A 576,716-nucleotide genomic window follows, 5' to 3' on the forward strand; every position below is an offset into this window, starting at 1 on the left:
AGCAGTTCTGATGATGTGTGTCTGAACAGCCCGAGTGTAGCCGGTGATACACCAAGTGAGGATGACACTTTGGAATTAGAAGAGGATGAGGGGGGAGATTTGGGTAGCCGACGAGGGCACTGATGAGGTTGCGGTTGATTGTGTAAGTCCTGCACCAGTGGCAGCAGTTCTGGCACCTGAGGTTCTGTCACCAATTTGCACTTTCCAAACACAAGCAGGGATGACGCAGGTGGCAGACCACAACAGTTTGACATCTGGGCTGGTTTGAAGGATTTGACATAAAAATGTGTGACCTTGCCCATAACTCCAACCAATCCTACTATTAACATGCAAAGGATGATGCAGGGCCTAGCAGGGATTAAACTGTATTTTTCCTAATTTGCACTAATAAGGTTTGGGTGTAATATACACCCAAAGACGAGTGCTCAATTGCTCAGAGTCATTGATGAAGAGGAAGACAAGCAGGCTTGTCTATAGAATTTGCAGGCAAATTCTACTGCGTTATATATAGGTAACACCCAAAGAGAAGAGCTCCATTGCTAATTGTAATTGCTGAAATAGAAATAATAGGGCTGACAGTCTTGGTCTAAATCTGCAGTTACATTTTATTGTACCATAGCTAACTCAGAAACAGGAGAGGTGGCAGGGTTCAGTGCTAATCTTCCTCAAGCAATACTAATTCATCTCACCATCATAGAAGTCTGTGAACTATGATGTGATTGCCAATAATGGCCTTCCAAATGGAATTAGTAGTTCATTTTAGGGAAGAGCTGTCATGATTTTTGGGCAATTCTTTTACAGCAGAGCAAATATCAAAATGTTGTGCGGAATCATCTGCATCACCACTGGGTGTCTTGGGAAAGCAATTTTTTGTACAACAAGCAGTTGCCAGAGAAACTGAAGGAGAAGACGTCCAAACAAGATGTTGGTAGCTCTTGGATCCTTGTGAAGCAAATTAGGTATTTCATCTACAATTAAAATATAGTTAGCACATTTACTTTGTTTTATTTCACACGTTAAATTTCTGTAGCTCCTTATCAAAATGTATTATTAAGGCAATCACTTGACTCAAGCTAACCGTGTCTGCACTCTCTTCACAGGTGACTACTTCACTGGACTAAAGTACATTCCCCTCAAATGCTAGTCTTCTTGCAGCTGCTGTATTCTCCTACATGCTGTTGCAGAAAACAGAATTGACCCTAAATTTTTCCAGACACAAACAGCATCTCCTGCATGTCATTTTTTAAAAGTTCTGTAACACCAAGTTGTGTGTGCAAAACAGGAAATGTGATGGAATTCAACCTCGCTGTAATGCTTGAACAATATTGGGGTCGTAATCAGAAATGACATATCCTCAGGAGAGTCCAAACAGGATTAGCCATCTTTCAATGACATCCCTTAGTTTTTGGAACAGATTGTCAGCTGTATGCCTCTTAGTGAAGCTGCTGATACACAGAGTAGCCTACTTCTGAAAAATGTGACGTACTTGGGTACATGCTGCTGCTGTCCCTGCTGGTAAAGGCGAATCACCAACCCAGTGGGCTGTCACAGTCATATAATCTTTACTTTGACCAGTTCCGCTTGCCCACATATCTGTGGTTATGTGTAGTGGGTAGAATGGCATTTTGTAGCCCAATAATTACATTTTTATGAACTTTCTGGTAGAGGTGAGGAATAGCTTTTCTAGTAAAATGGTGTTGTGATGAAATTTGGTAATAGGGACAGAAGACCTCAAGTAACTGTCTAAAACTAGCTGCATTAATAATGGACATTGGACGCTGGTCTAATACTAGCATAGTCCTTTGTGATCCGCTTTGCGGCTGGGTGACAGATTTCATACTTGCTTCCTCTTGCAAAGGATTGTTTAACTGTAAATTATTGGTTCTGGGGATATTGGTGATGAAGGTGTTGGGGGGGGGGGGGGTAGATTGCAGGTGCTGGGATGTAGATGAAAAAAGGGAGGCAGTTGATGCTGGACTGCTTGTTGTTATTTTTACCTCTACTGAGTGTGGCTTTAAAAACACTACAAATGGCTAGACAACTGTTGTCAGAATTTGTGCACAAATAATTTCACACTTAAGACGTGGATTTTTTATCTTATGCCCAGGCATGACAATGGCCTTTTTTTTTATCACTGGCAAGAACTGCAGCAATTTTTCTTTGAAAGTATATGAAAATCATATTGTGACCTAGGAAGTGGTCAAAATTGAATGGAAATGACTGGGAATTAGTGTTAGTGAGGTTATTAATAATGTAGGTACAAAATAATACCTAAATTATGTTATTTTAGGCCAAAAAAATGTACTTTTTTTACTCAAAAGGCTTTTATTAAGTTTTTAGTAAAAGAATATGTAACAAACATAGCAGTTACCACAGAGTACAGTGCATAATGTATAATGTAGATCCAATAAATCAGTCAGAACTGCACATAAACCATCAAAAAAGTAACAAAACACAATAACACAGGAAACATTCAAGTACACATAAGACAAGGACTTCAATGGGGAGGAGGAGGGAGACAGACAGGGGGGCAGGGGTCGGAGACTGGCCGTATTAACCCCAATCAACCGTAAAGGCACATTTTGAGAGCGGGACATCTACCCTCCAGAGGGGTATACAGCATGGAAGATTTAGGTGGCAGACACAGGTCTATACTTTGAAAAGAATTCGTACCATGTGAACCATTTAACCAGGGGCGAGGAAGCTCTTGAGGAAAAGTTAAAGCCTATGGTTTCCATCTCATAGCTGTGTTGTACTTTGCTGATGATTTTGGTAAAAGATGGAACCAAGGGGGATTTCCAGCTTTGAGCTATTGCGGCTCTGGCTGATATGAGTATGTGCCCAGCCACATAGTGATTATGACGCTGAAGATGAGAGGGATATAGGTGTAAAAGTGCCATAGCCGGACATGGGGATAAATCATCCTTGGTGACCTGAGTAATTAGATGGAAAATTTCAACCCAAAGAGGTTGTAGCTTAGGGCAGTTCCAAAAAATGTGTATGAGCGTACCAACTTCCCCACAATTTCTCCAACAGTACTTAGTTTCTGACGACCAGATTTTATGCAGTTTGTCTGGCGTGAGATACACCCTGTGAATCATTTTAATAAGCATTTCTGAATGATTAATACACTTTGACATTTTGTATATATTCTGATTGATTTTCGACCAGACCTCTAGTGAAATATCTATATTTAGTTCTTTCTCCCAAATCCCCTGCACTGAGAGATCTCTGCTGTCCACAGGAACCATCAAGAGTCGGTACCAAACCAAGATGCCTCCCGCATGAGAAGTGGGAGAGAGAGACAACATAATACCAGGGGGAGCCGGTTTTAAGACCAGAGGGAATGAGGGATGAGAATGTACCCAATGTCTAATTTGGAGGTACTTGTAAAAAATTTACTTTTTTTAACAAATTGCAAAACAAAACGAAAACCAAAACACGCAAGGGCAGTTTGGCAAAACCAAAATCAAAACACAACGGTAATCCAGATCCAAAACCAAAACATAGGTTTCAGTTAGCATCTCTAATGTTTATTAGCCTGTCGTTAGATTTGGCCTGTATCTTATTTGCATATAGGTTAAAAGTATTTATTAACCTAGGTGTTCTAAATTGTACAATAGTGTGTAGTGTAGGTTAGTATTTAGTACTATTGTAGTATATCACTATATTTCATATTACTTAATAGTATAGTTTAACCTGCAGTCTAATATATTAATATAGGATAGTGATTTATATAAAAAAAAAAGAAGCATATAATTACCGAAGTGTATTTTGTAAAGCTAGTTACATGTTTGAATAAAACTTTAATTTTATAGAGCAGCCATGTCTAGGGAATGTAGGGATTCTCGTTTTCCACAGGAAAGCCAAGAGGAAAATCTGAGTAGTGGTGAGGAATGGAGAGAGAACCGTGAGCAGCGTTGAGAAGAAAGAAGAAGACAGCAGTTTGTGAGCAGCGTTCAATCCTCAACAAGTACCCCGCAGCAACATACAGAAAGTGATTCAGATGACGATGAAGGAACAGCTGTATCGCGCTCCAGGTGCTTCACAGAGGATGAGAATGATGTCCTTGTTGCTGGGGTACTGCGGCACTACGAAATGCTGAAGGGTGCCCAATCTCAGAAGACCTCCTTCAAGCATAAGTCCAAGATTTGGACCCGGATTGCCTCTGAGGTGTCAGCAGTTGGACTTCTAGTCCGAACAGTAGAAGTTTGCCAGAAGCGCTTTCGGGACTGCAAGCGGACCAGTAAGACAAAGATGGCAACTGTTGCAAGACATTCCAGGGGCACCGGTGGTGGCAAGCCACTGCGCATCAAATTTAAAGTTTGGGAGGAGAAGATGCGTCAAATTCTGAGTGCTGATCTTGTGGAAGGAGTGGAAGGGACAGTGGACACCCTAGAACAATCCACTTTCCAGCCACCAGGTATGTTTAATAGTCTATAAAAATAGTGATCTGAATAACTTTTTATTATGATTTCTAAAAACTTGTTGTACAAACCTGCAGAAGAAGATCCAGCACGAAGCAGAAGAGATGCAAGGGAAGCAGTACCCCGGAAGAGAAAATCCAAATCTGGAGGTAAATGTCCAAACTAATTTAAACAGAACAATTTTTCTCTTTTTACTCTCATTGGTAAAATATTAGTTAAAGATTTACTAATGTTGTTTTTTTAATGTATTTTAGATTTGGGTTCTTCTCGAGGACACAAGGGCCAGAGGAGTGTAGAAGGAGAAGGTATGATCTAAAAGAATATACACACATGCATGTATGCATTTGTCACGGATCAATGTAGAAATACAGCTAAGGAGCCATGGATAGGTGAAAAAACAAACAATGTTTATTGCTGGAGAGTATGAACAGTTGATGACATAATAGCTTGCAGAATTTACCAGATATACAGCAGTTGCAGGTAAATGGGAGGTGAGGAAATATTCCAGGCAGCATGCACAGGGAAATGCACAGAAAGTCCCAGGTGCACATAAGGAACAGGTCAGCAGGTTGTATGTTGAAATAGATCTCCAGCAGCATAAATCCAGGAGCACAAACAGGAGGAAGTGACCACAGAGAATAACCTCAGGATGTGACAACAGGATGGGACAACAATAACCAGCAATGACTGCTGGGAGGAACAGGTATATATAAGGGAAAAGAAAACACACCCAGGTGCATGGGATAATAGGAGAAAGTGTTAACCCCTAATGCAAACATGAAGGGCAAGATAGCAGCACCTCTGGTGATCAGAGGTACTGCTGCAAATACACACTAATAAAGACAAAAGGCAGGAGGCTGCCAAGCAAAGCAGTATGTACTGCAAGGGGCTTGCAGGCAGATCCTGACAGCATTATCCATAGATTACATACTTTACAGTACACATTACAGTCAGCTAACGCTTTACATTTTTTTCATAATGCAATAGTATTCACATAATTGTTTACTACTTTATAATAGCGTAACAGATATTTGTCTAGTTGTAACAAAAAGTTTTAAACACACACACCCAAAACTAATATATATATATATATATATATATATATATATATATATATATATATATAATTGAATATATATGTAAATCACTATCCTATATACATATTCAATTGTCAGCGAGAGAGAGAGATAGCTAGTGCATTGGATTTCTCTAGAGAAAACTAAAATTTATGTTCCACCTGTTCTTATTATTATTGGATACAATACATATGAATATCTAGAGTCATATTCTGCTGATGTAAAGTTTATTTGAATATTTATCGTGCTTGCTGTAATGTATGTAAATTTTGTATTAACTGTACACAAATGTGCGAAAGTAAAATGTATTTATGTTAAAAATAACATTTGCAATAAGTGTGACATCGCTTTTGGAAAGTCAAGTCGCAGTTGAAGTAGCGCAAACGTCTTCAAATACAGTTATAACTTTTAAAGTACTTGTTTGAATGGATAAGATACGGCACATGAAATGTCCAAAGCTTATTTGACTAATTTTTTATTACAGAACATATAAAGGCGTTTAACCAAGTCTACTGTTCCTGCCCAAAGTGTTGAACTGAGTCAAAAAGGTATTTCTATTTCCATTACAACAAAATACACACATATCCCCCTCTCTCTCTCCCTCTTTCTCCCTCCTTCTCTCTCACTCTCCGTCTTTCTCTCTCACTCTAGCTCCCTCTCCCTCCCTTTCCCTCCCACACTCTCCCTGTCTGTCACTCTCTATCTTTATCCCTATTTCATACTCGAAATTATTTTATAGCTCACAAGAGGCGAAGAGTGACTGAGGAAGACGTTTCGGAGCCTGTTGACCATGTCCATCAAGGAAATGGTTTCACTGAAGCTTTTTTCGTTTAGTGTTTGAAATATGTTTTCTATACTCTGTCCATTTTTGTTTCTTTAAAGTGTGTGTATATTAAGTTCAGTGAACTTTGGTTAGTTATCCGAATATCACACCACGGTGCGCCTAATCCTGTACCTTATTTACCATATTTATCTTGGACTTACCAACCATTTCTAAGGAAGGCTGCCGCCATACATGGAAGAGGTGTTTTAGTGGACTCTTTTAGCACAATATATCTATACAATACTGTTGTGAGCACTTTTGTTTATTGCTTATATCACTATTGAATATATATTTATATATATTGAAAATGATATGTAAATACTCTTTTGTACTTTATTATTATTTACAGAAACCCGACACGTTGAAGAAATGACAGCAGAACGGGGAACATCAACGACGATTGCTGATAGCCCAGAAGGTATAATTATGTTAAAAACTGTGGATACATATCTAGCTATCCATATATATACATATATTTTGTAATCTATCCATATAAATATAGATAGATTGATGTAGACAGATATATATTAGATATACAGTGATCACAAATATATTATCTTTGTGACAAATTATTTTTTTCTTTGTTTTAGAATCCACCATCATCACCAGAACATGTGGTTTCACCACTTACCACGTCTCATTTGCCTGATGCCATGGAAGAAATAGCATCTGCTGTTGTCTCAGAAATCAGTGAATATACAATTCTTTTTATAATTGTTGTACTAAATACATGCTAATGACTTTTTGAAAATTGTAAATATTATTTCATTGCATGATAATTAATTTATTTCTAACATTTTTCTCTTTACAGAGCCAATTGAACATGACAGTGATTCATTGTCATTTTCTCCTGCTGAGACTTAGGTCCACGAAGATGCTGCAACAAGATTTGAGATGCTCCAGGAAGCCATCCCCAACCTTCAAGTTCCATCCACAACACGGGAAGGTCCATCTCAAGCAAGGGTACCCTCCACAGGCACCAGTCTTCCACCACAACTGGTGCACGGTCTGCCAGCAGAAAGCACTCGATTTCATTCCATCACAAACTTTGCTAGACAGATGGAAGGAAGGCAGGAAACATCTCGCCGAAATATGGAAGAGAGAGTTCAGAGAATTGGTGATTCAGTAGACCATTTGATGTCTGTTGTGGAAGAGGTACGAAGCTCCCGTAATGCCACCAATTCGTTATTGGAGCGACTGGTCACAGTCCAAGTCGACATTTCAGAATCTCTGCACTTGAACAACACCTTTCAAGCGCGAATGGCAGTCGCAATGGAGCAGAATGCAACGCTCCATTATCAACTGAATCAATCCATGGCACAGATGCATATGCAACAACAGCAACAGAGAATGCATCTGCAAATGATGACAATGCATCTTATGAATATTAGTGAAGAGCTGAGGGTCCGGCGAGGCCAGGGTAATGGTTCACTCCCTTTACCCGATTGGAATATTTCTGGACTTGTTCCTCCAACACCACAGCCGAGGACGTCATCGGGACTGAACACCCCCGTGGTGGAAGAAGACCTGAGTCAGCAAGGAGAAGATTGTTTGTGGAAGAGCCAGAAGAGGAAATCATCAACCCCTTGTCAGAAGAGGAAGAAGGGTGAGAGTGAGCCTCATTACCCGAAAACATATATATGTCATAGATAACATCAACCCCTTTAAATCATACATCGTTACTTGAAAAGTTTTTTTTCTGTCTTTATCTATCTCTCTATCTATAGGTTGTATGCATGTAAATGTAATGTATTGGCACATATATATATATATATATATATATATATATATATATATATATATATATATATATATATATATATATATATATGATCCATATAAATTGTTTATTTCTAAAAAAGGTTTTTCAACTTTTTTCATTAGACCCCAGGAGACTGTAAAATTTGAAGACCGTTTGGAACCACAGCAGGAAAGAACACCAGAATTATTTACTCGGTGAGTTTGTTTCAGTTTAGTATGTTTTCCTGTTGTTATTTCACCTGTTTTTTTCCCGTTATGGAAGGGGTATGATGTGACCAATGGACGATGATATATACATGATTTATATAGAAGTCCATACTGATCCTTCCTTGTTTTAAAAGTAATAATTGTTTTTTTTAAAAAACAAATACAGGTTTCACATGCACTTTTCCCTTTTTTTTAGAATGCGACCGACTATCAAGTTTATACAAATTTCAAGAACATGGAAAACATGAAGACATCCCTAAAGATTGAAGGTAAGAATGTTTTTTTAAAATTGACTTCTACATACATTGTAATGCCAGTAACAGATGGCAATTTATAGGATAGGTTGTCTCCTTATGAACTTTACCACAATCAATTTTGAGGAAGTTCTATGTCAATATGATTTTATTTTAGTTTAGGTGGCTTTATATCAACACCAAAACCTCAATCACCCACAATGCTTGTTTAGAAAAACCTGTGTAGCTCTGTATACTGTGTGATTATGAGGTCATTACCCAGTTCTGCTGATGAACAAAACGAAGATGACTACTGACTACAGACCACTCCTCCAGAAACACCCCCTTCTGCCCCCCTGCCCAAACACCGCCCTCCTCACCTCCTACTCCCCCCTCTTCACCTATACAATAGCCCCCTGAAATATCCACAGCCCCGTCCATCTGGCCCCCTGCATTTCCAGAATCCTCCACATACTGGTACATGTTGGCGTTTTCGCAAGCACCTTCCCAGACCTCCTCCTCTACCTCCAACTGTCCCCATGCGTCCCCATCCTCCCCTGTATCCCGTCCCCCTAAAACTAAAATTAAATCTCTTCTTCCTCCTCGCCCACTTCACCGACTTCCCCGAAACCACCACCCCCTGCTCCTTGCCCTCAGCCTCGAATCCCCTCACTCTTTCCCTGGAACTTCCATCACCCTCCCCCTGTAGATATAGCCCCCTGTACATATAGCCCCCTGACACGGTCACGGTTAGTTTAAAAAAAGTAGCTCTGTATACTGTGTGATTATGAGGACATCAGCAGTAGCTCTGTATACTGTGTGATTATAATATCATTACCCAGTTCTGCTGATAAACAAAATGAAAGAGGACTGACTACATCTCACTCATAAAGAAACGCTCCCCTCCTGCCCCCTGCCCAAACCCCACCCTCCTGCCACCCCTGCCCAAACCCCGCCCTCCTCACCTCCTGCTCCCCCCTCTTCCCCTATACAATAGCCGCCTGAAATTCCCACAGCCCTGTCCACCTGGCCCCCCACTTCCCCCGATTGCTTCACATGCTGGAACATGCTGGCGCTTTCAGAAATTTCTTCCCAGACCTCCTCCACCTGTCCCCATGCGTCCCCATCCACCCCTTCCCCCTAAAATCATGCAACTAAAATCCCCCCTACCTACAACTGTCCCCATCCTCCCCTGTCTCCCCGTCCCCCTAAAACTAAAATTAAATCTCTTCTTCCTCCTCGCCCACTTCACCGACTTCCCCGAAACCCACCACCCCCTGCTCCTTGCCCTCAGCCTCGAATCCCCCCACTCTTTCCCAGGAAATTCCATCACCCTCTCCCTCCACCTTCTAGCCCCCTGTAGATATAGCCCCCTGTAGATATAGCCCCCTATAAATATAGCCCCCTGTAGATATAGCCCCCCTGTAGATATACCCCCCCTGTAAATATAGCCCCCAGGAAGACTACCCCAGGCACCAAAAGGTTAGTATTGCTTTTGTACTCTATTTGCATGTTAAGCATCCACTCTGTTCAGCACTATAACCATGATTACTAAGCATGGAGACTAAACTATTTTATATGCAGGCTTGTAGTGTCACATAAGTAATGGTTACATTTGGATGAATTTGAGCGCTCTCACCAGACAACATTGAAGTAGAGATGCTCACTGACCCCCGTATTTTGGTTTTGGATCTGGATTACCTTCGGGTTTTGGTTTTGGTTTGCTGTTTTTTGACAAAATGCCACTTTTTGGGCTACAGTCACATAATTTAGCTATTATTTTGTACCTACATTATTATTAATCTCAATAACACTAATTTTCAGTCATTTCCAGTAAATTTTTAGCACCTCACAGGTCACAATATGATTTTCATATACTTTCGCCCAAAACACTGTGCCATAGCTCACCCCCAAATAGTTGCCAGTGTTCAGTGCTTCAACAGAAGTCATCGGCCTTGAATTTATTTTTCAAAGTCTCCACTCACATTGTATTGTGCCATAGCATTATTAATAGGCCTGGCAGTGTTCTTTAAAGTGTAGTAACAGTGTACTGTGCCATACATAGATAAACTGGCTATACTGGTTCATACAATTGAATATAAATAAAATCCCTTGTGCAATGACAGTAAATATGCAATTAGCACAAGTCACACACTATGTAGAACATGAGTTCCTATATTGTAATGCTTCAGTATGAAATGTAGGGGCCTTACAACAATACAAAGAACTGTATATATTTTTTGGTCCCACATATTTACATGCTGTGTCAATTTCTTGAATCTAAACTGAGACGCTCTTGTTTTTTTTTATTTCTTAGATCTGAGGTCATCAGCAGCACAAATATAAAACATTTTAGAAGGTCTCTGTTTGGTGGTTACTGTTCCACATACATGCCGGATATGGTGCTCCATGGGATTGGCAGTGCAGAGAAGCTGAAGCAATGCCTGATGGCCAGCCTGGCACACTCTACCCATGTACGTTTATACACACAGCCATGGGACATCGCCCATGGATGCTGGGGCATTGTGCTTTCTGGGAGTTGGACGGTTTTTCTCATTGTCTTCTAACCAATTACTTTTCTCCAGTCCATTACTTCATATGCTAAAACAAAGATGCTAAATATTTTATAATGGGCACACCTGCATAGCATTTACCATTCACCTTGTAACTAAACATGTAGCAAAAATAATTATAACTTTCAGGATATAAAGGGAAAGCTGTGTAATGCCAGAAAGATCATGTGATGTGTTGGTGCAGGAATCACTCACATTGAGGCTGCTCCTTTTAATGTGTTTTTATTTGTTTTTTGGTGTCCCAGTTGAATTTTTGTAAAGTGTGATATTTGTCCGAAGCACTTACACTCTTATGTAACGCCAACATGAGATCTGAGCTTACTTACATCCCTCTTAATTATATTCCTCTTTGATTATTGTTATCCTTATTGTTTTCTGTAGATCTAAATGTGCTTCGGTGGGGGAAAGGGGGCAAATTTAACCATGCTCAGACAGAGCAGATTTAAAATTAGGACATGTTGTAGTGCAGCCCTTTGCATCCTTTAGCAGAATATGCCCCTAACTCTCGATGAGGCCCATAATGTTACTTGTAATCTTCAGTGCCCAAAAGAAAGTCTAAATACTGTCTGAACCCCCGCATTGGACTACTTTTATTAAATGATTAATTGACTTGAAATTACCATTTGCTGTGCATGAAATTATTGTGTCCGTGTGAATTAGAGCATAGCTTGAAGGTTTTACAACTTGTGCACAAGAGTAGGAATAGAATTGTCAGACACAGGTTGGGCAGCAAGTGGTAACTGTCTCCCTATTGCCTTTTCCTAGCACCCTGTCATGGACAAGCCCTTAGCAGAAGCCGTGTGTATTGTGGCAGACACTGATAAGTGGAGCGTCCAAGTGGTCAGCAGCCAGAAGACTACTGTGGACAACTTGAAGCTTGGCACTGATGTCTTGGTATCTAGTCAAGTGTGCAGTTTGCTGCAGTCCATTTCACAACTGTATAAGCTCAAAACACCACCTGTATTTGTAAGTTTCATTAAGTACCTTTATAAGTTAATACAGTAACAATTGAGTCTTTTGTGCACTGTGATTTTCTATTGTACTCTCAGGGTATGATGATGATGATGATCATTGACCTCTGGCAAATGCTGTTGCTTTTGCTTTGGACTCTCTGCAGACCTATGGGCTGATTCAATTCTGTGTGAAGTCCCATTGGAGCCTGGTGTGCCAAAACGTAACGGGATGTTATGGTACTAAAATGTTGCTTATTTTTACCCTCGCCTCATAGAGGTGTAAACAAAAATAACCAATGTTATATGTACCATAATACCCAGAAATGCTCGCAGGAGGAGTTAATGCAGAGCTCCAATGGGCCTGTCCTTGGACATTAAAATTAATGCGACTCGTCTTCCTTTTCTACAATGTTCAATACAACAAGCTTTAAAGCAAATGTCATAGTTGTCATTGATAAGTTCTCTATGCAACATCTCCATAACTGGCGGAATCTACATTTTCTAATTTGTTATGAGTGTACTACTGCCCACCAGAAGAAATGTGTGTGTTTACTGATGACTTCTAAGTATTTAGTCTTCAGCAGTAGTAATGCCATACATTTTTTATTTAAACATTTAAGTTATCCAGTTTGTGTTTGTGTAAATTTATTAACCTTGTCCATTCCGTAAACCAAATATGGAATGCCTTATATTTTTTTTAATCTAATCCTAATATAATCTATTTTTCTTTACTTGATTAGTGTGTGATGCATTTAGAGGACAAATTACAGGAGTTGTATTTTAAAAGTAAAATGTTGTCTGAGTACCTGCGGGGACACACAAGAGTCCATGTGAAAGAGCTTGGCGTTGTATTAGGGTAAGCATCAGGTTACACTCCTCCTGTTCTATTTAGCCATGTTCTTTTACCATAAGGCAGAGTTATTTGTTTTGAATAATGTGGAAACACCACTCTGCTTTGTTCCGTGTATTGGCTGCAAATGGGTTCAGCAGGCAAACCAGTCAAGCATGCAGAACACATCAGGGCACTGTTCACAGCATTCCAGCAGCCCTCCAAATTGTCAGTAATGAAGGTGAAAGCACACACCAGAGACACTACCCCTGAAGCTGAGGGAAATAGACTGGTAGACCAGGCCGCACGAGATGCCGCCATAGGCCCAGTACCCCAAGGAGAGTCTATTTACATGGTGACTCCTGACCCTAAGATTGACCGTACCACACTCCAAATTATGCAGAAGCAAGCAACAGAGAATGAGAAAAAGACTTGAGCAAAACATGGAGCATCAGAAGTACAAGGGGAGGGGTGTAAAGGTCAGTGTTTGTGTCTACCAAAAGCCCTTTATCCCATTATGGCTAATATAGCGCATGGGAAAGTGCACCTGGGAAAAGATGCAATGGTTGCACTCACTAACAGGTTATGGATAGCACCAGGTTTCGCCCAAGCAGCACAGGTATTACTAGCAGGATGCCTAATCTGTGCAAAGAATAACCCGGGGAAGTCTGTCCCAACTCCATGGAAAAGCACACCCCAGACACAGTATTCCTTTCAGAGGATACAGATAGACTTTATACAGCCTCCCAAATGCTCAGGATTCGAGTATGTACTCGTGTGTGTCGACCTCTTCAGTCGTTGGCCAGAGGCTTGGGCATGCAGGACAGCAAATGCTAAAACTGTAGCCAAGAAAATTATGAGTGAGGTAATCTGCAGATATGGGGTACCAGAGGTCATTGAAAGTGACAGAGGGACACACTTTACAGGGCAAGCATTCCAGGAACTGTTAAAAGACATGGGAATCATATCTGCCCTCCACACCCCTTACAGACCCCAAAGTTCGGGATGTGTGGAGCGCCTTAATGGTACTCTGAAACAGGCCTGCCATGGATTTCATGCCTACCCATGGCCCTGCACTCAGTAAGAAATACACCTAGAAAGGACATAGGGCTCACACCGTATGAGATTCTGTTTGGCACAGCACACAGGACAGGCTGCTATTTTCCTCAGCAGCTACAGCATTCACATGGTGACTTGTTGAATTATGTAACCCTGTTGCAAAAACAACAAACTAAAATACATGGTCAAGTGTTTTCTTCCATTCCAGACCCTAATTTTGATACAGGAACTCACAACCTGCAGCCTGGGGACTGGTGGTCGTGAGAAAGCACGTCAGGACAAGTCTTGACCCCAGATACGAGGGTCCTTATCAAGTCCTATTGACAACTCCCACATCAGCAAAACTTGAGGGGAAAAACACCTGGATTCACACATCCCATTGCAAGATTTTTGCACAAGGGAAGTCCGGTTCCGAAGTATAAAAATGTGTAAAAACATTGCTTTGACATGTAAAAAACCTGCATGGGCAATAATGATAGGACCATATTTAATGACAATAGGTATAGTTCTTGCAATATATGCAGCATCTTTAGCATGGGAACATACAAAGGGTTCAGACACCTTGCACAGGGCAGTCAGGACACTCCCCTTTTTTGAGACTGATGAAACAGGTGATGATGTACAAAACTGTCTGTGCCCCTATGAAGCACAGAAACAAGAGGAGTGTGAAAACATATGCAATAACAAACAGGGAAAGTCTGAAAACATTTTTTTGCAAATGCATAACCTTATTGGTCAGATTGTTAGCAATAGTTCATGCTGGATATGTACACAAAGCCCACCTGCGTCACGGTTGTACTCATGGGTAGTTGTTCCTTTAACTTTCCAAGAGATGCTACAGCTTCCACATCAATGGGTATATAACGTTTCCCAGATAAGTCATTACCTTACTGAGCCGCATTATGTTTCAATAAGCCAATTATATCACCCCCCTGATGTGTGTTTTCGAGTAAGTGCCACGGTAAAGGGGAAGGTTAACATGAATATTTGGTTTTTAAATAGAAACAATGATCCCACTGTTAATTTGACACTGGTTGTGGCTAATACGTCAGCAGGTAATACTGACTGTAGAAAAGCAAAGATGATATACACAAGAGTCGGGAAGGATAGCAATCGCCTCACAGCTATAAGATTCAGAACACCAGGTAACAAAACACAAATGTGTTTAGAGCACTGGCAGAAACAAGGTATGAAGGGGGAGTATACCAGTAAGGAAGGAGTAGAAACCTGCCTTCCAACAGGTAATCATAACCTCTCTGCTATAATGTTCACACTTACTGGTACCTGGCCTTATCAACTGCCAGAAGATGTTTATAACATATGTGGGAAGAAGGCATATAAATGGTTGCCTTTTGGATACACAGGAATATGTACATTAGGTAAGCTTACTGCACAAACGATATTGATACCACATGAGGAGCTGGAAATCTTGATTACTGAGGAAACAAGTCTTATGCATCACTACCGAGGAAAAAGGGAAATTAAAAGTGCCTCAAAGACAAAGGGAAAGTACCAGGACCTTTTTCACACAGGGTTTTGGATGAAAGTGGGTCTGTCTGTAGGTAACATTGTGTCATTTGGTACCGCAGGAACAGCCTATACCCTTAAGCAAATTAAAGATCTAGCACGACTGTTAGATAATGTTACAGAAATGTATGATGAAACATTCAGATATGTGGGTACAGAGTTGAAAATGATACATAAGGAGCTTGCACAACATCGATTAATTTTGGATTATCTCACAGCACAAACAGGTGGATATTGCTTAACCCTTTTCACACACACAGGATCTCTCTGTTGCACCTACTTCACTGATAATAGCACTGCAGATCCGGAATATGTCATCACACAACATATGGATGAGATTAGAGAACTTAAGAATTTTTTTTCTGAGGAGCATGCAAAGCCAGGGTGGGGATTTGATATTAGTGGCCTATCCTGGCTCAATCCCGCCACATCGTTTGGGGGGATAGGTGAATGGATATCTGATATATTATCGCTAATTGCAAAAGGCTGTTATCTTATTATTGTTTTATATAGTAGTAAAGCTTGTAATATGGTTGATAAGGAAGTTACTGACACTTAAATGTTGTTCTTTTAAGAAACAAATGACAACGTTGGAATCTGCAGAGACTCTTATGATCGCAGATATATGTGAAGATCTGACTTCTGAGCAAACTAGCAAATTCAGGATGCTGCAGCTATCTGAAGGATCATCTAAATGCACCACCATCTGTGAGAAGCTATTGAAACCAACTGGAAAAAGAACATGCGTCAGATGCAAGACGGTTGTCGACTCATTGACCATCTATTAATATCAGCTAGAAGAGGGATCATGGACTTGTTATTGATGGGGGATGGGTTGTTTTATGTATCCAGTTTTAGACATCCCTATTAATATGTTCTGTTAGAAGGGTGTATGTGTATAAGTACCCATTAAAATCGACAACAAGAATGTGATCTCTGATAGGTAGTGTTAGGGCAAATAATGAATAAAAAGATGGGAAATGAGAAATATGATTTTGCTAAGCTGACGCCACCTTGTTGCCTTATAGTCATTTTATTCTCTTATAGCTTAAAAACAATTAGATACAGCTAGTTTGTAGGAGTAATTCATTATTTTCTAGAACCATGCTTATGACCTTTGTCGAAGTCAGCAAATTGGATAAAGTTATTTCAATTAAAGTCGAGCAAACTTGGTTGTCTTTGTCTGAAAAGATGCGTACGGTACGCTACGACGTACATGGGCACGCTACGGCGTGAAAGGGCGTACGCATCCACTACACATGGCAGCAACAATTATTGGTCTTTTACCATACATTCGCACAAACACGCATACTAATAAAATAGTACACATTAATGGTAGTTGCAACACATAGTCAGTTATGTCGAAATATAGTAGTATTTATGTGTTATATTAAAGTTACATGCATATTAGTTAAATATACGGAACAGGTTGAAGGAATCATATCATGAGTATCACAATAAACCTCTTTACATTTCCTACTGCTTGGTCCACTCTGCGAAGGAATCGCAGAGTGCATACACAAGTTATGAATGATAGGGAATTATGAACTACTTAAGACTAAGGAATCTTGGCGGGAAGAACCGAGCATACCCCCTGGAGAGATGACCCCCTCCTTTGGATTCCTTAGGATGAACTAGCCAATGATTGACAACCCCTTGGACCTTCCTGAGACCTGGACCAATAGATGCAAGCTATACCATCTTCATTACTGTATTTCAGTGTGTATATAAGCAGCAGCTTCACATCTAGTGTTCAGACATCTTGTCCCCAGACTTCAAGATTGAATGACTGCACACTGGATCCAGAGCGCCTGCGATAAGTAACGGCTGTATTTATAATTACTTCGCTTGAGCATATTATTCTACTTGCGAATAAATCTTTGTGCGTTGGAAACACAAATCGAGGTTCGACAATCGTTATTGGTTAGCGACAATACGCACATAACACCTTAGATATAGCAGGTGTAAGATAAAACCAACACCCCCCTTTTGGGGAGTATTCCTTTGAAAATGTTTGAATATAGCAAGATCTAAGTAAAGAAGCATGAGTGGTTAAATCCTTTTGGGGCGTAGTTTTCTGTAATACGTGATTTTGTGCTGTAAAGACACGAGCGTGTAACTAATCAATTAGAGAGCTAATTGCACACGCAGAACTTGCAGTGTCTTTTACGAGTTCATAACTGATAAACTGACACTTACAGGTGAACAATCTGATTTAGATTCGACACCACTCAAACAAAGGAAGAACATACAAACTTCACACAGATGGGGCCCTTGTCTGAATTGAACTCATGACCCCAGCGCTGAGACACAATGGTCGTAACCACTGTTACTTATAACATGTCTGTTGTCCATAATTAACTGCTGTTCTCTAATGCTTTTTGTTGTTTCCATTTGAGGATTGAATCAAGTGGCTGCTGTGGCAAGCACTCAATTGCCTCACAGTGCTCAAATCCTCTTATAAGCTGCATTCTACAAATGGTCATTCCTTAAAGGAACTATTCAGGAAAAGGGAAGACGGAATCACACTGCCGTTCTTATACTAAGCAGTTTAAGTTCTACCACTTTATCCTAATTGGACATTATTTAAAGTTTACATGAAGTACAAGGCATTATGGTACTCCTGAGTGGCCTTTTTCGTCGCTTCACAGGGAAGAGGTTCCGGAAAATCCTGAAATTCTCTAACACTAAAACAATTGTTGATCTCTTGTTTGGATAGCCACAATGGCCATGTTTTATCTGCTTTGTTTTCTTGCCCCAAGTTGGAGCGCTACATTATACTTCTACTGTATTGTGTTTTTAATAAGAAATTGTATGGATTTTGGCATCCTATAATTGTCCTTTTTTTCCCCATGTAATTCAGGGTTATAAGCTCATAAATGAGATAATGTACAGTACCTCCAAGCGTCATTATATGGTCACAGAGTTCTGACTACTTCTGCTATTATAATTTGCAAGACCCAGCAGCCCCTGCTGTGTCTTATACTAAGCATTCCTTAGGAACCTTTGTATGACCTTACTGAAAAATTGACATTGGTTTATACACACATTAGTGCCACGTGTATATTTCATAGTCATTAACAGTATGGAGTATGGTGTCCTACATAAATACCACAATTGTTCATTGTTATACAATAAAAATATGTTATTGAAATTCCCCATGAGGACACAATCTCTGTGAGCTCTGCTGGACAAAACAACTGAAGAGCACTTTTTGCCTGCATAGGTCCTAAAAATAGACATAATAATACACTTAATAAGAGTACTGATGCTCAAACTTCAGTTATGCACTAGTAAATACTAAATCCTCAATATGAGGTTCTGTTCAGCCAAATCTCGGTACATTCACAAATCAGGCTCTAGTATGTAGCTCCAAACTTGCATAGACACTTATATAAATTACCATCCATAATTCAGGACTAAGAGGGATGGCTGTTGGGACTATCATCTGTGTATTCCAGTGAACACACAAATCTGTGAATTAGCAGCTCCACCATTTTGTGAGTGACAGCAATCTTACTCCATGATAGTGCTGAATCTGCAGCTAACCACAGGATGTGGACATGACATGTCTGTATTACGCAAGGAACACGTCCATTAAGGTTTCTGCCTTAATCGTCGTATTTTCATTGCTTTTTTGCAGTTTGAGTTGGAGTTTTCTTACATTGTAGATTGTGTATAAGGAACCTTAATTGGACACGTTAAACTGTAAGGTTTTTTGTCTATATTTCATGGCTTTTTGTAAAGTGAAGTGTATGCATGCATGTTCTGGCAGTCAGAAATGTGGTGCAGTATGTACCACATTGTGCTTATGTGCTTCCCACCAGCACCTGCAGCAATGTAATCATCTTCCCATTCCTTAAACTTGAGTCCTTGTTGATGCTGGTCACCAGTGAAAGCAGACAGACTTTTACAGAGATTCTGACAGAAAAGCCAGGAGTAAACCAATGAGTAAAACACAGCCCACAGCAGGCAATGAGAAGTGGGTGTGTATAGATTATCTGCAGCTTCTCTCCAGTACATGTCACTTGTAAAGAGGGACATGTCAGTTGCTAATGTCCAGTTACCTCACATCTACTCCCCGCTGTGACTATCACTGAGTGTGATCAGTACAAGTACCACAAAGCACTTTTGAATAAATTAACTGATGTCACTGAGGGGCGGGAGGTTATAATGGATTTACCAATAGCCGTTTCTGGCACCACAGGGAGAGATTAAAGTCTCAATTAAGAGCAGTGACTGGGCTAATAGTACTACAGGGTGCCCCTCCCATATCCCCAAAACACTAACCAGCCCCCCTGTGGCTAGAAAATGTGGGTAATTTCTTCAGCTCAGAGATGAAAATCCCTTAGCCAGAGACTGAGCCATGTTTGTGCTCTCAAGTGAAGCCAGTCTGAGTACACCCAGCACAAGCCTCTAACTGACATGTGCAACATTATGAAATCCCTTCTCTGTATAATGGGGCATATTTTACCAAATTGTAAAAAAACTATAACTTTCTCAAAATTTTAAACCCTCAAAGGCACTCCTCAGCCCTAATAGCTTTCTTATAAAAGAAACCCCAAGTCTTTAGACCTCCTGTACACTGAGTTACGCTCTCCCCCCCAAAAAAAGAAAAAACTGTGACTTTTGCAAACCAGGAAGTGGAAAAAAACGGCGAGATTTTGAACTTTAGATTATTCCTAATATGTCATTTTTTATTCTTTTTTTCGGAAATTTGGCATGCGGCACCTGTGGACGGTTCTTCATTCGCATGCCAAATTTCAGTTTAATAGCTTTAATACTTTTTAAAATGTGGCCCCTCAAACACCATGCCCCCCCCCCTCTCAGATTTCTAATGCTAGAATGTTGTTTATTAGATGCAACCTTAACATAAGGGCACGACTGTGCCCTTATAATTAAGATAAAGTAGTTTTTCTTTTTCTTTTGCTGTAGGAAAATATTCGTATTTTATGTATATACCCCTTGCAGCTTTGTTCTGGTGCTCTCTGTGCGTTCAGTTTACACTACTGAGCAGTTTACCAGGAAATATTTTATTAGTTAAATCTTGTTGGCTTTGTTTTTTGGTTTGTGCATCGGTCTGGTTTTGTTTTTTGTTTTTAAAACCAATGATCTCTTTTTATATGGTGGGCCGAGAGCTGCTCTGCAGCCCAGAATCATCTGTGCAGACCCTGGACTAAAGGTAGGCAGCCCCTACAACTGCCAGGCTGTCTCTTATTGCAGGCCGGAGGAGCTCTTGCAATGAGCCTCGCAGGAGGGTATTAGTGGTAGTGGGGGGGAAGGAGGGTTGGCTGAAACCTTGCCTAGGGCGCCTGGAGACCTTGCACCGGCCCTGTTCCCACCAGCACTGTAATCACCTCCCCAGTCCTAAACTTGAGTCCTTGTTGATGCTGGTCACCAGTGAAATCAGACAGACTTTTACAGAGATTCTGATAGAAAAGCCATGAGTAAACCAATGAGTAAAACACAGCCCACAGCAGGCAATGAGAAGTGCGTGTGTATAGATTAGCTGCAGCTTCTCTCCAGTACATGTTGTCGTCATCATCATTTATTTCATTTATATATTTATTTTTATTTTTATGTCACTTGTAAAGAGGGACATGTCAGATGCTAATGTCCAGATACCTCACATCTACTCCCCGCTGTGACTACTACTGTGATCAGTACAAGTACCACAAAGCACTTTTTTTTTTTTATTATAAAACAGTTTTTATTAGAAGTTTTCCAATTACAGAATAAAATAAGGACAATATCCAATCAAGAAATATTCACTGACAAGGAAATTTTACAAAGGAATGAACCGTATCTTGTTTACATTTAACAAATGTCGAAATTTATTTCCCTATATAACTTTTATGTCTTATTATCTTAAGAACAATTTGAAAAGTAAAACATTATAACTCTTGATTTTACCAGCATGTGAGAGTGAGTTTAGCATCAATAAGATTATAATGAAAATTCACAAAAAAGAATCGGAAGAGTTCCTTCGTATAAAATGACACACATAACGCAAAATAATACTGGCATTAATAACAGCAACAGGCAGGAGTCCGTGGACAACCTCCGAGTACATAACACAGCGGAGGGAAGTGTACCCACCACCCCATCCCCTCCACATGGTATGGACCTGAAAATCAAATGCAAATAAGGGTGAGGGTGAGCATGAGGAATGGGAGGGGGGGGGGTTGGGGGAGAGAAGACTGCTCCTCTACACAAAATCCCATATCAACAACTCCAGACACCTTATATCTATGTCAATTACTCCCCAAAGCACGGTGCAGAGACCATGTTGTGTCTTCAAACATCTTTAAAATTCCTTCTTGGGTTTTAGGAGGGAGAGAGTAAATAAAAGGACCCCATTTCTTGTAGAATCTTTCGACCCCTTTCTCAATATCTGGCCAGGTGGCTCTTCTATCTAAATACAGTGTATTAAAGAGTTCACTTTTCACTTCTGATAAAGATGGGGGGATTTTTTAATCCAATGTCGAAAAATTACTAGTTTAGCTATTGTGATGGTGACCGTAATAAATGGTTTAACATCCTGGGATTCTCTGGATGGAATAAGATGTACCCAATTTTCAAATTGGCATAAGAAAATGGCCCTTCTATCACTTGGAAGAGGAGTATCCAAGACAGAAGATAAAAAGCTTAGTATTTTATTCCAGAATTTCTGGATCTTTCTGCACTGCCAAATGTTATGGTAAAAAGATGCATAAGTGTGTTTGCATTTGGGACATAACCCCCATTCTTTCGGAACATAACATCTCCTTTGATATTGTGATATACAAGTACGATTAAGAAATTTTATATGGGTCTCTTGTAGTCTTGTAGAGTGAAGCCATTTCAATTTTTTTTCGTTATGTTTAAGTAGATCTATATCAGGACTAAATTCAGGAGATTCCTTCAGCTAGGATCTGTGTGTCTTAGTCCAAATTTTGGGTATATCTGACGGTAGCAGATCCTGATAGAGGAATCTAATTCGGAATTTCTGTCTTTTGGAGAAATGTAAAAGGTCTTCTAGAGAGCTGGTTGCGGGGAGAGATAGTTTATTATCTGTATGAGTCATGATGTAATGGCGGAGCTGCAGATACATAAAAAAATGGGAATTGAGCAGGTTAAACTTTTCTTTAAGTTGTTGGAAAGGGAATAGGATGCCTCCAGGGTCGAATACATCTTTTATTGCAGCGATATCTTTGGTTCTCCAAGTGGAGAATTTAGCATTTTCTAGGCCTGGGGGAAACGCAGGATTGGCACAAATAGTAACGTAGTGTGTAGTAGAACGAGGGTGTTTTAAGCGTTTCGTGATAATATTCCATGCCTTATAAGTATGCAAATAAAATGTTTTGTATTATTTCTTCTGGAATTAATTTTTTCGGAAGGTGGAGGAGTGCCGCCAGTGAATATGGGTGCACTAATTCATTTTCTAGAGGCAAATTAATGAAGTATTCTTGCCTCAACAACCAACCTACAGCATAACGGAAAAGAGCAGAGAGCATAAAAGCCATCACATCCGGGAAACCAATTCCACCTCTTTGTTTATTTTGCTTAAGTTTAGCATTGTGAATTCTGGGTCGCTTACCTCCCCAGAGAAGGAAGTAAAGAGTTTGGTGCATCTGTGTACATCATTTTTCGTAAGACAGAGAGGGAGCATCTGTATTGGGCATGTCAATTTAGGAAAAATAACAGACTTAATCACAGCGTTTCTACCAAGTAGCGACAAAGGAAGGTTTTTCCAATTAGCTAGCATAAATTCTATTTTCTTAATAATGGGAGAATAGTTGAGTTTATAAAGGTCACTCAGAGATGATGGAATGTAAATGCCGAAGTATTTTAATTTTTGTGTTACTAAGCGGAAATTTGAAACAGCTCTAATTTGGTCTGGATTCATTGCGGTGTTCGAAATAGGGAGTATTTCAGATTTTTGAAAGTTAATTTTATAGCCTGCAAAGGATCCAAAGTTTTCTCTTATCTCAACAATTGTGGGGATAGATTTTTCCGGGCGTGTAACCATTAATAACATATCATCAGCAAACATCGCTAATTTGCATGATTCAGAACGGATTTGTATACCTGAGTAGTTAGGATCTTCTTTGAGGGTTATAGTCAATGGCTCTAGCGCAATTGCAAAGAGTAGTGGGGATAAGGGACACTCCTGACGCGTGCCTCGTTGTATTTTAAAGGGAGATGATATGTGTCCATTTGCAATTATCTCGGTCTGGGGGTTAAAATATAGTGTTTGAATGGTTGATATAAAAGCTTCTGGAAAACCAAATCTTCTCAGAGACTCGTATAAGTGATCCCACGTCACTTAGTCAAAAGCTTTTTCAGTGTCTAAGGAAAAAAGGATACTGATCTCTGGAGATTTGGTGTGCTTAATGTGCGACAAAACCGTCAGAACTTTGCGTATATTCGTGACAGAATTCCGGCCCCAAATGAAGCCAGATTGATCTGTGTGTATGATAGAGGGCAAGATAAATTTTAATCTTTCTGCTAGTATTTTAGTTAGAATTTTATAATCAATATTGAGCAGGGAGATTGGTCTGTAAGACCCCAGGTCATCTAGTTGTCTGTCTTGTTTGGGTAAAACTCTAAAAATGGCAGAGTTGAAATGTAGGGGTAGTGAACGAGATTCAATGATTTGATTAAAAGATTTAGTTAGTGTTTCTGTTATTTGAGATAGGAGTATTTTATAAAACTCGCCACTCAAACCATCCGGTCCTGGTGCTTTGAAGGTTTTTAAAAAATTTTATTACATTGATGACTTCTTCTGTTTTGATTGAGGCTAGGAGGGATTCTGATTGTGGTTCAGAGATGCCCGACATAGAGATTGTCTCCCAAAATTGGTCTTTAAGCAATTAGATTATTGAACAGTGTCTGTTTTTGCTTGTACATGTTTTATTTGTTAGACATTGATTATTTTCATGTTTTGGTAGGCTGAAGTAAGTTCTCTTTGTGTGTCTAGGTATAACTTAGTGTGTGTTTTTGTATGTTGGCTTGCATATGAAATTATACGGACTTTGAGTACCGCCTTGGCTGTCTGCCAGAGTAACGCTGGGTCAGATTGATGTTCTTCGTTATTGAACAGGAAGTCATGCCAGGCTGCAATGAGCATATTTCTAAATGTTAATGAATTAGATAAATGATTTGGAAATTTCCATTGTCTATATGAGCCTGTTTTATGTGTGTTAAATATTTCCATCCAAAGCATGGCATGGTCTGACAGCGGGATGGTTTCTATGTCTGACCTACCCACTACTGGGAAGGAGAGATTGGGATAATAATATGTAATCAATCCGAGATAACGTGCCGTTAGAAAAAACATAGAAACCCCAAAAAATAACAAAGGAGACAAGCTCCTTAAGCATTTTCGCTTAACTTAAAGTCTCAGACCCAGCTAACTGGGTAAGAAACCCCCTTTTTTTTTTTTTTTGTCTAAAAAGACAATCAACCCCCTTTAGGGTCTCAGCGGTATTTGAACATTATACTTTAAGAATAGGTTTATGCTTAACTATGATAATATGCACAAGAATCTTAGCTCTTCTAGTGCTACCATTTTTTTTCTTCTCTCCTCAAAAAATATAAAAATGAAGCTGAGGAATATGCCTACATGTTCTCTTCATATAACAGATCATTTGGATCAAGTTCCAAAAAAATGCAGTCAATATATTCAGTTCACAATTCCTCCACAGTGCCGGTTGACAATCTAACACAATTAAGTGTAAGAGGAAGACAATATAACATACTGTCTGAGTGGGGATGCAACAAATAGTCACTGTAATAGAATTACTTTCTAGGTTTAGATATAATTAATTCATAAGTCTTTACAGTGTCGGTTGAGAGTCTAGCACATTTAGATGTAAGGGGTAGACCATACCATATGATGTCTTGATGGGAATGCATCAGATCGTCACTGTGATAGGTTTACATTCTAGGCTTGAACCCTCCATCTTTGGAAGAAACAAAAATGCAAAGAAAAGAGACTAGGCTAGAGAGATAAGTAGATGAAATATGATCAAGTAGCGTCTAGATCCCAGAGGAAGCAAAAAGAGCAAGCAAAGAGAGAAGAAGAAAATTTCAAGCATAGTTGGAGTCATGCAATTCTGGTCAATTAGTGGGATTTTCGGTACAATCCTGTATTTCTGCCTCTTCTCCTTCCAAAAACTTCTGGGCATCCGCAACGTAGGTAAAGTAATGGAAAACATTACCCGAGAACAAGCGTAGCCTGCCTGGGTAGATCAGTGCAAATTTTCTTTTCCGTTGAATCAACGAAGAGCATAAGGGAGAAAAGTCTTTACGAGCCTTTGAGACTTCTTCAGAAAAGTCTTGAAAGAGAAATAGGCGTTTTCCTTCCCATGAGATGCTATCTTTTCTTTTATAAACTGCCCATAATTCTGCTTTTTGGACATAATTGAGGCATTTGAAAATTACTGCTCTTGGGCGTATAGAGGTATCTTCTCTTGATGGGCCCAGCCTATGGGCTCTTTCCACTACAATGTTTCCTGATGATTCTGGTAAACCAAGTATGCTAGGAAGCGTGGTGGACACAAATTGCATCAAAGCTTGGTTTTTGACTGACTCGGGTAGACCAATAATCCGTAAGTTATTTCTGCGGGAGCGATTTTCCAAGTCGTCAACTCTATTCTAGGCTTGATGATGAGATTTGGTAAGCGATTTGATTTGCTCTTTAAGATCTGTAACTTCTTGGAAGAGTGAGCCGATCTGGGACTCATTTGCCAATGATCTCTGAGTATTCTGTACCACCTGTTCTTTTAATTCGTGGATAGCAGAGAAGAATTTGTTGGATTGATCAGCAAGCAATGGCTCCATAGTTTTTTTAATTGCTTTCACCACATCCGCATAGGATACTGGATTTGTAGAGAGATCATTCATGTTTGCGTTAGGTTGTGTATCATCTCTTTTGTTTGATTTTGATGTGGAAGTATTAGAATCGGTTTGTTTATTTTCATTCCTCGCTCTCTGGGGTTTAGCAGTAACGTGTTTTTCCATTTCTGCGTTTGTAGACATATAGTTTTTTGTTTTTTTTACAAAGCGAGATCCTCTATTACACGTAGGATTGTAGATAATCAAAGAGCATGAAAAGCATAGGTTTAGTGAATACCACTGGGGTCACAACAGGGGTTGGGGAGGTGGCTTTACCTTTACATTAGGCTCTGTTTGTTGCAGAGGTTAGTGGACTGCACTTTATCATTGTAGCAGGCTTTGGTTATAATAAAACATGTGAGTTATGTAGTTCGACCTCTAGATGGTACTAAAGATCCAATAAGAATTTACAAAGGGTCTAATATTGTTTTTGACCACAAGATGGAAAAATCTCTTTTTTTTTTAGTGAGCGACTATGGAATCTTCATAAATAATTATGTTGGGTATCTTCAGCCTGTGCCGAGTAATCTAAGATATCTTTATTAGGTAATACCATAAGTTGAATGCTAGGATCTATGTGGTCTTTTAATGAAAATGACTCAGAGTATAAATACCGGTTGTTTAGATGGTAGTGCACGTTTGAATCTGAATATGTTAGTTACCTCCTTCTGTCTATGGTGTGGACCTGTGCTACTAGTTTTGCACAAATTTTCTACTGATGTCACCCCCTCTGCGGTAGTTTGATGTTTCGGATCAGCGTCAGGGCAAATGATATATGAGGCAACCGAGGCAAGTTCACACCCCAGGGGGGAATGTATGCAGGTAACACTGGGTAAGAGTATTCTAGCAGGGCGACCACACGTCTCAGGCAGGCTAATGCTAGGTAATATGCAAGCCCTGTACTCGGTCCCAGCAGCGGGAGGCGGGCTCCGATCCAACCCAGCAGCGCGGACACAGCTACCACGATGAAGCCCAGCGCGTGACGTCCGGCAGGCACTCGGGAAAGCTGCACACCACAGTCCGAGAGACAGCACAACAGGTAAGCGGGTTTGGTATCCTGTGGTAATCTGCAGCTCTGAGCGATGCAGAAAAGAGCCTGGATAGGGTCCCACAAGGTCTGCAACAGCCGCTGTGCGGTTTTCCACCCACCTCTCACACCAGGAGCTTACCACCGATCTTCCGAGGACTCCAGCGCCCGTTCTCAGGTAAGAGCTACCACCGTCCCAAGAGTGAGTAGGTGTTCCGGAGCTGCACACCAAAATGGCGACGGGATCGCGGTCTTTCCCCTTTTAACTATCTTATGTAACCAACTATTTCTATACTATCTCCACATGAATGTCCCAACACTACATGTCCAAAAAGAGCTTATCATCTTCCCTCCTCCCAGAGCCACCACCTCCTCCCCTCATATCTCCATCACAGTCAACAACATCACAATTGCCTCCATCTCCCAAGCCTACTTCTTTGGTGTTCCACTTGACTCTGCTTTATTCCTCACATCCAGTCTCTTTCCCATTGTTGTCTGGCATTCCCCATACCCATATATCCCCACTTTAATCCATTTAAATGGCTTCCACTCTTCCTGCTGCACATCTGCAGCACCACGTTGCAAATCCCTACAGTGACTTCCTTTGTCCTCCAGAATCCAATTCCAATTACTTACCCTTACCTACAAAGCCCTAAACACCACCCCTTCATACATCTCAAAATACTCTCCCTCTCACTCATATCTAGCTCTGACCTGCGCCTCACCTCTAATAACCACCTCCCACTTCCGCCTACAAGACTAATCCTATGCCGCTACCCACTTAAGGAATTCCCCACCACACCCTTCAAATCTTTAAAACCTCTCCCATCTCTGTATTAGTGTTAACCCTACTCCCACCTTTACTACCCACACTAATGGACCCTCACAAATTGCAAAACCTGCACTCTGAGCCACACTTACTCCTACTGTCTCAGCTGTGCCCTTTTTAAATTAGAATGTAAGCTCTCTTATGAGCAGAGAGCACTCTACCCTTTGCTTTAATGTCTGCATTTATATTGTTTACCTTGTATATCCCTGTTTCATGTTTGACCTGTTTTCTAGACTCTACAGACTGAAATCTATGATAATAATAATAATAAGAAGTTATTTTCAAACTTCTTTCTGGTTATCATGGCAAACCGAGAAACTCTTTCCCATGAAATTCATGATGAACCTCACACTAATTGTTCTCACCTCACCCCGTTCCCTCCTCTGAACCATCATTCACCTGACTTTGGGGAATTCAAATTATCAGAGCAAGCATAAATGGGTTGGCGATTGTATACTGCCTGCAACAAGCTGGAAATTGAAAGCAGGTACCAATTGAACCCAGTAACTTGAGAAGTATAAGCAGTAGGTGGATGGGGTTTCTATTACAAAAATGTTAGATATTTTAGGGGGAATACTATATTAAAAAATGAATAAAAGATGAACTTTAAGCTTATAGACATACAACTAGTAAAAACATACACACTGCGTGGACGATCTTTGGTATTGAGGGGTTGAATATATATGGCCTCTAACACCCTTATACAAACATTTGCACTCATGGATGCACTGCCATATTTATTTCATTTTTTTATTTTATTTTAACAATTTCAGTAGCACTAAATCTGTACATTTAAGGTGGTAATCGAATTATTAACGTAAGTACTTACCTCTCGCTCTTTCCAATCAGGAAAAAGTTCCTCCAGGGCTCTAGGCTCCAGACAGGCCCCCCGATAGTGTGTGAGCCCCAATTTGGGCTGACTTTTCCACTACGCAAACACGCAGTTCCTCGTCACTCTCAGCTGCAAGCTGCTTTAACCGTATAGCTGCATAGAGTCCTGCTGGGCCTCCCCCAACTATCACAACATCCGCTTCCTCTGCAAACCTTTCCATGCTCACCTCTAACAAGAGAAAGCAGTGTGGTAATTGCTAAAATGAACTTGAATACAACATCTTAATTGAAAACCAAACATACATACACAATAAAAGAATAATAATCTGAAAAAGACAAAATTTCCAAAAGTAAACAAATTATTGAATAACAAAGCTTTTAGCAAATGAAAACAGTTCCTTTAACGCGTATCTGACATCGACATAGCTGAAGCAACCATTTTGTGGGCTTATTAATATTGGTTCAGGCGATAAGATGGCTGTCTGTATGCTATTTTATTTGTTTGTAATAATTGTAACTATTTACCACTATGGGCACATGACAATAATCATAAACATCAACATTGTCATGAATATTTAAAGTGTGATACTCATTTTTAACATGATATATAGATGACGCATAATTATTTTAGTCAAATGGCACAAACTGGAGCCTCCAGAGAATCTGAGAGAGCACTAACGGGTTCTAATGTGGAGAAGCGCCCCATCCAGCTGCCCTTGAAGAGGGTGAAGATGGAAGACAGAAGAGACTCACCGGCCCGGCGTTTTAGCAGTGAGTATCTCCTCTCTTCTGTTGCAGCTCCCGGGGGCAGCGGGCAAGTGAGCCAGCCACTGCTAACCTGGCAATGGGCGGGACAGCGAGCCAATCCAGGCTCGCCTCCGGCCATCTGAACTGTTGGTGCCGCCGCCACAAGCCAATCAGGGCTCACGGTGACGGCTGATGACGTCAGCGCGCTGAAGGCTTTATCAGCTGCCGGGCGCCGACACGTGGGCAGTCCGGCGGCGGAGAGGAAGAAGAAGGATGTCTCCAGACGTCCAGCGGCGGCGGAAGCGGCATGGAGCCCTTGTAAGGGCTGTGAGCTACCCTGCCGCCCGAAGACTTCTAGCAAGACCCCGGAGAGGAGATCGGCGGCGGGAGCCCTTGTAATGGCTAAGAGCGACCCCGCTAAGCAGCCTTCAGCAGCGCGGAACAGGAGAAGAGGCGTCGGCGGCTGGAGAGCCTGGAAGACGGCGGGTCAAGCTGAGTTTCCTGCGCGGAGCAGGCGAGTACAAATTACTCTTTTAGGACGGGCACAAGGCCCGGGAGCACCTTTCAGGCACTAGGCCTGTGCACAGGTAGCGTGGCCATTGTAGATGTTTAGAGGGCACAAGGCCCTTAGTAGTCACAGGGCACAAGGCACAAGGCCCATAGTTAGTCACAGAGCACAAGGCCCATAGTTAGTCACAGGGCACAAGGCCCATAGTTAGTCCCTGGCTTTAGGCCTGAATAGGTAGGAGCTGGTCTCCCCCTCAGGGCACAAGGCCCTTAGTGAAGCCTGGGCGCAAGCCCCGAGCTGTAGGAGGGCGCAAGGCCCCGAGCTGTAGGAGGGCGCAAGGCCCTTTAGTGCAGAGAGGCACCTTGCTGGTAGAGGGACATAAGGTCCCTGACAGTGAGCGGGCAGTAGGCCCTTATAGGTGAAAGTGGGCATTCGGCCCAGACCTAGCAGGACACTAGGTCCTGACATAGAGTAGGGAACACTCGGTTCCTACGTAGGTACTAAGTAGAGTTCTGGAACGGTTTAAAGAATCCCTCCATCCGTCCGGAAGGGCACCTAAGTCCTGAGCCCCAGGACAAGGCGGGCTTAACGGCCAGGGCTCGGCCGCTGGCGAAGGCCTGTGGGGCACAGCGTCTCAGGACGTGAGAGTAGTCTGTAGGAGAAGTATGGTGTGGTGAGTTCCATAGCGGTCCCTCGGGATGGAGTAAGTATCAGGGGTGTTGGGAAGGGTTGTCTTTGTGCTGTCTCTCTTGTCTTACAGGTGCTGATCGGAAGACAAGGTACGTGGAAGGAGCCGAGGGGGCACCATCAAGAGTCGCATACGTGAGTATAGCCGCGGCGAGGGCTGTTCCCTTGGTGCACTCACCTTGTGGAGCTGTCCCTCCCGTATTCTCCCTTTTCCACCTTACAGCAAAACGAGTGCCCTGCACAAGAAGTCAGGGGCCTTTCCCCCCTGCGGCATTTGGGCGCTCGGAAATCCCCCACCCCTTCCCCCGTGGGCACCTCACCCAACCTACTCCATAGATACACCACGGAAGTACGGCACAGTCACAGGTGAGCCGCATGATCAACAAACCAAGTGACAGATGCTTCATTATGCCGTTCATTCATCTAAAATAAACATGGTCTATCCGTATTATTTCACATAAAGCTTAGTTGTTAACCACTATAGTATTGAAGTAAAATTACCTTCCCATCTTTTGTCCTGCTCAAGGGGGTAGATGCTATAATGTGTGGTAATTTTGGGCACAGAGGATGAAGAACATTTCCTGATGCAGAACTCCTGTACCTCCAATTAGCAGAAAGGCTAGTTTGAGGTCCAGGGACACTTGTTTTAGGAGACACTCACCACAGGTCACAGACCCTACATCTGCCAGGAGAAGTTCAAAGCAGATTTCTTCTTACACATTCGTGTCAATAGAAGCTGACTGGACTGCAGCCAATCATCGACCACCCAAACAAAAACACTGGCAGCACTGAGAATCAAAGTTATCCTGCCAGGAGAAGAAGGACACTGGGCTGTCACCAAGAAACCATGGTAGAGGCTGTGTATTTTTCTGTCAATGTCCATTCAGCGTGGACTTGTCCCTGATGAAGACCGCACTTGCATGGAACACGTTGAGTGGAGAACTTACGTTCCGCTATTTTCATTCATTCACAATATTCTCAGTTAGATACCACTTTGCTGATATTCATTTAATACAGAAGCCAGGTTCTTCATTCTACCTATGACGGGCCAAGATACCACAGGTTTCCGTTCTATATCTACAGTAACATGGATGAATTCATGCTGAGTGGACATTGACAGAATTATTTACATGAAATGGAAAGCAGCTCTGGGTTTTCAGTAGCATATATATACAGACAGCTTGTCTCCATACTGTGGAACAATCATAATGTTCGGAGAATACATTTCAGTCTCTCTGAAAAGATCCAGTGGATTTAACTGATAAAAGATTATTGGGCTCTACATCAGATTACTCTATTACACAGAAACCAGTCTGAGGAATTCTTCTATTCTTAGTTATGGGAACTGCACTTTTTCAATGGAGGAAGCAGAGTGTCCTCCTATGGTCAGTATCGCATCCACAATTTCATGTAATGAGTAAACCATTGAGCACCTGCTATTCCTTCTTATTGGTGCCTCTAAAGATCTATCAGGACTAAAACCATTTATTTGTGCACACAAGGTAGATTTTTTTGTTTATTTTAGATATTTTTATAATCAGCTTCTTGACACATTAAAGTTATTTTACCACTTATTGCCTTTTATTTATTACAGTTTTATATCATACTGATTTTGCTCAGTGCATATAGACATTTTGTACATTACTTTAATACATACTAAATGCCCTGTAGTACTGTATCTGCACACAGTATATTCATTTATGCTCTCTGGGAAGATATACAGAGAAGCAGAGACATGTACTCCCCTCTATCTATTAAAGTCAACAGTGCTTGAAACAAATAATAATAATGAAAGTGTCATTTGAATATGCCTATCTACACTATACATCTTTCTTTGAGTGCATGGCTCTTTCTGCATACTTTGGATTTATGTGGGAATAGCTTTCTGCTAAATGTGATTTTTTACCGTTTTCAGAGGACATTGTGTCCTATTTTGCCCAACACAACCCTGTTAGCTATTGGTTCTTGTTTTCCTACTGATTAATTTATTAACATCTTTCCTTTAGACTGTTAACCTAATTATGGTGAAAATGAAAACGTTCAGAGCTGAGACAGATCTACACCAGACGTTTTGTGTTGGCTTTACAAGACAGTAATAAATTGACATATGAAGAGAAAATTACCAGACCAGTTGTATTTCCTCTCTAACAAGGGCCCTTGATGGTTCAGACATACAGGAGGCAGCATTTTTTCCTGAGGACACAGTGCCCTCTGACAATTACTGCTAGTCCTGGCTTGATAAGAACTGATCTAATAGTATATAAAAGTCATTTTTTTCTGACAACAGGAGTGAGCAATATCAGTTTTCATAACAAAGTATTTAGACAGATAGAAAATCTTCCTAAGCATTCTCAAAATCTTACAATTTAAATTCAGTACATGTGGCCAATAAACAGTATCACTTGAATTCCATTTGTGACTGTTTCTGCCAATGGATGCATCCATTCAATGCTAAACACTCCTTCCATATGTGGTGCCCCAAAGCCCCGTTGAACAGCACAGAGGAGTGCATAAGCGCTGTTAAAATGCAGGGCTACAAGGGGTTAATTGTGCTCCTGGAGACTTGTGCCCAGGAGTGATTGACAGGAGGAGGATGAAGGCCCTGATTGGCTGGGGAAGTAACAGGAAGAGGATGTGCAGGAAGGAAGGGAAGAGAGAGTGGCATGGTAGGAGAAAGGGGAGCTGATGTGCAGCCGAGGAGAGAGGAGACTGAGCTGCTGCCGGAACAGGTGACATTGCCGGCACACGCGGACGGAGAACGGCTGGGGACACGCAGTGAGGCGCCAAAGACAGTCTCCACTAACTGCAGAACCCTCTCAAGGTAAAACCCTAGCCTGCAGTGTACTGCACACACCCCAGTGTCAGAGGGAAGAGTGATGAGAGAATCTATCCAAAACTGACATTGCATTCTTGTACAAGGAAGAATACTGTTCTCTTCTTGGGAGCTTTCCCCCAGATCATACCTTTACACAGGCTGCAGGGAACAATTAAGACTGTCGTTTCAGCTATATCCTGTGTGTGCTGATATCTGGACCCTATCCCCTGTTTCAGAGCACATGTGCTAATAGAGACGCATTGACTTGTGAGAGAACAGCGCCATCTTGTGGCTGAACTGAGCAACAGTCCTGTGTTTTACTATAATATTCAACCCAGCCTACAGTTTTCACAGTTCCCCTTTTAAGAGAAAGTACAGGGACTTAACCGGGACTGTTAACCTTTCTGGCAACCTCTGTAGGACATTTGAACACTACCAAATTCCTGTGCACAGGTCGGCCCAGGACCGAGTGGAAAATATGGTAACGTTACCGTGGATAATATTGGTGCACCAAATGTTTTACATGGATGTTAATGTTATGTGATTTACCTAAGAGTTGATTTATTGATATGGAAGGTGTGACATTCAGCGTTAGCGGAACCGCTGCGATTCACGTTAACCCAGTAGTAGATGCTAAAACTGGGGCGCCTGACCCATTGGGAATAGCACGGTACCCCAAACGCTTGAATAGAAGTAGCCCTCTAGTGGGCGCGGTAGTGACCGTAAGAGTCTTGATGGGTTATTATTGATGGTTCTTGCATCATCACCAGTCAGATATCGTTAACTTGAAAGTAGTTCCTGTGATTACCAGTGTGCCTTATGAGACAAAGTGCATTGTAGATGTTATCGCTATTATGCCTTATACTCACCAGGGGGTAATTGTATCAATCTGCGGGTTCTTCAACACCCGCGTGTTCAGCCTCTTCCGCGATTAAATTTCAAGCCGCGCTGCATTGTAAAGGGAAGTTAATACTTTACAATGCAGCGCATTATTGTCATTAGTGTTGAGCTGAAGGGGTCAGTGGCGCGGTGGCTTACCAAAACTATCCTTCCCGCATTCTCAATAAACCCAAGTTGTTTGATCAATCCTTGTCCCTTTCATTGAAGTATTTATCTCCTGGCCACCGGATATCCGAACAGAAAAGAACCTGACTCGTGTCTGGAAGACAAGGTAAGGGAAGGATTTCCCATCAGTACTCGACCACCACACATATGCATGTTTTTATTGATGACCTTTACCCTAGATTATGATTTGTGCCCTATAGATGGAATGACAGAGCTGCTGCTAACACATACTTGCTAGTACTACACAGGGACACATCCTCTGCAATTGCTGAGGAATAGGGCACAGCATTACATATTAATAAACAGCCCCATAGACACAACTGTATAAATAAGCAGTGTTATATAAGGTGCACCCATATGCCTTACATAGCAGAGTAAACTACAGGCTAAGAAAACTGATGCTCTCCAACTGCTGTGACACTACAAGTCCCAGTAAACCCCGATAGACTTAGAATGGTAGATTGCTGGGACTAGTAGTTTTACCACAGCCGGGGAGACACTTCAGGGTAACTAACCCTAGTTTAACGAATGACAGCTACCTATCGGTGACGAGCTCGCTAATCATCCACGTACCTTGCGCTGTATACCTACTGAGAGGTAACATCATGGTGGTAGATTAGGGGTCAAACGCCAGTAAATGGCTGCAGTGACTGCCAGTTTGCTTCTCTCAGATCTGAGCTGGGCACTGCCAAGCTCCAGCAACCACACATCGCGCATGTGCGAAGCCAGTGCACAGGCTGCCGGGAAATGTAGTCCTGTGTTCGCCAGGTGATCGAACTAATTAACGTGACTACAAGTTGTAGTACAACCATAGAGATGTATGATTGGCAGAGAGACTAGAGGCAGGCCGGCTGTGTTTGCTGTACTGCCACCTGTTGGTATTGTAGTATACCGACATAAACTCGGACCAATCATAATATGCTACGATTAAAGGAGGAAACTATAATATCCCTCAGTAGTGATAAACTACATTGCACATTTAAGAATTTGTTTCCTGAGTATTCATTATGTGAGAACAGCGAAAAGCGGTCTGAACATAAGTTATTATAAACTATTACCAGACATTTACGTTCATTGTTCATATTGTTATAATAAAGTTTAGTTAAGGAAAAAAGATGTCCCAGTGGTGGAAAGATGTCTCCTGTGGGCTGATAAACCCGGCTTTTTGATTGGCTGTAGTGGATTGGCCGCGCCCACTACGCGGTTTTTTTTTTAACCCAGGATTTACTGTTACCGCTAATTGCTGCGCTCTACACTATGGCAGAAGCGGTGCAGGGGGGACCGGGTGACCCGCAGGAGATGCTGGAGGAGGTGGAGCTGCAGATCGATGATGTGAGTTTGGGGTCTGTGGTGGACTTGTCGTTCCATAAAGAGAGAACAGGGACATAGCTGATAAATGTCTCCAGGGTCAGTCATTCAAGGGTTAAAGATGTGCCCAAGACCTGGATGCCTGTTCTTGTGGTGCAGTTTTTAGTTTTTATTCTAATCAGGTATGATGTGCAAATTGAAGCTGGATATTTATTACGCAGCAAAACTATTCTGATCATACTTGTGATGTAGGTGATGCTTACAATGTATACATAGTGTTCTGCACATTGCACAAACCCAAGCACTTGTCCATCAGGAAGTGACCTTAATAAATGGGCTTCTAATGTTGGTAAATATGTGAGATTGTTTTTGCTGGTATTGGGATGATATATTTCTTCTCGTAGTGTAGTGTAGTGTTCTGCCCTCACACCAGTTTGATGATACAAATTTTCAACATCGTTCTTTCTAACTGAAGATGATCTACCGGTCACCATCTTTAAGAAATCTTGCTGATTGTGTTTTGTTCAAACTGAGCTTTAAACGAATATATTTATATTTTTACTTTGTAAAAATATGCATTGCAGCTTGTGTCCATTTGTGAACTCTGCCATTTGTATCATTTTTATTAGTTACGTTGGTGCTGTCTATAGGCTTTGATTTTCTTGGATTTTTACTTTTGGGGGTTTGTGGTAGCCCCATTTTGAAAGCTGCTGTTTATTATTATTATTGTTATCTGAAGCTTTTGAAAGACTATTTTTTTTGTTTATATGTGGTAATTATTAGCCCTGGCCCTCTGTGCTGATTTATCACAAATATTGTAACATGAGTGTAGATCATGTAGATGGCGATCAGCAAGGTTAGTATCTAGGCACGATACGGACTTATGCTTGCCAAACCATGCTAATCTGGACCTTGCTTACAGTTGACTGCTCTTTTTGAGCTTCTTGGCTAGGCCTCCGTCCCTTTTGAGACAATTCCGAAACCCAAATCCTAGTGAGTAACTAACTGGGATAACTAATACAGCAAGAAGTCTTAAATCAAAAATAAACAAATGTACTAGCTCACTCCACAATAACCAGAGCAAATTGTAGCTGTTGTGGTTGTATACACCAGCTAAACCATGTGTATGCACAGCAACAGCCTGTTCTAAAGCGGTACACACCAGTTCTAAAAAGAAAGCCTACTGAAACTGTGCTGCCTGTGCCCTATTGGTTTATGAATTCACAGGGTCTTATACATCCCTACTATCCTTGATCCCCCAGATGACTATCAAACTCCTATCACTAGTCCTCTGCAGCCATTAGTAATTTTGTGAGGCAGGAGACATGAGTTTGGTTTGATCTGCTGGTACCAAAGAGCAGCTCCATCCCCTGCTTTCACAACATACTGTGTCTGGTACCACAGGCAAATTGATATCAGACACCGAGGCCATTCCTTGATAAAAATGTGATGTGTATAACTCTCATAGGGTTATTCTAGCTATCTTCTGTTAAGTGCCGCAGATTAATGCTGAGAGATTGATATATGTGGCTGTTTTCCAGTTCCATGTGGTTCTGGAAGAGAAGGGATAAAAACACTCCTGTCCATACCTTCCCTGTCAAAGGCACATATGGGCAGATTCAATTTGACACATGGGCCGGGCATTATTGCCGCTACTACGGTAATTTTAATATAGATTTTTGCTAGCGACTCAGAGCTGCGAGCAAAAATCTGCTTTGAAATTACTTTAGTAACGATAATGCACAGCTACAAATGGTAATAGTGTGCGACAACACGGAAAATTGTATCTGCCCCTTTGAATGGTGAAAAAAGTCAATTTAATAACATTCTCAATACTTTGGAGCTCATCTTTATCAGAAATAGGGGTGTGCTAAGTATGAGTTAAAGGCTATTGGATTATTGCTCTAACAAACATGAAAAGAATTTATTGGCCAAAAACCATGGCGATTGCCGTGAAGAGACAATGCAATTACATCATTATATACACGTTCATTGACTTCTATACAGGGGAATATCCCCTTATAGAAAATTATGGGAAATAAATAAAAATACGTAAAATAGCATATCCAAATGTTGTTTTTAGTTTACAAACAGGCCAGTGAAATCTTTGCAATTCTTCAAAACGTTAGTCTTGGGATTCAGAAACATTATCATATTTAGACCCCAAGGGCATGAAATGTAATGATCATTACGACATAGTAAACAAATGATCTGGCATTATGTGGACCGGATTATTGTGTAACCGTATCCATATTTGGATGGTGACTACAAAGCAAGTTGTATCCATTGCATGTAATCTGCTCTCTTGCCTAGTTACTAACCTTCTTGATCGCCACCTTTCAGACAGACCTCACACAGTTTAGTACACAAGTACTTGGGTTGTGACACACATTGTGATGTTACATCTAGCATATGCAATGCACAGATGCATAGACTAAATTTTGACACCACTACTAATCTCGAGGAAAACAGTTTCATATGAAAATGACTAGGAATAGGAGCCATAATATTAAGTTCTGTTCTTAACATTAACACTTTTTTTATATATACTTTACAGTCCAGCTGAAAGACGCCATGGACATTTGTATAACCCAATATTGATTAAAGCGTTTCAGAAGTGCATATTATTGTTCCCAGTACTTCAGCTCTCAAGCAACCCTTCATTGCCTTCAGAGACAGAGGAACTATTGTCTCTGCCCCATTAGCTTGACTGATTGCTTGATGAACGTGATGGGACTGGTAGTACTTTGTGAGAGTGTTTATTGAAATATGTATGTTGTCTGAAGTTTTCCTTTGAGCTCCATTGACATCTACTGCATAACACATGTTTTAAAAGGATTTTGGATTTAATATGTAGAGCGTTTGTTTATAAGTGGTACAATGTCTGTTATTTTTCAGGCTGCCTTTTCATTAACCAAGCTTCTGGAAGCAACCTCTGCAGTGTCATCCCAGGTGGAAGAGCTTGCTGTCGGATGCAAAGAAAATGCCCGCTTCCTGAAGGCTTGGAGAGACCTTCTGAAAGAGGGATATCAATCTTGGCAACCAAGTACATGAGGACAACTTCACCAGTGTCACTAAATCATGAATGGAACACAAAGATAACTTGTCTGTTACCCAATTGATTCAGACGTTATCTTTAACGGACAAGAATATACATTTTATATCTGACAACATGCTTTTTGGGACATAATGCATGAGTGCTGCTTCTGCCCCCCTAAGCTCTGTGCGTTTTCTTACAATGTAAAGTGACGATCATTGCTTATTGAGGACTTTATACCCTTTAGATGAAATTATATATTGTGTATGTGTTGTGACTTCAGAAATATTAGATTTTCTCAGACAATTGGTGGCTAATTGTTCAGTTTTCTAAACCTTATTCAATGCAGGCCCTTTGTAATGGAGAATCCTTTCCTCTTCCTTTGTGTTCTTTCCCAGTGTTCATGAGGGCTGCCTTCACTGATCTAAAAACACACCGGGAAATTTAACCTATAGCTACATTTGTCCTAATTTTTGTGTGCTGTACTATATATAATGTTGGCATTATTACAATCTCGTAATGATAACAAAATGGATATGGCCAAAGATGGCCCCTAGTTGCAGTGGAGTAACCATTAGCACTGCCCAATGAGGAGACTGGGGGAGGCTTGTTTATGTTAACAAAGGGTGTTGAATAAAATAAATATATATATTTTTTTAAAGGTTTTCTGGTTCTAGATAAAGATGATAGAAATGTGCTGCCAAAAGGTTCCCCATCCTTCTGCAAAGGACCAGCAAGTAGAATGCGTAGTATGTTCCTTACTTGCTGGGCAGCATTGTTGTTCTACCCCCATCCACACCCAACATTACACCTCTGACCACCCCTTCCTGGTCTGCTCATATTAGTATTTCCCATCACTTACTTGTTGGAAGGGGGCGTGGCCTCACAGGCTTATATGGTGGATGTATCATTGAGTGGCTCGAGCCCAACGACTCAATGGTTCCACATCCAGGGGGTTTAATCGGCCCCAAAAGTGATAAAACCACCAATAGGAACAGTGGTCTTGCCAGTACCCACTCACTGGGTCCATAAGTGGTTTTAAGACCCAGACACAGTGCTGCACACAACCTAGTTCATGCCAAACTTGCCCCACACTTAAACTAGCAATAAGGGGCTGACAGAGCTATTCTCCAGAGATTCCCCCTCCCCTGTACTGTATAGCTCCGCTATGTTTAACAGAATATAGTGTGATACCTTGGCGCAATGAACTATAAAAAGAAAAGCAATATAGTATATTGTGTGTACTGTTTAAGAAACCAAAGTTGCTCTTTCAATGCCTAATAAGCTGCTAGTCCATTATCATTATTATTATCCTTTATTTGTTAGGCGCCACAAGATTTCCGCAGCGCTGTACACCATACAAACAGTACACTATACAGGGTGAAACGGTACAAAACAATATACAAAAAATGTTACAATGTTGAGCTGTGTCCGTGGCGCTCCACTAAGATATGCCGCCCTGCTTGTATCAGAAAAAGTTCACCACAACTTTACAATAACATGGACATATATAGATCGATACATACACTAGGCGCTGTCTTCACACACACTGGGAAGAAGAATGTATATTTCATATAGGAACAATGTCCAAATTTCAATAATCGGAAAGCGGATTAGTTCTTTTAACCTTTTGAACAGCTGAGTCACCGGGATTGTCGGACATACGCACGGATGGATGGTATCGATTGGGGTGAGGGATACATCCACCTTGTTGTTGCACGCGAGAACTAATCCGCTTTCCGATTATTGAAATTTGGACATTGTTCCTATATGAAATATACATTCTTCTTCCCAGTGTGTGTGAAGACAGCGCCTAGTGTATGTATCGATCTATATATGTCCAATATACAAAAAATACCAGTATTTCAGAAACTCCAGGCTGGTTAATGCAGTAAACACGGAGCAGAAGAACAAGTAGGGAGACAGGAGGAAAGGGGGCCCTGCTCATGTGAGCTTACATCCTAAGGGAGGGAAAACAGAACAGGCACAAGGGGGGCCAGATGGGGCGAGTGGAGGAGGTGAAGGGGTTATGCGGATGGTTGGTAGGCTTTAAGGAAGAGGTGGGTTATCAGTGCACGTTTGAAGGAGCACAGAGTAGGAGAGAGGCGGATGGAATGAGGGAGGTCATTCCAGTGAAGAGGAGCAGCATGGGAAAAGTCTTGGATTCTGGAGTGGGAAGAGGTGATAAGAGTGGAGGAGAGGCGGCGATCATTGGCTGAGCGCAGGGAGCAGGCAAGAGTGTGAATGGAGAGGAGGTTAGAGATATAGGGGGCAGTAGAGTAGGAGAGAGCCTTGTAGGTGGTGGTGAGGAGTTTGATGAGGATTCTGTAGGGAAAGGGAAGCCAGTGTAAGGAGAGGCAGAGGAGGAGCGGCGTTAGAGGAAGATGAGTCTTGCGGCCGCGTTGAGTATAGAGCGGAGGGGGTAAAGACGGGAGTGGGGGAGGCCGGTGAGGAGGAGGTTGCAGTAATCCAGGTGGGAGATGATGAGTGCGTGTATGATAGTCTTGGTAGCATCCTGAGAGAGAAAGGGACGGATGCGGGCGATGTTGCGTAGTTGGAAGCGACAGGCTTGGGCAAGGGAATGAATGTGGGGGGCAAAAGAGAGAGAGGAGTCGAGAGTGACCCCCAGGCAGCGGAGTTGTGTGACAGAGGAGATGGTGGTGGGATGGGAGTCTGGACGGAGGAAAGACAATGAGTTCCGTTTTAGAGATATTGATTTTGAGAAAGCGAGCAGACATCCAGGAGGAGATGGCGGAGAGGCAGTCAGATACACGAGAGAGGACGGCAGAAGAAAGGACAGGGGAAGAGATGTAGAGTTGAATGTCGTCAGCATACAGGTGATACTGAAGACCGAAGGAGGAGATGAGAGCACCAAGGGAGGAAGTATAGAGCGAGAAGAGTAGAGGGCCAAGAACAGAGCCCTGCGGGACACCAACAGGGAGAGGGTAGGGGGAGAGGAAGAGCCGGACGTGGATACAGAGAAGGAGCGGTTAGCGATGTAAGAGGAGAATCAGGCATGGACAGATCCGGAGAGGCCGAGAGAGAGAAGAGTTTGCAGCAGGAGGGGGTGGTCCACGGTGTCAAAGGCTGCGGAGAGGTCAAGGAGGATGAGTATGGAGAAGTGACCCTTGGATTTGGCTGATAGGAGGTCATCAGTAACCTTTGCTAGGGCAGTTTCAGTGGAGTGGAGAGGACGGTAGCCGGATTGGAGGGGGTCAAGGAGGGAAAAGTCAGAGAGGTGACTGGCGAGGCGGCTGCAGACAATCCGCTCAAGTAATTTGGAGGCATAGGGGAGCAGTGAGATTGGGCGATAATTGGCGAGAGAGGTGGGGTCAAGATTGGGTTTTTTAAGGATATGAGAGATAAGAGCGTGTTTAAAGTAGGGATGTGCACCGGCGACTTTTGGTGTCTCGGGTTTTGGGTTCGGATTTGTTTCGCAAAACACCTGCCGAAAGGTTTTGGTTCGGATTTAAGGTTTTGGATTCGGATTTTTTTTGAAAAAAGCATAAAAAGTTCAAAAATCAAGTTTTTGGGCTTATTTTCACTCCTACGCTATTATTAACCTTAATAACATTCAATAACAATCATTTCCACTAATTTACAGTGTATTCTGAACACCTCACAATATTGTTATTAGTCCAAAACGTTGCTACGAGGTATCTTTCTGGACTGCGTAGTGGAGTGGTCCCCACAATATAATAAGAAAACCATCAACTGGTCTTAATCGCACCAAAAAATTTACCTGGACTGCGTAGAGGAGTGGTCACCACAATGTAATTTAAAAACCCTGAACTGGTCTGAATCGCACCAAATAATGTACCTGGACTGCGTAGAGGAGTGGTCACCACAATATAATTTAAAAACCCTGAACTGGTATGAATCGCACCAAAAAATGTACCTGGACTGCGTAGAGGAGTGGTCACCACAATATAATTTAAAAACCCTGTACTGCTATGAATCGCACCAAAAAATGTACCTGGACTGCGTAGAGGAGTGGTCACCACAATATAAGTTAAAAACCCTGAACTGGTCTGAATCGCACCAAAAAATGTACCTGGACTGCGTAGAGGAGTGGTCACCACAATATAATTTAAAAACCCTGAACTGGTATGAATCAAACCAAAAAATGTACCTGGACTGCGTAGAGGAGTGGTCACCACAATATAATTTAAAAACCCTCCACGGGTCTGAATTCCCAAAAAAAAGTTTATGGACTGCGTAGTGTAGTGTTCCCCACCATATTATTTAAAAATTTTGCAGCAACAGTCAATGTTGTTTAATATCTGATACACCTCTATCTGGACTGCATAGTGGAGTGGCCCAGGTACTAAATTTTGTACCGGGGCCACAATACCTCCTCCAACTTCCAAGTGCAGTGTTTATTACATATTAACACTACACTAATTCTAGCACGTCAATACCTCTTGTTTTAAATAATGACATGGCATTTAACTTTTGATTTAATTTTTTTAATTTGTTGACATTTTGTTTTACTTTTTGAACATGGCAAACGACTGTTGAATGGTCACATAATGCCAAAAAAAGAGTTGCAAGATGGAATTGTCCTTGGGCCCTCCCACCCACCCTTATGTTGTTGCAATAGGACATGCACACTTTAACAAACCAATCATTTCAGCGACAGGGCCTACTAAACAACTGTGGCTGAAATGATTGGTTTGTTACTTTGTTTGGGCCCCCACACCCAAAAAACAATTAATCTCTCCCTGTACAAACTAAACAGGCTCTACTGAGGAAAGATGTCGTCCTCATCCTCAACCTCTGATTCCTCTCCCCCTACAGTGTGTACTTCCTCCTCCTCACACATTATCAATTCGTCCCCGCTGGACTCCACAACCATAGGTCCCTCTGTACTATCTGGAGGGCAGTGCTGTACTTCATTGAGGAATTGATTATTAATTTTTATAAACATCATTTTTTCAACGTTGTGAGGAAGCAACCTCCTTCGCCTGACCAGGTTCCCCGCTGCACTAAAAACTCTTTCCGAGTACACACTGGAGGAGGGACAACTCAGGTAAAATAGAGCCAGTTTGTACAGGGGCTTCCAAACTGCCTTTTTTTCCTGCCAGTAACAATATGGACTGTCTGACATGTCTATTTGGATGGTGTCAACAAAATAATCCTCCACCATTTTTTCAATTGTGACAGCATCCAATGCAGCGACAGTAGACATGTCTGCAATGGTTGGCAGGTCCTTCAGTCCGGACCAGATGTTATCAGCATCCCCACCAGCGGGTCTTTTAGGAAAACTGAGCTTTTTCCTCACAGCCATTGATGTGGAAGAAAATGAGGGTGGAGCTGTTGGCATGTCACGGTCCTCTTTAGAGGACAATCTCCTGACCAGCAGGTCTTTGCACCGCTGTAGACTTGTTTCCGCCGGAAACAGAGACACAACATACGCTTTAAACCGAGGATCGAGCACGGTGGCCAGAATGTATTCCTCTGACTTTAAAAGACTGACCACCCTCGGATCCTGGCAAAGCGTACGAAGGGCTACATCCACAAGAGCTACATGCTTGGTGGAATCGCAATGGTTTACAAGCTCCTCCCTCACTTTCTCCAGCTGCTTCTGCAACAGCCTGATCAGGGGAATGACCTGACTTAAGCTGGCAGTGTCGGATCTGACTTCTCGTGTGGCAAATTCAAACGGCTTGAGAACCTTGCACAACACGGAAATCAGTCTCCACTGCGCTTGACTCAGGCGCATCCCCACTCCTTTGCCTATGTCGTAGGTGGCTGTGTAGGCTTGAATGGCCTTTTGATGCTCCTCCATCCTCTGCAGCTTATAGAGGGTGGAGTTCTAGCATGTCACCACCTCTTGTTAATTTAGATTGCAAGGCTTGTAAATACTTTGAAGATAAAAAAAGCAGGCTGCATAGACTGTAGAACTAGAAATTCAAATATACAAAGAAATGGACAAAGACAGTTTGGTATCTGTCTGCATCATAATCATCAACATCCTCCTCCCGGTGTACAACATTCACACCTTTATTAGCCAAATCTGTAACTGGACTGTGGGTGATCCTTCCAGCATATGCAGAGGGCGTGCTGCAAATGGTGGAAGGAGCCACCTCTTCCCGTACAGTGATGGGAAGGTCAGGCTTCGCAATCACCAACACCCTTGGACTCGCCTTGGGGATTTGTGATAATTTCTCTTTAGAAGGCAGAGTTGTTTGCTGTGTTGTTGCTGACAGCCTAACTCTCTTAAATTTTTTGTAGGGGGGGGGGAGGAGGGCTTAGTTCCTTGGGTGAAGCTGAACCACTAGTCATGAACACGGGCCAGGGGCTAATCCGTTCCTTGCCACTGCGTGTCTTAAATGGCATATTGGCAACTTTACGTTTCTCCGCAGATGATTTTAAGTTTCTCTTTTTGCTACTTTTACTTAACTTGGGCTTTTTGGATTTTACATGCCCTGTACTAGGAGATTGGGCATCGGGCTTGGAAGACGACGTTGATGGCATTTCATCGTCTATGTCATGACTAGTGGCAGCAGCTTCAGCATTAGGAGGAAGTGGGTCTTGATCTTTCCCTACTTTATCCTCCAAATTTTTGGTCTCCACTATATGTAGCACAAGATACTGCAGAATGTGTGAAATTGGTAATATTGCAGTACCAATGGACTTATACTGCTGGATTGGTTTTGCAAATTTTGTTATAATTACTTTTTTTTTTAAATACTTTTTTTTTATTTTTTAAAAACTTGGGAATAATGGGGAAATAACTATGCCCTTAGAAGCACAGAGCACAGGACACAGCACCACTGGACTGAACAGGACACAGCACAGCACAGAACTAAACAGCACAGCACGAGATCTACCAGGACAGAGGACCACCTAACACACCCTCCCTCTACCCTGAGCAATGCCCGAGTGAAGATGGCGGCGACTAGCGGGGAATTTATAGGATCCGAGTATCGCGAGATCCGACAGCGGGATTATGACTCAGAGCCTCGGTTTCAAGTTTTCATTTGGCGCCAATACCCGGATCTGTCTCGGATCCGACTCGGATCGGAAAAGTTCGGGTGGGCTCGGATTCACGAAATCCGAGTGCGCTCATCTCTAGTTTAAAGGAGGAAGGGACTACACCGGAGGAGAGAGATAAGTTGAAGAGGTGTGCGAGGTAAGAGCAGACAGTGGGAGAAAGAGAGCGAAGGAGGGGGGGGGGGGTGATGGGATCGAGAGGACAGGTGGAGGGAGAGAAAAGAATAAGGGAGCGAACTTCTTCCCCTGTTGTGGGGCGAAAGGAGCTCCAGAGTTGGTTGTTGGGAGGTGAGGCGATGAGGGTGGCGGGAGAGGGGGAGGAGGAGGAGTTCAGTCTGATGGCCCTTAATTTTGGAGGAGAAAAAGGTGGCAAAGTCAGTAGCAGAGAGGGAGCGCGGGACAGGAGGGGGAGAGAGGAGGGAGTTGAAGGTGCCGAAGAGGCGGCGGGGATTGGAGGACTGAGAAGAAATGAGGGACTTAAAAAAGGATTGTTTAGCGAGGGAGAGGGCGGAGCAGAAAGAGGAGAGGATGAATTTATAGTGAAGAAAGTCAGCCAGGGAACGAGATTTCCTCCAGAGGCGTTCAGCAGTGCGAGAGCACCTTTGGAGGAAGCGGGTGAGTTTCGAGTGCCAGGGTTGTGGAATGAGGCGGCGCTGGCAGATAGCGGAGGCTGGGGCGACAGCATCAAGGGCAGTAGTGAGGGAGTGGTTGTAGAGAGAGGATGCCTGGTCAGGAAAGGCCAGGGAGGGGAGGGGTGATAGGAGAGTTTCAAGAGAGGAGGAGAAGGAGGTAGGGTCGATAGCATCAAGGTTGCGCCTAGTGAGGGTGGCTTTAGGCGAGGCGGGAGTAGGGGAGGAGGACAGAGTGAAGGAGAGGAGATGGTGGTCAGAGAGTGGGAAGGGAGAGTTAGAGAAGAGAAGTCAGAGAGATCGCAGAGATGAGAGAAGACGAGGTCGAGGGAGTGACCAAGACAGTGGGTGGGGGAGGAGGTCCACTGAGTGAGGCCGAGAGAGGAGGAAAGGGAGAGAAGTTTGATGGTGGCAGGGTCAGAACAGCTCTCAATGGGGATATTGAAGTCACCCAGTATAATGGGGGAGAGGTCAGAGGCAAGGTAATGGGGGAGCCAGGCAGCGAAGTTGTCAAGGAAGAGGAACGGGGGGCGGGGGACGGTAGATGACGGAGACACGGAGGTGGATAGGGGAGAAGAGGCGGATGGAGTGGACTTCAAAGGAGAGGGAAGGTAAGGTAGGAATTACCCGAAAAGTGCAGTTAGGGGACAGGAGGAGGCCCACTCCGCCTCCAGGACGCTCATCCGGTCTGGTGGAGTGGGTGAAGGAGAGGCCCCCATAGGAGAGAGCAGCAGGAGAGGCAGTGTCAGAAGAAGTAAGCCAGGTTTCAGTGATGGCAAGAATATTTAGAGAGTTGGAGATGAATAGGTCATGGACGGAGGATAGTTTGTTGCGGACGGACCTGAAGTTCCAGAGGGCACATGAGGAAGGGAGATGCGGATGAGATTATCGGGGGAGGGGGAGAGGTGGGGTAGTGAGAGTTGGGCAAGAGAAGGGGGCTGGGGGAGAGGATGGGTATAGGAAAGGTACGGGGTGCGGCATTGTACAGTGCAGGAACAAAGGCGGAGGCGAAGACAATATGAAATGCAGTAAAAACAGTGCAGTAAAATTAAAATAAGTGCAGATGAAGTGAAATAAAGAGCAAGTAAAGATACAGTGCTGATAAATTAAAATAAAGTACCAAGTATCAAGACATACAGTACTTAGTGACAAGATTAAGATGAGCTAATGGTAAAGTGCAAAACAATAAGATAAGATAGGATACAATACAATATGATAAAATTAAAATATAAAATGAAGTAACAAGATTAAGATGAGCTTATGGTAAATGCAAAATAAAAGTATAGGAGAAGTAAATGAGGGCTGCAGAGAGCTGGTACCAGGTGTGAGGTAGGAGAGTCCAGGTTGGAGAGACCAGAGACTGGGGAAGGGGAGTGCAGGACTGATCGCAACAGCCGCTGTAGCAGTCCGGAGGGACCAGCGATCAGGATCTTGTTATACAGAGGTCCAGGTTGGTTGCCGAGATGGGGTCCGTGTATTAGAGCCAGAGACAGTATTAGTGCCAGAGACCGGGGAGTGTGTGCCAGGCTGATGTGCGTGGATCAAGCTGCGGGAGACACGGCAGGCAGACCAGGCAACGGGGCACAGGAAGAAGTACCAGGCAGCGGGAGACGAGATGGCGGCGGACCAGACAGCGGGAGTCAAGATTCAATATGCCACATGAGATGGCCCGGCAGACCAGGTGGTGGGAGAGCTGGGACATGGCAGGCAGCCAAGGCGGCAGAAGACAGCAGGCCACGGATCCGGAGGAAATGGAAGGCAGGCCCTCAGGAGTAGGCAGTGCGGGGCTAGCAGCGGTGGCAGCTTAGCCGGAGGCAGGGGAGCCAAAGCAGGAACATTCAATAGGAAACTAAATGTTCTGTTTATCAGTTTGTTATGTAAAGCCTGAAAGCAATGTAATCATGTCAAACCTTTTTCCAGGTCCAAAGTGACCATGCAACCAACAAATTTTAGGAAAAAGTGAAAATGTAAAACTACAATACCCTGGTTGGATAAGTGTGCTCACCTATAAACTAAAACCTTGTGGAAGCACCTTTTGCTTTTATTATAGCAGTGAGTCTTTTTTAATAAGTCTCTTGGAATCTCCTTTGCACCGCCATCTTCAGGTCTTTCACCAGGTTTTCAATGGGATTGAGATCTGGGCTCTGGGCCATTCCAAAACTTTGATAGTCCTTTTCTCAAGCCATTCATTGATTGACTTAAATGTGTGTTTTGCATTGTTATCATGTTGAGAGGTGAAATTCATTTTCAGCTTTTTGCCACAGGCTAGCAGGTTTCATGCCAAAATATCTTGATATTTGCAGCTAATTAATTAATAATAATTAATTAATCAGTTAATGAATCCTTCTTCCTGATCTTTCACAGGTGATCTTTATGGGGCTATTGGATCCCCAGTCAGAATGACTCGGACTGTACTTGTGGGAAAACGTAAAGACTTGGTTCAGCGCATTCTCTACATCCTCACGTATTTCATCCGCTGCTCAGAACTGGAGGAGAACCACCTGGTGCGCAACAGGGTCTTAAAGAAAGGAGAGCGGATGGTACAGGGCAGCAATGTCACAACATATTTTGAGAAGGGTGAGGTGGAAGAATCTGAATATGTGATTGTAACACTAAACAACGAATCTGCATTGGTGTCCCCTTCATTACCCTGTAATGCAGATGTTGCATCACCTGAAAGATCCAGTGGACCTGTGCTCTAATATTTCATTAAAGAACATGAATAAAATTGATGGCTGCTTCAAAGCTGGGAACTATTGCCTCTTCACTTGATCATGGTACCATTTTAAGTAGCAGTGGTGGAAGTGATGGTGTATATGGTGGTATGCAATACCACCACTACTCCTATTGCCTTCATTGTAAAACTATCAAATTCCGTTCACATACACTCCAATTACATGCTTCATACCGCCACTTCTAAATTTCCACTTCAACCACTGGGAAATAGTATATACAGTCACCCCCCAGTTTGTTTGTCTAGGGAGAATTGGTGGGGGAAAAAAAGTCTAAAAAGCCTCAAACTGCAACAGAAAAACATAGGGGCATATTTAAGAAATCACGGTAGTGCACTATCGTGCACTTACCGTGGAAATCGGGTCCCGATGTGCCCTCCGCAAGTTTATTAAAGGTGCATCGATATCTGCTGCTTTGCACTCCTGATCGTTTTTGCGAGCAGTCACCATTCAACAGTATGGTGACTGCTCTGGCCGCAATCTAACAAGTCCTGAAAAGCATTTTTTTTCGGGAACTTGCCAGCTGAAGTTAGCGTACATTATCAAAATTAAAAAAATCCAATGCTGTCAGCTCAGCTCTGAAGAGCAGAGCTGGATAGCGCATGCGTGGAGGGATCACATGACCCCTCCCTGTCACTCACAGCTCTCTCTCTGCAACAATAGTTGCAGAGACAGAGCGGGGATCTTTGTGCGCATGTACAGTTCTTTGAAATGCACATGCGCAATTGAAAGAAGAAGAGGAACGAAGATGACCAGTAGGAGATTCTGAGACACCGCGTCCCGAAGAGGGGGGTAAGTATGATTTTTTTTTATCACAGAAACAGCAGTTTTTCGGAACTGCTGTTTCTGTGATCCGTTTTTCATAAATTTGAGAAATACATCAATCCTTATCCATGCGATAAGGATTGATAAGTATTTCTCATTTTTCCCGATAAATGATAAAGTGCCCCATAGTTATATACCACAGTGGTTCATTGTGTCAGTGTTTTCTTCTAGCCCATTATCTACACTTTGTGGATAGAGAAGAACATCACTTCTGTACAGTAAAATAGAATGTTTATGTGTGTGGGAAAAAACCTAATTTAGCCTAATTGGAGCAATAATTTTCAATCCTATATAGAGTACATACAGTATTTTGAAACTATTTCTTTGCTAAAACATATAAATATATTGTCACTTCCAGTGATGCACAATATATAGTAATGTATAATAGTTTATTTTGTTTATTTTAACAGTAAATGTGTTGTAGAATGGGGAATGTGACATCAGACTTTAAAATGGGGTTTTCACTGTAAATATATATATTTTTCCAGCAGAGGGAGCCAGATTTACACGTAGATTACCCTATGTATGTACACTTGTGTCTATTACAATAGAAAATACCTGGGACTCTTTGTCCCTTCATAGCTCTCAAATGAACATGTGAAAGGACATAGCACATGGCTGTATTTATGTACATTTTTAGACAGGAGCCTACGTGATATATATAATCTCTATGAAGAAAAGGGCTGACAGTTGACTTGGTCGTTTCTCTTTAAATGATGCTGCTGAACTACAGTAAAAACTAATATTAGTGTGATTAGTCTACTTTGTCAGCTGCTATAATGCTAGGCTTATTGGTTGCATGTAGTACTATTCTTTAGTGATCTACAAGACACTTGTACTACCTTTGCTTTGCTTCCCTCCACGTCCAGCAGATGGCACTAAAAACAACCTGTGGAGCTTTCGTAAAAGATCCCATCTGGATCCTGATCCACCCAGACAAGTTAAATTAAGCAAAAATATTTTTCCTACACACAAGAGCATTCCATTTGTTCCTCGTCACTAAAAGAGGGTGAAATCGAGAAATCATTTAGTAAACTAATCTCTTATATATGTGCATATTTTGTATGTATCATCAATTTCAATGTCGACTCAATAACCATTCATTTTATTCTGTCTAAGCTGTTGTAGTACTATAAAGCTCAGAAAAAAACCCATAGCCATGTAAATTACTTATTTTTATTACAATTGTTGCCATGATTAATTCATTTGTAACTTTTGCCTTATTGACATGCCACATTTTAGTAGTGATAAGGGGTCGGAGGGCTGTGATAAAACACACAAGTGTTTTTTTTGTTTGTTTTTTTTTTTTTTTACATAACATAGAACTAAACTGAAAACAGTTGTTTTAATACTCGATGTACTGAGATCATTATTTTATGCTGAGTTAAATCTGTTTTGGAATCCCAGATGTTGCTGTAGCTGCCATAAAGCTCTGGTACTGTATTTATTAGATAGATACACCTTCACCTAAATGCGTGACACATTACATTCTAATTGTAATCGGGTAGAAAACTCACATAGGTTGGGGTGGAACACGTCTTCACTGTGTACTACCCCAACCTAACTGAATGTCTACAAGTGTTTTTTTACATTCACATATTCAAAGAAAGTGTTTGTTGGGCACTTCAAAAAATAACTAAATAGCGTTCTGATCAGGAGGTAAGTCTTGATGGTTAAAACAAAAATAAGTAGGGATGTAAACAATTTTACTTACCATATAGGTGTAATATAGTTTTTATAATAATTTGTCTCAACTCGGGTTCTATTTTGGGTGATAATTCTAATGTGGTCTAACACACTTCACATAAGATTGGTGCATTTATAACACTTTTGGACCCGACTGTATTGGGATGAATAAATCTCATTAAAGTAGTACTAATTTAGTTTGGTCAACACATCTTTAGTAATATCTAGTGGCTGTTTAATTAAAATATTATATAGGCCTGTAAACTATACTCAACCATTTAGATATATGTGTACCTAAAAAAATAAATAAATAAATTAAAATAAAAGGTTAATTCCATCTGCAAGGTCACTTTACTTGAAGAATCTTCATAGAGGTACTGCACTGCTCACTTATTGGAACTGAAATATGATTAGATTTTCATATTGTTTACTTTTAGGTTGTATATTGTTAAAAAAAAAAAACCTCACTGCTTCGCTCTGCAGACTAATGTACAGTCAAAAAAAACAGATGATGCTGCTGATCTGTTTGGTGGAGATCTTAGAAAAGAAAAATTATGTCAGTAACGTACAATTAAGATATATTTTTCAGGTAATCATTTACTTAAAAAAATAAGGGTCAGCAATATTGTCAAAAGATTTTGGTTATCAATTGACAAATCCAATCACATCACTCCCTTACATATAAATGTGCAATACAACAATTTAACACAATACTGTAATGTAAAAAAAAAAAAAAAAAGACTATATTCACCATGGATGTTTTTTTTTCTTTTCTTACCCATTATCACAAATGGTAGAGAATATCCTCCTTTGGTGACAAGTAGACAGTTTGGCATCATTTCTGTATATTGTATGACAAGGCCATATTTTTATTATTTAACTACACAAATATAACGTGTACCTTATTAAAAATAAAAAATACTTCCATGAAAAGAAAGCTTCGATTGACGGACATGAGTCACAAGCTCCTCCATCTGTCCTACCTCAGTAGGTCCAAATCCAAAGAAATCTCTGGATCTTTATCAACCTCCAATCGGTTTGCAATACAAATATTGTGCAGAATACAACAACCAATAATTATATCACAAACTTTAGAGGGTGAATATAAAAGCACACCGCCGGACCTGTCTAAACAGCGAAACCGGCTTTTATGTGCACCAAAGGTTTGTTCAATAACACCCCTGGTACGTATGTGTGCTGCTTGGTACCTTTTTTCTGCGGAAGAGACAGGGTTGCTTAATGGAGTCAGCAACCAGGACCAGTTCCCATATCCAGCGTCTCCTAAAAAAAAGAAAACAAAAAAATTAACTACTACACTTTTTAGTAGCACTGGCACATCTTTAACTTTTTGGGGGGTTTTCCCACTAAGCTTGGAATAAACATTTAACGAACAAACCAAAAAATAATTACCAAGCAGCCAGCCATGTGGAAAGGATCTTGCTTCGAAATTCTGGAACAAGGACGACTGTTGCAAGATGAAAGAGTCATGGGATGAACCTGGAAAACCAACAACATTGGTGATTTTTTGGGTTGCTTAACAAACCATCTGAACATTTATGGAATGGAAGTGTTTTTGATTACGGAAACTTTCTTCCATTCAGCGGGGTGGTATAAGGGCAATGTGGGTGCAATCAATTGCACCCAGTACATTGGGCATTTGAGACAAAGCATAAAAATCAGCTTTGACCTCACGCCACTCATTGGCAGACTGCGGGAAATTAATAAAAATTGCAGTGTGCTTTTTGAGGGCATTTAGGACCTGGAACAGGATCCTAGAAAGAGTGGGTTGGGAAAACCCGGCAATAACTGCCAAGGTGGGCTGAAATGTTCCTGAAGCCAGAAAATGCAAAGCACCAAGCAGTTTGGCAAGTCCAGGGACTGCTCGGTTACTAGGGTAATGAGGTTCTAGGTCCTCTTTTACAATCTCATACAGATTGTAAATTGCTGAAAAGGATAGGCGATAAAGTCTTCTCACCTCCTCCCTGGGCAATCCATCAAGCAAACGCCTGTTGCGGTGCAGATGTGGCCTGGGGATTCTAGTCCTACTTGCCGCAATTGACTATGCTGCCATTGCCTGTCCACCTCTCTCTCCCACAGGCTCTCCCTCTTCCATACTCACATTCACACCACATACATCAACATTCTCTCCAGACACTCCCACATTTGCATCGCCTTACATTGCATCCAAAGCAGTCTCCTCCATACATGCAGCATACATGTACATCCACACTGTGTCCAGAAATGGCTCCATTGAAAAAGAGACAATAATTAAAAGGGATAATTTAAAACTAAACTATTAACTATTTTTGTAAAAAAAATGTAGGGAGAAGGCCTGTTTGTGCAGGGGAAGAATGGGCCTGTGAGAAGCACTATTTTACTATGATATTACTTTGGCTGGAAGTGATAAATTTATATGTTAATTTTGCTAATTTTTAGGACAGACAACACCAAACAACACGATACGTGTCCTTAGGAAATCCTCGATAATCCACCAGAAAACACTTCAGTCAAATGCTGGAAAATGTTGTGTGCACAAAAAAAAAATCACTCAGCCAACAGTAATTTCTCCACAAAGCTGTCCTGCACCACTGTCTGTCCTGCGCCACTGTCTGCCCTGCGCCGCCGTCTGCCCTGCGCCGCCGTCTGCCCTGTGCCGCCGTCTGCCCTGTGCCGCCGTCTTCCCTGCGCCGCCATCTGCCCTGCACCGCCGTCTGCCCTGCACCGCCGTCTGTCCTGCACCGCCGTTTGTCCTGCACCGCCGTCTGCCCTTCACCGCCGTCTGCCCTGCACCACCGTCTGCCCTACACCACCGTCGTCTGTCCTGCACCGCCGTCTGTCCTACACCACCGTCGTCTGTCCTGCACCGCCGTCTGCCCTACACCGCCGTCTGCCCTACACCGCCGTCTGCCCTGCACCACTGTCTGCCCTGCACCGCCGTCTGTCCTGCACCGCCGTTTGTCCTGCACCGCCGTTTGTCCTGCACCGCCGTCTGCCCTGCACCGCCGTCTGCCCTGCACCGCCGTCTGCCCTACACCACCGTCGTCTGTCCTGCACCGCCGTCGTCTGTCCTGCACCACCGTCTGCCCTGCACCACCGTCTGTCCTGCACCGCCGTCTGTCCTGCACCGCCGTCTGTCCTACACCACCGTCGTCTGTCCTGCACCGCCGTCTGTCCTGTACCACTGTTCACTCAAGTGATTTTGAAAAAAAAAAAAAAAATGTGTCAGTTAATTTGAAATAAAAACGTACTGAACCACTGAAGTTATTTTGAAAAGGGGAAATGTGTAAACTTTATTATTTATTTTGACTGGATTTTTAAAGAAATAATAATCCTTTTTCATTTTAATGTAATGAACTTGTATAACTTTTTTTATCTTCAATAGCTTTTTTCAGGAACTTTTCAATAATTTTTATTTTTAGAGCAGACCAAGGAGGTGCGACATGAAACGGCATATTTGCCTGTTTCACCCGCCTTTTAACGCGGCGGGTTCTTAACCACCCTATACTTTTAATGGACAAACGACTAAGGCGCGAGAGGACCGTTTCTTGAAAAAAAAAAAAGAGTTGCGGGTAAAGTTTACGCGCTCGAAAATTATGGAAAAGAAAAAAAATGGGCTTAACACGCTCTAAAAAAACAACTCGCTAACAATTGAATATGCCCCATAGAGTGGTATTAAGAAAACGAAGCCTTTTTTCATCCAAGCACACGTCATCTCTTCAGTTTCTAGTACATTTTCTACCCAAATATATACATTCATTTGTTTACATTTATTTTTACTTTTAACCTATGTGTTTCCACTTTATACCTTGTAGGATGTCATATCTTGTACTTCATGTCTTGTATTATACTAAAATGTATGAATGATTATGTTTCTTGGTGTACTGCGTGCACTTGAATGTAATGTATGGTGTTGTTTGTACCTTTATACAAATAAAGTTACTTTTTCAAAAAAGTAGCTCTGTATACTGTGTGATTATGAGGACATCAGCAGTAGCTCTGTATACTGTGTGATTATGATGTCATTACCCAGCTGCAACAGTAGTGATATATACCGTGATTATAATATCATTACCCAGATCCAGTGACGAACGGAATGACGACTAGTACTAACTTCAGACCCCTCCTTAGGAAATACCTCCCTCCTCCTGCCCCCCTGCCCAAACCCCACCCTCCTGCCCCCCTGCCCAAACCCCGCCCTCCTCACCTCCTGCTCCCCCCTCTTCCCCTATGCGATAGCCCCCATAAATTCCCACAGCCCCGTCCACCTGGCCCCCCGCTTCCCCCGATTCGAGCACATGCTGGAACATGCTGGCGCTTCTTGAAATTATATCCCAGACCTCCTCCACCTGTCCCCATGCGTCCCCATCCTCCCCCTCCCCCTAAAATCATGCCATTCAAATCCCCCCCCCCACCTACAACTGTCCCCTTGTGTCCCCATCCTCCCCTGTCTCCCCGTCCCCCTAAAATTAAATCCCTTCTTCCTCCTCGCATACCTCCCCGCCTTTCCCGAAAACCACCACCCCCTGCTCCTTGCCCTCAGACTCGATTCCCCCCACTCTTTCCCTGGAATGTCCATCGCCCTCCCCCTCCCCCTCCACCTCCTAGCCCCCAAAATAGCCCCCTGTGTACATATACCCCACTGTAGATAGAGCCCCCCCTGTAAATATACCCCCCTTGTAGATAGAGCCCCCCCTGTAGATAGAGCCCCCCCTGTAGATAGAGCCCCCTTGTAGATAGAGCCCCCCTGTAAATATAGCCCCCTGTAAATATAGCCCCCCTGTAAATATAGCCCCCCTGTAGATAGAGCCCCCCTGTAGATAGAGCCCCCCCTGTAAATATAGCCCCCTGTAAATATAGCCCCCCTGTAAATATAGCCCCCTGTACATATAGCCCCCTATACATATAGCCCCTGTACATATAGCCCCCAGATGAAATGACAGACAGAGACTCGCCAGTCTTTAGGGAGGATTACAGCATTACCACCAAGGGTGGTAAAATTCCCAACCCCATTCGCTCCTGGATTGATTCCTCCGTGCCGCCCCATATCCTGGAAGTTATTGACAAGTGTGGATACAAGGTGTGTATTAGATTAAGATTAGAAGGATTACTAGGGGTAAATTTAAAATGCGGGATTGAAAAGTTGTCATTCATTGCCTATAGCAACCAATTACATTCTAGTTTTCATTTATTTAGTACACTCTACAAAATGACAGCTAGAATCTCATTGGTTGCTGTAGGCAACATTTCCACTTTTTCAAACCCGCAGCTTGATAAATTAACCCCCTGGAGTGGTGACTGTGCTTGGAGATATTATCAATAGAGTAAATTATTCTGGTGAACCGTGATTGATTACATGAAGTGCCTTGGTGACAGATAATAAAAAAAAATCAAATTGTGTGTGTACAGGAGCATAGTCTAATATTGAAGTTAGAGATGTTAGTGTAATTCTCAAGCGCCCAGCATCTAACTTACATTTCTAGAAGTATTGTTAAAGTGACCTACTCTAAAGTTACAATATCTAACACAGCCATTCCCATCGGTCTGCATAATCGTGACATCATTGGTGTGGCCGAGACTGGCAGTGGTAAAACTGCCGCCTTCCTCATCCCTCTGCTGGTCTGGATCACAACTCTGCCAAAGATTGACAGGTCAGAGAAACCTTTATTATTCTGCAAATGATCTGCCTAATGGAGGAGATAACTCATTGTGATGCTACCAAACTTAAACTTTTCCATAATTTGCTTCAGAGGGGGCAAAATTGTGAAACTTACCTTTTACATTGTTGATTGTAGGATTGAAGAGTTTGACCAGGGACCTTATGCTATTATTCTGGCTCCAACAAGAGAGTTGGCTCAACAGATTGAGGAGGAAACAATCAAGTTTGGAAAACCACGAACTGTGTCTGTTATTGGAGGTATCCCTCATGAGGACCAAGGTTTCTGACTGCGAATGGGCTGTGAGGTGAGACTTTCCCATATATTACATAGTGATTTGACCTTTCTCTGATATTTCTACTTCCATTCAGTGATTGGACAAGGTTTTGTGAAATGCTATTACAGGTTTTTATTATCTCACATTATTTACCTTTCTTTCCAAAAGATTGTAATAGCTACCCCTGGACTTCTGATAGATGTGCTAGAAAATCGATACTTAGTCTTAAGTCGCTGCACTTATGTGGTACTGGATGAAGCTGACCGTATGATTGACATGGGTTTTGAGCCTGATGTCCAGAAGATCTTGGAGCACATGCCAGTCACCAATCAGAAGCCAGATGCAGATGAGGCGGAAGACCCAGAGAAAATGGTTGCAAACTTTGAGTCTGGGAAGCATAAGTATAGACAAGTAAGTGTTAATTTTAATTGCAACTTCAGATATACCTGAAAATCTTAGAAATCTTTGATTATTTGTTTTTAAACTGTCTGTTGGCACAGAATTATTTTACACCTTTTCTCCTTGTGTAGATGGTCATGTTTACAGCGACTATGCCTCCATCTGTGGAACGGCTGGCCAGAAGCTATCTTCGTCGTCCTGCGGTGGTGTACATTGGCTCTGCTGGTAAACCTCATGAGAGAGTTGAACAGAAGGCGTTCCTCATGTCTGAAGGGGAGAAGAGGCAGATGTTTGTTTTTAATGTCTCCATGTTTTTGTGGATCATGATGTAATGGTGAATTTGGCCCAGTGCCCTAATAAATATTTTGCTTGTACAAAAGCAACATTAAAGTCATTCCATTTTGGTGTATGTAAGCAAGGAAGATGTTGTGTGGGATAAAGGATTTGTTTTTCTTTCCTCACATCTGTAGAATACTCTGCATTAACTTCACTGAGAAATTTGTTCATTGCCCCATTCAAAAATTCAAAGGAACAACCCATAAAAAATAACAGTGTAGTATGTCCTATATTATTAAGGTTACATCTAAAAAACATCATTTTGCCATAGGGAATCTGTGAGAGGGGGGGCATGGTGTTTGAGGGTCTACATCTTAAAACGTATTAAAGCTATTAAACTGAAATTTGGCATGTGAATGGAGAACTGTCCACAGGTGCCGCATGTGAAATTTCAGAAAATAATAATAACACACACACACACACACACTAGCATTTTTAGCCCTGGCACCGCTCTTATTCATAGTTTAATCCCTTGGAGCGGTGCCAGAGCGGCTGTGTAAGAGCCCGTTTTAAACCTCCCGCCCCTCAGTGATGTCAGTTAATTTATTCACTGCACTGAGCTTAGTTGGGGCGGGAGATTTAATAGTGCTTTGTGCTGCGCTGATCCTACAGAACAGCGATCAGTACCTGGGATAGGAATGGGGATGTTGCCTTATGAAGCAGATACGGTACTGGGTACAGAAGTATAAGAAAGTACGGGCAGTTGATTCCTGTGTCGCCATTTTCATATCACTGAGAATTGTGTCCTCCAGGGCCCCTCTCTGATCCTATGATAAGAGAAGTCTATGGAATTTTATGTTCTATAGGCTCCGGCAGACATTGGTCTTCATCTGCAACCATCCCCGGCCAATGTAGCTGTTTGTATTAATAAACTCACACTCTGACAGACCGTTAATGACAGAATACTGCGGTTTAGTAAATGGTCCCTCTGCTGGGAGTGACTCCAGGAGCAGATCTGACAGGAGGACACCCAGCTGATATTCCTGCAGTCCCCGATCAATTGCATCTGAGTGACCAGCGATTCGGGTACATATCAGGATCAGCTGCTCTCTGAGACTGTCACAGTTATATCGGCAGCACCAGTTCTTGTGTATAACGTAAGTGATCAGCCTAGTTGGGAGCTGGCAGCTATCCTCCAGACACTCGTACACTTCCCCAGTGTCCTGGTTGAGTACAGAGACCTAGAGACTGATCCTCCTCTCAGTTGGAAGCCTCGAGTGTCTTCCCGTCGGTATTTAAAGAGACAGAGGTGTGTTGGAAGTCATCAGTCAGACATCTCCATTTTCACACTACAGTTACAAAACCAAAAGCTGTTCTCATAAATAAAAAATGATTTATAACCCAAAATATTTATATATCACATTGAGCTTAGCTCGGATGGGGAATCAAACCCACTATGCTGTGTTACCAGAAGAGTGCATATATCAGTTGAGCCACAGCTCCTGATGTAAGTCTATGGGCAAATGTCTCTTATATTGAAGAAAACTATATATCAGACATAAAAAAAATATATATATTTGGTGAAAGAAAAAAATGAGAACTCTAGTGCTATCAGTACTGGGATCCCATATTCCCCAGTGTGAAACAATAATTTTTCTGGCTGTCAAAAGTGATATTTGTCAGCAGTATTTATAAAAAAAATTGCACTACAAGTGCTTTGGGGTGTCCCATATTCCCAGTACGTCATCTGGTAAAGGCGATGTAAAAGTACATAGTCTTTTTAAATCAGGGAAAAAAACACACAGAAAAAAAAAATTACTGTGTTGAAGCGAAAAAGAAGTGTAACTGAGGAAAAGTTGAGTGCCGAAAAAATAATAATTGCCAACATGCCATTCTACACACGCAGTGGCAAAGAAAGAATGAGGCCTTCCCCTTTCTCTATTAGTGGCAGAACCAAAAATGTTACCAAGCCTTCTTCTTGTACGGTCACTCGTGAGCAAGCAAGACCAAGTAATTTGGAGTCTAAAAGTGGTGCACAACTACTGTTACGCATCAAAACCAAGCTGCAAGAAAACAGTAAGGCATTAGAGGATAATGTATGCTCAGAATCAGAAATGACACCAATCCCTGTGGAGAGTCCATCCACCAGTGGTATGTCTAATCATGAGCATTCTGATAATGTACCCATAAAGAAGGGCCCTTTCAGCAGTTCTGATGATGTGTGTCTGAACAGCCCGAGTGTAGCCGGTGATACACCAAGTGAGGATGACACTTTGGAATTAGAAGAGGATGAGGGGGGAGATTTGGGTAGCCGACGAGGGCACTGATGAGGTTGCGGTTGATTGTGTAAGTCCTGCACCAGTGGCAGCAGTTCTGGCACGTGAGGTTCTGGCACCAATTTGCACTTTCCAAACACAAGCAGGGATGACGCAGGTGGCAGACCACAACAGTTTGACATCTGGGCTGGTTTGAAGGATTTGACATAAAAATGTGTGACCTTGCCCATAACTCCAAACAATCCTACTATTAACATGCAAAGGATGATGCAGGGCCTAGCAGGGATTAAACTGTATTTTTCCTAATTTGCACTAATAAGGTTTGGGTGTAATATACACCCAAAGACGAGTGCTCAATTGCTCAGAGTCATTGATGAAGAGGAAGACAAGCAGGCTTGTCTATAGAATTTGCAGGCAAATTCTACTGCGTTATATATAGGTAACACCCAAAGAGAAGAGCTCCATTGCTAATTGTAATTGCTGAAATAGAAATAATAGGGCTGACAGTCTTGGTCTAAATCTGCAGTTACATTTTATTGTACCATAGCTCACTCAGAAACAGGAGAGGTGGCAGGGTTCAGTGCTAATCTTCCTCAAGCAATACTAATTCATCTCACCATCATAGAAGTCTGTGAACTATGATGTGATTGCCAATAATGGCCTTCCAAATGGAATTAGTAGTTCATTTTAGGGAAGAGCTGTCATGATTTTTGGGCAATTCTTTTACAGCAGAGCAAATATCAAAATGTTGTGCGGAATCATCTGCATCACCACTGGGTGTCTTGGGAAAGCAATTTTTTGTACAACAAGCAGTTGCCAGAGAAACTGAAGGAGAAGACGTCCAAACAAGATGTTGGTAGCTCTTGGATCCTTGTGAAGCAAATTAGGTATTTCATCTACAATTAAAATATAGTTAGCACATTTACTTTGTTTTATTTCACACGTTAAATTTCTGTAGCTCCTTATCAAAATGTATTATTAAGGCAATCACTTGACTCAAGCTAACCGTGTCTGCACTCTCTTCACAGGTGACTACTTCACTGGACTAAAGTACATTCCCCTCAAATGCTAGTCTTCTTGCAGCTGCTGTATTCTCCTACATGCTGTTGCAGAAAACAGAAATTGACCCTAAATTTTTCCAGACACAAACAGCATCTCCTGCATGTCATTTTTTAAAAGTTCTGTAACACCAAGTTGTGTGTGCAAAACAGGAAATGTGATGGAATTCAACCTCGCTGTAATGCTTGAACAATATTGGGGTCGTAATCAGAAATGACATATCCTCAGGAGAGTCCAAACAGGATTAGCCATCTTTCAATGACATCCCTTAGTTTTTGGAACAGATTGTCAGCTGTATGCCTCTTAGTGAAGCTGCTGATACACAGAGTAGCCTACTTCTGAAAAATGTGACGTACTTGGGTACATGCTGCTGCTGTCCCTGCTGGTAAAGGCGAATCACCAACCCAGTGGGCTGTCACAGTCATATAATCTTTACTTTGACCAGTTCCGCTTGCCCACATATCTGTGGTTATGTGTAGTGGGTAGAATGGCATTTTGTAGCCCAATAATTACATTTTTATGAACTTTCTGGTAGAGGTGAGGAATAGCTTTTCTAGTAAAATGGTGTTGTGATGAAATTTGGTAATAGGGACAGAAGACCTCAAGTAACTGTCTAAAACTAGCTGCATTAATAATGGACATTGGACGCTGGTCTAATACTAGCATAGTCCTTTGTGATCCGCTTTGCGGCTGGGTGACAGATTTCATACTTGCTTCCTCTTGCAAAGGATTGTTTAACTGTAAATTATTGGTTCTGGGGATATTGGTGATGAAGGTGTTGGGGGGGGGGTAGATTGCAGGTGCTGGGATGTAGATGAAAAAAGGGAGGCAGTTGATGCTGGACTGCTTGTTGTTATTTTTACCTCTACTGAGTGTGGCTTTAAAAACACTACAAATGGCTAGACAACTGTTGTCAGAATTTGTGCACAAATAATTTCACACTTAAGACGTGGATTTTTTATCTTATGCCCAGGCATGACAATGGCCTTTTTCTTATCACTGGCAAGAACTGCAGCAATTTTTCTTTGAAAGTATATGAAAATCATATTGTGACCTAGGAAGTGGTCAAAATTGAATGGAAATGACTGGGAATTAGTGTTAGTGAGGTTATTAATAATGTAGGTACAAAATAATACCTAAATTATGTTATTTTAGGCCAAAAAAATGTACTTTTTTTACTCAAAAAGCTTTTATTAAGTTTTTAGTAAAAGAATATGTAACAAACATAGCAGTTACCACAGAGTACAGTGCATAATGTATAATGTAGATCCAATAAATCAGTCAGAACTGCACATAAACCATCAAAAAAGTAACAAAACACAATAACACAGGAAACATTCAAGTACACATAAGACAAGGACTTCAATGGGGAGGAGGAGGGAGACAGACAGGGGGGCAGGTGTCGGAGACTGGCCGTATTAACCCCAATCAACCGTAAAGGCACATTTTGAGAGCGGGACATCTACCCTCCAGAGGGGTATACAGCATGGAAGATTTAGGTGGCAGACACAGGTCTTTACTTTGAAAAGAATTCGTACCATGTGAACCATTTAACCAGGGGCGAGGAAGCTCTTGAGGAAAAGTTAAAGCCTATGGTTTCCATCTCATAGCTGTGTTGTACTTTGCTGATGATTTTGGTAAAAGATGGAACCAAGGGGGATTTCCAGCTTTGAGCTATTGCGGCTCTGGCTGATATGAGTATGTGCCCAGCCACATAGTGATTATGACGCTGAAGATGAGGGGGATATAGGTGTAAAAGTGCCATAGCCGGACATGGGGATAAATCATCCTTAGTGACCTGAGTAATTAGATGGAAAATTTCAACCCAAAGAGGTTGTAGCTTAGGGCAGTTCCAAAAAATGTGTATGAGCGTACCAACTTCCCCACAATTTCTCCAACAGTACTTAGTTTCTGACGGCCAGATTTTATGCAGTTTGTCTGGCTTGAGATACACCCTGTGAATCATTTTAATAAGCATTTCTGAATGATTAATACACTTTGACATTTTGTATATATTCTGATTGATTTTCGACCAGACCTCTGGTGAAATATCTATATTTAGTTCTTTCTCCCAAATCCCCTGCACTGAGAGATCTCTGCTGTCCACAGGAACCATCAAGAGTCGGTACCAAACCAAGATGCCTCCCGCATGAGAAGTGGGAGAGAGAGACGACATAATACCAGGGGGAGCCGGTTTTAAGACCGGAGGGAATGAGGGATGAGAATGTACCCAATGTCTAATTTGGAGGTACTTGTAAAAAATTTACTTTTTTTAACAAATTGCAAAACAAAACCAAACAAAACCAAAACCAAAACACGCAAGGGCAGTTTGGCAAAACCAAAATCAAAACACAACGGTAATCCAGATCCAAAACCAAAACATAGGTTTCAGTTAGCATCTCTAATGTTTATTAACCTGTCGTTAGATTTGGCCTGTATCTTATTTGCATATAGGTTAAAAGTATTTATTAACCTAGGTGTTCTAAATTGTACAATAGTGTGTAGTGTAGGTTAGTATTTAGTACTATTGTAGTATATCACTATATTTCATATTACTTAATAGTATAGTTTAACCTGCAGTCTAATATATTAATATAGGATAGTGATTTATATAAAAAAAAAGAAGCATATAATTACCGAAGTGTATTTTGTAAAGCTAGTTACATTTTTGAATAAAACTTTAATTTTATAGAGCAGCCATGTCTAGGGAATGTAGGGATTCTCGTTTTCCACAGGAAAGCCAAGAGGAAAATCTGAGTAGTGGTGAGGAATGGAGAGAGAACCGTGAGCAGCGTTGAGAAGAAAGAAGAAGACAGCAGTTTGTGAGCAGCGTTCAATCCTCAACAAGTACCCCGCAGCAACATACAGAAAGTGATTCAGATGACGATGAAGGAACAGCTGTATCGCGCTCCAGGTGCTTCACAGAGGATGAGAATGATGTCCTTGTTGCTGGGGTACTGCGGCACTACGAAATGCTGAAGGGTGCCCAATCTCAGAAGACCTCCTTCAAGCATAAGTCCAAGATTTGGACCCGGATTGCCTCTGAGGTGTCAGCAGTTGGACTTCTAGTCCGAACAGTAGAAGTTTGCCAGAAGCGCTTTCGGGACTGCAAGCGGACCAGTAAGGCAAAGATGGCAACTGTTGCAAGACATTCCAGGGGCACCGGTGGTGGCAAGCCACTGCGCATCAAATTGAAAGTTTGGGAGGAGAAGATGCGTCAAATTCTGAGTGCTGATCTTGTGGAAGGAGTGGAAGGGACAGTGGACACCCTAGAACAATCCACTTTCCAGCCGCTTTACATTTTTTTCATAATGCAATAGTATTCACATAATTGTTTACTACTTTATAATAGCGTAACAGATATTTGTCTAGTTGTAACAAAAAGTTTTAAACACACACACCCAAAACTAATATATATATATATATATATATATATAATTGAATATATATATAAATCACTATCCTATATACATATTCAATTGTCAGCAAGAGAGAGAGATAGCTAGTGCATTGGATTTCTCTAGAGAAAACTAAAATTTATGTTCCACCTGTTCTTATTATTATTGGATACAATACATATGAATATCTAGCCTCATATTCTGCTGATGTAAAGGTTATTTGAATATTTATCGTGCTTGCTGTAATGTATGTAAATTTTGTATTAACTGTACACAAATGTGCGAAAGTAAAATGTATTTATGTTAAAAATAACATTTGCAATAAGTGTGACATCGCTTTTGGAAAGTCAAGTCGCAGTTGAAGTAGCGCAAACGTCTTCAAATACAGTTATAACTTTTAAAGTACTTGTTTGAATGGATAAGATATGGCACATGAAATGTCCAAAGCTTATTTGACTAATTTTTTATTACAGAACATATAAAGGCGTTTAACCAAGTCTACTGTTCCTGCCCAAAGTGTTGAACTGAGTCAAAAAGGTATTTCTATTTCCATTACAACAAAATACACACATATCCTCCTCTCTCTCTCCCTCTTTCTCCCTCCTTCTCTCTCACTCTCCGTCTTTCTCTCTCACTCTAGCTCCCTCTCCCTCCCTTTCCCTCCCACACTCTCCCTGTCTGTCACTCTCTATCTTTATCTTATGAATATTAGTGAAGAGCTGAGGGTCCGGCGAGGCCAGGGTAATGGTTCACTCCCTTTACCCGATTGGAATATTTCTGGACTTGTTCCTCCAACACCACAGCCGAGGACGTCATCGGGACTGAACACCCCCGTGGTGGAAGAAGACCTGAGTCAGCAAGGAGAAGATTGTTTGTGGAAGAGCCAGAAGAGGAAATCATCAACCCCTTGTCAGAAGAGGAAGAAGGGTAAGAGTGAGCCTCATTACCCGAAAACATATATATGTCATAGATAACATAAACCCCTTTAAATCATACATCGTTACTTGAAAAGTTTTTTTTCTGTCTTTATCTATCTCTCTATCTATAGGTTGTATGCATGTAAATGTAATGTATTGGCACATATATATATATATATATATATATATATATATATGATCCATATAAATTGTTTATTTCTAAAAAAGGTTTTTCAACTTTTTTCATTAGACCCCAGGAGACTGTAAAATTTGAAGACCGTTTGGAACCACAGCAGGAAAGAACACCAGAATTATTTACTCGGTGAGTTTGTTTCAGTTTAGTATGTTTTCCTGTTGTTATTTCACCTGTTTTTTTTCCCGTTATGGAAGGGGTATGATGTGACCAATGGACGATGATATATACATGATTTATATAGAAGTCCATACTGATCCTTCCTTGTTTTAAAAGTAATAATTGTTTTTTTTAAAAAACAAATACAGGTTTCACATGCACTTTTCCCTTTTTTTTAGAATGCGACCGACTATCAAGTTTATACAAATTTCAAGAACATGGAAAACATGAAGACATCCCTAAAGATTGAAGGTAAGAATGTTTTTTTAAAATTGACTTCTACATACATTGTAATGCCAGTAACAGATGGCAATTTATAGGATAGGTTGTCTCCTTATGAACTTTACCACAATCAATTTTGAGGAAGTTCTATGTCAAAATGATTTTATTTTAGTTTAGGTGGCTTTATATCAACACCAAAACCTCAATCACCCACAATGCTTGTTTAGAAAAACCTGTGTAGCTCTGTATACTGTGTGATTATGAGGTCATTACCCAGTTCTGCTGATGAACAAAACGAAGATGACTACTGACTACAGACCACTCCTCCAGAAACACCCCCTTCTGCCCCCCTGCCCAAACACCGCCCTCCTCACCTCCTACTCCCCCCTCTTCACCTATACAATAGCCGCCTGAAATATCCACAGCCCCGTCCATCTGGCCCCCTGCATTTCCAGAATCCTCCACATACTGGTACATGTTGGCGTTTTCGCAAGCACCTTCCCAGACCTCCTCCTCTACCTCCAACTGTCCCCATGCGTCCCCATCCTCCCCTGTATCCCGTCCCCCTAAAACTAAAATTAAATCTCTTCTTCCTCCTCGCCTACTTCACCGACTTCCCCGAAACCACCACCCCCTGCTCCTTGCCCTCAGCCTCGAATCCCCTCACTCTTTCCCTGGAACTTCCATCACCCTCCCCCTGTAGATATAGCCCCCTGTACATATAGCCCCCTGACACGGTCACGGTTAGTTTAAAAAAAGTAGCTCTGTATACTGTGTGATTATGAGGACATCAGCAGTAGCTCTGTATACTGTGTGATTATAATATCATTACCCAGTTCTGCTGATAAACAAAACGAAAGACGACTGACTACATCTCACTCATAAAGAAACGCTCCCCTCCTGCCCCCTGCCCAAACCCCACCCTCCTGCCCCCCTGCCCAAACCCCGCCCTCCTCACCTCCTGCTCCCCCCTCTTCCCCTATACAATAGCCGCCTGAAATTCCCACAGCCCCGTCCACCTGGCCCCCCACTTCCCCCGATTGCTTCACATGCTGGAACATGCTGGCGCTTTCAGAAATTTCTTCCCAGACCTCCTCCACCTGTCCCCATGCGTCCCCATCCTCCCCTTCCCCCTAAAATCATGCAACTAAAATCCCCCCTACCTACAACTGTCCCCATCCTCCCCTGTCTCCCCGTCCCCCTAAAACTAAAATTAAATCTCTTCTTCCTCCTCGCCCACTTCACCGACTTCCCCGAAACCCACCACCCCCTGCTCCTTGCCCTCAGCCTCGAATCCCCCCACTCTTTCCCAGGAAATTCCATCACCCTCTCCCTCCACCTTCTAGCCCCCTGTAGATATAGCCCCCTGTAGATATAGCCCCCTATAAATATAGCCCCCTGTAGATATAGCCCCCCTGTAGATATAGCCCCCCTGTAAATATAGCCCCCAGGAAGACTACCCCAGGCACCAAAAGGTTAGTATTGCTTTTGTACTCTATTTGCATGTTAAGCATCCACTCTGTTCAGCACTATAACCATGATTACTAAGCATGGAGACTAAACTATTTTATATGCAGGCTTGTAATGCATGTCACATAAGTAATGGTTACATTTGGATGAATTTGAGCGCTCTCACCAGACAACATTGAAGTAGAGATGCTCACTGACCCCCGTATTTTGGTTTTGGATCTGGATTACCTTCGGGTTTTGGTTTTGGTTTGCTGTTTTTTGACAAAATGCCACTTTTTGGGCTACAGTCACATAATTTAGCTATTATTTTGTACCTACATTATTATTAATCTCAATAACACTAATTTTCAGTCATTTCCAGTAAATTTTTAGCACCTCACAGGTCACAATATGATTTTCATATACTTTCGCCCAAAACACTGTGCCATAGCTCACCCCCAAATAGTTGCCAGTGTTCAGTGCTTCAACAGAAGTCATCGGCCTTGAATTTATTTTTCAAAGTCTCCACTCACATTGTATTGTGCCATAGCATTATTAATAGGCCTGGCAGTGTTCTTTAAAGTGTAGTAACAGTGTACTGTGCCATACATAGATAAACTGGCTATACTGGTTCATACAATTGAATATAAATAAAATCCCTTGTGCAATGACAGTAAATATGCAATTAGCACAAGTCACACACTATGTAGAACATGAGTTCCTATATTGTAATGCTTCAGTATGAAATGTAGGGGCCTTACAACAATACAAAGAACTATATATATTTTTTGGTCCCACATATTTACATGCTGTGTCAATTTCTTGAATCTAAACTGAGACGCTCTTGTTTTTTTTTATTTCTTAGATCTGAGGTCATCAGCAGCACAAATATAAAACATTTTGGAAGGTCTCTGTTTGGTGGTTACTGTTCCACATACATGCCGGATATGGTGCTCCATGGGATTGGCAGTGCAGAGAAGCTGAAGCAATGCCTGATGGCCAGCCTGGCACACTCTACCCATGTACGTTTATACACACAGCCATGGGACATCGCCCATGGATGCTGGGGCATTGTGCTTTCTGGGAGTTGGACGGTTTTTCTCATTGTCTTCTAACCAATTACTTTTCTCCAGTCCATTACTTCATATGCTAAAACAAAGATGCTAAATATTTTATAATGGGCACACCTGCATAGCATTTACCATTCACCTTGTAACTAAACATGTAGCAAAAATAATTATAACTTTCAGGATATAAAGGGAAAGCTGTGTAATGCCAGAAAGATCATGTGATGTGTTGGTGCAGGAATCACTCACATTGAGGCTGCTCCTTTTAATGTGTTTTTATTTGTTTTTTGGTGTCCCAGTTGAATTTTTGTAAAGTGTGATATTTGTCCAAAGCATTTACACGCTTATGTAACGCCAACATGAGATCTGAGCTTACATCCCTCTTAATTATATTCCTCTTTGATTATTGTTATCCTTATTGTTTTCTGTAGATCTAAATGTGCTTCGGTGGGGGAAAGGGGGCAAATTTAACCATGCTCAGACAGAGCAGATTTAAAATTAGGACATGTTGTAGTGCAGCCCTTTGCATCCTTTAGCAGAATATGCCCCTAACTCTCGATGAGGCCCATAATGTTACTTGTAATCTTCAGTGCCCAAAAGAAAGTCTAAATACTGTCTGAACCCCCGCATTGGACTACTTTTATTAAATGATTAATTGACTTGAAATTACCATTTGCTGTGCATGAAATTATTGTGTCTGTGTGAATTAGAGCATAGCTTGAAGGTTTTACAACTTGTGCACAAGAGTAGGAATAGAATTGTCAGACACAGGTTGGGCAGCAAGTGGTAACTGTCTCCCTATTGCCTCTTCCTAGCACCCTGTCATGGACGAGCCCTTAGCAGAAGCCGTGTGTATTGTGGCAGACACTGATAAGTGGAGCGTCCAAGTGATCAGCAGCCAGAAGACTACTGTGGACAACTTGAAGCTTGGCACTGATGTCTTGGTATCTAGTCAAGTGTGCAGTTTGCTGCAGTCCATTTCACAACTGTATAAGCTCAAAACACCACCTGTATTTGTAAGTTTCATTAAGTACCTTTATAAGTTAATACAGTAACAATTGAGTCTTTTGTGCACTGTGATTTTCTATTGTACTCTCAGGGTATGATGATGATGATGATCATTGACCTCTGGCAAATGCTATTGCTTTTGCTTTGGACTCTCTGCAGACCTATGGGCTGATTCAATTCTGTGTGAAGTCCCATTGGAGCCTGGTGTGGCAAAACGTAACGGGATGTTATGGTACTAAAATGTTGCTTATTTTTACCCTCGCCTCATAGAGGTGTAAACAAAAATAACCAATGTTATATGTACCATAATACCCAGAAATGCTCGCAGGAGGAGTTAATGCAGAGCTCCAATGGGCCTGTCCTTGGACATTAAAATTAATGCGACTCGTCTTCCTTTTCTACAATGTTCAATACAACAAGCTTTAAAGCAAATGTCATAGTTGTCATCGATAAGTTCTCTATGCAACATCTCCATAACTGGCGGAATCTACATTTTCTAATTTGTTATGAGTGTACTACTGCCCACCAGAAGAAATGTGTATGTTTACTGATGACTTCTAAGTATTTAGTCTTCAGCAGTAGTAATGCCATACATTTTTTATTTAAACATTTAAGTTATCCAGTTTGTGTTTGTGTAAATTTATTAACCTTGTCCATTCCGTAAACCAAATATGAAATGCCTTATATTTTTTTTAATCTAATCCTAATATAATCTATTTTTCTTTACTTGATTAGTGTGTGATGCATTTAGAGGACAAATTACAGGAGTTGTATTTTAAAAGTAAAATGTTGTCTGAGTACCTGCGGGGACACACAAGAGTCCATGTGAAAGAGCTTGGCGTTGTATTAGGGTAAGCATCAGGTTACACTCCTCCTGTTCTATTTAGCCATGTTCTTTTACCATAAGGCAGAGTTATTTGTTTTGAATAATGTGGAAACACCACTCTGCTTTGTTCCGTGTATTGGCTGCAAATGGGTTCAGCAGGCAAACCAGTCAAGCATGCAGAACACATCAGGGCACTGTTCACAGCATTCCAGCAGCCCTCCAAATTGTCAGTAATGAAGGTGAAAGCACACACCAGAGACACTACCCCTGAAGCTGAGGGAAATAGACTGGTAGACCAGGCCGCACGAGATGCCGCCATAGGCCCAGTACCCCAAGGAGAGTCTATTTACATGGTGACTCCTGACCCTAAGATTGACCGTACCACACTCCAAATTATGCAGAAGCAAGCAACAGAGAATGAGAAAAAGACTTGAGCAAAACATGGAGCATCAGAAGTACAAGGGGAGGGGTGTAAAGGTCAGTGTTTGTGTCTACCAAAAGCCCTTTATCCCATTATGGCTAATATAGCGCATGGGAAAGTGCATCTGCGAAAAGATGCAATGGTTGCACTCACTAACAGGTTATGGATAGCACCAGGTTTCGCCCAAGCAGCACAGGTATTACTAGCAGGATGCCTAATCTGTGCAAAGAATAACCCGGGGAAGTCTGTCCCAACTCCATGGAAAAGCACACCCCAGACACAGTATTCCTTTCAGAGGATACAGATAGACTTTATACAGCCTCCCAAATGCTCAGGATTCGAGTATGTACTCGTGTGTGTCGACCTCTTCAGTCGTTGGCCAGAGGCTTGGGCATGCAGGACAGCAAATGCTAAAACTGTAGCCAAGAAAATTATGAGTGAGGTAATCTGCAGATATGGGGTACCAGAGGTCATTGAAAATGACAGAGGGACACACTTTACAGGGCAAGCATTCCAGGAACTGTTAAAAGACATGGGAATCATATCTGCCCTCCACACCCCTTACAGACCCCAAAGTTCGGGATGTGTGGAGCGCCTTAATGGTACTCTGAAACAGGCCTGCCATGGATTTCATGCCTACCCATGGCCCTGCACTCAGTAAGAAATACACCTAGAAAGGACACAGGGCTCACACCGTATGAGATTCTGTTTGGCACAGCACACAGGACAGGCTGCTATTTTCCACAGCAGCTACAGCATTCACATGGTGACTTGTTGAATTATGTAACCCTGTTGCAAAAACAACAAACTAAAATACATGGTCAAGTGTTTTCTTCCATTCCAGACCCTAATTTTGATACAGGAACTCACAACCTGCAGCCTGGGGACTGGTGGTCGTGAGAAAGCACGTCAGGACAAGTCTTGACCCCAGATACGAGGGTCCTTATCAAGTCCTATTGACAACTCCCACATCAGCAAAACTTGAGGGGAAAAACACCTGGATTCACGCATCCCATTGCAAGATTTTTGCACAAGGGAAGTCCGGTTCAGAAGTATCAAAATGTGTAAAAACATTGCTTTGACATGTAAAAAACCTGCATGGGCAATAATGATAGGACCATCATTAATGACAATAGGTATAGTTCTTGCAATATATGCAGCATCTTTAGCATGGGAACATACAAAGGGGTCAGACACCTTGCACAGGGCAGTCAGGACACTCCCCTTTTTTGAGACTGATGAAACAGGTGATGATGTACAAAACTGTCTGTGCCCCTATGAAGCACAGAAACAAGAGGAGTGTGAAAACATATGCAATAACAAACAGGGAAAGTCTGAAAACATTTTTTTGCAAATGCATAACCTTATTGGTCAGATTGTTAGCAATAGTTCATGCTGGATATGTACACAAAGCCCACCTGCGTCACGGTTGTACTCATGGGTAGTTGTTCCTTTAACTTTCCAAGAGATGCTACAGCTTCCACATCAATGGGTATATAACGTTTCCCAGATAAGTCATTACCTTACTGAGCCGCATTATGTTTCAATAAGCCAATTATATCACCCCCCTGATGTGTGTTTTCGAGTAAGTGCCACGGTAAAGGGGAAGGTTAACATGAATATTTGGTTTTTAAATAGAAACAATGATCCCACTGTTAATTTGACACTGGTTGTGGCTAATACGTCAGCAGGTAATACTGACTGTAGAAAAGCAAAGATGATATACACAAGAGTCGGGAAGGATAGCAATCGCCTCACAGCTATAAGATTCAGAACACCAGGTAACAAAACACAAATGTGTTTAGAGCACTGGCAGAAACAAGGTATGAAGGGGGAGTATACCAGTAAGGAAGGAGTAGAAACCTGCCTTCCAACAGGTAATCATAACCTCTCTGCTATAATGTTCACACTTACTGGTACCTGGCCTTATCAACTGCCAGAAGATGTTTATAACATATGTGGGAAGAAGGCATATAAATGGTTGCCTTTTGGATACACAGGAATATGTACATTAGGTAAGCTTACTGCACAAACGATATTGATACCACATGAGGAGCTGGAAATCTTGATTACTGAGGAAACAAGTCTTATGCATCACTACCGAGGAAAAAGGGAAATTAAAAGTGCCTCAAAGACAAAGGGAAAGTACCAGGACCTTTTTCACACAGGGTTTTGGATGAAAGTGGGTCTGTCTGTAGGTAACATTGTGTCATTTGGTACCGCAGGAACAGCCTATACCCTTAAGCAAATTAAAGATCTAGCACGACTGTTAGATAATGTTACAGAAATGTATGATGAAACATTCAGATATGTGGGTAAAGAGTTGAAAATGATACATAAGGAGCTTGCACAACATCGATTAATTTTGGATTATCTCACAGCACAAACAGGTGGATATTGCTTAACCCTTTTCACACACACAGGATCTCTCTGTTGCACCTACTTCACTGATAATAGCACTGCAGATCCGGAATATGTCATCACACAACATATGGATGAGATTAGAGAACTTAAGAATTTTTTTTCTGAGGAGCATGCAAAGCCAGGGTGGGGATTTGATATTAGTGGCCTATCCTGGCTCAATCCCGCCACATCGTTTGGGGGGATAGGTGAATGGATATCTGATATATTATCGCTAATTGCAAAAGGCTGTTATCTTATTATTGTTTTATATAGTAGTAAAGCTTGTAATATGGTTGATAAAGAAGTTACTGACACTTAAATGTTGTTCTTTTAAGAAACAAATGACAACGTTGGAATCTGCAGAGACTCTTATGATCGCAGATATATGTGAAGATCTGACTTCTGAGCAAACTAGCAAATTCAGGATGCTGCAGCTATCTGAAGGATCATCTAAATGCACCACCATCTGTGAGAAGCTATTGAAACCAACTGGAAAAAGAACATGCGTCAGATGCAAGACGGTTGTCGACTCATTGACCATCTATTAATATCAGCTAGAAGAGGGATCATGGACTTGTTATTGATGGGGGATGGGTTGTTTTATGTATCCAGTTTTAGACATGCCTATTAATATGTTCTGTTAGAAGGGTGTATGTGTATAAGTACCCATTAATTTCGACAACAAGAATGTGATCTCTGATAGGTAGTGTTAGGGCAAATAATGAATAAAAAGATGGGAAATGAGAAATATGATTTTGCTAAGCTGACGCCACCTTGTTGCCTTATAGTCATTTTATTCTCTTATAGCTTAAAAACAATTAGATACAGCTAGTTTGTAGGAGTAATTCATTATTTTCTAGAACCGTGCTTATGACCTTTGTCGAAGTCAGCAAATTGGATAAAGTTATTTCAATTAAAGTCGAGCAAACTTGGTTGTCTTTGTCTGAAAAGATGCGTACGGTACGCTACGACGTACATGGGCACGCTACGGCGTGAAAGTGCTTTTTGTTGTTTCCATTTCAGGATTGAATCAAGTGGCTGCTGTGGCAAGCACTCAATTGCCTCACGTTGCTCAAATCCTCTTATAAGCTGCATTCTACAAATGGTCATTCCTTAAAGAAACTATTCAGGAAAAGGGAAGACGGAATCACACTGCCGTTCCTATACTAAGCAGTTTAAGTTCTACCACTTTATCCTAATTGGACATTATTTAAAGTTTACATGAAGTACAAGGCATTATGGTACTCCTGAGTGGCCTTTTTCGTCGCTTCACAGGGAAGAGGTTCCGTAAAATCCTGAAATTCTCAATCACTAAAACAATTGTTGGTCTCTTGTTTGGATAGCCACAATGGCCATGTTTTATCTGCTTTGTTTTCTTGCCCCAAGTTGGAGCGCTATATTATACTTCTACTGTATTGTGTTTTTAATAAGAAATTGTATGGATTTTGGCATCCTATAATTGTCCTTTTTTTTCCCCATGTAATTCAGGGTTATAAGCTCATAAATGAGATAATGTACAGTACCTCCAAGCGTCATTATATGGTCACAGAGTTCTGACTACTTCTGCTATTATAATTTGCAAGACCCAGCAGCCCCTGCTGTGTCTTATACTAAGCATTCCTTAGGAACCTTTGTATGACCTTACTGAAAAATTTACATTGGTTTATACACACATTAGTGCCAAATGTATATTTCATAGTCATTAACAGTATGGAGTATGGTGTCCTACATAAATACCACAATTGTTCATTGTTATACAATTATCCTATTCTGCCTATTTTTTTAAAAAAATAAAAAAAATATGTTATTGAAATTCCCCATGAGGACACAATCTCTGTGAGCTCTGCTGGACAAAACAACTGAAGAGCACTTTTTGCCTGCATAGGTCCTAAAAATACACATAATAATACACTTAATAAGAGTACTGATGCTCAAACTTCAGTTATGCACTTGTAAATACTAAATCCTCAATATGAGGTTCTGTTCAGCCAAATCTCGGTACATTCACAAATCAGGCTCTAGTATGTAGCTCCAAACTTGCATAGACACTTATATAAATTACCATCCATAATTCAGGACTAGGAGGGATGGCTGTTGGGACTATCATCTGTGTATTCCAGTGAACACACAAATCTGTGAATTAGCAGCTCCACCATTTTGTGAGTGACAGCAATCTTACTCCATGATAGTGCTGAATCTGCAGCTAACCACAGGATGTGGACATACCATGTCTGTATTACGCAAGGAACACGTCCATTAAGGTTTCTGCCTTAATCGTCGTATTTTCATTGCTTTTTGCAGTTTGAGTTGAAGAGTTTTCTTACATTGTAGATTGTGTATAAGGAACCTTAATTGGACACGTTAAACTGTAAGGTTTTTTGTCTATATTTCATGGCTTTTTGTAAAGTGAAGTGTATGCATGCATGTTCTGGCAGTCAGAAATGTGGTGCAGTATGTACCACATTGTGCTTATGTGCTTCCCACCAGCACCTGCAGCAATGTAATCATCTCCCCATTCCTTAAACTTGAGTCCTTGTTGATGCTGGTCACCAGTGAAAGCAGACAGACTTTTACAGAGATTCTGACAGAAAAGTCATGAGTAAACCAATGAGTAAAACACAGCCCACAGCAGGCAATGAGAAGTGGGTGTGTATAGATTATCTGCAGCTTCTCTCCAGTACATGTCACTTGTAAAGAGGGACATGTCAGTTGCTAATGTCCAGTTACCTCACATCTACTCCCCGCTGTGACTATCACTGAGTGTGATCAGTACAAGTACCACAAAGCACTTTTGAATAAATTAACTGATGTCACTGAGGGGCGGGAGGTTATAATGGATTTACTAATAGCCGTTTCTGGCACCACAGGGAGAGAAAAAGTCTCAATTGAGAGCAGTGACTGGGCTAATAGTACTACAGGGTGCCCCTCCCATATCCCCAAAACACTAACCAGCCCCCCTGTGGCTAGAAAATGTGGGTAATTTCTTCAGCTCAGAGATGAAAATCCCTTAGCCAGAGACTGAGCCATGTTTGTGCTCTCAAGTGAAGCCAGTCTGAGTACACCCAGCACAAGCCTCTAACTGACATGTGCAACATTATGAAATCCCTTCTCTGTAAAATGGGGCATATTTTACCAAATTGTAAAAAAACTATAACTTTCTCAAAATTTTAAACCCTCAAAGGCACTCCACAGCCCTAATAGCTTTCTTATAAAAGAAACCCCAAGTCTTTAGACCTCCTGTACACTGAGTTACGCTCTCCCCCCAAAAAAAAGAAAAAAAACTGTGACTTTTGCAAACCAGGAAGTGGAAAAAAACGGCGAGATTTTGAACTTTAGATTATTCCTAATATGTCATTTTTTATTCTTTTTTTCGGAAATTTGGCATGCGGCACCTGTGGACGGTTCTTCATTCACATGCCAAATTTCAGTTTAATAGCTTTAATACTTTTTAAAATGTAGCCCCTCAAACACCATGCCCCCCCCTCTCAGATTTCTAATGCTAGAATGTTGTTTATTAGATGCAACCTTAATATAAGGGCACGACTGTGCCCTTATAATTAAGATAAAGTAGTTTTTATTTTTCTTTTGCTGTGGGAAAATATTCGTATTTTATGTATATACCCCTTGCAGCTTTGTTCTGGTGCTCTCTGTGCGTTCAGTTTACACTACTGAGCAGTTTACCAGGAAATATTTTATTAGTTAAATCTTGTTGGCTTTGTTTTTTGGTTTGTGCATCGGTCTGGTTTTGTTTTTTTGTTTTTAAAACCAATGATCTCTTTTTATATGGTGGGCCGAGAGCTGCTCTGCAGCCCAGAATCATCTGTGCAGACCCTGGACTAAAGGTAGGCGGCCCCTACAACTGCCAGGCTGTCTCTTATTGCAGGCCGGAGGAGCTCTTGCAATGAGCCTCACAGGAGGGTATTAGTGGTAGTGGGGGGGAAGGAGGGTTGGCTGAAACCTTGCCTAGGGCGCCTGGAGACCTTGCACCGGCCCTGTTCCCACCAGCACTGTAATCACCTCCCCAGTCCTAAACTTGAGTCCTTGTTGATGCTGGTCACCAGTGAAATCAGACAGACTTTTACAGAGATTCTGATAGAAAAGCCATGAGTAAACCAATGAGTAAAACACAGCCCACAGCAGGCAATGAGAAGTGCGTGTGTATAGATTAGCTGCAGCTTCTCTCCAGTACATGTCGTCGTCGTCATCATCATTTATTTAATTTATATATTTATTTTTATGTCACTTGTAAAGAGGGACATGTCAGATGCTAATGTCCAGATACCTCACATCTACTCCCCGCTGTGACTACTACTGTGACCAGTACAAGTACCACAAAGCACTTTTTTTTTTTTTTTTATTATAAAACAGTTTTTATTAGAAGTTTTCCAATTACAGAATAAAATAAGGACAATATCCAATCAAGAAATATTCACTGACAAGGAAATTTTACAAAGGAATGAACCGTATCATGTTTACATTTAACAAATGTCGAAATTTGTTCCCTATATAACTTTTATGTCTTATTATCTTAAGAACAATTTGAAAAGTAAAACATTATAACTCTTGATTTTACCAGCGTGTAAGAGTGAGTTTAGCATCAATAAGATTATAATGAAAATTCACAAAAAAGAATCGGAAGAGTTCCTTCGTATAAAATGACACACATAACGCAAAATAATACTGGCATTAATAACAGCAACAGGCAGGAGTCCGTGGACAACCTCCGAGTACATAACACAGCGGAGGGAAGTGTACCCACCACCCCATCCCCTCCACATGGTATGGACCTGAAAATCAAATGCAAATAAGGGTGAGGGTGAGCATGAGGAATGGGAGGGGGGGGGGGGGGTTGGGGGAGAGAAGACTGCTCCTCTACACAAAATCCCATATCAACAACTCCAGACACCTTATATCTATGTCAATTACTCCCCAAAGCACGGTGCAGAGACCATGTTGTGTCTTCAAACTAGGGATGTGCACCGGCGACTTTTAAGGTCTCGTGTTTTGTGTTTTGGATCCGGATTTTCATTATTTTTGGGGTTCGGATTTGTCTCGCAAAACACTTGACGAAAGGTCTCGGTTCGGATTTAAGGTTTTGGATTCGGATTTTTTTTGGAAAAAACATAAAAAGTTTAAAAATCAAGTTTTTGGGCTTATTTTCACTCCTATGCTATTAGTAACCTCAAAAACATTCAATAACAAGCATTTCCACTAATTTACAGTGTATTCTGAACATCTCACAATATAGTTATTAGTCCAAAACGTTGCAACGAGGTATCTTTCTGGACTGCGTAGAGGAGTGGGTCACCACAATATATATTAAAAACCCTGAACTTGTATGATTCGCACCAATAAATGTACCTGGACTGCGTAGAGGAGTGGGTCACCACAATATATATTAAAAACCCTGAACTTTTATGATTCGCACCAATAAATGTATCTGGACTGCGTAGAGGAGTGGGTCACCACAATATATATAATAAGAAAACCATCAACTTGTATAATTCGCACCAATAAATGTACCTGGACTGCGTAGAGGAGTGGGTCACCACAATATATATTAAAAACCCTGAACTTGTATGATTCGCACCAATAAATGTACCTGGACTGCGTAGAGGAGTGGGTCACCACAATATATATTAAAAACCCTGAACTTGTATGATTCGCACCAATAAATGTACCTGGACTGCGTAGAGGAGTGGGTCACCACAATATATATTAAAAACCCTGAACTTTTATGATTCGCACCAATAAATGTATCTGGACTGCGTAGAGGAGTGGGTCACCACAATATATATAATAAGAAAACCATCAACTTGTATGATTCGCACCAATAAATGTACCTGGACTGCGTAGAGGAGTGGGTCACCACAATATATATTAAAAACCCTGAACTTGTATGATTCGCACCAATAAATGTACCTGGACTGCGTAGAGGAGAGGGTCACCACAATATATATTAAAAACCCTGAACTTTTATGATTCGCACCAATAAATGTATCTGGACTGCGTAGAGGAGTGGGTCACCACAATATATATAATAAGAAAACCATCAACTTGTATGATTCGCACCAATAAATGTACCTGGACTGCGTAGAAGAGTGGGTCACCACAATATATATTAAAAACCCTGAACTTGTATGATTCGCACCAATAAATGTACCTGGACTGCGTAGAGGAGTGGGTCACCACAATATATATTAAAAACCCTGAACTTTTATGATTCGCACCAATAAATGTATCTGGACTGCGTAGAGGAGTGGGTCACCACAATATATATAATAAGAAAACCATCAACTTGTATGATTCGCACCAATAAATGTACCTGGACTGCGTAGAGGAGTGGGTCACCACAATATATATTAAAAACCCTGAACTTGTATGATTCGCACCAATAAATGTACCTGGACTGCGTAGAGGAGTGGGTCACCACAATATATATTAAAAACCCTGAACTTGTATGATTCGCACCAATAAATGTATCTGGACTGCGTATAGGAGTGGGTCACCACAATATATATTAAAAACCCTGAACTTTTATGATTCGCACCAATAAATGTATCTGGACTGCGTAGAGGAGTGGGCACTGGGCACCACAATAAAATATATAAAAAACCTTCAACAGGTCTGCATTACACTGCACATACGGCTGCTCCTCCATCCTCTCCATCATATACATGTTGGAGTTTTAGCGTGTGACAACCTTTTGTTTTTGATAATGTCAGTGCAGTTTGAATATTTTTCAATTTGCCCCACACCACTGAATGTACTTTATCTATGATACGCATCTATCTATCTTGACTGCGTAGTGTGGTGGCCCCGGTACACAATTTGGTACCGAGGCCACAATATAATTAAAAAACCCTCCACGGGTCAGAATTCCACCAAAAAAGGGTATGGACTGCGTAGTGTGGTGGCCCCGGTACACAATTTGGTACCGAGGCCACAATATAATTAAAAAATTGGGCATCAACTGTCACCGTTGTTTAATATCTGATACACCTAAATATGGACTGCACAGTGGAGTGGCCCCGGTAGTAAATTTGGTGCCGGGGCCACAATACCTCCTCCAACTTCCAAGTGTAGTGTTTATAAAGACAGACAGCGTCGAAGTGTTATTAGTTGACTTTCTTAACCGTAAAATTGTCCCTGTTGAAAATATTCGTGCAATGGACAGTTACTTTTTTATTGAAAGACTCAAGCTTTCAAGTGTAGTGTTTATAAAATATAAACAACAATACAGTAGTTTTAGAGCACGTCAATACCTCTTGTTTTAAATTATGACAGGGCATTTTACTTTTGGTTTAATTTCTTGAATTTGTTTAAATTTGGTTTTACTTTTTGAACATGGCAAACGACTGTTGATTGGTCATATAATGCAAAAAAAAAAGTTCCAAGATGGAATTGTCCTTGGGCCCTCACACCCACCCTTATGTTGTTGAAATAGGACATGCACACTTTAACAAACCAATCATTTAAGCGACAGGGTCTACCAAGCAACTTTGGCTGAAATGATTGGTTTGTTTGGGCCCCCACACCACAAAAGGTATTCATCTCTCCCTGTACAGACTAAACGGGCTCTACTGAGGCAAGATGTCATCCTCATCCTCAACCTCTGATTCCTCTCCCCCTACAGTGTGTACTTCCTCCTCATAACACATTATCAATTCGTCCCCGCTGGACTCCACAACCACAGGTCCCTCTGTAGTATCTGGAGGGCAGTGCTGTACTTCATTGAGGAATTGATTATTCATTTTTATAAACATCATTTTTTCAACGTTGTGAGGAAGCAACCTCCTTCGCCGCTCACTGACCAGGTTCCCCGCTGCACTAAAAACTCTTTCCGAGTACACACTGGAGGGGGGACAACTCAGGTAAAATAGAGCCAGTTTGTACAGGGGCTTCCAAACTGCCTTTTTTTCCTGCCAGTAAAAATATGGACTGTCTGACATGTCTGACATGTCTACTTGGATGGTGTCAGCAAAGTAATCATCCACAATTTTTTCTATTGTGACAGCATCCAATGCAGCGAGAGTAGACATGTCTGCAATGGTTGGCAGGTCCTTCAGTCCGGACCAGATGTTATCAGCATCCCCGCCAGTGCCTCTTTTGGGAAAACTGAGCTTGTTTAGAGGGCACAAGGCCCTTAGGTAGTCCCTGGCTTTAGGCCGGAGTAGGTAGGAGTTCGTCTCCCCCGCAGGGCACAAGGCCCTAAGGTAGCCTCTGGCTTTAGGCCGGAGTAGGTAGGAGTTCGTCTCCCCCGCAGGGCACAAGGCCCTTAGTGAAGCCTGGGCACAAGGCCCCGAGCTGTAGTTGGGCGCAAGGCTCTTTAGTGCAGAGAGGCACAGGCCTCTGGTTGAGGGAAGCAATAGGCTTCCGTGAGCGTAGCAGGGCGGCTGCCCTGTAGCGTAGCAGTACTCCGGGTCCTTGCTGGAAGAGGGACATAAGGTCCCTGACAGTGAGCGGGCAGTAGGTCCTTATAGGTGAAAGTGGGCATTCGGCCCAGACCTAGCAGGACGCAAGGTCCTGACATAGAGTAGGGAACACTCGGTTCCTATGTAGGCACTAAGTAGAGTTCTGGAGCGATTTATAGAACCCCTCCATCCGTCCGGAAGGGAACCTAAGTCCTGAGCCCCAAGACAAGGCGGGCTTAACGGCCGGGGCTCGGGCGAAGGCCTGTGGGGCATAGCGTCTGAGGACGTGAGAGTGGTCGGTAGGAGGAGAAGTACGGTGTGGTAAGTTCCATAGCGGTCCCTCGGGATGGAGTAAGTATCAGGGGTGTTGGGAAGGGTTGTCTTTGTGCTGTCTCTCTTGTCTTACAGGTGCTGATCGGAAGACAAGGTACGTGGAAGGAGCCGAGGGGGCACCATCAAGAGTCGCATACGTGAGTATAGCCGCGGCGAGGGCTGTTCCCTTGGTGCACTCACCTTGTGGAGCTGTCCCTCCCGTATTCTCCCTTTTCCACCTTACAGCAAAACGAGTGCCCTGCACAAGAAGTCAGGGGCCTTTCCCCCCTGCGGCATTTGGGCGCTCGGAAATCCCCCACCCCTTCCCCCGTGGGCACCTCACACTAACCCAACCTACTCCATAGATACACCACGGAAGTACGGCATAGTCACAGGTGAGCCGCATGATCAACAAACCAAGTGACAGATGCTTCATTATGCCGTTCATTCATCTAAAATAAACATGGTCTATCCGTATTATTTCACATAAAGCTTAGTTGTTAACCACTATAGTATTGAAGTAAAATTACCTTCCCATCTTTTGTCCTGCTCAAGGGGGTAGATGCTATAATGTGTGGTAATTTTGGGCACAGAGGATGAAGAACATTTCCTGATGCAGAACTCCTGTACCTCCAATTAGCAGAAAGGCTAGTTTGAGGTCCAGGGACACTTGTTTTAGGAGACACTCACCACAGGTCACAGACCCTACATCTGCCAGGAGAAGTTCAAAGCAGATTTCTTCTTACACATTCGTGTCAATAGAAGCTGACTGGACTGCAGCCAATCATCGACCACCCAAACAAAAACACTGGCAGCACTGAGAATCAAAGTTATCCTGCCAGGAGAAGAAGGACACTGGGCTGTCACCAAGAAACCATGGTAGAGGCTGTGTATTTTTCTGTCAATGTCCATTCAGCGTGGACTTGTCCCTGATGAAGACCGCACTTGCATGGAACACGTTGAGTGGAGAACTTACGTTCCGCTATTTTCATTCATTCACAATATTCTCAGTTAGATACCACTTTGCTGATATTCATTTAATACAGAAGCCAGGTTCTTCATTCTACCTATGACGGGCCAAGATACCACAGGTTTCCGTTCTATATCTACAGTAACATGGATGAATTCATGCTGAGTGGACATTGACAGAATTATTTACATGAAATGGAAAGCAGCTCCGGGTTTTCAGTAGCATATATATACAGACAGCTTGTCTCCATACTGTGGAACAATCATAATGTTCGGAGAATACATTTCAGTCTCTCTGAAAAGATCCAGTGGATTTAACTGATAAAAGATTATTGGGCTCTACATCAGATTACTCTATTACACAGAAACCAGTCTGAGGAATTCTTCTATTCTTAGTTATGGGAACTGCACTTTTTCAATGGAGGAAGCAGAGTGTCCTCCTATGGTCAGTATCGCATCCACAATTGCATGTAATGAGTAAACCATTGAGCACCTGCTATTCCTTCTTATTGGTGCCTCTAAAGATCTATCAGGACTAAAACCATTTATTTGTGCACACAAGGTAGATTTTTTTGTTTATTTTAGATATTTTTATAATCAGCTTCTTGACACATTAAAGTTATTTTACCACTTATTGCCTTTTATTTATTACAGTTTTATATCATACTGATTTTGCTCAGTGCATATAGACATTTTGTACATTACTTTAATACATACTAAATGCCCTGTAGTACTGTATCTGCACACAGTATATTCATTTATGCTCTCTGGGAAGATATACAGAGAAGCAGAGACATGTACTCCCCTCTATCTATTAAAGTCAACAGTGCTTGAAACAAATAATAATAATGAAAGTGTCATTTGAATATGCCTATCTACATTATACATCTTTCTTTGAGTGCATGGCTCTTTCTGCATACTTTGGATTTATGTGGGAATAGCTTTCTGCTAAATGTGATTTTTTTACCGTTTTCAGAGGACATTGTGTCCTATTTTGCCCAACACAACCCTGTTAGCTATTGGTTCTTGTTTTCCTACTGATTAATTTATTAACATCTTTCCTTTAGACTGTTAACCTAATTATGGTGAAAATGAAAACGTTCAGAGCTGAGACAGATCTACACCAGACGTTTTGTGTTGGCTTTACAAGACATTAATAAATTGACATATGAAGAGAAAATGACCAGACCAGTTGTATTTCCTCTCTAACAAGGGCCCTTGATGGTTCAGACATACAGGAGGCAGCATTTTTTCCTGAGGACCCAGTGCCCTCTGACAATTACTGCTAGTCCTGGCTTGATAAGAACTGATCTAATAGTATATAAAAGTCATTTTTTTCTGACAACAGGAGTGAGCAATATCAGTTTTCATAACAAAGTATTTAGACAGATAGAAAATCTTCCTAAGCATTCTCAAAATCTTACAATTTAAATTCAGTACATGTGGCCAATAAACAGTATCACTTGAATTCCATTTGTGACTGTTTCTGCCAATGGATGCATCCATTCAATGCTAAACACTCCTTCCATATGTGGTGCCCCAAAGCCCCGTTGAACAGCACAGAGGAGTGCATAAGCGCTGTTAAAATGCAGGGCTACAAGGGGTTAATTGTGCTCCTGGAGACTTGTGCCCAGGAGTGATTGACAGGAGGAGGATGAAGGCCCTGATTGGCTGGGGAAGTAACAGGAAGAGGATGTGCAGGAAGGAAGGGAAGAGAGAGTGGCATGGTAGGAGAAAGGGGAGCTGATGTGCAGCCGAGGAGAGAGGAGACTGAGCTGCTGCCGGAACAGGTGACATTGCCGGCACACGCGGACGGAGAACGGCTGGGGACACGCAGTGAGGCGCCAAAGACAGTCTCCACTAACTGCAGAACCCTCTCAAGGTAAAACCCTAGCCTGCAGTGTACTGCACACACCCCAGTGTCAGAGGGAAGAGTGATGAGAGAATCTATCCAAAACTGACATTGCATTCTTGTACAAGGAAGAATACTGTTCTCTTCTTGGGAGCTTTCCCCCAGATCATACCTTTACACAGGCTGCAGGGAACAATTAAGACTGTCGTTTCAGCTATATCCTGTGTGTGCTGATATCTGGACCCTATCCCCTGTTTCAGAGCACATGTGCTAATAGAGACGCATTGACTTGTGAGAGAACAGCGCCATCTTGTGGCTGAACTGAGCAACAGTCCTGTGTTTTACTATAATATTCAACCCAGCCTACAGTTTTCACAGTTCCCCTTTTAAGAGAAAGTACAGGGACTTAACCGGGACTGTTAACCTTTCTGGCAACCTCTGTAGGACATTTGAACACTACCAAATTCCTGTGCACAGGTCGGCCCAGGACCGAGTGGAAAATATGGTAACGTTACCGTGGATATTATTGGTGCACCAAATGTTTTACATGGATGTTAATGTTATGTGATTTACCTAAGAGTTGATTTATTGATATGGAAGGTGTGACATTCAGCGTTAGCGGTACCGCTGCGATTCACGTTAACCCAGTAGTAGATGCTAAAACTGGGGCGCCTGACCCATTGGGAATAGCACGGTACCCCAAACGCTTGAATTGAAGTAGCCCTCTAGTGGGCGCGGTAGTGACCGTAAGAGTCTTGATGGGTTATTATTGATGGTTCTTGCATCATCACCAGTCAGATATCGTTAACTTGAAAGTAGTTCCTGTGATTACCAGTGTGCCTTATGAGACAAAGTGCATTGTAGATGTTATCGCTATTATGCCTTATACTCACCAGGGGGTAATTGTATCAATCTGCGGGTTCTTCAACACCCGCGTGTTCAGCCTCTTCCGCGATTAAATTTCAAGCCGCGCTGCATTGTAAAGGGAAGTTAATACTTTACAATGCAGCGCATTATTGTCATTAGTGTTGAGCTGAAGGGGTCAGTGGCGCGGTGGCTTACCAAAACTATCCTTCCCGCATTCTCAATAAACCCAAGTTGTTTGATCAATCCTTGTCCCTTTCATTGAAGTATTTATCTCCTGGCCACCGGATATCCGAACAGAAAAGAACCTGACTCGTGTCTGGAAGACAAGGTAAGGGAAGGATTTCCCATCAGTACTCGACCACCACACATATGCATGTTTTTATTGATGACCTTTACCCTAGATTATGATTTGTGCCCTATAGATGGAATGACAGAGCTGCTGCTAACACATACTTGCTAGTACTACACAGGGACACATCCTCTGCAATTGCTGAGGAATAGGGCACAGCATTACATATTAATAAACAGCCCCATAGACACAACTGTATAAATAAGCAGTGTTATATAAGGTGCACCCATATGCCTTACATAGCAGAGTAAACTACAGGCTAAGAAAACTGATGCTCTCCAACTGCTGTGACACTACAAGTCCCAGTAAACCCCGATAGACTTAGAATGGTAGATTGCTGGGACTAGTAGTTTTACCACAGCCGGGGAGACACTTCAGGGTAACTAACCCTAGTTTAACGAATGACAGCTACCTATCGGTGACGAGCTCGCTAATCATCCACGTACCTTGCGCTGTATACCTACTGAGAGGTAACATCATGATGGTAGATTAGGGGTCAAACGCCAGTAAATGGCTGCAGTGACTGCCAGTTTGCTTCTCTCAGATCTGAGCTGGGCACTGCCAAGCTCCAGCAACCACACATCGCGCATGTGCGAAGCCAGCGCACAGGCTGCCGGGAAATGTAGTCCTGTGTTCGCCAGGTGATCGAACTAATTAACGTGACTACAAGTTGTAGTACAACCATAGAGATGTATGATTGGCAGAGAGACTAGAGGCAGGCCGGCTGTGTTTGCTGTACTGCCACCTGTTGGTATTGTAGTATACCGACATAAACTCGGATCAATCATAATATGCTACGATTAAAGGAGGAAACTATAATATCCCTCAGTAGTGATAAACTACATTGCACATTTAAGAATTTGTTTCCTGAGTATTCATTATGTGAGAACAGCGAAAAGCGGTCTGAACATAAGTTATTATAAACTATTACCAGACATTTACGTTCATTGTTCATATTGTTATAATAAAGTTTAGTTAAGGAAAAAAGATGTCCCAGTGGTGGAAAGATGTCTCCTGTGGGCTGATAAACCCGGCTTTTTGATTGGCTGTAGTGGATTGGCCGCGCCCACTACGCGGTTTTTTTTTTAACCCAGGATTTACTGTTACCGCTAATTGCTGCGCTCTACACTATGGCAGAAGCGGTGCAGGGGGGACCGGGTGACCCGCAGGAGATGCTGGAGAAGGTGGAGCTGCAGATCGATGATGTGAGTTTGGGGTCTGTGGTGGACTTGTCGTTCCATAAAGAGAGAACAGGGACATAGCTGATAAATGTCTCCAGGGTCAGTCATTCAAGGGTTAAAGATGTGCCCAAGAGCTGGATGCCTGTTCTTGTGGTTCAGTTTTTAGTTTTTATTCTAATCAGGTATGATGTGCAAATTGAAGCTGGATATTTATTACGCAGCAAAACTATTCTGATCATACTTGTGATGTAGGTGATGCTTACAATGTATACATAGTGTTCTGCACATTGCACAAACCCAAGCACTTGTCCATCAGGAAGTGACCTTAATAAATGGGCTTCTAATGTTGGTAAATATGTGAGATTGTTTTTGCTGGTATTGGGATGATATATTTCTTCTCGTAGTGTAGTGTAGTGTTCTGCCCTCACACCAGTTTGATGATACAAATTTTCAACATCGTTCTTTCTAACTGAAGATGATCTACCGGTCACCATCTTTAAGAAATCTTGCTGATTGTGTTTTGTTCAAACTGAGCTTTAAACGAATATATTTATATTTTTACTTTGTAAAAATATGCATTGCAGCTTGTGTCCATTTGTGAACTCTGCCATTTGTATCATTTTTATTAGTTACGTTGGTGCTGTCTATAGGCTTTGATTTTCTTGGATTTTTACTTTTGGGGGTTTGTGGTAGCCCCATTTTGAAAGCTGCTGTTTATTATTATTATTGTTATCTGAAGCTTTTGAAAGACTATTTTTTTTTGTTTATATGTGGTAATTATTAGCCCTGGCCCTCTGTGCTGATTTATCACAAATATTGTAACATGAGTGTAGATCATGTAGATGGCGATCAGCAAGGTTAGTATCTAGGCACGATACGGACTTATGCTTGCCAAACCATGCTAATCTGGACCTTGCTTACAGTTGACTGCTCTTTTTGAGCTTCTTGGCTAGGCCTCCGTCCCTTTTGAGACAATTCCGAAACCCAAATCCTAGTGAGTAACTAACTGGGATAACTAATACAGTAAGAAGTCTTAAATCAAAAATAAACAAATGTACTAGCTCACTCCACAATAACCAGAGCAAATTGTAGCTGTTGTGGTTGTATACACCAGCTAAACCATGTGTATGCACAGCAACAGCCTGTTCTAAAGCGGTACACACCAGTTCTAAAAAGAAAGCCTACTGAAACTGTGCTGCCTGTGCCCTATTGGTTTATGAATTCACAGGGTCTTATACATCCCTACTATCCTTGATCCCCCAGATGACTATCAAACTCCTATCACTAGTCCTCTGCAGCCATTAGTAATTTTGTGAGGCAGGAGACATGAGTTTGGTTTGATCTGCTGGTACCAAAGAGCAGCTCCATCCCCTGCTTTCACAACATACTGTGTTTGGTACCACAGGCAATTTGATATCAGACACCGAGGCCATTCCTTGATAAAAATGTGATGTGTATAACTCTCATAGGGTTATTCTAGCTATCTTCTGTTAAGTGCCGCAGATTAATGCTGAGAGATTGATATATGTGGCTGTTTTCCAGTTCCATGTGGTTCTGGAAGAGAAGGGATAAAAACACTCCTGTCCATACCTTCCCTGTCAAAGGCACATATGGGCAGATTCAATATGACACATGGGCCGGGCATTATTGCCGCTACTACGGTAATTTTAATATAGATTTTTGCTAGCGACTCAGAGCTGCGAGCAAAAATCTGCTTTGAAATTACTTTAGTAACGATAATGCACAGCTACAAATGGTAATAGTGTGCGACAACGCGGAAAATTGTATCTGCCCCTTTGAATGGTGAAAAAAGTCAATTTAATAACATTCTCAATACTTTGGAGTTCATCTTTATCAGAAATAGGGGTGTGCTAAGTATGAGTTAAAGGCTATTGGATTATTGCTCTAACAAACATGAAAAGAATGTATTGGCCAGAAACCATGGCGATTGCCGTGAAGAGACAATGCAATTACATCATTATATACACGTTCATTGACTTCTATACAGGGGAATATCCCCTTATAGAAAATTATGGGAAATAAATAAAAATACGTAAAATAGCATATTCAAATGTTGTTTTTAGTTTACAAACAGGCCAGTGAAATCTTTGCAATTCTTCAAAACGTTAGTCTTGGGATTCAGAAACATTATCATATTTAGACCCCAAGGGCATGAAATGTAATGATCATTACGACATAGTAAACAAATGATCTGGCATTATGTGGACCGGATTATTGTGTAACAGTATCCATATTTGGATGGTGACTACAAAGCAAGTTGTATCCATTGCATGTAATCTGCTCTCTTGCCTAGTTACTAACCTTCTTGATCGCCACCTTTCAGACAGACCTCACACAGTTTAGTACACAAGTACTTGGGTTGTGACACACATTGTGATGTTACATCTAGCATATGCAATGCACAGATGCATAGACTAAATTCTGACACCAATACTAATCTCGAGGAAAACAGTTTCATGTGAAAATGGCTAGGAATAGGAGCCATAATATTAAGTTCTGTTCTTAACATTAACACTTTTTTTATATATACTTTACAGTCCAGCTGAAAGACGCCATGGACATTTGTATAACCCAATACTGATTAAAGCGTTTCAGAAGTGCATATTATTGTTCCCAGTACTTCAGCTCTCAAGCAACCCTTCATTGCCTTCAGAGACAGAGGAACTATTGTCTCTGCCCCATTAGCTTGACTGATTGCTTGATGAACGTGATGGGACTGGTAGTACTTTGTGAGAGTGTTTATTGAAATATGTATGTTGTCTGAAGTTTTCCTTTAAGCTCCATTGACATCTACTGCATAACACATGTTTTAAAAGGATTTTGGATTTAATATGTAGAGCGTTTGTTTATAAGTGGTACAATGACTGTTATTTTTCAGGCTGCCTTTTCATTAACCAAGCTTCTGGAAGCAACCTCTGCAGTGTCATCCCAGGTGGAAGAGCTTGCTGTCGGATGCAAAGAAAATGCCCGCTTCCTGAGGGCTTGGAGAGACCTTCTGAAAGAGGGATATCAATCTTGGCAACCAAGTACATGAGGACAACTTCACCAGTGTCACTAAATCATGAATGGAACACAAAGATAACTTGTCTGTTACCCAATTGATTCAGAAGTTATCTTTAACGGACAAGAATATACATTTTATATCGGACGACATGCTTTTTGGGACATAATGCATGAGTGCTGCTTCTGCCCCCCTAAGCTCTGTGCGTTTTCTTACAATGTAAAGTGACGATCATTGCTTATTGAGGACTTTATACCCTTTAGATGAAATTATATATTGTGTATGTGTTGTGACTTCAGAAATATTAGATTTTCTCAGACAATTGGTGGCTAATTGTTCAGTTTTCTAAACCTTATTCAATGCAGGCCTTTTGTAATGGAGAATCCTTTCCTCTTCCTTTGTGTTCTTTCCCAGTGTTCATGAGGCTGCCTTCACTGATCTAAAAACAAACCGGGAAATTTAACCTATAGCTACATTTGTCCTAATTTTTGTGTGCTGTACTATATATAATGTTGGCATTATTACAATCTCGTAATGATAACAAAATGGATATGGCCAAAGATGGCCCCTTGTTGCAGTGGAGTAACCATTTAGCAATGCCCAATGAGGAGACTGGGGGGAGGCTTGTTTTTGTTAACAAAGGGTGTTGAATAAAATAAATATATATATTTTTTAAAGGTTTTCTGGTTCTAGATAAAGATGATAGAAATGTGCTGCCAAAAGGTTCCCCATCCTTCTGCAAAGGACCAGCAAGTAGAATGCGTAGTATGTTCCTTACTTGCTGGGCAGCATTGTTGTTATACCCCCATCCACAACCAACATTACACCTCTGACTACCCCTTCCTGGTCTGCTCATATTAGTATTTCCCATCACTTACTTGTTGGAAGGGGGCGTGGCCTCACAGGCTTATATGGTGGATGTATCATTGAGTGGCTCGAGCCCAACGACTCAATGGTTCCACATCCAGGGGGTTTAATCGGCCCCAAAAGTGATAAAACCACCAATAGGAACAGTGGTCTTGCCAGTACCCACTCACTGGGTCCATAAGTGGTTTTAAGACCCAGACACAGTGCTGCACACAACCTAGTTCATGCCAAACTTGCCCCACACTTAAACTAGCAATAAGGGGCTGACAGAGCTATTCTCCAGAGATTCCCCCTCCCCTGTACTGTATAGCTCCGCTATGTTTAACAGAATATAGTGTGATACCTTGGCGCAATGAACTATAAAAAGAAAAGCAATATAGTATATTGTGTGTACTGTTTAAGAAACCAAAGTTGCTCTTTCAATGCCTAATAAGCTTTTCAATGCCTAATAAGCTGCTAGTCCATTATCATTATTATTATCCTTTATTTGTTAGGCGCCACAAGATTTCCGCAGCGCTGTACACCATACAAACAGTACACTATACAGGGTGAAACGGTACAAAACAATATACAAAAAATACCAGTATTTCAGAAACTCCAGGCTGGTTAATGCAGTAAACACGGAGCAGAAGAACAAGTAGGGAGACAGGAGGAAAGGGGGCCCTGCTCATGTGAGCTTACATCCTAAGGGAGGGAAAACAGAACAGGCACAAGGGGGGCCAGATGGGGCGAGTGGAGGAGGTGAAGGGGTTATGCGGATGGTTGGTAGGCTTTAAGGAAGAGGTGGGTTATCAGTGCACGTTTGAAGGAGCACAGAGTAGGAGAGAGGCGGATGGAATGAGGGAGGTCATTCCAGTGAAGAGGGGCAGCATGGGAAAAGTCTTGGATTCTGGAGTGGGAAGAGGTGATAAGAGTGGAGGAGAGGCGGCGATCATTGGCTGAGCGCAGGGAGCGGGCAAGAGTGTGAATGGAGAGGAGGTTAGAGATATAGGGGGCAGTAGAGTAGGAGAGAGCCTTGTAGGTGGTGGTGAGGAGTTTGATGAGGATTCTGTAGGGGAAGAGAAGCCAGTGTAAGGAGAGGCAGAGGAGGAGTGGCGTTAGAGGAAGATGAGTCTTGCGGCCGCCTTGAGTATAGAGCGGAGGGGGTAAAGACGAAAGTGGGGGAGGCCGGTGAGGAGGAGGTTGCAGTAATCCAGGTGGGAGATGATGAGTGCGTGTATGATAGTCTTGGTAGCATCCTGAGAGAGAAAGGGATGGATGCGGGCGATGTTGCGTAGTTGGAAGCGACAGGCTTGGGCAAGGGAATGAATGTGGGGGGCAAAAGAGAGAGAGGAGTCGAGAGTGACCCCCAGGCAGCGGAGTTGGGTGACAGAGGAGATGGTGGTGTTGTTGACGACAATAAGAGAGGTCGTGGTGGGATGGGAGTTTGGACGGAGGAAAGACAATGAGTTCCGTTTTAGAGATATTGATTTTGAGAAAACGAGCAGACATCCAGGAGGAGATAGCGGAGAGGCAGTCAGATACACGAGAGAGGACGGCAGAAGAAAGGACAGGAGAAGAGATGTAGAGTTGAATGTCGTCAGCATACAGGTGATACTGAAGACCGAAGGAGGAGATAAGAGCACCAAGGGAGGAAGTATAGAGCGAGAAGAGTAGAGGGCCAAGAACAGAGCCCTGCGGGACACCAACAGGGAGAGGGTAGGGGGGAGGAAGAGCCGGACGTGGATACAGAGAAGGAGCGGTTAGCGAGGTAAGAGGAGAATCGGGCATGGACAGATCCGGAGAGGCCGAGAGAGAGAAGAGTTTGCAGCAGGAGGGGGTGGTCCACGGTGTCAAATGCTGCGGAGAGGTCAAGGAGGATGAGTATGGAGAAGTGACCCTTGGATTTGGCTGATAGGAGGTCATCAGTAACCTTGGCTAGGGCAGTTTCAGTGGAGTGGAGAGGACGGTAGCCGGATTGGAGGGGGTCAAGGAGGGAAAAGTCAGAGAGGTGACTGGCGAGGCGGCTGCAGACAATCCGCTCAAGTAATTTGGAGGCATAGGGGAGCAGTGAGATTGGGCGATAATTGGCGAGAGAGGTGGGGTCAAGATTGGGTTTTTTAAGGATATGAGAGACAAGAGCGTGTTTAAAGTAGGGAAGTGCACCGGCGACTTTCGGTGTCTCGGGTTTTGGGTTCGGATTTGTTTCGCAAAACACCTGCCGAAAGGTTTTGGTTCGGATTTAAGGTTTTGGATTCAGATTTTTTTTGAAAAAAGCATAAAAAGTTCAAAAATCAAGTTTTTGGGCTTATTTTCACTCCTACGCTATTATTAACCTCAATAACATTCAATAACAATCATTTCCACTAATTTACAGTGTATTCTGAACACCTCACAATATTGTTATTAGTCCAAAACGTTGCAACGAGGTATCTTTCTGGACTGCGTAGTGGAGTGGTCCCCACAATATAATAAGAAAACCATCAACTGGTCTTAATCGCACCAAAAAATGTACCTGGACTGCATAGAGGAGTGGTCACCACAATATAATAAGAAAACCATCAACTGGTCTGAATCGCACCAAAAAATGTACCTGGACTGCGTAGAGGAGTGGTCACCACAATATAATTTAAAAACCCTGAACTGGTCTGAATCGCACCAAATAATGTACCTGGACTGCGTAGAGGAGTGGTCACCACAATATAATTAAAAAACCCTCCACGGGTCTGAATCGCACCAAATAATGTACCTGGACTGCGTAAAGGAGTGGTCACCACAATATAATTAAAAAACCCTCCACGGGTCTGAATTCCAAAAAAAAAGTTTATGGACTGCGTAGTGTAGTGTTCCCCACCATATTATTTAAAAATTTTGCAGCAACAGTCAACGTTGTTTAATATCTGATACGCCTCTATCTGGACTGCATAGTGGAGTGGCCCAGGTACTAAATTTTGTACCGGGGCCACAATACCTCCTCCAACTTCCAAGTGTAGTGTTTATTACATATAATACTACACTAATTCTAGCACGTCAATACCTCTTGTTTTAAATAATGACATGGCATTTAACTTTTGATTTAATTTTTTTAATTTGTTGACATTTTGTTTTACTTTTTGAACATGGCAAACGACTGTTGAATGGTCACATAATGCCAAAAAAAGAGTTGCAAGATGGAATTGTCCTTGGGCCCTCCCACCCACCCTTACGTTGTTGCAATAGGACATGCACACTTTAACAAACCAATCATTTCAGCGACAGGGCCTACCAAACAACTGTGGCTGAAATGATTGGTTTGTTTGTTTGGGCCCCCACACCCAAAAAACAATTAATCTCTCCCTGTACAAACTAAACAGGCTCTACTGAGGAAAGATGTCGTCCTCATCCTCAACCTCTGATTCCTCTCCCCCTACAGTGTGTACTTCCTCCTCCTCACACATTATCAATTCGTCGCCGCTGAACTCCACAACCACAGGTCCCTCTGTACTATCTGGAGGGCAGTGCTATACTTCATTGAGGAATTGATTATTCATTTTTATAAACATCATTTTTTCAACGTTGTGAGAAAGCAACCTCCTTCGCCGCTCACTGACCAGGTTCCCCGCTGCACTAAAAACTCTTTCTGAGTACACACTGGAGGGGGGACAACTCAGGTAAAATAGAGTCAGTTTGTACAGGGGCTTCCAAACTGCCTTTTTTTCCTGCCAGTAACAATATGGACTGTCTGACATGTCTATTTGGATGGTGTCAGCAAAATAATCCTCCACCATTTTTTCAATTGTGACAGCATCCAATGCAGCGACAGTAGACATGTCTGCAATGGTTGGCAGGTCCTTCAGTCCGGACCAGATGTTATCAGCATCCCCACCAGCGGGTCTTTTAGGAAAACTGAGCTTTTTCCTCACAGCCATTGATGTGGAAGAAAATGAGGGTGGAGCTGTTGGCATGTCACGGTCCTCTTTAGAGGACAATCTCCTGACCAGCAGGTCTTTGCACCGCTGTAGACTTGTTTCCGCCGGAAACAGAGACACAACATACGCTTTAAACCGAGGATCGAGCACGGTGGCCAGAATGTATTCCTCTCACTTTAAAAGACTGACCACCCTCGGATCCTGGCAAAGCGTTTGAAGGGCTACATCCACAAGAGCTACATGCTTGGTGGAATCGCAATGGTTCACCAGCTCCTCCCTCACTTTCTCCAGCTGCTTCTGCAACAGCCTGATCAGGGGAATGACCTGACTCAAGCTGGTAGTGTCGGAACTGACTTCTCGTGTGGCAAGTTCAAACGGTTTGAGAACTTTGCACAACACGGAAATCAGTCTCCACTGCGCTTGACTCAGGCGCATCCCCACTCCTTTGCCTATGTCGTAGGTGGCTGTGTAGGCTTGAATGGCCTTTTGATGCTTCTCCATCCTCTGCAGCTTATAGAGGGTGGAGTTCTAGCACGTCACCACCTCTTGTTAATTTAGATTGCAAGGCTTGTAAATACTTTGAAGATAAAAAAAAAGCAGGCTGCATAGACTAGAACTAGAAATTCAAATATACAAAGAAATGGACAAAGGCAGTTTGGTATCTGTCTGCATCATACTCATCAACATCCTCCTCAGCGCCAGCTACATCAATATCCTCCTCCCGGTGTACAACATTCACACCTTTATTAGCCAAATCTGTAACTGGACTGTGGGTGATCCTTCCAGCATATGCAGAGGGCGTGCTGCAAATGGTGGAAGGAGCCACCTCTTCCCGTACAGTGATGGGAAGGTCAGGCTTCGCAATCACCAACACCCTTGGACTCGCCTTGGGGATTTGTGATAATTTCTCTTTAGAAGGCAGAGTTGTTTGCTGTGTTGTTGCTGACAGCATAACTCTCTTAAATTTTTTGTAGGGGGGGGGAGGAGGAGGGCTTAGTTCCTTGGGTGAAGCGGAACCACTAGTCATGAACACGGGCCAGGGGCTAATCCGTTCCTTGCCACTGCGTGTCTTAAATGGCATATTGGCAACTTTACGTTTCTCCGCAGATGATTTTAAGTTTCTCTTTTTGCTACTTTTACTTAACTTGGGCTTTTTGGATTTTACATGCCCTGTACTAGGAGATTGGGCATCGGGCTTGGAAGACGACGTTGATGGCATTTCATCGTCTATGTCATGACTAGTGGCAGCAGCTTCAGCATTAGGAGGAAGTGGGTCTTGATCATTCCCTACTTTATCCTCCAAATTTTTGGTCTCCATTATATGTAGCACAAGATACTGCAGAATGTGTGAAATTGGTAATATTGCAGTACCAATGGACTTATACTGCTGGATTGGTTTTGCAAATTTTGTTATAATTACTTTTTTGTTTAAATACTTTTTTTTTATTTTTTAAAAACTTGGGAATAATGGGGAAATAACTCTGTGCCCTTAGAAGCACAGAGCACAGGACACAGCACCACTGGACTGAACAGGACACAGCACAGCACAGAACTAAACAGCACAGCACGAGATCTACCAGGACAGAGGACCACGTAACACACCCTCCCTCTACCCTGAGCAATGCCCGAGTGAAGATGGCGGCGACTAGCGGGGAATTTATAGGATCCGAGTATCGCGAGATCCGACAGCGGGATTATGACTCAGAGCCTCGGTTTCAAGTTTTCATTTGGCGCCAATACCCGGATCTGTCTCAGATCCGACTCGGATCAGAAAGGTTCGGGTGGGCTCGGATTCACGAAATCCGAGTGCGCTCATCTCTAGTTTAAAGGAGGAAGGGACTACACCGGAGGAGAGAGATAAGTTGAAGAGATGTGCGAGGTAAGAGCAAACAGTGGGAGAAAGAGAGCGAAGGAGGGGGGGGGGATGGGATCGAGAGGACAGGTGGAGGGAGAGAAAAGAATAAGGGAGCGAACTTCTTCCCCTGTTGTGGGGCGAAAGGAGCTCCAGAGTTGGTTGTTGGGAGGTGAGGCGATGAGGGTGGCGGGAGAGGGGGAGGAGTTCAGTCTGATGGCCTCAATTTTGGAGGAGAAAAAGGTGGCAAAGTCAGTAGCAGAGAGGGAGCGCGGGACAGGAGGGGGAGAGAGGAGGGAGTTGAAGGTGCCGAAGAGGCGGCGGGGATTGGAGGACTGAGAAGAAATGAGGGACTTAAAAAAGGATTGTTTAGCGATGGAGAGGGCGGAGCAGAAAGAGGAGAGGATGAATTTATAGTGAAGGAAGTCAGCCAGGGAACGAGATTTCCTCCAGAGGCGTTCAGCAGTGCGAGAGCACCTTTGGAGGAAGCGGGTGAGTTTCGAGTGCCAGGGTTGTGGAATGAGGCGGTGCTGGCAGATAGCGGAGGCTGGGGCGACAGCATCAAGGGCAGTAGTGAGGGAGTGGTTGTAGAGAGAGGATGCCTGGTCAGGACAGGCCAGGGAGGGGAGGGGTGATAGTAGAGTTTCAAGAGAGGAGGAGAAGGAGGTAGGGTCGATAGCATCAAGGTTGCGCCTAGTGAGGGTGGCTTTAGGCGAGGCGAGTAGGGGAGGACAGAGTGAAGGAGAGGAGATGGTGGTCAGAGAGTGGTAAGGGAGAGTTAGAGAAGTCAGAGAGATCACAGAGATAAGAGAAGACGAGGTCGAGGGAGGGACCAAGACAGTGGGTGGGGGAGGAGGTCCACTGAGTGAGGCCGAGAGAGGAGGAAAGGGAGAGAAGTTTGATGGTGGCAGGGTCAGAACAGCTCTCAATGGGGATATTGAAGTCACCCAGTATAATGGAGGAGAGGTCAGAGGCAAGGTAATGGGGGAGCCAGGCAGCGAAGTTGTCAAGGAAGAGGGACGGGGGGCGGGGGACGGTAGATGACGGAGACACGGAGGTGGATAGGGGAGAAGAGGCGGATGGAGTGGACTTCAAAGAAGGAGAGGGAAGGTAAGGTAGGAATTACCCGAAAAGTGCAGTTAGGGGACAGGAGGAGGCCCACTCCGCCTCCAGGACGCTCATCCGGTCTGGTGGAGTGGGTGAAGGAGAGGCCCCCATAGGAGAGAGCAGCAGGAGAGGCAGTGTCAGAAGAAGTAAGCCAGGTTTCAGTGATGGCAAGAAGATTTAGAGAGTTGGAGATGGATAGGTCATGGACGGAGGATAGTTTGTTGCGGACGGACCTGAAGTTCCAGAGGGTACATGAGGAAGGGAGATGCGGATGAGATTATCTGGGCTAGTAGGGGGAGGGGGAGAGGTGGGGTAGTGAGAGTTGGGCAAGAGAAGGGGGCTGGGGGAGAGGATGGGTATAGGAAAGGTACGGGGTAGGAACAAAGGCGGAGGCGAAGACAATATGAAATGCAGTAAAAACAGTGCAGTAAAATTAAAATAAGTGCAGATGAAGTGAAATAAAGAGCAAGTAAAGATACAGTGCTGATAAATTAAAATAAAGTACCAAGTATCAAGACATACAGTACTTAGTGACAAGATTAAGATGAGCTAATGGTAAAGTGCAAAACAATAAGATAGGATACAATACAATATGATAAAATTAAAATATAAAATGAAGTAACAAGATTAAGATGAGCTTATGGTAAATGCAAAATGAAAGTATAGGAGAAGTAAATGAGGGCTGCAGAGAGCTGGTACCAGGTGTGAGGTAGGAGAGTCCAGGTTGGAGAGACCAGAGACTGGGGAAGGGGAGTGCAGGACTGATCGCAACAGTCGCTGTAGCAGTCCGGAGGGACCAGCGATCAGGATCTTGTTATACAGAGGTCCGGGTTGGTTGCCGAGATGGGGTCCGTGTATTAGAGCCAGAGACAGTATTAGTGCCAGAGACCGGGGAGTGTGTGCCAGGCCGATGTGCGTGGATCAAGCTGCGGGAGACACGGCAGGCAGACCAGGCAACGGGGCACAGGAAGAAGTACCAGGCAGCGGGAGTCGAGATGGCGGCGGACCAGACAGCGGGAGTCAAGATTCAATATGCCACATGAGGAGATGGCCCGGCAGACCAGGTGGTGGGAGAGCTGGGACATGGCAGGCAGCCAAGGCGGCAGAAGACAGCAGGCCACGGATCCGGAGGAAATGGAAGACAGGCCCTCAGGAGTAGGCAGTGCGGGGCTAGCAGCGGTGGCAGCTTAGCCGGAGGCAGGGGAGCCAAAGCAGGAACATTCAATAGGAAACTAAATGTTCTGTTTATCAGTTTGTTATGTAAAGCCTGAAAGCAATGTAAATCATGTCAAACCTTTTTCCAGGTCCAAAGTGACCATGCAACCAAAAAATTTTAGGAAAAAGTGAAAATGTAAAACTACAATACCCTGGTTGGATAAGTGTGCTCACCTATAAACTAAAACCTTGTGGAAGCACCTTTTGCTTTTATTATAGCAGTGAGTCTTTTTTAATAAGTCTCTTGGAATCTCCTTTGCACCGCCATCTTCAGGTCTTTCACCAGGTTTTCAATGGGATTGAGATATGGGCTCTGGGCCATTCCAAAACTTTGATAGTCCTTTTCTCAAGCCATTCATTGATTGACTTAAATGTGTGTTTTGCATTGTTATCATGTTGGGAGGTGAAATTCATTTTCAGCTTTTTGCCACAGGCTAGCAGGTTTCATGCCAAAATATCTTGATATTTGCAGCTAATTAATTAATAATAATTAATTAATCAGTTAATGAATCCTTCTTCCTGATCTTTCACAGGTGATCTTTATGGGGCTATTGGATCCCCAGTCAGAATGACTCGGACTGTACTTGTGGGAAAACGTAAAGACTTGGTTCAGCGCATTCTCTACATCCTCACGTATTTCATCCGCTGCTCAGAACTGGAGGAGAACCACAGGGTCTTAAAGAAAGGAGAGCGGATGGTACAGGGCAGCAATGTCACAACATATTTTGAGAAGGGTGAGGTGGAAGAATCTGAATATGTGATTGTAACACTAAACAACGAATCTGCATTGGTGTCCCCTTCATTACCCTGTAATGCAGATGTTGCATCACCTGAAAGATCCAGTGGACCTGTGCTCTAATATTTCATTAAAGAACATGAATAAAATTGATGGCTGCTTCAAAGCTGGGAACTATTGCCTCTTCACTTGATCATGGTACCATTTTAAGTAGCAGTGGTGGAAGTGATGGTGTATATGGTGGTATGCAATACCACCACTTTTCCTATTGCCTTCATTGTAAAACTATCAAATTCCGTTCACATACACTCCAATTAAATGCTTCATACCGCCACTTCTAAATTTCCACTTCAACCACTGGGAAATAGTATATACAGTCACCCCCCAGTTTGTTTGTCTAGGGAGAATTGGTGGGGGAAAAAAAGTCTAAAAAGCCTCAAACTGCAACAGAAAAACATAGGGGCATATTTAAGAAATCACGGTAGTGCACTATCGTGCACTTACCGTGGAAATCGGGTCCCGATGTGCCCTCCGCAAGTTTATTAAAGGTGCATCGATATCTGCTGCTTTGCACTCCTGATCGTTTTTGCGAGCAGTCACCATTCAACAGTATGGTGACTGCTCTGGCCGCAATCTAACAAGTCCTGAAAAGCATTTTTTTTTCGGGAACTTGCCAGCTGAAGTTAGCGTACATTATCAAAATTAAAAAAATCCAATGCTGTCAGCTCAGCTCTGAAGAACAGAGCTGGACAGCGCATGCGTGGAGGGATCACATGACCCCTCCCTGTCGCTCACAGCTCTCTCTCTGCAACAATAGTTGCAGAGACAGAGCGGGGATCTTTGTGCGCACGTACAATTCTTTGAAATGCACATGCGCAATTGAAAGAAGAAGAGGAACGAAGATGACCAGTAGGAGATTCTGAGACACCGCGTCCCGAAGAGGGGGGTAAGTATGATTTTTTTTTATCACAGAAACAGCAGTTTTTCGGAACTGCTGTTTCTGTGATCCGTTTTTCAGAAATTTGAGAAATACATCAATCCTTATCCATGCGATAAGGATTGATAAGTATTTCTCATTTTTCCCGTTAAATGATAAAGTGCCCCATAGTTATATACCACAGTGGTTCATTGTGTCAGTGTTTTCTTCTAGCCCATTATCTACACTTTGTGGATAGAGAAGAACATCACTTCTGTACAGTAAAATAGAATGTTTATGTGTGTGGGAAAAAACCTAATTTAGCCTAATTGGAGCAATAATTTTCAATCCTATATAGAGTACATACAGTATTTTGAAACTATTTCTTTGCTAAAACATATAAATATATTGTCACTTCCAGTGATGCACAATATATAGTAATGTATAATAGTTTATTTTGTTTATTATAACAGTAAATGTGTTGTAGAATGGGGAATGTGACATCAGACTTTAAAATGGGGTTTTCACTGTAAATATATATATTTTTCCAGCAGAGGGAGCCAGATTTACACGTAGATTACCCTATGTATGTACACTTGTGTCTATTACAATAGAAAATACCTGGGACTCTTTGTCCCTTCATAGCTCTCAAATGAACATGTGAAAGGACATAGCACATGGCTGTATTTATGTACATTTTTAGACAGGAGCCTACGTGATATATATAATCTCTATGAAGAAAAGGGCTGACAGTTGACTTGGTCGTTTCTCTTTAAATGATGCTGCTGAACTACAGTAAAAACTAATATTAGTGTGATTAGTCTACTTTGTCAGCTGCTATAATGCTAGGCTTATTGGTTGCATCTAGTACTATTCTTTAGTGATCTACAAGACACTTGTACTACCTTTGCTTTGCTTCCCTCCACGTCCAGCAGATGGCACTAAAAACAACCTGTGGAGCTTTCGTAAAAGATCCCATCTGGATCCTGATCCACCCAGACAAGTTAAATTAAGCAAAAATATTTTTCCTACACACAAGAGCATTCCATTTGTTCCTCGTCACTAAAAGAGGGTGAAATCGAGAAATCATTTTGTAAACTAATCTCTTATATATGTGCATATTTTGTATGTATCATCAATTTCAATGTCGACTCAATAACCATTCATTTTATTCTGTCTAAGCTGTTGTAGTACTATAAAGCTCAGAAAAAAACCCATAGCCATGTAAATTACTTATTTTTATTACAATTGTTGCCACGATTAATTCATTTGTAACTTTTGCCTTATTGACATGCCACATTTTAGTAGTGATAAGGGGTTGGAGGGCTGTGTTAAAACACACAAGTGGTTTTCTTGTTTTTTTTTTTTTTTTACATAACATAGAACTAAACTGAAAACAGTTGTTTTAATACTCGATGTATTGAGATCATTATTTTATGCTGACTTAAATCTGTTTTGGAATCCCAGATGTTGCTGTAGCTGCCATAAAGCTCTGGTACTGTATTTATTAGATAGATACACCTTCACCTAAATGCGTGACACATTACATTCTAATTGTAATCGGGTAGAAAACTCACATAGGTTGGGGTGGTACACGTCTTCACTGTGTACTACCCCAACCTAACTGAATGTCTACAAGTGTTTTTTTACATTCACATATTCAAAGAAAGTGTTTGTTGGGCACTGCAAAAAATAACTAAATAGCGTTCTGATCAGGAGGTAAGTCTTGATGGTTAAAACAAAAATAAGTCGGGATGTAAACAATTTTACTTACCATATAGGTGTAAAATAGTTTTTATAATAATTTGTCTCAACTCAGGTTCAATTTTGGGTGATAATTCTAATGTGGTCTAACACACTTCACATAAGATTGGTGCATTTATAACACTTTTGGACCCGACTGTATTGGGATGAATAAATCTCATTAAAGTAGTACTAATTTAGTTTGGTCAACACATCTTTAGTAATATCTAGTGGCTGTTTAATTAAAATATTATATAGGCCTGTAAACTATACTCAACCATTTAGATATATGTGTACCTAAAAAAATAAATAAATAAATTAAAATAAAAGGTTAATTCCATCTGCAAGGTCACTTTACTTGAAGAATCTTCATAGAGGTACTGCACTGCTCACTTATTGGAACTGAAATATGATTAGATTTTCATATTGTTTACTTTTAGGTTGTATATTGTTAAAAAAAAAAAACCTCACTGCTTCGCTCTGCAGACTAATGTACAGTCAAAAAAAACAGATGATGCTGCTGATCTGTTTGGTGGAGATCTTAGAAAAGAAAAATTATGTCAGTAACGTACAATTAAGATATATTTTTCAGGTAATCATTTACTTAAAAAAATAAGGGTCAGCAATATTGTCAAAAGATTTTGGTTATCAATTGACAAATCCAATCACATCACTCCCTTACATATAAATGCAATACAACAATTTAACACAATACTGTAATGTAAAAAAAAAAAAAAAAGACTATATTCACCATGGATGTTTTTTTTTTCTTTTCTTACCCATTATCACAAATGGTAGAGAATATCCTCCTTTGGTGACAAGTAGACAGTTTGGCATCATTTCTGTATATTGTATGACAAGGCCATATTTTTATTATTTAACTACACAAATATAACGTGTACCTTATTAAAAATAAAAAATACTTCCATGAAAAGAAAGCTTCGATTGACGGACATGAGTCGCAAGCTCCTCCATCTGTCCTACCTCAGTAGGTCCAAATCCAAAGAAATCTCTGGATCTATATCAACCTCCAATCGGTTTGCAATACAAATATTGTGCAGAATACAACAACCAATAATTATATCACAAACTTTAGAGGGTGAATATAAAAGCACACCGCCGGACCTGTCTAAACAGCGAAACCGGCTTTTATGTGCACCAAAGGTTTGTTCAATAACACCCCTGGTACGTATGTGTGCTGCTTGGTACCTTTTTTCTGCGGAAGAGACAGGGTTGCTTAATGGAGTCAGCAACCAGGACCAGTTCCCATATCCAGCGTCCCCTAAAAAAAAGAAAACAAAAAAATTAACTACTACACTTTTTAGTAGCACTGGCACATCTTTAACTTTTTGGGGGGTTTTCCCACTAAGCTTGGAATAAACATTTAACGAACAAACCAAAAAATAATTACCAAGCAGCCAGCCATGTGGAAAGGATCTTGCTTCGAAATTCTGGAACAAGGACGACTGTTGCAAGATGAAAGAGTCATGGGATGAACCTGGAAAACCAACAACATTGGTGATTTTTTGGGTTGCTTAACAAACCATCTGAACATTTATGGAATGGAAGTGTTTTTGATTACGGAAACTTTCTTCCATTCAGCGGGGTGGTATAAGGGCAATGTGGGTGCAATCAATTGCACCCAGTACATTGGGCATTTGAGACAAAGCATAAAAATCAGCTTTGACCTCACGCCACTCATTGGCAGATGCCACTCATTGGCAGACTGCGGGAAATTAATAAAAATTGCAGTGTGCTTTTTGAGGGCATTTAGGACCTGGAACAGGATCCTAGAAAGAGTGGGTTGGGAAAACCCGGCAATAACTGCCAAGGTGGGCTGAAATGTTCCTGAAGCCAGAAAATGCAAAGCACCAAGCAGTTTGGCAAGTCCAGGGAATGCTCGGTTACTAGGGTAATGAGGTTCTAGGTCCTCTTTTACAATCTCATACAGATTGTAAATTGCTGAAAAGGATAGGCGAGAAAGTCTTCTCACCTCCTCCCTGGGCAATCCATCAAGCAAACGCCTGTTGCGGTGCAGATGTGGCCTGGGGATTCTAGTCCTACTTGCCGCAATTGACTATGCTGCCATTGCCTGTCCACCATTCTCTCCCACAGGCTCTCCCTCTTCCATACTCACATTCACACCACATACATCAACATTCTCTCCAGACACTCCCACATTTGCATCGCCTTACATTGCATCCAAAGCAGTCTCCTCCATACATGCAGCATACATGTACATCCACACTGTGTCCAGGAATGGCTCCATTGAAAAAGAGACAATAATTAAAAGGGATAATTTAAAACTAAACTATTAACTATTTTTGTAAAAAAAATGTAGGGAGAAGGCCTGTTTGTGCAGGGGAAGAATGGGCCTGTGAGAAGCACTATTTTACTATGATATTACTTTGGCTGGAAGTGATAAATTTATATGTTAATTTTGCTAATTTTGAGGACAGACAACACCAAACAACACGATACGTGTCCTTAGGAAATCCTCGATAATCCACCAGAAAACACTTCAGTCAAATGCTGGAAAATGTTGTGTGCACAAAAAAAAAATCACTCAGCCAACAGTAATTTCTCCACAAAGCTGTCCTGCACCACTGTCTGTCCTGCGCCACTGTCTGCCCTGCGCCGCCGTCTGCCCTGTGCCGCCGTCTGCCCTGTGCTGCCGTCTGCCCTGTGCCGCCATCTGCCCTGTGCCGCCGTCTTCCCTGCGCCGCCTGTCTGTCCTGCACCACCGTCTGCCCTGCACCGCCGTCTGTCCTGCACCGCCGTCTGTCCTGCACCGCCGTCTGTCCTGCACCGCCGTCTGCCCTGCACCGCCGTCTGCCCTGCACCACCGTCTGCCCTACACCACCGTCGTCTGTCCTGCACCGCCGTCTGCCCTGCACCGCCGTCTGCCCTGCACCGCCGTCTGTCCTGCACCGCCGTCTGTCCTGCACCACTGTTCACTCAAGTGATTTTGAAAAAAAAAAAAAATGTGTCAGTTAATTTGAAATAAAAACGGACTGAATCACTGAAGTTATTTTGAAAAGGGGAAATGTGTAAACTTCATTATTTATTTTGACTGGATTTTTAAAGAAATAATAATCCTTTTTCATTTTAATGTAATGAACTTGTATAACTTTTTTTTATCTTTAATAGCTTTTTTCAGGAACTTTTCAATAATTTTTATTTTTAGAGCAGACCAAGGAGGTGCGAGTTTACGCGCTCGAAAATTATGGAAAAGAAAAAAATGGACTTAACACGCTCTAAAAAAACAACTCGCTAACAATTGAATATGCCCCATAGAGTGGTATTAAGAAAACGAAGCCTTTGTTCACCGAGGAAGCCAGAGATATTACCTAAATGTGTCTGAGACATCCAAGCACACGTCATCTCTTCAGTTTCTAGTACATTTTCTACCCAAATATATACATTCATTTGTTTACATTTATTTTTACTTTTAACCTATGTGTTTGTTTCCGCTTTATGCCTTGTAGGATGTCATATCTTGTACTTCATGTCTTGTATTATACTAAAATGTATGAATGATTATGTTTCTTGGTGTACTGCGTGCACTTGAATGTAATGTATGGTGTTGTTTGTACCTTTATACAAATAAAGTTACTTTTTCAAAAAAGTAGCTCTGTATACTGTGTGATTATGAGGACATCAGCAGTAGCTCTGTATACTGTGTGATTATGATGTCATTACCCAGCTGCAACAGTAGTGATATATACCTGTGATTATAATATCATTACCCAGATCCAGTGACGAACGGAATGACGACTAGTACTAACTTCAGACCCCTCCTTAGGAAATACCTCCCTCCTCCTGCCCCCCTGCCCAAACCCCACCCTCCTGCCCCCCTGCCCAAACCCCGCCCTCACCTCCTGCTCCCCCCTCTTCCCCTATGCGATAGCCCCCATAAATTCCCACAGCCCCGTCCACCTGGCCCCCCGCTTCCCCCGATTCGAGCACATGCTGGAACATGCTGGCGCTTCTTGAAATTATATCCCAGACCTCCTCCACCTGTCCCCATGCGTCCCCATCCTCCCCCTCCCCCTAAAATCATGCCATTCAAATCCCCCCCCCCACCTACAACTGTCCCCTTGTGTCCCCATCCTCCCCTGTCTCCCCGTCCCCCAAAAATTAAATCCCTTCTTCCTCCTCGCATACCTCCCCGACTTTCCAGAAAACCACCACCCCCTCCTCCTTGCCCTCAGACTCGATTCCCCCCACTCTTTCCCTGGAATGTCCATCACCCTCCCCCTCCCCCTCCACCTCCTAGCCCCCAAAATAGCCCCCTGTGAACATATACCCCACTGTAGATAGAGCCCCCCCTGTAAATATACCCCCCTTGTAGATAGAGCCCCCCTGTAGATAGAGCCCCCCTGTAAATATAGCCCCCTGTAAATATAGCCCCCCTGTAGATAGAGCCCCCCTGTAGATAGAGCCCCCCTGTAGATAGAGCCCTCTGTACATATAGCCCCCTATACATATAGCCCCTGTACATATAGCCCCCAGATGAAATGACAGACAGAGACTCGCCAGTCTTTAGGGAGGATTACAGCATTACCACCAAGGGTGGTAAAATTCCCAACCCCATTCGCTCCTGGATTGATTCCTCCCTGCCGCCCCATATCCTGGAAGTTATTGACAAGTGTGGATACAAGGTGTGTATTAGATTAAGATTAGAAGGATTACTAGGGGTAAATTTATCAAAATGCGGGATTGAAAAGTTGTCATTTATTGCCTATAGCAACCAATTACATTCTAGTTTTCATTTATTTAGTACACTCTACAAAATGACAGCTACAATCTCATTGGTTGCTGTAGGCAACATTTCCACTTTTTCAAACCCGCAGCTTGATAAATTAACCCCCTAGAGTGGTGACTGTGCTTGGAGATATTATCAGTAGAGTAAATTATTCTGGTGAACCGTGATTGATTACATGAAGTGCCTTGGTGACAGATAATAAAAAAAAATCAAATTGTTTGTGTACAGGAGCATAGTCTAATATTGAAGTTAGAGATGTTAGTGTAATTCTCAAGCGCCCAGCATCTAACTTACATTTCTAGAAGTATTGTTAAAGTGACCTACTCTAAAGTTACAATATCTAACACAGCATATATGTTATAAGAGTGACTGTAATAGCAGAGGCTGCTACATGATGCAGATGTGGCAACGTGTGTTTGCTGAAGAAATAAATTCTGCTGATTTGCGTCATGTAACCTGAGTCTCCCCCATTAGATTCTGGATTGTATGTTTATTTTATGTGCTGGACAGAGACATTAGTGTGTGTTCTCCATTTCTATAGCTATCTTCAGCTGTGTTCCGGTTGCTGATTGAGTAACTCCCACTTAGTTTGTGGTGTGATTTAGAGAGTGGAGACCTTTTTTAGTTTCTGAACCTCATGTTGCATTTTTACTTCTACAGGAACCAACACCTATTCAAAGACAAGCCATTCCCATCGGTCTGCATAATCGTGACATCATTGGTGTGGCCGAGACTGGCAGTGGTAAAACTGCCGCCTTCCTCATCCCTCTGCTGGTCTGGATCACAACTCTGCCAAAGATTGACAGGTCAGAGAAACCTTTATTATTCTGCAAATGATCTGCCTAATGGAGGAGATAACTCATTGTGATGCTACCAAACTTAAACTTTTCCATAATTTGCTTCAGAGGGGGCAAAATTGTGAAACTTACCTTTTACATTATTGATTGTAGGATTGAAGAGTTTGACCAGGGACCTTATGCTATTATTCTGGCTCCAACAAGAGAGTTGGCTCAACAGATTGAGGAGGAAACAATCAAGTTTGGAAAATCACGAACTGTGTCTGTTATTGGAGGTATCCCTCATGAGGACCAAGGTTTCCGACTGCGAATGGGCTGTGAGGTGAGACTTTCCCATATATTACATAGTGATTTGACCTTTCTCTGATATTTCTACTTCCATTCAGTGATTGGACAAGGTTTTGTGATTTGCTATTACAGGTTTTTATTACCTCACATTATTTACCTTTCTTTACAAAAGATTGTAATAGCTACCCCTGGACGTCTGATAGATGTGCTAGAAAATCGATACTTAGTCCTAAGTCGCTGCACTTATGTGGTACTGGATGAAGCTGACCGTATGATTGACATGGGTTTTGAGCCTGATGTCCAGAAAATCTTGGAGCACATGCCAGTCACCAATCAGAAGCCAGATGCAGATGAGGCGGAAGACCCAGAGAAAATGATTGCAAACTTTGAGTCTGGGAAGCATAAGTATAGACAAGTAAGTGTTAATTTTAATTGCAACTTCAGATATACCTGAAAATCTTAGAAATCTTTGATTATTTGTTTTTAAACTGTCTGTTGGCACATAATTATTTTACACCTTTTCTCCTTGTGTAGATGGTCATGTTTACAGCGACTATGCCTCCATCTGTGGAACTGCTGGCCAGAAGCTATCTTCGTTGTCCTTCGGTGGTGTACATTGGCTCTGCTGGTAAACCTCATGAGAGAGTTGAACAGAAGGCGTTCCTCATGTCTGAAGGGGAGAAGAGGCAGATGTTTGTTTTTAATGTCTCCATGTTTTTGTGGATCATGATGTAATGGTGAATTTGGCCCAGTGCCCTAATAAATATTTTGCTTGTAGAAAAGCAACATTAAAGTCATTCCATTTTGGTGTATGTAAGCAAGGAAGATGTTGTGTGGGATAAAGGATTTGTTTTTCTTTCCTCACATCTGTAGAATACTCTGCATTAACTTCACTGAGAAATTTGTTCAGTACCCCATTCAAAAATTCAAACGAACAACACATAAAAAATAACAGTGTAGTATGTCCTATATTATAAGGGCACAGTCGTGCCGTTATATTAAGGTTACATCTAAAAAACGTAATTTTGCCATAGGGAATCTGTGAGAGGGGGGGCATGGTGTTTGAGGGTCTACATCTTAAAATGTATTAAAGCTATTAAACTGAAATTTGGCATGTGAATGGAGAACTGTCCACAGGTGCCGCCTGTGAAATTTCAGAAAAAAATAATAACACACACACACACACTAGCACTTTTAGCCCTGGCACCGCTCTTATTCATAGTTTAATCCCTTGGAGCGGTGCCAGAGCGGCTGTGTAAGAGCCCGTTTTAAACCTCCCACCCCTCAGTGACGTCAGTTCATTTATTCACTGCACTGAGCTTAGTTGGGGCGGGAGATTTAATAGTGCTTTGTGCTGCGCTGATCCTACAGAACAGCGATCAGTGCCTGGGATAGGAATGGGGATGTTGCCTTATGAAGCAGATACGGTACTGGGTACAGAAGTATAAGAAAGTACGGGCAGTTGGTTCCTGTGTCGCCATTTTCATATCACTGAGAATTGTGTCCTCCAGGGCCCCTCTCTGATCCTGTGATAAGAGAAGTCTATGGAATTTTATGTTCTATAGGCTCCGGCAGACATTGGTCTTCATCTGCAACCATCCCCGGCCAATATAGCTGTTTGTATTAATAAACTCACACTCTGACAGACAGCTAATGACAGAATACTGCGGTTTAGTAAATGGTCCCTCTGCTGGGAGTGACTCCAGGAGCAGATCTGACAGGACGACACCCAGCTGATATTCCTGCAGTCCCTGATCAATTGCATCTGAGTGACCAGCGATTCGGGTACATATCAGGATCAGCTGCTCTCTGAGACTGTCACAGTTATATCGGCAACACCAGTTCTTGTGTATAACGTAAGTGATCAGCCTAGTTCTGAGCTAGCAGCTATCCTCCAGACTCTCGTACGCTTCCCCAGTGTCCTGGTTGAGTACAGAGACCTAGAGACTGATCCTCCTCTCAGTTGAAAGCCTCGAGTGTCTTCCTGTCGGTAATCAAAGAGACAGAGGTGTGTTGGAAGTCATCAGTCAGACATCTCCATTTTCACACTACAGTTACAAAACCAAAATCTGTTCTCATAAATAAAAAATAATTTATAACCCAAAACATTTATATATCGCAATGAGCTTAGCTCGGATGGGGAATCGAACCCACTATGCTGTGTTACCAGAAGAGTGCATATATCAGTTGAGCCACAGCTCCTGATGTCTGTCTATGGGCAAATGTCTCTTATATTGAAGAAAACTATATATCAGAAATGAAAAAAAATATATATATGGGGAAAGGAAAAACTGAGAACCTTATGGGGACCATAGGGTGCTCATTTTATTCTTTCCCCATATATATATTTTTTTTCTACGGAGATTTAGAAAAAAAAATAAAAAATGTGTGGTGTCCCCCCTCTGTTCACTATTAACCCTAGTGCTGCCAGCCCACTGCTGGTTCCGTGAAAACCGGGGAAAAATTTGCGTGGGGTTCCCCTGACTTTCACGGAACCAACACTAGGCAAAGCAGCTGGGGTTGGAGGCACTATAGCAGTGGGACACGCGGCAGGGGTCCCCCTGCCATAATGACTAATAAACCCCAGGCTGTTCAGCGCTGGGCTGGATTCCCTAGGGAGTGGGGTCCGCCGAAAAAAACGAGCGGGTTCCCTTCTAGGGACACCCAGCCCAGTACTGATAGCACTAGGGCTCGTCCTACCCCTGTGGGCTGTGGGTAGTAATAACGGCGAAAAATTGAGAAAAAAAACAGATGCCATTTTGTTTTGTGGAACTAAAAGTCCCAGCCAGCCAGGTTGCCCATAATAGTGTGGGCATGCTGCTGCTTGTATAACTACAAGTACCAGCATGCCCACGGCAGCCAGGGCATGTTGGCACTTGGAGAACCACAAGTGCCAACATGCCCTGACACCCACGGCTGGTTGGGACCTGTAGTTCCACAAAACAAAATGTTTACAAAACCACCATACCCTCATTACAACCACTAGGATTTATTAAAAATAAACTCACAACAAATACAGTAAACATTAATACCACATATTTTTTATTATAAATAATAAATTCCCTAATACTCACTAATAACGTTTTCTCCTTTTGTCTGCAGCTTTCAATCCAAAAATGGCTGTAAAACAAATCCAAAATAAATTTGTAATTCCAAATGTCCTGGCTTGCCCCCGTCATAAAGTAATTTATACTTCCAAAAGTCCATGCTTGTAATCTGTTCATTTCTTCATCCAGGGGGGACCCATTGTTGATTGAAGTCTTCAGTTCTTTACCCGGGGGGGGGCATATTTGTAATTCCCACGATTGTTTGCTACTATAGTCTCTCTGTGCTGTGAAGGGGTCAGAGGATGGCTCTATGTATTGTGCAGGGGTCAGAGGATGGCTCTATGTATTGTGCAGGTTCAGAGGATGGCTCTATATATTGTACAAGTGTCAGAGGAAAGCTCTCTGTAATGTGGAGGGGTCAGAGGATAGCTCTATGGATTGTGCAGGGGTAAGAGGATGGCTCTGTGTTGTACAGGGTCAGAAGATGGCTCTATGTTTTGTGCAGGGGTCAGAGGATGGCTCTCTCTGTTGTGCAAGCGTCAGTGGATGGCTCTCTGTTTTGTGCAGGGACCAGAGGATGGCTCTCTGTGTTGTGCAGGGGTCAGAGGAAGGCTCTATGTAATGTGGAGGGGTCAGAGGATGGCTCTATGTATTCTGCAGGGCTCAGAGGATGACCTCTGTGTTGTACAGGGTCAGAGGATGGCTCGCTTTGTTGTGCAGGGTCAGAGGATGGCTCTCTGTGTTGTGCAGGGATCAGAGGATGGCTCTCTGTGTTGTGCCGGGTCAAAGGCTGGCTCTATGTATTGTGCAAGGTTCAGAGGATGACCTATGTGTTGTACAGGGTCAGATGATGGCTCTCTGTGCTGTGCAGGGGTCAGAAGAAGGCTTTATGTATTGTGCAGGGGTCAGAGGATTGCTCTCTGTGTTGTGCAGGGGTCAGAGGAAGGCTCTATGTAATGTAGATGGGTCAGAGTATGGCTCTATGTATTGTGCAGGGGTCAGAAGAAGGCTTTATGTATTGTGCAGGGGTCAGAGGATTGCTCTCTGTGTTGTGCAGGGGTCAGAGGAAGGCTCTATGTAATGTGGATGGGTCAGAGTATGGCTCTATGTATTGTGCAGGGGTCAGAGTATGGCTCTATGTATTGTGCAGGTGTCAGAGGATGGCTCTCTGTGTTGTGCAGGTTCAGAGGATGGCTCTCTGTGTTTTGCATAGCCAGAGGATGGCTCCTTGTGTTGTATATGGATAAGTGAAGGCGCTACCTATTGTGCAGCGGTCAGATGAAGATTCATTTTATTATGGGATTCTCTATCATGAGTAGGGGTCACTAAAAGATTTTTTGTGTGGTGCAGGTTTTACTAAAAGGCTCTATTTTGCACAGAGATCGGAGAAGGCTCTTTGAATTGTGAAGTTGTCACTGGTGGAGCAGAGGTTGGAATGTGAGAGAATAGCTGGTGAGTTGGGTGGTATGTGAGGGAAAAGCTGGTAGACATGGGGTAACGTGAGCGAAAAGCCGTTGGTTATGAGGTGGCATGTGATAGAATAGCTGGTGTGCAGGGCTGATATTAGAAGCTTATGGTCAGGGAGTGGTATGTGAGAGAAAATCTAGTTGATAGGTGGTGGCATATAAAAAAGTAGCTGGTCAGCAAGGGCCCATATGTGTGAAAGGCTGATGAGCAGGAGATGGCATGTGAGAAAAGTGGGTGTCATGGGAGAGAACCTGCTTGGCAGTGGGAGGGGCTTGTAATAATTTAGGGGGCAGGGTGGCATGTGATAGAGAATTGTTGGTGGACAGAGGGTGGGTGATTTCACATTTGGATACATAAAATGTGAAAATTATCAATATTTCTACTTTACAAAAAGCCATGAAATTCCATAGACAAAAATCCTTACGGTTTAACATGTCCGATTAAGGTTCCTTACACACCATCTAAAATGTAAGAAAACTATTGAAACTCTTCCACTCAAACTCCAAAAAGCAATGAGGCCTTAATGGATGTGTTCCTTGAGCAATACAGACATGGTATGTCATCACATCCTGCGGTTAGCTGCAGATTCAGCGCTATCATGTAGTGAGATTGCTGTCACTCACAAACTGGTGGATCTGCTAATTCACAGATTTGTGTGTTCACTGGAATACACACATACAGTACTATTACATTTTCTTAGTTTAGCTGTATCGTAGTTTAGGGCCTGGGTATCTTAGAAAGAGACAGTAAAGCAACTTCATAAAAAATTAGAACTACAAAATCCCTACAGAGCATTTCTCCCTCCTAGACTGTGCCTGCTTATTAAAGATACCTGCAGAACATAGCTCATCACCAAACAGAAATAGTTTTAAGCTTTGCTTGATTGCCGACAGTTCCACAGAGTAGAGCAGAAGTTGACCTTATGAACAGAATATAGCTTACAATTAGAGATGGGTGGGCTCGGTTCCCCGAGATCCGAATCCATCCGAATTTCGCCTATCCGAGTACCGAGCCGAGCATGCTCGGTACTCTCCCGCCCGTTCGGTATGGAAATCGAGGCAAAACATCATTGTGACGTATTTGTATTTCTGACCTCGGTTCTCGCGAGAACTGAAAAGCATAAAAGCCCGCCTCCACAGCAATCCATCGCCATTTGACAGAGGGAGAGAGCAGGGTTAGGTCACAGGCTGTATTAGCGCAGGGACAGAGCAATAATTGTACACCTTATTCTTTCTATTATTCTTTCATTTCGAATCTATTCAATTCTAATATTAATTCAAATTCTATTAGCAATTGTTAGAGCAGGAAGAGAGGAGAATAGAGGAGGCTTATTTTTCATTTTTTTGCACTACAAGTGCTTTGGGGTGTCCCATATTCCCCAGTGTGAAACAATAATTTTTCTTGCTGTCAAAAGTGATATTTATCAGCAGTATCTATACAATTTTTTGAACTACAAGTGGTTTGGGCTCATTAAAAAGGATTCAAAGCAGTCCACATATGAGCGGAATCAGCAACCAGTTTCTGTCACCAGTCCTGATGGTAGTGTTCCCAGTATGTCATCTGGTAAAGGCGATGTAAAAGTACATAGTCTTTTTAAATCAGGGAAAAAAACATACACCCAAAAAAATGTTACCGTTTTGAAGCGAAAAAGAAGCGTAATTGACGAAAAGTTAAGTGCCGGAAAAAAAATAATTGACAACATGCCATTCTACACACGCAGTGGCAAAGAAAGAATGAGGCCTTCGCCTTTCTCTATTAGTGGCAGAACCAAAAATGTTACCAAGCCTTCTTCTTGTACGGTCACTTGTGAGCAAGCAAAACAAAGTAATTTGGAGTCTAAAAGTGGTGCACAACTACTGTTACGCGTCAAAGCCGAGCTGCAAGAAAACAGTAAGGCATTAGAGGATAATGTATGCTCAGAATCAGAAATGACACCAATCCCTGTGGAGAGTCCATCCACCAGTGGTATGTCTAATCGTGAGCATTCTGATAATGTACCCATAAAGATGGGCCCTTTCAGCAGTTCTGCTGATGTGTGCCTGAACAGCTGGAGTGTAGCCGGTGATACACCAAGTGAGGATGACACTTTGGAATTAGAAGAGGATGAGGGGGGAGATTTGGGTAGCCGACGAGGGCGCTGATGAGTTTGCGGTTGATTGTGTAAGTCCTGCACCAGTGGTAGCAGGGTGGCACCAGTGGCAGCAGGGTGGCACCAGTGGCAACAGTTCTGGCACGTGAGGTTCTGGCACCAATTTGCACTTTCCAAACACAAGCAGGGATGACACACGTGGCAGACCACAACAGTTTGACATCTGGGCTGGTTTGAAGGATTTGACATAAAAATGTGTGACCTTACCCATAACTCCAACCAGTCCTACTATTAACATGCAAAGGATGATGGAGGGCCTAGCAGGGATTAAACTGTATTTTTCCTAATTTGCACTAATAAGGTTTGGGTGTAATATACACCCAAAGACGAGTGCTTAATTGCTAAGAGTCATTGATGAAGAGGAAGACAAGCAGGCTTGTCTATAGAATTTGCAGGAAAATTCTACTGCGTTATATAGGTAACACCCAAAGAGCAGAGCTCCATTGCTCCATTGCTAATTGTAATTGCTGAAATAGAAATAATAGGGCTGACAGTCTTGGTCTAAATCTGCAGTTACATTTTATTGTACCATAGCTCACTCAGAAACAGGAGAGGTGGCAGGGTTCAGTGCTAATCTTCCTCAAGCAATACTAATTCATCTCACCATCATAGAAGTCTGTGTACTATGATGTGATTGCCGATAATGGCCTTCCAAATGGAATTAGTAGTTCATTTTAGAAAAGAGCTGTCACGATTTTTGGGCAATTCTTTTACAGCAGAGCAAATATCAAAATGTTGTGCGGAATCATCTGCATCACCACTGGGTGTCTTGGGAAAGCAATTTTTTGTACAACAAGCAGTTGCCAGAGAAGGAGAAGACTTACAAACAAGATGTTGATAGCTCTTGGATCCTTGTGAAGCAAATTAAGTATTTCATCTACAATTAAAATATAGTTAGAACATTTACTTTGTTTTATTTGACACGTTAAATTTCTGTAGCTCCTTGTCAAAATGTATTATTAAGGCAATCACTTGACTCAAGCTAACCGTGTCTGCACTCTCTTCACAGGTGACTACTTCACTGGACTAAAGTACATTCCCCTCAAATGCTAGTCTTCTTGCAGCTGCTGTATTCTCCTACATGCTGTTGCAGAAAACAGAAATTGACCCTAAATTTTTCCGGACACAAATAGCATCTCCTGCATGTCATTTTTAAAAGTTCTGTAACACCAATTTGATTGTGTGTGCAAAACAGGAAATGTGATGGAATTCAACCCCGCTGTATTGCTTGAACAATATTGGGGTCGTAATCAGAAATGACATATCCTCAGGAGAGTCCAAACAGGATTAGCCATCTTTCAATGACATCCCTTAGTTTTTGTAACAGATTGTCAGCTATATGCCTCTTAGTGAAGCTGCTGATACACAGAGTAGCCTACTTCTAAAAAAATGGGACGTACTTGGGTACATGCTGCTGCTGTCCCTGCTGGTGAAGGCGAATCACCAACCCAGTGGGCTGTCACAGTCATATAATCTTTACTTTGACCAGTTCCGCTTGCCCACATATCTGTGGTTAAGTGTACAGTGGGTAGAATGGCATTTTGTAGCCCAATAATTACATTTTTATGAACTTTCTGGTAGAGGTTAGGAATAGCTTTTCTAGTAAAATGGTGTTGTGATGAAATTTGGTAATATGGACAGAAGACCTCAAGTAACTGTCTAAAACTAGCTGCATTAACAATGGACATTGGACGCTGGTCTAATACTAGCATAGTCCTTATGGCGTCTGTGATCCGCTTTGCAGCTGGGTGACAGATTTCATTCTTGCTTCCTCTTGCAAAGGATTGTTTAACTGTAAATTATTGGTTCTAGGGATATTGGTGATGAAGGTGTTGGGGGGGGGGGGTAGATTGCAGGTGCTGGGATGTAGATGAGAGAAAGGAGGCAGATGATGCTAGACTGTTGTTGTTATTTTTTTTAACCTAAGTTTCTGATTTTCCCAACAGCTTTCCAAGAACTCTAAAAAAAAGACGTAACATGGATGAGGATCCCAGATGGTTAAGGTCCCTACCTCTACTGAGTGTGGCTTCAAAAACACTACAAATGGCTAGACAACTGTTGTCAGAATATGTGTAAAATTAATTCCACACTTAAGACGTGGATTTTTGGTCTTATGCCCAGGCATGACAATGGCCTTTTTCTTATCACTGGCAAGAACTGCAGCAATTTTTCTTTGAAAGTATATGAAAATCATATTGTGACCTAGGAAGTGGTCAAAATTGAATGGAAATGACTGGAAATTAGTGTTAGTGAGGTTAATAATAATGTAGGTACAAAATAATACCTAAATTATGTTATTTTAGGCCAAAATTTTTTTATTTTTTTAACAAATTGCAAAACAAAACCAAACAAAACCAAAACCAAAACACGCAAGGGCGGTTTGGCAAAACCAAAATCAAAACACAACGGTAATCCAGATCCAAAACCAAAACCAAAACATGGGTTTCAATTAGCATCTCTAATGTTTATTAACCTATTGTTAGATATGGCCTGTATCTTTTTTGCATATAGGTTAAAAGTATTTATTAACCTAGGTGTTCTAAATTGTACAATAGTGTGTAGTGTAGGTTAGTATTTAGTACTATTGTAGTATATCACTATATTTCATATTACTTAATAGTATAGTTTAACCTGCAGTCTAATATATTAATATAGGATAGTGATTTATATAAAAAAAAAAGCATATAATTACCGAAGTGTATTTTGTAAAGCTAGTTACATTTTTGAATAAAATTTTAATTTTATAGAGCAGCCATGTCTAGGGAATGTAGGGATTCTCGTTTTCCACAAGAAAGCCAAGAGGAAAATCTGAGTAGTGGTGAGGAATGGAGAGAGAACCGTGAGCAGCGTCGAGAAGAAAGAAGAAGACAGCAGCAACATACAGAAAGTGATTCAGATGACGATGAAAGAACAGCTGTATCGTGCTCCAGGCGCTTCACAGAGGATGAGAATGATGTCCTTGTTGCTGGGGTACTGAGGCACTACGAAATGCTGAAGGGTGCACAATCTCAGAAGACCTCCTTCAAGCAGAAGTCCAAGATTTGGACCCGGATTGCCTCTGAGGTGTCAGCAGTTGGAGTTCTAGTCCGAACAGTAGAAGTTTGCCAGAAGCGCTTTCGGGACTGCAAGCGGACTACTAAGGCAAAGATGGCAACTGTTGCAAGACATTCCAGGGGCACCGGTGGTGGCAAGCCACTGCGCATCAAATTTAAAGTTTGGGAGGAGAAGATGCGTCAAATTCTGAGTGCTGATCTTGTGGAAGGAGTGGAAGGGACAGTGGACACCCTAAAACAATCCACTTTCCAGCCACCAGGTATGTTTAATAGTCTATAAAAATAGTGATCTGAATACCGTATATACTCGAGTATAAGTCGACCCGAATATAAGCCGAGGCACCTAATTTTACCACAAAAAAAATGGAAAACATATTGACTCGAGTATAAGCCTAGGGAGGGAAATGCAGCAGCTACTGGCTCTGACATACCGTGCTTTAATGATTTGTTACAGGTCCATTTGTTTATATAAAAATCCAGACACCAAACTTATTCTATAGGTGGAATAAATTCTAGGCAGATTATATCCCAGTTACTGATTCCAATCGTGACATGAATAATAATTTATGTTCTTAGATGTTCTGCCTCCATGGGGGAGACATTTGGCATTAAATCCTCTTTGTGCAGTTATTTTTTGTTATATTCAAAGCTGTCATTTCACACCACAAAGTACAGTATAGCACACAGGACGAATCAATTGTAATGTGGCAATAGACACAAATTTGAGTTAAGTACCATATAAGCCATGCAGTCGCAATTCACATGAATACCTCTTTTCCGGATTACTGTGATACAGGAACATTTTAAAGCTTTCTACACAAGTGAAATAATTATTTCAGAGTCCAGTTGCAATGTATAAGTTTGCCGCTGACTGTAGCATATTATAACGGCCATTGTACACAAATCATACAGCCCGATTAAGGGAACCGTGGGTTAGGGAGAGAAAATTTCTACACCCAGAGGAAATAAAACCAAAAGACAACCGTTAAATTACATATCTGAGCACAATACTCACATGCAATGAAATGCGGGCGCTGCTCACCCGGAAGCATACAGAGCAGAGCAGGTCACCAGCGCAGTGGAATCAGACAGGGCAGACAGGATATCTCACACTATCAATACACTGCAGCGCTCAGCCAATTCATCTATACATGTATATAACACCTAATTGACCACACATTTATGGACTGCCTCTTAAAAGCACAATGTCCTGTATTGTCCGTAGTTCCTCTTGTCAAATTTCATATATATACGGGTCTCACCGATGTTCATTCCGTTCCATATGTGTATTAAAGGAAAAACACAATCGGCGTAGAACAATGTAAATAAAGACGGCACAATCCGTTACTTACACATAAATAAGCTGCATCCGGTACCACTCGATGTCAAATTCCAAATGACGCCACAATGAGAGTCCGGTATTTACAACCTTTGCAACCTCCGATTGTCTGCTGTAACAAAATGCCCCAAACAGTGTTGCAAATGAGCACCAAGTAATGTACTCGTTGTTATAGTTCCTCCGATACTATTAATTGGCAGGTCCTGGTAAATGCCACAGTAAGAGTCCGGTCCCAAACCTCCGGCTGTCTGCAGTAGATAGTTAGTGCGCAGAGGTTGGTGTTTTATAGGATATCTCACACTGCTGCCGCCGGCCACCTCAAGCAGGTACTTTTCATTATGGTCCTGGAGCATCACTCGAGTATAAGCCGAGGGGGGGCTTTTCCAGCACAAAAAAATGTGCTGAAAAGCTCGGCTTATACTCGAGTATATACGGTAACTTTTTATTATGATTTCTAAAAACTTGTTGTACAAACCTGCAGAAGAAGATCCAGCACGAAGCAGAAGAGATGCAAGGGAAGCAGTACCCCGGAAGAGAAAATCCAAATCTGGAGGTAAATGTCCAAACTAATTTAAACAGAACAATTTTTCTCTTTTTACTCTTATTGGTAAAATATTAGTTAAAGATTTACTAATGTTGTTTTTTTAATGTATTTTAGATTTGGGTTCTTCTCGAGGACACAAGGGCCAGAGGAGTGTAGAAGGAGAAGGTATGATCTAAAAGAATATACACACATGCATGTATGCATTTGTCACGGATCAATGTAGAAATACAGCTAAGGAGCCATGGATAGGTGAAAAAACAAACAATGTTTATTTCTGGAGAGTATGAACAGTTGATGACATAATAGCTTGCAAAATTTACCAGATATACAGCAGTTGCAGGTAAATGGGAGGTGAGGAAATATTCCAGGCAGCATGCACAGGGAAATGCACAGAAAGTCCCAGGTTCACATAAGGAACAGGTCAGCAGGTTGTATGTTGAAATAGATCTCCAGCAGTATAAACCCAGGAGCACAAACAGGAGGAAGTGACCACAGAGAATAACCTCAGGATGTGACAACAGGATGGGACAACAATAACCAGCAATGACTGCTGGGAGGAACAGGTATATATAAGGGAAAAGAAAACACACCCAGGTGCATGGGATAATTGGGAGAAAGTGTTAACCCCTAATGCAAACATGAAGGGCAAGATAGCAGCACCTCTGGTGATCAGAGGTACCTGCTGAAAATACACACTAATAAAGACAAAAGGCAGGAGCGGCCAAGCAAAGCAGTATGTACTGCAAGGGGCTTGCAGGCAGATCCTGACAGCATTATCCATAGATAACATACTTTACAGTACACATTACAGTCAGCTAACGCTTTACATTTTTTGCATAATGTAATAGTATTCACATAATTGTTTACTACTTTATATTAGCGTAACAGATATTTGTCTAGTTGTAACAAAAAGTTTTAACCACACACACCCAAAACTAATATATATATATATATATGTATATATATATATATATATATATATATATATATATATATATATATAAATAAATATATAATTGAATATATATATAAATCACTATCCTATATACATATTCAATTGTCAGCGAGAGAGAGAGAGAGATAGCTAGTGCATTGGATTTCTCTAGAGAAAACTAAAATTTATGTTCCACCTGTTCTTATTATTATTGGATACAATATATATGAATATCTAGCCTCATATTCTGCTGATGTAAAGGTTATTTGAATATTTATCGTGCTTGCTGTAATGTATGTAAATTTTGTATTAACTGTACACAAATGTGCGAAAGTAAAATGTATTTTAGGGATGTGCACCGGCGACTTTTGGTGTCTCGTGTTTTGTGTTTTAGATTCGGATTTTCTTGATGTCTTGGGTTCGGATTTGTTTCGCAAAACACCTGCCGAAAGGTTTTGGTTCGGATTTAAGGTTTTGGATTCGGATTTTTTTTGAAAAAAGCAAAAAAAGTTTTTGGGCTTATTTTCACTCCTACGCTATTATTAACCTCAATAACATTCAATAACAATCATTTCCACTAATTTACAGTGTATTCTGAACACCTCACAATATTGTTATTAGTCCAAAACGTTGCAACGAGGTATCTTTCTGGACTGCGTAGTGGAGTGGTCCCCACAATATAATAAGAAAACCATCAACTGGTCTTAATCGCACCAAAAAATGTACCTGGACTGCGTAGAGGAGTGGTCACCACAATATAATTTAAAAACTCTGAAGTTGTATGAATCACACCAAAAAATGTACCTGGACTGCGTAGAGGAGTGGTCACCACAATATAATTTAAAAACCCTGAGCTTGTATGAATCGCACCAAAAAATGTACCTGGACTGCGTAGAGGAGTGGTCACCACAATATAATAAGAAAACCATCAACTGGTCTGAATCGCACCAAAAAATGTACCTGGACTGCGTAGAGGAGTGGTCACCACAATATAATTTAAAAACCCTGAAGTTGTATGAATCGCACCAAAAAATGTACCTGGACTGCGTAGAGGAGTGGTCACCACAATATAATTTAAAACCCCTGAACTTGTATGAATCGCACCAAAAAATGTACCTGGACTGCGTAGAGGAGTGGTCACCACAATATAATAAGAAAACCATCAACTGGTCTGAATCGCACCAAAAAATGTACCTGGACTGCATAGAGGAGTGGTCACCACAATATAATTTAAAAACCCTGAAGTTGTATGAATCGCACCCAAAAATGTACCTGGACTGCGTAGAGGAGTGGTCACCACAATATAATAAGAAAACCATCAACTGGTCTGAATCGCACCAAAAAATGTACCTGGACTGCGTAGAGGAGTGGTCACCACAATATAATAAGAAAACCATCAACTGGTCTGAATCGCACCAAAAAATGTACCTGGACTGCGTAGAGGAGTGGTCACCACAATATAATTTAAAAACCCTCCACGGGTCTGAATTCCCCCAAAAAAGTTTCTGGACTGCATAGTGGGGTGGCCCCGGTACCCAATTTGATACCGGGGCCACAATATAATAAATACACCCTCAACTGGTCAGAATTCCACCAAACAAGTATCTGGACTGCGTAGTGGGGTGGCCCCGGTACCCAATTTGATACCGGGACCACAATATAATAAATACACCCTCAACTGGTCAGAATTCCACCAAACAAGTATCTGGACTGCATAGTGGAGTGGCCCCGGTACTAAATTTGGTACCGGGGCCACAATTCCTCCTCCAACTTCCAAGTGTAGTGTTTATAACATATTAACACTATATTTTGTTTTACTTTTTGAACATGGCAAACGACTGTTGAATGGTCACATAATGCCAAAAAAAGAGTTGCAAGATGGAATTGTCCTTGGGCCCTCCCACCCACCCTTATGTTGTTGAAATAGGACATGCACACTTTAACAAACCAATCATTTCAGCGACAGGGCCTACCAAACAACTGTGGCTGAAATGATTGGTTTGTTTGGGCCCCCACACCAAAAAAACAATTCATCTCTGCCTGTACAAACTAAACAGGCTCTACTGAGGAAAGATGCCGTCCTCATCCTCAACCTCTGATTCCTCTCCCCCTACAGTGTGTACTTCCTCCTCCTCACACATTATCAATTCGTCCCCGCTGGACTCCACAACCACAGGTCCCTCTGTACTATCTGGAGGGCAGTGCTGTACTTCATTGAGGAATTGATTATTCATTTTTATAAACATCATTTTTTCAACGTTGTGAGGAAGCAACCTCCTTCGCCGCTCACTGACCAGGTTCCCCGCTGCACTAAAAACTCTTTCCGAGTACACACTGGAGGGGGGACAACTCAGGTAAAATAGAGCCAGTTTGTACAGGGGCTTCCAAACTGCCTTTTTTTCCTGCCAGTAACAATATGGACTGTCTGACATGTCTACTTGGATGGTGTCAGCAAAGTAATCCTCCACCATTTTTTCAATTGTGACAGCATCCAATGCAGCGACAGTAGACATGTCTGCAATGGTTGCCAGGTCCTTCAGTCCGGACCAGATGTTATCAGCATCCCCGCCAGCGCCTCTTTTAGGAAAACTGAGCTTTTTCCTCGCAGCCATAGATGTGGAAGAAAATGAGGGTGGAGCTGTTGGCATGTCACGGTCCTCTTCAGAGGACAATCTCCTGACCAGCAGGTCTTTGCACCGCTGTAGACTTGTGTCCGCCGGAAACAGAGACACAACATACGCTTTAAACCGAGGATCGAGCACGGTGGCCAGAATGTATTCCTCTGACTTTAAAAGAGTGACCACCCTCAGATCCTGTCAAAGCGTACGAAGGGCTACATCCACAAGAGCTACATGCTTGGTGTAATCGCAATGGTTTACCAGCTCCTCCCTCACTTTCTCCAGCTGCTTCTGCAACAGCCTGATCAGGGGAATCACCTGACTCAAGCTGGCAGTGTCGGAACTGACTTCTCGTGTGGCAAGTTCAAACGGCTGGAGAACCTTGCACAACACGGAAATCAGTCTCCACTGCGCTTGACTCAGGAGCATCCCCACTCCTTTGCCTATGTCGTAGGTGGCTGTGTAGGCCTGAATGGCCTTTTGCTGCTCCTCCATCCTCTGCAGCATATAGAGGGTGGAGTTCCAGCGCGTCACAACCTCTTGTTTGAGGTGATGGCAGGGCAGGTTCATGGTTTTTTGATGTGCCTCTAGTCTGCGGTAGGCACTGGCTGAATGCCGAAAGTGTCCAGCAGTTTTGCGCGCCACCGCAAGCATCTCCTGCACACCCCTGTCACTCTTGAGGTAATGCTGCACCACCAAATTAACGGTGTGGGCAAAACATGGGACGTGCTGGAAATTACCCATATTTAATGCTCGCACAATGTTACTGGCATTGTCTGACACCACAAATCCCCATGAGAGTCTAAGTGGGGTAAGCCACTGGGAGATAATTTCCCTCAGTTTCTCTAATATGTTGTCAGCGTTGTGCCTCTTATTAAAACCTGTAATACACAATGTTGCCTGCCTTTGCACGAGCAGCCATTTTGTAGATGCTGCTACTGATGCAGCTGTTGCTGTTGCTGCGGAAGGGGATGCATCTACCTAGTGGGCTGCCACAGTCATATAGTCCTTCGTTTGCCCAGAACCACTTGTCCACATGTCCGTGGTTAAGTGGACAGTGGGTACAACCGCATTTTTTAGAGCACTGAGGACACTTGATCGTACTTCTCTGTACATCTTTGGTATCGCCTGCCTAGTGAAGTGGAATCTCGATGGGATTTGGTACCGGGGACACAATACCTCCATCAACCCTCTAAATCCCAATCTGAATCTGATGGAGATCGTGGAGGAAGTTGACGAGGTGGGTGTTGCTGGTGTGTATCCAACTGGACCACGGGATTTAGGTGTCCCTGTACCGATGACGGTCCTAGCCCCAGTTCCTGAACTAACCACTGAACTATGAAGGTTATTCAGGTGACGTATAAGGGAGGATGTCCCTAGGTGGGCAAGATCCTTACCCCTGCTTATTTGAGCTTTACATAAGCTACATATGGCCATACATTGGTTGTCCGTATTTGGATAAAAATAACTCCAGACCGAAGAGGTGCATTTTTTGGTCTTCTGACCAGGCATGACGATGGGCTTTTTCATCCCATGGACATCAGCTGTTTCGCCCCCTGGTGCCTCATTTACAATAACCACATCACCATCCTCATCATCAAGTTCCTCCACAGCGCCAGCTACATCATCAATAGCCTCCTCCCGAGCCACCTCTTCCCGTACAGTGATGGGAAAGTCAGGCTTGACAACCACCAACACCCTTGGACTCGCCTTGGGGATTTGTGATAATTTCTCTTTAGAAGGCAGAGTTGTTTGCTGTTTTGTTGCTGAAAGCATAACTCTCTTCAATTTTTTGTAGGGGGGGGGAGGAGGAGGAGGGCTAAGATCCTTAGGTGAAGCTGAACCACTAGTCATGAACACGGGCCAGGGCCTAAGCCGTTCCTTGCCACTCCGTGTCGTAAATGGCATATTGGCAACTTTACGTTTCTCCGCAGATGATTTTAAGTTTCTCTTTTTGCTACTTTTACTTAACTTGGGCTTTTTGGATTTTACATGCCCTGTACTAGGAGATTGGGCATCTGGCTTGGAAGACGACGTTGATGGCATTTCATCGTCTATGTCATGACTAGTGGCAGCAGCTTCAGCATTAGGAGGAAGTGGGTCTGGATCTTTCCCTACTTTATCCTCCAAATTTTTGGTCTCCATTATATGTAGCACAAGATACTGCAGAATGTGTGAACTTGGTAATATTGCAGTACCAATGGACTTATACTGCTGGATTGGTTTTGCAAATTTTGTTATAATTACTTTTTTTTTTAAAAACTTTTTTTTTATTTTTTAAAAACTTGGGAATAATGGGGAAATAACTATGCCCTTAGAAGCACAGAGCACAGGACACAGCACCACTGGACTGAACAGGACACAGCACAGCACAGCACAGAACTAAACAGCACAGCACGAGATCTACCAGGACAGAGGACCACCTAACACACCCTCCCTCTACCCTGAGCAATGCCCGAGTGAAGATGGCGGCGACTAGCGGGGAATTTATAGGATCCGAGTATCGCGAGATCCGATAGCGGGATTATGACTCAGAGCCTCGGTTTCAAGTTTTTATTTGGCGCCAATACCCGGATCTGTCTCGGATCCGACTCGGATCGGAAAGGTTCGGGTGGGCTCGGATTCACGAAATCCGAGTGCGCTCATCTGTAGTTTAAAGGAGGAAGGGACTACACCGGAGGAGAGAGATAAGTTGAAGAGGTGTGCGAGGTAAGAGCAGACAGTGGGAGAAAGAGAGCGAAGGAGGGGGGGGTGATGGGATCGAGAGGACAGGTGGAGGGAGAGAAAAGAATAAGGGAGCGAACTTCTTCCCCTGTTGTGGGGCGAAAGGAGCTCCAGAGTTGGTTGTTGGGAGGTGAGGCGATGAGGGTGGCGGGAGAGGGGGAGGAGGAGGAGTTCAGTCTGATGGCCTCAATTTTGGAGGAGAAAAAGGTGGCAAAGTCAGTAGCAGAGAGGGAGCGCGGGACAGGAGGGGGAGAGAGGAGGGAGTTGAAGGTGCCGAAGAGGCGGCGGGGATTGGAGGACTGAGAAGAAATGAGGGACTTAAAAAAGGATTGTTTAGCGAGGGAGAGGGCGGAGCAGAAAAAGGAGAGGATGAATTTATAGTGAAGAAAGTCAGCCAGGGAACGAGATTTCCTCCAGAGGCGTTCAGCAGTGCGAGAGCACCTTTGGAGGAAGCGGGTGAGTTTCGAGTGCCAGGGTTGTGGAATGAGGCGGCGCTGGCAGATAGCGGAGGCTGGGGCGACAGCATCAAGGGCAGTAGTGAGGGAGTGGTTGTAGAGAGAGGATGCCTGGTCAGGAAAGGCCAGGGAGGGGAGGGGTGATAGGAGAGTTTCAAGAGAGGAGGAGAAGGAGGTAGGGTCGATAGCATCAAAGTTGCGCCTAGTGAGGGTGGCTTTAGGCGAGGCGGGAGGAGGACAGAGTGAAGGAGAGGAGATGGTGGTCAGAGAGTGGGAAGGGAGAGTTAGAGAAGAGAAGTCAGAGAGATCACAGAGATGAGAGAAGACGAGGTCGAGGGAGTGACCAAGACAGTGGGTGGGGGAGGAGGTCCACTGAGTGAGGCCGAGAGAGGAGGAAACGGAGAGAAGTTTGATGGTGGCAGGGTCAGAACAGCTCTCAATGGGGATATTGAAGTCACCCAGTATAATGGAGGAGAGGTCAGAGGCAAGGTAATGGGGGAGCCAGGCAGCGAAGTTGTCAAGGAAGAGGGACGGGGGACGGTAGATGACGGAGACACGGAGGTGGATAGGGGAGAAGAGGCGGATGGAGTGGACTTCGAAGAAGGAGAGGGAAGGTAAGGTAGGAATTACCCGAAAAGTGCAGTTAGGGGACAGGAGGAGGCCCACTCCGCCTCCAGGACGCTCATCCGGTCTGGTGGAGTGGGTGAAGGAGAGGCCCCCATAGGAGAGAGCAGCAGGAGAGGCAGTGTCAGAAGAAGTAAGCCAGGTTTCAGTGATGGCAAGAATATTTAGAGAGTTGGAGATGAATAGGTCATGGACGGAGGATAGTTTGTTGCGGACGGACCTGAAGTTCCAGAGGGCACATGAGGAAGGGAGATGCGGATGAGATTATCGGGGCTGATAGGGGGAGGGGGAGAGGTGGGGTAGTGAGAGTTGGGCAAGAGAAGGGGGCTGGGGGAGAGGATGGGTATAGGAAAGGTACGGGGTGCGGCATTGTACAGTGCAGGAACAAAGGCGGAGGCGAAGACAATATGAAATGCAGTAAAAACAGTGCAGTAAAATTAAAATAAGTGCAGATGAAGTGAAATAAAGAGCAAGTAAAGATACAGTGCTGATAAATTAAAATAAAGTACCAAGTATCAAGACATACAGTACTTAGTGACAAGATTAAGATGAGCTAATGGTAAAGTGCAAAACAATAAGATAAGATAGGATACAATACAATATGATAAAATTAAAATATAAAATGAAGTAACAAGATTAAGATGAGCTTATGGTAAATGCAAAATAAAAGTATAGGAGAAGTAAATGAGGGCTGCAGAGAGCTGGTACTAGGTGTGAGGTAGGAGAGTCCAGGTTGGAGAGACCAGAGACTGGGGAAGGGGAGTGCAGGACTGATCGCAACAGTCGCTGTAGCAGTCCGGAGGGACCAGCGATCAGGATCTTGTTATACAGAGGTCCGGGTTGGTTGCCGAGATGGGGTCCGTGTATTAGAGCCAGAGACAGTATTAGTGCCAGAGACCGGGGAGTGTGTGTCAGGCCGATGTGCGTGGATCAAGCTGCGGGAGACACGGCAGGCAGACCAGGCAACGGGGCACAGGAAGAAGTACCAGGCAGCGGGAGACGAGATGGCGGCGGACCAGACAGCGGGAGTCAAGATTCAATATGCCACATAAGGAGATGGCCCGGCAGACCAGGTGGTGGGAGAGCTGGGACATGGCAGGCAGCCAAGGCGGCAGAAGACAGCAGGCCACGGATCCGGAGGAAATGGAAGGCAGGCCCTCAGGAGTAGGCAGTGCAGGGCTAGCAGCGGTGGCAGCTTAGCCGGAGGCAGTGGAGCCAAAGCAGGAACATTCAATAGGAAACTAAATGTTCTGTTTATCAGTTTGTTATGTAAAGCCTGAAAGCAATGTAATCATGTCAAACCTTTTTCCAGGTCCAATGTGACCATGCAACCAACAAATTTTAGGAAAAAGTGAAAATGTAAAACTACAATACCCTGGTTGGATAAGTGTGCTCACCTATAAACTAAAACCTTGTGGAAGCACCTTTTGCTATTATTATAGCAGTGAGTCTTTTTGAATAAGTCTCTTGGAATCTCCTTTGCACAGCCATCTTCAGGTCTTTCACCAGGTTTTCAATGGGATTGAGATCTGGGCTCTGGGCCATTCCAAAACTTTGATAGTCCTTTTCTCAAGCCATTCATTGATTGACTTAAATGTGTGTTTTGCATTGTTATCATGTTGGGAGGTGAAATTCATTTTCAGCTTTTTGCCACAGGCTAGCAGGTTTCATGCCAAAATATCTTGATATTTGCAGCTAATTAATTAATAATAATTAATTAATCAGTTAATGAATCCTTCTTCCTGATCTTTCACAGGTGATCTTTATGGGGCTATTGGATCCCCAGTCAGAATGACTCGGACTGTACTTGTGGGAAAACGTAAAGACTTGGTTCAGCGCATTATCTACATCCTCACGTATTTCATCCGCTGCTCAGAACTGGAGGAGAACCACCTGGTGCGCAACAGGGTCTTAAAGAAAGGAGAGCGGATGGTACAGGGCAGCAATGTTACAACATATTTTGAGAACGGTGAGGTGGAAGAATCTGAATATGTGATTGTAACACTAAACAACGAATCTGCATTGGTGTCCCCTTCATTACCCTGTAATGCAGATGTTGCATCACCTGAAAGATCCAGTGGACCTGTGCTCTAATATTTCATTAAAGAACATGAATAAAATTGATGGCTGCTTTAAAGCAGGGAACTATTGCCTCTTCACTTGATCATGGTACCATTTTAAGTAGCAGTGGTGGAAGTGATGGTGTATATGGTGGTATGCAATACCACCACTTCTCCTATTGCCTTCATTGTAAAACTATCAAATTCCGTTCACATACACTCCAATTACATGCTTCATACCGCCACTTCTAAATTTCCACTTCAACCACTGGGAAATAGTATATACAGTCACCCCCCAGTTTGTTTGTCTAGGGAGAATTGGTGGGGGAAAAAAAGTCTAAAAAGCCTCAAACTGCAACAGAAAAACATAGGGGCATATTTAAGAAATCACGGTAGTGCACTATCGTGCACTTACCGTGGAAATCGGGTCCCGATGTGCCCTCCGCAAATTTATTAAAGGTGCATCGATATCTGCTGCTTTGCACTCCTGATCGTTTTTGCGAGCAGTCACCATTCAACAGTATGGTGACTGCTCTGGCCGCAATCTAAGAAGTCCTGAAAAGCCTTTTGTTTCGGGAACTTGCCAGCTGAAGTTAGCGTACATTATCAAAATTAAAAAAATCCAATGCTGTCAGCTCTGCTCCGCGTGTGTGGAGGTATCACATGACCCCTCCCTGTCGCTCACAGCTCTCTCTCTGCAACAATAGTTGCAGAGACAGAGCGGGGATCTTTGTGCGCACGTGCAATTGAAAGAAGAAGAGGAACGAAGATGACCAGTAGGAGATTCTGAGACACCGCGTCCCGAAGAGGGGGGTAAGTATGATTTTTTTTTATCACAGAAACAGCAGTTTTTCGGAACTGCTGTTTCTGTGATCCGTTTTTCATAAATTTGAGAAATACATCAATCCTTCTCCATGCGATAAGGATTGATAAGTATTTCTCATTTTTCCCGATAAATGATAAAGTGCCCCATAGTTATATACCACAGTGGTTCATTGTGTCAGTGTTTTCTTCTAGCCCATTATCTACACTTTGTGGATAGAGAAGAACATCACTTCTGTACAGTAAAATAGAATGTTTATGTGTGTGGGAAAAAACCTAATTTAGCCTAATTGGAGCAATAATTTTCAATCCTATATAGAGTACATACAGTATTTTGAAACTATTTCTTTGCTAAAACATATAAATATATTGTCACTTCCAGTGATGCACAATATATAGTAATGTATAATAGTTTATTTTGTTTATTATAACAGTAAATGTGTTGTAGAATGGGGAATGTGACATCAGACTTTAAAATGGGGTTTTCACTGTAAATATATATATTTTTCCAGCAGAGGGAGCCAGATTTACACGTAGATTACCCTATGTATGTACACTTGTGTCTATTACAATAGAAAATACCTGGGACTCTTTGTCCCTTCATAGCTCTCAAATGAACATGTGAAAGGACATAGCACATGGCTGTATTTATGTACATTTTCAGACAGGAGCCTACGTGATATATATAATCTCTATGAAGAAAAGGGCTGACAGTTGACTTGGTCGCTTCTCTTTAAATGATGCTGCTGAACTACAGTAAAAACTAATATTAGTGTGATTAGTCTACTTTGTCAGCTGCTATAATGCTAGGCTTATTGGTTGCATCTAGTACTATTCTTTAGTGATCTACAAGACACTTGTACTACCTTTGCTTTGCTTCCCTCCACGTCCAGCAGATGGCACTAAAGACAACCAGACAAGTTAAATTAAGCAAAAATATTTTTCCTACACACAAGAGCATTCCATTTGTTCCTCGTCACTAAAAGAGGGTGAAATCGAGAAATCATTTTGTAAACTAATCTCTTATATATGTGCATATTTTGTATGTATCATCAATTTCAATGTCGACTCAATAGCCATTCATTTTATTCTGTCTAAGCTGTTGTAGTACTATAAAGCTCAGAAAAAAACCCATAGCCATGTAAATTACTTATTTTTATTACAATTGTTGCCACGATTAATTCATTTGTAACTTTTGCCTTATTGACATGCCACATTTTAGTAGTGATAAGGGGTTGGAGGGCTGTGTTAAAACACACAAGTGGTTTTCTTGTTTGTTTGTTTTTTTTACATAACATAGAACTAAACTGAAAACAGTTGTTTTAATACTCGATGTATTGAGATCATTATTTTATGCTGACTTAAATCTGTTTTGGAATCCCAGATGTTGCTGTAGCTGCCATAAAGCTCTGGTACTGTATTTATTAGATAGATACACCTTCACCTAAATGCGTGACACATTACATTCTAATTGTAATCGGGTAGAAAACTCACATAGGGTGGGGTGGTACACGTCTTCACTGTGTACTACCCCAACCTAACTGAATGTCTACAAGTGTTTTTTTACATTCACATATTCAAAGAAAGTGTTTGTTGGGCACTGCAAAAAATAACTAAATAGCGTTCTGATCAGGAAGTAAGTCTTGATGTTAAAACAAAAATAAGTAGGGATGTAAACAATTTTACTTACCATATAAGTGTAATATAGTTTTTATAATAATTTGTCTCAACTCGGGTTCTATTTTGGGTGATAATTCTAATGTGGTCTAACACACTTCACATAAGATTGGTGCATTTATAACACTTTTGGACCCGACTGTATTGGGATGAATAAATCTCATTAAAGTAGTACTAATTTAGTTTGGTCAACACATCTTTAGTAATATCTAGTGGCTGTTTAATTAAAATATTATATAGGCCTGTAAACTATACTCAACCATTTAGATATATGTGTACCTAAAAAAATAAATAAATAAATTAAAATAAAAGGTTAATTCCATCTGCAAGGTCACTTTACTTGAAGAATCTTCATAGAGGTACTGCACTGCTCACTTATTGGAACTGAAATATGATTAGATTTTCATATTGTTTACTTTTAGGTTGTATATTGTTAAAAAAAAAAACCTCACTGCTTCGCTCTGCAGACTAATGTACAGTCAAAAAAAACAGATGATGCTGCTGATCTGTTTGGTGGAGATCTTAGAAAAGAAAAATTATGTCAGTAACGTACAATTAAGATATATTTTTCAGGTAATCATTTACTTAAAAAAATAAGGGTCAGCAATATTGTCAAAAGATTTTGGTTATCAATTGACAAATCCAATCACATCACTCCCTTACATATAAATGCAATACAACAATTTAACACAATACTGTAATGTAAAAAAAAAAAAAAAAAGACTATATTCACCATGGATGTTTTTTTTTTCTTTTCTTACCCATTATCACAAATGGTAGAGAATATCCTCCTTTGGTGACAAGTAGACAGTTTGGCATCATTTCTGTATATTGTATGACAAGGCCATATTTTTATTATTTAACTACACAAATATAACGTGTTTCTTATTAAAAATAAAAAATACTTCCATGAAAAGAAAGCTTCGATTGACGGACATGAGTCGCAAGCTCCTTCATCTGTCCTACCTCAGTAGGTCCAAATCCAAAGAAATCTCTGGATCTATATCAACCTCCAATCGGTTTGCAATACAAATATTGTGCAGAATACAACAACCAATAATTATATCACAAACTTTAGAGGGTGAATATAAAAGCACACCGCCGGACCTGTCTAAACAGCGAAACCGGCTTTTATGTGCACCAAAGGTTTGTTCAATAACACCCCTGGTACGTATGTGTGCTGCTTGGTACCTTTTTTCTGCGGAAGAGACAGGGTTGCTTAATGGAGTCAGCAACCAGGACCAGTTCCCATATCCAGCGTCTCCTAAAAAAAAGAAAACAAAAAAATTAACTACTACACTTTTTAGTAGCACTGGCACATCTTTAACTTTTTGGGGGGTTTTCCCACTAAGCTTGGAATAAACATTTAACGAACAAACCAAAAAATAATTACCAAGCAGCCAGCCATGTGGAAAGGATCTTGCTTCGAAATTCTGGAACAAGGACGACTGTTGCAAGATGAAAGAGTCATGGGATGAACCTGGAAAACCAACAACATTGGTGATTTTTTGGGTTGCTTAACAAACCATCTGAACATTTATGGAATGGAAGTGTTTTTGATTACGGAAACTTTCTTCCATTCAGCGGGGTGGTATAAGGGCAATGTGGGTGCAATCAATTGCACCCAGTACATTGGGCATTTGAGACAAAGCATAAAAATCAGCTTTGACCTCACGCCACTCATTGGCAGATGCCACTCATTGGCAGACTGCGGGAAATTAATAAAAATTGCAGTGTGCTTTTTGAGGGCATTTAGGACCTGGAACAGGATCCTAGAAAGAGTGGGTTGGGAAAACCCGGCAATAACTGCCAAGGTGGGCTGAAATGTTCCTGAAGCCAGAAAACGCAAAGCACCAAGCAGTTTGGCAAGTCCAGGGAATGCTCGGTTACTAGGGTAATGAGGTTCTAGGTCCTCTTTTACAATCTCATACAGATTGTAAATTGCTGAAAAGGATAGGCGATAAAGTCTTCTCACCTCCTTCCTGGGCAATCCATCAAGCAAACGCCTGTTGTGGTGCAGATGTGGCCTGGGGATTCTAGTCCTACTTGCCGCAATTGACTATGCTGCCATTGCCTGTCCACCATTCTCTCCCACAGGCTCTCCCTCTTCCATACTCACATTCACACCACATACATCAACATTCTCTCCAGACACTCCCACATTTGCATCGCCTTACATTGCATCCAAAGCAGTCTCCTCCATACATGCAGCATACATGTACATCCACACTGTGTCCAGGAATGGCTCCATTGAAAAAGAGACAATAATTAAAAGGGATAATTTAAAACTAAACTATTAACTATTTTTGTAAAAAAAATGTAGGGAGAAGGCCTGTTTGTGCAGGGGAAGAATGGGCCTGTGAGAAGCACTATTTTACTATGATATTACTTTGGCTGGAAGTGATAAATTTACATGTTAATTTTGCTAATTTTGAGGACAGACAACACCAAACAACACGATACGTGTCCTTAGGAAATCCTCGATAATCCACCAGAAAACACTTCAGTCAAATGCTGGAAAATGTTGTGTGCACAAAAAAAAAAATCACTCAGCCAACAGTAATTTCTCCACAAAGCTGTCCTGCACCACTGTCTGTCCTGCGCCACTGTCTGCCCTGCGCCGCCGTCTGCCCTGCGCCGCCGTCTGCCCTGTGCCGCCGTCTGCCCTGTGCCGCCATCTGCTCTGTGCCGCCGTCTTCCCTGCGCCGCCTGTCTGTCCTGCACCACCGTCTGCCCTGCACCACCGTCTGCCCTGCACCGCCGTCTGTCCTGCACCGCCGTCTGTCCTGCACCGCCGTCTGCCCTGCACCACCGTCTGCCCTACACCACCGTCGTCTGTCCTGCACCGCCGTCTGTCCTACACCACCGTCGTCTGTCCTGCACCACCGTCTGTCCTGCACCGCCGTCTGCCCTACACCGCCGTCTGCCCTGCACCGCCGTCTGCCCTGCACCGCCGTCTGTCCTGCACCGCCGTCTGCCCTGTACCGCCGTCTGCCCTGCACCACCGTCGTCTGTCCTGCACCGCCGTCTGTCCTACACCACCGCCGTCTGTCCTGCACCGCCGTTTGTCCTGCACCGCCGTCTGCCCTGCACCGCCGTCTGCCCTGCACCACCGTCTGCCCTGCACCACCGTCGTCTGTCCTGCACCGCCGTCTGTCCTACACCACCGCCGTCTGTCCTGCACCGCCGTTTGTCCTGCACCGCCGTCTGCCCTGCACCGCCGTCTGCCCTGCACCACCGTCTGCCCTGCACCACCGTCGTCTGTCCTGCACCGCCGTCTGTCCTGCACCGCCGTCTGTCCTGTACCACTGTTCACTCAAGTGATTTTGAAAAAAAAAAAAAAATGTGTCAGTTAATTTGAAAGAAAAACGGACTGAACCACTGAAGTTATTTTGAAAAGGGGAAATGTGTAAACTTTATTATTTATTTTGACTGGATTTTTAAAGAAATAATAATCCTTTTTCATTTTAATGTAATGAACTTGTATAACTTTTTTTTATCTTTAATAGCTTTTTTCAGGAACTTTTCAATAATTTTTATTTTTAGAGCAGACCAAGGAGGTGCAACATGAAACGGCATATTTGCCTGTTTAACCCGCCTTTTAACGCGGCGGGTTCTTAACCACCCTATACTTTTAATGGACAAACGACTAAGGCGCGAGAGGACCGTTTCTTGAAAAAAAAAAAAGCGTTGCGGGTAAAGTTTACGCGCTCGAAAATTATGGAAAAGAAAAAAAATGGACTTAACACGCTCTAAAAAAACAACTCGCTAACAATTGAATATGCCCCATAGAGTGGTATTAAGAAAACGAAGCCTTTGTTCACTGAGGAAGCCAGAGATATTACCTAAATGTGTCTGAGACATCCAAGCACACGTCATCTCTTCAGTTTCTAGTACATTTTCTACCCAAATATATACATTCATTTGTTTACATTTATTTTTACTTTTAACCTATGTGTTTCCACTTTATACCTTGTAGGATGTCATATCTTGTACTTCATGTCTTGTATTATACTAAAATGTATGAATGATTATGTTTCTTGGTGTACTGCGTGCACTTGAATGTAATGTATGGTGTTGTTTGTACCTTTATACAAATAAAGTTACTTTTTCAAAAAAGTAGCTCTGTATACTGTGTGATTATGAGGACATCAGCAGTAGCTCTGTATACTGTGTGATTATGATGTCATTACCCAGCTGCAACAGTAGTGATATATACCTGTGATTATAATATCATTACCCAGATCCAGTGACGAACGGAATGACGACTAGAACTAACTTCAGACCCCTCCTTAGGAAATACCTCCCTCCTCCTGCCCCCCTGCCCAAACCCCACCCTCCTGCCCTCCTGCCCAAACCCCGCCCTCACCTCCTGCTCCCCCCTCTTCCCCTATGCGATAGCCCCCATAAATTCCCACAGCCCCGTCCACCTGGCCCCCCGCTTCCCCCGATTCGAGCACATGCTGGAACATGCTGGCGCTTCTTGAAATTATATCCCAGACCTCCTCCACCTGTCCCCATGCGTCCCCATCCTCCCCCTCCCCCTAAAATCATGCCATTCAAATCCCCCCCCCCACCTACAACTGTCCCCTTGTGTCCCCATCCTCCCCTGTCTCCCCGTCCCCCAAAAATTAAATCCCTTCTTCCTCCTCGCATACCTCCCCGACTTTCCCGAAAACCACCACCCCCTCCTCCTTGCCCTCAGACTCGATTCCCCCCACTCTTTCCCTGGAATGCCCATCGCCCTCCCCCTCCCCCTCCACCTCCTAGCCCCCAAAATAGCCCCCTGTGTACATATACCCCACTGTAGATAGAGCCCCCCCCTGTAAATATACCCCCCTTGTAGATAGAGCCCCCTGTAGATAGACCCCCCCTGTAGATAGAGCCCCCCTGTAAATATAGCCCCCTGTAAATATAGCCCCCCTGTAAATATACCCCCCTTGTAGATAGAGCCCCCCTGTAGATAGAGCCCCCCTGTAGATAGAGCCCCCCTGTAAATATAGCCCCCTGTAAATATAGCCCCCCTGTAGATAGAGCCCCCCTGTAGATAGAGCCCCCCTGTAGATAGAGCCCTCTGTACATATAGCCCCCTATACATATAGCCCCTGTACATATAGCCCCCAGATGAAATGACAGAGACTCGCCAGTCTTTAGGGAGGATTACAGCATTACCACCAAGGGTGGTAAAATTCCCAACCCCATTCGCTCCTGGATTGATTCCTCCCTGCCGCCCCATATCCTGGAAGTTATTGACAAGTGTGGATACAAGGTGTGTATTAGATTAAGATTAGAAGGATTACTAGGGGTAAATTTATCAAAATGCGGGATTGAAAAGTTGTCATTCATTGCCTATAGCAACCAATTACATTCTAGTTTTCATTTATTTAGTACACTCTACAAAATGACAGCTAGAATCTCATTGGTTGCTGTAGGCAACATTTCCACTTTTTCAAACCCGCAGCTTGATAAATTAACCCCCTGGAGTGGTGACTGTGCTTGGAGATATTATCAGTAGAGTAAATTATTCTGGTGAACCGTGATTGATTACATGAAGTGCCTTGGTGACAGATAATAAAAAAAAATCAAATTGTTTGTGTACAGGAGCATAGTCTAATATTGAAGTTAGAGATGTTAGTGTAATTCTCAAGCGCCCAGCATCTAACTTACATTTCTAGAAGTATTGTTAAAGTGACCTACTCTAAAGTTACAATATCTAACACAGCATATATGTTATAAGAGTGACTGTAATAGCAGAGGCTGCTACATGATGCAGATGTGGCAACGTGTGTTTGCTGAAGAAATAAATTCTGCTGATTTGCGTCATGTAACCTGAGTCTCCCCCATTAGATTCTGGATTGTATGTTTATTTTATGTGCTGGACAGAGACATTAGTGTGTGTTCTCCATTTCTATAGCTATCTTCAGCTGTGTTCCGGTTGCTGATTGAGTAACTCCCACTTAGTTTGTGGTGTGAATTATAGAGTGGAGACCTTTTTTAGTTTCTGAACCTCATGTTGCATTTTTACTTCTACAGGAACCAACACCTATTCAAAGACAAGCCATTCCCATCGGTCTGCATAATCGTGACATCATTGGTGTGGCCGAGACTGGCAGTGGTAAAACTGCCGCCTTCCTCATCCCTCTGCTGGTCTGGATCACAACTCTGCCAAAGATTGACAGGTCAGAGAAACCTTTATTATTCTGCAAATGATCTGCCTAATGGAGGAGATAACTCATTGTGATGCTACCAAACTTAAACTTTTCCATAATTTGCTTCAGAGGGGGCAAAATTGTGAAACTTACTTTTTACATTGTTGATTGTAGGATTGAAGAGTTTGACCAGGGACCTTATGCTATTATTCTGGCTCCAACAAGAGAGTTGGCTCAACAGATTGAGGAGGAAACAATCAAGTTTGGAAAACCACGAACTGTGTCTGTTATTGGAGGTATCCCTCATGAGGACCAAGGTTTCCGACTGCGAATGGGCTGTGAGGTGAGACTTTCCCATATATTACATAGTGATTTGACCTTTCTCTGATATTTCTACTTCCATTCAGTGATTGGACAAGGTTTTGTGATTTGCTATTACAGGTTTTTATTATCTCACATTATTTACCTTTCTTTACAAAAGATTGTAATAGCTACCCCTGGACGTCTGATAGATGTGCTAGAAAATCGATACTTAGTCCTAAGTCGCTGCACTTATGTGGTACTGGATGAAGCTGACCGTATGATTGACATGGGTTTTGAGCCTGATGTCCAGAAAATCTTGGAGCACATGCCAGTCACCAATCAGAAGCCAGATGCAGATGAGGCGGAAGACCCAGAGAAAATGATTGCAAACTTTGAGTCTGGGAAGCATAAGTATAGACAAGTAAGTGTTAATTTTAATTGCAACTTCAGATATACCTGAAAATCTTAGAAATCTTTGATTATTTGTTTTTAAACTGTCTGTTGGCACATAATTATTTTACACCTTTTCTCCTTGTGTAGATGGTCATGTTTACAGCGACTATGCCTCCATCTGTGGAACTGCTGGCCAGAAGCTATCTTCGTCGTCCTGCGGTGGTGTACATTGGCTCTGCTGGTAAACCTCATGAGAGAGTTGAACAGAAGGCGTTCCTCATGTCTGAAGGGGAGAAGAGGCAGATGTTTGTTTTTAATGTCTCCATGTTTTTGTGGATCATGATGTAATGGTGAATTTGGCCCAGTGCCCTAATAAATATTTTGCTTGGATAAAAGCAACATTAAAGTCATTCCATTTTGGTGTATGTAAGCAAGGAAGATGTTGTGTAGGATAAAGGATTTGTTTTATTTCCCTCACATCTGTAGAATACTCTGCATTAACTTCACTGAGAAATTTGTTCAGTGCCCCATTCAAAAATTCAAACGAACAACACATAAAAAATAACAGTGTAGTATGTCCTATATTATAAGGGCACAGTCGTGCCCTTATATTAAGGTTACATCTAAAAAACGTCATTTTGCCATAGGGAATCTGTGAGAGGGGGGGCATGGTGTTTGAGGGTCTACATCTTAAAATGTATTAAAGCTATTAAACTGAAATTTGGCATGTGAATGGAGAACTGTCCACAGGTGCCGCCTGTGAAATTTCAGAAAAAAATAATAACACACACACACACACTAGCACTTTTAGCCCTGGCACCGCTCTTATTCATAGTTTAATCCCTTGGAGCGGTGCCAGAGCGGCTGTGTAAGAGCCCGTTTTAAACCTCCCACCCCTCAGTGACGTCAGTTCATTTATTCACTGCACTGAGCTTAGTTGGGGCGGGAGATTTAATAGTGCTTTGTGCTGCGCTGATCCTACAGAACAGCGATCAGTACCTGGGATAGGAATGGGGATGTTGCCTTATGAAGCAGATACGGTACTGGGTACAGAAGTATAAGAAAGTACGGGCAGTTGGTTCCTGTGTCGCCATTTTCATATCACTGAGAATTGTGTCCTCCAGGGCCCCTCTCTGATCCTGTGATAAGAGAAGTCTATGGAATTTTATGTTCTATAGGCTCCGGCAGACATTGGTCTTCATCTGCAACCATCCCCGGCCAATATAGCTGTTTGTATTAATAAACTCACACTCTGACAGACAGCTAATGACAGAATACTGCGGTTTAGTAAATGGTCCCTCTGCTGGGAGTGACTCCAGGAGCAGATCTGACAGGACGACACCCAGCTGATATTCCTGCAGTCCCTGATCAATTGCATCTGAGTGACCAGCGATTCGGGGTACATATCAGGATCAGCTGCTCTCTGAGACTGTCACAGTTATATCAGCAGCACCAGTTTTTGTGTATAACGTAAGTGATCAGCCTAGTTCTGAGCTAGCAGCTATCCTCCAGACACTCGTACGCTTCCCCAGTGTCCTGGTTGAGTACAGAGACCTAGAGACTGACCCTCCTCTCAGTTGGAAGCCTCGAGTGTCTTCCCATCGGTAATCAAAGAGACAGAGGTGTGTTGGAAGTCATCAGTCAGACATCTCCATTTTCACACTACAGTTACAGAACCAAAAGCTGTTCTCATAAATAAAAAAAAAATTATAACCCAAAACATTTATATATCGCAATGAGCTTAGCTCGGATGGGGAATCAAACCCACTATGCTGTGTTTCCAGAAGAGTGCATATATCAGTTGAGCCACAGCTCCTGATGTCTGTCTATGGGCAAATGGGGTCAGAGGATGGCTCTATGTAATGTACAGGGGTCAGAAGAAGGCTCTATGTAATGTGGAGGGGTCAGAGGATGACCTCTGTGATGTGCGGCGTCAAAGGATGGCTCTCTGTGTTGTACAGGGATCAGAGAATAACCTCTGTGTTGTACATGGTCAGAGGATGGCTCTCTGTGTTGTGCAGGGTTCATAGAATGGCTCTATGTATTGTGCAGGGCTCAGAGGATGACCTATGTGTTTTACAGGGTCAGAGGATGGCTCTCTGTGTTGTGCAGGGGTCAGAAGAAGGCTTTATGTATTGTGCAGGGGTCAGAGGATGGCTCTCTGTGTTGTGCAGGGGTCAGAGGAAGGCTCTATGTAATGTGGAGGGGTCAAAGGATGACCTCTGTGATGTGCGGCGTCAAAGGATGGCTCTCTGTGTTGTACAGGGATCAGAGGATAACCTCTGTGTTGTACATGGTCAGAGGATGGCTCTCTGTGTTGTACAGGGGTCAGAGGAAGGCTCTATGTAATGTGGAGGGGTCAGAGGATAGCTCTATGTAATGTGGAGGGGTCAGAATAAGGCTCTCTGTGTTGTGCAGGGGCCAGAGGATGGCTCTCTCTGTTGTGCAGGGACCAGAGGATGGCTCTCTGTGTTGTGCAGGGGTCAAAGGATAGCTCTATGTAATGTGGAGGGGTAAAAGGATGGCTCTATGTATTGTGCAGGGGTCAAAGGATGGCTCTATGTATTCTGCAGGGTTCATAGGATGGCTCTATGTATTGTGCAGGGGTCAGAGGATGACTCTATGTATTGTGCAGGGGTCAGAGGATGGCTCTCTGTGTTGTGCAGGGGTCAGAGGATGGCTCTATGTAATGTGGAGGGGTCAGAGGATGACCTCTGTGATGTGCGCCGTCAAAGGATGGCTCTCTGTGTTGTACAGGGATCAGAGGATAACCTCGGTGTTGTACATGGTCAGAGGATGGCTCTATGTATTGTGCAGGGGTCAAAGGATGGCTCTATGTATTCTGCAGGGGTCAGAGGATGACCTCTGTGTTGTACAGGGTCAGAGGATGGCTCTCTGTGTTGTGCAGGGGTCAGAGGAAGGCTCTATGTAATGTGGAGGGGTCAGAGGATAGCTCTATGTAATGTGGAGGGGTCAGAAGAAGGCTCTCTGTGTTGTGCAGGGGCCAGAGGATGGCTCTCTCTGTTGTGCAGGGGTCAAAGGATAGCTCTATGTAATGTGGAGGGGTAAAAGGATGGCTCTATGTATTGTGCAGGGTTCATAGGATGGCTCTATGTATTGTGCAGGGGTCAGAGGATGACCTATGTGTTTAACAGGGTCAGAGGATGGCTCTCTGTGTTGTGCAGGGGTCAGAAGAAGGCTTTATGTATTGTGCAGGGGTCAGAGGATGGCTCTCTGTGTTGTGCAGGGGTCAGAGGAAGGCTCTATGTAATGTGGAGGGGTCAGAGGATGACCTCTGTGATGTGCGGCGTCAAAGGATGGCTCTCTGTGTTGTACAGGGATCAGAGGATAACCTCTGTGTTGTACATGGTCAGAGGATGGCTCTCTGTGTTGTGCAGGGGTCAGAGGATGGCTCTATGTAGTCTGCAGGGGTCAGAGGATGACCTCTCTGTTATACAGGGTCAGAGGATGGCTCTTTGTGTTGTGCAGGGGTCAGAGGATGGTTCTCTGTGTTGTGCAGGGGTCAGAGGAAGGCTCTATGTAATGTGGAGGGGTCAGAGGATAGCTCTATGTAATGTGGATGGGTCAGAAGAAGGCTCTCTGTGTTGTGCAGGGGCCAGAGGATGGCTCTCTGTGTTGTGCAGGTACCAGAGGATGGCTCTCTGTGTTGTGCAGGGACCAGAGTATGGCTCTATGTATTGTGCAGGGGTCAGAGGATGGCTCTATGTATTGTGCAGGGGTCAGAGGATGGCTCTATGTATTGTGCAGGGGTCAGAGGATGGCTCTCTGTGTTGTGCAGGGGTCAGAGGATGGCTCTATGTAATGTGGAGGGGTCAGAGGAAGACCTCTGTGATGTGCGCCATCAAAGGATGGCTCTCTGTGTTGTACAGGGATCAGAGGATAACCTCGGTGTTGTACATGGTCAGAGGATGGCTCTATGTATTGTGCAGGGGTCAAAGGATGGCTCTATGTATTCTGCAGGGGTCAGAGGATGACCTCTGTGTTGTACAGGGTCAGAGGATGGCTCTCTGTGTTGTGCAGGGGTCAGAGGAAGGCTCTATGTAATGTGGAGGGGTCAGAGGATAGCTCTATGTAATGTGGAGGGGTCAGAAGAAGGCTCTCTGTGTTGTGCATGGGCCAGAGGATGGCTCTCTCTGTTGTGCAGGGACCAGAGGATGGCTCTCTGTGTTGTGCAGGTGTCAAAGGATAGCTCTATGTAATGTGGAGGGGTAAAAGGATGGCTCTATGTATTGTGCAGGGGTCAAAGAATGGCTCTATGTATTCTGCAGGGGTCAGAGGATGACCTCTGTGTTGTGCAGGGTCAGAGGATGGCTCGCTTTGTTGTGCAGGGGCAGAGGATGGCTCTCTGTGTTGTGCAGGGGTCAGAGGATGGCTCTATGTATTGTGCAGGGGTCAGAGGATGACCTATGTGTTGTACAGGGTCAGAGGATGGCTCTATGTGTTGTGCAGGGGTCAGAGGATGGCTCTATGTAATGTACAGGGGTCAGAAGAAGGCTTTATGTATTGTGCAGGGGTCAGAGGATGGCTCTCTGTGTTGTGCAGGGGTCAGAGGAAGGCTCTATGTAATGTGGAGGGGTCAGAGGATGACCCTTGTGATGTGCGGCGTCAAAGGATGGCTCTCTGTGTTGTACAGGGATCAGAGGATAACCTCTGTGTTGTACATGGTCAGAGGATGGCTCTCTGTGTTGTGCAGGGGTCAGAGGATGGCTCTATGTAGTCTGCAGGGGTCAGAGGATGACCTCTCTGTTATACAGGGTCAGAAGAAGGCTCTCTGTGTTGTGCAGGGACCAGAGGATGGCTCTCTGTGTTGTGCAGGGACCAGAGGATGGCTCTATGTATTGTGCAGGGGTCAGAGGATGGCTCTATGTATTGTGCAGGGGTCAGAGGATGGCTCTATGTATTGTGCAGGGGTCAGAGGATGGCTCTCTGTGTTGTGCAGGGGTCAGAGAATGGCTCTCTGTGTTGTGCAGGTTCAGAGGATGGCTCTCTGTGTTTTGCATAGCCAGAGGATGGCTCCTTGTGTTGTATATGGATAAGTGAAGGCGCTACCTATTGTGCAGCGGTCAGATGAAGATTCTTTTTATTATGAGATTCTCTATCATGAGTAGGGGTCACTAGAAGATTTTTTGTGTGTTGCAGGTTTCAGTAAAAAGCTCTATTTTGTGCAGAGATCGGAGAAGGCTCTTTGAATTGTGAAGTTGTCACTGGCGGAGCAGAGGTTGGAATGTGAGAGAATAGCTGGTGAGTTGGGTGGCATGTGAGGGAAAAGCTGGTAGACATGGGGTAACGTGAGCGAAAAGCTGTTGGTTATGAGGTGGCATGTGATAGAATAGCTGGTGTGCAGGGCTGATATTAGAAGCTTATGGTCAGGGAGTGGTATGTGAGAGAAAATCTAGTTGATAGGTGGTGGCATATAAAAAAGTAGCTGGGGCCCATATGTGTGAAAGGCTGATGAGCAGGAGATGGCATGTGAGAAAAGTGGGTGTCATGTGAGAGAACCTACTTGGCAGTGGGAGGGGCATGTAATAATTTAGGGGGCAGGGTGGCATGTGATAGAGAATTGTTGGTGTACAGAGGGTGGGTGATTTCACATTTAAATACATAGAATTTGAAAATTATCAATATTTCTACTTTACAAAAAGCCATGAAATTCCATAGACAAAAACCTTACGGTTTAACATGTCCAATTAAGGTTCCTTACACACCATCTAAAATGTAAGAAAACTATTGAAACTCTTCCACTCAAACTCCAAAAAGCAATGAGGCCTTAATGGATGTGTTCCTTGAGCAATACAGACATGGTATGTCATCACATCCTGCGGTTAGCTGCAGATTCAGCGCTATCATGTAGTGAGATTGCTGTCACTCACAAACTGGTGGATCTGCTAATTCACAGATTTGTGTGTTCACTGGAATACACACATATAGTACTATTACATTTTCTTAGTTTAGCTTTATCGTAGTTTAGGGCCTGGGTATCTTAGAAAGAGACAGTAAAGCAACTTCATAAAAAATTAGAACTACAAAATCCCTACAGAGCATTTCTCCCTCCTAGACTGTGCCTGCTTATTAAAGATACCTGCAGAACATAGCTCATCACCAAACAGAAATAGTTTTAAGCTTTGCTTGATTGCCGACAGTTCCACAGAGTAGAGCAGAAGTTGACCTTATGAACAGAATATAGCTTACAATTAGAGATGGGTGGGCTCGGTTCCCCGAGATCCGAATCCATCCGAATTTCGCCTATCCGAATACCGAGCCGAGCCGAGTAGGATCGGTACTCTCCCGCCCATTCGGAATCGAAATCGAGGCAAAACATCATGGTGACGTATTTGTATTTCTGAGCTCGGTTCTCGCGAGAACTGAAAAGCATAAATACCTCCACAGCAATCCATCGCCATGTGACAGAGGGAGAGAGCAGGGTTAGGTCACAGGCTGTATTAGAGCAGGGACAGAGCAATAATTGTACACCTTATTCTTTCTATTATTCTTTCATTTCGAATCTATTTAATTCCAAATTTTAATTCAAATTATATTAGCAATTGTTAGAGCAGGGAGAGAGGATGATAGAGGAGGCTTATTTTTCAATGTTTTGCACTACAAGTGCTTTGGGGTCTCCCATATTCCCCAGTGTGAAACAATAATTTTTCTGGCTGTCACAAAAAGGCATATTTGTCAGCAGTATCTATCTAATACAATATTTTGCACTACAAGTGCTTTGGGGTGTTCAATATTCCCCAGTGTTTTACACTACATTTTCTGGCTGTCACAAAAAGGCATATTTTTTTAGCAGTATCTATCTAATACAATAATTTGCACTACAAGTGCTTTGGGCTCATTAAAATGAATTCAAAGCAGTCCACATATGAGCAGAATCAGCAAGCAGGTGCTGGCAAAAAACCAAAAATAATTGCCAACATGCCATTCTACACACGCAGTGGCAACGAAAGAATGAGGCCTTCACCTTTCTCTATTAGTGCCAGATCAAAAAATGTTACTGAGCCTTCTTCTTGTAAGGTAATTTGGAGTGTAAATTGGTGCACAACTACTGTTACGCATCAAAGCCGAGCTGCAAGAAAACAGTAAGGCATTAGAGGAAAATGTATGCTCTGAATCAGAAATGACACCAATCCCTGTGGAGAGTCCATCCACCAGTGGTATGTCTAATTGTGAGCATTCTGTTTGTGTACCCATAAAGAAGGGCCCTTTCAGCAGTTCTGCTGATGTGTGCCTGAAAAGCCCGAGTGTAGCCAGTGATACACAAATTGAGGATGCCACTTTGAAATTAGAAGAGGATGAGGGGGAGATTTGTGTAGGCGACGAGGACGCTAATGAGGATGTTGATGAGGATGAGGTTGTTTGTGTAAGTCCTGCACCAGTGGCAGCAGTTCTGGCACGTGACAAGAAAAAGGCCATTGTCATGCCTGGGCATAAAACAAAAAAATCCACTTCTTATGTGTGGAATTATATCTATCCAAATCCAGACAACAATTGTATAGCCATTTGTAGTGTATGTCAAGCCACAATCAGTCGAGGGAGGGACCTTAACCATCTTGGAACCTCGTCTATGTTACGCCATTTGACGAGAGTTCATGGCAAAGTTTTGGGAAAAGCTGAAAGTTCTTCCAAAATAATTACAAGCACTCCATCATCAGCTGGAGAGGACAGAAGCAGGGGCTGGAGAGGACAGGAGCAGGGGCTGGAGAGGACAGGAGCGAGCGCTGGAGAGGACAGAAGCAGGGGCTGGAGAGGACAGGAGCGAGCGCTGGAGAGGACAGGAGCAGGGGCTGGAGAGGACAGGAGCAGGGGCTGGAGAGGACAGGAGCAGGGGCTGGAGAGGACAGAAGCAGGGGCTGGAGAGGAAGGTGTGTGGAATGAATGGTGGGTGGGTCTGGTGAGGAGGGTGTCTGGAAAGGATTGAGGGGTCTGGTAAGAAGGAGTGAGGAGTCTGGTGGGGGGGTCTGGAGAGAAGGAGTAAGGGGTCTGGGTGGGGGGGTCTGGAAAGAAGGATTGAGGGGTCTGGGTGGGGGGGGGGTCTGGAGAGAAGGAGTGAGGGGTCTGGTAAGGGGGAGTGAGTGGTCTGGCGGGGGGGGGGGTCTGGAGAGAAGGAGTGATGAGTCTGGTGAGAAGGTGTGAGAGGTCTGGGGGGGGTCTGGAGAGAAGGAGTGAGGGGTCTGGGAGGGGGGGGGTCTGGAGAAAAGGAGGGAGGAGGTGGTCTGGGGAGAAGGAGTGAGGGGTCTGGAGAGAAGGGTGTCTGGAGTGAATGGAGGGGGGGTCTGGTGAGAAGAGAAAATATTAATTATATAATAATAATTACTATTCAATTTGAAGCCATAATTTGTGGGGCTGATGGGGAATGAGGATTTGTGTTAAATGGAAATGTTACTATTTTTATGTCAGGGATGGTGAGAGTCTGTTTGTTACATATGTAGGCTTTTAATTTAATGTTGGGTATGGTGAGGAATAATTTGGCTTAAATCAATAGCATCCCCATTAAATGGGGATGCTATTAATTTAATGGTGGGAGCTGGTGAGGGGTGAAGTAGGTCTATTAATTAGATGGGAATGCTACTAATTTAATGTATGGGCTGATGTGTGGGGTATGTCTGTTTATTAAATGGGAATGTTATTAATTTAATGTCAGAACTGGTTGGGGAGGCTTATTTATTAATTTGATGTTGGGGCTATATGGGGGAAAATAGACATTTACTGTAAATTCTATTAATTAGATTTTGGAGCTGATTGGGTGGAAGGAGGTTCGTTTATAAACAGAAAAAGCTACTGTCTGGTTGTGGGGAGGGAGACCTAGATTCTTCACTCACTGCTCAACTTTCCAGGAGGTCAGTAATAACAATCTCTTTTCCAAACAGGCCCCCAACATTCCAGAATCCGTTTAAGCAGCAACGGAGCATAAGACACCAGCAGACAGAAGACACCGGCGATGCTTAACCGCTGAGAAGCGGCATCTACTCTCATAAAGGTACATAGGGGGAGGGGCACCAAATTCTGTTTCGCCCAGGGCACTAAAATGTCTAGTTACGGTACTGCCGATAGGATCATGTCAGTGATGCAATTTAATCTGATTAAATATTGTGGTTGATAATTATGGCTATTTTCTGCCTCCCAACAGCGAGAGATGCCCACAAACCACCAGTGTTTGTAGATAAACTTCAAAACACAAGTGTGGCTGAAGGATACCCAGTGAGACTGGAGTGCCGTGTCGCTGGGATGCCTCCTCCACAAATATTCTGGAAGAAAGAAAATGATTCGCTGACGTACAACACAGAACGAGTCAGGTTGGTATTGTCACTATGATGATTTGTTGGCATTAATACATGTAATCTCAGGGAAAGACACAGTTTATATACATGTTCTTTTTAAAGGGATATTATATATAGTTTGTAATAAAATATATTTTACATACACAAGGATACACACAATTGTCAGCATTGGCAAACAAGTGTTTTATCATTTACTTTTGCAACGAATGTTACAGCTCCTTCTCACTAATATTAGTGCGTTTATTTTTATATGGCTTATTTTATATTCACTGGATAATAGACTAGAAATAAATCCAACTAGGATATATTTTATTACATGATATTAACCTCTGTTCATTTCAAGCCTGAACATGTTTCTTGTATCAGGGGGTAACTATTATCTTTCTTTTCCCAGCATGCATCAAGATAACTATGGTTACCTCTGCCTACTAAATTAAGGTGCCACCAAAGAGGATGCCGCCTGGTAGACTGTATCAGCAAAAAATGAGGCTGGCATCGTATCCTGTACTGCAAGACTTGATGTTCACAGTAAGTTTTATTTTCTACTTTCTGAGCTAATGATGTTTATTATGTGCAGTTTTGTTCTGGGAACATAAGTGTATCTCAGCACAAAAGTAATAACAGAAAATATGCAGGTATATGGATATACATATTAATTTACTGATCACAGTGCAACATATAACCATGTATTATTATCTGACTGTCATTTCCAAAACATCACCATTGCTGTACTGTAACGCCCCCTGCGGGGAAAACAGGGACAGACGCAACACAAAAGAACCTACCCTGAAAACGATGGTCACCTCCAGTCCGCTTCCAATATCCCAGCTGCGATCCAATCCCAGCAGATCCGCAGCCGCAGTCACCTCCAATCACGTCCCTCTAAGATAGAGACAGAGATTACGGCCGTGCCTACCAGGTAAGGGCTGTCCGAGACCATGGCAAAGAACGAGGACACGGTCAGTCCAAGCTCACTTGCCGCCTCCTCACTTTGTTCTTGCCAAGACGCGGGGGACTACAGGCACTGAAGGCCAAGACTAGTCCGAGGACTAATCCCGCCTCAAGTACCTCACACACCTGCCGGTGAGGGCCTAACCGAAAGGAGGAATCGAGCGTGATACTCACCGGGACACTCCCACTTCCGATCCGGTTCTCCTGCACCTTCCCGACTCCTGCGGATGACAAGAACACACAGCCTCCCTCTACGCTCTCAGTGAGACTAAGATGGCACCCACAAAACTGGACTGACTACAACAGTGACCCGACCCTAACAACGTTCTAATGGTCGGCAACGCAACTAAGTCAAACCACTATGACTAACTAGGTGTGGTGCACTAACGGAACTGCTCACTTACACACTACAGGGAACACCAGCCGGTGTTCACGGACTAAACCGGAGGGCGGTTCCTAACCCCCTCACCCAGGTCGTACCAAGAAGCTGCCTTCTTGCTATGGGGTCACCCACAAACCCTAAGGACCGGTTCTTTAAGCCCGGCTGAGGCTCAGTAGAACAGCACACTAACCCGTGGGCCGACTGCCGCACGGAACAGCCGATCGAACTGAACCGCCCGACTGCCTGTACACGGGTATCTCACACGTGTCCCTACGTCCGGAACCACAGGTCCACCTGCACGGAACCGGCCTTGAGGACCCTTGATCAGAACCACGGCCGTCCCTGGAACTGCCTCAAGGTGTGCTGCACTGCCACCAACTCACTCAGCCACCCCCTCTGGGTACCAGTGTGACCCCGGGGACCTACGGGACAGGAAAACTACGTGTGTTCTCCCCTGACTATGTGTATGCTGGTAACTACACTTGTCCTCACAGCACGGGTTAACACAGGAAACCACAGGAACAAGAGCCTACCTTTAATGGGGGCCTGACGTCTTGCCCCTGGACACAATTACATAGCACACCCAAAATACTGTAATTCAACAATACCCGCCGCACAGACAGAATACAATATACAGTACTTTGTAAGCTACTTACCAGAGCACACCGCTGTTAGCCAACCAGCCGGTTGCTACAGCACCACAGGAGCCTCCGTTCTACTGTACCTCCTAACCACGTGTGCTCACCTCACACAGGACCGCGCCTACACTCACGAGGCTCCCACGCCTCTACCTCATCACCACCAGGGCCGTCTGCCCTTCACACCATGGGCCTCTGCCCAGCTACAAACAGAGCCTTGCGCTCTGATTAATGGGCCTCAGCCCCCTCTCTACCTCAGGGCTCTGAGCCCACTAACTCGGGCCTTGTGCCCTGCTACCTAGGGGTCCTAGCCCCTGCCTACCGAGGCCTGTGGCCTCCCTAGCTATCTACTAGGGCCTTGTGCCCTTTATAGCCTATGGGCTACCAGCCCCTAACCAGGCCCTGTGGCCTTCCTATGGCCTCTAAGCCACTAACTACCTAAGGGCCTTGTGCCCTTGTACACCTGGGGCCCTCACGCCCCCTGCCTAGCTAACAGGGGCTTGTCCCCGTTATCAAAATGGCCTACTGGCCCACTAACTTTATCGGGGCCTAGTGCCCAAGTCCCTGGGCCTTGTGCCCCTGATACTCTGTGCCAACGGGCCTTGTGCCCGACCGTGGCCTCGGGCCTAGTGCCCGAATTAACGCTGAGTCACTTACCTGCTCTGCGCAGGAATCTCAGCTTGCCACGCCGTCTTCTTCCTCTTTCTCCGGATCTTCCAGACCCTCCAGCCGGCGGCGCCTCTTCTCCGGTTCGGCGCTGTTGAGGGCTGCTTGGCGGGGGCGCTCTCAGCCCTTACAAGGGCTCCCCGCCGACGATCTCCGCCGCTTCTGGCCTTCTTCTGCTCCGGACGTCCCACGACGTCCTTCTCCCTCTGCCGCCGACTCTCTTCTGTCAAAATGGCGCCACCCGGCGACTTATATAGTCGCCGGCGTGACGTCATTAGCCGGCGCGAGCGCTGATTGGCTCGCGTCGGCGCCAATCTTTTGAATGGCCGGGCGCGAGACGCGATTGGCTTGCGCATCCGGCCGCTGATTGGCCAGTGGGGAAAGATGAGCCCTGATTGGCTCATCCTTCCCCCGCGCACAAGACCTGCAAGGAAGAAGCCATACTCACCGCCGCTGGATCGCTGGACGGGTGAGTAACCTTCTTTCTTCACCCGCTTGCAGGGCTCAGCTACCAGGGGACTCTTCACCCCCTTCACGGGCACCAGGCACGTCTTCTGTCCCTCCAGGGACACAGCGATGGCGGGTACCTTCGCCCGCTTCTCGGGCACCATCTCCACAGTACAGCAATCAAAATCAATTCCAAAACTTGCAATCAGTCCTACCAAATGTATTTGAAGACCTGTGTAACACAAAATAAAACACATCTGAAAGGGGAACCATCAATGTACTGCACTTGTATGTTAATGCCCCCGATCTGCCTCTCTAAGCACAACAGGCTGCAAGTGTAAGATATGGGCACATCTAGATAGTCTCCTGTGTTAAAGGCAGCCCTCATGTCCCCTCACTGTCAGCAGTTATATGCTATATAACTTAGGACCAACCGATCAGTATATTGTGAGAATCTCTAACAGTTCATGTAATAATAATCTGTAACAAGTCGTGTGCTGTAGACTCCCAGCTTTAAAAAACACTATGAACCTCCCCTTGAGGTGTTCATACCCCTTGATAAGTTATTTAAGTTTGTGTAATTACTTTTTGGACTTAAAATGAAGCACTGCCTAGTATTGCTTATGTGATATGTGTGTATCGACTACTTGTTATAGCACTATTTAATAAACAGATGGGTGGATGTATAGATGGACTATACCTGTGCGCAGTCTGAGTGTGAATAGATGTGTTTGTTGACTTGTGAAATTGGCCATACAGTGACTATAAAAAATATTCACCCCATTCAGATTTTTTCACATATTTTTTTCTTACATGATAGAATCAAAATTGATGTATTCTGGAATTCATACCACTGATCATTACAAAATCATCTTTAACGTTACATCTAAAAACAAAAACCTAAACCTTCCCCAGCTCTGGGCACAATGCTTCACATAGTGTTTGGGGATGATGCACACTTTTAGGTTTTCACCAAACTTAGTTTCTAGGTCAAAAAGCTCACTCTTGGAGGTATATTTACTAAACTGCGGGTTTGAAAAAGTAGAGATGTCGCCTATAGCAACCAATCAGATTCTAGCTGTCATTTTGCAGAATGTACTAAATAAATGATAGCTAGAATCTGATTGGTTGCTATAGGCAACATCTCCACTTTTTCAAACCTGCAGTTTAGTAAATCTATCCCTTGATCTCATGAGACCATACAATCTTCCATAAAGCGGTTTTGTAAAGTGCTTGTACTATTGTTGTCTCACGTACAACCTCTCCAGTCTTTGTTATAGAATTCTGTCACCATCTGTAATATAAATGTCTAGTGGCGTGTGTTAGTCTGTCTGTGTGTGTGTGAAAAAAATAAAACCAAGCTGCAGCGCCACCTGCTGGGCGGAGTTATACACTGACCTACTAAATTCTTAGTGTGTGTGGGGAAAAAAATTCAGAAAGGGCTGAAATTTGGTATACTAAGATGTTTTTAATTTGTTAATTTAATTTGTTAATTGTTAAAAGTGTTTATAAAGATTTTAAAAATATATATATATATTTCTTGAAGGAGAAGTGACAGTTGGGAGTGGTTGGTGGTTGCCGGGGGTGACAGTGGGGAGTGGTTGGTGGTTGCCGGGGGTGACAGAGTGAGAGGAGTGTGATACTCAGGACCGCTGAGAGAGATCCCTGTGTCTGGATAGACATCTGGATAGATGTGGCAATGAAAATGAAGGATGAGGTGATGGAGAAGAATGATGAGGTGGTGACATGTGGACAAAACCACGTTAAAAAAGGGCGCTTATGTCGGGAAGTAATGCTCTTTCCCTGAGGAGGCCTGGGCTATGGCCCAAATGCATGACAAGAACCTTTTTAACACCTTAAGTAGATTGATTTGACTAGAATGCATGAGTATCATGCACGGGTTAACTTGTACACTATATTCTTTCTATTTCTTTGAGGGGCTTGACAGTGCTCTAGTGGATATTAAAAGTCTTTGAAATCTTCCTATATCCTTCCCCTGTTTGGTGCTGTTCAATAACCTTTTCCTTTTCCCCTGATTACCTCCTCCCACGCGTGTATCCAAGACTTCGCCCGCGCTGCCCCCCTCTACTGGAACAAGCTCCCCCCTTCCATCAGAACTTCCCCTAATCTGTCCAGTTTCAAACGGGCTTTAAAAACCCACCTTTTTCTTGAAGCCTTCCAGTCTCCCACTTAACTTCTTACCTTATCTTCTACCTCTCCCCCTTCATTCCCCTTCCCTTAGTCTGCCTTTGTTCCTCCTTCTCTCCCCTTTGTCTCTCTATCTGTCTACCCCACCCCTTAGATTGTACGCTCCCTTGAGCAGGGCCATCTCTTCTCCTGTTTCCACCACTTCTAACTCTGCTCTCCAGCTACCTAGCCCTCCTCCAGTTCCCTCCACCTCCCTCCCCTCTCACTCCCTCCTCTCCCCTCTGGGGGTCTCCCTGGCATCCGCGCCCTGCCTCTTGGGCTCCGTTGTATGCGTATCTTCCCTCTCCCCTCCCCCGCCCTCTCCAGCTGTGCTTTGAGCTTACTGAAAGGGGAACCATCAATGTACTGCACTTGTATGTTAATGCCCCCGATCTGCCTCTCTAAGCACAACAGGCTGCAAGTGTAAGATATGGGCACATCTAGATAGTCTCCTGCGTTAAAGGCAGCCCTCATGTCCCCTCACTGTCAGCAGTTATATGCTATATAACTTAGGACCAACCGATCAGTATATTGTGAGAATCTCTAACAGTTCATGTAATAATAATCTGTAACAAGTCGTGTGCTGTAGACTCCCAGCTTTAAAAAACACTATGAACCTCCCCTTGAGGTGTTCATACCCCTTGATAAGTTATTTGTGTTACTGTGTTTATTGTTTATGTACTGTGCTGTCTCACCTCGTATTGTAATCGTTTGTCCCTGTACGGCACTACGGACACCTAGTGGCGCCCTATAAATAAAAATTTATAATAATAGTAATGCACTGTACTATGACAGTAGGTTCATCCACACAAACACAGCACAGAATGAAATTTAAACTGTGCAAAAGCAGATTTGCACTTTCTTAAGGATAGTTTTAATTAAGGCTGCAGATAAGTGCTGCATTATTTGAGAATTTTGAGCTGAAGTGAAAATAAAACACATGCAATATGTGTGCAATTACCACAATAAACAGTGTCTTATGTGTGTTACATGTTGAGAACACAATCATTTACCATATCACAACTCCTGCCTTGCTTTGTTAAAGTGAAGCCTTAAGCTGAGGGCAATTAAAATATTGTGTTATAGTTGACAACACGAGCCCTTAAGAGTTAAATAATTATCACTGCCAGCCAATCGTAGTTAAAAGGGGGAGGGGCTAGTGAAGGGATAAATCACACTGGGGGAGTGGGCTGGCCCTCTCTTGGTTCCTGGTCTGCGGATAGGAAGCATCTCCAGAGATAGCTAAGGATTGTGTTTTAATAAATTATTTTCTATCTTATATTTCAAATCTTTAATCTTTATCTTTAATTTCCTGTACCTTCTTGCCTTTATTTGGTTAATTTACCTCACTTTTCCTGTCAGTAATTACTTCAGTGTCCATCCTGCAAGTGCCCGTCCTGTCATCAGCTCCCACCATCCGCCCCCCCCCCCCCTCTCACCTTGTTTTTGTCCAGAGTCACCGTCCCATAGTATATATCCCCCCTTTTCTTTATTAATATTACTGTCCCAGTCATGTCCCGTCCCCGCCGTCAGGTGCCCCCCCCAGCCCGGTACCTAGATAGCGGTGAAGCCGTGACCGCTGTTGTGGCGGTAGCCCCCCCCCCTTCACAGAGTCCGGTGGCCATTTCAGAATCCCCTACTAGTGAGTCTGCGGGCGGCCGAGGGGAGCCTCATGCCGCCGCAGACGATATGCTCACAAGTCCAGCATCTGCTCCGGAGCTCAGCAGAGACTCCGGTCAGCAGGTGCTGTATAGAAGTGCCAGAGGGAGAAGGGCACATGCACCGGAGAGGGCTGTGCGCCCATCGGCAGTTGGCTTGGGTAGGCAGAGAGGGAGAAGGGGGAGGAGGGGTAGAACCTCCTCTCCTTCAAGCACTAGAAATAGACACAATCCCCTAGTACAAAACAAACCTGTGGCAAGTGACAGGTATGCAGAAGTCAGTGGGCACATGGTTGCTCCAGCAAATGTTAATAGACATCTTAACACTAGTGTTTTTAGCCCTGGAACTCCCCCTGCTGGTAATTTTAATAATGACAGCTTGGTAAACATAAACTTAACCCCTTCAACAAATCCAGCAGGTCATTATTATACAGCTGGCCAACACCATCATGCCCCTTTAAGACTACCACCTCTCATGCCCGAGGGGTGGTCAAGAGGTAGAGGATGCCCACATATAATTGATAATACTTCTGCGGCATTGGGTGCTCCCCGTAGGTATGAGTTACAATCGCCCCTGCTATTCTCACAAGATGAAATGATGTGGAGTCAACCATCACAACCTACCCAGGGATCGTGACAGGGACGTCATCCTTCATCGGATGATGTCTCATTCAGACCCTCTGGTACAGACAATACATGGTCTCGCCGTGATTACGTGGCAATGCCAGTAATAAATATGCCATACCCACCGTTACCCAATCAGAACAGATTCCCACACCCAACAATGCAGAATATAGAAAATGTTAATACCCCCGCAGCATGGTCCCAGCCCTTTCCACCTCCTGCTTTGCAAAGCAACCTTAATACAGACTCGCAGTGGTCAGCCCCCTATCCTCCACAAGATAGGAGACTGCCCCATGATTATTTTAACACAGCTTCACAGGTTCAAAGCCCATTCTCCCAACAGGTTTTTGGCCAGAGTAATATTGTTTTGGGAGCTGATAATATAGGTCCTCAGCCACCAACCCCGGGTTTTAGAATAAATACGGGTATCAATATAACTACACCCGCCTATAGTGTAGGACAAGTAGGGGTTGGTAGATCTGATCCAGTACCGTTGGCTAACATATCCTCTCACCCAGTAACACAGGAACGTCAAGGAGCTGTATCGAGTGTTGCAGAAGCAACCGGGTCCTCGTCACAAGGAGCACCGATAGGAGAAAGAACGCTTCAAGCAAATAGGACAACTGACAATGCGCCCCAAGACCAGGGATCTCGGGAACTGCAGTCGGTGAGAATAATTTTTTAATTATGCACCAGTCACGAACACAGACACATAGTCCCCCTATGTTATCTACTGATGACGATTCGTCGGATGACGAACAAGGCTCGCGCAAGCTCCTTAGATTGTTGAAAAATCACTTGAGTCACCCAGCTAAGATAGCGTCTGCGACAATGGCTCCACGAGCTGCGTTAGGTGGCCCCATGGTACGCTGTGACAATACAGCGCTGTTAACAGGTGTGAGGCCATGTATGAAAGATCGAATTAGAAAAGGTGTGTTTGTAGATATGTTTTCACTGACAAAGAAAAGTAAGAAAGAGTTGGCCACGGCTTGTGCTAAAGGGGGTATCGGTGAAGAAGCGTTTCGCTCCTTTAATAATTGGGTTTCAGGATACTGTGTTTTTGCGGCATGCTATTTAGATACCAGACCGGCAGCCCTAATTGACGTATGGCGTTATCTTCACTTGATAACTGAAATGGCAAATAAAGATGGGCATAATGCATGGAGGAGATATGATGAGAGCTTTAGGGAGAAGGCTGAAGGGCTAGATCGTATCCCATTTGAATGTAAAGATATGGAAACTTGGTCGGAACTTATGCGCCCTTCGGGTGGGGGTCAATTTGGAAATGATAGGTTTCCAGGAACTGGGGGGTATAGTGCCCCCCGTAGGAAGCAGAATAGATGTTTTGCTTTCAACAATTCCACCTGCGGCAGAGGAGAATCATGCCCATTCAGCAAAGTATTGTACAAGGAATACAGCGACCCGTGGAAGGGGTCGGGGCATGTCAGGAGCTGCTGCACAAGGCTCCTTCACCAGTTAATTTGGATTGTCTATATAGATGGTTGGGTTTCTATCCAGACACCCTGCATGCCAAATTTCTCCACAATGGTTTTACTGATGGTTTTAGGTTGCCTATTGTTGGACTGGTGCGGTCTAGTGATGGTCGGAATTTAAATCAGCGTCTCTTCTTTCCAAAGTATTGTGGGATAAAGTTAATAAGGAAGTCACCCTGGGACGTATGTTAGGCCCATTTAACTTACCTCCTTTTGCGGATTTAATATTGTCCGCTGTTGGTGTTGTGCCAAAGAAAACGGCAGGTAAATACCGTTTAATCCAACACCTGTCTCATCCCCCGGGTTTTTCAGTGAACGATGCCATTGACGAGAGACACAGTTCAGTGAGCTATCAGTCTTTCGAAGAGGCATTAAAGCTTGTTAGATCATTTGGGAAAGGTGCGCTGTTAGTTAAAATAGACATAGAATCAGCATTTAGATTGCTTCCCCTTCACCCAGAATCTTTCAGATTCATGGGTTTTAAATTGCAAGATGGCTACTATATTGATCGCTGTCTTCCAATGGGATGTTCGGTATCTTGCGCATATTTCGAATATTTTAGTTCTTTCCTGCATTGGTGTATACAAGCAGGAACAGGCCACGTTGGCCTGGCTCATTATTTAGACGATTTTTTATTCATTGGCCCAGCCGCATCGTCAGTTTGCGCAGACGTATTGTTTTCGGCAAAATCTCTTTTTACCGTTATGGGAGTACCAATAGCCCATGACAAAACTGAAGGCCCTATTGATTGTTTGTCTTTCTTGGGTATTGAAATCGATACCACAGCAGGATGTTGTCGTCTACCCAAAGAAAAGATTGATAAGTTAGTTTTCGTTATCTCAGAAGTTTTAAGTTCAGACACAAGTCCTTTGAAGGGGATACAATCATTGTTAGGATTATTGAACTTTGCTCGAGTCATTCCAATGGGAAAGATTTTCTGCAGAAAGTTGCAATTAGCTACAGCGGGTTTAACGAAGCCTCATGCTCGGCTTCGTTTAGCCATGGACATCCGATATGACCTTCGGATCTGGTCCACATTCTTAAAAGATTTTAATGGAGTGCGGATTTGGCAGTCTCCTATTGTAGCTAGTTTAGAATTAGAGCTCCATACAGATGCCTCCGGAGCTTATGGCTTCGGAGCCTTTTTTAAAGGGGAATGGTGTGCTTCCTCTTGGCCTATGGAATGGAGACAAAACGGTTTAGTTAAAAATCTATTGGTATTGGAATTATTTCCAATAGTATTGTCCCTTGAATTGTGGTCCAGTAGTTTGTCGGGCCAAAATGTAATTTTTTTGGTGTGACAATTTAGGTGTAGTCCAGGCCATTAATCAACAAAAGTCAACTTCGTTACCTGCGGTCAATCTTTTGCGCAGACTGGTACTTTTGTGCTTAAAGTTTGATATTTCTTTCCGGGCTAAACATGTCCCAGGAATAGAGAATCAGGTAGCCGACTCTTTATCTCGTTTTCAGTGGAGTCTATTTAGAACACTTGTCCCACACGCTAATTTAATTGGAACTCCTTGTCCTCTTTCCGCTTGGCAGATGGTCGAGTCGGTATAAAGGACCTGGCAGAAGCTTCATTGGCCCCTTCTACTAGACGATCTTATCGTGCTTCATGACAACAATGGCAATTATTTCTGAACACATGCCCGGGTGCTTTTCCCTCAGGTCAGAATGAACCCATCTTAGAATTCATGTGGAACAGATATTTACAGGGTTATACTAAATCTAATATGGCGTTTACACTTGCTGGCATTTCATTTATGGCACGCCTGCATGGGTTTCCAGACCCAACAAAAGGATTCATGATTTCTAAAGCGTTGAAAGGTTGGGTGAGGGAACGACCAGTAGAGGCTGACTCTAGGTGTCCCATTTCCATTGAAGTATTGAAACAATTGGTAGGGGCACTTTCATCAGTTGCTTCAAATCCATATGAAGCATTGTTATTTAGTACAGCTTTTTGTATGGCCTTCCATGGGGCTTTTAGAATAAGCAAACTAGTGGCACGATCTAACACCGATATTGGAAATGCTTTATTGGCTAAGCACACACATATTAATTCTACACATGTTTCTTGTAAGTTGACCCAATCAAAAACCAATCAGTTTAAGCCTGGACAGTGGTTCAACATATGTACACACGAAGATTCAAACATTTGTCCGGTGATATTGTGTTCAAAATTTTCTCTGATTCGTCCTAAAGGAGGGGATATGTGGCTACTGCATGCAGATAGATCACCGCTTTCTAAATTTCAGTTTAATGCCCTATTTAAACATTCATTAAGCTATATCGGATTAGATCCGTCCTTGTATGGTACCCATTCATTTAGAATCGGGGTGGCTACAGCTGCAGCTGAGAAAGGTGCTTCCCCTGCGGACATTCAGGCTATTGGCCGTTGGAAATCCAAGGCCTATAAAACTTATATTCGCCCGCAATCCTAGTTTAATGGGCTTTTGCCTCGCCAACTCGTTAACCCATGGCTATGCTGCTTGTCGCTTTTAACGAGGACATGAGGGGATTTTTTTCCCCGTTTCTCCTGGATAAAGGCCTGATTGGCTATTGGCCTCCGGGGTGTCTCGGTTTTTTTGTCCTACATATGGGCTAACTTCCCCTACCCTCCCTCCCACATTCACGTGTCACGATTAGATTGATTATTAGCAGCCTGTGCGGCTGAGTTAGTATTTACAAGTTAAAGCATCACATTATTTCTGTGGCTGCTTGGTCGTTATTGCAATAAACAATGATATTAGTTCATTTTGATAAAGCTGTTCGATCGGTAAGGATTTCGCTTGGTTATATATCCAATGACATTAGTCGGATTAGTAAAGCGATCTTAGATTTAGGATGGACATGCTTGGTTTTGTATATTTAACGATGTGACAGACCCGGGCCTTATATTGAGAATATCCTGCCAACCCGGTCTGTCCTCAGTGGGCCAACTGAACAACCATGGCCCACTCTGTTATTAAATGCCGCCCGGTGGCCAGATCTGTTATTGCTGTGGTGTCCAGAGAGGGAGGGGAGAGGCAGCTCACAGGAAGTGTGAATCAGCTGTGGACCCTGTGACATCAAAAAGTAGTGGAACGGGTTAAAAAGAGGAGGGTCAGGACCTTATCTAAAATCAGGAGGGGGTCTCTCCCTGTTTGCTAACTATTGTTCTAGCAAGTCTGCAACACAGTCCGAATGGCACCATCACCGCAGGGGGGAGACCACTGATGTCATGCACTATTTCCACCCCTGTTACCACCCAAACTCTCCACACCACCAATCAGAAGAGGACAATAAGTGGGGGGTTGTGGAAGGGACAAAAGGGAGTTGTTGGAGAATCTTGTGACAGTGAGGACTTGGACTGTTGGAGAGTAACCATATTCTCGCAGGGCCTTAAAGGAATGCTTAAGGCAGGAGCTTCTTGACAGAGATCGGACAGTGTACCTCTAGGACTGATTCTGTTACCACTCCATCGGGAGACACTCGCAGATTCTGGGGAATTGGTGAGCCTACATCGGTAGGGAGACTATACCCAGGGTCCCACCAAGCTGGTGGAGAGTTGGCCGAGCGGCTGGGATCAGAAAGATACACAGACCCACCTTAAGGATCAGAAACCGTGGCCCACTTGGATTGTCAGCTGTGGATTTTATTATCAGGAGTTTGGGCCTGCTAGGACTCTGTGCTTGGAGGTAACCTGCTGGGGACTTTGTTGGGGAGTTTTTACTTGCACTGGTGATTTTCTGACACTTGATATATTTGGTGGGGGCACAAGTTTCTCCTTGGGGAGCACTGTTGTATTTTACTAAGTGTGTACACTTTGTTTAATAAAAGGGATTATTATTTCTTTCCTGTCTCCTTACCTGTGTGACCTGTGAACCTAGAGGACAGGGTATCTAGTGAGCTTTGGTTCTAACCCCGGTGTCCTCACAAACGAACTTTCATATAAGTATTGGATCTGCTGTTGTATGCAGAGATCAGTCCCCTTTAACATATTAGATATTTATATTTCCCACATGGGCATAGTAGCATAAGGTTCTTTGGTAAAGCTGTCCGGTCGTTAATGATTTTACTTGGAGTGACATTTCCAGGAATACTAGTAAGCCGATTTTAGATTAAGACGGACACGCTTGGTTACACGAATTAAAGAACTTATATAGAGAATTGATCTACTGCTGTGTGTAGGGGTCAGCCCCTTCATTTAACTTACTAAATACTTACATTGCTCTAATTGAAATAGTTATTAAATGGTTCTAATAAGTGAAACATGTTTCTTTGGTTATAGGTGCTGTGAACAGGAAGACAACCATATGGGTTTTAGGCCACTCATATGTTTTTTGGGCAGAAAAACACAATTTGGCCTATGATTGGGCATTATTTTCCAGCCCAGTAGATATAAAATGGGTGGGAAAAAGGGGCCTTAGATGGCTTTCGATTAAAACCCTACTTGAAGAAGAAATTAATAGTCACGGTTCCCCTGATATTGTAGGTGTGCATGCTGGAGGTAACGATTTAGGGCAAGCTAAATCACTGGAATTAATTATAAACATGAGGGAAGATTTTAAAGCTATGCATGCGAAGTGGCCAGAGATTAAATGGTTTTGGTCACATATTATTCCACGTATCAACTGGAGAGTTACAATTGCTGCTCCCAAAATGCAGTCCATACTAAGAAAGACCAACAAAGCTGCAAAGTAGTCCTTGCTTTGGGGGGTACAGTAGTTCCACACCCATGGATATCCGTAAGGGATACTCAATTTTTTCACCCTGATGGGGTCCACTTAAATAATCAAGGTTTAGAATTGTTTATATTGCAGATTTATGGGCAGTTAGTTTCAGTGGTCAGGGGTTCATATGGCGGGCTGATAACCCGTTAAAGGGTTTCAGCGGTGGGTAGGAGAGCGGTGCAGTTAGTGACTAATCGAAGGTGCTACCGTTTAATGGCCGCACGTTGCTGAACCTTTCGCATATACTGTGTCCGTGTGGTTATTTTAGTTAAGTATAGTTAAGAATTTAACAATAAAGGTTATAAGTTGTGTCAAGGTATTAACACTGAGCATTTTATACTACATCTATCATACAAATAGTTGCATATTTTTTTTTTTTACAAGATCACATTGGACAGTTTCTCAGACGTCACAAAATGATATAAAACACTGCAAGTCCATTCTCTTTGTGCATGTAGAATGATATGAGCTCTACACCTACTGTACAACTACCTTCGTCTTTCTGCTTCTTCACAGCTCAGTGGCAACAATCACACACTCCCAAGACAAGGAAAGTACGGCTTTCCACTAGTCGCTATGCAGCACTTTCTGACCAAGGGCTGGACATCAAAGCAGCTTTCTTACCAGAAGCAAACCCAGTGCACCTGCAGCCGGCACTGGTAGAGAGCGACGACCTGTAGATTGGATACGTGGGAACTTTTATGTAGAAGCCATAAGAGGAAGTGACCGGGAGCCAAAGCTGTCACCTGACAGCAGTTTCTCATCATGTAACAAGTCAGACACGCCTTCAGCTAACCTGATAGACACATGTTAAACTGCACATTAAATATATATGTAAGTAAGCCGTCTAGAACATAGAATAGCAGGAATAAATATTTTGTTTTTTATGGCACATAAGTATCACTCACTTTTCTGATCTCTTTTTTATTCTGCTTGTTTATGGATTCAAGTTTGCCTAAGAAAACAAGATTTCCTTGAATCACTAGTGCCTTCAAAGTGTTATAGGACGATAGTGTGCCTCAAACAACCAAATCATGTTTTTACATTTGTCCATTGAATAAGGATGACAAGGGGAAATGTTATAATGCTTCAGGAGTTTGAAAAAAAAAAAAATGGCTTGCTTTTTTGTGTGTTATTGTAACTGCTATCTGTTACGTAACATTGGACATCAGCAGAAACAAATTCAGAATATGTGAGGATTTGAGAAGATGAGACAAGCACTGATGTCAGAGGACGTCGCTGGCTATGGACTTAGAGCTCTTTATGAAGAGCAGAAGATAACGTCTGATTTCCTCTACGCTTGTTTGTGTGCGCACTCTCATTTGTTTGCTTCAAATATTTACAGTACACTGAGACATTTTAATGGCTGGGGATAGCTGATATAATGTATGATTCTTGCTATTTACTCAACATTTTTTTTACTAAGCTTAATATCAATTAACTGAGAAGACTGCAGAAAATGTAACAGAGTCCAATAAATAAAGCTTGTTAAAAGGTGGGAAAGTAGAACGTTCAAAGACTCCGGACATTAATTTATTTTTGGGATTCTTGCGGGTGGCCTGCTACAGTTTCAAACAAATAAAAAGATATGCAGACATGAAAGCTAGTGCTCTGTAGGGGAATAAAGTCTGATAAATTGTAGGCCCTATATTTTAGAAGGATGAAAACCAGAATTAAATAAATAGACAAACCTGTATAGAACAAGATGGTTGTACATGAGTTCTGAGTATCTGTATGGAATGTTTATAGTGAGAGAAGGAGTGACGCTCAGCAGTGACTGAGTTATTGTCCAGGATGAAGACAATGAAAAAATATAAATGTACATATGCTATTTTCCTGACCTGTTTACATGAACAGGAGCTGGTAACATTTTACCAGTGGTGCAATTTACTTGACCCAGACACCATATGTAGAAGCTTTTTTTAACATATAAAATAGCTATTGTCTAAACTAGGATGTTTTAATGAGACCTCATGCTCTATGTACAATTGTACAAAGGAGTCAAACACAATTGTATTTTTGCTGTAAAAACAGGACCACTACTTTCCCAATGGAGTCTGAAACACTGAACCAGACTTACTCACTGTAGTGGCCATGTCGCCATCCCTATGGATTCCTATGTGGCCTAAAGCATTTTCCAATTATGAAAGCAAGCTCTCATAGAGAACACAGCGAGGGCACACTGTGAGCACTCACCTTAGAATTTACAGTTATTTAAAACTAATAAAAGAATCAGCACATAAATAAACTGTCAGCTACCTCTCAGTATTGACACAGCACTGCCAGATTATGTACCACTACTATGTCTGCCGCTTGGGGTACATTTCTCCAGGTTAACAGGTGTGCTGATTTTAGAACATATATACTAAACACACGTTACATTTAATGCCATCATGCTTTCAGTAATTCTTATAGTATGACTGCCTTAATCTCAATGAAAGGAAAGCACTGAATGCTATTTTACTATGAAGAAATATAAAACACCCTTCTCATGACATGCAGTAAATAGATTTACAGTGAGATTTATTAATGGATAAAATCAAGGTCAACTATCAAACCCCACATACCAGGGTGATTGCCTTTAGTGACACCAGCCCTTCCATAAAAGCGGTTGTGTGTTTGCAGAGGTTACTTGTCCAAGAATACATGTTATAGGATCGCCATATAAATCCAAACTTGTTGTTTTATGAATGGTACGGGAGTACTTAGCCAATGGAGAAAGCAAAAACATTGTATACCTTGTAAGAAGCACATATATCATTGTTTATCTGTTGTATCTCTGCTATACTACATATGTATCTTTTTTAAACACATATATAATAACTCACCGTATGTTATGCAGTAGGGACATTAGGGTTTTTTTACACAAATCTTTAGTCTTTTTTCTTACTTTTATTTTGTAGTGTGTCAGCACAGTACAGGTTTTGGTGCTGTATTTAGACAGTTATAAACGATATGCCTTATTTGATTCACACCGTAGATATATATGTCCATGTCTCTCAAGGAGTGCAGTTCTTGTACCAACACATACCTTTTATTGCTTTTTATCACTAAATGTTGTTATTTTATAAAGCACCTGTAGGGGGATGGGAACACATTAAACCTTATTCATGGGTATTGGCCACGTGCTATCACATTAATGTGCGCTGCAAGTGCAGCATAGGTCTTGGTGTATTTGGAGTAGAGATGGGCGGACTCGGTTCTCCGAGATCCAAATCCATCCGAATTTAGCCTATCCGAGTACCGAGCAGAGTAGGCTCGGTACTCTCCCGCCCATTCGTAATCGAAATTGAGGCAAAACGTCATCGTGACGTATTCGTATTTCTGAGCTCGGTTCTCGCGAGATTTGAAAATCATAAATACCAGCCTCCACAGCAATCCATCGCCATTTGACAGAGGGAGAGAGCAGGGTTAGGGCACAGGCTATATTAGCGAAGTGACAGAGCAATTAGTGTACACATAACTGTTTCTATCCTAATCTCTACAATTACAATATTAATACCATTTGCAATTATTAGAGGAGGATAGAGGAGGTTTTTATTTTTTTGTTGGGCGCTCCAAGTGCTTTTGGGGTGTCTCATATTCCCCAGTGTTTTACACTAAATTTTTCTGGCTGTCAAAAAAAAGTCATCTTTGTCAGCAGTATCTATATAACACAATATTTTGCACTACAAGTACTTTGGGCTCATTAAAATGGATTCAAAGCAGTCCACATATGAGCAGAATCAGCAACCAGGTTCTGTCACCAGTCCTGATGGTAGTGTTCCCAGTACGTCATCTGGGAAAGCCGATGTAAAAGTACATAGTCTTTTTAAATCAAGGAAAAAATACACACCCATAAAAAATTTACCGTGTTGAAGCAAAAAAGAAGTGTAACTGAGGAAAAGTTAACTGCCGATAAAAAAAAAATGCCAACATGCCATTCTACAAACGCAGTGTGGCAAAGAAAGATCGAGGCCTTCGCCTTTCTCTATTACTGCCAGATCTAAAAATATTACTGAGCCTTCTTCTTGTAAGGTCACTCGTGAGCAAGCAAGACCAAGTAATTTGCAGTCTAAAAGTGGTGCACAACTACTGTTACGAGGGAAACCCGAGATACAAGAAAACAGTAAGGCATTAGAGGATAATGATAGGTTCACAGACAGCCACCAAACTACCTTGGTCCATTTATTTTTTATATTGTTCAGTCTATCCAGGGTGCTTTTTTTATATTTTACTCCTAGTAGAGAGGGGATCTGATGCAGACAGATACCAAACTACCTTGGTCCATTAATTTTTTTATATTGTTCAGTCTATGCAGGCTGCTTTTTTTCTATTCAACTACAAGTGGAGGGGGGGCTATAGAGACAGAAACCAAACTGCCTTTGTCCATTTCTTTACATATTTAACTATAAGTGTAGGGTGTAATATACACCCAAAGACGATGGCTGCATTGCCAATATGCATAGATGGAGAGGAAGACAATATGGTTTGTGTGTAGAATTAATGAAGGCCTAAAGGAATTAAACTGTTTTTTGGATAATTTATTAGCTTTACAATTCCATTACTTATCCAAGAAACAAGTGGAGCACTAAATTTGATTATTTTAGGCACAAAAACATTGATTTTTGAACAAAATAGCAAAACAAAACCAAAACACGACGGTGATCCAGATCTAAAAACAAAAGCAAAACACGGGGGTCAGTGAACATCTCTAATTTGGAGTCTGGAATGGAATAGCACAACTTAGTCAACATGGTCTACATTGAAACAGCTTCTATATCATCTGCCAGACACGTCTAATGTGTTATTTAGAAAAGTTTTCATTTTACCGGTGTTATTATGCCACTACCATATATCTGTATTTATAGAGAACGCCGCCATCTGAGTGTATGGGTCATGTCATGAGTTGAGACAAATTGAAGTTTAACAACACCTGTTAAATAACAAGAACAAATGTACTTTTGTGGTGGAAGGTTTTTATAATAATTGCTATGCAAGAATTTAAATAAAGATTATTTCTTCAAAACATACTTTCCACTGTAATAATATTTGCACACACTCATTCAGCATTACATGCAGGGGATGTGATTGAGAAGATCAAGTGTACATTACCCGCCAGCTCCTGTTACTATTATTATCCTATCTGCAGACTTTTTCCTAATGTGGTCTTTCAGTTGTCATCATCAGTAGCTATTCTTGCAAGGCAATAAAGCCTTTTTCCATTCATCTGTTCACAATAACTTCCATATCAGGCCTAGTTCCTGAATGAGGCCCATACCTCAGTGTTACACTGACAAACTACGTGTACAAATGCATCCGGTAAGAGCAACAAATCACCAGCTCATTCATTTACTTTAACCTCAATAGGTTGTGTGGGGCCTTTCATTCCTCCACTTTATCTCTCATTTTAAACAAAATATTAATATATTTTTGGAAATATATCTATAGAAACAATACACATTCAGCTACATTAGCTTTTTATGCTATATTGGGTAGTACATTTGTATAATCACTCCTGCTACTGGTTATGGAGGATTAGTTAATATGATTTAATAATATAATATAGTAATATATTAGAGAAAAGCATAATAATAAAAAACATCACTGAAACTAAAGATGTGAATATATTATTAAATAGACAAGAGTATATTGAACCTTGCAATGAGTTTAATTTGCAGAACATACATCTATAGTTTGGATTACGTATATTCTTGGTTATAAATCCTTCCTATTTATAGTTTGTTGTAATTGTTGCTAAATAACTTTTAGTCATTGACAAGCCTCCCTCTTCATTTCCAGTTAGAGTCCATAAACAATCCAGCTAGGCTGCCCGTATATATTGTGAGGTTGCAAGTTCATTTATTGTTCCAGAAAAACATTGTGTGACTCCTTTCTGTGCAGCCGCACACAACTCTACAATGTGACAGAGTCCTGAAATGTATCGGTATTAGAAGACAGAATGGTTGCACAGTATGGCTACATACTGTATCAGCACTCCCATTATGATGTAATTTGTAGTGTTTTGTACAAAAAGTAATGAGTCACTCTGTACACAACCGTTTGTAGGGACAAAATATATCAGATATGATGAGGTGCTAAACTGTAAATTGCAGGATTGTTTTTCTAAGTGCAAAGCCAAAGAATATCAACATGCTTGCACTCATAGTGACTGATATGACAGCCTAAATCATCAGGGACCAACAAGCGGCCTTCCCCATGTGGTCTCCAGCCGGCTGCCTTGAACTGACTTATTATCGGCTTTGTTATAAAGTGGGAGGTCTGAGCGGCATGCCGAGGAATTTTTTGAACAAGAGAGAGACATGTGGGGGCATTTGTGAATGAGTGATGTGGGGGTGCCAGGGCCGTTATCAGGGCTGTGTTTTCATTCTTGAAATGAATTGTAATGTGCGGCCCTTTTGCAGTTTGGAGGGCCGCACTTGAAGTATTATCAGTTTACCCATCTCTGACCTAAATGCTGCTGAAAATTCAGTGCTTTATGTCAGCGCTGTGCAACCAGATTCTCTAAAAGGGTTTCATGCAAACAAACGTACCTTGCTGGCCGCTACAGCAAGGGGCCTTATGGTCCCAACATGCTATGCCAACCTCCACCATGGGTTGCCCAAATTTGCTCTACAGTTTCTTGAACGGCCCTGTATTATGTCAATGAATCTAACTTCCTGAGATTTCAATTTAGTTGCCCTATGAACTAGAATATAAAACAAGTTCTTGTACATTTAGTTGCAGAACACTTTAAAAAACTAAAGTGGGTGATGGGTTAATTGTTTTTCTGTGTATGTACAAATGGCAGACACATCGGACAAGCACAAAAGTTACATCACGCCTTTGATTAGTCACACTCATGAAAAGAACCCATTAATATATCCAGATTTATTTCTCACAGTACACAGGTGGCAACAATTTTAAATGATAATATGATGCAACAGAGATTATCATGTATATTTCTTCCTACTAGCTCAGGTTTTCACCCTGCAGTGCACAAAGTTAATAATCAATATGTAATTTATCACATCTGCATTTATTTTGTCTACCTTATATATCTCTTTTTTTCTGTGTGTCCTGTTACGCTGTCCTGCTCTGTGGAGCACTGTAGCGACTTACAAGTCAACAATAATAATACAGCTTGAATTACAAGGCCCTGACCCAATCTTTACTGTAGTTTGTTGGTTGTTCAGTTTAACGGTCTTAGAATTTCTAGGACAATATAGGTTGCCTTCGGGTGTATGGGGATTCCACACACATGTAATGCCCCCGTAACACATCAGTGCCCAGTCACTGAAACAACTGTTACATAGTATCAAATACATAATGATAAAGTTTAATATAGGCCTTTCTTTGTCTGTGGTATACAGTCTTTACAAATGAATACCTGCATACAGCTTATGCACACATGCTTTATGCTATGAGGAATAAGATACCAGTAGATACCAGATACCAGAGTATTACATTCTGATGAGGAGTTGGTAATCTTAGTTTTTAATGGAACATTTCTTTTTTTAACTTTCTGAAGTTCATGCGAGGATTGTTTGTGTGGGTGTTGTCGAAGTCGTATAATTGGATGAACGAAAGTATATTGGTTAATATTGTTTTATTGGTCGACTGCACTCAGTATGCCACGCTACACGTGGCACACGGCAATCGCAAGGTAAAATACGCACGTACACACTCGCATTACAGCATTTAGTTATTTTTATAATTCATATTCATATTGGTTCCGTTACACTGTAATTTATGAGCAGATATTATTTGGTTTATTATTAGTTTATATAATATGATTATATGTGCACTTCAGTGATATTTAAGGTTCAGGTTATAGGAAAGGTGTCATGTCTAGTATCATATTAAACCCCTATTCATCAGCAGCTGTCCGGTTCCATCGCCGAAGAGATCGCATATTGCATACTCTAGTTATTGATGTTAGGGTATAAATAGCCAGATTGATATCAGAATGTGAAATGCTAATTAACTCATTGTAACTGGAGCACATCCCCTGGAGAGATGACCCCCACCTTTGGATTCCTTAGTCTGAACTAGCCTATGACCTGTTTACCCTGGACCCACCCAAAGTCTGGACCTATAGAAGCAAGCCACGTGTTTTCTACTGTTCACTCTGTTAACACTAAATGTATATATAATCATAGCTGCTCTCCCAGTGTTCAGTCTACTCTGCCCACAGTTATCTAAACAGATATACGGTCCACTGGGACCCGTGGAAGCGCAGCGAAGCGCATGCAATACGAGCGCGGTATGTATGTATCTTTTGGTATTAGCTGTACTGCACTGTATTATATTACAATCATGTATTGAACTTTTAAACTTTTTACATCTGCTAAAATAAATCACTTTTTGCGTTAGAAACACAATACAATCGCTTGGGCAATGCTTATTTGAAAACGATAGAATTACTTTAATAGTGTCCATTGCAAAATGTGTTTAAAAAACATTCTTTATAAAGAAGTATAATTATATAAAGCAATAAAGTTCTGCTATTAAACAGATCTTCAAAACTTGCCTATGAATGTTACAGTAGGTTAATTTTTCTTATCTCCTACCAAGTTTCTGTAATAAAACCATATTAGTCTGTAATCAAAGAGTTTTATGTGCCCACATTTTTCTAGGAAATGAATTGGGATGTTTAGAAGCTTTCGTACTGGCACATAGTTTTCAATGGGAAACACTGACTTTCTGTCACACAAGAATTCTTATTCTGTAGCAATGGTGCATGTGTAGACCGCTATATGCCAGTAAGTGGGAGAGGGTTTGAATGCTGCCCATCATTGGCTGGAAAACACATGAACATGAAGTACCCTTTTGACCTCAGCCTTAGATACCAATCTTGCATACACAACACCCAGTCTTGTATAATAAGGCTGTAGAATAGGTGGAATATAACTGCATCAGTTTGTTTGGTATGAGATTTTTGGTTTCCCTTATAATTTTGGCTTATTCTTTGTAATGATGTGCATAGATGTATGTATGGGATCAGAGGCGGAACTAGAGCTGTGGACTCCGATGCAGGGAAGTGGGGAGGAAGGAACCGGGGCCCACAGGTCTCTAGTTCCGCCCCTTTGCCTTGTGGCGGGTCCCATTATCTCCATGGGCCCTGGTGCACCAATGGTAGTACCACCCCTGTATGGGATGTATAGATACACCAACTATGGTGGCAGCTTTCAGAAAAATAGAACTGAGGTTTTCCTTAACAGCATTTTTTTCTTAGTAGTTCATGTTCATTAAACATTCATGTGTTTATGTCTGCTAAACTGATGTCTGTTTTGCTGAGTGTTCATTTTGAAATCATACAGTGTCATATAATTGTTCATATTGTTTTCTTTATTAAATTATCATTGTAAACAGACATCTGATACCACCCATTATTTTGTAATGGCAAAAGGAACTCTTATTTGTTATAGTAAAAAAAGTTTATTTTTGCATGCATTCATAGACAGGTATTGGCAGATTTTCAAAGAAGGAATTTATGTGCACAGATGCACAAGAGGCACCATTTAGGTGGAACCTGGGGGATTAGGAGTTTGGTCCAATAGAGGGACAGTCGGGAAATGTGAATTAAAATATTCTGTAAAATGCTCTTCGATATAGAAACAGCTTGAATATTGGCTTTGATTCCCACTTAACATTCTGGTGTGATATTTTCTGACACATCATACACCATGACAAACATGACAATAAACTAACATATGGAAATCTCTGTGATGCTGAACAGACAACTTTAAGAATTTTTCTCATCTGATATTACATGAAGTGACCTGGTGAAGGTGACTAAACTATACAGTTTGGTAAATGACCAATTACTTGCAAGTGAGATTCACAACTTATTTCTTTCTGATCTACAAAGATTCCAAGGGCTGATGTGTGGGACTGAAAGACGCCTGTAGCCAGAGAGGTTTACAGGACAGCTGCCTTGTGCTGCAGGATAGCATGACAGACTGTGCTTGTAACATAAGTCAGTTTGGCCTGGATGAGGAAGCTTGACAATACAATAAGTATATTAATTATCACTTTATTTTTTTGAACTTTCAGCATTAAAGGGCAATTAGCTGGAGCAAACATATGTATGTAGGGCTCGTCCAATTACAGACTCATAACCGAGCACTGAAACTGCGTATTTTCGCTACAAACAGAAGTGACAGGTGCAGCTTATAGCAGAGCTGTATTGGAGAACACAAGCCCTAGTGTACAGGCTTTGTGGTAGACAACAACGTGTGATCGCTGTGTAATTGCTGGCATGATTATTGCTGTGATTCAGCCTCGCAGTGCTTGAACCCAGACAACAATGTGATTGTTTTATTATATAAAAACATTCTATAAACTTGTCAGCATCATCTTTTCTCTTATTGTAATTCAGTCCTGATTGGAGGAAAGAGTCATATTTCCCCCACTGTGGTCCAGTCAGCTATTAGTCCTGATAAGAAAAAAGAATCACCTTTTTGGTTTTCTGTAAGTTCCACTCGCCCAATTTGGATAGTTCAAAATGATGCTTCCTACTTGTTACTATGTGTAGCTCAGCCCTGTCGCGTGAGTTGTTATTGATACTTCAGAGTCTGTGTACAGTCCAGGTCTCATTGTTTCTGGAGAAATGTCTTGTAGAGGCCACATTTCCACCCAGAAAAAGGAGGCTGAATAAGCTTTCTGTTTGTTTTTATTCCCAATAGACTGTCGTTGTTTGTGGTTGTTCCAAATCTGACCGATCATTTCTTTAAATGGTCTGGTTGTGATGGTGTAAATGATGGGATTCAGAGCACTGTTTATTGGCAGTATGAAGATTACCACCCACGAACTGATGGAACCTGAAAGATGTAATAAATGGAGTGTAAGTTTCTATATTAAAAGGACCAGAAATCACAAAACTGACATTTTGAAATACCAACCATGAAAGTATATATATAGTTCACAGTTAACCTCGCATTCCACTGCAGTTCTTTTATAATGCAAAGTGTAATACAGTAATACCTCTCCACCTCCTTACAAACTGATGAAGCCACCTCCCAGTGTCATACTGCAGTTAGTTAAGATGATGTGACATCACAAGCCCTGCACCTGCATATAACTCTAGCAATCCACACAATTGCAGAGCAAGAGCAAACCTGTCAATCATTCCCCAACTGCTCAGTTAGATAAGTATCCACCTTCTAACACAGTAACCTGCTTCAGGGTAGTGAAAGTGAGCATGGTGGATATATTTAGTTATTTTTCTTACTGCACCCAGTTGGACACAGCGTTTGATATATGTTAATTAAAATGTCAGTTTACTCGCTATGTAAATATCTGACACTCAATAGTCTTATATCTAAAACAAAGATAAAACATGTATTAATCTAAAAAAAAGGATATTAATTATCATTCCCTTGTCACTCTGCTCCACAAAAGTTCTGATAGTAGCTGTTCTATACTGAGAAAATATATACATGCAAATGAGTAAAAATAATTAATATAGGAATTACCTTTATTCTTCTGCAAAGTCTCCAGAACACATTTTAAATCATCATCTATTGGTCTATATGATATTCATATAAATCCTTTGAGTTTAAGATGATACAGTAGCTTATAGTTAAGCTAAAATGCACATAGATATTAAGAAAATGATTTAAACTCAGAATTAAACTTGCTAATTTGTACCTGATAACCTTATTTCTCAAAAGAGTCAAAGTATCGAATCTAAAATTAACTCACATTTCTGTGAACTGTAAATTTACTTCTTAATGTTAAAAAGGACAAGTCCATTAAGTTTAATTATTTTCATTCTGATAGTACTACTTGTGTTGTTTATAAACAACAAGGAATTTTCCCAATTATTGAAGCCATTTTAAGGTTTTTCTCAAACAAGGAAAATATATTTTTCAACCTCTAAATTTATTTTACATATCAACATTCCAATACTGCAATATAGTCATAAGGTTACAATCATGTTTAACTTAACGGAAACCCAACCTTTTTGGGGCTGTCCGTGTATTACATAGATTGCAAATTCTGGATCATGAATATCAAAAAACATAAGTGTAAGCTATTGCTCCTCTTGATGTCTTATTTGCTTAATGTTTTTGTATTATAGAATTAATCCTGGCAGGATGAAAGTTTAGCTGATAAAATATGTATGAGATTAGTCTCAATCTCCAAAGTTGCCTCAAGCTTTTCTCTCCTTTTATATTTGTCTTACTGAGACTTCATGAATTTAAATAATATGTAGAGCTCTGTTCCTGGTACTGTCCCCTAGGTTAGCTCTGTACATACGTACTGCTGCCCTGCCCTGTCTTCAATTTCAGTTAGAGATTGAGTGAATTTGTATGTAGCTAGGGCTACCCCTCACTGTGATCCAGGAAAAGGAAGGAGTGTCTCTGAGCCTTCTGGCAACAGGTATGGCTTATCAAGCAGCAATGCGGAATCTTGTTTTTACTACTGTTGATCATGTAATTTGTGTAACTCTTCTTGCAGTCAGACACACATACCCTAAACCAGTCTACAGTCAAGTAGTAATATATTGATTATTGCAATCATAATATACTGTTACAGAATCACCTGGAAGGTGGAAAATGGCAGGTATATATGTCCCAGGGTGTCTGTATTATATGTTTTTAGACCCCAGGTGTTTGGGAAAAGCTTCCCAAAGCGTATGCTCAGTGTTAGGAAAAACATGCTTTTGAAGTGTGAGAGGAACCCGGAGCACCCGGAGGTCCAGGTCTCCTGTTCTGCCAGTTTGACAGCAAACTGATTAAGGGTTGCACCTGAAAGGTGTGTTTAAAAGTTTTCAGATCAGTCTCAGGCTCTCTCAGACCTGGGGAGGAGGTTGGATGCCTTCAGAGAGACACTGCAAATGGTGACCAGTAAGTTGTATATTTTGTATGTGTATGGGACACAAGGTCCTTAACAGGAGAGAGGCTGTTTCTGTGTGTTTAGTTAGTGCTGGACTGGGAAGGATTTTGTTTCTGTTTGTTTATTTTTATGCCTGAAAAATAAAGCTAGTTGAGGCTAGTTGAACCGAAAACACTGGACTGGTGTGATTTATTTGGCTGAAATATGTGAAGTGCAGCCATGTAACCCCAGAAAACGGTACCCCTAACCTGTTCTTATGGCAATATATTTAACAAAAATCCATTGTTCATATTTACAACTGATAGTCGTAGGCATATTCTGACACCAGTGCTATAGCGATGAGATCAAATCAAGTAGATATTTTAATACATATTGGACTAATCTCCAACTCTTATTAGCAGTATAACTTATTTTCCTTTACAACTGCCATATTACCAGTCAAGACTGAGGGGTAGATTTATGATCACTTCTGAAAAGGAAAAGTGTAGGTGTTGCCCATGGCAACCAACCAGATTCTAGCAATCATTTTCTAGAATGTACTAGATAAACAATAGCTAAAATTTGATTGGTTGCTATGAGCAACACCTCCACTTTTCCTTTGCAGAATGTTTGATAACTTTACCCCTAGATGTTATTTTTTGCTACTATAGTATTTATAAGGCTATATTTTGTCCACGGTGCTACAGGTATTATTATATACATAATAATGTTTAATCAGTCACATTAGTCCCTGCCCCAGTGGAACTTACAGTCTAAAATCTCAACCACACAAACACACACACTAGGGTCAATTCCATCCAAACCTACCAGTATATTTTTGGACTATGGGAGGAAACAGGAGCACCTGGAATAAATGCGCACAAGAAGAACATACAATAATTTTGGATGAAATCAAACTCATGGCTCCAGCACTGTGAGTCACTAAATACAACTTTAAAGGTGGCCACATATGCAACAATTTGTTTATTTATGGTGTGAGCTTATTCAATGAGCTCTTAAAATGATCATGGTGTGCGGCAAAATCCAAGCAATCTTGACTGTTCCAGTTTGATCACTTTGGTTGTCCTGTACATGAACAATTGTGGTACCGTGTACACTCAATGATTTCATATTTAGATCTTGTAGCATGTTTGGGAAGTTTCACAAATTTATTCTCTTCCTCTCTGTAATCCATTCAGTCTACTCCCCAGAATCAACACTGTTTATTCAGCACTAACCATAACATCAATTTGTATCAATGATTATCCAAATGTTTCTTCAATTATAAATACCAAGTCTAACACAGTAACATAGTTGATGAGGTTGAAAAAAGACACCAGTCCATCAAGTTCAACCTATTTTGGATCCTGCACTTATATTTGAAATTGATCCAGAGTAAGCAACCGCCAATCAGTTTCAATTTTGAAAATCCCCCCAGACTCAATATTGCAGTCCTATTTTTACCCTATATCCACTACTATCCTTCATTTTAAATTAACGGTCGTATCCCTGGATACACCCTTCCGCTAAAAATTTGTCTAACCCTTTCTTAAACATATCTATTGAATCTGCCATCACAACCTTCCCTGGCAATGAATTCCATATCTTGACTGCCCTTACTGTAAAGAACCCCTTCCTTTGCTGGTTGTGAAATTTCCTCTCCTCTAACCTTAGGGGATGACCACGTGTCCTGTGTATGGTCCTTTGGGTAAAAAGTTCCCATGAAAGCTCTCTGTATTGACCCCTAATGTATTTGTACATAGTAATCATATCTCCCCTTAGACGCCTCTTTTCTAAAGTAAACATACCTAAACTGGCTAACCTTTCCTCATAACTTAATGACTCCATACCCTTTATCAATTTTGTCGCCCTTCTCTGAACCCTTTCTAGTTCCAAATTATCTTTTTTATAGAGTGGTGCCCAGAACTGTACTGCATATTCAAGATGAGGTCTTACCAACGATTTATACAGTGGCAAAATTACACTGTCTTACCTTGCATCTATGCCCCTTTTTATGCATGCCAATACTTTGTTTGCCCTTGCAGCTGATGCTTGACATTGAGCACTATTGCTAAGTCTACTGTCTATGAGCACTCCCAAATCCTTTTCCATTATAGATTCTCCTCAATTAACATACTTTACAATTTCATAACTTTCCGGTGGATACTTGTATTATTTCCTTTTTAGGCCTATGAAACATCACATAGCACTGCTTATATCATGTCAATATTCTGGCAAACACTTTAAACATTGTACAATATCATTCTATTTTTATCTGAGCCAAAACTACTGCTTATTTCTTATCTGTAAATTAACATCACACAGCTGTTATAGAGGACTACAGAACAGAAGGATTAAAGTCATGCCACTAGGAAATATTTACATAGAAGTGATGCATACGTGACAAAATATTTCACAACTAGTCAAAATGTGGTACCAATGAAAAGAGAAAATGGAAACACAAGTGTCTGAGCTATGAAAGTATATTTTATAACAATGATAAACACACCTGCAGTACTTTCTATTGAGAGAACAGGAGAAAATAATAAATTACATGTGTAGATTCAATCTTAAGCAGCACTTTAGTGGTGTCTGCCTGCACCCAGAGATAGGAAGATAAGAATGCAGAAGAACAGGTTTCCTTAGATGTGAGCCGCACTGCAAGATTTAGGGGTGCACTGAATGCACTCCTCAGTTGAATTAACCTTTTAATGATTTCCCTGATTGATAGAAAGTCAAAGGGCTTATTTCACACCTTTCAGTACTCTGTCTTATTTCTTTACTTTGGCAGTAAGAATGCATTAAGTAATATCAACATGAACAGCATTTTTATGCAGCCAGGTCACATAATGTCACAGTGAGTCACTGTCTAGGGGTTTATATATTTTTAGTGCTAGTTTACCTCAATCCTCACTGCTCATCAGGAGTCAAAGAAAACCGACAGCAACAGGCATACACCATGTATTGTGTTGTCATATACATTTTATGAGTTCAGAAGCAACACGTTGTTGATAACTGTGGTTATCTAATAATGTACATCATCCCTTGGCATTGCAGTAACTGTTTATGGTAAGTCTAAATGCTAGAACACAGGCTATTACTTTGGAAAATATTTATCAATTTTAAGATATGTTTTTTTGTAATATTGCTATACACTATAACACATCAAACTCCATGTTTGTCATCTGAGTAACTAACGTACAAGCAGGTCAGTAGCATGTTAGAGCCTGAGGGATTCTGAATGAAATGGAAACAATTTATAATTGCTCTTTAATATTTGATAGACACAAAGCAATTGTTACGGCTACTTTCCGACACTATACAGTCTTATGTTCGGAGAGCTCACTGGCTTTATCTAAACCCACCTGGTATTTCAACTTGAAGCAGAGATAGAAGTTTAAGTATGAAAATGGGTATCCAGCAGAGGGCATCTGTGAAGACAATGAAGAAGAAACGCTTGGCCAGGGTCATTTCTTTCTTGATGTGATTGTGAATTTCGGTTGCCATTATTGCAGTTTGATGGATACTATAGAACATACTACTATAGGAAAATACAATGATGATAAATGCTGCCAAATTCACACCTGTTGGGATAAACAAAACAAAACACATTAGTTAGTTCTGGTAATAATGCGCTCACTATCCTACACTGGGGAAACTAAGTGTACATGCACTGAACTGAAAATTTAGCAGTGATGTGTAAATTGTACGAAGTCACTGGCAAATCATAGCAAAATGGTGCCAATTATTTCAATGTGGATCATCATAAAATCATTCTTAAAATATGATTGTAACATATAATTAAATATTGTTTATTATACAGTAGATAGTCATATAGCTGTCAACAGCTCCCAATTTTCATGGAGATTCCCAGGTTTTAAAGCTTTGCCCATGGACATTTTTGTCTCTGGAACTGCTCCAATTTTCAGTATTGACCAATTATGCAGTGTAATTGCTTTTCTCTGTATATGGGTGCAGGAATGTCGCAATCTTTGGAGGTGTCCTAGGTGGGGGTAATATTCCACTTGAACTGCTGTTTTCAAACATTCTGCAGCCTGTCTGACATTATGACAACAGTGGCATCCGAATAACTAACAAATACCTTTCAATTAATAAATAAGAATAAAAAAATATTTCAACAGTACTGCCATAATTTTAACAGTTCTAGATTGCTAATGATGTTTTATTCCAAGAATAAAGCATTTTTTAATGCATCTGTTTTGGTAACACCATCAGAACACTGCAGATATTAGATGTCTGGATTGACAGATAGAGCTGAGAAGCTGGAGACTCTGGTTTACCAAGTTAGACAGTGGACTGCAGATATTGGATGTCTGGAAGCACCGGATGATCCATGGGAGAATCAGACAAAAAAAGAGTCAGGCAAGTCAGGGGTCAGAAACAGTGAGATCCACAATAATACCAGGGAGTAAGCAGGAGCAAGGTCAAAACGAATGTAGGAACAAGCATGAGTCAAACTAGGGGGGAAATTCAGGATCAGCACACAGGGACAGCAGTGACAATTGATGAAATGGCCCAGATTGCTGGGAAAGGCAGTTTCTTAAAGGTGAGACACAGGTGCTTAGGATCCAGGAGTAATGATGAAGGCTTAACCACTTGTAGACAGGATCAGATGAAGGCAGTGCAGCATCTGGAGACGAGATTCTGAACTGCAGCCTGAGGCAGATTTACAGAGATAGTGTTAAAATAACTTTTTATGTTTACTAATTTACAGGTCAATTTCCTAACTGCAGAATCAATCAAAGGCAAATTGACTTATAAATCACTAGTTTTTCAAATCTCCTTCCCAAACACTTGCCAGAAATTGGTATCCTACTGAAATAATCTATTTTTCAGTTATAAAACAGCTTAATCTATGAAGGATCAATTTAGTAAATCTGTGTAGAAATCACCAAAAATGTTTCACTGATTTATGTTCAAAAACTGGAGCTCCCCAGCAGTACTAATTAAAGACCTAAGAATCTCTAGTGGTGTGATTAAATAATTAAGTGGTTGAGTTAATTGAAATTCTATTGAAGTCATTTAAAGCTCTTACTACTACATTACAGCAATAGTAGTAAGAGCTTCCAATAATAACCATAATCATACTGAGAAAAAATAATGAAACACCTAAAGACTTCTACATCTCTACTGATGCTTGGGAGCTCCAGAGACATCAGGGGGTAAATGTATGAAGCTCCGGGTTCTTCAACACCCGCGAGTTCGGCGTCTTCAGCGCTTAAATTTAAAGCAGCGCTGCCTTGTAAAGGGACGTTTCCCTTTACAAGGCAGCACCGCTTTAAATTTAAGCGCTGAAGACGCCGAACTCGCGGGTGTTGAAGAACCCGGAGCTTCATACATTTACCCCCAGAACAGAAACAGGATTATCATTTGGAATACTCCTGCTTCATTAATCACAGGGCTAAGAAATCCCTTTTTGGGGACAAATTTCTATAGATTTGGATTGATTTAAAAAAAAACGTTGGAAACCACCATTTACTAGATCTCCCCCACTGTCTCAGACTGTGTGTACAGTGTACTTCAGTGGTGGGCAACCAAATACACTTGAAGGGCCCCATGTGCAACCATCTAACTTTTTTTCAGGGTAATGTGCCATAAAATGTACTCACATGTCCTCAGATTCCACATGTACTCCAGAACTCCCCTACAGGCCACTCAGACCCACCTACATGTCACCACTATTTGGGAGTACCGGTGACCACTACTAAATAATAAGCTAATTATATTAATCAAATTGTTAATTTATATTAATTTTATTAATAGCAACCTAAAAAAAGTTTACCTTCTATCTAGAGACCACAGAGGAAGGAGGGAGAACACACAGTGCAGAATACAATACACTCAGTCTCTTAGGATCAGTCTGTAGAATCAAAGATACACAATAAACCAACATATGGAATGTTAAATACGCAGTTTCCAGCCAAGTTATCATAACAGCTTACCCCACTAAATGATAGCAATCTCCAGACCAAGTTGTAGTGATGAAACAATTGGTCCTAAAGTTGTCCCTATAGTGTACAAACGATGACACACTAGTCCTCTAGGAGTACTATAAATCCAATTAACTTATCATTTTTACTTGCAGTGATCCCAGGGCTTCTGACAAAACAGCAAAGGAGTTCGCAGCCAATCTATGAGCATGCGTTTCTCCAGGTGGTAAATGCGAATCCCCTACCTTCAGAGTTGCAGATTTTATCCATTTCAAATTCATCCTGTCAAACTATTACCTTGCCCTCTCTCTTGCCAAACCATTTTATTTCAAAACCTTTATCTCCTATTTCCTCCCAGTCCAAAAACCCCAGTTGCCTCTTTTCCACCATCAACTCTCTTCCTCTGTGATAATTGACTCCACACTAAAATTCAATCCCCACATCTATTTCTCTTGCTCATTCCTGTCGCCTCCGCCTTCACAACGTTGCCAAGATTCCCCCTTTCCTCATTGTGGATGCCAACAAGATCATCATCCATGCTCATGTCATCTCCTGCCTTAATTATTGCAATCTTCTTCTCTCTGGTTTGCCTGACAAATGTCTGTCCCCCTTGAAATGCAGTGTCACAACTAATCTTCTTCTCCTGACATTCCTCTTCTGCCATGCCTCTTTGCAAAACCCTCCATTGGCTCTCCATTCCCTTCAGAATACAAATCAAGTTGCTTACCCTCACTTTTAAAGTTCTCTTAAATGCCTCCCCCTCCTAAATCTCCAACCTTATCAAGCAATAATCCCCTACTCTCCCACTATGTTCTGTCAATGACCTTCTCCTCTCCTTATCAACCAACACCACCTCAAACTCCAACCTTCAGGACTTTGTCCTCGATGCTCCCCACATCTGGAACTTCCTGCCCAACCCAATCAGACTCGCCCCCAAACTCAAATATTTCTTCTGGTCAAAATGACCCCCTTTTGTAAATTCATCCGGAACATGCTTGAATAAAATAATAAACCATGAGACACAACACTATTGTGCTTCTGTATTATACAAGCACCCCAATGCTAATGAGAATAACACAGATGCAAGCTCTATTTATAGTATGAGGGGGTTTCCCATGCTAGCATGCCCAGACTGCTAATGGCAGCCTGGGCTGCCTGTGACTGGTAGTTCCACAGACCAAAATGGTGCGTTCTTTATTTTTTATACATTCTTGCACCGATATTACCCTACACTCACTGCCCCAGGGGTGTAAGAAGAGCCCTAGTGCTTTCAGCACTGGGCTGGGTATTCCTAGAGGGGGGGCCCACAAGATTTTTTTGTGACCACCACTCCCTAGGAAATCCAGCCAGTGCTGAACAACCTGGGGTTGGTTGTCATTATGGCAGGGGGACGCCCTGCCGCGTGTCCCCCTGCTATAGTGCCACCCACCCAGGCTGGTTTGCCTAGTGCTGGTTGTCTGGAAATTGGGGGGACCCCACGCAATTGTTTTCCAGATTTTCATGCAACCAGCAGTAGGCTGGCAGCTCTAGGGTTAATAGTCTTTAGAGGGGGGGACCCTTTCTATTGCTTTGTGACATGGACAGGGCTCCAGAGGCTTTCAACTTCCTTTTTATGCAATGGGTGGGAATAGCTGACCAGGAAATAACATGTCAGATATTTGAAAATCCAAACAAGCCATGTGCAGCTCACCTGGCTATATTTAACAACCTGGTATGTCAGGAGAGCATAGGTGCAGCAGCTGCAACACAGTTTTACAGCAACTGAAATTCATACAACTGACCTTGATTGGATGTATCACAGTTAATATTTCTACTTGTATTTATAATTATTATATTATTATTATTTCTTGCCCACAGGAGCCCCTGCACTACCACCTTAAACTAAAATGCCCTGTTCCACAGCAAAACTTTATAGTGTGAAATTTCCAAACAACTCTGCTCATCTCTACTCCTTACAATGTAAACTCCTAGAAATGCACTGTTGTTGTTTTTGAGGATGTTTACATATACTAAACAATAATAAAAAGAATATACTTTCCCAAGTTAAATATTTTTTTTTACACCATAGTAGAAATGGTGTATTGATGAGAGTTCTACATTGATTGAAATGCATATTCATGCTAATGATGTGCTTCTATACCTTGTCTGCATTCTTCTGATAAACCAGCAGTTCATTTCTTTCTTTTTACTTATTAGATATGTGCATCATATGGTTATGGTTATCTCTCTCCCCATATAATCCCACCCCAGGTCTCTCAGTCTTTGGGGCACTTTTCCTACTTGCTCGTAGGATAACGTATCCAGATCCTGATCAATAAATTCCCTTTCAAGCTACTCAAAAGATTATGGCTTTACCTAAACTACAGAAGTGAAACTACTAAGCCCTTAGAAGAAGCACATGAAGCTCTGCAAGTTCTGCCAGGTAACACAGCTCTGACCCCCTTATCATTTTGGCACAGACAGAAAGTTTCAGCTATGAAAGAGTGCAGCAAAGACATTTCTACAAAGTTCTTCCCATCAGCTTTACAGTAGACATTTAAAAGAGATTATTTGTTGAAGTTCAGCTCGCAGTGATATTGACTTACAAAATCGCTTGTTTCTTAACATTGCAAATATTTATAAAGTCGAGAAGAAGCTGCTCAATTTTAGTTCAAATTTGTTCCATACATTACTGCAATTTGTTTCAATATATATGTGAAAACTAGCAGGGTCACCCGGCGTAGTGTGGGTCCGATGTGTAATGTGTGGCAGTTTTTATATATTAGCAAATTATTTGGTAAATAGATCCAAAATGCTATTTAGAAAATAAGATTTGCTGCTTTGTCGCGTTGTCATTAAGTCGTGTTATGATGAGGTTTCCTTCCAGCAGTCAAACAATTGTTTACGTCCCAAAAATTATGTTTTCAATATTTGTCGCTCTGTCGCTATGTGGTCTAATAGGTTACTTTCTCGATACTAAATAACTGTGTAAGATTTGGCAGCTTTCCTTTGAGAGCTGTGGAAGATATTTACCAACAAACAAACAAACAAACTTCTTGTTTTATATATCTAGATAAGTGGTTTTGTGTTGTATTGTTTTATTGCTAAGAAGCACATGCTATTTCCTACTGTCTCATTTTAACCTTTTAATTTCTATCTCTGTTGTTAACTTACTGGAAAGCGCGTCTCCTTCTCCATTTCCATCGAGATCCTCACATTTATTTTCTCGTATTATCAATGAAACAAGTACAGATGATTAAGTCTTGCAACAACCCATTCAACAAGTTCAGATATTTTCATCTTCTTTCAACAATGATCACTTGATGAACCAACTGCATAAAGTATTATAATTAGTTGATTCCAGTGGAAGTGATGTATTTGGGTTCAGGTACAAAGGAAAGTATTAGCACTTTATAAATATTGCCTCAAGACTGCTTCAAGTCCCACAGAGAGAGCAGTTTCATACTGTTAGCTTTTTGGGCTAGGGAAATGTGTGCTGGAGAAATTTTACTTTGATTATAGTTTAAATAATAAGTGCTAAATAATAAAAACATACAGAGCTGAGAGGAGAATACATAGAGTGTATATCAATTGACAGTGGGACCCCACAAATATTGCAATGTTACTGCAATTAAATAACTGTTAAATATAACAACAGAAGAACTTCATAAGTCCACAATACTTTCCAGATAGGTCGCCAATTTTGTAGCCTTGTTTACAATATTTGTCTACTGTACGGATGTCATACTGGGCGGAGTTCTGAGCTTAATCCAAGGGCATGATAAAATGTGAGTATTACCAAACAAACTTGCACTTACAGTCTCCAATATTGCATGGCGGTGTTTGTTCCAATCCAAACATGTCTACTCTGTAGGAGGAGACATTTTTTGTGGGGTTCCACATGTTCGATTTTTTTTGTATTATTATTGTGGATATTCATATCTTTTATAGAGGTTTTATATGTGTTTTGTAGGAGTTAATAAATTGGAAATTTTTCACAATTGCCTTGGATATTCTATATACATTTATCAATAGATCATCAACATAATCATCAGCAATTTATATAGCGCCACTAATTCCGCAGCGCTGTACAGAGAACACACTCAAATCAGTCCCTGCCCCATTGGAGCTTACAGTCTAAGTTCCCTAACACACACACAGATGGAGAGAAAGAGACTAGGGTCAATTTGATAGCAGCCAATTAACCTACCAGTATGTTTATGGAGTGTGGGAGGAGACCGGAGCACCCAGAGGAAACCCACGCAAACACAGGGAGAACATACAAGCTCACACAGATAAGGCCATGGTTGGGAATTGAACTCATGATCCCAGCGCTGTGAGGCAGAAGTGCTAACCACTAAGCCACCGTGCTGCCCGATAGATATACATTTTAATCAATTGATATACACTCTATGTAATCTCCTCTCAGCGCTGTATGTTTTTATTAGTTAGTACTTTCTTATAAATAAGGGGATTCTGACACTATCCTCTATACGGCTGCGGTTGGGGACCTCATCAGGTGTTAAGATATTTAATCAGCGCCACATGATATTGTTTTGCTTTAAATAATAAGTGACAATATTTGTCTTTTATAATGAATACCACACACACACACACACACACACACACACACACAAATGTTTAGTGGGAGTGGGTAATGCTATATAGAATAACAGTGCTTTGCAAGTTGGAACAAGAATAGATTACATGCTTGTAAAGGACAAACAAAACAAGTATCTATCAAAATTGTCTAATGTTATTAATGGCAATCAATGCTCTAATCCATTACTTTTTTGCTGGTCTCAATTCAGTAAATTTGTATGTTACTAAATCCATAAATTTACCCACATAACGTTTCTTGCATTTATTTTTTTATTTTTTATTGTTAGATCGGTCTAGCATGACTGTGTTTGACTTTGTGTGGAGTGTGGATGTTTGTGTGGAAGCTGAGTGGTGTAGAAAAAGAATGTGGGGAAGCACTGTGTGGAAGTTGCATAGAAGCATAAAGAGACATTAAGGATAAATGTGAATGGATGAAAGAATGGTGAAGAAAAAAGATCTGTCAAATCATTCCAAGATTACTTAAATCTGGTTCGCAGCAACCCTAACAGCATCTAAAGGGGATGGGGATAGTCACCTTTTTTGCCTGAATGATTAAATACTCATTATGCTGTAAATTGGTAAGAGCTTGCTTACCAGGGAAGGGTCCTGCACAACTCTCCAAACATGGATGAGAGAACCCTGTTAGCAGAATCATCTGGATGACAATTTATAAACATGTTTTAAGTGCCTTATTGCCTTTTATTTGCCAAAATTCATCAGTACATCTCCTGCAACTTCTATAGCTAACTCCCTCTCTTAGCCAATGGCTAGTGTGGTTCAAAGTTAGAGCATGCACAGTGACTTAGGTACCTAGTTTTATGTCCTCTCTTTCCTCTCTCCAGTTGTTTCTTATAGTTTCAAAACAACTTGCATCTGTTTCCTGCCCCCCCCCACTTTCCTTTTCTTCTCATATAAGAAAATCCAACAACATGTAGTTCTCAAAGGCTCCAATTCTGAAATCTCTACAAGGACTCTCGAGAAGTCATTTACTAACACCTGGGAGCATGTACTCTGACAGCGGAATGTTTAGGCTGCCCTGGAACTGCCATTATTAAACGGATCCGATGCCATGTGCCACTGTTCATACTATTCGAGTCAGTCATTATATCGGTTGTATGTTTCCTTTTTCTCTATTATACGGTCACCTTACATGTTGTTCGTGAAAATACAAAAAATTAAAATATATATATATATATATTTATTTATATTATTTGCGACCTGCATATTTACACGTTTAAGTGACTTACCAAGAAAGATGATGACTGAATATATCTGAGCTGAAGTGCTCTCTGGCTGTTCAGAGTGTAGTGGAAAGCAGACCCCGTTCGTACCATAGTAGTTGTGGAAAAAATGTTCATTGCTGAGTGGTATAAAAGCAATAACAAAACCAATAATCCAAATAAGTATCAGTGTTGTGATCGTCCGGCATTTTCCAGGTTTCAGACACCGGAAGGGATACACAATACAAATGTATTTTTCCAAAGTCAAATAGGTAAGAAGTAAGACTGACACCTCTGTGGAGAGTATGGCTAATGATCCAACCAGCCGACACTGTGTACTGTCCATCCAGGCCTGGGCATTCATGTTGTATTCACCTCTGTATTTAAGATCATAATATCCAATGACAAATAAGTATATTCCCATCAAACAATCAGCACCTGGGACACAAACAATAGTCATATAGAATAGTCATATAGAACAGTTATATAGAATAGTCATATAGAACAGTTATATAGAACAGTTATATAGAACAGTTATTTAAAAAGAAGACCAGAAGGAATAAAATATATAAAAACTGTATGCCTCTTAAATCTGCATTAACTTTTAATAATAATTGTTGCCAACCTGTTCCTTCCCCTCCCTGGAGCCCCAGGGGCTGGTCTCTCACTGCAGCCCTTTTGTCCAGGGCTCTGTGATTTGTCTCACAGCCCTGGCTGAGTGAAGCTGCTGGGGGGAAGGGGTGAACAGAAGGACCAATCAGAAGCTGCAATCACGGCTTCTGATTGGTCCTAACGCTCACTCCACCACAGCCAAGTGAAAACGTTAATACTCTATTATTCAAACAGGGATGGTACAATTATGAGTGACAAAAAATTGACATGACAATGTACAGTAAGCAGTGATTCGGCTCCCTTTAACCGATGCAAATTAATGTTAAGAAAAAGGTTGGGTTGGAAGGATAATTTTGGTTCTTTATAGGAGAATGATAGATTCTTTCATTGCATCCTGTAGTTTGCACCATTTTAGCCTGTAAGTGCCATTGCCCAATGTTTCCAAATTCCTTACTTACCAAATACAATATAAAAGGAAGCCAGTAGGGTAAAGCAATACAGTTAGAAAAGATGCAGGAGTGCAGTCCAACCAAATATATACCTTTGTTACTTGATCAGTACAGCCTCTATAAGGGGAATATAGTAGTTATATATATATTTTCTCTCAACTCAGATTAGCTAACCTGCAGTGCAACAGGGTTATGCCAAGTAGAAATGTGCTATTTTTTTGCTTTGTTCATAACTCTAAATGAGTTAGGAACAAATTAGACATGAAGTTACCCATCATGTCTAATTTGAGGTAATTGGAGTTCACACCTCAGAGACGTCCATTGTCTGTTCTAATCAACATGCACTGATCTTACAAAATTTGGTGCAGGAGGATCTGCTGAAGAGTTTTACTAGAAATGAGTGGCAGGTTTAACACAAATTGAATTTTGGCCAGTTTTGCAGATGTTTGAAGTTCTGGCAGCAAAATCTCGTTTTCCACATGTGCTTTGCCATAAAATGCACAGTGCGGAAGCTCATAGTGTTTACCATAATACCTTCTAAACCAATAACGACACGGACACCAGAATAACGTTGGAATTAAAATATATTTATTAATATATTTATTAAATGGATAAATTAAACTAAAGGGGCTGAAGGCGGACGAGAGCAGGGCAGATGGCAAAACAAAACCAATAACGGTGGAAAGGTCAGACCATTGAACCACCAACCCAGGATTTACCTTATCTATTGGCCGGTGCGAAATATATGTCCAACGGCAAGACTACACCCCCCTATATAAACCGCCAGCGATAATCAACATACTGGCCCAGAGTCCCATTCACTGGACCCAACACACGTGATGACAACACCATACGAAAGGGGGAGTAGTGACCTATGACATATAAACCAAGCACCATATGCAAACTTACCAACTGCACTGCTCTCCCACCGAAAGAGACGAAACCATTTAAAAAACAGTCGGGTGGGAGGGAGGAATCCGGAAACAGAGAGGGGAAAATGGATGAAAACCATCACCTATATAAAACAAAACCACTCCCCTCTCTCTACCTATTGGTTCACATATACTACAAGCCCATAGGCTAAACACCTAATCACTCACCCACGTGATTTTAACTGCGTTCAGGCTGATGGCCACACTTCTCTTCTGTATAAACAGCACCATGTAATAAAAATATCAATTATTTTCTTCTTTCTTGATCCGTCACAGTAACAATGGGAAATAAAACCTTCTTTTTTTCTTTCTCAGTCTGCTGTAGTCCAAATTGGGGAAAACAAAACAAGCCCCAAAAAATACCCATAAAAAATGACCCATCTGCACACTATGGATAACAGCTGCTAAATGACAACACCTGCAGTCCCTTGGACTCCCCTTTAATACCCACCAATCACAAAGGTTTCCCCATGCTGACTACTTGTTATTGGCTTCCAGTGGAAGCGAAGTTCTCAGGAGTGCCGGCTTTGTCATTTTGTAATGGACGTTCGTAGTGTGTGTATATGTAGATGTTGTTGTTGGACTGGGGACTCCAAGCAGAATACTTTATATCAGCAAAATGAGTTAAATTTAGCAACTAAATGCAGAGTGAAAGAAATATTATACAGAACAGTTTTTATTTCTTCTCTCATCCTTAGTTCTGATGTTCTGTTAGACATGAGCACTAGCTCCTAAATGGAGTAGTGCTGCAGTCATCCAACCAGGAGCTGGCAGTCATTTCTAGCAGTGTCATTGTTGGATCTCTGAACTAGCTGACATACTTCTCTCCACTGGCTTCTCCTGTCTTTATGCAACTGGCTGATACAATGGAGTAACATGGATTTACTTACAGCAAAGTGAAATGATGGACATGGCATGTAGCTTGTTCTCAGATCTGATGTAAGGTCGTGTGCAGATGACAAAGATGTTCCCAATGCAGGTTGCCACAGAAACGACCCACACAAACACTCGCTGAACAATACTTGCAAGCAGGTTCTCCAGCGATGAAATGCCATCTGTGTTTGGTTTGCAGTTCCGCACATGGGGGGCAAAGCCACAGTACTGGAATTTCTTAAAATATCTGACAACAGCAACAAAACATATGTGAGTGCAAGGAGGGAGGAAAATTGTTGACTTAATGAGACTGGTTTGTATTGTGTGCATTGGAATCTTACCACCAATTACCAATTAACAACTTTTAGGCATGCAGGTAATTAGGCATGCAGGTAATTAGGCATGCGGGTAATTAGGAATGCAGGTAATAAGGCATGCGGCTAATTAGGCATGTGGGTAATCAGGATCAGGCATCAGGGTGATGGATTATTGAGCTTCCCATTCCCATTTATCATCTGTACAAACGACTTCTGAGCCGGCACAAGTGTTTTATGCTGCATATGTGGCCAAGATATAGAAATAGACATACAAGTGGCAACTAACTTATGACCTGTCATGCAATTAGAGCCTGCACATACAGTCATATTGTCTGACTAATCTGTAGTTTCTGGGTGGTAGGATTAACGTTCGGGAAAGTTATTGCAATTAATACACACAGATGTTCAAACAAAAAAGCAATTAAAGGGTTTATTAAACCTTTACTAATATTTAGCCACTCCCTCATTTCTTAATAGAACCCCCCATAATGCTGCTGGTCTTAATAGTTATATGTAAATAACTGGTGATACCAGCACTGACCATGCTGTCAGCATTCTCTGAAGTCAGCACTGCTCACCTCCTGGCTGACAATAACATAGCACCATCTGAGGGATCCATAAGCTGGATTATGCACATTGCTTCCCTGATGAGCTATATGTGATATTGGTAATGAAACTCATAAGAAGTGTCTGTGAAGCATGTCCAGGTGGTATGTATTAAAGGTGTACTCCAGCCAGGTAAAACTCTATCACCCACAACTAGTAGCACCCAGGAGGCACCCCAGCCGTAGGGCAGATTCTCCCCCCATCAACTCTGCCCTATTCTCCTTTATGCTTTGAAGTTGTCCCTGATGTTACAGCAGTATAAATCAGGTAACTGAGGCCTGCAGTTGTACTAGCTAAGGGGACAGGTGTCTTTGAAAAGTTTTACCTGGCTGGAATCCTCTGCAGGTCTGAAAGGTCAGCTCTACTACATCGGACACTATGCTCCATTAGGCAAACGTATGTGAACAGTAGCCAGGTATATCTGTGTGTATGTGACCAGACATGGACGCTGGTAAACTGGCTATCCTGCCCTGTGCCACGCTTAGTAAAAGGATCCCGAGTGTATTCCCAGCTGTTGTTGAACTACAACTACTATCAGGTTCTGATTTTTCTTGGAAGTTTTACATACATTGTGTACTTTGGAAAATAATTTAAAATGTTACTTACATGTGAGTGAGATTTTTGAGGGGCATAAACATTCTTCTTTCAATATTTGGAATTTCAATTCCTTCAAGGCTTCTGCACCACAAAACACAGACCACATTACTATATATAGGTAATGCATACAATATACATGCAGTATATGCATATATATGAATATACTTTTGCCTAAGATGTCAAGTTCTTCTCTTGTATCTTAAACATTTTTTCTCATTATCCACTTACTCATTACCACCGCCAAGAAAAATGGAATTAGTAGCCAAAGCTGACAATCAGCATCCCAATTGTGGCATTTGCAGTCTCTGGACAGTGAGCCTTTCACATATGTATATTACTCTATATGAACTTAGAAGGTGATATAAAATTGTCCCTACACATAGATGGGATTTTGATTTATTTAGTTTTTTTACAGTTTAACGCTTTTTGCCTACTATCCCACAAAAACCTGTTCTTCTTCCTAATCTTTGTTCTCTAGTCTAAAAAAAAGTCAGGCTAAGGGTAATGTGATCCTCAGTGCAACATGGTGCTCCTGAAATGGGAAAAAGCAGGAATAAGGACACATTAAGGGAGTAACAGATGAGCAGCTGCAACATTACATTTAAATAATCCATTCTCATTCTAGCACATTCTTCATCTTACTTGTCAAAAGAATTTTATGAGAACCAACATCTTTAAGAAAAGATCAATGTCACAGTCTCAACACACTGTAATATTTTAATACTTACAGGGATTTCAATGTGAGTACATAATCAAATTGGTCTGCTTGGATATTCTGTATGGGGTTATAGGAAATATTCCTGTATAAAAGCAGAATAAAACTGGATCTTATTACATGGAGATAAATTAACATTGATATAGTCTTGCGAATTGCATTTAATGATATACTGTGTCATGCTGCACATTATAATGTGGCATTAAGAATAACTGCAGAATGTGAAGTATATATATATATGTTTAACTAGCTTTTCAACATTTGCTTAGATTTGTTATGTTTAATAAGAAACTAGTGTATATGGAACCTGTAAAATCATGATTGGCCGTACGAGTGATGGGGCAGCTGCAATAAAAATGATTGAATGCAGCTCTACTAAAATGGATTTCCCAGGTTTATATGGACTTGATGAAATACAAGAAAGGATAATGTAGGTCCTTTTATTAGGAAGCTGCTATTATATCACAATACCAAGTGAACATTCACTTACACAAACAAAGCATATTCAATTGGTGCGGACACCAGGAAATCAAATGTTAGCTTCTATTAGTCAGACATCGTTAGCCTGATCACAGCTAGTATCTGACTAGTTCTCCTTGATAACAACACATTTGAGGTACTTTCATTCTTACTATCATTCTTAAAATGGTAGTATGACAGATAAATGGAACAGCTTTCCAATGGCAGATGTATAAACAAGTTCTCCATAATAAAATGCATTTACTTGGATGCTTGTCCAATACTGTTTGAGCATTTTTATAATCTTCTATATAGTATTATATTTCAATGTGACAAATTCAAAAGCAGTATATTTATAAGATGGAAATAAAATATCTAGAAGCTTACAATTGTGATAATTCCTTCATGTCTTTAAGTAAAGACGGAGAAAAGGCTTCAATTCTGTTATTAGCCAAGTCCCTGTTGAGGCAAAAAGAACAAGTTGTGATCAGCTGAATTTATTAATTATACCAAAGGTTTCCAATTCTAATATATACGAAGCTGCAGAAATGTCAGGTCACATGACTATATAATGGGCTAGTGTGCCCATTTGTATGGGAAGGTGTATAGCACATTAAGGTGCAGGCGACTGAGGGCGTGTAAAATATAACTCCTTCTAAAGGAACTAGCCTCAGGAATATGTCTTATGTGCAGGGCCGGACTGGCCATCCAGAACTTCTGGCAAATGCCAGAAGGGCCGATGGCAATGTGGGCCGGTCCGGCTCCCTGCGATCCCCGTTTAAAATAAATATAAAATTAAATACATTTTTTTGAGCCGTCATGACGTCACACGTCATGACGGCTCTGTGGGCCGGCCCTGCTCCAACGCTTTCATAAAAAACACACTTACCTTAGCAGCCTCCGGGAATCCACTGTGCGCCCTCTACAGCCAGGCCTACGCGGCCGCACGTGACGTCACTTTGCGCGGCTGCGTAGGACTGGCTGTAGAGGGCGCACAGTGGATTCCTGGAGGCTGCTAAGGTAAGTGTGTTTCTTATTTTCACAGGGAAAATGGTGCTCCGGGGGAAGAGGACAGGACAGGACCAGAAAATGTGTGCAGGGGAAGGGGGGGGCACAGTATCCGAAAATGTGTGCAGGGGGGGACACAGGTCCTGAAAATGTGTACAGGGGGGGCGACACAGGTCCTTAAAATGTGTGCGGGGGGGGGGGGGGGGGGGCACAGGTCCTGAAAATGTGTGCAGGGGGGGACACAGGTCCTGAAAATGTGTGCAGGGGGGGACACAGGTCCTGAAAATGTGTGCAGGGGGGGGACACAGGTCCTGAAAATATGTGCAGGGGGGGGGGAACGACACATGTCCTGAAAATGTCGCATGGGGGGGGAGAGGGCTGAAAATGTCTGCATGGGGGGGGGGAAGAGGGGCTGAAAATGTCTGCATGGGGGGGAAGAGGGGCTGAAAATGTCTGCATGGGGGGAAGAGGGGCTGAAAATGTCTGCATGGGGGGATGAGGGGCTGAAAATGTCTGCATGGGGGGAAGAGGGGCTGAAAATGTCTGCATGGGGGGGAAGAGGGGCTGAAAATGTCTGCATGGGGGGGCAAGAGGGGCTGAAAATGTCTGCAGGGGGGGGAGAGGGACTGAGTATGCCTATAGGGTTAATGAAATGTCTTGCGTGGTATTTAAAAAATAGAGCAGCTTTTGGCGGCATGATATCTGTTTTGTGTGGCAGTTACATGGCTGCTCTCTGGTCTCAGCTATCACTAGAATATAAGATGGGACTGGTAGAGGTAAATATTTTATTGACCACAAATGTTCAGATATTACTTATATATGCCTGTACAATGGGGTAGTGTTATCTGTCCATAATGGAGTGTTTTTTGTTTTTTTTAAAGAGCCCAATCATTCAGGGTTTATTAACATTTTGCAATATAGTAAAATTTTGGCATTTTCAATACAGTAGCCAGCGAGAAGACAACAAAGCAGCAAGAGAGAAGAGCAAGAACAGGTAAGAGACAACGGTGCAATCAATCTTAATTTGAATGCTGAAGAATATTTCGGAATATAATTTATATTAAGGAGTATTCCTATACATTGGGGGGGCGGGGGTAGGGAGGCGCTGTTGGTGTATTTGCCTACGGTGACCGAAACCCTTAATCAGGCCCTGGGTTTACTGTAGTCGTTTTATGTTTTCGCACACAGTCAGAACAGCATGCTTTTGTAATTCAAGCAAACTGTTTTGCACAACAAGGGAATTGATCAGGATGGGCAGAAGACAAAGCGTGATACACAAGTTTGTGTTGCTGCTTAACATGTTGGACTGCACCAGCAACGCCACTTCAGCGTGCAACAATATCGCGCATGGAACCCACAGCAGGTGGGCCTGTGTTTTTTTTAAATGCCAGGGCTGATTTTTAGTCCCAGTCCGGCCCTGCTTATATGACACAAGCGATGGTAATACATATATCAGCTCCTGTAAATAACATCTGTATAAACTAGAGATATTCACTGACCCCCGTGTTCTGGTTTTGGTTTTGGTTGTGGATCTGGATTAACTCCGTGTTTTGGTTTTGGTTTTGGATCCCGATTTTTTTTCTAAAACCCGATTTTGTTTCTTTGTTGCTAAAATCACATATATTTTTTTTCCCCCCTACATTATTATTAACCTCAATAACACTAATTTCAAGTCATTTGCAGTCAATTTTGACCACCTCACAGGTCACAATATTATTTTCATACACTTTCAAACAAAGACTGCAGATTTAGAAGACCAAGCCTGCCAGATCTATTATTTGTATTTCAGCAATGACAATTAGCAATAGAGCTCTCCCCTTTGTATGTTACCTATATAACACAGTACAATATGACTGGAGATTTAGAAGACCAAGCCTGCCAGACCTATTATTTCTATTTCAGCAATGACAATTAGCAATGGAGCTCTCCAGAATCTCACTGGAGACTTAGAAAAGAAAGAGGAGGGGTAGCAGTGTTCTTCAATCTATGATGCTGCCCAACTACACTAGAGACTGCCAAGAACTGTGCTTCCCCATCTGTGCCTCTCTGTGAAATGGCACTGGATCGCCGCAGAGGGCGGTACTTATAGAACCCAAAGCTCGCGAGATTCGAGATCCGATGACGTAATGATGACGTTTTGACTCGTTTTCAATTCCGAGGGCGCGCGAAAGTACCGAGCCGAGCTCGGATCTGCTAAGTTCAGGTGTGTTCGGTTCTCGGTGAACTGAGCCTGAGCATCTTTAGTATAAACAGTGATTTCTGATGTTATAATAAGGAATAATGCACCACCCGCTGTAAATTATAAAGGATGCTATAAGACGCCATGGATTTCTGTGTCCAGCCTCGTACATTTATATAGAACTCCTCAGTGACTTCTAATATCCATGGAATTTACTGTAGTAAGTGCATTATCCCATATATATTGAGCAAGACAAGATACTTAAATAAAGCTTCAAGGCATGGAGGTGTGTATTTAGATAATGTACCTATTTCAATGGTGGGCTGCAGTGCCTTTTCCCCTATATATACTGTCTGAATATATAGGTGCTTTTGGGAAGGGCTTGCATGCAAGCGCTTTGGATCCTTAGGATTGCTGTACCACACTATCAAAGAAGTACAAATGAATGTCAAAGTCCTGCTTGTTATAACTTTTAGACTATTGTACAAGCAATAATCAATTAGAGTGCCAGATACTGTTTGTAATTTGATAACTCCTGTTACTTCCACATAGGAAATTAGCTTCAGGCTTGAGAATCTTAGTGGTGAGTACTAGAACATTTTTTACTTTATACACTAGCCACCAAGCTGGACCCCTCCTTACCACAGGAGGTCCCCATATTGGACACCACTTGCCACAGAAGGTTCCTTGACCTGACCCCACTTGCCAAAATCAGATGTTTTGTCCTCTTACATGTAGTATGTGTAGTTGTACTTACAGCTCATCCAATCTAGACAAGGCTGAAAAGGTGTTGGCACTTATTGTAAGGATCTTGTTCTTCCGCAGAACTCTGCAAAACAAAGATTACCAAGGATCTTTACATACACATACAGTATTAAAATAAAAATATATCTCTGAGCAGAGCTGCAAAGTATATTAAGGTTCTTGACCACACAGTCTTATAGACTATGGGACAGATTTATTAAATGGTGAAAAGCTGTATTGCCAATGCAAAACTGCAATAAGGCTTTTTTTTCTCCCTATACATCAAAAGGTCACAGCGAGCAACTTTCTACTTTTCTTTAAAATAAATGTGATTTTTAAAATCTTTATTTTTAATTTTTTTTGCCACATTAGTGGGATTGAAAGCCGAATCTGGGCATTCAATTCACTGCGCATGTGCGAGTCGGCAAGCCGACTCACATCAGAGCACAACAGCAAAGACTGGTATTGTGAAGCTATAAGTTAACCCTTACTGCTCTGGGCATGTCTGTCTGGGGTAGCCAAGTATCGCTCAGCTGCCTCTGCGATATATTTCTGTTAGCTTGCCTTGATAGGGGCACTATGGATAAATAGGCCACCATGTGCCATATGCGGTGCCTAGTTTTGTCCATATGGCACATCCCCTTAGTACAGCCAAATTACTGTCATCTAACTACTTTTATAACTTGCATATTGTGATTAAACAACTCAGAGGAGTGAGGGCAAAAAGTTGCTGTATAGCACCCATATGTCAGTGCTGTGTAAGGACACATTTCCACCTATACTGAAAATTACTTAAATAAAATGAAATGTATAACATGCCACCTTAAGAGATTCAAGAGCGATTCACTGATTCAAAATTCGATTAAGTGTATGGCAAGAAGAGAAACCTTTTATCTAATGCAACTGTATAAGTCAGAAGTAATGAAGTTTTGCATTTAGAATTTCTTTAACTTTGCTTTGTCTAAGAGAAAATTATTACTGGAAACAATGGTTGTAAAATAATCTATAAAATGGATTAAATGATAAGTAGTTTGACTTTAGCTGTCATGTATAGTAAGGAATTTAAATATTCCTTAAATATGACGTGTCTGCAAAATGTTAATTTATGTAGAACCCTTACAAAGTGGAGGATTATTTTTTTAGTCCTTTTCAAAAGACAAATCCAAAGCTAAAAATCTGCTTAGGGTTCAATAAACATAGTGTAAAATAATAAGGTTTCAAAATAGCATGTGCTGATTACTTATTACTTATTTAACTGTAAATTGCTATATTAACTATTTTGTAGACTTGGGCCTCACGATTTGCTGAAAGCACATTTTGGAAATGAATGAGATACTGTTTTTGATTTCACTTGGTTTTTAAACTTTTAAGACTAATTTATGTGCACATAGAGAACAATCGGATGGCCGGCGCAGGTTCTCATAAGGTAGGCAATCACTTTCTCATTTTTGTCTGCACAGAATAAAGCGCCTAACATTGCTACTTACAAGTGACTTTTAATTGCAGCTCTCGTCTAGTTCCCAAACGCTGTCATTCAGCTGCTTTCATAGTGACTGCAGCTGGAATGCATCATTGATTTCTATGGGAACTGCATTGTCTGTACCCACACACATTTCCTTCACACTGCTTGCTGGACCGAATATACAAAAAGCACTGATCAGGTCCAGCCAGAGTATGAAACAGATGTCTGGGGACTTAATTTACGTAGTGCCATGGATGCATACAGCAAAATGCTTTGGTGTAGCACAAGTGAGCTTTGATGGTCTGCTCAGTGTATGTCAGGGTTTATCAAGAACCATTCCAGAAATCTTTAAAACTCAAAGAAAGTAGTCAGGTAAATTTAGAAAATAACTAAATTACTGTTCTAATGTTCCATATGCCTTCTTCTTGTTTTGCCATTTCTTTTCTATTTTTACAAAATATAATATTTTGATTATAGTGCACGGTGGCTTAGTGGTTAGCACTTCTGCCTCACAACACTGGGGTCATGAGTTCAATTCCCAAACATGGCCTTATCTGTGTGAAGTTTGTATGTTCTCCCCGTGTTTGTGTGGGTGTCCTCCGGGTGCTCCGGTTTCCTCCCACACTCCAAAAACATGCTGGTAGGTTAATTGGCTGCTATCAAAAAATTTACCCTAGACTCTCTCTCTCTCTCTTTCTATGTCTGTCTGTGTTAGGAAATTTAGACTGTAAGCTCCAATGGGGCAGGGTCTGATGTGAATGAGTTCTCTGTACAGCGCTGCGGAATCAGTGGCGCTATATAAATCAATGGTGATGATGATGATGATGATGATTATAGTGGCCACATGCACTGCAATATTACAGCTGATAATGGGCAACTGGACCAATATTGCAGCCTGTATAGCCCAAAAAATAATACAAGTGTTTATAGAAAACTATACTGAGAAATGGTAGCACAACATAGTATATTACATCTGTATGGTACTCTACACATGACATTTACTAAGCAATGCATTTTTAATGATAAAACATTCAAAATGAAGTTACTTACAGTACAGTTAAGGTAGTGCAGGAACTAAAGGTTGTGTTCTTTAAGGTGGGAATATTATTGCCTTCAAAATCTCTATAAAATAAAATACAGATTGTTATAATTTGTATATTTATGACATACGATGCAAGCATCAGAAAAAAACTATAACATTCAATTTGGGGGGTATTCAATTGTTTCTTTTAACACGCTAAAACAAAAAAAACGAGCGCTCGAAAAAAACTTCATATTATACTGTAATTTTGCGCGCGTAAACAGTTAATACGGTACTTACTCGCTGCCAGCGGGCTGAATTTCAGCTCGCTGCTCAGGGAGCTGTGAGATGAAATTTAGCGAGTAATTACCGTATTAACGGTAATATTTTTAGAGCGCTCGTTTTTTTTTGTTTTAGCGCGTTAAAAGAAACAATTGAATACCCCCCATTTAGTGTTATATAAAAGAAACATGTTTGCCATGTTTTACAATGGGGATACAAAAGATAAAACTAGCACAACAAGTTACCATGTGAACCAAAGAAATTCTTCATACTATTATATGTTAAAACAAACAAAAATCTAAGGATAACAGAAAGTTTTAAGCAAAAGACAACATCTTGGAAACAAACAGCTTATATTGTGGAAAAATATCCTTTACGTGAGATTACCAGCATCTGAGGACGTGGAAAAATTAAATCATTTTATGGAAGGAAAGAGGCTTTGTGGCTAACAAAAAAACTGCGATCCCCAACACCCCTCCAAAGCACAGTCTCCACTACTTTAAGCTCTTTAAAGATCCAATACCCAAACACAAAGAGGTACCTTTACTTAAGCTTCTAAAAAAGGAAAGTGGAGCTGTTGCCCATAGCAACCAATCAAGTTCTAACTATAATTTTCTAGACTGAACTAGATAAATAATAGCTAGAGTCTGTTTGGTTGCTATTGGCAACAACTCCACTTTTCCTTTTTAGAAGCTTTAGTAAATCTAGCCCAAGATCTTGCTTGTGCCAGATGTATTACTATAACTAGCTTGTATTTTGTAGAGGATGCTTAGCTCTTATTAAATTTAGGACAAGTTATAAGCGCTAGGTATTCCAGATTATTACTGTGAAATATAAGGCAATTAGAAGTAATTGAGGATCTCATGGCCATATATAAGCACAAGCTTTTATACAAGGCAAAGAACTCCAAGTTGACTTCTAACATCCTTATCCTTACATTTTAAAATAGAGCATGTGTTTATTCCTCATACTATTGGAGACATGTTTTTGTACAGTAAAAATAAACATTATCTTCATTGCCATTTTATAACATCATGTTTCTATACAGTATAGTTTAGAGAGAGAGAGCTGTTATTGAAATGCTTTGTATAAAATATTTGTGTCTCTTTGTGATAGCATGAAAGATGATTGGGGCCATGGTGAGGTCAGTTCAGGTGGACACTACAGTGGATACAAAAAGTCTACACACCCTTATTGAAATTGCTGGTATTTGTGACGTAAAACCTGAAATTATGATAAATCATGTCAGACCTATTCCGCCTTTAATGTGACCTTGCATCCAATAAATTACAAGTGAAAGATAAATAGACAATTTATAGGAAAAAATTGTGAAAATTAAAAACCTATAATACCTCATTTGCATAAGTGTGTACACACTTTCATAATGGGGCTGTAGATGAGTGCAGTGTTAACCAATCACATTCATGTTCAAAGGTAATTAGCATACACCTGACAGCAATTAAAGTGATTGCGATTAGCCCCAGAAAAAAATCAGCTGATTTCCTTGCAGTTTTCTTGGTTACATCCTACTGGGTTAGCAATGGTCCGCAAAATGCTTTCAAAACATCTATGGGTTCTCATTGTTGAAAGATATCAATCAGGAAAGGCGGTTAAAATAATTTCAAAGGCATTACATGTACCATGGAAGACTGTAAAGACGATCATCAATAAATTGAGAAAATGTAGCACAGCAGGGACAGTGCTGGTGTCACGGGCACTAGGAGTCTTTGCCCAGGATATCACCAGATGATGATCTTACCAGAGTAGTGTGGGTTACACAGTGGTCCTCTGGTAGCAGGGTGACTAGCGGAACATATGACTCAGCAGATGGTGAGAGGATGCAAATAGAAAAGTCAATGACTAGCAGCAATCTGGTTAATGATTAGGTAGATATGAACACGAGGATCTTGATGGACGTGAAGAAGTGCAGGAAGGTAACAGGGAAGTCAGTGGTCTGCGTACAGCAAGTTGTACCACTGCTTATGGTGAAGAGACTTGTCCAGATGCAGGTAGGTAGCGGGGAAGTCAGTGGTCTGCGTATAGCAAGTTGTACCACTGCTTATGGTGAGAGGACTTGTCCAGGAGCAGGTAGGTAGCGGGGAAGTCAGTGGTCTGCGTATAGCAAGTTGTACCACTGCTTATGGTGAGAAGACTTGTCCAGGTGCAGGTAGGTAGCGGGGAAGTCAGTGGTCTGCGTATAGCAAGTTGTACCACTGCTTATGGTGAGAGGACTTGTCCAGGTGCAGGTAGGTAGCGGGGAAGTCAGTGGTCTGCGTATTGCAAGTTGTACCACTGCTTAATAGGTGAGGAGGTGTACAAGTGTTGATGAGTGGAAACATAGAATGTAGACACTAAGAGCACAAGGAACTTGATCCCAAACAGTATGCACAAGTCTATGTTGGTGTGGCAGGCGCTGCTTGACAGAGACGAATTCACTACTGGAATCCAGGCTAATAGTAGAAGGTCAATTAGCATATGAATCTCACGACTGAACAAGGAGGTAAACTTCCCAGCAGATATGCGGCGTAATAACACAGTCTCAGGGAGATAGAGGATTCCGTGGGTAAGTGCAGAACAGTCCAAGCGGATATGCAGTAAACGAATACAGTCAATAGAAAGTAACCATACCGCGGTTCAGTTGAGCAGGCTGTCCACGAGAGGATACAGGAACAGCTGAGCGGCTGCACGCCAGCACGAGTAAAGAAACCACAGGTGAGTGGTAGCGGTAATCAGGGTCTGGGTCAGCACACAGGCAGAGAACTTGACACGGGTAGAATAATGATGAGCAATGCAGGAATCACTGGAGATAGCGAACACGAGTAGAACACTGGAGGTAATAGCGGACTGGAAGCCGCAGATGATTAGAGCAGGAATCAGCAGGGAACTGAAGACACGGAGAAGTACACAGGAACACCTTCAGAGACTCACAGGGAATGAGACTCCAAGATCAGGCAACGAGGTAATGAACACAGGTGCTTTAAATAGGGAGCATTGCCTGATCAACCAATTAACTAAAAGCAAAGGTCAGAAGAGTTCTTAGGAACTGCGCATGCGCAGACCATCAGGATGGCGGGCGGCCACGGTTCAGGATAGGTGCTGGCAGGAATACTGGAGAGCCACGCACCAGTGAAGAGGCACTCACGGTCCGGTGAGTGACAGCTGGAATCAGGACATCCTTCCAAGGATGATGACAGGACAAAGAGAAAACTCATCACAGAGGTTATTAAGAGGTCTATGGCAACATTAAAGGGTCTCCATTAATTTCTGTCAGGATCTGGTCAGTCCCTGCATGTGACAATAATCTCCTGTATTCTGCACATATCTGGGCTATGGGGTAGAAGATGGAAGCTGTTTATCACATAAAAGAACATCCTAGCCCATCTAAATTTTGCAAAAAACCTATTGAGTCACCCCAAATTATGAGGGAAATATATTATGGAATGATGAGAGCAAGGTTTTGGCCTTATTTCTAAAAGATATAATTTAGGGCAAAGACAATCCACTGTGAAGCACTGTGGTAGCAGCATCATGCTTTGGGGCTTTTCTTCAGCTGGGACAGGACCCTTGTCAGGATAGAAGGCATAACAAGTAGCTCAACATATCAAGACATGTTGGCACAAAACCTTCTGGTGTTTGTCAGAAAGCTGAAGATTTTCACCTTCCAATATTATAATGATCCAAAGCACACATCCAATTCAACCAAGGAATGGCTTCAGAGTCTTGGAATGGCCCAATCAGAATCCTGATCTCAATCCCATTGAAAACCTGTGGAATGACCTAAAGAGTATTGTGCACAGGAGATCACCTCACCACTGATGGATCTTGAACTTTTTTACAGGGAAAAGGGAGATAGGTGAAAAGTAGAGGCATGCAAAGTTGATAGAAACTTTAAAAGAGTATCTGCTATAATAAATGCAAATGGTACTTCCACAAAGTATTAGTTTAGTAACGTATTTAGGGTGTGCACACTTGAGTAAACAGAGTATTGTAGGATTTCTATTTAATATTCTTTTTTCTGCTTTCATTTGCTTTTCATTTGAATTGTATTGGTTGCAAGGTCACATTAAAATGGAAAAATCCGACATGATTTATCTTGATTTCGGGCATTACACAAACACCACAAACACGCAATTCCAATAAGGGTGTGTAGACTTTTTATATCCACTGTACATTTGTTAGTATCACTCCTGAGGGTATTGTGGTATTAATCTCTGCCTGCAGTAACTAAGAGGAGCCAGGGATTAAGCATCAAAGTGGTAGGAAACACACCATGGGCCTGAATCATTAAGGAACTTAAATTAAGAAATTTCTTATTTCAGTCTCGTGGACAAAACCATGTTACAATGGAAGGGGTGATAATTAGTTTTCTGTTTTGCACATAAGTTAAATACTGACTGTTTTTTCATGTTGCACACAAATACTTGATAGCTTATTTGTACACTGAAATTTAAAGTTGATATTTGTGTGATACATGAAAAACAGACAGTATTTAACTTATGTGCAAAACAGAAAACTAATTATCACCCCTTCCATTGTAACATGGTTTTGTCCAGGAGACTTAAATAAAACACTTCTTAATTTAAGTTCCTTAATGAATCAGGCCCCATATGAACAACTGTGAAATATACTCATTAATAATCATATATAAAGAAATGACAGCAACAATGACAACAAATGGATCATGGTTTAATTGGTTTTCACAACATTGATTTCCTATAGTCTCATCATGGTCTGGTCTTACAGAGAGTTAGTGGAAGGTGGTCTGGACACATACTGTTACATTAATTGGATTCCGACAAAAATGGACCATAGAGAGAGTGTGTGTGTGTGTGTATATGTATGTTTGTGTGTGTGTGGGGGGTGTAAGACTGTAAGGTCCAATTGGTCAGGATCTGTTATTAATGATTCATTGAATAGCTCCTGAACGTACCCATGATGGCTGCCTCACCCTCTGCAACAATGTAAAGTACTTTGAGTTCTATTTGGAGACTGGCACCATATATAAAATAATAGATGAGAAGCTAAACTAAACTGAACATTGAAAATACATACTGTATGCAAGAGCTTGGTTAGTGCTCACTAAACTTTTCCTGATCATCAGACCCTTTTCCAGGATATATGACGTTGGTCCTGGTGTCTCCCCCTCATACTCAAAACATCCTTATATTGACTGCAGCCCTGTTTAGTGACTGAGGGTTTAACTGGAGAACTCCTAAAGGGGGAATTCAGAGTAACAATGTGCTAAGCCTATTACCGTTAATACAGTAATTTTAACCATGCTTTCTGTTCGCTGCAAAAAGCCAGCGTTGAAATGACCCTATTAATGGTAATTACGCACCATATTACCGTAATATCAGTAATAGTGCACAGGCCACAATACTTTCGGCAGTAACGCAGCCAACTGAATTCCCCCCTTAGAGGTTTCTTTCACTCAGTTGTGACAAATTACTGGTAGGAACTGCAGGCGAAGAATAAGAAGTACTATGTTCAGAGTCTATTCAAATGAGATAAGACAGAACAGTTAATGCTGTTGACTGATGAACAAGTTAACTTTTGTATTTTGGACCTTTTTATGTTTTTCAATACTTGGAAAACTGTTTAGTTGCCCTTTGAAAATTGAACAAGATAAATCCCTTTAGTCAACATTTAATACAGAGAACATTGTAACACTAACAATATCACAAGCAACAAGATCAGCTTGCCAGACCTCACTTCACAAAGCTTCATGTACTGTGTACATAATGAAACCCATGATTTATTTTTACTTCTTAAAATATTTTATACTTACAGCCTCTTAAAATATTTTATACTTACAGCCAGTTTAGTTTAGGCATGTGTTGACAAAGAGGTTTGTCCGGCAATTGACCCAAGAAATTGTTGAGCATTACTCTGTTAGATAAAAGGATAGAACAATCATTCCTGAATTAAGGGGTCACAGTAAGCAATATATAATAATCATTCTACAGGTTATGCTATTTCATCACAATCAATTCTTTATTTCTTAACATAGTTAAGAAAACATTTTGCCTCCCATCTGATGCCAATTACATCTATTCTATTTAGTTTGTGGATAAAGATAGGTGTCTAACAGGTATGAAATGCTGGGAGAAATATATCTGTATGATTCTTCAATCTCTATTCTTGAATGTCATGTATGCATATAACAGCTATAATGCAATTCCGGACCGGTTACATTTGCTCTTTATTTGTTTTATTGCAGCCAATACTCTCTTGTACTGACCACCCCCCCTCCCCCCCCAAAAAAAATACTGGCATCAAATGTGTTGTTTACGCGCAGTTCAGAAATATATAGGATTCTTATAAAGAGAAAAGGGATGCAGGGATATATGAAAGGCCTGTGTAGCTGCAGCTAACACTCAGATCTGTATTTGAAGTAGGTAATGCTAAAACATTTAATAAAAATCAGGTTTTATTTTGTCTAATATGAATACTATAAATTGCTTATTGTTGTATGATGCTATCTTGCTATGATCGATAGAATTCTTATTAGTATAGTTAATAAATCATTATTATTGATTCATAAACTGAAAGGGAAGAGACCATAGATTACAACTCCTATTGTCAATAGAGATTCTTTTTACTTCATCTTAATAGTCTCTTGTAATATGTGCTACAAAACTGTTAAGGTTTTAGAGCTAATAGCTGACTTACTTTGCAAAATGACTTTCATCTTATTTAAAGGCAGGTTCACAATAGATCAAATTCTCTGCTTGCTTTCTGTATAACAACCCAAACCTTTATATCTATATTGTACTATACTTCACTGTACACATACTATTATATCACAGTATAAGGGTTTGTTTGCAAATTGACTAACAAATAATTGGGAGACAGAAATACATCAGTTGTTGATGATCTGCACAAGGCCCCTGATTAAGCTTCTGCTCCGGAATGGAAACATTGAGTTGGGATAATAAATATCACCCTTGATGTGACTTGGTTCAGCATATTAACAGACATACAAATAGATAGCACCCACTGGAATACTTCCTTCTAAGCATTGGGCATATATTTGCAAGTTACCACCTATCTCTGTAAAATTCATATGTTCGGGAGCTAAGTCTAATGACAAGACTGGCCAATTATTTGCCACAGAGTATTTTGATAAATTTGCCCATTCACAAAATGAACATGGATCCTTCACAGGCTCACTCTCTTCCTACAAATACAGCAATGACTGATGTTTCGGTTGTGGAAAAACCCTCCCTCACTATCAGCACCCGACAGACCAGATAGAAGAGGTATAATCTGATCAGTCCTTGCAAAAAAAATGCATTGCCATCCTGCAGGACTCCATGGGGTACATTTATCAAGCTGCAGGTTTGAAAAAGTGGAGATGTTGCCTATAGCAACCATTATGTAGGATGTACTAAATAAATGACAGGTAGAATCTTAGTGGATGCTATAGCCAACATCTCCACCGCAGCTTGATAAATTTACCCCCATGGCTGGTGTATTGCAACAGGTCACCATCTGCAAGCACAAACTACCTGAAATGGAGAACAGCTAAAGTAAAGTAACATTCTCCTGGTGGGCTTGTCTGAGGAGGTCAAAGGACACAACCCAGAGGAGTTCTTAGAGAAGTGGCTCCTGCAGAGCTATGGCATGGAATCCTTTACTGGTCAGTGTACAGTAAAGAGAGCTCACTGTCTATACACTCTCCTCCTCTGGATGCCGCACCATGATCCTTTATTGCCAAAATCCTGCATTTTAACTATAGAGACCTCATCCTTGACTAGCCAGGCAGGGGCCTCTAGTGCATGGAAATCATACAATATTTGTGTTGACTGATTTCTCAGCAGTTGTGCAGAAGAACTGTGCAGGTGGATTTGTGTGTGCAGCTACCATCTGCTATGCTTTACCCAGGGAGGTCGGTTGCATGACTTTACTATAGCAGAGGAGGCGATGGCCTGAATATATCATGGTCAGCTGAACTGAGCTCAGAACATAACCAATATGGATCGCTGGTCTACTATGAGCATGCTGTTTTTGAAGACGTGTCTGGCTGGGTTACATTTAGTTTATAGCACTGAATTACAGTTCTGGTTTCAGTATACCTAATTTAGGGATATGTATGCATGTTAGTAGGAAGGGAGTAGGGATCATTGTTTCTTACACTCCATATAGTGGCATACTTTTGCTTGCCTTTTGCTTCAAAAATGGACTTACCAATCATATATATAAAAAGCTTATATAGTAATTGTCATCAGATGAATGCACAAGGGAAGGAGCTTAACACTCTCACATGCAATGTTAGAGGCTACAGTCATGCAGACAGAAGACTGCTGGTTTTCAGACAACTTAAGAATACTCTTAATGTGGGATACTTTCTGATGACACACTTAGTGGGTAGTAAATTGCAGGCTCTGTGGAAGTTTTGTGTTGGGTGGGTTTATCATGCCACAGCTTAAATCCAGCCAATGTTTTTATCTTAATTCACAAACAGCTTAACTTTGAAATGGAACTGGTACATATAGACCCTGCAGACCAGTTTGTTTTTATACACACTAAGGGGGACTCCCATCATTTCATAACAATGTCAATTTATAAATCTCCTCTATAGACTGAGATAATGTTACATATAAACACGCTCATCTCTATACCCGTCAAATGTCCTATATCACCCCTAGTAAATTACCTAAGATCTCAAGTAATGTAAGTTACTAACGTCCAAAATGCGTGGCATTTGCTGTGAGCTTGCCCACGGGTACAGAATTTCTGGGTGGCTGAGACTGATGTGAGTTGGAGCACGCATGCTTGATATTATTACACGCGAGTGCGATAGATAGATAGATAGATAGATAGATAGATAGCAAAGCTGAATATGACCAAACCTGGTTTCTAGGGTTATATTCTCAAAGCTATATGATTACCCACCCCCAAGAAAGAAAGGTTTAGTCTAACGGGTAAGGACTGTGGACTTATGTGAAGAAGATGTATGTGATCTGTATATATGAAATGGTCATTTTGGTATGTGGGTTTTGAGGAAGGGAACTGGGGAGGGGCAGGTTATGTTCTATTGCATGGGGTACTTTAATATGTATGTAAAAGAAACAACTCAATAAATTTGAGTTTATTACGATAATAAAAATCACTGTTATATTATGCCAGTTCTACATTGGCTACATTATGATACCTTTGATTTCAAATGAAGCATCTACACCCTTGCAGCTTAAAGCAAGATACTCTTTTTTGTATTTGTTTTAAGATATAGTTTTCTTTGATTACATTTTATTTATAATAATACTAGTTTGTTGTACTGTCCTGATTCCAGAGCTAGCACATTAGACAGCTCATGATAAGAATAGATAAAAAAACAGTGGTAATAAAGCATGTTCACTTTTTCATAAAATGGATGATAAAAATGTAATAAGACGTTGTTGAAATCATTCTTATTAAAAAAAAAAAGAAGAACATATATTAAGTTTGTTTGATACAGAACATGTGCAAACCCACAAAGTTCCTGTATCTTTTTAAAGGCACCAGTTTATATAAGGTGGAGGAAACCTGCTCTCTTTGGGTCTCTGTTTGCTCTTAGTATCATTGTTCAGGACACTAAAACATATACTGTTCTTACTGCTTGGAGTCATGTACTTAGTAACTCAGTCCCACAACTGGACAGGTCACTGGTTTCCACCATATAAGCACACTCTTCTCCCACAATACTCCAAGCTGCTCTGAGCATTCCAATGATCTGATAGTCTAAGGAATTTTAACTTCATACATTTTATTGAAGACCATTGCAAAGGACTGTCATTCATTAGGGATGTTTGCCCTAGTGGATGGGCACCAACCACTGTTCCTGCCTATGTGAATCAGGAAAGGTGACTATAGAAACAGGTTAGGGACCATCTGATGTTTCTTGTATTGGTGGAATTTTTTTGACTTTGCAAATAGCCACAACTAATTGTTTAGCTTAAGACTGTAGAAACCCATCTAAATCATTGTAAAGAACAAATATTTTAGTGACATTTTCATTAAATATTGATTCAGGAGTCATGACATCCCTGATAATAAATGGAAATCACTATTGAAATGTTGTATATTAATAGAAACAATTATATTGTATTGCCTTCTGTTATATTAATATACTGTACAGTGAAGATGTGAAACATAAAAACAATATATTAAATTTAGTGCAATAAACAAAACAAAATTCCTTTCAGAATGTATCCAGAGGAGCTCTGTAGGGAGAGGATTCTGGAGAAGCAGCTCTGCTATCCTCCTTGTTGGCCCTGCCAGACAGATACAGTATACCACTGTGATTGTACTATTTTCTACTATATTCCATACCGGACAAGGTTAAATAGAATGTATGAATTTACAGTCTCTTTCACAGCACTGTGGGTATAAATTGCACTGCACCGTTTTTAAAAACTCTCTTAACATCTGTTGGATTTTATGTCCTGGCTTTGGGGGTTTCAAGTCATCTCCCACCTGCATTAAAAATAAAAATCCATACTAGTGCCTTGTAATACCCAAATACAATTGTTTACATTTATCATCAGAAGTTATACTTACAGAAGTATAAGTGAATCCAATCCTTGAAAGATTTGGGGGGAGATCTGGTTAATTCTGTTGTTCTCAATGACTCTGTTGAAAGCAAGATTAAAATTCAATTTTAAATTTTGAAAATCAATCTACAGATATTTTTGCAATATCATGCATCTACTGTATATTAAGATAGCAGAAAAGTAGCAAGTGTTGAATTCTAGATATAAGCTAAATGACAACAGATAAGGCATATTGAATACTGTAATGCAGCAAAGGGAATATTGTTAAGATGCACTGTATACTTGGATACTCAGCAGGAGATAGAATTAGCATGCATCATATTCTGGCTGAGATAGAAACAATTACAAACATATTGCTGTACAATATATGTTCATATACAAACAAACTAGCCTGTGAACCTCCCATTGACTACTACACCCATGTGATGCTCACAGGGCCGGATTAACCATAGGGCTAACTGGGCTACAACCCAGGGGCCTCGGGCATCCAGGGGGCCCTTGAAAGTGCTCAGCAGCAGTATTGATCGGTCGGGGGCGGGGCGCCCCCAGCCCGATCAGTGCTGCTGAGCACTTTCACTGCAGTACTTCCCCGGCACTCTGTATTCTCCTTACTGAGGAGATCTCGTGAGTCTCACTCTCACGAGATCTCCTCAGTAAAGAGTGTACAGCGCGCCGGGGAAGGAGGAGAAGGAGGTAAGTGCCCGGGGGGGGTGCGGCTCAGATCACCGGGGGCGGGGGGGTTTGTGGCTCGGATCACAGGAGGGGCCCTCACGGGGGAATGAAGGCCCCCTTGGCCCAGGGGCCTCCATTCCCTTAATCCGGCCCTGGATGCTCAGCTCCCCAGTGATACTGATTGGCAGTGGCAAGGCTGATCATACTACTTTGTCCAGGTAGTGTGGAGCATATGCGCATGGGTGAACAGATTTGCCGGATTGTGCATGCACAGTAGAATTAGGCGCCCAAACTTCCAGTACCACATTCAATAAAAAATATAAAATGATTATAAAACAGTTACAAAAAATAAGTAAAAATGGAAGAAAACTATTTTTCATATATTTAAGGATTTAAAAAATGCTATATTTATCTAATAACGCATGTTTGTGTACAGTATGTGCTATTGTCGTCCTGTCTATGATAAATAGTATTTTTGTTTGCATAGGGAAGCTTTACCGGAGGCTCTTGGTGCAGTCTATTGCCGATGATACCCAGCAATAGATACAGCTGTCCCAGGGCTTTGCTAAATAGTGATAAGCCTTCAATCCGCCGAACATTCCCCTGTTCACCACATTTGGGACTTTACTCCCTGTGTTACATAGACCCCTATGTCACGACTGCTACAAGGGGAAGGAGCTAGGGGGGAAATGATGCTGGGTGTTTTGTAACCAGGGTAATCTATGGCTGCGGAAAAAATACTGTGGGAAGACAGGAATAAAGTAGAGAAGCTATAACTATTTTTCAAACATAGTGTGTGATCAAATGTAAAGATTATTATCTTTTCACTCTGGCACCATTAAGTTATGTCTATGACCACCGTAGTTAAAGATATCTTTGATGACGCATGATATGAAAAGTTGAAAAAGATAAGAATATCTTTCACGACTGTGTAAAGAAGTATTCGCACTATTCATTTATTATATACAACTACCCAAACTGGATTATTCTATAATGGCATATTTGCACAATTTAGACATTTAAATTGTACAATGTCTTAACAATTGTTTGTCTTGTCTCACCATCCCAGCAATCTTTATAATAGCCCCCTGAATTAAATTTCCACACAATATTTACACTTCAACTGTAGGGACTATCCTCACTCCACCATTTGCTTCACAAAATAAACAATGTGAGGGCAGACGTGTGTTTTCTACACTAAGCGGTTTTCTCGCAAAGTGTTTAGAAAATACAGTTAAACAAACATTGAACAACAATTGAAGACATCTAGAAATAAACTACATCTGCTGCAACTTTACTCTGCTACTTCTGATTGCACAGGACATTACAACTAGGTAATTCTTTTAATTCCCACATTTGTTGTTATTTTCCTTCTAAATACCAATGTTTGCCAAATTATTTTTCTTGCTTTCCTTTCATGGCATTATCTTTAGAACTATATCCTCCTTCACCCTCCCTGCAACTCACACCTCTGTCCACATTGATCCTTCATTACTTCACTCACCTATAGTTAACACTCATGAACTGTTGTCCTATTTAAATTCAATAGTTATAACAGCCTCACCCTGTCGCCAGTAACTAAAAGGACACACATCTTATAATCATCTTTCCTACCTTTCTTCCTCCCTGCTTCTATTAGCTGGTGATATATCACCTAATCCAGGTCCCCCACACTTCTCCCACACACATGTATCTAAATGCTCCCGAAATCCAGCAAACCTCAAACGCATCACCTGTCTCCCCTCTCTTCCAAAGTCCTGTAAATGGGCTCTATGGAATGCACGCTCTGTTTGTAACAAACCTACCTCCATATATGACCTATTCCTCTCAAACAACCGTAACCTTATGGCAATAGCAGAAACATGGCTCACGCAATCAGATACTGTCTCACCAGAAGCCCTTTCACATGGTGGCCTTCATTTCACCCACACTCCCAGACCTGGAGGCAGACAAGGAGGTGGGGTTGGACTACTTCTCTCTGTGCACATTCACAGTTTTACCAAATGTCCCATAACTCATGCTCACATCTTTTGAATTACATACTGTTAGGATTTTTAACCCATATGCTATGCGTATCTCTGTGATCTATTGCCCCCCCTTCCTGGACCACACCAGCAATTTCTTGAACATTTCTCTGCATGGCTTCCTCACTTATCTTCTGACATCCCCACCATCATCATGGGTGATTTTAACATCCCTATAGCTAATCCACGTTCCAATGCTGCTTCAAAACTGCTCTCTCCAACCTCCTCACTTGACCTCTCCCAGTAGTTTGAATCCACTACTCATCAGGATGGCCACTGTCTTGATCTTGTTTTCTCTAGACTATGCTCGGTTTCTAATTTCCTTAATACTCCTTTCCCCATCTCGGATCATCACCTTATAAGTTACTCGCTCAACTCTTCCAACCCTCCTCATAACTGCAGGATTATTAACTCTATTGATTTTCAACAGTTTTCCACATCTCCAACACCTTCTCTCCCAAATTACAACATTCTTCTCCCCTGATATGGCAGGTCCTCATTTTCACCATACCCTAGCAACTGCCCTTGATCAAGTAGCTCCAGCAACTCTTCATATTCCGTTTAGACTTCATTTTCAACTATGGCACACAAAAGTGACACAAAATCTACAAAAACTTTCTCGTAAAGCTGAACGTCACTGGCGTAAATCTTGCATCTCTAATGATTTCAGCGCACATACTGCTAAATGTCACACCACAAGGATTCTGGGAGATGCCAGAGTAATTTGCCCATTTTGACGCTACCCTTAGAGAGGCGCGGAGTTTCACATAGAGAGAGGATTTCACCAGGAACTCCCGCAAGGGAGTATAGGCTTAGCGGCTCCCTAACCGCAAGTTGCGGTTCTCTCAGAAGGTAAACAAAACCACAATGAGAACCTGGTACACCGGAAAAAGAAAAGATAGAAGGTAGTGGGAGTGTGGTTCAGTAGCAATAGTTGCCACAGAGATCCTGTAGAGCTGGGAAGCCCCTAGATTCAGGAAGGTAGCGGAGCGAGGTTTTGCAGCAGCTGTTGCCACGTAGATTCTGTAGAGCTGGGAAGCCCCTAGATTCAGGAAGGTAGCGGAGTGAGGTTCTGCAGCAGCTGTTAACAAGAAGCCCAGGAAGGAAAGTATGGACCATGCAGCAAAGAACTGGAGACTGCTCAGGTCAGAATCACTGCAGGAAGCCGGAAACGTAGGAGCCAGAACTGGGACGTCTAAATTGGAGGAGAGACTTGAAGATCTGACACCATACTAGAGCAGGAGATGCCTTTTATAGTGAGAGCTAGCAGCTGATTGGCTGCAATGAATGAATGGAAGAAATGCAGAGTCCGCACATGTGCAGAACTCGACAAGATGGCTCCCGCGTCTGCATGGAGGCAGAGAAGACAAAGTAAGTGAGGTCAGGGCGTTCTTCTAGATCAATGGGTCTGAGTGGTGACACTATCTACCACTCCTATTGAAATGCTCTGGACACTGCTAAACAAGCATACTTCCAATCTCTCATCTATGCTCAGGCTTCTAAACCCTTTTTGTGTTATGTGATGGGGTTAAATGTGTTAAAAACGCCTTTTTCTCAATCCTCCCACCTCAAACCCTCCGACTACCTTCAGTGCCCAGGATCTCGCTTCCTATTTCAAGGACAAGATCGATAAGATCAAACTTGAAATGGTATCAGCTCCCTCAACTAGCAATCAGCTCAATTCCTTCCCAGCATCCTCTGACACCCTCTCTTCATTTGATACCACAAATGAAGAGGAAGTTTTACTCTTCTTATCTCCTTACTCTACCTCCTGTCCTCCTGATCCCATACCCTCACAAATTGATAGGTCTTTGCCTCGTGTGCTCATTCCACCTCTACCTAAAATCTGTAATCTCTCTCTCTCTACTGGTATCTTTCCATCACTATTCAAGTGATTACTCCTATTTTAAAAAAAAACAAAATTCTGACAAAAACTCTCTCAAATTACCGCCCCATCTCTCAGCTCCCATGTCCCTCCAAACTTCTTGAGAGAATTGCCTACACTCTCCTCACACGTTTCTTTTCTGCAAAGAACCTATTGGATCCTCTTCAATCAGGCTTTCGCTCTCAGCACTTCACAGAGTCTGCGCTGACCGAGGTTGTCAATGATCTGATCACAGCTAAAACTAAAGGTGATTACTCTCTTCTAATTCTCCTGAATCTCTCTGCTGCATTCAACACTGTTGACCACTCTCTCCTCATACAGACGCTACAATCCCTAGGTCTGTCCTACCCTGGTTCTCATCCTACCTATCTAATCGCTCTTTCAGTGTTAATTTCTCTGGAACAACCTCTACTCCCCTTCCTTTATCAGTTGGAGTGTCACAAGGATCAGTCCTAGGTCCTCTGCTATTCTCTATCTACACCACTTCTCTTGGAAAACTAATAAGCTTATTTGGATTTCAGTAACATCTCTATGCGGATGATACAGAAATGTATCTATCCTCTCCCGATCTCTCACCATCTGTGTTGTCCCGCGTTACTGACTGTCTTTCTGCCATTTCATCTTGGATTGCTTTTTGCCAACTCTGATTTATTCGTTCAAGAACAGAATTAATAATATTCCCACCCAACAATAGAAGCATCCTGCCTGACATTTCTATTTCTGTTGACAACGTGACCATAAATCCCACCCCACAAGAACGCTGCCTAGGTGTAATCCTTGACTCGCAACTATCCTTTGTTCCCACACATAAACTCTATATTTACATCATGTTACATAAATCTAAAAAACATTTCCACAATACATACATATCTGACACACGACACTGCAAAAACTATAATTCATGCAGTCATCATCTCCCGCATCGACTATTGTAATTCCCTCCTTACTGTTCTTTCCAAAATCAGACTCAAGCCCCTACAATCTATTTTGCATTCAGCAGCTAGATTGATTTTCCTTGCAAATCGTTTTTTCGTCTGCTGAGTCACTCTGTCAGTCTCTACATTGGTTGTCTGTTTTTCAATGAATCTAATATAAATTTCTTCTACTAACATACAAGGCCATCAACAAAATTGCACCGACATACATCTCCTCACTTGGCTCAAAATATTTCCCAACTCGACACCTCCGTTCTGCACAAGATCTACGTCTCTTTTCCACTCTCATCCCTTCCTCCCATTCTCGGTTACAGGACTCTTTTCAGGCTGCACCCACTTTATGGAATTCACTCCCTCACACCACAAGACTTGCCTCTAGTCTTCAAACTTCAAGCGTTCTCTGGAAACCCACCTCTTCAGACAAGCTTTTAATATTCCTCAACCACCCTTTTAATCTCCCTAGGTTACCCAATTACCACTCTCCACACAGCTAACACAAGACAACTACCATCTGACCAACATAGCTGTGTGACTGAGCATACAGCCCACAAAATACTTTGTAACCTTTGCATTCTAGTTGGACAAATATTCAATATGATGTAGCACTTACCCTTGTGTATCAAACCATTGTCCCATAGATTGTTAGCTTGCGAACAGGGCCCTCTTACCTCTATGTATGTATGTATGTATTACCCAGTATTGTTTTACTACTGTTTGTTCCCAATTGTAAAGCACTAAGGAATCTGCTCGCGCTATATAAATGATGATGATATAATTGATGTCATCTAACAGGCTGACTATTATATTATATTACATTATATTATATTATACTATATTATATTATATATTATAGGCTACTATAAAGAATCTTGCACTTTGCCTGTGCAAATCTTATGTATGACTAGGGGCACCAGATCACTCTTTTCCTGGTAAGTTTACTATATGTGTTTATGTGGCCAGTTTGGCAAAGTAATCATTTTTTACTATGTATTCACTAGTGGAGTATAATATAATAGTGTTTAGTACTACATTATAATTGAGATTAGTGGTCGAAGTGGGATGGTATACGGTCATGGCCAAAAGTTTTGAGAATGACACAAATATTATTTTTCACAAAGTCTACTGCCTCAGTTTTTATGATGGCAATTTGCATATACTCCAGAATGTCAAGAAGAGTGATCAGATGAATTGCAATTAATTTCAAATTCCCTCTTTGTCATGACAATGAACTGAAACAAAAGAACCAGCTGACATCAGGTCAGTGATTCTCTCGTTAACACAGGTGAGAGTGTTGACGAGGACAAGGCTTGTGATCACTCTGTCATGCTGACTGAGTTAGAATAACAAACTGGAAGCTTTAAAAGGAGGGTGGTGCTTGAAATCATTGTTTTTCATCTGTTAACCATGGTTATCTGTAAGGAAACACGTGAGGTCATCATTGCTTTGCACAAAAAGAGCTTCACAGGCAAGGATATTGCTGCTAGTAAGATTGCACCTAATTCAACAATTTATCGGATCATCAAGAACTTCAAGGAGAGAGGTTCAATAGTTGTGAAGAAGGCTTCAGGGCGCCCAAGAACATCCAGCAAGCACCAGGACTGTCTCCTAAAGTTGATTCAGCTGTGGGATCAGGGCACCACCAGTGCAGAGCTTGCTCAGGAATGGCAGCAGGCAGGTTTGAGTTCGTCTGTATGCACAGTGAGGCGAAGACTTTTGGAGGATGGCCTGGTGTCAGGAAGGCCAGCAAAGAAGTCACTTCTCTCCAGGAAAAACATCAGGGATAGGCTGATATTCTGCAAAAGGTATAGGGATTGCACTGCTCAGGACTGGGGTAAAGTTATTTTCTCTGAATCCCTTTTCAGATTGTTTGGGGCATCTGGAAAAACACTTGTCCGGAGAAGGAAAGGTGAGCACTACCATCAGTCCTGTGTCATGCCAACAGTAAAGTATTCTGAGACCATTCATGTGTAGGTTTGCTTCTCAGCCAAGGGAGTGAGCTCACTCACAATTTTGCCTAATAACACAGCCATGAAGAAAGAATGGTACCAAAGCATCCTCCAAGAACAACTTCTCCCAACCATCCATGAACAGTTTGGTGATTAACAATGCCTTTTCCAGCACGATGGAGCACCTTGCCTTAAGGCAAAAGTGATAGCTAAGTGGCTCAGGGATCAAAAAACATCGAAATTTTAGGTCCATGGCCAGGAAACTCTCCAGACCTTAATCCCATTGAGAACTTGTGGTCAATCCTCAAGAGGCGGGTGGACAAACACAAACCCACTGTCACTCACCGGACCGTGAGTGCCTCTTCCCGGACATTTAGGAACCGTGGCCGTCCTCCATCCTGAGGGTCTGCGCATGCGCAGCCCTTTCCTATACTTCAGTGTATACCCCTTTAACTCAATTGGCAGATCAGGCAACACTCCCTATATTAAGCACCTGTGGTCAACACCACGTTGCCTGATCTTGGAGTCTCATTCCTCATGAGTCTCTGAAGGTGTTCCTGTATTCCTCGTGTATTCAGCGCTGCTGATTCCTGTGGTTTCCAAACCACTTCTATTCCTGTGGTTCCCATACCACTTCTACCATCAACTGTATCATCAGGACTGTTTGCTGATTCCTATCCGCTGCCTCCGTGCACTACAGTCTTCTAAACCACTTCTACCATCAACTGTATCATCATGACTGTTGCTGATTCCTATCCGCTGCCTCCGTGCACTACAGTCTTCTAAACCACTTCAACGTTATTTTATATCAATGTGACTGTTTGCTCATTGCTATCCGCTGCCTCCGTGCACTCCAGCTTTTACTTCACTCACCTGCTTCTCATCAAGTCTGTCAGCTGACTACTATCCGCTGCCTCCGTGCACTACAGCCCCTGCTGGCAACTCGCCTGTGTTCATCATCGTGACTGCCAGCTGACTACTATCCGCTGCCTCCGTGCACTACAGCCTCCTGCTTGCAACTCGCCTGTGTTCAACATCGTGACTGCCAGCTGATTACTATCCGCTGCCTCCGTGCACCACAGTCTCATCTCATCTTTGCTGTGACTTCCTCGAGACTGCCGCTTTCATTACCATCTGCTACACTTCGTGATCTACAGCTCCTGCCCTGCGCTGCACTCCTGTTTCCCATCGCTGTTGGCTCCTGTGGTTGCTACTGGTTACCTCCGTGTGCCGCTGAGTCCTGCCGCTGTGGTCAGCGCTATCGTCCATCTCCTGCTGATCCACTCTCCACGCCTTCACGTGTTCCACTGGCCTCTACCCTCCTGTCAGCATTGGATTTGTATTTCATCTACTACCCTCTGCTGGATCATCTCCATTCTCCTGGGTCCCCTATGAGTCCAGTTCCACGTGTTGCTGACTCCTGTGGATTCGTGTCCCTGCCGGTCTACTCACCTGTGCGCTGCACCTGCTAGACCGCTGCCTCACCTATCCAGGGACTTCCTTTCCAGTCGGTCTCCAGCCGCTCAGGTACCGCTGCAATCCCATCTGACTGCTACTGCTGAACCACGGTATGCATACTCCTCATTGACTGTGCTGTGTATTGCATATCTTGCTGGACTGTGTTTGGTTCTCTCTGGAGTCTGCTATCCGCTGAGTCTATTGCCATCATTGACTGTGTTATCATTGTGCTGGACTACTTCAAGAGACTTTCTAGATTGCAGACCTGCTCAGTCATTTATATCCATATATATATCTATATTGTGCATATTACTGTGGATCGTGTATAAGGTGCCTGTGTATATCCTGTGTTGCAGTCTTCCCCTGTGCACCTCCTCACATATATATTCAGTGGTACAACTTGCTGATGTCAGACCACTGATCCCTGTTTCCGGTATCACCTGTTCCATCATTCTCTCACATAGCAGTGGTACAACTTGCTACCGCAGACCACTGACTACCTGGATACCTCCACTTGGATTCCATTCCTTCACTCAGACAGCGGTACAACTTGCTACCCGCAGACCGCTGACTCTCACCACCTCCTTGTTTCTGTTGGACATTCCTCCTCACTATAGCAGTGGTGCAACTTGCTATCGCAGACCACTGACTATATTCACGTGTTCTTGTCCATACAGTTCCTTGTGTATTATTATCTCATTATTACCAGTGTTGCTAGTCATAGACTTTCCTGAGCATCTCATCTGCCATCATTTCATGTTCCGTGATCACCCAGCTACCAGAGTACCCTATTACCATCTACATTGCTCTGGTAAGCCTACCATCTGGTGATCCCTGGGTAAAGACTCCTAGTGCCCGTGACAGTAAGATCAGGCCATGACAGACCCAGATGCGGAACCTACCGCCAAAGAGATGCTGCAACATCTGGTTAGCCGTGTGGAACAACAGGATGCCCGCCAACAGCTGTTACTTCAGTGTTATCAGTCATTAACCTCCCAAGGAACATCGGGACAGACTGTGACAGCTATTACTGAAGCTCCTGTGCTTTCCTCCGTTTCCCCATTGCCATCCCAGGTGTCTACAGCTTCCACGCTTCACCTGCCTACTCCGTCAAAGTACGATGGAGACCCCAAAACTTGTAGGGGTTTCCTTAACCAATGTTCAGTCCATTTTGAGCTCCAACCTCAAAATTTTTCTACCCATCGTTCCAGAGTGGCCTATCTTATCTCTTTGTTTTCAGGACAAGCCCTGGCTTGGGCCTCCCCTCTGTGGGAGAGGAACGATCCAATATTACAAGATAGTGCCAAATTCATTTCTACATTCCGAAGTGTGTTCGATGAACCAGGTCGTGTGACCTCCGCTGCTTCCAGCATCCTCCGTCTGCGGCAAGGATCTCATACTGTAGGCCAGTACGTCATTCAATTTAGGATCTTAGCCTCTGAACTTCAGTGGAACACTGAAGCCCTAGTTGCCGCCTTCTGGCAGGGGCTTTCCGATAAAATTAAAGATGCACTGACTACTCAAGAGCTTCCTTCGTCCCTTGAAGATTTGATCTCTCTATGCCATCGTGTTGATATGAGATTTCGTGAAAGAGAGGCTGAGAAAACGACTTCTGCTAAAGCACCTCTTCGCTCTAACCCTCAATTTCGTCCAGTGTCATCCGCTGTGATTCCCATGGAGATAGGACGTTCCAAGTTATCTTCTGAGGAGAGGAAACGAAGAGTCAAGAATAGACTTTGTATCTATTGTGCTGATTCCACTCATGTCCTCAGCTCCTGCCCTAAGAGATCGGGAAATGCCAGGCCCTAACTAGTTCTGGAGAGGTGAAGTTAGGGTCCCTGGAGTCCTCTCCATCGTCTATGAAATCTAAAGTCTGCGCTTTTGATGTGACTATTTCCTTTGCTACCAAAACCTTTGAGTCACAGGCATTGATTGATTCCGGAGCAGCAGGAAATTTTATTTCCAAATCGTTAGTAAATCAATGGTCTCTACCAATGATTACCTTAAAAACTCCCATTACTGTGACGGCTATCGATGGATCACGTCTCATCAACGGTCTCATCACCCAGAGTACGTCTCCAGTAACCCTTCAGATTGGTGCTCTGCATCATGAAGAGATATCGTTTTTAATTCTTCCTGTTACGACAAGTCCGATTGTCCTAGGCCTTCCATGGCTTCAGTGTCACTCTCCCCAGATTGACTGGCGCACCCCTCAAGTCACGTCTTGGGGGCCTGAATGTCACCATTATTGCCTTTCCCAAGTCATTCCTCTCAAGGTGCAGCAAGTTTCCATCTCAGCTATTTCACCGGGACTCCCTCCTCAATATGCTTCATTTACCGATGTTTTTGATAAAGCTCAGTCTGAACGTCTTCCTCCTCATCGTTCTTGGGATTGTCCGATTGATCTTCTTCCTGGCAAGACTCCTCCCAGGGGCCGGGTCTATCCACTCTCGTTACCTGAAACTCAAGCTACATCTGAATATATACGGGAGAACCTCCAGCGTGGGTTCATTCGACCTTCCACCTCGCCCGCTGGAGCTGGGTTCTTCTTTGTCAAAAAGAAGGATGGATCATTACGCCCTTGTATAGATTTTCGTGGACTCAATGCCATTACTATCAAGAATCGGTATCCCATTCCGTTGATCACTGAGCTATTTGACCGCATCAAGGGAGCCCGTATTTTTACTAAGTTGGATCTTCGTGGTGCCTACAATTTAATCAGAATCCGTTCCGGTGACGAATGGAAGACAGCGTTTAACACCAGAGACGGGCATTACGAATATCTGGTAATGCCTTTCGGGCTATGTAATGCCCCCGCTGTTTTTCAGGGCTTCATCAATGAGATTTTTCGGGACTTATTATATGTATGTGTCGTCGTCTACCTGGACGACATATTGATTTTTTCACAGGACCTGCCTTCTCACCACCAACATGTGGCAGAAGTCCTCTCCAGGCTACGGAAAAATTCATTGTTCTGTAAATTAGAAAAATGTTCATTCGAATTACCCCAGATTCCATTCTTGGGGTATATTGTTTCCGGAGTTGGTCTGAAGATGGATCCTGACAAAGTAAATGCTGTACTACATTGGCCCCAGCCAACTACTCTTCGTGCCATCCAGCGTTTTTTAGGTTTTGCCAATTACTATAGACGCTTCATTCAAGACTTTTCTTCCATTGCATCTCCTATTGTGGCCCTGACTCGAAAAGGGGCTAATCCTAAGCAATGGTCTACTGAGGCTATTCAAGCCTTTCAAACATTAAAAGAGTCCTTCTCTTCGGCTCCAATCCTTCGTCAGCCTGATGTGACACTCCCCTTTTTCCTAGAAGTAGATGCCTCTAATGTGGGCTTAGGAGCTATTCTCTCCCAACGCTCGGAACAGCAAAAATTCCACCCTTGTGCCTTCTATTCTCGGGGTCTCCTACCCGCAGAGAAGAATTATACCATCGGAGACAAGGAATTACTGGCTATCAAAGCCGCATTAGAGGAATGGAGATACTTGTTGGAGGGAGCTCGCCATCCGGTGACGATCTTCACGGATCATAAGAACTTGTCATATCTCCAGTCTGCCCAATGCTTGAACCCTCGTCAAGCAAGATGGTCTCTTTTCTTTTCCCGTTTTGAATTAATAATTACCTTCAAACCAGCTGCCAAGAACAAAAAAGCTGATGCCTTATCTAGAGCCTTTGTTACGTCCTCTGATATAGAAGAGGTTTCCAACCATACCATTCTAGACCCCAAATGTATCTCACTGGCTGCTTCATCCACCAAAACGCTACCATTTGGGAAGACCCTCGTGCCTCCTACTCTAAGGAGGAAAATCCTTTCGTGGTTCCATGCCTCTCGTTTTTCTGGACACGCCGGTGAACACAAGACTTTTGAGATCCTCTCTCGAAGTTACTGGTGGCCTTCAATGAGGAGAGACGTTAAAGAGTTCATTGCTTCCTGTGAATTATGTTCGCAATTCAAATCCTCCCGCAGAACCCCAGCAGGGTTGCTGCGACCACTACCCATTCCGTCCAAACCATGGACCCATATTAGTATGGATTTCGTTACTGACTTACCACCTAGTAAGAACCATAACACTATTTGGGTGGTAGTGGACAGATTTTCGAAGATGGCTCATTTCATCCCTCTGTCTGGTTTGCCTTCCTCGTCTATCCTGGCTGAACATTTCATTAAAGAGATCTTCCGTATCCATGGATGTCCATCTGAGATTGTGTCTGATAGAGGAGTACAATTCGTGTCCAGATTCTGGCGAGCCCTTTGTAAAACCTTGGGCATACGATTAGCACTCTCATCTTCTTACCATCCACAATCCAATGGACAAACCGAACGTGTCAATCAAGATCTTGAGACTTTTATAAGGATATTTTCATCAGCCAATCAAGACAACTGGGTAGAGTTACTCCCTTGGGCTGAGTTCGCCCATAACAACATGTACCATGAGTCATCATCCAAAACTCCATTCTTTGTGGTCTACGGTCACCATCCGTCTTTTCCGGAATTTCCTGCCCTCCCGCCCACCCAAGTTCCTGCGGTGGAAACTGTTTGTCAGACCTTTAAAAATATCTGGTCTCAGGTCAGAACCTGTTTAAAGAAGACATCTGTCAAATATAAATCTTTCGCTGATAAGAAGAGGCGGGCTATTCCACCACTAAAAATTGGAGATCGTGTCTGGTTATCCACAAAAAATATTCGTTTGAAGGTTCCATCCATGAAATTCGCCCCTCGTTTTATTGGTCCATATAGGATCATTCAAGTTATCAATCCAGTATGTGTGAAACTCCTTCTTCCTAAGAGTCTTCGGATTTCTAATGCCTTCCATGTATCTTTGCTCAAACCTCTTATTATCAACCGTTTTTCAACTCCTCCCTCAGCTCCGCAGCCAATTCAAGTTCATCAGGAGGAGGATTTTGAGATTACCGAGGTACTAGATGCAAAAATTTCGCGAGGAGTCCTCCACTTCCTCGTTCATTGGAAGGGCTTTGGTCCTGAGGAGCGCTCTTGGATCAAAGCTGAAGATCTTAATGCTCCTGCCCTTTTGAAGAAGTTTTACTCCAAAAATCCGGACAAGCCCGGTTCCAGGCGTTCTGTGCCCACCTTTAAAAGGGGGGGTACTGTCACTCACCGGACCGTGAGTGCCTCTTCCCGGACATTTAGGAACCGTGGCCGTCCTCCATCCTGAGGGTCTGCGCATGCGCAGCCCTTTCCTATACTTCAGTGTATACCCCTTTAACTCAATTGGCAGATCAGGCAACACTCCCTATATTAAGCACCTGTGGTCAACACCACGTTGCCTGATCTTGGAGTCTCATTCCTCATGAGTCTCTGAAGGTGTTCCTGTATTCCTCGTGTATTCAGCGCTGCTGATTCCTGTGGTTTCCAAACCACTTCTATTCCTGTGGTTCCCATACCACTTCTACCATCAACTGTATCATCAGGACTGTTTGCTGATTCCTATCCGCTGCCTCCGTGCACTACAGTCTTCTAAACCACTTCTACCATCAACTGTATCATCATGACTGTTGCTGATTCCTATCCGCTGCCTCCGTGCACTACAGTCTTCTAAACCACTTCAACGTTATTTTATATCAATGTGACTGTTTGCTCATTGCTATCCGCTGCCTCCGTGCACTCCAGCTTTTACTTCACTCACCTGCTTCTCATCAAGTCTGTCAGCTGACTACTATCCGCTGCCTCCGTGCACTACAGCCCCTGCTGGCAACTCGCCTGTGTTCATCATCGTGACTGCCAGCTGACTACTATCCGCTGCCTCCGTGCACTACAGCCTCCTGCTTGCAACTCGCCTGTGTTCAACATCGTGACTGCCAGCTGATTACTATCCGCTGCCTCCGTGCACCACAGTCTCATCTCATCTTTGCTGTGACTTCCTCGAGACTGCCGCTTTCATTACCATCTGCTACACTTCGTGATCTACAGCTCCTGCCCTGCGCTGCACTCCTGTTTCCCATCGCTGTTGGCTCCTGTGGTTGCTACTGGTTACCTCCGTGTGCCGCTGAGTCCTGCCGCTGTGGTCAGCGCTATCGTCCATCTCCTGCTGATCCACTCTCCACGCCTTCACGTGTTCCACTGGCCTCTACCCTCCTGTCAGCATTGGATTTGTATTTCATCTACTACCCTCTGCTGGATCATCTCCATTCTCCTGGGTCCCCTATGAGTCCAGTTCCACGTGTTGCTGACTCCTGTGGATTCGTGTCCCTGCCGGTCTACTCACCTGTGCGCTGCACCTGCTAGACCGCTGCCTCACCTATCCAGGGACTTCCTTTCCAGTCGGTCTCCAGCCGCTCAGGTACCGCTGCAATCCCATCTGACTGCTACTGCTGAACCACGGTATGCATACTCCTCATTGACTGTGCTGTGTATTGCATATCTTGCTGGACTGTGTTTGGTTCTCTCTGGAGTCTGCTATCCGCTGAGTCTATTGCCATCATTGACTGTGTTATCATTGTGCTGGACTACTTCAAGAGACTTTCTAGATTGCAGACCTGCTCAGTCATTTATATCCATATATATATCTATATTGTGCATATTACTGTGGATCGTGTATAAGGTGCCTGTGTATATCCTGTGTTGCAGTCTTCCCCTGTGCACCTCCTCACATATATATTCAGTGGTACAACTTGCTGATGTCAGACCACTGATCCCTGTTTCCGGTATCACCTGTTCCATCATTCTCTCACATAGCAGTGGTACAACTTGCTACCGCAGACCACTGACTACCTGGATACCTCCACTTGGATTCCATTCCTTCACTCAGACAGCGGTACAACTTGCTACCCGCAGACCGCTGACTCTCACCACCTCCTTGTTTCTGTTGGACATTCCTCCTCACTATAGCAGTGGTGCAACTTGCTATCGCAGACCACTGACTATATTCACGTGTTCTTGTCCATACAGTTCCTTGTGTATTATTATCTCATTATTACCAGTGTTGCTAGTCATAGACTTTCCTGAGCATCTCATCGGCCATCATTTCATGTTCCGTGATCACCCAGCTACCAGAGTACCCTATTACCATCTACATTGCTCTGGTAAGCCTACCATCTGGTGATCCCTGGGTAAAGACTCCTAGTGCCCGTGACACCCACAAAATTCTGATAAACTCCAAGCATTGTTTAGGTAAGACTTGGCAGCCATCATTCAGTATGTGGCCCAAAAGTTGATTGACATCATGCCAGGGCGAATTGCAGAGGTCTTCAAATAGAAGGGTCAACACTCAAATATTGACTCTTTGCATAAACTTAATGTAATTGTCAATAAAAGCCTTTGACACTTTTGAAATGCTTGCAATTTTACGTCAGTATACCAAAGCAACATCTGCCAAAAAGGTCTAGAAGCACTGAAGCAGTAAACTTTGTGAAAAGCAGTACTTGTGTCATTCTCAAAACTTCTGGCCATGACTGTGCAGTGGTCTGTCATAGCTGCACTTCTGCCCACTGCTCACCACTTCGTCATACTAATGAATTGAATGTGAATCAAAAATAAACTATCTAACTGTACAAACTGATAGGGGAATATCCTTGAGTAGAATGAGTCAGCTTATATATTTAGATCCAATAATAAACAATATGGCAAAGCTCCAACATTAGGGGAATAACTCTCTCGATTATATGGCATCAGGGGGATATGAGGAGACAATATAAAGAAGCATGTTTGTGACAATATAATAAGAAAGAACACAGCAGGAGCACATCCTTCCCTGTATGAAAAAACAGCAACATGCAGATTCCGCAATAAATAAGAATAGTAAAACTGTCTATATATTTAAATGAAAAACCTACCAGTGCAATAAAGGATATCATAACATAATAAGAAAGAATACAGCAGAAGCACATCTTTCCCTTTGTTTAATAGCAGCAAGATTTTTTTTTTAAGGAATGAATTAGTGTATTAAGTAAGGATGAGCGGGCTCGGATTTCTGGAATCCGAGCCCACCCGAACAGTGCGGATCCGAGTCAGATCTGAGCACTGTCCGGGTATTCCCGCCGATTCCGAAACTTAAAACGAGGCTCTGACTCATAATCCCGCTGTCGGATCTCGCGATACTCGGATCCTTTAAATTCCCCGCTTGCCGCCGCCATCTTCACTCAGGCATTGATCAGGGAAGAGGGAGGGTGTGTTAGGTGGTCCTCTGTCCTGCTATTTCTCGTGCTGTGCTGTGCTGTGCTGAGCTGTGCTGTGCTGTGCTGTGCTCTGTCCTGCTGAGTCCAGTGGTGCTTTGTCCAGTGCTGTGTCCTGCTGATTCCAGTGGTGCTGTGTCCTGTGCTCTGTTCTGCTAAGGGCATTGTTATTTCTAAATTATTCCAAAGTTATAAAAGATCTATAAAAAATTTATAAGAAAGTTATAAAAAAAATTATAAAAAAAATTAAAAAATAATAAAAAAATTATCCAAAAACAATTAGAAAAAAAAATTAAAAAAATTAGGTTGAAAAAAATAGGTAGTACTATTTCAATTCAAAGTCACACTACGTTCACTCTTGCAACTGTCACAAAAAATAGGTAGTACTATTTCAATTCAAAGTCACATTACGTTCACTCTTGCAGCTGTCACAAAAATAGGTAGTACTATTTCAATTCAAAGTCACATTACGTTCACTCTTGCTGCTGTCACCAAAAATAGGTAGTACTATTTCAATTCAAAGTCACACTACGTTCACTCTTGCAGCTGTCACTAAAAATAGGTACTGCTGTATAACTACAGTCCAGTGGTACTCTCCTGTGCCGCAGATAATTTGTAAAGGCTTTGCCAAGTGTGTGTGGTTTAGGGGTACGCTCTCTTGTGCTGCATATAATGGAGTACCAAAATTTGGAGGATAAAGTAGGGAAAGATCAAGAACCACTTCCTCCTAATGCTGAAGCTGCTGCCACTAGTCATGACATAGACGATGAAATACCATCAACGTCGTCTGCCAAGGCCGATGCCCAATCTCCTAGTACAGGGCATGTAAAATCCAAAAACCCAAAGTTGACTAAAATTACCAAAAAAAGAAAATTAAAAACATCTGAGGAGAAACGAAAACTTGTCAATATGCCATTTACGACACGGAGTGGCAAGGAACGGCTTAGGCCCTGGCCCGTGTTCACCCAAGGATCTAAGCCCTCCTCCTCCCCCCCTCTCAAAAAAATTTAAGAGAGTTATGCTGTCAGCAACAACAACAAAACAGCAAACAACTCTGCCTTCTAAACAGATGACATCGCAAATCCCCAAGGCGAGTCCAAGGGTGTTGGTGGTTGAGAAGCCTGACCTTCCCATCACTGTACGGGAAGAGGTGACTCATCCACCATTTGCAGCACACCCTCTGCATGTGCTGGAAGGATCACCCACAGTGTAGATCCAGATTTGGATAATCAAGGTGTCAATGTTGTACACCGGGAGGAGGCTATTGATGTAGCTGGCGCTGTGGAGGAACTTGATGATGAGGATGCTGATGTGGTTATTGTAAATGAGGCACCAGGGGGGGAAACAGCTGATGTCCATGGGATGAAAAAGCCCATCGTCATGCCTGGTCAGAAGACCAAAAAATGCACCTCTTCGGTCTGGAGTTATTTTTATCCAAATCCGGACAACAAATGTATGGCCATATGTAGCTTATGTAAAGCTCAAATAAGCAGGGGTAAGGATCTTGGCCACCTAGGGACATCCTAACTTATATGTCACCTGAAGAACCTTCATAATTCAGTGTTTAGTTCAGGACCTGTGGCTAGGACCGTCAGCAGTCCAGGGACACCTAAATCCCTTGGTCCTGTTGGATACATACCACCAACACCCTGCTCGTCAACTTCCTCCACGATTTCCATCAGATTTAGTCCTGCAGGCCATGTCACCAGCCAGACTGGGGATTTGTGGTGTCAGACAACGCCAGTAACATTGTGCGGGCATTACATATGGGCAATTTCCTTTGTGGCTCCATTATCCCAATTAAAAGGATTTTTACCTGTTGGTTATAAACACTACACTTGAAAGCTTGAGCCTTTAAATGAAAAAGTCACTCTTCATTGCACGAAGATTTGCAACAGGGACAGTTTTTTTGTTCCCAAAGTCAACAAATAACACTTCGACGCTGTCTGTCTTTGACATACTTGATGGGATCTCAATGATGAATGCTCTGTACCACGGTCGTCGAAAACAAGAGGTAGTGATGCGCTCGAACTACACCCTCAGTCTATATGCTGCAGAGGATGTAGGAGCAGCCATATGTGCAGTGGAATTTAGACCAGTTGGAGGAGGTATTGTGGCCCCAGTACCAAATTGGGCACCGGGCCCACTCCACTACGCAGTCCAGAAAGCTACCTCGGTGCAACGTTTTGGACTAAAAACAATATTGTGAGGTGTGAGGTGTTCAGAATAGACTGGAAATTAGTGAAAATTATTGTTATTGAATGTTATTGAGGTTAATAATAGCGTAGGAGTGGAAAAAAACCCCAAAAACTGGATTTTAGTGCTTTTTATGCTTTTTTAAATATAAATCAGAACCCAAAACCCGAAATCAGAACCAAAACCTTTCGTCAGGTGTTTTGGCAAAACAAATCAGAACCCAAAACCTCAAGCTAATCAGAACCCAAAACCCAAAACACTAAAAGTGGCCGGTGCACATGCAGCTATACCAGAAGCCACCGCAGACATTGATACAAGTGAGTTTTGTTACATGTAATCTTTATAAGCGCACTACCATCCTTCAGCAAAGTCCTAATTAATACTATCTAACTGAACGTGAAACATTGAGTGCGATAATACTCTGGTGATTGGAAACTAATCTCACAGGCATGTTGAAATATTTACACCTTGAGATAACCATATGAATCTAGAAACCTACTGAAAGGAGGACACCTACGAGTAAGAGAATTCTTGTCAGACTTCAGCGGGGACACACCCCTGATTATTTGTTATAAATATTCCTCAGATGCCATCCTGTGTTGGGTTATAATTAACCACAACAAGCTTTGCATACATTTACAGCACCACACTTTTTAAAATGTTGTATTTTACCCTTGTCCTTCAGTGATATTTTAATTTAATATTAATGTCAATTTAGAATTTTAATGTGACAGATTTTTTGGGGGGTTGGAGTATCCTATCGCTCTTTATGAATTATAATATATTGTATGCCCCAGTTTTGGTTTCACAAGCAAAGAATTCTTCTTAGGAGATTGTCTTTCTTAAAAAAAATACCCTGCATTGCATTCTCATGCATTGGATACAGGCCCGGCGCTCCCATTAGGCAAGGTTAGGCACTTGCCTAGGGCGCCGGGCTCTGGAGGGCGCCACAGAATGGTAAATGACTTTAAAACTGTGCGGCGACCACTGACCATACCTGTCACGGCCGCCGTACAGCATTCAGATGCACGGGGAGGGAGGAAGAGGCTATTGCTCACCACCACCGCCTCTCTGCTCCGTCTCTTCCCCTCCACTCACTAGTGTCAGTGAGTGGAGGGGAGGAGACGGAGCAGAGAGGCGGCGGTGGTGAGATAAGGTAAGGAAAGACGGGGGGAGGGGGGAGGAGGGTGCCGATTTTTGCGGGGGGGGGGGGGGGGCAGCGATTTTGTAAAAATGCCTAGGGCGCCATGGACCCTAGCACCGGCCCTGATTGGATATATTAATTTTTTTTCACTTGTAGGTTGTAGTTATAGTTCATAGTAAGTCTGGCTTTATAGCCAGTGAATGTTATTAATTAACATACACTGACTTTGCTTGAATTGCGCACTGCCTGTTTTGTAACCTGTGGTTGATAGGGACATGGCCAGGTCGCGCTGTTTGCAGTTTATATATTAATAAACTCTATTGATTGAAGACATTGAATTCTTGGATAACAAGACAGCCGGAAAACTTACAATACCATAGTAATAGGTAAGTATTAAGATCAATTTACTTAATATTGATATTTCCATTTATTGCTTATATTTTAGCTCATATTCCAGTACCCTTTAGCCATGATAGTGTAACTTATGCATCAGCTCAACAAGTAGTATCATTATTTATTTTTCACATATAAGGTTAATTTTCTCCTATGGGAATGTAGATCCCAGACCTTTGTTCCGTATACATGGTTAATGCACTGTGATCCTGCTGTGATCGCACAGTGTTAGGTGTGTATCTCTAGGTTGCCAGGGACACCTGGGGGCGCAGCACTGATGGAATTTGATTTTTTTTTGTCTCCCCCCAAATTTCCTATTTTTAGATTTCGGTGGCTGGGCTGGCTTGAATCGTCTGGTCCCCTCTGGTCTTAAGCGGGCGGCCCCAACAACCACGATTACAGACAGGCAGCAAATCTGACTTCTCTCAGGGGCGGACCCAGACATTTGTCCTACCCTGGGCGATTTTAGGGGGGGCGATTTAGGCCCCGTCCCCTTTCTGTGTTCTAAGGCTGCCGGCAGCATACTGTCACTGCTGAACGGACCTGCACAGTGTGCAGCTGTTGGCAGCAAGCCCCTGGTAGGGGAGGCGATCGGGGCCCCCCCCCTGGATCCGCCACTGACTTCTCTACGTATATAGTGATATGCCATATAGCCACTTCTACTACTGCCTTCATTGTAAAACTATCAAATTCCATTCCATTCATCGGGATTTTCAGTGTATTTTCCTAAGGCTATAGAAAATGATATAGCACACATTGTGCTTTATAGTTGTATGTATATTTAATATGAATTGTATGTTTCCTTTGCTTCTAGCACTTTAACAACACGGTGCTATTTTCATATTATGTTAACATCCTGGTGACTGAAATGCTGAATGATTGCTCAGTGTGCTGCCCTTTTAAAAGTTAAAGTGCCGCACCATGCGGTCCCCAGAGTGTAGCCCATCACTGTTATATTCAGGTCAGGATATAAGTGGGAAATTATGATGAGATTAGAAAGGTAATGGACAGTGGATAGTGGAGGGGAACAAACACAAGTTGCAGCCAAAGATACCGTTAAGGTACGGCCAGCATTTATGTATAGCCATATAAACAAAAGAGACGAGGCAAAGTGAATTCAGTATTGGTGTGTTACTAGGATAAGAATCATAAACAAATATTCTGCATAAGATAACATAAAAAAAATAAGGTAACTTAATGTGAAATGTATGAAGGTAATGTGCTGATTAATGAAGGGGAAACTGTTTGATAAAATTAACAAATCCTATAGTAGCAATGCAGCAACAGTGCAAAATATCAATACAATTTAATGTGGCAATATATGATCTAGGAAACAAAACAATAATAGTGAAACATAGAAATATAACAATGACAAATTAAAATTGATCATACAAATCACAATGATTAAATAATAACAAGATAATAGCCACATGTAGATCAGAAAAAATAGGTCTAAGTATATTTAATAATCTGCTGTATGAACCCTATGTGCTTGATCAATTATTGAATTCATCAGGAAATTGTTATTATGTACTGAGTGAGGGGGCGTATATACTCATTGTGATAATGGGAAATTAAAATAAAATGCACAATCAATGTGAGATTGTTAATATAACTTTTTGGACAAGAACAGCAGTCCTGATAAGACAGTATTGTTTAAATCAGGCTTGTCCAACCCGCTGCCCGCAGGTCGCATGCGGCCCAGCACGCCTGTAAATGTGGCCCAGAAGGAGTTTTGGTTGTGGCAAGGGGGCAGCGCTCTTAATGGAAAAAAAATCCTGCAAAAAAAAAAAGAAAAGAAACTACTTACCTTGCGGTCATGCGGTCACGTCAGCTGGTACTCCGGCTCCCTCCCTTGTCTCCTCCTCCGTGCGGCGCTCGCAGTGAATGTCGGGCGTGATGTCATCACGCCCAACATCCATTGCAGAGCGCAGCACAGAGGAGACACCCGCGCAAGAAGAACAATCAGCAGCACAGAATTGGAGAAAAGAAGAGGACAGGAGAACAAGCCGATTAAAAGGTAAGTTAAGGGGGATTTTTTTTTATTATTTCAAGGGACGCTGACAAGTGAATAAAAGTCACCTGGTCCTGGAGCATCATGGACCTTATCTCCCTGCTACATACTTCTACTTGTATTACTAATGGGGCGTTATATATTATTCTCTTTGGCCCATTATAAGTTGTTATCCCTTAACTAACATAGTGGTGTAATTATCAAAACATTTGGGGTCACAGTGGTGTATATGTCAGGTACCGCAGGCCTGGTCAGGGCACCCAGATATACAATGCCTGGCTTAAATGATATTGCATCGAAACAATACAAAAAGTGATTATAGCATAATAACTAGAGAGGATTTTTTGAACAGGGCGATTGAAAGGTAAGTATAGGGGGATTTGAAAAAAAAGTGATATATATATATATATATATATATATATATATATCACTTTTTTTCTCATATATATATATATATATATATATGTTAACTATGTTTTCTATGGTTTTTTTGGATGATCAGCTATCGTTATTGTTAGTGTATCTTATGTGCGGCCCAAACCAACTCGTCGTCTGTCAATGTGGCCCAGGGAAGCTTAAATGTTGGACACCCCTGGTTTAAATCATGTATCATTTCACAGATAATAAAAATAATAATGTGTATTACAAGTGCAATATATGTAAATTGACAGTTAATGCTACTTAATTACTGTATAATGGTGAAGATTGTGTGCTTGTGATAACAGTGAACACTTTGATTAGTTCTGAGCAATTATGATGGAATTTCTAGAGTAAAATATTATGTTAGCATCATTTATTGGCTAATGTAGATTGATCGTGATTATATACAATGAAAATTTGATTTTAATGGCAATCAATCAAATGAAATTGAAATAAAGGAGTATAAAATGCATTGATGGGTAAAGGCATATGTTGTTAAATAATATTTGTAATATGTCAACTATTAATAATTAGTTAATTTGTCATGGTGCAAAATTATTCAAGCTGTAATTTGCTTGGGAATATGAGAATAAATTGGTGTGATTCCCAATTCATGCATTTAAGACATTAAGTTCTAATATATTTTAATAATTGTTCTAATTATCAAGCGGTTTGTTAAATGATTTGGCTGTGGACTATGAGTTGAGGGTGTTTGTGGGATGAAGGGGTAAAATATTGCAATCTAGGACCAGTGGGTAAATGATATAAACTAAATGACACACACACACACACACACACACACAAACAAGCACAATAACATATATTTATAAAGCAGGCAATGAATGTAATGTATTGTATTAACATCTATGTGCTATAATCACTATGCTAATAGAGTAAACAAAACCTGTTGAGCTTGTATAATATATTGTTTACTGAAACTGTTTTATCATATATATGAGTGTTACAATTAGAATGCTAATTAAGAATACAAAACATTTTAAATGAAGCTACATATTGCATGCAGTCTTTCTGGAAAATTTAAGCATAAGCTTATAATATAAATATTGGTCCATGTTGGTTTAAAGCAGAATAGGAAGTATATTCCTTGAGTTAAACCTGAACTACCTTTGCAAGGAATTAGTTAACGATAATAATTATAAATACGATATTAAATGATAATCAACACATTTGCCAGGCTATTAGGTACGCTTCAACCATATTTGAAAAAAAAAAAAATTCCATGTAGAGCGTTTGTTCCCTTTGTAAACTTTGCTCATATTACTTCACTGCTGCTAGGGTTTAATTTGTCTTGCATCCAGCTGGGTACTCATATCTGCTATGCAATTCAGCTGTGTTTTCCTCTATGAGCTAATCGTGAGACACCACTGTTTAAACCCTCAATTGCCATGCATTCATTGCCATTGATAGCATTGAATACATTAGCTTCCTAGTTCCTGTACTTGTGTTCTATTTGTTTCTGACCTTGCATCTGTTGTTCCTAGCTTTGCATTAATTTGTATCCTGATACCTGGTTTGCATCATACAAGTCTGCTGGTTCCTGGCTCTGTTTATGTTGGACTCCTGAAACTTGGATTGCCTTATACAAGTCTGCTAGTTTCTGGCTCTGCTTATATTTGTCTCCTGGTTCCTGTTTTATTGTCTGCATCTACATGCTATTCATATATAGCACTACTCAGAATTCCCAGGCATGGACTGTGGTAAATATATTTTGTTCTCTTGTGGGGCTTCATGGTGATTAACTCTGTATAAATCTACACCAGAATTGCTTCAGAGACATTATTTATTATTTTGAATTCCCTCAGACTTTGTAAACCTGCACCAGCATTTCTTCAGAGATATTGTTTATATCTGTATTGCAACAAAAGACTGTAATACCATTGCATGATTACTTCATTACATTGTGGCTAATTAGTCATCCCTGTATTACCTCAGAGCTTGTGCTTTTCCTGTCTGCTCTTGATACTGCAATAAACTCAATAACTTTTTTTTACTACAATAAAGCCTTTTAATTCATGTGATTGCCTAACTGCTGCTGCAAGAACTGTGTATATCACTAAATATTCAGTTCTATGTTTCCTTTTTTGAATTCTGTAAAAGGGCTAATGATGAACCTATAACTGTACCTTGCAAACAGCAAATTTCCATGCTGATTTGGATCACATGTTCTTAACAAAGTCAAAAAATTTGTTGGACTATTGGTCATGTAAGCTGGATAACATCATTTGCTGTTTAGCTTCGCTAAGAGATAAGCACTTCTTTATTCCATTAATTCATACATGCATTTGGTTTTATACTAACTGACTTTAATAAACATACTACATCATAAATGGTACACCTTGTTTAATTCCATTGTTGAATCGCTGCAAACTAGAAGCTGTATTATTCTTGGATTACAGAGAGCCTTGAACATCACCAGGACCCACAGGCCACTTGCCTTACGTGTAAGATAAACATACTGTGGCTGTTTCAGAGTTGGGCGTAAAACAGGAGTAACTTCCTCTTAAAAAAGGGCACGGAAAACAACCATCTTGAGATGTGTCATCAGTAGTATATGTGCCTGGTGTACGATAAGTCATCATCATCAGAGCAGTTACAAAGCATATACCTCCTAAAGATAGGAGATATATATATATATATATATATATATATATATACACACACACACACATACATGTTACTGCAGGCTTGCATGAGCAACATGTTACTGCAGGCTTGCATGAGCAGTATGTGCATAAACATGCCTTAAGTGTACTTGGCCTACGTTTGCATGCCCCCTCCCACCCCTGTCCCACCTCACCAGCCGCAGCCGGGCGTAAGTGCCAGACACACACAAGTCTGCCTAGGATCATATGTGTGCTCTCACATTCTGGGCATGCACAGAGTGATTTCACGCAAGATACTGGCATACAGACATGTGCAGTATGCCATATATTTTCTTCACTTCCCACATCTAGAAAGTAGTCTGTTGCAGATTTAAACAGCTAATCACAAGCAGGACCTGTTAAGGGTCCAGGCCGCTGTAGGCTAATATGCTCGGAGCACCCTCCCACCTTTCATGCCACGCCAATACATGGGAAGCAAAAACAAAATTGGCCTTAATTTAAAATCCAATTTCCTTCCCCTACCTCCACCAGTGTTTAGTTTCACACATTTTCTAAACTCATCTCTGTTCGGTTTTTTTAATTTGTCACATCTTTTTCACTCATTTTGTTTTTATTAAACTCAGGACTGTATAGCGGAGGATGAAGGCATGAAAATGGAGGGGAGGTTGTCTCACCTGCACCGGTCATCATCCTTGTCTCTCACTTATTCTCAAGCACCGCCCTATGGCAGGGGCGGATCTAGAAAATATTTTTACCAGGGGTGAGACAGGCAGGGAGAGTGTGCTGCCCAGCTGCTCTGATTGTGTTTAAAACACCTGAAAGCCCCTTCTAGAGGGGGGGGGGGGAGATTGCCCCGATCGCCCCCCACTGGATCCACCACTGCCCTAGGGTGGCTCATTGACTTCGGTCTTTGCCATGGTAATAAGTCAAGAAAACCTTACTATATTTTATGAGTTCACTTTACTTTGAAGAACAACTATTATCTTATACTTTAATATTAATTTCAGTTTATGCCTCTCCCTGTCACAATGTGGTACCCCCAAAAATCTTGTCCCTCCCCCAGAACCTTGTGCCCTAGGCTGCACCCTAGTCAGCCTATTGGATAGTTAGGCCCTAGTCACGGGGTACTTTAAATAATTTTTTAATGTCATCAAAGTAGCATAAGCAGATGAAAAACAACATTTAGGATATACATTGCACATTTAAATAAAACTTACAACCATTCCAGTTTGTGGAGATCTTGGAACACTCCAGGTTTAAGTGTGGTTATTGCATTATGACTCAAATAACTGCAAAAAATGATAAATAGATATATAAAAAAAACAGTGAGCAAATTAGCAATTAGTCATATACCTGATGATTTTATTAAATGATAACTAAACCAGAAATGAAGTGTTCACATTTGAAACATCCTCATTGTAACAATAAAAAAGTCAGGAAGTGTTTTAAGCTACTCCATTGGGATTCAATACAAATAAGTAGAGAACTCAGAAGAACAAACTTCTGGAAACTTATCTTGTATATACAATGACAGGCTCTAAATACCCTGTGGGTAAAGCATTGACTCATTATACTTAACACAAAAAGATAAAACAAACTAAAAAGTAAATGTATCAATCGGCGGTTACTTCAAACCACAGATTCTCAGTGATTTGCTGTCATTATTTAAAACAACAATTTTATTGAAGGCAAAGCCCATTGGTTTTCTAAAATTGCCGTTTGTCACAAATTTACTGGATAGCGTGGATTCACTTTCTTCAACCTGGATTAGCGCTGGCAGTAACAGAGGTCAAAAACTACTGAACCCACGGTTATCGGCTGGGACCCCTGCAAAGAGGTTTGGACTTTGCTTCTGGTAGGTTCGCAAGTCACGGCCCTTTGCGCTGCCTACAGGCACGACGAGCTGGTATCTAACTGAAACTGGTCAACATGGCCGGAACTGGTACACAAACGGACTGCAGGGTGCCAAATCAGCAAGCAGGAGGAGTGTCAGAGCAAGCCGGGTTAGCAACAAACAGGGGCATAAACAGTACCACATGACAGGAGAAAGAAGAGAGGTCAGGGATGGTTCAGGTCAGAATTCACAGGAATCAAGCACAATATGCACAGGAACGCTGGAGCAAAGGTTTGGAGCCTAATACTCTGGCATAGGCCTGTGCACAGAGCAGGTGTAAATAGCTGAGCGGAAGAGCGAGGCGGTCACAGGTCAGAGCACATAACCACAGGTTAAGAGTAGGATTGTGGCAAAGGGTTCTGCACCTGGAGAGGAGGGAAGTGAGGGGGAATGTGCCGGACAGAGAGTTTGATAACAAACAACCATGTAATCTCTGGACTCTCAATGCTACTTTATACACGCAGGTGTCCCTACTTTACTACCAGCATATTCAGGAGAATGTCAGGGTATCTGTCTGTGAACCCGGAGGTGAGGGACCTCCTATAAGTGTCCTACTGCTTGTGTACTTTCATCTAAAAGTAATTGCAATTCAATAATTATTGTCGTTGCCAAAAATAAACTGTTTAACCTATTTGCATTTTCTGTTTAAACATTTATCGCTCCTTCCATAATTAACAATTTGTAGCCTTCACCCGTGTGGCCCTGTATTCAAAGAGGACATGGTCCGGAATATTTCCTACTGACAATGCAGCAGTTTTTTTTATATTGTATGTGGGATATTTAATGATTCCTGGACTGATTTTCCTTTTGTAAAGGATTTACTTTTCCATTCAAATCTGATATGATTGACTCCTGTATCTATGTTGTGTATGAACCAACAACTTAATACAGATCGTTTCTGTTATCAAGGATACCTCAAAGTCTATTACTCACTGAGTAGTCTATTTATGAAAGAGTTGTAGCCCATAAATCCATTGAAAACAACATTGTATCTTATCTAGAAATGGCAAAACGACCAAGACGAAGAGCAAAACCCTCTGGTGCTGCGGCCCTTTGCAGCGCCTTATAAATAAAAGTGAATAATAATAATAAAAACAATGTATCTTTGTGTTCAGCATTATGAAACAATATAGTTGGTAAATGCTACATTAATGACATTTAACAAGCACATATTGTTGAATGGTACTTACAGCTTTGTTAAGTTGCGGAGACCCCTGAAGGCATGCACAGAAACAGTCCTAATTTTATTATGTTGTAGATACCTAGGAAAATGAAAAACAAGCATGTCACTAAAGGGATGACAGCAATAGATGTTACTATTCTGGTGAACACTAGATGGTGCTGGATAACATGTAAAGATTAATTAAATGATCAACTACAGTTTGTGCAATCCACTTTAGTTGAACATCAGGAAAATACAAATAAAATGAACTCCAAATAGAAATACTGGACAGTTATATGTCGTATTAGATTGTACTCAAGTGCCACTTCATGTTATGCCTGGAAAACACTGTAATACATTAACATAAACTTCCCGTACTGTCCCAATTGGAGGTCTTTGTTCTGACTGCTGGGACTGTTCAGAACTGTGTTTAACATTTTCCATTTTCTCAGCTACAGTTGTAAGCTTTGCTGTCATTTGTGCATGTTGTATGAATGTTCTGCAATCAATTCAGGTACATGCTGCATACCTGCAATGGTGCATAGTAGACATTAAACAGAAAATAAGGACACTCTTCTGGCAAGAAGTGTGTGTAGTGTATCAATTTAATCCAGGCTACATTTGTAATGCCAGCTACAGTAAGGAGGTGGCAGGGGGGAATTCGATTCCCCGTGATAAGACGCTGTACTATGGTACCCGAACATCACCAATTTTCCAGCAGACCCCTATGGGGTGCGTAGAATAATGATTGAAGATAAAATGTAGTGGACTGCCTTCACGACCATTCTGGAGACAATCTGCAGCACATCTTGGGTAACCTCAGGATCCGATCTTACCTCTAAACATTCCAGGAGAGGAAACAAATCACCAGCCCAGGCCATACCCCCCATCCTTCCTATCATGCCCATTATCCACTCCATGGCCATGTCCACAAACCGTTATACACCGCGGTGGCTGGAAATAAGAGCTGTCTTGAGAAAGACAGGATAGTTGTGAAGCATGTTCTAAACTTACTAATTTAATGTGTCCTAATGCATCCAGATGCAGAACTGTATGAAATATAAATGACAAGTGAATGATCTGTATGTATGTTCTTACATATGGCTTATTTATTAGTGCCTCTAATGAGTATATCACTTATTGTTATAGATAGCATATCACCATCTTTGATGTATGGTTAATATTTCTGTCATTTAGTCATTGAAAAGATACTTATAATATATCATTTGCAGCAAATCAATTCCTTCCATCATTTTGAAATAAAAAGACTGGGACACCAATTTGACCTGAACTTTGCTTAGTATAAAATCACCATATACTCCCTTTTTAGGTCCCAAATAGAGTAAAACAATTATACGGAGCTCTTGTAACCTATCATATTAATTTAGGAACATGGAAAGTCTGAATTATGGGAAAAAAATATTTAGAGTCAAAGATTTTGGTTGGAAAAAACATCTACAGGATGTAATAATTAATTAATATTAAAATACATTTCTTATTATTTCATTAATTTAGCCCATGTTACTGCAATAGGAAAACAAGTGGCAAAATCTGGAGAAAATGTCATATTTGCGTTCAGTCAGTCCTATTGCCTCCTGCAAAGAGGTATCAAACCTCCTCAAATTTTGAGGATTAGAAGCACATATCTATTATTGAAACAATATGAAATATATACACATGCTATACAGTGACAGAACTGCCACCATTGGAGGGGGTGTGGCTGTGCTCAGAAGAGCTTTGCTGGGCCCTCCTCCAAATTTTGAGTCCCAGCAAAGCCGTGTTCCGATCCCGAATACATTATCACCAGTTTTTTCACAGCATTAAAATCAATATAATACTTTTCTTTGAATATTTGTCACTGATACAAATGCCTATTTAATTCAAATGAAATATGATTTGACCTAAGTAATTAATAACAAAATACCTTTTCTGCGGTTCATTAATAACATATTAAAATTCTACATTTAGGTGTAATCCTTTGATATTGTTCCTGTAATAAAGTTTGTGTAAAAACAAAAATATGAAAAATATGTTAGATTGTGGCACTTATAAAATGGTGAAGTTATACAAGGTGAATTTGACAGTAAAAAGTTAAGTTAAATAAAATAATATAATAAAAAAACTGGAGAGGTCCTGGGAACATTTTCTCAGGGTTTGACTGAAACATCAGGAGAGGATTACAGTTTGCTGCTTTTAAACAGATTGCACTAGAATATGAGATGAAAAGAAGAACGTAGGGATCAACTGTACTTTAACTGTAAAACTCTTCCAGGTTTTTGACTTAACAACTTAAACAATAAGAATACCAATTAGCAAGTAGCTTTGCAAGTTAGCATGTGGGTGTCATCTATGAAATAATAAAATAGGTGACCCTGTTTTATGGGGAGTGTGTGGATTTGTGTGTCGTCTGTGGCTGGTACAGAGGTTTGCATCTGGGCTGATAGATGCTTTCCTTGCTGAATGCGGACAAGGTGCACACATATGTTTGTTTTTGCACACATGTAAAAATCAGATTTCGTTTTGTATGACAAGATAATTTAATTGAGATTTACATGGAGAGTATTCTGAAGGAACAGAGCACAGGCACAGGCACAGAGCATTTTCTCCCTATTATATGGCTTCATTATTACATGTTTTTGGAGGTAGTGAAAATTAGGACAAAGACTATACTAAAGCATAGTCGCCTACTCTCCCAGAATGTTCGGGAGACTCCCGAATTTTTGAGAATTCTCCCACACGCCCGAGAGAGCAGGCAAAAATCCCGGATCCAGCTGTCGCAGTTGTTGAAGATGGTGGGGACGTGGCTAAACGCACCATTGTGGCCTCGCCCCCTGCTGCGATTGGCTAAAATTGCCTAAGATTGACAGGGGTGGAGCCTAACGGTGCACCACGCGTGGCCACGCCCCCTCAATGGACCCCCTCCCGGACAGCTGCCTTCAAAAGTAGGCAAGTATGTACTAAATGGAAAGAGCAAGTGTATTGTAATAATAAAAACATTTAAATGTACCATAGTGATGCATGAAATAAATGCATTCCCTATGTCCCTTCATTAAAACATGTTAATAATGTTAGTCTGAGCAGCATTTTATTAGAAAAAAATTAAATTAAGAAAGTGTATTGTCCTAAATTGTTAGGATTTTACTGTAACGTTTTTACTATTTTCACCCTGCAAATATCAATCTGAACTCGAAACCTGCAGAGTCCGTTTCAGGGGACAACCTGACAGCTGCTGTCCCGTTAATTGCTAGGGATTGCTGAATATTTTATAATAAATTTATGTGCAACATTCTTTAATTACAAAAATATTTCCGCAAATAAAAGATATTATCACTGCCATTGATCATTCCAACTGCAAAATGTCAAATTTTCTGATAAATGTCTTTACCTTTAAGCCCTTTGTAGCCTTGGATAACAAAATGACTTATATACAGGCGCGGGCTGGGAGAGGCGTGGCCGGGGGGCACACAGGCGGCCGCATCCCATGAAAAGGGATGCGGCCGTGTCATTGATGACGCGGCCGCATCCCCTGTCATGTGATGCGGCCACTTGTGCACTGACACGGCCGCATCTGATGTCATCAGATGCGGCCGCGGGGGAAAGCATAGTATTTTGCAGCCGGGGTGCGTCGGCCGGCTTACCCCCCGGCCCTAATAGCGGCCTGACCGAGCGGCCCGGGGAACCGATGCCCCCCTGCCCCCCAGGCCAGCCCGCCCCTGCTTATATACCTCCTGTTGCAGAAGGTAACATTTTTGTGGTTATGAATTTGTGAACTATTGGCTGTTTTAACATGTTACCCAATATTTTACCCAATCTTCAATTGACTATTACTCAGCATCACAACCACATGTGGCCACAAATTCACTATTTCAATAAATGAAAATGTACCAAAATTAATTACCGTGTCAAAAGGGGGAAATAATAATATAATAATATAATAAAGGTACAGTAAGAAGAAAGAGAAGACATGATCGGCACGGATTGGTGGATGATAATATAAAAAGATAATTAAAAATAAATAAATAAATAAGCTTACAATAATAATAATAATATTAATACATTAATTTGTAATAGACATGCAATAGAAAAAAATATATTAAATGATAACTAATAAGTAACCACATAATTGATAAAAACAATTATTCAATGGGAATACAGTACTGATTTAAAGGTATGAAATTTAAAACATAAGCATTAGTAAACAATGACATATACAGTTGTCAAAGTGGAAATTTAGAAGTGGGTAGCACAGTGGCGTAGTGGTTAGCACTTCTGCCTCACAGCACTGGTGTCATGAGTTCAATTCCCAACCATGGCCTTATCTGTGTGGAGTTTGTATGTTCTCCCTGTGCTCTCCTCCGGGTGCTCCGGTGTCCTCCCACACTCCAAAAACATACTAGTAGGTTAATTGGCTGCTATCAAAATTGACCCTAGTCTCTCTCTCTCTGTGTGTGTGTATGTTAGGGAATTTAGACTGTAAGCTCCAATGGGGCAGGGACTGATGTGAATGAGTTCTCTGTACAGCGCTGCGGAATCAGTGGCGCTATATAAATAAATTGGTGATGATCAGGGCCATCTTAACAACATTATGGGCCCCCGGGCAAAGCAGTGCAGCGGTGCCCCTACCACTTTATATCTGTTATATATATATAGATAGATATATTTGCAAGATTTTTTTTTTTTTTTTGCAGGATTATTTATTTTACTTAAGAGCTCTGCCTATGGGGCCCTCGGGCACCTGCCCATCGTGCCCAATGGAAAAGATGGCCCTGGTGATGATGATAATGATGGTGATGAAGTGGTGGTATGGAAAATGTAAATGAATGGAATTTAATAGTTTTACAATGAAAGGAGTAGGTAAATTGGCAGTATGGCGTACCACCATATACAAGGTCCCTTTGACCACTAGGCATATATATAAAAATATAAAATAAATGACGATCCTCCAAGACTATATATTAAAATAAACATATATTCAACACAGAAAACAAATGCGCTTTCACTAGAACCTAAGATGGGAGCGTGGGGAATTAAGGAAAATATAAGATGCGAGTTTATTTGGACAGTACTAATCCTCAGTACTAGCTGAGGATTAAGGTTCCTGCTGAATCGAGGAAGAAAGAATTGCTACACAGTCACCACTTACTCCAAGAAGCCAATGGGTTAGCGCATAGGTGTGTACATGCATAGCCAGATTAAGGGGGGGGGGGCACAGGGGGCACGTGCCCCGGGCCCCCCTCTCTCCGAGGGCCCCCCGCCGCCGCGCGCATAACTTCTACTGATTTTTTTTTTTTTACTCTTTTTTTAATGGCACCAGCGGCGGCGGTGAGAGGGGGGGGGGGGCTTCGGGGCTTCCCTTCGTTGGTGGGGGGAGCCGGGTAGTAAAAAAAAAAAAAAAGTCACGCCTGTCCTTCAGTGAGGAGCAGCGCGGAGAGGACCAGGGAAGAAACAAGAAGACAGAAGAGAGGAGAAGAATGAAGCTAACATAAAGGTAAGTAAAAAAAAAAAGGGAATAACGCAGAAAGGCACTATGGAGGAAAAAGGAAAGAAGAGAGGCACAGTATGGAGGTAAAAGGGGGAGAAGAGAGGCACAGTATGGAGGAAAAGGAAAGAAGAGATGCACAGTATAGAGGTAAAAGGGGGAGAAGAGAGGCACAGTATGGAGGAAAAGGAAAGAAGAGAGGCACAGTATGGAGGAAAAAGGAAAGAAGAGAGGCACAGTATGGAGGTAAAAGGGGGAGAAGAGAGGCACAGTATGGATGAAAAAGGAAAGAAGAGAGGCACAGTATGGAGGTAAAAGGGGGAGAAGAGAGGCACAGTATGGAGGTAAAAGGAAAGAAGAGAGGCACAGTATGGAGGAAAAAGGAGGAGAAGAGAGGCACAGTATGGAGGTAAAAGGGGGAGAAGAGGCACAATATGGAGGAAAAAGGGGGAGAAGAGAGGGACAGTATGGAGGTACTCAGTGTTCCAATAGAGGATCCCCCTGACCCAACAGAGGTCATGTGTCAGGTGGAATGTAGAAACTGACATTTCACCCAAACAGATTGTCATACAGGTAATCTCAGGTTGTAGTGTACAGGTCAGAGCTCCCAGATCATATTAAATGGTTCGACAGAGCCTTTGATAATGCATTTCATAACCGCCATCTGATATATACGTGCTCTAGCCTGACTCGGCACTTTCTTACCCGTGCATTTACCTGTGATATTTTATGATTTATTGCCAGCTATATATGCAAATATGTTGTGTCAATTGAGATGCACCAGGCTTTCATACTAATGTGTATTGTTTTAAAGATATTATTTAATAGGCACATCTCGACTCTCTGTTTCTCAACTGTCCCACATAGATTATTAGAAGTATATACTAGCTCTGCTCTGCTTCATATCTCTCTATTTCATATCTAGTTATTTCAAAAAAGGTATGGAGTGACCCTGGGTATTATGGGGATTACGTTAGGGATGCAGTATCTGCTTGAGCTATGTATAGCCTATGCCCTCTTACAAGTAAGAGTGTGTTAGTTAAAAATCTCCACCTATACATATATCTGCAAAATAAAATTTTATCTAACAACTTTACCATCACTATCAATATTGATATAATTAACTTTCTAGTATTTAGTAATACAAACAGTGGGGTAGATATACAAGCAGATATGACCTAGAGCTGACCCAGTTACATAGGAGCTGAAGTCTGAGTTTTCACAGTCATCTTGGGACTCCTAACTTACTACCAGAGATATAGTAGTAAATCTCCAGTGTCACCCAATTTACATCATGTACACAGAGCTGGATTAAGGCTTCGGGGGGCCCGGGGCACTTAAGACAGGGGGGCCCCTAAGATCTAAAATTAAGGGCATAGTGACACATCCTGCATTACATCACCTACTGCCCACAGTATGACACTTAAAGCTCTCCCGGGAGGGCTCGCTTAGGTTGTCTGCATAAGAAAAATCATTGCTTCCACAAACTAAAAAACTGTACATTAAAACAATCATCAAAACACCACAATAAAATGGGTATTGACACCACACATTAAAACTAGCAATGATATCACACATTAAAAATACCATTGATAATGTACACTAAAACTAGCAATGATACCGCGCGCTAAAACTAGCAATGATACCGCACTTTAAAAATAAAATTTATAATGCACATTAAAACTAGAAATAATACCGCAAATTAAAATACCATTGATAATGCATCACTGGGCATGGCCAGGCCACCCTCCTACAGACAAAAAAACTGCATTGTTGTGTACACCATTGAACGGTCACCAAAAATTGGGATTGTCCCACTAGAATCACAACATTTCACAGACTTTGCTGCTCTCTCCTACCTGTTCTTCTCACTTTCACCACCTGTGCTGCAGGTTTCTTTAGTTGCGGCTTGTCTGGATCCTGGAATGTTAGGGGCCCTATTTGGGAAAAAAAATGGGTACATTTAGAAAATTACAGTCACCCCTGGCGTTAAATCAGTACCACCCATAATTAATAATTAGGCCTTCCTCCAGCCCCAGCATTAAAATAATAGTATTCACATTTAATAAATAAACCTATTTCCCTCCCTACAAACAGCCCCAGCAATAAATTAATAGTATTTACATTTCAGAAATATACCTATTTCCCGCAACCGTCACTGCCATTAAATAATTCATAGGCACATTTAATAAAGGGACCTCATTCTCCCCAAACCACCCCATCTTAAATTAATTGTCCCCACTATTGTGTCTCTCCCCTCCCTTTTCCTCATGCTGTGTCTCTCACCCTTTTTTCCTTCATACTGTGCCTTTCTCCCCCCTTTTTTCTCATGCTGTGCCTCTCCCCCTTTTTCCTTACTGTGCCTCTCTTCTCCCCCTTTTTCCTCCATAGTGTGCCTCTCCTCTCCCCCTTTTTCCCCCATAGTGTGCCTCTCTTCTCCCACTTTTTCCTCCATAATGTGCCTTTCTTCTCCCCCTTTTTCCTCCATACTGTGCCTCTTCTCCCCCTTTTACCTCCATACTGTCCCTCTCTTCTCCCCCTTTTTCCTCCATACTGTGCCTCTTCTCCCCCTTTTTCCACCATACGGTGCCTCTTCTCCCCCTTTTTCCACCATACTGTGCCTCTTCTTCCCCTTTTTCCACCATACTGTGCCTCTTCTCCCCCTTTTTCCTCCATAGTGTGCCTCTCTTCTCCCCCTTTTTCCTCCATACTGTGCCTCTCTTCTTTCCTTTTTCCTCCATACTGTGCCTCTCTTCTCCCCCTTTTTCCTCCATACTGTGCCTCTTCTCCCCCTTTTACCTCCATACTGTGCCTCTCTTCTCCCCCTTTTTCTTCCATACTGTGCCTCTCTTCTTTCCTTTTTCCTCCATACTGTGCCTCTCTTCTCCCCCTTTTTCCTCTATACTGTGCCTCTTCTCCCCCTTTTACCTCCATACTGTGCCTCTCTTCTCCTCCTTTCTCCTCCATACTGTGCCTCTCTTCTTTCCTTTTACCTCCATACTGTGCCTCTCTTCTTTCCTTTTTCCTCCATACTGTGCCTCTCTTCTCCCCCTTTTTCCTCCATACTGTGCCTCTCTTCTTTCCTTTTCCTCCATACTGTGCCTCTCTTCTCCCCCTTTTTCTTCCATACTGTGCCTCTCTTCTTTCCTTTTACCTCCATACTGTGCCTCTCTTCTCCCCCTTTTTCCTTCATACTGTGCCTCTTCTCCCCCTTTTACCTCCATACTGTGCCTCTCTTCTCCTCCTTTTTCCTCCATTCTGTGCCTCTTTTCTTTCCTTTTACCACCATACTGTGCCTCTCTTCTCCCCCTTTTACCTCCATACTGTGCCTCTCTTCTCCTCCTTTTTCCTCCATACTGTGCCTCTCTTCTTTCCTTTTACCTCCATACTGTGCCTCTCTTCTCCCCCTTTTACCTCCATACTGTGCCTCTCTTCTTTCCTTTTTCCTCTATACTGTGCCTCTCTTCTCCCCCTTTTACCTCCATACTGTGCCTCTCTTCTTTCCTTTTTCCTCCATACTGTGCCTCTCTTCTTTCCTTTTCCTCCATACTGTGCCTCTCTTCTTTCCTTTTTCCTCCATACTGTGCCTCTCTTCTCCCCCTTTTTCCTCTATACTGTGCCTCTTCTCCCCTTTTACCTCCATACTGTGCCTCTCTTCTCCTCCTTTTTCCTCCATACTGTGCCTCTCTTCTTTCCCTTTACCCCCATACTGTGCCTCTCTTCTCCCCCTTTTACCTCCATACTGTGCCTCTCTTCTTTCCTTTTTCCTCCATACTGTGCCTCTCTTCTCCCCCTTTTACCTCCATACTGTGCCTCTCTTCTTTCCTTTTTTCTCCATACTGTGCCTCTCTTCTTTCCTTTTCCTCCATACTGTGCCTCTCTTCTCCCCCTTTTACCTCCATACTGTGCCTCTCTTCTTTCCTTTTTCCTCCATAGTGCCTTTCTGCGTTATTCCCTTTTTTTTTTACTTACCTTTATGTTAGCTTCATTCTTCTCCTCTCTTCTGTCTTCTTGTTTCTTCCCTGGTCCTATCCGCGCTGCTCCTCACTGAAGGACAGGCGTGACTTGATGACATCACGCCTGTCATTCAGTATCAACAGTGCAGAGAGGAGGGAGGAGGAGGGACGCCAGCGCTGCGGTGAGGTGAGTAGCGTATCTTTTTTTTTTTTTTTTTACTACCCGGCTCCCCCCACCAATGAAGGGAAGCCCCGAAGCCCCCCCCCCTCTCGCCGCCGCCGCTGGTGCCATTAAAAAAAGAGTAAAAAAAAATAAAAAATCAGTAGAAGTTATGCGCGCGGCGGCGGCGGGGGCCCTCGGAGAGAGGGGGGCCCGGGGCACGTGCCCCCTGTGCCCCCCCCTTAATCCAGCTATGACTACATATAGTGCGGACAGGAATGAATATTGCATGCTATATCACCTGAATCTTACGTTATTCACCACGGATGGTTTATGCAACTTTTTTTGCATCATAGGACCAATGCAAACATTTATGTAGACGCCTGGAGGTCGCTATCTTCCCCAAAGACTCTTATTACATATTTGCACATTTGTACTTATGCTGCTATTTTTATCTGTATTATTTTATCTGTATTATTTTATATGTATTAACCTCATGATATCTGGTATTCTATCTTTGTCGCAGGAATGTATTTGTACCCTTGATGTTTTTTTTACTGTTGTGACTAAGCTCAAGGTTTGAGCTAATTCTAGCATTTTTATTAGTTGTAATAATAAATAGCAATTTTATTTAATACTGTGGACACTTATGATTATACACACACAAAGGAATACAATTTATTAATAATAGTCAGTGAGCGCCTAACGATATACTGTTGTTCTTACTATTAGGGAGGGATACCCTTGGTTAGTGCAGCTCCTGCAACCACCGAAAGGAGAGCGCAATTCTATTCTATTCACATATTCTAGCATGCATACAGGACCGTCATAACTATCACTCGCACTTACACCTGACCTTTAGCTTGTGCAAGTGATATGACAGGAAAAAAACGTACCTTAGAGATGCCCAAAGCTTGAATCAGACTCTTATGTGTGAATATGAGCTTGGCACGCCCTTACAGTACATTGACTATATGCATATGCCCCTTCTCAGTCATCCATCTGTAAACTCCTCTGGGCTTTGGGTGTGGAGTTGTGATGCCCTCTGCTGGTGAGCTCTGAAAATTGCGGATACAAGACATGCTACAACTGTATGTGCTATCCTAGCTAGCTACCTATCTGTAAACTCCTCTGGGCTGTGGGTGTGGAGTTGTGTTGCCCTCTGATAACCCTGTGGATTGCTACATACATCACTGTATAACTTTCTCCATATATTTCACCGAAAGTCTTTTTATTGCTACACTTTGACGGCTGCCAAACTTGAAAAATATGCCCAGGGTCCCTCCACTTCTTCATCTGTGGAGACCGCTGGAGCCAAGAAACTCCCTGCTGAGGTGGCAGATGCCCCTCCAAGTGCGCCGGAGGAGTCTTCCTCCCTCTTCAGCAGATACTGCAAGCCATTACATCTTCGGAAAAAAGACTCACAGACCATATTGGGGAGGTTCAGGCGGATCTGTCTCTTATCCGTCAAGACATGCAAAAGATGAGAGAGCGTATGGGTGAAGTTGAACAGCGAGTATCCACACTAGAGGACAATACTGTACTCATGAAACGGGATATGGCTGAGCTGACTACACAGGTCAATATTTGTAAGCAAAAAGTGCCAGATCTTGAAGGTTGTTTGTGCAGAAACAATTTACGCTTTGTTGATCTTCTTGAGAGAGTGGAGGACCCTAACCCAGAAGCTTAGAATCCTGGCTGATATCTGTGTTTGGAAAGGAGGCATTTAATGCGCAGTTCACAGTTGAGCGGGTCCACGACTCCCTCCTCAGCCTCCGTGGCCAGCAGCCCCGGCTAGGACCTTTATAGCAAAACTGCTGCACTATTGTGATAGGGATGCGGTACTTCGACTGTCTCGATCCAAGGGCCCCCTAATATATGAAAATCAACCGGTATAAGTCTTTCCTGACTTTGCTGCGGATGTCCAGAAAAGTAGGTCCCAGTTAGTCCAGGTGAAGAGACGGGTTCGCGACCTGCAACTTCCATATGCCATGTTGTTCCCTGCCCTGTGGTCGCGGATGGCCGCACTCACTTCTTTCCTACACCTGGAGAGGTGACGGATTGGCTGGATGGCAGAGTTCAGGTTGATCCGCGGTGAAATGGAGATCCTTAGACAGAACTATTGCTCATCATCCAGATCATGGGCCGGGAGGCCCCCTCCATTCCGGTGCACCAGAAAGCTTCTTATTGTTAACTTTGTGGCTTATAGCAAGTTTTTCTATCTATACAGTGTGTGAGGCATATATTGCAGGAGGATCTCCTGCTGCAAGTTAGAAGTAGATAGCTCTTCGTTAATTGTAATTTTAGCGGGCTGTTTATGGGAACAAGTGTACTAATGTTTTTTGATAGGTATACAGGGAGGGGGTGGGGTAGGGGTTAGACTGTTTACGCTAGTTCTGATAATACTATTACTTATTGTAATGTTTTCTACTTTACAAAAAATGCACCTGTTATGATTACTTCTCGTATTTCTGCAATGCTGTAGGCTTATATATGTTTATAACTTACAATGCATGCCTCTGTGATATACTGTTCTCCTTTCTCTTTTTGTATGTTGCAAGGGCGGGGATTACTTAAATGTTATAGATTAAATGATGGGTTCCACTAAAGTGGCAAATGAGGGATTTCCATCCCTTGCCTGCAATGTACGAGGACTCAATGACAGGGTCAAAAGATCTTCAGTCCTTAAACAAACCAAAAAATACAATCCTGACATAGCATGCCTGGTCGAGACTCATTTAGTGGGGGGACGTGTTCTGCCCCTAAAAAAGGCATGGGTGGGATGGGCTTATCACTTTGTACACACAACACACTCCCGAGGAGATTCGGTACTGGTTAGAAAAAAATCGGTGGTTCGCACTTGAGGATGTTCAGTTGGACCCATACGGTCGATATATGTATTTCTTCGACCAGTAAAAGACAACTCTTCATTTGTACTTTTAGCTGCGTATATCCCCCTCCATTCAATTGTGAAGTCCTTAAGAAGGCCTCCTAGTTCATTGCAATCTCCCCGCCTGTCCCGGTGGTCTATATGGGAGACTTTAGTGCAGTCATGGATACCGGTCTTGATAGGTGACGGAAGACATCAACATCAACAACACTACGTGGGGGTCCCTCCCCCTTTGCCAAATTAGTAGCTGACATGGGATTAATTGATATATGGAGAAATCGTTTCCCAATACAAAAGCTTTTTTTATGCTACTCTATGTCCCATCAAATGCTTTCCAGGATTGATCTCTAATAGACTGGCTACATTGGTTCAAGGGGTCAACTATCTCCCTAGGGGCATATCAGATCACTCTCCGATCCTGCTAGTTGCTGCCCTTGCCCCGAAGGCCGGTACCCCTTTCTAAAAGCTGAATCCATTCTGGCTTATGCTTATGAGGGCGGGTAGGAATCTAGTGGCTGATTGGGAGGGTTTTTTCTCTGTTAATGTTGAGACAGCCCGTCCTCCGGTGCTTTGGGATGCCTTCAAGGCCTTTCTCCGGGAGCACCCTGATTAATCGGGTGGAGGGTCGTAAACGATTCTCTAGAGTGGAAGAACTTAAATTATAACAGAACTGTCAGGATCTAGAGAGGGTATATTTGACATCACGGCTGTCAGCTGACCGGCTGACCTGGTTGCACGCAGAGAAGGCATGGACAGACTACCTGACCGATAAGTCCAGCCGCTGGCTTCTCTTCTCCAGGCACGCTATGTACGCACAGGGGGATAAAAGTGGAAGTCTTATGGCATATTTGACAAGGACGGGGCTACAAAATAATACTATATCTGCCATTACTGATTGGTCAGACACTACCCATTTTGAAACTGAACATATTGCTATTGTATTCCGAGCTTATTATTCAGACCTGTATACTTCCAGGGCAGACTATTCCGCTTTTCAATTACATGAATACCTGACTCAGATACATCTCCCAGGCTCTCTCTGGAGGGAGTAGATTATCTCGAAGGCTCTATCACTATAGAGGAAATTGGGTGGCTATAGCATCCTTTCCTGGTAAAAAAAAAGTCCCAGGAGCTGATGGATTACCCATAGAGGTGTACAAGAAGTTTACTGGCTTCTTCATTCCCGCACTATTAAAAAAATACAATGAGGTCTTCAATGTAGCCGTCTTCCATGTCAGAGGCGTTGATAGTGGTTATTCCTAAGCCGGGTAAGGACCCACTCTTGCCTGAGTCATATAGGCCCATCTCCCAACTAACAACAGATGTTAAGATTCTTGCCAAGATCCTTGCTATAAGGTTAAACAAAGTAATCGCCCAGTTGATCCACCCAGACCAGACGGGCTTTATGCCTGGCAAATCTACAGCCATTAATCTTAGGCATTTTTTTACTCACTTGCAGATGATGGGAGGACATGGGAGTGGTGCAGTGGTTGTATCCTTAGATGTCGCCAAGACTTTTGATTCTGTGGAATGGGAATAGTTAAGAGCGGTGATGAATAACTTTGGCATTGGACCTAGATTTCTCTACTGGGTTAAGCTGCTGTATTCGGCCTCTGCAGCAAGAATTACTATCAATGGTCATACTACTTCTCCTTTTGCCCTGGGCAGGGGTACGAGACAGGGTTGTACTTTCTCCCCAGCTCTGTTTGCCATTGCTATAGAGCCCTTAGCTTGTTTGATACGGGCACATCCGGGCATAGGTGGACTCAGGGCGGGGGCAGGGACGACAAAGTTGTACTTTATGCAGACGACATGCTCTTGTTTTTGAGGGACTCTGGAACATCCCTGACCAATCTTTTAAACCTTGTGGATGAGTTTGGTGTTTTCTCAGGCCTGAGAATCAACTGGTCCAAGTCTAACATTCTTCCTATTGGCGGGGACCTCCCGACAGCTACTGCCAGGGCCTTCCTGTTACAGTGGACTCTGAAACTTAAATATTTGGGTCACCAACTGTGTTGATGACTATGTACCACTTAATATAGATCCTGTGACCAGTTATCTTCGGGCCAAGATCTCTACCTGGACGAAACTCACTCTGTCTATGTCGGGCAGAGTGAATCTCATTAAAATGATCCCTCAACCCAAACTTTTGTATCCACTGCACCACTCCCCTGTTTATCTTCCACGCCGTGTTTTTTCTCAGATTAACAGGCACTTGTCCTCTCTGGTCTGTCGGAAGAGTCGGGCTAGAATTAGGCTCACTTCACTGTGTCGTTCCAGTGCATCCGGCGGCCTGGCCTTGCCGGACTTTAGGGCTTACTACCTTGCCACACAGCTGACACACCTCTGGGGATAGTTGGGGGATTCCCCGACAGATGATTTATTGGGTATGCTCGCAAAATGGACTGGATTCACTAGACCACCTATACAGGCTATACTGGGCACCCGGGTCTCGAGAGTAGTCAAGAATAGACAAGCCTTGATGGTCTGGAGCATCGTGAGTAAGGCAATGGAGACTCCGGGCTTTGATCCGAACAGTCCTCTATGGTTTAAATCGACCTTGCCTGAAGTTTTTAAACTGAAGCAGTTTCCCGGGTGGCGAGCTGCAGGTGTTGTCTCCCTCAAACAGATATATATTAACGGTACTCTTAAATCATTTGCTCAGATACAGGTAGACTTCTCCATGCCAAATTTCCTCTTTAATACCCACCTCCAGCTTCGTCACAGATTACTGGCACAGTTTGGTAGTATTTCCCTTATTTTCAGACCAGACACCCTCCACTCGCTACTTGGGCAGGTTGGTTCTATCAAAACTATATCCACACTATACGTTACCGTCCTCTCTCTTCTAACTACTGATAATTTAAAGGGATTACGTCTGAGCTGGTAAATTGATCTGGGCCCTATCACTGATGAGAATTGGAGCTCTATGCTGGACAGTGCCCGGTATAGACAGATTCAGTTTTATCTTTTACACAGGGTCTACTACTCCCCACACAGGCTGCTCCAGATGGATGCCAGGTTGGATGCAATCTGCCCGAAATGCAGGGCTACCCCAGCTACCTTCTGGCACCTGTTCTGGAGCTGTCCTGTAATCGGGAATTTTTGGTCGCTAGTAGTGTCGGGCATACAAGATACTGGTGTTGAGGTTCCACTCCTGTTCCCTAAAACATGTGTGTTTGGTTTAGGGGTTGATCTGATTCTGGGAAGGAACAAGACCAGATATGTTCGTAATCTCTTGGCTTTAGCCATGGTCATTATTGCCAGAACGTGGATGGCTCAGGCGGGACCTGAATGTGATAAGTGAGTGACCCTGGTCAATGAGGCTGTGGGGCATGAAAGGTTCACTTATGAAGCCTGAAATGCTTTGCCAAAATACTATAAGATATGGACTAATTGGACAGTGCAGTCCCTGGCTGCTGATTTTGATTCCAGTTGAAAATATCTGTACTTATTATACTCACCCCCTCATAGATTAGATACCTAGCTATTGGTTATTACTAACTGGAGACACTTACCCTGCGACCTTCATCATCATCATCATCATTTATTTATATAGCGCCAACATATTCCATAGCACTTTACAATTGGGGACAAACATAGTAAACTAATAAACAAACTGGGTAAAACAGACAAAGGGGTGATAAGGCCCTGCTCGCAAGTTTACAATCTATTGGACAATGGGAGTTTGACACATGAGGTTAAGTCTACATTTGCAGTTGGCCCAGCCAGACTGCAAAGGTAAAAGTGACTCATAAGCTAAATGATCCTGTCACACAACAATGTTGGTCAAGGGGTAGTTGTATAACAGGTGGTAATAGGGTAGTGTAGTGAGGTTAAGAGGGTGGTTGAGGAATATTATAAGCTTGTCTGAAGAGGTGGGTTTTCAGAGAATGCTTGAAAGCTTGTAGACTAGAGGAAAGTCTTATTGTGCGAGGGAGAGAATTCCATAGAGTGGGTGCAGCCCGGAAAAAGTCCTGTAATCGGGAATGGGAGGATGTAATGAGTGTGGATGAGAGCCGCAGATCTTGTGCAGAACAGAGTTGCCCAGTTGGGAGATATTTTGTGACAAGAGAGGAGATGTATGTTGGTGCAGCTTTGTTGATGGCCTTGTAGGTTAGTAAGAGTATTTTATATTGAATTCGGTAGAAAATAGGCAACCAGTGTAGAGACAGAGGAATAACAATTTGCAAGGAAAATCAATCTTGCCGCAGCGTGCAAAATAGATTGTAGGGGTTTGAGTCTGTTTTTCGGAAGGCCAGTAAGGGGGGAATTGAAATAGTCAATGCGGGAAATGATAAGTACATGAATTAAGGTTTTTGCAGTGTCTTGTGTGAGATATGTGCGAATTCTGGAAATGTTTTTGAGATATATGTAACATGATTTAGATATAGAGTCAATGTGGGGTACAAAGGATAGGTGTGAGTCAAGGATTACACCTAGTCAGCGAGCTTGTGGGGTGGGATTTATGGTCATGTTATCAACAGAGATAGAAATGTCAGGTATGCTCTTGTTTGTGGGTGGGAATATTATTAACTCTGTTTTAGAAAGATTAAGTTTGAGTTGGCAAGAGGACATCCAAGATGAAATAGCAGAAAGACAGTCAGTTACACGGGACAACACAGATGTCGAGAGATCGGGAGAGGATAGATAAATTTGGGTATCATCCGCATAGAGATGATACTGAAATCTAAAAGAACTTATTAGATTTCCAAGAGAAGCGGTATAGATAGAGAACAGCAGAGGACCTAGCACTGAGCCTTGCGGTACTCCAACTAATAAAGGAAGAGCAGCAGAGGTGGCCCCAGAGAAATTAACAGTGAAAGAGCGATTAAAAAGGTAGGATGAGAACCAGGATAGAACAGTGTCTTGAAGCCCTGGGGATTGCAGCATTTGTATGAGAAGAGAGTGGTCAATGGTGTCAAATGCAGCCGACAGATCCAGGAGAATTAGGAGAGAGTAATGGCGTTTAGTTTTAGCAGTGATCAGATCATTGACAACCTTAGTCAACGCAGTCTCTGTGGAGTGTTGAGAACGAAAGCCAGACTGAAGAGGATCCAACAGGTTGTTTGCGGAAAGGAAGAGTGTGAGGCGAGTGTAGGCAAGTCTCTCTAGAAGCTTGGAGGGGCACGGCAGCTGAGAGATGGGACGGTAATTTGATAGAGAGTTTGGGTCAGAATCTTGTTTTTTAGAATAGGAGTGATCACTGCATGCATGTATAGTGATGGAAAGAAGCCAGTAGAGAGCGAGAGATTACAGATTTTAGTTAGAGGTGAGATGAGCACAGGAGACAGGGATCTACCAATTTGCGAGGGGATAGGATCAAGAGGACAGGAGGTAGAGTAGGAGGATAAGAAGAGAGTAGAAATTTCCTCTTCATTTGTGGGGTCAAATGAAGAGAGTATGTCAGAGGTTGGTGGGAAGGAATTGAACCAATTGCTTGTCAAGGAAGAGGATACCAATTCTAGTCTGATCTTTTCAATCTTGTCCTTGAAATAGGAAGCAAAATCCTGGGCACTGATAGTGGACGGAGGGTTTGGGGTGGGAGGATTGAGAAGAGCTTTAAATGTCTTGACCTTCATATAGAAATTTATCTTTCCCATATAAGGAGAGAGCCAACTGTTATAGAAGGTTACGAGTCACTTAGGCATTACATTCTGTTCTTTGGATAACAGTCTACTTTGCATTGCATTCTGTTCTTTGGATAACAGTCTACTTTGCATTGCTTCTTATATTTTATCTCTTGTGTAGCTTAAATGTATATCAGAACTAAGTTTCAGCTTCTTATTTTTGTTGTTTTCATTTTATCTCTGTGTTAAAACTTTAAATAAAAATATTTGATTCAAAAAAATAATTGGCACCCAAGAACCAGCTCTAATCCTGACACTAAATGACGTTCAAATGAATTCAGTGGTAGGGTCAATAACCTCTCAGCCAATCACAAGTAGCCAGCATGGAAAAACACTTATCACTGGCTCTATTCTCTTCAATGTCCTTTAGCAGCAGGGCTCTGTACAGATCAGTCACATCTCTCAATTGAGTTTTAAATGTTTTTTTCAATAGGACAGCATCAATGATGAATATTCCAATTGGACTATGTTAAGTATGAAGATTTTCCTGTTTAATAAATTGGTAAAAGAGGGATTTCAGGGTGTCAGTATTTCAACATGTATTTTATCCCTGTGTTTGCATCTTTATCTGTTTTCTATTTAAGTTATTAAGTAACTACATGTTCCACAATAGTCATTGGCAGCAATTGCCATGCTGGTACTTGTTGGAACATATATTTCTTAAATAATTTGGCTCACTGGGGTGGCATTTTTTTCTCTCAGGTAGTCCCTATATTATAGTAATACTATTTCCCTGACACCCACTGCTCAATGAGCACCATATAAGAGCTCTTACACTATTCAGCATGCTTTTGGCGACTGCCCCTTCTAGAGGGTCCAGCACTGTGTTGAATGGACTGAGACTGGTTCCCACTATGATAGGGTCAGTGGGTTTCCCTGTTATTTTGGGACGGTTCCAGGAGGGGAACCCCCCACTTGTTGCCCACTGCTTTAGGGGGGCTACTGTTTTTTTTAGAAAACTCTTTTTTATTTAACTGTGTATAGATGCACTAGTCATCATTACAAATGATTGATGATGATGATAAATGTTGTATCTTTGCTCTGGTCACAGATGATATGTGCAAATCGAAATATACACGTAACAAACTAATTGTATATGTGAGGCACACATTTTCTTAACGCTAAATGAGGCCCTACATATTCAAGTAGGTTTGATAGATTTTCAGATTGTCTGAAATGTTCTGTAGCAGTAAGATAACAATAAAGATATTTCCTGACATCTAATAAGTAAAATATTTAATGCTGTTTCCAGGGACAGGCTAGGCAAGTACAATGTTAACTCTCTGAGGCCACTTGCATTATTATGAGCACCTAACAAACATGGGAATCATAGCAAATGGCCCCACACCCTTACTGGTGAATGACTAGAATTTATCGACCAGTCAGAGTGCTAGGATATGTCTACTAGGTAGGACTGTGTCCTAGCACAGCTAATGTTTATCTCCAGTGTGCCAACAGATTACATGGGATTGCAGGAGGGGTACATAATTAATTTGCCACCAGTTATTGGGGGGGGGGGGGTCTGTATAGTAAAACCTCCACAGGAGTCGGGTCTGGATAGTAAATGACTCAGGATTTGTCAGCATTGTAAAGCTATCAATTATTTCTGGGTACTGCATTGTAAAGCCACCACACATTTGGGGACCTGGATTGTAAAGCAGTCAGATATTTCCAGAACAGGGTTAGCATTGAAAAGTTGTCACTAGAATTCATTGTGTTTTTCTAATGGTCACTAGGATGTTGTTTGTACAGTCATGGTCAAAGGTTTTGGGAATGACTCAAGTATTGGTTTTCACAAAGTTTGCTGCTTCAGTGTTTTTAGACCTTTTTGTCAGATGTTGCTATAGTATACTGAAGTAAAATTACAAGCATTTAATAAGTGTCAAAGGCTTTTATTGATCACTACATTAAGTTTGTGCAAATAATCAATATTTGCAGTGTTGACCCTTCTTTTTTGAAGACCTCTGCAATTCACCCTGGCATACTGTCAATCAACTTCTGGGCTACGTACTGACTGATGGCCGCCCATTCTTGACTAATCAATGCTTGGAGGTGTCAGAATTTGTGGGTTTTTGTTTGCCCACTCGCCTCTTGAGGATCGACCACAAGTTCTTAATGGGATTAAGGTCTGCAGAGTTTCTTGGCAATGGACCCAAACTTTTGATGTTTTGATCCCCGAGCCACTTAGTTATCATTTTTGCCTTATGGCAAGGTGATCCATCATGCTGGAAAAGGCATTGTTTGTCACCAAACTGTTGTTGGATGGTTGGGAGAAGTTGGGAGAAGTTGCTCTTAAAGGATGTTTAACTACCATTCTTTATTCATGGCTGTGTACTTAGGCAAAATTGTGAGTGAGCCCACTCCCTTGGCTGAGAAGCAACCCCACAGATGAATGGTCTCAGGATGCTTTACTGTTGGCAGGACTGATGGTAGCGCTCATCTTTCCTTATCCGGGCAAGCATTTTTCCAGATGCTCCAAACAATCTGAAAGGGGATTCATCAGAGAAATAGAGTTTACCCCAGTCCTCAGCAATCCAATCCCTGTACCTTTTGCAGAATATAAGTCTGTCCGTGATGTGTTTCCTTGAGAGAAGTGGCTTCTTTGCTGGCCTTCTTGACACCAGGTCATCCTCTAAAAGTCTTTGCCTCACTGTTCGTGCAGATGCACTCACACCTGCCTGCTGTCATTTCTGAGCAAGTTCTGCACTGGTGGTTGCGCAATCCCGTGGCTGAATCAACTTTAGGAGATGTCCTGGCACTTGCTAGACTTTTTGGGCGCCCTGAAGCCTTTTTCACAACTAGTGAACCTCTCTCCTTGAAGCTCTTGATTATCCAATAAATGGTTGATGTAGGTGCAATTTTACAAGGTTTAATAGAGGAAGAAGAATGATTTCAAAGACAACACTCCTTTTAAAGCTTCCAGTCTGTCATTCTAACTCAATCAGCATGACAGAGTGATATCCAGCCTTGTCCTCGTCAACACTCTCACCTGTGTTAACGAGAGAATCACTGACCTGATGTCAGCTGGACGTTTTGTGGCAGGGCTGAAATTAGTGAAGGGAAATCTAGTTCATTTTGTAGATTAGTTCATTCTCATCTAGTTCACACAAAAGATTAGTTCAAAAGCAGTCTAATTCCTGTACCTTTTTTCAGAATGACAGTCTGTCTCTGACATTTTTTCTTGAGAGAAGTGGCTTCTTTGCTGGCCTTCTTGACACCAGGCCATTTTCCAAAAGTCTTCGCTGCCATTCCTGATCAAGCTCCTCACTGGTGGTGCCCTGATACTGCAGCTGAATTAATTTTAGGAGATAGTCCTGGCGCTTGCTGTACGTTCTTGGGCACCCTGAAGCCTTCTTCACAACTATTGAACCTCTCTCCTTGAAGTTCTTGATGATCCGATAAATGGTTGATTTAGATGCAATCTTACTAGCAGAAATATCCTTTCCTTTGAAGCCCATTTTGTACAAAGCAATGATGACTGCCCGTGTTTCCTTGTAGCGATCCATTGCTAACAAAGGAAGAACAATGATTTCAAGCACCACTGTCCTTTTAAAGCTTCCACTCTTGTATTATAACTCAATCAGCATGACAGAGTGATATCCAGCCTTGTCCTCGTCAACACTCTCAATTGTGTTAACGAGAGAATCACTGACCTGATATCAGCTGGTCCTTTTGTGGCAGGGCTGAAATCCAGTGGAAATGTTGTTTTTGGGATAAAGTTCATTGTCATGGCAAAGAGGGACTTTCAAATTAATTGCAATTCATCTGATCACTTCTTATGACATTCTGGAGTATATGCAAATTGCCATCATAAAAACTAAGGCAGTAGGCTTTGTGAAAAATAATATTTGTGTCATTCTCAAAACTTTTGGCCATGACTGAATATATGTTAATAGAATGCTCTCTGTTTTTTATTGATGTCACTAGAATGTTCTTGTGACAGGATGGACCGTCTATGCCACCCTGTCTGTTGTTGCTGGGAACCAGTTGGGCTTACTTTGCCACTGTCCCCTTTTGTTATTACGAATACGCGCCTCCTGCCGCAGTAGGAGGAGCCTACTGCCACCACTAGACTCCTTTATGATGCCCAGATCCCCATTCCTTCTGGGTGACTGTCACTGCTAATGTACTCCCGTGCTGGTACACTTGGGCTGGTACCCCTGTTTGCTTACTATGGATCAGGGTGCTGTGGATGGATTTCCCCTGGCCTATCACACTGGCCAAAGTTGCTGGATAGCGGCAGAGTGGGGTACTGGAGAGCTGGGTCCAACCTCAGAAACAGCCGGAGAACGGATTAGATTTAGGTGTCTAATCTGCAGGTCACAGGATTACAGCAATATTGAAGACATTGTCAAGCAAAATCTTGAAGCAAAGAGTGATGTTTTATTTCGCTTAGCTGCCCTGACAAGGACAGTCAGGGCACAGTCAAGGTATCAGTGGTCAGGTCAGATGGAACATTAGCTTGATACATTTCAGTGTACAAGACAGTACTTTTGATACTGATTTGGATACAGGGTATTTTTAGAACCAGGATGCAATGTGTTAACACAAACATGGATTTACATGCATTGCAAAGCTAACAATATTTACGCTCATCTGTTATATCTTAAAAATTCTGTGATGTCCTGCATCTTGTTTTTACACACAGAAAATCTAGTAGCAAGGTCTTAATTAAACCTTCCTGTCTTCAAGTGGACCCTCACACATCAAAAGGCCTGATTAGTATGAGACATTTATTCCAACAGTTGCAGAATACGCATTCCCAAAGAAAGGTACAAAGCCCAAACAAGTCATTTCCCCACATCACGATGCACAAAAGACTTTCTAAACAAAGGCTCATTGTATCAGATATATACCTAAGAAATCATGAATTCCCTCTAGCAAGGTTAAAACAAACAAGTTTCTTCCCTGGTCTCAGAAATAAGGATTTCCTATATGAAAATATACACAATATCAAAAATAAGTGCATTGGCAATTATATAAATAAGCGCCCTGTTTCATTTAAATAAATTTATATCATAAGTTATTTGTAAGTGATCCAGTCCCAGCTCTGTTTTAATAGAGGTCACTAGAACGTTCAATGTATTGTATATTGTTTACTAAGGTGCTCTTTGTATTGTACTCTAGTCATTAAGATTCTCATTCAACAGTAAATCAGTCACTAGACTATGCTCTGTATTGTATAGAGTTGGTTTTCTGCACTACACAGGTCACAAGCATGCTCTCTGTATTCCACAGAGGTCACAACTGCTGTCTGCAATGCACAGAGGTCACTAGAATGCTCTATGTATAGAAGTTACTAAAATACTTGCATTGAATAATAGTCAGGCAGGATTGTTTTCAGAGCTGTACCGAGGGCCGGGCGGCCGGTGTGACCGCCCAGGGCTAAGGGGGTGTTATGGCCGACCACAATTTGTACTATGATACTATAAAAAATATGCCCTGCTAGCAAGATCACCCCCGTATCTCTAAACAATTGGCCGCATACTGCCTGTTCCTGCATAGAGACAACATGCAAACACTCTCATCACACAGAGGGCGTGGCCTCTTCATGTGCACACTGCACAGGCTCCTCCCCTGACCTCTCTGCTCCTCGTCACATGATGCAGGTTCCTGCAATATTCCCCTGCATTTCTGCTGTTGACAGACTTCCACCCCTCACTCTCCATCGTGTTTGTGCTTGCCTGTCTCTATGTCTCACCGCTTGTCTCTTCTCCCCTGTTGTGTTTTCCTCTTTGTCTGCTATTTTGTATGTGTGGCAAATAATCAATAAATGGTGTTGTTCTTGTGATAGGTCTTTTTTTTAATATAGTGAGAGACCTTCAAATATCAGGTTTGTGATTACATAGTATATTTACTTTGTATAGCAATACAAGCTTCCCATATGGATGGAATACCAGCTGCAAGGTAAGTGGGCCTTCAGTCAATGACTTTTATCAGTGCCTCTGGCTCTGATAAGAGAGCAAGCTGGAACCTGTTGTTTGCTTTGTCATAGATAACATTATTAGTTTTATTAGTTGTTAGAAAGTTTTTGTTTTCTTGTTTTGTTTTTATTTATTATACACATTGGGTTTGTTACTAGGGCAGTGAGACCTCCCAGGGTGCAATGCTGAGCTTTCGTCATAGCTGGGAGAGACCACCTACACCTACCAAGATGAGGGGGGGGGGGCGTCGGTGCTCTTTATCGTCCTGGGCACTAAAATTTCTAGTTATGGCTCTGGTTGTGTTGCATTCGATAATTGCTCTTTGACAAGAAAAAAATCTTTTAAATATTTAATTGACTATATGAAATCATGCCCACGTTAGACAAACCATGCCCTCACAGGTCTAATCATGCCCATTTTTCCATTGCAACATACCTGGACCCTTGAATCACCATGTTTTAAGTTGAAAGCTCTCAACCCATTCTCTAAATCATCTTGGAGAAGGTGGGATATTTGCCCTATATTTACTCTTGTTGGAGGGAATTCTTTTTAATAGGAGATGGATGTCAAATTCTGTTACAGATCTTGCGTCTTAGAAATCAGGCTGCTAATCAAAGACCCTGAAGATTCAATTGGCCAGAGATTAGGTCTATTCTGCACTATACATATTAAGGATCCTGAATTTATAATGTCATGAGAGCCGAAAATTCTGAACTCTGTAGCTCATAGGGTGCTATCATGTTTAGGTCATGATTAGGGTTATTTTTGTCTTTTGTTAAACTTTTTGGGAACTCTTAAAATCATAACCAGATGTGGAAAAATGTAAACAAGTTTGAAATCCCAAACTTAACCATAGCATCCAAGGACAGTGCACCCTGGATTACGTGTAGAAAAAAAAAGTTGGTACAATCATATTTATATTAAATTACTCTCCAACCTTACTTAATTTGGTGATTATGTAATGAAACACTTCTGGATGTAGTGACTATTTGAATGATACTCTTGCTCAGAGATCAGCCCAGGAAGTCTGACTACCTTTTACGTGTACCACTGACATGACTAATAGCTGAGATGTGCATAGATATTCAAATATATATTGTTGGCTGTTTGTGCCTCCCTGCCTTTTTATATAGACTACCATTTTCAAATTTTTCATTCAAATTTGCACATGTCTCACCTTGAGAAGATTGCCTGGGTTTATTTGTGCGAACTTGCTCCATACTCCATGTGTTCAAGGAACAGATAGTGAGCTCCCCATCTGATATTGGGGAAGCTCATAAGTTTCCAGTTTCCACTGTGTGATCCTTTGGAAGGTTCTTTAGTGGACACCACCAAGAGAGGGATCTTTTATTTGTAGGAAACAGCTGAACCCACTTATTCAAAGTCTACAGACTCTTGTCCAAGTTGAAAAGCAGGTCCTATCAAAGAAGTCTCATGTGGCTCATAGCCCATGATACCACATGGATTGTGGCTGACATTAAGCCTAGATCCTCTATAATTTCCTTTAACCTAGGATCGCGTCCATTTATTAGCCAGATATTAACAGTGTTTACGATCCTGTTCAAATATTTTATTAACTGTGTTGGCTCAAACTGACTCTTGAACTAGTTTCTGACCCATCCCAGATGATGGAATTCTTGTAACGCTTGCTGTAAATATAGGCAGAAGATAGTTCTTGAAATTACTTTTACCATTCAATTGTCTAAATAAAGTATGCTATGCCTTGTTCCCTGAACTGAGTGGCAAATATCAGCTATTCCAAACGGAAATGCTGTAAATTGCCAGTAATGTAAAGAGAACTTTCAATGTGAATGATAAATTGGCACATAAGGATATTCTTTGTGAAGATCTACCACATCCATTTGTTGAATAATAGTAACTGAGCTTTTGATGGATTTCATCTGGAAGTTGAAGAGAGATAAACTTGTTGACAAATTTGACATGTATAATCAGGGCCGGATTAAGGGAATGGAGGCCCCTGGGCTAAGGGGGCCTCCATTCCCCCGTGAGGGCCCCCTGTGATCTGAGCTGCCCCCCCCCCGTGATCTGAGCTGCTCCCTCCCCTTCCCCCTGGTGAGCCGAGCCTCCCCCAAGGCATTTACCTCCTTCTCCTGGCATTGTAGTCCTTCTCCGGCGCGCTGTATGCTCTTTACTGAGGAGATCTCGTGACGTGAGAGTGAGACTCACAAGATCTCCTCAGTAAGGAGACTACAGCGCGCCGGGGAAGGACCGCAGTGAAAGTGCTCAGCAGCATTGATCGCCCCCGCCCCCGACCGATCAATACTGCTGCTGAGCACTTAAAAGGGCCCCCTGGATGCCCAAGGCCCCTGGGCTGTAGCCCAGTTAGCCCTATGGTTAATCCGGCCCTGTGTATAATGCTTTACTTTATAACTTCAGAATTAGAAACCTTTGGGAATAAGTGGCCAATATTGCTTGGGGTGCTGGTACTGGAAGCTGTACACCAGTGTCAACAATATCCACTATAGCTTTGGTCAAGGCATTTTTACTTGGAAAATAATGAAACCCTATAGTTTATCCTTTGTGGAGTGTTATCAAGATCCAATTGTCTTACAATAAGATCACCTATCTGTAGATGCATTACGATAACCTGCCTGTTCCCCCACTGGCTTGGCATCAGAAGTAGTTAGCTGGAAGGCCTTTAGTCGAAGTGGTAATGTTCCCTCAAGCTGTCACTAGAAATATTGGTGCTAAGCAGGATCACCATTTAGCCTGCTCCTTATTCCTGTGATTACAATATTTTCCTCACTGCTGGCTAATATATAAACCAAAGCCTATACTGGTGTGTATTATAAAAATCAGACTTCAATCTGGTGTTTAATGTTTAAAGCAGACTTGTGGTTGCTGTATGGCAGTAATTACAATCTGTTGTCTGGTGTATAGCAGGCCCTCCAATCTGGAAGCTTATGTATGGCAGGGATTTCAATCTCATGGATAGTGCATTTCACCTACCCTCAGCTACTCTCACATACTCACCGTCTGCCAATTCTTTCATTACTTGCATGGGAAATTGCTGGAAGCTGTCATCTCAGTGATCTGCCCTATGAGTAACAAGCAATAAACAGAGCATGGCCTAACAGGTCATCAGTGGAAGGGGGACCTAGTGCTACCAATGTTTGTACTGCCAGGCCCACCTTTCACCACTGATCTCTCTAGCCTTGTATGTTGTCCCTCGTGTTGTGGTCCTTTATGACCTAAACATCAGAGTGCTACCAATGACTGCAGGCATTAACCTTGGTTACAGGAATATTGACTTTAGCTGCATTATCAGAAGCTTTAGTAACTTCTCCCCAAAATCAAATTTTGGTTCTAAATGACTTTCTTTAAAAGCCACAGAGGAGGTAAGGGGATGGGACTGCTGAGCTAATTATTCTTAGGCGTTCCTGTCCTATCTAACAGGAAGTAGCCACTATCTCTCTGATTTTTTATTTGCAAATTTTTTTATTGACGTTTTCCATCTTTTATCTTAAAACTTTAACAATAGTGAAGTTAAGCTAAACCCATGCAAGGGATAGTGACAGTGGGCCTGATTCATTAAGGAAAGTTAAGCGTAAGTAAGTAAGGCAAAACCATGTTACATTGGAGGGGGGGGGGGTACATTTAAAATTTGATGGCAGATTTATATTTGGGGTAGTGAATGTCCTGGATCAACTTTTAATTTCAGTGTACAAGTAAGCTATCAAGTATTTGTTTGCTACATGACAAAACAGCCAGTATTTATCTTATGTGCAAAATAATAAACTAATTTGCACCACTTGCATTGCAACATGGTTTTGTCCAGAAAACCTGAGTAAGAAAACTTACTCAAATTTTTGCTTAACTTTTCTTAAAGAATCAGGCCCAGTGTCATTAAATCAAATATAAAATATCAAATTACAATAAACAGCAGATAATATTAGTAATCAGACATGTAATGTTAAAATAAAGAAACATTAGTGAGGAATTTATAATAAGTTAGTAGCCTCCAAGAGCGTCATCTATTCATGAAGCATACTTCACCTAATTTTGACTTATATTGGCTGTGTATTAGAATGATATATATCGGTGATGATTTGTGCTGCATTAGGACACAGGGGAATGCTGCTATCTCTAACTGAACTCATTCCAGCCACATGTAAAACATTTTAACACTATGGCTACCCATTATTGAGTATTGCCTGTTCGATGACACTAGTTTGCATCACTTGAGCCTTCAAAGCCAGTAGAATAAAAATATGTATAAGCAATATAAAACGCTTTTTGAAATATCTTGGTAACTTAATAGCTTTCAGGTATATGAAATAACACCATAATGCCATAAAATATTCTTCAGTTACCATATATAAAAAGATAGATAATTGTAATTTAATTTTTCACCATTGGCTTCACATCCACAATAAGCTGAACACATTTATCATTAAACACATTATTTGTTTTCTTCACTGCCACCGTCAGCTCTCTGAAGCATAATGGACCATACTAGAGTTTAGAAGAATGTTTAACAAAGACCAAGAGAAAAAACAACAACTGAGTCAACCAAAGTCATTAGCCGAGAGGAAGCATTACTAATTGTGAAAAATTTCGTTAACAACCATTAATAAGCATGCTAAGCTTTCCAAGACAGTATCTTCACAGCACAAAGTGGATGCCTTCAGCAGCATCTCTACATGGATGTGATGGCAATGATATGCAGGAAACAGATGAGTAATAAGTCAATTAATATTCTTATAGTAACTGAATTTAACATATGCAAGAATGACCTCGAAGCAAATGAAAATTAAAAATGTAGGCTTACAATTTACGCAAGTCTGTATACTTGAAGAATCCATCTGGGCCAAGTTTCTTCAACATATTATTTTGTAGTAACCTGTAAATGATAAATATAATGCATTTAAAAAAAATAAAAACTTTTCTTAATGTTATATCATATACATGCCACATTTCAGTAATGACATTATGGAGTTCATGACTGTGCCAAGGAGACTTCATTACTGTGCCAAGGAGACATCTGTGTAAATATCTGTGCACTGTGGTGTTCACCTGACTGGACAGTGAGGGTGGTGGGGGACACAGTTGGTAATGAGGAGTAAGGGAAGAGGGAACATCAAAGGCATAATCAGTTTGCCAGGATGTCTTCAATCTTGTTTATAGCTTTAAAACAAAAACATATCCATTTTTTTCCCCCTATAAATCAATCAGGTTTAACATACAGCAGTGGCTACAAATATTGGCACCCTTGCATTTTCTTCGAATAAATCACAAGTTCCCTTAACCATTAGTTGAAATTAATCACGTGATTGGTCTCCACAATTATTTCTCTGTTAATATTTGGTAACACTGACATTGGTCAAAATAACTGCAATCAACCGCTACCTATAGCCATGGATGAGCTAATTCAGTCTCATCTGTCCACAGGACATTCTCCCAGAAGGAATTTGGCTTGTTCAGGTACATTCTGGCTAACTTCAGCCGGGCTTTCTTATATCTCTCTCTCAGCATTGGGGCCCTTCTCGGCCTCCTACCATATAATATGCTTACATTGAGTTGGCGAAGGACGGCGCAAGTTAAAAAAGTCATACTTTGTGTCAGCTTGAAGCTGTTCAGCAGTGGATCGAGGTGCCGTTCGAACAATCCTGCGCTACAATCTTAGATCAAGTTTTCTCTTGCGACCCCCAGGGAGGTTGGTTAAAGTACAATGGACCTTAAACTTCATAATAACATTACGTATGGTGGAAATGGGACTATGGGACTATCAAGATTTGAAGAAATTAATTTGTAGCCTTGAGATTGTCTACGCTTGGCTACAATCGTCTGTCTGATCTCTAATTCTCTGAATTTCTTTCTCTTCTTCATGCTCACTGCAGTACACACAGTGACACAAAACAGGAGAATGAGGAACTATCTTTATCCAAGCTTGTTTAATGAGTGATTTATATATTACAAGCACCTGCTACTCATTACAGGTGAGCTCCGTTCAAAAAAGTGCAAGGGTGCCAATTTTTTGCCCATGATTGTATACCTGTATTCATCAATAGAGTGAACAAGGCATCAATGTAATTCCAGAAATATTGTATATCAAAATGAAACACAATATATTTAATAAAATGAATAGTTGGAATGTTTAATCTTTTGCAAGAAATTCGGAGAGTTTTGTCTGCACCAAAAAAGTATGAGGGACATAGTAAACAGGAACTACAAAAACTTGGTAAAGTGATTACAAATCATTGTCAGATCACAAGCCTGCTAATGAATGTGCCACACTTTGAAGCAGTCCTGCAAACTCACATAAGTCACCTGTTTGACATACATTTTGGGACCATATCACATGATTACCTAGTGAGGGATCTCATAACAGAGGCTTCCAGTTGTCTTCCAAACAGCAATGTCCACCCCACCAGACAGACAACAGGTTGAGTGGGGCTCTGCTGGGGGGGAAATAACTTTATAACCATAATGGTACCATGAAGGGTCCCCCATATTTTAACTAGTTGGGTAGCTGGTGGGATTTTAGTAATCATTTGTTAGGTGACTGGAGTTCTCCTTTGATACTCTCATTGCACAAAAAACATTTGTGGTCTCATATTAGAATAAAAATCTGTAATATACACAGTACATCATTTATTTGTTATAAAGTCAAATTTGCCAAACATATGAAAGTATTTGACTGAACTGGGTTTAATTACAGACAGACAAATTTCCAATGAAAAAGTTCAATACAAGTAAATATAGACCTGCAATATGAGTGAGATCTGAGATAAGCAACCCTGAAAACATAGTTCATTATAAATATATATAAATATATATGTATATATAAAATGTAATTTATCAAAGGCACTTCAAAGATAAGCAGAATATGAATATGTGGTATGTAATGGAACCTCAGTATTTATAAATATACCTAGAAAACTTGAATTCAGAGGCATAGTAAAAGCCCATTAGGGTGGAAATGCCATTTTTGTCCCTAACAATACTCACCACACATAAACATCTTACCAGCGCTACCTTCCCTTCTTGGTACTCTGAAAGGAGAAATTCTCCTGTAACTGTTAAATATTGGAGAAGAGAGAAGTTGCTGCAAAATTTTGAATAAATCTAAACTTGCAGCAGAACAGGTTTTTATTGAAGAGGTATGAAGATTCTGTGATGAAATCTCTTTGGCTTACCATTCCTTGAAATTCCTATTTTGCACTGTCTTTGTAATTTCATATTTCGCTAAATTTATAATCTACAAATAAAGCTGGGAAAATAGAATTCAATTAATGCTGCTTGATGGTGTGGTTGGGGTAGGGCTGGGAATACTTTAAGCCAAACTCTGTTTACCGAAGTCCCTCTGGCCTGTCAGCTGGTGCTAATGCTGCTATAGTATTGGTATGACTGTATACTGAGTGTCTTGCTGGCTTTACACACATGCTGACCTGTGCTAAGTACATCTGGGGGTAAATGTATCAAGCTGAGAGTTTTCCGGCGGGTTTGAAAAACCAAACAGAATCTAGCTATCATTAATTTAGTACATTCTACAAAATGATAGCTAGAAACTGATTGGTTGCTATAGGCAACATCTCCACTTTTCAAACCCGCCGGCAAACTCTCAACTTGATACATTTACTCCCTGGACTTTATCAAAGAGTCACTTCTGCACCAATCCAGCACTCTTAGGCTCATATCTTAGCCTTTCCCTTACCCAATACCTCTATCCCGGGTATAAATTCAACACCTAGGCAAATATCTTGAACCAAGAAACTGGCTATAATTTAGTAAAATAACTCACAAAAGTGGCTATAACTCTGTTCTAAATACATACATACAATAAATCACACTATAACAAATATGGTGAAATAAATACAATAATGTCCAATATTCAGTCAACCACCTTGGAACTTCAATAGTTTGTCCTTTGGTTATGCTTCCTGAGGGTTCCTTCGGCTGGAAAGGCAAAGTCAAGCTCAAATGTCACCCAGGTTTTAGAAAGCACACAAAAGAACCATAGAATGTGCAATAGGATCCGGTACAATATCTCTGAAAGAGTGTCTTCTTGGGATTATGATTCCTTTTAACAGACAGTCCAACTGGAACCAAAGTCCCCAGCCTGTCCTGTTAACCAAGCACCAGATTTTAAGTCTGTCCTGGTTGCCAAGCTGTCGGGTGCCAGGTATGAGGAGGAAGTCATCCTTTGGACCAGTTGGACGAGTGACCCTTATCTGAAGGTGTCATCCTAGGTTTGGGAACAACCCCTAGTCCACCACGGCCCCCTGCTGTGGATGGCTCCACAAAGTCGAGTGATTAGGAATGTACACAAGGGAATTGTCATTGTTTCCAAATGGAGCTGGATTACTATTAATACCCTGTTAACTTCTTCAGTGCTTGCGCTGGTTGGGATTCGACTGGTAGTTTCAGTGGATATTATTATTATCCTCAAAGCACTAGGGTCATGAGTTTGATTCCCGACCATGGCATTATCTGTGTGGAGTTTGTATGTTCTCCTCGTGTTTGCGTGGGTTTCCTCCGGGTGCTCCGGTTTCCTCCCACACTCCAAAACATACTGGTAGGTCAATTGGCTGCTATTAAATTGCCCTTAGTCTCTCTCGGTCTGTATGTGTATGTTAGGGGATTTAGATTGTAAGCTCCAATGGGCAAGGGATAGATGTGAATGAGTTCTTTGTACAGCGCTGCGGAATTAGTGGCACCTTATAAATAAATAGATAATGATGATTATTATTATCTTAGATTTGTTAGGCACCACAGTGCTCTGCAGTGCCGTACAATAGGGAAAACAGTACATACATAAAACAGGGACATACAAGGTAGACAAAATAAATGCAGACATGAAAACAAAGGGTATGAAGGACCCTGCTCATTAGAGAGCTTATATTCTAAGTGGAAGTGGGTACAGCTGAAACAAGAGGAGTAAATGTGTTTCAGAGTGGGGATTGGGATAGTTGTGAGGGTGCATTAGAGTGAATAGTGTTATCAGGGATAAGGTCACCTCTAATAAAGAGATGAGTTTTCAAGAGCATCTAAAGATTGAGCATCTAAAGATTTGAAGGCTGTGGGAAAGTCTGATTGAGCGTGGAAGGGAATTCCATAAGTGGGGTTCAGCACAGGAGAAGTCTTGAAGGCGGGAGTGAGAGGTGGTTACCAGAGACGAGACAAGGCACAGGTCAGAGGTAGATCTAAGAGGGTGGGAGAGAGAGTATTTTTATATGAGATTTGAGATGTATGCAGGGATGTTGTTGAGGGCTTTGTAGGTAAGGGTGAGTAATTTGAATTTGATTCTGGAGGACACAGGGAGCTAGTGTAGGGATTTGCAAAGTGGTGCAGCGGATGTGGAGCCGTGAGAGAGGAAGATCAGTCTTGCAGCAGCATTTAGGATGAATTGAAGTGTGGATATATGAGTGTCAGGACTGCCAGATAGAAGGAGGCTGCAACAGTCAAGATGAGCGATGATGAGAGAATGGATAAGAGTTTTGGTAGCATGTTGAGTAAGAAAAGGGCGTATTCTGACAATGTTTTAAAGGTGGAGTCAACCTGTGTGGCGTGGCACATTGTTGCTAAGTGTGCTGCGGTGCCAGAACTACCAGCAGTGCGGTGTGCCATGAGATGTTGCTAAGTGTGCTGCGGCACCAGTGGTGGAACTACTGGCGGTGCGGCCGGTGCAAGGTACGGGGACATGTGGAGAAAAAGGGTCCCGGGAGCGGATTAGCCACTTCCTGGTTGCTTGATCCTCCCCAGGATCCAGCCACTATACTAGCTGTGCTGAGCAGGATCAACCCAGGGCTGATCCGTCCCTCCCCTTCCTGCTCCCCACCTCCTCTCTCTTACCTTTCGCCCCCGTTTCAAGCGGTGTGCGCTAAGTGGGACGCCTCCTTCCTCTGATTGCACTATCAGTGTTACAAACTGTTCCTGAGACATTTTAAATTTAAAAGTCACCCATACCCCCTGTGTCCCATAGAGTCCACATATAATTTACTTGTAAGAGGTGTAACACGTGCAACATCAGATGCGCCTCTGGCTGTAGCCAAGCTTCCAACAGGTTTTGATGTATGTAGCAATCACACCCCCATTGGAAAACCAATCACATCCAATCTTTCAGGGGTTTCTTCCTGACCCATCAAGGTATGTCAAATGTTTAAACAAAATATTGTGCACACAGCACTTTTTAATGCCACAGAAAAAAAACATCTATCATCTCCTAAGAGAGTTTACACTGAGGAATGTATCCATGTGACAATAGGAAGATATTTGAAAGGTCAATAAAAGACTCATGGCTAGCCTACTGGAGCATTAAGGATTGTTTCAACATAATACTGGCTAAAATACATACAAATTTTGCTACACTGCTTTCTTAATGTGCAGCCATGTAACCTCTCTCTGTATACACTTTGTAACTCCTACTTTTATTGGGTATATTTTTGCTTTTGGTGTGTCACAGAATCCTGGGAAGGGCTCAGGTATTTTGAGGGTAAGAAAAGGTTGCAGAGCACTGCGATAGAGGAAACAATGTATCTGCCATACCCCATTACAAGCTATTATCATCTTTTCCCAAATAGGAACATAGGAAAACATACTTTTACCATAATCCTAACTTCAGGGGTCATACATCCAAGTCAGTTTTTGAATCATTTATTTGTAAATTTGTGATTTCTAGTAGCATGTTTATTTAAAGTAGCATTTGAAATTGTGTGGTCCTTCCCAACATTATACCACATTGTTGTCTTTAAGACATCAAATATGTATTTGTCAACATAAATGTGTGTTAGACCAGAATGGATACATATAATTACCTTTTCAGTCATGTAATCTCATTTCTGCATTGTAATTACCTTTTCAGTCATGTAATTTCATCTCTGCATAAAACGTTTAAGCCTATGTTTGTGGATCAAAACTTAATTTCCTAATAGTGTCATACATATTGTGGACCTTTGCTGGAAATAGGAAACAGCAATATCTAATAGATCTACAGCAATCAATTAGCATTAGCTTTTATTTATCTAGTAAAAGCTGCATGTTAGTAAATGAGCCCTATGCTCTGTTATAATGAATGTGTTATAACTGAAAGGAATACCTGGAATATCCCGCAAACATATAAATGTTATCAAAAAAGCTTTAGTATGTTTTTAATGAATGGATGAGCTGTTTTTGTTCAGACAAACAGACTGTCCTGCTTTACTCACATCATCGTCACATTTGAGGAGACAAAAGGGACACTGCGTAATTTGGCTCCATCACAATCAAGTTCTAAGGCCTGGCACAAACACGAAGCTGGCACCCCACCAAGCACTGGATAAAAAGAAGATATGAACATTAGAGGAAATAAAGGCAGGGTGGCAATTAAAGGTCACCTAGTTCAATATTCAGTTATATGTAACTTCATACATACTTTATTCTAATCAAATCATCTCATCTAATCATCAGTGCTATAATTGTCTTGTGTTAAATGATGGTGCAGCTTAGAACAATATCTATTGCTTACTATAAGTGCTGACGGATCTATAATCAACCAAAACCAACATAAAAGTTTCATAGTAGTTATTAAAGTTCAAAGACCTGTAGACAGAAATGAAGTGACCGGAGGCAGAAATCTAAATGTGCTCCCCAACTTTATTAAAATTCCAGTTAAAAATAAAAAACACTGTGTTAAAAAGCCAACAAATATAAATGTATCCAAAACTCCTTAACCCTCTCACTATACAAAATGGCAAATAAGTAATGTCTGTGCACGTGAGAATATCTGTATTAGATAGCCTGCCTGCCATGCATACAACTGTTGATCAAAGTTGGTAGTCCAAAATGGTATAGTGCTTTTCACAGTCCCAACTGCTTTGTATGAAAGTTAAATAAACTAACTGTCTCAACCTGGGTGTATTATTAAGACCTTTGTTGGATTAAAGAAATAGAGCTGGCATATTTTGTCCATTTGTTGGAATTAGAGGATTATTCAACATCTTTAAAAGGCATATGTAAAAATAGCATATTTACACCCATATGCTGAGTTGGAGTAACCTCGAGATGCATCCAGCTCTACTCCAGTAGTGTATGCACCAGGTTTATGTCAGGAGTACTTTCACCTAATCCCAACCAGATCATAAGCAAAAGAAAAGATTTTTAATATTAGCTTTGATAGAGAAAAACACATTCGATTTTAGGTTGGATTTGAATAAAAATAACCTCTTTAATACATTGGTTATATTATTATTATTATTATCATCCTTTATTTGTTAGGCGCCACAAGGGTTCCGCAGCGCCATACACTACACAAATAGTAGACTATACAGGGTAAGACATTACTGAACAATAAACAATAAATACCAAAACTTCAGAGGCTCCAGGCAGGCTAATGCAGTAAGGACAGAGCAGAAGAACAAGTATGGATACAGGAGGGAACAGGGCCCTGCTCAAATGAGCTTACATCGGAGGGTGAACAAGACTCAGGCACAAAGGGAGTCAGTTGATGTATATGGGAGGGAGAAGGGACCGGGAGGAGAGAGGGGATAATGGGTTAGGTGGAAGGATGGTAGGCTTTAAGGAAGAGGTGAGTTTTGAGTGCCCGTTTGAAGGAGCTTAGATTGGGAGAGAGACGGATGGAGCGAGGGGGTTCGTTTCAGTGAAGGGGGGCTGCACGGGAGAAGTCCTGAATTCTGAAATGGGAAGAGGTGACCAGGGTGGAGGAGAGGCGGCGGTCATTGGCTGAGCACAGGGAGTGGGCAGGAGTGTGAATGGAGAGGAGGTTAGAGATATAGGAGGCAGTGGACTGGGAAAGCCTTGTATGTGGTGGTCAGGAGTTTGAAAAGGATTCTGTGGGGGATGGGGAGCCAGTGTAGGGCAAGGCAGAGGGGGGATGCAGAGGAGGAGTGGCGAGAGAGAAAGATGAGTCTTGCAGTCGCATTGAGAATAGAGCGGAGGGGGGCGAGATGGGAGAGGGGGAGGCCGGTGAGGAGGAGGTTGCAATAATCGAAGCGGGAGATAATGAGTGCGTGGATGATGATTTTGGTAGCATGCTGAGAGAGGAAGGGCCGGATGCGGGCAACATTGCGAAGCTGGAAGCGACAGGCTTGGGCAAGGGATTGAGTGTGGGGTGCAAAAGAGAGAGGAGTCGAAGGTAACGCCCAGGCAGCGAAGTTGGGTGACATAGGAGATGGTGGTGCTGTTGGCGGTGATAGAGAGGTCATGGTGGGAGGGGAGCCTGGGGGGGAGGAAAAACAATGAGTTCAGTTTTAGAGATGTTAATTTTGAGAAAGCGGGAGCTCATCCAGGAGGAGATGGCAGTCGGATACACGAGAGAGGAGGTGGGGAAAGATCTTTCTTCTCGTGTATGAATGAAAGTAGTAACAATGAATTCTAAATATGGCCACAAAATTACATGTCCCTGGAGTCTTGTCCCTGGAGTCTACTAATAATGCGATTAATCCACAATTAGACAGACATATCTGCATCTCCGAAGAGAAAAGGGGAGTAGTCCGCACAGAGTCAGGATATACCTCATCTAAATATCAAAATCATTATCATAATGAGGGGGTGCTCTTTCCATTAATGACATAAACGAAAACAAAAAGAAGAAAAAGAAAAGAAATGGATTACTAGAGCACTCCTAATCCAAGCTGAACGATATAGAATAAATATAGCATTTCGGGCAGATGCCTGTATTGATGCTTGTGTAATAGAACCATATCAGATGATTCAATATTTTTATATAAATGTTATTGTTTATAGGGCAAATGCCTTTATTAATAGTTACTTCTTAAAAACATATCTCTATTGAGATTGATAATATCCTCATAGTAAAAAGTGAAATAAAAAGAGAAAAATAAATGTGAACAGAGTGTGCAAAAACATAAAATCCTACCACAGACAGTGGAGCCAGTGAGTCCTAAGAGAACGGTTCAGTCCTAAGAGATGGTTTTGATCCAGGCCATACAATCCCTCCAAGGTCAGCTCATGGCCATATGCAGGTACGCATTGATGAGATGCAAGCTGCACAGGCTTCACCCCCAGCTCCTTCAGTTGGGATGTCAGCCTCACGCACCAAAAATAAATTCTGAGCCAATGATTACATTACCTGAGAAACAGTGTTCAATATCGCCCCTTGAACCTACTCCTAAGATTCTTTAAAAGTAGGATTAATCCTCACCTTACATAAGGGGGAAGCCTTAGCCTGGGCCACTCCTTTTTTTGGAAAGACAGTAACTCATTTTGGATTCTTTTCCCTTATTTATTTCAGTAAGTTTTTTGATGACTCCCACAGTGCACCCACTGCCGATTCAGTCCTGACAAATCTCTGTCAGGATTCATGTTTGGTATTTGACTATACCAATGAATTTCGTCAGTGGAAGGGGGTCACTGATTGTAATGTGGCAGTCAAATGACAACAGTACCGTAAGGGTCTCAATGATAATATGAAGGATGAGTTGGCTTGTATAGATCCTTCTCAACGGTTGGAAGAATTCATAAACAGATGTATGACAATTGATGAACAATGGAAGGAGATGCAAAGAACACAGTGCCCTTGTTCCATAATGGCTCCTGCTACAACTTTCTTTAAATATTTACTTACCAAATCAGAAGAATCTGAACAAGAACCTATTCAGATTGGATACAGTAGGAGTCCACTTTCTGCTCAATAAAGAACAAGAAGAAGGGAGCTTAATCTCTGTCTTTCCTTTGCAGCCCTGTTTGGCAGAATGCCCTCTTCTAGGTAGAAATCCAAGATTTTCCAGAAACTCTCAGACGCCAACTCTTTAAAGAAGGAGATTGTTCTTTTTTCCCCTATCTTACTATTAACCAATCTAATGTTATCTGAGTTATACCTCATTTCAGCTACAGTTAATCTTTGACAGTAATCAAATTAACACAATAGCATTAGTCGATTCCAGCTACACAGGTAATTATGTTGATAGAGCTAAGAAAGGTCTAGTCAAACAACGTCAGATCCCTATCAAGACCATATCTACTATTATTCCTTTGGAGACCATTGACAGTTCACAAATTGGATCAGGTCTGGTTGACATGGAAACAGATCCTCTATTTCTGAAGACCAGTCAAAATCATCAGGAAGTCCTAACTCTTGACCTGGTTTAGTCTCTTAGTTCCCCATAGTTTTAGGAATGCCATGGTTGATCAAACATAACACCTCTATCAATTGGTTTACTGAAATATTTAAACTCCAACACCTTGTCCCTGGAGTCTGCCCCACAGTTATATCAGTTACTCATGTTTCGGTGGGTCCTGACCCTTACCGACAACTTTCTGACATCTTTAATAAAAAGCAGGCAGAGATCATGCTTCCCAAATGTGTCTATAACTGCCTTATATATCTGGTTTCGGGGCCCAAATTCCTTTGAAAGCTTCTATTCTTTGTCAGAACCCGAGTTGGTAAACCTAAAAGAATATATTGATGAAAATCTTTGCAGGGAATTCATCCAGCCATCCACTTCACCGGGTGGTGCTCCAATATTCTTTATGAAAAAGAAAGATGGCCGTCTACGATCAGGTGTATATTATAGAGCCTTGAATTTCATTACCACCCAACTCCACTATCTACTATCTCTTATTCATGAGTTATTTGAAAGTATCTGCACCGCTCACATCTTCACTAAACTAGATCCAATGGGCGTTTACAATTTGGTGTGGATTCATCCTGGAAATGAGTGTCATTTTGAGTATCTTGTAATGCCTTGTGGACTTGCCAGCACTTCAGCCACTTTCCAACACTTTGCTAACAACATATTTTGAGATATTTTAGATTAATTCGTTATGATTTATCTTGAAGACATTCTTATATATTCTAAAACTTTATGAGAACATCAGAAGCAGGTGAAAAAAGTTTTCTAGGGCCTCAGAAATCACAATTTAAATGTAAAAAATTAAAAATGTTCCTTCGAAACCTCATCGACTGAAGTTTTAGAACATATTGTGGCCAACAAGTGTTTAAAGATGGATCTCAGCAAAACAAAGGCAATAGGAGATTGGCTGGTAAATTCACAATTAAAGGTAATACATCGTTTTCTAGGATTTTCTAAGAGTTACAGACTTTTTGTTAAGAAGTTTTCCAAAATCAGTCAAGCCAATTCCATGCGAACCAGGAAAGGTTATCCTTTTCACTGGACCCAATCAGCTCAAGAAGTATTTGAGCTTCTCAATAAATCATTCCAGTCTGCTCAAATCCTGGTGCACCGTGATCCCACTCAACAGTTTATTCTTGAAGTTGTCTTATCCCAAAGGCAAGGAAATAAACGTTTTTCTCAATGTGCCTTTATCTCAAGGAAATGAACAATAATTATACAAATCTATTCAATAGGACACAAGGAATTATTTGTCATCTGTCTGGCCATTAAGGAGTGGTGTCATCTGTCTAGGGTGCTAATACCCCAATTACCATTTACACTAATCACAGTAACGTTGAATATCTTAAATCCTCAAAAAGCGGTTTCTGTCCCAACATTTCACTGAGACTGTACTCACAAATATGGTCAATGATCTACTTACAGTCTAAGGGTCACTTCTCCTTTATCATCCTTCTGGACCTCTCTGCTGCTTTTGACAATGTTAGTCAAGCTATTCTATTGTGCACTCCATTGGCATTTTTGACACTGTTCTTTCCTGGTTCCCTTTTAACCTTCCTATCTGGTACACTTCCTACCTATCAAACCACTCCTTTAGTGTCTCTAACTCTCGCACATCCTTTCCTCCACTCCAAATATCTGTTGGGGTCCCACTTGGCCCTCAGCTTTTCTCACTGTACACCTCTTCTCCTGGTGAACTAATTCCCCTGTTCGACATCTAATACCACGTTTACACTGACAACATGTAAATCTACCTCTCATCCCTTGATGTCTCCCTTTCTTTACTATGTTGATTAACCGATTGTCTCTTTGTTCTATTTACATGAATTTCTAATGCTAACTAAAGCTCCACATGGCCAAATCAGAGCTTATCAACTTCCTTCCTCCCAGAGTCAATACTTTCTGTTCAAATCTCCCTCATGGTTAATAACTCCACAATTTCCTCAGTCTCCCAAGCTGGCTGGCTCGGCATTATATGTGACTCTGCCCTGTGCTTTATTCCTCACATCTGGCTGAAAATATATAGCAGAACTTTTCTTTTTCTAGAATTTATATTCCTGCTGCACAATTAACAGGGATATATACATCTGTAATTGTTTACAGTATCTGACACCCAAACAACAGTGTGATAACTTAAAATAGGTGCTGTTTTCTTTTTCAAAATTATATTACCATTGGTACATTAAGAAGAAAGAGCCATCACACTAAACTGATGAAGTTTTTATAAAAATAAAAATAAAAAAAAGACTATTATTCTAAACGACTTGAAATGTTTTTTTCCTGCAAACAATAAGATGAAAGGGTATTTTTACTAAACTGTGTGTTTGAAAAAGTAGAGCTGTTTGCTATAGCAACCAATCAGATGCTAGCTTACATGTATTTAGTACATTTTACAAAAAGACAGCTACAATCTGATTGATTGCTATAGGCAAAATCTCCACTTTTTCAAACCCGCAGTTTAGTAAATATTCCCCCAAATGTTTATTGTGGAACATTCCCTAAAGAGCTAGAATAATTATATAACAAATCCGCTCAGGTTTTTTTGCTTTTGTTAACATTTAGTAATCATTGGTATTGGCCTATCCTGTAAACACATGCCTTATTAATGTTATTGTATAGTGAACAATAATGTGCCATTCTCCAAATGACAAAGAGGATTTGTATATAAATGTAAATTTCATCCTGTAAGAGAGCTAATGATGTTCAGACTAAAGTACTATCAAGTTATTTCTTGGTTGCAAAGCATACAAATCTGTAACACATTGTACCCATGGAGCTTTTCTTTGTGTGCTCTTTCACAAGTACTGTATTTAATTGTATTTCTCTCATTATTAAAGGACATTTGTAGGAACATTCTGTTCCCATTATCCCCACAATAAGGTTTTACCTTGAGTCACTGTAAAACAGCACAAAAAGTAAAAAACTTTCCACCTTTGCCACTTCTCATACATATCAGGATAATTTCTGAAAAGACAAATATATATATATATATATATATATATATATATATATATATATATATAAAAAAATATATTAAATTGTGTTACGTTGATTAGACTTGACCATTGCTATCTGAACAGGATGTCTAATTGGGAGTGCTGATAATTGAGGGGGTAGCTTGCTAGCCCATGGAGCCCCAGAGAGATGTCTGTAAGGGGGCCAGTTTAGACTACATGCACAGCTAATCAAAATGTATGAGGCACCAGCCACATAGCCAACCAAACTGCAGCTGGCAGTTAATCAAAACCCCAATCCTCTGCCCTCACATTTCCTGAACTAATTAATCCAAAAAATATCATGAAGTCACACATTATCAGCACACAGATTCTAGAGGACACAATGACGGCACAAAGATGTTATCATGAATTCCCAAACGGAAACTATTTTGCCTCCCGGTGAAGGCAATTAGAGATGTTCACTGACCTCCGTGTTCTGGTTTTGGTTTTGGATCTGGACTAACTTTGTGTTTTGGTTTTGCCAAAACTGCCCTCGTGTGTTTTGGTTTTGGATCTGTATTTTTTTAAAAAATTGCTAAAATCACATAATGTTGCTCTTTTTTTGTTCCTACATTATTATTAACCTCAATAACACTAATTTCAAGTCATTTGCAGTCAATTGTAACCACCTCACAGTTCACAACATTATTTTCATACACTTTTGGACAAATACTGCAGCGTCCTGGCTGGATGCTAAGCGCCAGAGCAATCACTCAAACACTCGGCAGTTCCTAGCACATCTAGGAAACACTACCACACAGCAGTGGCAGAAAAGAAAAGTGGTGCAAGATGGAATTGTCCTTTGATCATGAAACTAGTTATGGTTCATTTGATCACTCCACCCGTTTCTTTGATAACTGTAGTAATTGTACAGCTAATACATGGCAACGAGCGCTGACCCCCCCCCCCCCCCCCCCGCCCCCGGGTTGCATGCTTTTATCAGACCCAGAACAATCCAGGGTGTCAGACAATGCACTAAAAAGAGCAATTGTAATTCCCAGCAAAAAGCAAGATCATCACTGAGCTTCGAATCAGCCCCAATTCCCACAAAATTATAATATAGTAAGGTAATTTTGATGTAAAGTGTAGATTACAAACACTTGATGAAACATCAGCAAAGTGGAAGGTAATACATATACACGTCTATTTAGACGTACATGACTTCGGCAAGAAACGTTGTTCTTTGTTAATAAAACTGTTGTCTTTATACTGTTCAAAATAATTAAAAATAATCATCCACCATTCTTTGGATGTTGATAGTCGATTGTAGGATCAGGTGGAGTTACAGCAAAGGTGTCACTAATTCTGGTTCAATTCTTTTACAGTAGACAAGACCAGATTTCAAAATGTTGTGCTGAGTCATCTGCATCATCAATGGGTGTCTAAGAGTTTTATTAAGCATACAACAGTATATAGCACATGTTGGTAACATTGGTACACTGCGGTATCTGAAAGGAAAAGTGGTGCAAGATGGAATTGTTCTTGGAAAGCTAAATTTCTTTCTAGCAGCAGTTGAGTTAGAAACTGAAGGAGGAGATGCTGTCCTGTCACGTAACACTTGAGCTGTCATCTTGCTCACCAGGAGCTCCTTGCATCTCTTCAGATCTGGGTCACTTGGAAACAAAGAAAGACATAGCTCTTAAACCGAGGATCAAGCACAGTCGCCAAAATGTAGTGATCCGATTTCAAGATTTTGATAACTCTTGGAGCCTGGCGAAGCGAATAAGGTAATTGATCTACAAAACCAACATACTTAGCGGAATTGCTTTGTTTCATCTCCTTCAGTTTCTCAAGCTGCTTTTCCAAAAGTCTAATTAAGGGAATCACTTGACTCAAGCTAGCAGTGTCTGAACTCACTTCACAGGTGACTACTTTGAATGGTTTCAGCACCTTGCACAACACGGAAAGTATTCTTCACTGCGCTTGACTAAAATACATCACCCCTCCTTTCCCAATGTCATGGCTTGTGGAGTAAGCGTGGATGACTTTTCACTGTTCCTCATCTGCAGAAGCATATATACAGGGTGGAATTCCACCTTGTCACCACCTCTTGCTTCAGTTGGTGGCAGGGCAAATTTAATTGCTCTTGTGGCTGCTACAATCTCCTACACGCTGTTGCCGAATGTCGGAAATATCCAGATATTTTACGGGCCACAGACAGCATCTCCTACATGTCACTGTCATTTTTTAAAAAAACTCTGCACCACCAAGTTTATTGTGTGAGCAAAATAGGGAATGTGAGGGAATTCACCCAGCTGTAATGCTCTCACAATATCGGTTGCGTTATCAGAAATTACATATTCTGAGGAGAGTCCAAGCGGGATAAGCCATGTTGCAATGACATCCCTTAGTTTTTGTAACAGATTATCAGCTGTATGCCTCTTAGTGAAGCCGGTGATACACAGAGTAGCCTGCCTCTGACAAATGTGATGTCCTTGGGTACATGCTGCTGCTGTTCCTGCTGGTGAAGGCGAATCACCAACCCAGTGGGTTTTCTCAGTCATATAATCTTTAGTTTGCCCAGTTCCACTTGTCCACATATCTGTGGTTAAGTGTAAAGTGGGTAGAATGGAATTTTGTAGCCCAATAATTACATTTTTATGAACCTTCTGGTAGAGGTGAGGAATAGCTTTTCCAGTGAAATGGTGTCATGATGGAATTTGGTAACAGGGACACAAGACTTCAAGTAACTATCTAAAACCAGCTGCATTAATAGTGGATATTGGATGCAGATCTAATAGTAGCATAGTTGCCATTGCGTCTGTGATCCGCTATGCAACTAGGTGACAGCTGTCATACTTGCTTCCTTTTGCAAAGGATTGTTTAACAGTCAATTGTTGTAAACTACTAGTACTCTTCTTCTTGGTCTGCTTCTGGGATGAACATTCACGCCCAGCAGCAGCAGCAGCAGCAGTGGGACTAACGCTCAAGAATTCTTCTGATGAATCCAGGATAGTGTAGGAGTCATCTAGCCTTACCAACTTGGATGTAGGACTAACTCCGATCGCTACTGAGGATATTGATGAGGAACGGTGTTGTGGGGGTAGATTGCAGGCGTCGAGATGTAGTTGAGAGAAGGGACCTAGAAGAACTAGAACTCGTAAAGAAAGGTGAAGGCCTTCCCTCTTTTTGCACTTTCAAATATATTGTAAATTTTGGGGGTTCCAAAGTGCTTGCTGCATTCTTCCAAACATGTGCATGTGAGGTGCCTATCACATTGTCTGTAGCATTAGTTTCTTTTTCTCATAGTTCTTTTAACAATGGCCTTGTAGTGAGCATTCTTGGGCATTCTGTCCCTCTATGTGTGCTCATTTGATATGCCATCACTGGGGTTCAGTTAACTGTTATTGACACCATCTAATCTGTTTATACTCAAGATTTCCCTCTTGCTTGCCCCCCTTTTTCTATCAGGCTATCCCATAGGCTGCAAATCTTAAAACACATCTCTCTCCCCAGCCCTCCTCTTCCCCTCTCAACGATCCTTTTTCACTAACCGTACTATACCTCACCCTCATTCTTATCCACTCCTACCTACCCTTGTTCATCTCTCTTCACCGTATCGCCCCACTGTGTGTCTCCTGTCAGTCTCCTCCCCCCCCAGAATGAAGGGGCCTCTTATCCTTGTCTCCTTTTCCTCCAGTTTACCATTACCATTGGCTCCCATCTTCTTTTCTACACATCAACACTTCACTCCTGTCCCTGTCTCTTCTCCCTTGCCTTTGCTACTCCATCACTGACCTGATCCTGTTAGTGGCACCCACACTGTTGGGCGCAGGGTCTGCCTCCTTTAGTTCACTCCCCACCTCCCTCCTTCCCTTCCACTCTTTGTTCTGGAATTCACTTTTACCTCTATGTCCTGTATACCTGTTCTCAGCTGAATTTGTACTTTTTGCACTTTGTTTTTGTACTGCTCTGTATGATGTATTCTGTTATGTTACATGCTCTATATATGGTGCTGCAGAACCTTTGTGATGCCTCATAAAGCTTATAATAATAATAGTTTGTTAGTAGCTGTTTTTATACTACATTGTCCTTTTAAAATACCTGAAGTGCCAGGTTTTTCATGCTTGCTTATGACCTCTGAGTTCTTGACATTATATAATTAGTGAGTTAGAAGATTATTTTACGTTTTTTGATGCTAAAGTTTTGGCTGCCTTTTTGGTTGCTTGTGTGTTTAACCTACATCTTCTTCCTGACATATGTTCCTCTGAGTTACCACTTGTATGCAGCCAATTCTTAGGTTTAGACCTGGTGGTATATTTACTAAACTGTGGGTTTCAAAAAGAGGAGATGTTGCCTATAACAGCCAATCAGATTCTAGCTATCATTTATTTAGTACATTCTACAAAATGAAAGCTAGAATCGGATTAGTTACTATAGGTAACATCTCCACTTTTTCAAACCCGCAGTTTAGTAAAAATACCCCCTAGAGAGAGAACTAAATCTGGTTCCTGTCAAGCCTTTCTACCAACTCTGCTAAGTAGGTCCTTTATACCCAGGGGATGGCAAAATGAGCTGCAATAGGTGCACAAGACAACTTAGGTTGCCCTGCTTCTTCCAACTGAATCTGAACCTTCATCATCTGGCATGGTGCTATTGTTATTATCAGGGAATAACAAGCATTATCTATGCCTCATATCAATTTCAGGTGATATTGCTATATTATATTTGACATTATTTACTTATGAGTAATATGTACCCAATGCATGTACCCCTTTCTACTTTGATGCCACACAGCAGCGCCATATTCCCAGGCTTTCACTGACACGGAAGAGCAGCAACAAGCAGTGTGATGTGTATGACCACATCAACACAGTGACTGACAACTTGCCTGCTCTACAATATAAGAAACAGCAGAGGAAAGAAGAGCGGACAAAAACACCACCTGTCTTCCCCATTATAAGCCAATGAGGAAAGGGGTGTGTTTAATTTACATTTTCGGGGCAGCAGATACTGCAGGGGTGGGGGACACCATGGGGAAAAGAAAAACACTGACTAAATGACATTATGTCAATCATTCAGTGTTTTAGACACTCCAAAAACCTTGACGTCCTAGGCAACTAACAAGTTTGTTTAGAAGTTTGTTTTAGCAGCCTTGTGTACCGGTATGTTTCCCTGGAACTAATCCAGATTTGCACTATGAGTGGTTGGTACAGTAATTTTATTTCCCATTTCTCAATGTCATATTCCACCCCAATAGTGGGTCTTACCAATAGTCGCCACCCCTCTAGTCATTGGATTCTAAAAGGATTATCACTACTCAATATAGGTGATCCAGTCACGTCATATTGCCATCATAGAAACCAGCTAAAGTAATATGGCAAGAATATGTTTATAGATTTATTTAAATTAGACAAATACAAAATAAAAAAGGATTACAGTACATTTAAAGATCAAGCTGTGGAAATGTTAGTTAAATAGTAGTCAACCTTCTATTTGAAAGAAATTTGAAGGTATGAAAATCTAAGACTTTAGACAGAGCTACACTGCTCTCCAAATCTTCCTCTCCCCTTTAAATACATAGTTATGCTATGTGCACTATTGTTAGGTGCACACAGCTCACCCTTCACGAGCAGAGCAGTGTGAAGCATTCACTACTTGTTTCTGCTCAGGTGTTAAACTCAGTAGCTGTTTATCTGGATCCTGGAATGTTGGGGCCCTGTTTGGAAAAAGGGTAGGTACATGAAATATGGAAAGTCTAGCATTGAGTGAACACTATTGGTCTCCTTCCAACTAAGCAGCCCCAACATTAAATCAAAAGGGATTTTATTCCAGATAAACATTTTTATTTAACTTTGTAAAGTACACAATATTTATTAGATGTCATATAGGGTATTTAATAAGAACAATAGCAGCAGATTATTCTTCTATTAGTCATTGTTGAAATGTATGAACTGTAGTGGCAGGTGCATAGTACGTGGGACTTGTTTTTCCTTTATTAAATAATTAGTATTCACATGTAGAAATAGCACTCCTTCGCCCCTCATTCAATAATAGCCCCACACCACCTGTCATGCGCTGAATCTCGCCGCTGATGTCACGTTGATAGCGAGCGACATCTTGGATCTCTCATGCATACGCAATAGAGTATGCCAGTCACATATATATATAATGTATTATTGTTTCCTGCCCAGTTGAACTCTACCCCCTGTCCCCTTTCAACTGCAGTGACCTGTGGTGGGATAGCAGCCAAGTCCATATATCCTTGCTGGGGTCCCTGGTGAATACCTACCCCTCGTCAGACTCCTCACCTCCACTGAAGGTAGTGTAAAGTTGGTCTGACTGTTTGAATTCAGATAGCTCCTGTGTGATTACAGACACCGACTTAGCATTAAATTAATAGTCCCATCACCCAACCTTAAATTGGTAGATCCCACCATAATCCCACTATTAAATTACATATTCTCCACCTTCAAACCTCCAATAAATGAATACCCCAATAAATTACACCCCTACTCCTCTCTGTACACTTACATTAAATGCCTCTTTCTCTCCCCCCTACATTTACATTACCTGCCCCTTCCCCCTCCCCCCAAACTTACATTAACTCCTTCCCTCACAATTTATGAAAAGCCCCCTGCCTCACCCTTACATTAAAAGCTCCTCCTATATTTACATTAAAAACTCCCACCCCCACACTTACCTCCTTACATCTGTATCTTCTATTCTGCAGCCTGCACAAGGACACACAGTGGGGGCGAAAGGGAAGGGACCGGATTAGAATGACCTGTGGCCACAAGCTGTAAGTGGCTAGTCCAAGGAAGCCCACCTCCTGAGTGCACACCTCAATGGAGCTTCCAACATAAGAAAAAACATACAGTACAAAGTGAAAGCTGTTAGGTGTTTTCTACTCATAGTCTAAAAGCACTGGATAGCACCTCAGGTGTCAGGTAAGATGGCTTTATGCATTTTAGGTTTTATGGAATAATTTGGTAACAAGATCGATTAGGCTTTTATAGACTGTTGTTATGTATTTCTGCAGGGCAAATAATAAATTCACAATAATGAATAAGTAATTCTATATGACAACCAGTACTAGATTTTAGTCCATTACTCTTGCAAAAGAGTTCTCCATATAAAGGATATTTGGAACAGACACGTCGTCAATTAACACTAACAAACATCTCAGTGAGAATTCTGCACTAACAACTCACTGTATGACCTTTTCTTCTAGCAAAAATCAATTATCTTCAGTACAGTGATATAAAACTTTCTTTACTCTAGTAGAGAATTCAGCCAGAATACATTTTGTTTTGTCAACCTTAGAATTATGAAGAGTGTATTTGGACAAGTGGTGAAGAGCCAAAAATAATGGTCCTTCATCACTTGTTCTTATTTATCAAAGGATTAATGCTGGAGAAATCATATTTCTCCCACATTATTAAAGGCACTTAAAGCTGTCCCCATAGACCTCTGTGGGAACAGCAGCATTAGCTCATTTATAAAGCTGCGAAAAGCAAAGGTTTTCAAAGCAACTTAACACCATCTCAGGATGGTGTTACTAGTCTATTTCAATAGGATCCAGCTAAAGCCTCTACGGTTTTGCTGGAACCCTCCCATGAGAAAGCGCTATGTGCTTGTGCATAGCATTTTCTCCATTCGTTGGCAGTGCAAAAACTAGGTTTGATCTCTTGATTGATGAAATGAGAGCTCGAGGTGAAAAGGCTGCATTCTTAGTAGCAGGGGCGGAACTAGTGAGCTGTGGGTCCTGGTGCAAGGAGCAGGGAGGAGGGATCCAGGACCCACAGCTCGCTAGTTCCTCATGCAGCAGACTCCATTATCTCCATGGGACCCGGTACACCACACCTGCTGCACCATTGGTAGTTCTGCCAGGGCCATCTTTTCCATTGGGCACGATGGGCAGCTGCCCGGGGGCCCCACGGGCAAGGGGGCCCCATAGGCATGGCTCTTAATGAGAATAAATAATCCTGCATAAGAAAAAAAACTGCAAAAAAAACCTACAAGGGTCACTGAGTAAGTACATCTATCTATCTCTATCTCTATATATCTATATCTATATCTGTTTCTGTATACATCTATATATCTATATCTATATCTAGGGGCCCTGGTGCACTGCTTTGCCCGGGGGCCCATAATGTTGTTAAGATGGCCCTGAGTTCTGCCACTGCTTAGTAGCGTTCCATGCTGTATGGAAGAGCATAGGATTTGATTTTTGCACCAGCTCTGATATGGCCTCAAACACACAAAAGTATTGAATGTAGTAAAGAAGATGTTTCTCACTCTCATAAATACCTTAACTTACAAATGAGGTCAAATCAAGCATGTATATTAGGAAAAATACTGCAAAGTTTAATTTAAAAGAGGGGGTGATTGAACTTTTGATGTAACATTTACATTTTGCACAGTATATCTCATATGGTTTTTCCACCTCTCTGCACATCTCGGCAGACTTCTAGTTTGCCCCGCTGTCTCCTAAGAGTGAGTGTACAGTAGGCATTTACAGTGATGCACCAGCAGTGCAAATCTAAGATGTTTTGTGGTGCACATAGAATGGGCTTCATATAACACTGAATGTGAGTTCTGTATGTTAGGGAAAAGTATGTTAATGCATACTTGCCAACATTTCATTTTTTTTTTCCGGGAGCTGCTAGTAGGAGGTAGGCGTGTTGGGGGCGGGGCCCCATAAATTGCGTCATTTTAGCTTTCCGGTGAATCGCGGCGTTTGAACCGTATTCTGCCCACTTCTGGGCAGATCAGGGAGATTGCCACACTCTCTCGGGAGTCCGGGAGACTCACGCAAAATGCGGGAGTCTCCCGGACGTTCCGGGAGAGTTGGCAAGTATGTGTTAATGACCACTACTTGAGACACAATTGACAGCATCTGCTAAAAACATAACATACCTACTTATTCTGAAATTATATATCACTATAATAAATAAAGATGAGTCCTGCTCGTGTTTATTGCAATGTATCTTGTCAGCTGATTGAAGCAACACAAACTCCAGTGAATTTATAATAACAGGACTTCAAATTTTAAATTTAAAACTTCAATATCTTATTTGATTACTTTAGAAAGCCATTTAGTTCATGCACAGTATGTTGTGGGAGATCACAGCGTCTCATCATTATAAAGTTAGTAGAAGTAAAATACCCTGTGGGTGTAATACATTTTGCAAACCTTTACACACATAGCAGTGCAGTGGGAGTGTAACAGATGATTATTTAGTGATGTATAGTCACTTTGAGACTTCATGTACTTTATAATTCATAAGACTTCTTCCCCAAAGTATTGAGCATGAATAAAATTGGTGTTTCAATTAAATATTGAATGGAGTTTTAAATTTAACAGTGCCAGGTATAATTGTTTGTTGTTAAGCAAACATATATTTCACATCCTAGATTGCTCTGTGTTTTGAAATATTTAAACATAGGGAAAACAGGAAGTTAATGGTTTTCTCTGTCTTATTGTTTTGAAACCACAACAGTAAACACTCTTTTACACACATGAATGTTGGTCGGGTTGTGTTTGAGGATCACTGATCCCTACAACATCCCCACCAGTTCACTCACATCAAACCAAGGAACGATGCATGTACCATTTCTTACTTAGTGCATGAGCAGTAGACACCATAGTTATAAGCACAAGCACTTGCACGCCTTTAGGTTTTATTGCCTTTTAGTTAAGTGAAACACAGTCGGTATTATTAACAAATTATGTAAAAACAATCCAAACAAGGACACACAAGGTTGACAGCCTACAATACAAAGTTTGTACATGACATCGCAAGGTTTAGTTATGAACCGCAAAAAGTCCGGTTATGAACCGCAAGAAGATTTCAATTTGCACTCCCAATACCCAGGAGAACAATCAAGAAAGGTGCATGGCTGAAACGGTAAAAGTGTCACCTGAAAGTACAACCTACGTCCACTTTCAGACCACCCCCTTCACTAGTTTCAACTTTTCAGTACTTTTTTCAAAAATACTATTTGGTTCAGCCTCATTTCAGCCTGATTAAATTATATCGGAGAATGTGGGACACCTGGAATGTCTTTGTTACATGTGTCACTTTTTCATTTTTGAAGTATGTCATTACATTGCTTGATGTGCATTTAGAAAAGTACTTTTTCATTAAAAAAACCTCAAAATGTGTCCTACGTATAAGGATCACGCCATCTCTTTTCCATATGCTCACCAGCAGTATTTAGTCTTCGCTACGTTTGTAAACTATCAGCTAATTACTGATAACAAATGTAGTACCTATTCTTTTGCAGCTCACTGATAACTGACAAGCCATTGTGGCTGCTCGAGGGAAGCTATTTCCCCACCACTTGGAAAAAAAATTTCTAGAGATAATTTACCGTTATTTAGGAATAAAATAAAGGACTGCAGACATCAATCTAAGCTATAAGCATATGTTCCTGACATCCTTTGTGAAAGGAAGAACATCTAATACTGTTACTAGATTCTCTACATTTCAGTAATTTTAGTTATTTTTGTCACTTGTAGAAGCGTTTATCGACAACTTACAGCATTCTGCAGCCTTCATGTCTGAGTCAAAGATATTCACGCCAAACTGCTCAGTGTGTTTCTCAAAATGTTTATCAAGCTGCTGAGACCACCCATTGTTGTCTCCTGGAAGTAATGAAAAAAATAGACTGTCGTTATAAGCATGTTTTAAGATTAAGAACAAAGAAATAAAGAAGCAACAAACAGTATCAAAACATAATATCAATGTAAAAGATAGAAACTATTGATGGGAGTTATTAATACACAGAAGAGCTTATTTGTAGATGGACAGATTTGGAGTTCTAATGTACAAATGTCCAAATGTGAGTCAGACATCTCAAGAGCATTTTTACCAGGGGTACGTCAGACATACCAGGGGTACATCAGACCCAAACAGCATAGTCATAACGTAGAGATGTGGAGTGACAGTGTTGGTATGCAAAAGGGTAATGCTAAAATCACACTACCCTATTTAACTAAAGATAATAATGTAATAAAGTGTCATTTACACAAGAGGGAATTGTTATACATAAGATCACATTTTCTGTATCAAATTATATCAAATACAAACATCTGCAGTAGTCCAAGTGAAAATGTCAATTAAGTAATGTAAATAGACGGCCACAAATTATAATATATCCCCAATGATAATGATTTAATCCCCCCCACAGCCCTTGTAAAATATATGCCTTCTAAAAGGTTTTTCTGCGGTTGTGGCCATGTCTATTTTGTTGCAATTATGTGAATATACCCTTACTATATTCAGATGATGCTTGACCTCCTCATTCAGTCTCTCCAGGTATAAGGTGTAAGTCAATGATAAGGGTATGTGTTTTTGGAACAGATGCACAGCGCGTAAATCTTGTACAAAAAATATTGACTTACGTCTAACTCCGATGAGCCCCAGTAAAGGTGATAGGTCAATTAATCTATTATATCATATACTGGTTCCTTCAGCATCAGATTTATTAGGAACAGTATTATAGAGATATTGGTATATTTGTGATGGGATGGGCATGCTATGCCACTCAGCTATACCACTATTACACTTTTTGTGGTTTTACTAGTTGACAGCAACTAGTTTTCACTAATTACTTTTATTAGCACTGATTGGGCAAGCCAACCAATCACAAGCTGACTGAATGTCAACTGCACACCAAAGTCATGTCTCCAGTTGTAGAAGGGTAAAATCTGCGACCACCAGGCTTCCCCACTGGCACCTGGAACCCTCATACTTCTTGAGCAATATATAACTCCTGCAGCACCTCTTTGCTGGTTGCTCTGGTTGAATACTTCCTGGCCGCTTACTGTAAGTGAGGACTGCTGGGGACTGCAGAACGCTGATTCAGGACTGTTGGGCTCAATGCCGGGCAGAAAGACATTGCTCAAAGTCTGATCTTTAATCTGTAGGTCATAGGAACATTGCAGTGCAAAGACAGGCATCATATAAGCAAGCTGAAACTAATTGTATCTGCATTTTGTGGCTCAATTAGTTGCAATAAGAGCTTTTCTAACTATACAAAAATAATCTAGCAGTTTACATGGGCTATAAGACCTCCTTTTATACTATTTTGTTTAACCAATCTAGGCTAAACCTCTTATCTGTCCACAAAGATTAGCCTAGACATTTTATATACAAAATAGTGGCAGAGAGTTAGCCTGTTGCTAAGCTACTGTCACCATTAGTTTGGGCAGTGATATCTAACCATTATACCTCTCACTGAAACTGGCTTTTCAGAGCTTTATCACTGGGATCTAGCACCACCACAAATTTGGCTCCTGGAGGTTAGGAACAAGATCACTGAGACATAACTCACTGAGCTACATGCCCTTCCGGAGTTCCAGGGAAGGGTTCTGGAACTACTGGTCTCCAGTGCTTCAACTAGAGATTGGACATGTGGCAGTTTAACTTTACTGGGTCCACCCGAACCCAACCAGACCACTAGATGAGTATTTTTTATATATTTTACCATTTCTTTTACTGTTTATTTACTATTTTAACACTGGACTGCGCCAACAAAAAATGGTGTTCCACATTGTGTAGGTACAGAGGAGATAGCACATAATCCCAATGATGTTTGGTAAATATAACATCTGAAGAGTTTGGAGAAAATGCATACACCTACAATATGAATATTAAAAGCAAAGGTGGAATCCCCCTTATAAAAAGCCTATCCTTGCACCTACCTTCTCCTAGTTAATTTGCCATAACCTTTTCTACCTATAGCTACAAATTCCCTCTCCATTTCTCATCGATAAATTATCCTCTACAATCATTGCTCTTTGTATATTTGAATAGGCCAGAATCTAAATGTATATTAATTGAACAAAAGCAAGTCCTGCAAGGTAACATGGCACCTGGAGACAGCACCTGCTCATTCCCATCCTGGTCAGTACAAAAGCGCAAGTGCTGCCACAGAGCATCAGCGCATGGTCAATGGGGGCCTTGTAAGTTCCAAAATGCAATACAAAAGGCAGAATCAGGTTAAGACAGGCAGGCAGTGAGATACAGAATTGGAAGTGATAAGCAAGGTAAAGTACAAGCAGACTTCAGTACCTGGCAGATAGTGATACACAAGCAGAATAAAGAAGAGTCAAGTAATCAAAGTCAATGGTCAGAACGAGCTGCAGATAAACAGGATCGGGAACTAACAGGAACTAACACAGATAACCATTGCACCTAGTTATTCAAACAGAATCAATGATCAAAGAAAATATGCCAGTCCTTTGCTTATGTTGTTGCTTTTGCACCTGAATGTTTTGCACAAGGTAAACCGTCTGCAGGACCATATCAGTGCACCCCTCGGGAATGGGCACATTGATATCCTCAAAACTGCCCACAGGTCGCGTGATCTTGTGCAGCCATCAGAGATGCTTATAGTTTACACTCAAACATGCACCTAGCTAAATTATGAGAACTTTGAATTCCTATGGTAAGTGAAGCTAGTTATATCTCTAAAAAATGTTATGATTGATTGAGAAAGCTGATAGCCCTGATGTATGTCAGAAAAGTGACTCACTTTCTGCTTTAAGACATCAGTAATGTCATTTACTGAGGTAATTACCTCTTCTCATTTCATTAGCATACACACTGAGGTGATGGGCTCTTTCATTAACTGTGTGAACTCTAAATTACTTCTACTAACAGTAACATTTCATCAATCATGTGTGTCACAAACATCACAAGATTTATTTCACATGACCTGTTTCCTTAGGAATATTGACATACCTATCTCCAGGATAAAAACTTAAGTTTACCTTCATGTAATCTTGTCATCTTGTTATGACATACATGTTATCTTGTTTTTTTTCTATGGTGAAGTAATAATTGAGATATATTATTATCTTCAATATAAAATTATTTTGGTGGATCTCTAAAGTGTAAGCTTCAAAGTGTATTACCGTGGTTGTATACATAACAAGTGTAATGTAGATATATTTTTTTGCTTTATGTTTTATAACGGAGTATGTTGATATGACATATATTTCATATTGTGAAATATCATGCAGACTTCAGTGAAGGCCTACAGTAACACAATTATTGTTATATGACTTATATGTAACTAATTATGCAGACATTATTAATACAATAGGAAGGAAATCCCTACCTCAATGTGCTGGAAGTCTAAGCAGGTGCAACTAAGTAATCTTTCAATACAGGTCTTAGAGTATCCTCCTTTTACTAGTGATAAAGAGCCAAACGCAATACATTGTCTTAAAATACGTGTAAAGTTTCTAAATAATGTTTTAATTAAGTATTCATTTTTGTGTTTTATTTTTTCAATTGTAGCCCGATTTTCTAAATTACCACACCCCTTACCTGACAATTTTACACCATATATGCCCATTGCAGCTGCTGCTCTTTGCTCTTGCCTGTGGTGTCATAACGGTTGACATGTCTGGCTTTTTTAAGTGCTCTTGTTTTCTTGTGAGCATTTCTGCCTGTGTTGGACAGTTTGCAGCCTCATTCCTGTGGGCAAGTGTGAAATGTAAGCTGCCAATTAAAATGCAGACAGCACTATTAACTATTGAATATGGTGGTATATTAAGCGGAGGATGCTTGTGGCCAGATAAATTTTAATCTAATATGGTCTAATAATATTGTGCAATGTAATGGTAACGTTGGAATTCGGATTTAACAAGCTGACAAGTCTACCAGCAATTTAATACTATGTTAAATTATCCCAACTTCCTATGAGGAAATGTGTTGAGGGTGTGGCTTGGAGCAAGTTGTAACTGTGTATGGAAGTCCACTATTCCAGCAATATCTCTATTTATAGGGCTCTGTTCAGCCCCAGGTAAATAATTTACTGCCTTCAGTTATCATGGTTTATTGCTGCTCACAGCGTACCAAACTATGTTATGGAGATAGCAATTTATATACATATAACTACATACAGAGAATTTTAAAAAGAACATGGCCATATTGGAGACCTATTTCCATTGCCCACATTATAGCACACATTATAGCACATTTAGATTGTTCCAATCTAAATATTAATCGGTGAAAGAAGTCAAAGCTCATTCAATTTGCAAAGAAAAATATTACGCAAAATTTAAAAACCAAAACAACAGTTGAAAAATGACACAATGGCTTCATTCTCATATCCCCATCCACATCCAATATAGCCTTCAGACATAATAATTTTGTTTATAACCCATATATGCCAATGTGAAGATACTGGGTTTTCTGGCCCATTTCTACTTATTTCACTCTGGCTGGCCACCCACGGGTGCCTTCCTATGCCAGGGAAGTCTAGTACCTTCTAGGATTCGTATAGTCACTCAGGCAAATGCAGATACAAAGTAAAGCAATACATTTATTATAATAAAAGCAATCACTAGATTATTATGTACACACAGTAAATAAATGCCAGGCAGGTTTACCACCATAACTGTCCCTTACCCCACTAGCTTAAGGAGTTACAGTCACCTGGCTGTCCGAACTTGATGACCCATGGATCTGCCGATGTATTTTACTGGTAGAGAACGGCAATTCTAAAAAACAGCCACCCTGCAGCATCCAGTCCCAGAATTGAATATCTCCCCTCCTCTCCTGGAGTGGCTCCTTATATCTACGGTCTAATTTTCAAAGAGCTTTCCCCTCTCCGGGCAAACCCCTGGACCTCTCCTTGTTAAACATTGGTTAGTGCTGGACTAGGCAGGGGTTGGAGAGGGGAGAGTTCCACAGAACCTTCCCTGCTAGATGGCCTGTCTGGACTAGTCTTGTGAGAACAATGGGCACTAATTAGTTTTCCCCCTCCAATATCTTGCAACCTGATTCCTACCCATTACCACCTAGCTTCACTTTAAGGACAATGAATAACAACCTCCCTGCCACATCACCAATATACAATAAACAATATACATATTTACAATGAGCTACAATGTCCCCTTATCCACATGTAATTAGACACTGCAGTTGTCCTCTGTTGCGCTGGGGAACAAAAGCAAGGGCTATAAAAAGTACTTGCTGTAATCCACATTATGTGAGAAACAAAGAACAGGATGGTTACAGTGTTATCATCCTCGTTTCGTCACAGCCAACAATGAATTTCTTCCACATAATAGAAAGTACTGGTGGTGTACGAATTTTTTGACGCGACAAGCTACAATTTCATGTAAATAAGCTAGTACATAACAATCAGGTTTTTATACTAACTGTAAACAATGAAACATTGATTTTTATTACATGTACAAATTCTGATTGGCTGGTTAGTTACTACAAACAGAGAACTAGTTATCCCAATTTGCATCTCCACTTTTATATTTTTTTAAAGTTTACACTGCTAGAACAATACGCTATTGCATTACAGCTATGCCAATATCCTTAATATTTCACATAACTGTGCATAATTATTTCAATGTGTCTCTGTTACTATTGCATTAAAAATGAGGCAAATTGTATTAAGAAAAGTTGAAATGAAAGTTATCTATAGAGGAAAGCTAATTATTCTCATTGGAATATTGAAGAAGATTTGTATATAGTTGTATGTATCAATCTTTTCATGGAGACATCTTTCTGAGGTCACCTGCTAAAAGTGTACATGCGTTTCTTCCTGCATATGTATCTAGTAGCAGAATTTTTAAATGAGATGAATAAAGTAAGTCTGACTCTGAACCAGATGCACTGAAATACTCACTGGCCCAATGCTTTGTGATTGGTCAGTGTTTCCTTTTTCAGAAAAATCCTGATGGTCAGTAAATCCCCCCCCCCCCCAAAGTATAACCCTAAATATAGGGTTTCACTAATGCAGTGGGGAGCAGCATATAAAAGTGATAAGTGGTTCAGTGGGGTAATGCCTAACTGTCCCCAAAGTGCATTGCAGAGGTAGTTAAGCATCCAAGTCCCAGGAAAGAGAATGTGAAGAGGAAGTTTTGTTTTTCATACAAATGACCTATATTTGATCAAGAGAGGGCCAAAAGCTTCAATCGAGTTTCACTGCAAATTAATTACAATGAACAGTGAGAAGAACAGCTAAAAGCATTTAATGGTATATGGGGTCTGATATCCTTACTTCTTTCCCACCTCCTTGTGATCAGCCCAGCCTATGTAACAGTTATAGTCAGCCACCAATCTGAGTATTCCAAGCTAAGCAGTCTCCTATTTCTAACAAACAAGCTGGTGCTTCTGTAATCTCAAGGGAGGAGGAAGTATAATTGTATCATGAACCCTTGGCCACATTTTCTGTGTTGCACCATATTCCCCACCCACACAGACCTATCTCTCCAAACTTCTAACTTCCACTGTACCCCATCAGTATTAAATAAATATATGGAACTTACTTCCTGCTTATTAATGTAGTATTTCCCTACTCAGGTTCTCAAACTACCCTAGCAGTTCAGGTTTTTAGGATATCTGTACTTGAGAGCAGGGGGCTTAATAAGTGCCTCAGGCATTTTGAGTCAACCACCTGTGCACTATTAAGCTGGGATATTCTTAAACCTGGACTGTTAATGAATCAGAAAAATAGAATAGCTCATGAAGGTCATATGCAAATAAAAACCCTTCAGTAATTTCAAGTATAATTCTTAGCTCAGTAATACACAGCCTTTGATATAATTAGAAAGAAAACACATTTGACATGATATCTTATTAGGATAAGTTTCTAAAAAGGTAGAAATTTTCAAATAAAACATGCAGTAGAACAAATGACTTTAAATCCTCTACTGTGCAGCCCCATCAATATGGCTTTATTCTGCATACACCATAATAATTTCTCAAATGCCCAAGAGTCTCCATTTTGCTCTTAATGCTGGAGAATCATACATACCACCTAAATTATCTCTACATTATCACAATAATTGATTTATTGGGCCAATGTGCCCTCACAGGAGAAAACAGCAGGAAACATGTCAAGAGAATAAGAATCAACAGGGACAACAACTGTAGCCAATAGGGTTTATTAGTCTTTTACATTATACTGGTGTATCCATGTTCACCTGTTTTCTGAACACAGGGAATGCTTAATTTTGGATTCTTATCTTCCTCGAATTCATACTCGAGATGCACCTAAATTAGCAAGATAAACATGTTCCATAAACATTTTCCTTTATTTGGTACTCAAAAAAAGGGAAGTCAATGGGGTGTTTTTATGGCCTGAGTAAACTTTAAGTATCATGGATGTCACAGATATTTACTTCAAAATGATGGGAGCCCTGAATAAGACACATAATATTAATGACATTACTTAAATGTTACTCTAATTTGAAAACTGAATAATTAATCAGTGTACCGTAATTATTTATTTTTTCTCATTTTTATGACATCTTTATCTTTCTCTGCCTTTCATCCAATTTGTGTACTGAATACTGAACCAGGCAACTACCCCTCTCCCTCAGGCATGTTAAGCAGTAGTCAGCCTCCTCTACTCCTGCTTGTACAATCTGCATATAACTCCAAACATGGACTGGACAGCAATGGATGGAAGATGGAAGCAATAACTAATCCACCGGCAGAGTCATGGTTTGGATCACTTACTGATCACATTGCATGAGGGAAGATGTATTATGTGCAAACTTCTCTGAGGTCACTTACATTCTGGCTTTGTATTTGTGTAAACCACATGTGAAAATGCATATAAATTTTATATATTTGCAGACACATTTAAAATATGGTCCAAATGCAACATACATGCAGTTGGATGGAAAAGCTCCATACATTAAATACATGTTAGCCAATTTCTCAACCAGACCCAGCGCCAGTTGGCCTTGGCTGGTCGCATCTAAACAGGGACATGGAATACCCAGTTGCAGTGAAAACTAGCCTCAGGCTAAACAGCCTGAACTGGTTCCCATTATTAATAGGGAAATGAGCACTGTGGAGTCCCCCTGTCATAGTGAGACCCAGCCCAGGCTGGAGCCTCTGTGGAGGGGCACACAATAACCAGAGTTCCCCCCTCTCATAGACCACCAGTCCTGGTCTTCCCGAAACCCCTGGGTTGTAGATACTGATCCATTATATTAAAATAGTAATAACATGTAAATATAGCATAAACATGATTGTTAAGTAAACCTGTATTTAAATAAAAATCCCAAATTTTATACCAATTTATTAATTGAAAATATTTTCTTCTTGTATTCCAAGGGAATCATCTTCTTATAATCCAATGGAAATTCTTCTTGTAATTCATGGGAAATGTTCTTATTTTTTTCACAGGAACAATTTGTTATCCAAGTTGATTCTTTTATAATCCATGTGGAATGTACTTTTATCCAATAGATCTTCTTGTTATATACAGGAAATGTTCTTTAGTATTATTAAATTTTATTGATAAAGCGCTGACATATTAAGCAGCGCTGTACATTGAGGGGATCACGACACTAAAATGACATACAATGAAATGAAACAGAACGTAAAGATGGCCTTCTCCAAATGCAGTAATGATCTAACAGGCGTGGGTAACACTTGATACAGAAGGTAGAGGAATAACAATTGTAACTGCTGTAAAAATCTTAAAACATTCAGTTGCTGGCAACAATAACTGTCCTTCACCATTTAACTTAACTTAACCTCCTTCCTCTTCTGGTGGTGGCAGCTTATGATTTCACTTTCATAATGCACGGCAATTCTTATGGTTATCCTCCATCTCGGAGTAGCTGTGTGCCCAGTGTTTTTCTTTAACATCCTGCTGGTATCATGCCAGCAGGAGCCACCAAGGAAGCAGTGAAGGTCACCAAAGAAAAGTTCACTGAAATGAAAAGCCATTGAAATGAATGAGCCATTACCATAGAGTTTCCAAATGAGGCACACAACCCCACTGAAACGAATGGCCTTTTGGAATGAATGGGCCATTGATATGAATTAAAAAAATACAGCACAACATTGGAGAAGCCGCACGTGTTAACTCCTAGTGGGTATGTACACAATTTGTACCCAAAAATATCAATAACAGCATGAAGGGACATTTGAAGTCACTGAAATGGAGCAAGCAGTGTTCAAAAACACACAATATAAATGGGTATAGACACATAGAAAAGAATAGATTTTATTTTTACATGCAGTTAAAAAACACTAAATACAAGTCATGTGCAATGTTTATATACCAGTGAATAATAGCCCTAAGTTCGATTTTCCTGCAGAAACTTTTGCCAGGTGACTACTGGTCCCATCAGTTATACTGAACAGTGGCAAGCCTTCTTTAACCTTCTGTGCAACTGATTAGCTCCCTGTTATTGTATTTGCCCAGTGTGCCTTGGATATAAATCAATTTATATCCTAGTTCACACCGATTTTAACTAACGTCATCTCTATATACCTCCACCAGATCTGCAAATTCAAAACTGCAGCTAAAGTTAGGAACCTTTAGCATCACACAGTGAAATGTAGCAAATTAATTGTGAGATAAAATCAAATGCAACTGAAGGTGAAACAATACAACAATAATATATTATATTATAATAATAATAATATCTAATAATAATAATGTAAACATATATAACACAGTTTGCAGCTATTTGGAAGTACAGGATCTAGGTGCCAAAATATACAGGGGCTTTTCGCAGAGAAGGAGCTTAAAATAGATGGGTACATGAACAATATATTGTATTTATTCATCAATGCAGAACATTGGATTAGCAAGCCTGGCAGGAGCACACAGCATCTAATGAGGAGGATGTGCAAGTCGGATATTCAAATTTGGAAACTAAAAGACCTTCTGGGGAGAGTTTTAGAAATAACAGCAGCAATTAAGAATAGTGCATCATTTAAAAGCTTTCAAGGATGTTTTTATACTAAACGAAACTTTTTAAATGCTATTTAAAGAAAATAGGTTATTGGAACTAAATATATTGTGCGCATACAATATTACAAAACAACAGTGCAAATTATATAGGGTTTTAATTTCATAGAATATAGCTACTTAATGATAGCCCTATATATTCACTTGTGTAACTCACTTTAAATCAAGCCAGAATATACAGTATATAAAATCCTGCACATTGCCACTCAAGTAATAGTGGCATTATAAGAATATGGATACACCTCATAGATCAAGTTGGCCCCATAGTTAAGTGGGAACATATTATTTATATATAGGGATGTACTTTTGGTGTCTCGTGTTTTGTGTTTTGGGTTCGGATTTTCTTGATGTTTTGGGTTCGGATTTGTTTCGCAAAACACCTGTCGAAAGGTTTTGGTTCGGATTTAAGGTTTTGGATTCGGATTTATTTCGAAAAAAGCATAAAAAGTTCCAAAATTAAGTTTTTGGACTTATTTTCACTCTTACGCTATTATTAACCTCAATAACATTCAATAACAATCATTTCCACTAATTTCCAGTCTATTCTGAACACCCTCACACCTCACAATATTGTTTTTAGTCCAAAACGTTTCACCGAGGTAGCTTTCTGGACTGCGTAGTGGAGTGGTCCCCACAATATAATAAAAAAAAAACAATTGTTCTGAATTCCACCAAACAAGTATCTGGACTGCGTACTGGAGTGGCCCCGGCACCCAATTTGATACCGGGGCCACAATATAATAAAAAAAAAACTCAATTGTTCTGAATTCCACCAAACAAGTATCTGGACTGCGTAGTGGAGTGGTCCCCACAATATAATAAAAAATCCCTCAACTGGTCTGAATTCCACCAAAAAAGTATCTGGACTGCGTAGTGGAGTGGTCCCTACAATATAATAAAAAAAAACCTCAACTGGTCTGAATTCCACCAAAAAAGTATCTGGACTGCGTAGTGGAGTGGTCCCCACAATATAATAAAAAAAAACCAATTGTTCTGAATTCCACCAAATAAGTATCTGGACTGCGTAGTGGAGTGGCCCCGGTACCCAATTTGGTATCGGGGCCACAATATAATAATAAAACCCTCAACTGGTCTGAATTCCAGTGCACAGATGGTGGACACCGGATGGACGTCTAAAACCAACATAGCAGTTAAGGGCGCAGTTCCTCTTTTTTGTGACTGCACAAACAATTAACGTAATAATAGAAATGACAGTTTTGTTTTTTTAAAAAAATAGAAAGAAAGAAGGTAGTACTAGAAATGGCAGTTATTTTTTTTTTTTTTAAATAGAGAAAGAAAGAAGGTAGTAATAGAAATGGCAGTTATTCGAATCCCCAGGAGAGTCTAAGTGTCGGTGAGCCACAGAGAGATTATTTCCCTCAGTTTCTCTAACAGGTTGTCAGTCTTGTGCCTCTTCTTAAAACCTGTGATACATAACTACACACACTCGGCAAAGCTTTTACAAATTATCTGTGGCACAGGAGAGTACCACTGGACTGTACTTTAATAGCAGTACCTATTATTTTTGGGTACAGCAACAGTGAATGATCATAGTTAGACTTTTAAATAGCAGTACAAGCTAGATTTTTTAAAATGTTGTAATATTTTTTCCCAATTATTTTTGGAAAAATTTTTTTTTTTTTTTTAAATTAATTTTTTATAATTTTTTTTATAAATTTGTTTTTTTTAGAACTTTTGGATAACTTGGAAATAACAATGCCCTTAGCAGAACAGACCACAGGACACAGGAAATACAGAAAGAAAGAAGGTAGCAATAGAAATGGCAGTTCCTCTTTTTTGGAACTGCACAAACAGTGATGAAAATGAAGGTGGAGCTGTTGGCATGTCACGGTCCTCTTCAGAGGACAATCTCCTGACCAGCAGGTCTTTGCACCGCTGTAGACTTGTGTCCACCGGAAACAGAGACACAACATACGCTTTAAACCGAGGATCGAGAACGGTGGCCAGAATGTATTCCTCTGACTTTAAAAGACTGATCCTGGCAAAGCGTACGAAGGGCTTCATCCACAAGAGCTACATGCTTGGTGGAATCGCAATGGTGTACCAGCTCCTCCCTCACTTTCTCCAGCTGCTTCTGCAAAAGCCTGATCAGGGGAATCACCTAACTCAAGCTGGCAGTGTCGGATCTGACTTCTCGTGTGGCAAGTTCAAATGGCTGCAGAACCTTGCGCAACACGGAAATCATTCTCCACTGCGCTTGACTCAGGCGCATCCCCACTCCTTTTCCTATATCGTAGGTGGCTGTGTACGCTTGAATGGCCTTTTGATGCTCCTCCATCCTCTGCAGCATATAGAGGGTGGAGTTCTAGCATGTCACTACCTCTTGTTAATTTAGATTGCAAGGCTTGTAAATACTTTGAAGATAAAAAAAGCAGGCTGCTCAGACTGTGGAGCTAGAAAGTGAAATTAAATGGACCACGTTACTTCGGTGGCTATCTATGCCCCCCCCCCCCCCCCCGCCCTACACTTGTAGTTGAATATAAAAAAAGCAGCCTGCATAGACTGTAGAACTAGAAATTCAAATATACAAAGAAATGGACAAAGGCAGTTTGGTATCTGTCTGCATCAGATCTCCTCTCCACTAGGAGTAAAATAGAAAACTATTCAGCCGTTATATAATCTAGAATATAAATAGAAATTGAGAAAGGCAATTTGGTATCTGTCTGCATCATAATCATCAACATCCTCCTCAGCGCCAGCTACATCAATATCCTCCTCCCGGTGTACAACATTCACACCTTCATTAGCCAAATCTGTAACTGGACTGTGGGTGATCCTTCCAGCATATGCAGAGGGCGTGCTGCAAATGGTGGAAGGAGCCACCTCTTCCCGTACAGTGATGGGAAGGCCAGGCTTCGCAACCACCAACACCCTTGCACTCGCCTTGGGGATTTGTGATAATTTCTCTTTAGAAGGCAGTTGTTTGCTGTGTTGTTGCTGACAGCATAACTCTCTTAAATTTTTTGTAGGGGGGGGGGGGGGCTTAGTTCCTTGGGTGAAGCTGAACCACTAGTCATGAACACGGGCCAGGGCCTAATCCGTTCCTTGCCACTGCGTGTCGTAAATGGCATATTGGCAACTTTACGGTTCTCCTCAGATGATTTTAAGTTTCTCTTTTTGCTACTTTTACTGAACTTGGGCTTTTTGGATTTTACATGCCCTGTACTAGGAGATTGGGCATCGGGCTTGCCAGACGACGTTGATGGCATTTCATCGTCTATGTCATGACTAGTGGCAGCAGCTTCAGCATTAGGAGGAAGTGGGTCTTGATCTTTTCCTACTTTATCCTCCAAATTTTTGTTCTGCATTATATGTAGCACAAGAGAGTGTACCCCGAAGCCACACACACTCGGCAAAGCCTTTAAAAATTATATGCGGCACAGGAGAGTACCACTGGACTGGAGTTATACAGCAGTACCACTGGACTTATACTGCAGAATCAGTGAAATTTGTAATATGGCAGTAACAACAATGGACTTATGCTGCAGAATGAGTGAACTTTGTAATATTGCAGTACCACTGGACTTATACTGCAGAATGAGCGAACTTTGTAATATTGCAGTACCAATGGACTTATACTGCAGAATGAGTGAACTTTGTAATATAGCAGTACCACTAGACTTATACTGCCGAATCAGTGAACTTTGTAATATAGCAGTAGAAATGGACTTATACTGCAGGATTGTTTTGGGATATTTTTTTTTATTATTTTTCTTTTATAGTTACTTTTTTTGTAATTTTTTTTTATAACTTTTTTTGAAATTTTTTATAATTTGGGAATAATGGGGAAATAACAATGCCCTTAGAAGGACAGAGCACAGGACACAGCACCACTGGACTGAACAGGACACAGCACAGGACCCAGCAGCACCACTGAACTCAGAAGGACAGAGCACAGGACACAGCACCACTGGACTGAACAGGACACAGCACAGGACCCAGCAGCACCACTGAACTCAGAAGGACAGAGCACAGGACACAGCACCACTGGACTGAACAGGACACAGCACAGGACCCAGCAGCACCACTGAACTCAGAAGGACAGAGCACAGGACACAGCACCACTGGACTGAGCAGAACACAGAGCACAGCACAGCACAGCACAGCACAGAACTGAACAGCACGCGATATAGCAGGACAGAGGACCACCTAACACACCCTCCCTCTACCCTGATCAATGCCCGAGTGAAGATGGCGGCGACTAGCGGGGAATTTATAAGATCCGAGTATCGCGAGATCCGACAGCGGGATTATGACTCAGAGCCTCGGTTTCAGTTTTGCAATTGGCGGGAATACTCGGATCTGTCTCGGATCCGCAACGTTCGGGTGGGCTCGGATTTCAGAAATCCGAGTGCGCTCATCTCTATTTATATATAGACTTAATACCTAAATAATAAAAAAACATACAAATTTATATTATCTTTATTGATGCCTGGTAGAAAAACAAGCATATATTCAAAGCCCACATGTGTGATGTAAAATTAAGAGTACAGTAGTGTGATCTCACACATCTGCCTTCACTCTTCATTGAACTACAGTGGAATGTGGAAGACTACTAGGAACACTGCATTTATTTACCTTATTGAAAAAATAAAGACATTTACTAACTGTAACAAGTGTGGACCCACCGCACATCTTTATGTACACAATATATCTCTTTATTTTCTTTCATCGTTGCAATGTGCATACCTAAGACATTGTCTTTGGAAAAAAACCTGTAAAATAAATATACACTTACATTTGCAGGTTGCAGGATAGTCTGGATAATGTGTATTGTGGGAATAATAAAAATGACTAAAAACGTCCCTGTAAAACAGGTGATCGTGAGTACAGAAGTTTAGAAGTCTACATTTTATTTCAACCAAAAGGCAGCAGAAACCTTTATAACTATATTTGCAATAATCTTTTTATTGTTTACCCGTTCATATATCCCATAACATTCTGGTATATGAATTGCAAAAAAGAATTCGAGTGAACATCTTTAGTGAATGTTATCAATTAAAGATAGTGCTAAAATTCATATTATATTCATATAGGAGCATTTTTTGGTGTGTCAGATATACCATTGTAATAACTTAATAACAGAATGTCGGATTGATAATATACTTTATTAATATGCATTTGATTATTTTCTTTTATGGTTAACTGAGATCCATATTGACTCTACTATGTCAGTTTTAGACTGTTGATGCAAGTTATATTCTTTAGTGTTTGGAGTAATAATAACATTAGTATAAGTCAGTATTTTGAGTCCTGAACCTGCATTTTTATTTATACTAAATGTAATGATTTATGCTGTCTATGTATGGAAAACACCATGAAAATGATACTACTACTATAAGATCCATGTTCTATTACACTAAGTTTCATAGTTCTGTGCAGTGGGATATGACCGATGGACTAACAGATAGCGCAAGACTGTAGGAGACAGGATTTAAGCTGTGCAGCATCTTACTCTGATTTCACTGCTATTATTTTTTGTACAGGCAATTATAACATTTGCTTTGGATGTTTGAATTGTTAAAACATTGACTCAACTACCATTGATGTCTCAGCTTTAATTAACATGGACTCGCTGTGCTACATTATTAACATCAAACATATTGAGTAATGAGATTGAGTTTCACAGTGATATATTCTGACTACACTGTGGGGTATATTTACTAAACTGCGGGTTTGAAATTATGTTGCCTATAGCAACCAAACAGATTCTGGCTGTCATTTTGTAGAATGTACTAAATAAATGTTAACTAGAATCTGGTTGGTTGCTATAGGCAACATCTCCACTTTTTCAAACACAGTTTTTTAAATATACCCCTGTGTCTCTTTCATCTTTACAATTGGTTACATTGTTTCCTCCTTCTGGACACTCAGTGGTCATTACAGCTATCCAACATCGTTTCAGCTTTACTAATGCTGTGCTATAGTATTAAAATAATAGAGTGATGAGATTAAGGAGCCTGTTTATTATTCAGGGGTGATAAACTAGATTATCTATCACATATTGTCTATTGCTGCTTATTGCAGTGCTAGGCTAGGTACACACTGGAGGCTTTTCAGGCAATCATCAGGCCACTCTCCCGATAAACGACAGCTTGGTCACATATCGCGTTAGTGTGTATACTTACACGATGAACGACAGTCATTGCAAAGTACCGATTTTCATTTCATTTGGTTGGTCCTGCTGTTTAATAATCTCTTTCTAGTCATCTTCCGAAAATTCTCCAGTGTGTACCTAACCTTAGACAATCTGACTTCACCACAATTTATGAACAACATTTCTTACTGCTCTGCCGGAAGCCTCTGCGCATGTGTGATCTGACATTGCATGTAAATGTGTAGTGGACCTGGAAGCCTGACTTGGGATCCCTGTTTCACTGTCAAATTAAAAATCTAATTAAAAAATGCAAATAAAATAAGTAAAAAAATCTACAAAAACATTTGTTTTAATATTAAAAAAGAAAAGCATTTTTTATTTATCTAATAAAGCAGAGATAGCGATAGTCTATGTAATTCAAGGCTGTCAACTACATTGTTAAAGTGGACCTTGCATCCACATATACTATTTTAACATTTAACCTAAAAATATAATAAAATGATTTAATGTAAAATGAATTTGGCCACCACACATTGTTAATATCTCATACACAACGCCTGGTGTGGCTGTTAGATAGATTGTATGAACAGCCTCTCTCTGACTAAATGTGTGGATATTTTTAGATGTTTTCCACTGACCTGAAACGTGCTTGAATCCCACTGTATTAATACATTAAATGGGGCAGTGTCAGACAGAAGACTATGTCAGCTGAAAAAAAGATGCTGAAAAAAAATAATACTTTGCATATTAGTCACACCTAAGTGCACATAATAGTATTATACACCATGGGCATCAATTGTCAGACCAAAATCAATGTGAGATCTTTCAAAATTCTTCTTTTGTGTGACACCGCCTGCAACAGTGCTGTAATAAAGTTGAAAAATACATTTAGCTTTGGTATTTCAGAGGAGTTTTCAATGGACAATGGACCGCAGTTCACAGTATCTAAGTTTAAATTGTTTTCATAATGCATATTATTTGTACCATGATACTAGTAGTCGTCACTACCAATAGGCAAACAGTTACACAGAATATATTGAACTGACAGCTAAGGTGATCCTGGAAAACAATGATCTGCATCTTGCTCTTCTGAACACCATTTACAGCTATGGGCTACAGGCCAGCACAACTTCTGATGGGTCAACAAATAAGGACATTTATTCAAGCTCTAGATGAAAATTTAGTGTCAAAGTGGTCAAACCTGGGTCAAAACAATGTGCTCAAAAGGCAAGGTATGAGTACAACAAACACATCACACCAAAAATTGCCTCCTCTTTATAGATTTTGCCTATAAAGAGGAGGCATATATGTTATAGAGAGCAGGAAAACATGGATAAAGGACTTCACACTTCATTCATATCCTATAAAGTCCAAACTAACAGAAAATAACTAGTCTGCATTGGAGGCCCCTTCTATCCACTTCAGAGGAGTAACAAAGCAGCACTCTATTCTTTCTGCGCAGGAAGATCACGCTCATAAGGTGACGTCTAATGGAACTATTGAAACTATTAAAACTTTTCTTGGCACAAAATATTGCTACTATGGCTAGGTCATTCACAGACCCAAGTGATACAGTGACAGCTAACCGATCCAGTTCATCGATCACTGATTCATTCTTTGCTATAGTATAATTCATTAAGATAAATGTTATAATGAAGGGAAATTTAATTTTAAATGAGTTAATTGCAAATGGATGTTAGACACTACATGGCGCTGTTACATACAGTATATGCTCACATACGTTAAAGTTTACTCTATCCTGGGAACAATATGTGAGTTAATAAACATGTCTGCCTAACTGAAGAAAGGTTTTCCATATGACACAGTCAAATCAGCAAAATCTCTTCCATATTCCACAACCACCATCACTGTTATACTACCATCATTGTTATACTACCATCACTGTTATACTACCATCACTGTTATACTACCATCACTGTTATACTACCATCATTGTTACCCTGGAACAAATGACTTAGTACTCTACCAAAAGAGCATATGTATTCATTTGCAGTGTTAGAGACACCATTGCAGGCAAATGGTTTTGAAAAGCAACACTGTGTGTAAAAACTGGGCAGCCTTTTGGACAACATGCTAAAGTCTGCACTGGAGGAGGTGGCAGTGTCAATAACTGTGGTGATAGATAAGAAAACGGTTTAACTGAGCTCTCTAGGAGTAGAGCTGGAGGACTTAACAATGATGCTATCACTAAGGGACTTAGCTTTTGTATAGTTTGGGACTTCAGGGAACAGATGTATTGCTTTGTGCTTAGTGTAGTTACCCTGTTTCTTCTGTCTATCATATTTAAAAGTTAAACATCAAACAATTAACATTTGATTTAATTTCCCACAATGGTATCTGCTTCAAAATGGCTGATTTTTTGACAATGGTTCCTAGGGTTGGATTTAGACATCAATAACTATTTTCACACTGTTCTGCAAATTATGGCCACCCACAACACAGATTCACTTTATAAACACCCACCTGATTCTTTACTTTTGACCAATATATAGCACAGCAAGTAGCATTAATATCCTGCTAAATTTAGTTCACATCATATTCTTACTCCGCTCCATTATATAGATTTACACCTCACCACTATTTTATTGATTTTATGTAGTTGTAGGAATCTGATAGTTTTACAATGAAGGCAGTAGGAGAAGTGGCAGACCACCGTACACACCCCACTTCCACCAAAAGTGAAAGGTACCTACATTTTGAGGAATTTGAAATTAATAAATGTCCTACTTTAAGGGGTATAGTCAATTAGCCGTGGAGTGCCTGCGGTACGGTCACGACGGCACTCCGCGGTGATGTAACATTGTGGATTTCTCTTCACCCCCTCCATAGATGTACGAGGAGACCTGTAAATGTGCGCAGCTGCGACGTTCGGCGGAACATCGTGGCTAATTAAATATGCCCCTTAATCTACTCAACTGTGCCAAATCCGTCCATCATGTTATTATGTTTAACGATGACTGCATTTAAGGGTAGACACGTGGTACAATCTTGTTGCTCTGGCATATGTCTAGATCTATGAGCAATTTGGTCAGACACATGAGTGGTCACACTGTGCAAATCCAGCATGTGTCCCCACCACTTCTGGGTAGCCTAATGACCAAGCTCACTAAGAGATCATCATCCAACCTGATTTTTTAGCCTTGGAACAAATACTATCTGTCTAGACCAGAGATTGATGTGGCAAAATACACTACAATGGATAAAAAAACTTGGCTTACCAAATTTGCATTTGTGGTGCCAACTTTGGAGGCAAAACTTGTATGATAACATTCTGTATATCCTTAAAATAAATCCAAGTGTGTACATTTTATTAGTGGTATGCAGGGACAGTTTCATAGACTTTCTCTGAATCTTTTGCTTAGGGATAACTAGTGTTAGTTATTAGATTGCCTTTAAAGTATGTTATATGTAATTTACCTCACTTAAACAATTATATAAGGACAAAGATTGGCTTCTGGAACATGTTCAGAATCTCAATAGAATAATATGTTCTTTCTGGTTAGTATCAATACCTCTGTCAGCTGCCTGGAATCTAAAATGACATAAACTAGGCAAGCAATTACATGTTATTTATTGCATACAATCCATTTTATTTATCTTGAGGCTTATTCCTATCTTAACATTGTATTAATATTGGAATAAATTTGCACTAATTTTCTTAAAAGTCATAGGGACTGATTCTTTAAGCCACTCCAAACGAATGTAAAAGATGGGCATACGCATGTCCTTATTCAACTACAAGCGGATCTGAAGAAACATTTCCTGCTGAATACAGGTGTAGGAGCGGCACTCGCTGTACTTGCTGAGACAGACACAACACACTACAGCATACGAACAATACATATGGGCAATATTAACTGCCAGTAGAATGCACAGAAAAAAAAGTATTAATTTATTGTCACCTGTTAATAATATCATGTTTCTTAATTTTTTTCCACGAAATACATTTATTGAGATGTTCTCAATGCCTACTGTATATAGAATTACTTTTTACAGTTGCTCCTAATTCAAACACATGTTGAGGCATGCATATCACTATGAATTGGCACTTACACCTGCCCTGTAGCTGGTGCGAATGAAATGGCTGAAAATCATGTACCTCAAAGATGCCCAGAGCTTGAATTAGATTGGATGTATGTGTGCTCAACCTTGGCATGTCCTTACTGTACATTGACTACGTGCATACGCCTCTTTTCTCCCATGTTCTGCCGATGAAATCATAGGCTGTCTGAAACAATGGTAATGATTTTAACGGTGCAGATAACACCGACAATGACTATCCGCCTGTCTTCTGAAAGATCTCGATCACAAGTAATAACGGCACTGCGTTTTGATGTAATTGAAAATGGCGACCGCTACATGAGAAGTTTTCAAAGCGGCAATGCCGGCTGTCATGTAAGGTAAGTGTAACTGTTAGAGTTAGGGATCGGGTTAGGGTTAGGGATCGTCAGCCGGAATTGCCGCTGAAATAATGTAAGAAATAATCTACTTTTATTGTTTCTAGGGAGACAAGGCATCTTGCTGTCCAAAAAGCTACGAAATTCATAGGATTGGGTATAAACGTGATTAAAGATTCTCCTGCATGTTTGGCTTTGATCCCAAAGAAATAACTGATGAATTTGATGAATTTTACTCATTGATGTATAATCTTCCATGCCCTGCCTCCAGTCTGGAAGTTGTTCACCAAGCCACAGAATCTTATCTATATATCCATATATTTTACACTCATTCTTTCTCTTTAAGAACTCAAATGATATATATGCTTCTGAGAAACAGATGGTCTCATAAGCAAAGAATTTCAGATATTCAAATCTTTTTAATTGGTTTATGTTCTTGCTCTTATCTATTAAGCTATACCTTATAGCGTTTTGCATATATGATAATCTTGTATTTGTTAAATGTGGCTCTATTGTCATCTACTTGATAAAGTAATAACTATTTTGTCTTATTTTAAATTATTCATGATGTGGAAAAGAGTTGTGTTAAAACTAATGGTCTCTGAATAATTGTAAATTTAATCACATGTAGATGTAGAATTCTTTGTTCTTACAAATTAGTTTAAATACACTTATTTTTGGAACGGTTTTATTTTCCTTGTCACCATAGGAATATTCTATCATTAGGAAAATGTTACTACACACGCAGGCCTTATTATAATTAAAGGTTTTAATAGGTTTTTAACATATCTACATATACGCATTTATATTATACATTCAATTTTGTTCTCCATAAACATTCTCAGAAAGGTCCAGAGAAATGTTTAAGAAAACATGTTGAAACCTTACATACCAGGATAGGACATAGCAACACTATTGGGCAGATTCAATTACCCACAATGTTCCAACATCGCGGCTGTGCATTTTGTGCCATTTATACAGTAAAAAGTAACGCTCACTTTTGCTCACGTCTTTATGGGGCATGAGCAAAAGTGAGCGGATATTTCACTAAAAAAAAAATCACTGTGTAGTGTCTCGCGGTCGTTCTGGGACATTATGCGGCGATTTTTTTACAATTGAATCTGCCCCTTAGTATTTGACTGGGATATTCTTGTCTGGTAATGCTTTATATAATTTAGGAGAATAAATCAAGACCTTGAGGATTTGGTATCTAAGAATCTGTTTTCATAACTTTTACTAAATAGTGATGCTGCCATCTGCCAGGTGTAATGATCACATATTGTACATTCCAGTAGTGTAATACTGCCATCTATAGTGCTTTCTTATGAGTTCTTATTAACAGCATAAAAAGTGCGCTAAATGGAAGTTATTTTACATCTTGCCAGTGGACCTAGAAGCAAGTGCCCTGGTATCCTCCTACTGAAATATCTTGTACAGTTTTGGGTGCTTTGCCTGAATTTCTTCTGCAGTGGTTCTGGATGCACATACCTGTTTGACAACCTGTAATGCAAGTAAGGTAAACAATTTATCTATGTAATCATTACCTCTGTCCATAATCATTCCTTCTCTGTGTCAATATTTCATTATCGCAAAGCTAAACCTACTAATTGAACTTTGGAGGGGTACGCTTTATGATATCTGGTGGCAATGCCCCAAGATTAAAATATTTGGGAAGGCTCATTAAAGATGGCACTCAAGTTGAAGATCCTGGCAAACCAAAACATATCTTTCTTCCACTGCCCACATGTGGAAGTAACCACCAAACTGATAAACCCCATATTTTAAATGTTGCCAGCTGTCAAATGGCAACAAATGGGTAAATGTCACAGACTCCAAGCATCACTTCTGTAATTGACCAGACATGGCATATACTGTATATAAAATATATCTTCAATAAATTCTGCCCTTAAGTAGAGTGTGGAAACTCTGGAGCTCATTTTTTGTAATCAGATTACCCTTTTTATAAGTCAAACAGTCTTCTAAGTTTTAAATTTGAACCATGTAACAACGTTGCATTACTTTTGCGCACACCATAATCACCTTGTTTAGCTGTGGATGTATTTCTCATCCTCCTCTTTCTAATCTTCAGGGCATCCCTACCTCTTCCCACCTTCAATACTATCCTTTACCTTTTTTATACTCTCCCTTCTCCTTTCAATTATCATAACACACATTTAAGCATAGAGTAAACTTAGAACTATAATTAACAATAAAAGTATGCAGTACAGGCCCTCAGAACTAACATGTTTAGAGACCGGAAGAATGAAAACTCATGAATATAAGTTTTCACCTATTGTACTGTTGACTGTAATGAAACCTGTCTCAATGTCACCTGTATGGTCTCAAGCCTAATAAATTATGTTTTTGTTTTAAAAAATATATATATTTAAATAAACTGTTGAACAAAGTTTTGGGGTATTGTTTATTCATTTAAAGTTAAACATTATGTGTATGCATTATTGTGTTATCTTATCTGTACTTGTTTGATAATGGGCAGGGGTCTTAGTGAACACTGTCTATTATTGTGTTGGCATTCCTGGGGTTACAATCTTATTACCCCAGCTCCTACAGCCGAGAGGGACTGCAAAGAGCGGTGGAGGGAGGGGGGAATGTACAAATCCCCGGGATAATTAAAAGAAGACATATTGATACACTTTGCTACCTTTTATAGAGTTTTCAACAACCATATGCACAGTCAGATGTTCAAGATAGCATTAATTAAATGGTGTACTGATGTTTGCTACTTTTTTGGCAAGATTAAGTTATTTGCACATTTAGATAATTTCAAGAATATGACAAAGCTAAGACAAATGAGAACTGTTTTAGATTTGTTCTGAGAAACTTAACAATATGTACTCTGTGCCTTATAGTACACATCAGCATGCTTGTTCATATTTCAGTGCTTTCATCTTCAAAACTTTGGCAGAGTTGAGAAATAAGCAGAACACATATGAATCCCGCTGCCATGTCTTTGCATACCATTCTCAGTATAAGTTTATTTTTAGATCAATGACTGTTAAGTTAGTAATTGTTCCTCTCATTCTATGAATTTCTCTGCTCAGTCGGGAAAACGTCCTGGCTGTGCAGGAGAACAGGACCAAGTCAAAAAAATTCCACCTCCCACGTAATTCATTTTCTCACTGCCCTATATTTAATTTCCCTTATATAATTAATTTATATAGATTGAAAAAAATAATAATATACAGTATATAGCTAGCTTATTTTTCCCATAAATTGTATTGCGTTTATTTTATTTATGTGTACATTTTAAAATGTACTCTATTAAAATGTTAATAAAACAGTTCAAAATTGTCCACTAAAGTAAAAAAATGTATTTGTGAAATCAGATCAATATGGATTACTAAAAATATGGTGTAGTATATTATTTTTTACATATGTGTATACAGCCAAATGACTAAGTACCTTTTCATACACTGACTTATTTCTATAAACAACCACTTTTTAAGTAGTAGCAGTAGAAATTGAATTTAACCTCAGCCATTATGATATTAAGAACTGCTTTTCAAAATGCGGAATAATATCCTTGAGATTTGTAATTCTACACACAGGTCATTCACAGAAGTACTTGTTAATAGATAAATTCTCCATTCTTTGTACAGTCTTTTCAATCTGTCGCAATACAACTGCCACACACCTCTATGAGGAGAAAATCTATTATTATACGAAGGATCTTTTCCAAAACCGCTTCTATAAGACACAAAGTCACAAATTCACTCCACCCTATTAACTGCCTAACAATGTGGCATAAAATCATAATATACATTGGTGATATTTCCTGTTCAAACTCCATATTTCCTCAAGAAAAATTAGATGAACATTTTTAAAAAGATTCTTGGTAATCAGTTTTGTTTAGAATTCAATTGTCTTCCTAGACAAGATAGGATAAATCCTTTTTTCAATGCAACTGTTTTATTCTCTTCCACTTTTTTTTTGACCCAGTCACATATTTTTAAACAAAAATCTGAGAAAAGCTGGTAAGGAATGATAAGAGAGGCATCAGAATGTTCAGGATTGACGTCAGTGTTGGAGCATTTGCCCTAGCACTTGAAAGCTACTAATGTCTGTACATGTCTTAATATGCAGACAGTAAATCATCCATCTTTCAGCAAAATGACAGATTCCTCATAGAAAGGGTTTTGTCTAATCACTGAATTTACACTTGAAAAGGACAATCATTTGTTACTTGTGTTATCATTGTTTGTAACAGTAGAGTTTGGTGTATTGTTATTTTGACATGTTTTCAGTTATTAGACAATGCACAACGTAAAACTAAAATTTATGGCACCTGTTTGTAATATTTGCATCATTTAAACAAATAACATATTATATGAAAATATGTAAAGCATATATTATCCGATTTTGATATTTAAAGGGGGATAAACTGTAGTCCCATGGTTTTTATTGAAAATCAGAAAAGCCAGAAAATTATTAAATTGCAGCGCAATGCATTCTGCCGTATGCTGTCAATTTGACACGATTGGTGGCTGACCAATTGATGGCTGGAGCATTTTAGCTTTTAGGATAAATGATAGTATGGAGCCCTTTAATACTTGCAAGATTTTAACTGTAACATGTGATTCACACTTACACAAACATTGTCTTTTTGAAAACAAGAAGCGCAACATAAGTTAACTGTATATTTACAAGGAGGTACCATCCTACACAGCCATTTCAGTTAAGGGGCTGGATATAGTTTTTTCATATTGTTTTGTCCTATTACCCATGACAACCTACGGCTCAGTTCAAGGATCTCTTTCAGGACAGGTCGAGAACAGGAGCTCAATAAATTGTATGATTTTGGAAAGTGAATGATAAATTGCATGATAAGTAAAAGTGGGTAAATGTATTAACTGACGACTTTTTCAATTCATCGCTATTAGGTGGGTTTGCAATGAAAATTTAAAGCGGCAATGGCTTTAAAGGGTAAACAATGCCTTTAAAGCCATTGCCGCTTTAGATTTTCACTGCAAACTCGCTGAATAGCGTAGAGTTGAAAAAATTGGCAGTGAATACATTTACCCCCTATACTTGTTCTACATATTTAATGATGTATTTTGACATCATTATTGGTAATAGTGACAACAGTATGCCAGTTGTGGTTTCGGATAAATATGATTGATATTTCAAAAGTATTCGACAATTATCTCTCATTGACAGTAGCCTGTAATCCAGTAGCAGATGTAAGAGTCACACAGGAATTGGCAGTCAGTCTGCTTTGACGCTACCTTCAGCGGAGGACTAGAGTCTAACATCGTGTAAGTTTTTCGCCAGGGAACCCTGCAAGAAGGTATGGTTCTTGCTGCGAGCACCACAAGATTGCAGCCCTCTTTTCAGGTACCAGACGAAAATGGCAGGTAAGTATAAATAAAGAGTAGACATAAGGTAGATATAAGGTAAAAGGTCTAGGGAAAATTATGGTACGGTAAGGCAGCAGCCACTGAGAGAGAGGAGGGAGTTTGTAAATAGCAAGCAGCCGCCACCATCAGAGGACGTTTGTGGGTCTTGGGAAGGACCTGCTCTGCAGCGCTGAGGGGAAGACTGACAACAGTGCACCTGACCTTAGTAAGTACACTGGTATATGCGGCGCATGACAGGAGGACTTTAAAAATGAGATGTTATATATTATTAAGATTGGCTTCCAATTTATCAGACCAAATATTTATTGGTGCAGGATTTCATTACTTCCCTTTTCTATAATCTAAGTCTTATTCAAATTCGTAGTTCACTATTAGCAACTACTGATTGTTAAGCCTCTTAACATAACTTTGTGATACAGGTCACTATTCTGAAATTGTTCAAGGAATAAAATAGCATGATAAATACTTTTGGGTTGATTTTGTTTGTTTGTTCTTCAGCACAACTTATTCATTTTTCAACAGTTGATTCCACTTGATTTTCAAAAAATTTCCACCAATCTTCAACACCTTCTCTCCCCAATTTCTACATTCTTCTCCCCTGATATGGCAATTCCTCATTTTCACCAAACCCCAGCAACTGCCCTTGATCAAGTGGCTCCAGTGACACCATAGGCTTTGTTGGATGATGTGTTATTTCCCTCCATTTTCTTATTTTAAATTAAATGACTACTTTATTTTACCATTCACCTTTGCTCGTCAAACATTAAGCGTTAACTACTTAGCTATAATCTTGTTGTTTAAATGTATATGAATTTAAACTGGAAACAAAGAGTAGGAGGTAATGTGCTAGTAAAGGGTCACCTCAGACATCTTACCAAAGGTCTCCCTAGCGGACGGATCATTACTATTAGACTTTTTATAGTTTGGATGATTCCATCTACAATCTGAGGCTTAATGAATTAGCTGATAGACTTATTGAGAGATGATGTGGTTCACATCTTCTCTATAAACCTAGTGAAAAAGTTAGCAGGATGGATTTTCAAATTAATCAAGAAAAAAGAAAGACGTTGTTGCATTATTCATCTGTTACAATAAGGTTATTTTATTACATCATACTCCTAGGAATATAAGATAAATGACATATTTGAGTGTGAAGCATAATTTAAACATGTTTTGTCAGTGATGAACAGTATATAAATAATGTATTATTTTATATTTCATTTCATAATATAAGAGCAGATTTAACCATATTTGAATGAGGACAGTGATTTTGCACATAAAATCCCATCCCCCACCTGTTACTATGGACCTTGTGAAAACCTGAGAAAAGCAATTCTTGGCTTTTGAGGCAGGTTACATACTGTGAGCACTTCCTGTGGAAAGGTGAACTCCGCCCATTTGTAAGTGTACTTCTTTACTAGCAGAAACAGAAACCTCTCATGTTTTCTTGCTTTGACCTGGATAGGACATGTAGAGACTGCTGCTGGAAACTATGTTTAATAGAATTGCGGTCTGTATATGTGAGGGCTTGGGAAGGCAATTCATATTAGAACCTGGCTAGTAGGTAAAATGTAATTAAATGGAAGGTGAGTGAATCTGGAAATATATTGTTTTGCGATGGTTTGTAAATGGAGATAATGTGAATGAAGTGTAATGTGTCTTTGAATGGATGATAATTGAATCTGGATATATACATAGTTCGGTGTGGTTCTGTGTTGGTCTAAAGTGCAGTTTTGTTAGGTTATTTGAATGGAATTGTCTGAGTTCAGATAAAATGGAATTAGTGAAGTTTTGGTCATGGTAGCATTTGTGCAATGGAAATTGCAAATTCTGTGTAAAGGAAGTGTATGGTTATAGTTTGTTTAATGCAGTTTAGTGTAAAGGTATAGTAAGTACATGGAAGATATGCATGTTAGATAGAATGGTTGTGTTAGAAAAGTATTTCATTCGAAATTGAAGAAAACTTGTAGATGGTATTGGAAAGACTGCTATGCTGCTGTTGAAAAGTGTGGCTGAGATTATCACTTAGATCAGTGGTTCCCAAACTTTCTCAGTTCGAGGCACCCTTAGGGTCACCATAATCTTTCCAAGGCACCCGTAAGCCAAAATAATTACCGGGTAGTCCCGTTTTTTAAGTAGTTGGGTCAAAATGACGTAAGATGTATTTAGGCCACTTCACCATCACATTGTGCCACTTCATCATATCACTGCGCCCCTTCACCATATTACTCTGTGTCCCCTTCTTTGCCATCTCACACTCTGTGTCCCCCTCCTTCAGCGTGTCTCTCTCTGCCCCCCTCCTTCAGCGTGTCTCTCTCTGCCCCCCTTCAGTGTGTCTCTCTCTGCCCCCCTTCACTGTCCTTTACTTACCTTCTTTCCTGACGTCCTCTCTGCTGCTAATGGAAAATGCCAGGCGCTGGGAAGGTTCTGTGATGTTCATATAACTTACATACCCTCCAATAGGCGGATTGTCACTCACCGGACTGTGAGTGCCATTTCCCATGTGTTCAGGAACCGTGGCCGTCCGCCATCCTGAGGGTCTGCGCATGTGCAGCCCTTATCAAGCCTTCAATACCTGTTGCTTTTAATTGATTGGATCATCAGGCAACCCTCCCTATTTAAACCACCTGTGATCATTACCTGGTTGCCTGATCTTGGAGTCTCATTCCCCATGAGCCTCTGAAGGTGTTCCTGTGTTCCTCGTGTATTCAGCTTCTGCTGATTCCTGTTTACTGCTATTATGGTTGCCAGACCACTTCAACTCTCCTGTGTTCATCGTGCCTGCACTCAGCTGATTCCTATCCGCTGCCTCCGTTACTACTACAGAGTTCCTGCTCACTTCAACTCTCCTGTGTTCATCGTGCCTGCACTCAGCTGATTCCTATCCGCTGCTTCCGTTACTACTACAGAGTTCCTGCTCACTTCACTCTCCTGTGTTCATCGTGCCTGCACTCAGCTGATTCCTATCCGCTGCCTCCGTTACTACTTCAGAGTTCCTGATTGTCTCAACTCCTGTGTTTATCGCGTCAGCTCTCCGCTGCCTCCGTTACCACTACTACTGGATACCAGACCGCCTCAACTCTCCCGTGTTCATCATGTTTCCAGTTTCACTTACTACTGCTTCCTGAGTATTGCTTCTTTGATTCTGGATTACCTGCCGTGCGCTGCACCAACCTGATTACCGCTTCCACCCTCCAGTGGTCTCTCCTCCTGCCGGCCTTCAGCCTTCAGGTATCCCTGCATGTCGCTCTGACAGCCTGCTCTCCTGAACCGCGGTATGCATACTTTCCATTGACTTTGCTTTTGTATTGCATATCCATCTGGACTGAGTTGTGTTCTTCTCCGGAGCCTCCTATCCACTGAAGCTATTGTTACCATTGACTTTGTTTTCTATTGCCTGGATTGCTATTGAGACTTTGTATACTTCAAGCAGCGCTGGTCAGTTATTGTTGTATTGTGGATATCATCGTGGGATCAAGTTCTGTGTGCCCCGTGTATACTCTGCTTTACATTCATCTCTTCGTGCCCCTCCTCACATATATATATAGCAGTGGTACAACTTGCTGACGCAGACCACTGACTCCTGTTCCCTGTGACACCAGTTTCAAGTATCCTCTCACATAGCAGTGGTACAACTTGCTACACGCAGACCACTGACTTCCCCGTTACCTACCTTCACCTGGATTCCATTCCTTCACTATAGACAGCGGTACAACTTGCTACACGCAGACCGCTGACTCTCACTACCTCCTCGCTACTCCTGGACATTCCTCCTCACTATAGCAGTGGTACAACTTGCTATACGCAGACCACTGACTCTCCTCACGTTTCCTTGTCCATCTGGATCCTCGTGTACATTCATCTACTCACTACCAGTTGCTGCTAGTCATAAACTTTCCTCGAGCATTCTCTCACCATCTGCTGTTTCTCCTGTTCCGTTGTCACCCTGCTACCAGAGAAACCATAATACCAGCTATATTACTCTGGTAAGTCCATCATCTGGTGATATCCTGGGCAAAGACTCCTAGTGCCCGTGACAGTAAGATCAGGCCATGACAGACCCAGGTGCGGAACCTACAGCTAAAGAGATGCTGCAGCATCTGGTTACCCGTATTGAACAACAGGATGTTCGCCAGCGACATTTGCTGCGGTGTTACCGGGCGTTGGCCTCCCAGGGAGCGTCTGTGCAGGATGTCACAGCTACTGTTGATGCTCCTGTGCCTTCCTCCGTTTCCCCAGTGCCATCCCAGGTGTCTACTGCTTCCACGCTTCACCTGCCTACTCCGTCAAAATATGATGGAGACCCCAAAACATGCAGGGGTTTTCTAAATCAATGCTCAGTTCATTTTGAGCTTCAACCTCACAATTTCTCTACTCATCGTTCCAGAGTGGCCTATCTCATTTCCTTGTTTTCCGGACAAGCTCTTGCATGGGCTTCCCCTCTGTGGGAAAGAAATGATCCATTATTACAGGATAGTGCCAAATTTATTTCCACGTTTCGAAGTGTATTTGATGAACCTGGTCGTGTTATTTCCGCTGCATCCAGCATCCTCCGTCTACGTCAGGGTTCTCGTACTGTAGGCCAGTACATCATTCAATTTCGGATATTAGCCTCTGAACTTCAGGGGAACACTGAAGCGTTAATTGCCGCCTTCTGGCAGGGGCTTTCTGATAAAATTAAAGATGCACTGACTACTCAAGAATTACCTACTTCTCTAGAAGATTTGATTTCTCTTTGCCACCGTGTAGACATGAGATTTCGTGAAAGAGAGTCTGAAAAAACAACTTCATTTAAAGCACCTCTTCGCTCAAGCCCTCAAGTTCGCCCAGTTTCATCTCCGCCGATACCCATGGAGATAGGTCGCTCCAAATTAACTTCAAGGGAGAGGGACCGAAGAGTAAAAAATAGACTTTGTATCTATTGTGCTGATTCTACTCATATGCTCAATTCATGCCTTAAAAAAAATCGGGAAATGCCAGGCCCTAACCAGTTCTGGAGAGGTGAAGTTAGGGTCCCTGGAGTCCTCTCCATGTTCTGCGAAATTAAAAGTTTGTGCTTTTGATGTTACAGTTTCCTTTGCTACCAAATCCTTTAAGTCCCAAGCACTTATTGACTCTGGAGCTGAAGGAAACTTTATTTCTAAATCCCTCGTGAATCAATGGTCCCTACCAGGGATTACTTTGAAAATACCTATTACTGTGACTGCTATCGATGGATCACGCATTATTAATGGTCTCATCACCCAGAGTACGTCTCCAGTAACCCTTCAAATTGGTGTATTACACCAGGAAGAAATTTCATTTTTAATTCTTCCTGTTACTACCAGCCCGATTGTATTAGGTCTTCCATGGCTTCAACGTCACTCTCCCCAGATTGACTGGCACACTCCTCAAGTTACGTCTTGGGGGCCTGAATGTCATCATCGTTGCCTCTCTCAAGTCGTTCCTCTCAAAATACAGCAATCCTCCATTTCACCTTGTTCACCGGGACTTCCTCCTCAGTATGCTTCTTTTGCCGATGTATTTGATAAAACTCAGTCTGAACGTCTTCCTCCTCATCGTTCGTGGGACTGTCCGATTGATCTTCAACCTGGCAAGACTCCTCTCAGGGGACGTGTGTATCCACTTTCGTTACCTGAAACTCAAGCTACATCTGAATACATCCAAGAGAATCTCCAGCGAGGATTTATTCGACCTTCTACCTCTCCAGCTGGAGCAGGGTTTTTCTTCGTAAAAAAGAAGGATGGGTCATTACGCCCCTGCATAGATTTCCGTGGACTTAACGCCATAACTATCAAAAATCGGTATCCCATTCCATTAATTACTGAGTTATTTGATCGTATCAAGGGAGCCCGGATCTTTACCAAGTTGGATCTTCGTGGTGCCTACAATTTAATTCGAATCAGGTCCGGTGACGAATGGAAGACAGCTTTCAACACCAGAGACGGGCATTATGAATATTTAGTAATGCCCTTCGGGTTATGTAATGCCCCCGCTGTTTTCCAGGGCTTCATTAATGAGATCTTCCGGGACTTGTTATATGTTTGTGTCGTCGTCTATCTGGACGACATATTGATCTTTTCGCAGGACCTGCCTTCTCATCATCAACATGTGGCAGAGGTCCTTTCCAGACTCTGGAAAAATTCATTATTCTGCAAGTTAGAAATATGTTCATTCGAGTTGCCCCAGATTCCATTTCTGGGATATATTGTCTCCGGAGTTGGTCTTCAGATGGATCCAGAAAAGGTGAATGCTGTGTTACATTGGCCTCAGCCAACTATTCTTCGTGCAATTCAGCGTTTTTTAGGTTTTGCCAATTACTATAGACGCTTCATTCAAGATTATTCCTCGATTGCATCTCCTATTGTGGCCCTAACTCGTAAAGGGGCCAATACTAAACAATGGTCCTCTGAGGCTCTTCAAGCTTTCCAGTTTCTCAAAGAGTCCTTCTCCTCTGCTCCTGTTCTTCGACAGCCTGATGTGACGCTTCCCTTCTTCCTAGAGGTAGATGCCTCTAATGTTGGTTTAGGAGCCATTCTCTCCCAAAGATCGGAGCAACAAAAATTCCATCCTTGTGCCTTTTACTCTCGGGGTCTTCTGCCTTCGGAGAAGAATTATACCATCGGGGACAAGGAGTTGCTGGCTATAAAAGTAGCATTAGAGGAATGGAGATATTTGTTGGAGGGAGCTTGTCATCCTGTGACAATTTTTACTGATCATAAAAATGTGTCATATTTACAGTCTGCTCAATGTTTGAATCCTCGTCAAGCAAGATGGTCTCTTTTCTTTTCTCGTTTTGAACTAATCATAACCTTCAAACCAGCTGCAAAAAATAAAAAAGCAGACGCCCAATCTCGAGCTTTTGTGACGTCCTCAGACGTTGAAGATGGTCCCAACCACTCTATATTAGACCCCAAATGTGTTTCTCTGGCTGCTTCTTCCACTAAGGTGCTACCATTTGGGAGAACCCTCGTGCCTCCTGCTCTTAGGAAGAAAATCCTTTCGTGGTTTCACTCTTCTCGTTTTTCTGGACACTCTGGTGAACGCAAGACCTTTGAAATTCTTTCTAGAAGTTACTGGTGGCCTTCTATGAGGAAAGATGTCAAAGATTTTGTGGCTGCGTGTGATTTGTGTTCCCAGTTTAAGACTCCCCGCAGAACTCCAGCGGGTTTGCTTCAACCACTACCCATTCCTTCCAAGCCGTGGACCCATATTAGTATGGACTTTGTTACTGATCTTCCTCCTAGTAAAAACTGCAATACTATTTGGGTAGCGGTGGACAGATTTTTGAAGATGGCACATTTCGTTCCTTTGACCGGTTTACCTTCTTCATCTACTCTGGCTGATTATTTCATCAAAGAAATCTTCCGTATTCATGGATGTCCTTCCGAGATTGTTTCAGATAGAGGAGTACAATTCGTTTCCAGATTCTGGCGGGCCCTCTGTAAGACCTTGGGTATCCGATTATCACCCTCATCCTCCTACCATCCTCAATCAAACGGACAAACCGAAAGGGTCAATCAAGATCTTGAGACATTTATAAGGATGTTCTCTTCAGCCAACCAAGACAACTGGGTAGATTTGCTTCCATGGGCTGAATTCGCTCATAACAACATGTATCATGAGTCATCTTCTAAAACTCCATTCTTGTGGTTTACGGTCACCATCCGTCTTTTCCGGAATTTACTGCCCTCCCTCCCACCCAGGTTCCTGCTGTAGAGACTGTTTGTCAGACCTTCAAAAATATTTGGTCTCAGGTCAAAACCTGTTTAAAGAAAACATCTGCCAGATATAAGTCTTTTGCAGATAAAAAGAGACGGGCTATTCCACCATTGAAAATCGGAGATCGTGTTTGGTTATCAACCAAAAATATTCGTTTGAAGGTCCCATCTATGAAGTTCGCTCCTCGTTTTATTGGTCCGTATAGGATCATTCAAGTGATAAATCCAGTTTGTTTCAAACTTCTACTACCTAAGAACCTTCGTATTTCCAATGCCTTCCATGTGTCTTTGATCAAACCTCTTATCATCAACCGTTTCTCGGTCCCTCCTTCAGCACCTAGGCCAGTTCAAATTCATCAAGAGGAGGACTTTGAGATTACTCACATATTGGATGCAAAAATTTTGCGAGGAGTTCTTCGTTTCCTCGTTCATTGGAAGGGCTTTGGTCCTGTAGAGCGGTCATGGATCAAAGCAGAAGATCTCAACACTCCAGCTCTTCTTAAGAAGTTTTATTCCAAGTTTGCGGACAAACCCGGTTCCAGGTGTTCTGTGCCCACCTTTAAAAGGGGGGGTACTGTCACTCACCGGACTGTGAGTGCCATTTCCCGTGTGTTCAGGAACCGTGGCCATCCGCCATCCTGAGGGTCTGCGCATGTGCAGCCCTTATCAAGCCTTCAATACCTGTTGCTTTTAATTGATTGGATGATCAGGCAACCCTCCCTATTTAAACCACCTGTGATCATTACCTGGTTGCCTGATCTTGGAGTCTCATTCCCCATGAGCCTCTGAAGGTGTACCTGTGTTCCTCGTGTATTCAGCTTCTGCTGATTCCTGTTTACTGCTATTGTGGTTGCCAGACCACTTCAACTCTCCTGTGTTCATCGTGCCTGCACTCAGCTGATTCCTATCCGCTGCCTCCGTTACTACTACAGAGTTCCTGCTCACTGCAACTCTCCTGTGTTCATCGTGCCTGCACTCAGCTGATTCCTATCCGCTGCTTCCGTTACTACTACAGAGTTCCTGCTCACTTCACTCTCCTGTGTTCATCGTGCCTGCACTCAGCTGATTCCTATCCGCTGCCTCCGTTATTACTTCAGAGTTCCTGATTGTCTCAACTCTCCTGTGTTTATCGTGTCAGCTCTCCGCTGCCTCCGTTACCACTCCTACTGGATACCAGACCGCCTCAACTCTCCCGTGTTCATCATGTTTCCAGTTTCACTTACTACTGCTTCCTGAGTATTGCTTCTTTGATTCTGGATTACCTGCCGTGCGCTGCACCAACCTGATTACCGCTTCCACCCTCCAGTGGTCTCTCCTCCTGCCAGCCTTCAGTCTTCAGGTATCCCTGCATGTCGCTCTGACAGCCTGCTCTCCTGAACCGCGGTATGCATACTTTCCATTGACTTTGCTTTTGTATTGCATATCTGTGACAAAACGAGTGTGATATGTGAATTATAGCAAATACTTTGTATAGCCCTTCTTTTGTTTCCCCAGCTCATCAGACTACAACTGCATTGTCCAATTACATGTGGTTAAGGGGACATTGTAATTCAATTTAAATATGTATATTTTGTATTATATATTGATGACTTGAAGTAATGTTATTCATTGTCCTTAAACTGAAGCCAGGAGGGTTATGGGTAAAGATCAGGTGGTGTCTAGGATACAGGTGAGAGGGCTTGAGCTGCATTCATTCTCCCCCCTCCTTCCTCTACAGGAAGCATGGAACAGCTGGGGACCCTGTGACATCACAAAGTAGTGTAAGGGGTTAATTTTGGGAGGGGCTCACTGCTACCTTATCCTTGGAAGTAGGGGAAGCCAATTAAGCATCAATTGTTCTCCTTAGGACTAGTCCAGACGTTCTGTCTGCATCCCAGCAGGGGGCTTCTGTGAAAGGACATCTCATCTCCACTGCCCTGTCCAAACCCCCTAGTCCTGCACTGGCCAATGGGGAAGTAGAATAGATGCAGGGGTTTGTCCAGGGAGGGGAAAGACTGTGGAAATTAGACCTGTGATATATAAGGAACAACTCCAGGGGGGAGGGGGCTCATGCTTGGATTTCATTCAGGAAGGTGCAAGATGGAGTTTTGAATTGTCGTTTTCTAACTCAAGTCTATATATGCAGCTGAGAGGGATCCATGGGTCATGAAGTCTGGACAGCAGGTGACTATATCTCCTTAAGTTATTGGGGTAAGGGACAGATGATGTGGTAAATCAGCCTGGCATTTATTTACTGTGTGTACATAATATTGTAGTGTGATTTGTATGACAATAAATATACTGTTGTATGTTTATAACTGCATTTTGCCTGAGTGACCATACGAATCCTAGAAGGTACTGGGTAGCACTGGGCCAGATAAACCCGGTATCTTCACATTTTGGTGGCAAGCAGTGGGGTCACTCAGTCCCAGGTCCTATCTGGGTAGAGCTGCAGGGGAACTGTATCGTGATACATTCCAGGGCTCTGCAAAGCAGTTAGCACTAGAAACCAGTAACCACATTATCCTGAACTTACTCCTAAAGGCTTTAAGGTAGAAAGTGTCACGAAAAGCGTTGTGGGCTTTAGGCGAGGGAAGATGCCGTCTAAGTGCCGATTTGATAAGGGGAAGCGCACCCCGCCAGAGGAGAGCGGAAGATGGAACCGTGTCTCAAAGAGAGGAAATCACAGTGAGGTGATCCCTGGAAGTAAAATGGGTGTGAGCTCTAGGAACAAGAGAGCAGGTCACAGCCCAGTGTTGCAAAAGTTCCCAAAGGAAGGGATGAAGCAGTCCAGTACACCCAGGAGAAAGGCGTACTGGGATGAAGGACTGTGGCAGTGTCTGCAGGATGGGGATATGGATGTGTTGCACCACCCCACCACAATGCAGCACATTTTGGATTATTGGGATGAGGAGTGCCCAAAGATTATTATGTGGGAAGGAGCCAGTCTACAGGAGAAATTGGAGAACCTGTTGGATGTGTTCCTAATGTTGAAAGAGGAGGCAAGTGCCTGTAATTTTCGGGATGAACCAGCATGGGATGATTTTACACATGAAGTTATTTGTATTATGCAGAATCTGGCCAAGGGAGAATCCAGATACAACAATAATCAGCAATACAAACAAGACGTAAAGGGACTATTACAGCACAGGGACATGCCTGATGAATCCCCTGCAAATGTATTAATAGAATCTGTCCCATTAGCAGATTCTACAGATCCACTAGAGACAATGAGTATGGAGGAGCTGATAGTGGAATGCCAGATCCGGGGTGTACCTTACCTGTACTGCACGCACATGGATATCCTGAAACGTTTGTTAAAAGATCAGGAGAATCCCATCAATGCTTTTAGTGTTTATAGAAAATGGATGCTCACTTTAGGTCCCCACATACCTCTCTGGGAACAAATGCAATGTCTGCAACAGAGTTTTGAAGAAGCAGAGGATGAGGTATGGCGGCAAGGATTTACGGACACTGAAATGTGGCAGGATCAGTGTTATCGAGTGAATACTGAAAAATGCCAATTGGAATATCTTTTATCACACTCTAAAAAGATGGCTGCTCAGTCTGTTAATCAGGGGGAGGTCCATCCCAGTGGATTAAATACAGTTGCCCAAGCTACTATCTTGGGGGAGACTGGAGAAGAACTGCTTGGTGAGGATGTTGTACCTCTGACTACTCAGAAAGGATTAGGAGAAATTCTCCCATTTGGTGACTTGGATGGAAAAGAGCTACCAAGTAAGTACCATGTAGTAGCATCTTCTGATAATTTGCCAGTGTTATTGGAACCTGAGACTGTGTCTGAGTTAGAACAGAATTACAGAAAAGACCAGTTATCCATCCCTGTTGTGCCTGAAAAGAATTTGTTTAATGAAGTAACGCAGGATACCGCATGTGTGCTCTCCGGGGCAAGTGATGTACAGCTTTACCCAATTGTGACAGAAGAGAATCATAAACTTGCGCAACATATGATCTCAGCAGAAATCATGTTTACAGACTGTAGGACAGAATTAATGGGAGAGGATAAAGGAATTGTCATGTCAGAGGCCACTACCATGGGGCCCTGGGAAAATTACACTTATGCCTTCCCCTATGCAGAATTGGCAGATGAGGAGATGTTGACTGAGTGGGTGTCTGAGAGGGCACCAGTACAGCAAGATTCACCAGCCCCACCAGCTTTGATGCATCGCACTCCAGCTCCAAATCTGGGAATCCAGGACCCAATACCAGAGGCCTGCACTGGACCATCCACTTTGCTTTGCGGCCAGGAGGACAAGTCTGTGTCCAATGAGGATTCACACTACCCCGATGCGCCAGAGGCGAGGGAAGTAGTGCAACAGTTGGATGTGGTAGCAGGGGAGGGGAGATGCACACAAACATACTTACAGGGGCACCCACATGTGGTTTGGGAGGGGGACAGAGGATTCCCCATAAGCAAAGAATTAATGGAGCCCCCACGCTTGCCTGCCACTGGGCAGTTGTCCCTTGAGTGTTTGGGGAAGGGGGGATTGGATCTTTGCCAGAAACAAACAGACAAGGAGCCAGAAAGTTTGCCTGCCACTTGGCAGTTTTCACTTGAATATGTGGGGGAGGGGAGCATGGTCTCCAGAAACAGAGGACAGGCCAAGGGACTATTTGCAGTTGGGCAATTAAGGGTGGATAAGGCACACAAGGGATGTTGGACTACAACTCTCCTACCATGGATGTGTGCACAGGAGTGGCCCAGTTTTATTGTTGTCTCATCTTATGACACAGGGCAGCATAAACCCCCACTCCAGCTGAGTGGGAAGATATGCCTGCAGCCATGGGACCCTGGTGGGAGATTGAGGAACTGTGTACTGCTGTCTACCTTGCCATCAGACCCAGGAGAAACCACAGCAGGCCAGAAACTTTGGACTTGGAAGAAATGATTACTTGGGGCTAGGGAGCCACTGGGAAACAAGGGCTAAAAAAGTAGGGGAGGAATGTGACAAAACGAGTGTGATATGTGAATTATAGCAAATACTTTGTATAGCCCTTCTTTTGTTTCCCCAGCTCATCAGACTACAACTGCATTGTCCAATTACATGTGGTTAAGGGGACATTGTAATTCAATTTAAATATGTATATTTTGTATTATATATTGATGACTTGAAGTAATGTTATTCATTGTCCTTAAACTGAAGCCAGGAGGGTTATGGGTAAAGATCAGGTGGTGTCTAGGATACAGGTGAGAGGGCTTGAGCTGCATTCATTCTCCCCCCTCCTTCCTCTACAGGAAGCATGGAACAGCTGGGGACCCTGTGACATCACAAAGTAGTGTAAGGGGTTAATTTTGGGAGGGGCTCACTGCTACCTTATCCTTGGAAGTAGGGGAAGCCAATTAAGCATCAATTGTTCTCCTTAGGACTAGTCCAGACGTTCTGTCTGCATCCCAGCAGGGGGCTTCTGTGAAAGGACATCTCATCTCCACTGCCCTGTCCAAACCCCCTAGTCCTGCACTGGCCAATGGGGAAGTAGAATAGATGCAGGGGTTTGTCCAGGGAGGGGAAAGACTGTGGAAATTAGACCTGTGATATATAAGGAACAACTCCAGGGGGGAGGGGGCTCATGCTTGGATTTCATTCAGGAAGGTGCAAGATGGAGTTTTGAATTGTCGTTTTCTAACTCAAGTCTATATATGCAGCTGAGAGGGATCCATGGGTCATGAAGTCTGGACAGCAGGTGACTATATCTCCTTAAGTTATTGGGGTAAGGGACAGATGATGTGGTAAATCAGCCTGGCATTTATTTACTGTGTGTACATAATATTGTAGTGTGATTTGTATGACAATAAATATACTGTTGTATGTTTATAACTGCATTTTGCCTGAGTGACCATACGAATCCTAGAAGGTACTGGGTAGCACTGGGCCAGATAAACCCGGTATCTTCACAATATCCATTTGGACTGAGTTGTGTTCTTCTCCGGAGCCTCCTATCCACTGAAGCTATTGTTACCATTGACTTTGTTTTCTATTGCCTGGATTGCTATTGAGACTTTGTATACTTCAAGCAGCGCTGGTCAGTTATTGTTGTATTGTGGATATCATCGTGGGATCAAGTTCTGTGTGCCCCGTGTATACTCTGCTTTACATTCATCGCCTCGTGCCCCTCCTCACATATATATAGCAGTGGTACAACTTGCTGACGCAGACCACTGACTCCTGTTCCCTGTGACACCAGTTTCAAGTATCCTCTCACATAGCAGTGGTACAACTTGCTACACGCAGACCACTGACTTCCCCGTTACCTACCTTCTGCGTTAACAACCTGGATTCCATTCCTTCACGATAGACAGCGGTACAACTTGCTATACGCAGACCGATGACTCTCACTACCTCCTCGCTACTCCTGGACATTCCTCCTCACTATATTAGTGGTACAACTTGCTATACGCAGACCACTGACTCTCCTCACGTTTCCTTGTCCATCTGGATCCTCGTGTACATTCATCTACTCACTACCAGTTGCTGCTAGTCATAGACTTTCCTCGAGCATTCTCTCACCATCTGCTGTTTCTCCTGTTCCGTTGTCACCCTGCTACCAGAGAAACCATAATACCAGCTATATTACTCTGGTAAGTCCATCATCTGGTGATATCCTGGGCAAAGACTCCTAGTGCCCGTGACACGGATGTTATTAAACCAGGTAAAAATGTAGCAAAATTTATTGTATCAAAAACGGAAAAATTGCTTACAATTCAAATGGAAGTAAACACACAAATCAAAGGTGCCTCATAATGCATCAACACAAAGTACTAAACGGAAGGCATCAACAGGTAAAGAAAATAACCGGGCAATTAACAAATAAGAACACCAACAATGCCTATTCGTCTAAAAATAATGTGAAAATCCAAATGGCTTCCAGTTGGGGTAAAAAATAAAAATACGAAATAAAAAATAAAAAAATCACATACATGCGAAAAACCTGAGATAAACAGTCCTCCACGATGTTAATAAACTCTCTAGGGGAGATATGTATCCACCCGCATGTCTCTTAGTGCACGACAATACGATCCATATGTAACGGAGATGGGGCAATAACAAAATTGGCTTCCTCAGGATAAGATTCACAAACCCGAAAGTACTAGTCTGCCTCCGTGACAGGTCCTACTTGCATACATAAAGACAGGAGGATGTTATCCGAAAAGTTCTTACCCTTATAGGGCCCTCCTTAGGAGTCGCGATCACTAGCTTCCGACTGTGCGGCCAATCGTCCCGTAGGTGCTATAAACAACTGACTCCGTTCAATACACAGGTATCCTGAGTGGAAACGTCCCGCAAGTCCAAAAGTTTGATGAAAGGTAAATGTCGGTTCCGCCACACAATAATCAAATAAATGTTAGAATGAAGATATCTCACTCCTTAGACTTGTAAGACACCAATGTGTCAGAACCACAGTAAAAACCTGACGCATTTCGTCCCATAGAGCTCGGGACTTTCTCAAACCCCTTCACTCTCCTTTACTTACCTTCTTTCCTGACGTCCTCTCTGCTGCTGCTGCTGCTCACTGAGGCTGACGGACGTGATGACGTCACGCCCGGCAGTCAGTGAGGAGAAGGATCCGGTGCTGGATGATTTGTAAGTTTGGGTTTTTTTTGGTTTTTTTCCCCCTCTTCTTTTTCTTGCTAGGGATCGCGGCACCCCTGTGACAGCGCCGTGGCACCCCAGGGAGCCGCGGTGCACAGTTTGGGAACCGCTGACTTAGATACATAGAAAATGATTGGATTGTTCAGGAAGTGGTCAGATTGTTCAATATAAAGTTTTGTTAGACTGTTGGTTTAAATGGTAGTTTGTAACTCTGAAACTCGGAAATAATGTGGTTTATTGCTGGAGAGAATGAAATAGTTAATATGGCAGAAATGTTAAATACCATGTGTTTAGAGCAAGCTGAGTTCAGACAGTAGAGGAAATTGATCTAGAAGCTACCATGCTTGTTAAATAGATGCCATCTAGAAGCTTCCATGTGAAGGGAATGTGGATAGTGAATAATGGCTGTTGGACTTTGACTGAGATAAGTGAAATTAAATGAAAAATGGATAAATGGAAGAAGTTTTGAGATAAATGTGAGAATATTTGGAAGGTTAAAATGTGTGCTTGATTGTGTGTCTTTCTCACGCCCACAGGTCCCTCCTCACCACACACACACATCTTTCTTTAGACAATAGTCAAAACACAGACACGATGACTTGTATATTTATAAAACAGGCAATTGACTGCAATGTATTGTATGAAACGAAATCTGTTGAGTTTGCATAAATACACTGTTTACTGTTTTATAATATATGCATACGTTTTACAATTAGAATGCTAATTAATAATACAACACATTTTAAACAAAGCTACATCTTGTCTGTGGTTATTGTTGAAGAGATAAGCATAAGTTATTCTATGAATACTGGTCCTGTGGATTAAAGGGAAAATAGGAATTATATTTCTTATGTTAAATCAATTACCTTTGCGAGGAGTCGGTTGATGGTATTAGTGATAAATAACATTATTAAATGGTCATCCATACATTTGCCAGATTATTAGGGAGATTAAAACCCCAGATCCCCTAATACCTTTTTACAGTCAGAAGTATGTAGATTTTCATGTCAATGTAATACAGAAGTATGAAAGAGAAGCTCAGACAACTGTATGTACAGAACCTGTTGCTGAGGCGCTAGTCAGGTGCCGCATGGTTTCAGCTGCTGCACTTATAGCAATGCTAACAATAGGTGCAAATAGGAGGCAAGGTGAAAAGAGCAGAGTACAAGATGGCACGGTCAGGTGTGTGACAGACAATCATCATATGTTCACCTATTCACTTTATTGGCATTATTGTACTGGAAGGAAATAGGAAAAGATGACCTACCACAGTTTTCTTCATCTGCTTGGTTCCCACACTCATCCACTCCATTACAGTGCATCAACTGAGGAAGACATTTTGTGATATTGCCACAAGGAAAATATCCAAGAGGGCAGGAGACTTCTGAGCGCTCACTTTCCGAAGATGCAACTAATTTAAAAAGAAAGAGATCATGTTTCACTTATACCTATATTTTTCCTACAAGAGATTCATAAATGAAACACCATCACTGCAATAAAAGTGTGAACAGTTCTACTCTTACTTGTGATACTGTAACCACCATCTAACAAGTCATCCACTGGAATGAATATTACCTTTATCCAATCACGAAGGCCTACCCATAATCTCTAGAACAATATTTAGACTGCTGATACTAGCCTACATATATCCCCACAACTTGTTTCTTGCCTATATTTCTCACCTCACCTATACAGATATCCTCTTTTCTTGTCCCAAGACACACAAATGTAAAATAATCAAAAGTTCCCCTATCCTCTCACTTACACAACATACACTCTCTAAAACAGCATATCTTGTACTTTCCTGTACTGTCAGTAGGCTGGGAACAAGGAGTATTCTGCTCACAGCCAACCTTCTAAGTCCTCCTCTAAGATAGCAGGAGCTGCAGTACAGGTGAGAGCTAGATACAATCTATTAGAGAGAGAAACAGTTACAGATAATTTTGGAGATTTACATGTAAAATGGGTCAGGCGTGTCTAGTATATACCTTTAACCATAAAAAGTTAATTTTACTGGTAGCTTTGATATTACAAGATTTGTGTGCTTTTTTATCTACAGTTCAGTCTTTGCACCAGGTGTGTTAAACTTTAAAACCAACAATTTTCTGCAAACTAATTTCTCAGCAGAACATTTGTATGTGATGTACATTGTTTCAATTTGTGGAAACAAATTATCACCATAAATTGATCTGATACCTTTGTCTGCATTACCTCTCCCTGATATTTGTAATGTAATGTATGTAATTATGTATATGCATAACTTATGCACATCTAATTCTAAGTACAATAAGAAAAGGTCGACTCCAGGTACTTCCTGGCCACTTGAGACAGTAGAACTGTTGAAATTTTGAATGAAGGTTTTAATTCTGGCAGATCCCAGTTTTAAAGTGACTCCTAACAACCTGCCTGAAGACAGAGATTTGAACAATATTGTCCCCACCAAAAATAATTAGGGATGAGCGGGCTCGGATTTTAGAAATCAGAACACCACTGAACAGTGCCGATCCGAGCCTAATCCGAGCACTGTTCGGGTATTCCCGCTGATCGCAAAACTCAAAACGAGGCAAAACGTCATAATCCCGCCGTCGGATCTCGCGAGATCCGGATTCATATTAGTCCCAGCTTGCCGCCGCCATCTTCACTCGGGCATTGATCAGGGAAGTGGGAGGGTGTGTTAGTGGTGTCCTCTGTCCTGCTCATTCCAGTGGAGCTGTCCTGTGCTCTGTCCTTCTCAGTCCAGTGGTGGTGTCCTGTACTCTGTCCTGCTCAGTCCAGTGGTGGTGTCCTGTGCTCTGTCCTGCTCAGTCCAGTGGTGGTGCTGCCATAATTCCAGTGGTGCTGTCCTGTGTCCAGTCCAGTGGTACTGCTATATAAGTTCACTGATCCTGCAGTATAAGTCCAGTGGTACTGCTATATAACTAAGTTCACTGATCCTGCAGTATAAGTCCAGTGGCACTGCTATATAACTAAGTTCACTGATCCTGCAGTATAAGTCCAGTGGTACTGCTATATAACTAAGTTCACTGATCCTGCAGTATAAGTCCAGTGGTACTGCTATATAACTAAGTTCACTCATCCTGCAGTATAAGTCCAGTGGTACTGCTATATTACTAAGTTCACTGATCCTGTAGTATAAGTCCAGTGGTACTGCTATATAACTAAGTTCACTGATCCTGCAGTATAAGTCCAGTGGTACTGCTATATAACTAAGTTCACTCATCCTGCAGTAAAAGTCCAGTGGTACTGCTATATTACTAAGTTCACTGATCCTGTAGTATAAGTCCAGTGGTACTGCTATATAACTAAGTTCACTCATCCTGCAGTATAAGTCCAGTGGTACTGCTATATAACTAAGTTCACTGATCCTGTAGTATAAGTCCTGTGGTACTGCTATATAACTAAGTTCACTGATCCTGCAGTATAAGTCCAGTGGTACTGCTATATAACTAAGTTCACTGATCCTGTAGTATAAGTCCAGCACTACCTCGTGCAACCTTTTGGCCTAAAAACAATATTGTGAGGTGTGAGGTGTTCAGAATAGACTGGAAATGAGTGAAAATGAATGTTATTAAGGTTAATAATAGCGTAGGAGTGAAAACAAACAAAAAAACAGGATTTTAGTAGTTTTTATGCTTTTAAAAAAAAAAAAATCAAAACCCAAAACCCAAAACCTTGAGGGGGGTGTTTTGGCAAAACCCAATAGAACCCAAAACCTTAAGGTAATCAGAACCCAAAACCCAAAAAGTGGCAGGTGCACATCGCTAAAAATAATGAAATCAAACTATGGACAATTGCACTTACTCGATTAACTTCCATGTAAAAAAAAATGTCTTTAGTTTCTCTCCACATGCCATTTTATGTAAGTTTCTTTATCTTATTTTAAGTTTCACAAGTTCTTATTTTCAGTTCCTATGTTCAATCTAAAGTTCAGTCTAAAATGTTCAATACTGCGTCTGACACCTTGCTGGAGAGGTAAAATTAGTTTAGTCGTTTAAGCTATATTTAATTTTTTGGCCCCATACTTCTTCCTTATATGAAACAATTAATGAGTCCTCCAAACAGTGTTAAATCAGATAGAAGAGTCTACGTAAAAAGCTACACACATAATATACAGAACAATGAGAGTGTGCCACGCAAACAGCCGTTGAAAAATAAATACAGTGAAGTGGTACTGTGCTGTTGTCCGTACATACAACATAACAAAATAATTTAGAATTGCATGCAGAACAGAAATTAAGCAATAGTAGTTAGATATGAAAACAGAATTTGAAAAGTATTATGCTTATAAATGTATTACAATGCTAAATACAAGGCAAAAATAGACAGATACTGACAAAAAAAATTCATAGACTGCAGACCAGTGATATGACACCTGATACAATTTGGGGGCAGCATAGCTAGCCTTCAAAAGGGCCGCACATTACCATTAATCTTAGTAAAATGTTAAAAAAATAGGTTATATAAAAGAAAGAGACACATATCTGTAATAATGTATCAGCAGGCATTTTAAACAAGTGTTGAAAGTTATAACTAGTTCTATATAAGTTATATACTATTCTAGTGCAATAATAAAAACATAATATTATATTGTATTAAAATGATACCACATATAACATTAAAGATGTTGGTATGAATGACCCACAGCTAAACATGGATTTCATAAGGAAAATAGGAGCTAGGGGAATGTGAACAGAAGATAAGAAAATCAGGAGGGATTATAAGTAAGCATCACTGCTAAAGATAACAATTAGGACTAAAAAAGCCATTTAGGAGTCAAAGTGGGGTTCAACTAGAAACACTCTGAGGTAAGTAAATGATGAAATTCCCTATGGCAATAGTAACTTCCAGGAATATAGTAAAAGCAGAAACCCAAGATCATGAAATTAAGAATCTGTGAATTGTTATATCAATTTAGGGAAGATGCAGGTGGCCAATGTAATTCTCTCTTTAGTTTTCTAATATGATATTTGCATGATCACATACCTGGAAGCTTATCCAGGAGGAGGTCTTGTTATCAGGGCACTGTGTAATCTAGCCATTGCAAGTTATTAAAGAATTTGTTTGAATAACCCAGTTAAGAAATAAGTGAGAGACTGGGTATTCCCTGCTTGTGGTACATGTTTGAGTCTAATATTTTTTTTTACTTTTTGGCTACAAGTAAGTTTCTCATATTGGTGGCGACTAGGGCTGGGGAAGCCCTGAGAGTTTAGGATAGACTGCTGGGATTCTCCATACAGAATTGGGCAGTCTGGGGCTGTGTATTTTTCTTTTTTGAGTAGAGTTAAAGGGCTCAGAACAGTAGGTGATGGCTCCTGGTTTAATAAATTATATTATTTCAATATTATTTACAATGTACTATTGAGTAAGTGCACTGGAAATAGCTGGCAAAAAATATGGCTGTGAGCCTTACAGGTAGGGGACCAGGTGAATGTTCTGACAGGACGATTAGTTCCAGGGCCCCTAATGGCTGAGTTAGCAGCAGATTTTATTAGGCGGCTGGAGGACAAAATGGTGGAGAATGCTGCATTCCATGGCTCATTAACCTAGCTGGGTTTATGAGTTGGAAGGTCTTAAAAGACCAAAGGCCCTTTATTATTATTATTATTATTATTATTATCATAGATTTATAAGGCGCCAAAATGTACAGTGGGGAATAGGACATACATAAAACAAGGACACACAAGGCAAAATAAATGCAGACATGAAAACAAAGGGTATGGAGGACCCTGCTCATGGGAGAGCTTACATTCTAATTGGAAAAGGGCACAGCTAAAACAGGAGGAGTGAATGTGACTTAGAGTGGTGATGTGAATCAGGGATAATGTAAGCTTTAAAAAATAGATGGGTTTTTAGAGAATGGAAAATGTCTAAAGATTTAAAGGCTGTGGGAAAGCCTGATTGAGCGTGGTAGGGAGTTCCTTAATTAAGTAGCAGAATGGGACAAGTCTTGTAGGTGCTAGTGAGAGGTGGTAACCAGAGGTAGATCTAAAAGGGCAGGAGGTAGAGTATTTTGATGAGATATGAGATGTATGAAAGGGTGCTGTTGTTGAGGACTTTGTAGGTAAGGGTGAGTAATTTGAATTGGATTCTCAAGGATACAGGGAGCCAGTGTAGGGATTTGCAAAGTGGTGCAGCAGATGTAGAGCGGTGATAGAGGAAGATAAGTCTTGCAGCAGCATTAAGGATGTGGATTACATGTGTGGAGTGTGGAAACATGTTTAGATTAGGGATGTGCACCGGCGACTTTTAAGGTCTCGTGTTTTGTGTTTTGGATCCGGATTTTCTCGATGTTTTGGGTTCGGATTTGTTTCGCAAAACACCTGCCGAAAGGTTTTGGTTCAGATTTAAGGTTTTGGATTCGGATTTTTTTTTAAAAAAGCATAAAAAGTTAAAAAATCAAGTTTTTGGGCTTATTTTCACTCCTACGCTATTATTGACCTCAATAACATTCAATAACAAGCATTTCCACTAATTTACCGTGTATTCTGAACACCTCACAATATAGTTATTAGTCCAAAACGTTGCAACGAGGTATCTTTCTGGACTGCGTAGTGGAGTGGTCCTCACAATATAATAAGAAAACCATCAACTGGTCTTAATCGCACCAAAACATGTACCTGGACTGCGTAGAGGAGTGGGTCACCACAATATAAATTAAAAACCCTGAACTTGTATGATTCGCACCAATAATGTACCTGGACTACGTAGAGGAGTGGGTCACCACAATATATATAATAAGAAAACCATCAACTGGTATGAATCGCACCGAATAATGTACCTGGACTGCGTAGAGGAGTGGGTTACCACAATATAAATTAAAAACCCTGAACTTGTATGATTCGCACCAATAATGTACCTGGACTGCGTAGAGGAGTGGGTCACCACAATATAAATTAAAAACCCTGAACTTGTATGACTCGCACCAATAATGTACCTGGACTGCGTAGAGGAGTGGGTCACCACAATATATATAATAAGAAAACCATCAACTGGTATGAATCGCACCGAATAATGTACCTGGACTGCGTAGAGGAGTGGGTCACCACAATATATATAATAAGAAAACCATCAACTGGTATGAATCGCACCGAATAATGTACCTGGACTGCGTAGAGGAGTGGGTCACCACAATATTATTAAAAAAACCCTACACGGGTCTGAATTCCACCCAAAAAGTTTATGGACTGCGTAGTTTAATATCTGATACACCTCTATCTGGACTGCATAGTGGAGTGGCCCCGGTACCCAATTTGGTACCGGGGCCACAATACCTCCTCCAACCATGGTACAGACCATTCGTCATTGAGATCCCATCAAGTATGTTAAAGACAGACAGGGTCGAAGTGTTATTGGTTGACTTTGTAAACCAAAAAACTGTCCCTGTTGCACATAGTCGTGCAATTAGGACTGACTTTTTCATTTAAAGGCACCATATTTCAAGTGTAGTGTTTGTAAGTCATATTATACTTAAAAAAAAGCAGGCTGCACAGACTGTGGAGCTAGAAAGTGAAATTAAATGGACCACGTTACTTTGGTGGCTATCTATGCCCCCCCCCCCCGCCCTACACTTGTAGTTGAATATAAATAAAGCAGCCTGCATAGACTGTAGAACTAGAAATTCAAATATACAAAGAAATGGACAAAGGCAGTTTGGTATCTGCCTGCATCAGATCCCCTCTCCACTAAGAGTAAAACAGAAAACTTTTCAGCCGTTATATAATCTAGAATATAAATAGAAATTGAGAAAGGCAATTTGGTATCTGTCTGCATCATAATCATCAACATCCTCCTCAGTGCCAGTTACATCAATATCCTCCTCCCAGTGTACAACATTCACACCTTCATTAGCCAAATCTGTAACTGGACTGTGGGTGATCCTTCCAGCATATGCAGAGGGCGTGCTGCAAATGCTGGATGGAGTCACCTCTTCCCATACAGTGATGGGAAGGTCAGGGTTCACAACCAACAACACCCTTGGACTCGCCTTGGGGATTTGTGATGTCATCTGTTTAGAAGGCAGAGTTCTTTGCTGTTTTGTTGTTATTGTCACTCACCGGACCGTGAGTGCCTCTTCCCGGACATTTAGGAACCGTGGTCGTCCACCATCCTGAGGGTCTGCGCATGCGCAGCCCTTTTCTATACTTCAGTGTATACCCCTTTAACTCAATTGGCAGATCAGGCAACCTCCCTATATTAAGCACCTGTGGTCAACACCACGTCGCCTGATCTTGGAGTCTCATTCCTCATGAGTCTCTGAAGGTGTTCCTGTATTCCTCGTGTATTCAGCGCTGCTGATTCCTGTGGTTTCCAAACCACTTCTATCCCTGTGGTTTCCATACAACTTCTACCATCAACTGTATCATCAGGACTGTTTGCTGATTCCTATCCGCTGCCTCCGTGCACTACAGTCTTCCATTCCACTTCTACCATCAACTGTATCATCAGGACTGTTTGCTGATTCCTATCCGCTGCCTCCGTGCACTACAGTCTTCCATTCCACTTCTACCATCAACTGTATCATCAGGACTGTTTGCTGATTCCTATCCGCTGCCTCCGTGCACTACAGTCTTCTAAACCACTTCAACGTTATTTTTATATCAATGTGACTGTTTGCTCATTGCTATCCGCTGCCTCCGTGCACTCCAGCTTTTACTTCACTCACCTGCTTCTCATCAAGTCTGTTTGCTGATTTCTATCCGCTGCCTCCGTGCACTACAGTCTCCTGCTTGCAACTCGCCTGTGTTCAACATCGTGACTGCCAGCTGACTACTATCCGCTGCCTCTGTGCACTACAGTCTCATCTCATCTTTGCTGTGACTTCCTCGAGACTGCCGCTTTTCATTACCATCTGCTACACTTCGTGATCTACAGCTCCTGCCCTGCGCTGCACTCCTGTTTCCCATCGCTGTTGGTTCCTGTGGTTGCTACTGGTTACCTCCGTGTGCCGCTGAGTCCTGCCGCTGTGGTCAGCGCTATCGTCCATCTCCTGCTGATCCACTCTCCACGCCTTCACGTGTTCCACTGGTCTCTACCCTCCTGTCAGCATTGGATTTGTATCTCTTCTACTACCCTCTGCTGGATCATCTCCATTCTCCTGGGTTTCCTATGAGTCCAGTTCCACGTGTTGCTGACTCCTGTGGATTCGTGTCCCTGTCGGTCTACTCACCTGTGCGCTGCACCTGCTAGACCGCTGCTTCTCCTATCCAGGGACTTCCTATCCAGTCGGCCTCCAGCCGCTCAGGTACCGCTGCAATCCCATCTGACTGCTACTGCTGAACCACGGTATGCATACTTCTCATTGACTGTGCTGTGTATTGCATATCTTGCTGGACTGTGTTTGGTTCTCTCTGGAGTCTGCTATCCGCTGAGTCTATTGCCATCATTGACTGTGTTATCATTGTGCTGGACTACTTCAAGAGACTTTCTAGATTGCAGACCTGATCAGTCATTTACATATATATATATCTATATTGTGCATATTACTGTGGATCGTGTATAAGGTGCCTGTGTATATCCTGTGTTGCAGTCTTCCCCCGTGCACCTCCTCACATATATATGCAGTGGTACAACTTGCTGATGTCAGACCACTGATCCCTGTTTCCGGTATCACCTGTTCCATTATCCTCTCACATAGCAGTGGTACAACTTGCTACCGCAGACCACTGACTACCTGGATACCTCCACTTGGATTCCATTCCTTCACTCAGACAGCGGTACAACTTGCTACTCGCAGACCGCTGACTCTCATCACCTCCTTGTTTCTGTTGGACATTCCTCCTCACTATAGCAGTGGTACAACTTGCTATCGCAGACCACTGACTACCTTCACGTGTCCTTGTCCATACAGTTCCTTGTGTATCATTACCTCATTATTACCAGTGTTGCTAGTCATAGACTTTCCTGAGCATCTCATCGGTCATCATTTCATGTTCCGTGATCACCCAGCTACCAGAGTACCCTATTACCATCTACATTGCTCTGGTAAGCCTACCATCTGGTGATCCCTGGGTAAAGACTCCTAGTGCCCGTGACAGTAAGATCAGGCCATGACAGACCCAGATACGGAACCTACCGCCAAAGAGATGCTGCGGCATCTGGTTACCCGTATTGAGCAACAGGAAGTTCGCCAACGGCATTTACTGCGGTGTTACCAGGCGTTAGCCTCCCAAAGACCGTCTGTGCAAGATGCCACAACTACTGTTGATGCTCCTGTGCCTTCCTCCGTTTCCCCAGTGCCATCCCAGGTGTTTACAGCTTCCACGCTTCACCTGCCTACTCCGTCAAAATACGATGGAGACCCCAAAACTTGTAGGGGTTTTCTTACTCAATGCTCAGTTCATTTTGAGCTCCAACCTCAAAATTTTTCTACCCATCGTTCCAGAGTGGCCTATCTTATTTCATTGTTTTCTGGACAAGCTCTCGCATGGGCTTCCCCTCTGTGGGAAAGAAACGATCCATTGTTACAGGATAGTGCCGAGTTTATTTCCACGTTCCGAAGTGTATTCGATGAACCAGGTCGTGTTATTTCCGCTGCATCCAGCATTCTCCGTCTTCGCCAAGGATCTCGCACTGTGGCTCAGTACGTCATTCAATTTAGGATTTTAGCCTCTGAACTTCAGTGGAACACTGAAGCATTAATTGCCGCCTTCTGGCAGGGGCTTTCCGATAAAATTAAAAACGCACTGACTTCACAAGAACTACCCTCCTCTTTAGAAGATTTGATCTCTCTTTGCCATCGGGTAGACCTGAGGTTTCGTGAAAGAGAACCTGAGAAAACAACTTCGGTTAAAACACCTCTTCTCTCAAATCCTCCATTTCACCCAGCTTCATCTCCGGGGATACCCATGGAGATAGGTCGCTCCAAATTAACCTTAGAGGAGAGGGACCGAAGAATAAAGAATAGACTTTGTATCTATTGTGCCGATTCTACGCATATGCTCAATTCTTGTCCCAGGAAATGCCGGGCTCTAACCAATACTGGGGAGATAAGGTTAGGGTTCCTGGAGTCCTCTCCATCTTCTACGAAATTAAAAGCCTGCACTTTTGATGTTACGATTTCCTTTGCTACCAAAGCCTTTGAGTCACAGGCATTGATTGATTCCGGAGCAGCAGGAAATTTCATTTCCAAATCCCTAGTGAATCAATGGTCCCTACCAGTGATTACTTTGAAAACACCGCTTACTGTGACTGCTATGGATGGATCACGTCTCATCAATGGTCTCATCACCCAGAGTACGTCTCCAGTAACGCTTCAGATTGGTGGGCTACACCATGAAGAGCTTTCGTTTTTAATTCTTCCTGTTACGACAAGTCCGATTGTCTTAGGCCTTCCATGGCTTCAGTGTCACTCTCCCCAGATTGATTGGCGCACTTCTCAAGTTACATCTTGGGGAGCTGAATGTCATCATCGTTGCCTCTCCCAAGTGGTTTCATTCAAAAGACAGCATTCGTCTATTCCACCAGGTCCTCCTCCACAAGATCCTTCATCTACGGATCTGTGTGATAAAGTTCAGTCTGAACGCCTTCCTCCTCATCGGGCGTTCATGACGTCATCGGACGTTGAAGATGGATCTCAGGAGTCATCTTCAAAAAGTCAAGTGCTGGTGGTTCACGGTCACCATCCGTCTTTTCCGGAATTTCCTGCCCTCCCGCCCACCCAAGTTCCTGCGGTGGAAACTGTTTGTCAGACCTTTAAAAATATCTGGTCTCAGGTCAAAACCTGTTTAAAGAAGACATCTATCAAATATAAATCTTTCACAGATAGGAAGAGGCGGGCTATTCCACCACTAAAAATTGGAGATCGTGTCTGGTTATCCACAAAAAATATTCGTTTGAAGGTTCCATCCATGAAATTCGCCCCTCGTTTTATTGGTCCATATAGGATCATTCAAGTTATCAATCCAGTATGTGTGAAACTCCTTCTTCCTAAGAGTCTTCGGATTTCTAATGCCTTCCATGTATCTTTGCTCAAACCTCTTATTATCAACCGTTTTTCAACTCCTCCCTCAGCTCCGCAGCCAGTTCAAGTCCATCAGGAGGAGGATTTTGAGATTACCGAGGTACTAGATGCAAAAATTTCGCGAGGAGCCCTCCACTTCCTCGTTCATTGGAAGGGCTTTGGTCCTGAGGAGCGCTCTTGGATCAAAGCTGAAGATCTTAATGCTCCTGCCCTTTTGAAGAAGTTTTACTCCAAAAATCCGGACAAGCCCGGTTCCAGGCGTTCTGTGCCCACCTTTAAAAGGGGGGGTACTGTCACTCACCGGACCGTGAGTGCCTCTTCCCGGACATTTAGGAACCGTGGTCGTCCACCATCCTGAGGGTCTGCGCATGCGCAGCCCTTTTCTATACTTCAGTGTATACCCCTTTAACTCAATTGGCAGATCAGGCAACCTCCCTATATTAAGCACCTGTGGTCAACACCACGTCGCCTGATCTTGGAGTCTCATTCCTCATGAGTCTCTGAAGGTGTTCCTGTATTCCTCGTGTATTCAGCGCTGCTGATTCCTGTGGTTTCCAAACCACTTCTATCCCTGTGGTTTCCATACCACTTCTACCATCAACTGTATCATCAGGACTGTTTGCTGATTCCTATCCGCTGCCTCCGTGCACTACAGTCTTCCATTCCACTTCTACCATCAACTGTATCATCAGGACTGTTTGCTGATTCCTATCCGCTGCCTCCGTGCACTACAGTCTTCCATTCCACTTCTACCATCAACTGTATCATCAGGACTGTTTGCTGATTCCTATCCGCTGCCTCCGTGCACTACAGTCTTCTAAACCACTTCAACGTTATTTTTATATCAATGTGACTGTTTGCTCATTGCTATCCGCTGCCTCCGTGCACTCCAGCTTTTACTTCACTCACCTGCTTCTCATCAAGTCTGTTTGCTGATTTCTATCCGCTGCCTCCGTGCACTACAGTCTCCTGCTTGCAACTCGCCTGTGTTCAACATCGTGACTGCCAGCTGACTACTATCCGCTGCCTCTGTGCACTACAGTCTCATCTCATCTTTGCTGTGACTTCCTCGAGACTGCCGCTTTTCATTACCATCTGCTACACTTCGTGATCTACAGCTCCTGCCCTGCGCTGCACTCCTGTTTCCCATCGCTGTTGGTTCCTGTGGTTGCTACTGGTTACCTCCGTGTGCCGCTGAGTCCTGCCGCTGTGGTCAGCGCTATCGTCCATCTCCTGCTGATCCACTCTCCACGCCTTCACGTGTTCCACTGGTCTCTACCCTCCTGTCAGCATTGGATTTGTATCTCTTCTACTACCCTCTGCTGGATCATCTCCATTCTCCTGGGTTTCCTATGAGTCCAGTTCCACGTGTTGCTGACTCCTGTGGATTCGTGTCCCTGTCGGTCTACTCACCTGTGCGCTGCACCTGCTAGACCGCTGCTTCTCCTATCCAGGGACTTCCTATCCAGTCGGCCTCCAGCCGCTCAGGTACCGCTGCAATCCCATCTGACTGCTACTGCTGAACCACGGTATGCATACTTCTCATTGACTGTGCTGTGTATTGCATATCTTGCTGGACTGTGTTTGGTTCTCTCTGGAGTCTGCTATCCGCTGAGTCTATTGCCATCATTGACTGTGTTATCATTGTGCTGGACTACTTCAAGAGACTTTCTAGATTGCAGACCTGATCAGTCATTTACATATATATATATCTATATTGTGCATATTACTGTGGATCGTGTATAAGGTGCCTGTGTATATCCTGTGTTGCAGTCTTCCCCCGTGCACCTCCTCACATATATATGCAGTGGTACAACTTGCTGATGTCAGACCACTGATCCCTGTTTCCGGTATCACCTGTTCCATTATCCTCTCACATAGCAGTGGTACAACTTGCTACCGCAGACCACTGACTACCTGGATACCTCCACTTGGATTCCATTCCTTCACTCAGACAGCGGTACAACTTGCTACTCGCAGACCGCTGACTCTCATCACCTCCTTGTTTCTGTTGGACATTCCTCCTCACTATAGCAGTGGTACAACTTGCTATCGCAGACCACTGACTACCTTCACGTGTCCTTGTCCATACAGTTCCTTGTGTATCATTACCTCATTATTACCAGTGTTGCTAGTCATAGACTTTCCTGAGCATCTCATCGGTCATCATTTCATGTTCCGTGATCACCCAGCTACCAGAGTACCCTATTACCATCTACATTGCTCTGGTAAGCCTACCATCTGGTGATCCCTGGGTAAAGACTCCTAGTGCCCGTGACAGTTATTGCTGACAGCATAACTCTCTTAAATTTTTTGTAGGGGGGGGAGGAGGACGGCTTAGATCCTTGGGTGAAGCTGGACCACTAGTCATGAACACGGGCCAGGGCCTAAGCCGTTCCTTGCCACTACGTGTCGTAAATGGCATATTGCCAACTTTACGTTTCTCCTCAGATGATTTTTTTCTCTTTTTGCTATTTTTTGAGAACTTGGGGCTTTTTGGATTTTACATGCCCTGTACTAGGAGATTGGGCATCGGGCTTGCCAGACGACGTTGATGGCATTTCATCGTCTATGTCATGACTAGTGGCAGCAGCTTCAGCATTAGGAGGAAGTGGGTCTTGATCTTTCCCTACTTTATCCTCCAGATTTTGGTTTTTCATTATATGTAGCACTAGAGAGCGTACCCCTAAGCCACACACACTCGGCAAAGCCTTTAAAAATTGTATGCGGCACAGGAGAGTAGCACTGGACTTATACTGCTGAATCAGTGAACTTTGTAATAGCAGTACCACTGGACTTATACTGCTGAATCAGTGAACTTTGTAATAGCAGTACCACTGGACTTATACACTGCTGAATCAGTGAACTTTGTAATAGTAGTACCACTGGACTTATACACTGCTGAATCAGTGAACTTTGTAATAGCAGTACCACTGGACTTATACACTGCTGAATCAGTGAACTTTGTAATAGCAGTACCACTGGACTTATACACTGCTGAATCAGTGAACTTTGTAATAGCAGTACCACTGGACTTATACACTGCTGAATCAGTGAACTTTGTAACAGCAGTACCACTGGACTTATACACTGCTGAATCAGTGAACTTTGTAATAGCAGTACCACTGGACGTTTACTGCTGAATGTGTGAAATTGGTAATATTGCAGTACCAATGGGCTTATATACTGCTGGATTGGTTTTGCAAATTTGGTTATAATTATTTTTTTTTAACATTTTTTTATTTTATTTTTTTTTTAAACTTTTTTTTTATTTTTTAAAAACTTGGGAATAATGGGGAAATAACTATGCCCTTAGAAGCACAGAGCACAGGACACAGCACCACTGGACTGAACAGGACACAGCACAGGACCCAGCAGCACTACTGAACTCAGCAGGACAGAGCACAGGACACAGCACCACTGGACTGATACTGCAGAATGTGTGAACTTTGTAATATTGCAGAACCACTGGACTTTTACTGCTGAATGTGTGAACTTGGTAATATTGCAGTACCAATGGGCTTATACTGCAGGATTGGTTGTGCAAATTTTGTTGTAATTAAAAAAAAATGTAATTAGTTTTTTGTACTTTTTTTTAATAACTTTTTTTTATTTTTTTAAACACTTGGGAATATTGGGGAAATAACTATGCCCTTAGAAGCACAGAGCACAGGACACAGCACCACTGGACTGAACAGGACACAGCACAGGACCCAGCAGCACCACTGACCTCAGAAGGACAGAGCACAGGACACAGCACCACTGGACTGAGCACAGCACAGCACAGAACTTAACTGAACAGCACAGAACTTAACTGAACAGCACGAGATATAGCAGGACAGAGGACCACCTAACACACCCTCCCTCTACCCTGATCAATGCCCGAGTGAAGATGGCAGCGACTAGCGGGGAATTTATAGGATCCGAGTATCGCGAGATCCGACAATGGGATTATGAGTCAGAGCCTCAGTTTCAGTTTTGAATTTGGCGCCAATACCCGGATCTGTCTCGGATCCGACTCGGATCGGCAACGTTCGGGTGGGCTCGGATTTCATAAATCCGAGTGCGCTCATCTCTAGTTTAGATTATATAATTCTTGAGTGGTGAGCTCAACGGTGCTCCATATGTTGGTGGTGAGTGCATTTTAATAGTGATTAGTCCACAGTTTAGGGACTGTAAGGCATAGAAATAGCGAAAATTTGTTAGCTATCTGGTGTATTTTACATTCAGATGCAAAATTTTTTCTTTTATTTTCTCATGTCCATTAGTCTACTTTGAGAATTAAGTAAATTTTTTTAACATAAAAGTTTATAAAAATTTGGACAAGATTGCCTCAAATCATACACTAGTGATATTTGAATTTGCTAATTGGAATATAAAACCATCTCTCGGTAAATGGGAATTCCTGAAAATGCATCTGATTTACCAGATTTTAAGTGTTTTTTATATATAATAAAAGGGAAGACTTAACAGAAAATAATAAGATACACAAATATGTTCCTCTTATTGTAGGATACTTAAAGGCTGAAGGTTTAATGACTTAGGGCAAAATTTGTCATAATTCTGATAAAATAGCTGACTTCTTTAAATACTTGTTTAGGAATTCTATATACCTATGTCAGAGAAGCCAGATTTATGTTGTTTTTTTCTTCAAAATGTAAGCCTTCCAAAAATAACATCAGTTAATTTAGAGTATCTCAAAAGATCAATTTTAATTGCAAAAATAACAAAAACTACAGTATATCTTCCTTGTCAAAAGGCAAAGCTAGCAGTCCAGATGGGTTTAACTTCCCATTTTACAAATTACTTTCTAACAATATATTAAGGTTATAGAAAAATTTTACAAAATAATACTTTAAGCTGGTATTCATTTACCATAGTGGTAATCTGGCTCTTATTAAACTTATTCCTTTTTTGCGTTACAATCCATCTTTTGTATAAACCCTCTCTCATTCAATAAAAACAAATTACACAAAAAAACTTATTCACAAAGTAAGAAAGGTTTCTCGGATCCCCTATTTCTTTCATACCATTTCTGCCAGATTTAATTAATCAGGATTGTCAAAGGTAGGTCAGGCACCAAACATATAATATAACAAAAGCAGCATTGACATCAATTGCAAAACAGCTTTCAGTAGATAGTGCATTGTTATCTATTGATTCAGAAAAATAATTTTACACTATTTACTGGAACTGGATCTCAAAATATAATTTAAGAATTTAAAAACTGATCAGGGAAAAATATTGTGAATAACAAAGGTTAAAGAAGATTTTACTTGGCATGTACACAGGTTAATTGTTATTTCCAATTCTTTAGTATTTGAGCCACTGGCACAAACTTTTATCTCTAATAAATTATATTGTATTATAAAATTGAATCATTTTGAAATAAAGTAGGGATCTTTGCTGATAATATTGTTCTAATCGTCTCTTATTTCAAAACATATTTACCAATAATATTTTATATAATTTATTTATATAGTCTGTTTTCGGGATATAGGGTCAACATTTCTAAAACATAATTATTCGGTCAGGACATTCCACTAAACAAATTGAATCGCAGGGAATTTCCTTATCTATGAAACCTTTATAAATTTTTGGACATCATATTCTGATGGATCTTTCATAACTTTAAAATTGTATTATCTTCCTGGTTGCTACATTATAAGTGTTACATTTGAAATGTTCAAAGTCTTATCTCTAAAACTTGAAGGTAGAATAGCCCTTTAAAAATGTTATGTATCTCAAAATATGATATCCTTTATTATACCTTCCATTATTAAACATATATATTATTACAACAAAAGTTAATAAAGTTTAATTTAAAAAGTTGATCCCACCTGTTATATTGGGTGGACTTGCATTAAATATAAGGCTGATAAATATGGCAGCAATATCCAGAATAACTGTAGAATGGGTTATGCAGAAGTACAATTTGACTTTGTTTATTATAGAAAATATGTTTTTAGGAGTTTCCCACCTATATTTGTTATATAAAAAATGGAGATCTTTAAACTTCTATACCAAAACACACCTTTTTTTCTGATATACTTATGTTGTCTGCCATACCATACATGAAAAAACAAAACAATTTAAGTCAGAATGTCTATAAAGTTTGCAATTCCCTAAACTCCCATGAAAGAGAACCTTTTATACATGGATGGTCATTAAAAGAGTATGTGGTATGGGGAAATAAGTATTTACTTTTTTATTAATAATCAATTTAAGCAATTTTTATCAAGTTTAATTTATTTTTGTTTGATCAAATGTAAAATTATATTTAATCTTTTGGAGAATTATAAGCATAATATATTTTCTAAAAAGAAAGAAAGAAAGAAAGAATAGTATTGCTCTTGAAACAATCTTTATTAATATATTAGGTGGACAGGCTTGTGTTTTACGTTGAATATTGTTTTCTGAGGTTTTATAAAACTCATAAAGGAATACTCTTATATCATAAAATGTATTATTTTTTTATATACTTACTAAGTTTCTATTATATTTTTATGCCACTTGAGTGGTTTTCTTCTCTTTTTTCTTTTCTTTTTCTTTTTTTAATAGTATAGGCATGTCATGATTTTTATGTTTTGTTTGTTTTTTACAGTGATTCTATTTACAATGATGTTTGATAAAGAGATTAAATGAAAAAAGGCATGTATCAAACGCATAAAAAAGGAATATGCATTATATATAAATTTAACTTTTTTTTAACATGTATTAAAACCACCAGTGTATTCGTTGCCTTAATCTAGGTCAAGGGAGGGACAACAGTGCAATGGAGCGTGAAGTCTCCTGATGCCTTCACAATTTGTTGCAGTCCTTTGTAAAACCTGTTTTTGAGTACTCATTATTTAAACCATACTTTTCCTTACACTGTGATAATGCAATCTACTGCTCTCTTCCTCTACATACATGTATTACATCCAGGGCTGCCAAGAGGAATTCAGGGCCCCGGTACAACAAACTAATGGGGCCCCCCCTTATAGTCGAGTATGGTAAAAAAAAATTCGGATGTGTGGTCATGCATTTGGGGGCGTGGCAAATGCGCCATTAGGGAGTAGCTAACACATCAAAATCAATAGGCTCTTTTTTAACCCCTCTATGACAGCCCCCCCTCGCTTTTTTAACCCCTCTATGACAGGCCCCCCCTTGCTTTTTTAACCCCTCTATGACAGCCCCCCCTCGTTTTGTAACCCCTCTATGACAGGCCCCCCCTCATTTTTTAACCCCTCTATGACAGGCCCCCTCCTCATTTTTTAACCCCTCTATGACAGGCCCCCCCTCGTTTTTTAACCCCTCTATGACAGGCCCCCCCCTGTTTTCCTCCTTTTACTTACCTTTTCCTTTTCTTCTCTCTTGGTCCTCTCTGCTGCTCTGTGCTCCATAGCTCCAGACTGACTGAATGCTGGGCGTGACATGATGACATCACACCCGGCATTCAGACAGTCTGAATGGAGCACAGAGCAGCAGAGAGAAGGGACGCCGGTGCCGCGATCACGTGAGTATGAATATTTTTTTTTTACTACCCTGCTCCCCCCACCAACGACTGAGGCCCCCCCGCCGCAAAAAAAAACAAAAAAAAATAGTTTTGAAAAAATAAAAATAAAAAAAAACAACACGTCGGCGCGAGGGCCCGGGACGGGCCCCCTGGCATGCCCAGGCCCGGGTAATTAGTACCCGCCCCCCCCCCCCTCTCAGTGGCCCTGATTACATCAAAATAACACTTTTTGAAATGTGACCACTATTTAACATCCAAGTGGAAAAGAAAGAAGTTAGACTTTGTACTAACACTCCTACACACAGCACACCTTGCTTTAAAATGTTATGCAATTGTTGATATTTGATTTTACAAAATCAGAACACAGTAAGAAATTCAAAGACAGGTATGAGGTAAATTTAATAGTTTATCACAAAGTTCGACTTATATATTTGAGTGTTAGAACTGCAATATTACTTACTACAGATGGTACAGCAGAGGCTACACAATGGTGGCATGTGATTGGTCCTCCCACTCACACCTACACCTTCCCACCCCAGTTTTCCTCTGGGTGATGTAAGAGAAATGGATGAGCCCTGGGAGAAAAAGGTTGCACAGAGCAGCCTCTGTGCTACAAAATTAGCAAAAACCTGATTTGTCAAAGCAAGCCAAATACTTGTGCACATTGCATTATATAAAAAAAGAACCCACACAGTAGAGTGAAAAAGTGGATAAAAAAGAAAACATTTCTAACAAAGGGATTGGCTCCAAAATATCGAAGAAGTTAAGATAAAGGAAAATCAGAGGTAATGAATACAATATCTGCTGGCATGTAAAAGGTATTCTCATTATTTGTACCTAAAGATTGGCAGTACTAATATTTTTTTCATCATTTGGGATCCACTCCATACATAAATAAATGCATATGTCACACTGTATCCAAATTAAATTATACACTTTCATTGATGAGATTACTTTAACATTATGCTATCCTGAGCCCTATATATATATATATGTATATCACAGTACAGGCGGTAATGGTCAACCCTTTGAGATTTCAGAACTGTTGGATAGGGTAATAATCCACTAGGAGAAAGTTAAAATATACATTAGCTTGTCTGTGATTAAAATCTTTGGGGAAAAGTTCAAAACTATTTGATGATGTATAGTATGTGCAACAAGATTTTAAGAAAAGCATAATAAGAGATTTGCAGGCTATGGAACACTCAGTTTTCCATACCAGATATTTAATGCATATTTAATACATGATGAACATTTGATATCCTTAGAATTTGATAATTTTAAGGAATAAATCATATTAAAATGTGTTGGGGACATCAGTTTTGACTCCCTCAATCAACAGAAATACTTAAATGTCTTGTGCGGTATGGTTTGTTAAGTGAGCACTACTAAATTATTTATAAAGGTCTACACCATAGTATGTGCTCACAGGTACAAGTGTGTAAAATAATTGTGGATCGTGATCTGTATGGTGAGTGTCCACTATGATAATGGACATTCCAGTTGTTCATGAGCCACAATGCACATAATTTTACAAGGATTGAAAGGCTATCAGGAAGCAGATATGACATAAATTATGTTTTGGCAAAGGAGCATTTTAAGAGGGAATTCTGTTTGAATATTGATCGGGTGGTATTTAATTCTAGGACTATAACCATACTTGCCAACTCTCCCGGAATGTCCGGGAGACTCCCGCATTTTGCGAGAGTCTCCCAGACTCCCGGGCGAGTGTGGCAATCTCCCGAATTCTGCCCACTTCACTAGGAAGTGCCCCACTTCCTAGTGAAGTGGGCAGAATTAGATCCCAAATGCCGCAATTCCCGGCGCGTTTAGCCCCACCCCCCGCTGTCAAATAATGCGATTTGCGTCAATATGTCACGGGGGCGGGGCCAAAATCACGCAATTTCGGCGCCCTGTCCCCCACACGCCCACCTGCTACAGAGAGTCTCCCGGACACCAACTTAAAAAAGTTGGTAAGTATGGCTTTAACTGGTACAGTGTTCTGTTTTAATCTTTTACAGTTTGTTTTCCACTTCTAGTAAACTAGAAGTGGAAATAGTTAGATATATACTACAATAATTAGATCTATAATACAATGATCGTGTATATATATATATATATATATATATATATATATATATACATACACAGTATATATATATATATATATATATATATATATATATATATATATATACAGATATAGATATATAAGATAAATGAAATAAGGGGTTATAACTGCTATAACAGTGCCAATGGGGCAAAGACCAGTACCTAATTCAACCTATATATAGGGCGTCCCTGTACACCATTATTGGGGAGGTAGGGTACAAAAAGAAAAAAAAACACACTTGTAGCATGGCCTCATATGGATAGTTAGCGAGACAAAAAAAGATGGAAGGGAAGATATTACTATAATGACTAGATATCTCTCTTTACTGCTTTTGCTATAATTTCTAGATGTATTGTAAGTGCTTCTATTATGTGTTCATACAAACGTATTAAAGTTTCACAAAGACTTTATAATCTCGCTATATAAGAGACGCGAGCTATGTTAGCTGCAGTGAGTGCACTGTAGAGAGGAAAAAAAAGATCAAAACAAAAAAAATAGCAAAATAATGCATAACAAAGAGAAAATGTTGGAAATAAAACATGGAAAGAAAACACTAATAAAAAGAAGCAAAAGAGGTTTAAAATTAAGTGGTTGGAAAATGTTGTAAACTATTTAGTCTCCTGGCCTGGACTACAGCACAGCTTTCCTATCTCTGCAATCAGCTCTTCAATGAAAAGGTCAAGTCAATCAGAACATTTATCTCACCTGTTTGTAGTCTTTAAAAAGGTCCCTCGGTTCTACCAAATCTTTGCAGGAGCAGGGTGTTGTTTTGGATATCTCTGCTTGTGCTTTGAAGAAGACTTGTTTTGTTTGCACATGACAATTCTACCTTCTCAATCCTTCAAGCTTGTCTTTGTCCCCCACTCTTCTACCATCTCCAATCCCATGACTTTGGTTTTGTCCATCACTATCCTATCTTCTACAATCTTTTGAACTAATCTTGTCACTCACTACCAGTCCACTCAGGACTTAGTGACTAGAAAGAACTACTTAGTTTATCAGTGCTCAGTTTGTCTGATAAGCATAGGGAAACCATGACATATAATAAAATTAACCAGCTCCATACTGACAAACCCAGTCTGGTTAGAGTGTTTAATGGGAACCTGTTACTATGGATTTCCTGAAATATTGCTCGCCACACCAGCCTGGCAGTGAAGAGTATGGCTTGAATGGGGGGTGGGTGTAATATGTATGTCTTGCTTCACTGTGCAATCTGCAGAGGTCTCTTTGACAAAGTTCCCATAGAATCCTGGGGAACTGACATAGATGCTATCGACTATTGGTCTGAAACAATACCACTGCTACTTTCAGCATGATGGTGGCTAGAAAGAGCCATGCATGTATTAGGTGACACCATGTAATGAACAAGTTTCCAGGAACTGAAGGTAACATTTATTGTTACATCAGTAGAGCCAGTGGCTGTGGATAACAACCCACTTCCAGGTATGGGGCCGTGCACAAAGGCCGTCCACTACTGACACAAATAAGAGACTGCAGCTGTTAAGTGTTTAAAGGACACATCAACTTCATAAAAAGATAATACCATCAATGCAATTATCTTATCAAATATACACTTCTCATTTAACTATTATGTAACTTGACAAGTTACAACATTTTAGGATATAAGAGATAGATTTAGGATAGAAATACCACCCTAATTGCCATTTACAGGTGAGGATACTTATTAGCTTTACTAGTACAGTTTAGGCAACATTTGTAAAATTATGCAGGCATAGACTCAGTTGTGTAGAATTACCTATACTGGTAAAAAAAAAACTAAATGTACTGCATTGATCAAGTTTGATGTACATGAGTACACTATGAATTAATCATATGCTTTAAATTTTAATCAGATATGAAATATACTATGCTGAGTTGCTATATCGGTGCATAGGAAGCGACCTTGGGTAGCTACAGGTCTCCATTTTAGTTATTACATGCTAAGAAGCAAGAGTGCAGTATATCTCTCCCCTTAGCACAGCATCAATGGTAATGCAAGATATGAGAGACTGTCCTGGCTGTTGACTACTTTAAGCATCCCAGTTTTGGCTGCAGAAAAAACGGTATCGAGCTACACACATTGCCACCAAAGGAGTTATAAAAATAACCTTGGGGCTCTTAAGAGAGTGCAAATGACAGCCCAAGACATCTAAATCAATATTTTGGACATTTGTTCTCAGTTTAATTTACTAATGATAAATTGGACAGTGCGGGAGACAAGATTGAGAGGCCAGCAAAGTCTTACTATCAAATATTACTACCAAATATTATCGGATGTGAGCAACGTTTGGAGGACTGTAATAAGGTGGAAAAGTGGTGATATTCCAAAGATCTGCTTGACATCCAGAGGATTCCACTGGATATCCTATACGCTGAGAACATTAGGATCTCTGGTAGGAATCCATTTGTATTATTTCCCACGGAAGGTGATGGGAAGGGCTCAATCACTTTGAAAGAGATTACATCTATGTCACAGAAATAATCACCCTACTGTAAGAATGGAATTGTGATTATGGACTGCTGTTAACCATTTGTTTTCTATGGGAACTTTTATGCGCTGAATGTCCTAATGTTTTGTTATTATTTACTATTTCAGATTGTATTACCTGAGTTTAGGATTTTGGCTGCATTTAGGATCATATAGCGCCTTAGTAGTGGTTGTTTAATATGACCTAATAATACTGTTGACATGCGAATTGTCAACCTAATAATATTGTCTACATTCAAATTGTCCACATAATAATCCTTTGTACATTTCAATTGCTGACCTAATAAACCTGTTGACATTTGAATTATCAACCTAATAATATTGTCGATCATGTGAATTGTTGACCCAATAATACTGTCGACACCTGAATTGTTAACCTAATAATACTGTCGACATTTTAATTGTCTGCCAAATAAATGTCTTGCCGTCAACCACATACCTATCAAAGCGACATCCACAGAAGGTATGTGTAACGATTTCTTTGTTTAACATATATAAGTGATCAAGAATATAACTTGCAAATTGGAGGGATTTTTAGGGTTATCATTTATGTTTAGGTATTAATGAGAATCCTATTGGATTTGTAACTACTACAATAGCAATCCCTTACAAATAAACATGAGAAGATGACCTTATAACTAATATTTAATTTATATATCACTCTACATGCTATTGCGCACTCACATAGTATTACATGTCCATCAGCAAATCAAATATTTCTATCTAATTGAATTAAATGGAAAGCATTTATATTTATTATTAATCCATGTAATTAAAAGGCGTGGAGTCTGTACTCAACAGACTTTATCAAACCAGTGGTATCCCCGACATGCTGAGCCCGAAGCTGTATTTCTCGACATCTCTAATAGCAACAGCTTGGAATAAGAGGACAAACAATTCCGAGGAATAAAGATCCCGCCAGGCTTCAATGATGTCATTTTCCAGGGCCACACTGTGATTGGTGCTGTTATGGTGGTAATTTAAGGAAGTGGCGTCTGTACAATGTAGAAGGTTTTCTAAACAACATTGTCCAGCTGGCGCCTCCTTAAATTACCACCTTAACCCCATGAATCACAGTGTGGCCCTTGAAAGTGACGTCATTGAAGCCTGCCGTGAGCTTTATTCCTCAGAATTGTTTGACGTCTTTTTTTCAAGCTGTCGCTAATAGAGATGTTTAATATAAGAAAATACCGCACAGAGTTTAAAGTAAACCACTCAATCCCAAAATAAGTAGGAGCAAAAATACTCTGGAATTATAAAAAGAGAGGGGGAAGGTGCTCCCACACAATTATAGACGGAACATCATAAACAAAACACAAAGAGAGAGAGAAGGGGCAATCTACTAACCCAATAGTCAATGATATAATTAAAATAGTAAATATGTATTATTTATTTCATATGCAAATTAGTAATATTCGTGAATTTGAACCTATTTCATATATCAAGTTATTATTTCAAAACCTCTAGCAGAGGCATATTTAAATATCTCTAGATAACTAACAGCTGTCCTCAATATTACATTGTAACCAGGAGCACAATTATATCTAATAGCTATTCCTTAATGGCTTTAAACCCCTGTAACCTCTTAATAGGGGTACGTAGCAAAGGAACTTGTTTTGTATCATTCAGCTATCCACCGATAATACTATCCTTTATAAAACTCTAATAGATCACCCTCTAACAGAGATTAAATCTAAACTCGTCTACACATATCATTATTTTAGTGCTATTAATTTCATAACAGCTAAGAGTTTTAAATAGAACTATACTTTCTTTTCATAAGATTAACAGACAGCGAGCGCAGTGTCCGCCGACGCGCGTTTCGCTCAATGCTTTAACAAGTCAAAAAGTTTTTGTAATATTGAGGACAGCTGTTAGTTACCTACAGATATTTAAATATTCCTCTGCTAGAGGTTTTGAAATAATAACTTGATATATCAAACAGGTTCAAATTCACGAATATTACAGGGTAATATGTTTACCCTGTTAACAGCAGTTATTCATTTTCACTCAATTCATTCCATTTTTTTTTTTTAATATTTCGCTTCAAAGTCTTTTAAGAAATAAATAATAAAGATTTACTATTTTAATTATAGCATTGACTATTGGGTTAGTAGAGTGCTCCATAAACACAACTTCTCTCTCTCTTTGTGTTTTGTTTATGCTATTAGAGATGTGTCGGGAATTACAGCTCATGTCAGGGATACCAATATCAGCGTTTTCATCATTGATATAAGGTACCCAACCCATATCAAACACTTAGTCAATTAGTATACTAACATCTATATATCGAAAGTCTAACTCTTTCAACACATAAATACATATGCATAAAATTCCATGAAGATGAATTTATTCTGATTCTGCAAATTATTGATAAGGTGGAAAACATTTTTTTATGTATATTCATTTATATCATTTCTATATATTAATTATATATTTTAATTTATATCACTGCATTGCTTTCCCATATACCTGAAGCATATGTGAAAGTGAAGAAAATGTATATGCTCATTAATTACACAAACTTATTTTAAACAGCTATTTGAATAGATTTATTTCAACTCTCTGAGCACAATGTTCTAAGGCTATGTATCAAAAATTGTTCTCACAAATATAGTTCTGATGACAATCGCCCCCATGTTGGTGGTATGTATTCAATCCCTGTAATTTTAATATTTACAGGATTATAGTTATGTTTATGACTACATTAAAATCCTGGTTAAAATGACCAAATTAACGGTAATACTCTTAACGCCGCGTTATTTGCGGCAGAATTGAATCGGCCCCTATGTGGTGTAGGTTTCTTAATTATATTTCTAATATATTGAAGAATAATATTCTTAATGTTCCGTGTGTAGAGTAAATAGTAGGTACATTTCAGCAAGTAGACTACATAACTAGTTTGGCAGCAGATGAAAGATTTCATCAGTGATCTTTGATTTAAATTATTTGGTTTTATGTATCATAAAAGAACAATTAATACAAGAAGATTTTCCACATCTGTAACAACCAGATATTTCATTTTGGTAACTACTGCATATACTTATAATACATTTATTATGTATTGTCTGGTTATCATTGTGAATGTATGTTGGGTTAGATGATATTACCAACAGGACAAATGTTTGTTATTTGGATATTCAAACTTATTAAATAAGCAATTCCAGGAATTCTAATATCAGAAGAAAATCTGTTATATTAGGTGTGAATGTAACTTATTTATAATGGTGAAAATCATATCTGTAGCAATGTTAACATTTATAGTAAGATATATGTTTATTGGATTTTAAACAATCAGAAGGTTCCATAGTAATGTGAAAAGTCTCTTGTATATATGAGATTACACTTTGGTGCAGAGACTTTCTAATTAATTAGAAAAAAATATGCATTTAAATGTCCTCTTTGAAGTGACAGAATATTTGTAACAAAATGTTACAAACAAAATAATAATAGCAATGTGACAAGTTTTGTATAAAAGACTCTTCGCTCTGAAGAAGCGCACTCTTTCACGAGTGCATAATTGATGCAGTGATGAATCACATTGAAGTGAACATTTTTAGATTTATTATTTTTTTTAATGAGAGATCTCAAATATGAATCATAGAAGAATATGAGTCAGTGTACAAAAAAACTTGTAAAATATGTGTTTATTTGTTCTGCACTATTCTGTACTATGTCTAAACACAGCGCTGGACTGATTAGTATGTTCTGTGTTATTCTTGGAACACAGTGGTGGATTAATTGATTGATTGATTGAAAACTTGGATTGACTAGTAGGGTTTAAGTAGCACCCTGGAACCATGACCACTGTACATCTGATGAAATTGCTAGCTTTGTGAGAAAACGCATAAGGTTTTACAAGCTTTCCTCAAACAGCACTTTGAACGCTCATTCTTAAAATTAAATAGTGTCTGGACAGGTATTTACTGAGCTCATGAACTGCATAAAATGTTACTGTGCAGTAAAATAAGAACTACTTTTCACTAAGGATTGGTGAGCAGTATATAACACAAAGTGGGCTCTTCATATGTATTGGGACCAGGGCTGCCATCAGTAATTGTGGGACCCATTCCAACTAAAATAGGCAAGATCTTCCCCTTCTCGTTGACCACTCCCACACCCCTTGGTTGGGTGGATGAAGAGGTGTATTGTAGAGCCATAACATCTGGACCGCCCCACATGCCTTTTGCATGCCATTCAGACCTCCATACATGCCCCTTAGACCTCCCAAATTGCCATTTACATGCCTCTCAGGCCTCTCCACATACCCCTCATATCTCCTAACAACATGACCCTCAGACCTCCCCACATACCCCTCAGATCTCCTAACAACATGACCCTCAGACCTCCCCACATACCCCTCAGATCTCCTAACAACATGACCCTTAGACCTCCCCACATGCCCCTCAGATCTCCTAACATGACCATCGGACCTCCCCACATGCCCCACAGACCTCCCCATATGCCCTTTATATGCCCATCAGACTTCTCCACATGCCTCACATATCAAATATCAAATTATATAAATTAAAATGACTAATTAATTGAACTCTTGTTTAAAATCATCATCATCATTTATTTATATAGCGCCAACATATTCCGTAGCACTTTACAATTGGGGACAAACATAGTAAACTAATAAACAAACTGGGTAAAACAGACAAAGAGGTGAGAAGGCCCTGCTCGCAAGCTTACAATCTATGGATTATAAATCATGACATTGTTCTGCAGATTGTGCTTCTACAGTCCTCTGTAACAAATATGGAGCACAATATGTATTTCTGTCCTTGAGAACATAATCATTTTAATAGAAATGTCAGAGATTGTGGAATTATTATAGCAATCTATTGAGGATTATTATTATTATTATTATTAATATTTATTTATAAGGCGCCACAAGGCATCCGCAGCGCCGTACAGAGACAAACAAAATCACAATACAATGGGAGACAGCACAGTACAGTAAACACAGCAACTCAGTACGCTCAATGCACAGCTAGAGAGGGCGGGGAAGGGGGAGGGAGGATCCGCAAATGACGGGGCCCAAGAAGGAGGGCGCGGAAGACAGGGAGACCCCCAGGGGGGAGGAGGGAGCGAGAGTGGACGTGGGGTGGAGGACCCTCGAGGAGGAGGGCTAAGTAGCTGGAGAGCAGAGTTAGAAGTGGTGGAAACAGGAGGAGAGATGGCCCTGCTCAGAGGAGCGTACAATCTAAGGGGAGGGGTGGACAGACAGAGAGACGCAGGGGAGAGAGGGAGAGTAGGGGGACAGAGGCAGAAGATAAGGTAGGAAGTTAAGTGGGAGACAGAAAGGCTTTAAGAAAAAGGTGGGTTTTTAGGGCCCGTTTGAAGCTGGACAGATTAGGGGAAGTTCTGATGGAGGGAGGGAGCTTGTTCCAGTGGAGGGGTGCAGCGCGGGCGAAGTCTTGGATACGCGCGTGGGAGGATGTTATAAGGGGGGAAGAGAGGCGACGGTCAGAGGCAGAACGGAGAGGGCGGGATGGAGCATGAATAGAGAGGAGGGTGGAGATGTAGGGCGCAGTGGAGTTGGCGAGGGCCTTGTAGGCGAGTGTGAGGAGCTTAAAGAGGATTCTGAAGGGGAATGGGAGCCAGTGAAGGGCTAGGTAGAGGGGGGAGACAAAAGAGGAGCGGCGAGAGAGGAAAATAAGCCTAGCTGCAGCGTTAAGGACGGATCGAAGGGGATCGGGATGAGAGTGGGGGAGGCCAGTGAGGAGGAGGTTGCAGTAGTCCAGGCGGGAGATGATCAGAGAGTGGATAAGGCATTTGGTGGCATCTTGGGAGAGGAAGGGCCGGATGCGAGCGATGTTGCGCAGCTGGAAGCGGCAGGATTTAGCAAGAGAGAGGATGTGGGGGCCAAAGGAGAGAGAGGAGTCGAGGATGACACCAAGGCAGCGAAGTTGGGGGACAGGGGAGATAGAGGTGTTGTCGACAGTGATGGAGAGGTCAGAAGGGGATGGGGTATGAGAGGGAGGAAAAACTATGAGCTCAGTTTTGGCAAGGTTAAATTTGAGGAATCGAGAGGACATCCAGGAGGAGATGGCAGAGAGGCAAGCAGACACCCTAGAGAGGAGGGAGGGAGAGAGATCAGGAGAGGAGAGGTATAGTTGAGTGTCGTCAGCGTAAAGGTGGTAGCTGAAGCCGAAGGAGCTGATGAGTTCACCCAGGGAGGAGGTGTATAGAGAGAAGAGTAAGGGTCCCAGAACAGAGCCCTGAGGGACCCCGACTGGAAGGGTGGATGGGGGGGAGAGAGACCCAGAGGTGGTGACAGAGAAGGAACGGTGAGTAAGGTAAGAGGTGAACCAGGACAGGACTGGGCCGGAGAGGCCGAAAGACTGGAGGGTGTGAAGGAGGAGGGGGTGGTCAACGGTGTCAAAGGCTGCAGAGAGGTCAAGGAGGATGAGAAGGGAGAAGTGGCCCCTGGCTTTTGCAGAGAGGAGGTCATTGGTGACTTTAGCCAGGGCAGTTTCAGTGGAGTGGAGGGAGCGGAAACCAGACTGGAGAGGATCAAGGAGGGAGTATTCAGAAAGGTAGGAGGTGAGACGGCTGCAGACGAGCCTCTCGAGAATTTTGGAGGCAAAAGGGAGAAGAGATATGGGGCGGTAGTTCGAGAGAGAAGTGGGGTCGAGATTAGGTTTCTTAATGAGGATACACTGAATCAAAGTGTATTTATGTATCTTCACTCACATCAGCTCAACTATTTCTTCAAATGTCCTGTACAAAACGCTCCGAGATGAAAATCGATAAGCTGATTAAATGTAATAGCGTAAAGCCATAAAATTCTGAGCAGACCTTGTAAAATCATCTATGAGTTTAGTAAGCGATGTCTTCACCTGCTAATATATGTATTTATTTGATCTGCCTATCCTGTCAATGTGACATGATTTACTGGCATTCTATATATGTCTATTGGCTTAAAGGTTAGATGGAGTGCATATAAATGAGCATCACTTCATAAATAATCATGTGATCTCATATGGTTCCCTTTTGTCAGCAACACTCATAAAGACTTATAAATAGTGTCACCTTAGTAACTTTCCATATACTATATATCGTAATATTTTGGAGAGTGGCTAAAAATCATAGATGCACTGCATAATCCATTATTTGGAACAGTAATTGTTCCACTTTAAACAAATTTACAAATGACTCATAAGGGATGATATTAGTGCCATCTGTAAAGGTTATTTACAAAACTTCAAAACTGAGGGTCCACATAGCAAATGCCATTTTTTTACTTTGTGCACATGTTTGTGTACATGCAACCATTTATATGGGATTTGCAGGGAAGATTGTGTGTGAGTGTGCCATATTTTTCGTAGGAGGAGCTGGGCGAACAGGGAACATTAAGAACTAAATGTGGACTAGGAGTACTTAGGGCTGCATGCAAAGTAGAGTTCTCTGATTTATAGGTGGCCACTGAGCAGTTTTTGTCCTGTAAAAGGACTTGTCCTTGAAGATGGTGCACAAGAGGCCTCAGTCTATACCCTCAATGAGATACCTTTCTTATTTACAATCACACTTTATATGGGAAAGTACATTTATAGGTGCATTTTTACCAATGCAGTAAATATATTCAAATATATAGTGGCACATCTATAATATAAAAGCCTAGTGGCGTGTGTTAGTCTGTGTGTGTGTGAAAAAAAAAACCCAAGCTGCAGCGCCACCTGCTGGACAGAGTTATACACTGACCTACTAAATTCTTAGTGTGTGTGGAAAAAAAAAACCTCAGAAAGGGCTGAAATTTGATATACTAAGATGTTTTCAATTTGTTAATTGAATTTGTTAATTGTTAAAAGTGTTTATAAAGATTTTAAAAAAATATATATATATTTCTTGAAGGAGAAGTGACAGTTGGGACTGGTTGGTGGTTGCCGGGGGTGACAGTGGGGAGTGGTTGGTGGTTGCTGGGGGTGACAGAGCGAGAGGAGTGTGATACTCAGGACCGCTGAGAGAGATCCCTGTGTCTGGATAGACATCTGGATAGATGTGGCGATAAAGATGAAGGATGAGGTGATGGAGAAAAATGATGAGGTGGTGACATGTGGACAAAACCACGTTAAAAAAGGGCGCTTGCGTCGGGAAGTAACGCTCTTCCCCTGAGGAGGCCTGGGCTAGGCCCAAATGCATGACAAGAACCTTTTTAACACCTTAAGTAGCTTGATTTGACTAGAATGCATGAGTATCATGCACGGGTTAACTTGTAGTTAATATAGTTCAAATGTCCCTTCAGTGTTATGATTATTTTAAGAAATACACAAGTCTAAACTGAGCAGTATTTTAGAAAGTGACCCTACAGTGGAAGGAGGCTGGAATTTGTAGCAGTGGCGAAACTACTGTGGATACAGAGTGCAGAGGTTGTAGCCCCCCCATTGCCCGGAGATGAGGGGGGATTTGGCAATGCCAAGTTACCATTACCCACTGAGACATCATTCTTAGGCGCCCATTTTGCACTCAATAGAGCAGAGGCCACTTCAGGACTGGGGCATGCACCAGTCAGCACATGTTTAGAAGAGGCCACCACTCTTTTGAGAACAAAGTGTGGTGCCCGCGTGGCTATAGTGGCATCAACTTGCCCCTACCCAATTTTTGGTATGGGGCCCAGTGATGCATTGTTCTGCCCCTACTTCATAGTGACAGTGTTTCTCATTCCACCAGGCACGTTTCCAGCTAGATCCACAGTCCAACAAAACTAAGCACATACTGATTTTGTGGGTGCAATTCCAAAAACCAAAATGTGGACTTGCTTATGAGCAGACAAATTAGCGCCTTTGATCATAATGAAAAGCACTTAACGTCTGCATATTTTGTGGCTTGTAAATCATCCCATAGATATTAAGCTTGCGAGCAGGGCCCTCTTACCTCTCTGTCTGTATGTATTACCCAGTATTGTTTTATTACTGCTTGTTCCCAATTGTAAAGCGCTACGGAATTAGCTGGCGCTATATAAATAAATGTTGATGTTGATGATCTATAGTGCCTTGGTTTATTAACAGTAATAGAAAAGTTTGATGCGCATGACATATAGAATATTTTATTGAACATCTCTTTACTATTACTCTTCTGACATTATTATATTACTGTTATCAATATACATTATTTGAAACAAGTAATACAAGTAATACAAAGCTAGCATGTTGATAAACTAGGTCAAAATGTCTGTCACATTAGATGTATCCTTTTTCAGAATTTGGAAGAAAAAAGGGTGAAGTTTATTTTGAACCAAAGTATTTATAAAATATGACAAACCGATATGGCATGTATTTTTTTTCAGAAACGTAGGCAAAGGTCACACAAGTCAGTACCAGGAATAAAGGTGCTTGAACTGGCCAGATGCCGATTCTTGAATCTAGTTTAACAAATCTGTTCTAAAATAGGTCGGATTTTCACTTTGATTAAAAAAAATAAAGCTCAATTTGAAGTTCAACAGTCTCAACCATGTTCGAGCTGATTCAACCATGTTTCAGCTGACTTGAAGCCTGGTGATCATGCTTGCACCAGGTTCACATGTGGTCGAGCAAAGTTTGGTATGTTTTAATTGCAAATCCTCAAAAACGTGTATGAAATTAAAATATTTTTGTATTGATTAAAAATATTACTTAAATAATGTTTAAAAATAAATAAAACAGTATTTTTAATGAGAACTATAAATACGAGCCTCAAATTTTGGACCACAGATTTGAATTGGGATCTGTTAACGCATGACCTGTAGTCATGTGCAGTGCTAGCCCCACCAATGGCCATTTGATTGAGCAAGGCATGATACAAACTCAAAGGTGTCAAAGTGGTCACTAAGAAGAAAAAAGTACAACATAAAAAATAAAGCCCTATGTCACAAACGCCCAGCCTGCCTTAGAAACAGCAATCTGAAACAGCTGGCTGTGACTGGAGTTACCTTGGTCACTTACCAATGAATACACTTTTTCTGCCACCACAAAGGATTTACTATGGAGTCCTTACGTTCACCAAAACGACTTATTAATATTACACACTTAAATCACATACACCTGTAGCATGAGCCTTACTTGGCTTCATATCATCATCATCATCTATTTATTTATATAGTGCCACTAACTCCACAGCGCTGTACAGAGAACTCATTCACATTAGTCCCTGCCCCATTGGAGCTTACAATCTAAATCCTCTAACATGCACACAGACTGAGAGAGACTAAGGGCAATTTAATAGCAACCAATTAACCTACTGGTATGTTTTTGAAGTGGTTTTCGTATGTGCACAAAAATCACGGAGAATATGCTAGATTAAATATATTTAATCCCAAAAATATTTCCAAGCCTTAATTACAAAACAAGACAAACAAGACATACAAAATAAGCTGCACACATAAGTTTCAGAAATAAAATAGGAAATAAAACCAGAGTCACTAGCTTACTAATAGTAAGACTTGGCGGGAGAGGAGTACACTTTGGGAGCAATGGCACATTTCCACCTTGACAGGTGTCCTCAGAGAAATTAACAATTTTACTAGGTAAGGCAGCTGATTTAAACCTTTTTCACATAGCTCTCACCCCCACCGTTGGAGGTTAGCTCTCAGTTAGGACAGATTTATTCCCAAAATGGCACAGGCCTTTCGAAGTGAGTAATCTATCTCTGAGATATGTCTGGCATCTCAGAGGACATGATTCTCACCTTTGCTCATTCTGTCCGGCTGGTCAGGTACTCAACCTCTGTATGCACAAACTCCTCAGAGATGCTTATCTGTCCCTGAGTCTGGCTAATTTCAACACACTCTTTGTCAATTGCACAGGTCACTTAGGTCAGTCAGCAAAGCACATTTTGAAAGGTTACATACAATATACACATTGGCATACATGAATATTAAGGGAAAATTAAAATAATACACAATCATCACACCCTACTTCCTGTACTGAGCTGTGTTAAATCTTTGTTAACTTTGATACTCAACTTTGTACAAAGTAATCCAAAGGCTGGTTAAAACAAGTTGGATGTAGGAACTTCATTTGATATGGAGATGTGCTTGACCCAGGGGCAGGCTGGGCTGGGGGACAGGGGGGCATCTGCCCCTCTGGCCAGTCCCATAGTGGGCTAACTTGGGCTGGGTCACTGAGCCACCTCCATTTTTTTTCTTTAAACTGTTCTTAAAAGGCTGCTGAGTCGAGTCTTGAATCTGCGCTAAAATTTGCCAGCCCTCCCCTGGTTTGACCCCACTACTATCACAAGCAGTTTGATAAACACCTCATTACTCAGTGCTGTTGGAAAATCCTGCTTATTTTATTATACAACTCTCAGTCTGTGCCTTATCGCTTGCCATTGTTCCTTTGCCACATAGTATCATAAACTTTAAACACAGAATTTTAGCCACAATAATTAAATGTAAAACATTCAGCATTGGTATTAATCATAATTGTATAGATACAAAGGGAACTAGAATAAACACATTCTATTATGCACTGGGGTCATGAGTTCAATTCCCGACCATGGCCTTATCTATGTGGAGTTTGTATGTTCTCCCCGTGTTTGCGTGGGTTTCCTCCGGGTGCTCCGGTTTCCTCCCACACGCCAAAAACATACTTGTATGTTAATTGGCTGCTAACAAATTGACCCTAGACTGTGTGTGTGTGTGTGTGTGTGTGTGTGTGTGTGTGTGTTAGGGAATTTAGACTGTAAGCTCCAATGGGGCAGGGACTGATGTGAGTGAGTTCTCTCTACAGTGCTGCGGAATTAGTGGCGCTATATAAATAAATGGTGATGATGATGATTATGCATAAGAAAACTTTTCTGACACACAAACAAATAAAACCATAAAGCTGGCTATAACTGTATTTAGAGAGACTGTGACTTTTTAAAATAAAGTCATTTTTACACAATGCCTTGTACACCATGTGTGAAGTCACATGAAGTTCCCCTCTGTAACTGAGAGGGAATGAAACGTCTCCCCACGCTATATGCAAATGCTGGACGGATTTTTGTGGCATGAATATACACATTTCTATACTGCGCATATTTTCTCCAAAATGCATCTGTATCTATATTTGTGCTTATCTTTGGGATGTAGAATTGGGTAGACAAGTGTGAGTTGAGTACAGTAAGGAGTAATGGTAATAATAGATGTTGGATGTTTGAATTTCATTACATTTTATTAGGGATGAGCGCACTCGGATTTATGAAATCCGAGCCCACCCGAACGTTGCGGATCCGAGTCGGATCCGAGACAGATCCGGGTATTGGCGCCAAATTCAAATGTGAAACTGAGGCTCTGACTCATAATCCCGTTGTCGGATCTCGCGATACTCGGATCCTATAAATTCCCCGCTAGTCGCCGCCATCTTCACTCGGGCATTGATCAGGGTAGAGGGAGGGTGTGTTAGGTGGTCCTCTGTCCTGGTAGATCTCGTGCTGTGCTGTTTAGTTCTGTGCTGTGCTGTTTAGTTCTGTGCTGTGCTGTGCTGTGCTGTGCTGTGCTGTGCTGTGCTGTGCTGTGCTGTGTTCTGCAGTATCAGTCCAGTGGTGCTGTGTGCTGTGCTCTGTCCTTCTGAGGTCAGTGGTGCTGCTGGGTCCTGTGCTGTGTCCTGTTCAGTCTAGTGGTGCTGTGTCCTGTGCTCTGTGCTTCTAAGGGCATAGTTATTTCCCCAATATTCCCCTGTGTTTAAAAAAATAAAAAAAAGTTTTTTAAAAAAATACCAAAAACTACTTTAATTTTTTTTAATTACCACAAAATTTGCACAACCAATCCTGCAGTATAAGCCAATTGGTACTGCAATATTACCAAGTTCACACATTCAGCAGTAAAAGTCCAGTGGTACTGCAATATTACAAAGTTTACACATTCAGCAGTATCAGTCCAGTGGTGCTGTGTCCTGTGCTCTGTCCTGCTGAGTTCCGTAGTGCTGCTGGGTCCTGTGCCGTGTCCTGTTCAGTCCAGTGGTGCTGTGTCCTGTGCTCTGTGCTTCTAAGGGCATAGTTATTTCCCCATTATTCCCAAGTTTTTAAAAAATAAAAAAAAAGTAAAAAAAAATAAAAAATTTAAAAAAATAAATAAATATAATAATTATAACCAAATTTGCAAAACCAATCCAGCAGTATAAGTCCATTGGTACTGCAATATTACAAAGTTCACACATTCTGCAGTATCAGTCCAGTGGTGCTGTGTCCTGTGCTCTGTCCTGCTGAGGTCCATAGTGCTGCTGGGTCCTGTGCCGTGTCCTGTTCAGTCCAGTGGTGCTGTGTCCTGTGCTCTGTGCTTCTAAGGGCATAGTTATTTCCCCATTATTCCCAAGTTTTTAAAAAATAAAAAAAAGTAAAAAAAAAAAAAAAATGTAAAAAAAAATAAATATATAATAATTATAACCAAATTTGCAAAACCAATACAGCAGTATAAGTCCATTGGTACTGCAATATTACCAAGTTCACACATTCTGCAGTATCAGTCCAGTGGTGCTGTGTCCTGTGCTCTGTCCTGCTGAGGTCCGTAGTGCTGCTGGGTCCTGTGCCGTGTCCTGTTCAGTCCAGTGGTGCTGTGTCCTGTGCTCTGTGCTTCTAAGGGCATAGTTATTTCCCCATTATTCCCAAGTTTTTAAAAAATAAAAAAAAAGTAAAAAAAAATAAAAAATTTAAAAAAAAAAAAAATATAATAATTATAACCAAATCTGCAAAACCAATCCAGCAGTATAAGTCCATTGGTACTGCAATATTACAAAGTTCACACATTCTGCAGTATCAGTCCAGTGGTGCTGTGTCCTGTGCTCTGTCCTGCTGAGGTCCATAGTGCTGCTTGGTCCTGTGCCGTGTCCTGTTCAGTCCAGTGGTGCTGTGTCCTGTGCTCTGTGCTTCTAAGGGCATAGTTATTTCCCCATTATTCCCAAGTTTTTAAAAAATAAAAAAAAGTAAAAAAAAAAAAAAAATGTAAAAAAAAAAAAATATGTAATAATTATAACCAAATTTGCAAAACCAATACAGCAGTATAAGTCCATTGGTACTGCAATATTACCAAGTTCACACATTCTGCAGTATCAGTCCAGTGGTGCTGTGTCCTGTGCTCTGTCCTGCTGAGGTCCGTAGTGCTGCTGGGTCCTGTGCCGTGTCCTGTTCAGTCCAGTGGTGCTGTGTCCTGTGCTCTGTGCTTCTAAGGGCATAGTTATTTCCCCATTATTCCCAAGTTTTTAAAAAATAAAAAAAAGTAAAAAAAAATAAAAAATTTAAAAAAAAAAAAATATATAATAATTATAACCAAATTTGCAAAACCAATACAGCAGTATAAGTCCATTGGTACTGCAATATTACCAAGTTCACACATTCTGCAGTATCTTGTGCTACATATAATGGAGACCAAAAATTTGGAGGATAAAGTAGGGAAAGATCAAGACCCACTTCCTCCTAATGCTGAAGCTGCTGCCACTAGTCATGACATAGACGATGAAATGCCATCAACGTCGTCTTCCAAGCCCGATGCCCAATCTCGTAGTACCGGGCATGTAAAATCCAAAAAGCCCAAGTTAAGAAAAAGTAGCAAAAAGAGAAACTTAAAATCATCTGAGGAGAAACGTAAAGTTGCCAATATGCCATTTACGACACGGAGTGGCAAGGAACGGCTTAGGCCCTGGCCCGTGTTCATGACTAGTGGTTCAGCTTCACCCACGGATCTTAGCCCTCCTCCTCCTCCCCCCCCCTACAAAAAATTGAAGAGAGTTATGCTGTCAGCAACAAAACAGCAAACAACTCTGCCTTCTAAAGAGAAATTATCACAAATCCACAAGGCGAGTCAAAGGATGTTGGTGGTTGTCAAGCCTGACCTTCCCATCACTGTACGGGAAGAGGTGGCTCGGGAGGAGGCTATTGATGATGTAGCTGGCGCTGTGGAGGAACTTGATGATGAGGATGGTGATGTGGTTATTGTAAATGAGGCACCAGGGGGGGAAACAGCTGATGTCCATGGGATGAAAAAGCCCATCGTCATGCCTGGTCAGAAGACCAAAAAATGCACCTCTTCGGTCTGGAGTTATTTTTATCCAAATCCAGACAACCAATGTATGGCCATATGTAGCTTATGTAAAGCTCAAATAAGCAGGGGTAAGGATCTTGCCCACCTAGGAACATCCTCCCTTATACGTCACCTGAATAACCTTCATAGTTCAGTGGTTAGTTCAGGAACTGGGGCTAGGACCCTCATCGGTACAGGGACACCTAAATCCCGTGGTCCAGTTGGATACACACCAGCAACACCCTCCTCTTCAACTTCCTCCACAATCTCCATCAGATTAAGTCCTGCAGCCCAAGTCAGCAGCCAGACTGAGTCCTCCTCAATACGGGATTCATCCGAGGAATCCTGCAGCGGTACGCCTACTACTGCCACTGCTGCTGTTGCTGCTGTTAGTCGGTCATCTTCCCAGAGGGGAAGTCGTAAGACCGCTAAGTCTTTCACAAAACAATTGACCGTCCAACAGTCGTTTGCCATGACCACAAAATACGATAGTAGTCACCCTATTGCAAAGCGTATAACTGCGGCTGTAACTGCAATGTTGGTGTTAGACGTGCGCCCGGTGTCCGCCATCAGTGGAGTGGGATTTAGAGGGTTGATGGAGGTATTGTGTCCCCGGTACCAAATCCCCTCGAGATTCCACTTCACTAGGCAGGCGATACCAAAAATGTACAGAGAAGTACGATCAAGTGTCCTCAGTGCTCTTAAAAATGCGGTTGTACCCACTGTCCACTTAACCACGGACATGTGGACAAGTGGTTCTGGGCAAACGAAGGACTATATGACTGTGACAGCCCACTGGGTAGATGCATCCCCTTCCGCAGCAACAGCAACAGCTGCATCAGTAGCAGCATCTACAAAATGGCTGCTCATGCAAAGGCAGGCAACATTGTGTATTACAGGCTTTAATAAGAGGCACAACGCTGACAACATATTAGAGAAAATGAGGGAAATTATCTCCCAGTGGCTTACCCCACTTAGACTCTCATGGGGATTTGTGGTGTCAGACAATGCCAGTAACATTGTGCGGGCATTAAATATGGGCAATTTCCAGCACGTCCCATGTTTTGCCCACACCATTAATTTGGTGGTGCAGCATTACCTCAAGAGTGACAGGGGTGTGCAGGAGATGCTTGCGGTGGCGCGCAAAATTGCTGGACACTTTCGGCATTCAGCCAGTGCCTACCGCAGACTAGAGGCACATCAAAAAAGCATGAACCTGCCCTGCCATCACCTCAAACAAGAGGTTGTGACGCGCTGGAACTCCACCCTCTATATGCTGCAGAGGATGGAGGAGCAGCAAAAGGCCATTCAGGCCTACACAGCCACCTACGACATAGGCAAAGGAGTGGGGATGCGCCTCAGTCAAGCGCAGTGGAGACTGATTTCCGTGTTGTGCAAGGTTCTGCAGCCATTTGAACTTGCCACACGAGAAGTCAGTTCCAACACTGCCAGCTTGAGTCAGGTCATTCCCCTGATCAGGCTGTTGCAGAAGCAGCTGGAGAAAGTGAGGGAGGAGCTGGTAAGCCATTGCGATTACACCAAGCATGTAGCTCTTGTGGATGTAGCCCTTCGTACGCTTTGCCAGGATCCGAGGGTGGTCACTCTTTTAAAGTCAGAGGAATACATTCTGGCCACCGTGCTCGATCCTCGGTTTAAAGCGTATGTTGTGTCTCTGTTTCCGGCGGACACAAGTCTACAGCGGTGCAAAGACCTGCTGGTCAGGAGATTGTCCTCTGAAGAGGACCGTGACATGCCAACAGCTCCACCCTCATTTTCTTCCACATCTATGGCTGCGAGGAAAAAGCTCAGTTTTCCCAAAAGAGGCACTGGCGGGGATGCTGATAACATCTGGTCCGGATTGAAGGACCTGCCAACCATTGCAGACATGTCTACTCTCGCTGCATTGGATGCTGTCACAATAGAAAAAATTGTGGATGATTACTTTGCTGACACCATCCAAGTAGACATATCAGACAGTCCATATTGTTACTGGCAGGAAAAAAAGGCAGTTTGGAAGCCCCTGTACAAACTGGCTCTATTTTACCTGAGTTGTCCCCCCTCCAGTGTGTACTCGGAAAGAGTTTTTAGTGCAGCGGGGAACCTGGTCAGTGAGCGGAGAAGGAGGTTGCTTCCTCACAACGTTGAAAAAATGATGTTTATAAAAATGAATAATCAATTCCTCAATGAAGTACAGCACTGCCCTCCAGATACTACAGAGGGACCTGTGGTTGTGGAGTCCAGCGGGGACGAATTGATAATGTGTGATGAGGAGGAAGTACACACTGTAGGGGGAGAGGAATCAGAGGTTGAGGATGAGGACGACATCTTGCCTCAGTAGAGCCTGTTTAGTCTGTACAGGGAGAGATGAATAGCTTTTTTGGTGTGGGGGCCCAAACAAACCAATCATTTCAGCCAAAGTTGTTTGGTAGGCCCTGTCGCTGAAATGATTGGTTTGTTAAAGTGTGCATGTCCTATTTCAACAACATAAGGGTGGGTGGGAGGGCCCAAGGACAATTCCATCTTGGAACTTTTTTTTTTGCATTATATGACCAATCAACAGTCGTTTGCCATGTTCAAAAAGTAAAACCAAATTTAAAAAAATTCAAGAAATTAAACCAAAAGTAAAATGCCGTGTCATAATTTAAAACAAGAGGTATTGACGTGCTCTAAAACTACAGTATTGTTGTTTATATTTTATAAACACTACACTTGAAAGCTTGAGTCTTTCAATAAAAAAGTAACTGTCCATTGCACGAATATTTGCAACAGGGACAATTTTAGGGTTAAGAAAGTCAACTAATAACACTTCGACGCTGTCTGTCTTTATAAACACTACACTTGGAAGTTGGAGGAGGTATTGTGGCCCCGGCACCAAATTTACTACCGGGGCCACTCCACTGTGCAGTCCATATTTAGGTGTATCAGATATTAAACAACGGTGACAGTTGATGCCCAATTTTTTAATTATATTGTGGCCTCGGTACCAAATTGTGTACCGGGGCCACCACACTACGCAGTCCAGATACTTGTTTGGTGGAATTCAGACCAGTTGAGGGTTTTATTATTATATTGTGGGGACCACTCTATCTATACCACACTACAACTCTATACCACTCTATTTAATACTTTAATTCTATTTAATACTTTAATTCTATTTCATACTTTAATTCTATTTAATACTTTAATTCTATTTCATACTTTAATTCTATTTAATACTTTAATTCTATTACTAATTACCATAAAGAGGAACTGCCGCTTCTATTTAATACTTTAATTCTATTAGTAGTTACCATAAAGAGGAACAAAATAAACCAATTTTACCAAAAGTATAATATGACTTAGACTTACAAACACTACACTTGAAAGATGGTGCCTTTAAATGAAAAAGTCAGTTTTCATTGCACGACTATGTGCAACAGGAACAGTTTTTTGGTTTACAAAGTCAACCAATAACACTTGGACCCTGTCTGTCTTTAACATACTTGATGGGATCTCAATGACGAATTGTCTGTACCATGTTTGGAGGAGGTATTGTGGCCCCGGTATCAAATTGGGTACCGGGGCCACCCCACTATGCAGTCCAGATACTTGTTTGGTGGAATTCTGACACCTGGAGGGTTTTTTAATTATATTGTGGCCTCGGTACCAAATTGTGTACCGGGGCCACCACACTACGCAGTCAAGATAGATAGATGCGTATCATAGATAAAGTACATTCAGTGGTGTGGGGCAAATTGAAAAATATTCAAAATGCACTGACATTATCAAAAACAAGAGGTTGTCACACGCTAAAACTCCAACATGTATATGATGGAGAGGATGGAGGAGCAGCCGTATGTGTAGTGTAATGCAGACCTGTTGAAGGTTTTTTATATATTTTATTGTGGTGCCCAGTGCCCACTCCTCTAGGCAGTCCAGGTACATTTATTGGTGCGATTCATAAAAGTTCAGGGTTTTTAATATATTGTGGTGACCCACTCCTCTACGCAGTCCAGGTACATTTATTGGTGCGAATCAAACAAGTTGATGGTTTTCTTATTATATATATTGTGGTGACCCACTCCTCTACGCAGTCCAGGTACATTTATTGGTGCGAATCAAACAAGTTGATGGTTTTCTTATTATATATATTGTGGTGACCCACTCCTCTACGCAGTCCAGGTACATTTATTGGTGCGATTCATAAAAGTTCAGGGTTTTTAATATATATTGTGGTGACCCACTCCTCTACGCAGTCCAGGTACATTTATTGGTGCGAATCATAAAAGTTCAGGGTTTTTAATATATATTGTGGTGACCCACTCCTCTACGCAGTCCAGGTACATTTATTGGTGCGATTCATAAAAGTTCAGGGTTTTTAATATATTGTGGTGACCCACTCCTCTACGCAGTCCAGGTACATTTATTGGTGCGAATCAAACAAGTTGATGGTTTTCTTATTATATATATTGTGGTGACCCACTCCTCTACGCAGTCCAGGTACATTTATTGGTGCGATTCATAAAAGTTCAGGGTTTTTAATATATTGTGGTGACCCACTCCTCTACGCAGTCCAGGTACATTTATTGGTGCGAATCATAAAAGTTCAGGGTTTTTAATATATATTGTGGTGACCCACTCCTCTACGCAGTCCAGGTACATTTATTGGTGCGAATCATAAAAGTTCAGGGTTTTTAATATATATTGTGGTGACCCACTCCTCTACGCAGTCCAGGTACATTTATTGGTGCGATTCATAAAAGTTCAGGGTTTTTAATATATTGTGGTGACCCACTCCTCTACGCAGTCCAGGTACATTTATTGGTGCGATTCATAAAAGTTCAGGGTTTTTAATATATTGTGGTGACCCACTCCTCTACGCAGTCCAGGTACATTTATTGGTGCGATTCATAAAAGTTCAGGGTTTTTAATATATTGTGGTGACCCACTCCTCTACGCAGTCCAGGTACATTTATTGGTGCGATTCATAAAAGTTGATGGTTTTCTTATTATATATATTGTGGTGACCCACTCCTCTACGCAGTCCAGGTACATTTATTGGTGCGATTCATAAAAGTTCAGGGTTTTTAATATATATTGTGGTGACCCACTCCTCTAGGCAGTCCAGGTACATTTATTGGTGCGAATCATAAAAGTTCAGGGTTTTTAATATATATTGTGGTGACCCACTCCTCTACGCAGTCCAGGTACATTTATTGGTGCGAATCATAAAAGTTCAGGGTTTTTAATATATATTGTGGTGACCCACTCCTCTACGCAGTCCAGAAAGATACCTTGTTGCAACGTTTTGGACTAATAACTATATTGTGAGGTGTTCAGAATACACTGTAAATTAGTGGAAATGCTTGTTATTGAATGTTATTGAGGTTAATAATAGCCTAGGAGTGAAAATAAGCCCAAAAACTTGATTTTTAAACTTTTTATGTTTTTTTCAAAAAAAATCCGAATCCAAAACCTTAAATCCGAACCAAGACCTTTCGTCAAGTGTTTTGCGAGACAAATCCGAACCCCAAAAATAACGAAAATCCGGATCCAAAACACAAAACACGAGACCTCAAAAGTCGCCGGTGCACATCCCTACATTTTATATATGAGGGTGCTAATTTTGCATTTATTAATAACACTGTGAAAACACTATTCTGTATTGTGTATAGAGCACTTTATTATATTAGTATATTGTGTAAAATTAGGGTAATGTGACTTGCAGAATTACTACTAACACTGTCAAGCTGCATCTCTACACTACCGTTAGGGATAAGTATACACATTTGTCTGTCTGATATATGGTGACAAAGAAATGATGTGGTGTTGAAGAAGAACATATTTAGGAACATAATCTTTACACGTACATTCAGAGCATAAAATGTACACAATAGACAAATATTGGTGGGTGCTAATAGGTCTGGGTGTGAGGGGAAGTGGCACTGGCTTAAATTTAGAATTACTTCCTATGAAACTACAGAATCATTTTGTAACATATTTTGTTACAAAGTCTGTGTTACTGAATGTCTTTCTGCCATTTCATCTTGAATGTGCTCTTGTCAAACTCAATTATTTAAAAAAACAAAAGAACAAAAATATGCTAATAATTACCACCAGAAAACAGAAGCTACATACTTGACATCTCTATTTCTGTCAACAAAATGACAATACCCTTCCAGGGACAATCACAGGTTTTCTAGAGGGGAATTTCCAAATGTTTGGTTTAGAGAAAAAAAAAAAAGCACTTTCCGCAATAATAATACAAATAGAAAATTGCAATATATATATATATATATATAGATATAAATATATATATATTTTTTTTTATATATATATTATATATATATATATATATATATATATATATATATGTAAGCAGTACATAAAAAAACATTTATATTAATCTCCTTTAAATAAATGTAATACCTAGAACTGTAGCATATCACAAGTAACTTAATTTTACTGCATTTTCCTTTTCTCTTAAGTCACAGAAACAATAGTCAAAAGTGAGAACAATCCCAATGGTCATTTTTTTGAAGCCAATGTTCATTAACACAGGCAGATTCCCATAAAAATGGGTCTTAGACTGCAGACTGTTATTTTTATGCGGACCGGAGGAGGTGCCTAGCATCCGCTTCTCTAATCACAAAACTGTTGTGATTCCAGTGTGGGCAACTGGACCCCCCACCACCCCCACCACCACCACCACCACATAAGGGCGACCCTGCCTTCAAGCTTGCTACATATGCTTCATTCTTAATTTAGAACTGTCCTTTGTTCCCTTCATCCCTACATCCAATCTGTATCCAAAGATTTGAAATACATCAAAGAAACATTTCCCGAGTACACACATATCTCACACAAGTCACTGCAAGAACTTTAATACATGCAATCATAATCTCCTGCATTGACTATTGCAATACCCTCCACACTAATCTTCCCTTAACCAGAAATTCACCCTTACAATTATTTTTGAATGTAGGGGCTAGACTATTTTTCCTTGTAGAAAAAGTGAAAAAAAGTGATATACAATCTGGAGAGCTACAAAGAAAGTGTGACCGCCTACATTGTTAATAGATGGCTTTCAATTTACTCCCAAAGTAACAGATTCAATAATAATTTACATTGACGGGCGCTACACCCGTCACCTTTGTCTGCATGTCAATACAAATTCTCGTTTTATTACTGTGTTTGTTCCCAATAGTTCTCAATTATAAAGCGTACAGAATATGCTGGCATTCTATAAATAAATGTTAATAAATAAATATGTCAATAGAATTAAGAATACAAATATGTTGTTTACCTACAAACATGAATTCAAACATATAATACAATTACTCTGATTTATTTAAAGGTTTTTTTTGTACTTTAAACTGAGCTACATTCACATATTTTACAATGATGATAACAACCATTAATATTCTTTTGAATAAAGAGCAGATAATCCTCTAAACAATGTGGGTCACATGTCACGAACAGATTCAGTCGCTACATGCTGACATAGCTAGTGAACCAGAATGATTTAAATTGCAGAACATACACTACCTACAACAATTAATTGTAATTATATTTATTATATTGTGCTGACAAAGCACCAAAAAAGACATATCTTTGATTAGTACAGTAATAAAAGTTATGTCCAAGATAGCAGAGGTTTGAGCTAGGGATAACCTTACTACAAGTGCACTCTGCGGATCAGTACATTGTCTTGGACTTTTTCCATCTATTTTACTGACTGAAAGCTGGCTGTAAAACAGGTGGATCAGAAAGAAAATAGCAATGGTTTTGCTGTCAATATATTATGTAAATATATTATTGAAACCATACTGTCAAATTCTGAAATTCCAGTTTGGAATTAAAATAGTCATCCTTTTATGTGAATAATTTTAATGTTTTTTTTTCTCCTTTTCTTTTGAGAATAATATGCAGATGGGATTTTTTATTTGACAGATGTTTAGTACTTACTTTCTGAGTGAACTATAATGGTCTTGATTAATAATTTAATTGACGCAGAATAACTTTTGTACATCATTTATATTTCAATGATTTTTTACTAGAGATGTTTTAGCAGCATTGGTTACAGAAAGGAGAATGGGTAAGAATTAGAGATGCTCACTGACCCCCGTGAAGTGGTTTTTATTTTGGTTTTGGATCTGGATTAGCTTCGTGTTTTGGTTTTGGCAAAACCGCCATTGTGTGTTTTGATTTTGGTTTTGGATCTGTATTTTTTTAGAAAAATTTCCAAAATATGCTAAAATCCCATAGTTTTGCTCTTTTTTTATCCTACATTATTACTAACCTCAATAACACTAATGTCAAGTCATTTGCAGTCAATTTTGACCACCTTATAGGTCACAGTATTATTTTCATACACTTTCGGACTAATACTGCAGCGACCTGGCTGGATGCTAAGCAACAGAGCAATGACTCAAACACACGGCAGATCCTACCACATCTAGGACACATTGGCACACAGAGGTGGCAGAAAAGAAAAGTCAGAAGAAAAGCATGCAAGGCCTAGTATTTGTATTTCAGCAATGACAATTAGCAATGGAGCAATGGAGCTCTTCTTTTTGTGCGTAATCTATATAACACCGTACAATTTGACTGCAGAATTACACCAACCCTGACAGCACTAGTATTTGTATTTTTCTGTAATGAGAATTACCAATGGAGCTCTCCTCTTTGTGTGTTACCTATATAACACAGTATAATTTGACTGCAGAATTACACCAACCCTTACAGCACTAGTATTTGTATTTTTCTGCAATGAGAATTAGCAATGGAGCTCTTCTGAATGTCACTGTAGACTTTCTTGAACACTGCTACCCCCTCCTCTTTCAATTCTATCTATTTGGCTGACCAACTGTTCTACACAGTGTGCTACCCCTTCTGTGTCTCTCTTTCAAATGGCGCTATATCGCCGCGGAGGGCGGTATTTAAAGATTTCAAAACTCGCGAAATCCGAGATCCGACGACGTAACGGTGACGTTTTGCCTCGTTTTCGATTCTGAAAAAGCGCAGAAGTACAGAGCCGGCTCGGTACTCGGATTCCCTAAGTTTGGGTGTGTTCGGTTCTCGAGGAACCGAGCCTGAGTATCTCTAGTAAGAATGGGGTAAACAAGCATGTGATAGTGAGCACAGGATTGTCATATAGTTACAGCATTGAATTGAGCTAGACATAGTCCACAAAGAAAATCATGAGGAGAGAAGCTCAGGTTAATCAAACTACCTTTGATTTATAGAAATTGCCTACGTTGTATGCAACCAAATTTTCTGTTCTTAGTCAGTGGGGGGAAAATCAGTTTAAATCTAAAGGCTATTAGTGTGGCGTAAATATTAAGGTCAGCGTTAAGGGGATTAAAGGGCAATAATTTTGGCATCTGGTTGGGTCCTTATTTGGCTTTGGTTTAGTTACTATTTGGGGCTCATGCACCTCAAGTGCCAAGGTCTAAGCAAATGAGCATGCATTGTACAAATTGGGTCAGAGTCAATTATTTTTTTAAAAGTAGCATAGAATGAGTTGGTTATTTCTTCTGGGGAGCTTTTCCCAGTATTGGAAAAAAAATGCTCTAAGCACATCCTCTATTCAATGGGCAAAGAAGTGTTCTACAATGCTTGACATCTCTGATAGATGGGATGGGTGGAATTGGAGTTGTTTTTTAGGTTGATAAATTTAGAACAGTAAAAGGCAAATAAATTAGTTATATCATAGAGGTCAGGTAATGATGATCCTTGGTCATCTGTTAATATAAAGATTGCTTTGTGCTGAAGATAAACATAGTTTAACATATAGCAGGGGTTTTTGAACCTGTGAGGTGTGCTTCCCCTGGGGAGGTGCAACGGGGTTAGTGGGGATGTGTGACTGTCCTCTATAACATTTTTGTAATTGCTTTTTTTTAGAATTTAGTTTAGGTACAGTCAAGATGCCATTATCTGGTAACTGCCCCCCAGGGAGCACTTGTGTGGAGCTGAAGAGTATTCTCAGGAGCATTATGTTGGAAAAAGGAGGAGAGTGAAGAAAATGTAAGGGCTGAGGAGGCTTTAGGAGAGGCAAGCAGATATCCATGCAATCTCCACAATCTGGGTATTAGATAGGAGCTGAATATCAGAGGGGCATGTTCAGACCACAGGATTAGGTGGAAGTTCGAGTTAGCTGATTGTTGCAAGACCGACTTATCTACAAAGTCTAAATCAATTTTATGAGTTGAAGAGAAAAAGGTATTATGTTTCTCCTCAATGTTTCAATTGCCAGTTGTGCAGATCATGTTCCCCTGAGAACTGTTTAAATAATTTAGATGTTTTAGAGGATAGCACATCTATCCAGTCTATAATCTGGGGTAAGGTTGAAATCTACCAAGACTTTCAAAGAGCCCTGACAAATGAGTTTGCCTTAAGCTGGGTACACACTGAAGAATTGTTCAGACCGACGTGCTATCTCAAACGATTGTACCTACGACTGAAGGTCCGATCAGTCTGACGATTCATGCATACACACTGACACGATTTACCTTCAGATCTGTGCTCTTCATTTGGTCCTTTGTCTGGTCCTCTAGTCCGGAGAATGACAGCACAATATTCATTCATTCACTACTGTCACATTGTCACATTGATTAAAACCGCCTTGTTATAGCTATCCACATGTCCTAACGAATTTCTTTAGCTTCTGTGACTCTGAAACAAAATATTCTGTCTCAGAACGAACAAATGAATTATTCCTTCTACAGCCCTCTCTACTTTTATTCACTCTGACATTCAGTGCTAACATCGGCTGAAAAGAGCCCGACTCTGTAAACTCTATGGAGATCGTCAGCATGAGTGCATATACACTGCATGATTGTTAGGTGATTGATCGTAAAAAAATGAACGGTACGACCAACCAAATGAGGCGACAATCGTCTATTTTATGCAGACTTTCGACCATCGTGTCACTACACACACTGACCCGACTTTCGAACAAGTGGTCGTATGTCGGCTGGGTGAGCCGATTATTGGACAAAAACCCTGTAGCATGTACCCAGCTTAAGTGAGTACTTTACTCATAAAATAAATATAGTTGGGCATCTAAAGTTCCTACAAGATAAGGAGCCTTCCAGCTTTCTTAGGTATAATATATTTTATGTAAAGGGCAGGCTATCCTAAATTGGATAATCACTCTTTTATGCTTAGAGTGTCTACTACATTTACTTTTTAAGTTGCAAAAGTATGAAGGCCAGTTGCTTTTTTGGGTAACTTAGGGCCTGATTCATTAAGGATCTTAACTTAAGAAACTTCTTATTTAAGTCTCCTGGACAAAACCATGTTACATTGCAAGGGGTGCAAATTAGTATTCTGTTTTGCACATAAGTTAAATACTGACTGTTTTTTCATGTAGCACACAAACACTTGATAGCTTATTTGTACACTGAAATGTAAAGTTGATATTTTTGTGCTACATGAAAAAATTGAAACAATGGAGAATTGAAACGTGACTAGTTCAAGCTTCTTTACTGCTAGTCTGCTATAGAAATTGGCAGACTAGATGGTCCAAGTGGTTCTTATCTGCCGTCAAATTCTATGTTTCTATGTTGTAGTTAAGTGTTCAGTTAACTGCCAGAAAAAGTCAGTTTTTTAGCAGGTTCAGTTTAGATTTAAAAAAAAACAAACAGACAAAATAAAGATTTTTTTGCAGAGACAGAACAAAAAGAACGCTGTTGAAGAATAGTACTGCCTAACAGACCATAAAAAGATAAACAATAGAATATGACTATAATATTTTGACAGGTCATAAAACATGTTTTTATCTTTAAAGTGCTCTGGACCTCTTTAGGAAAGTTTTATGTGATATAGACCCTTCCTGTCATACTTTCCCAGAAACTAGCACGCATGAAACAGATTATTTTATTATACAGAATATTATATTTTCAGACTATACAAGTAGCAATAGGTAACAATACTATTGATTTAGGAAGGATCATGGAAGGATCTGGTGCATTTCTTACTGCTTTGAGATAAGTACAATGAATCACAAAAGACACATGAATTAAGGCAATTTTTAGTAGAGCTTCTGGCCTTTTAGCCTGTACGAAATTATCAGATATTTACACTACCTAATGTTAAGGCTCTCAGTATGAAAAGATTGGAAAATATTGGTAGTTTATTTTGAACATAGGTCACACAGGTAATATCAAAATGCAGTCAGTCAATGTTCAACAGGTTTCACAAGTCCATAGGCAGAACAGGTAATGCTGGTAAGATATATTGCAGAACTCAGAGTCATCAATAGTATAAGTCAACAGAGATCTCCCAATGTATGTGGTGAGGAGAGTCCCTTTATGGCTTTAGGGATTTTATATTCCCTGCATGAATTCTTATTTCCCACTATATTTTTATTATGTTTATCATATATCAAGGGGAAATATGCTGGCTCATAGTTTAATTAGTCATACACACATAGACTGAAACACTTGCAACAAGATCATATTTCCAGAGTCACACTAATATCGTACTGAATGAGAGCATAATTAGATTAGCTCATATCGTCTACCACTCGTATTTACATAAAGCTGATATAGTGTGGCTAGGATTTTTTACAGCAGACTCTTAGATTGAGGGTAGGTTATTCTCTACCTTGTATTTAATAGTATGTGAGCAGGATTAATATATAGAGGTTAGAATATGTATCTAAAGTCCCCTACTATACACTGTGTTTTAAACAAGGAGGAGTTATATTGCTAGGTCTCACTGTGTTCTAGGTGTAGACATGGAGCTCTGACTCCGGTTCATTTCTTATATTAATCAAATTACTAGATCACGGCAGGTCTAAATCTAGGCTATCTGCCTAAATATATAACAGTCGTTATTGGTCAATGTATTATAAGAGGTCAGAGAAGCAGCGAGTGCGGCGTCCGCCGACGCGCGTTTCACATGCAGATGCTATACTATAATTTTGTTGCGTGGAACACAATGTTCTTTTAAAGGGTCACTAATTAAAATAAGATTATTTTTTTTTAATAAAGAATAAAAAGCAAAGAATAAAAGAAACAATCTGTAATGCAATACCTCAAAATAACAGAGTAGGCACATTTTGGTAGCTTATCTGGCTTCTGACTATGTTGACCCTAGTGTATGTGTGTTTGTGTGTATATAACAGGGTAACTAGTTTGTAAACTTCACTGGGGCAGGGACAATATATTTTTATGACATTTCTGTACAATTTTATTTGCCATTTGTTATAGTTTTAATTTAATATTGCAAATATTAACTATTTAAATTATATAATATGTGAAATAAAATAACTTAAAATGCTAGAGTAAAAGGTCAATTAGTGCAAGTGAGCAGGTGCATACAGAATTACGAAATGTTGTGAACGCGCTGTACTCCATTAGTGTTCGAATGTTAAGAAAGCATAATGCACAAACTATTGCAGTGGTACAAATGTGGTGTCACGCTGACCACACACAATCTATTATTGCAGCCTACATTGGACAACTGGTTTGATATTGTTGTACATCTGATATTAATCCAGTTGAACCTCTTCATCATTGGCATGTTGCTAAATGTGGTGGGAAGATGCCCGCTATTGCGTGTGATCATCTTCCAACTGTAACTAACAAACCATTGTGATGCTAGAGAGTGTAAGAGTGACAACGCAGCAAAATCACTTGGTTCTCCTAGCTACACAATGAAGGTTACTTACTAACATTAAAACATTAACATTAAAAAAACAGTAACAACCAATCTTATATTTGCTTTCAGTGTTTACCTTGCACTAGAAAGATAAAAGCTAATTGATGATTTGTTGCTATGGTTTTTGGGCAAAAATACAATGTAAACATATTTTCAGTAATAGTCCAAAATTAGAGGAAAAGGTCATTGGAAATTTGGATACAGTAATGTATGGATTTACATATGACATTTTTCGAACTTTTTTATTATAGTTTTTTTTATAGATTTAGGATCAATTTATAATATTATAACTGCATTTAGTCAATAACCTTTAAAACGGCTCAAAACAATACGTATATTTGACGATTTTTTTTTTTAATTCCCGTTAAGGGCAATTATTTTAAATGAAGAATCATAAAAAAAAAGAGTCAAACACCAGTGAAACAACATATGCATATGATAAAACAAACATTACTAAATTCTCAAAAGTCTTGTAAACTGGCTCCACAAACAAGCTACCATGATGGTAGTTGTTCTTATATATGAGTATAAAGTTATAAACAATGAAAATAAAACAGGACATTTCTGTTTATTATAGTTATATTGGCATTAGAGGCAAGGAATGGTTTAAGTATATCAAATAAATTGCTATAAATCAATTAAATTCATGCATAAAATCAATTTTAAAATAACTCAGATGACCATGCTTAAAAATGTTGCCCATGCATGTAAAGCCGTTTAAAAGTAGATACAACATTTACCACATCATTAATATATGTAAAAAAATTATATTATAAAACAATAGTATTCAAATAATTTTTTGCGGATTCGGACAATTTAAATTTTTGACAAACAATTCATCTAGCTCAAAGCAATGGGGAATTTGGAATACTTTTACTTATTACATGACCTAATATTTTTTTTGCTGAATTTAATTACTGGTGAAATCCTTTTAATACAAAAAAACATAAAAAACCTACACAATTTGGATGTCTAATCATGAATAAATTTGAAAAATTATTTTTATTGTGACACATTGCTACCTAAAAAGATAATTTAGTAGGTTTACTATGAAGTCATTGTGATCGGTATCAACTTTTCTTTCAATAGACCCTAGCAATGTTTGTGTATAATTGCATTAACATGATTACATTCTGGAGATTGCTTTTCTTCTGAGAAAGGAAACAGAATAAAGGACCCTTTCATTCCCACAATCATTGTGATGTTCCTTTAATAAAATAAGTCTTTAAAACCCCCAGTATCGATACATCAATTTAGCAGTTACATTGAACATTTACTATGCATCGCCTTCATGGTTGCTAAGTTACATTTACAATTTTTTTCAAATTCCCTCTGTGTGAACAGATAATTAATGCTTTTAAGGGCTCACCTAACACATGTCCCTATTCTCAGGTGTGCAGTTAAATGTGAAATCTTAGCATTATTTTCCTTAATTAGCATAAAGTGTCGCTGGAACAGCATTCTAATTTAATTCTGACAATGCAAGAGAGAAAATATACTGTGTGCATACAGAATATTGAATAATTAATTTGCTGTTATACATTATGTAGATTTTAAGTTTTCTCGGAACCTGACCCTATAATGGCAAAAGGCTTCAAGTAAAAAGCATTAATAAATGTCATGAAACGTTTAAGCGATGACTGATTATAATGCATTTTCCATTAAAGTGTAATATATGCAGGATTTTATTACCTATCGTCAGGGCAATTTTGGGTGTTCCAATTTTCTTTTTTTTTACATTATGGGAGCCAAAAAATGAGGTGACTGTTATATTAAGCTGAATTCAGTGTCATGTTACTTTAAACTATCCAGGACTTTCCTATCCTTGCAGCATGGAGAATTATTTTACTTGAAAAACCATTCACGTGGTTGCCATGAATGTATGCACCTGACAATGTTCACATATACCCTACTTTCATCAGTGGACCCAATTTATGCCGGAAAAATATGTACCAGACCTTTAGACCACTAAAACCAGTCTGCATTGTTAATACCCAGCATGTTGGAGGATCCATTTTATCATGCTCTCAGTATGCTGTGTGAAGCAACAGGAATTGGAGTTCATCAGACCAGGCAATGTTTTCCAATTACCTGGTGTTTATGTTTCTTAGACCCACCACTGGGCTCCATAGTAAAATGTAGTGGAGGGCCCAGTCATGTAAGTGCTCTTCTAAATGGGCCATCACTGGACATGCGTCGGCCTCTGCGTATGATCAGAAGAGCAGAATCCCTGTAGTAGGTCCACCACTGCTTAAACCCTTGCAATTAAGTGTTTCTTCTTCTTTCTCACTGTCTGGAATGGAGCTAGTTTCAGCTATTGACTACCAGGCCTCACCTCACCTCACTGTACACACACCCACACACGTTAGTTGTGTAATGAGACATAACAGTCACCGCTCTCAGCATGCGACCACACAACCAATCACAAGCTGAGCAGCACAAAAAGCCGAGCAGTGGCATCACAACCAGTGCAGACAAAGTATGTATGCATCGACACACAAGCAGCCCGTATGCACCGTTTTAATGATTTTGCCGCCGACCTGCTATGCTCGACAGGGTGGTTCAAGCCCACGTGGACCAAACATCAAATATTCAAAAGTTACTTTTAAAACTTGGAAAATCCGTTGAAAAAAGGTGCCGGAACTCAGTTCTGTGAGTTCTATGAAAAAAAAAAAGCAATGTGTATATATATATATATATATATATATATATATATATATATATACACACACATCTAAGTCTAAATGTAACTGATGAATTTAATTTTGACTGTTTTTCCAGATTATGCGAGCCACAATTTATTTAGACAATGTTAGTAGTTTGGCTGCCACACCTTATGTATTGCAATCATATGCAATGAAGCTATAGTTTGATAAGCTTCAGAACCACCTCTTAGATAACTCACCAAATACACATTTCATATTGCAAGTGAACAAGTCTAGTGAGAGAGTAGATAATTAATATATGATGTTAGTTTAGTTGGGATGTGGGCTGGACATTGTACTGTGGGAGCAGTTGTAGAATACATGAGATTAGTCAATCTCTGATGGCACACAACATGTTACAAGTTGAAATTTGTTTGAGTTACATTCAGTTAAAACACCTATAGGAATGATGAGAGAACACTAGAATATATGTGAAATATATTGTCATGATCTGTTTCTGGCTTCAGTTCAGTATCTCCTCTTTAGAGGCTGCACTGCCTACATCTGATCTGCCTACAAGAAGTTAAGCTTTCATCATTACTTCTGGGTCCCAATCACCTGTGTCTGGCCTTTAAGAGACTGCCTTTCCCAGCAATCTGGGCCAGTTCATCAACTGTCTTTGCTGTTGCTTGTCTCTTTGAGAAATACCTGTGTTTTGATCCAGACTGACTCCCTCATCTCAAGTACCCGGTATCCAGCTTCAGGCTTCCCAGCTTACCTGGACCTCCGTGCTACCTGTACCTGCAGACTATCGCTACTACCTGGTATCCAGCTCCAAGCTTTGCAGCAGCTTTGTGCTACTTGTGCCTGCAGAATATCGCTTTTATTTCCCCATACATATTTTGCTTAATCTATCTGGTAACTATGGTTTTCATTTCTAGGACTATTTCTGAGTTTATTGATACCATGTAGCTTATGTGTTCAATCTTTGAGTTTCTATTTTGTTTTGCCATTCTGCATTGTATAGTAAATTCATATTTATTGGAATTTATAGTTATAAAAGAACTGGGACATAAATCGTTTTTTTGCTCTGTAGAATTGTTGGGTAGAACTGGACCCGGATAGGATGACTAGCACAGAAAACAGAAATAAATACAGCAGCTCAAATTCACACAATTGAATGGATCTTGATTTGGTGTACTAAAAGTAATATTATTAGCATACTTTGTTATTCATTTTTTGCCCTCTGGCTGTTCTAGTTATCATAACTTAGACTGAGTGTGCACATATTGTACTACAATGTATTAGTACTAACAGTTCATGACAGCTGTATAAAAGCTGAAATTCATACAATTTATTATGTTTAGAATTTAAATTCTAATCATACAATTTGATCTTTATTTGGTGTACCAGAGGAGTTATTATACTGTTTATTTAATATTGTCCATTGGCTAATGGCTATAAGCTATTGGTCACTGTGATAATTGCTCTGTTGTTCTGTGACATTTCATAATTATCTCTGCTTTATAATTATTCATTGTTTGATGTTGGACATTGATTGCTTCAGCACCCTCTTCTGATGTATCCATTTATTTGCTCTAATAATAATTAAACATTATACAACAAAGAAGGAGAGTGTGGTAAAATCACGACCATTAAGAGAAGTCATTCACTCAACTGTAAGTAATCAAATACACAGCCAAGATGTAACTGCTGTACTGGTACTTTGAACAGTCGTTTCAGAATTTAATCTAGCCTCAATGAGGTTAATGAGGTGGAGAATTGGTGGCGATAAAAGATTGAATTGCAACCACCCTTCTTTTTTAGCAGTAACAACGCCTTATGCTGTGTTGCTGTTGATGTTGACACAAATTTAGCGATACCAACAACTGCAGTGTTTGTTCAAAAAGCATGACATTTATTTACTAATGACAAACAACACTTGCCAATAAATGAACAAAACTAACATTGACAACGGAAAGTGTACAATTACCCAATTCTCAATTGTGATGTTCTGATTCTGAAGCTAATTCGCACAATAAAGTGGATGAGGGTGCAGAGAAGGAAGGGACACACAAAGTTTACTTGCATTAGGATACAGATCAAAACACTGTCATTATTGATGACAAAGATAAAATACCTATACGTAAAATTGATTTCTGGTGGTGATAAGTCAGACTCAGTTGAGTAATACTGATCATACAGTCAGACATCTTTATTGATAGTGATAAGGAGGTTGGATGACAGCAGCAGATAAAAATGATGTTTTAGCTGCAATTTCTGCAAGGAATGTTCTTGAAACATGAACTTATTTATACAATCTTTCAAAAAGATGAATATGTTTCACAAAGAAAGGCAAATACTTCCAAATCTAAAGCAATAGCAAAGTAGTCTTTTTAACGATACAAGGTTGGATCAGAAGTAACAATAGAATGAATTTTGTCAAAAAGAATAGGTAGTAATTTACAGTATATGCTTTGTGAATTTATCAGTAGTGCTCATCTGAAAATTCGTTAATAAGGGTACTTTATATTATTAATTGCTCACATTTTAATTAGCTTTACTCTGAGATGAAATGCAATTTATTCAGGAATTCTTACCAACGAACAAGATAAATTTATCTGTAATGTCTTATTTTTTTTTTAAAGTGTTTTCTTAATTAGCTATATTGCAGAGGTGGTGATGATGTGATAATGGAACAGATTAGTTTGCAATTATCTCTCCAGTAGTTATTCCCAAGGCTAATAGACATACTCCTCACTCCCCAAGCATGCAGTGCTTCAGATGTACAAAGCATTTTTGTTGCTGACAAGCAAAATCAGATCTCACTTTAATCGATCCTACATAAGCACACAGTGTGTTACATACACTTAGATTACTAAGAAATCATCATAGCACAAGTTAGAAAATAAAAGTCCCCACCTTACCAGATTTTCAATATGGTTTGTTTTGTGGCTTTATGAACAACAACAAATCATCAACAGCTATGTCATAGATGCAATCCAGGCTGAAGGATGGGGCTAACTGACCTTGATTCCTGGTGAATGGCAAATGTATTGTTGACTTGTGTTTACATTTGCAAACAAACACAGATTTATGCTCTAAACTTGGTCATGCTAGTTAACTGCCCCTTTTCAAAATAACTGCAATTGTAACTTCTTGAATAAATGATTTGTGTTACCTTTCACATTCCTGTACAGGTATCCAACTAACGCAATTAGACATCTTTATCGAACTGTAAAACTATGGTAGCAACATTTATTTACCCATAGCAATATTGTTAATGGCCCCTAGATATTATAGAGCCTTTCCCCTTCCCCTAATTTACCTTAACAAGCTGGACTGATGCTTCCTCTTCCACCACTGCTGAGACCACTCTGCACTTTAAGTCCTGCTCAAAGAGGTCTTCCTGCTTTGACAAGAATGTATCCCTTACTACATTAACAGTCACCCAGCAAGAGCTTGTTAAGCTCATACAGAGGGGAGCAGGGCACAAATAGAGTGGCAGCCATGCGTCTTTTTTTGTTTTAAGAGTTTATTTTATTCAAAGTCAAACAATCGTATAAAGACAATTAAAGAATCATGAAGTCTCAAAGACGTTGAAGTAATTTATGAAATTATCAAACAACATTTTTATTTTATTTTTTAAAGTACAGAGGAGAAGAGGGGGAAGAAGGTTCAAAGGCCAGGGAGCAGGAGCTGATGAACGGTATATTCTTGGAGAAGTGGAAAGTGTTTAAAAAGTCAAAGTCAAGTGCATGTTGTTCCAGGTTCCCAGGTCTTACAGAATGATTTTGGCAATCATTTATAATGATATATTCTATACAGTAAACTAACCATATACTTTAAATGACAAAAGAGGAAGGGGCCTGGAATTTACAATCTGCCTTTTGCTGACAAGTGGTGGAAAATATGAAGTGATGGATGAATTTCAGTTGTTATTTTGTTTTTCCCAAGCCCTGATGCATTCTTTAAAGAAACAAAAATGTTTAAAATAGCCAGAACATGACAACTGAGAAATTAGTGGGGGTGGGGGAGGAGCAATGGGTAGAATTAAAACTTTGACTTGAAGGTGTAACAGAGGCAGATGAGGTAAGTAAATGTAACAGCTGGATTTTTAAACTAGTTAATAGCAAAGGTTATATGGGAAAGTATCAGAAGCTGGCACAATTCGGAAATGGCGATAGACACATTTAAATGAAGGAACTGTGTAACATCCAACACCTTACAATATTATGTGGATCACATCACAATCCCAAATAAAAAAAACCTGCTGTGGCTTATGTTGAATTGTAATATTACCAGCAGCATATTAGTATCAACAGATCGGAAGTCACCCACCAGTGATGGAATCCACAAGTACTCAGTCAGATGTTTCACAGGTGACAACAGGATTAAGGGGGAAATGAAGGTAAGTAAGGCAACTAAATTAAAAGAAGACAAAGTGTAATGCTATTCTCAATTCAATGCTATTCTCAATTCCCAACTGGATGAAGAAACTTGAGTTTCAGGAATAGAATACACAGACAACTAGTCAGGTGCTTATAGAGGCCTTCTGGTGATCACCTGCCACTCTAACTGGTGCAGCTCCTCAGCATGGTACACGCCCAAGTGCTGGTAGCAGACCAAGTGGCAACTGTCCAGTCCTGCTCCCCTCTAGAGAACACTTTACCAGGGATGTAACAACCCGTGAGTGCAAGGAAAAGCACAATTGTCTCCTTTTGACTCCTGCTGTTGTGTAATATCCCTCCTTATCCCTGTATTCTACGTGCTGGTGGTTATGTTGACTGCAGGGTAGGAACTGTGGTGTCTATAGATGAAGGGCCTGGTTGGTGGTATGAAAGCATCATGTTGGGAAATGTTATGTCCAGCTGGAGCGTGCCTAGTGCTTATGAAGCATTAGGCCAACCTAAAGCACCTTTGACCTCCCCTAAAAACACCCATGCATTGCCACACACATCAGTGGCAAGTACGAATGGCACTTGCTTGTTTAGTGAAAACTGCTAGAAAGAAGACAGGCTTTTTAGACATACTTCTGATAGGCTTTTCAGAGAAGGCACCATTGACCTATGAATTATGGGGGCAATCAATATGTATTATTTGGTCAATTACAGGGTAACACGTGATAATAGGAGCACCATTTATACTGCACACTTGTGCATGCTGGTACTTGTAGTGCTACAAATGTGGCTTAGAGTGAAAATTGGGACAGCTGTGAGGCTGTATTAGTTTGAATAGTATCATCAAGGATAATTTTTAGAGAATGTCTAAAGATTTGAAGGCTATGGGAAAGCATGATTGGGCTTGGTAGTGAATTCCATAAGTGAGAAGCAGCATGGGAGATACCTTGTAGGTGCAAATGAGAGGTGGTTACCAGAGACCGGTAGATCTAAGAGGGCACGAGGGAGAGTATTTTGATCTGAGATTTGAGATGTATGAAGGGGTGGTGTTGTTGAGGGCTTTGTAGGAAAGTGTGAGTAATTTGAATTGGATTCTGGAGGACACAGGGAGCCAGTGTAGGTATTTGAAAGTGGTGCAGCACATGTAGAGGGGTGAGAGATGAAGATCAGCCTTGCAGCAGTATTTAGGGTGGATTGAACTGTGGATATATGGGTGTCGAGAATGCCAGATGGCAGGTGCAGTCAAGACAGGAGATGATGAGAAAATGGATGAGTTTTTGTAGCATGTTGAGTAAGAAAATGGCATATTCTGGCACTGTTTTTAAGGTGGAATTGACAGAACAGGGAAAGAGTCTGGATGTGAGGAATAAAGCAGAGGGCAGAGTCAAATGTGACACCAAGGCAGCCTGCTTGGGAGACTGACGAAATTGTGGTTTTATTGACAGTGAGGGAGAGTTGAGAAGTGGAGATTCTGGCATTAGGGAAGATAATAAGCTTTAGGTAGCGTTGGGACATCCATGTGAAGATAGCTGAAAGACAGTTGGTTACACTAGATAGTATAGAAGGAGAGAGGTCAGGGGCAGAGATATAGATTTGGGTGTCATCGGTGTAGAGGTGGTACTGGAGAAAGAATGAGTGAATTAGTGCTTCAAGAGAAGAGGTGTATAATGAAAAAAGTAAAGTGCCAAGAACGGAGTCTTGTGGGACCCCTAACAGATAGTGGGAGTGGAGGGGAGGATATGCCAGAGCTAGAAACATTAAACAATAATTATTGCCCCTAATAGCAATCAAATAATATTGCGTCCTGGTCCCTTAATATAATGAACTACAATTTTGTCCCATGAAATAATAAATAATCAATTTTAGCACCATAAGTTATAAATTAATTTTGCCCCCTTTAGCAATAAATAATTATTGCCCCCATAATTCAGAAGTAAGTCAGTGGTGCCTACTATTATGTTCTGAATGGAAAACAGCATGGTATTTGAGCATTTTTGCCTCTATGTTTCTAGTGCTTTTTCCTTCGTTTTTGGTGATTTGCAAACCACTGCTTGATAAATCTCACACTTTGTATTCATATTATGATAGGGACAACAATTTACAATGTGTCACTTTTGATAACGGCACATTTCCAGTGGGTTTCAGTTCACCCTTCATATATCTGTCGTTTATAAATCACAAAATAAAAAAATGCAGAAAACCTGCAATTTGCAAAAACCACAGCTTGAAACATTTCCCCCAGGTCTCTTCCTATACTGCTAAAGGTCAGCATTTTGACCCTTACTGTTGCACTTCAATATAGCTGTGCTTTTCTGAGCACCCTTTGCCCAATGTATAACAAAGCATCAAACACACAAAAGTACCATACAAAATAAAGACAGTGCTGATGTCCCACTCATTAATTTAAACCATACCTGAGATTATACTTAACAGAAAAGTTTGATCTAATAAAAAGGGTGGTCCTAAGGTGGAAGAGGGTTACAATTTTAGGTTTACATTTTTGCCCCTCTTCAATTCTTTCTGCCTTTTTCCACAATTGACACACCAGTTTGTGGAAGTGTCTCCCAAAAGTGGAGCATTGCACCTTGATGTGCGGAGGATAGCTACAAATTGAAAAAGTTGAGTGAGCTTCTTAAATTACCACCTGTCCCTGTTCATGGAAAGTGAGACGGATTGAAACCTTGAGATGAGTCAATAGACTATATGTTCAGCTATTCTACACATCGGTGGAGTGCACTACCTATTTCTTAATGGATAATTGAATTCTATTGTTATTTCAACAACAATTATCAAGTACACTATCAATGATTAATATTATTTTTTTGCCATTTAATTTGTATTAGGGAGTGTGCTGCCTTAAGGTGTGTGTCCCATCAAAAGTATAGGAGGAGACCTAAAGCCGCCACCTCTGAGCTGGTGCAAAATTCAAGTTTTTTTGTGCAGCAGAAATTCCCATATGCCTTCTTCACCACATTAACTCAATTCAATAAACTCATTACACAAAAGGGAATCTTGTTTTTACACTGTTCAGCAAAACAAGTTGCACTGAGGTGCCTTCTGAGAACCTTTCAAGGAACGCCCTCACTCAAACCTAACTCCCCCCTACAAATGCAAACTTCTGCTGCTTTGCAAACACTGCACCCTATGCACTTTGGTGTAAAACTAGGTGGATTTGCGTAAATTGAGTAGCATGGCGGGGCCAAAGCTGACTTTGGACTGTGCAGTGGATGTTTGGTGCTTCATAAATGACCTCCACTAGAGGTAATATTTTTGGGGCTAAACCAAGATTGCAACACAAGAGTTTATACTGCACCAGTGACCTTACTTAGGCACTAATTTTGTAACCTAACGCATATCTCCTAACAAAGTTCCTGTGCAAATCAGGACAGTGTGTCATACTTGGCAAGTTTTTCATTCTCTCCGCTTGTTGCGATTCGTATTATTTCAGGTGTGTGGAGCTTAACAACGTAAATCGCATCATTATGACATGTCTCCACCTGGGATTCGCAAAAGTGCCTTCCAAGAGTTTGGGAGGACATTCTGGGAGAATAGGCAAGTATGTAGTGTGTCCATGCTGCTGTTTCTTGGCAGTGTGCACACACCGTGTGGCCCCAATGTGGTCATACCACATAACCTGGTGACATGCCTAGCACTGCTAACGGTCTTGGCTGCCCCCAACTCCCTTAATTTCCCCCAATCCACCTTACCATTGCAGCATTCATCAGTGGCAGGAACATGCAACACCTGCTCATCACGATGAACAGGACACACCTCCAGACAATGCTGGCTATTGGGACTGTCCCCTCAAATCTGGAATGTCCTTCCTAAATCAGGACAGTTAGGATTTATAGCTAAAACAATAATAATGTAAATGCACCCTAGGAACGAATTACACCATCTTGTGTATGTAAGATGACAGTGCTTTTTCCTGCTGTGCCATAAAACAAAGTATTAAATAGAAAGAAAAGAAGAAAAAAAATCTACGGCGCTACTATAGTTTTGACGTATATTACCAGTATATAGATGATGCAAAGTATATATAAAAATATATTAGATATTAATACCAACTAGTAAGTACTGATAATATAATATAACCAAATCCCCTACAGCTGTCTATCAGGACAATGCAAAGCTCCACAAGCATATAACAAATTAACTAAATAAAAGACAGTACTAAGACACTGGTATTTACTTATCTCATTAGAAATTCCTTAGCAACTCATATATATTTTATACAACCTACGGTCTTTAACTGTATTGTGCTAAAACCATTAAATAGCTATAAAGTATATTTTGTGCAAGCTTATTGTCTGAAGAGTTTCTAAACTGCCATGTTTGGGAGAACATATATGAGTTCTTAAAGGATTTCTAAAGAGATAACTGAATAACAATCTCTTATTGCTGTATTTTATTTAAAGTATTACAAATAGGCTAGAAATCAGGACAGACCTAAGCAACCAATCTCCTCTTAATGTCTAGTATCTTTTTCTAATGTAGACAGCCATCATTTATTATGTGCTCCAAGTTTAAATCACAGAAAGTATTCTATTGCCACCATTATAATCCAAAATAAGTTATTGAGATAATGTTTTTGAACTTATTATTACAGTTAGTAATAAACTATAGCAATTTGCAGTCTATGTTTATAAATGCAAGCAAATGACATGGTGTGATATGAAATACATCATATTAATAGTTCATTTTGTTAGTTAAGTTATTTAGGTCTTTAGTTAATTGGAGTTATTTATGACCATTATTTGCATAAAGAGATAATTGGATTAAAGCTGGTTACACACTGGTGTTTAAATGCTGCATCTGACTTTAAGGCAAGAGCAAAACATGCGACCACATGTTAAAATAATACCTATTCTATTTAAGACATACATACCCATTTGTACTTTCCTCTGCATGCAGTTGCATCAAAGTACCTTTTTTAGGACAATGCATCTTACATTTCAGTGTGTTCAAAGTATTCCAATGCACATGAAGTAGTCCATTCACATCTATGGGAATGCATTGTGTACATATCCATTAGCGGTTCAATGTTGTGCTGTGTTTTTTCCCATTGATTTCTATGACAGGCACATTTCAATGACCCCTTCAATTCACTGCAACTGTACGCTATATTTAGAAACACCAGTGAAACGAAGGAAGGAAAGCAATGGGACAAATTAATCGATTTAGCTGCAAAGCACTGGTAATTTTTATTTTTTCCTTACAGAAATTGAAATTCAGTAAATCTCTATTGAAATTTAACCGAAGCACGAAGTTGCTAGGATTCCCCTTTATTGCCAGCTGCCATTGTTACTAGCGGTAATTGTTATTTTCTCAGCAATAATGGGAAGTCCCATTCAATTGACTTCACCTGAATTCTGCACCAGGGTACTGAGAGAAGCAGTTTGCATCATTTGTTAAGGATTTTTCATTCCTCATAGTTAAAAAGGTAAAGATTGTCCTTTGAATTAAAAGAAAATGATCTGTTTTGGCCTTGCCTTTTGGATCACAAATTAAGAACATTTCCCTTTGGATTAAAAGAAGAAATTCTATCTAGTGCTGGTTCGAAAATTAGGTAAAGGGACTGCGCTCTATTCCAATGGCACAAGAGCAGCACACAACATAAAACATAATCTTAACTAAAACTTAACTAAATGCATAAATATGTTATGAGAAAGATTGCAAAATGATAATCGAATTTAATATGACAAATAAAAACAAAATAAGCACATTGGTTAAAAACAATAAATTAAAACAAATGGAGACTGCTGATAATTCCCAGTTAAAATTCAGATGCCCAAAACATAAATAATAATTGCCAAAATAAACAAGGAGTCCAACAGTATTCGATAAAGTGGTCCCTTCATATACTTCCAGGAATAAGTCAATTCAAGCAATTTCCAGAATGTGTTGAAACTGTACTCATAAATGATGACCATCAAAGATATTAAGTTTGAATATATAGCTTGATATTACTAGCAGCTGAGCGATGAGAAAATAGACTTCAATACTGGAAAGCACCGATTCAACATTGTTCCATTGATGTTGCAAAAAAAAAAGAAAAGTACTTGCATTTAGGAAGTTCGGAGGCTGAGTATCCGATGCACACGCGTAAATGTCCTGATAGTACAGAGAGTTTTGCGTGCCTTCCACCATGGAACGTACGCCTGACAGTGCTGTTTTTCCAGTACACATGGTAGTAAAGGGGAGTGTCCCAACGTGTTTCATCCAACAGGACTTTCTCAAGGGTTTGTTTTGTAGATGTTAGTTCTTGACTGATATTTATATCAGATGATATTTTTTGATTGGTGCTAGTTGTATCTTTCTAATTCAAATGGCACTTGGATGATATAATCGTGATATAACATTCCAAAACATTACTATATTTGACATCAATTGAATTTGGCAATATACATATTATTGTTATACAGCTAATACACCAGAAATGTAAATGAATAAAAAAAACATACAACAAACATATTGGTCTACGCGATATTAAAGTGTACACATAATCAATAAAGACTGATCACGATCAAGAGATTAAACTACTGTTATTCAAGCAGTTGAACTGGAGATAATGTTATCACAGTTTTACAAGTTCATGTAAAACTGAAAAAAATGTATATGACTGTATATACATGGAATCTGGCATCTTATCCCAATTGGCCTATAGTACATGGAAGGAATAGTGACTACCATACCTAGTGTTCTCCGGAGGTCTCCCATCCGTTACTTACCAGGCTCCACCCTGCTTGGTTTCCAAGATCAAACGAGCTTGGGCATACCCACGGTGGTATGATTGTAGGCACTATATTTCCAAATCATGACTTAAGACTTCTTTATATGTGGATTGATGACATAGATTCCTACAGTGTATCCAGACATTGATTAAAACAAGGCTTATCTGGGTTAACAGATATCACTGTCTCACAATGATATATCGAACTCAATGTTTAAGCCTCGTGGTGCCAATGTTTTGTGTGTGTTTATGCCATGGAGGTGAAAATGTACGTACTCCACCACTGTCCATTAGTAGAGCTGCAGGCTCATACACATGTTGATTAGGCAAAGTCCCCTGCTGCATCTTAGGACCACCAAGATCCTCAGTGTGCAAAAAGAAAAGGGGTTAACAGCTTCTCCTCTTGATTACACAAAATGGGAATTGGAGAGAGCAAGTATCACAGCCTTCTCCTGACGAAATATAGATAAGGACAGTAGGGTATGACATAGCCCTGATGTCTAAATATGAAAGTGGCATTAGTGACGGCTCCAAATATAGCCTGGATAGCAGTGGGGATGAGTATGTCCTTGACCCTTCAGAAGAGAGTGGTTCCAACACCAGCAACATCAGTGATGAGACGTAATTGCAGGGAACTGGTACAAAAATAAGAAACAAATAGACTTGCTCTACACACAACGATTTTGTAACTTATGGCAACGGTGTTTAAACACAGAAGGCCAAAAATCTGATCCGTCCAAACACTTTCCAAATAAATTAATGGATCCAGATCGTATAACAAAAATCAGTAATGCCTATACTGTGAGAACCCCGCATCAAAAATAACCCGGCATATCGAGAATAATCATCGTAGTAAGACTGAAATGTCAGGACACTTAAATTTCTTAAACACTCGAGGGAACAGCATATACAATTTGAAAAGCTTTGGAATATAGGCAACTTTGCACACAGTGAAATAAGCACAGAAAGTGTTGGGATTCCATGTAAACAACCAAAAAAAATACCTGGTTCCTGAATGTTTCATGCACTGTGCTGCTTGCCAAGGCTTGTTTGCAAGAAAATACCTATGGCGATACATGAAGAGATGTAAGCTAAACCAAAGGAGCAACAGTCCCAAACCTGACAAGGTCCAGTCTCTGTGTGGCTGTTCCATATGACATTAATAATGGCTTTTGGAAGCTTTTGAATGACATAACCCAAGATTAAATTTTACTCACAGTTAAAAATGACAGATGCATCATGCAGATGTGGTAGAATCGTTACAACCCGGTCAGATTAGATGATGGCACACACGCTTACGTCCATCAGAAGCTTTGAAAAATGGGAAGGCTACTGTTTCCTCTGTGCTTTGCAAACTCAGGTCATAAAGAGGTGTGGGAAGAAAACTGGGATAGAGAAGAGATCCAAGGTGTGGGGAAGCACATGATGAAGTTTATTCAGACATGCAAGGTGCCCAGAAAGTATGATTGCATCGCCTGTATGATGGCCGAGTCATCCGCACTGATAGATTGAGCTTGGCTAGCTATGAAATTCTACATAAAGAAACCAAATAACAATTAAGAAAAGAAATAAAAATAGTTGAAGCGATACACAGTGATTGGTTAAACCTGTTTGACTAGCCATGACTACGTGTCGGTGTGTGCAGATGAATGAATGTCATCAGACAGCTAGAATATATGAAACTGTCTCCATAAGGCAGTGAAATGTCAATATTTTGGTCTAGTATTAAATGTATAAAATGATTATATACAGCGCCTCATGAATTGCAGCAAAAAAGTAACCTTCAAAAAACCGTACAGATGTTTTTGAATAATTATAACAAAAATTAGAAAGAAGGAAACTTTCTGCGCTATCCGTTCCCACTCTAACATATAAATCAATATCTTCCTTTTTTAGATAATGTTGATTGCCATATAAAACGTAAAAATTTCACAACTTCAGGATATCCTATCCTCGCAATTAGAAATAGACTTACAATAAGTATAAGCCTATGTTCCCGTAGCAGGTACTTGAAGCGAGGAGACCTGATCTTGTCAGCCTGCTTTTCACATATGGTAACAATCAGAGTACCTCAGCAATCTCCCACATGTCTCGGACACCACATAGAATAAAAACTTCCTGCGCTATCCGTTCCCAATCTACCATATAAATCAATATCTTCCTTTTTAGATAATGTTGATTGTCATATAAACTTCACAACTTCAGGATATCTTATCCCCGCAATTAGAAATAGACTTACAATTAGTATAAGCCCATGTTCCCGTAGCAGGTACTTGAAACGCGGAGACCTGATCTTGTCCGCCCGCTTTTCACATATGGTATCAATCAGAGCACTTCAGCAATATCCCACATGTCTCGGACACCACATTGAAAGAAAAAATAAAAACATCTAGTGTAATACGTTTAAAATTTAATAAAAATACAACAGGGGATATGGTTACCCGTACCGGATAATTGAAAAGAAAAGCGCATGGGTAGTTAACGATGTTCCGGAGCTCCTAACCACAGCATTTTCTAACAATGATGTAAGATCACGAGAGAGGGTTCCCAGTCCGTCTGTTGTCCACTTCACCAACGCGTTTCAACTGTAATCAGTCTTTCTCAAGGTCTGATTACAGTTGAAACGCGTTGGTGAAGTGGACAACAGACGGACTGGGAACCCTCTCTCGTGATCTTACATCATTGTTAGAAAATGCTGTAGTTAGGAGCTCCGGAACATCGTTAACTACCCATGCGCTTTTCTTTTCAATTATCCGGTACGGGTAACCATATCCCCTGTTGTATTTTTATTAAATTTTAAACGTATTACACTAGATGTTTTTATTTTTTCTTTCAATGTGGTGTCCGAGACATGTGGGATATTACTGAAGTGCTCTGATTGATACCATATGTGAAAAGCGGGCGGACAAGATCAGGTCTCCGCGTTTCAAGTACCTGCTACGGGAACACGGGCTTATACTAATTGTAAGTCTATTTCTAATTGCGGGGATAAGATATCCTGAAGTTGTGAAGTTTATATGACAATCAACATTATCTAAAAAGGAAGATATTGATTTATATGGTAGATTGGGAACGGATAGCGCAGGAAGTTTTTATTCTATGTGGTGTCCGAGACATGTGGGAGATTGCTGAGGTACTCTGATTGTTACCATATGTGAAAAGCAGGCTGACAAGATCAGGTCTCCTCGCTTCAAGTACCTGCTACGGGAACATAGGCTTATACTTATTGTAAGTCTATTTCTAATTGCGAGGATAGGATATCCTGAAGTTGTGAAATTTTTACGTTTTATATGGCAATCAACATTATCTAAAAAAGGAAGATATTGATTTATATGTTAGAGTGGGAACGGATAGCGCAGAAAATATTTTGGTCTAGGTCAAACTGAAAATCTCAAGTGATAACTGAGGTGACAAACTGCTCATAAACATACCCATTGTATTATCCTGTTGATAGGACATTTGGAAAGGGGTGTCCTTATGAGGCACGTTCCTGACATGGGTCCTCATGATGCAATAAAAACAAGTACAGGTGTGCAGTGCTCTCTCCAGCATAAAATGCCTGGGTGCTCTACCTGATTGTTATTACTTGCCACTAGGAGTCCCATCATAATAGATAAAAACATTGTTTCTTCTATTATAAAAGGCACTATGTGAGCACTACAGCCCACTAGTCGGACCAGTCCTGGCACGCGTGGGCAATAACCTCCAACATTTTTCATTATTATTGCAATGTACTACAACTGCCCCCACCAGGCTGCTTCCTAATGCCACCCGGGTGGCAAAATTTTCTGGGGATTACACCAGTGTGTATGGGTGTGACACATGGGAGAGGTGGGGGACAAGGTGCATATCCATACATCTATAATATAAATGCCTAGTGGCGTGTGTTAGTCTGTCTGCGTGTGTGGAAAAAATAAAACCAAGCTGCAGCGCCACCTGCTGGGCGGAGTTATACACTGACCTACTAAATTCTTAGTGTGTGTGGAAAAAAAAATTCAGAAAGGGCTGAAATTTGGTATACTTAGGTGTTTTTAATTTGTTAATTGTTAAAAGTGTTTATAAAGATTTAAAATATATATATATATATATATATATTTGTTGAAGGAGAAGTGACAGTTGGGAGTGGTTGGTGGTTGCCGGGGATGACAGTGGGGAGTGGTTGGTGGTTGCCGGGGGTGACAGAGTGAGAGGAGTGTGATACTCAGGACCGCTGAGAGAGATCCCTGTGTCTAAATAGACATCTGGATAGATGTGGCGATGAAAATGAAGGATGAGGTGATGGAGAAAAATGATGAGGTGGTGACATGTGGACAAAACCACGTTAAAAAAGGGCGCTTACGTCGGGAAGTAACGCTCTTCCCCTGAGGAGGCCTGGGCTATGGCCCAAATGCATGACAAAAACCTTTTTAACACCTTAAGTAGCTTGATTTGACTAGAATGCATGAGTATCATGCACGGGTTAACTTGTTACTTAATATGTATTTGTATTTTACTAACAGTGTTAATAAGCTGCTAAAATTAGAGCTAAAATGAATTTAAACCTATCAAATTCTTTAAAAGCTTTGGGGGCTAGGCGGCCCTGGGCATTCAATTTGTTATGTTCATTTTATCGCTTACCAATAAACATCGTCCAATGTGATTATTGCGGTTCCAATGCACAAAGATAATTAATTGCAAAATATAGCAGGATTTACAGCAAGCCATCATAACGCATAAAAGATATTATAATAAAACAGAAAAGTATAAAAAACGAATACATTACATTTTCGCTAGCACTTCGCCTGGGCCCAGGTCCATGTAGTTTGCAGTCAGGAAGACAGAGGTAGAGAATAATGGCCCAGGGAAGTTTGCTTATATACAGTTTTAATTTACAAAAAAACACTGATGATGTCACTATGTACACAGATAACACTAATACCGCGCTCATACTGCCACCCCGGCAATATCCCAGGTATATGAACCCGGGATATTGCATGGGGACAGGCTCCCAGACAGGCACATTCCTGGGTCCGCCAGGTTCACACTGACAAAAACAAAAAGGTAAATTAAAAAAAAAGAATAAAAAAGACCTCTTAATACCTTAACTTGCGACCACTAGATGCGATTGCTACTCTGTTGAAACCGGGTTAATGCTGGTGAAATAGGCTTTAATATGAGACCAAACTCTTTACCTATTAGATAAGCTGAATCATATATAGCTTTACTATAGTTTTATCTTTGTATAAATAATTTCTAATACATTTAACTAATAAATAAATGTGGATTGGAACCTTAATAAATGTGTATTATTTACAAGTGTAAGTGCGAATGTAAATGTGTATGTTATTAATCCGTGCGATTGTGTCATAACACTTGGTGTACTAATCACAATCGCATGGTAAAACAATATTAATTAATTTTGTTTACTTCATCCAATTATTTGACTTTCATAAGTTACATTTTCCATACCGCCACTTCGAAATTTCCATTTCGATCACTAGTTATAAAACATATTAAAAAAAATAATTAATAAATAAAAGATGCTTAAAGTAAATAGATATTTATGCTTTCATGTTTAATTTGATAAAATATTCACCAATACATGCTTAATATGATGCAAATGTACTGTTTGCCATTAAAACCATTAGGAAACTAATACAGAAATATCACCTCTCATATTTGAGGTCTGGCTGTAATAGTTCTCTAGAGAGAACACACTTTTCTAAATGGAAAGCTATTTTGATATTTCTATAAATAAATGTACAAGTGTCACAGAAAAAAATAAACAAACATTTATCAGAAAATCAATATATAATATATTGCTATACAAAAATTAACAAAGCACTTGGATATTTACAATTTATGAATAGATATTAAAGCAGCAAACCATATAGAAGATTTGTTTCTTTAAATAGCAAGTTAAGTATCTTTTAATCATTTTTCTTAGGTGTCCTCCTACAAATCATCATCTCCTTGTTACAAGCTCTGTGGAGGGAGCAAAGAATGGCTACCAGTCACACATAGACTCACAGCTCACAGCATGTCATGTGAAAGCAGAGGGAGGAGGAGGGTGGAGGATTGCATAGTGCAGAGGGCCATTCCAAAGCCTTCCTGCACATTGTACTATCTGCCATGTGAATGTGGTAGTCACATGACACTGCAGAAATATAAATCATTAATAGCAAGATGAGAAAAACAAGTCAAGAAAAAAATGGCAATGGTCAAGCTTCTTACAGCTAAACACAGTGATTTGTGGTACAAAAACACACTTTTTTCATTGGATTTCTGCTCTAAGAATTTAATTTCATCATCACCATCTAGCGCTACTAATTCTGCAATGCTGAGAACTCACTCACATCAGTACCTGCCCCATTGGAGCTTACAGTCTAAATTCCCTAACATACACACAGATAGAGAGAGACACTAGGGTCAGTTTGATAGCTGCCAATTAACCTGCTAGTATGTTTTGGAGTGTTGGAGAAAACCGGAGCACCCGGAGGAAACCCACGCAAACACAGGGAGAACATACAAACTCCACACAGATAAGGTCATGGTCGTGGATCGAACTCATGACCCAGTGATGTGAGGCAGAAGTGCTAACCACTTAACTTCTGTGCTGTCCTACTGTATACTGTATATTATATTTTGAAGAACACAAGTCTAGACACCAACCTAAAAATTTAGGAGCCAGGCAAATTAATTTTTTTGTTTTTTAAATCTATTACCTGATATCCTCACCTCAAGTCCATTCACTATTTTCCCTCTGACACCTCAAACATATTCACCCCCCCCCCCTCCCTCGACATCAGCATTGGCCTCTTCATCATTCCCCTCCTCAAACTTAAGATGAGCACCCTAAACTAACATGAAGGGGCAACAGCCAACAGTTTCTTATCTGTGAAGCTGCCAGCTGTTACTTATCCGTGTCAATGATAATTTGGTGTTGTGGTACTGGGCCATTATGCCACATCTCCATCCTTAACCCCTACATCAACCATCATTAACCCCTTTATTATGCATTATTAATAACACTTTCTTAGTAACCTGCCATCTTACAATTAACTACCTTCATTAACATTGTGCTTTACTATTAACTCCTCTGGGTTGGTCCTCTGCATTTACTCAGAGGTGAACTGATCATGTGCGATTTAACCTCTGAGTACTTCTGTGCCACAGTCGAGCCTGATCGATCATAAAGGAACTGATATCATTGGGTAGCTACACATTAGTTCATAAAAAAGGCTCTATACGAGTACTTGTGCTAGTGCGCATCTGCTGCCAACTGAAAAGCAGGTCTATATGACAGCTGAGTTTAACAGATGATCAACTCTTAGAAAAATTATTATAAAAAACTATTATTATTACAAACTCTTCTTAAAATATATATGTACCATATTTAACACTCCTGGAATATTAGAACTGAGGGATGGATTAAGCCAGAGGAAGAATAAAATCTGAGGTTTGTGTACATAACTATTTGGTCCTATTAAGGTTTAATTAACTAAGGAGGTGGTGATGACTATGTACAGGTCATGGTGAGATGGTGAGGACATGATCAAGGGGTCAGAATATATAAGGACAAGGAGGAGTCAAATAATTCTCTTGGGATCCTGACAAGCAGCCCTCCCACTCATTCCCGACTGCTGAATCCAGTGTTATTGTTGCCCGGGTTGAAGTTTTGGCTTGAGATTGTGTGCTTGGAGGTGCATGGGTTCTGGTAACTGGTACAGGTGTGCTAGTTTATCCCCAGAGGTATGATGGGCCATTTGGTGCACGGACCGAGGTATTGTACTGGTGTGCTGGTCTAGCCCCAGAGGTAATGATGGGCCACATGTTGAGCAGACCAAGGTATTGTACAGGTGTGCTGGTCTAGCCCCGGAGGTAATGATGAGCCACATGGTGTGTGGACCAAGGTGTGGTATCGGTGTGCTGGTCTAGCCCCGGAGGTAATGTTGGGCCACAGGGCGCGCAGGCCAGGAATGGTACGTGTGTTGGTCTAGCACAGGAGGTTATGTGCCACAAGTGCGCAGGCCATGGTAATCATGCGCAGGCCAGGTATGGCCCGGGTGTGCTGATCTAGCCCCAGAGTTAATAGGCCACTTATGGGCAAGTCGTGGTAATTGTGTGCAGGCCAGGTATGGTACGGGTTTGCTGTTCTAGTCCCGGACAGGGCCGGACTGGTCATCTGGCACTTCTGGTAAATCCCAGAAGGGCCGATGGCCTGGTCTGCATGCCCACCACCGAGCAGCAGCACTCTGCGTGCTACTCGGCAGATGGTGAATCAGTGACTGCCGCCTATGTGAGCAATCACATGGGACCTGTCACATGGTGTCGTCCCATGTGATTGCTCGCATAGGCGGCAATCACTGATTCTCCGTCCGCCGGGCAGCGCGTAGAGCGCTGCTGGATGTAAAAAGGTAAGTGTCTGTGTGTGTAATAGTGTGTCTGTGTGGCTAATAGTGTGTGTGGCTAATAGTGTGGCTGTGTGGAAAATAGTGTGTTTGGCTAATAGACTGGCTGTGTGGCAAATAGTGTGTGTGGCTAATAGTGTGGCTGTGTGGAAAATAGTGTGTGTGGCTTATAGTGTGTCTCTGTGGCAAATTGTGTGGCTAATAGTGTGGCTGTGTGGCAAATTGTGTGGCTAATAGTGTGGCTGTGTGGCAAATAGTGTGTGTGGCTAATTGTGTGCCTGTGTGGCTACTAGTGTGTCTGTGTGGAAAATAGTGTGACTGTGTGGCTAATAGTGTGTCTGTGTGGCAAATAGTGTGTCTGTGTGGCAAATAGTGTGGCTGTGTGGCAAATAGCGTGTGTGGCTAATAGTGTGTCTGTGTGGCTAATAGTGTGTCTGTGTGGGCCCCATGTTGCTATAGTGTGCGTTTGGCCATGTTCATATAGTGTGCGTGTGTGCATGCACGTGCAGTATTTTAAATATTGCGTGTGTGTGTATGTGTGTGCACGCGCAGTATTTTAATATAATATGTGAGAAAAAGGAGGATCTTAATATAGTGTGGGAGGTAGGCTATTTAATGGTGGAGTGTATGTGGGGGCTAATTATTTAAGGTGAGGTGAAGGAACTTTTAATTTAATGCCGAGGTGGTTCACTTAAATCACTATACACTTCAATATTTCGCTATTTTAAAATTTATGTTTTTTAATATAAATTAATAAAAGTTATATTTTATAGCCAAGGCTGAGTAAAGTGTTTTCCCTCCACCATATCAGTGCAAGGTTAATATAATAAATGGAGCCAATTACCAACAGGTTGGTGTGGTGTCTCTTACTACATAGCATAAGTGCTAAGCTTATGTTAAAGATTTATGTTATCAACCGTTAAGCATTTTAAAGTAATAGAATTATCATGTCTGTTATTTAAAAAGCAACAGCCTTAAATATATAAATGTTATCAGTATGTGAGAAGGCAATAAAATAATGGAAATATAGTAATGCAATAAGTATGCTATCAAATAATATAATTATTTACTCACAATATATAATAATAAAATAACATAAAATATAATCACATAAAGGTATATATTAAAAATAACCATGAAGAATCAGTGTAACAATTGTGCAAAAGTCACAAAATAAAAAAAAATAGGAGAATAAGCATCCCAATAAAAGCCTGGTATTGTGAAAATTTATTTTTAATATATATAATTTTATTAGTATTATATTATGATATAGGTCGGAACATTATTTTTAATATTGAATACAAATACACAAAATGAGGTAGTGTAAACTAATATACATTGATATGGAGTGTATATTGAGATGGAGTATAGATTGACATTATGATGCATATTATTAAATAAACTGTGTCAATATATAAATGTTATCAGTATGTGAGAAGGCAATAAAATAATGGAAATATAGTAATGCAATAAGTATGCTAGCAAATAATATAATTATTTACTCACAATATATATTAATATAATAACATAAAATTTAAGCACATAAAGGTATATATTAAAAATAACCATGAAGAATCAGTGTAACAATTGTGCTAAAGTCACAAAATAAAAAATAGGAGAATAAGCATCCCAATAAAAGCCTGGTATTGTGAAAATTAATTTTTAATATATATATAATTTTATTAGTATTATATTATGATACATGCACAAAATGAGGTAGTGTAAACTAATATACATTGATAAGGAGTGTAAACTGATATGGAGTATAGATTGACATTAAGATGCATATTATTAAATAAACTGTGGCAATTTTAAATGTCTCATTCAGACCTCAGTCTATTCTGAATTGTTATATGCAGGACATTTTTCTTTGTGATGGAAGAACTATGAGTGCATGTGTGGTAGAAGGTATTCATTGCTATACAGTAAAGTTGTAATACTGAACATTGAAGGTATACACATGAACTCACGCAGAGTAAGCAACTCACCTTGCGTGGGTCACATGACATGGATGGCACAGAGTTTGTACTGCTGTCTGCTAGTGCCACACATAGCAAAGTTCCCTTGGAGGGGATGAGGGACTGTAAAATCATTATGTTGACAGTTGGTGATGGTATTTATAATACGATAATATAATTACTATGAAGTATGATAGTGATATTTGGGTGAACATGGAAGTGATAAGTTGAAATTCATTTGTGGTCACAACTACACACCCAGAGAGAGGAGAGAACAGATGTATGAAAAATGTACAAAAGCAGAATAAACTAGACATAATCCAGAATAATCCATAATATATATATATATATATATATATATATATATATATATATATATATATGTGTGTGTGTGTGTATATCTATATCCATCTATCTAGATATACATATATATATATATATATATATACATATAGATAGATATATAGGGAATTTAGACTGTAAGCCCCAATGGGGCAGGGACTGATGTGAGTGAGTTCTCTGTACAGTGCTGCGGAATTAGTGGCGCTATATAAATAAATGGTGATGATGATGATATATATATATATATATATATATATATATATAGATATAGATAGGTATACATATATAGATATATAAATATATATTTTTTTAACATATGACCTCCTTTTCCAGGGGATAAACATATTTTTCCTTCAAAAGTATTGTAAGTGCCTCCTGATTACCATTCTATCCCTGTTTTGGAGTTACTGCACCGAGGCTTGGCTACATGATGTCTCCTTAGGTTTGGGACAGATGAGTGAATGCACACAGTGTAAGGTTAGAGCACAGTGTTAACAACTGTGAGAGAGGTGGTTTGTAATTTACGATGTCCATTACATTAAGATTTTATCTCTTTTTATGTACATACATATATAAGTCAGAGCTGTATCCAATTGTTTGCAAGGTTTCAATGTAAGCAATATATTATTTTAAAGGTCCAGGCATAAATATAATGAATGCTTTTATCCACATATACATATGTGAGCTCATGAAGAGTTGTATGTCGGCTGTTGTTCTGTAAAATACGCATTTCCGTACTGCACATGCACACCAAAAAGGGAAAATATATGGATGTATACATATTTTGTTACATTTTACACATACAATGCTTGCAGAGGTAAAACAGAGGGAAGGAGCGGGCAAGCTGAGTACAATAAAGCCCTATTCACATAACTGCAACTGAGATGACCTGGACACATATGTTTATAGACCTGTCAGGAGGAGTATCTGTTTTGGGTACTGCAAGGCTGTCATGCGCCAAACTTACTAAGCAGCTCCCATCATTCGGCACACTTCTCTGCGAGCTCATCACAATACCAGGTATTCCCCTCCCCAGCAGCGACTGCACACGGTCACCATTTTGGACATGCTCCCATAAACTATTATAATTGTAGTCACAAGACTGCTACCCACCCCCTGGACATTTGGAATTGTAGATACACGGTCTGTGTCCAGAGCGTGTGTCTTTATTGGGCAATACAGGGCTATAATATTTGTTTTTTTTGGCTCCCCTGTCTCTTAGCTAAATAAATGCCTTGATATTCGGTTTGTGGGACTCTATCTATTTCCAAGACTCCTCCAGAGAATTTCCTTCCTTGTGTGGGGAACTCCAGTCTGCTCCAGTAGCCATTGACAAGCTTCCTTGGGGTAAATGTATCAAGCTGTGATTTTTAAGCAATTTCAGATTACCGCAAATCGTAAGAGATAAGCGGTGATTTGAGCCCCCAAGTCGCCATATGTATTAAGTAGTGATTTTTAGTCTAAACTTCAAAATCGCTGTTCATCTCTTGTTATGTGCAACGCTTTAAACTCGCCCGTCTTTAGCTAAAAATCTTTTCTGATTGGTTTAAAGTTTTACTTGTAAACATTGGATGATTTTGCCCTAACTTCTGATTGTAAGAAAAACAAAAAAATCCCCAAAAGACTATTAACCCAAGTGCTGCCAGTCTACTGCTGGTTGCTCAAAAATCTGTAAAAAAAATGTGTGGGGTCCCCCTGATTTCCAACCGGGGTATGTGGCACTATAACAGGGGGACACATGGCAGAGGGCCCCCCCCCGCTATAATTACAACCAACCCCAGGCTGTTCAGTACTTGGCTGGATTCCCTAGGAAGTGGGGTCTGTACAAAACTCATGCAAGTCCCACCTCTAGGAATACCCAGTTCAGTCCCTGGGGTGGTGGGTTTAGGGTAATAACGAGGCAAGTCCCAGCCAGCCTGGGCTGTCATTATCAGTCTGGGCATGCTGGGGCTTGTAGAACTACAAACACCAGCATACCCATGGCAGCCAGGCCAAGCGCCAACATGCCCTGACACCAAATGCTTGCTGCGACCTGTAGTACCACAAACAAAAATGTAAAATAAGCCACAACACCCTCACTAATACTACATTGCTTTAATAAAAATAATATAACCGCAAAAATTACAAACACCCTTGTTACAACTATATCTATTTATTAAAAATAAAAACACCTCAAATACTCACCAATCTGATGTCTTCTTTTGTTCATAGAATCTTGCTAATCTAAACAGGTTTTGTTAACTATGTCCAAATAAATTATATTCCACAAAGGTCCATGAAGGTGTCCCAAATAATTTATAATTCCAAATAGTCCAGGGAAAAAGTTCTCTTTGTTTCTGGTCAAAATGACCCTCTTTTTGTAATTCCACAAAGGCTTGTAAATTCTTTCTTTCTTCTGGGCAAAATGACCCCCTTTTTGTAAATCCACCCAGAACATGCTTGAATAAAATAACAGACCATGAGACACACGTTACTGTGCTCGTGGGGTGCTTGTATATTACACAAGCACCCCGCTGCTAATGAGATTTCCACAGAGGCAAGCTCTATTTATAGTATAAGGGGGTTTCCCATGACAGCGTGGGTAAACCTCTTATAAGTCAGATAACTTTATGATTTATTTTGCTTTGTTATGTTCAAGTTATTAAAGTGGAATAAGTGAAATATCACGCTGTGTTATTAAAACCTCTGATCCGGTCTGTAATATTTTTATTGAGAGGTTATAGTGCTGTCTGAAGGAAGAGTTTATTCCAGACAATTCTGCTGTCTTTAAATTTTATCTGCAAGCTGATGTAGTGTGCAAGAGACATGGGGAGAAATCATTTGTTACAAGAGTTTGTCTATATTGTATCAGAAGTTTGATCCTATTGTGAAACTGCCTAAAATAGTTTCTGGGAGAGATCTGATTATTCTCTTAGATGGATTGATAAGTAAAAATTGTGTTACTTACACTGAGATCAGGAGGCTTGCATGCATCAAGTCGATTACTGATTTCATCTTGTTAAAGTAAATAAACATTATGTGCTAGATTTACTAAGCTGCGATTTTAAAAAAGTGGGGATGTTGCCTATAGCAACCAATCAGACTCTAGCTGTCATTTTGTAGAAGGTACTAAATAAATGAAAGCTAGAATCTGATTGGTTGCTATAGGCAACATCCCCACTTTTTCAAAATCGCAGCTTAGTAAATCTAGCCCTATGTGTCCAGGTGAAACTTCGCTTAGCCTTAACTTTAACTTTCCCCTGTAGGTTCTGTCTATTGTGAAGTGACACTAGTCTACAGTCATTTCTTCTAAAGCATCTAACCTGAATAAGATGGATTAATCCTTGTTGCATCTCTATTTATTCTGTATGATAAGTGTATTGTATAATTGCACTGAAAGTCTATCGTGATTGATTTGTCTAGATAATCTACTGCAGCAGGATTTAGTGTAATTTTCTAATTAAACAAATAGCAACCGATTGTCTCTCAAAAGTATTTATTCAGTGAAACTCATTTCACTAAAGCAATGCCTAACTTCAAGTGAGATATTTATTCAGTGACCTATGTGTTGATCTGTATTGAATTATGTTCGCATTTTGCCGTTATTGTTAAAGATTCCTAAATTGTTATTTTGTGGCATGTTGAATAACCTTGCATATTTAAGGTTCTTGTGGTACTACACTATTGGTACTTATCTGCTGCAGTCAGAGAAGGGCTGGCAAATTTTAGCCTGGGGGTAAGATTTGGCACAGCAGCATATTAGGAACATTGTAAAGGAACAAAAATGCAGGTGGTTCAGTGACCCAGCACAATGTACCCCAGTGGGCAGATGCCTCCCTTACCTCAAGCCTGCCCTGCCCCTGACCATGGTGATTAAACCTTACTCCGCAAGTAAAGAGTATAAACCCACGAGTTAATGCAGTTTTAGCCCTGTATCCCTTGTTTAATTCCAACACTATTGGGGGGACATTTGCCACTTTACCATACCATAAGGACTGTGGATTTCTATCTTACATTACTTATGGGGTGCCAACCATCTGCTCCGTTACAGATGCATCTTGAGATACGTCTGACAAAACATATACATGTAAATGCACTTTTTCGTGCGTGTGTTTTTTTCCAGCTTACTTTCTGGACGCAAATGCATCCAACATATTATAGTCTGTTTTCCTTTATCATTGCAAATCTCTATACTAGCTCCTCCAGAATCCATTTCACCTTTTTCATCTTTATCGAAAATACCATATCAAAATACTCTCCCGCTTCCCCTCTCAGATATACCTCTGACCTCCCCATCACTTCATCTCTGACAATCATGTTCACTTCAGCCCACAAGACTTCTCCTGTGCCGCTATCCACTTATGGAATTCCTTAGCATGCCTGATCAGACTCTCCCACCGCCCTAAATTTTTTAAACGCTCTCTGAATGCCTATCTGTTTATTAGAGATTACCCTACTCCCATTTATACAACCAACACTAGTGCACCCTCGCAAATCTCCACTCTGAACCATACTTGCTCCTCATGATCCTTGCGTTCACCACCAGGGCCCGACACGCCCACCTGCCCTCTTGTCACCACTCTGTGTGGCTTCTCCTGGCATCCATCTTTTCGGTGGTTCTGTGCATGCGCAGAACCACTTTCTTCATAATTCTTCTGCTGCCCTCCTATTGGCCGCCCATTCATTGCTAACACTATTACTAGCACCTTCATCTTCTCTCTAGGTGCTGGTTCTTTTAGTCAGATACCTGTCTGTATTAGGACATGGCTCCCTGTCTCTCCTTTGCCTCCATTGTATTGCTCCACAGAACATTGCACCCTGTGTGTCATCTCCACTACTTAGTGGTAAAACTCTGCAGATCATTGCATCCTGTGTCCATTAACTCCAGTGTATTGCTCAGCAGAACATTGCACCCTGTGTGTCATCTCCACTACTTAGTGGTAAAGCTCTACAGACGATTGTATCCTGTATCCATTACCTCTAGTGTATTGCTCCACAGAACATCGCACCCTGTGTGTCATCTCCACTACCTAATGGTAAAGCTCTGCAGACTAGTGCATTACTGGATTCTGGGGCAGCTTGGAATTTCACTTCTCTTTCGTTATTCCTCCCAAATGGCTTTGCCTTCAATTCCTTTGAAAACTCATATTGTGGTTACCACTATCAACGGTTTTCCTATCACCAATGGACTTCTCCATAGGTGCACCGATCGACTCTCATTTCAAGTAGGGGCCCTACATCGGGAACAGATTTCCTTCCTCATCCTACCCCTATCTACTAGCTTTATCATTTGGGGTTTACCATGGCTCCAGTTACATTCTCCTCACCTATACTGGGCTTCTTCTCAAATCTTGCTATGGGGCACTATCCTCACATCCCTGAAATCCTCTTCTATCACTTTGCCATCCCAATATTTGTCTTTCCCTGATGTTTTTGGTAAAGCTCATTCTGAACATCTACCACCTCATCGCCCCTGGGATTGCCCCATTGATCTACAACCTGGCAAGTTTCCCCCTCATGGTCGGGTATATCCTCTCTCATTACGCAAGACTGATGTGATGTCTGATTATATCAAGGAGAAATTGCAACGTGGATTTATTGGACCCTCCACCTCTCCGGCACTTCAATCTTACATCGATTACCATGGTCTTAATTCTATTACTATCAAGAATCAGTATCCCATTCCACTGATCACCGAGCTCTTTGATCACATCAAAGGAGCCAGAGTCTTCACGTAACTGGATTTCCCTGGGGCCTACAACCTCATCAGGATCCGGGCCGGGGACGAGTGGAAAATGACTTTTTCCAAGGACATCATTTCTCACCATTGTCATGTGACTGAAGTTCTCTCTAGATTACGGAAAAATAATCTCTACTGGAAACTCAAAAAGTGTTCAATTGAAGCTCCCTGTATGCCTTTCCTCGGATACATTGTTTCAGGTTCCGGCTTGGATCCCGATAAAGTCCGAGCTATATTAGAGTGACCTCAACCTAGCAGCCTTAAGTCCATCCAGTGCTTCTTTGGATTTGCTAATTATTATAGGCAATTTATTTTAGGATAATCTACTATCATATCCTATTGTAGCTCTAACGCGGAACAGCCAATCTTGGTCACCCAAGGCCATTGAGGCTTTCACTTTTCTCAAGGCAACTTTCTCCATGGCCCCCAATCTCAAGCAACCTGATACATCACTCCCTTTCTTCCTTGAGGAGGATGCATGATGTATCCACTGTGGGTGTTGGAACTGTGCTATCCCAAAAGTCTCCACAAGGCCAGTTTCATCCATGTGCCTAAACGCAACCTGCTGACTTCAGTTCCTACTCCACCACCAGGGAAGACCTTTGTTCACCCCTGTCTTGTATGGTTTCATGCATCCCTCTTCACTGGTCATCTTGGCTCCCGTAAGACTTCAGAACTCATTTCCCGGAATTACTTGTGTCCGAAACTTTGATCGGATGTCAAGGACTTTGTGGAGGCCTGCAACACCTGTGTTCAGCATAAGTCTCCTCGCCAATGTTCATCTGGTTTACTCCATCCACTTCCACTGCCCATCAAGCCTTGGACCTACCGTACGATGGATTTCATTACAGATCTCCCTCCTAGACGAAGATTTAATACTATCTGGGTAATAGTAGATTGTTTCTCTAAGATGGTTCATTTTGTTCCTCTCAGTGGCATTCCATCTTCTCCAGTATTGGCTCAGCATTTTATAAAGGAGATTTTCCTTATATCGATGTCCCTTTGAGATTGTCTCCAATCTTGGAATCTGTTTTCTTGGAGTCCGTTTAAGCTTCTCTTTCACCTACCACCCTCAATCAAATGGACAAAGAGAAAGAGTCAATCAGGATCTCGAAATCTTTCTTGAAATCTTCTCTTCTGCTCCCGAAGATGACTGGGCTGACCTTTTTTACCATGGGTGGAATTTGTCCAGAACATCTCTTATCAAGAATCCACCTCTGCCACTTCATTCTCTATCGTGTACAGTGCTATTTCTCTTCTTCCAAAATTTGACACCCAAGTTCCTGCTGTCAACTTTTTATGAAGAGACTTCTTATGTATATGGTCTTGAGTTCGAAAAGCTCTCAAGAGATCCTCTGGTCATTATAAATTCTTTGCGGATAAGAAGCTTAGGGCTGCTGCAGCTTTGAAGGTTGGAGATAAAGTATGGCTCTACACGAAGAACATTTGACTTATTGGAATGGAGTTTGCCCCCTGTTTTATTGACCCTTATAAATCGCTCAAGTCATCAGTCCTATCTGCTTCAAGTTGCACCTACCCACCTCCCTCCGCATTTCCAACTTACTCCACATTTCGTTGTTAAGACATCTCATGATTAATCGATTTTCCTCTCCCTCATCTATTTCAACTCTTCCTATAGTTTAACAGGATGAGGAATTTGAAATTAGTCGCATCCTGGACTCTAGCAATTACAGAGGAGGAATCAAGTACCTCGTGGATTAGAAAGGTTTTGGCCCTGAAGAGTGCTCCTGGGTAAGCGCATCTGATGTCAATGTACCCTCACTACTAAAGAAATTTCTCACTAAGTTTCCCAGGAAACCCAGCTCTAGGTGTTCAGTGACCACCTTTAAAGGCGGGGGAACTTTCACATGCCAGACCATCAGCCTACCTGCCCTCTTGTCATCGCTCCATGCGGCTTCTCTCATCCTTCCAGTTGTTCTGTGCATGCGCAGAACCACTGTCTTCATAATCCTTCTGTTGCCCTCCTATTGGCTGCCCATTAATTGCCAGCACTATAACTAACACCTCCCATCTTCTCTAGGTGTCAGTTCTTTTAGTCAGACACCTGTTTGTATTAGGATGTGGCTTCCTGTCTTTCCATTACCTCTAGTGCATTGCTCTGCAGAACATCAAAATTTTTTTAGTGAGGAAATCTACTTACCGCTCTGCTCTTCTGAGCACACGCGAGGGCTGATGCATGCACAGATCAGCCCCTTTTGACATATCAATTTCAATGTGATAAAATTAAATAAAAATTTTAACATGGGGTGACCGGTCTCAGATGCCTTATAAGAAAAGATCCATGAATTTGAGACAGTAGTCCCTGAAGGACTTAATGAACACAACTCTATGCACTGCCTTTAGTAACATGCTTAGGGCTCTATTTATTAAGGAGAGTCTGCTTCTGGTGAAAATTAATATTTTATTTTATATTTTTATCTTTGTTTATGGCAGTTAGTTTTGCCGGGACACCAGCAGCAAAAACTACCTATCCCAACAAAGTCTTTCTCCAGCAGAGGTAATTTTAGTGAAGAATGCAGGCGGTAAATCTCATTTTTCAGTGGAAACTACCCTCCGTGATTAAATTACCCTTGCAGGTGCTAATAAGAAATTTGCAACTTGGGGTGCCGAATGCTGGTGGTCCGGACCACAGCATCTAAAGGCCACATCAATCAAATATATTATCTAATATTAATGATTATTGATTAACTCACATATCAACAACCTTTCTGCACAAGGAAACAGTTAATTTTTATTAATGTATATTTAGACCAGAACTTGTCATCTCTTACTTTAATTCAGCAGAAGGATTTTGCAGATCCTTTTTTACAGCTTGTTCTTTGTACAACTATCAGGCATACATCAGGTTATACACTGGCCTGGCAGAGGGAGTAGCAAGCAGTCTTCTGTCTAGGAACCAGGCAGAGGTCAGCTGCCTCTTCGCTGATCTTCTCTCCAAGACTCCGACAGAACTAGTACACATTGTAGGTATGGGTTCACGCCATCTACAGAAGGCGTTAATTATGCAAGACCTTAAACATTTAAGCAGTGAAAAGTTTATTTTTTCACTGCTTGATAAATTGACAGTTTTTGTCATCCTCATAGAGCTATATGGGGATGACAAAAATCAGTGTAAAAACGGTTCACAATGGAGAAATAGTGATAGCGCAGAAATCAGCGGTGGCGCCGTAAAAATAAATAAATAATAATAATAGTAATAATAATAATAATAATAATAAGTAGAAAATAACCATTTTCTGCAACATTCTCTTAAATTCTGTCAGACCTGCATTTTTTTTAAGCAAATTACCACTGGATACCATACTGTCAAATTTAAAACTCAAGGTTTGACCTGCCCATTTAATGGATTATACTGTTGGATTTTAGGCTAGGAAGCCTCCCATTCATATCATAGGGATGGTCTGTTCAATTGCTCCTACTTCCTTCACCTGCTTGTGAACACACACTTCCATGTCAGGTATGCATAGTGATGTAGTTCTTAGTATCTAGAATGTAACTTATGCCTTGGGGCAGGATCCCCAAACTCATACACACTACACTGACTGCTATCTTGTTTTTTCCTCCACAAGGATGATACGCATCTCCCTATTGTGCACAGGGCTGCCATCAGAAACTGTGGGGCCCAGTACTAATTAATCTGATAGGGCCCCCCGTCCCCATACATGTGCCCCCTCCCCATACATGTGTCCCCCTCTCTCTTCGCCATACATGCGCCCCCTATCCCTCATCACAGTACATTCCTCCCCACTCCCTCATCACAGTAAATGTTCCCCTCCCCCCAAAGTAAATGTCCCCCTCTCCTCTCCCCGCAATCACAGTAAATGTCCCCCTCTCCCCTCCCTGCAATCACAGTAAATGTCCCCCTCTCCCCTCCCCGCAAGCACAGTTAATGTCTCTATGAGCTGTGGAAGCTTTATTGATATGCATTAATATAATACTCAAATTGCATGATTGAAACCGTAAAACTATTATCACTTCTTTGCAGATTTCCATTTGTACATGTTCCCTGCTGTTCAAAAGTTGTTATATTTAAAGAACTGTCATCTCTATTAGAAACTATCAGTGGAATAATTTGCAGCATTTGCAACGAGATTTTACGTTTAAACTTCCTTTATTGATTTTTTTTTTTGCATGATACTTTGTGCCGTATTTTTTGATGACTCCAATTGTAATCATAAAAGAGGAGAAAAAGGGAATTACTATTGCAAGTACTGACTCTAAAACATCCCCAACAAAATAAATATCAATATGCAATATATATATATATATAAAAAATAAATATTAAGAAAATGCCTCTCTTATTAATTGCATAGTGAGTTGCTATTAAATCACAGAAAAATTTGGTTAAATATTACTCTGCAATAAATTTTCTCTGATTAACTCTTTCTGGTAGATGTTATATAAAGACTAAGAATTTCATAAATGGCCCTAAAAATATGATAAAATAAAACAAATACATGTTAGAAGTTCCTTCTAAAATATTTTTGATTATAAAGAAACAGACCCTCACTTTATGTTAATTACATACTTACCAACTTTTTTAACCTTTGCTCCAGGAGCAGGGATCATGCGATAGGTGGTAGGAGGGGGCGTGGCGACGCTATTGCATCATTGTAGCTCCACCACTGCTAAGAAATGCTAAAATTCATGGCATTTCAAAGTAGGGGACCGGGCTTGATGACGCGCAATCGCGTCATTACGCCCCGCCTCCATCACGTCCAGGAGATTGTCTGCTCTCCTATGAGTCTGAGAGTTCGGGAGTCATCCGGAATATCCGGGAGAGTAGGCAAGTATGATTAATTACATCTTAAGACACTTTTTTCACTATCCCATTTACTATGTTTTAAGCAATTAAGCAATTAAATTTCTAATATTCCGCTAGTATATTTAGTGGGGATTCATAACATTGATTATGTTCAAAATGTAATGAATAATATGAAATCATATAAATTTATGATATTCTATTCTAGTGTGGGTATATTTTTGTTTTGCATACGTACAACTGTAACCATCCAAGTGTTGCATTATTTTATTTTATTTTAATAAGTAAAGACAAGTATTAACACAATGGTGTGCCCTTACCGATTTCTATCTAACCTCAGTCTATTTTTTGGTACTTTTAATAGTTTGATAGTCAGAACATACACATTTATGATTGTTCTACTGTTTCGCTTTTTCTCCCTGCTTAGTTCATCTGCGCCTCTGATAAATCATGGTCTTCAATAAACCTCCCCCCACCTAACTAGCTTTATATTTCCTGACCCCAGTTAAACTATCATTAATTGATTACTTTAATTTCCACATCTCTCTTAGCTGTTAAGAGGGAGAAAAATGAAGATAATGACACATCATTATCCTGCTGCTAATGGTCACATATTGCTATTGTGCTAACATTATGGCTGTTTGCTAAATTATGAAAAAAAATATAAATAAAATAAAAGATGAAGCCTTTTTTTCTTTCTGTGCACAAGATAAAGACACAGAATGCTTAGAAGGTGTATTTAGAGCTTGAAAATTACTTTCTACTGTGAGGCTTCTTCTGCATATTTGCCAACATTTGAGATCTCCCCATCTCACTGCTGTGTACTGGCGTGGCTAGATCAATGGCATCATTAGGCCCTGCCCCTCGACTGAATGAACACATTTTCGGTCTATTGCAGCAGGAGGTGGGGCCAGAATGAACTGATTCGCTGTGAGTCACATCACTAAGGCCTGTCCCCCCCACCTTTCACTAAAGAAGTGGCAGGATGCGGGAGGCTGCCTTGCTCTCCTGGGAGTCCAGGAGAACTCTCAGAATTTCAGGAGTTTCCCGGATATTCCGGGAGAGTAAGGAACTACAGACGGAGCACACTACTTCTGGTGAACCTCTAAAACGTGGTGGATATGTTTCACCTCAATTGTAGTGGGCGTGGTTAAGTGAAAATAATGCAGTCAGCTCACTGTGTGAATGGTGTTCATTTGCTTCTTTGTGTAATATAGTCATTAATTGAGCTCTATATTACTCTATAGAAATATACCACTTTTGATAAAATAATTTGTTTTTGCTGTACAATAAGGGCTTTTTGCAGAATGACCCCTATTGTGTCTACATAGTAAGAAATGTGCACAGTCATACAAATATGCACCTGCATGGGTAAATCTAGACCTCTGGCACAATTAGGAATTGTATCTAATATATAAATGCTTAGTGGCGTCTGTCTGTCTGTGTGTGTGGAAAAAAAAAAAACAAGTTGCAGCGCCACCTGCTGGGCGGAGTTATACACTGACCTACTAAATTCTTAGTGTGTGTGGGAAAAAAAATTCAAAAAGGGCTGAAATTTGGTAGGGCTCAAGCTCATTTTCGTGAAGTAATTTTACCTCATGAACACACGTGTAGAGGCGTGCGTTAGTGTGTGTGTGTGGAAAAAAACTATTTTCTCAGAAAGGGCTCATCCAATTGACCTGAAATTTGGTATACTGACATTATTTGACAAAAAAATTAGAATAGTCAAATCAGTTAACTTCCATCATCCCCCCTTCCCCCCGTGGGAGGGGTAGTAAAGGCTTAATTTACGAGTTGAGGGGTCAAACTCATTTTCGTGAGGTAATTTTACCTCATGAACACACATTAAAAAGGGCGCTTGCGTCGGGAAGTAACAATCTTCCCCTGAGGAGGCCTGGGCTAGGCCCAAATGCATGACAAAAACCTTTTTAAGACCTTAAGTATCTTGATTTGACTAGAATGCATGAGTATCATGCACGGGTTAACTTGTATATATATATATATATATATATATATATATATATATATGTCTGCCATAATACATTGTCTAATAGGATTTAAAAACAGTGGCTAAATATGAATTTTTAAAATGTGTCAAACATTTGTTTTAAGAAGTGTCCTGAATAATCCAGGTAGACGCTCCCCCTCAGTGGACGGTGCTCCCACATCCATGCTGCTTCTTACCTTTGCAGATGGGAGGTGCCGGTGGATACCTCTGTTCTATAGACTGGGAGAGTGGGGCTTGGTTGTGACATCACATCCAAGCAGGGCCGGTGCTAGGGTCCACGGCGCCCTAGGCATTTTTAAAAAAGCGGCGCCCCCCCCCGCAAAAATCGCCGCCCCCCCCGCAAAAATCGCCGCCCTCCTCCCTCCTCCCTCCTCTCCTTACCTTGTCTCACCACTATCTCTATCACTGACAGTAGTAAGTGGAGGGAAGGAGACGGAGCAGAGAGGCGGCGGTGGTGACAAAATAGCCTCTTCCCCCCCTTCCCGTCCATCTGAATGCTGTGCGGCGGCCGTGACAGGTATGGTCAGCGGTCGCCGCACAGTTTTAAAGTATTTTAGAATACTGTGGCGCCCTCCAGAGCCCGGTGCCCTAGGCAAGTGCCTAACCTTGCCTAATGGGTGAGCCGGGCCTGCATCCAAGCACCACACTATCAGAGTCATTGAGGAGCAGCAGTTGACAGTTTCATAAGGAAGAAGCTGCTGTGCTTTTCTTCCATCTCAGGGGCTGGAGCTCCATGTGGGGGAAACTTTGGTTGATTAAAAATAATAAATGAGTGGCATTATATCACTCACTCAGTGTTTTAGGCTCTGCCTAGTCATTGGTGCCCTAGGCAACTGCCAGTATGGCTTTCATTTCCCAAATGGTTTTGATATCAATGAAGCAGTAACTAGCACATATTGCAAATCATAGATTAACATTTGCTTGAGACAGTAGGAACACACCATATTAGTCTAGTTCTTTGATATCTCATTGCTGCAGACAATGCACTTGGGGTATTTAAGTCTCAAAGTTGTCCCTCAGTGTGGACTTTATGACTCTTAACTTTTCTACAAAAACATGGACCCCTTCGTATGTGAGACACCAGAATAATATCATGTTGCCCATCTCTGCTCTGTCTATTCTTTCTATATTCAGTAATAACATTATTTATATATACCATTCTATTATACACAACTTATTAATGAATATTGTATTTCTGAAACATGAATACTTATTATTATATTTATTTATATAATAAATCCTTTACCTGGCATAACAAGGCCAGATTATGGGGGGAAAACGGGGGGCCCCACAAATGTTTCCTACTTAAGCACACTTTCCCATCTGGTGTTGCAAACACCTAGGGGGGTTTACCATACCTCTATACCATTATCCCCTCCCCATGCTCAAATCTCAATAAGGGACCATGTCCCTTATTCAGTCAACTCTGTGAAGGCAAGGCTCTCTTTATAGTATTACTGTGCTTAGAGTGGACAGGGCCAGTGGAAGCACTCACTTAGGCTCCCCTCAGGCTCTATAAGTCTGTGCCTCTCGCTTCTTAATTTGTGAGGTGCAAGTGGGGGGAATCATCAAATCATTTTGACAATTTTATTGGCACAGGCCCCACAAGTTAGTTGACCTGGGACAAACCTTATTCAGGTCCTGAGGAAATCTATGAAGTGAAGCACCAGAGAGATTAAATTTTACTCATTCCTACTATATAATTGCCAAAAGGAAAACAACAAGGTAAAACACCATATAAACTAGGTCTGAGTGTCATGCGGGGAAGTCAGGGGAGCATTTGTGGTAGTTTTGAAGTAGGAGTTGATGGCATGTGGGGACATTTTATGACAAATGAAGGTCTGGGTTTATCCGGGGGCATTTTGTGGATACTGCGGGTCTAGGGGATGTAAGGCTATTTTGGAGGAAGTGGAAGGTTTGTGTGGCATGTGTGGGAATTTTAGGATAAGTAATGTGAGAATGTCAAGATTGTTTTCAGGCTTTCTTTTCATTATTTAAAATGAAGGTTCAATGTGCTTCCATTTTGAAGGTTGGAGGACCCCTGAAATAAATAGAGTTGCCCATCCCTAACCTAGACTAAAAACTGCAGTCAAGGTAAAATTGTAACAATAGAGTCAATAGAAATAATGCATCATTTTTAATATATTGACCTGCTAATTAAAGTCAAACACTCCAGACTAAAGTTCAAAACATACTGTAAATCTATTTATATATAAATTTAACAACTATGTACAAACAATAAAACAAACAAAAAGAGACAGATGTTTATATATATGGTGTCAGTCCGTGGGAGTAGAGACACCAAGAAGTGGTCAAAGGGTGTCCAGAACATGACAGGTTTGCATTATAATAAAAAAAACATGAAACAAGTAGAAAAACAAATAATAAAGCAAGAAATATGAACTTCAGTAAAGAAATTGTATCCATAGTTTCAAGGCTAAAGACCAAGATATTCATGAATTTATGATCACATGCTCACAAAATAAAGGCTTACAGAGAGATCATGCCAATTTAACACTGCACCAGAATCAAAAAAAAGGGAAGCTTAAAATGGTTAGGAAATAAAAAATAGTGGCAAACACTATTTATATAGCAGTACTATTACTATTATACTAGTACTAAGTCAAATATTATATTGTATATTTCGCAATCAGTGTTTTTTCGACAGTGTAATGCTTTTATCACTTGCTTTAATTGCCAAGGCAAATTTCAGAAGTCTTCAGGCATGCTGAAACAAGCTAATCTCGTCATTACACTTTCTTTCAACACTGGTTGATGTTTGAAGCTATTACTTAAACACTTTGCTCTACTTTGCTTTAATGCTTGTGACTGACAATGATAGTATTCTGTATCAAGGTTGCACTTATATTAACATCTGTGTTATGGAAAGAACATTATTTCTAAAAAAATATGTTTTTAGGTCTATTAAAAATATATGCATTACATTAACAAAAAACAAATTCCTATTTTGTATGTCAGTGTAAGCCCCCTATTATAATGTACTGTATGTATTATGTGGATTAATTTAGCTATGATAACCGCTGAGTTAACTATACTGTTTATTTTCTTCCATTTGGGAATTATGTGAAAGCTTGAGGTTCTCATGAATGAGATTTGAAGGCTTCATCCTAATTTATCAGATTAGCTTCACATTTTGGACATTGATATAATGCTTATTTGCACGGAGCACTTTATATATTTTAAAAGCATATATTATTTAATAATTCTACTGCACTAGAAGGCACCCTCTGTCTTTCATTATTTGTAGAATTCTTTTGTGGATTCACAGTGGAGTTCACATAAATCCAAAAGTTATTCCTTGTGAAAGAGAGAACACAGAAAGTGATTGACAGGTTTGCAGACATGGGGGCTGCTGTAGAGTGGTTACTTCACCAGTTTGTGTTGCGTATAATGCGTGAAACCACTCTGTATAAGCCCAGAAAAGTGGCTGTGCACATATGCGCCTATGCAGATTTGCGTGATTCTGGCATATAAAGCGCTCTTGCACCTGGAGAGTCGGGATGGAGGAGGGGAGGCAGGAGGCATTCTAACGTAGGCCAAGTAAGTGCATGTCAAACAGATGCAGACACGTATATGCTTGCCCAAGCTTTATTATTTATGGGTGGTCGAGGGCAAGTGCAAACAGCCAATGATGATGATGATGATCGCCAACAACAACACACCGTTTGTGTTGCAAAGGCTGGACTGATGCGGAAAGGTGCTTTCTTTGTTGCAGTTGCATATATTATGCTTTTGTATGTGTGTTTAAGTAATTTCTTTTTTTTATGAGACAAGAGTTGTTTCTCTTGTACCAGAGGTTTTTACATTTTATTGATAGTGAATATGTGTTGTGCAAACAAAAATAAATTATTATTAACATGGACGTAAGTGTATGTGCCCTATACCTGGTGTAATCTGGGTGCATATGCTATTGGTGAAGACCTGCACATATCTTGCCCATAAACCATACTTGCCGACTATTACATAGTGAAGTCCAGGAGATCCCGGACAGCGGGGAGTGGCTGGTGGACAGAGGTGCGGTCAATCTCATCATTCACTGCGAATTGCGTCACTTTGGCTAGCAAATTGCAGTATGCGGGACACTTAACTGCTTTTCCGGGAGTCCAGGAGACCTACCCGGATTTCGGGAGTCTCCTGGACATTCCGGGAGAGTTGGCAAGTATGTCATAACCCAACACTGCATCAGCACCATGATCTGCAACGTGCAATGCAATGCAGTGTGTTAATTGGTTCACACACAGCATGTGAAACTAGTAATGGGATGAGGGGGGCGGCAATTATGTTATAGCAGCTTAACAGACTGAGGCATCAGCTTCTTTAACTGTACACTATCTTGAAGGTGTGAGAGGTGGCTTCAACTGTCTGTAATGGAGCATGGAGGTAATACTTACATTTTGTTCAGAGAACTGCAATGGAATGTCAGGCTACAGCTTAACAACACAGTGTCTGCCATGCTTTGTATGAACAAATAAAATTTTCAAACTCGGGTGGTACTTTAGTGTCTTCTAGTTATGGTGGTTTATCTCCAAAATCATCTGATCTAATGCTGTAGCTGGGGGTAGGGCACTTTCTGTATCATCATCATCGTCACCCTTTAATGTGCATCCACGAAAATTAGGGCTGAAACAGAAAAGGAAGCATGGATACGCCACAACTCTTTTTTGGACCCCATTTAATTATACCCATTATTGCCAAATCCACTCCAGAAGCTCATCCAATTGGAATGTGTATGTTACATTGACTGAATATAATGACCTACAAATCTGTACAAGTCAGAACCTTGTAGTCATTGTTTTGCCTTGTGACTCCTTTACTTTTCATGCTATTGATTTCCAGAGTATTAACTCACTAACCACTTGACAGAACATTGCTGGACACTCTATATTCACAGACAAATGAAAACTGGTTTGATTTTCATCCCTTACTTCATTATAAGAATTGTATACCGTACAACTGTCCAATATGTCATCCACCAAAAGAATCTGTCATCTGTATTTAGATTATATTTATTCACTACCAGCTAAGATGTAAATAATCTAATTGTTACATACTAATCAATATTTTGTAAAGGTCTTTTGTTTATGGTAATATATGGGTAGAAAGAACTGCAAAATACATGTAAATAGGTGTAATTCCAGCACAGAGTGTCATGTAATGTGCATTTCAATAATAAGAGTATGTCCAACACAATGCATCTCTGGGTGTTTCATTAGAGGAATAACCAGCTTATATTTGACTGTGTAACAAATCTGCCTGATTTCTATATAACTGTTACACCTGGTAATACATTAGCCCACACATAATACCCACAAATTGAATATGTTGGTGGCGATGGCTATAAATAGAAACAAAGTAAATGAACTCTGTTAAGGGTTTTGTATTTTCTCCATGTATAATAGCATTCTAAGGACCAAGGAGAATCTTTACCATAGAGTTTCCACAGTGACCACACTTTAATACATCATGAAACCATGGTGTTGCAAGCTTATCTGACACATCTATTAAAATGAACTTCTACAAAACCGCTGAAGAGGCGAAATGAATGTAAATTGCATTATTGTCTGCATTTGTCTCTTTTCATTGATCTACTAGTGTTTATGTGTCAGTCTTTGTAAAATTATCTGCATTGTAGACAATGTGAATCAGATGGTTTAAGATGGATTGACACAAATGTATACTAACTACTATACTATATTATATTTAGAGAGCAAAACAAGAGAGACAAAGAGAGAGAGAGAGAGATTAAGAGAGAGAGAGAGAGAGAGAGAGAGAGAGAGATTAAGGGGCATATTTAAGAAACAGTGATGGTGCACTATCGTGCACTTACCGTACAATCCATGGCTCTCTGTGTGTCCCGCATATTAATGAAAGGTGCATCGCAGCAGATATCGTGGATATCTGTTGCTTTGCATTCTGCTTCGTTTTTGGGAGCAGTTACCATTCAATAGTATGGTGACTGCTCCCTCTCGCAATCTAACAAGTTCCGAAAAATTGTTTTTTTCGGAAACTTGTCATGATAATGTACTCCAGCTGAAGCTGGCGTACATTATCATAAATTAAAAATTTCAGTACTGTCAGCTCTGCTCCGAAGAGCAGAGCTGGACAGCGCATGAGTGGAGGGATTACATGACCCCTCCCTGTCACTCACTGCTCTGTCTCTGCAACTATAGTTGCAGAGATAGAGCGAGATGTTTGTTCTTCAAACTGCACATACGCAATTGCTGTACGAAGAAAAGTGAAGAGGACGAGGAGGAGACTCGGAGACAGCGCGTTCCGAAGAGGGGGGTAAGTATGATTTTTTTTTTATCACAGAAACAGCAGTTTATCGGAACTGCTGTTTCTGTGCAGTATTTTGAAACAAAACCAGAGAAAAATAAGCCCGCGCTCGGTATATCCCACATTATATATGGTACCAGCTGCTTGGCAACAAGCCCGCGCTCGGTATATCCCATATTGTATGTGGTACCAGCTGTCTGGCAATATAAATGCCCATATATGTATACAAAACAGAAAGAAAGTTGTCAGCGCCAGCCTTTGCTAGATGTAAACCCCTATACCTGGGAGGTGAGTGCATCTGATTTTAACTGCATTTTAACAGTGTTTAAAGCATATAGGTCAGAGTAGCACCTGCATATAATGAGGTACCCTTGACGTGGGATGCAGGCTTAAGTCTTTTGATCAAAATATGAACTAATACCTCATGTTTTCATTTTGCAAGACACACACAGATATGCAGATTAAAGAATAAGCGCTGACAACTTTCTTTCTGTTTTGTATACATATATGGGCATTTATATTGCCACGCAGCTGGTACCACATACAATATGGGATATACCGAGCGCGGGCTTGTTGCCAAGCAGCTGGTACCATATATAATGTGGGATATACCGAGCGCGGGCTTATTTTTCTCTGATTTTGTTTCAAAATATTGCCTTTTTGTCATAGCAGCTGTCCATTAAGCCTATTTAGGGCACATTTGGGTGTGGCTCACAAGCCAGCCTTTGCTAGATGTAAACCCCTATACCTGGGAGGTTAGTGCATCTGATTTTAACTGCATTTTAATAGTGTTTAAAGCATATAGGTCAGTGTAGGACCTGCATATAATGAGGTACCCTTGACGTGGGATGCAGGCTTAAGTCTTTTGATCAAAATATGAACTAATACCTCATGTTTTCATTTTGCTAGACACACACAGATATGCAGTTTAAAGAATAAGCGCTGACAACTTTATTTCTGTTTCTGTGCAGGGTTGTACATAAATTTGAGAAATAGTTCAATCCTTATCATTGCGATAAGGATTGAAAACTATTTTTCACTTTATGTGAATATTGATAAATGTGCGAAAGAGAGAGAGAGAGAGAGAGAGAGAGAGAGAGAGAATGTTTGTGAGTGCACATTTGCATCACAAACTGTAGACAGCATTAGAATAACCTATTTCACTCATCACTATTTTCCTGATTGATGTAGCAATAAGAGCAAATGTTACTGTGTATAAAAATCATCTAGTACAAAGTTAAACTGCCCAAGGGAATTGTATTACTTTGACCTAATATGTTTTGAGGTATTATATTGCTCATGTCCATCAAGCTTTGTTTCCAATAAAGATTAAATGTATATTATACTAGTCTTCTTCAATGTGCACGTTATGGGAATAATATGCATTCCCTAGTCATAACTGGGCATGCTATCTAGACATAAATGCTTCCATGTGCCTTGAATGGGACAGCTAGTGCTTGTTTACATCTTTTATTGTAGAGTTTAATCCTCAAACTGTTAAATCTATTATTGTTTGAGAAAAAAACTTTTGAAGCACATATTGAAATGCCTTGTTTAGCTTACGTGAGGACAATAAGATACTTCCTACTTTATACATGGAAGATTTCTTTCACTCTGTAATGCACATTTTAGACATGCTGTACAGTAACATAAATGTGCGGAAAGCCAGAGCAGGGAGTTTTTTTTCAGTAACAAAGGTCCTCCCAGCCACCATTTCCACTCATCCTGTGAGGTTTCGAGATGTCCTGGACAGTTTTAAGATTGCTGTTAGGTTTCAGCAATCTTGTAAACTAGACACTGTAGAGTAATTGAAAGCAATGGTGCAACAAGGTGTTTTTACACTTAAGACAAAAGTAACAAATTGCATAAATCCCTTTAGGTCTCGACATACACATAGCTAAATTTCTGTAGCACATAAAAGTTACTGTTTCTATCATTCTGATACCCCTATGATTTTAAGATGCCAAGGAAAAGCAGGGGATATGCCTCAGTGATGGTGCTTAGGTGCAGACTCTTCTGCTGATATTGTTTTCAGTGTAGGAACTTCTACCTACCCCTGGACCTGGCTTTGACTGAAAGTGTAATGTCTGCCAACAAAGAGCACAGAACGGCAACAGACAGGAGATGAACAGCTGTGTGTGAATTTTAAAAAGACCACTAACATTATAAAGAAGATTTCAGGATTATCATGTTTGTTTTGTCTTTGTTCTCCCTTAATATATTATAAGTAGTCGATTATCTGTTGTCACCCCGTCTCACTGCAAAAAGACCACAACACTTTTCTATCACCAAGTCTCTCATTGCTATGTGAGCTGACTTCAAGAGGAAAAAGCAATTAAATGGAGACTCTATGAAAACATTTTGATGCAGCTGAGGGAGTTCTGTACGTGTGAGGGAAAATATTTCAGGGCACAAGAATATGTCTAACTGATATTTTCCAGAGGTAAGATATATTTAGGGCCAAATCATTTGGAGACTGACAGGAGTGAGAAACTATTGGGTTCCAGGGTCATTTTAATAAATTGACCAAAGGGGCATCATCTCAGGAACCACTTGCATAAAAATAACCCACATATTAGGGTTCATCTGTAGATGGTTTTAATGCATTTTTTAAAGCATTTTTTTTATTTCCAAGTTGTCTTTACTATTTCAATCAAGTGTTTTGTATTACTTTTAAAATGTATAAACCTTTGTGAAGAACTTTTCAAATTCTAACTATAATAATGTAGCATGCATTAATGAGAATGGCAGCACGGTGGCCTAGGTGTTAGTACTTCTGCCTCACAGCACTGGGGTCATGAGTTTGATTCCAGACCATGGCCTTATCTGTGTGGAGTTTGTATGTTGTTCCAGTGTTTGCGTGGGTTTCCTCCGGGTGCTCCGGTTTCCTCCCACAATCCAAAAACATACTAGTAGGTTAATTGACTGCTATCAAAATTTACCCTAGTCTCTGTCTGAGTGTGTATGCATGTATATTAGGGAATTTAGACTGTAAGCTCCAATGGGGCAGGGAACGATGCGAATGAGTTCTCTATACAGCGCTGCGGAATTTGTGGCGCTATATAAATAAATGATGATGATGATAATCCCATTCAGCCATGAGTATGATCAGGAAACAAACAAGAGACCCTTACTCTTCTTTCACAAACTGTTATCTTTTACAATACAAAACTTGAATTTCAATCTATGCTAATTCTCTTGCTTAGTTTAGATGTGAACTCCACCCAAGACATTATCCCAAGCCCTAGTTCACTATCTACCCTTTCCCCAGTTTTAAAGGGAAAATCCATTTGAAACGTTTTCTTAGCTAGAAGGACCATGGGAGTTCCATGTCTGGAAGATATACATCCTTACTGACAACGTTAACTGCTGATTTTTTATTTGGAAAGCCACTAGAACTAGGCTTAGGGGGGAGGAAATAAAATTTTGAATGGCGTTCCATTTTAAAAACTATATTTAAGATTAGCTCTAAGTATATAAACCTTGCATAAGTAATAAACTGATTCCTACTTTGAAAGATCATATATCCCACTCCAAATGGTAAAAAGAAAGAAACTCTTCACGCAACATGCAAGTAGCAGAAACATTACAAACATTCAGAATTATTGTGTTGCACTTTTATTTCTTGACATGTTACTGTACAATACCAGTGTTAAGGCAATAACAAGGTACCTCTTGTGAGCTGTAAAGGGCTCACCGATGTTAAAAGTAACTGGTATGAGGGTGGTGAAGTTAGTATAAATGGTAATGAGCAGGTATGTGCCAATATGGACATTTACACCATGTAGTGGTCTAAGTGGGAATGTTAACGCTAAACCATACTCACTGTAGATGACTACTCTCTCTTTACTACAGGTACTCATTATAAACCCAGGTTACAGCTCTTACTGCTGACCATTTTACTACTTAATTGAATAATTTTGCCGCATCCACATAGATTTGCTATGGTATTAGTCATTTTTATGTTTTTACGTACATCTGCTGAGTTATTTTTACTAGTTTAAGCTCCAGGTGTCTTTAAAGTCAGCTAAATATCGCTTTTACCTGGAAGTCAAATGAAACCTATATTTTAGCTGAACAATTGACTTTTCATGCTTTCACACATAGCTTACTTTATATAGTAAAGCAATCTCTTGAAATAGTGATGGATTACTGCTGATAAAAGACAAACAAATAACCTGTAGCTCTGGACACCACAAATGCCCAAAGATAAAATGCAATAAAAAATCCTATTAGCAAGAAATACTCCTTCTTTTTAGATAGTAAAAGAGATTCAACGCTAATCCCTTCAAATAGTAATGACTAGTTCTAAAATGAGTTTATCTATTTTAGATTTGCACATTGAGTAATAACAGCAAATGCATATCACACATGCAGTACATATATAACACTAGTAAGAAGTAAATACTGCATAATAATCTAGAAACATTGATAAAGATAAAGAAACATGTATATCAACTATCCTCCAATCTATTCACAATCTGTCTATAGAATTAGAAGCAATGTTGCTTTCTCTGTCACAGGTGGATGTGGGCATACACATTCCAAAGCACTGTTACAAAATTCCCTATGCTAAAGAAAACTGGTGTTATTGGTTTAAAGAAGAATATTTCAAGTTCATTGACATTATTAATTATATCTTTAAAGCACAAATTCAGCCTTATCTCCAGAGCAGGGATTTTAACAAAACACAACATTGCATTCAAACAAATGATAATAGAAAGTCACACTATATTTACTTACAGTTCATTCCAATAATCCAGGATAGATAAATGAGGAATTCAGGTAGCATATCTACTGTGAGGATGTAGTTACTGGATAGAACGAAGGCTCCCTGCCCTGCACTGAAGGCAGATCGTTCAGTGGATGTATTATACAATATTTCTGACTGCAGTGCTTACAGCTCACACAACAAGCTGCTTCCCTCCCTCTCCAGCTTCCTCTGTACGTCCAGCTACCTTTAATTTCTGCTTTTCCCCCCACTGTCTATTTTATGACCCTTCTGCATACACACAGCAACCTCAATAAGGGAATAAGACAAGGAAAACTCAGGGGGAGGAGATAGGCAGAAAGACAATAATGGAGAGAGACTTTATGAACTGGACTCTGAAAGTTGCAAATTGAGTACAAACTGTCAGTTATATTCCAAGGGTGAACTTATGCTTATAAAAGTAACATATTAAAGAGACATTTATTTAAAGTGCTAAGCAAATATGTTAAATTAGTTCCATAAAATTGCAAGTGATTGCTACAGTAGTTTGGGGGGCTGTTTCCCAATGTGCAGTTTTCATATAGCTGAGGCTTTGATACACTCGTTCCTGATTTTTTTTTCCAGGACAATCATAGTTTAGGTTAATTAAAATTCTTCAATTAAGAACGCTTCTATTGCTACAGTTAGATTGCTGGTAGGTCACGATAAAGGGATTAGTACAGAACAGTTGAAAAGGGAAATATGTGTGTATATATATATATATATATATATATATATATATATATATATATATATATATATATATATATATATATATATATATATCTCCTATAAGCCAACCCTTATCAATTGATTTTGAAATATGATAGTCTGAGCTTTCATTGTCCTCCTTCCCTTGACTGATTCAAAACAGGAAAAGATTTTGCAGTGCTTAAATAAATGCAACTAATTGTACAGGTCCTATGGTGACAATATCCATTTATTAATGGCACAATCATTTTTTTTTTTTTAAATCAACAAAAGGTAAACTTGCTTTACTATAACAGCATAATATTTATTTCAATAAAAAAAAATGAAATAATGTATCAATCCATATTTAACAACATACACAATGAATAAGGCTGGGTGCACACTGCAGGGTTTTCACCCGATTATCCTGCAAATCACATGATCAACATCCGTTAGGTCTGATATCGCATTAGTGTATGCGCTCCAATGATCATGTTTTATCTTTCCAAAGCACATCGTATAGTTTAATTTCATTTTATAAACGAACAAGGAATCACGATCAACAATGGAAAGATGTCGGGTAAATGTGGAAGTGTGTACACACTCATGACCAGCAGTGCAGGCAGATCTCCATAGAGGTTACAGATTTAGAATCTTTTCAGCCGATGGTTATGACAGATGAAGGGCACAGATCTGAGGGTAAATCTTGTAGAACGTGTATAGTTCATACACATGAATCGGCATGCTGACCAGTACTTTCAGTCGTTCGTAAATTCATTAACGGTATCACATCTGGAGAATTTTTCTGTAGTGTGTACCCAGCCTTAGGCCTTAGGCTAGGTACACACTGAAGAATTTTCCAACCAACGTGTTACTCAAACGATTGTACCTACGACTGAAGGTCCGATCAGTCTGTCGATTCCTGCATACACACTGACACGATTTACCTTCAGATCTGTGCTCTTCATCTGGTCCTCTAATCTTCAGAGAATGACAGCACAATATTCATTCATTCATTCATTGTCACATTTTGTCACACTGATTAAAACCGCCTTGTTATAGCTATCCACATGTCCTAACGAATTACGTTAGCTTCTGTGACTCTGAAACAAAATATTCTGTATCAGAAAGAACAAATGAATTATTGCTTCTACAGCAGTCTCTACATTTATTCACAATCATTGCTAGTATCAGCTGAAAGGAGCCCGACTCTGTAAACTCTATGTAGATTGTGAGCATGAGTGCATAGACACTACATGATCGGACGGTGATTGGTCGGAAATTATTAAACAGTACGACCAACCAAATGAAATGATGATCAGCATTTTGGGACAACTTTAGGTCAACGTGTCACTATACACACTCCCACAATATCTGACCAAACGGTCGGATGTCGGTTGATTGGAGGTTTTTCGTGTAATCATTGGGCCAGTGTGTACCTAGCCCTAGGCTCAGATAATCAGCTCTTGTTAATCACTAAGCTCAGCAAACAGATAATCATATGCTCAAAGTAGTAGGAATTCAGTTATATTGATCTAGGTGAATAAAGAAGGAAATTAGATACAGTTCCAAACACATAAGACAATCACTGGGATAAAAAGGAATGTATTCATTCTTTTCATGAACATTAAATTCCCATATTAAAATAGGAGGAACTCAATTTCTAGACACAGGGTAAAATAGCAATCACTGCAGTATATCCAGTCTTATTGGGAACACTAAGTTATCACAGCCTGAAGCTATATGGCTTTTTTATGTATGGTTTTAAACATGGATTTGTACATTCATTTATATATATTTTATTTAAATATATATGATGGGCCTGATTCTTTAAGGAACGAAAATGCGGATACATGCAATGTTTTGCATTAAATTGCTATGTGTGTTCTCAGAAGAGGACTACACACCAAATAATGCAAGTGTATGCAATTCATCTTTGAGCGCAAAGTACTGACAGTCTATGATTTCATCGTTGGAACGGGGATGGGGTGGAGTGAGAGGGGCCATAAGCATGTAGTAAATGTGCAATAAGGATGTGCCAAGCTTGAGCACACGCAGCAGCGTCTGGTCTGATTCAAGCTTTGGGCATCTCTAAGGTACATGTTTTTCAGTTGTATCACTTGCACCAGCTACAGGTCGGGTGTGGAGAGTAATAGTGATAAAGAACATGTATGCATGCTAGAAAATGTGTTTGCCATCAAGAGCAACTATATAAATGCATTTCATGTACCGCAGACATTAACATCCTGATATATGTATTTAATTAATGACTATGGGCCTGATTCATTAAGGATCTTAACTTAAGAAACTTCTTATTTCAGTCTCCTGGATAAAACCATGTTACAATGCAAGGGGTGCAAATTAGTATTCTGTTTTGCACATAAGTTAAATACTGACTGTTTTTTCATGTAGCACACAAATACTTTATAGCTTATTTGTACACTGACATTTAGGGGGGTATTCAATTGACGGCGTGATCGCCGAAAAACGAGCGCTAGAAAAATATTACCGTTAATACGGTAATCCGCGCGTAAAAACCGTTAATACGGTAATTTACTCGCTGGTAATATTTTTCGAGCACTCGATTTTCGGCGATCACGCCGTCAATTGAATACCCCCCATAAAGTTGATATTTGTGTGCTACATGAAAAAACAGTCAGTATTTAACTTATGTGCAAAACAGAATACTATTTTGCACCCCTTGCATTGTAACATGGTTTTGTCCAGGAGACTGAAATAAGAAGTTTCTTAAGTTAAGATCCTTAATGAATCAGGCCCTAGATTATTAACAAATGACAATAACTGAATACGTTTTTTTCCTTCTGTGCATTCTGCTGGGACTTTATATTCCACATATGTATTGAACGTATCTTGCAGTGTGTTGTGTCTGTCACAGAAGAGTGTACCTAGATCCTTATTAAACATTTATTTAGATCAGCTTCTAGTTGAATATGGATGTGCGTATGCCCAAATTACGTGCGTTTTTTAAAAAAACAACAACCAAAAAACGCACAATACGATAATTTTTCGTGCCTTAATGAATCAGGCCCTAAGTTGTAATGGTAAAGACTGCAGGAATCCACCTGCTCTAATAACAGTTTTTGTTTCATTATTATCGGTTGTTGAAATGTTACTAATGAGGATTATTGGAAAAAGGATGTGGCCTCAAGCAAATGTGGATATGGTTAGACAGGACAAGGTTTGGTCAAATCACATGGGGCTTATTTTGTCTCAGTTTTTCTCTTTTAAGTGTTGGGTGGTATGTGTCTATCTTCCTGTCCATATATTGCTAAAAAGTCACAAAATAAGATCAATTATCTCTATAATTAGGGTATTAAAAGAAATGTTAACATTTCCATTAGTTTCGCAAAACTATTATTAATCCTATTATTGGTTAAAATATTCACAGATCTAAAGGTATATTCATATTTAATGTATATTGTTCAAAAATGTTTAACTGTCATTTTTGGTCCAAACTATTTTTTGAAACAGCATTTTTTTTGCTAAATTAAATTTAAAATCCAATGTTATTTCTAAATTAACATTTTTTTTCATTGCAACTTTCACCAACTGATTTACCAGCGGCTATTTAATGAAATTCTAGATACTTGAAATTGACATTTCTCTCAATATTAGGTATGCACCTAATTTAACATTCTATACAAATGTTGGTTAATGTTAATCATATGACAACTACTAAACTTCTATTTTAGTAAAAACATATGTTTTATAAAATAATGAGAAGCATCACAATGTATGAAATTCAATGTCCAGGAATAATTCTGGTGAAAAGACATTTGCAATGGATATACACAGTAAAAATGCTATTTGTCAGATGCCTCTCTTTGCTCCCCTTTTTATGGGAACTTGACAGATCTGCACTTCAGAGTGTCTGGGTGTATACAGAACTTTGCATCTTCTGAGGAGAATATCTGAGTTTGGGAGTGGGGCATTCCTAGCTGATTGCAGTTAGAGCACACTCATTCCCCTTCAGTTGTATCCACATCTAAAAACAAGGTTTCATTATTGGCCACATTTGCATGTAACACAAAAGGCAGCGTTATATTTAAACTGTGTTTTAGAGTTGAGCTAAGATGTGCCCTCCTACCAATTCTAAATCTGTCCACACATTTTCCCCTGCAATGCAACATGGTTTTACCAGTATGCAAAATTGTGCATTCTAGTTGTATTCTGAACAGAATTAAAGGGTGGGCACTGGGGACAAGTTCCCCAGGCCCCCCTCTGTCAGAGGCCCCCTAGACTAGGTACATTCAAAGAGTGCCAGCGGCGAGGACAGTGTGGTAGTTGAGCGCCAGAGGAGGCGCCAGCCACCTTCTTTTATTTGCCATGAATCTTATGATCCATCCATACCTCCCACCCTCCCTCCTTCTCTTTCTCTATGTGTGGCCTCCGCTTATCCTCATAAAAGACAGATGTCACATGCAGGGGGCAGGCTGGTCTGTGGTGCCCATCTGTCCCCTGGGTGGGTCCCATAGTGGGCTACTTTGGGCTGGGTCACTGGGTCATCTGCATTTTTTTCTTTAAAATGTTTCAAATATGCTGCTGAGTCGAGTTTTGCCCCTCAGACTAAAATTTGCCAGCCCTTCCCTGGTCACATAGGATGCGCACCACATGATATGTGTCGTCCCGTGTGTGCAGAGCAACAAGAGAAGCAGACAGTAGAGTCTGCATCTCCAACACAGCATGGATAGGACAAGGTAAGTGTGAGAGAAGATAAGGAATAGGGAAGGAAGAGGGGTCTTACAATAATGTGTGAGGGAATGGAGGGGGGTCTTAAAATAATGAGAGAGGGAAAGGGAAGTCTTAATATAATGTGTGAAGGAAGGGAGGTGAGCTCTTAATGTAATGTGTGAGAGTAGGTGGGGGTCTTAATATAATGTGTGAGAGTAGGTGGGGGTCTTAATATAATGTGTGACAGAAGTGAAGGAGAGGGGTCTTGTTATAATGGGTGAGGGAAGGGAGGAGGGCTCTTCATATACTGTGTGATAAGAGTAAGCGGAGGGCAGGCTATTAATTAATAGTGGGCTGTTGGTGGGGGCTAATTTTTAATAAAATAATTTTATTTGTGGGGAGATGGTGGGTTAATTTCATTTATTGGTGGGGCTATTTAGTTTAATAGTGGAGCCTATTAAATTAAGTGGTGGATATGGATTATTTAATGGTTGTGATGGTTGTCAGAAATAGGTATATTTATTAAATGTAAATGCCATTTATTGCCCGTGTGAGGGGGGGTGTCTCTACTGCAATTTGGGTGGGAGGTATGCTATTAATTTAATGGTCGGCTGTGGGTCAGAGCTAATTTTTTAATGGTGGGTGCTATTCAGTTATTTGTGGGGTGATGGTGGGGGTATTTAATTTATTCTTGGGGCCTATTTAAGGTGAGGTGGTTTGGAGCTATTAATTGAATGTGCAGTTTGGGGAAGAGGGCTATTTATTAAATGTGAATATGAATTATTTAATGCCGGGGATAGTTGTAGAAAATGGTGATATTAATTAAACATAAATGCTATTCATTTATTGCTGGGGCTGTTTGGAGGGAGGGGAATAGGTTTAATTATAAAATGTGAATATTATTAATTTAATGTCAGGGCTGATTGGGGGGAAACAGATCTATTTTTACAAATGTGAATACTATAATTTTATTATCGGGGCTGGAGGGAGGCTTAATTATTAAATGTGGGTGCTATTGATTTAGCACCAGGGCTGGTTGGAGTTTTCTAAATTTTGTGTACCCATTTTTTTTTAAAAAAATAGGGCCCCTAACATCGAGGATCTAGACAAGCAGTAGTAGTGAAAGTAACAAGAACAGGTAGAAGAGAGCAGAACAGCCAATTGTTCTGATTCTGGTGGGGCAGTCCCAAATTTGGGTGATGGTCTCACTTAGTCAGGATTTGGTTTGACTGCATGGACAGGAGGGAGGTATGTCTTCTTCACACTGTACTGCTCATGAAGGCAGAGGTGTATGCACCTAACAGTAGTGCACACAGTATTGCATAACCATATTACATCATAGGGCTCCCCTGTCTTAAGTGCCCTGGGTCCCTCCAGATCATTAATTGAGCTCTGGCTTTACTTACTCTTAACTTTCAATGAGGACCTTAATGGGGTTGGTTATAAGAGTAAAAGCTTCTCTTCCAGTTAAGCCAGGGGCACACTTGAGGGGGAAGGGAATTCAGTTACCCAGAAATTCCCTCTCTAATCATTAAACCTCCCAGTTAATAGGTATATTAAACTTACTATAACACATTGCCTGCAGCCTAGGATACATTTCCGTCAGCATCTGCTTATGTTTTCATGAACATTAGCCACAACAAAAAGGCCACAGTTACTTTTGTCTCTATTGTATTATTTTTACAGTTTTGTATTTAGTGCTCTAGTCTGTCTGACATAGAAGATTCAGAAACTGCATGACCTGTTCTCATCTGCAATCTGATGTGCAGCACTGGGTAGGTAACACTAAATTTTATAGATTTTATTTTTTGTGGGTGTGAGTGGAGATTAAAATAATAACTCCTTAAAAAATTAAAAGAAGAGCTGTGATGGCCATTCTCTGAGAAAACATCTGTTTTGTCCATATTTTTGGCTCATCGCAGCTTAGTAAATTGACCCGATATAGTGCTTTGGGAGCGTCTGAACAAAGTTTTCCCAGTAAAAATACATTTTCTTTTGATGTTTTCTATTTTCTTCTTCTTCTCTAGCAATACTGTATACCCTCTTACTAAATCTATACATGTGCAGAAACAGAATAGATGTAATGTGATTGCAATTAATTGTGTGAACTCTATATGCTGGTGAAATTATTATTTATTGTCTGTGAAGTTATGAGACTGACTTTTGATACTGAATAGAAGTCAGTGAAGTTCTCACATATCCCATATTGATAGTGAATTTCTCCTTTAAAAGGACTCAACATCTCTGTGTATTTCAGCTCCTAAGAAGATGTTTTGTTAAGAAACATTTAATGTGTATGCCAGTAAACACCCACCTTGAATGTATATGGCAATATGCACAATTACTTGCTAAAAAGGCTAATTTTAGAACACCAAGAGACGTTCTTTCAACTTTGTTCCTTCAACTAAGCGTGCATCCAAGAAAATCTTGTAAAAGAGTCGTCTATCATGTGTCTAATTCTCTCTAGCTGCCCAATCTTTTACTCTTACCTCTGCCTGAACAACAATTATCACATATGGGTGCTTTCCGGTTTTGAATAGAATTTAGTTATTAAGATTTCTGCTGCGCTATTCCACCTTCTACTTTCTGATCATATCTATTATTACACTTACTGAGCCGCAGGAAAAACACTTTGCAAAGAACAGTTATCTGCTGATGCCCAGCAATCTCCTTTCTAAGACGTACTTCAGTCTGCTGTTAGCCTATTTGTGTCTTCAAATTACTCAGCGTGTTCCTGACAAATTAATTGTGTTTCTTAGTGCTCATATATGCTTTCCCAACATCGAATTTCTTTCTTTAATAGTACATATCATTTCTCTGAGGTAAGCCACTGACATTCATCTTTGGTAAGATTTATGTTTGTATTACATGTACATGCTTAGGGGCATATTCAATTAGCTTCCAGGTTCGCGACTATGCACGGCTGCGCACATAAAGTGCAATTACGGTACCGGCACATCACAGATTTCCCTTATGGGGTGTGAAGAGAAATCTGCTGTGCAGCGGTATCTGGAAGGGAAGGCCGCACATAGCCGCGATCCCAGAAGCTAATTGAATATGCCCCTTAATGTTAAAATGGGATTGAATTATAGAGACAGACATAAATGGCAGAAAATAACATATTTCCCATAACAATCATCGTCCTCAGCCTCATCATCATTTATTTATATAGCGCTAGCCAATTCCGTAGCGCTTTACAATTTTCCTCATTTTACTTCACAATTGTTTAGTCTCTAGATTCTTGTTTATTATTTTAACCTTCTTATTCCTGTTTTCCTATAATAGCACAGGTCTGCAAAATTTAAGCTATTGAAAGCTTTTTTAATAATACTTTTATATTCTTAATTATACTCCTGTGTACATCAAGAAATAGTATATAAAAAAATGACCACATCACATTTACCTATAAGGGGGTTACATACATTTTTAAGAAAAAACAAGAAGTTTAATTGTTCTTGACATATTTATTGGGAAATACAAAGAAGTGTATATGATATCACTGTTTTTACATAATAAAATAACAATAAAATCAAACAATAATAGAAACAAAACCATAATTATTGAAAAAAGCGTTAATATCTTGTTTTTTTGTCTTCAAACTTCGTTTTGTCGCTTTTCGCTTATAAGTTTTTCTTTGTCATCTCTGTGTATCATCCAGCAGTAGTCAGGCATCACGCTGACTACTCAATGACCTTGGTATCTTCTTTGTACATCTTTAACGTCTTGGTGGAACCATTCACCCTGTTCTTCACTGTAGTCTCCGAGATTATTCGGGAAATCCTCAAAAAATGTACCTTTAAACTCATATTGCAGCCAAGGTTTCTGTAACTGTTAAGCATTTCCCTGACAATTTCTTTGTAGTTTGGATCCTTGACATGGCCTAAAAAGTTTGAAATCATTTGTTTGAACGAAGTCCATGCCGAAAGTTCCACAATATTCATTACACTCCCGAAATGTTCTTCTATTTTTAACTTTATAATGTCAGGGCCTGTAAAAATGTCTTCCTTCAGTTTAGCATCGGATATGTTAGGGAATTTGGTGCAAAGATATTTGAAAGTTTCTCCATCTTTAGGCAGTGCTTTTACAAATTGTTTCATCAGTCCTAATTTTATATGTAGAGGTAGAAGTAAAACTTATTTGGATCTACTAAACTGGATTTGATGACATTATTTTTTCCAATTTCTAAACTTTTTCGAGCTGGTCAATTGTTTTTTTGCCAATGTAAATTTTTAGCTCAGCTATCCCATTCACAGAGAAAACATAGGAATTTGGTGTAAGCTTGTTGCTGGCCAAGTACCATACATAAAATGTTAAGATCTCCACATATTAACCAGTTGTGTCTTTCATATCCAATCAGTTCCAAAACAGTTTTCAAATTTGTTTCTTTAAGATAGACTGAATGTGCTAATGGTATTGACGCGTATGTGTTGCCATTGTACAATAAAACAGCTTTTAAACTTCTTTTTGAAAAATCTATGAATGTATATGTACTGTGTGTGTGTAGTGTGTACTGTGTGTGTGTATGTGGTGGTAGGCAGGGGTTAAAATGAGCCAGGGTAGGCGAAACTGTGTTGCATCTGTTGTATTTGGTTCTACCTTTGCCAGCTCACCTTGTAGTTGTAGTTGTTGTGTGTGTGCAATGTTCCTTTAGACACTATGGGGTTTAGGCCCTTTGTAAATTTCAGCTCCAGGCCCTTGTGGACCTTAATTTGGCACTGGGCCGGGAGAAGTTTTATGACGAGAACTGAATTGCAACTTTCTATTCTACCGACTGAATTCATTTAAGACAATGTTTTATAAAAAATTAGGCAGAATGCATTTATTATTTTAAAGAATATGGAAAAATTTACTTATTCATAAATAGTCGTTTTGCAGAAAAACGTGATATGCAAAATCGGGAGTCATTTTTGTGGAAAAGCCAATAATCTATAAGTATCACATAAATCCGTTAAAAAAGCTTTTTCATAGCAGACCTTTGTAATTATAGGGTGTTATCTCGGTAATTTCACCTAAAAATAATTTTTTTACTTGCCTCTGAATGTCTATCATCCACAGACTACACTTCTGTTTCCATCCCAAAATGTTACATTTCCAGGTATGAAAATCAAATATCTCAACATATCAATTTTTTGAACATTAGTACTATGCAAAACAGATTACTATTATACTTTAGTTTTTACAGTGTGAATAGATTTTTTTTTTACTGCTTTACAATTAGGAAGCCCAACTAAATTAATGAGGATAATAAAACAGTCTCCAGGGTGCTATCATAGGATACCTAAATAGGCTTCATAAGGGCTGCTTGCTTTACACAGTGGCCCATTCACATATACATCCATGATCAAGAAATTAACAAGTCATTCTCAATCCGGTTTGTTGAAACAGCTCTAAAGTTAACAAGAAATCACTGTAAATTTTTAAACTTTAGATAGACTAAATGATTTCAGCTAAATTCAAACAAGGTGAGCAGGTTGGAATATGTTAGAGCTGGTTCAGCCATGTTTGAGCCAGTTAGATTATGTGAAAGCCAATTCAAATCGGTTTGTACATGTTCAAGTCTGGCTCAAATACTCTAGCCTTTCATACACAAGTTGTAAGTAGGTATTAATTAATCAAAACAGCCTTTTACCTTAGCAAATAAAAATAGCTTAAAATCTTTGCTGTAAATGTTATTTTTTTCTGAGCATTTGTAAGCAACAGAAATACCAGTCATAAAGTGCACCGAGGAGCAGATATTAGTGGAGCTTGTAACAAGGACAACAGGGTTTTATTTTGTGCTAAAGTTTTGGGTTTGATTCAAGCCATAGTGCTGTTTGTATAATCTGTATGTTTGTGTACTTCAATTTCCTCCCCTGGTGTGTGCATCTGTCTGTAATTAGAATGTAAGCTCCACTGATACAAAGGACAATGATTGTATAGCACTGTGGAACATGTTGGCACCAAAATTATAATAATAAGTAATATTGTAAATAAACAGTAAATTATTTTGAAGAGAATAATAATGTGCTATTTTATTATCAAAGGAGTAATGTTGTGTTTTCTCCATTATTATGCTTGTTTTGTTGAATGTCTGGCATCTGAAGGAAAATATCAAACATTTACAAATGACAGAAAGGGTTTCAACACTTCATAACTAGATCAGTTTTCTTCTTCAGAGAACAGCTTTCTTGTTTTCATGTTTTAAATTTACCTGAGCAAATTTTAGAGTGCCTATATTTCAGTAAAAAGTGGAGTGAGAAAATAGAGAAAAATAGGCAAAAACTGAATATATATATATTCATGATTTTAGTATGTGTAGTTTTTTTTAGCTGGAAAAGTCCTTAGTGTTACTAAAGGGCGTTTATTTTGTCACTTTGCAAATCTTCACACATCGCCATCAGTTTTCAGCCCCAAATTGCAGGGTTTACCATCATGTGGTTGGAGGGTGAAAACCCACACTGCTGGCAATGTGTGATGATATGAAAAACCGTAAATCACATGTGGTTTAGCCCAAACATGTAACATATAAAACATCCACTTTTACCATACATTAGCTAGGCGAAATGAAAAAATATATATTTTTTTCATCATGTTTATTTGATTGTAATGTTTCCAATAATGCACAACAAGGCCAAATATTACAGAGTACTTCTGTTCATTGGTCTTATAAAAAACATTTAGAAACAATGTATAGAAATCACATACCCATATCAATTAATCAAACAGGAGGACACTACATATATCAATATACAATATATCTATACTGATAGCATAGTGAAAAAAACATAGATCACAATAAATAAATCAAAAGCATTTAATAAACAGAACACCCAGATTCATCATTACCCCCCAACTAATGCGCAAAACATTTTGACTCATTATTTCTACTAATTTATACAAATCGCTCATCACCCAATGTTTTTCTGACTAAATCAACCCAACTCCAGAAGTCAGGGCCACAGGGGCAATCCAAGCCAAGGTGAAGAGATTATACACATATTGGCTACATGTTTTACTTAAGAGATATTTCAGCATTAATCCAAATATAGTTATTTTTGGGGAGTGAAAATACATGGACACTCCAATGTTGTGTATGCAGTTTAATATCACTAACTAAAATCTGAATTACAGGGCAAGCCCATAATAAATGACAGAAAGTACATGACCATTTTCTCCTGTCTCTAAGTGATTTTCAGAGACACTGGCAGTCTGTAGTGCTTCACACAGAATAATTAAAGACACAGATCTGCATAAGTAGACACAGTACTCACAAGATGCAATCCTGGTAATGGAGAATAGTCAAGTTGTCCAAGTACAACTGAGATGAGCCCAGAGCCCCTCAGTGTCATCAGCAGGCGGAGTAATAATAGAAAGATTTTCTTCCTAGTCAACTGACCAATGTTTAATAGGCTGTGTGATGTTCAAAATGCTGTACTCATAGAGATAGGTCACAGTAAGCAGGATGCCAGAATGCTGAGTTGGAGTTAAAACACTGTCTGCCAGTGTACAAAGTCAGAAGTCTTTGTATGCCGTTAGCTGGGGTAACAGAGCCAAAGTTAAAGCTGCAATCAGAAAACTGAAGAATCCCGCAGAGGGGTCTGTACAGGAGGCCAGAGCCCAGAGTGAAACTCTATAAATAACAAAGCTGCATAGAACAGGAAGGACTGTTAAACTTCAAAGATCCAATCAGGTCAAGGGAGAGGCACACCTTAATTTAATGAGATGTGTAAAATGAATCATTCTCACTGCAACTGAAGTGGTATTGTCAACATACACTTTCAACGACTCATGCTCACCAGATATTCCCAATATCCTAACAATATAAAGCTGAATTTGCTGATACGTAGCACAAAGTATTGAGTCTTAGGCAGACCCTAATGCATTAGACCATTTTTCATCCATTAACGCTCCTAAGTCACCCTCCCATTTTAATCGGAATGCCAAATTTTCCCCATATAATTAAACATTAATAAAATTACAGAGACATTTTACCAGTCCCCGTAGTGGGTAGAATGTTTTTCCTAGGGGCATCTGAGAAAATTTGTACTCTAATACCAAACTATACCATTAAAATGTGACAAAGCTGCAAATAGTTGATAGTTGTCCTAGGACCCCCATACTCAGTTTGAATATTTTCATAGGATTTAAGTGATTATGCATATAAAGCTGGCTTACCTTAGTGATACTATAGCACAGGGGTCGGCAACCTTTTTCTGTCAGTGTGCGGGCTAAAACCTCGTCAAGCCCAGGTGTGCCATTATATATATATATATATATATATATATATATATATATATATATATACACATATATATGCAAAGGACAGATATTTTGTGTTAAATAGGCTTCACTGTGCAAAATCCTCCTGTAGGGGTCTCCTCCAACAATAGCAGTATTATACCCAGAGGTGACCCTCTTAAAAAAAAACCCATACGAATTATTAAAGGAAAGTTTTGCTTACCCGCCAGCCTCAGGTTACAATTTTCAGGTTCAGTTATGTGGCGCTGGATGCAGTTTTGCCTTTGTTCCTTTACGTCACTTCAGATCGGCAGCTATCAACGCTGCCTACCACATTCAGGAGAGCAGAAGAAAATGTGAGAAAAGAGGAGATGTGGAAGACAAGGGGTAGAAGGTGTTGTGCAATAGGACTGTGGGTTGTGGGGGCACATAGGAAAAAAGGGGAAACAAATGGGATGGGAGGGACAAGGGAGACATGCACACAAAGAGGGTGAGATAAAGGAACAGGCAGCCACAATGTAAGACAGGTACACACAAACAGTTTGGGCACATATGGGCAGGGAGGACAGAGGCACATATGGGCTGGGAAGACAGAGGCACATATGGGCAGGGGAGACACTGACACATGGCGCAGGGGGGACACAGGCACGCATGGGGCAGGGAGGACACAGGTACACATGGGGCAGGGGGGACACAGCGACACATGGGTCAGGAGGGACAGAGGCACACATGGGGTAGGGGGGGCAGAGGCATGCAAGTGGGGGGCAGAGGCACATATTGGCTGGGGAGAGAGAGGCACACATGGGTCAGGAGGGACAGAGGCACACATGGGGCAGGGGAGCAGAGGCACACATGGGGCAGGGGAGCAGAGGCACACATGGGGCAGGAGGGCATATGCACACATGGGGCAGGGGGGACAGAGGCACACATGGGGCAGGGGGGACAGAGGCACACATGGGGCAGGGGGGACAGAGGCACATATTGGCTGGGGAGACAGAGGCACATATGGGCAGGGGGACAGAGGCACACTTGGGTCAGGAGGGACAGAGACACACATGGGGCAGGGGGGCAGATGCACACATGGGGCAGGGGGGACAGAGGCACACATGGGGCAGGGGGGACAGAGGCACACATGGGACAGGGGGGACAGAGGCACATATTGGCTGGGGAGACAGAGGCACACTTGGGTCAGGAGGGACAGAGGCACACTTGGGTCAGGAGGGACAGAGGCACACTTGGGTCAGAGGGGACAGAGTCACACATGGGGCAGTGGGGACAGAGTCACACATGGGGCAGTGGGGACAGAGTCATACATGGGGCAAGGGGGACAGAGTCACACATGGGGCAGGGGGGACAGAGGCACATATGGGCTGTTACAGAAGGTGATGGAGGTTATTTAAATATATATATATATTTTTATTTTTTTATTTTTTACAATGCTGACAGACAAGATAGTTTAAACAGCATGCGGTTTGAGCTATGTTGCCTCTCACAACCACCTATTTTTTCAATGGGTTTACCGGTGGTTTGGCAGGTTGACACATTTAACAATTTGTATTCTTTAGATGTAAAAATATCAGAATGGTGACGTCTAATGTGGGATTTCGAAAAACAGCAGTTTCTGAGCAGTTAAGCCTTTTGTAATGTAGTTGCTTTCTCTATTATCTCTTTGATTGATTTGTATTGATTCTATTGTTTCTCGTGTCTATATTCTATTTCTGTTTATCTTTTATTGATTGTACGGCACTACGGATTCTGTGGAGCAATATACACAAAATAAGATGACGATGGAAAATCGCTGAAAATATGCCGGTTTAAAAAGAAACAAACACAATTTAGTACATTTCCCCCTGATAATGTCAGAGGATACCTTAATGTGGAAGCTCCAATGAGAAACTGACACCAGGTTCTTATTAAACATTGCATTTTAATTAGAGATGGGCGGGTCCGGTTCTCCGAGAACCGAACCCACCCGAACTTTGGGTATCCGAGTACCGAGCTGAGCAGCTCGGTACTCTCCCGCCAATTCCGAATCCAAATCGAGGCCGAACGTCATTGTGACGTCGTCGGATCTCGGGACTCGGTTCTCGCGATACTTCAACTTTATAAATACACGCCTCCACAGCAATCCATCGCCATTTGACAGAGGGAGAGAGCAGGGTGTAGTCATAGGCTAATTAGAGCAGGGACAGAGAAAGAATACAATATTGTTCTTGCAATTGCTCTAACCAAAATCGCTAGTGCAGAGAGGAGGATAGAGGTTTATTATTTTTTCTTCATATTTGGCACTCCCCAGCGCTTTTGGGTTGTCCCCCATAATTGTGCATTAATATTTCTGGCTGTCAAAAGTCATATCTGTCAGCAGTATCTACTCAATAAATGTTAGCACTCCTCAGTGTTTTTGGGGTGTCCTCTCTAATTGTGCATTAATATTTCTGGCTGTCAAAAGTCATATCTGTCAGCAGTATCTACTCAATAATTTTAAGCACTCCTCAGTGTTTTTGGGGTGTCCTCTCTAATTGTGCATTAATATTTCTGGCTGTCAAAAGTCATATCTGTCAGCAGTATCTACTCAATAATTTTAAGCACTCCTCAGTGTTTTTGGGGTGTCCTCTCTAATTGTGCATTAATATTTCTGGCTGTCAAAAGTCATATCTGTCAGCAGTATCTACTCAATAATTTTAAGCACTCCTCAGTGTTTTTGGGGTGTCCTCTCTAATTGTGCATTAATATTTCTGGCTGTCAAAAGTCATATCTGTCAGCAGTATCTACTCAATAATTTTAAGCACTCCTCAGTGTTTTTGGGGTGTCCTCTCTAATTGTGCATTAATATTTCTGGCTGTCAAAAGTCATATCTGTCAGCAGTATCTACTCAATAAATGTTAGCACTCCTCAGTGTTTTTGGGGTGTCCTCTCTAATTGTGCATTAATATTTCTGGCTGTCAAAAGTCATATCTGTCAGCAGTATCTACTCAATAAATTTTAGCACTCCTCTGTGTTTTTGGGGTGTCCTCCCTAATTGTGCATTAATATTTCTGGCTGTCAAAAGTCATATCTGTCAGCAGTATCTACTCAATAAATGTTAGCACTCCTCAGTGTTTTTGGGGTGTCCTCTCTAATTGTGCATTAATATTTCTGGCTGTCAAAAGTCATATCTGTCAGCAGTATCTACTCAATAATTTTAAGCACTCCTCAGTGTTTTTGGGGTGTCCTCTCTAATTGTGCATTAATATTTCTGGCTGTCAAAAGTCATATCTGTCAGCAGTATCTACTCAATAATTTTAAGCACTCCTCAGTGTTTTTGGGGTGTCCTCTCTAATTGTGCATTAATATTTCTGGCTGTCAAAAGTCATATCTGTCAGCAGTATCTACTCAATAAATTTTAGCACTCCTCAGTGTTTTTGGGGTGTCCTCCCTAATTGTGCATTAATATTTCTGGCTGTCAAAAGTCATATCTGTCAGCAGTATCTACGCAATGGATTCAAAGCAGTCCACATATGATCTAAATGAGCAACCAGGTTCTGTCACCAGTCCTGATGTTAGTGTTCCCAGTACGTCATCTGGCCAAGGCGATGTCAAACAACAGAGTGTTTTCAAATTAGTGCAAAAAACAAAAACCAAAAAAAAATTTACTGTATTGAAGCGAAAACGAAGTGTAACTGAGCAAAAGTTAAGTGACGATAAAAAAAAAATTGCAAGCATGCCATTCTACACACGCAGTGGCAAAGAGAGAATGAGGCCTTCACCTTTGGCTATTAGTGGCAGATCCCAAAAAGTTACCCAGCCTACAATTGGTGCACAACTACTGTTACGCGTCAAAGCTGAGCTGCAAGATACCAGTGAGGCATTACAGGAGAATATTTGCTCTGATTCACAAATGACAACAATCCCTGTGGAGAGTCCATCCAACAGTGGGATGTCTAATCGTGAGCATTCTGCTGATGTGTGCCTTAATAGCCCGAGTGTAGCCGGTGATACCCAAATTGAGGATGCCACTTTGGAATTAGAAGAGGATGAGGGGGAGATTTGTGTAGGCGACGAGGGCGCTAATGAGGATGTTGATGAGGATGAGGTTGTTTGTGTAAGTCCTGCACCAGTGGCAGCAGTTCTGGCACGTGACAAGAAAAAGGCCATTGTCATGCCTGGGCATAAAACAAAAAAATCCACTTCTTATGTGTGGAATTATTTCTACCCAAATCCAGACAACAATTGTATAGCCATTTGTAGTGTATGTGAAGCCACAGTCAGTCGAGGGAGGGACCTTAACCATCTTGGAACCTCGTCTATGTTACGCCATTTAACGAGAGTTCATGGCAAAGTGTTGGGAAAAGCTGAAAGTTCTTCCCAAAAGAATACAAGCACTCCCTCATCAGCTAAGACCCTCCGCTCACCGACATACCGACGGCCACAAAATACACCCACCACACCATCCTCATCAATATCCTCAGTAGCGCTCGGAGTTAGCCCGGCATCCCACTTAAGGCTGGATGACTCCGGCACTATTATTGATTCCTCTGAAGAAAGCGTTAGTCCTGCTGCTGCTGTTGCTGCTGCTGGGGGTGAATCGTCATCCCAGAGGCAGGTGAATAAAATGAGCAGTCCTACATTTCAGCAATTAACTGTGAAACAATCCTTTGCGAGGGGAAGCAAATATGACAGCAGTCACCCAGTCGCCAAGCGAATCACAGACGCCATGGCTGCAATGTTAGTGTTAGATCTGCGTCCAATCTCCACCATAAACGCAGCTGGTTTTTCACAGTTAATTGAGGTTTTGTGTCCGCGTTACAGAATTCCATCGCGACACCATTTCTCCCGTAAAGCTATTCCACAACTATACCAAAAAGTGTGTAAAAATGTAGAGATTGCGCTGAAAAATGCCATTCTGCCCACTGTTCACTTAACCACAGATATGTGGACAAGTGGAAGTGGCCAAACCAAAGACTATATGACTGTGACAGCCCACTGGGTTGGTCATTCACCTTCACCAGCAGGAACAGCAGCAGCATGTACACCACTACGTAACATTTGTCACAGGCAGGCCACTCTTTGTATCACCGGCTTCACTAACAGGCATACGGCTGACAATTTGTTACGCAAACTGAGAGATGTGATTGATGCATGGCTTATACCACTCGGACTCTCCCCAGGGTATGTCATTTCAGATAACGCCAACAATATAGTGCGAGCATTACAGCTGGGTGATTTCCAACATATTCCCTGTTTTGCTCACACCATCAACTTGGTGGTGCAGAGCTTCCTACGAAACAACCGTGAGGTGCAGGAGATGCTTTCGGTGGCCCGTAAAATTTCAGGCCATTTCAGGCATTCAGCCACAGCATGTAGGAGATTACAGCAGCTCCAAGAGCAGTTTAACTTGCCCTGCCACCAACTTAAGCAAGAGGTGGTAACTCGGTGGAATTCCACCCTGTACATGCTTCAGAGGATGGAGGAACAGCGCAAAGCCATCCAAGCATATTGCACAAGTCATGACATTGGGAAAGGAGGGGGGATGTATTTCACTCTTGCACAGTGGGGAATCCTTTCAGTGCTGTGCAAGGTGCTGAAACCATTTGAAGTTGTGACATGTGAGGTCAGTGCAGACTCTGCTAGTTTGAGCCAAGTCATTCCTTTAATTAGACTATTGGAAAAGCAGCTTGAGAAAATGAAGGAGGAGCTGAAAGCAAGCAATTCAGCAAAGTATGTTGGCCTTGTCGATCAAGTACTTAATTCGCTTCACAATGATCCTCGAGTTATTAAGATCTTGAACTCGGATCAGTACGTTTTGGCCACTGTGCTTGATCCAAGGTTTAAAACCTACATTGAGTCTTTACTTGTAAATGAGCGAGATGTGAACTTTTGCAAGGAGCTATTGCTCAGCAAGTTGGCCGCTGAACTGGGCCTCGGCTTGACGACGTGTCCTCCTTCACTTTCTCAAGCTGTTGCTCGTAAAAAATTAAATTTCCAAAAAAGAAGCAGGGAAGACACAGGGGGCAGACGAGAACAATTTAACATCTGGGCTGGTTTGAAGGATTTTTCAAAAAAAAGTGTCACTTTGCCCATAAGTCCATCCAATATGAGTATAAACATGCAAAGGATGGTGGAGGATTACTTTCAAGAGGTAGTTGATATGGAAATGTCAGACAGTCCCTTTCCTTACTGGGAAGAAAAGCAAGCTATTTGGAAACCCATGTACAAACTTGCTTTGCAATACCTAAGCTGCCCACCCTCCAGTGTGTACTCTGAACGAGTGTTCAGCACAGCAGGGAACTTAGTCAGTGATCGCCGTAGAAGGTTACTTCCCAAAAATGTGGAGAAAATGATGTTTATAAAAATGAACTACATCTTCCACGAGGAAGGCCTTCACCATCCAAGACATGCAAGCACTGACTGTTCTCTAATGGCGGATTCAAGCGGCGATGAATTGATAGTCTGTGATGATGACGATAACACTGATGAGGGTGAGGATGAAGCTGAAGATGATGCCGATAACATCTTTTTAAAACTTTCTATGTAAGTGTAGGGTGCAATCTACCCCCAAAGAGGAAAGGGACTTGTGGCATTTCCATATCACATACCATCTTGAAAGGCTGCTGTTAGGGCAATTTATCCTTAAGGGTAGGGTGTCATAGACAGAGTGACCCTAAACTGGCTTTGTCCATTTTTCATAATATTGTACAGTCTATAATGGCTGAATTTTTTAGTATTTTATACAAGTGGAGGGGGGCCTAGAGAGACAGAAACCAAACTGGCTTTCTCCATGTCAATTAATATTGTACAGTCTATAATGGCTGAATTTTTTAGTATTTTATACAAGTGGAGGGGGGCCTAGAGAGACAGAAACCAAACTGGCTTTCTCCATGTCAATTAATATTGTACAGTCTATAATGGCTGAATTTTTTAGTATTTTATACAAGTGGAGGGGGGCCTAGAGAGACAGAAACCAAACTGGCTTTCTCCATGTCAATTAATATTGTACAGTCTATAATGGCTGAATTTTTTAGTATTTTATACAAGTGGAGGGGGGCCTAGAGAGACAGAAACCAAACTGGCTTTCTCCATGTCAATTAATATTGTACAGTCTATAATGGCTGAATTTTTGGGTATTTTATACAAGTGGAGGGGGGCCTTGAGAGACAGAAACCAAACTGGCTTTCTCCATGTCAATTAATATTGTACAGTCTATAATGGCTGAATTTTTTGGTATTTTATACAAGTGGAGGGGGGCCTTGAGAGACAGAAACCAAACTGGCTTTTTCCATTTCTTTACATATTTAACTATAAGTGTAGGGTGTAATATACATTCAAAGACGATGGCTGCATTGCCAATATGCATAGATGGAGAGGAAGACAATCTGTTTTGTGTGTAGAATAGGCCTACCAACGAAGAATTAAACTGTTTTTTGGGATGATTTATTACCTCAACAATTAGATTACTTGTCTCTAAAACAGTTGGAGCACTAAATTGGGTTAATTTAGGCCCAAAAACATGGATTTTCCCAAAAAATAGCAAAACAAAACCAAACAAAACCAAAACCAAAACCAAAACACGCAATGGAGGTTTTGCAAAACCAAAACCAAAACCAAAACACGACGGTAATCCAGATCCAAAACCGAATCCAAAACCAAAACACGGGGGTCAGTGACCATCTCTAATTTTAATGAACTGCTGCCTGAAACTAAACCAAATGCTCCCAGACACATCTTAGCACTGGATTCAGAGGGTTTCTCAGATGGCCCAGCTTAAGCACCTGTAAAAAGGGTGGAACCTTAACTGCTTCTATTTTGTTAGAAAGTTTATAAGTTTGTATACTACCTGTAAGGCTTCATTAAAGTCTTACATGGTATTTATATATGGAGACTGGTCAGAAACGAATTAATTTTTTTTTTTCTATAGAAAAATCAAGTTTGTAACGCTGTATACCCTATACTTTAAAAGACAAGGTAACAAATAATATCAGTTATATTTTTTTTTGGGGGGGTGGGGGGGCTGGGGTATAGAATAACAAGCAGTAGTAGACATGGGCAAAATTATTTCACAAGTTGGAGTTTTGCATTAACTTGCAGATCTGAATGTAGAAAGTTTTCACATAAAGCTCACATAAAGCTCACCAATAAACATAGGTGTTAATATACCAGGGTTGGTAACTTCCAGTGCGTTACCTAATCACTTGGCATGACAACAAAGGGATGCAGGATGAAATGATGGTGGGGTTTAATTCACACTGTATATTACCGTCAGCTCCAATACACAGCCAAGTGATTACTCCAAAGTTTGCACTGGAAGCACCTATAGTATTATTTTACAATGGCAACGTATACATTTACAGGAATAAACCCATAGATAAATACTTAGTAATGTGACATGCAGTTTTCACACATCAGACCATACAATATACACCCTCACCTCCATGCTCTGTAGCAGCTGCACCTCCTGCACTACATGTAGTTTTGCGTTTGTGTGATCTCCAATTGCTGGGGAGCAGGGTAGACCTATTTAGGGCCACCCTTTTGTGGAGGAAGTCCCTGTTGACATTACAGTGGTCTTACTGACAGGGGTGTAACTTGACATTTGTGAGTCTCATAGCAAAATTTTTTAAGGGTTCCCATGTAACACCCAAGGGGTCAGGACTTTGTTAATAGAGATATACAGGATCAGAGGCTAGTGGCTGGTAACCTCTAATACCCATTAGCAGACAAATACAAATAAATAATAAATAATATAAATACAGCAATACACTTCACTGTCCATAGCAGAATTCTGGGAGAAGCTCTAAGTGAGGCTCAGTATACAATACTAGCAAAGTTCACACATACATCAAAGTTCTGAGGATGAGCCATACTTGCCTACTCTCGTGGAATGTCCAGGAGGCTCCCCAATTTTGTGGAGTCCTCCTGCACTCCCGGAAGAGCAGGCACCCTCCTGGCTCCCGGGTACCAGCAGAGGCATGGGCTTAATGATGGGGTTAATGATGTGACTCACATCATTAAGCACTTCACCCCATTTGCCAGACAGGGGCGGGGGTACTGTGACCTAATAGCATCACCAGGTCCCTACCCACACTTGCCACTCGACCTCTTCTCTGGGACCCCCGGAAAGAAAAGTTGACAAGTATGAGACAAGCATACACTGTATGTAGTAATTCCCTGACTATAAACTCAGCAGTGATGGCACAGTCTTACTGAACATGTAGGACCTCATTTAGAGTTGGATGCAATTTACACTAAATTTGTAAGTGTAAATTGCATACTGTAAATTACACAGTATTTAGAGTCGACACAGATCTTTAGATCCGTGCCACTTAGAATACTGTGCAAATCAGGGCCGATGCAAGGTCTCCAGGCTCCCTAGGCAAGATTTCAGCCTACCACCCCCCACTCCACCAATACCCTCCTGCGAGACTCATTGCAAGAGCTCCGTCGGCCTGCAATAAGAGACAGCCTGGGAGTTGTCGGGGCCGCCAACCATTAGTCCAGGGCAGAGCCGTAACTAGGAATTCTAGTGCCTGGGGCGAGAAAGACAAATGCCGCCCCCCTAGCACTGATTTTCAACCAAATGAACCTAAAATATTCCTAAACTGCGCCCCCCTTCAGCTTTGCGCCCTGGACAATCGCCCCTGCTGCACAGCCCTAGTTACGGCCCTGGTCCAGGGTCGGCGCAGATGATTCTGGGCTGCAGAGCAGCTCTCGGCCCACCATATAAAAAGAGATCATTGGTTTAAAAAAAACAGAGCAAAAACAAAACCAGACTGATGCACAAACAAAAAAAAACAAAGAACAAAACCAAATCAAGTGGCTCCATTAGACAACAGGCCTATCGGGAAAATTCCCAGTAAGGCCTATGGCCAATTCACCCCAGCTCACAACCAATGAGTGATTAATTTGGTTCAAGGTGTAGTGTAAAATAAAAATAACAACTTTTACCTTCTCCTGGCTGGCAAGGCTGTAGTCCGGACGCACTGATGCCTGATGATGTCTGCTCTCAACGCTGTCCAGGTTCCATTTCTGCCCATTGGCATGTTACTGCAGTAACAGCAGCACATTATTTAAAACTGCTTGCTGATGTAATAATATATATTATCATTTAAGATATGACTTCCATTTATAGCCACATAGTCCTTGTGTATTGCTGGGCAGCTGGAAGCCTTAAATATACAGGTGTAGCCTATACAAATTTCTTTCACTGTAAGAAATATAAAAGATATCTATTTCTATATATATCTATCTATATATATATATATATATATATATACACAAGTTAACCCGTGCATGATTCTCATGAATTCTAGTCAAATCAAGCTACTTAAGGTGTTAAAAAGGTTCTTGTCATCTTCATCGCCACACACACACACGCCGCTAGGCTTTTATATATTAGATAATGCTAAGAATTTAGTAGGTCAGTGTAGTATATAACTCCACCCAGCAGGTGGCGCTGCAGCTTGAGCACTCTGTCACCCGGTAGTTTTTTCCACACACACACACATACACACACACACACACACACACACACACACTAACACAGCATGTGTGTTCATGAGGTAAAATTACCTCACGAAAATGAGTTTGAGCCCTCAACTCTTAAATTTAGCCTTTACTACCCCTCCCATGGGGGGAAGGGGGGATGATGGACGTTAACGGACTTCATTATTATAATTTTTTTGTCAAATAATGTCAGTATACCAAATTTCAGGTCAATTGGATGAGCCCTTTCTGAGAAAATAGTTTTTTCCACACACACACACACACACACTAACACACGCCGCTAGGCTTTTATATATTAGATTAGATAATGCTAAGAATTTAGTAGGTCAGTGTAGTATATAACTCCGCCCAACAGGTGGCGCTGCAGCTTGAGCACTCTGTCACCCGGTAGTTTTTTCCACACATACACACTAACACACGCCGCTAGGCTTTTATATATTAGATCAGATAATGCTAAGAATTTAGTAGGTCAGTGTAGTATATAACTCCGCCCAACAGGTGGCGCTGCAGCTTGAGCACTCTGTCACCCGGTAGTTTTTTCCACACACACACACTAACACACGCCGCTAGGCTTTTATATATCATATATATATATATATATATATATATATATATATATATATATATATATATATACATGCCCATGCCTACACCTGTATTTTTGTACAGCAGTATAAATGAATGAACTATGCGGCTACAATAGAAATCATAGCTTATGAATATAAAAATGACCTAATTTTACTTTTTTAGAAACTACAGAAATAGAAAAACCAAAAAAATACAGTACCAACTAATTATTTTACATTTAATTTTTTACCACCCAACTACCCTCCTAATTTTTTAAAAACCATTTTAATGAATATTTGATTTTACTTACCTTGTTTTTCTCTTGGCTGGTCAGCACAGGAGGATCTGCAGGGAACTCAAACTCTGACTCTGGCTCTCCAAGTGTCAATGGTGACACAAAACCGCTCCTCACAGTCAGGGATCTCACCTTCTTCTCAGAGGGAGGCTGTATGGGAGCTTTTACAGAAAGGAATGATGGGGAGGGGGCGGAGTGGCACTGCGATAACTTTATTTACACTGACAACAGTGTGCAGCAGACTTATCCTGTGGGCGGCACCGCAGCAGGCACATGACAAACTGACAGTTGTAGGCGGTGCCACCACACATCACAGTCACACTGCCGCTGAAGTACACAGCTGACACCTGAAAACCCCTTCAGTCATCCAGCGCCCACCATGCACTTTATTCATCCAGTGGCTGCCGACAACTTCAAACAGCCGATGGCCGTGGCCACCCGCACAACAGCCAGTCAGTGGCGCCCCCCAGGTCCCGGCGCCCTAGGCAGTTGCCTAAGGTTGCCTAATGGAAGCGCCCGGCCTAGTGCAAATTGCACAAAAACTCCCCTTGATCTGCCTTTTGGGCCGGCATGCAAGTGTATCATTCACAGTGCCCTGTAAAGCAAATATTTAAATAAAAAATAAAAAAAATTGTTCACCCCCCTCCTCCCCCAAACAGCACAAGGGATGGTTATTACTTTGTTTTTTAATACACCAAGGTCTCTTGCATCAGTTGAAAGCACCCGCAAAAGTTACGTCCCCTAGAGACATATCTGCATTTCCTTTCAACTCAAAATAGCATGTAAAGAGCATGAACGCCTTTACATTGAGCCTACTACCTTCCCTGTTCCACCTCTCTAAGCGCAGAGAGGTGCCAGGGTGAGATCCGTCTCAGTCCCAAATGTGCTTTTTGCGCTGAACAGAAGGATTTGCGTCCGACTCTCAATCAGGCCCTATATTTTTATGTTTAATTTATTTTTACACTAAAGTTTTTTAAGATTACCTCTGATGTCTTGTTTGTGTCTAAAATGCTGGAAAGATATTCTAATCAGCTTGGTTTGATAGTAGCTGATTAAGATGACATAACAAATATAGGCCAAGGGGAGAAAACGCTTACTGGGCAGACATGGGTACAGGTTCAAAACAAAACGACAGTTGTTGTCAGCACCCGTCCTTAACACTGCATATATGTGTGTATCTAGCAAAATTAAAACATGAGGTATTGGGTCATATTCCCCTTGCTTGCATTCAGCAAGGGCTAGCTTTTGAGTGGGTACAGGTAATGATAACACAATGGTACAAGCAAATGAAACCTCTTTCTGCATTATTAAAATGCATTAATATCTATGTAATAAATATTGAAAGGGGAAATCAGGCAGCAGTTCTTTAATGCTCTGGTATATTAGTGCTGTTCTGCAAACTAGGCTCATTTAATCTTGCATTAAACCCCACTTCCATGCTGGCAATAAAAGTAAATGTCCCATAACTCTGTTGAAAGTGGGGATGTCTTCAATATCTTTGTCCAAACAAAACCCTTTAGTGCTTATTTTAATATGACAACTGCACAGATAAATTATTTAATTGAGCTGAGTGGACACACAGGTCAATATGCAAAGACAACATGACCATATGTTACAGTTAAATAAAACTCTTTTGTGTGTCTGCAAAAAAAAGCAAAATTGCTTTATCAAGCGTGGTAGTGTAAAAGTAGGTGAAGATGGGAGCAGAGGTCCCACTCTAGGTGTGGGATAATATCACACAGAGGAGAAATAATTTTTGGACAAGGCTGACACTATGCATTCTCCTGACTTTATCCATCACATACTGTATGTGCAGTCCACAAAAGTAGCCTGTGCAAAACTCAACTCTAATGCATGAACACTAGCTGCAGTAAGATGATGGAAGGTTTTAAGGGCAGAATGTTAAATATTTAAATATTTCCTGTTGTTTATATTGCCACTTACAATTTTTATATCTCCTGTTTTCCATTTAATTGCCTGCATTTCTAATTTATTGCTCTGTATATACAAACAGAAATGCTAAAATAAAACAGTATTATGTTCGGACGACATACTTACAAGACCTTGTATAAACAGCCTTAAAAATGTGCTAAAACAGCCTTAAAAATATTTTATAGCAGTTACCTGCTACAACACAACACTGTTGGGAAATATTCTGCTAAATATTCAATCTCCAGCTATATAATGTTATTTTAGTTAGTGAAAAATACATTCATACATTTTATTCCTAATATTTAATAATTACTATCACTTGAATTTGCCCATAGGTATGCTTTCAGTAAAAATAGTGATATTCACAATTTAGTTATACAGTTATATTACAAGTGATGTTAATATATGTATGAACTGTAAATAATATCTCAGTTCTGATGTCATAGCTTCAATGTCCAATAGGAGAACTTGTATATTATGAGGAATAACCAGGGACATCTTAACAACATTACGGGCCCTCGGGCAAAGCAGTGCACCGTGGCCCCTATATATATATATATATATATATATATATACAAGTTAACCCGTGCATGATACTCATGCATTCTAGTCAAATCAAGCTACTTAAGGTCTTAAAAAGGTTTTTGTCATGCATTTGGGCCTAGCCCAGGCCTCCTCAGGGGAAGAGCGTTACTTTCTGACGCAAGCGGCCTTTTTAATGTGTGTTCATGAGGTAAAATTACCTCACGACAATGAGTTTGACCCCTCAACTCGTAAATTTAGCCTTTACTACCCCTCCCACGGGGGGAAGGGGGGATGATGGAAGTTAACTGACTTGACTATTCTAATTCTTTTGTCAAATAATGTCAGTATACCAAATTTCAGGTCAATTGGATGAGCCCTTTCTGAGAAAATAGTTTTTTCCACACACACACACACACACACACACACACACACACACACACACTAACGCACGCCTCTACACATGTGTGTTCATGAGGTAAAATTACCTCACGAAAATGAGTTTGAGCCCTACCAAATTTCAGCCCTTTTTGAATTTTTTTTCCCACACACACTAAGGATTTAGTAGGTCAGTGTATAACTCCGCCCAGCAGGTGGCGCTGCAACTTGGTGTTTTTTTTCACAGACAGACAGACGCCACTAAGCATTTATATATTAGATATATATATATATATATATATATATATATGTATATATATGTGTGTGTGTGTGTAAAAAAAAAAAAGGGATTATAAATATATATACATATATACAGGGTGAATCAAAGATTTGAACATTGTCAAAAAATCTTTGAGGATAATATTATTCCTCAAGAGCCACAAAATGATATAGACAATCTTTTCTGGGACCTTGAAAAGGCCCTTATTAAAGAAACAAAAGGATGGTGGGATGTGAACACCTTGGAAAATTATATCAAGGTTGGTCGCATACCAAGAGGTTTGAGAATTAACAAATCACCCACTTTCAGTTCTGATGATTCTCATTTTAATAAGGAATGGGACTCAATTCTACATGATTGTTCTAGGAAACTTATAAAATTGATTATATGTGAAAAAAAGAAATTTCTTCACAGTTTCGAAAATGAGATTACTGAAAAAGAAAAAATCCTAGAAACCAATAAAGAGAATGCTTTTTTCTCTGAAAATGAAGTGGTTCTCAGTAAAAAACTAGAACGAGTAGAAACTGATATAATTAAGATTAAACAAAGGAAATTTGCACGAGACAAGCATGATTACGAAAATAATAAAATAAAAATCTGGAATAGAACCCAGAATAATGTACTAAGGAAATATCAACCTCATGATAAAACAAGTTGGAATACTGTCCCATACAAAAAACCTAAGGTATCTCAAACTCCTAATTATGAGAGTAGAAAATTTTCCAAATCCAGAGATGGTGCAAATAGGTTTTCTGCACTAGAAGGTGTTGATAGCGACAATGAGAGTTTTTTTTATCCCCAGACCTAACCCCAAGAGAAAGATGGAAACGATCTCTCAGAGAAAATATAAAACTAGCGTCCCCTCTAAAACGCAGATACAACGAAGGAGAGGCAAACGGGGAGGCCTCAAGACCTCAAAAGAGGAGATTTTTGTAATGAACCATGAAAGCCTTAAACGTGAAGGAATTTTCAACCTGTCTAGCTATGTATTAAACAAATCAGAGATATCTGTACTTAGCAAAGGATTGTCCTTTGCTCCTGTAAAAAGACCCAACAAATTTCAAATCTACATTGACATTAATAAATTTGTCAGAAAACTAACTCTGAAAAGACATTTTGCAAAGAAAGAGCAAGCTGTTATAACAAACTATAATGCCCAGTCTAAATCAGGCCTTAAACCACCCTCTAAGTACTTTCCACTTGAATCGAAGAGTAGACACATAGAAATTTTTCAAGAACTAATCACAGCAGATTTGTGTGATTTAGATAATAATTCTAAAAAAATAAAGCCTTAAAAAACCTCCAGAAAAATACGGATGTCATAATCAAACAGGCTGATAAAGGAGGTGGTATAGTCATACAAAATCGCTGTGACTACATTAATGAAGCTATGAGACTATAAATTAAATGGAATTAATTTGGGAGAATCTATAATGGAAAAAGATTTGGGAGTGCTCGTAGACAGTAGACTTAGCAATAGTGCTCAATGTCAAGCAGCAGCTGCAAGGGCAAACAAAGTATTGGCATGCATAAAAAGGGGCATAGATGCAAGGGAAGACAGTGTAATTTTGCCACTGTATAAATCATTGGTAAGACCTCATCTTGAATATGCAGTACAGTTCTGGGCACCACTCTATAAAAAAGATATTTTGGAACTAGAAAGGGTTCAGAGAAGGGCGACAAAATTGATAAAGGGTATGGAGTCATTAAGTTATGAGGAAAGGTTAGCCAGTTTAGGCATGTTTACTTTAGAAAAGAGGCGCCTAAGGGGAGATATGATTACTATGTACAAATACATTAAGGGTCAATACAGAGAGCTTTCATGGGAACTTTTTACCCCAAGGACCATACACAGGACTCGTGGTCATCCCCTAAGGTTAGAGGAGAGGAAATTTCACAACCAGCAAAGGAAGGGGTTCTTTACAGTAAGGGCAGTCAAGATATGGAATTCATTGCCAGGGAAGGTTGTGATGGCAGATTCAATAGATATGTTTAAGAAAGGGTTAGACAAATTTTTAGCGGAAAGGTGTATCCAGGGATACAACTGTTAATTTAAAATAAAGGATAGTAGTGGATATAGGGTAAAAATTGGATTGCACTATTGAGTCTGGGGGGATTTTCAAAATCGAAACAGATGGGCGGTTGCCTACTCTGGATTAATTTCAAATATAAGTGCAGGATCGCAGGAGATCCAAAATAGGTTGAACTTGATGGACTGGTGTCTTTTTTCAACCTCATCAACTATGTTACTATGTAAATGACGAAGCCTCATATACCCGTCTAACTAAGGACCCTACCAATGATTTTGTTAACTCTCTTAGAGAACTACTCACTAGAGCTCTACATGATGAAATAATCATCAAGGATGAGTTTCAATTCTTAATGATTAGCAATCCCATTATACCCATATTTTATCATATGCCTAAAATTCACAAAAGTTTAGTTGATCCACCCGGGAGACCGATTATAGCGAGAATCGAGTCTCTGACGTCTAAAATTTCCAAGTATGTAGATGTATTTCTTAATAAATATGTTTTGAAATTAAAATCTTACATAAAAGATACTGCACATGTCCTACAAACATTTGAAAATTTCAAGTGGTGTAGTGATTTTTTGTGGGTAACGATCGACGTTCAGTCATTATACACGTCCATTGAGCACAAAAAAGGCATTGAAACAGCGAAATATTTTTTGGATTTGGATGATTCCTTATCCAGTCCACATAGAGCATTTATATGTCATCTGATTAAATTTATTTTAACCCATAATTATTTTAAATTTCTTGAGAACTTTTATCTACAATTGTGCGGAACCGCAATGGGCACAACATTTGCGCCCAGTTTCGCGAATTTACTAATGGGCGTTTAGGAAGAACAGTATATCTATAGGGCCAACACTTATTCAGATAATATCATTGTATTTAAAAGATATATAGACAATATTTTAATAGTCTGGCAAGGAGATACCCAATCCCTTAATACATTTTTTCAATATATTGGTGATAATAACTACAATTTGAAATTTACAATGAAATATGAAATATGAAATTGTATCCATAGACAACAAATCAATGCCCAAAGGATAAAGTCTAACAGACGAAACGCGTCAGGGATCTTTTTGAGGTGCACTCGTTTTGACTCATCGGCTAAGGACGCATTGTCACCTGCCTGAGAGAGCTGAGGAATTATATCTCCTGTCGGCATATTGGTGTAAAGGAGCCAGGATCACCAGTGTTTGGCGAGATCTTTACTGGACAGTGGACAATCACAGTGCACAGATAAGCTTGAATTGATTTTATTCAATGTACGGGCATTGATTTGTTGTCTATGGATACAATTTTATGAATTAAATGATGTTTCACTTTTGTTAAAAACGCACTACACTATTGTTTGTCATTTTCTGAGTTTTAGTTTGGAATACCCTAATCTGCATAAGAAGGATCTGGAGTTCCCAGAGGGATATTGTCTCAGATAAGCGAAATTATATTATATATCTGGTACGAGGATAATTTGATAATTAATCTGATCACTGCTCTGACTTAGCAATATCACACTATGTTCTGGCGCTTCTTTTTTTCTTTTGTGTATTTAGATTGTACATCTGCAAGCTGATGTATCAAAGGGAAGCAGCCTAATGTATGTGACTTTAATATTTTGAGCACAGGTTTTAAACACGTGATCATTAGTGTCTGCACTGAGCGCCGTTGTCTTTCCACATTGTTTTAATATATATATATACATATATACATATACATATAAAGCACTTTTTTTTTCAAATCCCCCTTAACTTACCTTTCAATCGCCCTGTTCTTCGAGTCGAATCCTCTTCTCTTCTTCATCGCTGTTCTGCGCTCCTCCATGCTGTGCCCGCAGTGAATGTTGGGCGTGATGACGTCATCATGCCCGACATGACGCATCACGGAAGAGGGCACCAGGGAGTGACCCGGATCGTCACCAGGTGACTGCAAAAGGTACTTTTTTTTTTTTTTTTTTAATAGGAGTCCTGCCTCGGGCCCCCTTGTCCGCTGGGCCCCCGGGCAACTGCCCATTGTGCCCAGTTGGAAAGACAGCTCTGGGAATAACACACCCCCTACCGTAAAATATTACAGATATTACAAGGAACCTCCGATTTCTGTGACCCCCTAAAACAAGCACTCAACCTACTCCCTTGTACTTTTATAGAGCCACGGAATTCCTCTGTAACTTCAATGCATATATACAATACAATATACTCATATAATCTGGTTACCCCACTGAACAGTTTTTCACTGAGACCAAGGGGTAAATGTATCAATCTGCGGGTTCTTCAACACCCGCGTGTTCAGGCTCTTCCGCGATTAAATTTCAAGCGGCGCTACATTGTAAAGAGTTAACTTCCCTTTATAATGCAGCGCCGCTTGAAATTTAATCGCGGAAGAGGCTGAACACACGGGTGTTGAAGAACCCGCAGATAGATACATTTACCCCCAAGAGATTTGCTGATGACTGTAGTTTGTATCCTAGTATCAAAAAACAGAAATTGCAGCAATGGACTCTGAATCACATAAACAAATAATGTGTGCACTGCGGATAATTCCCAAATCAACTCATTTATTAAAATATTAAAATGTTAAAATACAATTATATATAAAAAATGCAATTTCAAAAAATAATTCCCTATGTGCATATAGCCTGGGTATAAAAACATACACCTATGATTATTCGGTGTTAACCCATGTAAAAATTTAGGTAGATTTGCAAAAACAATGGTTATTTATGGTAGGTCCTTCTAATATCATTTGATCACATGTTCCTTGCATTTAAACCATCATATATATTTAATGTTTCAAGCCAACATGTAATGCATCTAAAAGAAAAGCTGTTAATTTGTTAACAATTCATGGACTGCTACACGTGAGTTTTCGAGGTATGTAATCCCCAAATTATACAATGTCCTCAGCTGATTTTATAGGCAAACAATATTTTAAGCAGTTGGATTAAGCTGCATGTAAGGAGATTTCCTACCAGAATCAGAGTTCACAGTGCGTCTAATCGCACAGCTGCGTGTGCATCCAGAAATGTTACTCACGGACCACTACGGTCCTCAGTCGCTCTATGTCTCCTTCTCTATCTCACGTAAACAGTCTTTTGGTTGTTTGTGCACAGACACTGTAATTCCTTAGATATAATACTTAGGCCAATCTCTGATGATAGTTGTGTAGAGATGAAAAATGGCTGAGTGTAGTGTAAATGGCTCAGTAGCTTGATCCAGGCAACAAGGAAAATATATTAAACCAGGCTGACGCGTTTCATCGCAATGAAGCGATTTCCTCAGAGACATGAATTCCAGTATCAGTTTCATGTGGCCTTGGGCAAGACAAGTCATCTCTCTCTCTCTCTCTCTCAAGAGAGATATAGGGGGGAGAGAGAGCGAGCAAGTATGGTGTCAACCATAACAACTCTACACCCTTAAGTGCTTGATTTCAACAGTGGTGAGGTTTAGGTGGTTCCATATTGGTGCATTTTCTTTGCATGGTAAGGGTATAGTCATACCCTTAGAAGGCAAGTTCAATGTGAATCACTACTTAATTGTACTGAGTGATCATATTCACCCATGTTGCAAGGGTGAGCAAGAATTATTTATTTCCTGATAGGAGTGTTGTCTTCCTGGATTACAATTCCCCCCAATGACACTGTATGTGTGTTTAGAAACAATGACTGAGGTGGCATTTTCCACCACCACCACCAACCTGGTTTCAGATGAGTGACTTTATTGTCGAAGAATAGGTACTGCATCCCTCTTGCACAATTCTAAACATTGAATGTTACATGTGGTGGTCCAATGTCCTATTAACGGAATGCACTATTAAATTTGCTTTGTTACATATTTAAATTAGTAATAGATGTACTAATTTATGAAATATTGCATAACTTTTGTTTATTTTTATTGCAGCAGCACTGCGCAAAACTGACTGCAAATCCTCCACTACAAGAACAGTGCTAAGTGGAGATGGACTGAGGATTTAATATAATTGGTGGGTAGTTGATGTTGAAAGGGTTAGTTAAGTGGGAGAACTTTTTACAGCCCTTGTTTTGTTCCCCAGCTCAACAGAATACAACAGCAGTGTCTAATTACATGTGGATAAGGCAACATTGTAGCTCATTGTATATATGTATATTGTTTATTGTATATTGTTGATATGGCAGTGAAGTTGTTATTCATTGTGCTTAAAATGAAGCCATGTGAGTTATGGGTAAGGATCAGATTGCAGGATACAGGTGAGGGGGAAGGCCAATTAGTATCCATTGTTCTCAATATGACTAGTCCAGACATTTTGTCTGGAACCCAGCAGGGGATCTTCTGTGGATGTACAGCTCATCTCCACTCCCCCCAACCCCCTGATCCAGCACCCACCAATGGTTAAGAGGGAGAGAGCCAGGGTTTGCCGAGGGAGCACTGTGGAAATTTGACTCTGAATATAAGGAGGGGAGGTGGTATTAATGCTGAGATTGATGAATAGAAACTGCAGGGTGACTGGTTTTTGAGTTGCCGTTCTCTACCAGTGGAATACATCGGGAGATCCATGGGTCGTCAAGTCCAGACTGCCAGGTGACTGTAACTCCTTAGGCTAGTGGGGTAAGGGACAGATGATGTGGTAAACCTGCCTGGTATTTATTTACTGGTTGTATATAATATTCTAGTGATTGTTTTTATTACAATAAATTAATTGTTTTACTTTCTAACTGCATTTGCCTGAGAGACTATTTGAACCTTACAATGTACTGGGTAGGCTTCCCTGGCATAGTAAGGCACCCATGGGTGGCCAGCTAGCGTTAAATGGGTAGAACTGGGCCAGAAAACCCAGTATCTTCACAGAGGCTGAGGGAGGTTAATTAAAGGGGTTAATGAATATAAAAAGGATTTTTAATCATGTTGGAGTTAATTAATTATTGGGGTGAGGAGGTGAATGATTATAAAGGGGTTAATAATGTTAATGTTGTTATGATGAAGCTATAGGATTTAATGATTATAAGGAGGGGGTCATTAATTATGCAGGGGATGATGTGGGAGCTAATGATTATGAGGGGGTTTATTTGTAATGCTGGGGATTACTTAATGATGGGGAAGTTGATGAATAAGTTATTATGATGTGAGAGTTAATGATTTTGAGGAGGTTAATGAAAAGATGAATATTGATTGATGAGGAGTTTAAGGATTATTGCGAGGGGAATTAATTATGATGATGGGTAATGAGGATTTGGGGGTTACTTATGATGGACTACTGCTATATGCTTGTGTGTTTGTGGAGAGTTGTGGGGTTGGTATTTCTGTAATGTGTGAAGAGAGGGGTGGGGCTGTTGCTGGCTTATTGTCACAAGTTTTTTTGCTTTGTTTCGAAATCTAACATTTGGACACCACCCCCCCACCTGCTTTTGCCCCTGGGACAGTGTGCTGCATTAGATATCAGTGCATTTGGACTGCAGTCAGGAGGAGGTAAGTTATTATTTTTGTGGTTTGGGGATTGGGGGGTGGGAGGGGGCATTGAGTTAATAATTTACCTAGGGTGCAGTGAAAACTTGCAACAGCCCTGGATGTAGCCTAGGCAACTGGTAATTAATATTAATGCCCATTTATCCAGTAAGAAGTACTAATATCAGTTACCTCATTGATGTATTTCTAAACTTATTTCAGCACAAGATGATGACACATTACAAGTTATTACAAGTTCAGAAGCAAGCAGATGTGTGTCATCTTTAGCAGTAAAGAGAGCTTAAAGTGGCTCTGAGAATACCACGGGAATGTTACCTTGACGTGGAACAAAGTGTCAGAGCAGCAGCAAATAGGAAGCCAATTGAATAAAACAAAATGGCTTTGGATGTAAAAGAGCAGTACCAGCTGGATAGTAGGATGGCAACTTAATAAAAAAGTTATAAGTGGGCAAATATCAACATTTTTTAATAATAGTACAAGAAGATGACATTCAATGTAAAGGAAAAAGTCCTAGGTATGTGAAAGTTTAACAAAAAGATACAGGTGAACAAAGCTTGGCATTTCATACTAGTAAAAGAAGATGGCATTGGTTGCAAATGAAACAGATGGAAAGACCAACCTCGGGGAGGTAGTAGGATGAGAGTTTAATGAAAGATACAGGTGAGCAAAGTCAAGCTTTTCTTAATGATAGTGTGACTGGATCACTTATAAATAACTTATGGTATGAATTTATTTAAAGGAAATAGCGCAGGGCGTTTATTTATATAATTGCACAAGCACTTATGTTTGATATTGTGTATATGTTGAGATAGGAAATTGTTATTTCTGAGACCAGGGTAGAAAATTAGTTTTTTCTGTTTAACCTTTATAAAGCAAATGTCTCATTTCTGATGTATATATCTGATACAATGAGCCTTTGTTTACAAAGTCTTTTGTGTATTGTCATGTGGGGAAATAATTTGTTTGAGGATTGCACTTTTTCTTTCGGAATGTGTATTCTGACTGTCTGAAGTATGCATGCCAGTTAGACCTTTTTACTTGCTAGAAGGTCTCCTGCCTCTTAAATAAGATGCAGGATAGAACAGCAAGGTTTTTAAGACTTTCATAGATAAGTGTAAATATGGATGGCTTTGCAATGCATGTAAATCCATGTTTGTGTAAACAGGTTACATCCTGATTCTAAAAATAGCTTGTGTCTGAACTGTATAAAAGGCACTGGCTTGTATTGAAAACTTGTTCTTCTGATTTCATCTGACCTGCTTACTGGTAACTTTAACCAGTGAAGAGCAAATAAACATCTTGCTTCAAAGACCTGCTTCAAAATATCTTCAATATTGCTGTATTCCTGTGACCTGCAGATTAGACCCTAAATCTAATCCATTCTCCAGCTGTCTCTGAGGTTTGGACCCAAGCTTTTCCAGTACCACCACTCTGCCTGCTACCCATGCTGCCTTTGTCAGTGTGATAGGCCAGGGGGAATCCATCCATTGCTTTCCTTACCCCTAGTAAGAGGTCAGGAGTACCAGCCCAGGTACACCAGTAATGGGGTGCACTCGCAGCGCCAGTTACCCAGAAGAAACCCAGTACTGGATGCCAATAAGGAGTCCAGTGGAGGCAGCACGTGTAAGCCACTCCTACTGTGGCAAGAGAGCACATTTGGGATAACGGAACAGAACGGTGGCAAAGTAAGCCCAGCCAGTTCCCAGGAACAACAGACAGGGTGGCATAGGCGGTCCATCCTGTCACAAATAGTATTAGACGATGACATTGGATACAAATAATCCAGGCAGAAAGAGCAGCCTCATATACTTACTATGATGGTAGCTTCATAAAATATACAGATGGGCATAGGCCAGCATTTCTTAATAGTACAAGAAGAAATCATTGTTCTTAGGCCCAAAAAACTACACTTATGTTGCAGATTAAACAGGACATATGCATAGTCTAACAAATCAGGATCTGCAGTGACAGGGAGAGTCACTTTGTAGCTGAAGTGCTTTGTTTGTTTGGACACCCACAAAATAAAAGATTATGGATTTAGACTATAAATTATGGTTCAGGTTCAGAGTAGGCATTGACGTTTCTATAAGAATTAATGAGGGGTATGAACTTGACTCAGACTGCCTTACATGGTATCCACAACTAGGAGCATATTTCATGTTTTTCTATGAGAGTTCCTATTTTTAAGGATAAAATTTGTCTTTGTGTCTAGTTGAGCAACTGAATATTTTTTGGTTTGTTTCTCAGTTTCAGAGTGACAGTTTCTGAACTCACTTCACTTGGTTTAAGTGGGTTGCATGAAAGGATTTATCAATGTACTGGAATAATTTAAGATGTCCCTCCTCTTGATATCCCATGGCTTGCTGTGTGATAGCTTGTTGCTGTCCCTGTAGTTGCCGAAGCATATTTCCCACTACTAGTAAAACATGATAGCATTTGAAGTGAGTGAAGCAGACAGGAATAGCAGCCTCATCTACATAGTAGTATGGCAATATATTAAAAAGCTATAGGTGGATAAAGCCTAGCATTTCTTAATAATAGTACAAGGGGATGACATTGAAATTAAATGAAACATACAAAAGCCTCAGATAAAAAGTACAAGAAGATGATATTGTCCTTGGGCTCTCTCACCCACTCATGCTGTATATTAAACAGGACATGTATAAAGTGCTTGGTATGTTTCAGATCCCACAAAATAAAAGGTAATGAGTTTTGGACTATGGATTAGGGTACAAGGCCATCTTCCTCATCATCAGTATTAACACCGATGTCAACAAAATCATCACCCAATATAACAGTGTCAGACTCTGAAAAGTCAAATGTACAGTTCTTCTATAGATTTACACTCTTCTCGGGATTATGTGAAAGCTAATTGCTTCTTCTATAGCCTCAATATTCTTTTCTGATTCTTGGATGGTTTTGAAGCTGATAGAGCTATACTTCTAGCTAAAAAATTATTTGTGTGAAGTTGCAGAACATACAAGACCTTGTTGGACACTAGATTTTGCACTGGGAGTTCTTGTACGAGCAGTAGCAGGACTAAAATTACTATAAAAAAATGGCTATTATTCCCATCATTATGTTTTTCCATAATGTTTGAAAAAACTGTTTCCAAAAGATCATTAAGTGTTTTTTCTGGAGGACCCTGCCTGAGACCTTATTGCATGATCGAGAACAGTAGAAGCAGCACTACTTGTCACTACAATTAAAGATTTTAAATTTAAAAATGTAATTTAAAATTAAAGAGCTGCTCCGGTTCAATAGATTGATCCATGAGATCAGCAGGAAAGCCAATTACTGCAGTGCCACCATCAGGAGAATGCACAACGAGGTAGGGAAAGGAGTGTTAACTTGCAAATGAACCATTGCCACACAATATTGTTTAACAGCTTGATTTGCTCATAATTACTTTGGAATATCATAACAAAAATATTTTAGGAATTGTTTTGCGCCTGCTTGTTTTATGCTCGGTTGAGCACTCTCTATATGTTGTTCTGGTCTCCAACCCGCTCTTTGCTTTTAAAAAGTAGCCAATCAGGAGTTAGGGCCTTGATGGGTATAAATTGGCTCCCACAGGAGGTGACTAATTAATTAAACCTATTTGCACATGCGCCTGGCTGCCACAGATGCTGGGAAGCGGCACTGATTCTAAAGACATCCCAGTCGCCGCCTAGGTGGCGGCTGGGGCGGAGCTCCCAGAAGTGATGTTGTGGCTGTTGCTATGACAGCCGGGATGCAAGTAAAAGTGGCCCGATGTGAGCTACGGCTCGCAACACTACCCCCCTCTCTTAAAGAGAGGTCAAAGAACTCTAACACTCTGGTTTCCTGGGAAACTGAAAAACTCCTTGATAAGTGTGTAAGCATGTAGATGCTTCCGTGGGGACCTAGGATCGGTCCTTCGAGCCATGACTCTCTTAGAATGAAGAATTTTTTCTATCACAAATTCCTTACATCCATTCATGTTGACTGACTGAGCGCTCTGCGGATGATGGCATCTAACCTTGCTTGAATAGATAACGGGTTTGAGAAGAGAGCAGCAAAATGTGTGGAAACTTTAGGGAACGAGAAAGTCTTAGCCTGAAGGTGACAGGATTAACTTGTTTGATGATGGCAAAGGTTCCAATGAACCTAGACCCGAGGGTTGTCTGAGTTTAATGTTGCAGGGTGGAAAAAAGATTTTACTCCAACCAGCACTAGGCAAACCAGCCGGGGCTGTCGGCAACATGGGGTCCCCCTGCCTTAATGACAAACCAGCCGCTGACTGGTCAGCACGGGGCTGGATTCCCTAGGGAGTTGGGATCCACAAAAAAAAGTGCCCCCGCTAGGGATACCCAGCCCTATGCTGAAAGCACTAGAATTCAGCCCACATCCCTGGACAGTGGGTCTGGGGTAATAAAGTGAATAATATAAGTGTAAACACTATTTATGTTTGTGGAACAATTGGTCCCAGCAGGTTGAATAACTAGAAGCAATAGTCTACCCATGGCAGTCAGGGCAGGCAGGCACTTGGTGAACCACAAGTGGCAACATGTCCTGGCAGCCAGGGTCCGCTTGGCCATGTAGTGCCACAAAATACAATTTAAATAAATCACACTCCCCATCCATACCACATCATTTAAAGAACAAACAGACAAACAAAAAACCCTGATACTTTTACCAACATCAGTGTTCTTCATCTGTAAGGAATCCAATCTGGTAAGCATTTAATCCAATAGACATGTGTCCCTACATTCCAGGTACTATAGTTGTCTAAAATAATTGCATCCAAGCTCCTGGAGTTGTCCATAAAAATTAACCCCAAAAAATATATATTCCAATGGTGATGGAAAAAAATCTTCTTTTTTTGAAGCTTGAAGAACCACAAGCAATCCACTGGAACCGGCTTGACAAAAAAATAAATCAGTACAGACGACGAGAAATTAGTTCCTGTCTGCAGACACACACGCCACATAATGAAAAATGAAAGATGCAAGTTCTGGTTATTACCTAGGGGCTTTACCTTGCTGTCATTGAGAATGTCCCCTAGGTTATAAATAGACCTCACTTTTGTAAATCAACTCTTAGGCCACTTATCTCAAGAATAGATTCACTTGCCTCTCACACTTCACAACATGTGAAGGTATTTCTAAAGGAATATGTTCCAACATTAGAGGCTTATATAAGAAAAGTACACTTTTACAAAATTTTACCTGGCATGAACATTACTATTGGGCCACTATACATGTATAAACATTGTATAAATCAATTAATCATGAACATGGAATAAAAACCTGTTTGAACTTCCTAGACAAAGATACAAAGCTAACAAACAGTTTGTCATAACTTTTTTTTATCACTTTCCTCACTCAGTTTATTCAAACTATTTCCCCTCACCTATCTTGCATGTGATTGCAATCACAAAATATGTGGGGTGGTGTTCCTTTTCGCCTACCACCTCACCTTCGACTTCCTTAATGCTCATAGGATTAAGAACGGTATATTTTTTATTCTGATTGGTAAGTTAAACAATGTACCCTGTAACCTTTTGGAGACTGAGCATGTTAGATAGGGAAAGGTTGTTATTGGTGGTGACTTCAATGCTGTTGTTACTCCTAGTCTAGATAGAGCCACCTATACAAACACCCTGTTTCAGTTCTAAGGCTTTGCAGGATTTTCTGAAACTCCACAATGTGTATGACACGTGGCAAATCTCAGACCACGTTGCCAGAGATTACACTTTCTATTCGTTCACAATACTTATTCCAGAATCGACATGATCCTGCTCAGCCATGATTTTACCCTAAACTTCTCAACTCCCAAATTCACTCCTTAATGTGATCGCACCATGCCCTGATTTCCTTTGATCTCTCCTCTTTAGCGCTCTGTCCCTCCTAGAGACTTAATTAATCCCTTCTACATGACTGTAATGCAGTCACCCATCACACAAATGATACCCCTGATAGCTTTACAATGATCATGGGGTGTCCATAAGGCATTTATCAGGGGCCACCTTTTAGCCCTAGCCTCCAACCCCACAAAAGAAAGACTTGCCAAAACAATTTTCCTGATGAACTCTCTACAAAAACTAGAATGGCAATATAAATCACAATCAAACTAGATAAATTCTGTTTGAGGTGAACTTAACCTCCTACTATCTCACCAAGGGGCCAAATAGTTGAAATGACTAAATCATTGCTATTATGAAAAAGACAGTAAGGCCGACAAGTCAGAATCTTGGTTTGCAATCTCCTAGCTGTTAGGGACTCCACTTAGGTTTTTTGTTTATGAAGCTAAAATAATCCATTCTGAATTTTCAAAATATTATCTGAAACTCTATAATCTCCCTCAACACCCAGGCATTCTAATGGGCAGAAATAGACAGTGGCCATAGAGAAGTTTTTGACCGCGATGAGTCTGCTCAAACTGTCCACTCAATGGGCCCAACTCAGTACCGACATCACTCCGGACACGGTTCAGCAGATGGTGAAGAATCAAGAAGCTGGCAAGAATCCAGGCCCTGGCCGCTTCTCAGCTGCATATTATAAGTACAAATTCTCTGCACCCTCTTCAGTTCCATACTTAAAGGATACCCTTGGTCCAGAGATTTTCTAAATGCTAGAATGACCATTATCCACAAAGAAGGACTATCATAGCTGTGCTAGCTACCAACCAATCCCCGTCCTCATCAATGACATTAAGTTTTATGCTAAAGTCCTCATAAATAGATTGACTGCCCTCCTTCAGTGTCCTGTTTGGAAGGACCAGTCCTTCCTCCTCTGTTACCCTATCCAGAATACCAACCCTGGCTTAGTAAAGTTGGCCTCTCATGTTTTGGCCGTGGCATGTTGTTTGATCGCCAAGTCGGGGAAATGGGAAGAGCCTCCCCACATCTACTTGCTAAAATCTCAAATCTGATTTACTGTCAGTTTGGAAAAAATTACTTTCCATCTGCATAATAAGGAAGAAAAAGTCCACCAGGTTTGGGTTCCCTGTTTATATATGTAACTTTCTTCCCTTCACCCTCTGGAATAACTCTTGACTATCCCCACCCCCCTTGTTTAATCATACAATGAGTGATACCCTCTCTCTCCTACCGTCCCTGACAATTTTAATAGTCTGCATTCCCTATGTGGGACAACCATCCCCCATTTCCCCCCTCTGCCACTTTTTCACTCTACTAACATATACCACTGTTTCGGTACGTCTATCTGTTTAATTGTCTAAAAGTCAAGTGCTTGCTCTACATGGATAATGTCACTGTTGTTCTGCACTGACCATTGTTCGGGGTCAGCACTTGTCCAGACCTGTGTAAACTTCGGTCGAGCTTCAAGGACAAAGGTCAATTGTGGCAAATTAGAGGCGATGCTCTTTGGGCAGTGTCATCTGTCATCCTCCTTTGCATTCCCCTTCACAATCAAGTCATACTTCATCAAGATTATTGGAGTTTGGATTGGTGGAGAGGGAGCAGTCCTAAAGTGTTGGGAAGAAAGATTGACGACAGTCAGACAGAAAGTTGGTTTGTGGAGCCTCAGAGACCTCACAATCGAAGGCAAAGCACTGGTGCTGTGCAATGAGGTGCTTCCCATTCTGCAGTACACGGCCCAAGCTTGCCCACCTTTTGCTGCTGTCTGCAAGACCATCATGATGACAGCCTTCCACTTCATCTGTGGCTTCAAAATGGACAGAGTGAAGCGGTTGTTTATGTACAAGGAGCCTTTCAAAGTTGGGAAAGGTATACCCGATATCCACATCATGCTGCGAGCCTTCTTTGGTTGTAATTGTATCCGCAGGACTTTAATTGAAAATAACATTTGCTTTGATGGGAAGTCCACGTCCCACTATTCCCTCCTGCCTCTTTGGAGGTTTCTTGGTTGGGACAAGTGAGACAACTCCTTCCCTTACAACTGGACTACACTTTCATTTTACCTGGATGTTTGACAATTTGTGAGGAAACACCACTTGGAGGAACTTAAACCAGACTTGTGGAAGCTAAGAATTGTCCACAAGCTCATCAGAACTAAATACATTATGAAATCTGTTCCAGGGCTCCCTGCTGCTACAGAAAAACATGTGTGGAAGAATGTGACCTCTAAGAAGCTGACTAATAGACATAAATACATTGCCTGGATGGCTATCCAGGGGGGTTTGCCTCTCAGGACATTCATGCACTCCCGGAACCTGTGCATATATGTTCCCTGCCCGTTTTGTATCACCAGAAGGGAGACAGCTCATTATATTTTTTGGAATTCCCCCACTGCACAGGCACTGTAGGATGGTTTGGAACATGAACTTAAGTAAAGTGTGCCCACGACTTGCCTTTCATACCATTTAATATTTTATTTCAAAGCACCACAACGCATTACAGTAATGGCCAAGTGATTTGCCCAGTGTCAATTAAATGTATCCTCCTATCTGTAGGAAAGAAGGAGTTATTATGAGTTATTAAATTAGCATTAAAGGTACAATTTAGCCTGTTCTAGTTCTCACAGATCACAGAAATATGGAATATCTGAACAACTATAAAACCTTGTCAACACAACAATATTGATGGTCACATTTCTTTGCCAATTTTAATTTCATCATGGCTTATCAGCCAGAATTCTGAAATGACAAAAAAGATGCATTATCCTGGCACAGTTATAAGGAAAACCTGGGTGAGGATCTAACCTTGCCTATTAAAAATTTATCATCATCTGGCTTTCCTAGCAATATCACTTGAGACAGGGATACAAAATGTTCATCCAAAGTATAGACACATGTTTGTAATTCATTACAAATCAAAGTCCACTTTGCATATTATCCAAAAACTAATGGACATACTCAAATAATTCATTAAACTCTTGAACAATTGTTGCATTGTTTTTTTCAGCAAGATGACTAGTTGGTACATCTCCATACGGCTGAATTTGTTTTCAATAACTTTATGCATAATGTTACACAATTCATCAGATTGACTATATATTCCATGTTAACTTCAGATTTACTTTTTGGTTCATAAGGACCTCCTTAAACTTTTCTATGTTAAAACCTATGTTGGACGTACTCCTTCCTACATTAACCCTGTTCTGGTCAACGTAAGCCAAACTTATGAGAGTCTTGACTTCTTTGTGCTCAGAGGACGGCTTCAGTATTTCTCATGGAAATAGTTTGGTCCAGAAGAATGCTTCTAGGAACCATCTCAAAATCATTCGCCAAGATTTGTTTTGTTTTTTTCACCAAAATTATCCTGTCAAACCAGTTCACCTTGGGCTGCAAGGTGTGCTTTTAGTAAGTTGTTAATCTTTCTATTCCTGGCTTTCCCAAAGCCTATTTAAACCATGAGAAGCCTTCCATACACTGTAAGATTATTTTGTGCCATTATCCTGTTTCCAGATTATTCTGTGTTCCCTACTGAATTTCCTCCCTGATTCCATAAATTCTAGGACTTCCCTTTACCAGCTCCAACTGCCGATCATTCCTGATTTGACCATGGATTATCCCTGCCAGTGCTCCAAACTCCTCCTACTTCTAAACTCTGGATTAACTAACATTGTTCCTTTTCGCATTCCAGTTTACTACATTTATATTACAGCACCTGCTTCAAATAAACTCAGCCAGGTTAACTAACAGCATTGTTTCTGTCACCATTCCATTTTACTACATTATAGAGCACCTGCTACTACTAAACTCTGCCAGATTAGCTAACAACATTGTTCCTGTCAGTATTCCAGTTTACTACATTAAGCAGCACATGTTACTACTAAACTCTCCCATAATCATCATCACCATCATATATTTATGAGGCATCGCAAATTGTGCAGTGCCATACAACAAGGATATTGCTACACAAAACAAATAAATACAATAATATGTAAATAGAGTAATATTAGTATGCAGAAAATACAACAATATTTGTAGCTAACATAGTAAATAACATACAAAATACAGCGTACAATGCAAACAAGGATATACAGACTAAACAGACTGACAGGAGCACTTACATTCAGCCATGTGAGCCCCCCTTCACTGGAATGACCTCCCTCGCTCCATCCGTCTCTCTCCTAGTCTGTGCTCCTTCAAACGTGCAATCAAAACTCACCTCTTCCTCAAAACCTACCAACCATCCACTTAACCCCCCATCTCCTCCGCTCATTCTCCCCTCTCTCCCATTGCCTCAACTGGCTCCTCTTGTGCCTGGTCTGTTTTACCCTTCCTTACGATGTAAGCTCGCATGAGCAGGGCCCTCTTCCCTCCTGTCTCCTTACCCGTTCTTCTGCTCCCTCGTTATTGCATTAGCCTGCCTGGAGTTTCTGAAGTATTGGTACTTTTTGTTTATTGTTCTGTACTGTTTCACCCTGTATAGTCTACTGTTTGTACTGTGTGCGGCGCTGCGGAAATCTTGTGGCGTCTAACAAATAAATGCTGATAATAATAATAATAATAATAATAACAACAGCATTGTTCCTGTTAGTATTCCAGCTTACTATATTAAACATCACCTGCTATGAACAGTAATCCAGTATCTAACAATAACTAATGATAACTTTGCTTGTGCAATGTTCAAAGCTGCCATCTAAATACTCCACTGAGCAGTTCTACTAATCTCACCTCAGGGCACCCCTCTTCTCTGCAGACCAAGAAATCTACGCACTATGGAAAACACTGCTCACTGCATGGACCTCTGATCACAATTATAACCACAATTATTTTTTACTGCTTCACAAAGTTGTTGTTTCTTCTATTAATAAAATCCACTCCTTGCAAGTGAACCTTCTTCTTGAAAGGTTGTTAATACTTACAGTATATAATCACCAGCCTGTAGAATCCTAATTATTTGTCTAGGAGTTGTTTAAAGGTCACATTTTCACAGATCACTTCTGCAAACAAAAGGAAATACATTAAATAGAAGGTTCATCATACATGCTATACAACACGTATAGACCAATGGAAACATTGGTTTCTTCAGAAGTGGTTTGCCATGTATGAGAAATATTTTCCAACTAAAAACATGGAAACAAATAATTAAATGCACAAAACTAGACACAAATGAATTGGAATTCTTGTCAGCAAATGCTGCTAGAATAAAATAAACCTGTATATAAAGTCTATAAAATAGAAAACAATATGCAACACATCAGCTGACTGATCATCTGTCAGGCTTTTTAAGCATTCTCTTAGAAAGTTCTTTATTTACACACCACATAAGGCTTCTTTGTTAGGTTTCTAGTACAAAAGACTGAAGCTAGAGGATTATCTCTGGGATAGGCACAGGTTTGTGTTTGTGTAGGTTCATTGTTCACCTTGTTGAGAAGAACAGAATTATTTACTTATCAGATAAGTATTGTTTCCCCGTGCATGATAGTTTATATATGCTTATAAATGAATACTCATACTTACCTATATTTATGATTCTAATATAATTTGCATATTATACTCATTATTATACTCTATAATCTGATTTTTAATAAACATGAGATTAATAGGCTAGGGTATTAGTAGCGGTAAAAGGGAGACATTATATTGCCACTTGAAAGGATGAGTCCTGACCCAGAGTATTTTATACAGTTTTCAACAACAAATGCATTAATACACCAGAATAATAGCAATGCTGAAATGTTGCATTAGCTACAAAACAAAATTTATTAGAATACAATTAAACCTGTAGAATAGTCTGTTGTTTATATACAGTATGTATGTTTGTATGTATGTGTTCACTTTCACATATTGTCTTACTTAACCACTTGATAATATAAGGGTTTTCATCCATTTATGATCAGAACAGATTTCACTTTATAGGAAATAACATATTTATTTCTTAGTTTTATATTGTTTTTGCCAGAAGAGATATGCATTTATTTTAGTAGTACATTGTAGCAATAAGAACTGAAGACTGCACTAAGCATGAAGGAAATTTAAAGCTGAGGCTGTGTCATCTGAACTGTAACTAGTCCTGTGGGGTCAAAAGTGTAACTGAGGAGGAGTACGCCCATCTGGTATCACAAGGGAGGGCTAGTTATAGCCTATAAGAATGATGAGCGGGGAGTAAGGCATTCTCTTGACTCCAGGAAGTGCTGGATTTTTGCTGTATCTCCTGCTTCAGCTATGGGTCTTGTCTAAGTGCTTGCGCTGAGTCTGGCGGCATTACAGCCGTCAAACACGGCAGCACTAGACAGTGTTTAAATACATAAATAAATTAAAATACATTGTGCCCCCCCCCTCCCAGTCAGATTAACCATTGTGCTGAAAATATGAAAGACGCAAGGTCTATTTATAACCTGGAACTTTCCTACTGACAGCTTTGGAAAGTCCCAGGTTATAAACAGACCTTGCATCTTTCATATTTACATTATGCGGCGGCTGCTTCTTCATAAAGAAGCAAGTTTGCGTTGTTTTAGTTTGGGTTTTTTTGCCAAGCATGTTCCAGATGATTAATCGGGCTGTTTCAAACTGCAAGACAAGAAGATTTTTTTCAACAAGCTTGGAATAATTCTTATGCTTTTTTTTTTTAAACTCCATTTGGATTAAAAGTTTACAAGATATGGGTCATTACAGCTTAGAAGATTTGGATCGTTTACAGTTGTAAAACAAAAATGTTGGTAAGTATTCCTGGGATTGTTTATGTGCAAATAAAATTTATGGTGCCAATGTGAAGTGTGGTTTATTTAAATTTTGGACTGGCGCACTACAGGTCACAGTGAGCTCTGGGTGCCAGGGCATGTTGGCACTTCTGGTTCCCGTACTATAGTCCCACCAGCCCCAACTGGCTAAGTCTAGTGCTGGTTTCTGTAAAATTAAGGGGACTCCACATTTTTTGTCCCCCCCAATTTTGCTACTACCAGCTCTAGGCTGGCAGCACAAGCGATAATCTGTTTGGGAGGGAGTAGGCCACACTGTTTATTTATTTATATTTAATTAATTAATTTATTTCACCACTGTTAGTGTACTCTTGGATTTGGCTGATGTTATGCTGCCAGACCCGCCGGCTGCTCCAGGAGCTGACAGTCCTGGAGTGTCCTGTGTAGTAAAGCAGAACAGAGTCAAAATACAACTGTACTCACCAAGGAATGTATCTTGATATCCATTCCTTGTTGACTACAGGTGTATGCAGAGCCTATTTGTGTGGGATTTTGCTACTCCTTACAGATGCGCTCCTTAATGACTTAGGCCCATTGACTTGTAAAAACGATTGGTGAATATAGTATTATTACATATCCCGGCAAAGAGAACAAAAGAAGGATACGGAGCATTGTCTACTCAACAAAATGTTGTATTGTTTTTGTCTTACTTTGGTGATTTGTCCAGGTCATCAAAAAAGAAACAGGGCTTCATTTCAGCTGGTCCATATCACTGTTTTTGTTCTTCCACTGAATTGATCAGTTATACATACTTTCAACATAAAGTTAAAGTAACATTGTGTTGCTAAGGCTATTCAAAAACCATGCTTTTACAAGCAAGTAAATGGGTATGGGACCACATACCCACTTGCACTTGCAGTTGAGAGTGTTTGCATTGTGGCAGTATCTGCTCTATTTATTTATGTTTAATGCAAATGAAAATGCAAATGAATGCATTAGGGTCAACTGGGTATCCTCCACTAACACTCCTCCACTGCATTTAGAAATGTAGGTTACCATTGCATGTCCTAATGCTAGTAACCAGCCTAACACAACTTTTCTGAACACTTAACTGTAAAAAAAATCCCCCTGCTCAGACGACGAATTATCCATTACTTTCTCTAGGGAAACGCCTATCATTGAAGTCAAGTTGAAATCACTGTCATTGAGGTCAGTAGAGACATTTTCAACATAGAATGGAAAATCATTTATTTTTAGATATTCATTATTTTATTCTTTTCACATTTCTATTTATTTATTTACTTTTTGCCACTTGGGGAGGTTGAAAATTACTTCTAGCCCTTCCTTATTTTTATTTTACACTGATTTTCCCTTTAGAAACTGATAGTTAAGCCATTCAAAATTGGATTCTACAGAAGGTGTCTGAGTATTTTACTATTTTAGTTTGGCTATACTTAAAGACTTTTGTCATTTTTTTAAGCAGGATAAATGAGGTAATTTGTATTATGCGGGATAAACAGTTAATATGATCAAAACTGAAAACCCTTTCATAAATAGGCCCATTTGTCTATGTTTGAAAAGTTATTTATCTTTTTGTATAGAAATATTATTGTATGCTAATAGCAAGGTGACATCTATCCTGCAAATACTATTTTCATAATTACATGTTTTGATGTCTTGTATATAATGGAAGGAAGAAACAGTCACTTGATTAAAATCCCTTTAAAGGCATTTAATTCCCAGAGGCTTTCTAGCGGGAAAAGCAAGATAATTTTTTTGTTCCTGAGAGTCTACTTCATAGAAAAATAATTTTACATTGTTTGTAGAATTACAGCTAAATATGTCTTTAAATGTACTATAATAATCAGTCCCTGCGTGACTAGCCTTTTATGGTTGGCACACTGAATGCTGGGCTGAACAAAGAACTATTGCTACATAAAAAAGTGTTATTTCTTTTGTAACTGAAAATGGTCTTTATTTACTGATTCTTTATAAATATGAAGGCCACCTCACCGCTTACTTTTATGTGTTGGTGGACAGAGTTGAGTTTTTGAAATAGTATAATCTTCAGTATTGAATATCTGTAAAGAGGCAAAAGAAAAAATACCACTACTGTAACAAACGGCTGCAAATCTGTATTGAGATGACAACATTCTTGTCATTTATAGTATGGTACGGTTTTCTTTCTGCTTTTATAATAGAAAAGGTTGGTGTACCTGAGAGTTTAAAATGTGTCTATCTATCTATCTATCTATCTATCTATCTATCTATCTATCTATCTATCTATCTATCTATCTATCTATCTATCTATCCACAAACTAGAGCCTTTCATTATAACCCTCTATGTTCAGGTACTAACAACATTTAAATGCTAACACCAATTTGTGATACTTTTTTGATTGGAACTTTCACTCTTTCAATCTAAAGACCGATGGAAAAATTATCCAAGAACCAAGGCCTGAATTAAGTTCTTGTGTTGGGTTGTAGGCATTTGTTTAAGTGTAGTTCTAACTTTTACCAATTTTAGATATCTAGAAAGGAGTGTAAGCACTAAGCAGTGTGCATCTGTGAAAACTGACAGGGAAGATAGAACAGCGTGAGACAGTATTGTTACGTCTCACTACCTTGTCCTAGTGCTCAGTGTTAAATCTCAGACTGGGAACATGGTACTGGGGACCCACCTTATATACGTAACCTTGGAGGGAATCTTCCCAGCAATCAAAAAGTGATAGACGATGGGCAGAATAATGGATCCCATCCTAGTGATGTGGTCTCAATCTGTTCCCCATAAGGCAATGAAGAATGCCTTATGGGGAAAACTAATGGTGCGAGGTGGGGAGCAATAACAATTACATTTAATGGCGCCTGAAGGGTTATACTCACACTGCGTCCTGCTGGGAGATGTGTCCTCTTAGATAACCTGCTATTATTAAGGGGGAGGAATCAGAGAAATGGGGCAGGTAAAGGGGGTAGGGTAATGTAGGTGGGTGAGTTACAAGTTTAAGTGTAATCTTAAAAAATTATTTTATGTATAGATTTATGTAATATAAGCGGAATAGCACGGTAAATTGGTAAATGGTAAATGGTAAATTAGGCTGCAGTTAGGTGGTGTAAAAATAAACATAAATATATTCCATAGACAAAAAACTTACGGTTTAACATGTCCGATTAAGGTCCCTTACACACCATCTAAAGCGTAAGAAAGATATTGGAATTCTTGAATTCAAACTCCAAAAAGCAATGAAATGACGACGATTAAGGCAGAAACCTTAATGGACGTGTTCCTTGCGTAATACAGACATGGTATGTCCACATCCTGTGGTTAGCTGCAGATTCAGCACTATCATGGAGTGAGATTGCTGTCACTCACAAAATGGTGGAGCTGCTAATTCACAGATTTGTGTGTTCACTGGAATACACACATACAGTACTATTACATTTTCTTAGTTTAGCTTTATCGTAGTTTAGGGCCTGGGTGTCTTAGAAAGAGACAGTAAAGCAACTTCATAAAAAATTAGAACTACAAAATCCCTACAGGGCATTTCTCCCTCCAAGACTGTGCCTGCTTATTAAAGATACCTGCAGAACATAGCTCATCACCAAACAGTATCTTCTCCCGAAAGATCCCAGCAGAGCATTCCTCCACCCAAAACACTTCATGCAGCTGACAGACCCCTGCAGAACATCCTTACACTCAACATACTACCCCCTCCTGACAGATCCCTGCAGAGCATTTCTCCCACCAACACTGTACCTGCTCCCAGCAGATCCCTACAGAATATCCCTCCTCCTGAAACACAATACTTGCTCCTGACATACCCCTGCAGAGCATTTCTCCCTCCAAGACTGTGCCTGCTCCTAAAAGATACCTGCAGAACATAGCTTATCACCAAACAGTATCTGCTCCCGAAAGATCCCTGCAGTGCATCCCTCCACTCAAAACACTCCCCACAGCTTACAGACCCCTGCAGATCATCCCTCCATTCAACATACTACCGCTCCTGACAGATCCTTGTAGAGCATTCCTCCCTCCAATATTGTGCCTAATCCTAAAAGATACCTGCAATACATTCCTCCTCCCCAAATATGGTTTCTGTGGCTGATGGATCCCTGAAGAAAATCTCTCTATGCGTTTGGATTACACTATTGTGCAATTTACTAAAATAGTCTTGATGGCTTTATGTATCCTTAAAAGTTAGCTTAGAGCTTGTGAAAGAATGTAATGTCAGACATTCTTACTGAACACCAAACTAAGCAGAGGCTTATACATCAATTTAATGTAATTTAACTCTATTGTTATTTTGTAGTTCTAATTTTTTATGAAGTTGCTTTACTGTCTCTTTCTAAGACACCCAGGCCCTAAACTAAGAAAATGTAATAGTACTGTATGTGTGTATTCCAGTGAACACACAAATCTGTGAATTAGCAGCTCCACCATTTTGTGAGTGACAGCAATCTCACTCCATGATAGTGCTGAATCTGCAGCTAACCGCAGGATGTGATGACATACCATGTCTGTATTACGCAAGGAACACGTCCATTAAGGTTTCTGCCTTAATCGTCGTAATTTCATTGCTTTTTGGAGTTTGAATTCAAGAATTCCAATATCTTTCTTACGCTTTAGATGGTGTGTAAGGAACCTTAACCGGACATGTTAAACCGTAGGTTTTTTGTCTATGGAATTTCATTGCTTTTTGTAAAGTTAAAATATTTATTATTTGAAGTGAACCTAGAATTTCACGGCAGTTAAGAACCACTTGGCGCATATAGTTTCTACTATTTTTCTTAATCCCTAATAACCAAACATATTTATATTGGTCTATTATATTAGCCTATATCACCTCTGTTACATGCCCACTCTACCTATCCCCTACTGTTTTGATAAAGTAATTTTCCTCAGATTTTTTCTAAACCTACATTTCCAGTACATGTCTTTTTCTCACACATAACCCACTGCCCACTAGCTATGTGATCGCATGCACACATGCCACCAACAAGTACAATATCGCACCCTTCGCACCAACATTTCTTTCAAATGTCACCCCCTGCGCACCAGCTTTTATTTACCTGTCACTCCTGCTTTTCATTACATGCTCACTAAAAACACATCCCCCACTTTTTCCCCACATCACATGGTACGATTTTTTCTCATGTCACCCCTGCACACCAGATTTTTACACATACATCAACTTTTTTTCTCACGTCGCACCCTGTACACCAACTTTTTTCCTATGTCAACCCCTGCGCACCAGTTTTTCTTTAACATGTCACCTCCCCTTTCTTCCAGATTTTCTCACATGCCATCATCCCTATGCACAGGTATTACAATCACATGCCACCCCTTTCACACAAGCGTTACAGTCCCATGTAACCCCCCTGACCACCAGCTTTTCTTTTACATAGCACCAGCTTTTCTTTCACGTCACCCCCTACCCACCAGTTTTTCCAGCCTCTGAAGTTTTGGGGCACAATGTGGATATCAGTCAAAGAGGGAGCAGATCAATATAGACTGATGCCAGGTCCCACACACCTTCAGCAATACAGTGCAAGGCGTTAAGAGGAGACTTTTAGTGACAGCAGCCAGAGTGAAGAGCATATATCAATAGCAAAGAAATTGCCAACAAGGAACACATAGACGCATAGAGGGTACACATTTGCTCTGGATGTGGGAAGTGGTTTTCCTGCAGCCATCTACCTGTCAGAGACCCATGCAACAGCGAGCAGGTAGACTGAGGATTGTATCAGTGTGCAGTTCAGGAAGAGTAACTGAAACACTCACCGGGGAGAAGTTGTTGGTGGTATCTCACATGCTGTGTGCAGTCCCTCTCACTGATTATTGCTCCCGACACATAACATTGCGACAGTTGACACAGACCCTCAGTCTAGCTGCTCCACTCTCTCACTGATGCCCAGGTACATCACCGGATTTCCACAAAACAATAATAAAAAGAAACCAAATCACTTATACTCCGAATACTATATTATATATGAAATTGTGCACATCTATAAAGCTGTGTGGCGGCTGCCGCACAGCTTTATAGATGTGTACAATTTCATCAATTTCATCTGATCCATGGCGGGGGTGGGGTGATTGATCACTGCCGCCCCCCCCCCCCCCCCCCCGCCTAATGCTGGGACATGCTATCTCCTGCCCCTCACTGACTGTCGGGAATGACATCATCATTGCGTACCGACAGTCAGCGAGGCGCCCGCCAGAGAGAAGTAGAGCATGGAGAAAACTCCATGGTAAGCACAGAAGTGAGAGTGTGTGTCAGAGTGTGTGAGTTGGGGTAGAGAGAGGACATAGGTGCTGCTGGGGGGGAGACAGGACACAGGTGCTGCAGGGGGGGGGAGACAGGACATGGGTGCTGCAGGGGGGGGAGACAGGACATGGGTGCTGCAGGGGGGAGACAGGACATGGGTGCTGCAGGGGGGGAGACAGGACATGGGTGCTGCAGGATGGGGGGAGAGAGGACATGGGTGCCACAGGGGGGGAGAGGGAGAGGACATGGGTGCCGCAGGGGGGAGACAGGACATGGGTGCCGCAGGGGGGGAGAGAGGACATGGGTGCTGCAGGGGGGGGGAGACAGGACATGGGTGCTGCGGGGGGGAGACAGGACATGGGTGCTGCGAGGGGGGAGACAGGACATGGGTGCTGCAGGGGGGGATACAGGACATGGGTGCTGCAGGGGGGGAGACAGGACATGGGTGCTACAGGGGGGGAGACAGGACATGGGTGCTGCGAGGGGGGGAGACAGGACATGGGTGCTGCAGGGGGGGGGAGACAGGACATGGGTGCTGTGAGGGGGGGGCAGGACATGGGTGCTGCAGGGGGGGAGACAGGACATGGGTGCTGCAGGGGGGAGACAGGACATGGGTATAGATGTGCACAATTTCATCTGATCCATGGCAGGGGTGGGGTGATTGATCACTGCCGCCCCCCCCCTCCTAATGCTGGGACATGCTATCTCCTGCCCCTCACTGACTGTCGGGAATGACATCATCATTGCGTACCGACAGTCAGCGAGGCGCCCGCCAGAGAGAAGTAGAGCATGGAGAAAACTCCATGGTAAGCACAGAAGTGAGAGTGTGTGTCAGAGTGTGTGAGTTGGGGTAGAGAGAGGACATAGGTGCTGCTGGGGGGAGACAGGACATGGGTGCTGCAGGGGGGGGGGAGACAGGACATGGGTGCTGCAGGGGGGGGGAGACAGGACATGGGTGCTGCAGGGGGGAGACAGGACATGGGTGCTGCAGGGGGGAGACAGGACATGGGTGCTGCAGGGGGGGGAGACAGGACATGGGTGCTGCAGGATGGGGGGAGAGAGGACATGGGTGCCTCAGGGGGGGAGAGGGAGAGGACATGGGTGCCGCAGGGGGGAGAGAGGACATGGGTGCCGCAGGGGGGGAGAGAGGACATGGGTGCTGCAGGGGGGGGGAGACAGGACATGGGTGCTGCAGGGGGGAGACAGGACATGGGTGCTGCGAGGGGGGGAGACAGGACATGGGTGCTGCAGGGGGGGGATACAGGACATGGGTGCTGCAGGGGGGGAGACAGGACATGGGTGCTACAGGGGGGGAGACAGGACATGGGTGCTGCAGGGGGGGGAGACAGGACATGGGTGCTGCAGGGGGGGAGACAGGACATGGGTGCTGCGAGGGGGGGCAGGACATGGGTGCTGCAGGGGGGGAGACAGGACATGGGTGCTGCAGGGGGGAGACAGGACATGGGTGCTACAGGGGGGGGAGACAGGACATGGGTGCTGCAGGGGGGGGATACAGGACATGGGTGCTGCAGGGGGGGAGACAGGACATGGGTGCTACAGGGGGGGGAGACAGGACATGGGTGCTGCAGGGGGGGAGACAGGACATGGGTGCTGCAGGGGGGGAGACAGGACATGGGTGCTGCGAGGGGGGGGCAGGACATGGGTGCTGCAGGGAGGGAGACAGGACATGGGTGCTGCAGGGGGGGAGACAGGACATGGGTGCTGCAGGGGGGGGGGGAGACAGGACATGGATGCTGCAGAGTTCTTTGTAGTTTCAAGAAAAAAATGATAATGGCATTTAAAGCAGTATGGGTGGGTCATTTTATGCTAACTTCTTTTAAAACACAGAACATACAAATTCGGTACAGAGGGATTAGCATTGTACTGTAAACTGCATTACCGTTTTTACAGTATACCATATATGGTTTAACAGATTGAGACAGGTAGACTATAGTTGCTGTCAAAGAGATTGTATAATTTGCATTTCCAGTATCAAATATTCTTATATAAAACATCATGCCAAAGTATAATTATAGGTGTGTGTATGTGTGTGTGTATATATATATATATATATATATATATATATATATATATACATACACATGCCTTAAACACCCCAATGTGTTTTATGCTGTGGTAGTGAGAAAACTAACAAGTCCCACTCGTGACTTACCAGGAACCAGCAAGCAGATCATAGCTTGCTCTCAGCAGCCAGACAGGGAAGATACTCTGAAGGAACTTCATCCCCATTACTGAATTGCAGTCCTCCTCCCCATCCATGTGTTAAACAGCAGACAGCGTCTGAGGTCACTGCTATTGCCTTATTTTATGCACAGCACTTACAAGCATTCCTGCTCCTCTCCTGAGTCCCCACATACATATATAAACACTAGTTATAAATCCTCCTTTTTAACACTTCATTATACACGGAGCTCCTAATGTCAAACCCTGGAGACAAAGCCACGGATATCACCTTAGAAGACATGAAAGTGTTACCTTTCCCCAATTCCACTACCTCTCTCCCTCCTTCAAATGATGCCTCTCTGCTAATTGAGTGAGGTCCCTGGGACAAGGAGAGGGAGCGATAACAGTGATCAGTGCAGAAACATTAGAGCAGTTTTAAATTTCCCGCCTCCCAGCCTCAGTGCAGTGAATAAATTAACTGACGTCACTGAGGGGCGGGAAGTTAAATAAACGGGCTCTGTCACACAGCCGTTCTGGCACCAAACTGTGAAATAAGAGTGGTGCAAGGTCCAATAACACTACAGGGTGCACCCTCTCACTCCCAAAACACCAAACAGCCCCCATGTACCAGGCAAATATGTCTAATTTCTTCTGCTCACAGAAGAAAATTTCTAAGCGAGAGGGTAGGTCAGCCATGTTTGTGCTCTCAAGCCATTTTCAGTACACCCAGCACAAGACTCTATCTGACATGCGCAACGTTGTGACATTTGTTGAAATTCCTTATCTTTAAAATGGGGCATGTTTTACCAAATTGTAAAAAAAACTGTAACTTTCTCAAACTTGTGAACTCTCAAAGGCACTCCTCAGCCCTTATAGCTTTCTAACAAAACTTACCACGTGTCTTTAAACGCCCTGTACACTGAGTTACGCTCCCCCCAAAAAAACAAAAAACGGCGACTTTGCGAAACAGGAAGTGAAAAAAAAACAGACAGATTTTGAACTTTAGATTGTTCCTAAATTGTCATTTTTATATTCTTTTTTTCTGAAATTTCACATGCGGCACCTGTGGACAGTTCTCCATTCGCGTGCCAAATTTCAGTTTAATAGCTTTAATACTTTTTAAAATGTAGATCCTCAAACACCATGCCCCCACAAATTTCCTATGGCAAAATTAAGTTTTTTTAGATGTAACCTTAATATAAGGGCACGACTGTGCCCTTATAATAAAGGTGAAACTTATAATGAGTGCAGTATGAGTGGGCAGAATAAGGTCCTGGGTGAGTTCAGTAATGTATCCTTTGGGTTATACTACAGGCAATATGCATCTGGCAAAAGGATACTGTATAAAGGAGTCAAAAAACTAAATATAAAGCAAGCTGTGATACTGATAATAGATTAAAGTATAGATAAAAATCTGGCTGCGTAGCACATTAAATAAAATGCTTGTATGGGGTAGGCTGGATTAATAGGATCTGACAGATGATAGAGGCAAAATCATATATATATATATATATATATATATATATATATATATATCATAATAGAATAATTATAGGTGCATACAAAGATTTTATAGTGTAAGAGAATAAATGAATCTCACAATACTACTACTACTACTACTACTACTACTACTAATAATAATAATAATAATACTAATAATAGTAAAACTAAATTATAACAATTAATGAAAGTGATAAAAGTACATGTAAAAGTGGAGGCAAGTGCAATAAGGACCGGAAAAAATATTGGAGGTAGTTTTCCATGGTTAAAATATAAAATCAAGGGGATACGGTGTCTTTCTTATAAAATATGTCTGGTCTTTCAGGGGAAGACCAACAAAGATAACATACTGTGCTCTGAGCACTGATTTGAAAGCTGCAATCTATTAGGGAGTGGTGGGAAAAATTCAATAGTTAAAAGCATAGTTAGGGCTCTTTTCAAAAGCTGTAAAACAAAGGAATTTGGCTAGTTTGAAACTGAATGAATTTTCGGATATCAAATTGACCCTAGTCCCCCTTTTATGTCTGTCTGCGTGTGTATGTTAGGAAATTTAGACTGTAAGCTCCAATGGGGCAGGGACTGATGTGAGTGAGTTCTCTGTACAGCGCTGTGGAATTAGTGGCGCTATATAAATAGCTGATGATATATGATCCTTATATACATAGCCTAAATAAAATAAATATACTAGACTCATGCTGGATAGGTCATATAACTGGTATAACTTCCGATTCTTGAAATTGGACTTCTACCCAATGTACCCGTTTAAAACTCAGACATGACTATTGCTGCCATTTGTCATATTGTGAATAGCAACATCTGTAACCTTCGAAACACTGCAGTCCACAGTTTGTTGCCATGGTTGCAAATGTTACCAAGCCTGGCCTTTTGTTGTGTAAAATGTATATTATTTAACAAAGTATCTTGTGTTTTAGTACGTATCTGGAGTATAGTAGATTGATCCTTAATGAGTCAACATTTTTCAGTTTTCTCTCGGTCCCCCTGCATTGCATGTTTTTTTGCAAAAATGGGTCTTTTCATACGCCATGTGACAAGTACTCATCCCCATTCTGCTTTTTTCAAGTGTATGCATCAATGAAAACACTTTGTGTAACCGTTAACAGGATTGTAGTATATGTTAGTACTGTGCCCGTCAGCAAAATAAGTAAAAAAAGCACTTGAAAGTCCTACTTACTATTAATTTTTTGACCATCCCCTTATTTCATTACAACTTCCCTTTCTTCTTCTAAAATATGGAGCTTCATTTAAGAGTCCCATTTCTAGAAGCAGAAAAAAGATAAAAGTTTTCTCCAGAGATGGGCAACACAGTGATAAATAGACCCTTTAATCCTTGAACACTGCAATTAGTCTCTTACTCGAGCTATAGGGATAATTAAACACTGCATGCTAGATAGTTTAAAGAGAGCTATTCACTTTTGTCCTTCTTTAAAAAGTTTTCCAGGTTTGTTTTATTCACTTGCAGGAGGAGGTGGGTGACAGATTTCTCTTTTAATAATTTAAAACAGACATTTATTATATTAATATGAATAACAATGGCTTTTTGTAGATGTGTTTATTCAATATTGTACATAACATTCTCTTACAGGAGATCTTGGTGTATTTGCTGATCAACTCATTTTGTTCTCATTCAGACTTTTATAAACAATAGTTAATTAAATAAATATAGCATAGTCCAAACTATTCAGACATCCAAAAGTGTTCAATGCTTAGTAATGTTTAGATTATAGGGTAATGATAGAAGACTTTTTAATCAATAAAAAAGAGTAAATCGTTGTGTTTTAGAAGGGAATTATCAGTACTTTTACAGCTAATTTTATATACTGTATACTCGTAACATGCTTGTAATAGGCCATATTATTTTACTTTGTAGGGAAGTGGAATGCAAACACTTAATAGATGAAGGAAAATATATCAGCAAGCTAATAGTAGAAATGTACTTTATTGACTATCGAAAAATAAAAGGCAGGAACATTAATCATTATACTGGAATAGTAGCATTATAGAAAATGATCATGTAGGTTCCTTGAAGTTATCATTGTAACAAAAATATTGGGGCATATTTATTATCAGCCGCATGCAATTTAATTCCTTATCGCAAAGATAAGGAAATAAATATTGTGACTATTTATTAAAATTCTTCACTAGGAACAGCAGTCACGAAAAACTGCTGTTACTGCAAAGACCTGTCTCCTATGTCCTCCAAGGTCCCTATCGCAATGTGGCCACCTTAGCGATAATGACCGGAGGGGAGAGCAGGTAAATTGTAGTGAGGTATCCGAAAATCCCTCTACCGCAATGCTCTCCCCATAGGATTCATTGGCTAACGCCATCTTCAGATGGCATTAGCCACCAGGCACAAGACATCTATGGGGACTGCTTTTGCGTTCGAAGAAAAAATCAATGTGATGTCCTATTTATAAATTTGAATTATACTTAAAGATGCAGCTATCCCCCGCAGACTGCTGTACTTTCATAACACCAAATGCTTAGCTCTCTGTTCTGTATTTTGTTAATCTTCAATATTTATAATTTTATAATGTGTTTTAATTCTAAAAATGGAATGTAATTTGAGACCTTTTGGAAAAAAAATTCAATTTAAATTATTATTATTATTGTTATTATTATTATTATCATAAAGAAGGGATTCTCTTAATTAAAAATATAAAGTGTTTGAACAAGGTCATTGTCACGGGCACTAGGAGTCTTTACCCAGGTATCACCAGATGATGGACTTACCAGAGCAGTATAGGTGGTAATATGGTACTCTGGTAGCGGGGTGATCACGGAACAGGAGACAGCAGGTGGTAAGAGAATGCTCGTGGAAAGTCTATGACTAGCAGCACTGGTAATAAATAGATAACTGTACACGAGGAACTGGATAAACAAGGAAACGTGAGGGTAGTCAGTGGTCTGCGGATAGCAAGTTGTACCAAAGCTATAGTGAGGAGGAATGTCCAGAAGTAACGAGGAGGTGATGAGAGTCAGCGGTCTGCGTATAGCAAGTTGTACCGCTGTCAAGGTGAGGGAATGGAATCCAAGTGACGGTATCCGGGAAGTCAGTGGTCTGCGTTAGCAAGTTGTACCACTGCTATGTGAAAGGATACTGGAAACTGGTGAGTCAGGAAACAGGGAACAGTGGTCTGCCTCTAGCAAGTTGTACCACTGAATATATATGTGAGGAGGAGCACGGGGAGATAAATGCAATGCAGAGTATACACGGGCACACTGAACTTGATCCCACGATGATATGCACAAAATAGTAATAACTATCCAGGCTAAAAGGTAACACAGTCAAATGATGGTAATAGTCTCAGTGGATAGCAAACTCCAGAGGAGAACAACTCAGTCCAGCAAGATATGCAATACACCAGCACAGTCAATGAGAAGTATGCATACCGTGGTTCAGGAGAGCAGGCTGTCAGAGAGAGGTGCAGGGATACCTGAACGGCTGGAGGCCGGCAGGATACGAAGTTCCAGGAGAGTGGAAGCGGTAACCAAGTAGGTGCAGCGCACAGGTAGGTAGCCCAGCAAGGATGGAAACAATACTCAGGAAGCAGTAGTATATTGAACTGGACACCTGAAGAACACAGGAGGGTAGAGGTGGTCTAGCCGAGATGAAAGCAGCGGAGCGTTGATCCAATGCAGACAGGCGAGTTGACACAAACAGGAACACTGTAGAAGCACGGAGAGCGGATCAGCTGGCTGCAGACACGAGGAGTACTGGAGGGTTGCGATGAGTAGGGCACTGCAGATACACGGAGGCAGCGGATAGGAATCGGCTGGTGCAGTCACGATGAAACACGGGAGAGTTGAGGTGAGCAGGATACTGTAGAACACGGAGGCAGCGGATAGGAATCAGCTGGTGCAGTCACGATGAAACACGGGAGAGTTGAGGTGAGCAGGATACTGTAGAACACGGAGGCAGCGGATAGGAATCAGCTGGTGCAGTCACGATGAAACACGGGAGAGTTGAGGTGAGCAGGATACTGTAGAACACGGAGGCAGCGGATAGGAATCAGCTGGTGCAGTCACGATGAAACACAGGAGAGTTTAAGTGGACTGGAAACTGTAGAAGCACGGAGGCAGCGGATAGGAATCAGCTGGTGCAGTCACGATGAAACATAGGAGAGTTGAAGTGGTCTGGAAACCACAAATGAACAACAGGAATCAGCAGGAGCTGAATACACGAGGAAACACAGGAACACCTTCAGAGGCTCATGGGGAATGAGACTCCAAGATCAGGCAACGAGGTATAGACAACAGGTGCTTTAAATAGGGAGTGTTGCCTGATCAGCCAATTAACTAAAAGGAACATGTACTGAAGGTTTGAAAGGGCTGCACATGCGCAGACCCTCAGGATGGCGGACGGCCACGGTTCCTAAACACGAGAAGTAGCACTCACAGTCCGGTGAGTGACAGTACCCCCCCTTTTAAAGGTGGGCACAGAACACCTGGAACCGGGTTTGTCCGGATACTTGGAATAAAACTTCTTAAGAAGAGCTGGAGCGTTGAGATCTTCAGCTTTGATCCATGAACGCTCCTCAGGACCAAAGCCCTTCCAATGAACGAGGAAACGAAGAACTCCTCGCGAAATTTTTGCGTCCAATATATGAGTAATCTCAAAGTCTTCCTCCTGATGAATTTGAACTGGCCGAGGTGCTGAAGGAGGGACCGAGAAACGGTTGATTATGAGAGGTTTGAGCAAGGACACATGGAAGGTGTTGGAAATACGAAGATTCTTAGGAAGTAGAAGTTTGAAACAAACTGGATTTATCACTTGAATGATCCTATACGGACCAATAAAACGAGGAGCGAATTTCATAGATGGGACCTTCAAACGAATATTTTTGGTGGATAACCAGACACGATCTCCAATTTTCAGTGGTGGAATAGCCCGCCTCTTTCTATCTGCAAAAGACTTATATTTGGCAGATGTCTTCTTTAAACAGGTTTTGACCTGAGACCAAATATTTTTGAAAGTTTGACAAACAGTCTCTACAGCAGGAACTTGGGTGGGAGGGAGGGCAGGAAATTCCGGAAAAGACGGATGGTGACCGTAAACCACAAAGAATGGAGTTTTGGAAGATGACTCATGGTACATGTTGTTATGAGCGAATTCAGCCCAAGGAAGCAATTCTACTCAGTTGTATTGATTGGCTGATGAGAACATCCTTATAAACGTCTCAAGATCTTGATTGACCCTTTCAGTTTGTCCGTTTGATTGAGGATGGTAGGAAGATGAGAGTGCTAATCGTATGCCCAAGGTCTTACAAAGGGCCCGCCAGAATCTGGAAACGAATTTTACTCCTCTATCTGACACAATCTCAGAGGGACATCCATGAATACGAAAGATTTCTTTGATGAAATGCTCAGCCAGAGTAGAAGAGGAAGGCAAACCAGACAAGGGGACGAAATGCGCCATCTTCGAAAATCTGTCCACCACTACCCAAATAGTATTGCAGTTTTTACTAGGAGGAAGATCAGTAACAAAATCCATACTAATATGGGTCCATGGCTTGGACGGAATGGGTAGTGGTTGAAGCAAACCCGCTGGAGTTCTGCGGGAGGTCTTAAACTGAGAACACAATTCACAAGCGGCTACAAACTCTTTGACGTCTCTCCTCATAGAAGGCCACCAGTAACTTCGAGAGAGAATCTCAAAGGTCTTGCGTTCACCCGAGTGTCCAGAAAAACGAGAAGAGTGGAACCACGAAAGGATTTTTCTCCTGAGAGTAGGAGGCACGAGGGTCTTCCCAAATGGTAGCACCTTAGTGGAAGAAGCAGCCAGCGAAACACATTTGGGGTCTAGTATAGAGTGGTTGGAAACCTCTTCAACGTCAGAGGACGTCACAAAGGCTCGAGATAGAGCGTCAGCTTTTTTGTTCTTAGCAGCTGGTTTGAAGGTTATAATTAATTCAAAACGAGAAAAGAAAAGAGACCATCTTGCTTGACGAGGATTCAAACACTGAGCAGACTGTAGATATGACAAGTTCTTATGATCTGTGAAAATTGTCACAGGATGACGAGCTCCCTCCAGCAAGTATCTCCACTCCTCTAATGCTACTTTAATAGCCAGCAACTCCTTGTCCCCGATGGTGTAATTCTTCTCCGCAGGCAGAAGACCCCGAGAGTAAAAGGCACAAGGATGGAATTTTTGTTGCTCCGATCTTTGGGAGAGAATGGCTCCTAAACCATCATTAGAGGCATCCACCTCTAGGAAGAAGTGAAGCGTCACATCAGGCTGTCGAAGAATGGGAGCAGAGGAGAAGGACTCTTTAAGAAACTGAAAGGCTTGAAGAGCCTCAAATGACCATTGCTTAGTATTGGCCCCTTTACGAGTCAGGGCCACAATAGGAGATGCAATCGAAGAGAAGTCTTGAATGAAGCGTCTATAGTAATTGGCAAAACCTAAAAAAAGCTGAATGGCACGAAGAGTAGTTGGCTGAGGCCAATGTAACACAGCATTCACCTTTTCTGGATCCATTTGCAGGCCAACTCCGGAGACAATATAACCCAAAAATCTAATCTGGGGCAACTCAAATGAACATTTTTCTAATTTGCAGAATAATGAATTTCTCCGGAGTCTGGAAAGAACTTCTGCCACATGTTGGTGGTGGGAAGGCAGGTCCTGTGAAAAGATCAATATGTCGTCCAGATAAACGACGACACATACATATAACAAGTCCCGGAAGATCTCATTAATGAAGCCCTGGAAAACAGCGGGGGCATTACATAACCCGAAAGGCATTACTAAATATTCATAATGCCCATCTCTGGTGTTGAAAGCTGTCTTCCATTCGTCACCGGACCTGATTCTAATTAAATTGTAGGCACCACGAAGATCCAACTTGGTAAAGATCCGAGCTCCCTTAATCCGATCAAATAGCTCAGTAATCAGAGGAATGGGATACCGATTTTTAATAGTAATGGCGTTAAGTCCACGAAAATCTATGCAGGGGCGTAGTGATCCATCCTTCTTTTTTACAAAGAAGAACCCGGCTCCAGCGGGAGAAGTAGAAGGTCGAATAAATCCTCGCTGGAGATTCTCTTGGATGTATTCAGATGTAGCTTGAGTTTCAGGTAACGAAAGTGGATACACACGACCCCTAGGAGGAGTCTTGCCAGGCATAAGATCAATCGGACAATCCCATGAACGATGAGGAGGAAGACGTTCAGACTGAGTTTTATCAAATACATTGGCAAATGAAGCATACTGAGGAGGGAGTCTCGGTGAGGGAGGTGAAATGGAAGATTGCTGTATTTTAAGAGGAACAACTTGGGAGAGACAACGGTGATGACATTCAGCCCCCCAAGACGTAACTTGAGGAGTGCGCCAGTCAATCTGGGGAGAATGACATTGAAGCCATGAAAGGCCTAAAACAATCGGACTTGTAGTAACAGGAAGAATTAAAAACGAAATCTCTTCTTGGTGTAGCACACCAATCTGAAGCGTTACTGGAGACGTACTCTGGGTGATGAGACCATTGATAAGACGTGATCCATCAATAGCAGTCACAGTAATAGGTGTCTTCAGAGTAATCACTGGTAGGGACCATTGATTCACTAGGAATTTAGAAATAAAATTTCCTGCAGCTCCAGAATCAACAAGTGCTTGAGACTCAAAGGATTTGGTAGCGAAGGAAACTGTAACATCAAAAGCGCAGACTTTTAATCTCGTAGAACATGGAGAGGACTCCAGGGACCCTAACTTCACCTCTCCAGAACTAGTTAGGGCCTGGCATTTCCCGATTTCTTAGGGCATGAATTGAGCATATGTGTGGAATCAGCACAATAGATACAAAGTCTATTCTTTACTCTTCGGTTCCTCTCCTCAGTAGTTAATTTGGAGCGACCTATCTCCATGGGTATCACAGGAGATGAAGCTGGACGAAGTTGAGAAGTTGAGCGAAGAGGTGCTTTAACTGAAGTTGTTTTTTCAGACTCCCTTTCACGAAACCTCATGTGCAAAGAGAAATCAAATCTTCTAAAGAAGTAGGTAGTTCTTGAGTAGTCAGTGCATCTTTAATTTTATCGGAGAGCCCCTGCCAGAAGGCGGCAATTAGCGCTTCAGTGTTCCACTGAAGTTCAGAGGCTAATATCCTAAATTGAATGACGTACTGGCCTACTGTACGAGAACCCTGACGTAAACGGAGAATGCTGGATGCAGCGGAGATGACACGACCTGGTTCATCGAATACACTTCGGAACGTGGAAATAAATTTGGCACTTTCCTGTAATAATGGATCGTTCCTTTCACACAGAGGGGAAGCCCATGCGAGAGCTTGTCCAGAAAATAATGAAATAAGATAGGCCACTCTGGAACGATGGGTAGAAAAATTTTGAGGTTGGAGCTCAAAATGAACTGAGCATTGGTTGAGAAAACCCCTACAAGTTTTGGGGTCTCCATCGTATTTTGACGGAGTAGGCAGGTGAAGCGTGGAAGCCGTAGACACCTGGGATGGCACTGGGGAAACGGAGGAAAGCACAGGAGCTTCAACATTAGCTGTAACGGTCTGTCCAGATGTTCCTTGGGAGGCTAACGACTGGTAACATTGAAGTAACAGCTGTTGGCGAGCATCCTGTTGCTCCACACGGGTGACCAGATGCTGCAGCATCTCTTTAGCTGTAGGTTCCGAATCTGGGTCTGTCATGGCCTGATCTTACTATCACGGGCACTAGGAGTCTTTACCCAGGGATCACCAGATGATGGACTTACCAGAGCAGTATAGGTGGTAATATGGTACTCTGGTAGCGGGGTGATCACGGAACAGGAGACAGCAGATGGTAGAGAATACTCGTGGAATGTCTATGACTAGCAGCACTGGTAATAAATAGATAACTGTACACGAGGAACTGGATGAACAAGGAAACGTGAGGGTAGTCAGTGGTCTGCGGATAGCAAGTTGTACCACTGCTATAGTGAGGAGGAATGTCCAGAAGTAACGAGGAGGTGATGAGAGTCAGCGGTCTGCGTATAGCAAGTTGTACCGCTGTCTAGGTGAGGGAATGGAATCCAAGTGACGGTATTCGGGAAGTCAGTGGTCTGCGTTAGCAAGTTGTACCACTGCTATGTGAAAGGATACTGGAAACTGGTGAGTCAGGAAACAGGGAACAGTGGTCTGCCTCTAGCAAGTTGTACCACTGAATATATATGTGAGGAGGAGCACGGGGAGATAAATGCAATGCAGAGTATACACGGGCACACTGAACTTGATCCCACGATGATATGCACAAAATAGTAATAACTGAGCAGCACTGCACTAATATACAAAGTCACAAGAACTATCCAGGCTAAAAGGTAACACAGTCAAATGATGGTAATAGTCTCAGTGGATAGCAAACTCCAGAGGAGAACAGCTCAGTCCAGCAAGATATGCAATACACCAGCACAGTCAATGAGAAGTATGCATACCGTGGTTCAGGAGAGCAGGCTCTCAGAGAGAGGTGCAGGGATACCTGAACGGCTGGAGGCCGGCAGGATACGAAGTTCCAGGAGAGTGGAAGCGGTAACCAAGTAGGTGCAGCGCACAGGTAGGTAGCCCAGCAAGGATGGAAACAATACTCAGGAAGCAGTAGTATATTGAACTGGACACCTGAAGAACACAGGAGGGTAGAGGTGGTCTAGCCGAGATGAAAGCAGCGGAGCGTTGATCCAATGCAGACAGGCGAGTTGACACAAACAGGAACACTGTAGAAGCACGGAGAGCGGATCAGCTGGCTGCAGACACGAGGAGTACTGGAGGGTTGCGATGAGTAGGGCACTGCAGATACACGGAGGCAGCGGATAGGAATCGGCTGGTGCAGTCACGATGAAACACGGGAGAGTTGAGGTGAGCAGGATACTGTAGAACACGGAGGCAGTGGATAGGAATCAGCTGGTGCAGTCACGATGAAACACGGGAGAGTTGAGGTGAGCAGGATACTGTAGAACACGGAGGCAGCGGATAGGAATCAGCTGGTGCAGTCACGATGAAACATGGGAGAGTTGAGGTGAGCAGGATACTGTAGAACACGGAGGCAGCGGATAGGAATCAGCTGGTGCAGTCACGATGAAACACTGGAGAGTTGAGGTGAGCAGGATACTGTAGAACACGGAGGCAGCGGATAGGAATCAGCTGGTGCAGTCACGATGAAACACAGGAGAGTTTAAGTGGACTGGAAACTGTAGAAGCACGGAGGCAGCGAATAGGAATCAGCTGGTGCAGTCACGATGAAACACAGGAGAGTTGAAGTGGTCTGGAAACCACAAACGAACAACAGGAATCAGCAGGAGCTGAATACACGAGGAAACACAGGAACACCTTCAGAGGCTCATGGGGAATGAGACTCCAAGATCAGGCAACGAGGTATAGACAACAGGTGCTTTAAATAGGGAGTGTTGCCTGATCAGCCAATTAACTAAAAGGAACATGTACTGAAGGTTTGAAAGAGCTGCACATGCGCAGACCCTCAGGATGGCGGACGGCCACGGTTCCTAAACACACGAGAAGTAGCACTCACAGTCCAGTGAGTGACAGTTATTCTAAATAACCTGGGTCAAATTACATCCAATTAAAGCTCAACCTACCCCAAGCATACATGAGACTAAGTAGATTTTAAACAGATTGTTTTTACAAGGGTACCACCAAAGACCATGGAGTAGAAGTACACCATGAAATGTATTAGGCAGACAAGTGAGCGTACATGCAATCATAAAGCTTTGTGTGTGTCAACAATTTTGTGATTTGTAAATGAGCTTTAATGTGTAAAAATTCACCAAATGTAACATATTTCACAGAGACAAATATTTCTCAAAAGAAGCTAGTTACTCTGCTCTACTGCCCTGACAAAGCCTTATAGCGAAACACCAGTCAGCAGTTGCCGCACTCGCTGTTCCTTATAATTCAGACTTATTGACGTTAATAGACTAACCATCCATGGAAGCCTACTTCCAAAATGCTATAGAACGATCTCAATGAAAAAACACTTTGGGCTAGATTTACTAAGCTGCGGGTTTGAAAAAGTGGGCTGGTTGCCTATAGCAACCAATCAGATTCTAGCTGTCATTTTGTAGAAGGTACTAAATAAATAAAAGCTAGAATCTGATTGGTTGCTATAGGCAACATCCCCACTTTTTCAAACCCGCAGCTTAGTAAATCTAGCCCTTTAACTTATTAGAGCTTAAAGAATTTAGGGACTCACTGGATAGTGTCTGGGCTCTGCTACACTAGTGCTGAATGAATGTTGTATGCAGATTAAGGTGATTGAATCTGCATTATTAACCACACTATATATCATAGATAAACAAGGGATATAAAAGTCCCATATATTTTTGGAGAGGGAGATAGTAACGAAAAGGAATATTACTATCCCCATGATATTATATTTAGACAGTGGAAATCATCCTTAAACTTATGTGGATCATAAAATTGGCACACAATTAAGAACAACATCCTGATTTGCAACTGGTGCTTATGGATTAATGGTCTTATTTATTTAGTAATGATCTGAATAATTATAATTGTAATCATATAAACGTATGAAAGATATCTTAATATTTTGAACAGCGTCGAGGCTAGGTAGTGACCCACTATATATCTTATATAATTTTCTGAACAAACATACTCTATATTCCTAATTTTTTAATATTTCGCTACAAGTTCTTTAATGGACTAATTTTTTATTACAGATTTTAATACTATATAATAAAAATTAAAGCTATATTACATCAGAAGAAATAGTACAGACCATCAAATCCATCAAGAGGCGTTCAGCTCTTGGTCCCAATGACTTCACTGCACTTTATTCAAAGAAATTTCGAGCTTCTCTGATACCCATGCTCCTAGGGTTGTTCAATGCCATACTCTCCGGTGAAAACTTCGATGGGGCTATTACAAGGGCAGGGATAGTAGTAATAGCCAAACCAGATGGAGATCCTATAAATGCAGGCAACTACAGACCAATATCAATACTAACTTATTTGCAAAAATTGTAGACAATAGATTGGGCAAAGTATTGCCCTCGATAGTACACCCTGACCAAGTAGGCTTTGTACCCAGCCGACAGGCTTTAAATAATACCAGAAAACTTATCGATCTTATTCACTATGCTAACCGTTCTGCCCTTCCTGCTCTCGTGGTGGCCTTAGATGCCGAAAAAGTATTCGATCTAATAGCCTGGCCATTTATGCAGTAAATACTGCTGGGCATGGGGATCCAGGGGGCTTTTTGTAGGGCATCTCAGTTTTACACTATAACCCTTCGGCCGTGGTCCTGATGAATGGCTATACATCCTTTGCCTTTCTCAATCCAAAATGTCTGACTTAACTCGGATATTTCTGGGATCAAAATATCTACACTCGAGCATAAGATTGCTCTTTACGCAGATGATGTCATTCTGACTGCAACCAACCCCCACATATCTCTACCTAACTTATTCCAAGAAATAGAAAAATACAGCTCACTTTCCAATTATAAAATAAATACAGATAAATCTGAAGTATTAGACTTGAATATGACACCAACTTCCATCCAAACACTTAAAACAAATTATCAATTCCGCTGGCAAACACGTAAACTTAAATATTTAGGGATCTAGCTCACGAAAACATACTCTCAACTCTATGCAGCAAACATCCCGGTCTTTTAGATTCCATTAACTCAGACATCAGCCATTGGACTAAACACCTTATATCTTGGTTTGGCCGCATCGCCACTATCAAGATGAATATCCTCCCTAGTCTACTATACATTTGGCAAACACTACCTATACACATACCCGCCCATATCATGAGTAATTTACAACAGACCCTTACTAAATTTATATGGGCTGGACGCAAATCCAGAATCCGCATGCGGATGCTCCACAGACATCAAACTTCAGGAGGACTTGGTGTTCCACGGCAATACTTCCTAGCCACTCACCTTTCCCAATGCATTACATGGCATTCACCTCCCTACTAGTGAATATGGACGCAGATTGAATCAGATTTACTACATTTATTTCACCCTATGCTCTCTTATGGAAACCTCCAAAACAGAGATCCCCCTCAATCTCCCAAACCCCCACAATTAAATTATCTCTTTCAATTTGGGACCATGCCACATATATTTACCGATTACTCTCTGGCCACTGACTATTATCGCCTCTGTGGAACTCAACCTCCTTCCCTCCAGGTCAGGACCACCGTTTGTTTCATCATTGGACGAAACATAATTTATTATTTACCTGGGATCTTGCTCCCATGCAAGTTTTCCCCACATTTGAAGCCCTCAGCACTTCACTAACCCTCCCCAAACAACTCTTTTACCAATACCTCCAACACTGACATTTCTTTAACTCTCTCAAACTCCCTCTGGCCTCGGACCAGTGCTCACCTTTTGAATCCCTCTGCTGTAGTTCCCTCTCTCAGAAACGTCTAATCTCAACTATATATCGAATTCTGCTACGACACAATCAACATCTCGAAGACCCACACGAACTAGCTTGGGAAAAAGACACGGGTGAGACCCTGGATCCGAAAGAATAGTCCAAAATTAAATCGAACAGGCCAAAAACATCAATCTCAGTCAAAATTAAAGAAAACCCCTATAAAAATTATTACAGGTGGTATTGGGTCCCCACACGTATCCACTCTATGTTCCCTACATCCTCTGATCTATGCTGACGAGACTGTGTTCATGGAGGCACCCTGCTGCACATATGGTGGTCCTGCCCAAAAATACGCCCTTTCTGGAGAGCTATCCACACGCTTATAACATGCAAAACTGACTTTCCTGATACAGCACTATACACACTTCTGCCTAGACCTACCCATAACATTTCCTACCTTACTCAGAAACTGATACACCATATCCTGAACGCTGCAAAATGCCTAATCGCAGCTTGTTGGAAACAACCTACTGCACCCTCACTATCAGAGACTATCCAAAATATATGGGCAATTTATGGTATGGAGAGCATAACGGCCACATTACATGATACTCCAACCTATTTTTGTAACGTATGGACTACCTGGACAAATTATTATGACGCGTTGCCTTCCATGTCTATCACCTCCCCCCTAGCTTAGCTAAACCACTTGATAGCTACTAATTAAACCCCTACCTCACTTTTCCCTCCCTCTTTCATTCTCCCCCTTAATTTGTCTCCCCACAACTTTACTCTCCATGTTTTGATATTTACCAATGTCATACCTATATAATTATTGGTTTATTTATATTGTATTTTTGCCTTTTAAAATCCAATGAAATATTATATATATAAAAAAAAAGATATAGGGATGTAAGCAAGTCAAGTGCTTGTAGTACTTAGAGGGATCAGTCACACTGCCATGTCTGGGTGCAGAAATATAGCATTTTAAGAATTGCACAGAAGAATTATCACAGAGAAGAGTAGCGTTGTTTGTAGAGATGCGGTGCAACGAAGGTAACAATATAGTTAGAGAATGTGACAAGGATGAATATTTTGTCACATCGCTACACTGTAAAAGGCAAACAAGGTATGAACCATTTGTTAGGGTCCTGAAATATAGTGAATGTAGTGCAGGTGTCTATTTGTTCCTATTTATGTCATGTCTAAATGACTGTAGTGGCTGATTTATACAGTTTGTAATATAATATCATTTTAGAGATATTATAAACTTATGTATGTAAGAATAATGCAAAAAAAGAATTTTGAATGTTTTTTGTAATTGCAAAGTATATCTGAATAAGTAATTCAAAGTTGTTTTTTTTAGAAAGAACAACAGAAACTAGCTATAATTGAAATTATGTCTCCACATAATTTATTTTTCATAGAAATGAATATAAAATGATTAATTACATAGTTATTGAACTAGTAGAACTATGTAGAAGTCCCAAATGGATTAAAATGTGTGGGACTTGATTGCGTATATAGCTGAATACATTGTAGAGATTAAAAGTAAGGAAATAAGTAAAGTTTAATATCTATTGCATGTTTAAATACTTTACTGTTTCCAGCTCATTGATGGCAGATTTACCCTGATATCTCTAGACTAATAAGTAAACGAACAGCAAAAAATATGATTATGTACCTGCAAAAATCAAAGTAATTCTCTTGAGACAGCATCTACAGAATACTCATCCTATATAGGCTACTTTGTGATATCTGTTGTAGGACCTCAGAGTGAAATGTGAACTAAAGACCTTCTAACAGTGGGGTTTATATGGCACAGAAAGGTATATGAAATAGTAGTATTTGATGGCACACAGTATAAAGACTAAGTAAAATAATAGATCAGATCTGTTGTATTTATATCCCCAGGGGCGCACGCAGGAGGGGTTTCTGGGTCCCCAGAAACCGCTCCCCCCCGCTAAAGAAGTGCCCCTACATAGCGGCACTTTACTATATAGCAGCTGCGGTGCTGTCAAAGAAGCGTCCGCGGTGGTGCTGTATTGTATACAGCACCGCTGAGGATGCTTTTTTGACAGCGCCGCGGCTGCTGTATAGTACAGTGCTGCCGAAACAAAGGCGCAGCAGCTCTCTCGGCTTTTTGTGTTTTTTTGGAGTGGGGGGGAAACCCCCCCTTAAAAATCCTGCGTGCGCCCCTGATCCCTTGTGGCACGATTAAATACATGATTGTATGTCAACTTAACACTTTGATACCAAGGAGTTTGGGAAATGTTTTACATCATGTGCCACAATAAATGCATTAGACATGTGAAACATAAATTCTAAAGTGCTGATCTCCTACGAGTGGGTTTGGCTGCAATCAGAGCCGTAACTTAGAATTCTAGTGCCCTGGGCGAGAAAGACAAATGCCGCCCCCCTAGCCCTCAATTTTAACGAAATTGACCTAAAATATTCCTAAATTGCGCCCCCCTTCAGCGTTGCGCCCTGGGCGGTCGCCCCTGTCGCACAGCCCTAGTTACGGCCCTGGCTGCAATGTAGTGTTTTTGATGACCATTTCCTTAAATATACTAGAGTATTATAAATCTCTTACAGTACTGTGTGAGCAATACTCTTTCTGCTAAATACACATTAAAATAGGTGTGAATTTCCCTAATCTGTCTAAAGACTTTATAATTACTTTAATAATAAGTAAGGGAGATTTAAAATAATCCCTAGTGACAATATGCAGCACAGCACTGTACTGCATTGACTAAAAGGATTATCGTGTCAAAAGTATTACTCAAAAGTCTATTGTCCTGAATATATTATAATTTACAAGTAGTATGGTCATGTTTTGATCACTCATTGACATTGTAAATATTGTGGCTAGATATAGGAGGAGGAAACCCCATTTTTATGGACATAAGCACTGTACATAATGCACTCATATACTTTAGATATTCTTCTATTTTATAGGATTTTGTAAAAATGTCAATTGTAACCACGGAGATACAGAGAACAGGCAAATATAATTTGAAATGTGGACATATGGACATGCCTTTTAATTTGCAACAAGCTAGAAAAATGCATATGTTATATTAATTTCTTTTTTTTGCAAATTATGTTTTTATGTATTATGCAATGTAAGGATATGTGTTGTGTATCTTTATAATATGAGCCATAAAATCACAACTCTTATTCTTTTGCAGATCATTTTCTTTCTCAGACTAGACTTAATTTAGGGTTGGACAAGAAGTTTAGGTAAAAGTTACAGGGCATCATTCTTTTTGTTAACTATATCTATTTCCAACATTTTTTATTTAAATGTAACTTTAATATTACTAACAAACAAGGGTCTTGCCTATCGTCAACCAACATAGAAGCCCTTTCAGAGACTCTAATAAGACTGTATTATTTAGGGGTGTGCACCGGGCACTTTTAGTGTTTTGTGTTTTGTGTTTTGGGTTTGATTAGCTTGAGGTTTTGGGTTCTGATTTGTTTTGCCAAAACACCTGACGAAAGGTTTTGGTTCTGATTTAGGGTTTTGGATTCTGATTTATTGTTAAAAAAGCATAAAAAGTGCTAAAATCCAGTTTTTTGGGTTTTTTTACACTCCTACGCTATTATTAACCTCAATAACATTCAATAACAATAATTTCCACTAATTTCCAGTCTATTCTAAACATCTCACACCTCACAATATTGTTTTTAGTCCAAAACATTGCACCGAGGTAGCTTTCTGGACTGCGTAGTGGAGTGGCCCCGGTACCCAATTTGGTACCGGGGCCACAATACCTCCTCCAACTGGTCTCAATTCTACTGCACAGATGGCTGCTCCTCCATCCTCTGCAGCATATAGAGGGTGGAGTTCTAGCGCGTCAATACCTCTTGTTTTCGATCATGACAGTGCATTTTAATTATTTTTGGATTTGGCCCCAACACTGAATGTAGTTTAATATCTGATACGCATCTATCTGGACCCAATTTGGTACCGGGGCCACAATACCTCCTCCAACTGGTCTGAATTCCACTGCACAGATGTCTGCTCCTACCTCCTCCAACTGGTCTGAATTCCACTGCACAGATGTCTGCTCCTACCTCCTCCAACTGGTCTGAATTCCACTGCACAGATGGCTGCTCCTACATCCTCCAACTGGTCTGAATTCCACTGCACAGATGGCTGCTCCTACATCCTCCAACTGGTCTGAATTCCACTGCACAGATGGCGGACACCGGATGCACGTCTAACACCAACATAGCTGTTAAGGCCGCAGTTATTTTTGGGTACAGCAGCAACAGTGAACGTAGTTTGACTTTTAAATAGCAGTACCTAGTATTTTTTGGTACAGCAGCAACAGTGAACGTAGTTTGACTTTTAAATAGCAATACCTATTATTTTTGGGTACAGCAACAACAGAGAACGTAGTTTGACTTTTAAATAGCAGTACCTAGTATTTTTTGGTACAACAGCAACAGTGAACGTAGTTTGACTTTTAAATAGCAGTACCTAGTATTTTTTGGTACAGCAGCAACAGTGAACGTAGTTTGACTTTTAAATAGCAGTACCTATTATTTTTTGGTACAGCAGCAACAGAGAACGTAGTTTGACTTTTAAATAGCAGTACCTAGTTTTTTTTGGTACAGCAGCAACAATGAACGTAGTTTGACTTTGAAATAGTAGTACCTATTATTTTTTGGTACAGCAGCAACAGAGAACGTAGTTAGACTTTTAAATAGCAGTACCTAGTATTTTTTGGTACAGCAGCAACAGTGAACATAGTTTGACTTTTAAATAGCAGTACCTATTATTTTTTGGTACAGCAGCAACAGAGAACGTAGTTTGACTTTTAAATAGCAGTACCTAGTTTTTTTTGGTACAGCAGCAACAGTGAACGTAGTTTGACTTTGAAATAGTAGTACCTATTATTTTTTGGTACAGCAGCAACAGAGAACGTAGTTAGACTTTTAAATAGCAGTACCTAGTATTTTTTGGTACAGCAGCAACAGTGAACATAGTTTGACTTTTAAATAGCAGTACCTATTATTTTTTGGTACAGCAGCAACAGAGAACGTAGTTTGACTTTGAAATAGCAGTACCTAGTATTTTTTGGTACAGCAGCAACAGTGAACGTAGTTTGACTTTTAAATAGCAGTACCTAGTTTTTTTTGGTACAGCAGCAACAGTAAACGTAGTTTGACTTTTAAATAGCAGTACCTATTATTTTTGGGTACAGCAGCAACAGAGAACGTAGTTTGACTTTTAAATAGCAGTACCTATTATTTTTTGGTACAGCAGCAATGGTGAACATAGTTTGACTTTGAAATATCAGTACCTAGTATTTTTAAACTAATTTTTTTATGTTTTTTTTCAATTATTTTTGTATAATTTTTTTAAAAGATGTTTATGGCTTTTTTTTAAAAAAAAAATTGTATAAGTTTTTTTATAATTATTTTTTACATTTTTTATAACTTTTGAATACATTTGAAATAACTATGCCCTTAGCAGAATAGGACACAGGCAGCACCACTGGACTCAGCAGGACAGAGCACAGGACACAGCACCACTGGATTCAGCAGGACAGAGCACAGGACAAAAGCACCACTGGACTCAGCAGGACAGAGCACTGGACAAAGCACCACTTGACTCAGCAGGACAGAGCACTGGACAAAGCACAAAGAACAACTAAACTGATCAGGAGCTCCCTAACTACAACCTCCCTCACGAGTGATCACAGCCAGAATGAAGATGCGCCCGCAAGGTGAGTATTTATGACATCTGAGTCTCGCGAGATCCGACGCGAGACTTGGATGTCATAGCCTCGGTTTGGCTCCGTTTGCCGCCCAGAAGTTCCCGAACAGTGCTCGGATCGGCCTCGGATCCGCACTGTTCGAGTGGGCTCGGATTGCGAGAATCCGAGTCCGCTCATCCCTAGTATTATTATTACCTGACTGTCCCAGCAAGTAGGCACTAGGGAAATCCCCTATTGCTAATGTATGATTCATGTGATTCATATTGACTAGAGATGAGTGAAGCTGCAGTGAAACTTCACACATCTGATTTTGAGTAGGAACAAGCAGTTTTGCAGAGGTGCACATTTCCAGCAATTTAATCTTATAATTCTACATTTGCATCACTATTCCATGCATTGCCCATTTTACACTATATTTAGTCTTTCAAATGATATGAATGTATCGGGGTCCCTCAGGGCTCTGTTCTGGGACCCTTACTCTTCTCTCTATACACCTCCTCCCTGGGTGAACTCATCAGCTCCTTCGGCTTCAGCTACCACCTTTACGCTGACGACACTCAACTATACCTCTCCTCTCCTGATCTCTCTCCCTCCCTCCTCTCTAGGGTGTCCGCCTGCCTCTCTGCCATCTCCTCCTGGATGTCCTCTTGATTCCTCAAACTTAACCTTGCCAAAACTGAGCTCATAGTTTTTCCTCCCTCTCATACCCCATCCCCTTCTGACCTCTCCATCACTGTCGACAACACCTCTATCTCCCCTGTCCCCCAACTTCGCTGCCTTGGTGTCATCCTCGACTCCTCTCTCTCCTTTGGCCCCCACATCTTCTCTCTTGCTAAATCCTGCCGCTTCCAGCTGCGCAACATCGCTCGCATCCGGCCCTTCCTCTCCCAAGATGCCACCAAATGCCTTATCCACTCTCTGATCATCTCCCGCCTGGACTACTGCAACCTCCTCCTCACTGGCCTCCCCCACTCTCATCTCGATCCCCTTCGATCCGTCCTTAACGCTGCAGCTAGGCTTATTTTCCTCTCTCGCCGCTCCTCTTTTGTCTCCCCCCTCTACCTAGCCCTTCACTGGCTCCCATTCCCCATCAGAATCCTCTTTAAGCTCCTCACACTCACCTACAAGGCCCTCACCAACTCAACTGCGCCCTACATCTCCACCCTCCTCTCTATTCATGCTCCATCCCGCCCTCTACGTTCTGCCTCTGACCGTCGCCTCTCTTCCCCCCTTATAACCTCCTCCCACGCGCGTATCCAAAACTTCGCCCGCGCTGCCCCCCTCCACTGGAACAAGCTCCCTCCCTCCATCAGAACTTCCCCTAATCTGTCCAGCTTCAAACGGGCCCTAAAAACCCACCTTTTTCTTAAAGCCTTTCTGTCTCCCACTTAACTTCCTACCTTATCTTCTGCCTCTGTCCCCCTACTCTCCCTCTCTCCCCTGCGTCTCTCTGTCTGTCCACCCCTCCCCTTAGATTGTACGCTCCTCTGAGCAGGGCCATCTCTCCTCCTGTTTCCACCACTTCTAACTCTGCTCTCCAGCTACTTAGCCCTCCTCCTCGAGGGTCCTCCACCCCACGTCCACTCTCGCTCCCTCCTCCCCCCTGGGGGTCTCCCTGTCTTCCGCGCCCTCCTTCTTGGGCCCCGTCGTTTGCGGATCCTCCCTCCCCCTTCCCCGCCCTCTCTAGCTGTGCATTGAGCGTACTGAGTTGCTGTGTTTACTGTACTGTGCTGTCTCCCATTGTACTGTGATTTTGTTTGTCTCTGTACGGCGCTGCGGATGCCTTGTGGCGCCTTATAAATAAATATTAATAATAATAATAATAATAATAATAATAATAATGTATGGTCTATAAAAACTGCTGAGACAATGATGGTCAATTCATACTGTTCTGTGATGTGGTTGAGGTAGCACAACAAAACATTATAAGAGTAATAAATACAGCAGCTGAAATTCATACAACTGAGTTTGATTTGGTGTACCAGAATTAATATTACTTCTGGCTATTATTGTTTCCCCACTGGCTAATGAATTTCACACCTATTAATCACTGTAAGAATTGATTAATCTTATTACATTTAGAAATTGTCTTTCATAAGGATTGTCTGTGGTCAGTCATACTTGCTTGTCATTATTAGAAAGAGTATGCTTTCAATGCACTGTAAGTTCTTCTAGGACAGCCTAGCAATAGAAACTTATAAATTTTTTCTTGATTAGTTATACCAGAACTACCATTACTATTGGTTATTCATTTTTGTCCAGACAGACGGTTGGCTAATACAGTTATTGCTCTGTCCTGCTGCATTTAGTAATAGTTTTGTACAAATGCAAATGTCCAGTCACACTTTCTGATCATCATCACTCAGACTATGTACACTGTGTACTGCAGTTTAGTACTTTTGGTTCAGGTGAGATACAGCTGCAGCAGCATAAATTCATACAATTGCTCAAAATTTGGGTTACCAGAATCAATATTAAAATTACTAGTTATTATTTTTTCTTGTCCACTAGCAAGTGACTAGCAAACCTATTGATCACTGTTAGAATTTCTCCTTCCCCCATTCTGCAACAAGTTTGTGACATTTCATTGTTTTATAATAATTAATTGTATGATATTGGGCAATCTTTGTTCACTGTTTCAGTGACCGCTTCCAATTTATATCATTTTGGAAGTTATGTTAATAATGTTAATCAAACATGCTAAAGCAATAAAAAAAAAGTTTGGTAAAAATGTAGACCAAAATATAGCTATTAAGAGATGTCATAGTCTAAATTTAAAGCTATCTTGGGAAGCCTACATTGTGTGTAGTATTTTTAAAAAAAATCTATAAAAACAGAGAATTCTCAGACACTGTAATATTCAAGTAAAGGAAAAAAAGCCATTTAAGCTTGCACAGGCAGAAAAAGCAACATTTTATAGTTTTAACATTTATAGTTTATTTGAACATTTCAACTACAAATTTGAATTTTAATAGCTTAGCAGTTATAAAATAAAACACCATGATGTTTGATCCAAAAATTAATTTTGATATAAGCCAGTTTGATTGAATTTCAAACTAGCTCGAAAAGTTCAAGCATCTTTAATCTTAAGTACTTCACAGAAATCTCATTTCTTTTTGTATTGGTTTGCAAATATTGCTGGATTCTAAATTTGGTTGTGTAGAGATTTTTTCATTTTTCAATAAATGTTACCATTTACATTCCTATAGCTGTACATTTTGAGGGTCCAACTAAAATAACAAGACTTTAGTAGAAATGTACTGCAGCATCTGATGGACTATGATGCAGTTAAATAAAGCACTGATACATAACCCGCGGCCTGTGGGCTGCATGAGACTCACAAGGCCATTTTTCTGGCACAAAGAGAGAGACAGATACAGTGACCCAGGACGCTGGGACAGAACCAGGGCCGGACTGGGACTAAAAATCAGCCATGGCATTTCAAGCATACAGGCCCATCTCTGTTGATGAGCAGGACAAAACTGTGTGCTGCTGCGCAGCAGTGGTGCCGCCAGGGGCGTGCCCACATTATGTTGAGGGCGTGGTCAACATGGGGCATTGATACATACATTATACTAAAACATTACATTTATCAGGCCCTCCCTATCATACCACCCCCCCCACCCCAGAAACACATTACAACACCCCCAGCCCACTGCACTTATCTATGCTTCTGATGCTGCTGACATCCATCAGGGTGGGAACTTCCTGTAGAGTGAGCATGGAAGCTATTAGTCTCACAAGATTAATAAATCTCATGAGACTTAGAGTTCCTCGGCTTGCTCTGCAGGCTGTGTCCTATCCAGGAACTGGGAGTAGCTATCCGCTCCCTCCTGCTAACCAGAGCTGGATTAAGGCTCGGGAGGCCCTAGGCACTTAAGACAGGGGGCTCTTATGATGTAATATGGTTATTAGACACATTTTCAACAAATACACAGGCAATACTGTGAGCACTACTATTAGGTGCACACAGTTCTGCCTTCACAAGCAGTACAATGTGAAGCAGTACATACCTCCCAACTGTCCTTGTAGTCAGACCAAATCCTGACTAAGCGGGACAGTCACCCACCAAATTCAGGACAGTTGGCAGAATGTCCTGGTCTCTCTTACCTGTCTTGTCATTGTCTCCACTTGTGGCCGCTGGTGTCTTTAGATCAGTTGCTGCTTGTCTGGATCCTGGAATGTTGGGGGCCCTATTTGGAGAAAAAAAATGGTTACATAAAATTTAGAAAACTCCAACCAGCAGCGGTGTTAAATCAATATAACACCCACGTTTTAAAATTAGGCCTTACTCCAGCCCCAACATTAAAATGATAGTATTCACATTTGATAAACACATCTATTTCCCTCCAACTAGCCCTGACATTAAATAGTTTATACATTTAATAAAAAGACCTATTTCCCTACAACCAGCCCCAACATTAAATTAATAGTATTCCCATTTAATAAATAAATCGCTTTCCCTCCCTCCAAACAACCCCAGCAAGAAATTAAATAGCATTTATATTTAATAAAAATAAACATTTCACACAACCATCTCAGGCATTTAATAATACATAATTTCATTTAATAAATATACCTAATTTTCCCCAAACAGCCCCACATTCACTTAATAGCACACATTAGTCATATACTGTCCCCCACACACATTATAGTCATATACTGTCCCCCACACACATTACAGTCATATACTGTCCCCCCACACACATTATAGTCATATACTGTCCCCCCCACACACATTATAGTCATATACTGTCCCCCCACACACATATACTGTCCCCCACACACATTATAGTCATATACTGTCCCCCCACACACATTATAGTCATATACTGTCCCCCCCACACACATTATAGTCATATACTGTCCCCCACACACATTATAGTCATATACTGTCCCCCCCCACACACATTATAGTCATATACTGTCCCCCCACACACATTATAGTCATATACTGTCCCTCCACACACATTATAGTCATATACTGTCCCCCCCACACACAATATAGTCATATACTGTCCCCCACACACATTACAGTCATATACTGTCCCCCGACAAACATTATAGTCATATACTGTCCCCCACACACATTACAGTCATATACTGTCCCCCCACACACATTATAGTCATATACTGTCCCCCACACACATTATAGTCATATACTGTCCCCCACACACATTACAGTCATATACTGTCCCCAAACACACATTATAGTCATATACTGTCCCCCACACACATTATAGTCATATACTGTCTCCCACACAGATTAGCCATTTTTTATTTTCCCCCTTCTACAGCCATTGCCCCCATATAGAAATTTTCACCCCTAATTCCCCCTGCAGCCATTGTCACACACCCCCCCTTCCCCCTGCAGCCATTGTCACACACCCCCCCCCTTTTCCCTGCAGACATTGTCACATTTCCACCCTTCCCCTGCAGCCATTGTCACACCCCCCCTTCCCCCTGCAGCCATTGTCACACACCCCCCCTTCCCCTGCAGCCATTGTCAATCACTTCCTCCGTGTATTTTTACTCATTCCCCTTCCTTGCAGTACCTGTCATTATCCCCGGACACACCAACTCACCTCAACAACCCCGCGCGCTCAACAGACTGACGGCTCCTAGGCGGCTGCGTGACGTCATGACGTCACATCGCGCAGCCGCGCGGAAGTTAAAAAAAAAAAAAAGAAGAAGAAGAAAAAGCTGTGGGACATGAAGCGCCGGGACCGGACCGGCCCATACAGCCATCGGCCCTTCTGGCAAATGCCAGAAGTGCCAGATGGCCAGTCCGGCCCTGGACAGAACTATTATGTAGCATGTTTGTCCCAGCATCCCAGGGACTCCTGTATCTGTCTTGTACCAGAGCACCTGGTTGTGGGGGTCAATACTTAGTCTCAAGTCCTGCAGCCGCAGTGAGACCTGGTCAGTCGTCAGTGATAATGAGAATTAATGAGCTGCATACTGATGCGCTGCCAGACTGTCATTATACTACTATGGTGCTTAGTCTTTCAATATTGTTCAGTATGGCATGACTGCAAACATGACATGATCAAAATCTCATCTTGTGAGGTTGTGTTTTGCTGCATGGGAGCCCCCTTACCACAGAACAAGTAATATGCAGGGGATATGCTTTACGAGTGTAGTACGCTTTAACGACACTGACTAACCTGACAGTGAGTAGAACGACGTGGGAAATCAGAACACTAATACCCCGACATGGAACAAACATCGTCTTAGCATTACACCAGATGCACTGATTTCACGACCGGATATCTTTCCAACTGTTGTAAAGGACGTCAATTTAAAAGGCGACTGATATTAAAGTGGCAATACACAGACCCGACTTCTAACAGTAAGGTTAACCATAATCCCTCACCCTAACCTTAACCCTAACCCTAATCCCTAAAAAATAATACTTACATTAGATGAATGACAGCTGGGTCGGTGCATCGGTGCTTTAAGAGGAGTCACGTTTCAATTGACGTCATTTACAACAGTCGGCAACAGATCCAGTCGTGAAATGAGTGCATCTATGTAATGGTAAGTCGATTTTTACTTAATGTCGGGGTATGAGTGTTCGGATTTCCCATGTTGTTGTAGTCACTGTCAGGGTAGTCAGTATTGTGAAACTGACTACCACCATATGTTACAGATGCGGTCTCAGGAGAACAAATGCTTTGCTACAGATGGCAATGTGTTACTACAGAGGTGGGGGAAATATGTTACTACCACAGTGAGCGGGTGATCTGTTACATGGGATGGCGAAGAAATGTTACTACAGAGGTGAGGAAGGTGGGGGAAATGTGTTACTACAGAGGAGAGGAAGGTGGGGGAAATGTGTTACTACAGAGGAGAGGAAGGTGGGGGAAATGTGTTACTACAGAGGAGAGGAAGGTGGGGAAATATGTTAATACAGAGGTGAGGAAGGTGGGGGAAATGTATTACTACAGAGGTGAGGAAGGTGGGGGAAGGTGTTGCTACAAAAGTGTGTGTTACAGGAGGTGTAGAGAGATAAATGTGTTACAGGGGAAGGATGCAGAAAAAATGTGCCCCAAATGTGACATGACCATGTCCCCTCTCGCCCCATTACTAAGCAGTGGTGCACATAATTTTACCCCTGTAGGGACATGTTAACTATGTTCATAGGTATGGCATAACCACAAAGAGGTTCCTGTTTTCGTATAGTATATCCAACATATTTTACACGTTTAGGCAAGATAATATTTTGGCAGCCCCTTCAAATTACTATAATCTCCCAATGTGGGTTTTGGACAAAAAAACAAACAAAAAAGATTGTGCATCCCCAAAAATAAAATGACAAGAAAGAATTTAGACAACTTTCACCAGATGGTGTAGCAGAGGCAGAAGATAAGAGCAAATGCTACAAAACGGTAAAAGTATTTATAAGAAAATGTTATGGGGAAACAATTGATGCTGGCATAATGTAGAAATGACAATAGGCGATTTTAGTAAAGGACGCTGTTATATCCTATGTAGCCTATTATCATATAAAGATGAGCATCACACCACAAGCCGCCACAATCCAAAATGAAACAAAAACTTGTGGAGGCATTTGTCAAATTGCAACATTAATACCAATGGCATATTAGCAATATATTAAGTGCATACTGTACATAATTTGTCATATTGTAATAAAGATGAAGCAACATCCATTTCATGCAAACCAAACCACTGGTGCACACCTCATACAATAAAATTCATACCTATTTGAAAATATAGGTATAGCAAATTGTGCAGTATTACTATATAATATAAATCAAGTAACATAATATCTGGAATAAATAATAATAAAGAGATGGTCCTTTGTGCACGCTTTGAGCAATCTGTGGATGCCCAACAAGTTGACCTTTATTCAGATAGTTACCTACACTCATGGATATAATTGGACATTTGTGGACCCCAAAGTGGCCTCTTGTACAACCCCATGGTGAAAAAAAACACATACACATGGGGCTTTGACAGGAATGGCGGGTCGCCCTAATGGTGTGCCTTAAGTAACTGCATACACTGATACTATAGCAGTCACAACTTTGCCTATACCGACAGCTTATTTCTGTAACATGGGACTTGCCTCTCTCTATAAGCTATTACCTGCATACTGAAATGAATACTGGTATGAACCAGGCCATATGCTGCTCTAATTAAGAACATCCATTATGCCATTAGGTTTAGGTAACTGCATTGCTACTAAGGACATTTATATAAACTAAGTATAGAACTCCTTTATTAAACTTGGGTAAGGAACTGCACAGAATATAATTATCACAGTATATTTGGATTAAAACATTTTATTCTTATAATTAACGTAAACTAATCTAAATTTTAAGGTTATTAATAAAGTTATATTTAGACTTTGTGCCCTTACCATAATCGTTCAATATGTATTGCTCCTGACCAGTAAAGATGCCACATACATCTAAATTTGGTTTTACAATATGATTTTAATGATTTAGATTTAAAAATCTGCTTTGAATACATGTAATACAATAGAATTATGTCCAGAAGGCCAAAATGATCAATATTGTCCTGGATATCATTACTTTATTTATCTGAAAATCAGATTCAAGCATATGTATTGTAATGCTTTTTTCAACACAGACTTTATACATTGTATATTCTATAAATTAAAGTTGTTGTATGTGCAACAACCATCTATGATCTGACTGGCATTTTGTAAAAATGTCCTTAAGTATAGTTGCACTTATTGCGCAACTGATCAAAGGATCCCTAGCTTGACAAGCATTGATGTTAAGATCACCTGTCAGTAAAACCAGCCATGACTATGTATCCCATAGCTGTACAATGTCCAGTGGTACCAAAGGACTAAGGTCACCTTTAAATGAAACTAACTTGTTTAATATAATACTTATTACATTCTTATCTTTGCATTCAATCTAGAGATAAGCAAAGTTACAGTGAAACTTCATGCAAACTGAAGCTTCGTCTGAACAGACCATTTCACAGAGGAGCAAAGATCTGGTGATATAATTTTTGAGTTCCATTTTTGGTTGGTGTTCTATTATGTATTACTTAATTCTGCACCATGCATTTCACCGATTTTATTCTCTATAAATAAAGCTGGGTTGAGGATGGTGCCAATTCATTCTACTTTGTGGTATGGTAGGCATTTCATAAGGGAGATGTCTGGCAGAAAAAAAAAAGATTATTAAAGTATAAGCGTTCTAAAAATGTCACCACATACAATATTTCATTTGCCAGGATGAAGTTAATCAAAGATCTGGCAAGCTGGAGTAAGGTTTTCTCTTTATTAAATCACCCCCTTTAATTTATGTTCAGTACCTAATGTGTCAACAGGTGTTACTATAGAACATCACTATCTGAAAAACATGGGAATTGAACCCACTTATTGGGTCAATCGGACGATAAACGTCCAATATCGCCTTAGTGTGTACAGTGAAATGATGACCGATGGTCATTCCAAAGCCACTGACATTGTTGATCGAGATTTTCAAACTGACTTGAAAACCTCGATCAGCAAGTGAACGTTTGTTCCAATCCTGCAGTGTGTACGATCTCATATCCAATTATCCCACATACTGCTGATAGTTCCTCTAAAAGTGATGCCTTTCTGGGCGTGTATATTTAAATTTATAATCATCTACATCTCCCATGTGGTGCGGTGCCAAAACAGCTATAGTGTTCTTTTATCACAATAGGTGTAATACATTATACAACAATATTACACTATATTTGCTCTTTCTATTTTTTGATCTACATTGTCGCCATTCGTTGGAGAGTGGGAGGTACTACCTCTGAAGAGGAACTTCTATTCTATCACATGACCTTTTGACCACATCCTTACGGTACGCAGTTTAATACATCTTCCCAAATTATATTCGATATTACACATTGGGGCGCCCTACTTGTTTATCTATTCGCATATATATATATATATATATATATATATATATATATATATATATAATATAAAAGCCTAGTGGCGTGTTTTAGTCTGTGTGTGTGTAAAAAAAAAAACCAAGCTGCAATGCCACCTGTGGGGCGGAGTTATACACTGACCTACTAAATTTTTAGTGTGTGTGGAAAAAAAAACTCAGAAAGGGCTGAAATTTGGTATACTAAGATGTTTTTAATATGTTAATTTAATTTGTTAATTGTTAAAAGTGTTTATAAAGATTTTAAAAAAATATATATATATTTCTTGAAGGAGAAGTGACAGTTGGGAGTGGTTGGTGGTTGCCGGGGGTGACAGTTGGGAGTGGTTGGTGGTTGCCGGGGGTGACAGAGCGAGAGGAGTGTGATACTCAGGACCGCTGAGAGAGATCCCTGTGTCTGGATAGACATCTGGATAGATGTGGCGATGAAAATGAAGGATGAGGTGATGGAGAAAAATGATGAGGTGGTGACATGTGGACAAAACCACATTAAAAAAGGGCGCTTGCGTTAGGAAGTAACGCTCTTCCCCTGAGGAGGCCTGGGCTATGGCCCAAATGCATGACAAGAACCTTTTTAACACCTTAAGTAGCTTGATTTGATTAGAATGCATGAGTATCATGCACGGGTTAACTTGTATATATATATATATATATATATATATATATATATATATATATATATATATATATATATATATATATATATATATATATATATATATATATGTCTTTCTATGTCTATTTCTATGTCTACTATTATAATTGTACCTATTCTGCCCAATTAATACATCTGTGTGTTTTGACTTTTCATAACAATTGCTGAGTAGAAATCTATTTGTATAAATGTGTATTGATATGTTTACTTGTATAATTTTACACCTGCATCCACCCAGTGTCTGCAAACTGGTTTTGCCTTTATTTCAGGCGCACCTAGCAACTGCATCCAAAAAATCAGAAAGTTGTTTACAATATGTTTTATCTGTGAACAGGATCCAAACACACAGGGTGCAAAAATTGCAGAACACCTTAATGCACTAAATAAAATATTTTAAATTCCTGCACTCATACCAGATGATAGCATGTAAATAACAATATTGTCAGGATATTCAAACTTAAATATAATGCTGCATTGTAACGAATATGATAAGATAGCCAAAAATATGTGCAGGAAACAACAGAGGATAAAAATAAATAGTTTAATATAATGGAAATACCACAACATATAATAACCCTATAAATGCAATATGATATAAAACACAATTGGAAATTAAAATTTAAACTCAATGATTCAAATACATTATATCAATATGAAAAAATATCCAGCCAGATAGTATAAGCCAATGCAACACAGGAGGTAAAAACTACAGAATTATTTTCAAACTCCTCACCACCACTTACAAGGCTCTCTCCCACTCTACTGCCCCTTATATCTCCAAACTCCTCTCCATTCACTCTCCCGCCCGCTCCCTGCGCTCGGCCAATGACCGCCGCCTCTCCTCCACTCTGATCACCTCTTCCCATTCCAGAATCCAGGACTTTTCCCGTGCAGCCCCCCTTCACTGGAATGACCTCCCTCGCTCCATCCGCCTCTCTCCCACTCTGTGCTCCTTCAAACGTGCACTCAAAACTCACCTATTTCTCAAAGCCTACCACCCGTCCACTTAACCCCTATCTCCTCCGCCCATTCTCCCCTCTCTCCCGTTGCCTCAACCGGCTCCTCTTGTGCCTGGTCTGTCAACCCTCCCTTAGGATGTAAGCTCGAATGAGCAGGGCCCTCTTCCCTCCTGTCTCCTTACCCGTTCTTCTGCTCCATGCTTATTGCATCTGCCTGCCTGGAGTTTCTGAAGTATTGGTACTTTTTGTTTATTGTTCTGTACTGTTATACCCTGTATAGTCTACTGTTTGTACTATGTGCGGCGCTGCGGAAACCTTGTGGCGCCTAACAAATAAATGATAATAATAATAATAAGAAGAAGAAGAAGAAGAAAAAAATCCAGGTACCAATGGATGATCGAATAATAAAACCATGAGAATATGCTGAAATAATGTCCTGTTTAGTTAATTACCGCTGTAATATAAGTCCAAATACATAGACCGTGATGGTCTTGGTGTGAAGTTTCTTTGGGAATAAAGTTTTAATAGATTGGGGTGCAGCGCAAATGCTTCATCAGCTGCAAAAACAAAATTTTGTTCAAATTGTGTTTCGGTTCTTGGTGGAAAATTAAGTACATTGCTTTTAAGTTTGTCATGGAAAGAAGTTTGCTCCAATTCCCCACCATCAGACACTTTGCCATTTTTCCCAATGTCCACGAATAGGAATTCATAGTTGGCATCCACTCTCACCATCAGATTAATGCTGAAGAATCCTTTATAGTTGTAGTAATAGGATCCACTTTTTGAGGGTGGTATAATTCTGACATGTTTGCTATCTATGGCACTGCCACAATTAGGGAAATTCCAAAGTGTTTCAAGATCTTGCACATTCCATTCCTCTACAGTCACAGGAAACTGTAAGAGAAAGATTGTTGTAATGTTAAATCAATACACGCATGTACTGTCATAGTAACTAGTCTACCTTATCTTTTAATTACACATCCAGCTGTCTTATCCGAAGAAGGATTTGTTGCTGTGGCAGAGCAATGTGGGACAACGCTGCATGTCACCCAGCTGACAGAAGGCAGCCAGGAAAGCACATTTCTACACACACAGTTTGCCACAAACAGACCCACACAGGACAATGGTAAAGCTACCCCGACACAAGTGGATCAAACATGCAGGAGGGGAAGCAGGACCTGATTAAGGGTTCTGGCCGCCCTAGGCTAATACGGCCGCAGCGCCCCCCCTCCTCCGAATATATTTAGGTGTATAGGAACACTCCTGAATATGAATGTTCAGGTGTATTCTCCAGCATTCAAATTTAGACAGATTGTGCCATTGTCTCTTACCTGTTCTTGCTCTTCTCTCTTGCAACTTTGTTATCCTCTCGCTGGCTTCTGGAAAGTTGGCGTCCTGTTTTGAAAATGCAAAAATGTATTATAATGCAAACCCTGAATGATTAGGCCCTTTAGTTAAAACAAAACACTCCATTATGGCCAGCTAAAAGTACCCCATTGGACAGGCATATATAAGCAATATCTGAATATTTGTTGTCAATCAAATACAAACCTCTACCAGCCCCATCTCACTAATATTTAGTATTCTAGTGATTGCTGAGACCACCCATGTGACCACCACACAATCATGAGATTCTGCCCCCCAAAGCTGCTCTATTTTTTAAATACCCCCTGCAGCCACTTTCCTTAACCACAACCCCCCCCCCACAGCCATTTTCCTTAACCCCTGCTGCAGCCATTTTCTTTACCTCCCACCCTGCATCCATCCCCCTTGCAGCTATTTTCCTTACCTCCACTCTGTAGCTATCCCCCCATCACATCAAAACTCCCCCAGTCACATATATCAGCCCCCCTCCTCTGCCCTCCTTCATACATATCAACCTCTCTCTTCCTCCCTATAGATTTTCATGGCAGCCCCCCCCCTCCCACCCTATAGATTTGTATGAGTCCCCCTCTCCCTCCCTATACATATGCATGACAGTCCCCCCTCTCCCTATAGATATGCAGGGCAGTTTCCCCCCCCTCCCTATAGATATGCAGGGCAGTTCCCCCCCTCCCTATAGATATGCAGGGCAGTTTCCCCCCTCCCTATAGATATGCAGGGCAGTTCCCCCCCCTCCCTATAGATATGCAGGGCAGTTTCCCCCCCTCCCTATAGATATGCAGGGCAGTTTCCCCCCTCCCTATAGATATGCAGGGCAGTTCCCCCTCCCTCCCTATAGATATGCAGGGCAGTTCCCCCCCCCTCCCTATAGATATGCAGGGCAGTTCCCCCCCTCCCTATAGATATGCAGTGCAGTTCCCCCCTCCCTATAGATATGCAGGGCAGTTCCCCCCCTCCCTATAGATATGCAGGGCAGTTTCCCCCCCTCCCTATAGATATGCAGGGCAGTTCCCCCCTCCCTATAGATATGCAGGGCAGTCCCCCCCCTCCCTATAGATATGCAGGGCAGTTTCCCCCCTCCCTATAGATATGCAGGGCAGTTCCCCCTCCCCCTCCCTATAGATATGCAGGACATTTCCCCCCTCCCTATAGATATGCAGGGCAGTTCCCCCCCCTCCCTATAGATATGCAGGGCAGTCACCCCCCCCTCCCTATAGATATGCAGGGCAGTTCCCCCCCTCCCTATAGATATGCAGGGCAGTTTCCCCCCCTCCCTATAGATATGCAGGGCAGTTTCCCCCCCTCCCTATAGATATGCAGGGCAGTTTCCCCCCCTCCCTATAGATATGCAGGGCAGTTTCCCCCCCTCCCTATAGATATGCAGGGCAGTTTCCCCCCCCTCCCTATAGATATGCAGGGCAGTTCCCCCCCCTCCCTATAGATATGCAGGGCAGTTCCCCCCTCCCTATAGATATGCAGGGCAGTTCCCCCCCTCCCTATAGATATGCAGGGCAGTTCCCCCCTCCCTATAGATATGCAGGGCAGTTCCCCCCCTCCCTATAGATATGCAGGGCAGTTTCCCCCCCTCCTATAGATATACAGGGCAGTTCCCCCCCTCCCTATAGATATGCAGGGCAATTCCCCCCCCCCTCCCTATAGATATGCAGGGCAGTTCCCCCTCCCTATAGATACGCAGGGCAGTTCCCCCCTCCCTATAGATATGCAGGGCAGTTCCCCCCCTCCCTATAGATATGCAGGGCAGTTCCCCCCCCTCCCTATAGATATGCAGGGCAGTTCCCCCCTCCCTATAGATATGCAGGGCAGTTTCCCCCTTCACTTACCTGTAGTTGTGCCAGCGTCGCTCCTCTCCTCAGATCAGCAGATAGGAAGTGAAGACGTCCTGCTTACTGTCTGCTGCACAGCAACAGGCATCCTGTTGATTGGCTGTGTGTTGCTAACCACTGACCACCAATGCTTTTGATCGTCGAGCCCTCCACCCCCCGCGGCGACACCCCCCCCTCGGCGACCCCCCGCGGCGACCCCCCTCCCCACCCCCCCCCAAAAAATGAATGAAGAAAAAAATAAAAAAAATACCCGCAGCGCCGCACCCCCCGGGACCCAGCGCCCCAGGCTGCAGCCTGGTCAGCCTAGTGGTTGATCAGGCCCTGAGGGGAAGGAAAATGACATGTGAGCATGAGCAAAGTGATGCTCTTACGTGGAAAATAATAGAGTCTGTGAACCACTTGACAAAGGAACCAAATAAATTTGACCTGCTTGAAGTAACGCTTGCCAAAAAAATAATGCATGCAACCGGAATGATGCAAATAGAGATGGAATGCTTGGTTTATTATGTAATATACAGGTCACAGACGGGGGATCTCTCACAAGGCACAATACTGACCCAATCCTCTCACACAAGGACATTTCAGGCCATCCCAATCTTATACCTTTTGCACACTACCACTCCACACTCAACATCCCGTCATGGGAAATTACCCCTCCTGCCTACAGGACTTCAACACCAATGGGAAGCACAAGTATGCTACAGTATACAGGGAGTCCTTTTATATGCTTTTTATGTGTCTTATTTAAGTTAAAATATTCGTTCTGCTTTATCTTCTTCAGCCCATGTCTGGTCTGCACATCAGAGATGGGTCTCATACCCATCTAGACCCAAAGCAATGTTTTCCCCCAATTCTCATAAATATTTATTCCACTTTCCCATCTTTTCCATGTTCAACCCATCTCTGCCTGTCTCTGATGGACAGAGATGGGTTCAATATTCCATATTCCAAAAGCAGTTCTTATACATATCTACAGTTTTTTGTACTGTATATTTTGTTTGAGTGGTTTATAATATGATATTTAATATGTTTAGTTTTAAGAAAGTTTAAAAATAATAAAAAAATATTTTTTTTAAAAAACAGACTATTTCTTTTACAAACATTCATATATTGTCTGCACAAAACTTGTACAAAGGCATCACAATTCTCAGATATGATCAAACCCAGACCTTGAGGGGAATTCGCTGTATTTGAGATCAGTCAGTGTCCTTACTGTGGCCAAAAAACTCAGTGTAGCAACCAGTCTCTGGTCTGCAGATATGGGTCTCCTTAAATAGGTGTCCTCCTTTTGGATGAGTGGGGTGACAAGCTGGAGCAGCAGGGACATATGTGAAAGAGCCTCTCCTCTGAAACCTGTCCTTAGTCTAACAAGTCCAATAGTTCTCCTTCTATCCCTCTGGGTCTGTGCTTGCAATGTTCTTACCTTAGTGATAAGCAAAAGACCACAAGCTTGCTGTTGATCAATTGTGGCCATTATATTAAAATATATTGTAGTAAATATGCAGTTGCGAATGAACATACACTATACAAAAACGTGCTATAGACTGAATGGCAATGACGCATTTCCTTTTCGGAATCCTTGTCTGTTGGAGTTTTTTCATACTGAGGATCAGCCCTTTATTTAAATTTATTGAGCATATTGCTGCTGGAGGCCATATATCAGTTCATTGTGTATGGAATTCTTTTGAAACAATGTTATGACAGACAAATATTGCTGCCGATAAGTTGTGCAAAAGTTGACGTTGTTTTGGCCCCACCCCATGATGTCATGATGCAAACGCGTAATTTTCCAGTGTGGGGTGGGGCCAAATGCTTTGATTCCCAGAGAATTGCGGCATTTTGGATCTAATTCTGCCCACTTCACTAGGAAGTGGCCAGATGCGGAAGGCTGCCATACTCTCCCAGGAGTCTGAGAGACCTACCCGGAATCCGGGAGTCTCCCAGTCTTTCCAGGAGAGTTGACAAGTATGATTACAAAGCAATCTCTTCATATAGTGAATGTGGGCTCTGTCAAACAGCATGGAATAGCTGAATATTTACTTTCTGTGAAACAAAACATTTTCCGTGAAGTTAAATACAGAACACATCACACTGTTTCTCTGAAAGATTTATAATATCATTGTCTTAAACAGAGAATGCAAAAATGGAAAGGAAAAATGATTAAATATTTTTTTCTTTAAAATAAAATGTTATTATGTCCCAAAAAGTTTTGGCGGGTTTATAGATTTTGGGGCTCATGTAGAGTTGGCTGCTTTTCCCACGAATAAAAGGAAGAAAAGATGCACATATGAAAATTAGCATTTCTATGTATATGCTCTGTCTGATGCATCTCAATATGCATCCAGATGTACAAGGCTGGCATCTGTGCCAGGTGTCTGTCATGAGTAACAATTATGTATATTTATGCCCCACAGCAGTGTACAGAAAGCATAGAATGTTAGTAGTAAAAGCGAAAGTGGAATTACTCTATGTATAAAAAACATAGTTGCCAACTCCAGCGAGACTGGAGGGCAGGAGGGGGCGGGACGAGGCCAATCGCGTCATTTTGGCCCCGCCCCCCACGGAACCGTAATTTGTGTCGCAGGGGGCGGGGCCAAAATGACGCGATTGGCCTCGTCCCGCCCTCTCCCGCCCTCCAAAATGGCGTGATTCACCGAGAATCGCGTCAAATGACGCGATTCTCTGTGAAATCCGGGATGCGGGAGAAATGCCATCTTACCCGAATTTCGGGAGTCTCCCGGACTTTCCGGGAGAGTTGGCAAGTATGATAAACAATATTGTAATGTAATGAAGTGTCAAATACGCAACAGAGAAGAGTGTATTGACACTGTTATTAATAAATGAGAAATTTGCATGTTCCATATTGACTATAGCTAAATACAAATGTAAAATACAAGTTAAATTAAATGCAAACAGTTGTTGCTTACCTCTTTAAAATAAAATGGGAACCTACTTTCCTGCAGTAATCCAAACAGAAATAAAAGGTATTTGAATAGATAGATGCAACTTCTTAGAATGTATCAAACACACTAATTATTTAAGTATCAGCTAGAGTTCAATTTGCAATCAGTCTAGCAAAAGCAGCTAGCTAGTGCCTCTGATCATCATCATCATTCAGCATCATTGCATTTTGTACCAGTCCTTAAACACCCATGAGAGGTACATCTTCTGACAAGTGTGTTTGTGTCTGCATCCAGGTGTAACTCAGTCACAATTATGTGAACACACTCTTATTATACTCGGCTTACACATGCTTGCACCTTGCACACTCTGTTCTGACAGGTTTTGTAAGTGTAAGATGCATCAAAATCTTCATGCAGACTTATCTGTACATTTATTTGGTGCAGATGTATGTCATGCAAATAAAACAGCCATTATTCCTAATCTACATGAGCTCTTTGTTTGCTACCTGTATTGCAGTGATCCCAGTTGAGCATATTACCTAAAACATGAATTATTTCCATCTAAAAAGACTGTGTCAGAAAAGTTCTAATTTGATGTTTAAGTTTCAGAATATGTCCTTTGGGGGTCTAAATACTTACATTGTGTCTGGTTTTTTTATTTGTTTGTTTTTTCTGGTCTTTTTGACCATCCTCTTTCTCTTTCCTATAATTATGTAGGTATATAGCAAGTGCCTCATAACGGATTGATTTTACCCACCTAACCAGTGCCGTAACTAGACATTTTAGTGCCCTGGGCGAGACAGGGCACCGGCGCCCCCCATCTAAGTGGGAGTGTCAATAGTCGAGTGGGGGCGTGGTCACCCTACTGTGGGGGCGTGGCTAGCGCTTTACAAGTTCTAAACCGCACTGAAACCCCTCCCTCCCCATTCTTCACGGTCTGGCTTTGTAAGGATCTTTATGTAATAAGCCTCCATAGAATCAAAGTACTTTAAATGCAGCTGTCACATGCTAGCTGTATAAAAAATGAATTGTTTTTTAAATAAAACTCACTGAAACAAATTAAAACATAATTGTAACGGTACCATCTGTATCACACTGCTACTTCATCCCACTGTGCCCTCCATCACAGTTTCTCCTTTATCACACCGTGCCATGGAGCCATCTTTATCACATTGTGCCCCCTTATCACCATCACACGAAATTATTATATATATATTCCTGTGACCTCCATACTATACAGAGAGCATTCCTGTGACCACCATACTATATGGAGAGCATTCCTATGACCGCCATACTATACGGAGAGCATTCCTGTGACCTCCATACCATACAGAGAGCATTCCTGTGACCTCCATACCATACAGAGAGCATTCCTGTTACCACCATACTATACAGAGAGCATTCCTATGACCACCATACTATACAGAGAGCATTCTTATGACCACCATACTATACAGAGAGCATTCCTGTGACCGCCATACCATACAGAGAGCATTCCTGTGACCTCCATACTATACAGAGAGCATTCCTGTGACCTCCATACCATACAGAGAGCATTCCTGTAATCGCCATACTATACAGAGAGCATTCCTGTGACCGCCATACTTTACAGAGACCATTCCTGTGACCTCCATACTATACAGAGAGCATTCCTGTGACCGCCATACCATACAGAGAGCATTCCTGTGACCTCCATACTATACAGAGAGCATTCCTGTGACCTTCATACTATACAGAGAGCATTCCTGTGACCGCCATACCATACAGAGAGCATTCCTGTTACCACCATACTATACAGAGAGCATTCATATGACCACCATACTATACAGAGAGCATTCTTATGACCACCATACTATACAGAGAGCATTCCTCTTACCGCCATACTATACAGAGACCATTCCTGTGATGGAGAGGGTGCAGAGGTTACAGCTGTATTTCAAGGGTCCAGGAGTCAAAATTGACAGGTGTCAGGGATCAGAAGGAAGGGAAACATATCTGGATAGAAACACAGGGAACTGATATGCAGGGCAAGGAAAGGTCAATGATGGGGGCTCTGCACTGTACCGAGAGTTGGGAGGGGCACTGGAGTCATAGTTATCAGGAGCAGAGGTGAGAGTGTTGGTGGAACGCAGGGCTGTCAGGAGGAGCTGGGGATGCTGGGAGGGGCAGTCCTGGAAGCAGAGAGCTGCTAACACACAGCATGTGATATAACAGACCAGTGCTTAGGGAGAGAACAACTAATGGAGCTGACAGATCCCCCTCCCCCTCACTTACTTAAGGTCTGTTCTCAGCTCCCCGCAGTGTTGGCTCTTCTGCACTGACAGCATGGTGACATCATCAGTGATGCTGCAGTGACAGGGAGCCAGCGTTTTTTTTTCATAGTCCTTTCATGGACCAGCCACCACACTAGCCCCTCCCCCCTCTCGCGGCACCCCTCCCTCCCCCGACTCGCGGGTGGGCGGAAGGGGGGGGGCGGGTGCCGCGAGTCGGGGGAGGGGCCACACATTTTTTTACTTTTTTTTTTTTTACTATGTAACACAGAGGGAAAGGTAGCGGGCGGCTGCTGCGCCCCCTCCGGCTTGCGCCCGCACCACCTTAGTTACGGCTCTGCACCTAACATTCCAAGGGGGATTCTGTCAGCCCCCCAAGCACTCAAAATAGCCAAATCTTCCTTGGAATGAATGGTGGACGGAGCTCATGCTTCATGTGGTGCCCGTATAATTAACAATACCTAGTGAAAGAATCTTACAGGGGATTCAACTCAAATAATGGTTTTGTTAAAATCTCCTACTTTTAGTGATTTATGTGGCAATTTGCAACTCATCTAATCTACTAAAGGCAAATTGTCAAACATCCAAAAAGAAATTTACATTCAAAGAAATCATTGATCTTTGCATTATGAAACGGTGGGGGGTTTCTACTGAACATGGGTTTCCAAAATCGCCATAAAATCTGAAAAGATAATCTAACTGATGTCAGGCTGTAGAGATTGCTTGAAAACCAGTGAAAGGAGTTAGAATTTCCATTCATGTCAATGGACAATGATTTTGAATGAGCGCAGAAAGCCCATACAGATGCATTGCTGACTGAAATGGAAATTGGAAAATGCTCTGTAAAATTAATAAGTAAAAAATAACTTAACTACTAATGTGAAACTATAACCACCAGCACATGCATTGCCAACTAGGGCATGCTACAACAATTCCACAACACTATCAATATTTGCTCAGCCAATCCAAACCAGCCAAGTAGGTAAACATTCCCTATGATTGGCTGAGCGTTTTCCATTTATTTCAGTAGGCAATGCATTTGTGTTTTCTACAGCCTTTGAAAAGGCACTGGTTATTCAAATAATGGAAAAAGCACTGATTTGCTCAACAAAAGGAAAATCAACCTAAATCATTTGCTTTTAAAATAAATTGATTTTAGTAGCTTGGAGAGGCCGGGGAAATGATTAACGACTTATTTATGGCGATGATGGACAACATTAAATTCTGAAGAAAATGCCTCTTTAGTAGATAATCAACTAAGTGTATCTGATGCATGCTCTGAATTGGATTGACCAAGACAAGCAATCATCCCTTTCTAGTCCTTCATTGAGGATGCTGATTGCTCACTTTGTTTCTACATCTGAGTGGTTCTTACTTATACTTGCCCTATTTTTTACATACCTTGGGCCTCACTTAGAGCCAGGAGCAAAGCAAAAAAGGGACAAAATTTGCTGCAGGACAAACCATGTTGCAATACACATGGTGCAAATGCATGTATTTATTTTTTTGCATGCAAGGAAAATAGTGGCTGCTTTTGCATATAGTGCACAAATATTGGGCAGCTTTATTTTTAAACTTTAGATGCACCTTTCCAATTTTAAATGTTACATTTACAGTGCAACATGGTTGTGTCAAAGTGCAAATTTGCTCATTGTTTTTTACTTTGCTCCTAACTGTAAATGTGGCCCATTGTATCTATGTATATATGAACTCCATAGTTAATTACACACTATTATTTACATCATGAATTGTCACTTTCTATATATATATATATATATATATATATATATATATATATATATATATATATATATACATGTCACTACTTAGTAGGAAGTACCTCATCACAATGTTGTCCTATCTAACATAAGTAATGTATGAGACGTGCATAATAGTCTCACTCATGAATAAACAAATGGGGTAGAAAAAGGTTTGCTTCTGTAGGGTTACTATCACCTGACATTTAGTCACATACTTCAAGGAAGTTTAAAATACTGAAATTGAGTCACTGCTCAGCCGGTTAAATGAGTGTCAAGTTCTCTGTAGGTGGCAATTGAATTCTGAGCTAGAAGTCCTGCAATTTGCCAACTTTCCAGCAGGTGGTGTCAACCTGTTAGGACAGAACATCTTCAATCATTCTGTCGGCTTCCCAACTGGTGGCTTTGGCAAGCTGATTGCTCAGTATCTTGATTTTTATTAACTGCCTATTTATTCCTAACCGTATACCCCCTGTCTCAGCCTGCATTGTCCTACCTGTTTGTACGTCTTGTTACTTGTCAATTTTCTGTTACTGTATTGTTGCTTTTGTGCCCCTCTGCATGTGTTCTGTGATTGTCGTTATTCATTCATGACATTATTTGCTTTCTTCATAGTGATGATAGATCTAAATACTCCAACCTCAGTTTCTTCTACATTTCTTGAAGGCTTCTTATACATTTCTTTCTTCTGATACGTAAAATAATTATACAAAAAATAACCTCCCTAAATACACATTAATTCTATGTGTGAATAGACGTTTCTAAAAATATATACTGGTATTATATTATCCCCAGAACAGTATAATATATTTGCTGAAAATCCATATTCCCAACAAAAAAGGTTTATGTGCAGAAAACTGTATGTGTTGTATTGACTGGTTAGTGTGATTCATTCTACAATTATTCTTGTAAACTGGAATAAAATGGCTTTTATGGTGCCATTTGGGCGTCGCAGCAATTAAAATAGATTGAACTCTATTTATTTCAGTCATTTAATATTACTCATTGCAAATAGTTTTATTAAAAAAGCAAATAAATACCTTTATCAAGAATATGGTCAAACATTAGCTTGTGAAAAAGCTGTTTAGGATTTAATTTTCTGCTTACCTTTTTATGTGACATGAACATTTAAATTCATTTATAGTGATTTACATTTGCTATCGGCTGCAACTGTTCCTCAGGGCATGTAATGGAATTTTTATGTATTAGGTTAAATTTGTTCTTTCATATTAAATACCATATTTCATCCACTTTTTTCTGCATTTTTTTATTGGGCAATATAGGTGTAGTTTTTATTTTTTAATGGGTGAATTTTACACAGTACATTTACAAATGTGTTCTTTTATTGAGAAACAACAGAACTACACACCCAGACCAATGATAAGTGTTACATGGCCTCTTGTGGTTAGTGCTCAAAGGCAAATTATACTAAAATAAAATAAAAAAATCTTTGGTTTGGTTCTTTGAGAGACTGATCTACAACTAATTAAAAGGGACATGGAATATAGGTCAATCTGAATATGCATGTTTGAATTTCTAGAGTACTGGGAAATGAATATGATTTATACTGGCTGTTAAACATAGTCTATAATTATCGGATTAGATTAGCACACCTTTTACTTCATACTGAATAATTACTTAAGACACTTTTCCATTATCATTTCTCCTATTGCCTATCAAAGCATTTAGGCCTTTGAGACAGGGATCATACACAATTATTAATTCAATGGAGGACATTTAAAAAAAAACAGTTGCACAGAAAAGGACACCAGGGGGTAAATGTATGAACGTGCGGGTTCTTCAACACCCGCGTGTTCGGCGATTAAATTTCAAGCGGCGCTGCATTGTAAAGGGAAGTTTCCCTTTACAATGCAGCGCCGCTTGAAATTTAATCGCCGAACACGCTGAACACGCGGATGTTGAAGAACCCACACGTTCATACATTTACCCCCAGGGGTTAAATGTATCAAGGTCCGATTTTGCAAATCCAGCGATTTTCTCAGGAGAGTTGAAACTCGCAGATGTATGAAGCTGAGATTTCATGTAAAATCACCAGAGTTGTGTTTCTGTCAAAATCGCTATTTCCAAAATCGATAGAGATCAAACTCCCGACTATTTGCCACTCCAGCTATACAAGTCTCAAATGTATGAAGCTGCGATTAAACAAACTCTCCTGAGTTTGCTTTAAAACTCGCCAGATACTTTATGCTGCTAATTTCCCAAAGATCATTAACACAATAAAAGCTGACCTCACGCAATGGTCTAAACATACGATCTCCTGGTTTGGCCGTATAGCCACTATAAAAATGAATATATTACCCCGCATCCTCTATTTATGGCAGACCCTCCCCATTCATGTCCCCACACATGTTCTTAAAGACCTACAGCAATCCCTGTCAAAATTTATATGGGCCGGCCGTAAGCCGAGGATCAGACTTCGGCTTTCATTTAAGCACCAAAATATAGGAGGCCTAGGTGTACCCAATGTAATAAAATACTATCAAGCCACTCATTTAGTGCAATGCGTCCTTTGGCACTCTCCCCCAAATTGGCGTGTCTGGACTCATATAGAAGCTGATTTACTTAACCTATACTCACCCTCCTTGTTACTTTGGACGAAGCCTCAACACAGAACTAAACACTTAAACCATATCCCCACAGTTAAATTCTCATTAGCCATTTGGGATCAAGTGACACGAATTTATGAACTTCGCTCCCATTACCCATTGCTCGTCCCACTATGGAACTCCTCTGATTTCCTCCCAGGGAAAAATCATAAAGCCTTCCATTACTGGACTCGCCACCATCTTCTGTTTCCATGGGACATTGCTCGCATGAATATCTTCCCTACATTTGCGGAACTTAAAAAAAGATACAATTTCCCCGATTCAATATTTTATCAATACCTACAAATTAGACACTTCTACAACTCCCTACCTAAACCAGCCCTCACAGATCAGTGCTCTCCCCTAGAATCTCTCTGCAAACACCCAACCTCAACGAGAGGCGTCATATCCACATTATACCAATTAATAAATCATTTTGGCCTTCCATCAAAAGAGCCACATGAACTCGCGTGGGAGAAAGACGCAGGAGAAACTATAGATCCTAAAGAATGGACCAAGATTAGAACCAATCTGACTAAAACCTCTATTTCCGTTCGAATCAAAGAAAATTCATTCAAAATTTATAGTAGATGGTACTTGGTCACATCGCGTCGCCATACTATATTCCCAGCCTCCTCGGACAGATGTTGGAGGGAGTGCGGTTGTAGAGGCTCCATGCTGCACATTTGGTGGTCCTGTCCCAAGATAACTTCATACTGGCAACAAGTCCATAAGCTGATATCCTCCATTACTCATATTCAAATTCCTGATACGCCTCTCTTCTTGTTACTCCCTAGACCTCTCCCTAATATATCCCGCCCAACCCAAAAACTAATTAAACAATATACTGAATGCAGCTAACTGCCTGATTGCTTTGCACTGGAAGAGCTCGATCCCACCCTCACTTACTGCAACCATAAATTCTATCTGGTCAACATACCGCTTGGAAAGTATAACCGCCACCCTCAACGACACTCCAATTCAATTGAAAGCTGTGTGGAACCCTTGGACATCCTTTTATGAAGCAGAACCGCCCCTTTCTACCGTTTGACATTCTCTTATATTTATTATCTACATACTCTTTCTTGAATGGAGATGACTGACTAAATACACTAGTCTCTTGTACCAGTGGCCATAGACTAAATCATTTAACTTTTTCTTTCCCCCCTCAGATACCTCCCTTCTCTTCCCCCTCAACCCCCTGTATGTCTCCCCTCACCTACAAGATTTTTCTCATTGAATTGTATGCACCAATACCATATGTGGATATTACTTCATTACATTTATTATGCGTTTATAAAGGTTGTTAACACTATACCCTCATGTAATTATGTCCTACTTAATGTATACATCGTCTTGCTGTTTTCGCATGCATGTAAACTTGTTCAAATAAAAAATAAAAAATTTTGTTTAACAAAAAAAAACCTCGCCAGATACAACATGCTGCTTGCTAGCAGCGTATTCTGTAAACACATCACTGTTACACTGTTCTGCAATAGAGCCGGAGATCCGGCAGCTTTAAAAACTGTTAAAAATAGATCAAAGTAAAAAAAAAAAAAAAAAGCGTAGGGTCCCAGCTCTATTCACTATTAACCCTAGTGCTGCCAGACTACTACTGGTTCTGTGAAAATCGGGAAAAAAAATTGCGTGGGGTCCCCCCCAATTTTCACGAAAACCAGCACTAGGCAAACCAGCTGTGGCTGGTGGCACTGTAGAAGGGGGACACACAGCTACACGCTGCTACAACATGGAAAGTTAGCTAAAACAGGAGTGTTTTAAATCGCAGCAAAGCGCCAGAGATGACCAGCGATTTTGAAAGTCAGGGTAAAAATTGCAGCTTGATACATTTGAGAAATTTTGGACTAAAATCTTTGCCGCGATTTCAACACGCTGAAAAAATTGGACCTTGATACATTTACCCCCAGTGGTGTATTCATCATTAGTGTGCAGTGCAACAGTGACCCACACCAACACTTTGAATTATGGACCAACCCTGCACCCACAGTTGTGCTGGCATGTTAGAAGTGGGGCCTGTAGCCCCATGTCTGGTGGCCCTGGCATGTTGGTTCTTCCTGTTGGCTGCCTCCTCTCCAGGGAACAGACTCTGTATTAAAAGCATTCCTGCTTATAGCAGGGATCAGCCCCTGTCCTGATTGGTTCATCTACCTTTGTCAGCCTAGAGCAGGATGCCTAGGTTAACAGAGAGCGCCTCCATTCAGGGCAGGGCACTGATCTGCACTCCTATTTAATCCAGCTGATACCCTCCTGTTCTACTTCACCCTTTTGCTCGCCTCTTCTCTACGGTTCACCATCCCTTCCTGTTTCACACGTTCCTCTTTCTCTACTTCTCCCACTCCATCCATCTCTTCCTCCAGTTTTCAGCACATGTGGCCACTGCAGGCAGTGGAATCGCTCACAGCAATTGCTGCAGTTCAGATAAGTGTTAGTGGGATATTAATGTAATGTATCTACATGTGTGTGATATTAATGCTATGTGTACAGCGGGTGAAATAAGTATTGAGCATCAACATTTTTCTCAGTAAATATATATTTAATGTGGCTATTGTAATGAAATGTCAGCAACAACCCTTGCAAAGAAATCCTGCATAAACACTCACACTCCTCCTGCATAACACAAACCTACTTACCTGTCTTATTCTCTTCTGTTGTAGAGGTATTAGTGGCCTACGACTGTTGGTGACGGCTATTTATGTAATGTGAGGGCTATTCATTTAATGTTTCAGCAGGTGGTGGCACTCTTTTTTTAAATGTGGGAACTATTAATGTGATGTGGGTTTGATGGGAGATATTTATGTATTATAGGGGTTAATAATGCAATATGAGGTCTCTGTATTAAATGTGGGCTAATAATTAAATGGTCCATATGAGCATCAAGATACCAGCAGCAGCAAGAAGTCAAAGTTGCAAGAAGAGGGAGGAGAGAGCACCACAATCTACCACCAGTCTTGATTCTTGTGGGGCAGTCCTGATTTTTTTCAAACTGTTCTGCACAGTAAAACTTCTTCTCGACCGCAGGGGCAGACTGGATGTATGTTCTATTTAATGCAGTTCTCCCAATCCACCAGAGAGCTGGAGTGTCGCTCTTAACTATAAAAGTTCAAGCTGCTGCTCCATGATGTGAGCAGTTTCCATTCTTCCAATGTGGAGCACCGGTGATGGAAAGAAACAGTGAAAACTAGAGCCCTCCTTCAGTGGACATTGCAATTGGTTGAAACTTTTGAGGTGGGGGTTTAAGACATACTTGACAAGGGGAGAATGGTTGAGAATCATATGTGACAAGGGCAATGTACCCCCCACTATTCATCCTGTGTCACATATCAGAGGTGTGGCCAAGCATTACTCTTGCACACAGGTTAAATAAATTCATAAAGCAACCCTGAACACTTTCTGGGACACTTTTAGCATAAAATAAATAGGCAAATATACCATACATTTATAATAAGGATGTTTGAAATTACAGAAATGTGTTTGACAGCACAATATTTTGGCATCACAACACCATGTGGTGCTCTTGGGACTCTGCACCATTTAACTCGCTTCCATTTCTCTCCTCACATTATGACACTGTCTCTGGCACATGGTGTCCTGTCCTGGCTTACATCATCACACAAATTGACAGGTTGCAGCCTACCACATGATGAGTTTGCTTATCTGCTAGTACACTGTTGCTGTAAAATTACTGATGATCTGACTAGCTAATAAACAGGTAATGCACAGTCTATCATGATTTAAAGTTTTAATACAATAACAAAACATGCTCAAACCTTAAACACATCTCAAAAACTGCTCTATTAGCTTTATAAATGCCCCCCTAGTAACACCATACACATGTGCTTTGCCAGGCCTGACCTGGGATAGACAGGGCCTGATCAACCAATAGGCTGAACAGGCTGCAGCCTGGGGTGCTGGGACCTGGGGGGCACAACACTGGCAGCATGTAAGATTTTTTTTACATATTTTTCTTGTACTATTGGTTTTCCTGCACATGGAGCTGCCCCTCCCCCCTCCTCCACACTGTCGCTCCCTCGTCCCTTCTACACCTACCCAATCCTTCCTTCTCCTCCCTCCTCTTCCCTCCCTCCTCACTCACTGCCTGTTGAGCGCAACGTCATCATCACGTCCCGGCAGAAGAGAATAAGACAGGTAAGTAGGTTTGTGTTATGCAGGGGGACAGTGTGTGTGTGTGTGTGTGTGTTTATGCAAGGGGACAGTGTGTGTCTGTTTTTGCAGGGGACAGTGTGTGTGTGTTTATGCAGGAGGACAGTGTGTGTGTGTGTTTATGCAGGCCCCCCCCCCTGTCCCCCCAGCCCAGTCAGACCATGCAGACATATTTATTGAGTTGAGAGGGGACGCATCCACTGCTAAGTTGCAGTGTTAAAAAAAAGTATTTGTGTGCTACATACAAAATCAGGAAGTATTTTCTTTCTGCAAAAAAAAACAACAAAATTTGTGCCCATCTCAACATGTTTTCTCCAGCTTGATCTTGACTACCATGGTAACTGACTGTTAATCCAGGATTTCTGCAATATTGTTGCCACCAAATGCAGATAGTTTAGCCCCATATGCAAACATCTTTTTGAACACAATGTCAAGTTTTCCCTCCTATATCTGGCTAAATTGAGAACTGTCTGAGATGGCAGAGTCTCTATTTTCGATGACCAAGCGGATACCAGGAAATTCATCAACCAACTCCAAGGTCTACATTTTAGCTTGCCGGCTTTGTTTCACGGTGGATTGGAGGAAAAGCACGTACACCGATATCCTCCTAGACTCCAAGTTTTGCACCCCTCTCTCGATGTTATATTCTTCATATAAATCCTCATTAACACTACCTTTCAGACTTGGAATAGGACCCATAAACCTCTTCACACCCATTCTCTATTTCTCACATTCTTGGGCAACTTGGACTTTCAGGATGGTCTGTCTAGTCACTATATTTCCCGGGTGGGCACGGTAGGGACTTGTCCATGTGAAAGATCTTCTTGATTCCTCAAAACATCCCCTCACTTACTCTCAAGCTTTGGACAAGTTTGATTTCCTTTCCCGCCACCATTTTGCATATATGCAAGCCACCCCATTACCTAAGAGCAACCCATTGGCTACTATACCAAATGATCTCACTAACCCATTAGATTCTTTAATTTCAAATGGTTTCCACTCTATTTATGCTGCTATTAAACCTAAAATTTTCTCAGAAGAGAAGCTATCAGTTATTCATTAATGGTCACTACATTTCCCTACCCTTACGACATCAGATGTCCGTCATACCTTCCAAATTACACTTAAAATCTTATTGGCTTCCAGCTACCAAGACATGACTTGCAAGATTCTACATCAAGCTTACCTATCCCCCAAGCGATGACATAAGATTAGCCTCTCCTCAGACAGCCTTTGTCAAAAATGTAGGAAACCTGAGGCATATTTGAATCACTGCTTGTGGCAATGTCAATATATCCGAATGTTGTGGGACACTTTAGCCACTTTTGACAAATATGTACTTGATATTCCCTTTATGAATAGCCCTCAATGGGCCATACTGGATCACATGGCAGATCAACCTGGAACTCCAAGTCTTTGGCCGCAGGGTGCTGTAAAGCCATCCTTTAAAAATGGATTCACACTGCTCCATCTTCCCTTGAAATGGATACCTCCAGATTTCTTTTTTTGTTTCAAATGGACTGGCTGGCAACCACAAACAACAAAGAACTCCCTACAACAGCCCTCTTTCAATGTTGCGAGAAATTTATATGCACCCATCTACTACACACAAAAACTTGCAATTGAAAAATGCTCTTAATACAGCTCTATGCCTATCAGTTGTTGGTGGATCACACTATCAGACACCTTTTACTTGTTGTTGCACATTAACCGGCACTATCATCATCATCATCATCACCATTTATTTATATAGCGCCACTGATTCCGCAGCGCTAGTTTCGTTTGCAACTCACACGTATTCTCTATCCATCCCACATTCAGTTCCATGGATGGATCGCTGATATCTAGATTCGGGTGAGCACTAGTTTCTGTTTTATCTTTAGTTTTAGCTTCAGTAATAGTTGAAACTGTAGCTTTTAATTTTATTTATACTTGTCTGCTCCAGTTTCACAGCTGGATTGTATACTTATGTATATACCATTCCCATATATAAATAAAAAAGTGTATGTGACCGGATGGGCGAACTTCACCACCCGGTCTGTAGGAGGAAGGAGGAACAAAGGGATGTTCCTCCTACATAGTTTATCTGTGTTTCCTTCTCACTGTCAGTAAGCGACTGTTACTGACCACACCTACTGGTGTCACCTTTCCACCAGACACTCGCCGACTGTGAATGCGAACTGCGCAATAGTTGTAAGAGAATTCGGCTGGCACCACTAGGCTTCTTTGCGACGCCTAGAATCGCTTACTTTTGGGGTAGCTGGTATAGCTGCTGCAGTGCCACTTTGCTGTGAGATGACTGGTACCTTCTAACCACTTACTATGGATCAGGACTGGTTGGTAGCCGGCAGAGTGTTGACACAGAGACACTGGGTTCAACACAGGAAAACCAGGGAACGGATTAGAATGTAAGCTCTTATCTGTTGGTCACAGGACACAGCAGGTAATAGTTGCAGGCATAATCTTCAAGCAGTGATGTTTTTTTTCTCAAGAGCCCTGACAAGGACTTTTACACGCTAGTTTGAGGTACTAGCGATTTTCAGAAGTTACAGATGGAATGATACATTACATGGTCCAACAGTGCTCTTTTTGTATTGTTCACATTACTAAAACAGAAATATAGCACAGTATCAAAAAATCAGCACATTTGCAATTATATAAATTGGCACCTGCGCCACTAATTAAAATAAATTTCTACAATACATATACACATGTAGCATTGAGCCTCCCTGGGCTTCATAAATTCACACGGAGAAATACGCTAGATTAAATATGTTTAATCCGAAAAATATTAACAAAGACATACAATATGTTGCACAAAAGATTTTCAGAAAATAAAATAGGATATAAAATCAGAGTACCACTTACGAGGTAGACTGGCTGTGTGTGAGGGAACACAAATGAAAAGAATTGGACATTTCAGTCTTGATAGACCCCTCATGAAATGCACAATCTGATGTCTAAGACAGAAAACAGAAGATTTTAAACCATTTCTTGTTGGCTCTGCACCCCCTACCTTAGGAATTTAGCTGTCAATAAAGACAGATGGATCTCCCAAATGTCACAGGGCTTTCGAAGTGAGCTGAGATCGGAATGTCCACAGGACCCTGAAGTCTCACTTCTGCTCGTTTGTTCAGCTTGGCTAAGTCTAACTCCTCTGCATACACAAACTACTCAGAGATTTAGCTGTCTCTGGGCCTGGCTACTTTCACAAGACCATTGACACTTGCCTAGGTCGGACTCAGGTCAGTTAACAAAATACACTTGAAAGGTTACATAAAATATCAGTCATTGGATATGCTACATTATCTCACAATATCCATTGTAGATTTGAAGTAATTTATGTTTAATATTATTTTGTTATATGTAATTGCTTTATGTTATTTCTTTTATATCTCATTTATGTTTTTTTTTTTAATAATATATGTATGTTGTCACATTTCCACTTGTTATGTAACAAATAAAAAATAAAAACTTTATTGGTAAAACAGTCTGCTCGATATTAAATACAATATATAATACAAAAAAGTGCAAACAAACTCTTAATGCTAGTCAACCTAATAACTGAAAGCAGTTAAAGGAAGGGAAATTGGGCTGGACACAGAGAACACTGTCTTTCTATACAATGTGAACATGTAGCCTATTGTTTCTTAAACAATTACTCTATATTGATGTTTTTAATTGTGAATGTATTTCCCATATATGCAAACATAGCCTAAGGACATGGATTGTAGAGAAAAAAACAGGAAAATAAAAGTTACTAATTGCTTTAATACTACTGGCCTACATAACCAGCATGAAACTGCTGGTTCAATATTTCTATATTTATACATAGAGTGATGGAAATAAATTTGCACAGAACAGCAATATACATTTGAATCACTTTGCACCTGTTTAATACTAAAATCCATTTAGTGATATTTATGATGCACACCATGTATTGATGTTTTATTGATCCTAGATCACAAATTCATTTTTTTAGCTTAAGACTTTCCTCAGATTTGTGTTCAAAATTGTACATTATTATTAGAGATGTTCACTGACTCCTGTGATTTGGTTTTGGTTTTGGCAAAAACACCCTCACGTGTTTTAGTTTTCGTATTGGATCAATTTTTTTAAAAAAAAATTACTAAAATATGCTAAAATCACATAATGTGGCTCTTTTTTGTTCCTACATTATTATTAACCTCAACACTAATTTGCAGTCATTTCCAGTCAATTTTGACCACCTCACAGGACACAATATTATTTTCATCCAGTTTTGGCCAAAGACTGCAGCGAGCTAGCTGGATACTAAGTGACAGAGTAACGGCACAAACATGTGGAAGTTCATAGCACATCTAGGAAACAATGCCAAACAGCAGTGGCAAAAAAAAAAGTGGTGCAAGATGGAATTGTCCTCGGAATGTTGGATATTAAAAAGGACATGTACAGTTTAACAAACCAAGCACTTCAGCGACAAGAAGTGCCTCTTTTGTGGCTGAAGTGCTTGGTTTGTTTGGGCCCCCAGAAGACAAGTTACCAATAGCTGCCTTAAGCCCAGCAGCTGTCAATGAACTCTACAGTGGCAAGATGTTGTTGTAATCCTCCTCACCCTCCTTCTCACCCTCATGTAGATTCCCTCATCAGTGTGTACATCACCCTCACACAATTTTAATTTATCCCCGCTGGAATCCACCATTACATAAATCTCTGTACTTGTAATGTAATTGGCGGTAAAGGCCTTCCTCGGAATGTGTAGTTCATTTTGATGAAAATCATCTTTTACACATTCTTAGCCCCCTACGCTGATCACTGACAAGGTTTCCAGCTGTGCTGAAAACTCATTCTGAGTACACACTGGAGGGTGGACAACTATGGTATTGCAAGGCGAGTTTGTACATGGGTCTCCAAATTGCCTTTTTTTTCCTCCCTGTATGTAAACGGACTGTATGACTTGTCTATTTGTATGCTGTCATTAAAATAATCATCCACCACTGTGTGAGCAATGGCACTGAGCCATGGAGAGTGACTGGAGAGTGACAAGAACAATGCTACCCCTTCTATTTCTGTTTGAGCAAAGGCACTGGAGACTGGAGAGTGACAAGAACACTGCTATCTCCTCTGTTTCTGTGTGAGCAATGGCACTGGAGACTGGAGAGTGGCAAGAATACTGCTACCCCTTCTATTTCTGTGTGAGCATTGGCACTGAGCAATAGCACTGGAGACTGGAGAGTGAAAAGAACACTGATTTCCCTTCTGTTTCTGTGTGAGCAATGGCACTGGAGACTGGATAGTGACAAGAATACTGCTACCCTTTATGTTTCTCTGTGAGCAATGGCACAGAGCAATGTCACTGAAGACTGGCAAGAACACTGCCACCCCTCCTGTTTCTGTTTGAGCAATGGCACAGAACATGGCACTGGAGACTGACAAGAACACTGTCACCCCTTCTGTTCCTGTTTGAGCAATGGCGCTGAGCAATGGCACTGGAGACCGTCAAGAACACTGCTACCCCTCCTGTGTCTGTCTGTGTAATGGCTCCGGATCTCCGGACTGAGCCAAGCCAAATTTGGATTGTTCATGGGGGAGGGGGATGTTGGTTCGGTTTTCGGAAAACCGAGCCTGAGCATCCCTAATTATTATAAGCAAAATGTTCTCCATGCTTCTCATGACAGAGTAATATACCAATGTATTGAATGTAGTACATGCTCCAGTCACACTTGTAATCCCCTATCACTGGGTGTAGAGTGGAGTGAAAAGTTTACACAGTGCACCTCCTTCTCAAGCCCTGGTTAGCTGATGGGCATTGGTGTAAATGACCAGGGGGTCCCTGCACATGCAGGAATTTTACAACAAAGTCTCTTTGTATGTAGTGGGACACATGTGATGTCACTTTGTGGTTCAATGCAATAAAAGTATAAATAATTTGGGTGCCAGACCATCTCTATCACAAACTGAACTCTTTATTTACACACCTCTTCCTTCAGCTTCCAGTATACACATGCAGGATTCACAGTATAGCTTTAGCTTTGCAAGCAGGTGTAAAATCTCTTGAATTATAACACTCTTCTCTAGTGTTCTTTCTGGCCTTCTCTGGGTTTCCCACAACTACCTCCCTTTGCTACAACTCTCTGTCCAGGGGTCTCTGCTCTTACCTCCCTTAGTGCATGCATGCTGCCACTTGCAGCAATTCCCCTCCTTCTCTCAAGGGGTCTCTGCTCTGGGGACTCTCCCCCTATACAGGGCACACATTACTTGCTCTTACACAGGCACTGCGCTCCTGCTCCCAGGCAATGCCAGTGGAGCCTGGGAGGTTCCCAGTTTTTCACATCACTTCTCTTCTCTCACTGTCGCCTCAGTATGTCTCTTTCCCCCCCTTTTTACAGCCCCTCCTTCTTTTCAGTCACTAGCAGACTGAGCTGGGTTGCCATCATAGCAACCAGCTTGAGTCCCTTCTCTTTCCACAAACACCTAACTCACCCTCCATATGCCTCCTCCTGTTTCACTTGAGTGCATGGTTTAATAAAACCCCACTAAGGAGGAGTTACACACATCTACATCTTTTACTTGTAATATCCAAAAATAGACACATAGTGATGTTTGGATAGCTACAAACAATATATTAGCAATGGACAACACTCTTGAATGTTGTCAAGTGTGCACCATTTTGGGCTGAATTTTCCTAACTGGCAGACAACACTGCTAATCAGGGCAAGCTCAAAACCCTTGATCCCAATTTGTTGGGTAAGAGAGGGGAGTACATTTCAGCTCCTACCAATAGATTGAAGCAGTCAAATGCAATGACACATCCCATTTATGTGTCCTTACACCAAAGGTATACCATTTTCTTTCAGCTCTTATAATTGGTTCCCTGAATAAATGACAATGCCATTGAACCATGTTGTGTTTTAATTTGTGTGGCATGAATAAGCCACAACTGCGGTGGCAAAGAGTAGAGTAGAATGGCAGCAGTTGTCAGATAAGAGTTAAATGTAAATACTCTGGTAGGACTGAGACACAGGTTGAGTTACAATAGTGATATCTCACAATCTCACTTATCAGGCCATGTCATCTCCATTGCGTTGATACTCCCTAGGCTGGGAATCTATTCTAACAGGCGATGCCATAAGTGTCAAATTCTGAGTATATTATCAACTGCAATAGAGGCCTGCTATGTATTTATTAAAGATATACTTATTGGGATGCAGTGAACTTCAGGTGTCACCATAATGACAGTCCTATAATCCAGTGTTCCTATATTGTCTTTATTTTATTACTGCTCTCAAGGTGGGTATGAACCAGAAAGATTGGAGTAAAGGTACCAACCACAAAATGTACCGTAATCGTCAAGTGAGCATTTGTTGTCACAAGTCAGCATACTACTTCTGAGGGGGCAGAGAATTGGGCAGTGATTATATGTGTTTGTTTAAATTATCTTTGATTTACGGCATGCTACTTCTTTGGTGGTTATATATGTAGCAATAAGATTATGAAGCAATGTATTTATTTATTTACTGCTTGTGTCATTACTGAGGCATGAGAGCCCCTAAGCCTTTGCTGTTCCATATCTTTAACTGTAATTGCTATTAAGGGGTCTTTCCATTACAACTCAATAGCAACAGTGCGCAGCTTTGCTGGCTGCTTACTGATGTGTGGTTGTTTCTGAATTTACAGATACACTTTCCCATTGAAATGCAACTTGTGGGTTCAAAATGCAAAATGCATAGGATGAGACCTGATTTCCACTACCTTTGAGTTAATATTAAATTAAAATGTTGTTGCAGAGTGAAAAAGAATGTATCCTTTCACAATTCAAGGAAAGCCCCTCAAATGTTCGCTCTCTACCCATTTATTACATTTGAATACCCCTAATTCATAAAACAAAAGCTAATTATTGCACAAGGCCAGAACCCTTTGTCCACCCCATAATATTCCATTAGCCAATGCAAACATTTACACCTCTGCAATAGCAGCCCTCTTGATGCCCAAAACTTTGCCAAAAAAGTGTCCCTGGGGTATAAATGGAAAGAGAAGGGTGGGCTTCATTTATAAGGCCCAGTTCAAGTCTTCTAATCTTCCAGTCTGACAGCAGCTTGATTAATTGCTCTACAGTAAGGTGTGTTTAAAAGGATGTCAGTATCAGTCTAGCTCTGCTCTACCTGTGGAAAGGGACTGCAGGGCTTCTACATAACAGTGTTTCCCAAACAAAGGGACCTCTAACAATGCTTGTTTTCCATATCTCTTTGCTGGCAAACTTGTGTATTCATTAACTTCTGACACATTTTGAAAGATCCACGGATTGTACTAATTACTTTAATTGTGACCTGGAAAACCTTTACTGCTAGGGGTCCCCAAGGATTGGGTTTTGGGAAACACTACTATAGTTGTAACAAAACAATACTATAGTTGTAACAAATACCTTGGACTTGTGTGATTCCTTGGCTGCTGGACACTACCAATAGGAGATGGCACCTGTTCCCCTAACAAGGTTACAATTTATAACATCAATTCCCAGACATTGCTCATGGCATATTACCAGGGGTGGATTGGAATATTAAAGTGATCCAGGAAAAAATTCTGAAAGTGGCCTCCTCTGGGTGGGACCAAATAAATGCTAAGCGGGCCTATAATTATTGAATTTAGCACACCATTAGCCCTAGCCACATTGGTTATAGGCAAGGCAAGTGCAATACGCAATGGTAGGCAGAGTCCACCTGTTACATTTCGTGGAGCTAACATACAAGTAGGCAAAGCATTGCACGGGGAGCAAACACAAGTAAGGAGAGTCAGCACACCAGTGGGTGGAGTACATGCATCTGTTATGTGAGTGGAGCAGCTTAATCCAGCAGCAAGGGGTTCCCAGGGTTAGCATTAATTTAATAATAGTTGAATCACTCACCAGTTGAAGTCTCTCTAATAAAAAACACATAGCCTATGTCTACCTGTATGCACAACTTTAGGGTGTTCCAACCATAGTATGTGCCCGAAACCACCAAGAAGATGTTTCACCCTCCCAATTTTTGCGACTGCCACACAGTGCCCCCCCCTCATTATGAATTAACCCCTCCTCAAACTAATTAACTTCAGCCTCATCAAAATAACGCTTCATCATTAACCCCTTTATAATCATTAACTCCTTCATCCAGTTTACTTATTAATCTCCACTTCATCTATTAATTCCATTCATATTCATTACCCTCTTGTTACTTCCCTCAGTTTCATCAGAAGACTGTAATGTGTGTCCAGAGTGTCTGTCCCTGTATATGTGTGCCCAGTGTGTCTATTCCTGTTTATGTGTGCCCAGAGTGTATGTCCCTGTATATTTTTCCCTCAGTGTCTGTGCCTGTATATGTTTTCCCAGTGTCTGTACTAGTGTATGTACCAGTACATGTATATGTGCCAAGTGTATGCACCAGTATATGCATGCGCAGCATCTGTACCAGTGTGTCTGTGCCCAGTGTCTATACCAGTATATGTGTGCTCAGTGTCTAAATCATTTTATGGGTGCCCAATGTCTGTACCAGTATATGCATGCCCAGTGTCTGTACAAGTATATGTGTGCCTAGTGTCTGTATCGGTATCTGCACGCCCAGTGTGTGCACCAGTATTTGTGTGCCCAGTGTCTATACCAGTGTATGTATGTGCCCAGTATCTGTACCAGTGTATGCATGCCCAATTTAGCAACTAACACTGCATTTCTTTATATGTTTGCCATACTTAACAAATATAAATTGTACAGAGATCTGTAGGGGGCTGCACAGAACTATGTTGGCTTGTAAGGTCTCGTCCCGACTCCCTGCTTGACAGACAATGTTATGTCTGAAATTAGGCTGCTGGAGGAAATGGAAAAAGGTGCACTGCACAATAGAGCTTATTCAGATCAATAGATAAGTATTGTGGGGTGGGAAGGCATAGTGGTGGACACGCTGAATGATTATATGGAATAAGTTTTATGAGAGTATTAAGTAAAATATATTTCTGATTTATACCACACAATCACACTGGGAAATGTAAAAGTACTATATTTAAAACTGGTCTAATAGATACATGGGTACCTGGTGATTTTAGCCTTTACTAATAGACCACCATTGTTTCATCATGGAATCTGGGTGGACTGTGGTAACAATGTAACTATAAAAAAGGTAAAAAGAATCAATATATGGCGCTCCACTTTAGAGCTGCTTTTAGCTACCTCTGGGAAAAAACACCAAATAAGTCCCAAACATACAGTAGCGCAACAAACAAATATGAGGAACTGACAAGCGATCCTATATACCTAGAGATCGGGGTGTGTCAATCAAATAAATTACACACAAACGTCTAAGGTAAATTGCAGTGTGTACTACTTGTAACCCATAGGTCATATAGTCCTCAATGGATAGATATAGTACTCATAGTCCTCAAACAATACATATAAATCCGGCGGACAAAGGTATAAAAGATGAGCAGTATAAACTACATATGACCCATAAACAATAGAGTTCTCACACAATACGGGACAATAGATGTGAAACAGTACTTATCATCTGGTAAAATGTCCTAAAATGTACAATCAAATAATCCAACGTTGGAGTGTGAGACGGATCGCCACTATATCTATAACTGGGTGGGTAAAAAGCTTCTCCGTATAACGCGACTCCCAAAACTAAAAAACATCGCCCAGAATGCCTCACAGTGACGTCATTCCCTCTACCTCCAATACTCAGGCGTCTCAGGAAATGGCCACTCCTTCTAATGGTATTCGGCTCCCTCTCATAGGTCCACGGCTCCGATCGTGTGTAAAAGGGTTAGGAAAGAAGAGAACACATAGTGCCTTATCTTCAGATAAAAATATTTTCGTTTATTAAAATATAAAATGGACTTACTGGTGAGCAGTTTCAATGCGCATATAATACATAAAGCTCTTCCCGGGTCAGGCTAAACGGATCAACATTCAGCAACCGAATACAGGAAAACAGTCCAATGATAACATGTAAAAGTTCCCACTGATACCATCAACGCGTTTCGGCTCACTCTGAGCCTTTCTCAAGATCTTGAGATCACTGGAATTTAAAGTTGACCTAGGACATGCCCTACCCCAAATATAAATCTGCCATCACACTTTAAATTTACCTCCCCCTCAAATGCAACATGGTTTAGTCTTACTTACGTTTGCTTAACTTTCCTTAATGAATCAGGCCCAATTGTCTCTAAGTCCCTGTGAAGAACACATATTTATTGACTGACTTGCTGGATGGGTCTCTCCGTAGTTCCCTGCACGCTGAGTGATCCAGTAAGACTTTCCCCACACAGCTGGGTACTATACAGGATTTTAAGAACAGGTAATATCTGGTTCAATATTGGTCCAGTAAGACTATCTAAGACTATCTATTTGTTCCCACCCTGCTGGGTGTAATTACGGACCCGGAAAATACTCTTTATACTATTTGAACAGTTAATATTACTGGATATTACTACGGATCCGGATTATGTTTTGTACAACATCTTAACAGATATTATTTATATCGCTCCTATCCATGCTAACTATTTAGAAGAGTTTCGTTTTTACAGCCACATATTATCTGCCTCCATGGGGTAAATGTATGAATCTCCGGATTCTTCATCTCCGGCGTGTTCAGCCTCTTCAGCGCTTAAATTTAAAGCGGCGCTGCATTGTAAAGGGTAGCGCCGCTTTAAATTTAAGCACTGAAGAGGCTGAACACGCCGGAGATGAAGAATCCGGAGATTCATACATTTACCCCCATGTGTCTATTTATCTCAGAGCTATTACAGATAATAGATAGTTAGTTATTGGTGCACTATTGATTGATATATGCACATGTATAATGTAGAGTGGTTTTCTCTTATGAGATCTTTACATTTGTATTTTTTTATATATGTTTTAATAAATTGTATATGTTTTCCGCAGTTCACAGTTCTTTTATAATTATTTGACTACCAGTGTATATTTTCTTTTCAGATCTATGCCACATCTCATAACAATGAACATTTGAGACAAATGGTAATTGCCTTAGCTAACTCAACTACCTTAGCTAATAAAACTCTCCATCCTGCCATGCAATATTGCTTCTGCTATCCTGCTATTGTTAGACAGTATAGCAACAGTCTTTAAATTTCCAATACATACAAATAACATGAAATAACAATACATATAATACACAGATGCACTGGTGTATATACTTAGAATGGGCCAAAGATTAAAAAGGACAATAAACTGTGAGTAACAGGTTATGAATTAAAGTCCTCAGTCCAGTGGCACTACGTTTCATCACAAGCCATTATTCAGTTTACTTTCGGACTCATGTCTGTATCCCTTTCCATTTGAGCATTTCCTAATTATAACATGTGAGGGTATGCAATCTGGGCCTCTTTTAGAGCTGGATGTAAATTCATTTGTGGGTATGTGTCACGAACACGTTCCCAGCTGCCGTGACTTTGCGGTGTTTGCTGTATGAGTTCACTCACGATTCCATCCCGCAGTCTCTCTCTACCTATCACACAGGTTATAGACCTACTGAATCACCCCCAAACAGCGCTCACACCCCCACACACTTCAGGTTTGCCACCACCTATTGAATATGGACAATAGGACCTAAATATACTGTCCCACACTGGCACACAAGGCTTCTAACTACAACAGGCTAACAAGGCCCTCACCAGCGAACAAAGGGTTAACGCTTCACACCTCCAGACTGTTACACAAATGTAAATGCAAACACACACTAAGCTTGTTAGTCAAATGTATCAACAAATCACACACTGGCATTCAAAGGGTTAACTTGGTCGAGCTATTTCTTCTTAACAGACTAATGGATTAAGAGTATCAAGGACGCAGCATATTAAATTATAGATTTAATATACAAAAGTACAGGGCATTCAGATATAAAAAATAATTCATAAACAGTTAATAGATTGACATAACATACACAAGCAAAACAGTTTAAAATAAAAAGAATTAGATTCAGAGTATAACTTACATCGAAGTGGTATATTCTGGCCAAGGGAAATTGGCTTGGGAGATGGACAGCTCATCAATGTGAATTGATTTCCCAATGTCTGACAATTTTCTGTACCTGGTCTCAGCCTTATAAAGACACTTCCACACCTCTTCCTACGCCCAGGGGGTTGTAGCATGTGACACATTTTCCAATCACCATTTGCATGTTCCCTGTTTTAGTAACCAATTCAACTATGTGACCTAACTTTTCTGTGGAGCATCACACCGATCCAATTTTATTATTAATAAATCTACTATGAATTGGTCCATCTTTTGATATCAAACATGCCCAGATACCGTGTAATCGTAGAGCTTATACTCATTTTCTTAACTTCTCTGTGGGGCAGAATTCTGAATTTGACATATGAGTTGTCCTTCATCATTCTATGGAGGAATATGTGGTTGATCCGTACTTTTATTGATTTTAAGTGGCATATTTTAAAACTGAATTCTATTTGTCTATATAAAGTATAGCCAAGTTAGCAGATGTGCTATGTGGTCCAGACACCGTACTGAATGGTTCCTTAAAGTCTATTCATTTGTCAAACTCCATCCCAGCCCGGGCTATCTCTCACAGCAGGGGTTCTTTGAAGCTGCGACAGGTGACACTCCTATCTTCTCACAATGGAGTGTGCAAAGCCATCAAATCAGACTGTCTTCACATTTTACACTTTAATAGCTCAATTTATGAATGGATTCATTTGATATAACATATTTACACAGCAGTTATGGTGCATCCCTTATTCCCCACAATTATGTGATAGGTTAACCCTTATAAATAACTGTAAGTTCATTATTTTCACGACAGTATGTAAATATATACATTTCCACACTGCACAAGTGTACCAAAATGCGTCCATAGTTAGACTTGAGTGGATCTTAAACTTTCAGGCAAGTGTAAGTTGAGTACAGTAAGGGCAAGTACACTGGAAATGCAACCTAATGAGATTTAGATGCATACCCAGATATGCTTCTTAGGAGGTATATATTTTGCAGGTAAAGGAGGCCTGGGGGTAGATATATCAAGCTGCGGGTTTTAAAAAAGTGGAGATGTTGCCTAGAGTAACCATTCACATTCTAGTTATCATTTATTTAGTACATTCTACAAAATGAGAGCTAGAATTTGATTAGTTGCTATAGGCAACATCTCCACTTTTTCAAACCCACAGCTTGATAAATTTACCCCCTGATATGTCGATATGATGATGATTGGATGGTGGCATATTAACCCCTCCAGCTGACAGTATTCATTCATATGAGTAGCAGCTATATTATGTAAAGTTGCAGCAGTCTATTTGTATTTGTTATTTGTTATTTCCATTTGCACTACTGGTGGAAAGAAAATTTGTATTGGATTTATTCAAGATCCCAGAAAGCTTTTGTGGAGTTTATTAATCTCATGAGATTAATCTAATTACATTAATATCATAAAATCACATTTAATCGCATTGGTTTTCCCAAGCAATTAACCATATGTAATTTAATCTCAGATTTATTGTGTAGCCCTCTATTTATTGGTTGTTTTTCACCCATCCCAATGGCTTCTCCATAATACTATAAGCCAGTTCTAGGTCAGAGAAATCACCCATGCTCTTTTTTTTTTAACAAATGCTAGCCTCCTGCTCTTCCATGTAGAATCACCCCTCCATATACCACTTCTTTCAGGTAGTTATCAATGGATCATTCTAAAAAAAGACCCATGCTGACTTGCTTTATTGTTTTTCTCAAAATCTTTCCAGACATTAATCACAGCTTATTGCAAGTTCTGTGCTCCAGAAATGATAAACTGAAACTGTGTAAAAACTGAAATTCCAAGATGTAGGATTGCACCAATCAGAGTTTATTAATTTAGACCTACATGTTAAGCTCTCATTAGATGATTTGGAACCCCAGGCCATATCTCAATATTTATTGCGGTGAGACTGGGAGACTTGACAGCAGCAGAGCATAACTGACCAAAGTGGTAATTGCAGGTTAGTATGTAAACATTATATGATCAGCTCACATCTTACCCTGGGACAACCTATTCAGCTAGGTACACTATGCTGCTGCCAAGTCCATTGTCCGCATCAGGAAAAATGTTGCAAAGCCTGGGGATTACCTAAGTTCAGCATACATTTCTCTTGCTTCTTCACTGTGCTACCAGGTCCTCCGAGTGGCGACTGCTGCAGGATGCCATATTGGACATGCACAGGTGCACGTGACCACTATTCTCCTCAAGACTCATTCATATGACTACTTGGGTCTTCTCCCAGCCCAATACACATACTGGCCTTTATTTAAACTCACTCTGTGCACCTCTAGGGTGCCAGAGCGTATATCTCTATATGTGCTATCATCAGTGATTCCTGGATCTCCTGGTGCTGCATATTCCAGATGCTGTATTTAACTCAGTATCTATATTTTGATTATACAATCTGTCCTGCACTCTTCATCATCAGTTACCATTGTACTCCCATATCCTATGCTGATTTCTATACTGACTATTTCCCTGCATACAAAGAAGACCCAACTTAGGGGCCGCGCCTTCATGGTGCATATAGCCAAGCCCATACCTCCTTGTGGGGGTCCCTGGTGAACAGCGCCATCATGTTGGATTCACCAGGGGCGTGGGTAGTGCAAACTTGAGCTAGTTCAGGATCTCTATCTCTGTTTTTTGTTCCTGATAGGTTTCCTACCTATTTAACACTGTCATTTCAAGGAAGGAACATTTCCCATAGTCTTTAGCTGTCTTCTTCTATTGCTCTACTAATTCTCCTTCATCACCATTTGACAGCCAGCTGACTCAGTCTTGCTCCCATGTGTAATTGCCAGCAAGCAAGAGAGAATACCCTTCTTCCAGGGTTATACCTTTCCTCAAAAGTGTCCTTTAGTCTAATTACTATTGCCCGCGCTAGGTAGATGTTAGCTGGAACTACAGGTCTCTCCCTTGAAACAAAGCATCTCTTCAGACTAAGTGCCGTATTTGCCAGCGTACAGGGACAAGCACAGAATCTTCACAGGGAAGTTTAAGTCAAAGATTACCCTTCTGAATATAACTACCTACAGTGATGACATTAAGGGTCTAATTTTGCAAAGCAAAAAAGGAGCAAATTTAAAAAAACATGTTGTACAGCAGTGGGTCGGGGGCAAAATTAAAATATGTTTAAAAATATATTGAGCAAGGGCACAAATACTGAACATCGAGATCTTTGCCACAGCTGAGGCAGGGAGACATGATGTTCCAGAAGGACTTCTAGGATTTACACATGGATCACATGAGCAATCATTCCCAAGACTGATTTGCGCTATAAACAAAAAAAGGGCTTGACTTCAGGAGGAGGCTCTAAGTCCTAATTCTTTCCACATGCTAGTTACCGCCTGGATCCCCAAAATTAAGAAGAAAGCCAATCCTCATGAATTCTAATAAACCAACAAAGTTATATGAGGAAGGGGTGGTGCCATGTCCTTTATAAGGCATGACAGCCCAGTCTAATGCAACACACCTTTTGGCATTGATACTCACACCTCCCAGTGACTGAATTTGTCTCCCCAGCACTAGGACCCAATTGTAACAATACTTACCTTTCCTCGCTCCCCCGCCGCTCCGTTGGACCCGGGTTCGGCAGTCACATGACCGCCAGACCTGGGCGGGGAATTCAAATCTGGACTTCCTATTTAAACAGCGCTCTGACACTCTAGGAGTGTCAGAGCAACTTACCTGTTCCTGGCTCCTGATTCCTGTGTCCTCCTGGTTTCTGCTCCTTGTGTGTATTGATCTCCTGTGTACCGACCCGGCTTGCTGACCCTTCTGGATTCTGTTTCCCCTGTGTACCGACCCGGCTTGCTGACCTCCCTGATTACCTGTGCTCCTGACCCAGATTGTCTGACGCTCCTTCCTCTATACGTTTATCTGCCATTCCTGTGTACCAACCCGGCCTGTCCGACTATTCTCATCCTGCTCCTATTCCGCTGTACTACATCTTGAGGCAAACCTGAGGACCGCGACCTGCGACTCCTGGCAGCAAAGCCCATCCCGCCTTGCAGTGGTTCTTGGTGAATCCCGGGTAGATCGTTAGACTCCGCACCTCAGGTAAGCCAGCGCTAATCAAGATTAGTAGTGTATCCAGTAATCCGTTACAGTTTGCTCTGACCATGGATCCAGCGGCTAAAGATCTACTGGAGCATTTAGTGGGAAGAATGGACAAACAGGAGGCGAACCAAGAGCAACTTTTAAAATTCCTCCAGAGTTTATCCACTCGGCTGGACGTTGTTCAGAACACCATAGTGGCCATCGGACCTCCTGCGCCAGTGATTGCGGCTCCGGACCCCCCTTCTGCAGCAGCAGCTTCATCCTCCCAGTTGCGGATACCTAATCTGCCTAAATTTGATGGAGACCCTAAACTTTGCAGAGGATTCCTGAACCAATGCTCCATTCAAGTTGAACTGTTGCCGGGGAATTTTCCTTCTGAGAAGGCTAAAGCGGCCTATGTGATATCGCTGCTCTCTGGTCAAGCTGTGGCGTGGGCATCCCCGTTATGGGAGCGGAATGATCCTATCCTGCATAATTTCTCCACATTTTTGTCCACTTTTAGAAAGGTATTTGACGAGCCAGGAAGGGTCTCCAATGCCGCTGCTGAGTTGTTGTGTCTCCGCCAAGGGAACCAGTCCGTGGGTCAGTATGCTGTACATTTCAGAACCATGGCCTCAGAACTCTGCTGGAACGATGAGGCTCTTGTGGCTACATTCTGGCAGGGTCTTTCAGATCGGATCAAAGACGAGCTGGTGTCTCAAGAACTCCCGGCATCTTTGGACGATCTCATCTCCCTCTGCGTTAAGATTGACCTACGTTTCAAGGAGCGTAATTCTGAGAAGGAACAGTCTCGACGCAGTATGATCCGTTTAGCTCCTAACTTCCAAACACCTCTTCTTCCGCCCGAGCAACCGATGCAATTGGGAAGGACCCGCCTATCGGCCGAAGAGAGAGAGAGGAGATTTCGTAATAAGTTATGTTTATATTGTGGAGAGAGTGGCCACCTTCTGAACTCTTGTTCCAAACGTCCGGGAAACAACAAGGCCTGACGTGTTCGGGGGCAGTATCATTGGGCCTCCTTTCTCAGTCTCCCTTAATCCCTTATAATAATGATTGTCTCACCATCCCTATTTCCTTACAGTCAGAACATCATACTTTTTCTCAGTCAGCCCTCCTAGACTCCGGGGCTGCAAGGAACTTCATTTCTGCCACCTTGGTAAGGCAATTCTCCATTCCCACGCAAGCATTGGAACAACCTATCTCCCTTTTAGCCATCGATGGGGGAAGATTTCCTGAAGGATCCATCCTTGTACGCACCACTCCTCTTCTTCTTCAGATTGGAGCACTCCACCAGGAGAGTATCTCTTTCTTTGTGATTCACAAATCTACCAATCCAGTCATCCTTGGACTACCGTGGCTTCGTCTCCATTCCCCTAATATTGACTGGCAATCTGGTCATATCTTACCTTGGGGACAACATTGTTTTTCTCATTGCCTTTCCAAGGTGGTTCCTCGAGGAGATTCCAAATGCCACAAGAGATTACCCTTGGCCCTTCTTCCTAAACCCTATCAAATCTTTGCCGATGCCTTTTGTGAACAAGAGGCTATGAAACTCCCTCCACATAGAATTTGGGATTGTAGCATCGACTTGATTCCTGGTAAACCAGTACCTCGAGGCCGAGTGTACCCTCTCTCCGTCCCCGAGTCCAAGGCTATGGAGGACTATGTCCACGATAATCCGAGAAAGGGCTTCATCCGAAAATCTTCTTCCCCTGCTGGGGCAGGCTTCTTTTTTGTAAAAAAGAAAGATGGGGGCCTACGCCCCTGTATCGACTACCGAGGTCTAAATGCCATCACCGTAAAGAATCGGTACCCCTTACCATTAATCTCAGAATTGTTTGATCAGATTAAAGGGGCTACCATCTTCTCGAAAATGGACCTCAGAGGAGCCTATAACCTGGTGCGTATTAAGGAGGGAGATGAGTGGAAGACTGCCTTCAACACCCGGGACGGTCACTTTGAATATTTAGTCATGCCCTTTGGGTTGTGCAATGCTCCCGCTGTGTTTCAAGGTTTTATGAATGAACTCTTTCAAGACCTGTTGTATCAGTTTGTGGTCATCTAACTAGATGATATCCTCATCTTCTCCCTAGATTTGGTATTGCATCGCAAACATGTCCTGGAAGTTCTGTCTCGGATCAGGGAGAACCATTTATACTGCAAACTAGAAAAATGTACCTTTGAACAAAGACAAGTTCCTTTCTTAGGTTACATCATTTCTGGCACAGGATTGCACATGGATCCCACCAAGTCAAAGGCCATTCTAGATTGGCCTCAACCCTCTGGCCTGAAGGCTACACAACGGTTCCTAGGCTTTTCCAATTATTACCGCCAGTTTATTAAAGGATACTCTACTCTTGTGGCTCCTATCACCGCCCTGACCCGGAAATCTCTCTTTTCCTCGGCTCCCATCCTCCAACAACCTGACTGTTCTCGTCCTTTCATTCTGGAGGTGGAGGTATCCTCCGTAGGTACAGGAGCTGTTCTCTCTCAACGAGTATCTATGGGTAAACTACGTCCATGTGGTTTCTTTTCCCGTCGCCTGCTACCTGCTGAGAGGAACTACGGCATTGGTGAGAAGGAGCTCCTGGCCATTAAATTGGCTCTTTTTGAATGGAGACATCTTCTAGAAGGTGCTCAGTTTCCCATTACTATATACACCGATCACAAGAACTTGCTATATTTGCGTACTGCTCGCTGTTTAAATCCTCGGCAGGCAAGATGGTCCTTATTCTTCTCCCGATTCGATTACAACATCTCTTTCCGTTCTGGATGTAAGAATATTAAGGCGGATGCTCTATCCCGTTCATTTGATCCTGCTGACTCGGAACCATTGGAGGAGAATAAATTTATTCTGGACCCTAGCCGAATTTTGGCAGCAACACATCTCAAGAGAATCTGTCCTCCAGACAAGACCTTCATTTCTGCTCCTCTCCGTATCAAACTGTTACGATGGGCTCATCATTCCTTCTTTTCGGGTCACGTCGGCATTCGCAAGACTTTGGCGTTGCTATCTTGCAGCTACTGGTGGCCTTCCTTACAAGAGGATGTAAGGAAGTTCGTGTCTTTTTGTTCCTTACGTGCCCAACACAAAACTCCTAGGAGGAGACCTTATGGCCATTTGCTTCCACTGCCAGTTCCTGAATACCCGTGGTCACAAATCTCCATGGATTTCCTTACGGACCTACCTTCCTCCAAGTCTTGTACAGTAATCCTAGTGGTCACAGACCGTTTTTCCAAAACAGCTCATTTCATTCCACTGAAAGGTCTTCCTTCTACCTCCTCTTTGGCCAATATTTGTATTAAGGAGATATTTCCTCTTCATGGTTGTCCTCATCACATTGTCTCTGACCGTGGTTCTCAGTTTATATCCAAGTTTTGGAGATCCTTTTGTCACAAGTCTGGAATCTAACTCGAATTTTCCTCCGCATATCATCCCCAGTCTAACGGCCTCACAGAGAGAACTAACCAGGAGCTGGAGAGATTCTTGAGAATATTCATCTCTGCCAATCAAGACAACTGGGTGGATCTCCTTCCATGGGCTGAGTTTGCCCATAATAACCATTTCCACGAGGCTATCTCCAACTCTCCTTTTTTTGTTCTCTATGGCTGTCATCCCAGATTACCCACCTTTTCCCAGATTTCTTCTACCGAGGTTCCAGCAGTGGACATATTATTTCGCAATTTTTCCCACATCTTGGAACAAACCAAATTAAGCCTTAGAAAGGCCATCACTCGCTCTAAACAGGCCTACGATAAAAGGAGAAAAGCTGGTCCTAATTTTTCCACCGGGGACAAAGTATGGCTGTCTACACAGAACATTTGTTTAAAGGTTCCCAGCAAAAAGTTTGCTCCCAGGTTCATTGGTCCTTTTTCCATTTCCAAGATCATCAATCCAGTAGCCTTCAGACTAAAATTACCATGTTCTCTTCGTATTACAGATGTTTTTCATGTTTCCTTGCTGAAACCAGTGGTTAATAACGAATTTTCCACTCCTTCCAGAGTTCCTCCTCCTGTTATTATTCAGAATCAGGGTGAATATGAGGTGAAACAAATCCTAGACTCTCGTAAAGTCAGAGGTTCCGTACAGTTCTTGGTAGACTGGAAAGGATATAGCCCTGAGGAACACTCCTGGGTAAGAGCGGCTGACCTACATGCCCCCTGTCTACTCAAACTTTTTCATAAGAAAATTCCCTGTAAACCTGTGTAAGTGTCCGGAGTCCACCTTTAAGGTAGGGGGTACTGTAACGATACTTACCTTTCCTCGCTCCCCCGCCGCTCCGTCGGACCCGGAAGCCGCACTTCTGGGTTCGGCGGTCACATGACCGCCAGACCTGGGCGGGGAATTCAAATCTGGACTTCCTATTTAAACAGCGCTCTGACACTCTAGGAGTGTCAGAGCAACTTACCTGTTCCTGGCTCCTGATTCCTGTGTCCTCCTGGTTTCTGCTCCTTGTGTGTATTGATCTCCTGTGTACTGACCCGGCTTGCTGACCCTTCTGGATTCTGTTTCCCCTGTGTACCGACCCGGCTTGCTGACCTCCCTGATTGCCTGTGCTCCTGACCCGGATTGTCTGACGCTCCTTCCTCTATACGTTTATCTGCCATTCCTGTGTGCCAACCCGGCCTGTCCAACTATTCTCATCCTGCTCCTATTCCGCTGTACTACATCTTGAGGCAAACCTGAGGACCGCGACCTGCGACTCCTGGCAGCAAAGCCCATCCCGCCTTGCGGCGGTTCTTGGTGAATACCAGGGAGATCGTTAGACTCCGCACCTCAGGTAAGCCAGCGCCAATCAAGATTAGTAGTGTATCCAGTAATCCGTTACACCAATGGAGTCACATCAGAAACAGTTTCTTAGCAACATAAGACTAGTATGAGCTGAGGAGAAGTATGAGGGGATATTGTATGACAGCCAAGGACCTGGGGCAGTGGGGTAAAAGCTCATTTGGAAGTGGGTCCATGCCCTATTGCCACGAGGGGCTAAAGTACATTGTAACTGAGAAAATATGAGTGAAATGGGACAGATTATGTGTCGCTGCATATAAAGAGGCAAAGGGGTCCCCAAGTTCGTAGTGTCACAGAAGAGGAAAGAGTCCACATAATAATAAAGAAGAGCCCCGGAAAGCAAAAAGGGATGGACCTTAATAAAGAAATGGAGTCGCTGCCAAAGCAGTGTAGAACCCACTAATAGTGGCAGCATTAAGGATCTGCCATATAGACTCCCTGGGCCTGAGTCATTAAGGAGAGCAAAGCAAATAAAAGAAGTAAGTTTTCACGTGAACAAACCATGTTACAATGCAAGGGGTGCAAATTAGTCTATTATTTTGCAAATAGGTGAAATACTGGCTGCTTTTTTATGTAGCACACAAATACTCTATAGCTTCATTTTTACACTGAATTTTCTATAAAACTAAACTCTTTATTTACACAACTCTTCAATCTAGCAGGATACTTGAGTTGCAAAAACATTAAAATAAATATGTACATTTCCTTTCTCACTGCAGCACATATAATCAATCTTCCTGTGTGTGTGTGTGGGGGGGGGGGCATTATCCCTTCAGTTAAACACATCTTTCTGTGCTCTTTCTGCCCCTCCTGAGATTCTCACACACACTGGAATTTGTGCGGCTTCTGACACCCTCTCCATCCAGTGCACTCTCAGTCTTGCTTGGTAGATCTGACAATCTTACTAGTGTTTCACCATTTACCCCTTGGGCTATACATCCTCTCTGGAGTCCTCTCTGTCTCTCTGTGTCACATTAAACACTGCTGTACTGCATCTTGCAGCAACTCTCTCCTTAACGTCTCCTTATATGCTCACCCCTCTCTAAACAAGAAAGGCCTGAGTTATTAAGGAAAGCAAAGCATAAACAAGGAGTAACTTTGCACCTGGGCAAAACCATGTTGCATTGGAGGGGAATGTAAATTAAAAATGCAGGTGTAGAGATGCGCCCCGCGGATCCGGATGCAGGGCGAAGATGGACCTGGCTGCTGTGCCTATGAAGAGGGTGAAGAAAGAAGAGAACAGTTACTTACCCTTCCTGTGCTCCAGTGGTGGTAAGTATACCTTTTTTTCCACAGGTTTCGGCTGCAGAGGGAGGATGAGCCAATCAGGCCTCGCTTTTCCCTGCTGGTCAATCGGAGCCTTGATGAGTGGCTCACCTCTGGCCTTTCAAATCATTGGTGCCGAGGCGAGCAAATGAGCGCTTATGGCAACGCCGTTGGTTATATAAGCCGCTGGGCGGCGCCATTACAGCAGAGGTTCGTTGGCGGAGAGACAGGAGGACATTGTGGGATGTCCGGAGCGCCAGATCAAGATCAAGATGGCGGAAGTGGCAGGGTGCCCTTGTCAGGGCAAGGAGCTACCCTGCCACTGAAAGAAAGAAGCAGAGACGTCGGCAGGGAGCCCTTGTAATGGCTAAGAGCGCCCCCGCCCAGAAGACAGAAAGAGAACACCGGAGATGTCGGCGGGGAGCCCTTGTAAGGGGTAAGAGCGTCCCCAACCAGAAGATCGCCGGAGCCCCGCACCGAAGCGGAGAAGAGGCGCCGCTGGCTGGAGGGTCTGGAAAGAAGACGGCGCTGTCAAGCTAAGTATCCTGCGCAGGTAAGTATACTTAGCAGTTAGGTTGGGCACAAAGCCCAGGGGCACAGTCGGGCACTAGGCCTATGGCAAAAGTTAGGGGTACAAGGCCCAGGGTAACTTGGGTACAAGGCCCATATAAATAGTTAGAGGGCTTACAGCCCATTGCCAGCAAAGGGCACAAGGCCCTAGCATGCACAGCAGCTCTCTCGCAGGTTTTTTTTGGGGGGGGTTTTTTGGGGGTGGGGTGAAAACCCCCCTAATAATCCTGCGTGCACCCCTGAATATAGTTTGCTATACAAATCCACTAACAGCATAAAGCATAAACTTTAAATATAAACAACATGAGAAGAATAAAGTTGAATATGAGATCTAGACAGAGGCTACTGAAGAGGTAGAATGATATAAATATATATGAGACATGCATCCCCCAATTACGTGGGACAGTTATGCTTTATTTATGGTAATAATTTGGGACATGCTGATAGCAGATTGTGAGTATGCCCTGGCAGATTAGGAAGTGGTCTTATGTGTCCTGATTTTATTTAGTCTGTTGGGAGGTATGGTGGACACCAGCATAAAGAAGATAAATATTATGATCTGATTTCGAGAGAGGGATATTTGCAATGTATTGGCTTTTGAGATAGTTAAGTAAATAGTTACAGTCTGATAATATAGATCAAATGCCCAGAACTTTTACATATATGTTTGTGAATGTAATTTGTAGTTCTTATATATAAAACTTCTTGAAATTTTAACTTTACATTTCTTTAATAATGACATATATTTTAATTAACTACACACGATTATATAGGCAGAATTTTATGGCAAAACGTTATTAATCAAAACAGTCTGTGACATTTTCTTCTGATTCTTCACAGTAATTGAAAATAATGTGCACAACACCTGGAAGGATTTAATCTCCCACAGTTAACAGCATTTCTAAAGCTCAACTCCAAGCTCGATGCTCCAAGAACCACTTTCAGATAAGATTGTTCACACAGACTGTGATAGCACAACTTTTACACATTATTTCTGATATGACAGATTAGCTGTGTTCTGCTGGTTAGCCCAAGGGGAGCATTAGAAATATCTATTTTGTCACCAAATATTATCTGTTTTATCGAAAAGTATGTCATGGCCAAAATCTTATCAGAATCTTCTGCTTAGCTTAGGTATTTTCAGTCAAAATGAAATGTCTATAACCCAGTAGAAATTATAAAATAAAAAGCACAAATTTTGCAGACAAGTAATCTGGGAACACTGCTAATATGACAATAAATCTTGCAATACAGTAGCTGCAATTGTTTATTGAACACATGATCTAAACTAATGCTTGATAGCGTTATAGAGTATTAAGTATTTACATTCATTGGAGGTCATTTAAAATCTATGGATATGTGTGGAACCTTTTTAGACATTGAAAAAAGACGCATTTCTACAACATTTCAGAGATGGCAGTAATTAAAACTTTGACACTACATTTAAAATGAAGTGCATCAGTATACTTGTATAAACCAACATAAATTAATATCTCAAAACGTTATATTGTGATGCCAAAATTAATGCAGTCCCAAGGTACTCTACCTGTCATGAGTTATTTAAAACATAAATGAAGTTCAAACGCGCCATATTTTAGGTGAATAAAAACAAAAGTTGATTTACGCTATAACTTTTACCTGAGTGCACACACCAAGAGCTATCTTACCTAATAAATAAGGACACATGACATTTGTCTAGCGAATGAAAGGTCACGAATTGTATTGAAAATAAATTTAAGTGGTGGAAACTAAAAAGCAGGACCAATCAACTATCAGCAACAGAATTTCAGAATTAGGGCAACCTAATGTATTCGGACACTTCTAGGCCGGTGGAGACTGTTTTGGCTGAATAACTGGGCCTGCCTGGGCAGGCAGTGTCCCATAACTCCCCAAGGAAATGTGTTACTAAATAACACATCCCTGTTAAGGGAGACTGCCTAACCGTCACCCAAATGTGTCATTATGACTGTTGATTGCAGGGGCAGGGGGTATATGACCCCTGGGCTGGTCCCATAGTGGGCTACCTTGGGTTGATTCGCTGGGGCACTGGACCACATGCATTTTTCCCTTTAAAATAGGCTGCTGAGTCGAGTCTTGCTCCCCGGGCTAAAATTTGCCAGCCCTCCCCTGGCTGATCGACATGTTTTTCCCATCTTTATAAGCTTTCCCCAGCTCAGGCCATCCCCAGACTCCTTATTGATTGGCAGTTAAATCATAACAAAAAGACTCTAATATTCACTCTTGCCATACTCATTTTTTTCTTTATCTTTTGAACCCTGGGATCTTATATTCCTTCAGGCCAATTCTAGCCCTCTGTTATCTTTCACATGAGGGCCTGTTAATTCAAGTGAAAAATGGCTACACACAGGTGGGCAACATTTATCTGCGGACTAGATTTATGAGCATGCACATAAAATATCAAAATAACTTTAACAGATTCATTCTTGCAATATTGCTTTCACGAGGCTTCAAGAGTCTACAATAATTTCCAGGTCTTTAAATCCCCTGCAGCCAATTAAATGCGTGCACATCACAGGTCAGTCTACCAATCAGATTCTGTAAAAGAAAAGCAAGATGAACCATAGTGCACCCACTTTAGGGAAATATAAAGCACTGCTTTCACCTTTTTAACTTACTTTTCTCTGTTATGAGCAGCCATGCTACTCGTAATGGTTCGCTCTGTAGTTGCGTCCCAGCTGGGTGCTAGGCTAGAATACTATTCCTGTTGAGACTGGAGCTCTCGCTGCATTTATATTCCATCTGTTGCTTGGCAGAGGTAGAAGAGAGCATCACTGTTTGTCAACTGTACTGATTCATAGGGGTGAGTTCTGATTTTTGGGTACTGTTACGCTCAGTCAGGACTTTGCTCCGAACATGCTGGGGGTTTGTCCCACTAATACAGGGGGGTCACTTCACCCCTACATGGTTGATGATTTTGTGGGGTCCCCATGCTGTTTGTCTCCCTGCATTAGTGGTAACCAGACCAGGCTATGAGCATTGCTGCTTAGTTCACTTTGGAGGAGGGGACAACAGGGTTTCTTTTATTTCTTATTGTTTTCTTAAATATATGTTAAAATGTCGAGTTGACGACGGTGACTGGTGTGTCTAGTATGCCACTTTATGATACTCTTAAAGCATATCAGGAACACAATTTCCATAATGTAATAGGCAGAGGATTTCGCTCCTATCAATCTCAGCTTCCCACTCAATAAGAATCACATATAAATCCTCAAAATATATATATAGCAAAATCACAGGTAGAGCTTCAAGTGATTTTGATTGTGTGCTCACAGGACAAAAATAAGTTCAATATAAATAAATAATGGAATACTTAATTTTTGAGTGTGTTTTCTTCTTTGATGCTTTCAATGGTTTTCACCTTTCCCAAAATTCTCGAGTTGTACGAGACATACATAACATAGTGTGATGTTGTACAATAAATTGGACATTTAGCAAAAAGTAATGTGAAAAATAATTTGTGAAATAAATACGTGAATGATGTGAATCTCCAAACTGTTCCCTGTTGGGAATTCACTTACTAGACATAAGTGTATTATTAGTCTTATCAGAAAATTGTATTTTCTTCTCCCTCCATAGAAAAGAATATTCTTCCTTCACCATAAGTCACCCATATGTGATTGCACTTATTAGCGTTATTGTAATAGTGAGTGTAGTATCATAAGTCTTTGGCAGTGTTTGTTTCACAATATTTCTGGGGCTAGATTTACTAAACTGCGGATTTGAAAGGTGGAGATGCTGCCTATAGCAACAAATCAGGTTCTAGCTGTCATCTTGTAGAATGTACTAAATAAATGAGAGTTAGAATCTGATTAGTTGCTATAGGCAACACCCCCACTTTTCAAACCGGCAGTTTAGTAAATCTAGCCCTTGGTCTCTCTTCCAAAGTGTGTTTACCAGATGGAGGAGGAACCATTCATGATAACAATCTGTAAGAAGGCCCCAGGAATACAGCAGTGTCCCTCCGCTTGATGTTTCTGTTTCTGGTAAGGATGTCTTAATGCTCCATACATGAAGAAACACCCTTATTTTTCACTTTACTTTTTGCTAAATGTACAATTTATTGGTATAATATCACACTATGTTATGTATTTCTTTTGTCTTGTGGTAAATACAACTCGAAAATTTTGGGAAAGGTGAACACCAGTGAAAGCATCAAAAGAAGAATACACACTCAAAAATTAAATATTCCATTATTTATTTATAATGAATTTATTTTTGCTCTGTGAGCACACAATCAATATCATTGGAAGCTCTACCTGTCATTTTGCTAAAGCATATCTGGATGCACTATAAGTTGCACGTATCTCAAGATAACTGTGACTCAACATAACCACGTAAGAGTGCATTTTTTTAGCCCACACTTTTGTGTATGTTTGGACCGCAAATTGTACTTAACAATGTCTGTCATGGGTAAGTACTGGAACTAGAGTGGTATTAGCAATACTCTGCTGCAGAGACAAGTGCATGTTTTTGATGGGAATTCCAGGTCTGCTTCTCTTGTCAAACATATTAATACTATAAAACTACTACATACCATATACTGTATATAAGTACTTCCTGCTCTTAAAAAGCCGCCAAATAAAACTGCCCTGTAAAAAGTCAGTCAGTGCAAGTGTTTGGCATTGTTATAAACAGCAGTGTCACTGTCGTAACATAATCCTTAACCTGGGTTTGATGGGGGACTTGGGCACCTATGTGTATTAGATATTCATAACTCAGAGGTATTGTATTCACGTGAGGTCATCTTGCTTTAAATGCTTGATAATGGATATATACAATTTATTGTGTAGAACAAATGCAATACTATATTTAAAGCAATTTACTTGTTTCTGAATTAACTTCTGGGTACTTGGATAAGGGATTCTGGTTACATTTCTACCAGTTGTGTTTTCTAGGTGTATGCCCAGGTTCCCCCATCCCCATCACAGAGATGGATTCATCTTCTCTGGCGTTATCTGTATTTAGTTACCAGTGTCCCTCCAGGTTGTTAGTTTGAACATATGTTAATTTATAAAAAATGAGGGCACGAATTTGAAAATTGCAGGAGGGCAACACACATCCCAGCACCCAGGTTTCTGGTGTTTATACAATAAATTGAGTAGTGACTATACAGTGGTGCACAATGACTATACAGTGGTGCATAGTGACTATGCAGTGGTTTCCTAGTGTTTATATCATAGATGATCAGAGGGTTTTATAGCGGCTTCTGGGTGCAGTAGAGTCTTTACCAAGGATATAAAAGTGGATATACATGAGGGCAGCAGCAAGGAAATGTGAGCAACTTACATCTACATAATGCAAGAGTAATTTGTAACAACCTCATTATCTGTTTCCAATGAAATAAGTCCATTGGTAAAGTGACCTCAGGGGGCCTTTCTGGTTTGTATGCCACCACTGAACCAGTGTACGCAGGGCTGGCCTTTGCAAATGTGGGGTCCTGTGTAATATCCATACATAGCTCCACTATCCATTTTTGGAACTCTCTCTATGTAAATGCTTTGCACCACTATATGCAAAATTGTGATCCCAAATGAAAAAATTTCACCTTTCACCTTAGGATCATTCCCTTAATTACTTTATATTTATTTATTTTTCATACAAAGTGTGGAGGTGACTAAATTTCAACTTACTAAGCCATGCTCTAACCCATATAAATTGGTGTAGTTCCACAGAAATAGGTGCATGGCATCACAAAACATTTTAAACAGACAAATATTTGTTATTGAAAGGCACCGTTTATACATAGTCATACTCAGTTTCACTACAGACTTTCACATACAAGTTATACTAAAATATATCTTGCTACATAGAGATGCGACATATCCCAGCACTGAAACACATTGATAACATGCAGGGTGATTGCTATTATACATTTTGGAGACAGACACTTATAGAAGACAACAAGTAAGTTTACCTATGCAGATCTATGCATCGGACTCACAAAGGATTCAGGTGGATTTGGCTCCAAAAGAGGATGAGGAATGTACACAGAGATTCATTTATAGCTCACATTATACTTTCTCTTGTTGTATTATTTTCTCTATCCTAGCAGACATTTTAAGAAAATTGTAAACTTTATTATCATCTGCCAAGGAAAAAACTGACTTTGCAGGATCTAGGAAGGGTAAAAGCTGACTATATTGCAGGTAAACACCAATGGTTGTGGTTCTTACAGCAACCACATCAACTTCTCTTTAGCACTGTATGACATATATGTGGAAAAGCTTACCTAGAGTCTTTTGAATGGTTCTTAGTTCAAGACAAATGCTTCTTTATCGTAGAGTTAGAGAAACCTTATGGCTTGCACTTGAAGGCATCAGACCCCCCACAAAGTCTACCAGCACATTTATAGGATCTAAAACCTGGGGTACACTAACGTTTGACCATGTGAAGGCCAAAGCTTTGTACCAAACATTTGCTACCTAATGACATGACCATTCAATATGGAAGAATTTATAGTCATGTACTTGATCCTCTGGTAACTTTAATTGCAAGTCAACACTTGACTACATATATGTTCGAAGCATATGTTCATATGTCATGGGCCACTTAAACAGAGAAAAGCCCAGGACATCTAGCCACCAGAGCTTGTGTTCTTTGACACATCTTAAAAAACACTTTTTTAATGTCACGAAACAGGGTGCTACTGGACTGAGGACTGTTTATTCATCACCTGTTTCTTACAGTTTAATGTACTTTTTAATCCTTGGCCCAGTCTAAATATATACATCTGAGCATTGGTGTATTATGTGTATTATTATTTCATGTTATTAGGTCCCTTTTGCCCTTGCTATTACCTGCAATATTGTATGTATTAGAAATATAAATAATATTGCCATATTGTGTGAAAATAACAGGACAGCAGAAGTCATTTTCGCTTGTCTTAGCTAAGGTAAGTACCACTTGTCTCAAATGTCCATTGTTATGAGGTGTGGCTTAGAACTCTTTGGAAAAGTACTTCAGTGGTTAAATTCCACCTCCACAGGGAACATTCAGGAGTTGAGTGAATTAAGCTACCATTGTTATTTCTGTTTGCTCCCTATTGTCCACTAGTGAGCTCTACAAACAGCCAGGAGCCAGACCCAGCAAGGGTCACTTGAGGGAGGACACCTGTGGAGGTAGGGGAGGGGGTTGGATAGTGTGAGAAGCCCACCCATCTAGACCTTTTGCAACTTCCCTGGGCAGGCAGTTCCTAATGTGGGATTAGAAGGTGATAAAAGAGGCTACCCTGGGAGCTGGAGATGTGTGTGACTGATGTGCTGTGGAACCTATTTCACTGGATTTATTTGAACTGATTTCCTCATTTGTTGGACCTGCTATTGTTAAGGGGGCCGTGCTGTATTTAATTCTGTTCTGCAGAATAAATAATCTCTTCTATTTTTCTTCTAATACCGTGTCTGAGTGATTTGGGAACCACGTATCTTCACATTCAATTATTAGTAAATTTCATAATTATAGTACATGCTACAAAGTTATTATAATTTAACAAACACAATTTAAATGGTGAGTTTTTCTCAGAAATCTTTTTTGCCTTAAAATAAACATAGATTTATAACAGTTTTACATTGCTCAAAATGACTGTAACCCTGACATATTTTACATGTTATTTTTAAATTGCAACAATTTGTTTAGATTCTAATCTTTACTTGTAATCACATAGTCCCCATGTTTTCTCAAAAATGTTCTTATGGTGCCACAGACCTTGCCTTGCACTGTCTTGATTTTATTTATTTTCCTTCTGATAGGATTAGCAAAGTTTTTTCTGCATTATTGTTATTTTTAATTGTCAGCTTCTAAGGCGCCACAATGCTCTGCAGTGCCAAAGAGTGGGGAAAACATAAAACAGCAACATACAATGTAGACCAGTGTTTTCTAACCTCCGTTCTCACGCACCCCTAACAGCTCATGTTTTCAAGATTTCTGTCTGTGGAACTGGTAGGATAATTACTGACCCAGCCAAGTAGACTAAATCACCTGTGCATGATTAATGAAATCCTGAAAACATGAGCTGTTGGGGGTACGTGAGGACTGGAGTTAAGAAACACTGATGTGGACAAAATAAATGCAGACACAAAAACAAAGTCTTGTGAGAGATCTTACAATCTAAGTATATATTATAATAGTATAGTTTTATTTTCTATTTTAGAAATTTAGTTTAACAATGAGATTCAAAACAAAAGTTAGGACAGTTGTGTTTTCTTGATTGTGTAATCTTCTTAATTAATTTAATTCAGAGGAACTACATGTGTCACTGAAATGACAAATATAAAAATGCAGATTTCAGTTAATAAGCAAATATTGTTACATAGAGACACATTAAAGATAATTTAAAAATAATAAATGACAGATGTACAGTGCGCAATTAATCTGTGTACATAAGTACACCAGTGATCAAATTATTTTAATCCTCGGAAATTACATATTACAAGTTAACCCGTGCATGATACTCATGCATTCTAGTCAAATCAAGCTAACTAAGGTGTTAAAAGGGTTCTTGTCATGCATTTGGGCCTAGCCCCGGCCTCCTCAGGGGAAGAGCGTTACTTCCCGACGCAAGCGCCCTTTTTTAACGTGGTTTTGTCCACATGTCACCACCTCATCATTTTTCTCCATCACCTCATCCTTCATCTTCATTGCCACATCCTTCATCAAGCTACTTAAGGTGTTAAAAACTCCCCACTGTCACCCCCGGCAACCACCAACCACTCCCAACTGTCACTTCTCTTTTAAGAAATATATAGGTCAGCGCTGCAGCTTGGGGGTTTTTTTTCCACACACGCCACTAGGCATTTATATAGTAGATAGTATATTTTAGGTCCATAAAAATTCATAAATAGGCTCCTAGGCCACTATAATAATCTTTAACACAAACTGTGCTTTAAAATTAGAGAAATTGCTTTATAACGCCAACTAAAACTAGTGGCCAAAGTGTGGTGAGGGTGGTGTTAAAAAGAAGTTGACATATACTGGAATTCATTAATTTTAATGCACTTCATGCAGAAAAAATACATGGTTGTAAGTAAGGGGGGTATTGTAAAGCAGGTGGTGTAAAGTGTGAGCACTGTATAACCATGTGTGGTGTCCCTTACAATTGAATGCTCCCTGGAACAGATCAAGGGGTGTATTTAGTACTAAACTGCGGATTTAAAAAAATGGAGATGTTGCTTATTACAACCAATCAGATTCTAGGGTATAAATGTATTATTCTCCGTATTCTGTAAGTCGCGGGAAATCAGCGAATTACAGAAATTTTAAGTGGCGATGTTTTGCCTTTACAAGCCATCGCCGCTTTAAATTTTCACTGCAAAATCGCAGATTTCCGGCGACTTACAGAATACAGAGAATGAGACATTTACCCCCAGCTATTATTTTGTAGAATGTATTTGTCACACATCGCACCAGCTAACTTCTCATTCTGGCTGCTCTAAACTGAGCATGTGCACACCTTGGACTAGATTTACTAAGCTGCGGGTTTGAAAAAGTGGTGATGTTGCCTATAGCAACCAATCAGATTCTAGCTTTCATTTATTTAGTACTTTCTACAAAATGACAGCTAGAATCCGATTGGTTGCTATAAGCAACATCCCCACTTTTTCAAACCCGCAGCTTAGTAAATCTAGCCCCTTGTCTTTTCAAAACTCCCTACATTCACTTGATTGGTTAAGAACCTGTCAGCCTGTTTATTTAAAACACCTGCCCCCTTCCTATGGTTGCCAGATCTTCAGGTCTCCTTATCTGACTCCTGTTTATTGCTTCCACCTCAATGTACTCTGGATTCAGCAATTACACTGCAGACTATTGCTCTCCTGTGTATACCTGCATCACCTCCGCACAGGGGCGGATCTAGAAATCTACAGTACCCGGGGCGATTTGGGGGGGGGGTATTTAGGCCCCCCCCCTTTCTAACATCTTAGGCTGCCGACGGCTGCACAGTATGTGCAGGTCCGTCCAGCCGTGACAGGCAGGGACAGTGTGCTGCCCGGCTGCTCTGATTGTCAGAGCAGCCGGGCAGCACACTGTCCCTGCCTGTCACGGCTGGACGGACCTGCACATACTGTGCAGCCGTCGGCAGCAAGTGTCTGCTAGGGGGGGCGATTGCCCCGATCGCCCTTCCCTGGATCCGCCACTGCCTCCGCAGTTAAGAAGCTGCCGCTACTCTGCAAATCGTTGCGCATCTCCTCTAATCCTGCTCCAGGGCTCCCAGCTCATCAGGACCCTGGTGCATCAGTATCCTGCAGACTATTGCTCTCTTCTGTAATCCTGAACTTCCACTTACCTCTTGGAACCGCCTGCAGCACTCTGACATATCCTTACTTTAACCATATTCGCTTGCGGGGATCACTGGTGAAAACCTCTCTTTCCGTTAGACTCTGCACCTCTCTGGGGATAGTATCCACCTGAGCAGACTTTGAGTCCCATCCTGACAGTGCTAAATAAATGATAACTAGAATCTGATTGGTTGCTATAGGCAACATCTCCACTTTTTTACACCTCAGTTTAGTAAATCTAGCCCCAAGTGGTTTTTTTGCTATGACCAGATAATCTGTTTAACAAATTAGCTACCATGCAGACTATGAGCATGATTTATCAAGCATCGGTTTATTAAATCGCAGATGTTCTGCGATTTTGCTTACTGGATTTAAAATGTCTTTTTTATTAAAGGCTAAACCTGGTGTGTTGGGATCAGGGGTGGATCTAGAATTCTGTTTTGTGGGGGGCGATTTAGTCCCGTCCCCTTTTTGACAGCTAAGCATGCCTGCAGCTGCACAATGTGTGCAGGTCTGTTCGACAGAGACAGGCAGGGAGAGTATGCTGACCACCCACTCTGATTGTTTTTAAAACACAATCAGAGCAGCTGGGCAAGACTCTCTGGTTGCCTGTCTCTGATGAACAGACCTGCACACAGTGTGCAGCCACTTGCAACAAGTCCTTTCTGGGGGGAGACTCGGGATCCACTTTAATAAAATTGCTGTTTCAAATCCTGCCATCAAAATTGCAAATATCATTGATTTAAAAAAGAGGCGGGCTGGACTGGGGGGCAGGGGGGCAGCGGGCACCTGGGCCGCGCAGTCTAGCGGCTGTTCGGGCCGGCCGCCTCCCCCTGTCCCCCCGCCGTTAATGCAGTAATTTATTTTTTTGTCACCGGCGGCCGCATCCGATGCGGCCACGTCAGCGCATAGGTGGCCGCATCACGTGACACGCGATGCGGCCGCTTCATTATGACGCGGCCGCATCGAGTATCACGTGATGCAGCCGCCTGTGTGCCCCCCGGGCTGATACCTCCCAGCCCGCGCCTGTTTGATCTGGCTGGGTATCATCACTGTCATAGTTGGCATTTTAGATTTTGTTAGCTATCATTGGTATAATACATCTGGCTTATCAGTGATATATTTTCTTTCAGTGGACATTATCATTGACTTTGTAGGATATTAGGGCTTGCTGGAATATTTAACGTTGTATTTTATCTTTACCGGCATCTTCACCGGCAAATGATATCTTATGGCAATATTGCTGGCATAATAGATCTTACTGACCATTAATAAGGCGTCAGTGCTGACACAACGCTAATCATATACACATTTAAAATGCTATACTTTTCTGGAGGATTGGGCAGCTGAAGGGCCCTTTTTGTCATTTTCTGAACTGGGACCCTCCAAAGACTTTGCCCATCGCCGTTTATAGTCTCACTTATTATATGAGTTTGGGGCTCACATTCTTGCACCCCTGACATTATATAGATATGGGCAATTAAAGTTTCTGTTCTCAAGAAATCTAGTCTAGCGAGTAGCAATACAACCCAGAAAGTCAACACATTCTAAAAACTTTAGAAAACTCTCCAGCAATTCTGTGAGAACAGAAACTTCACATGGCTAACAAGGACCACTGTTAATACAAATTAAGGTTAATGGGTATATTCATCCTTTTCATAATTCATAGTAATATACTATATTTGAGAGAAGTTAACTGAAGATAAATATTACCTTCATTGCTAGAGTGGTTTGTTCATTTTTCAGGTATCATACACCTCCGTCCACAGTCAGAACAGCACTTAAGATTTCCAAGACAATCTCCATCACTAGAGCACGCAGGTTCAGATTTTAATTCACAGGCAACAGGGCATTTCCCTGGTTTCTCTAAATGAATAATAATAAATAATAAATATTTAGTGGACAAAAAACAGGGTGCTGTGAATGACCTGGCACTGTGTGCTAGTTCTATTACGCTGAAAGAATGAGATGAATGGTGATGATGCTACAGTCACTGTTCCTGCTGAAGGCAATACACCTACCCAGTGAGCTGTCATGGTCATGTAGTCTTCTGTTTGACCAGTGCAGCTTGTCCACATATCTGTAGTTAAGTGCATAGTCCCTACAATTACATTTTCCAGGGATTGCAATAATCCCACAATAGCTGAGGAATTGCTTTTAGGATGAGATGGAATTTGGTAGTGTGGACACATAATCTCAACTAATCTGCTAAAACTTGATGCACTAAAGGTGGAATTTTGACACACATCCAGTGCTAACTTAGCTATCATGGCTGTATTTATCTGCTGTGCAACAGGATTCTGGCTGTCATACTTGCAAACACTTGCTTTACATATAATTTTTGTTTAAAGCTATGCTTACTCTTCTTGGTCCCCTTCTGTAGGTTGATGATGAAGGTGTTGACGGTGAAGATTGCATGAGGTGTCTATCCATTCTGCTGATAGCTCATGCTGGACTCCTTGTTATTATACATGAATTTTCACCTTTTAATAAACTACTTGAATGAACTTGCTACAAATAATAATAACAGGGAGATTGTAAGCTTGTGTGTGGGGCCTTCTTATCTCTCTGTCTTTATTACCCAGTATTGTTTTATTACATTGTTTGTTCCTAATTGTAAAGCGCTACAGAATAGGGATAGGGATAGGGTTAGGGAGAGGGATAGTATTGTCAACCTAAAAATATTGGCTACATTCGAATTGTCAACCTTATAATAGTGTTTATATTCAAATTGTCAACCTATTAATACTCTCTACATCTCAATTGTCAATCTAATAATACTGCCAATGTCATTACTGTCGACTTTTCAACCCTGTCTATCTTATTGTGTGTTGACCATATAAATGTCATTCATGTAACTGTCGAACATGTGTATGACACCCAGCAAGAGGTTGTAACGAGGTGGAATTCTACACTTGATATGCTTCAGCAATGTTCTCAAACCATTTTAGTTGTGGGGTGGCAGCTGTGAAGAAATCATCAGAAAATAGAATATAGATGACTGTAAATTAATGTCAAAGCTATAAATAGTAATGTACAGCAAAAACCGCTGAAAAGCACATGATTTTACCTATATTTCACCATTTTTTAATTAAATACAGTTCCAGAATGAAAGCCAAAACCATTGAGGATTTTTGGTAAAATCAGTACCTAAACCAAAACATGAGGAAGTTTTAGAACCAAAATATGGCAGTCCACGCACATCAGCAGCTATTTATATTGTGCCGATAATTACGCAGCGCTGTACTGAGAACTCACTCACATCAGTCTCTGCCCCCTTGGAGCTTACAGCAGAGTTTCCCAAAGTATGCGCCGCGGGTCCCAAGGGTGCTGCAGCGCTGTCACAGGCATGCCATGGCCAGGAAAGAAACAAAACAAAAATAAACTTACCAATCCGGTGGCGCCCCGCACCCAGCATCCTCCTCGCTTCTCACTGAATGTCGGGCATGATGTCATCATGTCCGACATATTCAGTGAGGAGCAGCAGGAGAGAGGAGGATGCTGGGTCCCAGGCACTGCCAGATTAGTAAGAA

The 576,716-nt window shown here is 41.0% G+C and overlaps 3 protein-coding genes and 5 long non-coding RNA genes across 9 annotated transcripts; 7 read left to right on the forward strand and 1 right to left on the reverse strand.

The window, feature by feature from the left end:
• The first annotated feature begins 7,143 nt into the window (after positions 1 to 7,143).
• Positions 7,144 to 8,511, forward strand: LOC142105218 (uncharacterized). Its single transcript, XM_075189506.1, has 2 exons — positions 7,144 to 7,932; positions 8,211 to 8,511. The coding sequence occupies exons 1-2, from the start codon at positions 7,221 to 7,223 to the stop codon at positions 8,225 to 8,227; spliced, it is 729 nt and encodes a 242-aa protein (XP_075045607.1). The 5' UTR covers positions 7,144 to 7,220; the 3' UTR covers positions 8,228 to 8,511.
• A 2,379-nt stretch (positions 8,512 to 10,890) lies between these two features.
• Positions 10,891 to 12,916, forward strand: LOC142105234 (uncharacterized). The gene is made up of 3 exons (XR_012679689.1): positions 10,891 to 11,001; positions 11,866 to 12,066; positions 12,794 to 12,916. It is a non-coding gene; the product is annotated as an uncharacterized LOC142105234 (long non-coding RNA).
• Positions 12,917 to 66,250: 53,334 nt separating this feature from the next.
• Positions 66,251 to 66,903, forward strand: LOC142105245 (uncharacterized). The gene is made up of 3 exons (XR_012679690.1): positions 66,251 to 66,340; positions 66,581 to 66,652; positions 66,862 to 66,903. It is a non-coding gene; the product is annotated as an uncharacterized LOC142105245 (long non-coding RNA).
• Positions 66,904 to 69,257: 2,354 nt separating this feature from the next.
• Positions 69,258 to 71,286, forward strand: LOC142105256 (uncharacterized). Its single transcript, XR_012679691.1, has 3 exons — positions 69,258 to 69,375; positions 70,236 to 70,436; positions 71,164 to 71,286. It is a non-coding gene; the product is annotated as an uncharacterized LOC142105256 (long non-coding RNA).
• Positions 71,287 to 107,916: 36,630 nt separating this feature from the next.
• LOC142105267 (uncharacterized) lies at positions 107,917 to 109,153 on the forward strand. Its single transcript, XR_012679692.1, has 3 exons — positions 107,917 to 108,031; positions 108,796 to 108,941; positions 109,086 to 109,153. It is a non-coding gene; the product is annotated as an uncharacterized LOC142105267 (long non-coding RNA).
• Positions 109,154 to 133,669: 24,516 nt separating this feature from the next.
• LOC142129536 (putative ATP-dependent RNA helicase DDX23) lies at positions 133,670 to 139,926 on the forward strand. The gene is made up of 6 exons (XM_075194379.1): positions 133,670 to 133,752; positions 137,870 to 138,002; positions 138,767 to 138,912; positions 139,057 to 139,225; positions 139,364 to 139,606; positions 139,726 to 139,926. The coding sequence occupies exons 1-6, from the start codon at positions 133,670 to 133,672 to the stop codon at positions 139,924 to 139,926; spliced, it is 975 nt and encodes a 324-aa protein (XP_075050480.1).
• Positions 139,927 to 148,755: 8,829 nt separating this feature from the next.
• LOC142140452 (uncharacterized) lies at positions 148,756 to 164,155 on the forward strand. Its single transcript, XR_012688490.1, has 3 exons — positions 148,756 to 148,895; positions 149,275 to 149,408; positions 163,155 to 164,155. It is a non-coding gene; the product is annotated as an uncharacterized LOC142140452 (long non-coding RNA).
• A 7,795-nt stretch (positions 164,156 to 171,950) lies between these two features.
• RXFP1 (relaxin family peptide receptor 1) lies at positions 171,951 to 433,890 on the reverse strand. Of its 2 annotated transcripts, none has more exons than XM_075198196.1 (18): positions 433,619 to 433,890; positions 334,183 to 334,326; positions 291,472 to 291,576; positions 274,102 to 274,207; positions 267,726 to 267,797; positions 238,923 to 238,994; positions 237,056 to 237,127; positions 209,993 to 210,064; positions 205,265 to 205,339; positions 199,198 to 199,269; positions 196,699 to 196,770; positions 193,142 to 193,213; positions 192,309 to 192,380; positions 191,590 to 191,661; positions 190,078 to 190,307; positions 187,222 to 187,632; positions 178,808 to 179,026; positions 171,951 to 173,443 (listed from the first exon to the last, which is right to left on the reverse strand). In XM_075198196.1, the coding sequence occupies exons 1-18, from the start codon at positions 433,665 to 433,667 to the stop codon at positions 173,148 to 173,150; spliced, it is 2,283 nt and encodes a 760-aa protein (XP_075054297.1). In that variant the 5' UTR covers positions 433,668 to 433,890; the 3' UTR covers positions 171,951 to 173,147. The 2 variants fall into 2 exon arrangements, with proteins under 2 accessions (XP_075054297.1, XP_075054302.1); XM_075198201.1 differs by lacking the exon at positions 433,619 to 433,890 and adding an exon at positions 409,757 to 409,978.
• Between the last annotated feature and the right edge of the window lie 142,826 nt (positions 433,891 to 576,716).

Source organism: Mixophyes fleayi, chromosome 1 (assembly GCF_038048845.1).
Source record: "Mixophyes fleayi isolate aMixFle1 chromosome 1, aMixFle1.hap1, whole genome shotgun sequence".
Lineage (NCBI taxonomy): Eukaryota > Metazoa > Chordata > Amphibia > Anura > Limnodynastidae > Mixophyes > Mixophyes fleayi.

Bases quoted from the DNA above. Each gene is read 5' to 3' on its own strand.
- LOC142105218 (XM_075189506.1), top strand. From the start codon at position 7,221: ATGCTCCAGGAAGCCATCCCCAACCTTCAAGTTCCATCCACAACACGG.
- LOC142129536 (XM_075194379.1), top strand. From the start codon at position 133,670: ATGAGTCGCAAGCTCCTTCATCTGTCCTACCTCAGTAGGTCCAAATCC. The intron at 133,753-137,869 runs GTTTGCAATACA...ATGAAATGACAG, and splicing joins TCTATATCAACCTCCAATCG to AGACTCGCCAGTCTTTAGGG. The intron at 138,003-138,766 runs GTGTGTATTAGA...TTACTTCTACAG, and splicing joins TTGACAAGTGTGGATACAAG to GAACCAACACCTATTCAAAG.
- RXFP1 (XM_075198196.1), bottom strand. From the start codon at position 433,667: ATGCTACCTGAATTCCTCATTTATCTATCCTGGATTATTGGAATGAAC. The intron at 291,577-334,182 runs GTAGGTCATCTT...CATTACTTCCAG, and splicing joins AGCAGATGAAGAAAACTGTG to GAGACAACAATGGGTGGTCT. The intron at 192,381-193,141 runs GTAAGCTTCTAG...GCTTTTATACAG, and splicing joins ATGAAGGAATTATCACAATT to GAATATTTCCTATAACCCCA.